This window comes from Ictalurus furcatus, chromosome 10, assembly GCF_023375685.1.
Source record: "Ictalurus furcatus strain D&B chromosome 10, Billie_1.0, whole genome shotgun sequence".
NCBI lineage: Eukaryota > Metazoa > Chordata > Actinopteri > Siluriformes > Ictaluridae > Ictalurus > Ictalurus furcatus.
In genome coordinates this window covers 22,239,340-22,744,074 of record NC_071264.1, presented here as the reverse complement: position 1 = coordinate 22,744,074, position 504,735 = coordinate 22,239,340, and the positions used below count along the sequence as shown (strand labels likewise).

The following is a 504,735-nucleotide window of genomic DNA, read 5'->3' as shown; positions in this document are numbered from 1 at the left end:
TTCCATTGGACTGGCCAGTCAGTCTCATTGTTGTTCCTTTATGATGAAAACCAATAGTATTTTATCTATTAATTTAATGTATCCTGTAAATAGTTAAGTGAGGTTTTATATATATATATATATATATATATATATATATATATATATATATATATATATATATATATATATATATATGTATATATATATATATATATATATATATATATATATATATATATATACATACACATACACACATATGTATATATATATATATATATATATATATATATATACATACACACGTATGTATGTATGTGTGTGTGTGTGTGTGCGCGCGCGCTTGAGATGGGAGATTAAATTTAGCTTTACGTTTATTTATTTACAAGTTTGCGACTAATTAAAATTATTATAACTAATTATTCTTAGATGTTGTGGGCTGCAGGTCTGCACTGTAGTCTATAAATGCCTATGTTGTAGTCCTGACGAACGAGTAGGCTAAAGATGGATATTATTCGTGAATCAATTCATGAATGGATGAGGGGGGAAAAAAACGAAATTCGTCGACGGTTCAAAGAGGCCCACTGCCGAAGCACTGTTAAATTTTTAAATAGGAAAATTATAATAAATAAATATATTAGTATTCAAATAAATAAATAAATAAATAGCCAGCCCAATTTAAACAAAACATTAAGAGTTCACCAGTTTGCTTTAATATAACTTATTGCAAAGCATCTCGTGACCGCAATGTGTTGTTTTGGCCATACCATATTATATAAAACATTACAGTGTTAAACATTACTTGGTAGATATTAAGGTTACACACCAAGGAATTGGGCTATCGATTTTTAAAGTTTATTGTCTATAAAATACCTCGGTGACAGCAAAGATCTCAGGGATATCCGCTACCTGACCCAGAGAGAGAGAGAGAGAGAGAGAGAGCGAGCGAGCGAGCTGCATCCTCTGTCATCTTTGATCGGCTTGTCTCTGATTGGCCCGTAGCCTGCTGCTTCTTGACGTCACTGCGGGAAAGAGGCGACCGTGCAGGCTTTTAGACCCGAAAACTAGAGACTCCTGAGCCAGAGAGAGAGCACCGCACCACACGCACGGAAGAGTCCGCTCCAGCTTGAAGCTTAGATCTGACTGTGAAAGGTCAGACAAAGCCACGTGCATCTTAAATAAATCACAAACCCCAGGCTGTTTCATGGGAGGAAATCCCCCATGTTGGAAGTAAACTGCCCATGTTCCTGCTCACTGGATCTTAAAGAAACGCCATCCCAGGCTTCGCGGACTTACAGAGGAAAACCCGCCATGGCTGGTGCCATTGACGATCACGATTTCTTTTATTTTTGGCAGTGAAGATTTCAGAAGTACAACACACAGGGCTGGTAACGCATCTTGCGCGGCAGTATCGTGCTTGACAGACACAGAGAAGACCACTTAGATGTGCACAACACTCGGGCGCTTAACACTTTGCATCCTGAGCACGACAGAAAGGAATACGCACGGCATCATAAAAAAGTAAGACTTCATATTTCATTGTCAGGAATTGCACTTGAGCTCTGGATCATATTAACTCGCTCATTATTGTATGATCATTATATAGAATGGTCACAATCCAGTATGCGATTATAGTTATTTTTAAGTTTATTAATGGAGACACGTGAATGTTTGAATAGTTATCTCCTGTACAGACTGAGAGGAGGCCAGACAAAGTGCTAACAATTCCTTTCCATGTTCCTAAGCCTATTACACTGTGAAACAGAGGCAGTGAAAAAGCAATAGGCTATTGCCAAACATGTTGTGCGTTAATCTGCAATACAGTGTTAACTATTAGAAACAAACATTACTATATACACGGCAAAATAATGTTCATTATAACGACATATAAGAGCGTGTAGAAATAACCTGTAGTAAATCCGACTCCTGTAACACTGTGGATGTCAAAACCCTTCCACAAGTTCAGTGTACGACCTGCATAAGGGTGCAATAATGGCATATAGGCCAATAAGATGTTTACATAATGAGACATAGTGTAATAAAATGTTTTCAAAATGTACTTCAGAATATTAATGTTGGCGTTCTTTGAACTCTGTTACATTGTAAGAAAATGTGTTTTAAAGGTTAAAAAACTGCAAAAAAATAAATAAAAAGTGTTCATTATTGCATGCATATCTTAAATATTATGTGATTGTAATCATATGATTTGTTAATATATTTATATAACATGAAGGTGGGCTTGTTTGTTCTTCTTATTTTGTTATATAATTGTTGTCATGCAGTATATGCCTCAGTCTAAATCTATATACCTGCCTTAAAAATCTTATTTAAGATGCAACACAACAGGTAAGCCAAGCAGTCACAAAGAAATCAAATCCTATGACGTCATATGTCGCGCGCGCTCCAGAGAATTGTAGGGTCATTATTAAGGGGTGGTGTCTACATTTAGAGTAGCTAAATTATAGCACTTTTTTTTAAAGCCTCATTAAATTCCTAATCATTTATTTAAAAAGAAGAAGAAGAAGAAGAAGAAGAAGAAGAAGAAAACTACTTAGACTTTTATTGTTAGGCCCATGTAATTTTATTTTTTGTCATCAGTGATATTAAGAACAATAACGTTTCCGTTAACAACAAATATTAACAACAATAATGTTTCCGTTTATGTCAATATTGTTTTACAAGATAATAAAATTGTTTGGATTCTAAACTGAAGTTACATTTAGCTCATTGTAATGTCATCTAATCAGTACAACTTGGCAAGTTATGGCGCCATGCTCTGAGTAAAATACACTAAATAAAAACAATTTTCCGGCTATTAAATGTTACTTACTCAGGGAGGGGGCATTACATGACGATTTTAATATAACCTTGTTAATACTTATGCGTTGTATTCTTACTTTTGGTTTAATTATGGTATAAGTCATAGGACAATATCAGTAATAATGACTATCAATATACACAATAATTTAAACTTCTTCTGCTCGCAATGAGATTTCTATTCAGACTTTAATGTTTATTCTTTCATCTAAAAATGAACACATGTCTGTCCATTTTGTGCAAACACAGAGAGGGAGCGCGTAAAGGGCCAAAGAGATCATGAGGACTGAAGGCTAACAGGACAGATAAAATGATATATTTTAGGAATATTAATCTTGTGCTGGCTTTTATTTGAGGACAGGGACTATTCGAGTCTAAAGGAGCTAAATGAATGACAACCCTACAAAACGGCAGCACAGGCAACTCTGCTGATGACGTTGAATAAATGCTCAGGCTTCGTTAATACAAATGTGCTGAGCTGTGATTCAGAGTGCAATAAAAACCAAACTGCCTCTCTTTATTCGTTTGCTAACATGTTAACCTATTCTTTGTTCATTATCAGGTCTGCTCTTACGAGATGTTCCTCGTTACTTGTGTCGTGTGTGATGGGGTCGGTTGCTATCTTTGGTTATCTAGCTGTATGAGTGTTTCTCCTCCGTCATAAAGCTAGATAACCGAAAGTAGGAGCGGTCTCCTGTACTGCGCACTGCTCCGGCACTACAGCATGAGCAGGAAAAATACTGACCACTGCGTGGAGATCTATCATAGGGAAGGTAAGCAACTGTGTGTCCACGGATTTTTTTGTTTTGTTTTTTTAATTTTTTTTGACATTCTAGAGTACTGAATCATTAGTTGTGAACATTACTGAATACTGAAACCCAACGATTGACATTCTAGAACACTAAAAGAATAGTTTTGGCGTTTTATAATGTGAATATTTTATTTCATTTATTTATTTTTTACATGATAAAATACTGAAATCTGAGTACTGACATTCTAGGACACTGAAAATTGTTATTTTGACATTCATCTATACAGAATATAGATTTTTTAATTTACATTCTAGAATACTTAAATCCTAATATTCTAGAACACTGAAGACAATGTTAACATCCTAGAATACTGAAACCTTAATGGACATTCTGCTGCATAATACTGTGACTGTATATAGTCAGTCTGATGTTGTGTGTCACTTAGGCCTATGTCATCAATGCTATCTACGCCCTTCTACGGCCTTTCTGTTTACCCAAATTGTTTAGTACAGCAGTATGCAGCCTTAATTTTTTGTTTATGCTAAGTTGTTGCATGATCCATTTCGTATTAAAAGTTACTACCTGTAAACGTTAATGTGAGGGGCGGGGTTAGCAGTATGATTTCGCGCTCTTGCTTTTTTTTCAGTTTATAAAAGTCATTTGAGTGAGAATTGGTTCCAGATATCCCCAGTGATATTTTATGAATCATGATTATGGATAATGATATATTTGTTTTGCAATTCTAATCGAGCCCTACTTTGCACATAGCAAGGTGAGATATTAAGGCACATTAGAAAACCTACCTGCAGAACAGTTTACCATATAACATATATATACACTTTTTTGTTTGTATGTTTTAGAAAATTAGTTGGTTTAATCTTTAAATTTGGTTTAAATCACTCTAAGAATATAATATTATTCTCAATCTTCATCTTATTTGCTATTGTTATTTTAAAAGTAAAACAATAAGGAAAGCAGACTGTGTATTTTTGCATTATTTGTATTGTTTCAAACAATTATGACATTATTTAGAATCTCAGTCCAGTTGACATAATACTAAATCCTCTTTTTTACACACACACACACACACACACACACACACACACACACACACTTTTCTCTGGATTATTTTTCTTAGCAATGCAGGGTGAAGCCTTAAGACATTCTTGGGGAACTCAAACCAACCTATGCACTCTGATAATATTTTAATAATAATACACAGTGAAATGGCTAATGTTGAATTTACACCTACAGGTTTGGATTAACACCCACTGTACACTGGGCAATTTTGTTCATGTAAATTCAACACGGGATTTTTGTAGGATAAGGCTAAAGCCCTATACCACATTCACAAGTCAGTTCAGTCTACCTCAAGCTCTTCATCCTGATTGCCCATGTATATAGGACTCTGTCACTGGCTCCCAAATGTGATGAACCACTTTCTTTCAGCCAACAGGGCTACATTACAGCCTATAGCACTCTCAGCTGTGAGGCCTACAGTGGTGCTCAATAGGCGTGTAGTGGTGCTCAATGGCTTGAGCACGGTCCTTACTAATTGGTTTGATTTGGAGGGACTTGTGAAAGGCCTGCGCAGGGTTTTCCCACGACGGCACAGATTTCTGCCCAAAGTGGTTCAGGGGCCAGTGTGGATTTTTTTCCCCTCCAACACAAAGACAGTAGATGATGAGGCGGCTTATGGGTTGCCTGTCCCTCATTTGAATAATTACACACAGACACACACATATATACACAGCTATATAACTTTAGCGCTCTATTAATGGCAAAACAAAAGCACACCTGTAGTTCTCATAATTTGTCACGAATGTCACAACCCATGACCAAGTACAAGCAAAAGCATGAGTCAATGTTAAAAATTTATATGTGAACATTAACTAATTTTATCATAGTTTACAATATATTTTACAAAGCTAACTAACTGTCAGCAGTCTAACTGCCAGTTGACATCTGCCATTTTACATCATTATCTGGTGAACAGAATTATAGGGCTGCCCTCTCTGAGGACACATGCAATGTGAAATAAACTGTGAAAAATAAATGTGTCCTTAAACTGCTCTCTGAATGGGACAGCTTTTGAGTGCAAACCCTACTCAAAAATGCTGCATACCTAATCCAAGCTGGAAAACAATATCATGTTTGCTATAGATCACAAAATATTGCATAAAAATAAAACTTTCGCTTATATACAAAGTAAAATGTGTGTTAGGAACACGTGCGTAGGAAGTTGTCAAGTTTAAATAACTCCTACATTTGGTGGCAAAATGTTCTAAATGTGGTACATGAGATTGCAGTACATTTGTACAGACCAGCTGTTTCATAATGTGATAAGTTCTAAGAAAGGAGCTTATAATACATAAAGCTTTGACAGTGGTCTGCTGTCAGTATGCTGTATTGATGTGGCTTCGTTAGTGGTTTAGTCACAGTTAGGTACTTAACCACAACATTAGCATCACATTACCACAAGTCCCATTATAAGGGGAACCAACATCTATTTTGAAACCACAAAATGTACAGCTGAACAGGCTTACTATTATGTCATCATAATGTGTAACTACCATTACTCATTTCGTACATCCCAAAGAGCCTGTTTTCGTTAATAGTATGATAGAATAAAGTGAATGAGTCATAAGCAGACCTGCAAAATTGCCAGTTCATAACCAATGAAAAATAAACACTAAGAAAATAAAATTTATAATTTTATGTAAACATGCTTACATTTAACTTGATCTTATATTTTCAGTGTAATGACTAGAATCCTAACAATACTGTGGAAAGTCAGACATGTTTTTCATTCAAACCTCTAGCTCCTTCCTGACCGCAGTGTTTGCTTGAGAGACCGGACCACCATGCGCTAGAACACCATGTGGTAAGAACAACCAAGATCTCCTGTGATATCCAAATTGGGGTTGTTGTGTCATTTAGCAAGTGTAAAGCACATTGAGCCACTGAAAATGATCACTACTAAATGTTGACCATGAACTGCCCCACACTATTGACATGAGTAAATTATTCGAGCATCCTGGCAGTGTAAAATATAACCAGGTTCTTCCAAGAAAGCAGCTGAAAATGCCAAAGCAGCTAATTGTTTTTGCAGCCATGTTTTTAAATGTTGTTCAGGAAGAGTCACATGTAGTATGAGATTTAGCTTTGAGTTTTAACCATCTGCTCCAGAAACAGAACATGGAGGATGGATGAAGAGGAAAGCAGAAACGTCAGCACATGTACCAGCCTCTTTACCCTCCAGCATTTGTTTTGTTTACTCTCATTATTTTATGTCATCTCTTTGTGTGTGTGTGTGTGTGTGTGTGTGTGTGTGTGTGTGTGTGAGATGCCACTCGTGTCCACACACCCATCACCTGTCCCTCGATATTCACAGATTCTCTGACGCATCCTGTCAACATAAACGGCAGCTCTGATTTCCAGCTTTCTCCTGAAATGAAAAATCAGTTTCTCGTCTTGCTCCAGTACTCTGAGATTTGACTGTATTTTCTGTATAAAACAGATTTCTGTTTTTTTGTTTTTTTAAAGACCATCCATTCTTGTTTCATACCAGTGGTTACATAATATTTTGTGCAGTAATATGCTATTTTTATTTTTATATAAAACACAGGATGTTGGTTATCATCATCTATCAAAAAGAGCACTTGGAATAACCGTCAATTATAACTAGCTGAAGCTGGAAGTGGAAATGATGCTAATGCACAGAACTCAATGATGCCATGTTAAAGTCACAAAATATATTTTGTATGAATCCTAGATAAGATCAATGAGAGTGAGACTGAATTTGAATGTCTTTTGGCGTGCTTCAGAATACGCAGTTAGAATTACTCCAGGACATTAGGCTGGGGGCTTCAGTGCAATAAATGAGCAGAGAGAGGAAATTATATGTCTGTCTCCATCTCAATAATGATAAAAATGTATGGCTAGCTATCGCATTACATATTACTGTTATGTAAAATTAATGCAAGCAAAGAAATTTTGTCATCATTCATTAACAATGATCTTTTCCAACTAAACTGGTTACCCAGCTAAATTGAATAAGGGTTATGTGATGAAATTACGGGTGGACAGCAATTGATGGTGAAGCTGATATAGTACACCTATCATGCAACCACTACTTCAACCACACAACTATAAGCTATAAGAATCCAAAGAGCCAAGGGTTACATAATCTGCAACATTACATTTAGTGTTCAGTTTAAGAGACTAGTGTGGGGGGAAAGAAATGTTAAAGCAGACAACTGTCAAGTTCTTTATTGTGGACTTGCTTTGCGGAGAACACAAAGGAATTACAGTTATTTTGTTCCTTGATATTTTTTTCCCCTATCTAAAGACAGATTATATGGTAGTTGCCATGACAGTGATTTGGCAGTGATTAAAAGGGGCTTTTTCTTTAATTGTGCTTTACTCTTGTCCCCCCATAGCGACTGCCAGGCCATTCACCCTGTCTTGATAGAGCATAATAGCAAAAAAAAAAGGCCATCTAAATGAAAGAGCAAAAAATAATGGTCAACTTTCATCCTCTTTCTACCAGCCTCCTCCCTCCATCAACGGAAGCATTCGGTGCCATGTGTGCCCCCCGGAGCAGAGGGCGGGAGAAGAGAAAAATGATGTGCAAGAGGCTACAGTTCGTGTGCCAGTGGAGACAAAGAGGCTGCCAGTCGCCACGATCCCCACAGATGCTGAAGATTGGAGCTCTGAATGAGGGGCTGTGCTTTGAGGAAGCCATCTTGATGGAAATGCTGGCTGCCTGCTTCCTAAAATGGCTGTGTTGGCATGAGGTATGTTTGCATCATTGACTCTGTTTGACCAAGCGCTTGCCATTAGTCCTAGTTCATAGCAAAGCTTTGAGCTCACTTTTATCTCTCCACTAACCATGCTAATCATCTCATCAATTACCTCAGTCATTCCAAATGCAGAAAAAGTACTAAATCTGCTTCTTGACAATATGTTAACAGTATATTACTCATTGTTTTTTTTTTGCATGTAGTGAAATTATTCTACAAAATGTGCAACAGTGACAGGCCTTCAGTCAAAATCAACAGAATATCATACCAAGGTTACATAAATAACTACAAAAATACAGTAAGAAGGTGATCACAGTTTAAAATAAGCCTCCTCAGCTTATTTTGTCATTTCTAACTAAATCACCCAGTTTCTTCTATTAAAATATGTATAATCAGCCTGCATAATGTAAAATGGTGAAGGGTGAATGAAAATTCTGAGAGAATAAAAATGATATAATAGGAACACTATCATCATCACATCAAGTGTCACTTTACCAGTATACACAGAAAGACTCTTGCTTGTCAAATTTTACTGAACCTCCTTTACAAAGATCATAAGATAACTACTTTACTTTTAACTAAAAGTGTTGCTTTACATTCACATCCTTTTGACCAGTGAACCAGAGCTGACCCATTTTGAATTGCTCTCAGGCTCTTTACTGAGTAGTTTTCATAAAATTAGTTTTTACTCGTAGCCAACTGCAATACTGAGAAGTTGAACTGCTCACTCTATTTAGCACATCATCTACCCTTTATCTCATGCTGAGGTGTCAAGGCTGCTCCTAGGACTTCCAAATGCTATTAAGTTGTAAAATAATATAGGTATATTTATAGGTATCAACAGCTAATTTTCAACATAATAATGTAGTGTACACTGAATGTAATGTGGTGTACCTCAGTTGAACATTTTTCAATTTTAAAAAGGCTAAATATTTGGTTCAATTAGCCTCTACTGGTTTACTTATCTAATCTGGAAAAACAAACCATATCATCATATACACATAAATGGATGTCTTTTAACAGACTAGACCAGAGTTTCTCGAACCTTTTCCATCCAGGCACAACATAACTGTAGAATAAATTCCACAGACCACAGTTTGTTTGTTTTTAAAACATAATCCAACTATTCAAATATTAGGGTTATTATTTAAATGTCTACAGTAATCATCTGGCTATTTATTGGTACCACAGAGATTTTTATTCCTCAACTTTCCACTAACAAGACACATTAGATTCAAGCTGACATTATTTATAGGCCTAGAGTTATTCAGGTTTGGACCTCAAGTGACCAGTAAAATAGACTAATAACTAGAAGAACTCAATAATAAATATAAAACCTTTGATAATGGCAGGTTGCAATTTCCACCAGGGTAACAAAATTAAAAGTAAAGGACCCGTGGGTGTCCCCAGACCCCACTTTGAGAACCACTGTACTACACTATCTGGTATATGAGTGTAAGATTACAGATGGAACCAGGGGTTGTATAAAGAAATAAACACACTCCTGCCAAAATACTACTCTAGAAAGATTGGTATATACAAAATGACAGAATTGAGCAAATATTAGTAAAAAGAAAAAACAACAACAACAACAACAACAAAAAAAAAAAACCACCACATCCAGACACGACTATAGCCTATATGTGGGTCTGTAAATGCTGAAAGGCATGCAGATGTTGTGGAGATGTAGTGATTTTCAACAGTCTGTGTAATTATGATACAACCTTTATATCATAAAAGCATTAGAAATGCACGTTTTCATGTATCATGTGCCAAAATGCTGTTAGTGTAAGCCTGATATATCTAGAAGGTTGTTAACATGGGAAGGACATTGATAAAGAAGACTATATATGTGTGTGACTACAAACATGACGACAAACCAGAAAGCAAGTCTGGCCTGTTAGGATCAACATTTGTCATTAATGACATTTGTTTATGTATGAAATGAATGAATGCGTGTCTGTAACGTATCCTCGACGTCCTGAGGCAGGACAAAGCTTACCTGTAGCAAGAAGGCTGTCGTTAACAAAGGTTGATTCTCTGTCCTAATTGGCTATGTGAAAAATGCCGTTCACAGAGAGAATGTTGACTCATCTTGTGGAAAACAAATAAAGTGGAATTAAAATTGAAGCCATAAGAAGCGCTTTTGCTGGCTTCGTGTGCGTTAAAAAAAAAACGGAAGCAACAACGCAGACGCAGTGTGTTAATGAAAAAGAGGACACGCGCTCGTATTAGCATAATTGCATAGGCGCGCGAGCTCGCAATTAAAGGCGCAGAGACACTTTAATGCAGCCTCAGTTTCTAAAAAGCACCGAGCTGTTTCATGTTATGTTGAGAAGTGTGTACGTGTGTGCGTATGTGTGTGCGTATGTGCGTGCGTACGTATGTGTGTGCGTGCGTGTGTGCCAACGTATGTCGAGGTCACGCGAGACAGCCTCAGATCTTGAATTCAGGTGATGAGTCCCAGTATGAAATGACATCCAACTAAGCCTTCTCAGATATTCTAAAGCATCCCTCATGATAGACAACTGGATTTATTTGTTTAATTTCCTATTTAAAACTAATATCAATCAAAGCCAAAGCGTTCGGTTAATATATATATATATATATATATATATATATATATATATATATATATATATATAAATAAAATTATCAGAAGCCCTAAAAACCAAAATGACAGCACTCACAGAGCAATGATAGTACAAACAAGATGCACTTGCAGGAGAGCACAGATTCAGTAAGTCTAAATGTCATGCACATTAATGCATAGTGTGGGAGATGCTGTCGCATCCATAATGGACATAAATGCACTGGAAACTATTAGAATGCCTAATTAAATGAATCTTCACCATGCCTATTGGCAGACATGTGTGATGATGGTTATTCAGGTTAAGGTTATGCAAATGGACCAAATCCCGTTCAGTACAAAATCCCAATTCAGTACAAAATCCCACATTCAAAAGTGCATTGTTCTGTGCTACATATTTTAATATAATGTCATGTATTTGCAAACAGAACAACAGAATGTATTATCTTTTTATATATGTAATATTTGGCACATCTCTCTACATTCAGGGTCAGAATTGTCTGTGAAATGAGAGCGCTTCGCCTTTAATAGCTGTTTTCTAATTAGGCGGTGTATTACTCGAGGAAGGGGAGGGGTGGCTCCCCTTCCTGCTTTGCATCTCTCAGACCTTTATATCCAAGATCTACACTGCCTATGTGTGTAAGATAAATTCACAGAACAATACAAGTGACCACATAAAGATAAGATATGGCTGCAAACGCAAATATGTAGTTGCACTAAAAATTTCACTTATCGTTTTATTAATTTATTCGACAAATGTTGTTATGTTTATTCGATGAGAAGCTGTGTGTGTGTGAGAGAGAGAGAGTGAGAGGGAGAGTGTGTGTGCGCGCGCGTGTGTGTGTGTGAGAGAGAGAGAGAGAGAGAGAGAGAGAGAGAGAGAGAGAGAGAGAGAGAGAGAGAGAGAGAGAGAGAGAGAGAGAGAGAGAGCGAGAGCGCACGCGTGCGTGAGTGTGTGTGTGTGAGAACATAGTATGACTGCTGCAGAGCACTGACGTTAAGTGTTAATTATGCCACTTGGCACGGTGCCAATCCTATACCAGATTTTTCCAGTTTTCAACATGCAAATTGAAATGAGCTTTGTTATTGAGGTTCAGCACTAACAGCCGCTGTGTGTTTCTAGCAGTGTAGGATAAATGTATACCTTGTGGTTAATGATGTAGTTCTGAGAAATAATACCTGTTTACGACAAGGAATCAGGATAATGACTGTATTGTTGTACAACACAAACTGCATGCTTGCCTTTTTCTGTTAATTTTTAATTGTATGCACTGAAGGTTTAATCTACATCTGACATGTAGTTTATGCTGTGCAATTAAACTGTGGATTAAATCATGATAATTTTTAGGATACTGAAGTTGACTGCTGAATATATAACCACATTGAGCTGTGTTGGACTGACCTGCATTGCTTCTCAGCATGTAATCTTCATGTTTAGTGTAGTATGTTGGTTGTCTTTGTCTTTAATAATTTTATATCTTGGTGGGGATGAAATGTAGCCACAGGGATAAGAATATCTGGTGTTAGTGTAGGCATAGTATTAATTAGCTGCATTAATAATTAGCATCTGTAGAAGGACCTCAAAAGGATAGCAATACAAATGTGTGTGTGCTAATGTGTGTGTGTGTGTGTGTGTGTGTGTGTGTGTGTGTGTATTCAGAAGACCTGGCAATGCCAGACCTTCCCACTCTGTATAATAAACAGCAAATTGTTCAGTGTCAAAACAAAAAAAATGCATTTATGGCTTTCTAAACATTATCCAACAAATGATATGCTGGAAAATCAGTCCGTAAATTACATATCATGACACAAAAAAACCTGCCTGGGTGTTAAATTCTAGTTTATTTCACTGTAGATGGTTGGCTTGGAGAGGGGTGAAGTCTGCAGCTGTAGGGTACATGTTGGTAAACAGTTAGACGTTACTGCATTATTATTCTGATCCTCGTCTGCCCTCTACAATAGCAGCATTGTGAGTGTAGCTCTTGACGTGATTCTATGGTGCCCCTTTTTCCCACCATTGTCAGCATAGATGGGGAGTGAGAGACACAGGAGGCACTAGACTGGGAAAGATGCTCAGTCCCAGACGGAGCCAGATGCCTAAATTAGCAGCCAAACCCTGAGAGACAATCTGCTGAGGAGGAAAAAACAACAGAGAGAGTCCTTATTTTACTGTGCATATGGATAAACGGGTGGTTCACGTGTGTGAACATGTAATAGCAACCATCTGCAAATGATATTTGTGTGTTCAGTGCAGGATATTGCATTTTATTTACATTTCTGTTCACTATTCTGCAGCACATAAAACATGGTATGAAGTAGCATATTAGTAATTAGATAAATAGCAACATTTTTTGTCTTATCACAGAAATAAAACAATGGGTCTGAACGTGATGTCCAGGAAAATTAACAGTGCAGACCTGACAGACAGCCTGTCTCTCTTTTCCCTTCTGCCATGGCAGAGCAGTTGGGAGAGCAATTAATTAAAGCGCCATTATAATATATTACCCAGAAGAATTGAGCCAGCGTTACAGAAAACCACAGAGAAAGAGAAGTGAAAGTAAGTAGTGGAGACATAACAGGGAATAATTTATTCCCAAAGAGTTGTGAATAAGAGACAAAATAAATCTCTCTGTGTTAAACTCACCTGGACCCTTGGGTTGTCTCCCTTTGACCAGATTAAATAAGGACATTATTAAGAACAAATCTCAGATAATAACATGATGGGGCTGGTGTTTGTATGCTGGGAACCTTTGGGTCCACTGTGTATGTGGTGAGGAGTGGAGGGTGATATCTGCTGTATGGGGAGGGGCAGGAGGGCCTTACTCTCTGGCTCTGCCTGTGGCCCCATGTGGCAGATGCTGCAGCTGGCATGCTAATAGCAAAGGCCTATGGGAGCCGACTATCTGGGAATATTTGTCTGGCATACTAACATCATTTCCAGCAGACCCCCCTCCTGCCTGCAGTCAAGCCCCCCAAACTTAATATGTCATCTTTCATGTCCAGTATCATAAAGATTTTTTGTTCAATTTTAATATCATAACCACTTTTAATTTAACACAGGAAAATCTGCTTTCAGTATTATGATATGTGTTACATGGTGGAAATGACACAATTGCAATAATGCATTACCTTACACATACCTGTTATTGCATCACTGAAGGTCTCAAAACTACTCTATTTATGTTCATGTTCATCTAGGTTTGTGATACATGTCATCATGTGTTTAGTACATGCCCTAGATGCAGACCACAGAATTTTGTCAAGATATAAAGATACTTGCAACCACCATACTGATCAGTCAACACAGTAAGAATCTCACCAAACCACCTCTGGGATTTCTCTGTAAGGATGTTTTATGGTGAAATCCCTTTTCATCCATTGTGCCTACCTCAGCTGCCGATCCTCTTTTAATCCCAGCATAAAAGTGGTTATCCTGAGTTGTCATGCTTGTTCTCAGCTATATATCGGCTACAGGGGTGCTTTCAAACAGCCAGTTCCCATTTCTGTGCCTCGTCACTGGCCAACTGGCCGTGAAAGTTTTGCCATGGAATTCCTGCACTGCAAGAAAAAAATGACAGCAACTGAAAATATCTTGAATATATAGTCAAATTTATCTAGTATTTCCTATTTTAAGATTACAATAGACAAAATACAAAATTAGTAAACCTATTTATAGGCATTTGTACTAATTTCAAGCCTGAATAGACTTGTTCTATTGGCAGATAATTTTTGCTAATTCTAAGAAATCATTTCAAGAAAGAAATCAATTATCTTCTAAGAGATATGGAAATGTGAAATTAGTAAAAATGTCCAGAAATAGGTTTAATAATCTTATATTTCATTTAAAGTAATCATGTAATATGAAATACTAGATCAATTTAACTATATTTAAGATATTTTCACTTTGCTAAGATGTAATTTTTTGTAGTGTGAGCATAACCATGTATGAAGAAGGTTCTTCTGCTGGTGATCCCAGATCATTACTTGCATTCTGAGATGGGTTTTGTTGGCCAAGTGTGCTAGAACAGGGAACTCACCGAATGTGCTGGTCTTCGAACATACAGGAACATGAGTAGGCAGACTTAGTTTGGAGGCTAATGATTTTGCGTTCACCATGACAGTGATGCTAACTGTGATAATGTTTCCATTGTAGCTTATTATATTTATTATAATGTTTATAGAAATTGCACAGATGTTACTCCTATGACCAGGCTCCAATCCTACCTAAAATTAGTTATAATGGCACCACTACCATACCTATGGTACTACTTTGCAAGAAAAATATATACTGAAATAAAATCACCTAAATGCCTTTTTCTTAGCTAACCGGTATTTTCTAAGCTTTTTGCACCCATTACGATAAACATGTTTTCTGTACGTGTCCATAATAATAGACATTTATACGGTTTGTCTAGTAACTGATTTAGAGTTCTGCTGTGCTACACAATGATAGAGCTGCAGAAATTAGAGTCAATCTCTGACTTCAGCTCAAATCCTAAAAGAAAGAGATACACTGAGCACCGATTACTGCATTATGAGATAATATGAGTTACAGAATGCTTAAAATTAGGGTATATGTTCATGAATTTGCTAGTGGATCCAACAATATAAGAAAAGCTAAATTATTTTTTCTAGATGGCAAATGAGAATACACGTTTTTTTCTGTAAACTCAAACTGGTTACAGTTAAATAATCTACGAGTTGTATAATTGGTTCCCATCACACTTATAATTAAGCCTGATACCTCTTTAAATTAAATAAACACAATAAATTTACACAAGTAATTCAATACTGTCTCTTTGAGCTTCTGCACCAGAGTCAAGTTCAAGTTCACTCGGAGGGATGTCTAGCCAAGCCCAGACAGACCGGGTACTTCTTCATCTTGTTCTGTCAACTTTGTGTTCCCATCCACCCCCAACTATAGGGAGGGGGCTCTCAGCACAGGGCAGTCGCCAAGGGAGAGGGGGCAGACAGGCCCAGAAATTTGTTGCTGAAAAGGCTGGCCTGTCAAAGTGTCTGAGGGAAGTCAGGCTAGTTGCCCCCCGCACCCACATACACACTCCACACGCCATCCCTAGCAGCTGGGCACAACTACAGTGTGAGTGTGGGTGCATTTCCAGGGCCTGGGAAAGTCAGCTTTGCAATGAGCACTTTATATTCATCAGGCCCTCCCTCTCCCTCTCACAGTGACTTTGGTAAACAGCCCCCCCTCATCTTTAAGTGTCTAGTCTATCTCCATCTACTGAGTCTCACTCCCTAATGTCTGATCAGCTTTTGGTAAAAAAAATAAAAAAAATTAAAAAAACAACGACAGTGCAGCTGAAAGACTAGACTCCACTTTTATACAAATTGTGGGTTAGTTAACAAGGGCACATTGTTGTCTGTACATGTTTATATGAATGTTAGGTAGTCTTTGATGCTGGCCAAGCTTTCCTAATACACTGATACAGCTATAGAAACTGAACTGGACATCAATTACTGCATTACATTCAAATATAAGAGAAGCACTTTTCAAAAGCAAACCAGGAAATGTTCAAAGTTAAATAATATGGGCTATATCGTGAGGATATTTAGATACTTTTCTTCAGTGTGATGTTGCTTTCCATAGAGCATTGTGATGGGGGCTTATGGATAATTATAGTAAATGTTTTCATTTATTGGTAGTGTAACACAATAATGCTGAGCTCTGTGTGTGTGTGTGTGTGTACAGTGTACAGTAGCTTGGGAGAATTTTGGTGAGAAAGAAAATCTTAACAGTGTGTGTGTGTGTGTGTGTGTCTGTGTGTGAGCACACATGTGAGGCTGTGTTTTCTTGAGGTCTCATTGAAGTCGGAGGACGAGTATCAAGAATAAAAGGCCAATGATTTGCATAAGCTGCATGCTGTCTGAGGGCTTGGGGTGGAAGCTGGGGAGGGAAAAACGATATAAGGGAACATAAAAAAAGAAAGAAAGAAACCCCACATTGTGGAGGCAGAGAAAGAGAGAGCTTGCTTGAATGAGGGAGAGGGTGAAAATTAACAGAGAAAGAGGTCTCACCAAGTTTCCTGGAGGGATTAAATTGTCCAGAAGCCTCTCTACATATAATTTGGTCAAATTGGTAATGGCACCACTACATAGTACTCGTGCATGATGAGGTACAGCAGTGTTTTTTTATGACTTTGTGAAGCGAACAGGAAAAACAGAAGAAGAGTTTAAAAAAAAGGGGGAAATGACATTGCCAGTTGATCATATAGAGGAGCTTGAATTATTAATCATTTTGACGGACTGAAAATGTATTGATCAGTGTTAAACAACATTACAACAAAATAAAGTAAAATTTCAAGTTTAGAACACTCCAAAATATAAAAACGTATTGTACAGTTCCAGTAAAACATGATCATTGATGCATGCGACCACATTTATGAAATTGAGCAAACATGCACATTTCCTAAAAATTCATATTTGCCAACTTATCAGATGGCATAAATTACAACCACAATATAGTTTTAGTGCTTGGCATAAAAGCGTCAATCAGAATATCAATTTCCACTTATTTACTGTGCATAGAGACCAAACTTTATAATGCTACTGGATTTTTAGTCACGAGACATCTCTTGATTTTGAGAGAATTTATTACACATAACATGCTTCCTGGGATTCTGTCAATGTCAGAGCAGGCATGTTCTCTCTCCTGCTGAGTCAATCTGGAATGGCAAAGAACTGATTAAGGGGTTGGTTCTCCCTTCCATAAGCATAGAGTTAATACTCTGGGACTTTTTTGGGGTAATAAAGGTTATATGAAATTGGTAGATTACAAGCTCTACTGTTTTAATCAAATGTCTGTATACATTGTGTAGACAATGATGTTGATAAACCAACTGTGTGTTGTGTCAGAGTTGAAAATGTTCATAGTAAGCCATTTAATTTTTCTTCTTTTTTCTAGGGACTATGCTGAGGACAAGATTGAGCCGAATGGAGAGTATATCCTATTCCAAAGTCCCTGGCCATTCTCATATAGATCAGCTACTCTGGTCCCTGATATATAATGACTGCTTCTGGCTATCTCATAGCGGACAATCAAAACAAGTAAAGCATATCATATTAGAAAACTCATATAAAACCTGTTTTGCTTCTTGAATAAACATGTCAATCTGTATAAAACTGAACAATGTGTATTTTCTAAGCTGCAAAGGGCATATGCTAAGTATTTATTGATCGTTTTAGACTGTGCAGAATGCTGGATAATGAAAATGTGCCTTACTGTGTGAACTGTTTACAGTAAAACCGTAGTTTGCTATTAATGACGTTCAATAGACAAGTGTATAGTTAATGAACATGGGAGTCATTTCTGTTGCCCCTGTTTTAATTGTGCCTTCAGTGTTTCATTGTCTCTGTGAATAAATTAAATGTATTCCGTTCCATGATGAATGAACGAAATCTATTAAAACCTGTCTTTCAGTTTTACTTGAAATTTCAGTTGAACAAGAAGGCATTCTTTGATTTTTTTTTATTTCTTTAATTTTTTTGCATAATGCTCAGCATTTCAATCTCTAATTTTACTGTGCTAAATATAGCAGAAATTAGAGCTATAACAGTTTCAGTGGCTCTATTGTTTAACAGTATATGTTTTCTTTACTCAATGTTAGATAAATAAGATTCAATAAACATGTGAACTATAAAACTGATATTTATGAGTTGGATTGTTATTCCCAAAGCTAGTAGGTTAAATATTTTTGGTAAATAATATGCCATAGTTGTAGATCGGCACCCTGGACATCCACAATGCATAGCACACAAGGTACTTTACACCAAATTTCTAATTCAAACAGTAGTCTTCTGCTTAAAACACCTGCATCATTAAAATCATGATTCAATCAACAATTAAATAATTAATGGCAGTACCATGGCAATGATGATCTTTAAATGTGTACTAGGTAATGAGTCCTTCATGTGGGACCACAGCAGGTCTTGCTTTTAAATCCACATATTATGTATATGAATTAACTACCACTGAAGTACATCAGTAAAAATAAATACAAAAAATACAAATATATCAGCTGTAAAGTAATACATTTAATGATTTGTTTTATTGTGCTCAAACGAAACCGAATAACAATTTCAATTAAAAAAAATCACGAAAACAGGTAGTATATTTAAGCAGCCACATTATCTCAGTAGTTTTAATGCACTTCTCAGCATATTATGAATACATTTTGCAGCCTTTTGAGAAAAATATAATGATATGTCATCATCGTAAAACAAGAAAATATCACACTGACGCAAATCTAAGCAAATAGTATACTCTCTTACAGTTATGGTTTTATAAAACATTGAAATTATATGCCTATTCATACAATTAGTAAAATTACTTAGGTGCATTACAAATCTATGTATATATTATAAATTGGAGTAATTAGCCTAAAATAGATTTAATAAATGAAGCAGCTCTTGTTGTCACGGGATATCTTCTGGTTGATTAAAGAAAGTTACAGCACACTGCAATCAGGCTTGCTTTATAGATCCTGCAAGTAAAATAGATACAAATAATGGAAAAAAATAATAATTTCAAATGTGAATGCAAATTTGAAATCTCCCAGTGGCTATTGGAGCTAAAATATAAGACATTATCTGAAACACTAGTGGCAAATTGCCATAGAAACAGTATAAAACCAAACAAAATGTTGCATTATTTACAGATATACATATTTTTCTTCTGAATTATTATAAATAATAACATGGACCTACATTTGCAAGTTAATAGCCTATAAAAACTCATAAAGATAAAGCATTAACAGTGGTGCATTTCCAAGGAAATGAGTGTCTGAGATGTGATTTTTGTCCTATTAACAATATGTTTTTAACAAAAAATTGTGGTTTATACATGTATTTATAGAGAAGTCAGTATGAAATGTTAATCTTTTATAATGAATATTTGAAAAAAATATTATTCTATTTTTATAAACATTTCTAAAATGCATACAGGTTGTCAATGCAGCTGTTTATTTATTTGTTTATTTATTTATTTATTTATTTATTACAGGAGTTTAACTTACATTAATGTATAACTACTTATTGTTTTATGTTAGCTCTATGTTATCTGGTTACTTTTGTGTAACCTTTTGACCATAAAATTGCAGAATCTGCTCACTTGTTAAGCCTTGCTCTTTTATAATTGCAAAAAAATAAATAATAAATAAATGGACAGAAAAAAACCCACAAATAATTTAAGTTCAATGTCAATGTAATTTTTTGTTCAATCGGAGCTCTGTTTGATCTAATGATGATGGTTGCTATGGTCACCTGGGCACCAGACCACGCCCCCTGACAACGACGACATACTCCATATTAATAAAATGAATACTTATATTGACCTAAATTGGTTCTCCACATAGATAGCAGATAGATTTTTTTTTAAATATTCATAATAAAATGAATACGCATCAGCATAATAATAAGCAAAAATTTACTTGATTCTGACCACCAGGACACAAGAATCAAAGTGCTTAAAATATCCATTTTTTCCCCAGAAGGACCTATAGATCCCAATTTAGGTTTGTAACATCTACCATTTTTAAGGTCATACGTTAACCGAATCTCAAGTGGATTTGATTAAATAAAGAGGCTACACCCAATAGGCCTAAATACAATGCTCAGATGCAGATAATTATTCTAATTGTGCTGTTAAATATCTGAAATCTGCATTGCTTTTGTGAGCAAAACTAATACGATATGGATTTATATTAATTGGAATAAGATGCTGTCAGATGAAACTGTCGGTGTGTGAGTTTGGTTTTGATCGCCAGTCTCTGGAGGGTCGGCCAGGGTCAGAGGTGATGATCAGGGTTCAAGTGGGTTGTCCAGCTATTCCCTAATGGCTAATCTGACAAGCTACGTTAACAGGAAATGATACTATTTTCCTCAAATTGTCATATCAGTTCATGTTAAAAATCGACACGTGCAATAATCAAGGTTCACGTCTGTTTCCGAGTTTAAGACATAATCTTCATATAGGCTATAATGGGCCTTTAGAGATAAATCCATCCATCCATCCATTCAAGGGCGACCCGTATAGCTTTATTTAATTTCAACCTGTCACGTTTTGCACAGTAGCCTACATTTCATATTGTCCTAACTCTATTTATTTCGAAACAAATTCTGTATTTATTTATTAGAGCCTATAGCTAAAGATCTGAGATGAAAAGCATACGCCTGTGTGTGAGTGCTATTTTGTGCAGTGGATTATATATGAGAACTGCTCTGCGTGTGGCTCTCGACCATCATTTGTATTCATTTTTATATTCTGGTCAGATTTTCTGCTTGTCAGAAGAGAGATAAATAGGCATAGCTTCTATTGTACTAAAAAGGCATTCAGGGTCCATTTATTAAAAACAGCACACAGAAGTTAATCGTCTAGGAAGAAGAACTAAACATTAGTCTATTATGTTTCGTGTTATGATGAGGTTCTGATTGTCAAAGATGACTAAATGAACAAAAGACAAAACAGCTAGTTCATGTACCAGATTAAAACACTAGAATGCCGCACCTCATCTCTGATTCACCAAGACACGCCTTCATATGTTTTTTTTTTTTTATATTATTATTATTTTTTTTAAAGTTTGGTTAAAATTTCCCAGTGTTGGGTTTCAGAAATAAACTAAAATAATAATCTTGTAATAGGCTATTGCCTATAGTGAAGCTTAAATGTATGACATTCATGGAGGTAGGCCTACACCAGAGGTTGTGTGTAGCAACCTTTATTTGTGACTATAGTGACTGCAACCTGTCAGAAAATTAAGAAATAAAAGAATTGGCACCGCTAGCCTGTTGGTAATAAATAGCCGTTAAATCTCAGAGTGAATGCGATTCAGGGCGTAAATTAGCAACAGAGCTGCTCGTCTAGTCTTGGAGAACCAAGGCATCATTGTACCATCATTTATATCTTCCAAATCAGTAAGCATTAGAGGTTGTGCTATATGTTAGCATAAGAATAGAAACGGGTCCTGTGAACTTCCGCGACCTCCTGACTCTCTTTTTCCCTACGATGAATAGCACCACTTTGAGACTCCCCAGCCTCTCTCCAGCAAGCTTGAACCATGCCTAAATTCTTAATTATGGTAATTTAATATATCTTAAGCCCCCGACCGCCTTTATTCTCGTCCATCCACAGTTTGTTTTAGGCATTCATGCCACTTTAGAACATCATTAAAGCCTCTTATTTGGCACAACCTAATAAACCGTGCTTCCATATTGCTATAAAAAATGGAAAAATTTAAATATTAAATATGATTATAGGCCTTAAATATAATAAATTAGTTTTTAAAATTTAAAACAAACAACACAAAACATTTTTGCGAATCCATTATAAAACCTGTAGAGATCATCGTCGTTCATTTATTGGCATGGTGGCTGTTGTTTCATCAATTTCAAAATGGTTTATATTAATCAGGATTTGGTGTTTCCAAGTATTGCATCGAGTAAGTACACGGATATGATACATTTCATTTCGAGGGCAAGTAGCCCAAATAAGATAAGAAGAAGAATAAAAAGAAAATATCATAATGTGCCTGTGCAATATTGCCAGACAGGTTGAACAGAAATTTCTATCCCAGCAAATTTTCAAAAACACTAAAAATTCTATATAACATTTGGGTTGCAACCAAAATAGCAAAATGTATAACAGTGCACTTGTGAATTAGATCAGGCAACAATGAGCAAAATGCATTATCCTAATGCAAACATAAAAATGTGTCGCCATCACGCCTAATACCTAAACTAATCTTTAGGCCTATAGCTAGGCATGCACTTGATATTGTGCAACAACGACGTGGCAATCAATGTTTTTTTTTTAATGAGTTTATATATATATATATATATATATATATATATATATATATATATATATATATATATAACTCATAAAAAAACATTGATTGCCATTATACACACACACACACACACACACACACACACACATATATATATATATATATATATATATATATATATATATATATATATATATATATATATATATATATAATTTAAATATCTAAACAAGCACATGCATCTGCACGCTTCACAATACAATCACAAGCAGCCCCTCCTCTTCTGTCTGTAGCGCTCATGCAAACCAGACTTGAGGTAAAAAGGCGACATCTCTGGGCAGAAACACGAAGCAAATTCACATACAGCTTTAGTAACACCCGAAGTTCCGTGATAGAAATTAAAACGATTAATAATATACGTTAACAGGTTTAACAAAAGGGAAAAGGCCGCCATATTTAAACTGCGCTCTACCGTACTAAATAGTGTATGCCTATTTCCAAATATCACATCTCTGCGGAAGGAAATAATAGTACAGTATATGGAAAAGTCCAAATATAACCCGGATTTAAGTCATTTTCCTACCCCAGAATTGATGTACGCCTCCATCTAGGGTGGGCAGACTGAAACTGAGCACATCAAAGCATTAAACAACATTAATTATGGCGGCGAAATAATTTATGCATAAGCTAATTGAGGGTGATGTAACATTGCGCGCGCTGTATCGCGAGAGCAAAGAGATGAACGCCGCTGTTCCGTTTCAGTTAAATTGCCCTTAAAGACACACATACATGCAATCACACATACATGTGAACACATTTATATGATACGGTTGCGACGTCATGGCCATTATTTCTTGAATTTCAATTAATCTTGGATTTAAATATTTAACTAGAATAAGCCTGCCTCATCTAATCGTCTTTTAGTGGAACCCGTAGCCTATAGGCCAATTTGTGCATGGATAGCCTTTGTTGTTTATACTAAAGGTTTCTATTGAATTTAAAGGAATGCTTAATTTTTAACCTTTCATACTGTACAAATAAGCCTAAACATTTAACCCAGAGTTCAAGTGGCTTTGTAATTTCATCTTAACCCATGGCACATTTTTCCTCTTTAATGAACGTAATTACCCCATCAGCCCTGCTGTAGATAATGCAACACATGGCAAATGAAAGTCTAAGGTAGGCCTGCTCACAATAGGACACACCGAGAAAAATTGCTTATAGTGCTCTTGATCTTTTTGGCCAACATAGTCTTGGATATTTTTGACAAGTTCATTTTTAAATGCTTAGTATAAAAAATATGAAAATTATAAAAATGTCTCTTTGGTTATTTCAACTCATCAGTAAACGTAGTAATCTCAGTGTACTATTTGTTATCCAGTGACCAGGTGATTTTTCCTTTTTATTTTAAACAAAAAATATATATTGTTAGTCTAGCTTAAAAATAAGAAAATAGCTCTGTGCATATCTGTGTAAAAAAGCTTTTTCTAAAGTATCATCACATTGAAATGACACATTAATGGCAAGCAAATCTTATTAATTTACAGTTAGATATAGGCTAAATAACCAGTCGAAAAAACTGAAATTGACTTAGTAACCTGTATTTGACTTTAGGAGAACATTTACAGATTATAGGTTATATAGACTATATATGTTAGTCCATTAAGCATTAGAATTTTTTAACATGTAAGATTATATATAAAGCACCAACCTACCCTGCGGATTCTAACAAACGAGAGCGATTCAAGTTATATGATCATTCACTTATCCTGAGGCATTCAGGCGTTTATAGGAGCTGGTTCGTGGGTTTTTTTTATTCATTGAATTCAGTTCTAAATCGTGGGAACATGCTGACAGACATGATTCACCCCGCTCTATAAACCACATACTTTTTTTCTGAAATAATTTGCAAGATATTTAAGCGGATCACTTATATGTACAGAAGGCGAGTAATCAAAATCAAAATCAAAATGATTTTTTTCTTTTAGTTTTACTTTTTCAGTTATGCATTCACAGGAGTAGCATATTGGCAGAATGTATGAAAAAGTTATGAATTGTTATGGTCAGCACTCTCAGCTTCAGTTACGCTTTCCTTTTTACGAGATAAGGATTTCTCTACGAATTTGAGGTTTAATTTCAAAGGGATTTTTTGCTGTAACATAGCTACATACATACATAGGCTACATACATACATACATACATGCATACATACATACATACATACATAAATACATACTGTACAGACAGACAGACAGACAGGGGCTACATATATACATATATATGCATAAATACATCTCGACAAAAAAAAAAGCAAAAAAGAAAGATGCATAAACCGTTTCATAACATGGCCACTGCTTTAGACTTAAACAGAGGTCGTTTATTAGCACAGATAGTAAAATTATGGGATAAGAGACATTATCAAATAGATTTGAAATGTGAACTGGGCTTATATAACCAAATAAGCCAAATTAGCACCTTCCCTTTGCCCTTAATTTCATGCGTGCGTTATCTAGCTGAGGTCTTTGTTTCACGAGAGCGCTCTCTCTCTCTCTCTCTCTCGCTCTCTCTCTCTCTCTCTTTCACACACACACGCGCGCGCGCGCGCGCGCAAGGCTATCTCAGAATCTCAGGAAACGTGCGACCGTTTTATTTTATTTTATTTTATTTAAGTACATAAAGCGTTTTATGCTGATCTGATTTTATCTAGCAGATTAAATAAACATATATAATGTATTTAATAACATTCTGAAACTAATGCATGGTTAATGACAGAACAAGTCACCTAAGGTAATAATAATAATAATAATAATAATAATAATAATAATAACAATAATAATAATAATAGTAATTAATAGTCCTAAGTTTTTTTTATGAATTGCATAATTGATCGAATACGCAAACTGTTTATAGTTATACACTTGAATCTTACTCTCTACATTTCTGAGAATATTTTTAGTGCATCAGAAGTGCAGATTATATTGAAAGGAAAGGAATAAAAAATTACGCACTTCATTTACAGAATACAAGTTTAACTGAAATTGTACCTCTCTCTCTCTCGCGCGCGCGCGCGCTCTCACTGTGTGTGTGTGTGTGTGTGTGTGTGTGTGTGTGTGTGTGTGTGTGTGTTTGTGTGTGTGCCAAACCTTTAACTAGGGTTAACCTTTAACTACTACATGGAAAACTATTATATATGCTAAATTATTATATTAAGCTCATATAACATTATGAGAGTGAGGACTGGAGTTTTAGAGGTGGAAACACTATAATATCTACTCATTTATACCACAGGCCTGTCGAATTCTTATGAATCTGACAGTAGTTCAGACTGTAATTCAAATCACACGTTTATATTAAGGCGATCATTTTAATACTTTATCGCTCCAGTAGTAACAGTTCATTCACGGGGACTTGTATGGATGATTCTGGACATACTGATTAATAATAAACATAGTTTAAAGCTGTGTTGATATTTAACAAAGAAAAACATATAACTATTAATACAGTGAAGCTTTCTGTTCCTAGACGTTTATTTAACCATTATGGAAGAAGTCTGTAGCATGTCAGTTCTTTGTAATGGTCACTGAGTTTTCCATCATGGAAGAGTCTTCATGCCATAGGAGTTTGCACTTTGCTGTTTCTAGGTAACATGGAAAGATTATATTTTTAAAAATCTTATAAACTTAAGAGAGAGAAAGTAGAGTCTGCTGAGGGAATAGCTCATATAATGTAAGTTATAACAGGAACTAACTTGTTTCACAGACATTCCACAGCATTCAATGGAACTATAAACAGCATGTTTCATTAATAAATAAAAATGTGTAAGTTGGCAAATTGCTGTGGTATAAAAGGAATAAACCAGTTTACGTTGGGCTACATCACACCACACCGTCATTGATTACTTTCCTGCCCTACATATCCTGTCATGTTTTATTCTTTACATCTTGTCTGACATAGCTATACTCTCATGTAGTAATGGCACCATAATGCTTTATACGTTTTCTTATTCACATGTAAATCGAACTGGCTAATAAGAATAGCAATGAGACATGACTTCATATGGTAGATGTAGTTAACAAAATAGCCTTTTTAGGATGTCACTATGAAGGTGACTGGTAAACTGCACCACTCTGCTTACACATGTGGTTGTGCATTACTTCAACATAATGTCACAGTGTAAACGCATTAAACCTACACATCACACACTTAAATACTTGATAGTCTACAGTGTTACACATGCAGGCTGAATTGCACATGTGCATGAACAAAAATGTTCACGTACATGTGCAATGATGACAACATCATCATTGATGAATAAAATGCCTGACCTTCTTGGAAATCTGCAATGAACAAATTAGCAGAAATGTAAAGCACACGTCTACTGCATTAAACTAGATCACAGGTTTCCAACCATGGTCCTGGAGTACTCCCTGTCCTGCAAATTTTAGTACTGCCCTTGCTCTAACTGACCTGCTTAGTTATCAGTTAATTAACAAATTTTCAATTATGTATGTTTGGAGAAGGGAAAAACTAAAATGTGCAGGACAGGGGTTACTCCAGGACCAGAGTTGGGAAACTAGTGTACTAGATTATCACATATGGTGTAGTCAGCAATGTTGAATCACATATGGAAGCTGGAGGCTTTCATTTAATACTATGGCATTTTGAGGATTGCAAGAACACCTCGAAAACTTTTCCGTGAATTTTAATAGACATTCAGAATTGTCTAGTCCGTTACTAAACCTAGATCATGTTTGCAAAACCTGCTCTTAGCCCTTCAGTGGTTCATTTTTGGGCATGGGGCAAAGGATGGTGTGTCTAGGAGAACGATGGAACGTTAAAAGAAGAGGAAGTCGCATAGTGGATTCATTGTCCTGTAGTCTGTCACAGTCACAGAGAGGTTCAGCATCACTGTTCAGGGTTCGGTGGCTTGCTCAGAATGTTAAATTTGCCTGCCGTCAGGTTTCTTTCACCACAGAGGGAATGTGGTGATTTGTGAACTGGGCTTTTTCTTGCCCCTTTAATGCTTCTTCCTGTGCTGTACTGAGAAAGAAGGGAATGAAAAACAGGGAAACGTTGGTTGAAAGGTTTGGGCTTTGGCATGGGGGGGCATTTGAGGATTGGGGAGAAAGCCATAACTCTTGTCTCAGTGGGGTGAAACGTTGCCTTGTGCCACCCAGGTGCCTGGCATGCTGGGGCTTTGTCAAATCGGTAAAGGAGAAAAAAGGTTGGAGAAAGGGGAGATATTAAAATACCAACAGATTTACATTGTGCTTTAAACATGTAACACCTCTGTGGCCTGAGGTGGCCTGAATATTAAGATTAAATACATAATAAGGAAGCTTTAACAAGGATGCTTATTCAGTCTTAAGCTATAAGACTCTCCTCTATGGCCCTTTATAACTATTTAAGAGATGTTAAACAAACCACAACACACTACTGCCTCTCCTACACCTGTTCTCAGATTTTTCTTATTATAACACTTCTCAGCTCTCTATCTTTCACACATCTACTTAACTGCTGTGATGTTACTTCAATTCACAGATCTCTATAACAGTTCAGTTAAATAAGTGAAAGAAGTCAGAGTGTGTAACTGAATATAAACTTTTGTTAGCCAAAGCATATATTATAATGTGAATAATATATTTGAATACAAAATACAGACTTTTATTAGCCAAAGCATATATTATAATGTGAATGATATATCTTTGAATACAGAATACAGACTTTTATTAGCCAAAGCATATATTATAATGTGAATTTTTATGTTTCATGCATATATATATATATATATATATATATATATATATATATATATAATCAGCATTCCATTAATATGTGAAACAATTTTATGAAAATTGTTGAATCTGGTTTGTTGTCAATTATTATAATGAAAATATTAATAAATGCTACAAAACTTTCTAATAGTAGACATTTTAGTTTACTGCAGGCATTTCAAAAAAGTTTTAGCATCAGTAAGATTCAAAATTGGAATGCATTACCTTCATTACATTTTCAAGCCTATATTTAAAAATTATAGGCTCTAAAAAAAAGGAAAACAAAACAAAACAAAACATCCCACATTCCATGCTGTTTGCCTTTCAGAAAAAAAGCAAATGAAGGTTTTCCTTCTTTGACAGTAGCAGAGGGCAGAAACCCACTGCAGGAAACTGACAGGCAGTTTTATTGAAGCCATATTCCAGTGTCTGTCTAAGCTATTCATTTAAACAAAAATGAAATTCAGTCATCAGAACTCACCATGGGAAGCACATATAATTGCATGTAATTACATGCAATGCACAAGCATGTATTAGTTTTGATTGACCAAGATTTCAAGATTGGTTAGTTTACACTGCTTGTTTGTTAGCACTAAAATTATAGAATAAATGGTCACCATCATTCAAAATCAAATTTATTTTGCTGAACTGGTGAAGCCATTTTTCTCAATGCTGACATATGCTTGCTTGAACCATCTGGACCTTTTCTGATCTTTATAATAATTATACTACTGCTTAAATTAATGTTCAAAAGAGGAAAATTATATGCTTAGACTATTTGCTGAATTCAAATGCTGGGGGAAATAGTCCTCTTTTTGCCTCATTACATCATTACACAAACACCCCATATACAGTATACAATTCATTGCAGTACACTAGAGAAAGAGCGCTATGGTGAGGTGCTAATTTGCATTGAGGATGTCACACATGTCAGAATGGCATGCAGTGCCAATCTCTAGCCTTGTCATGCCACAGTGGCACCCTCTGGTGGCAGCAAAGACCATATAGCCAGAATTAGGGTATCTCTTGTTCTGTTTTCTGTCTAATGCATCCTTACAGATTGACACACAAAATCATTATTCTCATAAATAACTTTTCTTGCAAGTATTCTCAGTTTATTACGTTTGACTTAACATTAACAAACCAAAGAAGGAACGCTCTGTTCAGATACCCAGCAGTCTTAAAATTACTGATGAGAAGGGGAAAATGCTTTCTTTTGTTCTGATAACCATTCTCAGCAAAGTCCATTGTTTTAGATTATTGAGAGTTCCGAGTAAGGGAAGGTCTGTGTTGCACAGGAGAACAAAGCTCCAGTCAGGAGGCAGGAGCAGAAGGCCAGAGTGCACCTTGGCACCTTAGCAAAGCTTCCTCCAAGCTTTGTACAGTGAAACAAAGCACAAACATTTCCCTTTGCTTTGCCTGCTTTGGCCATTCAGAACTTCCAATTAACACTGGATGTCCTTAGTGAGATCAAACGTGTGCAATTATCTGCTGGGACTTTGATGGTGCAGGCTCCCATCATTTCAACTGGCTGCACCCTAAAAACATTTATTGACAATCCGTGCACGGCACAACGAAACAGGACAGTGTTTCATGCCGTCCCTTTCGCAGTGCAACACAGCCATAATGAGAGCTTGCTCTAAGGCTTGGGTCATTTCACACACATTCCAATACACAATGCTACCAGGGCACTGCTAATGCTCATTGTAGGTTTGCCACTTTTCATAGGGTGGGCAGTGCCAGGCAAACCTCCACATAAATGTGTCAAGTTAGGTATTGGGCTTGTGTTGAAATGCACATGCACAAATTCATGCATCCCCTCATTCACATGCATGCAGCGACAAGTAAGATCCTCTTCTCTTTTCTATCTAACTAATATAGCTACAAACCAGCGTTACAGGATCAGGGGTAGGCTAAATCACAAGGGTACAGTGTCTTTCAGAAGGCAAAGCAGGCCAGGTTCAGACATCAGCGTTTGTGGGCTCTTGACATGATTTGACAGCTCGACTATAACTCACCAAATCCTGCATTTTGGGCCACTTTCCTGCCTTGCCCATTTACAATGGTTCAGTGGAGATTTCTTTATTTCATCACAGACAATGGACCTTTTCTTTATAGCTCCCACAGTCTCTTTTCCCCCTCACGCAGACACACACACACACATGCACGCCTGCATGGACACACGCACGCACACTCGCTCACTGCCATGTGCATTTTGATGGTAATTAATGACATCAGTGAGAAGCGAGATGAAGAAAAGCGAGGTGCGTTTGTTTGCTGCGCAGACCGTGGGAACCTCGAGGCTCTTGAGGGTGGCGAGTCAGGGGCTGGAACAATACTCACGCTGTCGCCTTTCACCCAAACACCCCCCTCCACACATACACACACGCACACACACACACACACTCACACACATACACAGCACACACGGCACACAAACTCCCTGAGATTCTCCCATCCTCTCCTCCCTGTCCTAGATTCTCCATCTCTATACTGTACACTTTCTTGTCCTGTGTATTGACTACCCTCTTTCTGTCTGGTCCTGCAGGACAAAACCAACATAGTGATTCTACCTGATTCATGAATTTAAGGAAAATCCTATAATGTCACTTCAATTCACTTCAAAAAAGCAAATAAAAATGAAAGTTTGATTGTCCTATTGCTAGAGAGCATCACCTTAGCAAATGAAGCAGGCATCATCCCTTTCCCTCTTTCATCTCGGCTCCATCATGGCACCACTGTCTTTCTTGGCCACAGTGTGGTTTTATGAGCAGTGGTAGGAGGAGGAATTGAGTATGTCAATCAACAGCTGTTCAGTGGGTCAGGTATACTAATAACCTCTCAGTCCACTGGAAGGTCCACAGGAGGGGAGCATTACTTCTCCACTCCCATCTCCTGGGCTCTTTAATAACAGGGTCTGCACTAGTGCAACATGGCACCTATGTAATCACCTCTCACACTTCCTCCTACGGCACCACGCCGATAGCTGTAATTACACCCTTTCAGGGGCTTTGCCACTGAGCTGAACATGAATGTGTATGATAGTTACTACAGATGACATATTCAAGGCCATAGGTGTCTTTGAAGAACCTTCTCAAAGAGCAGCAGAAATGGTGAAATTGTATATGATGAGACATATGTCACATACATGGCTTGTCTAGCTCAGTGAATCTACTATTTGTCTTATTGTTACTTTTAGAGGATTATATATTGCATGTCAGCTATTTTGTACCTATGGTGAAAATACATAATATATTCAACCTTCAACATTTTTAATTTCTCTGTAAATATGCAGGATATGCACACAGACCATAGGCATAGGAATGGCCTTTTACATGACCTGTTTTTTTAACCTTCAAATACATTATTGTCTAGCCTCACTTGCTACAGAGCCTCTGTCTTTATTGTGTTAACCTAGTGACAAATGATGCATTTATAGATCAGTGGCATTGTATAGTACAAACACCAGAATACACAGGGTTTTTTTTTTTAATTAGAGCAAATGTTCATATAATCAAGGGCCTGACATGCTGTATAAATCTATTTTGTGTCTAGTCTAAACAACACAATCAGAACTCCCATACTTGACTTTGACCTTTATTGTCTGGAATATTTCCCAACACACCACAGGCAAACATTTAGATCTCAGACTGAGAAAAAAACTGACCAGACAGTGCCTACCAGACAGTCAAGATGTGGAACAATGTGGCCACTCCACCCATCCCCTTCTGACACAACTTATACTGGAATGTGGCGGCAGTGTGTTCCCAGACGTGATGTGCATTAATTAGTTATCCTGACAGAGTTACCCCCTCCATGGTGGAGTTATAGTGCAGTAAGACTGTGGTACCCCTAAGCATCACTCCCTGCGGCCCCAAGGGGCCCTATGAGTTCACAGTGCTACATGTGGCGGTATGAATATGCATGCAGTGATAAATGGAGGCAGGCCAGCTCTTGATTGTGATCCATGGCTAGAGCACAATGGTTCCCAGTCCTCCTGCTTTATAGCTTCGCTCTGTGAGTATGCAATGGCTTCAATGCGTACTCTGATTTAGATGCATGGGAATGGTACAGCCGCTCCCTACCACAGACATTTTCTGTCTACCTGGGTGGGTTTATGTCTCTTTAACAGTCTAAAGATACTTACTGTTTAAGCACATTTGTATAAAAGTAAAGGGAAATGTGTTCACACTGCATTGTGGTATGCTTTCTGATTTGGATCAGCTACCATGGTGAATTGAAAGGGCAACAGACAACTACAGCAGACTGCAGAAACCAAGATCCTCTTATCAGTTAAACTTTTTATCAGTTAAAAACACTAACAGAATTTTGGAATTATTTTCAATTTAAGAGAAAGTTTTACAACAACTTAGTACAAGCAGGGAATGGAAATACTTCTGTAATTGCAATTTGTTACTTTATTTAAGTATTATTTTTGGTGTATTTATACTTTACTTGACTATTGTTGAAATTGAATACGTGTACTCTTACAAGTCAGGTTTTTTCTTGTACTGTTTCAAGAAAAAAATCATTTGCTTTTTACACGTTATATTTTTATGTATGTAAATCTAAAAGTTATTTTTTTCTCTTATCTAGCCAATGACTGTATGTTTATCAATGTACACTATATGGTCAAAAATTTGTGGACACCTGGACATCACACGCATATAGTATATGCTTTTCGAACATCCCATTCCAGACTCTCTCTCCCTTTTGATGTTATAATAACCTCCATTCTTCTGGGAAGGCTTTCCACTAAATTTTGGAGGATGGCTTTGGGGATTTGCCCATTCAGCCACATGAGCATTAATGAGGTCAGGCACTGATGTTGGCCAAGTCAGCCAGGGATGTAGTCGACATTCCAGTTCATTCCAAACATGCCCAGTGGGGCTAAAGTCAGGGCTTTTTGAAGGCCACTTGAGTTGTTCCACTCCAACCTTGGCAAACCATGTCTTCATGGACCTCGCTTGCTGCTGGAACATGTTTGGGCCCCTTAGTTCTAGTGAAGGGAATTTGTAATGCTACAGCATACAAAGACATCCTATACAATGGTGTGCTTCCAAATTTGTGGCAAAAGTTTGGGGCAGGCCCACAAACATTTGGCCATATAGTGTAGAATAAAATATTAAGAAAAAAATGGTTACTGACTAAGAGGAGTAGTAACATTTATTGCACAGAAGACTGTAATAATTGAGCTGATATCAGATCATTTATTTACATTTATGGCATTTGGCAGATGCCCTTATCCAGAGCTTAAGTCTCCTTTAATAATACATCCTAATACTGGTTCACTAGGTCACAGACTAAGAATATCGTCAGTCTAAAAACACTGTTGGGGAGGTAGTATAGTAAGAAAAGCACAAAGACAACTCAATTTTGTTAGTGCTAATTTAAGTAATTTAGGAAGAGGTAGGTCTTTAGATATCATTTGAAGACCGCCAGTGATTCAGCTGTTCGGACATCTTGGGGAAGTTTGTTCCGCCACCAAGGTGCCAGAACAGAGAAGAGTCTTGATGCATGCCTTCCTTGTACCGTGTAGATGGTGGGACCAGTCGAGCAGTGCTTGAGGATCGGAGGGAGCATGATGCTGCACGGAGTGTGATAAGTGCTTTGAGTTGGTGGGTGCTGGTCCATTTCATTTTAATCTGAGGTGGGCAGCTACAGGAAGACAGTGGAGGGAGAATAGCAATGGTGTGGTGTGGGAGAACTTAGGAAGGTTGAAAACAAGTTGCACAGCTAGATTCTGGATCAGTTGCAGAGGTCAAATGGTGCTCAGCGATTTGCAGTAGTCCAGTCTCAAAATGACAAGGGACTGAAAAAGCACCTGAGTGGCCTGTGTGGATAGAAATGGACGAACCCTTCTCGTTGTAAAGGAGAAATCGACCCGAGCATGGCAGATTAGCAATGTGAGAGGACAAGGACAGTTGATTGTCCATGGTTACCCCCAAGGTTGCGTTCAGTGACCAAAGGTGAGATCAGAGAGTTGTCCAGGGAGATTGCAATATCCTGGTGAGAGGATGAATCACCTGGGATGAACAGCAGTTCAGTTTTGCTGGGATTAAATTTCAGTTGATGAGCTGCCATCCATGATGAGATGAGATGCTGAGATCTGAGCGGAAACATGAGTATATATATATATATATATATATATATATATATATATATATATATATATATTATAAGTTCTCATAAAAATGGATTTGTCTTAATTTTAAGTGATGTGTTCTTGAGTAAAGAATAACACATGACAGGGCATGCAGTTATCAGAAAATATTCCATGCCAAGATGTGATAAGGAGAGTATTTTCCTATAGCAGCACAACTAGAAGTGTGCTATTCTTCTTATAACAAAGCAATTAATCAAATATTAAAATTTTTACTTATTTATGTACGTCATCCTATTTAACCATTTATAGTTTAATTTTATGGAACTAAAGAAACGACTATACACAGTCATTCCTTCACTAGTCTCGCTCTTGACGTTAATAAGACAAATAGCTTGATATGTTACATAAAAACAGTAAAGAACAAAGTTCTCTGTCCTGAAGACTCTTCCATGCTGGACAGAGGTACTGATAACAATGAGTCCTTCAATAAAAAATTACTTAAATGTCTTCTATCAGAAAGCTTCACCATATCAACAATTATGCTTTTCTTGCTTAAACATTAAATATATTTTTTTTTATTATTAGCCTTAGATTTACACTTACATTTATTCATTTAGCAGACACTTTTATCCAAAGCAACTTAGGAATGAGAGAATACAAGCAAAGCGATCTATCAAACAGAGACAATACAAGTAGTGCTACCGTACAAGATCCATTAATTGAGTTCTAGAAGAAGCAAACTGTGCAGAGTAGAGGTGTAAGTGCTAGAGTAAGTTTTTTTTTTTTTTTAAAGGGGTTGGTTACGTGTTCACGGAAAAGGTGGGTCTTTAGCTGTTTCTTGAAGATTATGTGGGGTATCTGCCATACAAGTCCCTTTGTATGAGCTGTTACTACAGGAGCAATAATGTAATACTGTAGAACAAGCACATTAAAATAACATTTATGTTTCAGCCAGAACTACTGTCAGAGCCATGCTGTTAAAGAAAATGAATTCACACCTTCTGACTTGAGAATTCTGCAGTGTTGTGGTATAATATATATTAACTAAATAACATTTTGTAGTGGTTCAATACTTAAGTAGTGGACACAAACCTTTGGACCATACTTTATTAGTGTCCATCACCGATAGAAGTGGTCAATATGGATACAAATTAAGACTTTCTTCTGCCTGCACAGGAACATGGCATATTTTTCAGGCCAATAATGGAAGTGATGAAGTCAGACACACCCACATTCAGCCTGCCATGTTTGAAGGCATCTTCACTGCAATGCCCACACAGTGCCTACAGAGATCCTGGTCCCCCACAAAGTACATCACCAAGCTGTCTATGAGCTGCTGTCAGGAAAAAGAGACGTCTGGACCAGCACGACAAAGCAGCCATAAGGCATAGCATGCACTCCTCCGTTCGCTGTCCTGCCTAGCAACCGCCATCAAGTGACACAGAGGCTTCATCCTTAGCAACGAGAGCCGAGAGATGGCGAGGCCTCACACCTTAGCAACAAGAGCCCTGCAGCTGAGAAAGGCACTTCTCTGGGTATCTGAAAAGACACCATCCTCCTCCACCACACATCCCCAAAACAGCCTTTTTTCCCCTTGGTGTGAAGTTCATCTGATGGCTCTGAAAAGACAGCCCTCCCCCAACTCAGACACTTGTCAAATGAGGAAAAGAAAGGGGCAGATACTTGGTGGATAAGATCATGACTAATCTGTTGTTCTTTACTGCTGAGATCCAACAGAGTCTCTAAAACAAGCTGCTGGCTGAGGTGCATACAGATGACTGCCTGCAACCAATACCTTCATGGAGTATGAAGAATGAATAGGGGGAGCAAGCGTGAGGATGGAAGTAAATCCTTTATTCAGAACAGGAAAAATGTGGGAGCTTTTGAGAAGGAAGAACTTTGTCATATGACAGAATATAGTATGCAATTTAAAATAGTTGAAGGAACTTCTCTTTCTCTTCTACGTTTTATTTATTAAGATAAGATAAGATGTACCTTTATTGATCTAGCTTTATTGATCATTGTCATGATCACATTTTCAGAAGTAGCTAAAAATCTTTTGACTCAGTAGTGTTTATGCATCCAGTGTGAAGCTTACAAGAAAACCCAACCAATTTTTTAAAGTTATATTTATATTTTTAAGGCAAAACTCATATACAAACATTTCTGATGCTTCTGATGTTTCAAAATACAAACCAAGCAACCAGGTGGTGGAACAGAGGAAGGGGTGCAGTCCGCTTCTGCTCACTTTTGTTTCATGACCTACACTTTTCGGCCATACCCATATCAAGCCTCTCCTCCCTACTTTTCCCCATTCTGTCAGGTAATCACCCCTTTTTTCTGACCATTGAAAAAAGCTAATCTTTTCCTGCCTCTGTCAGATAACTGAAGGGATTGATTAAAAGGGTCTGCCAATCAATTTATTCCAATCAATTAGGCCCCATTTGGCCAGAGCCCTGGCTTAGCAAAACTGGCCATAATCAGTGTTTTCACCTCATCATTAGCTGTAATTCTAGCCCTGATGTGGCTTCAACTCCTTATTCTGAGGTTCTGTCTTGACTGGGGGTGGTAATGTAGTGCCTTGGGCAGGAAAGACTGCATGCTCTTTATGTAGAGCAGATGCTTTTCTCTATTGATTCTATCCATCGTCACCTCAACATCTCTTGGGTTGAGAGAAGACCTAAGGAACAGAGGAACAATCCTGTGAAAGGAGGTGTGAGACCAGCAGTGCATGTGTTAATGAGGAAAAAGGAAGTTAAATTAGCACAGTCTAAAACCAGCACAGAGCAAGATTACATGTTGTATAACGCAAGCGTTTTCGTGATGACTTCATATAAGGGATCAGTCCTCTCCATTCTATAGACTTCAAATGTAGATCCTCTTTTGAGTGCTTACAATATTCACTCTGCTCCATCACATGGTTGAACACCTCTCCCTTTCTTTGTGCTTTAACTTGTCAATCAAGTTCTACAACTAACTGAAAAGGCAAATAATCAGCTTTTTGAAATTAGCCACCATTATATAGAGTCCTGTTACGTCCCTCCCACTCTTTTTTTATGCAAGATGCAATGCAGGTGGATCCTCTAATTAGATGGATCTTTTAATCCGAACACCACACGTTCCTTCCCAATTGTTCGGCCACCATCCCTTTCATTAAAGGCTCGATGCCTCTACTTTTGTGTCCAAATCAACAAGACCTATCCTTCTAATGATTCAACTATTTCTACCGACACGTTACACATGGACTTACCCTCATCATTGTCCGTAGGGTCATGCTCCAGTGTGCCAGAGCTGTTGACCCTTACAAATGGATTCATGTCACATCAAGACAGGCTTGATTGAGTTTTAACAAGGACCAAAGTTCCTGGCCTGAAAGGAAGATGAATGAACATAAAGAGAAAGTAGATGTGAGGAGAAATTTTTAGAAAAACAACACATGAAAGACTGGAAGGAAAAGGTCCTTAATGAGGGAACGTACCCAACAGTTTTGTATGACAAGGTATTGTAGGCTTTGAACGGCATACTTCTCATTGTCTGGTGTACCATACATAAAGAAGTAAATTCCAAGAAGAATTTTTGAGAGAATAAGGAGTTATAATATGTAATCCATAATAATCTGAATATGAAATCTGGATCTGAATCTTAGTCTGATTAACTGGTTAACCTCTTAAATTCCATTGGCTCCATTGGCATGCCCAAATTTATAGGCCTCAATCTTGTAAATGCACTCTTAGAAAAAATATTCTTTAAGGGTTCTTTAGGGGATCATTTGATAATTTCCTATAATGTCAGGGACATTTACCAACAGAGAACACTGCCAACAAATGTCAATAACAACTTAGCAACTTTTTAGTACAAAATAAGCAAGGATGTCATTTCTGTGTAAAAAGATCTGTCTGGCCAGATGTACCAATCATCCTACACCAATCAACCCCTCAAATCAGATGTACCAATCATCCTACACCAATCAACCCCCCCGATATAATTATCAGGTCAGAAGGGGAACGGCTGGTGCATAAAAGACACCACCTTTCTCCCACCCCCTACTCATAGCTCACCATTATACCCCACCAACAACAGGCCAATTTGTCCGCGAGGCCCCTTGTGCCCACACTCCCTGCCGAGTTATTTAGCTCCTCTCCTGCACTTCAATGGCAGGTACTGATTAGAGGGGCTGCAATCTCCCTCCCCTTATCCAAAAAGAGAGGGAGAGAGGGAAGAAAAACTAGCCCCCTTCTTCCAGGCAATCTTTAATCTGATTACAGGCTTTCTACAGCTTTTCAGACAAGACCAGTCTTGCGGGACAATGGAAGACCAAGTGGTTTCACACACAGCCTCTGAGCTATGTGATCCAAGTGTGGAAACTCAGAGTGCTCTCCCTCTGCTAGTAGTCTCTTTCAGGTTACACTATAGCTGGGTCAGCCCACCTGTCGCACGGGGTCGGGAGGGGGGATTAACGAAGACATCTCTGTTACAGGGTCAGCCCCCACCTTTCCATGCAAAACATGCCCTCCCTCCCTCTCTGCATCCCCTGCAGACATGTTTGATTAAGAAGAGGAGATTTGACCTAGACGCCTTCGCTTTTCGCCCACTTGGTTTGGTGCTTCATGTTCGTCCTCCAAACCATGGGAAAGGAGCCGAAAAACAGTCCAAATGCTGGCCGGCCCAATGCAAACCCCCGCTGTCCATCTCATTTGTACCTTGTAATCCTTCCCAAAAACCTGCATATCCTCCCTGTCATGTTTTTTTTTTTTTTTACTCTTGCTTGACTTTGTTCATGAGAGGCTTACAATCGAGGAATTCCTTGGGGAGCCACTGCAGAATGGTTAAGCTACACGCTTAAAGAAAAAAAAAGGTTCTTTAAGGGATCCGTGTTAAAGGGAATGGTTATATATAGAACCATGGTAATTTAAAGAAGCATTTGAGTGCTTAAATGATACTTTGCAGTTCAGCAATGGATCCTTATGTGTGCTATTCAAATAATGTGACAGTTGTCTCTACAAGGTTGATTTCTATTGCTTCTACATTTTTCTGTATAAAAAGTCATCTTAGTTAAACTGTCTTTTTTTAAAGCAAGTTCGTTAAAGTTTGCTTAATTTGTGTGGTTATGTCAAATAATTTGTGACAAAAGCAATTACATTGATAACTTTTGCTTAAAATCACAAGTAATGCAGAACCACAGGTAAAACACAGAGTGAGCACATGTGCAGTTGTGTACACTCGGATTGAGGGAAGAGGGGTAGACCAGACTGCATTATGAAAAGCTACAACGAAAGCACATCAGCTATGTTACTGCTTAATAGTTTAATTAAGCTACTTATTTATAGTGTTAGCCTAAAATGAAGGTGGCATTTCTTGTGTGATAGGGGTAGCCCAGTACAAGTTATCCAATGGTTAAATAGCTTGCTAGCTAAACCATGTAGCTGTTCTAGCGTTCTAGTAAAATTTTCTCACATTTTCAAGTTAGAGTTTAATATGTTTTTAATATAGGAGAACTCTTCAAATTACATTTTGATTAACCTTTTAGTGTCGCTGTTTTTTGCTGAGTTACATCTACATTACTAGCTTACTAGCTAAAGTGCTCTCACCATGCTTGCCACAGAATGTTCTTGACACGATCACTTTCAGGTAATTGATTGCAATATTTGATATACTACTGTCCACTGACATTATTGACAATAATAATGTTTTACAATTGCTTGTGTTGATTTATTTGTAAGATTTGATTTTTGGTGACACAATAACTTACCAATATGCCTGAAAACAAAAACAAAAATTCCAGGACATACAGTCACCTCTAAAAGCATTGGAACGACAAAGCCAATTTTTTTGTTTTTGCTATACACTGAAGACATTTAGGTTTCAGATCAAAAGATGTATATGAGATGATAGATCAGAATTTCAGCATTTCTGATATTTACATCTAGATATGTTAAATAACTTAGAACATGGTACCTTTGGTGGTAGACCACCCAGTGTTAGGTGAGCAAAAGTATTGGAACACTGCTTGGAAAGTAAATTAAAGTAAATACTCAATATTTGGTTACATATCCCTCATTTGCAATAACTAGGCTACATTAAGCCGGCAACCCATAGATATCACCCAACTGTTGCATTCTTCTTTTGTGATGCTTTTCCAGAATTGTACTGCAGCTTCTTTCAGTTCCTTGTTTTTTGGGGTTTCTCCCTTCAGTCTCCTCTTCAGGAGGTGAAATGCATGCTTTATTGGGTTAAGGTCTGGTGATTGACTTGGCCAATCTAAAAGCTCCCACCTTTTTCTCCTGATGAAGTCTTTTGTTGTGTTGGTAGTTGTTTTGGGTCATTGTCTTGCTGCATGATGAAGTTACTCCCAATTAGATTGGATGCGTTTCTTTGTAAATTGGCAGGCAGAATTTTTCTGTAGACTTCTGAATTTATTCTGCTGCTAGCATCATGAGTTACATCATCAATAAAGATTAGTGAGCCCATTCTAGAAACAGCCATGCAAGCCCAAACCATGACACTACCTCCAGCTTGCTTGATGAGCTTGTTTTGAATCATGAGCAGATTCTTTCTTTCTCCACACCTTGGCCTTTCTGTCACTTTGGTAGAAGTTAATCTTGGCTCCTGAACTTTTGTTCCTCATCTCTGTATTTCTTTGCAAACTCCAATATGGCCTCCAATTATTACTGATGATGAGTGGTTTGCATCTTTTGATATGGCCTAAATATTTCTGCTCTTGAAATCTTCTTCAAACGGTGGATTGTGAAACCTTTACTCCTTCCCTGTTGGGGTTGTTGGTGATGTCACTCTGTTGACTGTTTTTTTTTTCATCAACTGCTGTTGTTTTCCTTGGCTGACCTGTTTGATTTTTGGTTGTTAGTACACCAGTGGTTTCTTTCTCTTTCAGGAAATTCCAAATTGTTGTTTTGGCTTTATCTAACCTTCCTTTTTCAGTTTCAAAATGGCTAGTTTTGCTCCCATAGACAGCTCCCATAGACAGGTTTTCATGTTGGTTTATTATTTTGAACAACAAATGCGTCTTCACAGAAACCCAGGGCACATTCAGAGCTATTAATTGTTTAATCAATCAATCTAACAGGACATACTTGGGCACCGAGAAACATCTGACAATGTTCCAGTATTTTTGATCACTTAAAAAAAGGGTGGATTAAAAATAACGATAATGAGTCTTTATTGGTCACATATACAGTAGAGCACAGTGACATTCTTTTCTTCACATACCCCAGCATGTCAGGAAGTTGGGGTCAGAGCACAGGGTCAGCCATGATACAGCACCCCTGGAGCAGAGAGGGTTAAGGGCCTTAACCCCCTTGGGCCTTAACCCCCTTGGGCCTTAACCCCCTTGGGCCTTAACCCCCTTGCCCAACAGTAGCAGCTTGGCAGTGCTGGGGCTTGAACCCCCAACCGTCTGATCCGTAACCCAGAACCTTAGCAGCTAAGCCACCACTGCCCCTAAAAGGTTCTGTGTACTACGTTGTTTAACACATCTAGATGTAAATATCAGAAAATGAAAGCTGGAATTCTGATCTGTGGTCTCAAATTCATCTTTTGATCACAAACACAAATGTCTTCAGTGTATAGCAAAAACAAAGGAATTGACCTTGCTATTCCAATGCTTTTTGAGAGGACTGTATAATGCTGATGGTGAAACTTCCCAGCAGATTTGTTATGCTGCATGTAGCCTTCAAATTGTTATTAAATTCCTTTGTATATAATGAATAAACAACCTCATAATGTTTCAGTTCAGAATGTATTGCTGTCCTAATTTTTGCAGCTTGCTCCTTTTTTGTGTTTTTTTTTCCATAGTTCCACACAAAGCCAGCTGTAAAGAACCTTTAAAAATGTTTCATATGGCACCAAAATGGTTCCACTATTGTTACAAGCCAAATAACCATTTTTTTGGTACTATATAGAAACCTTTTTTGTAGGCTAATGAATGTGTAGCTAAACTAAGGGATCTATTTCAGAGAGAGACTGGAGAATGATAGCAGACTCGTGTAAATAACAGACTCATGTAAAGACATTTTGTTGGATATATACACGCTCACACAGTTGAGAACTAAAGTGTTTCTGAGCAAAAATCCAGTCTCCATAGTCTGAACTCTTTAGATGAAATATAATTAAATATGTTTTTGCTTTGTGGCTGTTTAGACCGAAGACAAAGTCCAGAGTAATCAATTTTATTTCTCTATTTTTATTTCAATATTTTTTTAATCTATTGAAAGTAGAAATAAAATATTTTTTTTATCACATTACATCACATCTCATCACATTACATTTTTACCATAAAAGGTACAAATTCAAGTATTACTCATAAATGCATGCAATATCTACTTACAGTCTGGCTGTCACATATTCACAAAACCCTTATGTTTATTTTAAGTCCATTAAAATGTCATGGGGATTGGTCAGGAAATAACCCTATTGACCCTGTTTGACCTCTCTACAAGGAGTTGATTTCCATAAGAATAGTGAAATTGAGTTGGACCTGAGGGTGACCAACAGGCTTACGACCAACAGCTTTACTTGAGAATTTAATTTCATATGAACATTGACAATTTATCAATTAACAATCTTTTAATTGTTATTAACTGTAATTATTTTATTTCACAACAACACACAAGGCTGATATTAGAATAAGTAAAATCTTTATCCTAGAACTTTTGGTTATTTATCTATTTATTCCTTAATTTATTTGTTGGACTGTACCCAACTTGTAGTATCCCATAGATATTTATTACTGGAGTAAAAAAGGGGGATTGGGGGGGATTGGGGTGGGTTGGTGGGTTGGTGTACACCACCTGCAGATCACACATGCATGAGGGCTGCAGGCTAAAGAGTGTGGTGTTGAGCCATTTGCCCTTCGACCTCCATCATGTCCCATGCACTTAGCTAAACAAACAGCAGTTTAGGAGTCACACAGGGGCTGAACAGCTGGTATAAGGGCAAAACAATAAGGTGACCACTTTAAAACACATGTCATTGTGCAAACCCTTGTAGCGACAGAGGGCCAAAAAAGAAAATAGCAGGGTCCAGCAAGCAGCTATTCCACCCAAATTGTAGGCTTTGTCTCATTACTATAGCCCGATGCATTCAAACCATATTGGTCTCAAGAACTGAAAAAAACTCCTTAATTTCCTATGAGTTTCATTTCCTATTTGTTAATTTAGCCTATGTAACTACTGTACTTAGCCAGTCAGCCTTCAAAAACATCAATGAATGTAAAATACAGTGTAGTCTATACAGGCTAGAAGCAACTCATTCACTGATTCATTGATTCATCTTCAATATCTGCGTTATTCTGCTCAGAAATCACAAAAGCAAGCTTTTACTTGCTTATATTTAATAAGACCCCTATTGCGTGCAGACAACCCTGGTGAGTAAAACAGATAAAATGTCAACTGATGTCAATTTAAAAAAATGAAAAAGACAGACTCTACTTTACAAGGCTAAGACATCATTGCAAAACAAGCATATTTATGCAAGTTACTGAGGCTTTGAGCATTCAGGTGTAGGCTAAGCAATATTAATTTACTTCATTTGCTAATAGGCTAAAATTACACAATGCACATTTTTATTAGAAAATGAATCAGAACGATCTACTATGACAATAACAAACTGTACAGAAAAGAATATTAGATACAGAAAAAAAAATAGATTGTGTGCATTCATGTCATCACATCAAGTTAATATTTAAAACATATTAGTCATTTAGTATTGTAAAATAACCAGATTTCAGCAGCACTAACCCTGCCCTTGTCCTCAGAGTTAAGCATACCAGCCAAATATTAGCCTACTTCATAGTTTCTCAAAATATAGGCCAATGGCTATTTAATTTAAATTATAGAATAGTAGCATAAACGCATTGGTCAATAGAAGAGACTTAGCCAACATATAGTTGGCAGTATAAGTTATAGTACTTAATTACATGTGCAGTTCATCTTCAGCTTCCTTAGCATATGAAGACACAGAGACTGCCCTGCATCCTTCACATGCCGAAAGAGAATGAGAATGAGAAATGATGACTATGCTATAATGGACATTATGTGGTCATTCTTCTATTTAGATGTTAGGTTCAATCCTGTTGATAAATAAGTGAAAAAAGCTTATAGCCTCTAAAAGTATACACTTTCTAAAAGCAGAGGCAGCAGCATCGTGTAAATGCTTTATACAGGAACTTTCTATAGTGTAAATACAGAAATATAGGTACCAAACTACTTTTCCTTGTTGCTGGAGTAGTACCATCATCTTTTGTATCTTTAGTATGTATATTTTAAATGGGGAGGTGCATGTTGTTTAATTAAAAACCTTTAATTAGCTTTTAGACTACTAGTCTAAGAGGTCTAGTGGTCTGCATGGATTATTTACCTATTTTTTAAGGTATACTAAATGTATGCTTTCAGATGCTTTACAGTACATAAGATGTATTTCTAGAATAAATATGTCCTTATTATTACATACAGTGCAGTGCAAAAGTCCAAAGACCGCACTTTTTTCAAAATGTACAGTACATTAATTTCATTTTCAAGTAAAAAGTCAATATCTATCACCATGCATTACATGTTTTTGCAGGTCAATATTAAAGTTCAGTATGAGAAATAAAATATTTACAGATTTCGTAATGTTGTTTTTGAAACACCTTTGTTCAATGAACAACAATAATGGGGAAAAAAAAAATCACACCATGGCCTTCAGAAGTAAAAACAGTATGAAATCTATAAATATTTTATTTGTAATAATGAACTTTATTATTGACTTGTGTGAATAGGTACTGCATGACTGTTTGCCTGAAAATGGAATTAATGTACTGTACCTTTTACTATTACTGTTTGCCACCAAATAGCTAACTAAGTGTTGAATGGCCTTTTGAATGAAAGTAAGAAAGGGTGTGTTAGGATTTTGCACAATACTGTATATAACTATTCTATTTAATTCTATCAAACAATGTCCTATTAAATAAATAGGGACATTCACAATGTTTTACCATGAAAATAAAAAAGTGCTATATAAATAAATTATTGTTTAGTATTTTTGTACTACAAGGTCAAATATTGTCAGTGAGAAAAAGCCCAGTGTTCAATTTAGATGAAGTGAGATGATAATTAGTAGTCGGTGGTTATATACTGCCACCGTGTGGTGGTTTAAGGGAAGGTGACTTACCAGCTGTAGGCACGTGAGTCAGTGATGTAAATGGATTTTGTTGTTTGTCCACTTTTTATACAAAGGACTTAGTTGTATACATTGTTGTACTGCACTATTGGGGGGATGCTTTCTTCATCTTCAGGCAGCTGCACACAAACACAAAGCTGAACCCAACATAATGCAGCCTAACACTTAATTTCACCTATGAAATTTCATCTTTTATATTGACTGTGTGAGGAGATTTGGGTGACATCATAATACACATTAAGTAATATGAGGTTATTTGACACACTACAGCAGACACAATGAAAAGTGTTTTTTTTTTTTTTTTTTTTTAATCACGTAGGGTTCATAGATAGATAGATAGATAGATAGATAGATAGATAGATAGATAGATAGATGGTCTTGGGAGAGCTCTTTGCTTTTACCGATCATGAGATGCTTCTTGTGTGACACCTTGGTAAAGAAAAGCCTTTTTTATAGACCATCAATTTACTAACCCAGCTGGTATTAATCTGCACTGATAGGAGGTATAATTACTTTCTAACTACTTACGGATTTCAGCTGGTTCCTTGCCTTACCTTGCCTTGGAGAACTGCTTTTTCTTAACGTGTTCAATACTTTTTTCCTGTGTCATTCCTCTTTATTACACATAACTTAATTTATGGACTTTAATGTTTGGATTTCTTTATATCTGCGGTTTTCTTGAGTTAATACAAAAGTCCAGTGAAAATTTCTTGTGAATAACCTCATTGGAAATATATTTACTGAAAAAAATGTTGACACGTTCAATACTTATTTCCCCCTCAGTAGATAGATTTACCTTTACAGAAAATGGGGTTTTTAGACATTCACATGTTACGTTTCACACATTTGTTACATTTAATGCATGTTTTTTTCCTATTGCCAGTTATGATTTTAACATATGATTTATTTTCACATGTAGGTCACACACTTTCATTTTACAGTTGAGATTTTAACCAATGAGTAATTCCTTTTCACAAGTGATCACATATTGTTCACATAATGTCTCATGTGTTCACTTGAATTCACTGTGCAGTATCAGGGCATAACGTTGATATACACATTCACACATTTTTCATATGTGATCACATTATTCATATAATCATATGTTGAAAGACTTAGAACCATGTGCAAAATGGATGTTTAAAGGTAGATACATAGAATAGTCACATGGTTAACGTGTGAAGTTGTGGTTTTTAGACATTTCATATCTTCACATATATTTATGTTCACATATTTCACATGAAGTGAATGTGTTATACTGTCATGTGTAATTTTTACACATGATTCATAATTTTTCACATGGAATCTTTTCCGACTTGGAATCATTTTTCAGTTGTGAGTTTCTCACAAGTAATTCCTTTTCACATGTTATCGTATATTGTTCATATATGATGTCTCATGCTTTTGCTTGTATGTACTGTGCAATTTCAGTGCATAACGTGTTAAAATACATGTGGCATGCACATAATCATATGTAGAAAACATTCTGATGACTTGAAATGCATATGATTTGCATATGACCTGGCAAAATCTGAGCTTCTCGTCATCCCAGCCTGTCCCTCAATCAACCACAACCTCATTGTACAGCTCAGCTCAACTACACTCAAGCCAACCAGGATGGCCAGGAACCTTGGGGTGATTCTTGATGACAGCTTGACCTTTACAGACCACATCTCAACAACTGCACGGTCCTGTAGGTTCATCCTGTACAACATCAAGAAAATCAGACCCTACCTCACCGAACAGGCTACACAGATACTAGTCCAGGCTCTCGTTATCTCTAAACTGGACTACTGCAACGCACTACTCTCGGGCCTCCCAGCCAGCTCCATCAATCCCCTTCAGATGATTCAGAATGCTGCAGCAGGCCTCGTCTTCAACCAGCCCAAGAGAACCCATGTCACACCCCTCTTCATCTCCCTCCATTGGCTTCCTCTAGCCGCCCGCATAAAATTCAAGGCCTTGATGCTCACCTACAAGACCTTGTCTGGAACAGCACCGCCCTACCTCAACACTCTCCTGAAGGCATACGTTCCCTCACGCAATCTGCGATCGATTAGCGACCGATGCTTAGTAGTTCCTACTCAGCGTGGCTCAAGGTCCCTTTCCAGAACCTTCAAACTAACTGTTCCTCAGTGGTGGAATGAACTTCCAACCTCAATTCGGACCGCAGAATCTCTCACCATCTTCAAAAAACAGCTAAAGACCCACCTCTTCCGTGAACACCTAACCAACTCATAAAAATAAATAAATAAATTTTTAAAAAATTGCACTTCCACCTCTACTCTGCGCAGTTTGCTTCTTCTGGAACTCAATTAATGGATCTTGAATGGTAGCACTACTTGTATTGTTCTCTGCTTGATATATCACTTTGCTTGTATTTTCTCATTTGTAAGTCGCTTTGGATAAAAGCGTCTGCTAAATGAATAAATGTAAATGTAAATGATTTTTCTGTAAAGATTACTGACAGATCTGTATATCAGCTGTGTCCAACAGCGCCACCCGGTGGTGCAATAATTGTTTTGGGGTTTTTTGGTGGGGTTTTTTTTTAGTATTGATGTCTCACTCACCTTCCAGTATGCTTCATCAAAGCAGTTGTCTACTTAGAGAAGCAGGTTTTGAAATAGAATCTTATTGCCTATGCAAGTTACAGTGAGTTGCACACAGTGCTCCTCTTCCAAGTCCCATGATAACAGCCACACACAGACCGGGTGCCTGATGGGCTCCCTGGGTTCCCACTATTCTTTTTGCAAATTCTCTCATAAAACCAATGGTTTGAATTAATCTGGTAAAAGAAAAGAACTGTGTTTAGACAGCTGACAAGTATTCATCTTTTATGTTTAAAGTTATAGAAGCATTAATAATTAAGTGATGCAAAGCACTTTTGAAAATAACAAATCTCACTGGCAGTAATAGCTGTAATGGTGCCTATAACTCCTCCAAGGATGCCTAGCATGGTGTGTCAACTGTGAACTCCACAAGTGTCCTGGATCTTTAAGTGCTTCTCAAGGAAAGGCTGTGTGAACAGATATGCAATGTTCATTATGCAAGGGGCTCAAATGCACTTTTCTTTGTACCACTCACAGTAACACAACATAGCCAAAGGTAGAGAGGACTCCTTAGCAGAAACCAGCAATGAGTGAACCATAGGGCGTGCTCATAAAATCAGCTGATGGGCCCATGGCCACACTTCCAACCAGAGTGACAAAAAAAGATGTATTACATACAGTTGACATTCAACTTGATAATAGCAAACACCATATACACTATATGGCCAAAGTATGTGGACACAAAAAGACCACAACTAGATGTGCTTGTTGAACATCTCTTTCCACACCAACATCAGCAAACCATGTTTTTGTGGACAGGGGATTGTTATGATGGAATATTTTTGAGCTAGGCTTATTAGTTTCAGTGAAGGGAAATCGTAATGCTACAGCATGCAAAGACATTCTATACATCTGTATGCTTCCAACTTTGTGGCAACAGTTTGGGTAAGAAGCACTCATTGACACTATTCATTCACTATTCATTGACACTACTTTACCCAAAGACAATTTTTCCAAAATATTTAAATGGTTTATATATTATATTTTGTTGTTATTGTTGTTGTTGTTGATAACAGCTCTTAACATATAGATAGATATATTAGAAACATAGAAAGCGGAGCGTGTTAGGTCACTTGGCTACAATACTGGTCCTCCCTTCCTACACTGTATAATGATTGGTTGTCTATGAATGTAAGGTTAAAAAAAAAAAAAGTTTTATGTATTAGTGTGTCACGTATCAAGAAACTCTGGACTCCACTTCCCATCAGCCACTGCACTGCTCTAGTTGTCACATGACCACCTGCACCTGATTCACATTTTGGTTAATGAGCACTCATGTGTATATATAGTCCTGGTCTGCACTGTGTGCTTGTCTTTCGTTGTCTTAGACTGCTGTGTTCCATGTTTCTTGATCTTGTTAGTTTATGTTTCAGTGTTTTGTTTCATGCCACAGTGTTTTGTCAAGTTGTCTTAGTGTCTTTGTTTCTTAGTACGTTGTTTCAATAAATGTTATTATCTGCACCTGCTTCTGGCTCAACCTCGAATTGTGACAGAACGAAAGACCTATAATCAGAAGCAGCAGATCGCCAGGATGGATAACTGGGGCGTCAGGATGCCACCAATGTTAGTGGAGTACTTTGCCACGTTACGCCAACAGTCGGAAGATTACCAAGCTGCGCTACGAAAGCAGCAGGTCGCCAGGAATTACCTGGGCTTCAACTTACCGCCTATGTTCATGAAGGACTATGCCATGCCACGCCAACAGGAGGAGGAGTCCAGGTACAAGGGGGAGTTTGTGGTCGGGGCTAATACTATCTCCCACCCTCCCTCCCCTATTATGGCTCTCGTTCAGCCTACCCACTCTGCTGAGTACGTCGCTCAGTCCGCCTGTTCAGCTGAGGACGTCGCTCTGCCTTCACGTTCCGCCGTGGACGTCGCTCTGCCTTCCTGCTCCGCCGAGGACGTCGCTCCGCTTTCATGCCCCGCCGAGGACGTCGCTCGGCCTCCCTGCTCGGCTGAGGACGTCGCTCGGCCTCCCTGCTCGGCTGAGGTCGTCGCTCGGCCTCCCTGCTCGGCTGAGGTCGTCGCTCGGCCTCCCTGCTCGGCTGAGGTCGTCGCTCGGCCTCCCTGCTCGGCTGAGGTCGTCGCTCGGCCCCCCTGCTCGGCTGAGGTCGTCGCTCCTTTTCTTTGCTTCTCTCAGTATGTCGCTCCCCCTTCCTGTTCCACAGAGGATATCGTTCCCCCCTGGGGCTCCGCGGAGAGCATCGTTCCCCCCTCGGGCCTCGCGGAGAACCTCGCTCCCCCCTTGAGTCTCGTGGAGAACGTCGCCCCCCTCTCCTGTCCCGTGGAGGACGTTGCCCCGTGTTCATGCTCTGCCGAGGACGTCGCCCCGTTTTCATGCTCTGCCGAGGAAGTATCTCAGCCTCCCTGTGCCGTTGTGGAAGCCGCCCGGCCTCCTGGTTTTGCTGGGGACATGTTTTGCAGGGGGCCAGGACCACCCGATGGAGGACGTATAATTTTGGGCACTCCGGGAGTAGCGCCCTTGGGGGAGGGTTCTGTCACGTATCAAGAAACTCTGGACTCCACTTCCCATCAGCCACTGCACTGCTCTAGTTGTCACATGACCACCTGCACCTGATTCACGTTTTGGTTAATGAGCACTCGTGTATATGTAGTCCTGGTCTGCACTGTGTGCTTGTCTTTCATTGTCTTAGACAGCTGTGTTCCATGTTTCTTGATCTTGTTAGTTTATGTTTCAGTGTTTTGTTTCATGCCACAGTGTTTTGTCAAGTTGTCTTAGTGTCTTTTGTTTCTTAGTACGTTGTTTCAATAAATGTTATTGTCTGCACCTGCTTCTGGCTCAACCTCGAATTGTGACAGTGTCCATGTAAATATTTTATTTCTTTGCTTTAAAAGCTGAGTATCTATCAAACTATCACCAGCTGGTACACATACTGTATAATGTTAATCAAATAGGCATTAGCAAATTAAGCTATGTAGCTATGTTAACTTTCTAGACGAGTTCTAGCCAGTAAGCTGACCCAGACGTAGTGAGAAGCTGTCCAGTACAAATTTATGAATTACATATAGGTACACAGTCACAGTGCATTATGGACTCAGAAAATTCTTAAATCATCACTAGAACAAAAAATGCGTTATTAATATGTATTAAGAATATAATACACATATCTATGGTTTAAGCATTCACAAACTCCTAATTTAACTTGCCTAATTCAGTTAATCAATCCTTCAGGAAAAACATTCAATCCATTTGAAAAAACAAATTGGTAATCAGTTGGTTGTATATTTCTTTTTGTATGTTGCATGTTCTGCAACATAAATTTTGGGCTTTAGCATAGAAGGCTTGGCATTGGAATGCTAATTATTTGTCTGCCACATTTGTCTGTCATAATCCTATTTAAGGCTAGGAAAATTACCATGTCTAACTTGTTCAACTTGGCAGAAAGGTTGAAAATAGGTGGTTTGGATGTTGGCTGCTAGGGCCAAATAGGTAGAGCAATAGCAGAGCTGAAATTTGGCCAGAGGAAGAATGTACTTGGGACAAAGAATTTAAATTATTTAATGATGTTTAATTCTTTTATTGTTTAATTGCTGTTTAAATACATATTTCATTATCATTTTCAGTGTTTAAAGTTAGATTTCGTATCTCTTTTCTGATTGTCTTTGTACTATGTTATTTGGAGAGAAAAAAATCACCCCAGATCTCAACCTGAACTAAAGTTTAGATAGTTGGTTGGTCTACCTTAACTCACCAATCATAGCAAAGACATCAGTGTGGTATGTGGAGGCTTGAAGGCATTTGCTCTGATGCAAATTCGGTTGATAGAGCACCCACAATATTGCCAGGCCATAATATACTTCAAATGTGTTGATCATAGAGCCACCTGCATCTCTGGCCTGTAACAATCAGATAATCATGATTACTAGCATTACTAGAATAGATATGATCAAATGTGACAAATATGATCAAACAGACCATGATTTCAACTCTTGTACAGTACATATATTATGCTCAGTCCAGTTCTATAATTGGCAACCAGTGACACCTATAGGTAGAAGATTGAGGATAATTTACACTTCCACTGCATATAAGGTGTTTCCAAACAGAGTTAACACCATCAGCTGTACAGGACTGATTTTGCCCAATAAACTCCATACACGATCTGGCACCCCACCACACAGTAGTCAGCACTGATGAAACTGAAAATAAAAAAACAACACTGACTACAGACCAGAGTGCTACTGTGCTTTAACTTGCCAGTTTGTTCAGTAGAACCAGTTTATCTAGAGCACTTTGGCCAGCTTCTCTGGCACTGATCTGGCAATGAAAATGAAACTTGGAGAATATATGGAATTTGCCTCACCTAAGCAGGGCACACACACCAAAGACAGCAATAAGGAAATTGAAGCCTGCTCTGCCAAAGCTGTAGTGCTTCAAAAAGGCCATGAGGTAGCCAGAACAAACAAAGATCATAACATACACATCTTGGAAAGCTGTCCGACAAAAAGGTGGTGCATGAGAGGAATTGTTGTGTAATTGGTGTCTGGGGGGGAAAAAAAAAGTTCAAAATTGATAACCAAAGCGAGGGCACCTTTCTGTTAGGAGGTTGTGTTTCCAGCTGCTGATTGAAGAGGTATTTATAGTGGACGGGTCAGAAGTGTGTCACAGCTGGCTAATAAGAACATGCCAAAACTCATCTAAAAGCAGCTACAGTCCCTAATGACAAGTCATATTACAAAGAAATATATAGGCTGCATATGATGCTTCTAAATTGTAAACTAGTTCTTTCTGTTATTTTGGGTGACAAACTAGTATCGTTCATAATATAATTTCGGACTGGTCATGGAACCCAAGGTGTATAAATTAGTATATACAATTAATATCAAGTGCAAAGAGTCACATACTAAACTTAAACACCATATTTATTGTTTTAATTTACTTGCAGCTAACTGCTTTTCCAAAGTGAAACAAAACCTTACTCAAGCCAAGCTAACTAATGTAGCTAGCAAGCGCACATTATTTCAATTAAACTTGCCCATGTTATAAAGAACAAATACAGTAGCCTAAGCACACATATGTGTATGCTTATCACAGCCACTTTATAAACTGGGTAAACAAATAGAAGCTAAATAAAATGTTCCATGATCTCCCTGATTAACACTAAAGGCAGATTCAGACTCGGACATGTTGCGTAAAGATCTTATACAATTCCATTTTATTTTATTTTATTTTATTTTTCACTCATGCATGTGAGTGAAGTGTAAACTCAAATAGAAATGCATTGAAATCACAAAAACACAATTTTTATACACTGTGCACTTTATTTAAAATCATAATCTACAAAGATGTCATCTTAAGGCATCTTTGATCTCAGGTATGAGAAAGAAAGGCAGAGTATATCGTGGAGAGAACCAGTAGTGCAAGAAGTGAAGAAGAGTCAGTTTTAGCAGACTCACAGGAACAGGAGACAAGTATGTACTTCGAGGAATGTACTTCATGTAATGTGTAAACTCCTACATGTAAATCATGTATATCTTATTTCAGTGGGAGGGATGGCTTCATTTTGAAGTAAGCTTAGACCATTTTTAAATGAAAAACTCCCATATGACTGTCAGGGTAATGAGTCAGAGATGGATAAAATGCCATATCACAGCAAACCAGTGATTACATTTCCCATCCTGCACTGCAGCCTACAAACATGGCCGCCATGGACTACAACTCCCAGAACACTCACATTCATTCTAATCACACACACCTGTTACCAATTCACAGCACTCACAACCACAGTACAAAGAGACTGGGTCTACAGAATGACTTCGCAAAGCATTACGCTCAGTTGCTTAGTCTCTGTCGTATTTCCAAGCCTGATCTCGTGTTTGCATTTCTGGTTATAGACTTTGTTTACCCTGTTGACCTTGATTCTCTGCTCTGTCTAGTTTAGCCTGTTTGCCTGATTGTTTGACCCTCGTCTGCCTTGGACTTTGTTTCCTGCCTGATCCTCTGTACTTCTAATTATGTGAATAAACTGCCATACCTGCACTTGCTTCTGTTCTGCGCCTACATAACGTGATGTGCAAGTACAGATAAACATTTAATTAGTGCAATACACAAATACAAACTCTACAAACATGAACAAGAACTTGGCAAACGAAAAACCACACATGAACGTGAAATGAACACGACAGTCGTGAGACCAAGAGTGTTTCAAATGACAGAACTTAAATACTAGTGCTCATTAGACATTACTGTGACTCAGGTCTTTGTGAGGTCTTGTGGTGTGCAGGGGCTGATGGGGAATGTAGTCTGGCAGTACTTCCGGCACTGACATGACCGAACAAAAGAAAAGTGAAAAGATAAACGCACTAATGTGTACCTCTTCTTCAGCAGTGGCAAAAATGTACTAAATGTTCAGTACACCTACTTGCATTGTTGTATGGTGTTGCCATATGGCAGCATACCCCAAAATACACCCTGAAATAAAAATAAATAAAATAAAACGCGATGTAACGTTTCTTAAATGAGTCTCACCATATGTGCAGTAGAAGGTAAAAATTAAACAGTTCCCAGTTTCTTGTGCTTGCGTGTGAAGTTCTAGAAACAGAAAAAAGATTCAAGTAAACCACAACAGGGAAAATGAGCTGTAGTGGTTCAATGCCTTAGGCTCAGTTTGTGACGCAGGTTTACAGAAACTGCCAACGTTCAAAAGAAACAAAAGTACTGGCTCTCGTCCCAACACCAACGATTTATGGCTTAGTTATTTGACTGACAGTCTCATTTCAAATCTCATTTCTCCACTAACTGCTTTGCAAACAACTCAGACATAATTAACTGAAGTTATCTTGCACAATGAGTTGGGCAGAGGAATCTGGAGGCACATACTAATTTATTAAGTAACCTAGGCATGTTTACCTGTATATAGGTGGTATCACTTTCAGGAATGGAATTTAACAAATTAATCCCATAAATGACACAGCTGGTATGATTCTTCTTTTGAGTCTGTGAGGTTTGTTTGAGGTATTACAGCAATCTCCTTAGACAGTGATGCTCTGTTGGCTGTTCTTTTTTTTTTTGACCAGAACACTGTGTGTTTGTGTGCGCGCGTGTGTGTGTATATTATTTATATATATATATATATATATATATATATATATATATATATATATATATATATATATATATATATATATATATATATATATATGTGTGTGTGTGTGTGTGTGTGTGTGTGTGTGTGTGTGTGTGTGTGTGTGTGTGTGTCCTGGCAACTGAGGAAAGGGAAACAGTTGCCTGGTTGGACAAAGTTACCTTTGGCATCATGCTGATGCAAGTATCAGTAATGGAAGTGAGCAAAGAAGTCCATAAAATGAATGGTTCCAAGAACATAACAGTGAGTTTTCATTGCTTCAGTGGCTTTTACAATCAATGGATCTGACCCCTTTCAAACACTTTTAGGATGGGGTAGAAAGGGCATTTCACAACTAGATGGATAGCTGTCCATTTAACAGCTACTGCACACCAGTTCTGCACAACACATCCTGCACAGCATCTCCAGCATTTTACAAAATCCATGCCCAAATGAATTCATGCTGTTCTGAAGGCAGAAAACAGGTTTGGCAAAGACAACAACACTCCCACTACACCTACCCAAATGTTACCATTCATGATCACACAGTCTGTTGTTGAATGGCTTGAAAAAAGTGTTCCTTTTTTGACACTTTTAAAAAATTTAATTTCACATTTATTTTTTTAAAATAAAATTTTGACACAACATTTTCACTTAAGTAAAGTTTATTTTTAGTGTATTTACCAGTTTTACCTTCTTTGGTCATTATAAACGCTGACAAGAGCCTAGATCAGCAGCCCTAATATGGATTGCGGTATAAGCCCCCAAATTGGTTTCTGTATTATTTTCTCATAATGAATACAATTTATATTTCAGAAATGCAGGACAACTAAAGCTGTAGTTTGTCACATGTTTTTCAATAGTACACTAAGAGTAAAAGAAACTGCACCAGAAGAATTGTCCAAGAATAATGTAGGTCTTGGAACACAAGCTGACAAAACCCATCAGCTATATTCCCAGGCAGAACTGAATTAATTGTGTCTTGCTGACAGAGAAAATAGGACAACCAAACATTGCTTTTGACTACTCTCCAGGTGCATGTTGTTGTTCTGTAAACCAGGTAGATACCATATAAAATTATTACTGTTATACATATTAACAGGAGGGCCCAACATAACAAGAAAATATTGAGAGGTTCCTGCTCTGTTGTATCTTTGTCTAGACAATGTGAATATGTTGTGTTAGAAGACAACATTGATCACAATGTGCAACAATTCTATAGAAATTCATTTGAGAAAAAGTCTGGACATTGTCCAACATTTGCATGAAGGATGACTTGGAGTCTTGAAACTGTCAAGCCATGTGACAAAAACATTTCAGAGTTTAGGTTTGAATTCAAGCTTAGAGTCATCACAAAACAAAGTGAATAACTAATAGGGAGGTGTTTTACACAACCTGCACAGTCAGAGATGAACATTGAACATGAACGAATCAACCACAATGGATAGAAAAGGTATAATCTATAATATTTATAAGATGTGCCTAACAGTGTGAGAGCGCATTGATCCTAGAAGAATTGTTTGGTTGCTTAAAAACAGTCCAGGTTAAATGAGGCATGCTAATGAGTGCATTTACAGGGAACTGTACTACTTCAGAAGAGTAATAATGTAACTCTTGAAACCCAAGGTGAAAAAATGCCAGTTACATAAATAACTGTGCTCCTATGAACTCTGGATAATCAGCAGGGGTAGTGAGAATCACCTGGATAATTTGTTGTGAGCTTTTGCTTACATGCTGAGACCTTCAACAAAAAGTTCTAAAGTTGAATATATAAAGGTATTTGTAATAAATACCACTGTCATACAGCCATCTTTCTCTGCAACCTTCTCACTGAGTTCTTGTTCGGTTGACATTGGTTTCAATGACAATGAGCCTTGGTGGTGATCTGGGTTTCATAACCCTGTACTAAATTCTAATATCCCACTAACAGGCTTTTCACTGAATGATATTCTTGGACCATGACCCATTGAACTTGCATGAGGATATGGTATTGATAGAATGTAAGTCATTCTGAATAAGGATGTCTGCTAAGTGTAAATGCACTGTAAGGCCTGTATTGGGCATAACCTGGAATGTTCTATAGATTCACCTACATTGAAGGCAACCAGGTTCATAAAATTTTGCATTATGGCCATGCGTAGAAACCCCAGGTTTAATCACAGTCACCTCAGACTCATGACCAAATCATGGAGATCTTCCACTACTGGGAAAACAGACCTGCTCAGGGAGGAAGCAATCACTAGTGAAAGTAGCAGTGGAAACCAAAGGTCTCAATATGTTTGTGTGTTCACACACACAAGTTGGTATTCTCACTGTCCCTGACAGTTAGGAGGGATGAAATAAAACCCATTAGCTATATTCCCAGGGTGAGGCAGGTTCAGTTGGGCCTCACTGAAGCAGCTCTTGGAAAACAGTGCAGCTGAACTACATTCAAAACCACCAAGAAGGCAAAAAAAAAAAAAGTGGATTATATATAAAGTATAATTGTTATAGACCTTAACCAGGGCACTTTTTAACAAAAGGGTCCTGCTCTGTCCAAGTTTTGTCTATACTATGGGAATACACTGTGTTAGAAGACAACATTACCATAGAACTATATTTGAGGAAAAAGTCAGGATGTTGTTTGACATTTATATGAAGGGTGACTTGGAGTTTGAAAACTATCAAGCCATGTGACAGAAACATCTCTTAGTTTAGGTTGGAGATCAAGCTGCAAAACAGAGCTTAGGTTGGAGCTCACATTATCAAAACAACATTTTACATAAATGAGAGGGAGGTGCTTTACACACCCTACACAGTCAGAAATGAACAATGACCACAAATGAATCATGCACACTGGAAATAAAAACTATAATCTATAACTTATGTATGATTTGTAGAATGGTGTGGGAGTAGGGACATTGATTCTAGAAGATTTGTTTGCTTACTTCAGAACTTTCCAAGTTAACTGAGGCATGTTAGAAAATGCATTTAAGTGTGATCGATTTTTAATAAAGGTCTGCCAAATCTCTGAAAATCACAAAACACCTACTGTAATCTTTTCTTGACATGGACAGCTAACTATATTCTACAATAATATACTATAATGTTTCTTGCTGAATACAATTGTTATAAAAGCACGAAATTACTTTTTCTTTCTGATATCGATACCGATCCTGAAACCTTGAATATTAGCTGATATCAATATCCATTTTATATCGTATCTTTAAATATTACTAAGCGTTAATTTTTTTTTATGTGAAGCACTTCACAATTAAACTCTTTCACACAAAAATCACCTATATTGTCAATATAATACACAAAATATACAGTTGTGCCCAAAAGTTTGCATACCCTTTGCTGAATCTTCTAAATCTTAACGCTATTAACAAAATAAGAGGGATCATAAAAATCCCATGTTGTTGTTTATTTAGTACTGTCCTGAATAAACTATTTCACATAACAGATGTTAACATATAGTCCACAAGACAAGATCATAGCCGAATTTATAAAAATTACCCCGTTCAAGAGTTTACATACCCTTGATTCTTAATACTGTGTGTGGATGAGCCTGGATGAGCCATGACTGTTTTTTTTTGTTTTGTGATAGTTGTTCATGAGTCCCTTGTTTGTCCTGAGCAGTTAAAATGTCCACTGTTCTTCAGGAAAATCCTCCAGGTCATGCACATTCTTTGCTTTTCCAGCATCTTCTGCATATTTTACCACTTTCCAACAATATGATTTTCAGATAATAATATTAATGAGTCTTTATTAGTCACATATACATTACAGCATGGTGAAATTCTTTGTCACTTACCCCAGCATGTCAGGAAGTTGGGGTCAGTGCACAGGGTCAGCCTCATGGTGTCCCTACAGTGCCCCTGGAGCAGAGAGGGTTAAGGGCCTTGCTCAAGAGCCCAATAGTGGCAGCTTGGCAGTACTGAGGCTTGAACCTCTGACACTCTGATCAGTAACCCAGAGCCTTAACCACTAAGCCACCACACCAGATCCATCTTTTCACATTGAGGACAACTGAGGGACTCGTACACAACTATTACATAAGGTGTAAACATTCACTGATGCTCAAAAAGGCAACACGATACATTAAGCTCCAGGGGGGTGTAAACCTTTGAACAGGATAATCTGTGTAAATTGTTAGTATTTTGTCTTCTGGGAGACATGTAACTATCATATTTAGCCTCTGAAGGGCAGTATTAAATAAATAAAAAAGTTCTTTACACAAAATAATAATAACTTACACCGATCGTCCTGTGATCATCTTGTCTTGTGGACTATATATAAACATATGTTACGTGAACTAGTTTATTCAGGACAGTACTAAATTAAAAAAAAAACAACATGGGATTTTTATGACCCATCCATTTTCTGTAGCACGTATCCTACACAGGGTCAAAGGGTGCCTGAAGCCTATCCCGGGGACCCGGGGCACAAGGCGGGAGACACCCTGGACAGGGTGCAAACCCATCACAGAAAAGAAAAAAACAGTTGTCTCTTTAAATGTAAAAATTTCCAGCTCCAATTCTTATTCCAGTGCTATTTTTTATTTCTTTTTGCTGGTGTCGACCACGATACCAACACTGGGTATTGGATTAGTGCCTTCTTTAATTATAAGTATCATTAATCAAAGCAAATCACATACTGTTTCACATAATGCAACAGTTGGGTAGACAGAAACTCCATGAACTCACTGTTACCCCGTTAGTGCAGCCCATAAGTGAAAAGCCTAAATATTTCACTCTTCACAAAATACAAGTGAGCACTCATTGTATTTTATATTTACACATTCAATAATTCAAAATAATACTTCATAATTCAAAGTATCTGAATTAAGCCATATATTTACAAAAAAACTGGCTAAGGAATTACTTAGGAATTACTTATACAAATGTATAATTTCTTTTCAGCCATGTGTATTTGGGCTGAATATTGTGCATGATGGGCAACAATAGGAAAATACACAATTAATTTAAATGTTTACTTTAATGCCAGCAGATAATAATAATAATAATGCATGCATAAGGCATTAAATAAAATCAGTCACATTCACAAACCTAAAAATACAATACGATGCACAATCTGAATAAATATCACACAGTAATAAAGGGCAGTAATAAAGCCTCAACCATTCAATTCTGGAGAGAAGAAAAAGATAACTCAAGCCTTTGTACATATGTTCATTAAACAAAATGTGCTAATTCTTTCTTGAAAAAAATGCATTTGTCAATGATCAACCATGAAAACAAAATTAGTTTACCACACACACATACACACACACACACATACACACACACACATACATACATACATACATACATACATACATACATACAGCAAAATGTTAATAAAGCAATTAGTATTACAGAAATGGCACCTAGTAATTTTCAGTTTTAATTTGGCTGTTAAATCAAGCAAAATGCTATTATATCATAGATTTCCTGGTTGCCAAGGCCTCGTCCAGCAGGTTTCATTCAGCACTGATCTGCATCATCTCTGTATAATTTTCCAAATCTGATTAGCTCTGCTCTACGGAGAAGCTGGACTCTGACCTAAAAAATGATAAAGGACATGACATATAAGAAAACTGACAATGAAACATAAAGAATGTTCATTTTGTATCACTAATTCTATTAATTTAGTATCACTATTTTTTAGTGATAAAGTTTTTTTTTTTTTTTTTTTTTTTTTTAAATCTGTTAAATCTTGTTTAGGGCATTAAGTAGGTAACATTACAAATAAACCTGACACTGCCATTAATAAACAAAAGGCAGGGGATTTTTATTCCATTAAAATGGAAGAAGCACATCTGTTTATCTTTTTGTTTATAGACATTAGGTTTTCAGGAACTAGTAGCACACATTTCTATATTGTTGATTACAGTACGCTGACTATGCCTATTGAACAGGATTGAAAAAAAAAACCTTTTTAAAATATAGTTATATTAGCTCAGAAATTAGTTGCATTTAGTTATTTTTAGAAAGTAATTCAAGCAGAGGAAAACATAGTAATTTGGTTAGGAACCTCCTAAAAAAAACCCTACAAAAAAAAAACTTAAAGAAACTGAATTAGAAAACTAGATCAACAGTCAAATCTTAAAGATTTGACTGTAAGATTTACAGTCAAAATTCTGAAAGAAAGCAAGAAATCCAAGCCCAGACAAAACTTGTACATGCACAAGAATGACACAGCATCTTTTCGTTCTATTAATGCTGGCTTTAAAGTGCTGCACAGCAGTGAAAGAAGATACTGGGGCAAACCGAGCTGACTTATAAAGCGACTTTCATCCTCTTAAAAACATCATCCCAGTCTCTGACTATCCATTGCCTCCTGAGTGCAGCATGTGTTAACTCTTCCAGTAATATAAATTCTTCCTTTTGCATAGCCTTGACTTATGGCTTCCATATGCGCAGATGAGACCGGCCTCGTTTCATACAGAAGAATTTCTTTGTTGTATGTCTAGTCCTATTTATTTTAAAATTTATTTGGGTTGGCTTGCTTGATGTAAAAAAAAAAAAAATAATAGTACATTTGTGTGTGTGTAACTGGAATAAATATGCTATTTAAAATTTGACAGCATAATCTGTATATTAAATGCAAGTTAAACCATTATATGGTTTGAAGTTGATCAGTCAAAGCTTACATTAGCTAGTCTTCACATATGTCAATTTACGCACATGAGTTTTTCCCAATTTACAGGATTTTCATCAGTATTAACTTGTAGGTGATCCATTGTTGTTACTAGCCTTACTGAAATACTATTAGTATTAATTTTACTATATATTACTCACATACATGTGTCAGATTGTTTGTTAGCAAAGTGGTTGTTGTATTCCAGGATTGGCGAGATATTTTCTTCATCTTCAGGTAGCTGCACAAAAACAAATTCCCATAACAATTTAATTTCTGACATATTTTTAAGTTCCGTCCATTTAGATACCTAAACATTTAAATGTAGTAAAGACAGACAGAATTGCTATTGAATTTTGTCATATCACTTACCTCCCAGTACACTTCATCATCAAAGCAGTTATCGTCAGCTGGGTCTCCCCATATAGGCAGTTTCAAGATAAAACCTGCAAATATTGAAGAAAACAACAACTTCAGAACTCCACAATTTACAGATCCAAATTATGAATAGTTTAGGATACTAAAAACAGATATGCTGTTCTTATAAAAAATTCCAAATGGCAGGTGGTAAGGAGCTCAATTTTCTGGAGGAACTCAACAGTTGGTTAAGGACCAAGCCAGAAAAAACATTTTCTCCAGTGATATTTTCTGTGTAATTACTTTTTATGATGATAGCTGGTTAGTGGTAATTAAATATGTGTTTAAAGGTGCTTCAGACATTTTTGACCAGTGCTCCCTAAATTGCATCACTTTTCAATCGATTATATGCACTGAAACATACTTACCCACTATTGCTCCGCCGACTAGTGCAAAGGCAAGAGCCACAAAAAGAGCAGCAGCCTGATAGCCTCCCTGTGTTTGTGGCGACCTTGTTGCAAATTTACCCGTGAATCCAAATGTGCTGATCAATCTGAAATTGAATATATTAATGATATTTCATTATTTGTTTTATTATCAAAAACTTTCCATTGCTGGGAAAAGGCAATGAAATTTAATTTGTCAGTTCACTTAATAAATTTGGAAACCTACTTATGTGTCAAGTACACCTACCCTTCATGTGAATAGACAGACTCGCTGGCAGTGGCAGCTGTAATGGCACCTACAATTGCTCCAAGGACTCCTGGCATGGCATGTAAATTATGAATCCCACAAGTGTCCTGGATCTTCAAGGTTTTCTCGAGGAAAGGCTGTGTGTAGAACCAAGCATTTTAGTGGTACAATAAAAATGTTTACATTTAGCAGAACAGTCAGATGTATCCTCTTGCAACACTTACAGTTAACACTACGTAGCCAAAAGTAGAGATGAGCCCACAGAGGAAGCCAACAATAAGTGAGCCATAGGGTGTGATCATAAATTCAGCTGCAGTTCCCATTGCAACACCTCCAGCCAGGGTGGCATTCTGGATATGAACCTAATCAAGAGATTATGCATGTTACATCTTTTACCTGACATGATTTCAAGTGTCCTTCATACATATACATGACCTAAAATACACTTTTTGAGAGGCATGTTGAATTACCATGTCTAATTTGCCCTTCTTGGCAGAAAGACTAGATATGGCGAAGGTAGAGAGGACGCTGGATGCCAAGGCCAGGTACGTGTTGATGGCAGCTCGGTGTTGCCCATCTCCATGATGTGCAATGGCAGAGTTGAAACTGGGCCAGTACATCCAGAGGAAGAGAGTGCCTGGAGCAAAAGAAGATTATAGTCATTGTTATCAGATTTTATGCTTATTAAATATTCTGTGTTTGGAAATGAATATTTTCTCACCAATCATAGCAAAGACATCAGAGTGGTAAGTGGATCCTTGCAGACGTTTGTTCTGGTTTAAAGTTGGTCGATAGAGCACCCACGATATTGTCAGACCATAATATGCTCCAAATGTGTGGATGACCATGGAGCCACCAGCATCTTTGGCCTGTAGGAATGTTACAATCAGATAACCATAATCAATAGGATTTCTAGACATGAGTGGATATATAGAATGTGGTTTCACAAAATATACATGAAATTATGCTCAGTCCAGTTTTATAATTGTATACCAGTGGCACATACATTCAAAAGATAGAGGATGATGTACTCTTCTACTGCAAATAAGGTGATTCCAAACAGAGTTAACACCATCAGCTGTACAGGACTGACTTTTCCCAGACAAGCTCCATACGCGATTAGGCACCCCGCCACACAGAAGTCAGCATTGATGATACTGGAGATAGAAAGATAACATATACATTAAATTAAAAATAGTTCATTGCATTATTATTATTGAAAGTTTTGATGCCAAACATTGAACACGGAGCAGACATTTCAGGTTCAAGTTGCATTCAAATGAACTAGTCAAGCCAGTTCTTACTTTTCTACTCCAATCTTAATCTTGCCATCTGCTGGGTCCAGTGAGTGGAACCAGCCTTGCATCAGCAGGGCCCACTGAAGCCCAAAAGCAGCAATAAGGAAGTTGAAGCCCACTCCACCAAAGCTGTAGCGCTTCAAAAAAGTCATGAGGAAGCCAAAACCCACAAAGATCATGACATGAACATCTTGGAAACCTGTCCAACAAACAAAAGAGGAGGGAAAAAAGGTGGCGGTATTAGAGAAGAATCAAGGCTCTGAGGTAGAAGTCTTTTGTCACATTAAGCTTACTTGGTTCACAGCCAACAGCCTCACTTAAATAATGACAACATATTTATTGTTGCAGTTTCCTTTACAGTTCATTTGCTGGGTTAGGAGAAAAAGTACTGCAGTTCGGCCTTTAGATTTGATTACGGAATCAATGAGACAACATAAGTTGTCAATTGAGAAATCAGTTGATCTACATTAATACAGTTTTAAGTGTAATATTACCACAGAGCTGAGAATAAAACAGTTTTTCAGTCTCTGGGCAGATTAACTCCTGGTCGTAAGTATTTCTTTTTCTTTTATATACAATATTAGATGTAGAAAGAATGAAGAATGCTGTTAACATCATTACAATATAATAGATACTATTTAGAATCTAAAACAAGATTTCATAAATTGTTCAAGTACATAAATAAATCAGAGTAGAATAAATCCATACTCACTTGGATATCTGTAGTAGAAATCATTTTCAATATTACTTGAAATATTCTTCTCTTTCATAAATTCAGACCAGTGAGCATCAGACTCTTCATTATAACGCACAAAGACCCCAAATAGGATGATCATGGCAGTTTGCCAAACAAAGCAAACAGCTGGCAGGCTGATCCGGATATCAGTGTTTTTAGGAGAGTTCCACAAACTTTGGCAACAGTTTCCCATTGCGACTATAATTGAAGTCCAAAGACAGGATACAGGATACCTTTCATGCAGGAGTTTGTGTAAAGAGACGCTATGTGCAGAGATATATATAGGTGACTCTTTAGAGGTGTGTCTCAGCCGGACACCTGTTTGACTGTTTCAAATGCATCTTTTGCACATGACTCAGGAAAAAGAAAGAAGTCAGCAGACATGGTTTCTGATGAATATCTGAAAGGCACGAGTGATGACATTGCTACCTGTGAACTGTAAGAAGAAACGACTTTAATTGTGAAAATATTTATATTGAATAAAGTGAATAATTAACCAGAATAAAATTTATTGTGAAAAAAATTGGAAATCCAGGGGAAAAGAAATTGATTATTTTGTAAAATTATGACAGATATGTTCAGCTTTGAATGTGAAAGCAATGTAACATTTTAAAGTAAAAATTAAAGTGAATTTTTAAAAAATTGCATCTGATTTCATTAGTCGCTAATAGCATATTAAGATTAAAATCACTCAACACTGCTCTATATGTTCTAGCCAATTCTCATTAAGGAACAAACACAAAATAGAAATAAATGAATGACTAGCAGATTATTATTTTTTCCACATTATATTTCATAAAGGGAAATATATTTTAAGGTTTACAGATGTAAGAAAAAGTGGACAGGTGACATTAGTTTGACCTTTTTTATATTTATTTATTTATTGGTTCCTATATGCCAAATGCGCCAACTAACCCTAATCCCATCAGCATTAAGTACAGGTTGCCCAGTTTGTCTGTATAACACTTTTTCTTAAACCTTAAATATACTTGAATTCACTGAAGTATTTGCATTGAACTATTCAACAGCTGCTTAGTTTGATTAGCATTCAGAAGAAGTCAATAAATATATTCTTTACTCAAATGGCAAAAATTGAGCATCAACACATTAAATATCAAGCATACAGTATATCTGGCACATGCTAGTGGGTAAATTTGACTCATCAGCTGACTCTACTACTTTACTACTGATCTTAATCTTAATCAAGTGAACAGGTTTTAAAAACCTGCAGGTGGAAGACAACTTTTTATCATACATTATTGTACCTTATTGAAGTGTCACCTAAGTTTACTTTCAAGATATTTGCACAGTGTTGTATAAATGCTAACTGTTTCAATAGAATTATAAATTCAAACATGAATATTTTTTTCAACTACATGGAAGATTTTGTAGTATTTTACCTATTATTATTATTATTTATTTCCTAACAGATACAATTAGCTTGCATCAAATAGCCTTAAAACAAGTACAGGCATTTGCAAACATTCAGACAAAGACATAAACCTTTCCTGCAGAGAAATGTCCTTATGCATGGAGACCTTTCACATATCTTTTCTTTTTTATTTTGAGATATACACACACATACATAAAAAAAAAAAAAAGTTTTAAATTGCACTGGATTAATGATGTAGGCCTGATAAAAAATTTCCACTATTAAAATCTAAAGTGCATTTTAATTTGTGGCTCATAGTTAAAAAAATGTTGGCTCTGGATGGTTCTGGAGAATGATGTAATAGCTTTGAGTGACAAAATAACCCTAAAAACCCTAACCAGGTACAGCTTTGCCGCAATAAAGAAAGAACAGAGACAACTGTAGCGTTTAAAATGACTAATTATGTTTTCAACCTTTTCACGCAGAACATTCAGCATGTTGAACTTGTTCAACCACTTAATCACAGCCTTTAATCAGTCTGCACCTGCAAGTTATTTTATTTCTTCTTCCAAGTAGACCAACCCAAATCTTTTTAATTAACACTGCCCAGTGGTTGTGTTTGCATTATGTGCATAGGTTTCTGCTTGTGCTTTGAGTCACATGACAATCCACCCTGAAAACTGACTGACATGCTGTTATCTGAAGATTTCTGAGGTGGAAAGAGGAATCTGTGTAGTTTGAAGTCACAGATGGATTAGTAGATAAATGAGATGTCATTGTGACAGTCTAAGCAGGGTCCAATCCTTAGAGCAAAACTGAACAGTGAATGACGTCTGACTAAACAAAAAAAAATTGTTATCGGGGCAACATTCCAACGATTGCTGGTCACATGTGCTCATGTGGTTACATGCCAGCAGAACATGTGACTCCCAGCACTGTCAGTGTGAAAGAACTGATTACAGAGCTAGAGACTGCCTTAGAAAACCTTTTGATTGATTTATTTTTTAACCTTTTTAATTACTTTAAATGTTATTGTTTTCTCCCTCTTCAGTTATAATTCTTACATGGAACATTCTTTCCACATTCCACAATAGTACAACCAATCACAGTACGCGAAAGCCAACACACCCCCTCAGACTAACTCATCATACAGCACTAGTGAACATGTTCTAACATTATTCTCTTCTATAGAATTCATGCAGATCCCCCTTCCAGAGATGATTTTCAAGTTACAAGGGTTAATCATATTTATTTTCATTTATACTACAGCACTGTTGACTTCTTGATTCTGATTGGTCAGGTGTTGATGAATTTTCTATAACAGCAGCTCTGACAATAGTGCTTGTTGCAAGGCAAATCACAGGTTTATATTCATCTGCTGTTACCCCAAATGCACTGTTATATTACATATAAATTAAAAATCATTTACAAACTCTAGCTAGGGTATAATATAAATCATTGCTGTGCTCAACACCTACTGTGCATTTGATATTCAGCCAAGGAATAAATGTGTCTCAAAACAGAGCCAACTATAATGCATATTACATTTTTACATATTTACATATTTCCTTTAATTTACAATTAAACAACTTTTACATGTACAGTTTAATTATTTATTTATTTTAAATGTCACTGCTGGCAAAACATGGGACTGTGCAGAAGTAGTGATGCCTCCTGTTTCAGTATGATTTTGTTGTGATGGCTTTCCACCGCAGCTATTTAATGCTAAACTTTTTGGCTCTTAAAATTTTTTTTTCCTCATGGGGTCCAGTCAAATGTGTCCACAAGGTCTAATCTGTCAGATATTTCTATAATTAGAATATCAGTGTCACCTATACTATAGATTGAAGATTCAGTAGCTCTTAATGATACCCTTTGTTACCTTTACCAGTTGTTTAAAAGGATGGATGAATAATGTTTGGAGGATGGCCCTGATTTAACAGTATGAAGAGAAGAGGAGTGAACACAAGCAATTCAGAATCAATGAAAAAAGATCTGCACTGAACTAATGCAATTTCCATCCATCCATCCATCCATTTTCTGTACCACTGATCCTACACAGGGTTGCAGGGAGCCTGGAGCCAATCCCAGGGCACAAGGTGGGGGACATCCTGGACAGGGTGCCAACCGGGATGCAGGGCACAATCGCAAACACATTCAAACACCCATTCACACACTACAGACAATTTGGAAATGCCAATCAGCCTAGAAGGCCTGTCTTTGGACTGGGGGAGGAAACTTGAGCACCCAGAGGAAAACCCCAAAGCAGGGGGAGAATATTCAAACTCCATGTGTGCAGGATAGGGGTGGGAAGCGAACCCCTAACCCTGGAGGTGCGGGGCAAACATGAAAGTAAATATGCCATATGATATCCAAAAAAGTTTGATGATGGACATGAGCATTCAAGTGCATTATGGCAACATATGTACACATAAAATCCTTATGTCATTCATGACCACAGGGAATACCTAGCATAGAGTAGCACATAAAGTGGATATTGATTACCAAACCGAAATGATCAAACCTGTCACTTCAAAGCAAATATGACACATGGAAAACCTTGCCAGAAAGTAAGCTTAGCAGAAAACCACACGTCTATGTAAACTCCACACAATTCAAATAAAATAAAATCATTTGTCAAATGCACTCAATCATATTCAATTATCATATATTTCTAGCCAGCCAGATACCCGTGCAGGAGATGTGTATTAAAACATATTTCTTGTGATCAGTTGTTAAAATAGTTTAAATGGCATATAATTGTTTTTTTGCCTAGTGGCACTGTTTTCATAATAGACAGTTGCAATGAAAATTATTCAACTCCCATTGCAAATCAGGTTTACTGTCAAAATGTACAGACTTTCAGCTGTTTGCAATGAAAAAATCAAACAAAAACAGGAGCATGTGCTGTCTGTGCACTGGGCTGGACAGTGTCGTCACTTCCTCATTCAGAACTCAGAGGTACGTGTCTTAGAATGTGTTATATCCTGTGTTATGGTTAATGATGCATCCTGTGTAGTACATGTGTAAATCATCACACTCACACAGTGGCAACATTAGTATAGAAACAGTTTCATAACATAGTAGAATAGTATTATCATCTAAATCACTTCAAACATAAAAATATGCCATAAACCTGTGAACCACATTTCCTACACGAGTAAGGACAAATATGTTCAAAAATAAAAGAAGTGTGAGACATGCTGCAGTACAACCCTGCGACATTTACTAAGACATTTTCCACCTGTCTCCTCACTGTCCATTCTTATGTTAGAATATAAATAAAACATGATGGTACCTAACACCAGCCAACCTAATTAAACTAAAACTAAAACCAAACAATTGCTGCTTCTAGGAATTAGTGGCACCAGAACCTGTCGATTTGCATAAAGATGTCTAAAACCATGGGAGCTAAGTGGGATTTTCTCACACAGTGAATGTCACGCTTTGATCACGTTGCTTGACAGCTATGTGCCTAATTAATTAAGTTTGCATTCAGTTGGTTTCCCCAAATTCAACTGAAAATGCAACTTATAATGACTTTTCCATTTTCAAAATTATTCAACCCCTTCATGGCAAGCATCTTTTGTAGAGCACCCTTTTGCTGTTATGACCTGCTGCAAATGAGATGCATAGCCAGACACCAGCTTCTGGCAGCGTTCCTGAGGGATCTTAGCCAATTCATCATGAGCAATGGCCTCGAGTTCAGTAATATTCTTGGGTTTGCGTGCTGTAACCACCTTCTTCAAATCCCACCAGAGATTTTTTTGGGGTTCCAGGCAGGTGACTGTGGATGGCCCTATAGAATCTTCCAGGACTTCTTCTGCAACCAAGCCTTGGTGGAATTGGAGGTATGCATGGGATCATTGCCCTGTTGGAAGCTTCAGCTTCCTCACAGACAGCATGACTTTTTCTTCTAGGATTTCCTGATAGTTCATTGAATCCATCTTGCCTTCTACACGCTGCAGGTTTCCAGTGCCAGAGGATGCAAAGCAGACCCAGAGCATCACCGAGCCACCACCATGCCTGACTGTGGACAGAGAGTTCTTGCTTCATTCTTCTTCGTTTTGTTTCATTGCTCCCCAGAACAGAATCCCAAAACTTCTGTGGCTTATTTTTATGATTTTGAGCGACTTTTCTTGTGCTTTTGGGTCAGCAGTAGTGTACGTCTTGGAGTTCTAGCATGGAAACCTTCGGCGTTTAGTATGAGCCTTACTGTGCTCACTGAAACCGCAGTACCTGTTGCCACCAAGTCTTGCTGCAGGTCTTTTGCTGTCACTGGAGTGTTTTTCACTACCTGCCTTCTCAGAAATCTGGTTGCAGCCATTGATAGCTTCCTTTTTCTTCCCTATCCAGGTATTTCATACATTTTCTACCCCTAGCCAGTTTCAGGTATTTCATGTGTTCTAGCTCAAGCACACCTGGTGCAACTAATGAAGCCCTTGATTAGTTGCATCAGGTGTGCTTGAGACAACACCTGTTTTCATATTTGTGCTGTTGTGAGGGATTCTATTCAGGGAGTTGAATACATTTATAACTGGAGAAATCATTATAAGTTGCATTTTCAGTTGAATTTGGGGAAACCACTTGATTGCAACTATACATCGCTGTACTGGATCTCTGCTGCAGAAAGTGCAGCACACCCACAGCAGCCTAGCCTAGATCAAACCAACACAACCTGAACTTGACACAAAACATACAATAGATTCTTTACACTAAGTTGCCAGGTTATTAAACAAACCTACATTTTAGGTGTTGGCATAGTTTTTCAGATACATATACTATATCTATGCTTGGTGCATAACATTTTACATAGACACCCATGCAACCTGAGTATAAAATCCATTCTGAATCTGTCCAGAACTCTTTGCAAAATTTGCTTGACAATAACCGATTTTTAGACATAATTTCTTGGAGAAATAAATAATAGATTGCATCACAGATTGCTGAAGTAGATATAGATTCTTCCAAATCAGAGGTGCATTACACTGACAGAACACATTAGGTCCAAACTGACTTTATTTATAGATCCATTTTGAGCTACTGGGGATTGGGATAAATTTATTTAAGTGACCAGTAAAAGAGTCATTAAGAACTCAATAATAAATTTAATACCTCTGATTAAGGTGTTTTGTTATTTCCACCACTGTAACAAAATTTAAAGAAACAAACAAACAAGAAATCATGGCCATCCCCTGACTCTGAGAACCACTGCTGTAAATGATAAAAGATTAAAGTGAACAAACAAGAATGCATTTCTGCATTTCTTCTCATTTCTATTATATTACAGTAGTGGATCATATCCCACAACACCCCGCAATGACACATCTAAGTGAATCGATTTTACACATAGCACCATCTAATCATGTGTTTGGATACAAGCTCATTAACAAGGCGTTCCTAGTGTCTATGATCCTATTAAGTCAACTTTCACATTCTTTAAAACATGTTTTTATCATTTCCTCTCCAGAGCACACATGATAAGTGTCACTTACGTAACATAATAATCCACTCACTCAGTATAGTCATTGGTCTAAATGGTTGCCTTGTAACTCAATGTATGTAAGTAGCTGGGCCTGGAATGTACTCTTTTGGGGTATCCTGTCACAAATGATTAGGTGAGGCTGAGCTGGCAGAATGGAATGTAAGCTTATCGGCTGATTATGACAGGTGGCAGACAGCAACAGCATAGGAGGTGATGGTGACATGGGAGGTAATCACATGATGCTGACAGACAGCATTTTAATGTGCCCGCATCACACAACTTAGTTTTGCATGTTAATGTCTCAATAAAGATTTGTTATCACTTACAGGCATGTACAAAATGCTACTTTTAAGTTGCAATTTATGAAAATGGCATCCACTTCAGCAGGTTTATGACAGAGTGAACAGTTTGCACTGTTTTAATAGCTTGTTGCACTGTTTTAACAGCTTGAATTAATGTTGAATTAATGTTGCTTACATAAACAGAGCTTGTGACTGAGGTCACGCAACATGTCAAGCTGACAAGGAGGTGTTTCCCTGTAACCAAAGTTGTGAAACAATTGAGAAAGACATTTTCTGTCTGAAGTAAGTTTTGGATTTTAGGTGAAAAATGGACTTGTTGGTTCCTTATAAACCTCAAGTAGAACAACAGTAGCTGGGACAGTCATTTAAGACACTTATGGGAGGCTCATAAGGCACTTGTGGCACTCAGGCTTTCGTCCACACCTAAAACCCTGAATGAGGCAACATGCTTGACTTGGAGAAGCCATTTTTTTTGGTGTACATACAAGTCTCACCTTTTCTCAAAAATATTCCAGATTTCCACTTGAAAATGAATGAATACAACCATAAACACCAGCTCAGCTATGCAAAGCAGCGATCAGAAAATTAGACAGTGTTCAGGTCAACAAAGCAAAAAAGTTTAACACAACAGAATTTCTCTTTTGTAGCATTTACACCGCATTCAGTCACAGTCTGTGACTAAATCACTTCCTACAAAAGTCATTTAAAAAAAGAGACAAATGAGCTGGATGCATTATATAGACCAGTAGTGTAGCATGGCAGCAGCAAAAAGCCATACAAAGTGCGTCTAATCCATGAATCATTACTATTTAACGTGTTGAATGAGTGCCAGTATCATAAGAGTTGCACAACAACAGAGTGCTGAGTGACATGAAGGTGTGTTGCGCATTTCTTGGAATTTTGACTCCTGGTATATCTGCATGTCCTGGAATTACAGGTATGGCAGTGTTCTGTACAAGCAGTCATATTTCTAAATGAAAGCAAAAAAACTGAATTGTACAGACAATTGCATTTACAGCTCCTTTCTGTATATTGTGTATGTAGTGATACAATCATTCATTTGATTCCTTCATCTTCTGTAATTGCTTTATCCTACTCAGGGTCATGGTGGACCCTGGAGTTGTGACACAGCAATCGTGCCACCCAGTAATTCATTTTAAAGCATATTATTTAGTAACTTGGGTTAATTACTGAGTTAATTACTCGGTAACTACAATTAAACTAATAGCTAAGGTGTATAGTTACAATAGTGAGGTATATAAATCTGGACCAGTTGATATAGTTCTTGCATTATAAAGTCCAGTTTATACTTGACACATGAGTTTATGTGCACATGCAAAAGCAGCAGCAGCATTGTTCACATACAGTACATCTAGTGTATGTACATCTAGAGAATTCGAATGAACATCCACTAGATGGTTCATCAGAGCCAAAACATCTCTGTTCACCTGGTTTCCAAGATGAAATGTATGTTTATCAACTTCATGCATAGAGATGCCAAACTGACTGAGGAGCTCTGTCTTTCTTTCAACATGAAGATCAGAGAGCTATCTATGGGAGAAAAGCAAGCCATTTTGAAGCTGAGAAAAGAGGGAAAATCCATAAGAAGCATTACACAAGCATTGGGCATAGCCAATACAACAATTTAGAATGTCCTGAAAAAGCAAGAAACCACTGGTGTACTGAGCAACAGACACTGAATGGGTCAGCCAAGGAAAACAACAACAACTGATGAAAGAAACATTGTGAAAACTGTGAAGAAAAAAAGCCAAAAGCAACAGTCAGTGACATCACCAACAACCTCCACAGGCCACAAAAGTGGAAGGTTTTAAACTGGCCAAGTCATTCATCAGAACTTAACTCAATTGAGCATGCACGTCACCTCCTGAAGAGGTGACTGAAGGGATAATCCCCCCGAAACAAACAACAACTGAAAGAAGCTGCCGTAAAAAGCCTGGAAAAGCATCACAAAAGAAAAAACCAACAATCTGGTGATGTCAGTGAGTCAGGCTTGATGCAGTTATTGCAAGCAAGAGATATGCAACCAAATATCCATCCATCCATCCATCTTCTATACTGCTTATCCTTCTCAGGGTCACGGGGAACCTGGAGCCTATCCCAGGGAGCATTGGGCAAAAGGCGGGGTACACCTTGGACAAGGTGCCAATCCATCGCAGGGCACACAATCACACACACATTCACACACCCATTTATACTCTACAGACAATTTAGACATGCCAATCAACCTACCATGCATGTCTTTGGACTGGGGGAGGAAACCGGAGTACCCAGAGGAAACCCCCGCAGCACAGGGAGAACATGCAAACTCCGCACACACAGAGCCACGGGAATTGAATAGCATTAATTTCCGAGGTTGCATACAAGCAACGCTCAAAACAACTGCAGGAAACATAGGGCAGCCATCTTGCATATGTGTACACTTAGTTAAAAATTTGATCAGGACAAAAAGAAAATGCATATTTAATATTTACATGTGTTTTCTGATCTCTGCAAGGGTTTTTAATTAGCATGTAATTAGATTGCAAATATGTCTGGTGCTAGCAACTACCAACTTAATATGAGTAATCCACTTGTAGGGGTTACAACAAAAAGCTTGATTTGGGGGGCAAGAAAATATATAACAAGCTGAAATCTAAGCCATTAGTTGGGTTTTTTTTTCTTCTTCAAAATTTTCCCCTAATTTTGGTCACCTGCCAATTCCCCCAGACAGCTCTCCCCTGTCATATGGCAGCTACCAACCAGGAACGGTGAAGTCTAACATGCTTCCTCTGAGAAACGTTGAGCCAGCCATCCACATGAGCTCAAAGATGCTCATGGTTGACGAGTGCTGCCGTGACTGACAGGGGTGCTACAGGAGAGGGCATGGCCAGTTTTACTCCCTTAGCTTATGCCATATGAACCATTTAGCACTAACTGAGATTTCCTTCTTTTTTTTCCAGGAGCAATTTTCTTACAAATGGCAGCAATATGTGATACATTCATTTACCTTTCTTTGGAGGATCACATCTGCAAATTTGTTTTAAACAGTAAAAATGTATTCAACAACCAAAGTAGTACCTGCTATTTCCTTTGTGCTCGATAGATCATGAGTTTATTGTAGGTCAAACAGTAGCAAAGTCAAGATGTACCTGCATGAGCCGTGCCACATACCACACATTCACAAACCCACTCAACAAGAATGGTGAGGTAAATAAATACATAAGGAACCTGGATTATATTGCATTTCAAATACATACAATTCTTATGCATTATCCCAAGTAACTGCTTCATTCCACTTTGCTTTGCAGCTTCAGAAGCTAGAGAAACTTTAATATAACAGGATAATCAGGTGCAAAGAATCTTCCATTAAAAAAGTCAGTAGCAGTTTTGGCCATGCACAAATGGCATGTTTGGTGAAAAATGAGACTGTTTACAAGGAAAAGCACATGATAGACACTTTATGGATCATCAGTGTCTGGGGTGTTTTGTGGTTAGTGTTTCAGGGGCTTTTGAAGACGGAATTCTGCTAAATATCTGGATATTTTAGCTAAAGAGCTGATCACCTCTGCCAGGTGGTCAAAACTTTCCATGTTTAAAAGTATGCATTTCCTCTTTCCTCTTTATTTCCATTATTGATTGCAATTCAGTTGTAAATAAATTATTTCATTACAGTTATTGCATTTGTTATTAAGTCTTTACTTGTGTTAAAGATAATTTATGGTTATTAATGTCAGTGTTCTATCTTCATTAGATTTCTTAAACATTGAATCTATTATGAACCATATAATTCCCGGACTGATTCCGATTATTTCAAAGATTTTCTCAAATAAACATTCCTACTAACTTTTTTTTTTTTTTTTTAAATCAAAGTTGAAACTGCCTTTTTAATGTTGCAAGCTGAAACCATCCAGACCCAACAACCATGATATACTCTAGATACAATTCTATGTTTCTCCATTAAGAAAGCATGCCTTGCTTTTATCAAGGCATGAATACAGCACTATGTATGCAATAACACATAACATACCACGGTGGTATGATCCTGCCCAACGTGAAACGTGGAATTTGTTTGTGTAACAGCACAGAGTGTGATTTCGCAACTTCACCACATCAACAATTATACGTTTTTCTTGGTTAAACACCACATTTTTAAAAATCTGTTTATTTTTAGTTTTGGATTATGTTCATCATTTGCCATACATATGTCTGTGAATTAACTGTTACTATAGAAACAACATGTATTAGAATGAGGGCATCAATATAAAGCTACTGTTCATTAAACTATTGTCCAACCCCTGCGATTATACAAAAACAATGTACACTTTATGACTAATCAGATTTGAGAATTCAGCTTTGCTGTGGTATATGGCATAATATACTAACATGATGTGGTGCCAAAAGTATGTGAACACCTGACCCTCACACCCATATATAAGCCTTCCCCAAACTGTTGCCACAAATTTCACAAGTTCCCAATTGTCTTTGTACCCTAACCCCAACCTTTAGCTCAGATGGAACAGACATAAGAGCAGCAACCTATTAATTAACCCCAAAACCTATTTTAATCCAAATAAATAAAGATCTTATAAAAAATAAAGGTTATGTTTTTTTGCTTGATTACTTGATGTAGTAAATGAAGTGATGAAGTAAACAAACAGTGAAAGATTTCTATATTCAGTCACTGAATGCATAGCATATCACTAGGTACATAAATGCAGATTTGGCACTTTCACAAAGCAATCGTCATTTTTATTTTTGAAAAGCTTATAACAAAAGTGCATAAAGAACATATTTTCTGCAAAAATATGACTGATTTTAACACATTAATGAGGTATTTTTGTTGAATAGTACCCTTCATGCTTTATCTCGAAGTATCAAAATATCAGACCAAAGTTGAAAGCCATTTGTGAGGTGTTTCTTATTGATAAATCATGATACACACATTTGTCAATCATTATGACACTAATTTCATGATGTCATGAGAATCATACACAGTGTTTAAATAGTGTGGATCATTTAGGCAGACTGACGATGCCTTTCTGAGAAGTGGCAAAACAACGTGTGTAAAGTCAAGCTTCAGAATGCAGTCTGCTGGCTCTATTGTTCTATTTACTTCATGTCAGTTATGATGCATCTGCAAAAGACCTTTTCACAGCATTGAGGAGTTAAGTTTGCAATCCATTTCCCTTACTGTTTTGGAGGAGAATTGAAATTCAGTTCTTGTGAAAGAGAGCTGTGGTCATTTGTCAGCCTGATTATGTACAGATCACCTGCTAAATTACCCCAGCTATAGTAAGGAATAGCTGATGATGAAGGCAGTTTACATCACAAGGGCTATTAGATAAGATGCATGTGAAGTCTGATTTTATCTTTACAGATTTCATCTTTGTTTCACAACACTGACTTTATTTAGAGGAAAACCAATGTCATGTGAGTACATCGTGATCATAAGTTATGGCAAGGTTTCAATTTAAATACATTACAAAAATTATAAAAAATGTTCCAGAAGCAAAATATACATTACAAAGACAGTCATATCAAAAGTTCTGTTCATTTAGACATTAGACATAATTTTGCATGTTTATAAAAAAAAAACAAAAAACAACACAGCTTAAGAGATATGTGTGTGTGTGTGTGTGTGTGTGTGTGTGTGTGTGTTAAATGCAAAGAGCGTGTAGCTCTGCCCTGATTTTTAGGAAGGAAGGACGCATTCTTGGGTCATGCTGCCAGCAGTGACGCATTAGGGCATAGATCTCATCTGGACAGCCATTGGGAGCTGGCATACGATACCCTGTGATTAACAAACATCATATGAAATATCAACCATCACATTTACAATAAATATTTCATAAAACATTACCAAAACAGTCCTGGTCTCAATATACACAATGTTTGTAGTCAAAACGACATATAAAATGATAAAAAGCCTCTGAATTTTGCCTGCTTAAACCTGTGAGATGTTGTTGTGTCTGAATTCTGGAAAACTGCCCAAAAAACGAAGATGAATAATCAGGTTCTGGCCATAATATTAAAAAAAAATTGTTTTTGCCTACAACATAGTTTGTAGCAAATGTATTATATGTTAACATAATATACCCAGTATAAGTATGGTGTTCCTAATAACGTGGCCAGCAAGTGTATGCTTCAAGTCATAATACTGTACCAGGCAACTTTATACAATAAAAGTGAAATGAATTGTAATTACAGAGCAGTGTTCATGGACCAGTTTTAAAGTTCAACAGTTCAGTGTGCTCAGTAAAATAAATTTAAAATAAAGTTAAGCTTAACCTTGGCTTTACTAACAGCTAGAGCACAGCCTCCTGGTAGCTGCTGCGTGCACAATATTTCATTTCCATAGCTGCATGTCTCTTTACATTTGATTGCTGCTTGTCAACACAAGTGTGTTTTTGTTAACAAGAGTAATAACTACTAATATATTTCCTATGATGTGTTGGAGTTAAAGATCATGATGCATTCATTTCACCAAAATGAATTGCTTTGGGTGAGCCAATGCTACTGAGACTTATTCATAACCTGAGCACTTTGAATGCAAAATAAAAACTTGTGCTCTGTTAGGGCGCTTTCACACTTTCTTCATAAAGATTAAACAATTGGTGTAACTCTGGTGGTGAGGAGGTTATTTTGCCTTCTCTTTAGCATGAGAGGCAGAAAATCAAGAGAAGATCAGCTGCTTGTGCAAATTGACTCTATGCTGGCACAGTTCAAGTAAGGAAAATAATGCCAAATGTGAAAGCACCCTTAGAGTGTTCATATTCATATTGCAAACTTCTGTTTTATCAGTATTGTGATGTCAAAACCAATTACAATAATGCCTAACAAACAACATATTGTGCAGCCCTAATATATGCATTGCGTAGACATCTGCTAGACATCTGATGAACAGAGTATGTAAAAGTTTTTGGTTAAACTTTAAATAGATGATCACTCTTTAGGATAAATCTGCATTTGTATACGCAGCTGTTATCAGTCAGATGCACTGTGGTTAATGTCAGAAACCACAGTTTCTGACATTAACCACAGTGAAACTAGAACATTTAATTAGAAATAGAAATATATTTTAAAAATCAACCAAAAAATAATCTTTTGCACAATTGAAGATTATAAATACTGGTGTGCAAGTCATTCGGAGTGGATTTGTCCTTTAAGCCCTTACTCATTTCGGCAAGTCAAGGAGAATGCAAAAGTTTTAATTTCATTTGTTTACTTGTAATATCTTAACAATTAAGAAAATATATATCTTAATCTTTTGACCTAATTTGTTAACTTGCTGTACCTTTGTTGGTTGACATATGTCTCTTTATTTTTTTTTCCTAAGGGTGTGAAAACTTTTGCTTTTGCTAATTCTATTACAGAATATCTTTTGTTTAACAAATATCATGGTTACATGTATATTTTTACATGTAGGGAAAGGGAACTGTGAACGAACCTTGGTTCAGGAAAACACTAAATGGATTTCACTGGGTGCGGTGAGTGAAATTGAAGGTCATAATCCAGCCTAACAAATTAATTTTGAATCAATGTTCTAATTGAAAAGTTTAAAATTAATAATAATAATAATAATAATAATAATAATAAAAAGGGACTCAGTCTCCCTTATTCTACTAGGGGGCAAAATAGAGCAATCAACGCAGGGCCCATAAACTCAACTACTCTCAAAATGTTTCTTTCCAAGAAAATTTGAGGTTTCTGAAGCAATCACTTCTGCAATCATAACATTTATGGATTATTTGCAAATAATTCGGACACTATATTCATTTTCTCCCCACTTCAATATCGGCTATTTGGTGTAGATACCTGATATATAATTCAGTTCCTGTTTGTTCCACCACAACCAAATGTGGCAACGTTCCAGGGGGTTAACACTTATTCACTATAAAAAAAATCTGGTACTTCATAAGTTTTGTTTGTGGTTTTTTTTTTGGTAATTAATTGCAATCTGTTTATTTGTTTTGTAGGTGATGTTCCATACGTTGAACAAATACTGACAAATGAACATATTTAAGAGTAGCTGGCGATCTGTTATTGGTCTTGACATTAACATTGTACTATGTGTAATGTAGCCCGTTACCTAAAATTAGTTTAACACCCCTGATTTAGAGCAAGTTAAATACAAGGTTTGGATTGTATACCGGTACTCGGTTCAGATAGACAGATTCATTTACACTGTGTGGATGGATTGACTGCAAAATGTCTGTACTGTCTGTAAAATGTGTCTCAGAACATCAAAACTTGTTGGAAAGATCAGATTTAAATTTATTTGGAATCTTCATAAGGATTCCTGATACAGAAGATGCCAGAAAGGTTTAGGTGACACTTTACAGTAATCTCACCTCTTTCTACTTCGTCCCTGGTCTGCTGATTGCTCATGCTGGTGTATGGAGTTACTCCTCTAGAGAACGTCTCCCAAAGCAGCACTCCAAAACTCCACACGTCACTCTCATGGGTGTAGCGCCCTACAACACAGCCAGAGGGCAGCAACGAGTCACTCACAAGCATCTGCAGCTCTGATAAACCAAATTTGAAAAACTCCATATGAGAACAAACATGGTGAGTGACATTACAGATAATCCCTGGGTGGAAAACAGACACTCAACAGATTTCTCTGATGAGGCATTAAAACTCGCCAAAGATCCAACCATCTGCTGGAGATTATTGAGTCTGTCTATAATCTCCTGCTCAGTGTGACATACATGGCACAATGCCATACTATATAACAAGAATTTATGTCAATAAACACAGTCCTAAGGGATTGAAATGATGACTCATGGTGCCTCTTTCCAATTTTGTGGTGTTTAACATGTATGAAAGACCCAGCTATATGTGGCTCTACCATAGTTGAGGGCCTCTGGTGCAGTCCATTTTACTGGGATCTGTTTCATGCCGCCAGTTGCTGAATACACGCCTTCCTGTTCCACGCGCGACATGCCAAAATCACTGATTTTCACTACACTCTTCTCTCCTACAAGACAGTTCCTCGCTGCCAGGTCCCTGCACGAGAGACAGAGAGAATGTGATTGATAGACCATAAAAGAAAGGGAAAGACAGAGCAAGACAAAGACAAGCAGAAATATACAGAGAGGCAGACAGGCAGATAGAAATATAGACAGAACATTATAAGATGAGATGAAATAAAGGGAAAAGAGAGAAAGGCAGAAACAGAAACATTGACAGATAGAGAGGTGCAAAAAGTAAAGTCTGCTCCTCTCCTGCAGAAGAGTTTCACCTCTGTGGTTATTATTTTTGCTTGCAATATATTTTCAAATTATTTTAATTAGTTCCATTTCCAAATTCTAAACAAATTAGTATTTGAAACCATCCTGTCCAGGGTGAAACAACTGAATGAACAAGGTATACAGCGCGAGCAAACAATATGCTCCTATGTTAATGAACATGGCCTTTATTGGTCCTGTGAGCTTCATATCGGACCATTCGCTCTTGTGACTTTTTCTTGGCTTCTGCGGGATCCCAGAGCTGATACACAGCTTTAAACCAAAGTCTTATGATATACAGCTATATAGAAAGCATTATTCTCATTTACTCTCATTCACTGCATGACTTCATAATAGATTTTGAAAATAAAAAGCTGGTCGTCTAGGTAATCATACCCTTTCCTTTGTAAAGTTTATGAGCAGTTATAAATCATGTTCCTGTTTAGCCCAGTTTGGTCCCTGCCAATTCCCACTCATTAGCTAATTCTCCCCTACAGCAACAGGTTGTTGACTACCCCATGCTTCTGCGGAGACATGTGCACATAGATGTAGATAATGAATGTAGATGCTGAATTAGTCTCTGTTGCTCACTGCTTTCATACATCAATGCCACAGACACAGAAATAGCGGTGGGAATTGCCTGTAAGCCAATGCAAGCCTATTGAGAAATATATTGAGAAACACCCTGATAAAATCGGTTCTCACTGCTGCTTAATGTTCAACCTACTTTTACACAATTAGATGTGTTACAGAGATCATATATTTCTGCACATCACAGATTATATAAATGAAAATACAAAATACAAATACACAATGCAAATGTTAGAAAGGAGTGAGATATAGATTAATGTAAATGTATGGTAGGACAGAAATGACATAAAACCTATCAGTCCTGAACAAGTATTTCTGATGCTTTTCAATCTACTAGCATGTATTAAAATGACAATAATAATAGTCTAAATATAGTTGAAAGCAGTGATTAAGGGGCCAAGCACTTTCTGGGTCTACACCTTAGTGTAGGAGAAAGACCAGAAGCCACTGGGACCTTCAGCACTTGTTCCCAAGGGGATATACAAAATTTCAAGCCATTGCCTCACTTCCTGTTTTCAGTAGCCACCCTAATTTGCAAATAAACTAGATGCTTTTTTGTTAACAATAAATAGGTGGTAGAGCGGGTTGTCCATGAATCGTAGGGTTGGTGGTTCGATTACCAGCCCACATGACTCCACATGCTGAAGTGTCCTTGGGCAAGACACTGAACCCCAAGTTGCTCCCGATGGCAAGCTAGCACCTTGCATGGCAGCTCTGCTACCATTGGTGTGTGAGTGTGTGTGTGAATGGGTGAATGAGACACTATGTAAAGTGCTTTGGAACCGCTAAGGTTAAAAAAGCGCTATATAAGTGCAGACCATTTACCATTAGTTTGGGGTCACTACGTAAAAGCATTGCTGAGAAATGCCCTCAGTTCCCGTTTGGGGACTTTGCTATCAGATTTGTTTATGTGTTATTAACAGACCATCCTGCATATCAAAAATCAGGGAAAAAAAATGTTCCCTTTGGAATGGTCTTATGATGCGATTATGTTGTTGTGATGATTAGACAAAATTTGTAGAAGTAGTTAAAAAAAATCATAATGGTGGAAAATCCAATATGGTGGGGAAAATATGGTATACACTGCACTTGGCATGACCCAAAGGAATCGCATTTCTATGCAGTTGCATTGCAGAGTTATTATTGCAAACATGTGTCCAACTTTGTCCTGTTCATGCTGCAACACCGTGTAATTGCTGTGTTGGTGGCTGAGACTGTCTTCTATCACTGTGCCACATTTCATAAAAATCATACAAAGAGTCTATGAGCTGTCATAGATTACCATGTAGATGAACAAGAATAAGAATCAAACATACTATTTGGTGCTTGGCCAATAATAATAAATTCTGATTCTGACAATCTGTCAGAAAGTGAAAAATTGGGAGAAAATCAAGATATAAAATGTGTAGTGTACATCTCATATTAAATGTTTCTCTCTTTTCTCTCTCACTGAGGTCTTCTTCATAAATAACTACTGACCGATGGATGCACTTCTTGCTCTCCAGGTACTCCATGCCAGACGCCACATTCTCTGCCATCTTAATCAGCATCTTTGGCTTCAGGCTTTGTCCCTCTGAACGGAGGAAGGACAGGAAGTCTCCCCCTGACAGTACAATTTTAAACACACACAATGAAGTGACTGCTACTTTAACACCATGAATACAGGGATATCTAAGACACACCTCATTACCTTGCACCAGCTCCATGATTATATAGACGGGCTGTTTCTGCGTGCAGACACCAATGAGCTTCACTATGTTTGGATGGTCATACTGTTTTAGAATCCTTTAGAAACACAGTGGAAGATTCAGTCACAGGTTGAGTGTGTGTGTGTATGTGTGAATGAGTGAGTGAGTGAGTGTGTGTGTGTGTGTGTGAATGAGTGAGTGTGTGTGAATGAGTGAGTGAGTGTGTGTGTGTGAATGAGTGAGTGAGTGAGTGAGTGTGTGTGTGTGTATGTGAGTGTGTGTGAATGAGTGAGTGAGTGAGTGAGTGAGTGTAAGTGAGACAGTAACAGAGTGAGTGTTTATACCGAGCTTCCATGAGAAATTTATTTTTGAGTTCTATGGCGAGGTTTTCACGGCAGGCTTTCACCGCCACTGGTGTGTTGTCTGAGCGCAGGCGGCCACTGAACACTTCACCAAAGTTCCCCTTTAAGCAGGCGCACACACACACACACACACACACACACACACACACACACACACACACACACACACACACACACACAAATCTCAATCAGTTTAACTGGCTAAATAAATGCCACTTGTTGGATTTGCTTGTACTAAAACTACATTCATAATGAGCAAAAATGAAGAAATACTGAAACACACACTGCTGACATTAATGATCACCATATAATTGGCATGGCCCTTTGTAATATTATAAAATGTAGCACTTATAATCATATTAATGCTTGTCATTAACACAAAACACACAATTGCTCTCATCTAACCCTAACCTTAACCCTAGTGTAAGAACTGTATTCACATACATGTCTGCTCTATTTTGTATTTTTATAAATGGCCAATGCATAAAACAAGAATGCAAAAAAGAATATATTTTTCCCTTTTTTTTTCTTATACTTGAGACTGAGGTCAGCTCTAAAGGCTTATGGTGTTCCCTGGTCTACTAATGTGTCGTCTCATCCACTTTGGAAGTGGCTAGATTCCAGTACCTTTTCAAGAGGCATGGTCTCCAGGGTCTATAATTCCATCCTGTTACAACAGTATTCTAGTGTTCCAGTTACCTGCTTTTAGGGAATTAGGGGTTAAACCTGACTGGGACGTGGTATGGGCCAGGTGTTTTACTACCTCCAAGAACCTTGCACACCAACTGATCGACAATAAAATAATAATATAATAAAATAAAACCAGGTCCATTCTGGGAAACCCCTCTCATCCATTGTATGTTGAGCTGTGGCAGATGGAGGTGGAGAGCACCTTCAGCCACAGGCTCATCCCCTCCAGGTGCAAGACAGAATGCATCAGATGTTCTTTTGTGCTAACACCTAACCACCCCCCCTATCTAGACCTTACTTTACTACAGTACATATATGCTGCTACACTGCTGTAATATGGGTACCCTGTTTTGTACTATTTGCACTGCTTACACATCACTGCCTCATAGTTATTGTTATGTCTACTCTGATTATACCATACAGCTGCAATATGTATATAGAATTGTGTACACTGTACATATCCAATATGTACATGGGCTATTTGTATAGTGGGACTGTACATTGTTGTTTGTTGTATCTAATGCTCATATGTATATATAGTTTGTCCTTATGTCTATACATATTTATACATCTTGTATATACTGTTTATATATCCTTGTATTCCCTGTATCTCTTTTTTCTTCATCTGTCTTGCTGCTGCTCTGACACCCTAAATGCTCCATCTGGGGATTAATAAAGTATTATCTTATCTTATGAACTTATTAACAGGGCAAACATTACCCCAAGTTTATTGCATAAAATGTAGGTTAGATCTGATCCTTATAGGCATGTTTGCAATAAATCTACAGTTGGCTCTTATATACACATGTTTTGGGAATGCCCTATAGTGGACATATGTATGCACTGTCCTTTCGGACATTTTATACTTGGAGATATCCAAGGATCCCCTGCTCTTCCTGCTATTGGATGACTCCACACTCCAGCTAAACATACATCAAAAAAGGATTTTACTAGCAGCAGGCACCGCCACCACAAAGCTTTGGGTGGAACCATCTACTCCTACACATTCGATTTGGTTAACATACTTCAGAGACATTGCTTTGTTGGAGGGTACCACCGCTAAGCTCGACTGAGCAAAGGATAAGACTATTCAAAGCAGGCTAGAAATCGCCATGGTGTTGTTGGACAAATTAAAGTCTTGACCTCTCTCATTTCTTTTACCTACACAATCACTTTTATTTCAATATGGGCAGTATTCTTGCCATCTGTCTGTACATAGGCACAAGATTTGCATTCTTTGTTCATTAACATTGGAAAATAATAAAAATATTGAAGAAAAAAAAAAGAATATTCTTTTTTCCGGCTGTTGCTGACGAGGCTGCTCTGCTGATATGAGGCACCATGTGGTAGGCTGTCAGTGCAAAACACTGCACTGTGTTCAGTGCGTTCAATTGAGATGGTACTAGATAACCAAGTTCAAAGTGTATAGTCTTACTCATTTCACATACCACTTGCACACTGTTTTCGTGTGTCCATAATAATCAATAAATATATCTTGCCCACAACACCATGCACAGCAGCCTCCTGTACGTGAAGCATCTGCTTTGTCTCATGTCTTTTTTTTTTTTACCCCTTTCAAAATATTTAAGCATAATCTTTGTTTAATTATAGAAATTCTGTAAGAGAATAGTCCAATAACATTTCAGAATTTGTTCTGATCTTTCATCAACAATCTGAATAATCATTCAATTAAAATTAGTGCAAAAGTTTGTACACTCCTAAGACACAAAACAATACAGATGTAGCAAAAGTAACAAAATAGGTCAAAGATTATGTTAAGATATTTATGATATTTAAAGTTAGATGAATATTAACAAACAACTTGTATGCCCTGCCTTTGCCTTTAGTCATAGTATATCATGGTATGATCATGGCAAAAGGTTGACTTCTTGCATTTGGTTCTTTTCTATTATTATTATTCACTCTAGAAATTGGTTTCTGTGTTAACATTACTAATCTTCAGTTAAGTGAGGTCCACAAAGCAGAAATGTGTCAGTTATTATACTAATCACAAAGTTTAATGTGTACTACATCAATCACCAATTTTAATTCCATTAGGCTATCCTTCCATTCCATTCTAAAGCAAACGAGTGGCAGCTTTTTCCCCCCAAGTGCCTGGCAGTTACCATAAAACCTTTTATATACACTATAAAGCCAAAGTTTTGTGACCTGACCATACTTTTTGAACATCCCATTCCAGATTTAGTTTCCCCTTTGCTGTTACAATAATCTTAACTCTTCTGGGAAGGCTTTCCACTAGATTTTGGAGTGTGGCTGTGTGGATTTGTGCTCCTTCAGCCACAAAAGCATTACAGAGGTCAGGCACTGATGTTAGGTGAGGAGGCCTGGGGTGCAGTCAGTGTTCCAGTTCATCTCAAAGGTGTTCAGTATGGTTGAGGTTAGGGGTCTGTGCAGGCCACTTGAGATTTTTCAAACCAACCATGGCAAATCATGTCTTCATAGACTTCGCTTTGTACACAGGGGCATTGTCATGCTAGAACTTGTTTGGGCTCCTTAGTTCCAGTGAAGGGAATTTATAATGCTGCAATTTCTGTACAAAGATATTCTAGACAATTGTGTGCTTCCAACTTTGTGGTAAAAGTTTGGGGAAGGACCACATATTGCCAGAGCTATATTTCCCTGCAGTTCTTGCCTGTTTTCCCACTGAATCTAAGCAGGGTTGAGCTTGGCTAGTACCTGGATGGGTGAGCTCCTGGGGAAAACTAAGGTTGTTGCTGGAAGTGGTATTAATGAAGCCAGCAGGGGGTGCTCACCCTGTGGTCTGTGTGGGGCCTAATGAAAACAGCACTTTCGGATGAGCCGTTAAACCAAGGACTTGTCTCTCTGTAATCATTAAAAATCCCAGGACACGTATTGTAAAAGAGCAAGAGTATAACTCCAGTGTCTTTCTGGCCCTTCTCTATCATGGCCCCTAATAATCCCCCTCTCTGAATTGACTATATCACTCCCTCCTTACACTAATAGCTATTGTATGGTGGGCGTTCTGGTGCACTATGGGTGCTGTCGCATCATCCAGGTGGATGCAATATGCTAGTGATTGTTGAGGAGATCCCCCCTACTATGTAAAATGCTTTCAGTGTCTAGAAAAGCACTATATAAATGTAACTAACACATATGGGTGTGATGGTCAGGTGTCCACAAACTTTTAGCCATATAGTGCACATGCAAAACAATCCCTTCCAAAGCTACCGAGGTCTGGAGCTTTGTGGACTCTTAGCTAGTTAAGGCCATTATTGGAATATGTACACCACAAATTCATGAGGTTTGATCTTGAATATGTATTTGCCCATGTTAAATATGTGCCTGTATGTTGACCCCTTCCATGGCCATAATTATGAAAACAATAAACAAACAAGCAAACAAAAAAACAATCAGCCTCTGACTGATACAGTGACACCACAGTAAGAAGGTTTATGTCATTCACATTAATCTAATTAATGACTATAATTGCTGGTGGTAAAATTGCCTTGGCCCAATGCTGGGATACTTAACATGGTAACGAATGGCTTTTGAAAGGCATTACATGGATGGCTCACTTACTCAAGACATCCACTAGCATCTTTAAATGGCATTGCTGATAAAGAGCCCTTATTGATCTGTGTACTTACCCGCCCAATGCTTTGGCCAAGGATAACGTCATCATGCTCTAGGCACCATTTGTCCTTGAAGATAAGACATGAGAGAACCCATAGAACAACAGAATCAGAGGGGATGATGTAGTAAGACACTAAATTAACCAGAGTTTTTCATCCTCAGCCAGTAACAGGATGCAGTGCAATATGACAAAGCTGGCTCCGTACTAAACATGATCCTTGCAGAAACAGAGTTTTACTGAAAGACATATTGTTTCTTAAAGCTGAGGTGTCAAAGTATGTTACAGACAGAAAAACCATTTTGGCCAAAAGTTGAATGTCAGAATTCAACCACAGCAGGATTTCCCAGACCAACACACATAAGTAAATCCACTAACCAATCAATCAACCAATCAATCAAGGCAAAAGGAAAATCATTGTTGTTGAGAGTTGAGTGTTACCCTTGGGATGGGTCTTTTCAACACTATATCTGTCCTCCTAGTGACATTTTTGTTGGAGTTGAGAAGGTAGTTCATGAGCAGTGGTATAGAGTGGAAACCTTCACCATCCAGACGATACATACCCTATATGCACACACAAGCACATACACATGACGTATATTAATGGTTTTCATACAGCAAACTCCAAAATTAAATTCATACACCCTTTTCTCTAATGTGGCTGATTAACCAGGACATGTTTGTTCTAGCACACACTTGTCTCGAAAGTTATGTATTCTCAAACAGCCTCGCTTTTGTGGTTTCTGGGACTGTACTGTTATATATCTAAAAAGGTTAAAAACAAAATGTGTCATATAGCAAAAAAAAGTGAGAGGCAATAAAGGCAACTGCACAGGACTGATGTTATTGTCACAGGACACTAACCAGTTGTTGTAATTGTGTGGCAAGTCCACAAAGGTTTATTGTTTTGCACTGGATGTCTTCTGACTGAGGACTGTGCAGTAGCAATTACTGAACGTGCCATTTGTTTTTATGGATGAATAAGGAAATGCTCTACATAGGATAAAGTCTGGGCTGACCACTTCAGCCTGTTGACACACGAGACCCCCACCAGAAAAAGCTGAAGGAAATGAATGAATGTAAAGTACTTCACAATTACTGTACATACTCTACAAGCAAAAGCACGGTGAACGAGCTGTAGGCTTTCAAATCTGGATTTTACAGTTTACACTCAAAAATTAAGATGATAATGATTTCAGCAGCATTGAATTGTCCATAACAATCTGGACAAACTTATGTATAAGCTCTATTATGGTTGGCTCAATTAGGAAAGTTAGGATAATGACTATCTTAGTAGTAGTAGTAGAAATTTCTATAATTTTACTTGGAAGCCAGATCAATTTAAAATATTTTTCTCTTACTCATACAATTGCAATCAAATTATTCAACACCCTTTGTAAATCAGGTTTATAGTCAAAATTTAGAGACTTTTGGCTATTTACAATGAACAAATCAAACAAAAGCAACTGAAATAGTTCAACACAATGAATGCAATGAGTGGTTTCCCCAAATTCAACTGAAAATGCAAATTTTCGAATCAAATCAAAATTATTCAACCCCCTGAATAGAATCCCTCACAACAGCACAAATATGCAAAACAGGTGTTGTCTCAAGCACATCTCATGCATCTAATCAAGGGCTTCATTAGTTGCACCAAGTGTGCTTGACCTGGAACACATGAAATTCCTGAACTTACTAGGGGCAGAAAATAAATAAAATACCTACATGGGGCAGAAAAAGGAATCTATCACTAGCTGCAACCAGATTTCTGAGAAGGCAGGTTGTGAAAAAACCTCGAGAGACTGCAAAAGACCTGCAGCAAGACTTGGTGGCAACAGGCACTGAGGTTTCAGTGAGCACAGTAAGGCGTGTATTAAACACAGAAGGTTTCCATGACAGAACTCCAAGACGTACACCAGTACTGACCCAAAAGCACAAGAAAAGTCACTCAAAAGCATATAAATATGCCACAGAAGTTTGTTCTGTTCTGTGGAGTGATGAAACAAAACTGGAACTACAAGGAGAAAATGTCATGCCATCTGTGAGGAAGCTGAAACTTGGGCTTCATTAGACCTTCCACAGTCACCTGACTTGAACCCCATAGAAAATCTCTGGTGGGATTTGAAGAAGGTGGTTACAGCACGCAAACCCAAGAATATTACTGGACTGGAGGCCATTGCTCATGAGGATCGGGCCAAGATTCCTCAGGAACGCTGCTAGAAAATGGTGTTTGGCTATGCATCTCATTTGCAGCAGGTCATAACAGCGAAAGGGTGCTCCACTAAGTACTAAAGATGCTTGCCATGAAGGGGTTGAATAATTTTGAAAATGGAAAAGTCATTATAAGATGTATTTTCAGTTGAATTTGAAGAAACCACTTGAATGCAAACTTAATTAATTAGGCACATAGCTGTCAAGCAACGTGATCAAAGTGTGACATTCACTGTGTGAGAAAATCCCACTTAGCTCCCATGGTTTTAGACATCTTTATGCAAATCGACAGGTTCTGGTGCCACTAACTCCTAGAAGCAGCAATTGTTTAGTTTTAGTTTATTTAGGTTGGCTGGTGTTAGCTACCATCATGTTTTATTTATATTCTATTGAACATAAGAATAGACAGTGAGGAGACAGGTGGAAAATGTCTTAGTAAATGTCGCAGGGTTGTACTGCATCATGTCTCACACTTCTTTTATTATTGAACATATTTGTCCTTACTCGTATAGGAAATGTGGTTCACAGGTTTATGGCATATTTTTATGTTTGAAGTGATTTAGATGATAATACTATTCTACTATGTTATGAAACTGTTTCTATACTGATGTTGCCACTGTGTGAGTGTGAGGATTTACACATGTACTACACAGGATGCATCATTAACCATGACACAGGATGCAACGCATTCTAAGACACGTACCTCTGAGTTCTGAATGAGGAAGTGGCGACACTGTCCAGCCCAGTGCACAGACAGCACATACTCCTGTTTGCCCTGGCTCTGCCTGACCAGAAAGTCCCCATCATTCTTCAGCAGCTCCTGGACTTCAACACGTGGGATGGCACCATGGTACCAACATTGCTGAGTCAGAGGCTTCTCAATCTCAGGCACAGGAGACAGAGCCGGTGGCACCTGGGAGGCATCGTAAAACACACTACTCTACACAACAGGACATGAACGGGCTACATTAGCAGACTATATTAGCATGCATTACAATTATTTGCGAGTTTTGCTAGTTCTGCTTTTAGGATTACAGATAAACAAGATTAAACATTGATTTTGATGACATTTCCTCATAATCCTCTTACAATTTCTTTCTAATACTACTGTAAAGCACTTTTACCTGCTCTATTTTGTTCAGGCTCTGAGTTACTGATCAGAAGGTCATGGGATCAAGCCCCAGTACCACCAAGCTACCACTGTTGGGCTCTTGAACAAGGCCCTGAACCCTCTCTGCTCCAGGGGCACCATATCATGGCTGACTATGTGCTCTGACCGCAGCTTCCTAACAAGCTAGGATATGCGAAAAATGTATTTCACTGTGCTTTAATGTGTACGTGACAAATAAGGGCTCCAACTTCTTCTATTTAAAAGACACCAGAAAAACCTCCCTTTGTATTGGGTACAAAATGCTGCAGACAGAGTGACATAGTCAGAATAATAAAGGTACTGTGCCTGTTTTGGTGTCTTTTACTTGACTATCAAATTTCAGTGTCTGAACAATTTCCATATTGTTGATTAGGATCAACTGATGCAGGAGTTTCTGGCAGACAAAATATAAAACAAGTGGTAAGACTGCTTTCTGTTTTTATGTCCCATAGTTATAGACTTTTTCTAAACAAGACATTCATCACAAAAGACTCAATTTGTATTTATGCCTTTCAACTACCATTTTTATTGTTATTTGTATGAATGCGTTTATGTCATTTTATTAGCTTTTCAACTCATGTTTAATTTGAAAAAATTTTTTATACATGGCCATAGTTTTTCTCTTTTTTGTACTATTATTTAAAAGTAGCTTGTGCCCCAGTCTTATTAGTTAGTTAGTTACATTTATATAGTGCTTTTCAAGAGACACTCAAAGTACTTTACATAGTATGGATAGTGTGTAGCATCCACCTGGATGATCTGATGGCAGCCATAGTGCGCCAGAACGCCCACCACACACCAGCTATTAGTGGAGAGGAAAGAGTGATGTAGCCAATTCAGGGATGGAGATTATTAGGGGTCCATGACAGATAAGGGCCAATGGGGGAATGTCACCAGGACACCAGGGTTATACCCCTACTCCTTTACAAGAAGTGTCCTGGGATTTTTAATGACCACAGAGGGTCAGCAACTCGGTTTAACGTCTCATTCGAAAGACAGTGCTGATTTTACAGTATAGTGTCCCCATCACTATACTGGGGCATTAGGATCCACACAGGGTGAGCGCCCCCTGCTGGCCTCATTAATACTACCTCCAGCAGCAACCTTAGCTTTCCCCAGGAGGTCTCCCATCCAAGTACTGGCCACGCTCAACCCTGCTTAGCTTCAGTGGGACACCAGGTGAGATATGGCTCTGGCAATAGTATTATTACGGCAAGAGAAGAAAATTATAAAAACGGCTTACTCACAGTGTACTTGGGTTTGAACAGGCTGCTCAGGTGGTTGATGATGCTGTCCATGCTGGGAACCTTGAAGTCTTTGTCACGTTCCTTAGAAGAAGAAAAAAAGAAAGACATGATATGCTGCATGACATGTTTTTGTACTTGAGATAAAGAGAAAACTAAAGGTTTTGCAGATACAATATGGTCAGCCAAAAAAACCCTGCAGAGTGCTATATAAGAGCCGACAATTTTTTATCTCACTGTATAATCAATCATGCTTGTTCATGTACACCGAGAAAACCTCATACCATCCCTTGAGAGAGAAGAGAGCACTGTCTAAATATTCCATACATAATTAGGTATCCACAGCCTTTTTAGGAACTTAACAGTAAGACTTCAGCCCTCATTCTCTGCCTCAGTAGCTTCTCTTTGGGGAAGATACACAACTCTGTCCTAAACTAATAATGGAGGGAACGGTAGACAGTAAAGGTTGTGTAAGTCACAGTCTTGAGGAAATACAGCAAACAGAAACAATATCCTAAGTAACAAATTTATCTGTAGAGGATTCAGCAGTTCTGTGCTGCAGAAACAATAAATCCAGGGTGCAGTCCAGTGCCAAACCCTTCCAGCTAATACAAATCTATGGAATGGGTCCTTTTTTAAGCTGTTGATGTCACTTTGCTGAAACACAGTGCAGCTATAAAGGTTACGTTTAATGCATCAGGGTCTCGTAAATGCACACTGCACACGTAAATGCCATATTTTCGTCTTTATCCAAGCAGTGCACTACTACATCCTGTTACTATGATTCATAACGATCAGCTAAGGGCAATAAATCTTCAGTCTTGACAGAAAAGTCAGAAAAACTTTCAAGCAAGCCCAGGAGCTATATGGCCTGGCAAGGTTACATAATTTAATCCGAGCTGTAGGGCAATGCATTAAAAGATTTAATATTTCAGTAGTTAAGGTTCTCCACTAGTGACTGGAAGAACTGCAGGAAGATCCATTGTCAGCTGCTTGCGCAAGACCCTTAAAACTTATTTTCTCAGCTCTATGCCTGGATTAGGCTCGGTATTTAGGAACTTTGGAATCAACGCGACTGCCAAATGGATTAAAAAAAAAATCCTACTCAACTGTGAGAAAGGTCTTCATATTAACCAGGTATGGTTTAATGCAGGGGGGTCAAAACTTTCCATAGTGATGACTAGATGAAAAAAATAGGAGTCACTGACCACAGGCTATCTTGAATAATAAATCTGTTGAAAATATAATAGGCCTGACTTTTGTGCTTTATGAAAATAATAATGAATAATGAATGAATAAATGAACAATACGAAACTGAAATCATTTACCAATCATCCTCTGACATACATACACACACCCATTACTATCCTGAGCTTGGGATATTGTCTGTGTGGAGTTTTGTGTGCTCTCCCCGTGTACACAGGGTTTATCCCCAGGCTCCCATCTCCTAAAGGCCATGCTGGTAGGTGGATTAGCTACACTGCACTGCCTCTGTGTGTGGAACAGTGTGCAAACGTGTGTGTGTGTGTGTGTGTGTGTGTGGTGTGTGTGTGTGTGTGTGTGTGTGTGCATGGCATCCCATACAGGGTGCATCTCGGACAAATATGAAGACAAATGAATGAACGAATGAATGAATATTGTGATATGTAATTACCGATTATACATATTAGATTGTTTACTGATCATTATTTTTTTTCTATTTTGAGCTTCCGTTCCTGTCTCTAATTAGATGTGAGTTTTGTGACGAAGTTAAGGGTTTCTGTTTTCAGTTCAGTCAGGGAGTCACATTATCCTTATGCTACAAACATTGACATAGCTTACTAAAACAAAAATGCAGCCCACAGAAAGTGCAGTATTTTTCAAAATATTCACTCCTGCTATGCGGTGCGATGTACAGCACTAAAACCACTCCGGTTTACAAATGAGTAAAAGCTATGGTATTACTTATGTTTATTCTGAAGGTTCAGTAAAGTTGCTCGTTTCAGATATACTAGCAATGCGACACATAAATAATTGCTGTCGTGTGTACATCTAATGCACAGTGTTGTGTCTCTGGCTTACACCTTAAATTTTAAAAATAATGGACAAAAATCTAGTCATGTTTATAGAATTAAAATAAATGTATTATTCACTGTGGTATAAAGCCTAGATCTAATGCATGTTTATTATATGTGTATATACTCAATTTACTGTATCTATCCATACAAATCAATCATAATATTTTTATAAAACATATTTGTAATATGTTGTCTATATATTCTACAATCCAGTATACTTGATGGTTAATATACTGTCAGTTATTTTCTGTAAGTGACACCCAGACAATACCAAGACTAAAGTGTATGAGAGTGAACAGACATACAGCCTTATATTATTTCTTGGTTCCATAGAAAAATTTGTCATTATTTGCTAAACTATATAATAGATAAGGCTGTGGACATTGCTGCACTGAGCAGACTGCAGTGAAAAGGCATTACATGTATTGAAAGGAATAAAAATGCTAAAAATAATTATTTTTATTTTAGGCATCATTGTTTTTTTCTTGATCATAGTTGAGACTTATGGTCAAGACCATTACATAACAAAATGGGCTCAAGACCAAGAGGAGACCAAGATCAGGAAAAAGTAGTCTTAAGGAATACAGTCTTTAAGTGATACAGTGGTCTTAATAAATACAGTCCTGATTAATGTATAGGTCTATATATAATATGTTTGAAACAGGGGAAGATGAAGAGAGTGGGAATTTTTGTTTTCATTTTTAAAATAATCACATGCCTATTCAAATATGACACAAGGCTGTAGTTTGGACACCCCTAGCAAAAAAAAAAAAACCCAAACAAACAAAGAAAAACAACCCTAAACTGTATATGAATCTGTTTATCAATGCTAAATGCTACAAGGAGTATCAAGACTGGCCTTCACACTCAGTGGGTGGTCAAAAATTTTACATAAAGCTGGACATTAAAAAACAGAGAAAGAACAGTGCAGTCATTATATCATGGATTTGTTTACTGCTACAAAATCCCTATATGACTGTGTCTTTGTTGGAATAGCAGATTTGGTCAGAAATTTGAAGAATGGTATTTGAATAATGGGCCTTGTCATAATGCTTGAAAAATGTCTGGATTAAAGAAAACAATTCCAATTCATGTGAATGTACACCCACTATTTCAATCCTATTCACACATAAAAATCCTGGTTATCAAAAACACAACACACAGACTGTCAAAGGCTTCTCACAGAATCCTAGTGTTTCTGTGCTGTCTAAAGTCAACTGACTTACAGAGGTGCTGGAGTTGAGAGAAATCCGATCATCATCCAGGCCCAATGTTGGTGCGTCATTACTGCCGAGGCTCTGCAGCTTATCAGCCAGCAACCTGCGCTGGGCCTCGAGCCGGGCACGTGCCACCATCGATATCACCACCTGCTGCCTGCTGTCCTCCAGAGCGTTGCGCTTGCTGAACTGGTACACCCTGGTTAAAGGGATGGTAGTACATTAGCATTTTATATTCTGCAATAGTGACTAGAATGATTTGAGTTCAAATCCCAGGACTGTCAGAGAGCCACTCTTGCGCCTTTACACAGAACCCTTAACATTCAGCTGCTATGTGTGGACTGGGTTCTCAAAGTAAGCTCTGGATTCCAAAACAACCCTGACCAGATTAAAGTGGCTAATGAAGATGAATGAAGGGCATAGATGCTAATCAATGGTTATTAAACAGGCTGCTCTTAGATTCTAATAAGAATAAGTACTTTATTAAATGGAGGGGCACTTGGAGTGTAGTTCAGCCCATAGAAAAGACTCATAGACAGTGCTAATGTAAATTGTAAGATAGTATACCTTTTCCAATTAAATATAAATTGTTTCCAACAAAACACAATCATTTCTCAAGTCACCAAACCATTTTTATTTTGTAATAAATATTTTGTGGAATAATACAGGGTGTTGAAAAATATCTGACTGATGGTTTTGGTGGCAGCACAGATGGACTGTGGAATAATTCAGGGCAATTACCTAGTCACAGACTTGTTTACTGTTATCTGATCTTAATGAATAATAACTTTGTAGTGATTAACCTGGAGAAGCAGGACCAGTACAACAGCCAAGTTACTTCACAGCATAATACATAGTCTCACCTCATCATCTGGCTCTCTAATATATATATATATGCCTGAATACACACTGAGCCTGTGACAGATGTTTGATGGCAGTAAGAGTTACAGAGTTAATTACACACAACATTAACTAATTAAACTAAGCAGTAGCCTAAGCAGTAACAGTGCTGGACAGGCATATAAACCAAGACATATCAATATATTAGCCCAGCACTTCACTCCATACAACTAATATTCATGAAAATACTCTTCGCTGTGGGGGAGAGGAACCTCAAATCTCTTTTAAGACACAACGAATTCCTCTGACTAATGTATTATTTTCGCGTAAATGAGTAAATCTTTCCTTAAATTCACACAGCTTAGCAGTGAAAGCTCACCTCTGGCCAGAGTTGTCCAAACTCTCTTCAGCCTCCAGGTCCATCTCCAGCTGGTTAACAGTGGCCTGCTGTGTTCCCAGACTCGCTGCTATGCTGAGAAGTTCCTCCTCGATAGCTGTGAGCCTGAAGCAGCAGGAGAGAAGAGCATGAGAAAGGGTCACTGCACAGAGGGGATACAACTGCATTGTTTTAATACTCGATTATAGGCACTACATTATTAATATAGTTTCTTTAGGCAATGGAGCCACTAACAGATGATAAAACAATAAAACTACAGTAATATAAAACAAGAAATGCACTAAAATGCTGACTGAAGCACACTAAGGATATACCCGAATACAAATACATTAATTGGAATGAACAGATAATGTGTTCTAAACAGACACAATTAAAAACATGAATAGGAAATGCACTATTCGTTTTTTTTTTGTTTTTTTTTTATAGAGAGCATCGGGACTTGGATCCCATGGGACGTAAAAAAAAAGTCACACAAGTGTGAGGTTTGTTTGCACGACAAACAAACAACAGATTCATTAACATGAATGTACAGGATTCATTCATTCATCCTTAGTAACTGCCTAGTTAGGGTCATGATGGGTTAAATTAGGGTACTAGTTTGTCATATTGTGGGATACTGTACCAACTAAATTTGTTAGACTATATCATGGCCAAACGAAAATAATAAGTGCATAAAAAGCAGTCTAATGCACATCTCTAGTTGAGTCAAATAATGAACACAAGTTATGCAGCTGAGGTTGAGGAACTTTCAGAGGCAGAATTCACAGACCATGCTGACAGTGCTGATAGTGGTAGGGTTCATTTGTATATTTTCTTTACAGTTTAGGCCACACCAACTTTGACTTTAAATCCGAATACAGGCACGGATACAGATATTTGAAATTCTAAACTCGGGTAGATATACAAATAGTGTCCCCTGTGTAACACACTAATCTGTCTAGTGAACACTGATGTGGCGGCTGTGGCTCAGGTGGTAGAGCAGGTTGTCCACTAATCGTAGGGTTGGAGGTCCGATTCCTGGCCCACATGACTCCACATACCGAAGTGTCCTTGGGCAAGACACTGAACCAGATGCCATCCAGATGGCAAGTTAGTGCCTTGCATGGCAGCTCTGTTACCATTGGTGTGAATGGGTGAATGAGACACAGTGTAAAGCGCATTGGATAAAAGCGCTATATAAGTGCAGACCATTTACCAAGTGCAAACCATGTGCACTTAAGTATGTAGTGCGTACTTAGTACTTGAATGTGCTTGATACTGATGATAACTAATGTCTGCAGTGAAGGCTGATGAACTAATGTGAAGTACACAATGATCTTCAATGTGTTGTGCACAGTAAGTAAACTAATATATATGGTACCCACTGATGCACACTAATGACTGATGTACACTAAAGTGTATTATTGATGCAACACACACTGAATAGTGCACAGTAAGTACACAAATGGTAAATGGTCTGCACTTATATACTGCCTTTTAACCTTAGCGGTTCTACAAAGCATTTTACACTATTTCTCATTCACACTCACACACCGATGGCAGCAGAACTGCCATGCAAGGCGCTAGCCTGCCATCGGGAGCAACTTGGGGTTCAGTGTCTTGCCCAAGGACACTTTGGCATGTGGAGGGGTTGGGGATAGTACCGCCAACCCTGCAATTAGTGGACAATCCGCTCTACCACCTGAGCCACAGCCACAACATGCTAAGTACACTAATTACTATAATACAAGAATATTCATAATACTGTCTGTAGTGCATGCTAATGCATACTCAAGTCTATACTGTGTGCTGATGTACATTATGTTCATAGCATAGTGGGTAGTGCATACTAATAAACGCCAAGGTGTAGTGCTATTATTTATATTAAATATATATAGTGCACACGTATTCATACTTATACTGTATACACTTTATGCCAATGCACAGTAATGTGTGATGGACTACGATTACTAAGCTGGCTTTCACGGACTCCACAATCCTGCAGTAAGTAAGTGAGACAGTACACACCGGTGTTGTATTCCTTCCAAAGTGAGTTCATTCAATTCCAGCTCCTCAGGCTTCAAACGCTCAGTATCTTCCAACAGACTGCTGTCAAACTCCACACACGCTGGTACTTCCACTCTTGACCTGCGGAAACACACGCACATGCACACACACGCAAACATCAGTGTAACCTGCAGTTTATTAATCCTACTCATAGTGCTCAATCATAATAAATAGTTCATATGATGTTTACCACACTGTTATATATACATGGCCAGTGAAATGCTTTATTTTATACCACAGCAATGCTGAATTCTCAAATCTGCAGTGCAAATGACATGTTTATACTGTATTACATAAGCTCGTTCTAATATGTTCTCAATTCTAGTAACAACATACACAGGGACTTGTATAGCTAATGCTCTTTAAAGTGGATTCCTTGTTAGGTATTCTGTAAGGAGACATTTATTTAGCAGTTTAGGTGTCAGCGCTTTCTAACAGTCAGTGATCGCTATAGTAAAGTCGTCAGGATGGAGATCTTTGTAGTTTCTCTGTAACATCACAATCTGCTTTTTTGCCTTATTATCTTGAAGAGAGAACAAAAATAGACTCTGGTAAGAGTAGGACTCTTTATATCTGACATACCACAAGGAATAAAAGAAACTAAGATTTGTTTCATGGACATTCCACAACATTAAACGCAAAAATAAACGACAAAGCGGACAATGTGTCGTTATTTAACAAAACTTTGCTAGCATTGGCAAATTGCTGTGGTATAAGAAGAATAAAACACTTGATTTGACTTCACATCAGCAACAAACCACCCGGTCATTAATTATTCTTCTATAACAGCAGGTCACGTTTTATTCTTGACGTAATACCCATTAGTGTCATGGATCACAAAATGATAGGAAATAAATGACATTTTTGTGGAACTTCTTAACTGATCATTCTCAGATCCAAATGTGAGTCTAAATGAGTGCTTTATTAAAGGCTGGCAGACTTGGAGGGTAAATATGCCAAGGCTATAGATAAAAGACTAATAGACACTGCTAATATTAACTAAAAAAAAAAATATGTGGTGTGCTACAAGTGTGCAATTACAGTGATAAAGATTTGGGCCATTTTTGATTAGATTTTCGTTTCAGTAAAATAATAAATTAATTTCCGACATTTCTCAATTCACTTATACCAATTCATTTGAAACTATTTAGGATTAGGTCATTTAAATAAAAATAATAACATATAACGTGTTCATTAATGTTTGACTGGCAGTGTACAGTCAATGGCTGTTAACTATCTACAATATGTTGAAACACAAAATTCAGTGCTCCTTCCAACAGTAAGCCCTAAAACACATGTGGAGGCCTTGCCTAGGCCAGAACACATCACTGCTGATTCAAGACACTGAGCCTTCTAAATTAGCAAGGCAGTAAATAACTTTTATATGTATTTTTAATATTCACTTTCTTCCAACTAGAGTAACTCTCTCCTCCTGCACTAGGTGGAGAGCAGGTTCCACAAATATTTTAAGAAAACTGTTTTCTCAATACACCTACAGACAAACAAGCTCAGGAAGGCTGCCTCAGTGCCAGAGCTCTGGAGACGAGTGATGGACAGAAGAACACTGGCTAAGTGCTTAGCTCTAATGAGCAATCCATCCAATCTGCTCCAGGGGACCATGAATGCACAGCAGATTATGCTCGGCAGCAGACCATGCATGCCTCAGCGGTCTCTCTCATGTCTTTCGTCCCTGCGGCTATCAGACTGTTTACCTCCCTGAGCTGAGCCATCTATCAGTCTGTATATGTGAGAACAGCATTTTAAATGATAGTATGTTTTTTGTGACTGTACTGCATTAATGATTTTATAATTCTCTTTATATACACAGTGTTCATACCATCAAGCATTTTCTAGTAATGTAGATGATCACATTTTTTCCAGTATAATTCAGACCAAAATTTAGGCTATATATATTTCACAGCTTTGGTGTCTTTCTAGTGTGTGTGTGTGTGTGTGTGTGTGTGTGTGTGTGTGTGTGTGTGTGTGAGTGTGTGTGTGTGTGTGTTTGCGTGCACTTCAGCGACAGTGTGAGCTTGTGAAAACTCCGTCTGTATGTTTATATCTCTATGCACAAATGCAACAAACTGTCACTGAGCATATGATAGACATCCAGGAAGCTGTCTGGGGGGGTGAAAACCCCCATTAGATGTCACTGCACAGTAGCTTAATTCTGTCAAGCAGCCAAAAAAAAGATGGAAAATCTGGTTTTGCCCAAAATTGTTTTTTTCTGGCTATAATATACTTTCACATCTTAAAGAAAGGAAACCACCAGTTTAACAAATGCGGTAGTAAAAACAGCCCGTCCGCATGAATATGTCTGAAACCTTGCATGTGTGCTTTTCTCATGCAGTAAATATCACGCCTTGATAAGGGTGTTAGAGAGCTATGGGCCATGTGATAATGGCTTTCAGTTAGTTTTCAGATAGCAGCTGTCAAAAAAAGTTCACAATGCTCCTGCACTACGCTCTTTAAATGTGAATTTCTCTTTTTTCACTTCTGGAGGTAATCTTTTGTTTGAAATACATGCAAATAAGGAAATATATTTTGCTTCAGAAAAGTAGGTTTATTTGTTTTGTTAAGAGTTATCTGAAGCTGCCCCACAGATCCGTCCAGCCATCAATTTTCTATGCCACTTATCCTACACAGGGTCACAGGAAGCCTGGAGCCTATCCCAGGGAACTCGGGGCACAAGGCAGGGGACACCCTGGACGGGGTGCAAACCTATGGCAGAGCTCAGAAATCGCTCACATAGATTCAGTACAAGACTATAAGCTTTCCACCAAAAGAATTTATGCCCGTCTCCTCCAAATATCAAGAACTGCAATTATAAGTGACATAGAAATTGGTGTATATGTACTGGACTGAGACGTGGAATGAGTTGGATGGATCATTTAAAGCACACCTATTATAGTTTTGAAACGTGTCTAATTTTGTTTTAAAGCTCTCATACAATAGATTTACATGCATCCAAGGTCAAAAACACTTTAAATGTGCTCATAATTTAAATTGCAGCATTACCTTTTTCCCCCCACAGTGTCACAAACGACTCGTTAAATGATCCGTTCTGAAGGATTCCTTCTAAACTCCTCCTTTCAGAGAGCATACTCTGCTCTGTTTGGTCAGATGTAGCAGTCTGTTGTGATTGGTCTACCGTTGTCAGCGAGCAGCCAATGAAGACCAGAGGTGGGGCATTTTGTTACAAACCTAAGTAGGTTTGTGTAGGAAGTAAGTCTGTAATTACTAATGACTCATTTCAGCTGTTCAGAATCGGTTCCTTCTTTTGGGAGTCAATAGCACCGTCTGTCATGCATGATGATTTTTGAAATGTTGCAGACGTTTTTACATTCCCATACAGCACTATAACACACTACATGACAGGTAATATTTAAAAAACCATAATAGGTGCACTTTAATGACGATAGTGTGGAATGAAACTCACTGTCTATAGTAGCACATTATATCAAGAAGAATGTCCAGTGAAAACATCGAGTTAATGTCAGTAACCATTAACATGAGAGTGTCGTGGCTTTAATGTTTTTGTTTTCATTTTGGTTCTGTTTCAATTCTAGTCTCTGCACGTGTTCTGGTTTTATGTCCCTGTTGGTTTCAACCATGTCTCATTTGTCTGTTGTAGTCTGATGGTTTTATTTTGGGACAGTATTGTCATTGTGACCAATACCAACCTTGGAAACCAATACAAACTACTTGGCACACCACCATATATACGCCACCAACTGTCTTTTCTTTGACGTTTGGCCATTTTCACACAATGTCTTTGTGGCACCATCAAGACTTGCATTGAAGGCTTGTGCCTTCAATTTATACACAAGTAAAGCTTTACTACTTGCAGTACTATGAAAAGTATGAAAATGCTTTTAGTCCATTTAAAAAGGATTATTTAAAATTTGCCACGTTTCAAACTTTTTTTTATTTATTTGAGCACAAAAACCCTAACCCGTATGAAAACCCTAATGCTGTACAAATACTAGTATATCATGTACACACTCAAACATTATTTTATAAGCCTATTTGTTATCAGTCCTTAACAATGAAGTGAAAAACCCCCTGACTAGAAAATAGCATTGAAAACAGTACAAATTGAACATTGAACCAAGTTCCTAATTGGTGAAGGTTGACTAGTCCTGCTGAATAAATTTACAGTAAACAGAGGAACTCAGAGGGCAGAACAAAGCTCTACCTGTTCTGCTGAATGAAGCTTTCATACTCTCGGTGTGGTTCGATGGCTTTGAGGGCACTGGCCATCTCATTATGAACACACACCACTTCATCCTGGAGCAGACTGGACAGGTCAAAATACTCCTGCAGAATCTCCTTCCTGTGGGGGGGAAAAAAATCACAACTTTGCTCATTAAGGAGTCTCAGACACATGCAGAGAGACCACTTCTCATTTTTCCTGGTCTTATGGGAGACAGTGAGCTAACGACACACTGTCAGAAAGAAAAATAGCAGAAGTTTGAAGGGGTTCTCATGAGAATTTTGCAACCTTAATCATTTTAAGAGCTTTGTGTACTTCTTTGAATTTCAACAGCTTGGCCAAAGCAAAAGTGAAAAATGTCAGTACGAACATGAGTTGTGAAATATGGAATATCTGTTGTGAAACATGGCTGTCATTCACAGCCACAGTAAATTCCCCCTAAGCATTATTCTCAAGCATAATGCATGTTTATCCTCACAAAGACTGAAGGTCTTACACATAAGGTGCATGTTTCTTTATGAACAGGCCTGTATGATGTGTACGGCAGCTAAAAAGAACATTATCACACTCAAAAAGGGTTTTTAAACTGATACTGTAATTGATTGTTTACTGTATGGTATTAATCTATAGTAAATATTTTATATGGAAGAAATACACTGAAAAGATATGTGATGTTTTAGCAAAGAAATTCCAAATATATTTGCTGTATGTCAAAATGCATCCATCCATCCATTTTCTGTACCGCTTAGCCTACACAGGGTCGCCTGGAGTCTATCCCAGGGGGCATGGGGCACAAGGCAGGGTACACCCTGGATGGACTGCCAATCCATCGCAGGGCACATTCACACATACATTCACACACCCATTCATACACTACAGACAATGTGGACATGCCAATCAGCCTACAATGAATGTCTTTGGACTGGGGAGGAAACACACACAGGGCCGGAAGGAATCGAACCCTCAACCCTGGAGGTGTGAGGCAAAAGTACTAACCACTAAGCCACCGTGCGTATATATATTATATGGAATAGTAGATAATATAGTAAATATAAAAGTAATATGTCGTGAAAAAATAGGAAAAATATTTTTTTTTAATGTAGGTATGGAGTAACAGTTACTTTGTTACTGTATTTTAATCTGGTTTTTATGTGTCATTACCTTACTTTCACTTTACATCTAATATAAATATATAATATAAATAGGTATTTAGTATCACATGGCTTCAATAAGTTTATCTAAAATCTAAACTTTAACCGATGTGACATCAAGAATAAGACCTAATACCCATTATCCAAAATCCCTCTGTGACTATTCATGTCTCTACTCACACAGCATTCATGTAGCTTCTATGGAGAAAGTGGTAGAACTAATAAATAAAATTAGCACACCTAGACAGACAGCAAGATGCATGACTGCACAGTCCCTCTAGGATTCTGTGATCACAGAAATGAATACAAAATCAAGCAAACTGCAATATTCTGAGGATCTTGCCGTTTTTATAAATTACCGCAGATTTGGGCCAAGACGCAGCATGTGACATCATCAAAATGCGCATTCAGCCAAAGCCCTCTTTGGTGCACGTGCATCGATCATCATTACAGCTATAAGGTCTCATTTACCAACAAAAATCACTGTGAAAGACTGTGCAAAACAATTCAGTGTAATTGCAATTCCACAAATCCAAGTAGTTTTCCACAGATCAGCACAAAAAACTTTGCAAGCTGCATCACAAAGTTTGAAAAAAACCTGCAGTAAAATTGAGCATTTTTGTCTGCAACAACCACACAAAAAAAAATCTGCAAAATCCTGTACGGACTGCATCGCAAGATCTGACCTTTCCTCTATAAACATGATTTAAATTAGAACTAGGACGATGATAGCGCTAGCACAGCTGCAAATGTAAACATTGTATTTTGACTCACAGAATGAGCACCATCTCCTCCTGCAGAGTCTGCAGAGCTGTAAGCAATGCCGGCTGGCTCCGGCCAAAGTGCTGCTGATGATGCACCTGAGCCGCTTTCACTGCCAGCACATACTCGTTGTGGTGTTCATGAAGTTTCAATGTGGCTTTGATGTAGCGCTCCTTGGCTTTCTCACGATCTTTGTCTAGATGTGACACAGAGAAATGCAGACATGCTTAGAGAAAGAACCTGAAAGTTCTGGGCTATTTTCACAATTCAAAACATTAACATGAAAACATACAAATGAGATATGATGTGCGGAGTATGGGACACCCTTTATGACAGCTACAAGCTTGTTAAAATGGAGGGTCGTGTTTGGTTTAATTACACTCTCATCATTTCCAGATTTTGTGCTCTGAACAAAAGCAGTTTCTCTAATTGTAAGTGAGAGCCCTGGGCATTTGTTTGCTATTTGCATAGCATTTGGCATTCAGAGTGGAAGTGAAGGAAGCCAAGGCTGCAAAGGGAAATGAGAAGCAACGATGTGCCCTACCTTTACTCGCCTCCTGATATTTCTTCTTGGCCTGGGTTACGTCCCGCACCAGCTGCTTGTAACTAGTCTTCAGGCGGTCCAACTCAGTTTGGGTGACCTAACCTTCCACAACAGGGCAAGAGGAGAGAATCAATTAGACAGGCACGCATTGATTTAGAATGGTCATACAAAGAAGTGAGCAGGAAGTGTGAATCCTTGTGGTTTTTACAGATTTCGAGATGAAAGGCATCCAAGGTAGTGCCCTGCAAAGCCGGTTTACCGTAAAAGAAAAACAACACCTAAAAGACCATATTCTGCATCACATTTGAGTTTGCAAGACAGCTGTTTCCAAGTTAAACTCGGAAAACAGAATTACCTTGGATCTCACAGCCTGCAATAAATATACATGTTTATTAAATAAAAACATAATAGGTTGTGCTGTAATAGGAAAATAATAAACTTCAGAGTGGTAACAGTAACTGTGCTTGTGTCTGGCCACCAACACACCACCCTGTCTTATACTACAATAACATTTATTATTAATTAAAGAACAACACATCATACTTTTCATTCATTCATTCATTGGTATGTTCCTGTTATCACTAACATTAGAGCAGCTATAAACGTTCATTCCCTCACCGGCCTCTTTTTTTCTCTCTCTTGAAGCTTATAAGACAACCAACACAGCGTGTCTTGTTACAGAGAAGTGTAACCAAGTTCTCTACCATGCATACTCCCGTATTAGAAAACCTAAAGTTACAGCTTTACCTCTCACAGGTTCAAAGTGCGGACACTGGAGACTCCTTCCAAAAATGCTTAATAAGGATGAATTATTTGGATTGAACATATACTGTGTTCTAAACTTATACAAATACAGATACAAATAGGAGGTGCATTATTTTTTATTTTATTTTCAAGAAACCATGCTTGAAAGGGCATCTCTTTGAGTCTAGATCCAGAGAAAAAAACACATAAGAAAAGTCACAAAAGTGGAGCGATGCGGGCTTGGACAAGTGCAAGTATGACACACACAGGTCAAAGGACTGTCGTGTTCATTTAAGCTGAATTCACACTAACCTACATTCAAAATCTCAGAATTGCTGACCCGCTTAAACTACGCAAATTTAATCAGTTGCAAGCTACACCTTCTACCTTTTACACATGCCTCCATTGAGTTTTCGTAGACTGTTTAAAACAGAAGTACCCCTTGACTTTCAGTTACCATGTAAACTATATCATGACTAAGATCCTGTGCTGCAGGAACTTTTCTATTCTATATGAAAGTGATACATTTGCATAACCTGCATCTTTGGAAGCTTAAATGCATTTGGTTGTTTGACCAAGCAGTTTAAATTGAGCCGTGACACCAAGGGCTGTGTGTTTATCTGGTCATTTCCTGTGTCTTGATTATAAGGATTATATCTTGACAGAGATTGTCCAGTCCCTTGAGAATTTCACGATCGCAGAAATTAACGCAAAATCAAGCAAACTCCACTATATTCTGAGGAGTTTACAATTTTTAAGTATTACCGCAGATTTTCTACAGATTTGGGCCAAGATACATCATATGACGTCATCACAACGCGAATTCAGCCAAAGCCCTCTTCGTATTCGACGCACGTGAATCAAGTACAGCTAAAAGATCTCATTTACCAACAAACATCACTGTGAAAGAGGGTGCAAAACAATTTTGTGCAGTTGCAATTTCACCAATTCAAGTAGTTTTCCATAAAAAAGAAAAAAAATTTAAAAAATAAAAATTTTGAGATAACCCGCAGCAAAATCCAGCATTTTTGGCCTCAACAACCGTAATCGAAATCCTGTACAAACTTGTTATCAACATCAAATGAAAGTGTAAATGCTTATCATTAAAATCACTTCAAGAATTTTGAGTTGTAATTTAGCAATGTGTCCATCTTTCCAAACTACATTTGTATATAAGTACTACATCTCAAACTGTAACACGCATAGTCTGTTGCTCCCAAGTTTACAAAAACATACACACACACACACACACAATTCTGGATGCATAACACAACTTAAAACAGGGAGCAATTCAGGAAGTTTGTGGATTACTGATCGTTCCCAGTTTGCTGTCCTGGGAAACAACGAATCTGATATTGGACAGGTCTGTCATGGTGTTCCTCAGGGGTCTGTCCTGGGTCCTATACTTGTTAGTATTTATATGCTTCCCCTAGGACAAATTATTATGAAATATGGTCTAGCTGATGATAAGCAAATTTACATCAACTCGTAGTCTGATATAACGGTCACTTCAACAACTCTCTCTGAGTGTTTGCAGGAAATCAAATTATGGATGCACCACGATATTTCTTAATGGAATTGTTCCAAGACAGAGGTACTTCTTGTTGGCACACCAGCATCTACTCATAAAGGTCGAAATTAGAATTTGACCTTGGATAACAGTTTGGCATTGCCATCTTCTCAAGCTTGTAACCTTGGTGCTGTTTTTGACGCTCACTTAACACTGGATGCACATATTAAGAGTATCTCTGTTCAGCCTAGTCTGCTTCTCCTTCTGTATCGAAGTATTTTGGAGCCAGTTCTTATGTATGGTGCCATTTGTTTTTTCCATATGCTAACCGTTACCAATAAGAACAAATTCTTGAAGATAACTAATTTAACGTGAAAAATTATTGGTATTCCCACCCCCAATTTATTGGACTGTGTCATTTCATATACGCTCTGGAAGGCACATAAAATTTTAAATGAGCCAGACCACCCACTTTATCAATATTTCAACCCCCTACCTTCTGGCCGCAGGTATAGACTGCCCATGTGCAGAAAGGCCAGCTATGGTAGGAGTTTTGTTCCTATGGCTATACGAGAATTAAACACATAGGTAATTAGCCATTGTGATGCCAACTTATGCTCTGACATTTGTTGTATGATCCTGATGTTTTCTTTTTGTCCCTTTCTCCCCTCTATGTCTGTGATTGTTTTTGATGGTTAATATGTATGGTGTTGTTGTGTTTATGTTTTTCTGCACACCCATGGTGGAAAGAAATTTCCTCTTAGAGGACAAATAAAATTAATTAATTAATTATCTATCTATCTATCTCAAAATCTGCATTCTACCACCTCAGAAATATTTCTAGGATTAGGCTTTTCCTCTCATTACATGATGCTGAAAAGCTTATTTCATACATTTATTACTTCAAGGATTGATTACTGTAATGTGCTTTTTATTGGCCTACCTGCAAAATATATAAAACGACTACAGTACATCAAGAATTCAGCAGCACATATTCTCACTTATACTCCTTCAAGTCAGCACATTACTGGCGTGCTTTGTAATTTGCATTGGCTTCCGGTTCAATCACGTATTGATTTTAAAACTCTCACTCCGACATATATAGCTGTACACGGAATGGCCCCTTCTTACATTTGTGACTTGGTTACCCTGTACACGCCTTCTCGTTCTCTCCGTTCTGCTGAGTCTCTCACTCTTCAGCAGCCTCTTTGTAGACTAAAATCTGTGGGTGAGAGCTTTTTCTTTTGCAGCCCCTAAGCTATGGAATGCACTTCATTTTACAGTCAGAAGTGCTCTCACATTAAACAGTTTTAAGAAAATGTTTGGTTTTTTGTTTTTTTTAAACCCATCTTTTTAAAATAGCTTATACTGATTAATTTGATCTAGATTTTTTTTTTCCAATAGTGTGCTGAGTTAATTATTGTTTGTTTTACATTTGTCTTCTTGTATTGTATTATGTCTCTATTTTTGTATTTTATCTTTATTTCCTGTTTTTGTAGCGATTTGGGTATGAGAAAAGTGCATAGTAAATGAAATTATTATTATTAATAAGTATTATTATTATTATAAATAATACTTATAAATAATAATACTAATAATGATTATTATGAATAAAAGCTGATTTGCATATTAATATAAGAGATCTGGTTTGACTACAAATGTAAATGTGTGTGAGGAAAATCTTATCAGGATACATGATTTTGGTGTAAACAGGGTCAAAAATAGAGCAAATTCATACTACACTATGCTGTTAGTTAAGGATCCTCATACAGCTGAAATAGCTTATTAATAAATTGACCCTTCTGTATATGGAAGCTACTGACAGTTGCTAGCTCCATTATGAGTTTTAACATTTGGTAAATTAAACAAGAAATGAGCCCTACTACCAATAATCCAGCTGTGCTAACTAGCTGCCTAGTTAAATTTGCCAAATGCACCAAAGATTCATGATTCCTTTAATCACTTCCCAGAAGGAAGTCCAAAGCATCAAATGCAGAAGTCTAAAAGACAAACAAATGACTAATCATAGGCAGGAATAGTAACGGAAACTTTATATCCAGGATCTGTTCGACCTAAAAAATAAATACAGAAAAAACAAGCAGGTGTCCTATGACAAAGTAGGTAGTAAATAAATATGGCTTAAGATACAACAGACAAAAAAAAAAAAAAAGATCGCTCACAAAAGATCTGAGTCTTGCATGTCAGTTTAGTACAAATGTACACTGTTTGGTATTTTCACATTTTTCTAGAAATCCACCGATACTGATCTCTAAAGAGCCAACTGTTCAGACCGGAAAAGACTGCCAGGTGTCACTGTGATGATGAAGGATCTATGGACTTTTCACATATCTGTGAAGAAGGAACTCACGCCTGCCTTGTGGCTCCACTTGCTCATTTTAGTTCATCGCCTGTCAGAGAAATGGAAGACATTCTTCTGCACAATTTAAACAGGTTACTTAATGGCATCCCAAAAACTTTGAGAGAACTTTAGCAGCAGTACAACAAGTAGAAACTTGACGTGCAGGCTTATACCTCAACCTGCAGTAATTATCGGTGAACTTCTCCCTTTCATTATGAACAAAGCGCAAACTACTTTATGTGGTCACACTAGCATGCAAAGACAATGTCAGCAAGGGCCACTCAGGAACCCCAACCATGTTTTTTGTTAATCCACTAGACAGCTTAAAAAGGAACCATTTCTTGAAAAAGTACCTGTCCAATTGTGCTTTATATTCATCTTGAAGCTTGAACTTCAATAATCGTAAATATTGTAAGCGTAGCTTTAATCCAGTGACAGCTGGTCATGATATATTAAATAGGAGGCGGAAGTCTAATGCTCTACTGGATTCATTTAGTTTTTCCTCTTTTAGTTTTTCCTCTATGGGCATTTATTACACACCCATGACTGTATTTCACATTTGCATTCTCAACTACCTTTGATGACATGCTGCGAATGTGTCAGCGACATGGGCTAAAAAATATAAGCCCAAATGGAAATCAGATCTAGGCAGTGTTTCATTTTGTGTAATCACCCAACAGTCACTGATACTGACTGTTACTGATACTGAATGTCACTGATACGCTGCATGAACAGTCTCGGCTAGAAAGAAATCAGCTGCAGACTTGATTCTTCATACCATTCTGTGTATTTTTCCTACAACCATTGCGGGTGCTGTTGGGCTTGGTTCCACACACACACACACACACACACACACACACACACACACACACACACACACACACACACACACCAACAACTGTAAGACCTTAAGGTATATTTAACAGCAAATAATCTGATGTAGATATCCAAATATTTTTATACGCACATGTACTAGATACTAGATGTTTTAATCGAATTTAATTGCCTACAGATAATGGTTTAGTGCAGTCTGCCTTTTAAGACACAATTCTGCTTTTACAAAGTGCAAAGTGCAAAATCTCCAACTCTGACTTTCTGTCCACCTGTATACTCTGGCCAGATCCCCTTTCTGTTTCACATAACAAATTCCACCACGGTTTTTTCACTTCCATGTGCATTTTTTGTACTTTCATTATGGAAACACAGCCTAGTTCCCTTCCTGTCCTATTAAAGTGACCTGGAGATAGAAAATAGACAATTGCTGCTGCACTTTTCATTTCATTTTCACTGCATTCAAGTTGCCTGTCTATTGGCTGCATTATTGAGGGGACAAAGGTGGTATATTTGGCACTGATGCAAATCAGATCTGGATGCATTACCTATGAATAAGTCTTTTATGACTTTTAACAATCAAAATCCAGATCGTTAGTGCACTGTTACTAGTATTCTTGTCGACACATTGTGATTCATCCATGGTCATATGCTTTTTTCTTCTGCTTTACTGTGTAGCACTGATCCATTATTTTATACTATAGCACAGCACTGTTTCCATTCTGATTGGTTAGAAAGTGTTAAATAATTTTCTTTAACAGCCGCTGTGACAGCAGTGCCAGCCATAAGGAGGTTTACTGTATATTAACGCTCTTGTTCTAATACATTATCATTTCTATAGTAACAACTCATTTGCAGAGACTTGTATGGTGGATGCTCCACATAAATGGATTTTTTTTTAAAGACACAAGTAATCACTGCAGGGTTTGTTTTTTTTTTTTTTTTTAGAATTTTTTGGAAGGTGTCTTCAGTATCAGTGATTTGTAATGGTCAAAGATGTAACTTTAGGTTTTCCACTATAGGATAAAGGAATTTGCAGTTTCTTGCTAACATGACAAGCTACATTATGTTGTCTTACTGACTTCATGAGAGAGGGGAAGAGAAGAAAAGAGAAGCTAGTGAAGGAAGGATTGTTTATAGATGTTATAATATTAGTGATAACTGGAATTAACTAGTTTTGTGGCCATTCTAAAACTGGTATATGAGGAATAAAACAAGACAGGATGCGCTGTTCTTGAAAAACTTCATGGTGGCAATGGCCCTCCAGTAATACAATGATGTGACACACTGCAATGACAATAATTATTGCTTTCAGTTAAAATTAATCTCATGCAGAGATTTTAGAGGCTTTAAGATTTTGGATGACTAAATCAGAAGTTCGTGAGATCAAATCCCAGCACTGCTAAACTGCCACTACTGGGCCCTTGAGCAAGGCCCTTATCCCTCAACTGCTCAGTGATATAAATGAAAAAAATGCAAGTATCTCAGGAAAAGGGTGTCTACCAAATGCCATAAATGTAGAGAAAATCACACTGAAGGACAACCCTGATGTGTCAGAGACACAGCAATGCTTTATCATCACTTAAACACTCTAATATCCTCCCTTATGCTATTTATTTCTGTTCCCTTGTCCTTTCTATTTTTCACTGTCAATATGTTATCATCCATTTTGTTTAATGATCCATGAATTAACAAACACTTTGCTTTCCACTTCATTTGGATAAGCTCATATAGTTCTCCATTCCAATCTTGTGACCCCGTGTGCTGCACATGTGTTTTCCCTGCACCAAAACATTACGTCAGCCATCATCAAGCCGTTCATGAGTGAAGTCAGATGTGTTTAGTAGGAAAAACATAGGACTGGGATTGAAAACTCCTGCACTGTGGCATGATGATATAGTCTCTGCACACATCTTTATATATTCCTACTCATGTCTCAAGAGTACCAACAACCAAAGGTGCATAAAAAGTGCAGCTCATACACTGATGCAAAGAGAAAAATATGTCCCGCCTTCTCACATATTGTTATACACTGTTAGATTTTATATACACCAGATGAAAATTCATGTGTTTGTGGTGCTGACCCTGCATAGCTCCTGGTTGAGGTGGCTCCACTGCTCGCTGTACGTCTTCTTTAGTTGCTGTTTGTCTCTGATTAGAAGCGTGAGTTTGCTAAGTGGACCCACCATCAGGTCTTCAGAGTGCTTACGGAGGATCCGACTCAGGTTCTCCGTCTCGCTCACCATCACGTTACACGACTGTTGGAGAGATTTAACGATCAGCAGGCATACCTACATCATATAGTACACATGAAAGTCTACATGTGATCCATTAAAATCATAAAATACGTTTTATGGCACTACTCAAATCACGTGAAAGCATCCCTACACCTTTACCTTTAAAAGGAATACACAAATCTATGAATATGCATGAGCATAATGGGAAATGCCCTCAGGTTCTTATGTAATCCAAACCCCTTCCGCTCACTTAACCTTTTGACAGTGTGTGATTATCCTATTATGATAAAGTGAGAGGACACATGACTGTAACTGAACCTCAGACCAACTCCAAACAGAAGTCATTTGTTCATCAAAAATGGGGAAGTGATGACATTTCAACATGATAAGTTCAGAGAAAGAGAGCGCTTACTGACACTGCTTACTGAAACTGTACAACTGTACCAAAAAAGTGAAAATATCTGGAATATTCTTGAATGTATTAATTATTTTTCCATTATGAAATTCCATTCATCCATCCATTTTCTATACCGTTTACCCTACACCGAGAGCCTGGAGCCTATCCCAGGAGACTCGGGGCACAAGGCGGGGGACACCCTGGACGGGGTGCCAACCCATTGCAGGGCATAATCGCACACACATTCACACACCCATTCACACACTACGGATAATTTCATAATGCGAATGAGCCTAGAACACGTCCTTGGACAAGGGGAAGGAAACCGGAGTACCAGATGGAAACCCCCGAAGCACACAGAGAACATGCAAACTCCACGCACACGTGCCTCATTATGAGATTATGATAAGCAAATATTATAGGCTATAACATATTATGTGCTTGAACTGGTCTTTTTTGGCAAATAACTTTACTTCTTTATAAAATCAAATGCTTGTAATAAGCAAGAACAAAGAACCGCCATCCTATTCAGGGTGTATTCCCGCCTCATGCCCAATGTTCCAGTGATATGCTCCGGATTCAACACCGTCCTGACAGGGATATTGTGAGGACTGAAGATGACTGAATCAGAAATATTAGAGATATTTGCTTATATTTAAGATACCATCACTTGCTAAGATATAATTTTTTGCAGACTTTAACATTTAACTAGCTATCCAGCTAATTAGTAAAAAAATTATAATTTTTTAAAATTCCATTAGATACTGAATTCAGTATCTCAATTTGAGTCATTTAACAACATGTTAGCAAACTTACATAAGACCTTATCTTATCTGTACAATCTAAATAGAGGAAAACATTTGCGAATCACACCTGAACACAAGGACACTTTAAATATCGATTATCTACTACGGCGTATGAAAATGTAGAATATAAGCCAAATAAATTCTGTTGATGGAAAATTAAGATTGTAAATGTCTGTTACCTTTTTTATGACAGAAATTCTGCCATGCACTGAAAGTGTGCCAGTATATGTTGTCATGATATGTATACATCTCAACATCGGTCATGACTTTCCCCCAATCACCCAATCACCCAAGTGTGCACTGGATGAAAGGTCTTTTGCGTGATGCATACACTGGAAGCTGTAGGTAAGTTTCACTATGTCTATGTGTCCAAGGACACAGTGAGTGCTTCTGACAAGGGCTCTGAAGAAAACAGCACATTACTGCTGCATAATCATGGCTGGGAAAAGCTGTCAGAACATCAGCTAAACACCTGGGAAAGATTTGTTTTACCTGCCTGCTCTTCTCAATATGATGAAATAGACTGCAACAACAACAACAACAACAACAACAAAAAAACCCCACAAGAATCTCAGCAGTCACTAAAACATCATGATGTGAATAATCAGCGTTGCTTTTGCATCCTTGGCTCAGAAGACAGCTCGGGGCATTGGAGACGTACTGAAGCACAGCGCTTCTTAATTGAGCAACCTTTCAATAACTTCCCAGAGACAGCAAAATTCAATCAGCTCACACTTGTTCAGCAGAATATGGAATCTGAAATAGCAATTAGTGTAAACTGAGCCTGTGAATGGCAGCCCTGGTGTAGGTTTACCCTCAGCTCATTAGCCCATAATACACAGATAATATGCTAGATTGAATGAAGTCCAGCAGGGACACATCCATACAGGTACCTTATGGAGGTGGCTGATGTAATCCAAGCCTCCTCCAGGCTGAGGGCCTTCCACTTTCTCCACCATGGCCGCCATCTGATGCAGCTGAGCAGAGAACTCGCGGTCGCTCTTGGCTCTTTGGGTCATCCACTTTTTCATCATCTCCATGAGCCGCAGCTCAGAGTCCTGCAGCCGCAGTAGAGCAGCATGACCCTGATGGCACCACAGTTCCTCTCCAAAACCCATCGTCCCACTGCACGACAACAGCCTAGAGGAAAACAGAGGCCTTTAAAGGGCAGCCCTGAAAATGTGTACACCGTGTCAGTGAAGGCAAGTTAATATTTCTACTCCACAGCACTGCTGAATTCTTGATTCTGATTGGTCAGAAGATGTAGTGTAAATCTCTATAGCAGCAGCTCTGACAGTAAAATCACAGGTTTATATTAATGTCCTCATTCTAATACATTACTGTTTTTGTCATAACAAATGGAATTTGTATAGCAGACCATCCAGTTCCTTTACGTTTTCTGACAGAGGGGTTTGTGCTTTACAGGATTTTGATAACATGACAAGCTGCTTCTTTTGTCTTACTGACTTCAAGAGAGGGGAAACAGAGAGGCTGGTGAAAGAACAACTGGTTATAGCTGTTAACATATGTGATAAGAGGAGCTTGTCTGGCAGATGTTACACAATGCTAAATGTAATTATAAATGGTTAAAAAGTACTGCATTTCATTTTTTACTAAATAAAAATTCTTAGCATTGGCAAATTGCTGTGGTATAAGAGGAATAAAACACTTTCATATATGCTGTAAAGGGAAAATGATCGACTTCATGGTGGTAGCAGTAACTCAGCTTCACCACCGCATCGTTGATTATTTTTCTATAACAGCACACCATGTCGTATTTTATTCCTTACATTAATGATTGAGCTAATAGGAACCCATTAGTTTTCATTCATCATTAGATAAGTAAATATTTTGAGGTACAATATTCCTTTAAAGTACACCAGACTCATTATTATTATTCTAAAACAGCAGAAAGCATAAGTAGGTGTGTCCAAATTTTGACTGGCAGTCTACCCAAATGGTTTTCATTGGCTAACTCCTGATTCAGGAAGCTGTACGTGGGAGCTCAGTTTGTCACGAAATTGACCAAACGGTTTTATGCAAACTTTTGAAGAACACGCATGTGGTTGCTTGAACTTTTGTTACCCACAGAACCTGCATACTAGGAGCTAGTGATGAAAAAATAACACTTAGGGAATATACCATATATGTATTTGGTCAGGGTTCGCTACTGTTACAGAAATCAGATATCATTATGAAAAGACAATCTTATTTATGTCTAACTATGACAAATGTAAGCTACACTATATGGCCAAAAATTTGTGGACACCTGACCACCACATGCATATGTGGTTCTTCCGCAAATTGTTGCCACAAAGATGCAAGTACAGAATTGTCTGGAATGTTTTGGTCTATTGTAGCATTACAACTTCTCTGCACTGGAGCTAAGGAGCCCAAACATGTTCCAGCATGACAATGTCCCTGCACACAAAGCGAGCTCCATGAAGACATGGCTTGTCACGGTTGATGTAGAAGAACTCGAGTGGCCTGCACAGCGTCCTGACGTCAACCCCTCTGAACACCTTTAGGATGAACTGGAATGCCGACCGCACCCCCAGGCCTACTCTCCCAACATCAGTGCCTGACTTCACTAATGCTCTGTGGCTGAATGAACATAAGTCCACACAGCCAATATCTAGTGGAAAGCCTTCTCAGAAGAGTGGCGGTTCTTATAACAGCAAAGGATGGACTAAATATGGAATGTGATGTACAACAAGAACATATGGGTGTGATGGTCAGGTGTCCACATATTTTTGGCTATATAGTGTAGGTTAGTTCTAGTTAATCGAGTGGCAGAAGGGGGGTGTTTCCAAGTTGCATATTAATGCAGATTTATAAATCCTTGGCATTTATTGTAGTTTCATGGGGAACAAAAACATTATTAAAATTAATTAAAGTAATTATTTAATATTTTGGCTGGGCCAAATGCAAGTACATGCTTCTGTTTTTGTGCTGCTGCAGCAATATCTATTGTACCTTACTTCTTGTACCTTACTTTATAAGTTTCTTTTTTCCATTTCTAAAGTACAGCTATAAAATAAAAGACAAAGTTTAATCCTGAGCTCGGGTTACTGTCTCTGTGGAGTTTCTGTGCACGTGCTCCTTGTGTCTGGAGTTTTCTGTGGGTTCACCAGTTTCCACTCACCTCCCAAAAACATGTTAGTAGGTGGATTGGCTATTCTAAAATTGTCCCTATATGTAAATGAGTGTGTGTGCGTGGGTCCCTGAAATGAACTGGCATGCCTTTCAGAGTGCATTCCCACCTTACACCCAATGTTCATGGAATAGACTTAGGATCCACCATGACTGTGACCAAGATAAAGCAGTTACTGAAGATGAATGAATAATTAAACAACAGTAAAAGGTTCTATCCTCTATAAAAACCATAATTCCCCGCCCAATAAAAAGAATAATAGTAGACAGTTTAAGTGGAAAAAGTTACGGTTATATAACTAGTCAGAACAAAGATCAAGTTTCAAGATTCTACTGTAGCTTTTATTGGGCTGATGCAGTGTTTTGTTCTGTCCTGGTCACAGACTTTTACTTTGCATATTTTAGTACTTTAAAAAGACATTCTGTTGGCGGTGTTAAAGAGGGTGGTTGACAAGCTGGTGGTTGTTTAGAATTTCACTTCCTTCAGGGCCATTCTGGACACAAAAAAAGGATGTTGCACATAAACTGAACTTTCTTTATTACTGCATCAACTTGCTAATATCTATCAGTGTTAACCGGACTTCATACCCAAGCACCAATTCTCACACACCAATCGGTCGATTATAAAAGGCTTGCAGCAACTATTATTCAAATTCCTGTCTCTCAAACATTAGCCTACTCTCAGCAAACACTCGAAGGTGAAACGTTGTGTACGGCGTCAAACAGTTGCTTGACAATAGCAGAAAATGAAGCTGTCCTGAGTCGAATCAACATCCACGATGATGGCAGAAGGTTCACTCGGCGCATCCAATATTTTTATTCATGGACATTCAAAAGAATGAAGGAAAAAATGTAAAACGTGGGCAGAGTGAAACCAATTTTGCTCATCCTATACATACATGTGGTCACGCTAGCTTTTGTGACGTAATGTCACCTGCATCAGGGACAGTGATCTACTTTTTTATTTATTTTATTTTATTAAAGCAAATCCAAACATTGAACATGTTTTTAAGCTCTAAAATAAGCTCTAAATAAAAGTATTTTAGATCATATTGCATTCCTCTTGACTTTATTTACATGTGTCCTTGAAGTAATCCAAAAATAATCAGATTACATTACTTTCGTATTGTGATACATGGATTACGTTACTGACTGCATTTTTTATGAAGTACTTTGTAACTAACAGAATACATTTTTAAAGTAACCTTCCCAACCCTGTTCACACCTCACACATGCTCCTAAAGACAGAAACCTGATGTCCTTCATTCATTCACTAGATAATACCACATACAAAAGTCCCATATTTCACCCTCACATACACCTAGACAGTCCACAATGTTTCTCAAAGAGCACAACACACCTGAACCAGGTGTTTTTGTTCAGGTGTGCTCGGAACTTGGGAAAGAGCTAAAACTTGAACCATCTGTGGCTTTGGATTGTGAAATAATCTGTTGCAAGTGCATAACATTCATTCGCAATACATTTACATTTATTCATTTAGCAGACACTTTTATCCAAAGCGACTTACAAATGAGGAAATACAAGCAAAATAGTAATAGTAAAGCAAAATAAATTCTAAAATGAATGGTACTCAGCAGTACATGATCATTTAAGAAGGCGTCAGAGGATACTGTTGTTCATCTCCAAGTCCCTTTTTGACCATCAAGTAAATGTTTGATGAAATGTGCAAAAACTCAGAAAGCTAAGTTTGTGCCATACTTGAACTACTATATCCTTTGCATTACATAAAGCCCTCAATCAAGTTGGCTCCTCTCTGATCTTCTTTCTCCACCAGCCCTCCTTTATCTTTAGGTCTTCAACAACTGCTTTTCTCACTATTTCTCCACTGGAATACTACAGCTTCTCTAGAGTTACTCCACAAATCTGATTAATCTCATGACATAACAGTTCCAACACTTGATATCTTTATCTCATACCTTAAAACACATCTGCTTTTCAGTCCTTCCTACTGCCCTAACGGTCATTTAATTATTGGCTGTCAACCCTAGAATGGATAAAGCGGGTCAAATTGACCACGAAGGATGTGGTTTTTGAAATATTTGATCAATATAAGCACATAGTTTTTTGATATTCCATGTAAGCCTTAAGAAACTTGTTTCTGACAATCATCAATGAAATTTTCTTTTTTCATATTTCATAGGTTGGGAAAATGTTACATTTTCATATCACTACTCCAAGTCTTCATAAAGGAGGTCAAAATAACCCTTATACATTTCCTATGGAATTTTGACTTAATGTAGTATTTTTTTTTTTTAAATAAGTTTTGCCAATAATAATATTTCATTCCTTTCCTCAATGGATTACTCAAAAAATCTGTTGTGACTTTTGTCTCTGAGCCAAGAATGACCACAGCAGTCACATGACATCAGTTGTCATAGCAACAATCATAACAGATTTTTTTTTTTTTTTTTTTTTAAATTATAGGAAGTATAGAGCTACACTGCACTGATACTGTCAGGTTAATTGTGTCAACAAATTCTGTATTTTAACACTGAAATTATATAACAGGTCAGTTTTGAAACGGATATTCATATATTATGGGTAAACTAGTTGATGGCATCTTTCCAATTTTATCAAGTTATTTTAATAAGTATTGCTTGCAACCATAACATATATTTTAGTATAACTGATTTGTAGCATAACATATGAGACTGACTGAATGAAATATATATATATATATATATATATATATATAGAGAGAGAGAGAGAGAGAGAGAGAGAGAGAGAGAGAGAGAGAGAGAGAGATCTGGGGAATTTGTCAACATCAAAAGATCTCCTGAACAGTTTTTGCAGTGTGGCAGGGCGCATTATCCTGCTAAATGAGGCCACTGCCATTAGAGAATACCGTTGCCATGAAGGGGTGTATTTGGTCTCCAACAATGTTTAGGTAGGTGGTACATGTCAAAGTAACACCTACATGAATGCCAGGACCAAAGGTTTCCCAGCAGAACATTGCCCAGAGCATCACACTGCCTCCGCTGCCTTGCCTTCTTCCCATAATGCATCCTGGTGCCATCTCTTCCCCAGGTAAGCAACGCAGACACACCCGGCCATCCACATAGTGTAAAAGAAAACATCTTTTACATCACTCCCCACATGCATCAATGAGCCTTGGGCACTCATGTCTCTGTCGCCAGTTCACTGGTTGTCCTTCCTTGAACCACTTTTGGTAGGTACTAAGCACTGCATACCGGGAACACCCCACAAGACCTGCCGTTTTGGAGATGCTCTGACCCAGTCGTCTAGCCATCACAATTTGGACCACGTCATAGTCACTCAGGTACTTACACTTGCCTATTTTTCCTGCTTCCAACACATCAACTTTAAGAACTGACTGTTTACTTGCTTTCTAATATATCCCACCCCTTGACAGGTGCCATTATAATAGATATTCAACGTTATTCACTGTCAGGAGTTTTAAAGTTATGGTTGACTGAGATATAGAGATATATATATATATATATATACATATATACACACACACACACACACACACGACATGTGATCTCTGGTGGATACCATTTAGGACCAATAATGGTAATGGTTTTAATGGTTAGCTGATGGTTTGTAATGGTATTTGTAGTACAAACCATTAGAATTCGTTAGTTCATTGTATGTCCATGTGACGTCACGCTGTGAAAACTACTTAATTTTTCTCCGTACCACGGAAGTCTAATCTACTCCAAGAACTTCATTTATTAGTATTAATAGAACAAATCCCTTACAAAAACGGTATGAATGTCCGACAACAGGATGTTCACTGAAGTTCACAAACTGAGTTTCGAGTGAACGCAGCTTTAGTCACCTGCAGTGGTTTGTTTATACAGGGTGTTGTTACAGGCTTCCTGGACCACTCCTTCAAATCTACAGTGGAACTGAACTGAGATCAAACTGTAGCATTTTCTATAAGACAGTGTCAATTATTTGAACTACGCCATTAGATTTAGACAGTGTTAATGATGATCCGAGTCTCACCTCCTCTTGTCTCAGGATGTGTGAAGGGCGTGAAGGTCCATTTAATCACGAAACAAAAGCCCGAGAACAAGAACAAAAACAAAAACAAAAACAAAACAACAGCAGGACTCGTATTCTTCAGTGCAGAAAGAGGCTCTAGTTGAGAACAGAAAGCCGTTCACATGAGCTGCGACGCGTTCAATGTCACTAACTGTATTGAAGAAGAGAAGCACTGTGTTCGCGCACAACGGTGGCCGAATCCTAAAACAGCCCCCTATTGGTCAAAAAGCGCTACGTAGGGCGGAGCCGCCTATTGTTTCACCTCCTAGGCAGAACATGTAGATAGGGATTGGGAGCTGTTTGGGATTCGACCGATTCATAGATTTTACTTGTTTATTCAAAAAAGCGACACTCTCACTTATATGTAAAGATTTTTTTTTTTTTACATGAATTATTAATCTTGAAAGTTAACCTTAGAAGTAGGCAGATTACAGGTATATTTTGTAAAATACTACTACTACTAATAACAAAAACAACAACAACAACAATAATAACAACAACAACAACAATAAAATAAATGAATAAATAAAAAAGGGAATACTATCAGGATTTAAAAAATCATTAAAACCTCTCTCTCTTGGGCTCAGGTGAGCAACCTCCTGGTGCATGCGCAAAAACAATGCGCAAGTTAATTTGGTAGAAATGAACACAAATCGTTCTCTGAAATGCTTTTGTTAGGGTGTCCATGCATCCTCTTTGTCGCGCCTTAAAAAAGCATCCGGCCGGGATTTCTGCATTTGAGAAAATGTCAGGGATTCAACTTTAATTTCATTATGATGTGCTTATGGTCTAATGCTGCAAGATGTGTAATTCCCGCCTTCTCGGACACCAATTGGTCGATTATAAAAGGCTTGCAGCAACTATTGGCCAAATTCCTGCCTCTCAGTCAAACACGCGAAGGCGGGACAGTTGCTTGACAATAGCAGCAAAAGAAGCTGTCCTGAATCGAAACAATGCTCGTGGCCATACAGTATAAGGTCATTTTAAATTTCATGTTATCACATTGCTCTGTATTACATGGCCATTCAAATGTATAAATGATGGCAGAAGGTTCACTCGTGGCATCTAATATTTTATTTCATGGACATTCAAAAGAATGTAGGAAAAAATGTAAAACGTGGGCAGAGTGAAACCAATTTTCTTTATATATATTTATGTGATGCTAATAGTGTGACTTTTTCAGTGTATTAAAGTCTGCATTCATAGCAACACTGTTTTGAACGCTGTTAAGGACATACATTTTTAAAGTAACCCTCCCGACCCTGATGTTAACCAATGATAACGGATAGGTTGTAGTCCGAGCGCTTTGTGTTGAAGTCACTCAGATCCTTACACTTGCCCATTTTTCCTGCTTCCAACACATCAACATTGAGAACTGACTGTTGCTGCCTAATATATTCCACTCCTTGATAGGTTCCATTGTAACAAGATATATATATACAGTATGTCACAAAAGTGAGTACACCCCTCACATTTTTGTAAATATTTGATTATATCTTTTCATGTGACAACACTGAAGAAATGACAATTTGCTACAATGTAAAGTAGTGAGTGTACAGCTTGTGTAACAGTGTAAATTTGCTGTCCCCTCATTTTCACTAAGTGACATTTTCACTAAGTGACATTTTCACTTAGGGGTGTACTCACTTTTGTTGCCAGCGGTTTAGACATTAATGGCTGTGTGTTGAGTTATTTTGAGGGGACAGAAAATGTACACTGTTACACAAGCTGTACACTCACTACTTTACATTGTAGGAAAGTGTCATTTCTTCAGTGTTGTCACATGAAAAGTTATAATCAAATATTTGCAAAAATGTGAGGGGTGTACTCACTTTTGTGACATACTGTATGTATGTATATATATATATATATATATATATATATATATATATATATATATATATATATATATATATATATAGTAATGTCCTTAAAAATGTATATCGATACTTGACATTTCTACAATATGCATCATGATGTACAAGACTGCTAACTTGTTCCGATTCAGCTGGATTTATAATAAACATAACATTTGTGGTAACAGACTGTGACTTACTGTACAAGAGGGGCAGAATCCAGAAGAATAGAGAATCAAAAATAAACACAAGAGTTGGACTAAATGCTGGGAAGCTACTCTGGGCTGGGCAATATGGCAATTTAATATTAAGATTGTCATAATTATGTCACAACACACTTTACTGAAATAATGCAGCAATTTTTAATGTTTAAATAAAATAAATAAATAAATAGCAATTACGTTTCTGATTGGAAATAGGGGTATAAACCTATGGTATACAAGACTGAGTTTTGGAACCTAATTTCCAATAAAACGATACCATTTCCATTGATAAGGAAATTATGTAATATTTGATACCACCACTGAATCTGTTACAATACAATCAGATTCATTAAGCAACGATTCTATATTTGAAGATACCACTGAATCTACTTAAATCTATGCACTGATATAAATGATCTTATTACACTCCTAAATGGAAGCAGCTTCTTTGATGTAAAAAACAATTGTACCGAATTTTTAAAACTGTGAAATGTTTTTTTTTTTTAAACAGAATTTATTTATTTAAATTATTTTTAAATATGTAAAATGAGGGGGAAAATAAATCGAGTGTAATAATTTTTTGTTTCTAACCAATTTTTTTTTTTTTTTTTTTAACTGACAGTGAGAACAGGAACATTAGGCTTATAGCAAACCAATAGTTTTTTTTTTTTTTTTTTAAACTGCTTGTCCAGTGTTCAATGGATCAATGTGTAACACCTTTGCCTCACCTCCCTGTGGCTGGGTGTTTGACTCCCACCTCTGTCATGTGTGTGTGTGGAGTTTGCATATTCTCCCCGTGCTTCAGGGGTTTCTTCCCCCAGTCCAAAAACATGTGTTGTTGGCGGATTGTCATTTCCAAATTGTCTGTAGTGTATGAATGGGTGTACAGGTGTGTGTGAGATTGTGCCCTGAGATAGGTTGTGCCCTGCCTCATGCCCAGGAGTTCCCTGGGATAGGCACCAGGCAGAAAATGGATGGATGGATGGATAGTGCAATGTTCTTGAGTGAAAATGACAGACTGATATATAGTATCTCATGTATATGCATATCTCAATCCAGAACTCCACTGGAATAGGCAATTAAAAATAAATAAATAAATACCAAACAAACAAACAAACAAAACAGAGCAAAACTCTAGTGGACCATCTCTTTGGAAGGTTTTAAACTTTTAAAGGTTCTGCCTCTTCTGCTATATAAAGCATGCTGCACTAGTATAATAAAAAAGTGCTTGGGGTTTCATACTTAATTTTTGGCACTTCTATCATTATCTCCCAGGAATTAACATAATGTTTATTATTAACATAATAATTGCATCTCTAGAGTAAACACACTAATTAGATGAAAAGTACACAATGAGAAAGGGGTCAAGTGATTATGCACTGCAGCTATGCACCCAATATAGTCTCTTACAATGTTGTACATGAGAGACTTGATGACTACACACTGGCAAATCAGGCCTCTTGACATGCAGTCAAATGAAAGCATGTGTGGAGGTGTTTGAGGAAGAATACAAAACTCAACAGTCTTTGCAATTGTGAAACCTTGCAGATTGTATCGGTACATGTACATTAAACAAATACAGAAACTAAATTATTGTTGAGGGTCCTTCATCCAGGATGATTATCTTATGATCTTATTACAGTAAAAAAAATAAATAAATAAAAACATTGAGGTTATAGATACAACAGTGGCAACAGCTTTTTTATTTTATTAAAAAAATTTTTTTTTAAAAACCCCAACACCTACTGGTCGTTGTTTCCTGTGCAGAAATAACCACACCTCTAACCACATATCTGTCACAGCTCACCATTCAAAACTCTACAGGATGCAACAGTCATTACATAGAAATACAGATGTAACGGATAATTTCATCTCACTCAACTGTCTCTCTCGCAGCAAAGTTTAACTAACTTTAAATAAATAAATAAATAAATAAATAAATAAATATTTGAGTCATTAGAAATCTAGACCACAGCAAAGCAGAGTCTGGCTTTTGGAACATGCACATGTGAAAAGTCTGACCAAACGTGGTAAAAGTAACACGTAAAGAGTAAAGAGGCAAGTTCATAACTTTGCATAGATCTTTATTTTTCATAAATCTATAATTCATATATTGACATCAATTAAATAAAAAGGAGAAAACTTTTTAAAAAGGCAAAATCTTTAAATTACATGAATGACAATGCACAAAAATAGGTCTTATTTTATATTAATTTAGTTGTTCTGTCTCAGATATATACTAAAATCATTCAACAACAGGACGTACTGACAATTCAAGCTGGGCACAGAAGAAGTGCATGGTGGTAAACAGGTTCGGCATGTGTGCGCGCATATATTTTTATATATATATGTGTGTGTGTGAGAGAGAGAGGGATATTATGGGAGCTGTCATACCATGTAAACCAAGATATGGCAAGATAACACCCACCTTAAAATATAGAATGAAAATAATCCCTATCTATCAAGCGAGTCTCTCCTGCAGTTTAACTCGTCGGTGTAGCGTACACGTTTCACGTTCCTGTCTTTGGTCATGGCCTCCACAAAGCCCAGTAATCCTGCAGGACACTGAGTGCTTAATGCTTGTGTTTAATTAGAAGACCTTCATAAGAATACGTCATGCTGTTAGGTTAACGTCGGACCTTGCCATTATTTGAGTAACACAGCCCAAGACGATACGTCCAGCTGAGTTCACTACTGCAACACTTACTAGGGTAATATTGTAAAAATGAACATGGAGGCACAACCCAAAGTACATCACACTAACAAGCGACAAGCTGCTGATGTCAAGTTGCCAGATTGGTCTTTTGTAGAGTGGCGCGACTGCTACCATTACCGCTTGTAGATCTGATAAATGTTTTTAGCCAAAATACATACAGACCACTGTGAAATTCATATACCTCTTATACGTATACTACGTGACCTTTATCTGAAAAGTATTTTTAGTGTTTGCTGGTTTCACTGATGTTTTTTCCTTCAGTTTTTGTGCAACAAAATGGGAACCAAACGCAGATACAAAATTAAGATGAGACGAGGAAAATCCGAGGAATTTATTAGCCAATCGTTTTTTGCCACGTCAACATTTTATAACCAATTTACATAAACTAATGCATGTCACCCCGCTGCACTTGCGAAATGTCTATTTCAAGGAAATGAAGTTTAATGTTGTGTAGTCATTTGCTAGTGTGAATGCAAGATGAGGTCAATCAAATCTTTAATCTCAAAGGGCTCGTGTTGTAACATTAAGAATGGCAAAAGTACCCACCTCCATATTTGATTCAGTACTTCACTAAATTCCATCAAGTAATTATAATCAAATACTCAGTCACTTCATCCGGTCATGAAGTCATTTTAGTGAAATGCAGCTACTGTGTGTATGTGTGTAAATTTCCATAACATCTCATTTTTTAAAATTGAAATTAGTGTTCATCAGATGCACATTCTGTTACCTATAAATCAATGCACAGTGTACATTTGTTAATTTAAGCTGGACAGAACAGACTAATGCAAAGCAAAGGAAAAAGGGGGAATTGAATATAAAAGAAAACAAAATAAAATGTGAATATATACAAGTGTCATTTACATTAAAATTAGAGAAGGGAAATAAGGTGTATTCCTAACAGAGAAGTGGGAAACGTGAAAAGAAAGAAGAGATGACCATTTTGGAGGTAATGAAAAGAAAGAACAAGTAAACAATTTTAAAGTTTCAGTTAATTATAAATCTCCAAGGCAGGATTTAGTTAATGAAGATTTAAAAAGTATGGAAGGTCATATTCCCTAAAAGAATATTTACTAAAAAAAAAACAAAAAAAAACCACAAGATATTTAACTGGGTAGATAAGGACTTCGAGAAACATCCTATTGCGCTATAATTAAAGTCAAGCACACGTACAGTACGAAGGGGGGGGGGGACATTTTATATATATATATATATATATATAAAAATGACAGAAATGAATTATTGAGGCATGAGGTAATGCTTTTGACGTGATGAACATTTAATATGCTAGAGTCTGAGCCTGATGTGAAGGCTATTTAAAAAAAAAAAAAAACAACAAAAAAAAAAAAACAAATGTAGCCCTATGAAATTGATATGGTATAATCATCCACAGGAGACTTGTGGAAGAAGCAGGATTTTAAACTTTCCAAACTGCAGTCTTAATCACCACATTCTTAAAAACCAATCGTGGAGGGTTTGTGTGTTGTTGCTAGAAGACACTTGAAAAGACAGATGTTAAAAATGGTAAAAATGTCATCTGCTATTAATGCTACAATTACTGAAGTATTTAAAAACAGGTGTGGAATCTCAAAAGATCCATCCATGACCCGACGGTCTTCCGCGCACACACACAGGTAATATCTACTTGTATTATTAAAACAAAAACAACAACAAAGAAATACTATTTAAAACCCAGCTCACAACATCTGTATAAAAATTATAAGGATTTGAGCATAAAGAGAATATAGCTGAATTAGGCCAAACCATTACTGGGTTTGAGTAAGCACATGATTCAAGACAAACCGAAATAACCTGATGCTTGATTTAATTACTTCTCCAACCAGATTAATCATGAATAATCAACTCTGATTCCCTGCCTCACACAATAGCTGCATTGAAGTGTTCATTGAGCCCTTGTAGTTTCATTCGCAAAAAGTCACTTTCTTACTGCCAAAACAGAACCTCACCATGTCCACATATGATATAAAGGCAAATGAAACTAACATCAGAAGGAAGTTAAAACTGCCTTATCTCTTCTCAGGGTTTGTCAGTACAATCCTGAGAAGCCCTGCTAACGTTTCTCCCAAGGCCTCAAATGGAGTTCATTTCAGAGCAGTGCTGCAAAGCTACCTCCAGGGAGTCAGAAAGAGCGCACAAGGTTACAGCAGTGTAAACCGCCTTCAAGAAGAAGAAGAAGAAAAAAAAAACCAATGAACTCAGCATTTGAAATTCTCTGCAGGCGAATTATGCTTGGGGGTCTGCATTGTGAATCTGTGTGCATTAGAAATGAAGCCATGCTAGCCCCCCAAGAAATTTTTTAATTTTTTTTCCCCAAAAGTCTTTCAAAAAGGACCTCAGCATAAGAATAAGATTCACAATGATTCATTTAACACTAAACGAATTCTCTATGATTAAGCAGCAGATTATTTAGTCAGATTGGACACTTCTGATACACACAGTAATAGGATTTCTTCCTTAGATCTTATTGGACAACATGTAGTGGGACTGAAAAGAAGAGGAAGAGACTAAATGACAATCATTGTGTTTATTGTGTTTTTGGAGAGTCCTGCTGGCAAGCCTGGGACAATCAACTTTTTGTTTTTTTGTCTCATCCTCCAGCCAATCAGCCATGGAGGCGTTCTTTTAGAGGCACCGAGGCCAGGTGTGTGCAGAGTGGCCCTGATATTATGGTTCACCACTATGGGGGAAAATAGGAATAATAAATAAACTGCAGGATCAAACCCAAAAAAAGAAAAGGGGAGACAAGCCCGTGAAAGACCATATCTTCAAAAAGATAAAGAAAGAAAATAGTTGAGGAGAAGATAGATAGCAAAAGTGTGTGGGGAAAGGGTTAAAGAGCACTTTGTGTTTTGATGAAGGCAGTTCTCTCATTTTGGATGTCGAACTCATCGCTGTCGGACTCAGAGTTGCCCCCGTCTTCGTTACACACGCTTGGTATACCCTTGTAGGAAATGATGTCGCTGCGCGCCATGCTCAGGCCGAAGTTTGCGCGCATTACAGAGCCCACGCCGACTTCAGAACTGTACATTTTAGTGAGGCTATAGGAGTGGAACTGAAGCAGGCCAAACACCACTACAAAGGTGGCTGCGATAAAGGCACAGCAGAGCACTGCCACAGTGGCAGGCAGACTGGACGAGAGCTGTAGATTCATGATGCCAGAAGGGGCGCTGCCGCGCAATTGGAACAACTCGGCATCGGGTGATTCGCGCTGAATCTGGTTCTGGTGCTGGCAGGTACCAGTGAGTAGGTCCAGGTGGCTGTGGGGTGGGCATGAGAGACAGTCTCTTGGCCCTGTGCCGCTGCAGGTAAGGCAGAGCTCATGGCAGGGCATGCAGGCTGGATGCAGGACAGCAGCCACATCGTTATAAGAGGAAAGCTCAGACTGGGAGACAGACGTGAAGCCTGCAGGGCACTCATGTACACAACCCTGCTGGTACATGTAGAACCCGGGGTTGCACTCTGCATACACAGAGAAAAGAAAACAATTATAACTGCACAGAGAAGGAAAGCTTGATATGGTGAAAAATACCAGGTATGGAAAAAAAAATACCTTCAAAATATGCTGAACAATAATAGTAGAGAATAAATAATTCGGTATATAGAATTTGGTACTCTGACACTGTATACAGACGAGAATCACTTATTAGTTCCCATATTGAATTTCCTTGTCTACTAAATAGCAGGCCAGATGAGTGCTAAAGGAGCAGTCATTGTGCACTACAACTAAACACAGTCCATCAGGTTAATTAGAAAAATGACCTAGAAACCAAGGTTCCTTTAGGATCTTCATCCTTGCAAAGAGCAGATTTTTCTGATACCCAAGATGAGTAATTTGTGTTTAACCTTGGTTGTATGCCATAAACCGACCTTAAGAGACAAGTATTTTAGTTAATAGGAAAACAACAAGCTAATCAGGGAGCAGATGCACATTTTTCCCCAGTCCCCAATTCAGCAAACAATAAATAATGAAACAAAGGTACTGTGAAAATGTTATGCTTAGTACCTGGCTGTAATTCTTAGTGGCGCTAACAGCTCTAGACATTTGGAGAGGATCTTAGAAGAGCAACATGGACACATCCGCCAACAGGCAGGCAAATTAGCTCAGTTACAACTACTATATCAGTGTTTTGTCTGTTGAAAACAACACAAATGTGGACTCTGTGTCCCTGAGGACTGGCTTAAAAACCACTGAGCTACCAAATCAAGAGGCAGATATCAGGGGTTATAAATATTCTGCCTACTCTGTAAAAGACCCACACTTAAGAAGAATAGGAAGTGGATAGCACTAGAGACTCTCACAATGGTTTAGCCACAGAGCACCTGCAACCAGTGCAGCATTAGAAAAATAAATAAATAAATATAATGCACTTCTAAATTTTATTTCTCACTATTTAAAAAAATAATTGAGAATATACAGAATTTGATAACGTTATAATGTATTTATTTATTGGTTAAAAAAGTCTGTTTGGAAAAATGGGTTCGGGGTAAAGTGCTAGGTTGGATAAATCTTTTTTACAGACCCCTCAAGGCTGCTTCAGGCTACGTGCACATTAATCTGGATAGATCTGAAAAACTGCATTTTCATTTTAAAACGCTCTCAGTTTAGCTGGCATTTTCAAACGTTTTGCAAAAATGGCTCATCCACACAAGTTTCTGAAAACGCTTACATCCCTATACTGTGTATGCATAAAAACATATTGCGCTTTGGCCCGCGTCATTTCCGTCAGGAGTTTATTTAAAAAATGCAATCTGAAGATTGAACAAAGTGACATTGATCTTTAACAAAGCTATCAAACTGGATAGTAGGCAAAACACCTGCAGTACATTATTGTCCTCCTTTTTGCTTGCTGCGAGTAGAATGGGTCTCACATGACCACATCACATGTCTAAAAATAAATAGGTCATTGTTTTTGAATATCTCCGTTTTCTCAATCCACACTACAACGCCAAAACGTCGTTTTCAAATTTATCCGGATTAACGTGGATGTAGCCTGACCCCCCCCCATCTCAGTCTGTTCAGAATACAAAATGTGCCAGAATCCACGTTGTGCTTCCAAAAAACAAACGACAAGAGATGTAGTAAAACGAGAACAAACACTGGTATAATTTGTGAAGGTAACGGTTTGGATGACCCACCTTCATATAAACAAATGCAATGCTAAATTAAGCTAACAACGGTAGTGACTGTCAGCTGAAAAGTTCATTGGAGTTCATTACTGAGAAAAACAGGACAGCGAAAGCAATCCTGACTTGCTAATTAGTAAGAGCCAAATTTCATATGTTTATAGTGTTACAACTTGGCTATCAAACAGCTAGTGATCTAAGTGACAAAACCACAGGCCAGGCTAAAATAATAACACCGTCACTCACCCAGCACACTGTTTTCGCCCACACGGCAAATGCGGTGAACAAGAAAGACAGACATATACACACACTTGCCCCAAAAAGCACTTACGTCTTATATGTCACAACTTGCTGATGTTTAGTAAAAGTGAAAGAAAAAAAAAAAGAAAAATAGCCTGCAAAATTTTAAACAGGGAAATGTAGCAAAAAGTTTAATTTTCATTTATAAATGTAGACCATCCTAGCTATTTGGCAAAATCCTTCATTTCAAAATATCATTATATAGGTTAACTTCAAACAAGTACATGAATATTTATTTAATTACTTATTCAGTTATTTTAGCCTCAAAACCACAGTATAAACCTAGTGAAGCAGATACCAAATGTGGTGGCTCGTTTACTATAATGTATAACTTAAACTTTTCCCCCAAACCATACCTTTAAATTTAACATCAATTCCAAGTGTATATTGGGACACAAATGAATGCACGCAACATTGCACATACAGGTGCTGGGCTGCAGGGGGCACTCTTACTTCAGCAGTGGAGCTCTTACCTGTGCAAATCTGACTGAGGTCATAGGTTTTGCAGCCGGCTTCAGGGAGTTGGACGGAGTCTGGTGTGGACAAGCCAGCTGATGCAGAGGCAGTGCCGTAGAGAACCAGCGTGAACTGTGTTAGAGTGCCTGAGAGACAAGACATGAAATAATGATCCATTCATGCAGAAGAAAAGTGTAGCATCTGCTACTACACAATATGTTTTTGCCCACGGTACCAAGTCTTACTACTGAATTTTTCAGCAATTAAGCTGTACATGTTGCAAAACAGCTAGAGATTAACATGATGTGCTTTAGTAGATTGTACTACTTAACAGAATAGAGAGTCTTTTTTAAATGTTTATTTAAGAAAACCGACTGTTAATGTCAAGTTGATTTATTCCACCCACTTTAACTTGGCACCACTAAAATCGGTCACTGTAGACTGTTAAAAGTCAACAGCTTGCTAAATCAGGCTAATACAATCAATGCAACTCAATTATTCACACTATAGATGGGCTAGTAAAGTAAAACACACACACCAGTTGAATAATGTAAGCCAGGGCTCAGTGAATATTTACAGTCTGCAGAATGATAGGCTGGACAGCCTGATAGCAGGGGACAGGGGAAGAGGGAGTCTCAAACCTGTGATTTACTTTGCCATATTTAATTAATAAGATTTACAGCAGGATACGGAGAAGGAAAACAAGTAAAGCCAACCAACTCGTAAAAACAACAGACAGAACAAGATGACAGGAATAAAGGGAGGATGCAGCAGAAGACACTCCTAATTTCCTGTCAAGTCTACAGCATTGGGAAGCTAATTTCTCAGAGCAAGATTAACTGCTGGCCTTAATTGCCCTAGCCTAGACAGCACTTTCAGTGTAGAAACTTCCTTCAGACAGCTATCAAGTTAATGGAAAAAGCTTTAATCAAATTAGCTCAATCGGCATTAAAACTGTTACAAGCCTAGTGAAAGATTTTCAAAGAACATGAGGGAATGCAAAAAAGGTACAACAAATCACATCCTCCAACAGAAAGCCCTGTTTGGAAGTGTCAATAAGCTGCTATAACAATATGTGCTCAGCATTACGTTTGACCAACATCAAACAAAGAAGCAATCAATTATTTTGACCTTGAGAAAAATAAATAAATGAATAAAAATTGTCAAACCTTGCCACAGTCCAACCCCTCTGTTATTTATGCTAAAAACGTAGTGCATTCTGCAAGATTCTTCTAGTTACACTTGCAAAGTTATGCAGAGAAGCAGCCCACTGGAACTCCAGGAGTGAGACTCCTCGCTTCAGCTAAAATGTCTGCCCTGCTTTCCGCATGCATTAATGACTGTATAAAATAAAGAACCTTGAGGGAGAGGATATTAATAGTTACCGTAGTCACTGGTTCCAGCCACATTCTCAATTTCCAGAGTCCACTCGCCGCGAGGGTCTTCATCCCATGAGTGGGTGGTCATAAAGGCCCAGTCGTTGAAGCCTTCAGAGGAGTAATCATGAGGTCTGAAGGACAAAGACAGAAAACGGTAGTCTTTAATTGGAGCGAGGGACACAACCAATGTACAATCCATACAACAGTGGGTCTGCCAAGAGGAAGGGAAGAAAAACATCATGCCCAAAAACCTTACACATTTGACACAAGACAAGCAAATAAATAGGTTTACAGCCCCTGACCTGGGGGTGAGCAGAGTTGACCGGGTGCCCTGTGGGCTGATCAGGTAGATGGCCAGGTTTCCACGACGGTTGTAGGACAGTGTGAGCTGGGCTTGGACATGTTCCAGAGAGCTCACAAAGTTGGGCTTGCCTGAACACGCGTCTACGCTCCTGTTGATCACCAGGTGGCTCCCAATGTTCCTGAAATAAAAGCACAATTTATTTATTTATTTTTTTATAAGACTGCATTCTGTAACAGTTCCTTTCAAAACATGGTGAACTGCAAGATGCTGAAAGTCACAGTGACTTGTCCTTTCCCTTATTACACTTAGTCCTGCTAATAAAACGAACACAATTACACAAAGCTGTGCCATAATCCACATTCAATTAGACTATAATCAGTGATGTGATTCGAATAGGGATTAAGGACCCCCCCCCCAAGTCAGGGCTCCAAAGTCATAACTCTTTAGTAGCTTTTTTTTTTGCAGCACTTCAATTGACTGATTCTGTGCTTTTAGCAGTTGCACATTTGATCCTTTCCTTGGCCTCCCTAAAGGGAGAGAGGTTAAAAATGCATCATTTTTAAAAATTAATTCATATAATCTTAGAAACAATAAATCACCACATCATTACTGCTTCCATGGAAGAGCTTAGCTGAATGCTTAGATTTTTTTTTGGTAGTGTTTTTGTAACAAGTGCACTGGAGACAAGGTCTGTGGCAACATCACACTTGCATCATGCAGCCTACAATAATCTAGATTCTCAGCAAAGCACAAAAACATTTTCTCCATTCCCTTTTCACTTTTGGAATACCAAATGACAAGGCTGATAAGCAATCCAAGTTCAACTGTAAGTCATTCCAGTTATCAGCAGAAAATCGAAACGGTGTCTCATCGGACCACCAACTGATATCTTCCAGACCAAGTGTTTTCCCATATCCACCACACCCGTTACTGCAGAACACAAAAAAAGCCCCACAAGGATCAGAACCAGGTCACTGTGGCCTGGACGATAACTTGATCACACAAGGACGTCACAAGTACATAAAAGCCTAGAGCAAGGGACACCACATTAAACTTTAAGAACATGGTAAGCTCTCCCAGCTAGAGAGCTTGTTTGTGTCACTGAAAGCCAGGTACCAGGATCTCTATACCCCACAGCAAGTCCTGTAAGGATCCTATTCATGTTAAGCAGGACCAGGGCTTAATAATATAAAGTTAATGATCCCTCATATCATCCGTGAGATCGTAAACAAAATAAAAATTCTTGCACACAGATGCATGTCAAAAACAGCACAGTACTTGCAGTCTGGGTTTGACGTTGGGAGGAGGGGATCAACGCAGAGATGTAATCACTAAGCTCAGCTGGACCAGCTCCAGAAGCGTGACCATACTAACCAGCATGCTCAACTGGGCTTCGTTCCAAAGCCCTCTGATCTTTTCTATAACATGAAGGAACCGAGGGGGAGACGCAAATGAAAAAAGCATGAGCTCTCGAGAGGGCTTGTGTATGTGCTTGTGTACATAAAGGAGGGGGGCATTTAGAGGAGTGTGTGATTGTCAGCAGAGACACGAGTGTGGTATAGATCATCTGCAAGTAATTATTTCTTTTAGACATGCACCGCGGGAAAGCCTCCCCCTCATGACGGAACATCAAACCCAGCAGAGCGGTTCAATCTACGCTCACGTGGACTGTAAATGAGACGTGCACCCTAGCACTGCTTGTCAGTACAATGCTAACTTCCTATTAAAATCTGTCTTTTCTTGAGAAATCAAGGCCAGAGATACAAATAATCTCAAACAGTCTTGTAAGGCACCCCAAGTGAAGCCTGTGAGCCATATGTTAGCACATACAACACGCTAAAGCCAGAATGTCAAACTCATTTTTGGTAACGGGCCACATTACACTTCTTAGTTCAATGTCAAGTGGACTGGACCAAAAATAAATAAATAAATCACTGCAATTGCAATTACAATTCATTAACCCACACCCCTTTTAATTTGTTTTGGAAAGAGACCTGGTTACGGCTTAAAGTTTTTTGCTTGCGAATGGAGAATTACATTAGCATCTTTAGCGCATATGATCAAGTTTACAGCCCTGTGTTTATTTCTCTATTCTGCCACCTAGTGGAATAACAGGCTAGTTCTTTTTCAAACCTTTCCATTCAATTACGGTTCACAACATGATTTTAATTTAGAACAAATTCATGAATTCATTTAGCAGGCCAGAGTACAAACTTTATTGGACCAGCCCCAGGATGTGGGCTGTAGGCTTCATACAATTGCCCATTACCTTTCACCTATTATAAATATGCTAGCTGTATTGGGTTATTTATTAGAATCTTGCTTTGAGTGACAGACTAACCTGGACTCAGACAACATGGAGATGACACACTTCTGCTGAGGGCCCACACTGGTCCAGTTCTTGGCCTGGGCCACGATGGCAGCAGCATCCAGCAGGCCATATCCATACGAGTGGCTTACTGAAGAACAGACAGAGGGAGACAGACAGATATAAAGTGATGGACATGTACAGCAAGATGGGAAAAGATAAGAATAAGACAAGAGATGGGCGATATAAATATGTGACAGTTGAGGAGAAACAGATAGAAAGAAAAGGAGATGGAGAGAGTGATTCGGAGGGAGAGAGAGAGAGAAAAATAAATCAATACTGCTGACAGCAACCTGGCAATTCCATGCAGTCCAGTTTAATAGGGGCCTGAGCATTCAATGACATTATGAGACAGGCGAGGAACTGAAATGCATTCTTGATTGGTATAATGAACATCGCTTCATTGACTGGCAACACATCACACTTGGTTGTGGAGCTCAAGCACAGAATAAACAGAGCAGACAGCAGACAAGAAAAGCACAAGCTGCATGTCAGTACCTTGGCGTCCAACCCCATTGGTCTTCCAATCGTTAGTGATCAGGTGAGCTGGGTTAGATGTCCTCACAACCAGATGCTGCATGTCCCTCCATGACAAGTTTTTACTGTCAAGACAAACAACAACAAAAAAATCTATTAGAGCTAACTCATCTCTTCCAACACTTGGTCTTTAAATGAACTGTGTTAAGTAGCAAGTGGCATTCAGGGTGAAATTTCACCTGTAATTCTAAAGCTCTCACAGATAGAGAGCTTTTTCACAGGCAGGAGAGCGAAAAGGTCAAGTCTGAAATGCAACACTAGGATGAAGCAGTTACACCTACTGCTTACACAGCTTCAGGTAATGCTAGAAATGACTAAGAGTCATAACTGCGTCATAGTCCCAATGAAACATCCTACTAATTTAAGGTGTTCAGACAGCATTGGACCAGAAGCTGAAACTATCTACAAAGCCTTGTTGCAACTTACGCCATACAAACCACAAACCCAACACTTAAGAGTTAGCAACACTTTATGTTTAAATGCTACCGCTATGACGTCTTCTGCTTTCTGCTGAATCCTGAACTTCGAGTGCAGGAACTCTGATTTTCTTAAAGACAGTATTTTATCATCAGCATAAAATATTACTGTATGGACAGTTGTATGGGATGTGGAAACATTTTTATATAAAATGTGTGATCTAAAAAAGACTTAAGCACATTATTCTTCTTTAATAAAGTTAATGTTTGCCCACAAGAAGAATTTGGCAACAAAACAAACTGGATAACAAAAGCATACTCAAATGACCATATAAGGCACTGCAAGGAAATAATTTCCTAGAAATGAATTATTTCCTATATTTGAAACACCCATATTCACGCTGTAGCTTCACATGGATTCATGGTTCAAATTGCATAAGCAGGCTTGTTGTAACTCACTTGATAGTTGTCAGTAAGTGTAATGTGTGCATGAATATTCTTTGCGTCTACTTTTTGATGTAAAAAGACACGTCCTAAAAGCAGTTTCTGGATACTGTACACTTGTACCCAATAAGTGGCGCTGTAATTAAAAAGACTGCTCTGTGATTATTTCAGGACTCTTATTCCCAATAGGCTCATACTAAGCATACATTAAACAGACTTAGTACTGTTGCAGAAGAGTAATGACTTATAATCCCACAATCCAGTATCACCCAGAAGAGGACGGGTTCCTTTGGGGTCTGATTCCACTCAAGGTTTCTTCCTTACGTTGTCCGTTTCCTCTGGATTGCTCTTTAGAATTCTAAGTTTACATCCAGGTTTCGTGACAATGTCTGTTGTTAAAAGTGCTATACAAACAAATATTACACTGGACTGAAAAAGCATAAACCAGCATTAAAGCTGGTTGATCTCCACAAAAGCCGTTGCTGTATGTGCAGCAGTTTTGAACAACCACAATATAAACACTATCTGAAAATCTCTCATGGAAATACCGGTCACTACTACAGTGCAACATGGGGGAAGTATACCACAACTATAATAACTGCCTGGAAAAGTATCATTCCTGGCCCTGTCTGTTTAGAAGGCACTAAAACAACAATCACGACAAAGCCACAACATCATAGTTCAAAGCTTTTGGTGGTGTTTAATGATATAGTCGTGATTCCAGCTGTAATTAGCTGGGGTTGGTCTCCACTTACTTGGCTTCCAGGGCGAGGGCTATGATTCCTGCAGCCAGAGGAGCTGAAGCCGAGGTGCCTGTGTGTGAGTCTGTACACTTCTGTCTCAGGTCTGTAGTGATCTGTGGGTAAGAGGAAACATTCAAGCCATCTTTTCATAAAGAAGAGCTCAATGTGTAAGAGACTCTAGGCACACTAGAAACTTAAGCAGAGAGGGTTTGTAGGATCAAATAAAGACTGAAGCATTAGGAGAGTGGCTGTGCTGCATATCTGCTTTGGCTGCATCCAGATCCAAGTCGAGCTGCACAAGCTCGGGAACCTGATGCGTGTTTAAACATTCATGCAAGGTTAGAGGCATCATAATTAGCCCTTAGGACTGAGGTGACTGGTGTAAGGAGCAGAGAGGGATGAGAAACTAGTGACAGACAGAGAGAAAATTAGACTGCAAGAAAGACTGTGGAATGGTTCATGACGGAGAGAGGTGGGAGGTGCACCGACTGAGACGGAGCGGCTCGGATTGAGGCTAAGTGCTAAAAATTGCTGAGCAGCTGAATGACAGCTCAGAGGCGGAGGACGCGGCAATTTGCTCTTCTTCATTCAAAATGGGGGCATCAGAGAGCAGGAGAGAGAGGAAGATTGCCCGTCACTGTATGAAAACACAGGCACATGTTAAGATAAAGCTTACGGAAAAATGATTTTTGAAATCTGAGCATCTGTGCAGCAACATATTTTCTTATTTTTTTGGGCGGGGGGGGGGGTGTAATGCTGAGTCATTTAGCATTATGGGAAAATGTGGGCGCTCTCAGTGTAAAACTCTAACAAAGGAAACTGAAAACAAGCTCAAAAGAATGACATGGCAAAACCGGTACGATTACAGTATGAGGTTACTGCTTTGTCTCAAAATGAAAACTTACAGTACAAAGCTTCAGTCTACACACTAAAGACAAGGTCTGAAGGGCTGGAAAAGTGCTTTTGCAGTGAATACGGCATTATGAAAACACAATACAGACCCTCAGGGCAAACGCATCCACTCTCCTTTCAACTCGCACCATGCCATACTTCACCATTAACAACTGGCATGTTAAATACCATCCACATTTTCCTACAAAATGCAAGGGCCTCTTTAAATTTGCCCCATGGTGCACATTTTATCATCTTGACCACACAATTTAATGGAGTTTCTACAACCACAGGCATTAAAGACATCAGGACAGGGCCACTCAATTTCTTTTAAAAAAAACCATTTATATTATAAATATGGTGTTTAAGTAATTTTGACCTGATAGTAACAAGGTGATATATTAGGGTTAAAAAAATATCATTTATAAAGACTAGGCAGTGAAGTTGGAATCACATTCTTTGTAGATTAACGTATACTTCCTACTTTGAAAGAAATATAACTGGATTGCTGTAAAATCAAAAGGGAGGCACTGGGTCAGAGAAGCATGCATTGCTATGTAGTGCACCCAGGGGCTTGGTGCAGCATGATGGACTCACAATCTGTTTCTCGTTGAGTCCTCCGCTGCTGTAGGTGGTGGCGAGGGTGGAGGAGCAGGCCTCGCTGTACCACGGCACGTTGCCGTACTGCGTGCTGCTGCTGATTGAGAGTGTGTAGATGCTGTTGGTGTAGCCGTCACAGTTGCAGCTGTCTTTCTCCCGGCCCCCATTACCGGATGCCCACACAAAGATGGAGCCCAGCCCATGGCGACCCTGCACAACGAATGGATAAAGACACCAGTCAATTCCACCATGTTTAACATTTCTACTGCATATTCGATACACGTCTATCTGATATTGAAGACTGACTGAGAACATTAACAACAGTTGGGGCTACCGCTTTGAAGAAGGAAAGGAAAACGCCTTCTAGCTCCCAGCTGTCATAAACTCAGCAGACGGTGTCATAAGAACAATGCAGGTGTCCTCAGGATAATTACGTCTGTTTATATACTTTACTATTGAAACTCTACTAGCAAATATCAAATGATCTGCAAATCACTGAAATGATGAGGAGAAAGGTATGAGGCATGTTTTCAGGGTATATTTTAATATCCCACATGGCTTTCATTTCAGCATGCCGTCCCAGGCAAAGACAAGAAGTATCTAATTCAATTCAGATGTTGTTTGCTGGTTACCTTTGATCAGGCTTTGTTTGTGTTGCCCTGTCTCATACGTCAGGTTCTTAACAATAAAGCAATAAAATGCCTCCAATAAAACAGCTCAAGTCCAATTCAGAGAAAGTTCATTGAGCTCTTTGTGTTTCTGCCCATGTACACACCTGCTGGGGACTGCAGACCTCCTTTTGCATGTGTTTGGCCAGGCTTCAGCCCTGTTTGCTTTAGGATTTATTCGGCAACGCAAATCTCATTTCCTGAAAAAGATCCGAGTGCTGGCACAAGGCAGCGCTCACGATCTAGTCAGGCGGAGAAAACTTTCAATACGGATTAACGAGGTAATAGCTGTGGTGCTTCATGCCAAAATGATTGGAGGAACAGCACACAGCTCAGAACAGAGCACGAAAAGTTTATCTTGTGAACAGACCACTAATAAAGGGCGAAATTTTGGATTGCTGCAAGAGCCACCTATTTACACTCCTGGGCAAAAATAAGTGAGAAAATAAAAAGGGGCCAAGCCCAAAATGGCAGAAATATTAAGATTTAAATGGTCTTAACAACAAACCACTGGTCAGGAAATTAGCAATAATTAAACAAATAGATAAAGTAACTTGGCATGAGATAGCTTTTACCTTTAATTTCTTTAAATGTGTACGCCTTGTGGGTAAACTTACAGACAGCTTTTTATTTTATTTTTTTAACTTTAATTTTGTACACCCGGACATGTGTTAGTTTGAATTTCACATCAAACATTTTAATCATCATCATGATTTTACCATTGAGTACAAGACGACTATATAAGTGAATTCATTTGCTTCTTGCTTTTCCACCAAACAGTTCACTGCAGCAAAAGGAAACAAGCAAATGGTGGTACTTATATCAAAACAACAGCCAAGTGTTCTATTCAATTATTTGTCTTTTTATGTGTCTTTAGGAGAGACTGGGATCAGATCTCAGGAGTGCATTTGTTTAATTCTTCTTAATTCTCTGACCAATGATTAGTTGTTAAGACCATTAAAAGCTTCACATTTTGCCATTTTGGGCTTGACCCTTTTTTTTTCGCCCAAGAGTGTACACTTCAGTCACTAGGAATATTTGTCAAAATAAAACACTGTGTATTGAAGTCCTTGAAATCATATGGATGGCCAGTTTGTGTAGACTTCTGATTTTCCCAAAAAATAAGACCTAAAATACTTACAGGGCAAAACTCTCACAAAAACATCAAATCAAGATCATGGTGCAGAACAGTGATAAATGTGAATAGCATATTTAATTTGCATCTTAAAACAGACATCAATTCCATCACCACGGAAAATAAAAACTCACTGCTAATAAAAAAAGTATGTCATGTTAATGTGACATGATTATTTTTATGACCGTACTTTTATGATCCACAGATCAGGAGGGCTCACTGAATGGTCTGATGAAGATGAAAATGATTAAAAACATATGCTGTGGGCTTCAGTCACCCAAACTCAACCCAATAGAACACTTTTGGGAAATTTTGGAGCGAGGTTTTAGACAGCGCTCTCAATTACCATCATCAAAACACCACCTGAGGAGATATCTTTGGAAGAACAGTGTTCCAACAGTGTTGTGTGACGAGGCATACTAAAAGCAGAATCTGAAGGTAAACTAAGGCTACTGACTATTACAATCAGGGTCACAGGTTCTGAGGGTTTACTGTCAGAAACTCTTAGGCAGTCAGTCTCCACACAGAATGGATGACTGTACTGGACCTGTATTTTTTCCACATTCAAAACTGTACTATTACTGTTGCTCAGAGCAACAAAATGCAGTCTGCACTGACAACACTGCCCGACGCTCTCCTATTGTCTGTCTGTCGGCTTGAGGCCAGTTATACCACCTCCATGAACATGGCAGTGTGCGAGTGTGCCAGAAATTAAAGTGATCGCTCAGACCAAAATGTACACAAGCAGGTATGTATTTATTCAGCCAGGCAATTTGGTGTGTGAGGTTTGCTTCTTTTGTTTTTGCAAAGGCTGACTGACTACATTTGGCCTAAACAAACAAACAGACAAAAAAACCTCTCTCTTTTGGCTGAACAGTTTCTTTAACCCTCGTATTATGTTACGCTCATGTGTGTGTGGGGGGGGGGGGGGGGGAGTTACATCCATTATGTTATGGGTCAAAATGACTTCCACAGTTTAAATACACACAAAAACAGCAAAGAACAGCGTAACACAGGAAACCTTTATCATGGCTTGTCAGAGACTACAAAATGAAGAAATATGAGAACATACCGTATGATATAGAAACTGTATTTTGTTCTTTTCAAATGTATTTAACTCTTTTCAACCACTATTTTTTAAAACATTTTCTTTCTCGAACTGTGAAACTTTACAGTAAATATGGTACAGTAAATATTTACCACAATGTAAAGATTTTTAATTTACCTAAATAGGCTATATCAGAATAAGATAATAGATTTTAAATAAATAGGATGTAATAAAACTTTGTAACCTTAGTTTTGTAAGCTCTGGGCTTTGTAAGCTTAGTTTCAGATCCTGTAGAAATGATTTCACCCCGCCCCAAATTACTCTGTACATAATGAGCACAAAGTAACTATGTGCTTTCTGCAGATGTATTTACTGCACTGTACACACGTGGTGCTAGTTTAATTCTGTTTCTGAGGGGGGGCAGACTTGGCATCTTTTCTGTTTCTTACAAACACCTGTATCCACTGAATCCATTTCTTGGAAATATGGAAATACGAGTAAGCTCCATTTCACCCTCACAGGGCAGTGAGTCCAAGATATAGCAACAATATCCATCAAGGAATGTTTTTATTTTGGGTCTGTGCAACTACCCAGTGAACATGAAAGCGTAAGAGTCAAACTGACCCTTAACATCATATTTGTATACAAAATATGTTCAGTCTTTCCACCACACATCAGTGTGTCCACAATTTGCATACAAGTTCATGACTCTAAATGAGGAAAACTCAAAGAATTTCAAAGCGAAAAAGAACAATTAAACAGTATTTCAGATATCTCAAATGTGGAAATTAGTCAAATTGACACATAACATAATAGCTAATTAACCAATAACCAATTTACCATGTACCTACAGAGCAATTAGGTGTTAAGGTTTTCCAAAGCACTAATGCACCAGCCATATCTGCATAAAGATTTCTCAGTTAAAAAAATAAAAAATAAAAATAAATAAACAAATAAATAAATAAACCTTTAAAAGGTGACATTTAAATTAAACAAGAATTACTCTGCCTGTTACTCCCTAATAAGACTTAAGGCAATCTTGTTAAGAAAAAAAACAACATCTTGACATTTTGGACTACACATTTCTGCCTTTGAAAGATGTTTTCCATGGTAACAGTTGAAAGCTATGAAGGTCAGTGTTACTTTAGGAGTAAATTGCACTTTCGTAATGCTTACAGCTCACAGCAAAGCAGTGAAATAAAAAAAATACCAACAGTGTAGATCATTTCCAAAAGACAGTTTTTTTTCCTTGGTAACAGAACAGAGATTAAAATATTAAACCACTAACAGAAGATGCAAAGTAAAGTAGGGGAGAAACAGTAGACAGAAAGAAGAGGCGAGAACAAGTCAATATCACTGACCTCAGTTACTCCTCGTAAAAAAGCCTCCTTTGCCAGCTTGGCAGGGCCATCCACCGTTTTTCCATCATCCTCGGGCCCCCAGCTAGCGCTGTAGATGTCTATATGCTGAGGGTTGAGGCTGAGAGATTGAGCCTCCACCACATCGGTCACCTCTCCATCCAACATCCGAACACCTGAGAAGAAACAAGACCAATTAGATTTGAGACACATGCACAATACCTTAAACATTTAATTCGTAAGTAATGGGTCAGGTTACAGAGTTGTGACAACTGAACACTTGTCGTGCATCCAAGCTGGCAGAGAAAGAGTGAGAGATTTTTTTTTTTGGTTGCTTTTCATACCTTTAATCATGATTTCATGACAGGAGAGAAGAGCCTTGATGTTACCAGAGAGGGTTATAGTGTTCTTTCCAGAGAAAGAGGCACCAGACAATCACAAAGACAAAGCCTCACTTCTGCTTAGATAGCTTAGAAATACAGGACGTGGTCATAAACTTTTATGGATTTAAAGTTGCCACTCCAATACGAAGAAAAAAAAATCCCTGAGTGGGGGAAGCGACGCATAAAATCAGTTCAACATGAAAGTACCCCAGGGTTCAGCACTTGATGAAAAGAGGTTCCAGACAGAGGTTTAAAGCAGCTTCAGTATAATGCAAAAAGACATCTGCAGAGATTGTACAGATTATAAAGCAAAATATCTTTAAAAGAGAAAAGGACGGGGCCCAGAATCCTACTCAATCCTCGAGTTCATTCAGAGGTGATAGCCATCTTCTTTCCTCACTGCTGTCAGGTATCCCTTTATAGAAGTCAAACAATGAAGAACTATCTCATCAGTTTCCACTTTTCTGTACAAAGAGAGCCTTAATTCTTATGGGATGCTTGCAAAGATGTCAAGGCCTCTCAGTCTAAAAATGTCAGCTGCGCTTCAGTTAATCTGATTCTGGATCAAATATGTAGAGGTTTACCTTGAACCGCAGAACGCAGTCAATGCCAAAAAGTTAAAGCATAAGGAAAAAGGGAAATCAATGACAGTCATCTCAACAACAATGTGGATTGGTTCTTTGAAAGTCATGGCAGCAAGGTCACTCGTACTTCCCTCATACTGTACAGGCTCCCACACAAACAGAAATCGAGTACTTTCAAGTTCTGAGAAATCTTAAAACCCAAAGCTGTCACCGCTATAGAGAAACCAGCAGCTAAAGTGAGTGCCCCAGCCAGATATCAGGAACAGACAGCCTAAGCCGTGTGTCTAAAACCCAAAAGTCTTCAAATCCCTCAAGCGCTTTGAGAAATGGAGCCATGACTCCTTAAAGAAATGAAAAAGAGATACACCCTGGAAAATAAAATGCATGACACTGGAACAGGGTAGAGCTGTCTAAATCTCTCCTCATATAAACCTTCCAGAGAATGGCTTTTCTGTTACCAAGCCACATGGAACATCAAAAAGCCCTCCAAGCAAATATGTTTGCTTAATGAGTGCTGGCAGTGAAGTGTCTAAATCGGAGCGTGGCCTACTCGTGCTGGGGCTTCCCTTAACAGAAGGCAGACTGAGCCATCGCTTTGGGTCACTTCTCCAAAGCAGTCCTTCTGTTCGCACTCTGATCTTCACATTACATTTCCTTTCCTTTCCCAGTCCATTTAGAAGAGAAGCCAATTAGGTGAACGTTTCCCCTTACAGATGAGATGAAGGAACACAAAGTATGGCTGCATAACAGCTGCTGATTCTCATTTGGAAGCTAATAGAAGAAAGAGGTCCGTTACGCAGAAGCAAGGGACAGAGTGGATAATGGAGTAAGAGCTTTTCTAATGGTTTTCCCATGGTGGCAGAAGACCATGTCGCTTTTTTTTTTTTTTGGCTGTACAAGTTACCGCTAAGCAGGAGCGTGAAAATATGCACAAGCTACAAAAGTGGGGAAGGAACTGTTCCGTGACCTAAAAGCAGATTGGAAAAGGATGGCCTGAGATATTCCCCTGCAGGAAGAAAAAGACTGGCAAAAAGATTGCAAAAAGTCTCAAGTGGGGCATTAAATGAGGACGTTACGGTGTAGTGAGGGGGGAAAAAGAAGACCGTTTTAAAGCCACTATACCAAGCTGCTGCACAAGTTCTTTAGCCTTGATTATTGTGAGTTTTGTGGGGCTTCTTTTTTTATAGCAGCTTTAAGCTCTGCCTTCTGTTATACCTTGCTTGTCGAGACATTCACCACTGGCTTGCAAAGTCACTAGCAAAATGTATGGCTCAGCTAAAATATGTCTGTATTCTGCAAGATGATGTGTTCAGGACTTTCAGAGCTGTAATTTACATGTAATCTGTGAATGAAATAAATCCGCACATATTTGAGTTTGTTTTGTAAGAACAGCTTATTCATAATTTCATAAAGAATTTCCCAGAGCTGCAGTGTGTGTGTAATTTATATATATATGTGTGTGTGTGTGTATATTTTTTTCATACATATATTCTTTTAACCAACCAGGGTGGGACCTGAATGACCTCCCCTAGACACCTTTTGTTAAAGTAACTGAAACCTGTGGAACCAAACAGCTAACAAATGGCTATTGCTCTTCTGTCCTATTCATTGTGGTGCGCCACACCTGAAATGGAAAAAATAGGCTGAAACCTACTTAGGGATTACATTGCTAAGCTCTACCAGCTTTGAGCCAAGACCCAGTGTGTAAGATTTAAACAGTTTCGCTCTCATCCCCTGTGAACACGGACGACTGGATGATATCTATCCAGTGTTGAACAACTGAAAGATTTTGCCAGGTCCCAAAGCCCAAACAAAGGAGGGAGCACAGGAGTGAGGAGATAAAATATGCACAGAATAGGATGAAACGTTTAAAAAGATTATGGATTCTTACACGCAAATCTTTTGGCTCAGATGGGCCGACGCTGGGGCTCTGCAACGGTAACTTGCAAGATTCCAAAAGTGTAGCAAGGCTAAAAACACTGCTAATGCCCAAAATAACTTTTGCTCTAGATTCAGAAGTGCCATTGATTTAGAATAAAGATTCAGGTGTTTTTAAAATAAATAGCTAAATAAATAAATTTTAAATGCCATAATCAGCATCAATGGCTGCTTTCCTGGCAAGATAAAGATAGGTAAAACAGGGCATTCTGTAAATTTGTACAATATTACAACAATAAAATCTTACAACTTTTCAACAGCGTCAACAGCAGCAGCTATATAAGGTCCTTTGCTTTACTATTTAAAAAGGATACTAGAATTTTTCTAGTGAGACAGTTTGGACGCCTTCTAAATACATATGTTCTTCGTAAATGTGTTGTCTAGTATGGTTAAGAGCAGGACAGTCTGTTAATATCAGCTTCAAACAAAAACATGATTGTTATATTAAACTGAACATTAGGGATGCATCATTACCGATACTGATTGCATTCCTGATTAATACAATGTAGTTTGGTCATTTCATTATCAGTATTGACTCAGACAAATAAAAACATTTTTTAAACCCACCACCCACCCTCCAGAAAAAACTAAACAAAAAAAAAAACAACCCACCACTACTCAGACAGTCTTTAAAATAAAATATGCTAATTAAATATGGCGACTCACCTCCAATCTTGGCATTGTAGGCTACACCGACACCACAGATGTCATTGTTGGCAACAGCAGCTACCTCTCCAGCACATCGTGTGCCATGTCTGTCAAAGGAGAGATGATACAGGGTAAGAGAAAAATGAGTTGTATTCAATCCATACATTTTTTTAAGGCTATATACAAAGGGACTAAAAGACACTGCACACAACAGCTATTCAAACTTTGACTTAAGTAGTACATTAGATTCAAATGTTATGAACTCTGCAGAATACCATTAAAACCATCAGCCTAGATATTTACCAAATTTACTGTAACGGTAGGGGTTGGCCTAATGGAGAAGAAACAATAAACCCACCCCGACAGGTAATTGGCTCATTTTTTTGCTCAAGTCCAGCAATGAAAAAGCAGAGCAAGCGATTTCTGCCTGCAAGCATTTTTCCACAGCAAGGACGTCCTTCAGTTTCTGATCAGGGAAAACAAGGGACAGTCCCCAAATTAGATTTATGTAGTCATCAGAAAGCTTTATTTGCACAGCCAGAATGAGTTTTTTCTCAATCAAGAGAAACACATAATAGGTTGTTGTTGTGTTAGGGTTTTATTTGCCTATAATATGCATTAGACAAGCTCACGTTAAAGCATAGATTGAGGAATTTTACAGTGATCCTTCTGCCAACTGTTTCTGCACCAAACTCTTTGTCAAGGTCCTTCTAATGAGGAGATTAGCACATGCCACATTTGCTCACCAGAATTCATTGTACGGGTCAACGGATTTGCCATTACATGATGTCCCACTGCTGTGACAAGATGCCCTGACTGACTAATGCAAACATCAAACACGTGGGGGTGAGGAGGTACAAGAGCCAAAGGGGGAGAGGTATTGCAATTCAACCAGCAGCAAAGGCTTTTAGAACAGGAGAACAAATGAGACAACGTGGCGGTGGTACGTTATCACCCAGCACCACCAAGCTCCCACTGTTGGACCCTTGAGCAAGGCCCTTAAGCCTCAACTGCTCAGCTTTATAAATGAGAGAAATGTAACATTCTCTGGATAAGGGCATCTACCAAATGCTGTAAATGTAGACCAGTGAGTCTGGAATTATAGAGCCAAGCAATAACACCTTTTTTTTTTCCCCCCACATGATGAACTGCCAGGACACTCAAGTTCTCAGCAAGAGCAAAATGTCAGGTTAATTCCACAGGAGTATTCAGTTCACTATGAACTCACTTATGCACTGTCATGGGACACAGCAGCTTAGGTCCAAATGACTAAGGCACAGATTTAACACTTTTGGATAAGGCCAGATGATTTGTTTAAAAAGAATGTATAAAACATGATACTAGCTAGAGCAAGAAAGTGCAGTCAATAAATCAATCTTCAAAATGAAGTCTTGTTTGAGTTCAGTCTGACAAATGAGCAAATAAAAATGTGCCTTAAGGTGTCTGTTCTTTCTACTGTGACAACGGAGTGCTTTAGGCAAGGGTTTTCGGTTTCATAGATTAAATGGAATTCTCCAGAGTGAGTCAGACTGCATAATCGTCTGCACATCTGTACAGTTTGTGAGACTCTGGATTTGTGAGAATGCAGGTGCTTGATATTGATAAGAATGTACCAGAGGTTACATAAATGACTGCTATCTAGCCAGTCACCTAATTATCTAGCTCTCTGCCTAGAGCACGGCTACCTCTAATCCAGCAAGGTGAGAGGTAGTATACATTTCCTATGAGGCACATTAAGCCACTTCAGTGCAACATCAGAGCTGCTGCTGAACAGAATTGGAGGAGGAGAGCACCAACTGCCCTATTCTGTTTATGTGACTGGATAGAGTCACACTAATTGACAGAGAAAGATGAAAACAAGGCCATCATTTCCATCCGGAGAACAGGACCAATTATACTCTCAAGGACGCCCAGCCATGGATGGCTACACAACTGTAAAGAGTCGACATTGCAATCTGCCGACAACAAGGCGAAAGCTTAGTCCCCTCCACTCATTTCATATTATTCTTAATTTTATCCACATTGTATGTGGGGAGTTTGTGCCTTTCCTGGCAACCACACAATCAAGTTGACTGAAACAATACCCCCCTGTTTGTAACATTTGTGGCAGCTTGTATATGGTATACGTTTAGATTTACAAATAGCTACCAATACATGATATGGACCTAAAGTGACAAATTTGAGGGGTATAGTGATGCACAAAAATCGAATTTCTATATGGTACAATGGTGTCTCGACATAACGCATTTTCAATACAGCAAAAATAAGTACTGTCTGAATGTGCGCTTTAGGTTTCAATCACCAATTCATTAAAACACTAACGCTTGTTTCACACATGATCCGTTTGCAGTGCGTATGCAGTATGCATTTTTTTTTTTTTTTTTTTTTTTTTTTTTACTGTGCCGGTGTGGGTGCAGGGTTTCATTCCAACCAAGCAGGAGCCACACCTGATTCCACCTGTTTAATCAGTTGACCTTGGCTTTCAATAGACTCATGTGTGGCTTCAGCTTGGTTAGAATGAAAACCTGCACCCACAATGGTCCTTTCCGAATAAGATTGGACACCTCTGGCTTAGAGCATTCACACTGCACACGGATGCAGCGTGGCCAATGCGTTGCAGTAGCAGTGCAGTGATCTTTTCCGCAACGAGTCTATTTTCTGACGTGCGGAATTAAAGAGATTCGTGGTCAAAATCAACACGGATTGACACGAAAATGCAGTAATTTCATCATAAATGCATGTAATTCAAGTATACTACAGTTTTTCACAATCATCTTATTACTTTAAGAATGGAAAACCAAAACACTTACCAGGAGAGTTGCAAATATCACTAACGAGGTCAAAATGATATCTAAAGTATACATTTTTAATATGAAATACACAACACAGCTTGTGTGTGTGGGCGGGGCACTCGTATCTCAGCAGAAAGCGGCAATCAAAGGATTTCCTGTATAAAAATTTAAATGCAAAAGAAAAGACATGGGAGACAGTTTCCTCGGCTGTTTGTGTGGATGGTAAGTTTGTGTTAAAACATTTGCTGTTTAAACATGAATACGTCCATGAAAGATTGTATTACTGTACTGTGTTGCTCTAAACGTCATTCAAAGTCTTGTCACCCTCCACCATCATGTCCTTTTCTGAATGTGTTCCCCGGATCAGCTGCGCACTGCAAATGCATCTTATTTGAAAGCATACTGAGCACGTACTGCTTCAGCACCGCATACGTACTGCAATACGCACTGCAAACGGAGTGTGTGTGAACCAGGCCTAAAAGTGCCATAACTGAAACGTAATATTGACACAGGGTTTGCGTGATCCATTTGATTCTTAGCAGCTATGCATTAGAACGGAACAGGGGGGGCGCGCTGAAGCACAGGGCTTGTCCCATTCTGTTGTTAGCTAGTTATGCTCAGTCACATAGCTTTCTGTAGCCCTAGATATGTTTTTGAATCTCCACCATGATATATATGATCTTTCTAATCACCGTTGTGATTTCTTTAGCCTGGACTGAATCAGTGACAAAAGGTCTGAACAAAGTTTGCTGTGCATACATGTGTGTTTGTGCATGAGTTTTATATGGATGATGTCAGACATGTTTGATGTCAGTATTAGCCAAAGAGCTCACATACACCAGAGCTGAAAGATTTTCCAGTTCCTGCTTGTTACAAACCATAGTCATTGCTGAATTTCTCATGCTAGTATACCAGCATATTGGCTTGTGAAAAACAGCACGCTTAATAAAAGCTTGTTTTTTTAAAACCCACATAGCCTCTCGATTAGAGATAAAGAAGCAGTTACTTTTTCAGGGGAAGCTGTGTGGGCTTGATTAAGTTTAAATGTTTATTCCACCTCACGTTGAACTTATTTTTCGATATTCAGACTTAACAAAGCAAGAGCCTTGCATCGGACAATATGATACGCTGTATTATTACACCCCTAGCAATTTTGTGTCTTTGCGTACTAAGTGAACACTTTGATAGATCAGAGTATCTTATTTTTTACAAGAGAGCATTGAATTTAAAAGGAGAGTCAAAGGGGCTTAACATTTTCCCAAACTATATTCTGTAACAAGTCGTACAGAGTTATAGTGGCACAAATACCCAGACCAGCAATTTTGTGTCAGCAAACACAGAGACTTGCACAGACTTTCTCTTTAGCTCCATCACTAACAAAAGAATAGCAAAGCAAGTTCCAATGGGGTTGAAGGCTTTGTCCGATAGAAAAGATTGACCTAATAAGCCAATCACGTAGTATTTAATGGCAAGAAACTATTACAGCCTTTGTGCTTTGTCTTCTGAAAACCTACAGACATCAGATCCCTAATGGTGTACTTTAAAAAGACAACAAATTTGCTCCTTGGGCTTTGTCGTTCAATCTTAAAAGTACGGAAACCAGCAACGTCGGGCCAAAGTCTTGTAACAACTGGGTTGCCATGTCATACAGGTCCACAATACAATAAATCCCAACTCATCCCTGAAACACTGCGCACTCAGCAAAGCAGAAAGCTATGTTCCAATAAGCTGACCAATGTGCATGGAAACAACTAGAACAGCAGCACATTAGCAAAACAAAACTCTATCTGGAATAGCAATCAGAAGACAGGCCCAAAGTTTTATGGGTAAAATGCATGAAAGGGTGGAATAAATGATTCGTAGAATGCGCTGCATTACCAGACTTGTACTCAAAGCAAAACTATAAAGTTCTCTCATTATTCTGAAAAGCCGCAGAACAGGTTCGGTCATATCACTTGTGCAAGCAAACGGAGCCGATATGGACCCCGGCATTAACTGCTCTTTATTTAATAAAGCAAACAAATAAAGAAAACCTCAATGGGCTTCAAGCCATCTGCTAGTGCCAGCTGCGGTACGTCCATCTGCATTTTTCACTCTTGAAATTGCAGTCAGAGCACAGAGGAACAAAAGGCCTGCAGCCTGAAAAATTACCACATGCTGGCATTCGAGATTCAGGCCCATTGCCACAGCAGAGAGCCGACAAGCGACCTAGCATTCCTCGTCACGGGCCACTTGGTTGACTACATGAAGCAAAAAAATAAATAATAAATGCCATAAGAGGTCTTTGGTAATTTCAAAAAGACTCCGAGGTCATGATGGTATTGCTGAGTGTTTAAGGAATGCATTGCAATGAAAATTTGATGATAAAATTGCCCTTGTTCACGAAGACTGGACAAATTTAATCCTGTTCAGAATGAGTTATGCGGCCTTCAGTTGAAACGGGTATTGTATTTAGGCTCCTTTCTTCGGTACGGCTGGATTCATGGCCATGTTAAATTGAATTAGTTTTTTCCCCCCGGCTTATCTGAACCCTGGAGACAAGGAATACAAAGCAGGAGCATCACAAATAGCTATTTTAAGCAATAAAGGCAGAAGAAACAGCTACAGCTACATTAACATAGATTTATTTCCAGTAGCAGTATCCTTATAACTGAGAGCAAAGTCATTAAGCAACAACTCATAAAATGATGGGGACTTGCCAATTTTTGCTGCCAAAAAAAAAAAAAAGATAATAAGAGTAATACATTAACCACAGGGTAGTTGTTTTTACTCTTGTAACATTAATACGGTAACCAACAGGGTACAATAACAAAACAGCACAAGTTTTGTTTTTTTTTTTTTTCTGGTCATGTAGTACATCCCTGAGACCTCAAAGCTTAAAGTACTTAGTGTAAACACAGCAGGACAGACTAGTGTTGAGGACAACAAAGCCCCATGTAAGTACCATGGATATTAAAAGACCTGATATTCTAACGAAATATCATAAATCCACTGCACAAAAGAGATCAAAATGAGATCCATAATCGTTGTGATATTATAGTGTAGTCTTATAAGATGACCCATAATGAACTATTCAGTTCCTTTATTTGACCTAAGCAGGGAGTTAAAATCTATATAAAACACACAATCTCACGTTTCAACTGAAAGTGTCATCAAATTTTGGCTCATTTGGTAGCAGCAACACCTAAAATGGAAGCTTGTTCTGATTTTCATCAGGAAGGGGCTCCGGATAGACAAGTTAACTAGCTAGGTAAGTAATGCTTAAGGTAAGGTGCTTGGTAACAGAAGCTTCTAGGACTTGCCAAATATGCATTTTTGGTATTGAGAAACAGCCATGACTCTTCCAACAGTACATAAACATGACAGTCTGTCAGAGTCAATAAGAAGAGCTAGGTAATGAATGAATGATTTGTCCATCCATCCATCATGTATGTATGTAATTATAATTTTACTGCCATTAGTTATATATGATCCTACCATGTGTGAAGACTGAATTATTTTCTGCTTATGCAAAGTCAGGTGGGTCTGTTAGGATCAATATTTGCATCTCGCGTGCATCATCAACTGAAAGAGAATAAGGGCAAACAACCTTCTCTGTCTCTCTCTCTGTCTTTTACACACCCTTTCTGTAAACAGTTTGGTTGGTGGGGGTGGGGGGTGCGGTCAGTTGGGACACAGTATCAGGTCAATTAAGGGTATGGTGCAATACTCAGCTCCGATATTCATACTGTACATAAAATAAAAAAAACTAATAAAATCAGCCCTGCTTTTCATTAGTGACACATGAATAATGGAATATAAACATTTCAACCCAAATCTGTCCCAGAAAAGCTAAAAACATAATGGTGAAAAACATCCATCAAAAGCCCATTTGGCAGAAGTAACCTCTACAGCAGGCAGCAATACAAATTAATGCATAGACAGACTCTGGCAGACTGCCTTCTGTACCGTGATCTAAAGCTGCCAAAAGCACCAGAAAACACATTCATACTCACACTGAAACTCAGCGATGACTAAATGGGCTTTTCTTTTGATAGTGTGCTCTCGTAATGTTGAAAAAAGAAGAAACGCAGGAAAAGATTGCAAACTTTTAAACATATATGGGACCGAACAACACAGTGCTTTCATGACATATAGAAAAGCTCTTAGACTCAGTGTGTATTGGCAAAGGAAATTTTTTTTTTCTTCCCCAAAAAAAGAGGGACTTTTTTTTTTCTTTGAAAAGTAGCATTCTCTCAAGATGATGGATATCACGCCGTTACAGAACTGCTTAAAGCCACTAACTCAGATGATCTATCCACTTAGCTCAGATGATCTATTTCTTCAGAAGAACTACACTGACCATCTGCACCATCTCAAAGGAAATTAAAATTCAAAAGTTTAATGTGCTAGTTACTAATTGTGCAGGAGCCATGTTGTAAGCGTTGCAGAAAATCCAGTCTGAAGAACAGCAAAAAGGCTTGCAAGTAAATAAGATACTGTACTAGCTTCAGTAAACATGCGGGTTGGGCCAAACTCCTAGCCAAGGTGAATGGGGGCATCTGGAGGAACTGCACTTTTGCTGCTGATTCAGGACCAGACTTGTGGTTTCACATACAGTATTTAAAGTTTAGGGCTTGCGAAGAAGAAAATAATCCTGCATCAGGCCAAAATGCCAAACATGTCTATGGACTGGATCATGATGAATGAAAGAGGGCTTTATAAAAGTGAACAGAGATGGGCTTTATAAAAGAAACAAGCAGAGACTTAAAAGCCCCATTGAGAACTTCGTCACTAAGGCCAGAGGGAGCATGGCAAGCTAGCTAACCACAGCCTTCTGGACATGCTAGCTTTATTATTCAAAAGGTTCAAGGTTCTCAACCGTGGTGTTGTGGGGTCTCCTGAGATGCGCATGAGGTCGATGTAGTTCTATGCACATAAACTGGTTTTACTTAATGATAAAAACAGTTAGATTATTAGTAATAAAATTTGAGACTTTAGACTTTGTTTTATTTAAACCCATTTTTACAGCAGACTACAGCACAGCCACGTTCAACACGCTCATGTTAATCAAAGTAGCACCGGACACCGTCAGTGCAGAGCAGCTATAAGCCTATTTATGCATGGCACAGTAGCTAGAAATGCTATAAAATACAATATTCATGCTACATTATGCAGTGTATGCTCATAATCTAAGCAGCATGTGGGAAGTATTTCCGTTTGTAGCCTACTACATCAGCGTGTGCTCTGGCATTGGGCAGTGGTGATGCGTGTTGAATATTTACACAGATTTGCATGTTATATCTAATAAACAAGTGCACAGCATGCTAATGATTGCTCCATGCCATGATGTGTGGGGGTCACAATGCTTTTGGTGTAAAATAGGCTTTACCCTTGTGAAAATATTTGAAATGCAAATGTGAACCTATCTAAACTGTCAAAACTACCCATTTGCCAGCACTTAGCTAGCATGAGACCTAGGGTTCATTGCCCTTCGTGCAACAAATTAATGTAATGATCTAGGCTGGATGTAACACTTTAGACTACATCTTCTCTTTTGTGCAACACACAGTGAGTGATATGGGGGTTCAAAGTACAAAAAAAAGTTAGCGCTCCTGTTTTAAGGAAAGTCTTATGCAAGTGCTTCGTGAACTCTTAGGAAGATGGATCTCAAGCATATAAAGTTAAACTATGGCCTATACGAGAGGTTTTTACATGCCCGGCATGCCAAAGTCTTTGCACAGTGAGCACAAGCTCAGAGATAGTTCCAGTCCAAATTCAGCCTAGGAGGTCAAACTGCTTGTAGCTCTGAGCTTTTCAACCAGTCATTATTAATTATAGTTTGCTGCTAGATGACAAAGCTCTAAGACCCAAAACACAGAAAGTCTGAAGAAAACCGCTTCAAATTTTAACCAATTCGTTATGTAATGAATTTGCCACCAGAAGTAATGACAAATATGGTCCTTAAGGGTTTTGTTGTGTTGTATTATTTATTAAGCTTTTAGACTTAATTTAATCACTTGGCTCTAACAAGTGGCACAAATGACAAATGGGAGTAAAAGCTTCTCTGGTTTATAGCTCTTAATGCAATCGGCTCCTGTCACTAAAGCTACTTTCTTCCCAAATTTACTTTAACTGCAGTTGATTTATCTGACAGAAGGCAAGCCACGAAATGCCTATGAATGTGGGAAGATTTGTTTTGGTTGCTAGGGTGGACTGTTTTAATCCCCATCAACCCCTGGTAAAATAAAACCTCAAATCCACAAGAACGGCATCGAAAACAATACGAGAAGGCAGGATAAAGCCACATTTCAGTGTTTTCCTAATGCATAAAGGGTAGACCAAAATGTGTTTAAGGTTTAAAACTGCTCCCATAACCCAAACACACAAATTCGCTGACATGAAATAAGGTGAACATAAAAGGCACTTCAGCTTGGAGCCCATAAAGAGGCAGCTCAATGCCCAGTGCCTATTGTGGAGCTATAACTACATTTATGACTGTATGCATTTCACGGAGAATATCTCTTGTGTATGGTACAGCTTGTTAATGGTGTAGCACACACACGATAATAAGAGGATACACGTCTCCCTAGAGCCTTGCGTTTAAACTCCCAATTCTGTCCTATACAGCACCGATACTGATTTACAATGTCTCCAAGAAGCTTCTGGGGCTCACAAAACCCTGCCATCAAGAGCCAAGAGGTGATCTATAAACTAGATCTATACAGAGCTGTTTACACATAGTGGATGATCTGGTGCTGAGGTTTGTGGTTCAAGGATCAGTGCACTCTTACTTAACAGTAAAATGCTTTTGTGACTGAAAGTTGACAGCATCTGTTGCAGACTCACCTGTTATCGTTGAGCTGGGTATATCGAGGCTGAGGGTCTGGATCTCCATCGTTCACGTCATAGCTGGCATCAGGATCCTAAAATGAGGCATTTTTTAATTAAAAGTTTGGTTCTGAAATAAGAATTGTGCGAGATGTGTGGCTTTTCTTTTCAGACTCACATAATTACGCTCGAGGTCTGGATGGTTCTTCTCGATTCCGTCATCCAATATGGACACCACCACACCCTGTCCCGTAACACCCTGCTTCCAGGCTTCCTTCACATTGAGGTCACGGTCGTTGCTATTGTACTGAAAAGACGACAAGACTCTATTATATAATGTATTACATGCCCCAAGCAGGAAATGAAGGGAGGAGAACAATGCCACAGAATATATTTAGCCACTTAGGATGGAGCACTTATTGCACTTGCTATTGAGATCACAATCTTCCCTCAAGCACAATATGCTCTTACAGTGCTAATGATAATTCATGTGCTAAGATTCACCAATTTCCTTTTTGTTAACAAAAGCACTTTGAGCACACGAAGATTTCAATTTAAGATAAAGGCCTGGAAACCGAGCCTGTCTTCATTCTATATCGACTTTCTAGAGCTCTGGCAAAAGAAATTAATCAAGATTTCAGGCAGTTAGCAATGAAGCTATATACCTCAGATCATCAGTCATGGGACATTGACCTTGATTTGACCTCTACTATAACACAAACCACCTTCAATCCACCTACACACCTGTCACAGGACTGCGGGGACTGGCATAATGGCATACCTTTCCTCAGCCTCAGAACCAGATCCAAATGTTCACACAGCCCAGCAGAAGAAAACAGGTATTTCACTACACTGCCTAATAAATTCGGTCTTCTACCTCCACTGTGTCAGTTCACCCTTGCCAAGGGCAAAAGACAAAAGTAACGGAGGTATAAAAGAGATAATAGTCGGCAACTATGTGATGATCCATTGACGACCTGCTCTATAGTCATGGATTCCAATTGAAAGTGTGACACTTCAGTGAACCGAGAGGAAGTGCAGGAATCTCATCATAATAACGATTTCCATGATATATTGCTGCTGCTGACCTTTAGTCAATTGCTGTTGAAATTTCATGTCATCCAGTCATCTGGTACAAGAGCATTTTTAAACTGTGAAAAAGATGGGAAAAAAAGTAGTTGTTTTCTGACTTTGCACCGCAGTACAGAAAAGCAGTCTCGGAGTCTTAGGCTTCTGTTTACAACTCCATCTCACTTTACTAAATGAAAGAAACATCTATCCTTTCACTGGTTCATTAGCTGGAGCGTTCCGTTTCGATAGATGCTCTTCCTCCAATTCCAGAATGACAATGCGGTTCCCTGACAGTTAATGATTTATATTACACTATAGAAATGGAAATTAGAGGCTAAACAACTTTGCATTTTTCACCATTAAAGATTCATATTATAAGAAAAATGTTACACATTTTAATGAACACTGTGCTGTGACTTTCAGCCTCTTTTCACAAGGAGAAAAACACTTCTAAACGGCCAAAATCAAAAACCGGCTGACTCTCAGACTTGGAAAATATCCACAATGTCAACACTGTATAAGTGCTGGTAGTAAATCTCTGCAAACTGGTTTAATACTTATGATAGTTCTAGCTTAAGGGTGCGTACAGATGATCAGTGTTTGGCGCATTGCTCACAGCGATGGTAGGCAGTAGGTGGATAAGTTATAAGGGTTTTTACCGCAAGGTTGAAGTAGTGCTACATCCTCAAGAGTTAGCCAATTGGGTAAGTTTCTAAATGTTAGCATGTACCTAAATCAAAGAGAGAGAGAGGAAAAAAAAAAAAAAAAAAGTTTCTAGTCACCCTCTGGAGAAGACGGGAGGAAAAAAAAACACCACGCAACAGAAGTGGCGCAACCGAAAAAGCATTCTCCCTATTGTTCCGAGATCACAAATTCGATTCCCAACAATGCCACAGCTGTCTGTGACTGAGAATCAAGAGAGCCAAGTTGGCAGTGATCTCTAGGTGGGAGGAATGTCTCTCCCCTGTCAATCATGGTGACACTAGCTAATCGCAGGTATCAGTGATCTCATGCATGCGGAGGAGGGAAGACAGATTTCCTCAGAGTGTGTTATGCCGTCCTGTGATGCAGCAAATTGAAAAGATGCAGAAACACATATTTGCCTTCATCCTCCCCAGCTGAGAGTTTTGTGATAGGGTAGAATTAGCTAATGGGTGGGAGTTGGCAAATAAAAATGGATCCACACAAAGCAGAATTGTCTGTAGGCACTGCTCTCTCCACAAAGAGAGCAAACAAGAGAGTTTGGGGCTTTTCATCTGTTTCACATCTATGACATCTTCTACAGTGGATCTTTCATGAACATTACTATGGAAACATTTTATACAGTTAACATATCTGGGTGTAAGCAAGTCGAGTCTCAAAGCTGGATGTCTCTCAGCTATGCAGGGAATGACCGTTTCCATCCAGCTACAAGTAGTGACTGTGGTTAAGGCTCTAGGCTACTGATCAGAAGGTTGTGAGATCAAATCCCGGCACGGCCAAGCTACCAGTACAGAGCCCTCGAGCAGGGCCCATAACCCTCATCTGCTTCACCTTGCTCAGATAAGTAAATGTGATTTCTGCCTGACATGACAAATGTGAAAATTATGACTGCAATACCTTATTTTCATTCATGTATCCGAGGCAAACTATCAGAACTCTGGCATATTGTGATATCACTAACAGATAGCAAAACCAAAAAGAAGACCAACAGTTAGTGGTCAAAAAATGCCATCAAATGTAGTAATTAAATTCACATCATGTCAAGATGTACTAATGTGATACACTAATCTGATACACTATATGGGCAAAAGTTTGTGGACACTTTATCATCACACTTGTACGTGCTTTTTGAATTTTCCATTAGAGATCTAGTCCCCCCTTTTACTTTAGAATATCCTCCACTCTTCTGGGAAGGCTTTCCACTAGATTTTGAAGTGTGGCTGTGGGAATTTGCTCATTCAGCCACAAGAGCATTAGTGAGTTCAGGCACTGATGTTGGGTGAGGAGTCCTGGAGCACAGTCAGCATTCTGGTTCATTCCAAACGTGTTCCGTGGGGTTTAGGTCAGGGCTTTGTGCAGGCAACTCGAGTTCTTCCACTTTAACTTTGGCAGGCAAACCATGTCTTCATGGAGATCGCTTTGTGCGCAGGGGCATTGTCATGCTGGAACATGTTTGGGTCGGTTAGTTCCACTGAAAGAAATTGTAAAGCTACAGAACATAGATATTCTATGCGTCCAAGGCCCACATATGGGTGTGATGGTCAGGTGTCAACTAACGTTTAGCCCTATAGTTCATTTGTGTGTCTTGAAACAAAACTGCATATTGTTGCAAGACCAAGTCACATCATTTGTGGCCAAAGTTTTGAGAAGGCTAAGCATTCAGCACTGGTGCAAAATGATGCAATCACATGCACCATGATATAGAACATCACCTCCTACTCAGATCTGAAGGATAGGCCACCTTTATGTGCCAGTCATTGAACTGAAGTAACAATCAAACGTGGTGACATTTCACTCATTGACCACATCCGCCCGAGCATGTATGGGTGCATGACTCACCAGGTACCACTGCTGTGCAAACTTGGGGTCAACAGGCTCGGAGTAAATGTCCCTCTTCTTCCTCGGTTTCACCACTTGCTGCTCTGCCCATTTGACCTAAGAAACACACACCGTGATAATACAAGCATGTTTGAGTCAATGACACTCGAAGTACAAAAAGGCAGTATTAATAACCCAGGCAGTTGTAATAATATTACAAATCAGGATTTTAATGTTAACTGAAAATGAAGTGGCAGATTTGACTGTAGCAAATAATGTGCATACACAACTAACCTTTACTCCAGTTATAATGCATATTGCTGTAAATCAACTTCATTCATGTTCATGTGTCTAGCGTATTGGGAAATGATCCTACGACAAGCATTTGTGTTCATTGGGGCCTTACATTTAATCTGCCACTCTTTCCCAGGCCTCAGCAGTACTGAAATTAGATGTTATTTCAGATGTGGAGGCAAGCAGTCACTGTACGAGCGCTTCAAAAAAGGAAATATGCCCATCAGCTATAAACAGCTTTTCTATTTTCAGAATGACTTAAACTTTTATGTAGTAATCACATGGCTGGTCAGAAGGAACAGTCGACAGTTTAATAACTGCTTAGCATGTGTCTGAACACCCATCACTAAAATGATTCCTATATATTAAGAGAGTCATAGTAATATAGAAATTATCCTCATCATCATGGTAACAAACTATTTATAATGACTTGGAAACCTGTAAAGCAGTCAAGCTAATAAAGGCCAGTAAACTAAGAGAGAACACAGGTAGACAAACTCCTGACTGAAGCAGAGCATCCAGCCTCCTCTGTTCAGCAGCAAAGTGACAGCTCGGCTGAAGTGATCAGAGCACACAGCCAGAGTAAGTCATCCCTGACAAAGCTGCAAGGTCAGGCTGAAAGTAGCACATCTTCATCTTGGTGGAATTACCCAGGTAGCCAGCACTCAGGTTACGAATGCAAAGCCCAATCCACAGGCAAGTACCACAAAATGAGCAGTTTATTAGAAATGGTTTCATTCTGAAAGTAACACCCACAAAGGAAAGGGAGCGAGGACGAGAAGAAAAAAAAACCAAAACAGTTTAACGTCAGACATCAGAGAACATCAAAGAGTTGTCAACAACAAGAACAATCACGGAAAAATCCCAATACGCATATGTATTACGCATATGTATGGTCTACTGGACCTACTTCTATGCAACTTTTTTTTTTTTAACAGGATAATTAAATAAAATATAACATTATAAATAGCTGGAATGTATTATATATAAACTTATTGTCCTTAGGTTTTCTCTCTTCATTATGGTTTCAGGCCTATTAGGATAAACTAAATCACAAATAGAATAGTTAATCTAGGAGAAACACCACAAGTGATGTACATGAGGCCCACCATAGCTTAACGGTATTAAACCAGTTGTTGAATAGTTAGCAGGTTGAATACAGTGATTATTTAGCTTCTATATGAATGGCCTCTTAATGGTAAAGTGTCTCCTACGTGAAACCTCGTGTTTTTTAAAAAAAATTGATTTGGTGTAAACATGTGCCATCTTTTTTTATTACAAGGCATATTGATAAAATAGGAAACCGTTTGTGTTATACCATAAGATCCTCTAATATCAAATCAACTGATCTGATGAAACATGATAAAGTCGACCATTATTTCTGATACCTGGTCAAGTCTACTTTTAGTGTCTCAGGATTTTCACTTTTGAAGTGCATGCCTTTTTGAACTATAAATGTGGATTGCATAGCCTTTTCCATAGGAGAGGACTTTGATGTTGAAAATCGTTTAATTATTTAAATTTATATTATATATATATATATAAAAATGCTAAGGTCATGAAATATTAAAACGCTGTCTGAGCTTAGTATACATCTATAGAGAATTCGTTTATAAAGGGAACTCAAAGTGCAACAAGGCAAGAATTCATCCGAGACCAACTAAAACCCGGCTTATTATTTTTAACATTGATGTCAAAAGCTTTCTCTGAAAGAAGAGTAGGCTGAAGATTGTGGTAGAATTTAAATTTCTCTCTAATCCTGTACAAACTTCACAGGCCAGAGATAATGTCGAGCTCATCTCCTCGACTCAAATGGGAATCCACTGCATTCGCCATCAGTGAGCAATGACGGACAGAGTTAATAATGTAAACCTGAGAGCATTCCTGTGATAGACGTGTTTTAAGACTATATGTCTAGGTTCACTTCACAGACTGCCAAAACAAATGGGACCAACTCCATTCCAACCCCGAGTACAGCGTTAATGAGGCTGCATGCTGAACTTATGATCGAGAATCTCTTGATACTTGAGACTAGAAACTAGCGCCGTAATTAGTGTGTACACAGTCCTGAATATCGACAGGATTCTGTTCCCTATTAAGGCATTTCAATCAATGCATAAGGGCAATTAGAAAATAATTAGAAGCAAGTTTGTAGTTGTTGAAAGTGCGCCACCATTGCAATACTTGTATGCAGAACCATCTGATTTGCTAATAAGCAAAGTGTCTGATCTGCTGAAGCATCTACTAAAGGCCAAATCAGTGTATTCAAAAATAAAACTGATGCAGGATAAACAAACTAAGCTTAATATGCCAGCATTTTAGCTGTTCAGACTTTAAGGTGGAGAAAAACAGTAACCAATGCCTCAAGCAGTGATTTTTCCAAGTTATGGGGAAAGACTGAAAAATGCGGACCAGACGCTCCAGCAGTGGAGATAAAAATATCCATTATAAATGAGTCTGGAAGCATGTAATCTGGAAAAGCTTAACTAACCGGCCACTCTCCAGACATTTCAAATACAGCAGGCGGTGGTGGGTAACGCATATCAGAAGGAGATACTTGTCTGTCTGGACCAAAATTATTGTCATTTCCTCAGGGTATGATATGAAATGTGACGCTATGATGGCGGCATAACAAGTCTGAAAGCCCCCAATAAAAGGTTTCAAGGATAAAGCTTTGATAATCTTTCTAGCCGCTCCCATTTTCATAAGGGTAGTTCAGTTTAACTTCAAATTAGGAAAAGCAATGTAGATTGGAAAAAATGTTTGATCCCAAAGTCTTCTGTCTACAAGTGTTATTTCGTGATAAGAGCTGTCTAAAAGCCAGGAAGGCTCCCATTTCAATTTGGCGCTAAGGGAGCAAAAGAATTCAACAACAGGAAGTGGCGCAGGGCAGCTAGCGGAAATCTCATCAAGCTTTGTTGAGAGGGTGAGCAAAGGCATCTGGCATGACTCAAAGTCTTTCAGTAGCATCGCTGCTTACAGATATAAAATCACCTGTCTAAAATGACGTGGCTCCACTGCGGTCGCGTAAACATTAGAAACGTCCTGATCTCAGTCTGTGATTAGTAATGATGAAGCAAAAACATCTCTAACCAGTCATCTACAGAAACTGCTTCAGGCCCTGTTTGGTCATAGTTTCTGAATCGGTCCCATCTTGCCACAAGAGCAGGCCCATTATTGTTTTACTTGCTCCAAAAGCACATGAACCTCTATTAATCCTTACAGGAGACTTGATAATGAGTTTAATCAGTCGAGATGGACAGTAAAAACCAAGTAATGGGGAGAGAAAGCCTTTTATTTTTTTAAAAGGGGAGAATTAATTTTTTTTTGGCTCTCAAATCTGAATTAATGGCTGTTGAACCTCTGGGGTGCCTCTGGTCTGGGCGTCTGGGACATTCACACACACATTATAGAGACGCATGCACATCCCACCCAGTGTGCAGTCATTGTGGCGAGATCCCAGGTGGCCTCATTATTCACACACCTCATCACTTCTGCACACCAGACCAGAGTGTTTTTGCACATCTAGCTAAGTCAGCCTCTCACTCCTGAAGGCTATCCAGCACGAGTCTGCATGCAGACTTTAGCCCCCTGTAGAAGCTGAGTAATGGCACATACTGATCCACTCAGTGATTTCCATTAAGGAGATTTCTAGCCTCTGGATCTGAAGGTGTGCAGAGATCAGGTTTCATGTCGCCTCTGATCTTGCCATCTGGATCGAAGCGGCTGGCGAGTGACAAACGCTCTTATGGCTCTGAATAGCTGCAGATGTTAGGCTGAGCCATTGGAGACACCTCAACTTCAAACGCTCATGTTTCAAAAGTTGTCGAAGAAGCAGGAAGGCGGTCCTTTATGTGGTCTTAATGGAACACCACACAAATATGGGGAGTTGGTGTGGGAGTAGCCGGAGGAGATGGCAACACCAGAGGAGCTTCTGAGGGCTCTTTTTCAATTAAAGTCCGGCATAAAAAAAAAAAGCACCAAGTGGAAGACGGTACAAGCCAAGGATGATGTGGGCCAACAGATTTCTAATCATGCTCAAAAGAGACACAGGGCTTATCACCACACTGATCCCACAGAAGAAATCAATTCCCAGGAAGGCATACAAGACCTTACAAAAGGTTATGTTTACACGCAAAGGTTTTTGCCAGTAATTGTAGATCCCCAACGAACTGTTTATATGTACAATAAACTGAGCCAAGTGTGGACAATCTTCATTTATATGCGCATTAAACGTAACCCACAACATAGTTATGCATATTCAGAGCATGAGGCTTATAGCCGCCATTACCAGAAGTCTAGTCAGTGCGTTCAGATTTTTTAATCGTACTGCTTGTGTTAACAAGTTTTTAATTACTTCTATCTCAGCAAAAAAAAAAAAAATCATCCAAGTGTGATTATTAAACACACAGCAAGAAGAAGAGATTGTAGCCAGAGTAAAGCTGCTCATTAAACACATCTGTCTGACATTCAGGACCAAGGACACGAGACACAATGCACAAAATATCAATCAGTATAATGCTTTTATTCATCTTCTACTACCAACATTAAATGTCATTGTTTGATAAAATATAGATTTCTTGTGTTATACTCAAGTTTTCACCTCTTTTTTTTTTTTTTTTTTTTTTAAACAGAAATGTTCTGCATCTTGGCTGAATGTCTAGAAATATTAAATCACTGAACCAAATCTACGGAGGTCAGTCCACGTCCTGTGTCTGCTTCAAAATGTTAGTTCATTATCATTATCATCATCATCATCAGCATTATTATTAATAAAATAAAGTTTATTATTAGTTCAACGCCCATCGCACAGCCCAGCCAACCTAGATTCAAATCTGTTACATGAACTGTACTTTCTACCAGGATGGTTTTAACAAGGAGCATATTGTCTCAACACATGGGCAGATTCTGATGGTGACAGTAATTAGACAGAAAGATTTACTTGATTACTAGTCTTCTATTTAAGAGATTATTCAAAGGGTTACCTAGACCATTTGATCAGATCAAAATTTCAACTCCACAAAAAAAGTGGATGGTGAGTGTACATGTGTATATATACCGACCTTCCACTTTAATAGGAAGGCCTGTACATTTATGCAATTATCTTATCAGCCAATGATGTGGCAATAGCACAATGCACAAATTCATGCAGGTCAAGAGCCTCAGTTAATGTTCACATCAAACAGAATCGGGAAAAGTGTGACCTATGACTTTAACCGTGGCATGGTTGTTGGTGCCAGATGTGCTGGTTTGAGTATTTCAGAAAATGCTGGTGCAATGATGCTTTTCTACTCACCACGGGTGTAAAGAGTGATTATTTAAGTAGCAAGTATGCTTCAAGTTTTACGCATACTCTAGGAACAGCACACAGTACGCATGACGCAAATTTCATCATAGAGTACACGTGTACGGTATGGGCGCCGCCTGATTTTTCTAACCGTGCATACTTTGTACACGCAGGACGCACATGCACAATTAATTCTTTTGCACTATTTAGTTGTTCCACAAGGTGGCAACAGTGACCCAGGGCCGTTGATTCTCAAGGTAGTCGAAGGATAAATGGAAGAGACGGAAACGAGTGCACATTAGAAAGTACACCTGGGGCTCAGGTTGTAGAGCGGGTTGTCCACTAATTGTAGGGTTGGCGGTTTGATTCCCAGCCCACATGACGAAGTGTCCTTGGGCAAGACACTGAACCCCAAGTTGATGGCAAGTTAGCGCCTTGCATGGCAGCTCTGCTACCATTGTTGTGAGTGTGTGAATGAAAACCAGTGTAAAGCGTTTTGGAACCGCTAAGGTTACAAAAGTGCTATATAAGTGCAGACCATTTACCCGCGTTTGTATAACTCTAGCCTTAACGTGTATAAGCATTTGTATACGGATGCTAATCGTGGCGAGAGATTACCCAAGCATTGTTCTTCGTGTTGTTGTGATCCTTCTTCGTTGTCGTCCTTCAGTCCTTTGCTACTCTGTACTGACTCTAGGCCAGGAGAAGTAGTGCAAGTTGTCATATTATGTATGCGTCCACTGCCTGTGTACACGTGCATGTCAAATGGAGTATACTTTGAAAGGCTATGCGTACGACTGTGCGCATACGCTAGCTTACGTGTATAAAAACGAAGTATACCAGAGCCTTTAGAGGTAATATATCCTTCCTGGCAGCTCAAAACAATCTAGCCATTTTCTTGTGATCTCTATCAACAAGGGGTTTCCTCCCACAGAACTGTTGCTCACTCAATGTTTTTTGTTTTTCAGACCATTCTGTGTAAACTCTAGAGACTGTTGTGTGTGAAAATTCTAGTTCTATTCCTGAAGAGAAATATGTTGGGCTACAAACCCAAGTAAACTTGTTTGATATTCCCCGAACACTCTCCTACCCCTTCTAGTCTGACTTGAACTATGGCATTGTTAAATTTTAACTCAACTATCCATGGGGGGGGGGGGGGGGGGGGACCAAAAAAAACAAAACCTCATATCACACAGAATAAATGCTACTTTTGAGTGCACTGGCTCAAAAATCATACACTGCAATACTGAGTCGTCTTAAATGTTAAATGGAAGCGGTGTGGAGCACTTCACACATACCTGGGGCTCTCTGTGCAGGCGAATGTGTGTTCCTCTGTGTTGAGATAAAGACCTTTTCACCACCCTGCGGTGCCGAAAATGGTAGTATTCTCCAAATATCTGCCAAAACACACACAGAGAGGAAAAACATTTAGACTTGCATCTTAAAAGATATGCTTGGTAAAGCACAGAGTTGTTTTGAAATGTCGTAAATGAGGAGGCATTCAAAACGCATTTTCTAAGAAAACATGGTGGCAATACACTGCATAACAAAACCACATTCCTCTCTTACTTGACTCTTACTAAAGAAAAGGAGATTACTTTATGTATCCATCAAATATGGGTTTAAAAAAAAAAAAAAAAATCAGGATGAGAGAATAGTGAAATACATAGCAAGACAGATATAGTAACAATAAAAAGAAAAAAGATCAAAGAAGCAAAGCTGAAAGACAGGAGCACTCTACTCTCAGACATAAAGAGAAAAATCTGAGAGAATTAGACACACAGTAAGACAGCTACACTTAATGAAGCTGCCAAGTTAAGGCTGCCTTAATGAAAACGGGCAGCGCAGATTAAGCTGCTCCAGTATTACAGGTCATCTTAAAGCGGTCCAAGTGCCCCAACCACGACCTCATTTTTAGATCAAAAGGCGCAGACTACATGGTGAAGGCGTACGCCTGATGTACTGAACTGAAGTCAGCCGGCCTCCCATCCACACAACTGCCAAGCTTTAGTTTTCAAGCAGATCGATTCTCTGTCTGATGAATGGGAGAACACAGAAGTTCATGAGCTGCTAAACTCCTGATGTGTGTGTGAGACACATCGACATGTCTAACTGTGGGGGTGAGGGAAAAAGGAAAAAAAAAAAAAAAAAGGCATGGCATGACTGAAAACATCATTCAACCCCAGAATCCTTGCAACAAAAACATCGAATGACCCCTGAATGACAAACTGAAAGTTTCATTAGATGCTGAGAAGCTGTATAGATCATCATCAGCTCTAGCAAAAATGAGCTCATAAATATAAAATGAAAATGAGCGACCCTAAAATCCTGACAGAAAACGTAGCAATCTAAGAGACGGTGTTATGTTGAATGATATTAAAAATGACGTGCTGAATTTTTCACATTAGTAGGAAGGAATTCATATTCTAAGTGATCATCTCAAGTAAGGACCAAAAACCCCACATGAACAAGTACATACCTTAGATTTTGTAACTTGGGTACTCATCCACTTGTGTAATATGCTTAGATGTATTACGGAATGTGTAATACAAGCCTTTGGGTTTGACACCGAATTGAACAGATATGGGGTGGGGTGGATTGTCGGTGGAAGGGATAAAAAGCATTCAGATAAGAGGGTTTTTAGTCCTGATCTCCTCCCATTCATTTCTACTTAATCTCAAGTAAACAGCTTGTATTACAACACAAATTCCATAAGCCATATAAAACCAGTGTGGCAAAGAAAAGCAGAAAGCGTTCCGAAAACAGATTTGCTTCGAGGCACTGAAGCAAGTGGAGAAGCCAACCATAAAGACAATCACAGATTAGAGAACAGGGACGAAAAATGAATAAAAGGATTATGGCATAATGAAATAAGCACGGTACAAAAGAAGAAGAAACGTTGGGTATGACGGGTAAAATTATAAGTGGCTACTCTGCAATCAGAGTTCTGTAGAAAGCAGTGGACAAGGCAAAGTAGAGCCAAGGGCAGGTGCGTTCTGATCAAGCCGAGATAAGGGACTTAAAAGGCTGGATGTTAAGTCACAGCTGGATTTAGCGCTTCTAACTCTAGGCTTAGACTAGCACAGAGATGAAAATAATGCCATATCATCCCAACATCATGCTCAACTCCCCTCACACACACAAGGAAACAGCATGTCCTTCCCAAAACATGGCAACAAAACATTAGATAAGATCTGGAGTTGTGTCATTGGCCTCTGATCCGAAATCTTGAAATCTAAACCGAATACCAGATAATGCAGATGTATCTCAAGTTTCTAACGCCAAGTCTGAGAAGGCCTGCGCTGCACTTGCACTGCATCTCGAAGGAATGCATGGAACGTCATGGAGAAAGATATTTATGGACAAGGATGAAAGCAGACCTTAAAAAACAGGCAAGACACAGCAATAATGCTAGCCTGTCAGCGCTACACTGCTCCAACATCTAAAAGCAGAGCTGTGTCGTGAGAAATGTGCAGGTGGCCCAATTACCTCCCAGTGTACGTTAGACTCATCGTGTAGCTTCAGAAAGGAGAACAGAGCAGCACTAGAGAGAGATCGCAATGAGAGCCCCACATTCCCACAGAAATTAGTGCCATCATCTACAATTAGCCTCCACCTAACCTGACGTGTACCATTAGAGCTCCTAACTATCTATATAACAATCTGTACAAGCGCACAATCTCCTGCTACATTTTAACTAAGGCAGAGATCTAACGGAAAACAAAACGAAATGTTCCAGTGATGGAAAAAAAACTAAACAAAGGGAATGTCGACAGGCAGCACTGTGCGTGTTAAATTCGCAGCAGCCTCTAGGGATAATTACTGAAATGGAAGGAAGGGCCATCCAACAACCTCATTGAAATGCAGTGCCATACAGGTTTTAAAAATAATCCAGCGGTTGTTTATTTTCCAATTAAATAAATGTCAAGATCAGCTTGGTATACCAGAGAAAGCAGACCACCTGAAAATGAGAATTAATTCTGCAGAAAAGCAGAACCCACATGCTACTCTCGGGATACCAGAGCAAGCTTGGCCCATGGTAATGCTCACACAGACACAATATCTCTGGAGGAGTGCTTTATAGTCCATGTAAGGCCTTGAAAATATTATATATATAATTCCCCCCCCCCAAGGCCTTACATGGACAGTATATAGGTCTGCAATTGCCCTTACTTTTTGGGCAGTGCTATTTCTAACTTATCTTTTTTAAACTTGGCTGCGACAGCTTATTCAGGCACTTAAAAGGAACATCTTTGTCAGCCTAATCATACACATCATACACAAAATACGGGTCTGAAATGTCTATAGTGGTAGTTAAATATACAGGTCCAAGTTTACATAGAGTCTTAAAGCAAATGCACCCTATCTCAGTGAGTCAGACATGTGAACCCACATGTGCAAGCAACAGATAATGAAAAGTTTCCCCTCCCAAATTTGCAGCCTGAAGCAGAGCAGTGGAAGATGGCCATCTGGGATTTTTCACCCAGCATGAACTTGCCCTCTGTCTCACGCTGACCCTCTCATCTCAGAGACTTCTTGTGCTTCATCAACCTTATACTGTCCTCTTAAACATCAAGACCCTACACTTTTATAGACTGTTTTCCTTTTTGAGAAGTATACCACACCGTCACTTTGTGTTATTCATGCCTTTAATCACTCTCACTAAATTTCAAAGCCTTGAGCTAATGGTGTGTATTGGGACTGGGATCCTTTGGGCCTTTGGAATACCCAAAAAAAAAAAAAAGTTGTGGGAGTTTTTAGTTCATGCGAGTTTGTGCAGGAGGAACTCAGAATGTCTCTGGAAAAACAAATGCAATGTTTATTAACATTGGAGCGTATTGAAGGTGATGGCCTGCTCCAGCTAAGTTCATTAGAAAATATTGCAGGTGCCACAGGAGCAAAAATAATGAGCTGGTGGGATTGGTCAAAGTTCCTGCAGCGGAGAGTGGGATTTAAAATCAGTCCCCCCCACACACACACACACACACACACACACACACACACACACACCCACCCCTCCACCTTGAGTACAGACATTCATTGTTCCATGCTCCTAATAGAAGCTCTGGGTGTTTTCACACTTTGTCTGAAAGCTTAATTCCACAGCCGAGCTCCTTCGGTGGAGGAGCTCCTAATCACAGGTTTGCTGTCACATAAAAGAATTCCTCCCAAACCATGGATCAATTCAATCCACCAGGTTTGCAAAATGGGAAGCACTCGGTTCATCTGTTTTCTGTTCGATTTGTTTTTTGCTACCAAGACTCAAGCAGTGCAGAACAGCACTTTTCGGTATGGAATTTCATCATGCAGGAACACCCGCAAATAAGGAGTCCCTCTCGTAGATGATGAGTTTTAGACGTGCAGGCAGACACGAGATGGCACGCGCGTTTTTACAGTGTTCCAACCCTATGAAAGTGTGGTTTTATACTACAATACCCATGATAACTCTTTCCTCAGCATCATGGAAGTAGAAAGTAACAAGACAAGTGAACCATGTTACTCAGTACATGGCGCCAGTAATGAACAGCTCCCACACCTCATGTGAACCGCACCAGGGTTCAGTGGAGGCAAACCCCCAAACCACCATTTTCTAAAGGATCAGAGATCAGTTCTCGGCACCTCTCCCGGGCTCGAAAACAGCGTTCATGCTTCACCAACTGTACCAAAATCTGGGCTCAAACAACCCTTGGTCTGGAACAACTGCAAGTGAGGAAACAAGTCAGTACTATGTGAAGCATAAGCAACCCCCTCAAAATAGGAAGTCAGACACTACTTTGAAGTTGCCACATTTCCAAGTCAACAGTGTTACCGTACTCTAGGAGTACGTGATGAATTTACACATATTCCACACCATAGGTGATTCCTGGAAACCCTCTAACTACTCTCAACATAGATTAGACTGCGCTACAAAGTCCTGGTGTGCACGGACAATGGCTAATTAGACCGATTTCTCAAATGAGCAGCTGTGCCAGAAATGTGCCGGTGCCATGCTCACCCTGGGAACACTTAATGGCTGTCCAACAGCACATTTTTCCTCATTTTTTTAATAAATATGAGGTTATTAGCATTTTATCTACTGCAAATTAATCCCCAAAAGAGTTTGTGCAAATTTATGATGAGGCCCAGAGGAAAACATGCCAGCTGCATGCTAGCTTTCCTGGGGGCTGAGTAAATGGGGGGGGGGACCTTCACAGTCTGCTATGCTTTCTATCAGAGACCTTTCATCTAAAGCAGAGCTGCTTGTGTACTGTTCATGGAGTACACTGGCATGTCAGAAGCTATGGCTCTTACAGCAAGTCCGCACTGATTTAAGGTATCATCACACAAGGAATGGCTCAAGTATTCCCCCCCCCGAAGATGTCAGCACCATATAAGTAGAACTGTATAAAGAACCCAATAGCACGCACATTGAATTACTCGAGTCTGAACACTGCAAAACTACAAGACTGATCTGCAAGTTCTTCACAATCTATTAAAGGCAGATCGATCCAATGCCAAGCGCAGTCCTCCACATGTCAGCGCTCGTAAACTGCCCATTCTTTCAGCAAGCGCTTGCTTCTCAATGATTCTCTCAAACTAAATGAAGTGGAATCTTCTTAACATAGCAAATCACACTCTCCGTATCACGCTATAATATAATGGGTCGTTTGCAGTGGGCCACAAGAAGAAGTCAGAGGCAGATTAATCGAGACTGGTGGTGTGAGAAAGGATAAAAAGGCCAAGGAAAAATCGCAAAAGGGCCCCAAACTCTTGACGGTGCATGGTTACTATAGAAACTCCAGAGAGCCTGTACTGAATGACAGTTATAGCTGAGCTGAGTATGAGCAGCGTGGCAGTGAGGATAGGAGAACAGGAACCTTTTCTTACACACCAGCCTCTGTTACTGCATATCTGACTGTGCTGTGTGAAGAAAGGAACCAATCTGACTTGCACAATGGCATTTCAAAACGAATAGACTTTTTATAAATGAACAAGCCACATTAGGCAAAGCGTTAGGATTATCGCCCATGATGCATGGTAGGCCAGCTACCAAGAATACAATAGTATGACTGATGATATTAGGGCTGCAACCAACAATTATATTCATAATCGATTAATCGGTATTTTATTTATCACATATATATATATATATAAAAAAGTTTATATTATACATAGGTATTTATGCACTGCTAATTAAACTACAGTCCTGAATTAATAATAAAATCTCGTTTTCACTGCACCTTATGGATTCTTTTTATGATCATAAAAGTATGTTTATTTTGATCATAGCGTTTGACATTACAGCTCTTACTTACGTTCCAAGTACACAAATACAGCATACAACAACTATAAACTTGAATTAAACTAAACCTTTTAAGCAACTCGCACCAGTTTCCCCAACCCCTTGCACACACTAATGCATTTTGGATATAAACATACGTTTGTGCTCATGCATCACTGTCGTGCTTCAGTGCTACACAAGCTTCACTTTGTAAAGTTTGCAGGTTACAGTCCACTTAATTTAATATAAAATGCTCCCATGCCTTAGAGGACTTGGAGGTCATACACTTATTTCCACTGTCACTTGACGATTATGCCTCCATCTGATGTAATGACTGAGGTAATGTTGGGGATAAAAGGTAACATTGACACTGGGTATTCTGCTAAAGCTAGCAGCTGCGCATTACATGCGTTTGACGTCATGTGCCATCCCCTAGGAAGCGGCTTATACTTCCGGGTAGTAAAAAAAAAAAAAAAGGCTAGTGTTCCATTTGAGATGATCCTACCGTTGTAAAATTCATACACCACACGGTAGAGTACATAGCGAATAGTGTAAGTGTATAGTATGTAATTTGGGAAACAACTTTAGTCTGTACTCTCTGATGTGTGTTTTCAGAACAGAAGTACCGCAATGAGTAAGTGTACCCCGTTCTATGACAGGCCGACTAATCGATAATGAGATTCGTTGTTGCAAATCTAGAAGATAGAACATAATAGCTAATAAACATTCTTAAAATCCCATGTAATCGTCCCAAGGACTAACGGCAACAAGACAAGCTGCATTTCTTGTCTTATTAACTTTGAGTGAGGGCAATAAAGAGGGGCTGGTAAGGGAACGACTGTACCTGTAAACTTTGGCTTAGTGGTTAGCATGTTTACATCGCACCTCCGGAATTGGGGGTTCAATTCCCGCCTCCTGTGCACGGAGATTGCACGTTCTCCCCGTGCTTCGGGGGTTTCCTCCGGGTACTCCGGTTTTCTCCCCCAGTCCACAGACAAGCACTGTAGGTTGACTGTTATAACTGTGTGTGATTGTGCCCTGCGATGGGTTTGCACCCCATCCGGGGTGTCCCCCGCCTTGTGCCCCAAGCTCCCTGAGATAGGGTCCAGGCTTCCCCACGACCCTGTGTAGGATAAATGGTACAGAAAATGGATGGATAGACAGGGCAATCAATTTAGAGCCCTGTGGTGTAAAAGGAATAAAACACTTCGGGTTGGTAACGCATAACACCACCGTTTAATAATCTCAATGATGTCAGGACACTGTTTATGTTCTGTTGAGATAAGAAATTTACTTCATGCAGCTTAAGATCTGTCTGAATGCACAATTTATATACTTTAAGATCAACTGATCCTGTGTTTATCCCAGATCATCATAGGAAACAGAGTGATATACATTGTGTATGAACATTCAACATAGCAACATTTGAATATTTAGGTCAAACTGAGACTTTACAGCTGAATGGGTCTGCCTGTTTCTTTGATCGCTGTCTGAGTTAAATGTGAATGCGGTGTCCTAGGTGTGGATACAGATATGTTAATTGGATTAGGCCTGTTGAAACTCTGCAGGCTCCTGTCGCTTCTCACTTCCTTTGTAAAACCTCTAAGGACGGCCCACTGAAAGCCTATAAAAGTACAATGCATGTCTCCCTTAGTTACGCTTGATGACTACAGCACGAAACAGCATATTCTGATATTGTAGACTGATGCTCTCGACTGCGATAAAGAATCCTGCTGAAGATACTTCCATGTCTCCTGGTCTCCTCTGCAAAGAAACACATGGAGTCTTCATTTTTCACACCACATCAAGAAATGTGACCTGAATCTTTGTCCACAGAGTCAATATTAACTGATTCAAATGCTGAAGAGCTAACTGAGAAAAGCAACAACATAGCAAGCATGGGGAGTTTTTCAATCAATGTATGAAGACAAGAAATCAACAAAAATATGGCCATATAAACAAAAGTGTTCACAAACTATTACGTGTCATTAATTCATTAATGCTGTTCTTCAGGGCGAGGAAGGTGACCTTTGCAGGAAGTTCATTTGTGTTCTACAAAGCGACAGGGGAATTGTAATCTATTTATTTATTTTTAAGAGAATGGTTTGAAAAAAAAAATATTTGCTGAAATGGGAAAGTGCGCACTCTTAATAGAACACAAACCTAAATGACCATCAGAAAAATATAAAAAAAATAAAAAATAAAAAAAAAGTATTGTGCAGTTTTTGGGTAATTTGGCACAATCCATCAGACAGTAGCAAGAGCCACTAATCAGTGTGGAGACACTGAAGGAGACCTACAGAACACTTACTTTTAACTGTAGATAAAGGGGAAAAGAAAGAAAGAAAAAAAACCTCCTGACAAATGTCGCCCTTTAAAGAGCAAGTGCACAAAAGATGAAACGGGAAAGTGCGCCCACTGGAAAGTTAATCTTTACTTACTTTGAGGGTTTGTAAAGCATTCAGAGCCACTTCTGCCGAGCTGCACCATTAACTGGCAGGAAGTTAACAAGCTGCACAAGGTTAATAAGGAACAATGCTGACCTCCATGCTGAAGAGGGGGAAAGCTTCTCACAGGTCAGCTTCAGCACAAAGGCCTGCACCAGCTGCACGACCCAGTCCTAAATGCTTTTTGAGTGGAAACATATTTACACCCTTTTTTGTTAATGTAAACTATGAAGCCTGTGTATTGATTGTGCACTTTTTGTGCTCTGACCGAGGCATGGTATTTAACGCGTTTATCCATGCTGGAAGGGCACTTGGAATGAAATGGTGTGGCCTTAAGCGTTTTGCCAGAAGGCCAAAAGAGTAGAGCCAGGGAAGGCATTTGAACCTCCACAAAACCCCTTATTTAATGCACAAAGTCTACAAGGCAAGCTGTCTACAGTAAATCCTCAGACATGTGACCTCCATAACTCCAGTCACATAGTCTAAAGTAGGTGTGTGATGATAAATGGTTCTACAATATACTGTGATATATGGTGAGACGCATGATGTTTGAAAAGGATGTGTAGGCCTGAGAGATAAAGCCTGCTGTCTATACAAGTGGAGAAGAAAAACTATTTGACATTTGAACTTGCAGTGACCTTGACCCTGTTTGGTTCAATTCAAAAATCTGATCGGTTCATCTGCTGGTTACAATGATCGTTCCACATAAAACCTACAAATGATAATCACGATTATTTTGATGAATAGTGAGATCACGATTATTCACTGATTTATATTCAATTAATTGTGCAGCCCTAATTACTAGTGTACTTTACAAAAGTTGTCAAAGGTCGGGCTTAGATACAAGTCAAAGTCTGTAACCTCAGCTTACGCAGGGAGAAGGGCTTATTCTACATATCTATCAAACACAAACACACCGATCTACTCTACTTACTCTCTCAGTAAGGAAATGTGTCATAAAATTGCCTGGATTGGACCCTCAGATTATTAGAAGCATGCATTACTACCGTATGTAATCAAATCAACTTTATTAGCTCGATGAAATTTGCTTTGTGCACACGAAAGCTGCCTTTCCAAGTGGTGGGTTTAAAATGAGTGTTTATTAAAGTGCCACCAGTTATGTTGATTCAGTGAGCTTTTAACTTTTACATTTTCTGCGCTCCATCACCTCGCATGCAGAGTGAAATCTCTGCCATTAGGTTTTCTGAATTGCATAAACACAGCGAGCTGTGAGCAGCTCCCACTTTACCGAGTACGTGAGCTGTGAAAAGGACCAAATCATACACCTATACTATTAGCAAATACTTAACAGACTGCCTTTCTTTGTTCAACAGAGATTACGTCAGGGGCCTGTGACGCAGATTGTGTTTGAAAACAGGCATGTGACAACAGCAAAAATGGCTGCTGGAGTGGGTCTTCAAAAAAAAAAAAACACTTCACGTATTATGCAAGCGCTAGACTTAATAGCCTTAAGCTTGGTTGCAAAATGGCTAATTACATGAGCTACAAAAACACTGTAGCAGGGCCTAAACTTTTTAGACGGGAGAGAACCAAAATAAATGCCCGCAGTACCATCCATGACTTCAAGTGAGAAATGTCCAAGTCAGAGATGGCTCGAAGGAGTAAGAGCCATATTAAAGAGTGCTGAAGAAGCGGCTAAGGTAAGCGGTCCCACTTTAAAAGATCATTCAAACCAGCACCAGTTTCTACAACATAGTTTGTTTTTGTTTGTTTGTTCCAGGGGGAAAAAAAAGACAGTGACTAATGGTATGAGCAATCTATCTTCTATAGATTGCTCTTATAAATCCAACCCCAGTGCTCAGGAGAGCTCATGGCTGAAGGATGGTTAAGTTGAAGGAGAACCAACTTGCATTAAAAAAAAATAAAAAAAATTGTTCCAACTTTCCCTCCTGAGATTTGGCCTTATAAATTAAAGTGTAGATATGACTGCTCGTGTTTTCAAGGGGAAAGCTAAAAGTATTCTCGATTTTAGCCATGTAAAAGCATAGCGAGGTGACATCAAAAGACTGCTCCATTACAGAGCGAGAAAGAGGGAGCTTGCTTGTGCTTTGGTGTTATTTTTTCACTCCATGAATTTACATGGGCTGTGAAGCTTACTGGAGATAGACACAATCCAATATCACGGTCGAGTCAAAGCCAAAAGTCAAAAGAAGCCTGAGGGGGAAAAAAATCTGCTCCACACTTCAAGCAGTCCTTTTATATATAATATTATACATATAAAAACACCTTAAAGGGTCAAGCAAGGTGAAATGATGTTTACAGCCCATGTACTGCATAAAGGTAAGTGAAGTTATGTATAAGTGAAGGACGATTAAAATCATACATTAAGCAAATAGATGAAATACCTGAAATCAGATCTGAAGTGGTCCAATTACTCTAACTATTTGGTCAATCATCCGCATTCTTTACGCAGAATAACACTTCTTTTGAACTTCCTGAGTTTATTTCATCCTTGGATTGGGAGTTTTGCATGTTAGCATCCATATAAATATTTAACCATGGACCAACACCACGAGAGATCGCTTCCGCTCATGTGTGCCTCTTGTCCCCATTTTCAAAATTAGCTCAGATTACTGCATGAATAGGTTACATTGTGCATCAGGAGCCTGAAACATTCATTCGCACTGATTATTTATGACATTACATGTCATAATGAGAGCATTTTAGCTCACTGCTGAGGGAACTACTAGGGCTGCGAGATACGGAGATACATACTGTAGAACGGTAGATATTTTCCTATACTGCATCACTGGCAAAAGCCACTTTTCAGCAGCAGATTTACATCACTAAGGCCGGAGCTAGGAGCTACTAGCGGTGTGCTGTAACAAACACAAAAACAAGCATGGAAAAGAATGACAAAGTGAAACTCCCCACAACACTCACACAGAATAGGCATCAGCCTGATTAATAGATTAACTTGTACCTAAAAAGGGATGTACTTCTGTCATTTGTATAGATAATATTTATCAATTTTAGAGAAAAAATGCTATATAAATAACATTGTGCTATAAATATATTTTAAAAAGATATGAAATTATCCATATTGCTATATTAGATTTTGTTCATCTCACCCTAGGAACTACTGCTTTATTTAAAAAAAAAAAAAAAAAAAAGGAATGAAAATGAGTGATTAGGATTTGTATAGGTGGCATATATGAAGTTCTGCTGTGTATAATCCAGGCCCCATCCACATGTAGTTTTTACCTCTCCATTACAAAATGCTCACAAACCTGTCAACCCAGTATAAATGATGCCAACTGCCTTAACGACATCATTATGAACGTGCGTATTGTGCAAATGCACTATTTAGAGCTAGAGCTACAACGAGGCCGTGGAAATCTGGGAATTTTTAAAACCTCACTTTGACCTCCGCTACAGAGCTCATCGTGATTCGATCGATCATTTTCCCCGGGTCAGAAACTTTGTTTATTTAATCAAATTTTGGGGAGAATTTATAAAATGTATTCCTTTAAGATATGGTGAATCTGTAGTACATTTTGTTTACAATATTAAACCTCTCTTCATATCAATCTTCCAATTTATTTAGATTTATACAGACAAAAATGACATTGTTTTGCATTACTTATCGTTGTATAGAGTACAGTGTGCATCATTCTCCAGTGCTTACGCACAAGAGCAAATAATGTGAATTTAAATGGTAAACACATTATCAAATAAGAAATTGCAGCAGAAAGAGCAGCAGCCTTTATAAACAGCCTGAATACATTCGTAATGCACTTCAAACCACAATGGGCATGAGCAATGTGATGTGACATCAGTCTTAGCAAACAATGAAAATGGAGTTTTAAAATTTCTCCACTTTGGGCGTTTTCGATAAGCAAAAGGAAAAACTAAATTAAATAAACAAACGACACATTTGATGCAAGAAAAAAACCAAGTCTGAACAGCTATCCATCTCATGTGTCCATTTGCAATTGAATCATGACCCAAGAGGCCTGTTAGGTTTGCATTCTTTAACATATTAGAAATACATTTTTGTCCTAGGCCATTTAGTGATTTATACACAACAGTCGCACCATAAAATCAATACTGGAACTAACTGGAACCAAGTAGAAGCATCTGAGAATGAGAATGCGGTGATAAGTTTTTAAGGTTCTGGATAAAATTCAAGCCAGAGCATTCCCAAGGAGCTGTAACTGGGTATAGTGACTAATGCTAGCAGAGCACAATGACAAGGATGGCAAATCATGTTCCCATCCATCTTATTGGAGCAGCTCAACAAGGTGAAAATGAAAAAATGAAAAATAGAGCAGGTCTCCGATGTTGGCTGGGTGTTTCAGGAAGTGAGAATAGTTTGACACCTTTCCCAAAATTTGTGACAACAACCCAAAATAGTCTGTTTGAGCATAAATAAGAGATCTGCTAGGGTACAGCAAGCAAGTGGAAAGCTTCAAACCTGTCAATGTTGTGTATAAAGTCTTGCTTAACTCAAAAATATCTACTTTCAGAATTGTGGGGGGGGGGGGGGTATATAATATTATTATATACAAATGGGTGAGAAATTGAAAGACAAACTAACATAAGGTATCTTATATTGGCAGTGGGCCAGCTTAATCACATCTAATCACATCTGACTAATCACATTTAATCACACGGTGCATGGACATTCTCAGGTTTTAACCAGCATGCTGCACAAATGCGCAAGCATCAGGAACATTAAATGTGCGAGTTCAACCATCTTTTACAACCCTATTTACTGATGTCTTTCCCATGCAAAAGTAGAAGCCACTTAAATTGTCACTGTTCTTACTGAAACACAGCCAGCTGAGCAATCTTTGAAAGACTTCACCATTTGGGCATGGATGGCATGAGCTTCAGTTACAAAATCACTTGTGTAATCCTGATCCAAAATTGATGTGAACTGGGCCTAACTCAGCATTTTATGCATTCCACAGAGCATGCCAGGTTGCCACTTACTAAATTGTTCCAAATACTACTTCTACTAAGAATAATAATCATTTTAATTGCACGGTCACAAATCAGCACTAGACACATAGCGACACCTCCATGCAAGCACCTCAGAAGTCTTTCAATCCCTGTGCAAACTTTCAATTAAAGTTCTACTTTACCAAAAGTGTGAAAAGAACTGCTGATTATAAATCTCGCATTATAACGCTCGTCTCCAAAAAATAAAAAATAAAAATCTTTCACACAAACCAAAAACACACATCTTGAATACCTCAATAACAAAAGAAGCCCAGATGGCGAGTTAATTAAATAAAAAATAAAAAAAATGAGGTGGTGTTACCTTAGTCATTAACTATCATCAGAAAGAGCTGGTGGCAAGGTTACTGAACGCTGAAGCTGATGCTTTAACTACCACTGATATCCATGAAAATTCCTTTATAGATACTACTGCATGCTTACCCATAGTTTATTACTACTAGTATATACACACACTAAGGGGGCTTTCACACTAGCAGTTTAGTCCGAATCAGAGCAGGGTTTGCATGAAAAATTGGTAATGTGAAAACTGCCATGTGGATAAGGAAACGCACCACAGTACCAAACCTAAGACTTCCTGTAGGAGGTGCTCTGAGTTCTGTTGCCCTGGAACTGAGCCACGATTCCCGTGAATGTGAATGAAACTCGTACTCGGGTCCGCACTCGATCAGGAAGTAAAAGTAACCTCTGCATGTGCTTTAGCCGATGACGACATCATTCGTTTCCACAACACACCGGTACCATGAGTGACAGGAGAATGCTGTGGGACACAGAAAAGATCCACTACCAGATCAACGCTACGGGGGGCAGAGGGAACAATCAAATCAAACAAGTGCTCAACATGGCCAGCATGAATATCACCTCAAATAAATAGAAAAGTTTGAAGCAGAGCATTTTGTATTTCCTTATTTTGCATTTCTTCCAACAGCATCACCCTGAAATTTTCCCTGGCAAATCAGGCTAATGTCAGTCACATGGGTGGTACAGGAACAGCAGGTCCATTTTTCAATGTTCATTTTATAATTATAGTCTCATTTTTAGCCTACAGTATAAAACTCCATAGGCCGCCCAGAGGGATTACACACAATCCACAGAGACAATGATGGCCACAAACAGAGATACCGGAACAACCTGAATCATAAAAAATGCACAGAGACCGGTAGAACTACTCTAGTTTTCCCTTTGAAAGTGATCCAAGGATGAAAGCAATTCAAAGTGCTGCATGGATTCAAAGCTGGTAGCTTTAAAAGACTGCAGTCTTTTAAAAAGTCTACAATAAAGTACAGTACAGTTCAAGAGGCTAGGTTATATCGATGCATACAACTGATCAGAAATAGGTGCACAGGATGGAGGTGTCCTTCACATATTTCTTTTGCATGCTGAGAATGACTCAAGATTCAAACGAAAGTGTGTGAAAGCACGAGAAACCAAGTCATACACACCTACCCCAGATGTTGTACAAGTGCGTGGGAGCTTCTGCTAACGGTTTGTTCCTGTGGTTCACATTAAGTGCAATATTGTAGGATTGAATTCTGTAGAATTGCATGGTTTCGACACTGTCTAAGAAAACACTGATTCTGCAGCTTCATATTCAGCTCAAGCCATTAGGGAATGTTAAGTATTAAGGGGTTGGCATTTGCAGGGCTTTTTTTTTTCCTCCATTGTTTTTTTGGTGTTAAACTTCTACACCACCTACATTCCTAAGAAGGTACTGGGACAGAAGGATGTTAAGCAGCACAAAGAACAAGCAGTGACTCAGACAGTCAGATCAGGAAGTGCCGAGCAAAAAAGATCATTTAGACAATGTTCACTACGGGAAACCCATGTTTCCTGTAAATGGAAAAAAGAAATTCCTATGAAGACAGGATCGCTTGGTATCTCAACTGGTACTCAAGTCATATCCCTCTATAAATGAAGGTATACTCGCATATTACATCTACAAGGTAGCTAGAGATTCAGAAGATTTAAGACTTATAGATGTGCAGTTAGCCTGATGAAGCTACTTTGGTGGATCCAGCAGTCAGCATTCAAATTAATACACGTTTTATCCTTTATTAGACACTAAACACAAAGCACTTAATCAAAGTGAAGACTTGGATCTTAGATCAGTCTTTTCCCTTCTGACAGCAGTTAAAACTGAATTTGCCATAATTGTTCAAATTCGTCTTAGTATTTTATCTAGGGTTTAAGGTGATCTTTAAATACATGTTTTAGGGTGTAACCATAATATTGTGTAGATATATATTACAATTTAGCCACACGCAAGCATGTTTGTGCCCCAGTATATACACATCTGTATGTGAGAAATAGAACGGTGCCAATTATTATATGTTGTCTAATTGTTTTTAATGTTCTTATTTGCTCAGAGAAACTGAAAAACGGGTTACGGCGGAGTACTCGTCCAATGACTACTCCAAATCTGATGCTTGGTTGTTCTGTAAAGCTGCCAACACACCACCGAGTGGAACAGCAATCTCAGGCACGGGGAAAGATCAATACGGCTCATCAGTACACAGAGTACACAGTGTGGTCGACCTCGTGATCTGAAGTGTGCAAGTTCAAATCTCAGTAATGACAAAGAGTCACTGTTCGGCCCCTTATACCTCAACTGCTTGTGTGTATTCTCGAATTGTATCCGGTCTCAAGTGTAGGCTGCTTTGGATAAGTGTGTGCCAAATAATAAATGTAAAAAAGAAATAACAGAAAAATGACTACTTATATAGAGACCCCAGTATTGCATGGTACAAGAATTGAAATCTCATCAAATAAATTTAAAAAATAGCTGAACAATTGACAATACACTCATTTCAACTGTATGACCAGAAGTGAGCAGGTGCAAATTTTTCCAAAGGACCAAATATCAATAATAATAATTTTAAAAAAACAAAAACCAGCAGCAACTCATTAAGACCCATGTTACCCACAGTCGAATCTGGTTTGAGCTGATTAGACAAATGAATAAATAAAAACAAGGCTCTGAAGAATAAGGAAAAGACATATTACTCCTATCAGCAGTTCTGCACACACTCACAATCATAACAGTCAACTGGGGGAGCACTAATGACCACATTTTGCAAAGATAACACGAGGCCAGTTTTGACACAGGTCTCAATAGAAACGTCTGGTGAAACATGCAGAAACAGGCCAGAGGAAACAGCTACCCTTTTCCAGGTGCATTAAACCGTAGCTCTGGGTTATCAAGTGGACGGACCTGAGAAAATTGAACACTATAGTAAATCGAGTGCAAACAATTTCAGTTGCATCCGTTAAAATAGAATAGCTAAGTGAACCATTATATAACAAACCATATCTGGCAACCTACTTACACAGCACTTTAAGAAAAAAACGCAGGAAAAAAAACAAACAAAAACAAAACAACTTGGTACATTTACATGGACAACAATATTTCAATATTAACCCGATTAATATGATACCCTGATTAAGAATATACCATGTAAACAGCAGGTTTTGATTACCTTAATCTGGTAATCAGATTAAGAAAATGTAGTGAGTAGCTGTGTTTACATGGACAACAATAATCCACTCTTAACCCGATTAAGACCATACTTTGATTAAGAAACTACCATGTAAACAGCAATTTTTACTTACCTTAATCTAACGAAGGTCATACTCGAATTTAGTCGCATTATGGACGTGTATTACAGACATGTAAACACCTTAATCACATTATGAACGTCGTGTGAGTTTTCACCGCATTTTGCGACAGGACACGATCACACACAGCAGTTTTACGTTTTACGGCAAAGAGAGTTCGGCTGCATCCCAAACCGCATACTTGCCTACTACAGGCCTGTAGTGGGGAAAAATACATGCATCTCGGCTACTATATAGAGGCTAAGTACGCGGTTTGAGACGCAGCCCACGACTTCAAGCAGTTGTCTATTAGCACATATAGCATGACAAATAATTAACCGCACTTAAAGCGTTCGTAAAAAAATTAAATAAACACACCCAAAACTGTATACGGTACCATAACGAAGACGAACTGTATGTTGATACGTGAAATACTGGAGGGTCGTCGGGGTGCGGTGACGTAATGATGCGGGCTGTTAATCTAATTATGTTCTATAACATGTAAAACGGGAACATGACAGGAGTATTCTAAAAGCGACTCATGTAAACACCTTAATCACATTATTATCTTAATCGGAGTAAGATCAATAATTAGATTACCGCTGTCCATGTAAACGTGGTCAGTGTTTCATTTAGAATATTTCATCTGCTCATCATGTCTTTAGTCAGCATATAAATCTATATAAAACTGCAAGTCATTGCATATAAATAACAATGCAAAGGGACAGCTAAGTCAGATAAAGCAATAAGCTTGTGCAAGTATGGCGTAATGAAGCGTAAGCCTATTTCTATTACACAAGCTACTGCAGCTGGGTTTCTGGCTTCTGCTTTTCAGCAAGTGGGACATTTTTACAAGATCAGACTGAACCTGTTAAAATGAGTTCTGTCTAGGCGTGTATGATATACACCTATCAGCTGTAACATTAAAACCACTGACAGGTGAACAGCATTGATTATATCGTTACACTGGCACCTGTCAAGGGGTGGGATATATTACGCAGCAGGTGAACAGTCAGTCCTCAAAGTAGGAAAGCAGGAAAGTAGAAGCAGGAAAATGGGCAAGTGTAAGGATCTGAGTGACTTTGACAAGGGACAAATTGTCACGGCTAGATGACTGGGTCAGAACATCTCCAAAACGGCAGGGCCTTGTGGGGTGTTCCCGGCATGCAGTGGTTAGTACCTGCCAAAAGTGGTTCAAGGAAGGACAACCGGTGAACTGGCAAAAGGACCATGGGCGCCCTAGGCTCACTGACGCGCGTGGGGAGTGATGATTTGCCCGTCTGCTCTGATCTCTCAGAAGAGCTACTGTAGCACAAATTGCTGAAAAAAGTTGATACACACACACATGCACAAAAAAAAGAAAAAAAAGAAATGTCCCTTTTCTCAGGAGACTGTATTTTAAAGATAATTTTGTAAAATCCAAATAAGCTTTACAGATCTTTATTGGAAAGGGTTTAAACAAATGTTTTTCATGCTTGTTCAGTGAACCATAAACAATTATCACACATGCACCGGTGGAACAGTCCTTAAGACACTAACAGTGTACAGGCGGTAGGCGATTAAGGTCACAGTTACAATAACTTAGGACACTAAAGAGACCTTTCTACTGACTCTGAAAAACACCAGAAGAAAGATGTGTAGGGTTCCTGCTCACCTGTGTGAACATGCCATAGGCCTGCTACAGGGAGGCATGAGGACTGCAGATGTGTTCAGAGCAATAAACTGCAATGTCTGTAATGTAAGACGCCTAAAACAGTGCTACAGGGAGACAGGAAGGACAGCTGATCACCCTTGCAGTGGAAAATTACATGTAACCATGTGTTCCCCCCAGACGTGATGGAGAACTTGCGAATGCCTTGGTGGAAGAGTGGAGAAACATCTCACAGCAAGAACTGACAAATCTGGTGCAGTCCATGAGGATGAGATGCACTGTAGTATTAAAGCAGCTGGAGGACACCACATACTGACTGTTACTTTTAATATTGACCCCCCCCCCCCCCTCCCCTTTGTTCAGGGAATCATTATTCCATTTCTGTTCGTTAAAGGTCTGTGAAACTTGTTCACTTTATGTCTCAGTTGTTGAAGGTTTTTATGATAATGCAAATATTTACACGTTAAGAAATTTGCTGGAAATAATAGCAGTTGAATCAGAGAGGATCATACATACATAATTCATATTACTGCAGAATTAGAGTTTTCGCAATCGTCACTGCAAGCACAGCTTCTAATATTATCATTCTATATTATTATTATTATTATTATTATTATTATTATTATTCTATATTATTTACCCTCCTGTATTTCCCTTAAACATGAAATGGTGGAAATGATTATTTTCCTGACTTTATAGCCTATAAATTCTGGGTGATTAAATAGTTAACTATGATTTTTTTTTTTTTTAAATGGTAAACGATGAAAGAATAATCCAGGGAAAGAATATCACCATGTAAGCTTATTTCTGTACACCGAAATGCTCCAAGCACTCCTACTGAACTCTGAGCTACCCTTGCATACAGTGCTCTTGTAATCAAAAGCCACCTAATTTACAACTGGCATCATTTTGTTTTTTAAAGTGCTTCAGGTGTATTGCCAGGGCTGTGCTGTGCCAGTAGAGTGCTCAAACAACCCAATGTCTGGAACACTGCATTTCCCTCTGTAACTGATGAAGCATCCCACCACCAAGCATAAAGTGACTAAGCATCTGACAGGAAATTTGGTATATTGTATTAGAAAGGCACAAAGAAGCAGGGCCAACACATGTTTAAAACTATTTTTAAAAAATTATTTCCTATAGGAAACCTGAAAAAATCCAGATGATGGATGGCTCATCTCTCTCCGGCTCATAGTTTTAGTGAAAGAAAGTCAGTCAAGGGCAGTTTTAGCAGGACAGCAGAGGTCCAGCTTGCCAGCACCATGTTATAGAATAGAGAGACTATGTTTTTGTGGCCTAGAAACCCCACTGATTGTCAAACCCACACTGTCATTGCATAGCTCAGCTATTTCCAAGACACTGTAATTGCTAACCATGTGGTTTTGCGTCGTGTACGAGCAAAGCTGGACGTCTGTCAAAGCCAGAATACCAAACACCAGGACAGACTATCTGAGCAGAGATGGCTGGCCTGGGTCCCGGGACAACGAGGAGATAGGTACTTGGCTGGATGAGGAACTCCGATTTTAACTCTGCACCACTTCCTGACTGAGACTGCGGTCAGACTCAATGCTGCCAAGTCACCCTTGAGCTGAATGTTCTTCACAGACATTAGAGAAAGACAGCTCGCCCTCTCCTTTGCCAACCTCCATTAGTGTCAAAGAGTTTAGGTGTCAACTTTCTAACTGACAATATAACACTTTGTAAGAAAAAGTAAATCAACTGAAGGCCTGAAGAAAAAAAACCCACATTTTTTGTGAGAACACATCAAGAAAGGATTCCTTCCATAGCATGACAAGTCCAGACTAGACAGCGGAGACTTAAACAGTGCAAAATGCCTCTTTGCTTTAAGACTCACATCATATACGGCGAGTGCTGCAAATGTACTCATGTCTCCATGGAAGTAAAACAAACATGATTTTTATTTATTTATTCATTTTTTATTTAAGTGGCCAGTCTGTCATAGCAAACATGAAAACACATGACATTTTTCTTTCTAATCTCAACCAGCTTAATTGCTTTTAGAAATGCCCCCAGGCCTCAAACCGTACAGTACAGCAGGGATTCAAACTCCACACTGTTAATGACTTCTTTAGCTGCATTTTGACAAGCTAACCTGCATATCTGCACAGTTAGCACCACTTCTAAACTCACTTCTAGTTGGCACCAACTCAAGCTGAAGCATTCCTGCGAATGTGAAGGACACTGACGGGAACACGGTAAGACATCAGCTGTGGTGGCTGGATTCCTGCAACTCAGTGAAATGGAGATAGCAAAGAAGAAGGTAATACCAAGGTAACACGGCTTTATGTGCTGACTAGGTGGAGAAGTAGATCTGTAGGTCACAGGGGCAGCAAGACCCACACTGGACATCTTCATACGGCAAAAAAAAAATAGACTAACATCACTGAGACTTGTAGATGTGGGCCTGGAAAATAAACAGCAGCAACAATGTGAGCCAAGTACAATATCTTTATGAAGGTATTAAAAAAAAAAAAACAAGTGGATGATGTGATTCAGACATTTTCCCATACTGAACAGGAAGCACTGATATGATTCCCTGACATCTGGCTCACACTAATACGAAAAAAGACTAAAAGTATAAATAATCTCTCTACATCAGTGTTGCCATTTAAAATGCAAATAGTAAAGCCTTATTAGGCCTTCACCGTCATAGAAAACGAGCAAGTATGCATTCTTTAACTCCTAAAGGGAATTGGATTTGCGTGGCAGTAAGACCAGCAATAATTATTATAAAAATACCGATTTAACCACACAGACCTTTAATTTATTTTTTTTTTTTAAACTGGGACATATGCCCAAGGACTTTTACTTGTACTTACTTTTACACATATTACTAAAAAACTAACAGTAATATTATTGCAGTAATGCTAAAGATAACTGGTTTGTAAAGGAGCACCACCATGCATTACCCTGGCAACGGACACACTGCTATTATAAACCCAAACCAATTAAGCCTCCCTTAATTGTTTTTATAGCAACAAAAAATAAAATTGAGTTGTAACATGAAGTCACATCCCAGCTATACACAGACCATAAAAACACACCTAACAATTATAGCTCCATGCCTTAATTCTCATTAAGTGGCTTGATATTTGCTCTGACCCTATCAAGCAGTTCAGGTTTCATTCTCCAATAGGGTGTGACATGTGGATGCCACCCACCTGTACTTACTTAAATCATCTTTAAAGCAGTTTCCAACTGTTAAGGTAAAAGCCTGAGCGTTTCGTTGTATCCTGGCCTCATTGAAGATCGTCACTGTTTTGAGTAGTTAATCCATTTATTTTAACCTTTATCCAATGATTTAGTATACACAAAAGACCTGCCAGGGATAAATTACACCAAGGCTTCTGGAAACATGATTACAAATGAAATTTTACTCACTCACTCAGCTCGTTCTAGATATTACTGAATAGCTAAAATAATTTTTTGGGTGGAGGCTGGCGAAGCTTGGTGAAAGGGATGTAAGGATTGTACCTTAAACACATCTGGGTTTGGTTATTGGCCTTTTTGACCTTTCTGGAGTTCAACTCCATTAACTGGACCAATCATTCACACACACTCTTTGAGGAAGTTGGCTATAATTGCACTGGAGGATTGAGAGGTAACCTTAACGGTTAAATGTTCAAGGTTTTCACCCCTTCACCCCTGTAGGTTCAGAAATGGCCACTTGCAGCATTAGCTATGCTACTCTCTGAAAATTGGAGAAAGAATGGTTTTGTTCAGGTGTTAAGGCGGTCATGCTGCAGGCATTTACATCAACGCTGGCATGCCTGCCAACTGTCAGCTAGTCTTTCAGTGGAATTGTGCAGAAACTGTTCATAGCAGTCACTGCGCACGCTGACATACTGGACGGCTCTTAACATGCTCAACTCCAGTTATTATTTTTTCTATTTTTATAGACGTTTTATGGCTCTCTGCTGGGTGAAAACAAAGACTAAATCGGAATCTTCGAAATAATAGCTTGCACAGCTTTCTGGAACAAATCCATCCCCATTTCGGTCGCTGTACCCCCCCACCAGATTAAAAAAATCAAATTTAAATGTCTTGCTGGAATCTGTTGGAGTCAGACGTGTTGTGCAAAAGTGACTGACTTTAAGCTACAACATTCTAATAGAATATTTTATATATACTCGCCAGCACCATCTGAATCAAGGTCCGTCGTGTTGTGTATTCGGAGATGCGTTTCTGTTAACCACTCTTTACAACCATGGTGATTTGAGTTATTTGAGGCTAAAACAAGTCATACACGAACAAAGCATTTTCACCTGCCGAACTGCTTCACACTGGATTTTAATTTTTTTTGTTTGTTTGTTTTCTGAACCATTCGGTGTGAATGTGTTTTGCATGAAAATCCCAGGAGATCAGCAGCTCTGAAACAATCAAACCAGCTGAAGCTCTCTTGACCTGTATCTGCATAAGTTTATGCCCTGAACTGATGTCACATGGTTTACTGGATAAATGATTGAAGGAGCAGGGGTGCATGTGTTCTTATTAAAGTGGCTGACGAGTGTATATTTTAGAGAAGAATGAGTCATACCTATAATGAACAACCTGACATGTTGCTCAGTCTCTTAAAGTAAGTATGAATTGGGCATGCACAGTAATATAAGTCATATTCATTACTCAGCCTTGTATTGCAAGACTAAACTAATAAAGCCAGTCATAGAAGGCAAACATGTCTTATCCAACTGAAACCGTGTAAGTTATTGAACAATTATTCTTTAAGTGAACTAGGTGTCCATTATGGTAAAAATCACAAATGTGTCATTCTAATCACCTTTCATTACCTCTTATCATGTCAAAGGACATTAAGTGTTTCGTTTGAGAGTAATGGTGCCATTTAAAGTATTCCCATCACTTTAGGTTTAATTCTGCCTTTTAAAGTGCACCTATTATGGTTTTTCAGACGTCTTTCATGTAGTGTGTTAAACAGCTGTTTGTGAATGTAAAAATGTCTGCGAAGTTTCAAATTCAAAGCGCATGACAAACGGAGTTATTCACTCCCAAAAGAAGGAATCGATTCTGAACAGCTGAAACGAGTCATTAGTAATTACAAGCTTACTTCCTGTGCAAACCTACGTAGGTTTGTAACAAAAAGGCCCGCCTCTGGTCTTCATTGGGTGCTCGCTGACAGCGGTAGACCAATCACAACAGACTGGAACATCTGACCAATCAGAGCAGAGAATGTTCTCTGAAAGGAGGAGTTTAGAATGAATCCTTTAGAATGGATCATTGAACGAGTCGTTTGTGACACTGGGGGGGGAAAGGTAATGTTGCAGTTTAAATTACGAGCACGTTAAAGTGTTTTTTGACCTTGGATGCATGTAAATCTATTGTACGAGACCTTTAAAACAAATTAGGCACGTTTCAAAACCATTATAGGCGTTCTTGAAAATGTACGCCATATTAAAAGGTCAGCAAATGAGGTATTTGTAAACAGCTGCAGACTTTTACACTAGTGGGATGGACACGTTGGGTTTTCTGTTCCAGGTCCAACATTAACCTTGAAGCATGCACTTCAGCAAAGAGAAAAAAATATTTCAACTACATTTACAATATCAACCATGGTCAGTCTGGTTGCGACATCCAGCCTTGAAGAAACTCCTATCGATGCAATAAATCTAGTGACTCACATTTGAAGAATTTTGACTTGATTCTCATTTTTTTCAAGCTTGATATCAAACACTCGGTTCTGGAATGTAAGCAGTTTGCAAGGTCGGCTTTGCAATCATCATGATAAAATGCCATGTTCCCTTTACTGCTTGAGATGAATTTTAAGCTCAGGTTTATAGCATGTATGGATAAATGTGTGCATTAATACGAATTACACACCTGGTCTCTGGGAACACACACCACTACCACAACAGCCAAACACAGAATTTTGCCTTGCAAATATGCGACATCCGAGTTGAGCCTAAATTCAAACTGCACTGATACCACTTTTTCCCCACTGCTGATACAATACAGATTTCAGATCAGATATTTGGGCATTGACTGATACAGATACTAATTAGACACAGACTTTCTCCTAGTACCTGAGCTGAGACTCTCAAGCTTCTGTTGACAAAGCATGTGAAAGTTCAGAGGCACAACGGAAGCAGGTTTTAAAACGAGTCGTGTCCTAGTGTTCGCATGCAGATTTGTTTGACACCAAATGTGCAACAGCATTAAATATAGCATATTCAGAGGATCGGACCGAAAATTTCTCAAACCTACATTTACGCCAGCATTGCCTTGGAAACTCATCTAATATCAGATGGGTCTACATGTAACCAGGGCTGCAATTAACGATTATTTTCATAATTGATTAATCGCCCAATTATTATTATTATTATTATTATTATCATCATTATTATCATAGATTAATCAAACGCTAGTGTTCCATTTGAGATGATACTACCTTTCTAAAATTCATACACTACACGGTAGAGTACATGGCGAATAGTGTAAGTGTATACTACGTCATTTGGGACACAACTTTGGTCTGTACCCTTTGATGTGTTTTTTTCGGAACAGAACTAACACTATGAGTAAATGTATGCCGTGCCTTGTGCAGACCAACTAATTGATGAGATTCGTTGACAACGATTTTCATAATCGATTATCATTAATTTTTTTGCTTAGGTGTTGCAGCTCTACATGTAACTCAAAGTGAAAGTTTTGGTTTGGTTTTTGGAAAGTCAGCTGACTGAACCAAGTACGTGAAAAGATACGGTAGCAGAGTATTTGAAATGAAAAAATAAATAAATACCGGCTGTAGTTCAGGGACTCTAATTTTCCAAACATGAATCACTGTAGCAGATCCTCTGTTATGGTTAATCCAATCCCATGCATTTATGTAAATGATTTCACTGAAGGCAATCTCATTAGACCAGAGAGAAATTACAGGAAACATTAGTTTGGAAAAGGGAGACTCATTTATTTATTTTTAACTATTTCTGATTAGTGAACCGATGACTTGGCTTGTTGAAAGAAATCTTGCTTACAAAAACAATGTTTCAAACATGATTAAACCAAGTAGTACGCGTACATACTTCAGCTCCACTAAAAACAAAACCTAAACACACAATTATTTATAGCCATAAACTATTCTCTAACGGATAGTAGCATTTAAAGGAAATTGTTAGGAAGGAATTTTATGTATTTACGTAAACTGCAAATTTACAGGCCAAAGGGGGTGATAATCGGCAGCTTGTGAAGAGAAGGAGTGGAAATTAAAGAGTGTATTGGATATTGCATCCTTTCTACAAATTCTAATGCTGAAGTTTAGAAAAAAATAAAACATGGATTTCTGGAACAGGGAGTTCAATAAATAATTTGTTTTCTGTTCTGTACAAGATAAAGATAGTTATTGATCGCTACTAACAAAAGGTCCCTTGCATTCAGAGCTCCAGACTGAGCAGAACAATACTGCTGCAGCTCTGAGAGGGGCATCCTCGATGCTTTACAAAGACAAACATGGTCCTCATGCTCTCTCTTTCCGTACAAAGCAACAGTCAGGTCTGCAACAGCACCTCACCAGTTTTCACTATAAATATGCACAAGCCCTGTCATTGGTCAACAGACAGCAGTGAAGCGGGGCACCCAGGGAAGGAAGGTTAGGTGAGGGGTAAAAAAAGACCAGAAACTGAGATTTTAAATCAGAAAATTGACGGCAGGTAGCGGTTATTCACAGATTTTTTTTAAAGACATTCTTGGTCCTGGACTTCTTAAAAAAAAAGCCATTGAAACAAACTGAGAGCAGTGGTTACATTTCTCTTGCAGAGGAATGCACAGTTGCAAAACCCTCAAACGCTGATGTTTATCTTGTGGGGAACGGCAAAACAGGAAAGGAGGAAGTGCTATTGCAAAAAAATGTACATGAACATAAAATGTCTAACAAACAAGATGACAAACATTAAAGTAAAAAATTCTGTCAACATATATGCATGTAATCATTTTTAGATTTTATGCACAGTATATACATATAGAGATTTCAGACAAATTTGGGGGGGGGGGGGGTTGAGGCTGTTATGCTGTTGCGTTTTGCTGGTATGGTTCGAGTCCACAGGAGCCAATGCAAATCTCTCTTCCAAGATGACCCCACCCCCCAAGCACAGGGCATGAAAGCTCACTGAACTGTCTGATGAATATGAAAATGATGTAAATCATATGCTATGGTCTTCACACTCACCAGATCTCAAGCCACATGAACACAGATGGGAGACTTATTTTAGCAGCATGTTAGTGCTCTCCACCACTTTTATCAAAACTGAGGAAACATCATTTGAAAGAATGGCGTTTATCCCTCCAGTACAGTTTGAGAACAGACAATGTTTCTTCACATCTTCAACCGGTCAGTTTCAGCGAGCCTGTGCTCAGGGCAGTGGTAGATCAGTACCTAAGATGTTGGACTTCTGATTGGAAGGTCATGAGTTCAAACCCCAGCACTGCCAAGCTGCCACCACAGGGCCCTTGAACAAGTCCCTTAACCCTCAACTGCTCAGTTATATAAACGAGATAAACGTAAATCTCTCTGGATAACGGCATCTGCCAAATGCCATAAATGTAAATGCAATGTAGTCTCGGATTCCTGTTATTGGTTGACAGGAAAAAAAGGACCCTGATGTGGTCTTCTGTAACTGCCTCAAGATTCAGCGTACATTCGGAGATGCTTTTCTACTCACAACGGTTGTAAAGTGTGGTACCGTATACGTCCTCAGTTCAAACTATTCTTGTCATTCTCCTTCGTCCTCGCTCATTAACAACGTGTTTGACAGCAAAACTGCTGTTCACTGGGTTGTCTTTAGTTTTTCATACCACTCCATGCAGGCAAATCTGAGGAAATCAGTATCTGAAATGCTCAAACCAGCCCATCTGGCATCAACATCCATACCACAGTCAAAGCCATTGTGATCATTTTGAACATTAGAATGAGGAAACCATGTGAAGCTCTTGACCTACATCTGCATGATTTTATGCACTACTGTGCTACGACATGATTGGCTGATTGGATAATTGCATAAATGAGCAATAAATGAAACCGTAACTAGTCACCGTAGAGGACTTAAGCTTTTGCGATGCTTAAAATACACACACAAGCACACACACAAGCACACAATGGCCTACAAGGTTATACTTTTTAATTTTTTTATTTTGACCTATTGAAGTGTCACTGGTTATCTTGAGGCACTTCTTTTACCTCCATTTCAGGCAGAACACTTATTGTAAGCTTAAGGAGCTGAAACCTCACTTGTATATCAACAATGTGACCGCTGCTGTTGGAGGAGCAAAACACAGTGGGGAAATGTGGTTACACTTTCTTTGCAAGTTTGCCTCATTTGTAAATTATTCAGCATGCACACAATTCCTGGAAAACAAAAATAAGCAGAAGTTCAGGCTAAACATCCTTCTGTTGTGGTACGAGGATGGCGCTCGAGGACACGAGAGAAGCTCAGCTTCTCTGAAAGCTCTGAAAGCAGCCATGCTGTGGTACAGCCATTTTCTATCCAAATGGAAAATGTTTCCCGATAAGCATCTAACTATGACTTGCAGAGGAACCGCACCCAAATATGCATTTTTTTGGCATGGTAATTATAATACAAGATTAAACTACTTATATGGTGAGAGACAACAGATAAAGAGAAACCCATAGATATAGCAAACTTCTGACCGCAGATGAAAACTTACCTACCTACAAACACAATCAGGTAAACACTACTGTTTAGTAAAACAAGACCAAAGGTCTGTATGTTCTGTGATTAAGTGAAGTCTGGCCCACAGTGAATTACTAATACTAAGAAGAGATAAGTAGTAGCTCAGCAGACAAAGTGAACAGAACTTTGTGAAGCCACTAGAAGTGGTTTAAACAAGGACCCCAAAGTGGAACCACAGCACCCCTTCAGAGGTCTTGTGGAGTGTATGCCTTGACGGGACAGAGCTGTTTTGGTGGCACAAAGGGGACCTACATATTATTAGGCATGTGGTTTTAAATGTTATGGCTGATCGATATATAAGACACATCACACAGGTCGATCAAATCAGACAGACATGTAACGTCAGGATACATTTAACAGCCGGGCAGAAAGCAAGAAAGCCGACCATCCCAAATAACTTGTATCTTAACCAAAAAAAAAAAAGCTGGAGACTATTGGTTAAACAAAGCAGTTCAAAAAGTAAAAAAAAAAAAATGTAGAACAGGAAAGAAAAACAGCATGGTTCCAACATTTCACAGACACTACTTTGAAGTCATCCTGTTCAAGGTGGAGCTTGATGATTAATCCAACATCTGGCAACATAAAACTCTATTCAGACACGACATTGCTGTAATAAGTATTTATTAAAAATACCCATGTTTCCAATTAAACAAGCAAAGTACAGCAGGAGATGAAAAACTACACGAAAGTGGTGTTTTGATAATCACAGTGAACATATGTGGGTGAGGATTGAGCAACAGTACAGGAACTGTATCTACTGGAACAAAAAGCAAACAGCCATGAAGTCAGATATTCTCGAAAGAACCCTGACAAAGATCACTTTCTCGTAAACTCCTCAAATATTTGCAAAAGCAGATTGCTGTGCTTGGGGAGGGCGGGGGGGGGTTGGGGGGAAATGCTAAATCTTTGACTTCATTTCGGTATTTGATGCAGTATGGCATACCAATCTGTAGCGTATGAATATCTGGTACCTTTATAATAGAGGAAGGAAATGGACCAGGGTCAGTAACATGCCCTAAAAACAGTCAGCTGCAGCTGTGATCTTGCTTTCTCTGCATGAGCACGTCACCTGCGATGACCTGGTTTCCCAGCTGTACAAATTTAATGGATGACTTCCTGGGAGTTTAAGCCCTTGTTTTTAATACTACATGTAAAACAACCTTAAAAACAAAAGAAGAAAACAGAGCGCAAGTGTCTTCTGTTTTTGGCACTGATATGAACCTGACTAAATTACTAAATGCTGTACCTGGATGCGTTCCACTCCGCTCCTGCACAAAAGGATTCATGCACTCGAGTGTAGTGCATTTAAAATGTACCATCATATTGGATGTTATATAGATAGATAGATAGATAGATAGATAGATAGATATTGTATATCTAATTACAACGGCTTCATCATTGTATTTATTACATCTCGTCATTCTGCGAGAGCTTATGGATGCCTCGTTTCCACGGTCTGCGTGCCTAGTGGAACTAAATGTTCCTAATGAGAGAATTTATTAGAGAAGAGCTGGTTGGAGAAATAGAGGTTTGGAGAGAGGGCTGCTTGTGTGTCAACGTTTTATTAAGACATCAGCCTTGCCTGATGGATTCTGCGGCCTTCGTGTGGCCCACGCTGAATGACTACATGGTTCAACAGATGCTGGGACATCGAGGGACGTCGAGTTTCCGCTTCAGAACATTCTGACTCACGAGGCTAATCGAGTAATAAAACATACAGTAGTGCATAAACGTTAACTTTCTCTAGGCAATACTGGGGAAGCTGGAAAAACTTTACAAATCTCTCATCATGGACAAGATCTCTCCAGATACTGCTCATTTAGTCTACGTGCAAGCACATTCAGGCTTGGTATGAAGTTTAGCTTGTGTATGCTTCTATATCATAGATCAAAGATCAGGTAAAGCATGAAAAGCTATGCAACTTCATAATCAGTGAAAATTTGTAAAAGCAATTTTACAAACCCACATACAATCAAGACTGTGTTACAGATTAAGCCATTAAACCTGAACAGGAGGAATTAACTAACAATCACTGAGTGCGTTTATGCTCACATACAAGCCTTGGTTTGAAAAATGCAAGTATATTCCAACTCCAAATAATAATAATAATAATAATAATAATAATAAATCATCATCATCATCATCATCGTATTGTTCATTTGAACTTGTTTTAATTTTCATTTAAACACAAACCATCATAACACTTCATATAATTTTTTTTTTTTTTTTTTTTTTTTTTTAAACTTCAGTCCATGACTCCTTTACTTTAAGGAAGTGTCCCTCCGGTCTCGCCAGACTGAAGTGCTCTCAGGCATGACCGTTTCTCTACAGTCCCTTCACGCTGCATAATTCACACGTGCATACGCGATCCGTGCTGCCTTGCACTCATTTCTAACGGCAATGCTCGTTGTTACTGCTCTGCGTGCACAGGTTGGCTGTCCTCACGCTCTCGATTAAAGCTACTGATCAAACACCAAGAATCTGAACATTTAGAACTGACAAAAGGTGTGCACTGTTCACCCTAAAGATGGCTGTGAATGTCCCTCCTTGGATTGCTTAAAGACTGCAATTGCTAAGAACGGTTCACACTCAAGTCTACACTTCAAGTCAACAGCTGATAACTTGCAGTCAACACTCCAGAACGATGCTCAAACTCAAGTTCCTGTTAACACAATTAGCACTTTTTGACTCTATCAAAGAGAGTTATAGAAGAGAAATGACTCTCTTAAGTCCTGTGAGAGAGATAATTGCACAACTCATTGTCACCCAGATGAGGATGGGTTCCCTTTTGAGTCTGGTTCCTCTAAAGTTTTCTTCCTCTTGTTTTCTTGCTGATTAGGGATCAATTTAAATTTTAGATCCAGATTTCTGTAGAGCTGCTTTTTAACAATCTCCACTATTAAAAGTGCTTCACGAATAAAACTGAACTGAATCCTTAAAAAATATTTTAATATTTAATGATCACAAATCCTAGGCTTCTTAAACCATAAGACACAGGATAGGCAAGGGATGATATTCGCCTATCGCAATGTCCCCCAGTGGCACGAGGCATGTCCACTGGAGTATAGGCTTGGAAACGCTGAGTCAATTACTCACTGCTTCACATGCTACACTGTCCAAAAGCTTGCTAAGTGAACGAAGCCATTCATCATTGTCCTTGGGCTTTACTGGTCCATCTGGTTACCAGGAATCTTTATTGCACATGTAATCTATAAGGAGGAATGCCGGTGCAACATTTACTCAAATGAATAATTCAAAACACAATCCTTCTACGTGGCATATTTTCCAAAGTGCTCATTGCTAATTAATTCAGTAGCACACAAAGAAAAGCAGAAATTGGTCCAGTTGGTCGTCTTGTTATTTTTTATATTATTTTGATGTTGTTGTCTTTTGTTAATCAGAAAATAGCACGCACCAGGAAGAATGACATAAATCATTTAATACTTCTAAGATCAAGGGCTTTGGTGTCTAACAATACTTTAAAAGAAAGGAAGGTAAGAATGTTTTTAAAAAAAAAAAAAAAAAAAAAAAAAAAAAAAAAAAAAAAAGGCTTCATTGTAAGCACACTCATCCCACACATGCCTGTAAAGGCGGCTGCACTTTCAAAAATAGCAGACGCGCGCACACACAAACCAAACAGTCAAGAAAATGCTTCATGCATTTCATCAGCCACCCAGAGTGATCAAAACATACATTTAGGAGAATTATTCATTTATGAGCTCCCCATAAACAGGTGGAAGGAAGGAAGAGAATGAATGTGTGCGCATTGGGGCTCTTCCTGACTGCTGTAGCTTCTGCTGTTCAAAGTCCTTTTTGAGTCACTCTCATTTTGTGCCTGGTAAGAGATTGGATCATCTGTGTCTACAATGAACACACTATTCAAATAACAGCAACAGAAAAGAACATCCAGGAAGCAGTGGTGCATGTGTGTGTGGTTTTTTTCCTATTAAAAATAAATAAATAACCTAACCAGGCATCGTTTATACAGCAATGCTGGACACTATGTGGAAGAAAAACTCAAATACACAACCCCCAGATACTGTATGACTAACCAAAGCCATATTCCGCAGCTAAAAATAACGGGAATACAGTTGTGCCAGGAGTTCTGCAGTAAAGATTGTGTTTTGTGTTTGTAACTTCTTGAACTACATAGTGTCAAAATACTTCAGTCCCTTGTCATTACTTAACCCAGGAGACTTTACATCATTCCACCCAGCATCTGCGCATCAATATATAAACATACACCAAGACAGTATGTCTGTAAAGTACAGCATTCACAAAAAGAGCCATAGACGTAAACCTACACTATTTGGCCATACATTTGTAGACACCTTACAATCACACCCATATGTGGTTATTCCCCAAACTGTTGCCACAAAGTTGGAAGCACAGAATTGTCTGGAATTGCCTTTATATGCCATAGCATACTGCTTTAGCAATGTTTTTCAAGAAACAGGTTTAAATAGATAACTAGTTACCTAGACAGATAATACCAATTCAAGTTTGATTTTTGCATAAAACAGTAAATTTTGGATTAATTACTTTTTTTTTTTTACTAAAACGTGTTATTCTTCTCACTTAACAAATAATCATAGGTCAATAACGATTCTATAATAATTGACTGTGTTCTTCTCACAAGAGAAAGGCATAGGCTTTGGTTGCTAGTTGCATTTCACCTTTTGTTGTGAATGGCAGGCATTTTGCTGATTTTATGACCGTATATTTTACAGACATTACATGCTAAGTTAACACGTGCAACTTCATCATGTAAGGAAGAACACAGGAAAGACCATGCAGTGATATGAAAATAATACATGCCCGGTGATGCAATGGCACAACGCACAGAGAAATCTTTGTCGCAGATGTTATTCTGCTTATAATCAGTGTTTTGCCAATGATTACAATGTTTAACTTATTAATAAACAATAAATTAAATTTAATGTCATAAAATGTTTTATACCACAGTGCGGTTGAATGCTTGAATCTGATTGGTAAGAAGGTGCGTGTTATTATTGTATAACAGCACAGCTCGGACAGTGGTTCCGGCTGTAACGTGAACTACACGTTTATATTAATGTGCTCGTTCTAATACCTTATTTTTTCTACAGTAACAGCTTATTCACATGCAACTTGTATGGTAAACTCCCCAGATAAATTAATAAATTTATATAAAAATGTGTTGTTTAACAGAGTAAAACATAATCTTCAAAGTGGTGAAGTTTTTTTTGTTTGTTTTTTGTTAGGAGACATTTATTTAACATTTATGTAAGGAGTCTTGGTTGTAAGCGCTTTGAAACAGTCACGGTGCTTTCAAGTTTTCAAAACAAAGAAGCTTATGCTTCACGGTTACTCTGTAAAATGAAAAAAGAGTGATGAATGAGAGAGAGAGATGAGGGGGGGTAATGACTATTTAGCACATCTATATCATAAGTGGGAATAGGAACCAACTTGTCTCTCTGAAGTCTGACAACATTAAATCTAACTACAAACCAGTAAGATGGACGACGAGTCATTTATGAATAAATTAAACGTTGTAATTGTTGTAAATCATTAACTCACTGACGATAGTTTCCAGTCTCTGGATCTGCCTTTCCCACACAAAACCAGCAATACTCAAGATCTCCAGTACAATCAAAGAACTGAATGAGCACATTGGGAATTATCATGATTAGGAAATCTGGGCTAGTGCACGAGTAATTTAGGAAGGGTATGGTCCAGGTTTCAATATCCAGGATTCTATCCTTGTTCTACACATCTCAGAAACCCTTACAATGTTGAAAACATAAATACTAGCAATATCTGAAAAGAGCCATTGTTTTGAAGTAAAAAATTGTAAACATTTAACTAAACTCTACAAAATGCAGAAAGTAAAAAGAACTGTAACTGCATTTCATCAGCCAAGATATTTTCTCCCGCTATGACAATGTTTTAAGGCCGTCTGCTTTTTTCCCCTTTACAGAATATCAATACCATATAAAATAAGGTGAGCGGGAAACAATTTTCATAGATTCTCTACTGATTTTAAACATAGTTTGAAGCTGAATAAAAAGCAGTACAAAAGCCTAATAAAAAAAAGCAATATAAAAGTAAAACTGTGACACCATGAAGACTGATGTTATATAAGAATGAATGATCGTTATACTTGAACAGGATCGTAAAGGTATAATCAAGGCTTAATTACTGCATGCCAGCCGACAGCAGAGATTTGCATCAGGACAAAATTATCACTTCAGAAATTACAGCCACGCCAAAAGGTCAGAGAATACATAGCTGGAAAAATACTCACATTGCCGTGGTTAATGAAACCATGCTTTTGGGCAATGCGGTTGGCTTCCTCCTCTCCTCCGCTTATATGGACGGCCCATGTGTTTGTGTAAACCTTTTGGCCAAGGGACGGCGTGACCTCAGAGGTCAGGAGGGTCAGCAACGTGACAAGCGGCAAGCAGGCCAGGCACAGCTCCATCAGACAGGCTGGAGGTCACGGAAACCTCAGGTCTTCAAGTCCCTCAAATCGTGCACATGAAGCGGATGCAGCTTTTAAATCACCTGGAAAGGAGAGAGGTAGAGAGAGAGAGAGAGAGAGAGAGAGAGCGCACAGTCCACAAATGAGTCATCTATTACACCAATCCAGTCAAATTGAAGTGAGATTTACTCTTTTTTTTATGAAGCTTAAGACAGAACCAATACCGAAGCTTATTAAAAACAAATAACACGTACACAGGCGGTTTGGAAAAAAATAATAATAATCAAAAAAAAAAAAGTGCATCAAAATTACCTGGCGGACCTGTCAGTGTTTCAGAGCTACCATTCTGCCTAAAACTAAAAGTGGTAGGAACTGCAGTTCCATATTACCCAGTATATACAAAACGAGTGTACAACACAATCACTGCAGGTTCTTAGATGAATTTGTTTCCATAGCTGTTCAGGTCAATCATTACAGAGATGTTAGTCCACAGTGTGAATGAGCAGGTAAAGAAGCAGGAAATGGCAAAATAAATAAAGCCATATTATTAAATGTGATGGAACAGTTCATTTAGTTTAAGGAAAGACTTGGTATTGCACACCTTAATTGCTTGAGGATGGGTGTGTGTAATAGCAGCACACCCAAGACAATCATCAACAGTTCCTATTTTGAAATTGTGTTGGTTCTATTGAGCATTTCTACATAATTGTTGTTTACTGTATCAGCAATGCTACACCCACTTATATTACCGTAACTGTGACGAACGAAACTGACTTGGGAGGCTTAACTTTAAAAGTCCACACCGTAATTACTTGAGTCAGGCACAATTTTCAGATCTTACGCATTCAAAACTGATTAACACATGCTAAAAACAAGTCAATCATTTAAAAAAGCCATGATTTTTTTGTCTCCCACGCACACTCTTTTTCCTCGGATTTAAAGGATGAAACTAGACACCAATGATTCAAAACTGACCTTAAAAGAAAACTAACAGGATGCTGAACAATTAGTCTTGTTTTCAGGAACACAATTTTCAGCTTCCTCAATTATTTTAATTAATTTTATTTTATTTAATTAATTTATCTCTGTCAAATTGTTTTCTTATAACAGCACAGCCTGAAGTCTTTTATGCCACAGCAATATGCCAACAATAATTATTTATTGAAGAACGACATGACATACTTTTTATCCACCTAAAGTTACATTAATGTTGTGGAACATCCAAAAAACAATCAATCAGTTCCCATTATCATTTATGTTCCAGCAGCTATAAACAATCGGTCCCTCACCAGAAACCCTTTTCTCTCTCTCAAGGTCAAACAGAGTCCCAAAAAATAAATAAATAGAAAGAAAACTTGATCTGTTACAGAGAAACCAGATTTGCTTGGTTTGTGTTCAGCTGTTCTGCAGCACTAGCTTCACTAGTCTCGAAGGAAACATATACTGGTCTTCAGCCTCCTCATGTGATGGAGGCAGGTGAAAAATTTACAAATGACCAAGCTGGAAGAATGCAACAAAAAGCACACTACATTCAAGTATTGGTAATTAAAAATCCTGTTGTGCTAGCTGCTTTCCTTATGTTCACTCAATACAATAAAGGCAGTGTGTCTTCCCTTCCCTACAATCAGGTGACTTAGGTCTTCAGTTGCATGAGTCAAACAGCAGTATCAGGGAGGGGGAAAATACAGCACTGTTCATGGACTCTTCTTCCTCCACGTTCAGATACTCCACAACTCTATAGCACAAGATGCAACACGCAGTCAGACTCAATGAATAAATACTAAATTGTATTTTCAGGCACAGGTGCTCATCTCGAGGGTGGTTTGGGGGGGGAGGAAAAAAAACCCCACTTATTTATGGGACATAACCTTAAAACCACACTTATTTCATATCTTTTGGAACAAAAGTGTACCTGCACTGCAGCTTTTGTAACCTCTTGTTACAGCATGTGAAACAGACCTGCAGGCTCTACATGGTGGTCTTCCAATTTGCATTTTTCTATAAACTTGAGCTACACTTGAGTTCATAGCCAACATGAGCATCTTATTTTGACAGTGTTTTGCAACACAGACTACTTACTTGAGGCCTTGTTTACTTTCTAAGTTCATGTGTGAGTTCGCTTTGAAAAAAATAATTCTGTTCCGAAAAACGTCCACTACATCCAATAAATCCCTCACTCTCCATTTATGGTGTACTTCTCTATAAAGTACTATATAGGGCAGCAGTGAAAGGGACACAATATAAAAAATGAAAAAGTGATTTTTTAAAAGAACATTTTTAAACTTAGTCAAATGTCTATGTATTGTGGAAATAATGTACACCAGTTATAATGGATAATATAGTGAACCAGCCAGGGGATATAATCCTCTCACTAGGAATTAAGACAATACAAAATGGCTGCAGCCCAAATAGTGCACTATATGGTGAATAGGGGGTCTCCAACAACCTGCTAGCTCAAAAAAACTCGGCAGATCTATTACTGCAACACAATTTAATAAACAATATCCCCACAATACACATTAATTTCTATACCCACCTCCGCAATTTTAATTAATCTCCATCTGCACAATGTCAATTACTCTCCATCCCCACCTCTACAATTTAAACTACTCTCCACCTGCACAATATAAAATTATTCTCCATCCCAACCTCCACATTATAAATTATTCTCCATCCCCACCTCCACAATATAAATTATTCTCCATCCCCACCTCTACAATATAAATTACTCTCCATCTGCACAATGTAAATTACACTCCAGCCCCACCTCTACAATGTAAATTACTCTCCATCCCCACCTCTACAATTTAAACTACTCTCCATCTGCACAATGTAAATTCATCTCCACCTCCATCTCCACATTATAAATTCATCTCCACCTCTACAATTTAATCTCTATCTCCACTATATTAATCTACACCTCTACCATTTAAATTAATCTGCATCGGTACAATATAAATTCATCTCCACCTACACAATACAAATTCATCTCCACCTGTACCATTTAAATTACTATCCATCTTCACAATACAAATTCATCTCTACCTCCATCATTTAAATTAATCTCCATCTCCACAATATAAATTCATCTCTACCTCTATCATTTAAATTAATCTCCATCTTCACAATATAAAAATGGTGTCAAACGTAAAGCTCTAGCTCTAACTGTTATTAATATTGTGCACTGGTCATGTAGCATGATGGAGAAAACAAAGAACTTTTCATATCGCATTAACTTATTCATCAGAATGAGGAAACGGCTTTCTTTAACGGCTCAAATAATACCTCCCTCCTGAGAACACAACAACAGTAACACAAACACTGCTATTGCATCACAGAGTGGTGTCAGATCTGACACTGGTAAGTTAGTTTTAAAAACACATCAGCTGATTTTCCTTGAAACATACAAGTTTATGGTTTAGATTAGGGCTGCAACCAACTAATCGATATTTCATTGTGGATTAGCAGAGTCTGTGACGTCACTGTGGATAACCTCCGTCAGTGACGTCTCTTCACGATGGTGAAAAACTCATTTCTATGAATAAAACACATCTGAGAAACAGTGGAGATCACAGAGTGAGCTGCTGTGGGAAAAGTGCACGATCCAGGCTGTCCAAAACATGAGTATTTTAAATTAAGCGCTTCAAACTAACTCGTAAGTGTATTAACATGGCTTGTCGTGTCAGATGCTGTGACAGATGCGTGTGCTGTTTAACAGCGAGTGAGTCTCCATTAAACTTCACTGAATGAGCGTGGGCCCACGCATACACGTCAAACAGCGCGCCATAAAAAGGAATCGCAATAACTCTGACTTAAACATTCATTTTGATCAAATATGTTTGATGTTATATTTAGCTATATATTTAGAAACAAAGGTAACTTTATGAGAGCAGTAACTAATGGTGTTAACATGTAGTTGTATATAAAATGTACAGTTGTAATCAAAATTATTCAACCCCTGTTGCAAATCAGGTTTATTGTCAAAATGTACAGACTTTCAGCTGTTTGCAATGAACAAATCAAACAAAAGCAATTGAAATAGTTCAACATAACGAACACTTCAAGTGGTTTCCCCAAATTCAACTGAAAATGCATCTTATAATGATTTCTCCAGTTTCTAAATTATTCAACCCCATCAAGGCAAGCATCTTTAGTACTTAGTAGAGCACCCTTTTGCTGTTATGACCTGCTGCAAACGAGATGCATAGCTAGACACCAGCTTCTGGCAGCGTTCCTGAGGAATCTTAGCCCATTCCTCATGAGCAATGGCCTCCAATTCAGTAATATTCTTGGGTTTGTGTGCTGCAACAGCCTTCTTCAAATCCAGGTCACTTCTGCAACCAAGCCTGGGTGGAATTGGAGGTAAGCTTGGGATCACTGTCCTGTTGGAAGGTCCAAGGAAGCCCAAGCTTCTGCTTCCTCACGGCAGCATGACATTTTCGCAGAGGATTTCCTGATACATCAATGAATCCATTTTGCCATCTACATGCTGCAGGTTTCTATTTATAAAGGATGCAAAGCAGCCCCAGAGCATCACCGAGCCACCACCTTGTTTGACTGACATATATATGATTTTGAACAGACTTTTCTTGTGCGTTTGGGTCAGCAGTAGTGTACGTCTTGGAGTTTTGGCATGGAAACCTTCTGCGATTAGTGTGTGTCTTACTGTGCTCACTGAAACCTAGGTGCCTGTTGCCACAAAGTCTTGCTGCAGGTCTTTTGCAGTCACTCGAGGGTTTTTAACAACCTGCCTTCTCAGAAATCTGGTTGCAGCCGGTGATTGCTTCCTTTTTCTGCCCCGTCCAGGTATTTCAAGTATTTCCTCCCCCTAGCCAGTTTCAGGTATTTCATGTGTTCCAGCTCAAGCACACCTGATGCAACTAATGAAGCCCTTGATTAGTTGCATCAGGTGTGCTTGAAGCAACACCTGTTTTGCATATGTGCGTTGTTGTGAGGGATTCTATTCAGGGGGTTGAATAATTTAGAAACTGGAGAAGTCATTATAAGTTGCATATTCAGTTGAATTTGGGGAAACCACTTGAAGCATTTGTTGTGTTGAACTATTTCAATTGCTTTTGTTTGATTTGTTCATTGCAAACAGCTGAAAGTCTGTACATTTTGACAATAAACCTGATTTGCAATGGGGGTTGAATCATTTTGATTGCAACTGTAAGAAGTGTCATACATTTACAGAATAAAGTAACATGTTACTGTGTTCAAATGAGGGAATGTGTGTTACACTGCAGAACATTCAACCTCTTACCAGTTAACACTTAGTTTGTGCTTTTGTTCTTTTTTACCATTTTTTAAAATAGTGATTTAATTTCTGCTTTGAAGCTTGATTAAAAGTTTTAAAGATCAGCTGTTTTTTTGCTTTCAAAATATAATGTTTTGTTTTTGTTTTTTTTTAATCCTTTGCACAATGTATAGCATATCCTACATAGACACGTTTAATACCTTTTTCACAGCCTTCAATTTGCACAATGTTTGAAGGACAGCACTAAAAATTGGCCTTTTAAATCCAACTAATCGATAAACGACAGATTAACAGATTATCAAAATAATGGTTAGTTTCAGCCCTAGATTAGATAAATTTCACACAGAGTTCATGAGAACAGTACCAACAGAAAAGGCAAGCCATGCTCACGCCCTCTCTCTCTCTCCCTCACACACACACACACACACATTTGAGTGATAGCAGCAACAAGAGCAGAGTCCAAAAACAGCAACCTAAAATCACAGATAGTTTCACTCAAGCGAAGTAACAGTTTAAGCATTAAAAACAAAAGCACTGGAAGGCTCCTGCTTCCACATTGTAGCCTCATGCACTTGTACACTTTACATAAAGAGTTAGACAGAACAATGCAATTAAATCCACAAATTTCAAGTATCTTATGATTTTGTTTCAAACTAATTCCTTACCAAATTGCCTACTTGTAATTTAACTTGATTATGATTCTAACAGGGAATAATCCTTGGATCAGCCCTAGAGGAAAAACTAAACGGATGCTAAAAGTCAGGTTTGTGATTATTTGATGATTAATTCACATGAATAAATGAGTATTCAATATATTTTTTTGGCTTTACTGTCACACTGTTGAAACATTTATACTTTCAGACTTTGTGATTTTGTAGACAGATGAATAACTATATAAAAACAATCTACAGGATGTCCCAAAAGTCTCCGTACATAGGGGACTGTGTTTGCCAGCACCACTTCAGTTGTGCCCGTCAGTGGATGTTTGTGGACATCCACTTCTCGGTTGGTCTGCGACACTTCCAATCTTTTTGAATTTGTTAATAAGTTTGGCAGCAGTGTTGCGCGTGATGTGCTTGCCACATTTCCAGTTAAAGCCCATCGCAACATTGCTTCCAGATCCAGCCATGAGAATGATTTCAATACATTCATCTTTTGTCAAAGGCTTTCTTAAAGGCTATCTGAAAAAAATATATTAATTATATACAATATAAAAGTCTCCATATATAGGACACTTTTTAGCAAAACGTCTTCCAAAAGTATTCATACATATATTATTATATGAACACTTAGGACGCTTTTCAACAAAATGTCTTCCGTGTATGGAGACTTTTGCGACAGCCGGTATAATCTGAGCAAGGATCACACACACACCACAAACATGGTTGAAGTTTTTACTTCCTGAAGTATTTGACTTTGAATGTAAACTTTATACTAGATAGCTCAGAACCAATTTATGAAAAAGTTAGAATTCCCCTAGACATCATCAGAAAGCTTGAAACATAAGACATCAGTAAACAGACTAGGGATACACCGAATGTTCGGCAACCGAAATTATTCGGCCACAAATAGCAAAAAAAAAAAGCACTTTCGGTGTTCGGCCGAATAAGTGAAAAGGCCGAATAAATTTGACCAGACAATGACGTGTTTGATGACACGACCAAATAGACTAGCAACCAGAGTGAGATGCGCAAATGTCACGACCTCCACTTCCGGCAGCGCGCTCGGAGAGATGAGGGGGCGCACGCATGCCAGATCTACGTGCACAAGTGCTCAGCGAGCGCATGCTCTTCGATGTTGACAACTGTGACACTGTTTACTGTGGACACGTGCGTTTGTTTTGTTTCTGTTCCAGAGTATTCCGTCACTTCGTGAGACGTAAGGGAGTAGAGTACGGAAGCAGGTGCAGGTAAAGACGTATTTATTTAAGGGCAGGCAGACAAATCCAAATTGTAATCCAAAAAACTTTGTCAAGACAGGCAAAGGGTCGGGCGATCGGCAAACAGGCATAAACGGGGCAAAGCAGGAATCAAATTCGCGGTCACAGAAAACAGGGTCAAAACAAGAAACATGAACTAGTACTATGGACTGGGAGCTGAAAAAAGGCGGGGACTAAATGAACTAATCTTTAGTTTAAACCAACTAAATCTATCAAGGGACATAACATTAACAACTTATCTAACTATACCATATCTACAATAATACTCCGTGAGGTGTACAGGGACGCAAGCGGTATATATTCCGAATATAATCAGCTGTATAGAACCAAATAGAACCATTTTTTGCACTCTTGTCAATGCACTTTTTAATGCACATTTTTGTTGTAGGCTTCAGAGTGTTCCATTCTTTCAGCAGTCAGTTATAGGCCTAACATAGGCTATTCAAGGGGGGCTCAAAGATGACCACATCAAAATATTTTTATTTTACTCATTTATTTATTTAAAGTTATATTGTGTCTTGTTGGTAGCCGATGCCTGCTGGAATGAAAAAAAAAATGTTCAGTGTTAAATATTTTGAAATTGTAGTTTTTGTAATTGATTTTTTTTCTTTGTAAAGCAAGACAAAATAATAAAAAGCACATTTTGACTATTTAATTTATGCAATGGTGAAAAAAATGGCAAAATAAATGGAAAAAACGCAAAAGAACGTGTTCGGTATTCGGCCAAGTTTTTCATTATATTCGCCTTCGGCCAAGAATTTTCATTTCGGTGCATCCCTAAAACAGACTGTTACAGGTTAGCATCAACTTTATTAAATAAAGAAGCATTCATATTGGCAGTGGTGCTTCAGAACCCAGGGCCAGACATCATAGCATTTCTCTGGGAATTGGCAGCAAGGGGCAAGTTGCAAGGATACACCTGGCATGCACGAAGCAAGCATCCTGCTGTGATTGTTGGCTTCCAGGTGACGACTCGGCTAGCCAGCTGGACCAGTAGGATGAGTTTCATTTGCTCAACAGAGATGTGTACAACTGATCTTACCATATGGAAGCCAATCTTTCGTTTGTTATACAGAGGAGAACTTGGACAGAATTTTATCAGCTCCTGCCTTTCTGTCAAAAATTATCATCAAAAAAAAGATGTAATTGAGCAAAGCAGCTTGTCCAGGCATCACACACTCTCCGCTACCACAGAAATCATTTGTTGCAGAATGGAGAAAGGTACCACAAACAATGACTAATAGACTACCGGTTCTATAAGGTCACATACAGTATCTCACAAAAGCGAGTACATCCCTCACATTTTTGTGTGACAACATTGAAGAAATGACACTTTGTAAAGTAGTGAGTGTACAGCTTGTGTAACAGTGTAAATTTGCTGTCCCCTCAAAATAACTCAACACACAGCTATTAATGTCTAAACCGCTAGCAACAAAAGAGAGTACACCCCTAAGTGAAAATGTCCAAATTGGGCCCAAAGTGTCAATATTTTGTGCGGCCACCATTATTTTCCAGCACTGCCTTAACCCTCTTGGGCATGGAGCTCACCAGAGCTTCACAGGTTGCCACTGGAGTCCTCTTCCACTCCTCCATGACGACATCATGGAGCTGGTGGATGTTAGAGACCTTGTGCTCCTCCACCTTCCGTTTGAGGATGCCCCACAGATGCTCAATAGGGTTTATGTCTGGAGACATGCTTGGGCAGTCCATCACCTTCACCCTCAGCTTCTTTAGCAAGGCAGTGGTCGTTATCATGCTGCAATACTGCCCTGCGGCCCAGTCTCCGAAGGGAGGGGGATCATACTCTGCTACAGTATGTCACAGTAGATGTTGGCATTCATGGTTCCCTCAATGAACTGTAGTTCCCCAGTGCCGGCAGCACTCATGCAGCCCCAGACCATGACACTCCCACCACCATGCTTGACTGCAGGCAAGACACACTTGTCTTGTCTTTGTACAAACACGCTTGACACCATCTGAACCAAAGAAGTTTATCTTGGTCTCATCAGACCACAGGACATGGTTGGTGTCCAAATTGATCCAGAGGTTGTGTTTGGGAAATAGACGTATGAGTGCTGCCAGCATTGCTGCAGAGGTTGAAGGGGTGGGCGGTCAGCCCGTCAATGCTCAGACTATATGCCGCACACTGCATCAAATTGGTCTGCATGGTCGTCATTCCAGAAAGACCACTTCTAAAGATGATGCACAAGAAAGCCCGCAAATAGTTTGCTGAAGACAAGCAGACTAAGGACATGGATTACTGGAACCATGTCCTGTGGTACTTTACATTGTAGCAAAGTGTCATTTCTTCAGTCTTGTCACATAAAAAGATATAATCAAATATTTACAAAAATGTGAGGGGTGTACTCACTTTTGTGAGATACTGTAACTGAAGGCTGCTTCTCTGCATTTTCTTTACACATTGTGTGTGCCATTAAAACAATGTATCATTCGAAAACAAACAGAAACAAGTTGTATAATGCAAAAAAAAAATGTAAAGATCATTGTTTGCTAGCTAAGGCATATCAATGTTAGCAAACTGAATGTGTGTCTTGCTGTGTCAGAGGATGATGCAAATCTAAAAGACCACTATGACAGAAGTACGTTATCCCTGAACCTCCCAGATTGACAGCTGTTGTGCGTCAGGGACTAGGATTGGAAATGACTAAAATAATGGAAGCAATGCATTTCTTCCAGAAACAATTGAGGAGAACGAACCACTATTCATATTCTCCACAATAACAATACTGTGCATGATAAAACGTGGACTGTATAGTTCCGCTTAAACGTCGCGAAACATAACTTCCTGCTACTGAAACATGAAACTTGGTTACGGCAGCTATGAGAAGTCGTTCCATGCAGGGTGCGTTCCTAAAGCGTGTCTAATGTTTCCAGGACAGACTCAGGTTCCACCACAACCCTGACCAAGACAGTGCTGCTACTTAAGACGAATGAATGATTAAGCAAATACAAAAACAATAATGCATAACATTCATTTGCATGTTGATATAACCCTAAATTTGTCTTACAGCAGACACCACTCTTGGAGCTACTGTTACATAAGGGCAGGTTTTCACAGCGTGAGGTCATGAGCCCCAGCATACGATATGAGTCAGTTTATTTGAAAATCGAACAGCTGCAATGGTACACGACAAGATTTTACAACCTTGCGAATTCCGACGCAATCAACTGAGTTTTCACGCCATTTTTCAATAACGTGCTGCAAAGATGAAGGATTTTTGTTGTCTATCCTGGAAGTTAGTGTCACCCGGGTTCCCTTGACAAAAATCAAACAGGATTTTTCCATTGGCTTTTAGATTATTGCAGAAAATAAGCTCCGTGACCAACAAAAGTTTGATTCTTACATGTTTTACATGAAGATAATCTTCACAAATGAACACAACTTTTTAGAATTTTGAAGCCTAAATACAAATCGCCAGAAATAAAAAGCTAAAGTTAGTCTACAAACGAACTACATCACGGTCGCGTGACTTCAACATCACCACCACTAATCTTCCGACTGTTTCAATCTTTATTTAAAAACAATACAATTGGGAAACATTATAAATTGATAAATCTACAAGATGGAAAGTTCGAGTTGGAATCGTTTGCAAGAGCGTGAGTATAAACACAATGAGGCTGTAGTAGATAAGTTTTCCTGTTCGGCATAATGGCGTTTAATGTCCCATCTTCGTCTTTCTTCTTCTTCGGTTTTCCTCACCTCCTGATTGGTCAACTTCAGGTAGATCGACAAATTAGCTCATTCAACCACACAAACACAAGCCAACAGCGTCCAAATTTGAGACATGTTTTAAAAAATAAATATATAAATTAAATAAGATCTTCGGAAGGTCGTAAACTGTTTCTGAGCAGCTCAGCTCTGCTCACAATACTTCTCACATGGCGCGAGCCATGACCACACAAGCATCAACGATTTCCACGCGATTTCTACCAACGGAAAAGAACGCAGTCAGGAGCTCGCACAACAGGAAAAACTTGAACAGGGTACGTTCGCCCTAGGGAATAGCACAACAGAATGCGCTTTTCTACGAAAATAACGAACGCTATATAACAGCCACATAACAGCAAGGTCTGGATCGTGTTACTACACACACCATAATGATTTGCCAACGATTACAACGTTTAATTTACTGATGAACGAAACGGCATGCATCTTAACCTATACTTAGATATTAGGGATGGGCGATACAGATTTAAAACTAGATCACAACATTACATGATATTTTTTGCGGTAATGATATAAATACTAAAACATTCAATACCATCTTTTTGGACACAAGTCACATCAGCATACAGTCTTAAGAGCCGTGCAAACAAATATTGATCCAAAAAAGTAAAACCTTATCCTGACCATCATCAAATACTAAACTAAACCTATTAATTAGGCTGAAAATTTTAAATTCTGGTGAAAATGCAAACACCAATAGTTGCAGGATTCTTAAAGTAACCTCCACCTTACACCATGTTTGTTCTCATTGTACGTGGGAGATGCCCACGTTGTGGCACATAAACACATCAACTATACTGTCAATATCGCGGGATGACAATTTCTTATCACGGGGAGGAACTGTACATCATAGACAATATAATATGGCACAGCCCAATCAGAAATAATGTTGTAGAACATCCAAGAGACGAGTTAGTTACTGTCCTCACCCAAGTTTTAGCTCTGATAAACAAACATTTCCTCATTCCCTCACCAACCTTGCTGTTTTTTTCCCCCTCTCAAAAAACACAACTCCTACCATAAATGTTAAATAAATGTCTCCTAACAGAAATGCCACGGCATCAAAGATTATACGTTATACTTTGTTAAACACCACGTTTTTAAAATCCGTTCATAATTAGTCTTAGATTATGCAGAGCGTCCACCATACAAACCCCTACTTACGAGCTGTTACTACAGAAACGACAACCTATTAGAACATGTGTGTTAATATGAACCGGTGGTTTGTTTTACAGTCGAAACTATTTTCCAAGCCGTGCTGTTCGACATAAATAATGCACACCTCCTGACCAATCAGATTCAAGAAATCGTGTTGTAGTATAATAAAAATTAAAACACCACATTCTGAGCAAATCAGTACTGAGAATTCATACAGCCAAATATTAAACAACATAATCAAGCTATAAACTTTACTGACAACACTCGCAATCTTGTTATCGCAGACACGTCAAAATATCTCTGAGTCCCTGTTCCACTTGAGGAGGCGGCTCTCTACACTTCCTGAGCTGAAAGTCGGATAAAGTTCTTCAGAGAAGGCAATCCCAGACCGGACGACAATACCCTAAGTGAAAGAATATTGTGCTGCCTCTTTTTTTTTGTTGATAAAATGCTTCCCAAAACAAAGCAGCAGCAGTAATAATTATGCAATACTATAATAGTGCAAGCCATACTAACAAGATCGGCAATAACTGCAACCAGCAAGATTATTATATTACTAAACTGCTTTGTGCAAAAGTAAGCAAGCAGGTAACATCTTGAAAAAAAATTAAAATGACTCACTTCTACACGAACCCGACACAGCGTCAGACAGACAGGCCACCCTTCAGAGACGGACTTTTAAAGTGAACGCTGACACCGATTTCAAAGTACACCCCGTCCGTGTGACATCACCCGAGATCGTCTAGAGCAAAAACACGCCTATGTACACTTTCAAAGAGGCTTGACGTAGTTACAAAATGAGTACCAAAGAGCACATTTCCACAAGCCTGGGCTCCGGGACTACTGAAAAACAAGCAGCAACTGAATCCTTTTTCCAACTAAAACTCCTACTCCCAGTGAGTCACGAATTAGTAAGAAGCAGTGACATGCACGTCCAAATCCTTACTATCGGGGAAGCTTGAGGCGAGACAGAAGGCAAGAGCTTATATCAGAGTCACTTAAGCTGATCTGGAGGTGAAAAATACAATCCAGTCTTATTTAGGACATGTCATGGGGAGGACGAAGAAGAAGAAAAAAGAAAAAAAAAAAAAAGATATTTATACTTATTAAATTATATATATACATATATATAATCTGAAGATAAAAGGAGCTGCCAAATCTACAGGAAGTATGAATATTATAATCACTTGTTCTGGTTTATTTTATTCCAGGATCAGAAGTAAAACTGGGTGCAACAGTTTAAAATAATTATTAGCAAACCACTCAAACTGAATGAGCACATATTTCATTTGTATGTGATAATTCTTTTAAAATCAACATACAGGATAAAAACTACTTTCAGGTCACGACTGATTTTGCATGGTTTGTTTGTTTGATAAAATCCTTCATTTTTCATGAGGTTCCCAAACCTCTGAACTATACAGGCTTTATATAGGACAACTTTCCTCACATCACGGCTTTTAATCTACCATCTTACCAAAGCAGTGTTTCTTTTTCCTTCTGTTTTTGTTTGTTCGTTTTTAACACAGTTTCTACAGTTATTAATCTATTAGACTCCCTTGCAGGTAATACATTGACTTTACAGCCCTAAATAAAATACCCCAGACAAAAATATTAACAGCACTAGACTTTTTTAAAGTAATACTCATGAAATAAATTCGTCCTGAGTATGGCGAGTGTGATTTATTTGACTAGCTTTGACAACCAGTGTTTTAATTCAAATGTACTAGCTTATACCACACTGTGTGAATTGTCAACAACAACAAAAGTGAAGTCACTACTTTTCAGAAAATCAGAGGATAAAATCTTACCTTACACAACATTTGGTCATTCGGATCCTGATGTGCTGAATACACAAAGCGTGTTATTATTATTTCCCACTATTTGGATCTACTGATTTTAAAAAAAATAAAATAATATAAAAAAAAGGTAGCGTTCCTGCAAGTTACGCAAGTCCAGATGAAGCAACTCGCTGCCTTTAAATCTAAATTAGACTGCTAAATTAGACTGCTTTCAGGATTTCCGGGATCAAAACAGTCGGAACAGCTTGCAAAACCAAAACGAGTGAGCCACGCAAAAGCGAGAGCTTAACACAAGCTGCCCAAGCGAGACTGTCTCTCTCTGGTCACGGCGTCCTGTTTCAGATGTGAAGCTCCGTCAGTCAGAAGCGCTAAACGCGCCCGTTAAAAACGTTACAGCTGTGTGTGTGTGTGTGTTTCTTTTTAAACGCCTCGTCTCGGACTAAATGTAAACAGACCACAAAGCACTTGTCCTGGCTGTCCAAATCTTCTGACAGGTTTGTCCGCACGCACGTTACTTCCCAGCTCTCCCCACACACCTATCTACTGTACCACACACAAACTTTACCATAGCTACTAAGCTAGCTTTCTTTGGCTCCATTTTCCGTTACGCGACGCAGCTGAGGAGCAACGGCTCGCTTTCACGCGCTCGCCTCTTGAACTAAACAATAACATTGCCGTCCGTACATGTTCAACGAGCCGCCAAGGAGGAAATAAACGGCCAAAATAAACAAACAAGCAAACAAAACAAAAAAAAAAACACAAAATATGAGAATCCTCCACTAGAGCTGGATGAAGAGGCGGTCCACTCGCCGCTCCTCAGGAAATACGTCACACGAGCAGGAAAAAAAAAAACCTGAAGCATGCAGCCTAATGGTATTGAAGAAGAAAAGCTGCTACTGTGTTTTAGCGCCATCTACTGGATGTATGTTAATGTTTTGTTTCTGACTATAAACTACAAATCATTAAAGATCAAATGAAGCAAAACAAAATGTTTAGGTGGTAAGCAATCGTCATTTAAAAATTGCATTCATATCATCAGGTGATTAGACAGGGGGAAAAAAGAGATGTTTTTCTTTCCTTCAATTTTTTTAGAAGGAGAAACTGAAACAGTAACATCCTCTGATGCTGAGCAGGAAAATAGGGTGTGTAAATGTCTATATGAGTTCCAGTTTACGTGAACATGATATGAACAGAGCATAAGGAAAGATAATGTACTTTGCATGGCTCTGTAGCGCCTAAACCCGTACAGTGATAGTTCAGTTGTCCCTCCTCTTGGCTAGAGACACCAAACTAGCCTAGTTAGAAAAGTTTGATATTTTATCTGTCTGGTAGTCCTACAAACAGTGACAACACCCGAGGCAATTTTTATGATCAATCCAACTTTTTTGTAGTGTATTTTTGTAGAGTTGATAGGTTTTGAAAGTAAAGTAATTAATAATCTGATTACTTTTCACATGCAGTAATCAGTAATGTAATCAAATTGCAATTTTAATGTAGTAATCTGTAATGGATTCCTTTTTTTGTGAGTAACTTACCCAGCACTGCTCAGGAGGTGAAGGTGACCTACATCCACAAAGCCAGAACAAACTCCTTTGCTTGCACTAGAGGCAGACAAACTAAATTCACCTGAATCAATCAGCTAAGGAGAAAAGGATAATTGCTTTGAGCGCTGTTGTTTGGTTGAATGCTAAGGGATTTACACATATAGTGCACTACATATGATATAGAAAACATACACTGTTTAGGGAGTAATGAGTCGTTTGGGAGTTATCCTCAACTGGAGTTTTGTTAGAAACTGGAACAAAGTTGGTTTGACGTTGGACGTTCGATATTCGCGGATATGCGGAAATTAAAGGGACCGTCTCTAAAGTTACATACGACATTGTTAAACACGTCTCTAACTTCAATAGCATTTGAAGGGATTGACTTACAGTCATATAACCAACTGTAAAGTGTTCATCTAGGTGTCAGCTATAATGCACACCTCTTAGATTTTTAGCATATATATATATATATATATATATATATATATATATATATATATATATATATATATATTAGATGAACAATTTTAAAGTTGGTTGTGTGACTGTACATCATTCCCTTCAAATGCTATTGAGCTTTAAATTATGGTATATTTTGTGTGCGGGCCCATTCGGTAGTGAAATTCATATCTAATTTACATGTGATTTAATAGCTTATTTTAATAAATATCAAAAATCTAATAGGTGTGCATCATACCTGATACCTAGATGAACACTTTCCAGTTGGTTGTGTGACTGTACATCATTCCCTTCAAATGCTATTGGTTAGAATCGTGTTTAACAATGTCGTATGTAACTTTAGAGATGGTCCCTTAATTTCTGCATTTCTGCGAAATATCGTATGTCCAACGTCAAACCAACTTTATTCCAGTTTGTTAGAAGTAAATGGCCTGTCTCATCGAGACCAAGTTTCACAGTCTTTACTTCTGCTTAGAGGAGATGCCGTTTTGATAAACAGATTGCTTCTCTACAATGAGTTGGTCATTTTTGTCATTTGTGGTTAGCAAGCTTGCCTTGAAGCTCCAGGTTCAAATCCTGCCCTGCGGGTGTGGCGTTTGCATGTTCTCCCTGTGCTTTTCCTCCAGGTACTCCTCCCCCAGTCCAAAGACATGTGTTGTAGGCTGATTGACATTTCCACATTGTCTGTGGTGTGTGAATGTATGTGCGATTGTGCCCTGCAATGAGTTGGCACCCTGTCCTGAGTGTCCTCTGACTTGTTCCCCGAGTTCCCTGGGATAGGTTCCAGGCTCCCCCGTGACCCTGTGTAGGATAGGCGTGACGGATGTGTACATGTCAGCATACTATTATTGCCTGTGCATTGCAATAGACTGCAAGTCATCAGCACCTTTCTCCCTAAGCCATAACTATAATGAAACCATCAGAGGACCAATGCTGACCAGACATTATCTGTGTAGTGGACAATTCTCAGGAAAGCAGTAACACAGATGGGGCATTCACATTTTAGTGGACTCTGTTTGAGTATCTGTCACAATAGTGTTGCTGATTTTTAAACTAGTCATACTGCTTTGTAAATTACAGTACAGTTGACACTGGTGAAGGACTAGAGGACAATGAACACACATTATGCATGGAAAAGGCAAACCATAGTCAATTACAAGGTGGACCAACAAGGTAGGTGTGTATAATAAAATGTCCAGTAAGTACTGTCTCTCACAGGTTCAGATGAGCCCGATAATAATAATAATAATAATAATAATAATAATAATAGCACATTATTTCTAAAAATTTCCACTCACATCTTTTTCAGGGATGTGGCATGATGGTGCATATTGTGATATTTTTGCCGTCTCAGCTGCAAGGTCCCCGGTTCTATCCAGAGCTCGCGTTACTGACTGTGAAGAGTTTCTCATGTTCTTCTGCCATGTTCTCTGCTTACCTGCCACAGGATTGGTGTTCCTGAGGTAAGTATTATTGTTGAAAACATCTGTTTACTCAAGCTTTCCACGAATAGACTTTTTCTTATGCAGAGTACACCATTTTATCCATTACGGGGCAGTAAGCATACCTCACAATCTTCCCCTCTCTTTCCCTCCCTCTCCCTCTCTCTCGAGCTACACACGATACTTCCGAGATGCCAGTAATCCTGACCCTTTCTGCTCTCCGGACCTGCCTGATCCATCCTGATGCCCTAATTCTGGTTGGAGTTCTCATCAACTGGAAGCTACATTCTGCTACTGAGGACGGCCCCAAATGGTGCAGCTTGGAGATTGCTGAGATTGCTGCAGATGGTGCCACATGATGTACCATGGGAATGGTTTTGGACCTTAATTTCACATGGGCAATTTCGCTGTGGTCACTGGGATTACAGTTTCAGCTATGGTTTTATGACTGCAATTACCACATAGTTTTGCACTCAAGTCTCCTTTAGTGAACAGTGGATCAGTTCAACAAAACAGACTTCATATTAAAACTATAATGATCTTCCCCTTATTTTCACACTATCCATTGTTGCCCAGATGAGGATGGGTTTCCCTTTTGAGTCTGGTTCCTCTCAAGGTTTCTTCCTTATATCGTGTTAGGGAGTGTTTCCTTGCCACCGCAACCACCGGCTTGCTCAATAGGGATAAATTCACACTTTTAAAACCTGTATCCTGTGTTTATATGTTTCTATAAAGCTGCTTCGAGACAATGTCCATTGTAAAAAGCGCTATACAAATAAAATTGAATTGAATTGGATTATAATCTCAAACTGACATATTTCCTCTGAAAGTTAAATTAAACAGTGGTATAGTTGGTGTGTGTGTGTGTGTGTGTCCTTACAGGTTCAACTAGTGTTGGGAATGTGGAAAGAAAAAAAAAGAAGAAATGAAAGATCAGAACAATATCAAAGTCCTTTTCTTTAAGAATTTAATAAAGTACAGCAAATAAATATGAAAGAGTAACACTCCCATAGGTGTTTATAATAAATACAACAGAGTACAGAGTAACAAGAATGTGCATGCTGTGAGGTTGCCATCAAACCACACCGAGGGAGCCTGGTTCCTGCCTGCGGAGACAAGCACACTGTGTTACGATGACAAGCAATACCACAGACAGCTGTGTGACTGCAGTTAAAGCATAATTTGGCAGGAGGAATGATACATTCATCAGCTAAACAATCAACAGAACACATCACCCAAAACATGCTAACTCTGCATTATATGTTGTTATACCACAGCACTGTGTAATACTTTGTAATACAGCTGCAAGTCAAACGCACTTGTTTTAATATTGTTTCAGTAGTTACAGCATAATCTTAGGGACTTGTACAGTGGACATCCCACAAAAACAGATTTTAAAATATGCGTCATTGCTGATATGGTGAGGTTTTCTGTAAGGAGAGGTTTATTTAGTGTTTTTGGAAGGAGTCTCCAGTGCCAGTGCTGTGTAACATTCAGGAATAAAGCTCTAACGTGAAGTTTTCTGACACAGGAAAGTCTTTCTGAGGGGTTTGAGGTTTCTCTGCAATATGACGAGCTGTATTTTTGTCTTATTCACTTTAAGAGAGAGAAAAAAGAGAGAGGCTGGCAAAGGAACAACTGTTCATTATTGCTATAACATAAGTGATAACAAGAACTTGTTTCACAGATATTCTACAAAATTAAAGGTAACTATAAACAGATAAATCATATGATGCGTTGTTCTGTAATAAATAACATTATTTGTAAATGTTATTGTTGGCAAATGGCTGTGGTATAAGAGGAATAAAACACTTCAGCATGTGGGGTTATTGGTAAATAATCAACTTCCGGATGGTTGATTATTTTCCCGTAAGGCCATGCGACATCGTGTCTCATTCCTTTTGTATTAATGCCTTTTATTCTTTGTCTTGACTGACCTCTGTGTACAAGCATCACATCCCCTTCATACAATGCCATGCTTAATGCTTCTTTCTGCTCACTGTCCAGCTTTTGCCACTGCTCGTCTGTCACGGCCCATGCCTGTTCAGAGGTCAGCCATGACAGCTGACTTGCGCTGAACACAACCTGTAACGATCACAGCAACTGTATGAAACTTAGTTCCAATGCAAATGTCACACAGTGTAATACTGGCTCAGTGAACATAACACTGATAGTGTGTGTGAAATTCTTACAGCCATCTTTTTTGGAGGTATCAGGGATATTGCTAATGGAGTTAGCCCTTCTATTTGTTCCTTCACAAGGGAGGACAACACCATGTCATCCAGTACAGCTGAAGAAAAAGAAAGGTCATCATTATAAAGTTTGCTTCAAGCAAAAACAAGCACCTTCAGTCATTTCCAGACTATGATGTGAGTTTTAACTAAGCTACCTGTTTTGATACCTAATAGCATGCTAATGTTTGGTGTAAGTGTAATTGAGAAGGAACTACTTTCATATTGATAAAATTTTCTACTTGGTGTCTTGTCCTGGTGTCTTTGGCTAAAATGGAGGCTATTTTGTTTTATCTAGCCATAATTCTAAAGATAGCATTGACCACAAGTTTAGCTGGATGTGATGGCGCCAGAGGAGTGAGTCCACAACCATATTTTCATTTGAAGTGACTCTTTAAAGTTAATTTACAGTTCAACATACAGGCATTTAAGGAAAAATAAATATAACTGCTAATGTTACAGAGTGATGCTATGGTAAGTAAGGTTACAGAGTGAAGCTGGCTAACCTTATCTGGCTATGAGCTAGTACTACTTTGTTTCATAGATCCTAGTGTGATATTTTGGCTAATGTAACATTAATGCTTAGCCTAGCTGGATTGCAGAATACAAAAATAAACTTAATCTGTGAGTGATTAATTGTTGGAAGTAAAAATAGGCTGGATTTTTGAAAAATATTAACTGAACAAAGGCTTTTTTTCTCCCACTAATCAGATAGAATTTAATGGCGTTGCATCATACTTTTGACCCAGAATCCTTTACCTGCCAGAGCCCCAATCTCAGTGAAAATGTCAGCGCTCCAGCCGCTGACAGGACCGAAGGCCAGAGGGCTGGAGAGTCGAGCGGTCAGAGCCTCAGTCTGCTGCTCAAAGCAGGGCAGGAATGTCTCCCTCAGGAACATAGCAGCCATGCTGACAAACATCGTATAAATTTGTGATCAATTTGCAGATGCACAGCATGATTGTTGTCAAGAATTTGGAAACCGATTCTTCCTCTAACCTCAGGCTAAATGGGTCTAGACGGGAAATTTCTGCAGGAGTGAAGCCACATAGTAGATTGCCAAGAGAAACCAACTCGACCGCTCCAAGGTCTTCAGGCTTCTCTTTGCGGCGGCGCAGGAATCCCTGCAGAGCTGCTCTCCTCTGGATAAAATACGAGTGGCTGATTTAATGGGGTTTTGTCAAATGAAGGATGAATGGTGCCCTGCAATGGACTGGTGTCCCATTCAAGGTATATTAATGCTTCAGGCCCTTAGATAGGCTCAGGTTATGGCTTGGCAAAATATACTATTTATAAATGCTCTATATTGCCAAAAGTATGTGGACATCTGACCATCACACCCATATGTGGTTCTTCCCCAAACTGTAGCCACAAAATTGAAAGTACACAATTGTCTAGAATGTCTTTGTATATTGTAGCATTGAGTTTCCTTCACTGGAACTAAGAGACCCAAACCTGTTCCAGCATGACAATGTCCCTGTACACAAAGTGAGCTCCATGAAGACATGGTTTGCCAAGGTTGGAGTGGAAGAACTCGATTGGCCCACACAGAGCCCTGACCTTAACCCCACTGGACACCTTTGGGATGAACTGGAACTCTGACTGCACCCCAGACCTCCTCACCCGACAACAGTGCCTGACCTCACTAATGCTCTTGTGGCTGAATGAGCACAAATCCCCACTACACTACTAAATCTAGTGAAAAGATTGAAGGCTTTTATAACAGCAAACAGGGGGCTAAATCTGTAATGGTATGTTCAACAAACAAATATGGGTTTGATTTGTCAGGTGTCCGCATACTTTTGGCCATGTATTGTATACTGATTGCCAGTTATGCATAGCAACAGTAACTGTATACAAAGTAGACATGCTTAATGTACTTGATAATTGAAGAAACCATAGTTCCACAGTTTTGATCTTAAAATATCTGCATTCCAGACTTCTCCTCACAGGTTCTGATAACTCATTCCTTTACTAAATAAAAAACATAACTGTGTAAAAAAAAAAAAAAAAATCCTCACTTTTCTTGGGTTCCATGCTTTAAAGCTTCCAAGATGAGCCACCACACCTAAGTCAGACAAGTTCACAGCCTGCAGCTCTCTCTCGCTCATCTCAGTGATGATGCAGCCCAGCTCCAGTACCTGTGCTGGTCTGAGTGCCCTTACTGGCTTATAAATCTGCAAAAAATAAAAAATAAATCTGACCTTTTAGCCTTGTCCCTGTTGATCACAAATGAAAAATAGTGTACTTATTGGGGTTAATGGGTTAATACGGTATCTATAAGCTTCCCTTAATTGTTAGCAACATTAGCCTTGTTAGAAAATGAAAGAAGGAAATTATAGCCAGCAGACATGTCCTGGCTAATCGAGGACGTTTCAGGTAAAGGGAAAATCGGTTTGATCTTTTAATTTTGGTCAAACCATTCTTTAATTTTGGATTTCGCCAATTACTGGCGCACTAACCGGTCGGAGTTCTGTCCACAGTGCCCAGCGTTGCTCAGCATCAAGAGAACCATCCTGACCCAGGAACTCAACACACTCCTTCAATTCTCTTCTCTTCATTCGATTAAGTTGATACCAGCGCCATGCTGAAGGAAAAGTCCCTTTGATATCCGCACAAGTCGGGATTGGCTCTGACAAAAGTTATTGCACTTGCACATAAGATCATGTCAATCACATCTGATTAATTACTTTAACTCATGATAGATGCAGTATACTGAGGTAGTAAACATGTCTCACCTCTTCTGCCCCATCTCTGTCCTCTGTTTATTTTGTGAATTAAGCTGTAAATCTTGTCTTTTAGTCCTTTCGGGTCCGCGCACACTTTACCAAGCTCGGTGTCTTTCCAGTGCCACTGACTTTGCAGGACTTGCTCAACCGTGTCTTTACCTAAGTCATCCTAATAGAAACACGGCCTTCAACACAATGTCATATCCCAACACAAATATAGATGGATGGATTAATAAAGGCCTTTGTCTTGTTTTTTTCATTTTCCTTCTTACCAGTTGCAGAGAGCGTATCAGTTGAGGTGACAGGGCAAACACTAGTCGGTCTACATGCTCAACATCTCCTACTGTCCATGACTTTGGCTCTCTATAAATCAGATCCAAATCAACTCATCTATTCATTTATTCAGCAGTCTCTACTTATATAGAAACATTCTGCATTAGCGTTCAAATCCTATCAATGCCAAGGGAGTTAAAGGGAAAGTCGGTCCCCTTCTTAAGAAGAATGATTATTTACAGTAAAGTTAAAACATATTTGAATAGAGATCATGTATACAGTATATTGGTCAATAGAGGCCCAATATTTTTTCCCAAGCTGTCAACCGATTGTATACATTATTTATGCTTTTTTTTTTTTTTTTTTTTTTTTTAAAGTTGAGTTGGTTACACAAGAAATTACACAAATACACCTTTATTAAAAGTTATTGATGGGTTCAAGTGAATTACAGAAGCCTTTCCTTGTTCTATTTTTTTTATTATTATTTACTTATCTAAAGGTATTTAGGTAATTAGAGCTAGCTTGCAATAGTAACATTTGCTAGATAATAACATTAAAGCAAGTTAGCCAGTCAAATTACTATGAACATTTTTGTTTTTGATATTGTTTGGGTGAAATTTGGTGAGATTATGTCTGGAGCTGTCATTTAGACAGGAAAAGAAATAAAGTTGGGAAGATGTCTTACCCTGGGGGTGTCTTCCTCTAGTCTACCTCATGGTGTTCCATATTTAACATAAGGGCATAAGGACCTACCCTAGAATACTTCTCTCTGTAAGCAGAGAAGCCATTTCTCTGAAGGTGTCAGAGGGCATGCAGTACTGTTTCAGGTCCTCGAGGCGCAGCTTCAGAGCCTCTCTGTCCACCTGAGACAACAAGTCCCTGTCCAGGAAGAAGAGAAGAGGACCCAGCAGGTCCATGGAGACCCCGGAGATTCTGTCCTCAGCAATTATCTGACAGAAATGTTGGAAAAGATATTTCAGGAAAGATGAAAAAGATAAACAAGAGTGGACAAATATCTAGCCTGGGTGCCATATCCTGACTTTCAGATTGGCTGACAAGTAGGTTCAGTAGACTGTAGATATACCAATCACCAATGTTTTTTTTCACTTGTGCTTAATTTGTCCAAGAACCAGCAATATGTGTGTGTGTGTGTGTGTGTGTGTGTGTGTGTGTGTGTGTGTGTATATATATATATATATATATATATATATATATATATATATATATATATATATATACCATATACATGTGTGTGTGTATATATATATATATATATATATATATATATATATATATATATATATACACACACACATGTATATATGTACTTTATACTTTTAACTTTTATTTGATGTTTGTTTAAATGTAATTAAAATATTTGGTGCATATATTTTTCAGTGATGCAAAGCACCTCAACGCTGTGGCCTGCACAATACTTTTCCAAATCCCATAATCATATTTATGCTATATATGCTATAATGTTATATGCTATTTGACAGATATAAGGCGATGTTCCACTGATTTGCTCACCTTTGTAGATGTTGCATAATTGTGGGGAAGTATGCTCAATGCACAATTGAGTTAGTGGTCAAAGTGAACAGTGAATTGGGTTGCCAGATTGGGATATTTTACAAATACTCTGCAGCCACCATGACTTGTTTTATAGTAAATAATATGAATTAAATAAGTGCAGACAGTGTGTCTATGATATACAGAACCATTTCTGGATTATAATAACCTCACTGTTTTGCACAGCAGTACAATGACTATAAAGTATTCTTATTCTTATTATGGAGTGGATCATATTTGTACATCATTTTGCTGAAACCTGACAAACCTGGTTAATGATATTAGCTTTTGTCTAGCACACAGGAAAAGAAATCTGCTGTATCTAACAAAGTTAAGTCTAAACTGCTCAAAACAAGCTGCTAGACTGTATCTTGTTGACTCTCAACTGCTTATTACAGGGTTACTCTAAAAATTCACAAGATAGTAGCCCGTAAATCAAGTGTGATAGCCTCTCAACTTAATTTTATTTGAGGCCATGTCGTTATTAATGTCATCCTTCCCCCTAAAATCAATGGTCATGAACTACTGCTTATAAGACGTGAGATAACTTACAAAGAAGAGCAAAACTGCTTGTGGCAATATCTATTTCAAATGGAACTGACATTTGAATTAAACTGCCACCAAATATAATGATTCAGTTTTATATTTACAGAAATAATACGGTCTAGATGAAGGATAGAGCTACCTACCTTAGGTGTCTTAATGGATAAAAATATATTTACATTTGCCTGCTATACACTTTTAAGGTTCTTTGGTTGTCCATTTGAGGGAACCCTTCTACATAGAACCCATCATTTTTTGGAACTAAAAATCCTTAATTATGTTAAGAACCCATAATACCCCACTTAAGAACCTTTCCCCCAGAAAATGTTGATGTTTTATAGACCAAACCCGTGAAAGAATATTGTATAACCTAAATGACTGCAGGAACGAGTTTCAAAACAATGTCTAAATTACTCCACCCATGCAGAAGTTTCCAAAAGCTATTTCTCTCACAAGCACATCAATAGCTTTCTCAGCCAAGGTCATCTGCTTGTGGCGTGGAAGCTCCAGGAAATCAATAAAGTGTCTTCGAACGTGGTTCAGGACAGCCCAGAGTGATGCGTTGGACAGGCGCTCAATCATCCTCACGCTGCGAGACAACATCTGACAGTGAGGCAGAGGACATCAGAGGCTTGATGGAAAATGAAGAAAAAGTGAAAAAGATCTTACGGTAATCCTGCAGTGAAAGATGGGTCGAAGTCCTCTAGATCCATGTCTGGCCTTTTTCCAAGTTCCTCTACCACACACTTCCTCTGTTAAAATATAATTCATTTGATTTTGTTGACATCTTTTCTAAAGCAGATACTGTACTATATGATTCACCCAGGTCTTGATTTGTATAATAATGTTTGATTTACTCATTAATAAAACTAATTATGCTTAGCCTATTTGGCAAATTTGGCAGCTTAAAGAATTGTTTCATTATACAAAAATGGGCATTGTCATATTTACATCATTTGTTATTTACTGGCTATCTAAAATGCAAGCCTTCATTAGTGTCAGTTTGAATCAAATGCTATTTGCTTTGGCAGCGAAGTACACTTTGTCTTGGAATAGAAATTGGAAAAACAGCAGATGCCAATTAATGTGAATTGCTGGAGCGGGATTGAAGCTTGTCTCACACATTCTCACCAGAGCTGGCCTCAATCCGCCGGGCAACTCTGTAATAAACCGTACCAGTTCAGAGAAGTCTGATTCATTGGCCCAAAGCTGTAGGCTCTTACAGCTCATGCCACTTGCAATGCGGCCTAAATGTCTGTAACAAGAAGAAACAAACCACAAACTACAACCCCAATTCCCAAAAGTTGGGACAGTATGGAAAATGCCAATAAAAACAAAGAGGAGTGATTTGTAAATGTACTTTGACTTGTATTTAAACAAAAAACATATACAAACAATGTATTTGAGGTTTTATCTAATCAACTTCATAGTTTTTTAAAGATAAACATTTATTTTGAAATTGATGCATGCAACATGTTCCAAAAAAAGTTGGGACAGGGGCACTTTAGGACTAATGGCGATGTGACCAGTTGAAATAAGAAGGTGATGTGAAACAGGTGAGGCAATCGTCTAATCATAGTATATAAGGAGCCTCCAAAAAGGCCTAGTCCTTCAAGAGCAAGGATGGGTCGAGGCTCGCCAATCTGCCAACAGATGCTTCGATGAATAATCCAACACTTTGAGAACAACATTCCCCAAAGAGAAATCGGTAGGATTTTGGGCATTTCAACTTCTATAGTGCACAATATAATTAAAAGATTCAAAGAATCCAGTCAAATCTCGGTACGTAAAGGGCAAGGCCTAAAACCACTTCTGAATGCGTGTGATCTCCGATCCCTCTGACGTTACTGTCTTAAAAACCGTCATGAGTCTGTAATAGATATCCTGACGTGGGCTCAGGAATACTTTGGTAAACCTTTATCAGTCAACACCATTCACCGCTGCATCCACAGATGCAAGTTAAGGCTTTACTATGCAAAACAGAAGCCATACATCAACACTGTCCAGAGGCGCAGCCAACTTCTGGGCTCGGTCTCATCTGAGATGGACAGTAGCACAGTGGAATCGTGTTTTGTGGTCCAATGAGTCGACATTTCAAATAGTTTTTGAACAAAATCGCTGTCGTGTTCTCCGGGCCAAAGAGGAAAAGGACCATCCAAGCTGTTATCAGCGTCAGGTAAAAAGCCAGCATCTGTCATGGTATGGGGTGTGTCAGTGCCCATGGCATGGGTAACTTGCACATCTGTGAGGGCATCATTAATGCAGAAAGATATGTACACATTTTGGAGCAGCATACACTTCCATCCAGAGCAGGACAACGCCAAACCACATGCTGCCCGGATTACAAGCGCATGGTTGAGAGTGTGGGTTCTAGCATGGCCTGCATGCAGTCCTGACCTGTCTCCGATTGAGAATGTGTGGTGCATTATGAAGCGCAAAATAAGGCAATGAAGCCCCGTACAGTTGCGCAGCTGAAGAAATGCATAATGGATGAATGGGGGAAAATTCCACTTGCTAAACTTAACCAACTGGTGTCTTCACTCAGCGACCAAACGTTTTATTAAAAGGTAATGTTACACAGTGGTAAAGAATCGACTGTCCCAACTTTTTTGGAGTGTGTTGCAGTCATCAGATTTGAAATGAGTGTATATTTTCAAAAATAAATTAAATTCACAAAGTAAAACATCAAATAATGTGTTAATAATGTGTTTTCAATATAGTACAGGGTGAACTGAATTTTTTAAATGAAAATTCTTTTTGTTTGTTTTTGTGCATTTTTCCATGCTGTCTCAACTTTTTCGGAATTTGGGTTGCCATATAGTAAACCAAAAAATATCCAAAAGCGACAAATGAATAAGTCTTGGCAGATTAGCTGAAATGTACTTCATATGAGCCAAGTCCAAAGACCTACTAATGCAATTGAATCAAAATACTAAAAGGCATGTGGCTGACTGATGTCACTTACAGTACTGTCTCTCGGGTGATGTTTTCAGTCTGCTGAATCATTCTGAAAAGCGACTGAGCCTGTTGAATGAAAAACTTGAGAAGTTGGAAGACAACCAAAATTGAATGTGATACTCCTTTTGGCTGAGACAAAATCACTTTAATGCATTACTAATTCATGTTCTTTTATGCAAGCCATTCAAACGCAGTGAGTGCAATTTGCTTGATGGCAGGTGAGAGGCACTTTGTATTAATTTACTGAAAGGCTCATCTGTAGCATACCCAATGAGTTGCGGCAAATGAGTGTGTCATTAGCTGTGGACAGATCCACCCAGCAAAAACTGACACGGGTTGTGGCATTATTAGCATAATTATCTGCTATTATAGTTTACTATTGAGGCACATTGAATAAATAGGATATTACCTGTTGAGGTGACCAGGACATGTTTCTGTACAGATGAATGTGATGAAGGATCGTTTGTCCATCAAGCTCAGTGGCCAGTTTTTTCAAGGAAATGAAGGGTAAAAGGCAGTGCAGGTAGAGTGTGTTATTGGTTGACAAATGCTCCAGAACCTTTAGATCAATAGTACATATTAGTTAGCTCATGGGGTGACCTGATGTTTACAGTAATTACAGAAAAGTAAAACATGAATTGGCCATGACCATTGGATAAAATGTGCCTAGTAAGTACTATTAATATTAATCAGGCTGTGTTGCCAGTTCCATGTTTTTATGCAGAAGTAGGCAACATCAGAACTGCACTGGTTTACTTATTGTCACAGCTATACTCTATTTATTTATGACAATATTGAATATGTAATGTAAATAATTTTAGGACCTTGGTGAAAGAATTACTTAGAGAAAAAGCATCCGAATACTGCTTTGTTAATTCAGAAATAAAGCAGGGATGTTACAGGAAAATAATTAACAATGAAGCTGCCAATTGGAGTTGTTATTAATTAAAGAACTACATGTTGAGCTTTTTATTCATTTTTAGTTAAATATATTGTTGTGGAATATGTCCAGAAAACAGTCGCTCTCTTTCTCTCTTTTTTCTCTATCTTGTAGTTAATAAGACAAAAAGACAAAACAAAACCCCAGCTTGTCATATTACTGAAAATCTGTATAAATAAATAAATAAATAAATAATAAAAATTTTAAGCAGACTTAGCAGTAACATGAACAATTCCAATTAGAATTAAATTCCTTTCATTTTTTAAGGTTTTAACTGTATTAAATTTACACCATGACTACATTGTAAATTAAATTGAACGTTCGGCGGCATTTAAAAGCTGCCTAAGCATCTTATCATTTATAATTACATAATACATCTACAGTATGTATTTTTTTAAAGTATTATAATGGTTGGAATATAGTGGAATGTAGTGGATGTTTCTAATCTAAATGCTTTTTTTAAATTGAGAATTGAGCTACCACGTGTTTGTATAAGTGTTTAATTCATAAGGTCTTGGTTTCTCAGTGTAAGTATATATCGGTGCTGATGTTACCTGCTGTAGTGCGCTATGCACCATTGCAAGATGAGCAGGCTGCAGGTCGCTCAGCAGAGAGCTCCAACACTGACAATCTGCCGTTCCCATCGAGTCAGGTACAATCAAGTTTCTCAAGAAAGCAGGAGCTAAACCATGAAATAACGGCTTTAGCCTGCATAATGTGTTGGCACTGACCTAAACAGGAAAGGGAAATGAATACAAGGCTTTATGGTGCCTGACACACTTTAGACAAATAGATCATATGACACTTACATTTGTTTCTTGGAATATTTTGTTTAAAATTTGGAATGCCTGCAATGGAAAGATGAGAACAGGATTAAAAGTGGTTCAAAATAAAATCAATTAGCACCAAGTCTAATGGAAACTGTGTGTGTTTACCTGTGCAGGTGGGAAAGTAGGTATATCAGGCTGAGAGAAGAGTTCCAATAAATCATTTGAGGATAATGACTGCAGGAATGATGCACCAAGTTGGGGTAAAACTCCATGGAGAGAGGCCAGCATCGGAGAAGACAACAAGCTGGCATTAAGGGGTTTGAGAGCAAGTGCCAGCCAATGGGAAAGCTGCAAATGAGAGAAACTGCATGTCACATATGACAAGACACAATAAATAATAGTCGTTGCTGTTTAACTCGCATATTAACAAAGATTACCCATTGAACAAGGACATCTCTCTTGCTTTAAGTTCAATATAAGTGTAAAATTTGTAAGAAAATGAAAATAACTTTTCTTTATCTTAGATATTAGCAATGTAAATAATAATTTGTGTGTGCAGACCACACCCCCAAATAAATGACAAGTTAACTCAACATTTTACAGCTTCACAATTGCTCTAGGAAAAAATTTGGACTGGAGGACTGGGCAGCTTGTGCTTTGCACTAGACAGCAACAGACTGCCCCACTACAGACCCATAGATAGGAGCTGATGAATAGAAGGGAGGAGAAGAAGAGCTGGTGGGTGTTCATCACTACTTGAGAAAAAGAGATCATGTGACAGGGATGAAAATCACCATTTTGTTTCATATTTAACAAAGGGCAGTCTTTCTTTTCATTAGAGAAAGTTAACTAAATGCATAAAATTCTGTTTTATTTTTAAGTATCTCCTTCGCACTGGATCTGGAGTCTATTCCAGGAAGAATGGGTGGGAAACAGCAATTCATTCTGGATGGGACACCAATCCATTGCAGGGAATATGCGCAAACACACAAATTCACACACCCATTCATACCCACTTATAGTAGCCAATCCACAGGCATGTTTTTGGGAGGTGGGAGGAAAACTGTGAACCCAGAGGAAACCCACAGAGAGCATGTAGAACAGTTTAAGAAGATCATACTTACTCTGCCATTTCCACTGACATGGCCATCTGAAATACACTGTGCAAGCTGTTGCCACAGAGCAGGTGATACAGGGGGTATAGACAGGAAACGATGCAGTTCATCTGAATTCATGTAACATATTAGGATGCCTAACCTGTCACAGAAACAAAACGGCTCATCCATCTGTTGTATGGCTCAACCTTGGGATTTTGCTATTTAGAGAAGTGAATTACCTCATTATTGTCTCACTAGTGAGATTCTTCCTCTTGCTGAACAGGGTGCGAAGCACGTGTCTCCCCCTTATGGCATCCAGACTGCTATTAGCCAGCTGTTCGACCAGCGGGCTGAGCTGTGAGATACACCTGCAAACTTTACTTTTGTTCTCTTAAAGCCTTTAGGATTCATATATATACAAAATATTCAGATGTTTGCTTACCTACCTGCTGGGATGTCAGATGTTGGAAGTGGCTGACAGGAAGATGTGGGAGGAGGGGAAGAACTGAGGTGAGAAAGTATGGTGGCCAGGAGGAAACATCTCCTACCGCATTTGACTGTAGGAGACGTTTTGCGAAAGCTTGTTTCTGAGGAGTCTTCATCTCCGAGCTGTGATCTCGAATAGCCATCAACCTAAAAGCATGTCAGATGCATGAACATAGATATTCTGCAAATTATCAGCATATCTGCAGAGTATTATGGTTCACTCACACACTATCGTTGGCAATCAGCGATGCAGGAAAATTCATTATGTCAGATACAGACATGTAGGGGATGAACTGTGAGAGGTCGACAAATAGCTCTGGCGTAACACGTGGGAATTTGTGGATGAAGGCTGCGGTCATAGTCTCCATGGCCTCCTTTTCCTTTGGGGAAGCCTTTCAATGATGCCAAGAAAAGCAAAAAAATATATAACGGTTTACAAATAGAATTTACAGCAGACTAGAACCCTGTCATTGGAACAAATGGAGATGGAAAATGCATTAGTTCTTTGGTTGGTTGGCTACCTGTGCTGCCTCAACTTGGAGCTGGTCCCAGCTCTGATGTACATGAGACAGAAATCTTTTCACTGCATCTTTTTCTGCAGACAACACTAGAGTGCGTATTCTTTCTCTTGGCATCTGGAGGTATTCCTAGACCAGCAGCAAGAAGAATACCATAGACTATGAGCAAGTATGAGAGTATGCATTAGCGCAAAATGACGACAAGTCAGAAACACGTTTGAAACTCATTACAGTTTCAGTCATTTTAAGATTAATCTTATGGTTGCCGTCATTTCATTCATTCTAGCTGTGAGGTTGTGTGAAGTTAGTTTATATTCAGTCTATTAAAAATATAAAGTAAAGTTACTGTATTAAACTCTTCTTAGCCTCATTTCATTTCTGACAAGTTTTTGTATCAACATTTTGAGCTCTACCTGTAGTAAAAATCTCAATGCAGAGGAGTTGTCCTCTTTTTGAATGAGATCCCAGAGGACAGGCTGAAAGATTAACACAACAATAAACTAATACTTTAAATAAGGTCAGCACAACAATTTAGCACAATGAAATGTCGAATTAACAACAATAATAATAGTATAAATTGCATAGCACTTACACTAAAACAGCTAAGAAGATCTTCCTTAAGAGAGAGATTCTGTTCCCGTCTGAGAAAGACACCAACAGTGTGGAGCACACTAACAGATGCATCAGGCCTGAGGGTTGTCCAGAAAGAGGAATTGTCCAGAAGTCTGGACAGAAGAATAGCTTGGCCGAGACCCTGGCGGACCTCGCGTTCCCCTTCTTCAAGGCCTGCTGAGAGCCCCACAACAAAATCTAACACTTGGAGCACATAGCTTACAGTGGCTAGCCAGCCCACACGTTCATCCACAACTCCCTCACAATGGTTTAATTTGTATACAGCTTCCTGTAGGATAGGAATAGGATTTATACAGAGCTGATGAGCGTCAAAATCATACGGGGCAGGCAGCATGTTAAACAGCTGCTGGAGGACACATTGGGTCTCCTGCTTTGGTTCTGATTTGGAGTTGCAGTAGTCTAAGAGTATGGGTTGCTTAGGAACCAGAATGACATACAAACTCATGTTCTTGCAAATGTAGTCCCTCAGACCTGCTGTGTCTCCACAGAGTTCAAGCAGATCGGAGTTGGTGAAATGCTCTGCAGTCCAATTTAAAAAGTCACAGAGAACATTTTTGGAGTCATGGTGGGAATCTTTATTCAGGATTTTGGAGCAATATTCTGCAGCCCAGCCAGTGTGAACTAATGGATATGATGCATTGCCACACAAGGCTAATATCAGAGCGGAGTTGTTAGGCAGAAAACACCTCCTGAACTCTTGTGCACTTAGAGATCTAGCACTGAGCAGTTCTAAGCAGTCCTCAGTTGCAATACTTGTGGAACTTCCAGCAACTTCACTGGAGAGTTGTACGCAGAGGTCATCAATACTTGATTGGTTGAGGAAATGGTAGTCCTTGGTAACAGCAGCCTAATAAAATCACACAGTTATGACATATTTGTCAATCAACCAAAAGGTCATTTCTTTTTTTTTTTTTTTTTTTTAACAGATTTCACTTAAACATGCATCACTAATACCTGATGGGCTCGTTGCAGCCAGAAGGAAGAGTTGGCACATACTGTATTATTGAAATCCTGTGCGAAGAATTCACTGCACACATGTACCCACAGGAAATCTTCCTCTGCAGCAGAGAGGTACCATGCCGCATTAGAACAGCTGACATGCAGGTCAGGAACTACATGGCTAGCCTCCGGGTCCAACGTTGCATCACCTCCATCAAATAGATTACAGTAGAGAAACACAGTAAAGTTTGAAACACCAGTGAGACCTGGAATGGAGGCATTGCAGGCTGCTTCCAGGATCTCTGCGGAGGCTAACAGCTCTGAATCTGTTTGATCATGGAACAATGGCTGAGGCTGGAGGAGTCTGGATCTTTTCGACGATTGCTGTTGTTTCGAGTTGTGTTTTTCCGTCTCTGAAGATGAACAGGACATCAAAGATGGCCGACTCGGTAAACCATGTGAGGTGAAACCCATGGCTTGAGCATTCCATGTCAGGTTATGTCTAATACCCCTATGTGATGAAGTGTATTACAGTAATGTTAGAAATGTGTTAAATGCATGCTCAAAAAAATATTTATTTTTTTAAAAGATAAACTTACCACAATATCAGTTGTCTCAGGTCACCTTTGCAACAAAAAAAAGGAAAGTGGAAACCAAGATGAGTTGGATTGTTGTCTGTTAATACAAATCAGTGATAATTGCTTTGGGTTGTTCATGAATTGAGGAAATAAAGAAGGAGCGCCATACAATTAGGCTCAATGGAATAGTATAGCTGTGCACATAATGCCAGGGGTATATGGTTACAAATCAACAAAAGGGTGGACAGATTATCCAGCCCATAGGATTTAGAGTATCATGATCTCCTCGATGATTAACATGGCCAATGTGATTTCAGCAATCCAGCCATATGTTTCAACTATGAAAGTTTTATTGATTTTTAGAGTCATTTTTAGGATTGGCCAGGACATTATGCTATAAAAGTTATGGAGGAAAAGCTATTAAAAGGAAAATCATTTAAATTATTTTAAAAGGAAAATATAAGGATAAACTTGCCTACAGAACATCTTCCCAGCTGAGTGGACTGTGGCTCACCAGCCATGCTACCTAGATCATCCAGCAGTGCCATGGTCACACGTGACACCTTCCTCCTCAGATTACTGTACACTGTGCTACCCACTCTGTGCAGGAATCCACGCCGGAGGCCATCAAGACCCTGGACAAGGGCAGGATTACGCTCAGCAAACTGTACTGCTCTTTCCCCAGTGTTTGAATTCGACAGGGCCTGCAGAAATAGAGCTTGCATATAGCTAAGGCTCTCCATGTCTTGAGATTTATTGTTTTCCTCACGTAAAGCCTCAGCTGGAATGCTAAATGGCTTAAAACGTCCTGCCAAGAAGGTACCATCCCTTTGGTCACTGGATACTCCTGCAGGGTGCAGATTCACCACAGGTTTCCAGTTCCTTGTCTCTAGGAATGTCAGGAGTTGCTGCAGCCAGCTCAGGTTGAAAGCACAATCACTTTGCCCTTTCAGGATGCAGATAAATCCCTGCAGACCTGCAATGGCCTGGCTATAGGTCCCACTGACAAGAGCTTGTAGAGCAGTGTCAAGCAAGGCACTGATGGTCTTCCAGTTCTGTGACACAAATGTGAGAAGAGGTCTTTGTGGCTGCTGTTCTAAGAGGGTAAGGATGCTCTGCACCAGTCCAAGTAGTCCATCCCAATGTGGGCTGCCTCTTAGAGAGAGGAAGAGGTCTTGAAGCCTGAAGCTTGGTCGAGGAGGAACCCTCCCAGCCCAATCTCCTAGTGGCATTTTTCCATCAGACTGGATGAAAGAATGCAACAAGTTTTCCCAAAAATGATCATCACTGAAAGGCAGATCATCATCTATTTCAGCACTCATTTCTTGAAGATACATTGAGATGTTATAAAGAAATCCTGACAGCCTGTTCCGGTCAAGTGGCTTGTTAAGAGATGGTAAACCAGTAGATTTCTTGGGCAGGAGTCCTAGAGACTTAAGACCTCCAACAATGTTCCTTAGGACTGTATGGATTTGTTCATCCTTTCTATTCTCTGGAGATGGTTGTTCTCTACGGGGGTACCAGCCTCCACCCTTCCGCCATATCTCAACCAACTCTTTCAGAATTACTTCTCTCTGGTCCTCCTTTTTATTTCCTGCAATATGATATTTGGATGTAAAGCCTACTACACATTGATTAAAGAGCACAAACGATGGTAGAATAAACACAACATGCATTTTCTCACCTTCAGAAATGGAGGATACTTGACCCAATAAGACAATCAACCCCATTATAATCCCAAACTTCCCCATTCTGAGTGCCATTCATGAGTTTCAAGACCGTATGGATGAAATCATACCGATGCTCCTTTGAGAAAGCACCTGTTACAGAGTTCCTTTTAGCCTGAGACTCTCAGGGAGTACAGTGTCACACTGCAGAATGGATATAAAATGTTAATGACTGCTCAGAGTCACTTGATTACACTTTCACTAAAGAAAAACAGACTGCCATTACTTTGTATACATTAATCACTATTTTGTACATTTAAATATTCCCTGATACAACAGATGCTCATCAAGTTCATCGAGTGCTAGTCCATTTATACAGCATCAAATATGTGTTTACCTGATGGATTAAAACAAAATGTAAAATTAAAAATGTACAATAATTGTTGATGTATTTATAATCTTAACTCTTTATTTTTTTTAATTTAATTCATAAACATATGCAATTTAAATTAACAGAGTTTTGGCCATACTTACATACGGTCATAATCTGTTCCCTCCATTAGTCTTCAGGGGGGGGTAAAATGCAGATTAGATTCATAAGAAAATGCAAAAATGATTCATATATTTGAAAACAATCCTTAAATACAAGAGAAAATCTCCTTTCTGTCAGTCTTCCTCTGTCTCCTGCTTTCCCTCTCTTCTGTTCTGCCAGAAAGTGTCACTTTTTCGATCTGTTCTTCCTTCAGCTCAATTGGCGCTTCAGCCAGAGCTTCAGGTTTCAGCACCATCATTTGAGCATGTGCCAGCTGGCAGGCATACCAAGTGAATGGCTTGAGGGCATTATTGTGCTTGTCATAAGTGACATTCCATGTGACTTGCAGACTTGTGAGCGCAGCAGTTATAAGTATGAATACTATGAAACTCAGAGTCATCTCAGTGTCATGTTAAAACACTGTAACATGTCTCACCAATAGCAGTTTGCTTCTTTTTAGTTCACAAGGAAAGGATTCAATCAAAAACATGCTATACACATTTACTGTTTAATGACAATAAAATAAAGCCATTTTTTTAAATGTTCAAATAAAGCTTAGATTACTTAATTATGATAATCTTACTCCCTGAAAATCTTTTCTGTTTTTTTTGCCTGTCCAAAAATGTAATTTATTAGCAAATACTTTACTTAGGCAAGAGCAAAACTAAAGCACAGTATCTGAATCTGAATTGTCATGAATACCTGAGAATGTTTTTTGTTATTTGTCAGACATATCCTAATATCCCATTACAGGATATTACTTTGTACAATGTCCTTGAGCATACTCCTTTCCGTACACGAGTGCCAGAAGGTCTCCTGCAGCTGTCATAAAACAAAAACTCTCCAGCAGTACACAATCAGGCCCTTCACTAACACACATAATCATCTCTCTCCTGTCTGAGCTCTGTCTGCAACAGTGGAAACCTGAGTGGAAGCAGTGAAAGGACTAGTGCAGGCTCCCCACAAAGCCTTTTAATTCTGTCAGTGTCACCCCCAGTGGAACAATAACTTCCTCTTATATTATTGATACCTTGGGGAGCGGCGCTCACTCAGCGGCGTGGGGCTCAGTTGGCAGCAAGAATATTAAATGAGAAACTTTACTCTCCCTGTATTTTCCCTAACTTCCAGAAGCTTGGACTTATAATATGGACAAACCTGACTTGGAGTGTGAAAAAAGGTGTATTGTTGTAGTATTTAGTAATCTGTAACCTACAATCCAACTCAGGGACCAAAAAGATGTTTTTAAAAAAGAAAAGCTCCTAGATGTTTACTGGACATCTACACTTTTAGAAAAAGGGTTTCTCAAGTATCCTTTGGATAGTTAATGGTTCTAGCTTCTGCCTACCTGAAAGGAAAACCCTCTATTTTATGCTTCTACATAGAAACTTTAAAAGTTCACTTTTATCAGGTACACCATAGGTCACTTTGTAGATTATGGATTGCAGCCAATCTGTTGGGCTCAGACACCTCTATTCCTTCCATTGCTGGAAAGGGACTACCATAGAACAACCACTGATCAAATAATATTTTGGTGGTGGACCATTAACAGCAGAACCAACCAGGATAAGAAACACAAATTGAACATGGAAAAAATCGGCTCTAGTAAATAGTCTCTAACTCTACTTCAAGGTGAACCAACAAGGTAGGTGTGTTTAATAAAGTGGCATGTAAGATATTTGTACCAAAAATTAGTACACGCTAAAATGCAATGTCAGTGGCACTGCTGTGGTCTACCATAGTGGTGGTCTTACGGTGATAAAATGCGCCTATATGGATAAAGGGGCCACTAAACAAGGGTCAGGCAGACCAGAACTTTATCTTGTTCCAATAACAATGTCTTTTAGGTGGCATGGTGGTGCACCAGGTCCTACTGTCATCATAGTTCAATCCTGAGTTTGGAATACTGTCTGTAAGGAGTCTTGCATGTTCGTGCCATGGTGGTTTGGGTTTCCTTCAGGTTCTCAGTTGTTTTCATCTCCTAAAAACATGCTGGTTACACTAAACCACCTCTAGGTGTGAAGTTAGTACATGAGCAATGTTTTGTTCACTTCAGGAAATTACTGGTGACATTAATTTATTTACCAATTAATTCTTTAGATTGATTAAAAGCGCTATTCATCTGAAATTTATTGTTATATTCATCAGGTTTAAGTATGTTAATGAAGCTTTGTCATTTATAAGTGGGTGGCACTTTAATTACTAATATACAGTAATGTGCAAAAGTCTTAGGAACCCTATTTATTTTTTTAGTACAAACTTTGTTACAGATTTTTATTTTATGACTTCTACATTATCAAGTCAGCACAAAAAACATTTTAGATTCCCAAACATTAGTTTTCTAGCACAAAATTTAAATGTTACAGAAAAATGTTTGTATGTCATTAAAGAAAGCAGCATATTACATGTAAGACACCACTTTTCAGACAATAAACACAATGAAGGCTGCTGGGTTTTGCTGCAAAAATATGAAGCAAGTGCAACAGTCAAATTCTCCAGAAGAACCGTGTCTGGTTCTGCAAGATGCTCAATAAAACTTACAGCTCATTTCCTTATATAACTGCGCAAACTGTAGCATAGACTGCCTTTTTTTTTTTTTTTGTCACACCAAATATTGACTTTGTTTCATTTACTACTGTTTACTGCTCTTTATGGTATTATTTTTTAAAAGTACAAACATTTCATTTAATTTTTTGGAAGGCATCTTTGCTCTACAGCATTTCTGATTAAGACTTTAGAAAAGAAATTCACTGTGCTGTAATGTGTATGTGACTAATAAAGCCGCCTCCTTCTTCTTCTCCTCATCCTCCCCCTTCTTCTTCTTCTCCTCATCCTCCCCCTTCTTCTTCTTCTCCCCATCCTCCTTCTTCTTCTTCTCCCCATCCTCCTTCTTCTTCTTCTTCTTCTTCTTCTCCCCATCCTCCTTCTTCTTCTTCGTCTTCTCCCCATCCTCCTCCTTCTTCTTCTTTTTCTTCTCTTCATCCTCCTCCTCCTTCTTCTAAAACACATGATCGTGATCACAAGACTTGTCATGTGCCTCGGTGGCGGAATCCCCCCCCCCCCTTTCTGGACAAGTCCGGAACTGCGTGTGTAGAAACTATTACTGTGAAGTGCGTATGTAACGAGTATGAGTATGGATCCACATTCTGGGGTGTAATTCACTCAAGTGCTGAATCCAAATCACTCTCTAAAACTTTGAATGATGCTCGACACAAACGAATATGTAAAACGCGCAAATAATTTGAAGGTAGACAAAAAAAAAATTGGCTTACTTATTGTACTAGTCCTACTATTTAGTACGTGAGTTACCATAGCGCCACAGAAAGCGGAAGAAGGAAGTGTAATATGCAAATATGTTACGTCACGGGGCGGAGCCAAAGAGAATCCTGCCGACAACATGGACTTGGTGTCAGTTTAGAGAAACTGAATAATATGAGCTGTTAGCCTGCTTTTAAATTATTTTATATATTTTTTACGACACATATAGACTGTTGATATTTATAAAGATGTCCCGATGCCAGACGACTGGCTAACGTTTGAGAAATCGTTTTTTAAATAGTTATTTTGTTTTAAACAGTGTAGTTCTACTGTGTTTGTTTACATCTAGGTGGCACTGAGATACATTTCCAGATGGAGTATTTATTAGTGGTTAAAATTTCCGCCCTGGTTGGCTTGTTGGTTCTTACTCTGTTTTTTGGGTTCATTCCTGTTCGGATGAAATTTTTCCGAGTAACGAGTGGAACAGGTAAGTTTATGATTTCATTCCTTGTGTTGAAATGAGCTCGTCTACAGCATGTGTTGAGCTGAGTATGGAAAGTATGTCCTGAACTGTGAATCAAATCTACACCAGTTGATCATCACTGTAATACACGATTATGTCTGCAGGATCTTTGATCATTATGAGTGCTTTACACATTGTTTATCAGTGGATAGATTAATGAAGGTTAGCAGAAAAACCCTTGCCTCTGTCTCTGGTCCACTGACTGCAATGAATCGATAATAGGGAAATTCCTTTCTAAGCTTAAGTCAGTGCTGTTTGTTCTTGAATGGTCTCTTTATCTTGCAGACCTGCTTTCAGTCTTGTATTGACCTTATAGACATAATCCACTCAACACTCACCAGTCACATGATCATACTATGCTGATGAGTGCATTTCTTTCTCGGTTCACAAGAAACTTGTTTTTGTAGATGTGAAAGGTCATGATCTGAAACAAATGTATGCTGAGTGACCTTTAAACCCTTTATGGGGGGGGGGGGGGGACCAATCAGAGCAGAGTATGCTCTCTGACAGGAGGAGTTTCGAATGAATCCTTAAGAACAAATTATTGTATGAGTCGTTTGTGACACTGGGGGGTAATGCTGCACTTTAAATTATGAGCACATTAAAGTGTTTTCAACCATGCATGCACTTAAATGTATTGTATGAGACCTTTAATACAACATTAGGTATGTTTCAAAACCATAATAGGTGAACTTTAAATACAGTCACAGGTGTAATGAGTGTGAATGAGGTAGGTTATTTAATCAGTTGTAATTTTTTTTTCCACAAAATGCATTTGGAGGAGAAAGTAAAAGTAGATGCACTAAGCACACTCTTTCCAATCAAATTACACATCGTTCATAATATGCCATTAATGAGACGTTGTGGTATAATGCATTGCTTATAGTTTCATAGTTTCTTCATCACACAGATTTTAGCCTCCCATATAATATCATGACCTAGCATTAGTGCTTGCGTCTTTAGTTCACAGAATGCTTGCTTTAAACTTTCATTTTTCCTCTTGTGTTTTCCAGATATCATTACGTCCTCGTAGAAGTTTGATTATAAGTAACTAATGCAGGAGCAAAGACACACAGCTCCTTTATCACTCACTGAGTATCAGCAACTTTCCTAATCAATACCTGTGACTCTTGTTGTTTTGCATCTCTTTTCCAGAAACCCACAGGATAATAGTGAGTTTAATCAGCTGCTTTGCCGGAGGAGTGTTCCTTGCTGCCTGTCTCTTGGACATTATCCCAGATTATCTGTCTGATATAAGTGCACAACTACAAGACACAGATGTGAGTTTGCTCAGGGTCAGCATGATCGTTGTTCCTATCAGGGACTGAAAAACACCCTATCCTGATTGAATGGAGAGTTCTGCTTTTTGGTCCTGTGTAACAGTTTTACAGAATAAATACACGTATAATTTGTCCATATCATTTTAATCAGGAAATCCAGTCATTTTGAATGATCTACCCAGCTGACAAAAAAAGGTCCCCAGGACGTCCCCTAAATGGCCTCTACGAACGTCCCCCGAACATCCATGTGTAGGGTCCCCTTGACGTCCTACGGATGTTGAAGGGGACGTTCCCAGGACGTCCAGCTGCCATTCGGGAAGCTTAGGGGACTTTCACTGAAATGAACACATTCAGTAATGTTATGCTTTACGTTATGATTCTGACGTCCTCGGAACATCTGCCAGTGAACGTTATGAACCGGACCAAATGCGGACCTAAGTGGATGTTCGCAACATCCGGGGGACGTACCCTGTTTGCTGGGTATAACATCTGAATGGTGTTTGAAGCCGATATTAAGTGATTACAAAATTGACCAAATGTTGTTTTCCTCATAGAAAGTGTCAACTCTTTTATATCTTTCTATGCAAGTTACAGGGAAAAAAACCATAGTGTGTATTTAAAAAGTTAAATTAAATTAAAAGTAAATTCCTCACTTATAGTATGACAAACAGAATGAGTAGCCTATATTGATTAAGGCAAAAGTCAGTTTCTGTCCATTTTATCAAAACGGAGTATTGGTTTTTGTAATGTCATTTTTTAAACAAATATAAAAAACTAACTTCTGAGTTAGCCATCAAAAATTCTGTATTTGTTTATTTACCAACTACTTGCTTGACAGGACACAAAGTTCATACTTACAGCAGTAACTGTCTTCAGTCTTTTACATAATTTATTTATATATTCATAATGTGTATAGTAAATAAAATACAATAAACACACTACATAAAATATATGTATTCGAGCAACGTACAGTAAAATAATTTCATACTAAAGAACATAAGAAGAAGGTTAAACCCCAAACGAATTCTTCTAATCTCACTAGATCGACTATCCTCTGGCCGAGTTCATCATAGCATGTGGCTTCTTCATCGTTCTCATCCTCGAGAGGCTGGTCATCAGCTGTAATGGACAAGGGAATGAGGAATTGGCTCCTCTGCTCCCTTCTGCAGGTCACAGCCACTCTCACACACACCGCCCCGTAAATGACGTGGAGAGTAGCGGCCACCATGTCCACGTGGACCTGCAGGCGCATTCATCCTTCCGCTCATTCATGCTCTTCCTGTCTCTTTCGCTGCACTCTGTGTTCGAGGGTTTGGCCATCGGCTTGCAAACGACTGACACTAAGGTAAAGATTTTGTACTGAATGCTGATTTTTATTATTTTTTTTACAGCAGGTGTCAAACATGTATGAGTCCTGCATGGCCAGGGAGGTGCACAAAAAGAGTTCAACACTCATGTATTTCAAAAACATTCCTGTATGTCATGTCATGATAGTTTATATTCAGGACAAGTTATTCCAAAATATAAGACCCACTGAAAATTTGCCCCAAAATCCTGTGTTTTAATGTACCATTCTTTAATTTTAGAAAATAGAGTATTTTGGTTGAGCAAGAAATCCGTTAGATGAGATGTTTAATAATGAAATTTCTGAGGCTGTGTGTGTGGCTTTTATTTTATATATTCTAGTTTTTTTCCCTCTAGCATTTTGAATATTATTAGTTTGATAGTATTCTAAGATCCTGACATTTTTGTACTAGCATGAGAATATATTTTCGATGCAGACACCACATTCTGTCACTATGGTGAACACTGGACTGCTTGCCTTATCTTTGGCTTTGGAATCAGAAATTCAAGAGACCGAGTCGCTTGTGTAAGACCGATATGTCCACTGACACTCAGCTTTCCACTTGTGTTCACTTGCCCTCTGAGCTGCAATCTGATTAGTTGGGTGATAAACAAGAGCTTGAGCTGAATTTCTTTCAACGTTATGAAGCGTTTAGATCTGAACAAAAAAAATAATAATTGCAGTCCACCTTGTAGCTGATTTTTAAGAATAACGTAAAATATGTACTGATGAGGGCAGCATGGTTGTTTAGCGGTTAGGACATTTGCCTCAGACCTCCAGGGTTGGGGGTTAGAATTTTGCCTCCGCCTTGTTTGTGTGGAGCTTGCATGTTCTCCTTGTGCTTCAGGGGTTTCCTCTGGGGACTCCAGTTTCCTTCAACAGTCCAAAGACATGCATTGTAGGCTGATTGGCATTTCTAAATTGTCCGTAGTGTGTGATTATGACCTTTGATAGATTGGCACACCATCTAGGGTGACCCCTGCCTAGTGCCTGAGTTCTCTGGGATAGATCCTGTGTAGGATAAGCAGTATGGAAGATGGATATGTGCTGATGATTAGGGTAAAAACACTAAACACACTAATTCACTTTATTCGTAGGCTTTATGTACTGCTATGATGATGATCATTTCTCTCTTGCTGTAGGATTTTCAGTGTCATCGTGTGGCAAGCTTCCGGAGCCTAGATTATCAAACTGACATGTTATATACTGACATATTGCAATGTGGCAATTGCACAAAGTAAAAGGATGGTATTTGACTAGGTTAATAGATTTACAGCAGTTTTATTAACAATTTTATTATTCATCACCATAAAAAAAATTGCTTTTAAGTTTTCAACCCTAAAATTGGCAAATTGGCATAGCTAACAAATTAGGAACTTGTATAAGCATTGAATGGTGCTGGCTTGATTTTTTTTCTGTTCGAACAGCATGTAACCATAGTTACTGCTCCACACTCTTTAAAAAAAAAAAAAAAAAAGATCTTGTATTGACCTGTGGAAATTCAGGAACTTGTTGGGTGAAGTAAAAGCGTTTCACTCTTGCAGCTTGATCCTGTGTCCGATGTGTATTTTTACCCTGCTTGTCTTTTTGTCAGGTATTTTGTAGCAGTACCACTCATGTCACGTTACATCGGTTGCTGAAAAGGCAAACATGCTTATCTTAATTTTTTTTTCTCCTCTAAGGTATTGGAGATCTGCATCGCCATTTGGATCCACAAGAGCATCATCGTCTTCAGCCTCTCGATAAAGCTGATCCAGAGCGCCGTCCGGCCCATGTGGCTCATCATCTACATCCTTGTTTTTTCCGTAATGTCGCCACTGGGCATCGCTATCGGCATCGGGGTGAGTGAAGCTCAGCTACAGATGGGGGCGTTAGTCCAGGCTGTGCTGGAAGGCCTGGCAGCAGGAACATTCGTTTACATCACATTTCTGGAGATCCTCCCTCACGAGCTCAACTCTCCGGGACGACAGCTCCTCAAAGTGCTCTTCATCTTAATCGGCTTCTCTCTCATGGCCTTTCTGTGCTTCATGGACTAAGAAACGTACGAGGGATTTCACAGGGATTTATATGGGACATTTAGGACTTCATTTTTAACTGACTAACAAATTAAGATTTATATTTTATTATTTTCATTATTTCCAATGCACTGATATTTGGAAATAGACCTGCTTTAACTTGAGCTGTGTATGTTACAGTAACACGGTAAGCAAGAGCTATACAAATGTGCACACTCAGCAGTTATATTGAAAAAGGAAGGATTTAATTATTCGTTTTTAGCAAACGTCATTTAAATGTCAACCGACTTTTCAGGATTTGAGTCCGATGTTTCTAAGTTTCATACACCGAACCGTTTTTACTTCCACTTCAGGATTTTATTTTATCATCTATTTGAAAAGTAGGTCTTAAAAACCTAAAGAGATTCAAGATGATTTTAATTACTTTCAAGTATTATTTCTTTTAATTGTCAATCAGACATTTTTGGGCCGATTACTGGTTATTGCACTATTCATGCAAAATATTTCGATTGTGAAATATTACAGGAATATGACATCCCTGCATTCCAAACCTGAAAAGGCCTCCTTGGTAGGCAGCTTTTTTTCAACAGTGTTTGCAGTCATGACATAAAATGTGTCCCATTTGGACAGCAGCATAAGAATAACTGACTTAATCTATAAGGTTTTGGACATTTTGGACAAAAATGTGCTCTACGAAAGTTGGAAAAAGATGGTGGACAGTCCAATTTAGCATCATGATAATATAATACACAGTTCTATGTGATCATGTAAGGAATAAGACACAATGGGGTATTTTCTTTCTAGGAAAATAATTGACGTTAAGGAGGTGTGATGTGGCCCAATGCGTAGCATTAACGTTCCGACCCCGAAGACGATTATTTTTTCAGTAACATCAAATGTTTTTTTTCTTCTTCCACCTCAGCAATTTGACATCGCTAACAATTTCCTATATGTTAAAGGATGACGTGTTGTACTTTTTATTCGTTTAAACTTTACTGACATTTAATGTTGTGGTACGTCCCTGAAACATGTTAGTTCCTGTTCCCCTTCCCGTACCCTTTTTAAATCTTTTCTTTTCCTTTTGATGTTAATAAGACAGAAAAACAGCTTGTCATGATGCTGAGAAAATTCTCAATCCTAAACACTGTCCCGTGTTGGAAAACTTAAAGTAACAGCTTTATATCTGAAAGCACTGACACTGGGTACTCCTTACTAAAAGCTAAATAAACATCTCCATTGAGAAAACGTCACTATATCAACAATTATACATGTTTTTGTAATCTGGTTATGTGCAGCATCCATGATACAAGTCCTTGTGTTAGTTGTTACTATCGAAATAATAACAAATTATAACATTATTAGAATGACATTTATATTAATGAATATAACCCCCTGATTTGCCTCTGATGATTGTCAGAGCTGCTGTTATAGAATTTTAATCAACACCGTCTGACAAATCTGAATCGAGATTTCATCAGCGCTGTGCTGATGAGAATAAGAATATATGCAAGAATATATGCAGAATGATATATATATATATATATATATATATATATATATATATATATATATATATATATATATATATATATATATATAATACTGACACATATCTACTGACAATGTTTGTGCAAATACCCGAGGGTTAGAATAACTGACGTGTTTTTATAAATTTGATCAAGAACTTGAATTCTTAAAGACTGCTTCATAAGAACACTGTTAAGACTGAATAGTTTGACGCTCTTTAAGTTGTAGCTTCAAGCTGTTTATATTGTGCTGTTGTATTAAGTCCATTGAGTTCAGAATCTCAAGGTGAGAAACAGACAAGACTGTTAAGGTGTAAAAGGTTGCTGTAAACCTGTTGCTATATCACTGAGGTGATAGATGGGAAAAGTTTTTGTGCCAAACATGATCAATAAATCCACTGTGGTGAGAGATGTGGCGAGTGAATGGTATTTATTCTCATTATGTATTTCTTGCTTTTGAACACACTGTGTATAAAATAAATAAATAAATATTTTAAAAAAAGGTGCCCAGAAATATCACAGAATAGACACAGAAAGGCTTTTCACACTGCACCTAAGCCCGGGTTTATTAAAAAGAATAAGAAAGGGGGGCAGTGGTGGCTTGGCAGTTAAGGCTCTGGGTTACTGATCAGAAGGTCGGGGTGCAGGCCCCGGCACTGCCAGGCTGCCACTGTTGGGCCCTTGAGCAAGACCCTTAACTCTCTCTGCTCCAGGGGTGCTGTATCATGGCTGACCCTGTGCTCTGACCCCAGCTTCCTGGCTTACTGGGGTATACAAAGAAAAGAATTTCACTGTGCTGTAATGTATATGTGACAAATAAAGACTCATTATTATTATTATTATTATTATTATCGTCGTTCGTCGCTCTAACCCCCAGGTAGAGGAACGTTTCATACTTGTAGTTTAGAAGTGGAGTTAGCACTGATTTTTACCCAGGCTTATGAAGCCAATGTGCCGAGGCAGCGTTATCCCTGCATTGTGGTGCCAAACATGTACAGTGTGAAACGATGTGGTGTTCGAATGTTATGGCTAGATGCTTAGCAACGGACACCCAATCAGAAATTGAACAGTGTGTGCCTCGTGGTCATTGACATCACAAATATGCAAATAAGAACGTTAACCCAGGGTTTAGGAATGTACAATGTGAAACATCAGATTATTTATATCCAGAGTTAATTGTTAACCCCGGGTAAAGTATGAGCAGTATGAAACGTGAAAAGACATAACCCAGGATTTCGTTTACTCTGGGTTTAGAATGACCCCAAGTTAACTATTTCAAGTGTAAAAAGCCTTAGAGTGACACACCAAATCTATCAGCAGTGAGACATCACCACTCCGATGACTAGGTGGCAGTGTTGGGTTTAAAGTGCTGAGTCACTGTTCCTGATTGGGACTGAGGTCTCATTACTGACTCCAGTCTAAAATAATTAAATGAGCATCTCTTCTTTTCAGTAGTTTAGCATTAAGAATATGCAACCTACTGTATTCACTATTGTTGCCTAGTCTTTTCTGAATTTGTGAGGTGGTCTAACAGATGGGAGCCAAAATCTGTAAGATGCATTCACTGAGTGTATTTATGAGTTACAATAATATTTATGGTAGTCTTGATCCATATTTGGAATCTGAAAGTCATACAAGATTTCACAAGGAACACAAACAAGCCAGTATACCTGGAGTTGCTGGTATATTAGGTCTGGCCATGTTGTGTGTAGGTGCTCTTTGTAGGCATATCATTACTGATTATAGCTCATCCGTCGCTATACACAATTCGTAGGCCACCCTCTACCCAATATAACAATGTAAAGAGACCACCACTGTCCATTTATTATATACATGGACACTGATATGATAAGGAGTGTTATATGAGTGTATCAGGCACAGCAGTGTTGATGGAGGTTTTAAACCATTGTGTATAGTATACAGTGGTTGACAAGATGAATCACGAAGAACAGGGGCTATACATGGAAGACAAAAAAAAAAAACTTTAGAAGATGGCTTTGGACCACAATTCATACGAGCAGCTATGTTGGCTTAGGACTACAATTTCTATGATGTCTTTAGTTTTGAGTTTTGCACTCAAGTCTCCATAAGTGAACAGTGGAGACGTTCAAAACAGACTTCATGTGAAAACTCTAATGAATTTCCTGCTTACACAATTGCACTATTTGACCATGTGGTACACAGTTATAGAAGGGAATTATTTAAAATCGTACTATCCAGTGTCATACAGATGAGGATGTTCTGAAAAAAAAAAGTTCCCTTTTGAGTCTGGTTCCTCTGAAGGTTTCTTCCTCATATCGTCTCAGGGAGTTTTTCCTTGCCACCGTCACCTCTAGCTTGATTATTAAGGATGTATTCATATATTTAAGATTTATACCCTGAATGTATTTATTTCTGTAAAGCTGCTTTGTTAAAAGTGCTATACAAATAAAATGGAAGTGAATTGAATCGAATATCCGGCAGCAGGAAGTAAATAGAAGTGTTATTTGAGATCTGAGGTATTTCTGTTGAAATGACCTATGACTCACTGTTCTGTCTCAGCCTGAAAAATGAAACAATGAACAATGAGGATGACGCATAAAATCATGCATATACAGGTCAAGGGCTTCAGCTCAGTCCAATCATATTAACTCAGAATGGTAAATGGCTGACAGGCGTGGAACCTGATGTGGTCTTCTATTGTTGTAGCCCATCCGCTTCAAGGTTCAGCAAGGTGTGTGTTCGGAGCTGCTTTTCTGCTCACGACATTTGTAAAGAGTGGTTATTTGAGTTACCATAGCCTTCTTGTCTTGTCACACACACACACACACACACACACACACACACACACACACCATTCTGTGTAAAGTCTAAAGACTGTTGTGCACGAAAATCCCAGGATATCAGCAGCACATCTGGCATCAGCAACCATGCCATGGTCAAAGTCACTAAGATCCCATTTTCCCCCATTCTGATGTTTGATATGAAGATTAACTGAAACTCTGGACCTGTATCTGCTTGATATTATTCATTGCACAGCTGCCACATGATTGGACAATTGCATGAACGTACAGGTATACAGGCGTTCTTATTAACATGACCTGAGTGTATATTATTGGCTTCAAAGAGATTAATTTTCAGCTACTGTAAGCATGCACACATGGTTTAGTATGTAAATTAAATAAAGCATATCATGCATCTCTTTTCAGCCCAGCCCCTCCGTAGCCCCCTTCACTGAGTGCCCCAACATCCCCCAGCCCATCTCTGCCTCATTTCTCACTCTGGATAGAAAGGGCTTTGTGCTTCCTTCTGGCTAAGGTAAGGCATGATGTCTTTTACCTGTGACTCTCAGATCCAAGATTTGTACTGCTAATATTGACATTGTTCATAAAATGGCAGAGTGTATGCTGAAGAGAACTGGTTTGCCTGGTGCCACGTCTTTCTGGTGTTTATATGGCAATATCTAATGATATACTGAACTAGCTATGTTAGTTTATTATGAAAAGCTGAGAGATACCCACATTGTGTTTACTAGTATATTAATTCGTATAGTGGACAGTATCTCTGCCTGTCACACAGAAAACCACAGGGACAGACTTAGTGATGTAGGGATCACTAATGTACATCCCTTTATCTATCAATCATATTTATGCCACCATGACACTTAATAAAAGTGTCTATTTAATGGGATTTTTTTAGTGGTATGATGTCTGTGTCTGAATTACTGTGCTACACTAAGCACTATACTACTCTACTGTTGTAGGAGCATCAAAGAAACTTAAATTGAGGAAATGGAGTGTGTGTATATATATATATATATTACTTTTGCTTGCTTTGTCAGTTACACAGTAAATGCAATATTTTAAAACAGATTTAGATATTATAATCCCTCTTACATTAAGTTTTTAACATAATTCACCTCGTGGGTGTTTTGAAGAAAAATACCTGAGGTTATAGGAAGGTAGGAGAAAACTGGAGAACCCGGATGAAACCCACGCACCATGGCGAGAACAGGAGACCAGGTTGTTGCCAGGGGTTGCTTGTACAATGTAAAGATAGGTTTTTTTGGTTTGTTAGCAAAACTACTAGTAGAACTACATATCTTCTGAGTTTCTTTGTTGATTTTCTCTCGACCTTCGCTCTGGGATTTGTTGCACGATCCCTGGGATTTGAACTTGCAGCACTCTGCCACTGGTACCTCTTCCCCAGTAAATGGAACTGAATAGAAAAATCTTTCAATCTTAAATCTTTTCTGTCTTCAGTGTTTAAGTAACTGCTGAAAGATCTGGAGATTATGGCTTCCGTAAGTTCACATGTACCACATATCTATTCCTATTTGCATCATTTCATATTTATTTTATTATTATTACTTTTTATACTCATTGCTATTGTTTTTGTGTGAGCTCTGCATAATCTTGTGATATCACAAAGACCCTCAAATCATGGGCTAGCAGACATGGGATCTTGTTTTTTTTACACAATAAAGTAGCACTTTGTCTCTCTGTTTTGGTGAAATAGACTGGAACATTCCGCATGGTCTCAGAGGATGAGCAGACAATGCGCTCCAAGCTTGAGCATCTGACTGTGAAGGATCATGGGCCAGTGTTTGGGCCATGTCAGAAGCTACCTGATCACACAGTACAGAAGGTATTCACAGTATTAAAGTGACACGGAATCCAATCCAAGACCTGTTCAATCATTTGTTGTGCTCGCTACTCAGAATCTCAGTCTAAGATTGACTATCCCTGATAGTACCATGTTGCTTTGCGCTGGATATGTCCAAATAGATGTCCAGATAGACAAATGTCCAAATGGATATGTCCAGTGAGGCATACATTATGCAAAAGAATACCAACATCTAAAATAACAAAAATTTGGGAAAATACAAAAAACTATGTTAGACTCCCAGAACACATTACTGTCTTTAATTTATTTTTAGTCAGTCACAGCAGGATGCTCCTGTGATTCTCAATATGTGGCGCCAGAACAGCGTGATTTTAAAGTGGGTAACCTCTCTAAATTGGCTGATGCCTCATTATATAAAATAGTTCTTGGCTCAAATGTCTTAACACTGTGTTAAATTCACATCACTTTCTCAGCATTTCTATTATTATTAGAAAATGATGTAGTACCTGGAAACTAAGAAATGCATGTGCTAAATGGTATATTTTGAAAGGGAACCTTTCATATCTCCCTGCAGCGCTCGCCTGGTTTCCCACTGAAGCGGGGGGACAAACCCCACAAAACAGGGTTGAGCCTGGCCAGTACCTGGATGGGAGACCTCCTGGGGAAAATTAAGGTTGCTGCTGGAGGTGGTATTAGGGAGGCCAGCCTAATGTCCCAGTATAGTGACGGGGACACTATACTGTAAAAACAGCACCGTCTTTCGGATGAGACGTTAAACCGAGGTCCTGACTCTCTGTGGTCATTAAAAATCCCAGGACACTTCTCTGTAAAAGAGTAGGGGTATAACCCCGGTGTCCTGGCAAAATTCCCCCACTGGCCCTTCTATATCACCCCCTAATAATCCCCATCTCTGAATTGGCTACATCACTCTCTCCTCTCCACTAATAGCTGGTGTGTGGTGGGTGTTCTGGTGCACCATGGCTGTCATCACATCATACTTGTGGATGCTACACACAAGTGGTTGAGGAGATTTTCCCCCATACAATGTAAAGTGCTTTGAGTGCCAAGAAAAGCAGTATATAAATCTAAGGAATTAATTATTAGTAGTATTATTACTGTAAAATAAACTGAGAATATGAAACTATAAATATTGTAACTCCAGTACTGAAATCTCATTCATGTCTTCCTGTGACAAGTGCGAGTTAGTTTACTAGTTAGTTAGTAGTGGTTAACTGTTACTAATTTGGGATGGCAGTTGGATACAGGGGCATTTTTAATGTGAAGAAAGGTGCTGAAAGGTACTTATGCAACTTTAGTAGTTTATTTTGCATAAAAACATTATTATTAATAGTAATAATGATAATAATATTAATAACAACAACAACAATAGTAGTAATAATAATAAAAATTACATAGCACCTTTCATACATTGAACACTTTGTTTACACTGTGAAGTAAAAAAACTGGGGGAAAAAAAGAAACAAATAGTACTCAAAAATAAAATAGTAAAGTAGGTAACTAAAAATGATTAAATAAATAACAGCAATGACAGAAGCAATTAAATAACAGCAATATAAAAATATATAATCAAAATTGTGCCAAATTAGAATAAAAGTACAATAATCATAATATTATCCAAGTAATGTAAATACTAGCATGCCAGTAAAAGTAAGGCATAAAAACCCAGTCATTATTCTACATATATTATTTTAATTTACATGATAATGGGTACTCTGAGACAAAGTTTTTCTTACTTGTTCACGGTTTCAACTGTAGTCTCTCTGTTTCTTCAGAATTTTCACACATATCCTGAAAATAGACAAGAAATTCAAGCGAAAAATATTATGATAAACATGGAAGAATAATGTGACAGCTATTAATAAAAAATGATAATCGTTCATGATTTAAAACAACAATGACAACAGGAAATGAAAGATTTCTGAAGAAGATGAATCGCTCATTCTTTTATTAGTAATGGCAAGAACATGGTAAAGTGCACTGTCTGACTTCTTTGCTAACAGGCAAAGGACGAGCTGAACGAGACAGTGGAGAAGAGAGTGTCTGCAGTAAAGGAGCTGAGAGCCCTGATCTGCGAGAAGGCCGAGGATAGGGACGACGTGTCCATGGGTGTGAAGGAGAAATTTGGGGACAAACCAGATTCTCTGCTCCTGAGGTTCATCCGTGCGCGCAAGTTTGACGTGGCCAGGGCATATGAGCTCATGAAGGGTGGTTGAACAATTTCCTGGGTCTCTTATATCTGACCTCATTGTCATTGTGATTTACTTACAGCACACCACTGCTTTTGTGTAACAGACTGTGCTGTTCTACTCTGTATCTCTGAGCCTTGTTTACCAAAAAAAAAAGGATTTGTCTTAATTGGGCTTTTGCAGAAACATTCACAGAGGCTCTTTGTGTGCAAATAGGTCACATTTATTTTCCCACAAATCTGGAACAGTAACCAAGCAGACAAGATAGGCTTTGATACCCCACACTTTTATACACATCAGATGCTCTGCATAAGCATGAGAGAAATGTGAATGTGAATGTACACTTGCTAGTGAGGTTAATTGGTCCATTCCAGAGGATGTGCAAAGAACAAAACAAAGCAAGACAATGGATTTATTGTTTCTTTTCACCAGGTTATGTGCGTTTTCGACGTGATTACCCCGAGCTGTTTGAGAATTTGACCCCTGAAGCAGTGCACAGTACCATCGAGGCTGGCTATCCACAAATACTCAGCACCCGTGACAAGGACGGCCGTGTGGTTCTCCTTTTCAACATAGAGAACTGGGATTTGGAAGAGGTCACCTTTGATGAAGTATGTGTCCAAAACTCTAATTACACTCAAAACACAGATCCAGTCAAGGGACGGCTAAGCCCGTCCTGTCTTTCAGAGATAAAAAAAAATCAATATAAGGATTCGTTCTTGGCAGTTACTTTCCTGTTAAAACTATTTTAAAGATTATTTTGGAGTGCAACAGCACCATCAATGGTTGAAGGAAAAAAACAGAATGGCATGATAAAGTGAGGCTGATTTCTTTCTAGCCCAGACTTTAGATTCATGCAGCCTGTCAGTGACAGTCATGTCGGGTTTACACAGAGTAAAACGTACCATGGATCTAAATTTGATCTCTAGTTGGGCAGATATTTTTCAGCCATTGTTGCCACATCTGTCACATGTCATGGGCAGTAATCAGTCCATACAGGAATTGGTTGAGGGTTTTTTTTGGTGATTGTTGTTCAAAAATTTGCGATTTGAGAGTTTTTTTGTGCTTTTTTTTGCGGAAAACTACTGAATTTGGCGAAATTGCATTTGCATGAAATCATTCTGCGCGGTCTTTCACAGTGACGTTTGTTGATAAATGAGACCTTTTAGCTGTACTCATGTTCAACGCATGTGAATCAACAAGGGCTTTGGATGAATGTGCGTTGTGATGACATCATACGATCTGTCTTGGCCCAAATCTGCGGTAAATTTGAAACATTGCAGCTCCTCCGAATATTTCAGTGCTTGCTTGATTTTGCATTCATTTATCCGATTGCAAAATTCTGGAGGGACTGAGTAATTAAGAAGGCGCAAATGCGGGTGAAATGAACATTGTATTATTTAAAATTTATTATTTACTCTCTCATCCTATTTTTCTCAAAATTACTTTGGAGGAGAAAAGGAAGGAAGGGTGGAAGAAAGGAAGGTAGGTAGGTAGGTCGGTCGGTCGGTCAGTCCCATTATTATGCCATCTATAAGGACTTGTGATATAAAGCATTGCTCAACTCTAATAGTTTCATTGTCCATAATCCCATGACTTCCTGGCATTTTGTGGGCTAAAAAAAATATAATTTCTCCTTCTGAGTGCTAAAATTGAACACAATGCCAAAATAGTCCCTACTTAACACAAAGGCTACTTTGGCTTGCTAACACAGAACAGCTGTAAATGTCATTAAAGGTCTATGTATACCCTGTGGTGCTATGTGGCAACTCTAATGTTCTAATATGACCTGGTCTATGGCTTTTCTATCATTCATGACAGACTCTGCGGGCATACTGTGTCATCCTGGAGAAACTTCTGGAAAATGAGGAGACTCAGATCAACGGCTTTGTACTCATTGAAAACTTTAAGGGCTTTACTATGCAGCATGCAGCTGGCATCAAACACACTGAGCTGAAAAAGATGGTGGACATGCTGCAGGTAATAAACACATGTACAGGATGTTCAGCATGTCAACGTGAACATGAAACTTCTTAAGAATATATGTATATATGTATAGTACGTCCTGTCTAGAACTTTGCAGCCTCTTTTTTATATATATAGGACTCATTTCCTGCACGCTTCAAGGCTGTGCATGTGATCCACCAGCCTTGGTACTTCACAACCACTTACAATGTGGCCAAATCCTTCATGAAGAGCAAACTGCTAGAGAGGGTGAGTGAACCAGAGTGAAGTGAAGTCATGTGATTTCAAAAGTGGGAAAAGAGAAACTTTGTAATGATCTGTACTTGCACTTATACTTACTCCAACCCTTGTGTTGAGGTGTGTCCAGGTCTTGATTTAAGAGGAGACACACTGTGGGTGTCCACTTAAAAAAACAGATTCTCCTTTTTCATCCACTTGAAATTCATATTATGTGATCACTGAAAATGTCTATTATTAGTAAACAAACATCCCAGCGAACCCTTTATATTAGTATAAAATCCTACAGTTTGGGGACATTTTAGCCCAAACCTCTACGGAACCCTTTTCCAAAATGTTCAAATAGGATCATGTTCACCATGCTGAAGGAAATGTTGGCATCAGGATGGATCGGGTAGGTCTGGAGAGCAGAAGGGGTCCGAAGGGAAGGGAAGGAGACAGGGAAAGGAGGTAGGAATAAAGGGAGGAAGGAGTGAGTGAGTGAGTGAGAGAGAGAGAGAGAGAAAGAGAGAGAGGGGGAGTGAGTGAGAGTGAGAGTGAGTGAGTGAGAGAGTGAGTGACTGAGTGAGAGTGAGTGATCAGATAGACAGAGAGAGAGAGACAACAAGGTCTTTTACTGCTGCACATGATGAAACAGAAAGGCCATCCAGAGTAACTATGTAATCAGAAAGCTTGCTTTTAGCTGCATGTGGTCCTAGTACAAGTACTACTGTCTTGTCAGAATTAAGTAAAAGGAAGTTAATAAGCATCCAGTGCTTTACACATTCCTCAACTTTATTAAGCTGCTGTCTGTCATCTGGCTTTGCTGAAACATACAGCTGTGTATCATCAGCATAACAGTAGAGGCTAATACCATGTTTACGAACAATTTGACCCAGAGGTAGCATAAAGAAAAGAGAAGTGGGCCTAAAACAGAACCTTGTGGAACACCAAACTTTACCTCAGTATGCATGGAGAAGTCACCATTTACATCTACGAACTGACAACAATCAGTCAAATAAGATCTGAGCCAGGAAAGGGCCGTTCCCTTAACACCAACATTTTCTAGTCTATCAAGGAGAATAGTATGATTAATGGTATTAAAATGGTATTAAAATGGTATTAGGTATGAGCATAGCTGCTGTGCTACAACCTCTTCTAAGATCTTGGAGATAAAGGGGAGATTTATAGTTGGACAATTGACAAGGATCAAGCTCAGGACTTTTAATCAGGGGTTTTATAACTGCTAGTTTAAATGATTTAGGAACATAGCCAGTGATAAGGAAAGAATAAATTTTTTTTTAGAAGGGGTTTGATTACTTCTGGAATAATCTGTTTGAAGAAACATGTAGGTAAGGGATCTAGTATACAAGTTGATGATTTTGATAAAGAAATTAATGAAATTAGTTTGGTCTCTCGAAGGGGAGTAAACATTCTAATCGTTGGTCTGATATTACTGTATTATCATCTACAGGGTTAGTTATAAGACCGCCTGCTTTTCAATTAATAGTCTGAATTTTTTGTCTAATACTTTTCATTTTGCCAGTGAAAAAATATTCATGAAATCATCGCTGCTATATAATGATTGCATGCATGTTTCTGTTGTGTTCTTATTCCTAGTTAATTTTGCTACAGTATTAAATAAGTATCTAGGATTATTTTTGTTATCTTCAATTAAGGTGGAGAGATAGACTGATCTAGCAGCACGAAGAGATTTTCTATAGTTCATGAGGCTCTCCCGCCATGCTGTTTGAAATACTACCACTTTGGTTTGATGCCAAATTACGTTCTAATTGTCGAGTGGTCTGTTTTCAGGTGTGTCTGATCGTTATACCAGGGTGCTAGCTTTTTCTCTCTAATTATTTTTCTTTTAAGTGGAACTACCTTATGTAGCAGAACGTTGACTCTAAGCATTTGGTCACCCGCTCAAGTTCGTTGGGGTCAGATGGTGATCCAGTCAGAGTTGATAAGGTTATTGATAAAACTCTAATCTAAGATCTAATATTTAACAGTCTTAGCTTCAGATCAAAGGGACTGGCTGTGCATTCACTATAATCTAATTTGATGTAAATTAGGTTCCTAAAACAAACTTTCTGAAAATTTCTACATTTTTGTTTAGCTCAGGGAACAGACGCAGTCTCGATATTTGGAGCCTAGGTGACGACTCAGTGCAGCTAGCAGGTGGTCGGTTTAGCCTGCTTGTCTGCTCCCTGGCCTTGACTCTGTATTGTCACCGATTAATTAGGCCTGTTCTGACTATGTGTTATGCTGCAAGAAATGAGACTATCACCTTCCCGAGTGGGATGGATACCATCCATCGATAGGTCTCCGTGTAAGTTGTTACTATAGAAGGTATTAGAACGAGTGAATTAATATAAACCTGTGACAACTTTCATTACTCTCACAGCAGCTGTGATTAATTGAAAATGATCACACCTTTTTGACCAATCAGAATCGAGATGTGAGATGCAGGAACTTCCACGTTTCATCCTTAGAAGCTGTCAAATATATTACTGAGCATTCTGATAATGCTTTCTATTAGCTGCATTCTATTAACTGGGAAGATCTTCTGACTGGTAAATTCAGGTAAATTAAGATGAATTTGACCTTGCTTCCTGTTGTGAAATTAAAAGGTGCAAGGTTATTTCCAGAGCAATTTAATGACATTTGAGTAAATCTTGCTTGGTGAGAAAAACCAGGACTCAGGGTTTGTCACAGTTAATGAACCAGTTCATAGAAATAGTCATTTTAATCTCATCTTTACCTCATGCTCAGGTTTTTGTTCACGGTGACGATTTGGATGCTTTCTTCAGAGACTTCAGCGCTGAAATCCTCCCTCCAGACTTCAATGGGAAAGGGCCGAACTGTGATGGCAAAGAGACAGCAGTCAAGCTGTTTGGCTCTGAAGACACAGCTCTTTAAATGACTCAAGGATCAGATGCCCTTTAGGCAACATGAAAGTCCCAGCCCTAATAGAATAAAATAAAACTAGTCTCTGCTGTACCATCATGTATGGGAAGTGCTTGAGAACTTTTGGTCCTGAATTACAGTTGAATAAATGTCAATTTCCTCCAATTATAGCAAAATGTTATCCTTCCACAATGTCTAATCACTAAAAACAACAAAAAAAAAACACAAACACACCAGAAATATTTATACAAGAAAATAATTTATTTTAAACACATGAACTATATTTAATCCAATTATTCAATCACACACTGTTGTCCCCCCGCAAAAAAAAAATGTTAAAAAAGAAAAAAATAGTAATAATAAAAAAAAACACCCACACACAACTAGGTTGAAGTGTTATGGTCAATGAAGGTGGAATATGGTATAGTCATGGGTACAAACAACCCATCAAACACACGGCACTGTGAATACATTGTGATCAGCTGTATAAATCTAGAAATCAAATTTTACTGCATAAAATCAGGAAATGATCTTGCACTGATAGTGTAGCGAATAGTCCGTGGGTCAGTGGGAATTCTAATGGATTTATAAATATGATCAAATATGAAAACAACAAACACTCTTCCGATGCTATTAATGATTGCTGAAAACAGCAGGAATGTTATTTTACACTCCGAATTTGACACGCTTCTTAGTTTTCTGGACTAGGCCCCTCAGTTTGGCATGACAGAAAAAACAAACCTCAGACATTATTGCTGATGAAAATAAAACACTGTGTTACATAAACTACAGAATCTATGCTCGCCGTGTTTCTTTACACACCCCCCGGTTTTGGTTTTCAGCATCAAACGTGCTGATGATCAACACACACCAACGATCATTCATGTACATCAAATTCCAAAACAAACGAACAAATAACCAACAGCAAAAGAGACAAATATAATACACTGAAAATCAAAAGTGTCTAAATCTAAAGCCTGCATTTCTTGTGCAAAAAAAGAGCTCAGAAACATTCAGAAAGGCAGAAGGCTGTACATCATTTGATGGTGACTAGAGTGATGCTGGTGTTCTCTGATAGCTCAGATCTCTTGGTGTACTTCAATACTGAATGAACAAACTGATTAACCCTGACCAAGATCCTCCTAATATAAGATCTGAGAGAAGAGTGATCAGAAGCATTTTTTTTTTCTTCAGATGAATAAACAGTGTATACTGCATGAGATTTGAGCAAAACGTCCAAACCACATATTAATACTAGAAAACACAGGACTTTTGGTGTATATGGAGATTCACCAAGGCAAAAAAAACAAACAACCACACACCAGAAGACCAGCAGGTGGTGTCTGTGCTCTACTGACTGGAGAACTAACCCTCTATCAGAACAATGGACCAGTCCTCTCATCCTAACTACAAGTCTGACACAGAGAGGGAGAAATACAAGCCCGAGAGTAATCACAAAATGACACTGTTTTCTCAAACATCAATCTCCAGTAATATCCAACATCCAATTGCACTCAATAAATATAAATCACTGACAACTAATGGAAACTTACAGCTAGCAGTTTCTCATTGTGCAAACAGGATTGAAACCATGTCGAGTTGTTTTGGTATCACAGACGTGGTTATGCGCTTTCTACCGCAGAGCTAAAAGCAGCAGATATAATTCTCTTCACTTTTCTTCCTCAGCACAAAGGTAGGATTCTTTCTATGCAAGCATGAGATGATAACACAGTTCAAATTAAATTGGAAACTTAAAGTACAATAAAGTAACCTTAAACAGGTACTTTAGCCAAATGATCTTTTAAGGTAAGTGTCTGAGGATTTGGATATTTTTATTCTGGTCAGGGTCATGGTGGATCCGGTGGGGACATGGACGTGGACACGGACGCACACGGACACGAGCTCTCGCATTCACAGACTCATTCACACCTAGGGGCAATTTAGAGTAACCAAACTGTTTATGGGAGGAAACTGGAGAAGAAGAAAAAACAACAACATGGACCCTGGGAATCGCCGAAGACCCTGGAGCTGTGAAACACTCGACATGGATTAGACATGCACAATGTTATACTGCTAGCCAGAAGCCCCCATCGCTTACTTGTTAGCAACAGTAGTATCATAGCTCCATCACAAAACTAATGAAGTGAGCTTTAGACACTAAACACACCATGGTCTACATTTGGGATTTAAGGAAAATTGTGCAAATCTTAATTTCAGTTAAACTAATTCTTTAAAAAATGATGAGATTGGAAACGCTCTCCCACTCCACCTTTGCTTTAAACTAGATGCGATTTTTTTCCTGCTTCCAATCTATTCCAACCATTCAATAACATAGTTACTCTAGAGAACTGGAACAAGAAGTCACCCTTTCAGTAATTTGCTTGAGGTTCAGATTGTTCCCTTTACAAATCACAAAAAAACACAATGGTAAAAACCTGGTCATGAAGCACAAATGAAAAATTAAATGCATGTCTGCAATGAGCCAGCTTTCATGGACATGAGCGGTCTCCTGCTGGATCTCCTACTCTGATCTTAACTCCAACCAACCCCCCTGCATTCCTAACATCATCACAGCAAAGCTTCAAGATCTGACAGAACGCTTCTGATGATTGTCAGGCTTTGGTGAATAGGAGGGATCATAGAGTCATTGAGCTAAAGAGTTTGGACATCTCTCCCTCTTGTTTGTTTGTTTGCATTGTATGATCTAGTCTCTGCTTACAACCTCAACATTCCTCTACCCATTGAATATTATGGCAAAAATAATATAAAGTGCTTTTTAAAAAAAAAAACAAAAAAAAAACAAACAAACAAACAAACAAACAAAAAAAGCGCCTTTAAACTGTGCGGACTCATGTTAAGAGTCCTTTTTTCTCCCGCCAGAATGAATAATACAGTTTAATAATGAATAACACAAGTGCTGACTGGGTCTATTCGAAACATCGACAGACCATGGAGCAGGTTTAACAGCACAGAAGAGGCATCAGCAGCACGCCTGCCCTCGCTATAAGCACACAGTGCCTGCATAACGGCCCGTTCCCTCGGTGTTATGTACAGTGTGGTAGTGCGGTGTCGGTCTACAGTAGCTGTTTGTGCTGAAGTCTTTCCACTCTAGCAGCTTCAAGCTAACTTCTTTTACACACGCCAGGGAGAGTGCATTAATCGACGTATTTAAACTATACGATGACGTGTACCATATTTTCCAGACAAGAAGTTGCTTCAGAGCGTAAGACGCGAGTCTGTGTTTTTACTGCCTCCAAAATGGCACTTTAGAGACGCCATTAGTGTAACCTAGCTAAATCGGTCCTGTCTGGAAGATCATCCTTATCAAGAAGTCATAAAATGTGTGGTGGTCTGGCAAAGCCCTTCAGATGTCGCTGTGTGTTTAACAAATGCTGTGGTAAAAACAGCCAAGTCTTTCGAAAGACGTCTTAAATCTTGCTAGGTAAGGGAGAGTTAGCAAAATGGACTTGAGCCTATTCAATTCAATTTGTATTCAGATAGTGGTTGTCAAAATGTCTGATGTAACTACACCATAGACTGTATTGGATCACTAAATGCAATTTTTCTATTTTGGGGGTAACCTGATTTTAAAATGAAATGCATGTGTAGTTCAGGGAAGTCTGTAGTTTTCAGAACTATATATAGTACGGAAGGTCAAAATTTCACTATGTGAAGGGTTTTCCCCAAAACGCCACACACTGAAGAAGCTGAACGCTTTTAAATGCTCATTTCCGTTATGTTGGTGCTAAACTAAGGTTTGCGTTTCTTCCCATAAAAACACAAACAAACGTATGTATATTTAGCCTGAAACAAAATATATATGTGCGTCACTGTATTAAGTCAGAGCAACTTTAAGTCCAGAAAATATGGTATACGCATATATGTGCCCATATACATGTGAGCGATCCCCGAAATATGAAACATTTTCTCTACCACCAGTTATAAAGATGCTTTTTTATGTCTAAAATGGGATCAGACAGAAAAGTCTGAGTGGTTTGGTGGTGAATGGGCATGAATCAACAGAGGGCAGAGGTCAAAGATTAGGAAGTAGTGTTCAAGCATGTGCCCCCTGAGGCTTGGGCATCCTGGCTTTGGCATGCTGGCTTCTGCTTCTGCCATTGGCAGATGGCATTGGCGTACCCCACGATGACCTTATCCATCCAGGTGAGAGGCTGTGGAAAGAGAACGGCCCCCTCGAAGAAGCCCAGGTGGCCGCCATGCAGCGTCAGGGCGAAGATCACATTCTCCTTCTTTTCTGGAGAGCAACAGGGAGGAAAGAAAGGGGGGGAAAGGGGGAAGGTTACGTCATCTCATCAGACTACATGAGTCTACAATGTGAAGTGACCGGTTTGGTCTGGCACAGACAGAGGGGCTGAAATGGCTGAGAAGGTTCCAGAGTGTCTCTTTATCTCATTTACTACATTTAATTACACATATTCTAAATTAAATAGTAGATTAGATAGATTATGTAGATTAATTAGATAGATAGATTAATAGGAGCATCTTGGCTCGGGTACAGAGAATACAGCAGGTATTTTTGTTATTCATGTTCTTGCATGAATGTGGGAAAGAAAAAAAAAAAGTGTCTGTTTTGCACTCATTATTTTCAGCTTTTATACATTCATTCTATAACTGGCACAACAGAAAAGCTGAGTGATTTGAGAACACAGATCACTTGATGATACTTTCATACTGTGTATCCTCAAGTTACGGTCAGAAAGATAAAGCTGTGTCCAGAGATCTACTTTATGCTTAAGGAGGGGTCACACTAGACTTTCAGCATGCGAAATTTCCACTGACTCCCAATCATACACATGCGAATGTTAGAGAACAGAAATGCAAGCTTCATGTGAAGAAGTTTTGCATTTTTCTGCAGTCCAAATGTCAAGTTTGGTGAACTCGGACCTGCGAATTTGTATCACGTGAAGACGTGTGACCAATAGAAGATCGACACGTCACGGCGTGACCTCTTTAGAAAATCCAAAGAGGGCGCACCAGTTATAGAGATCGAAGGAAAATCGGTTTTACCGATATTTAAGCATTTTTCCATAATCGGATACCGGTTTTTTAATATCGGAGCCATCGATAAATGGCGCCATCATGTGGGCATTTTGAGAATTGCGCACAGGACCACCATTGAGGTACTCCATGGTTTTTTGCTTATTTGTTAGAATTATTTTTATGTTCTTTATTTGTTTTACCTGTTTGTTTACCTCATTGAAGCTTTTATTTAAATAATTATTTTTTTTATTTTTTTTTTTTTAAAAGATACTTTAGTAAAAGTGCACTTTATTTTTTGCACTCTTTCAGTCCCTTCTATTTATTGGTGTATAAATAAGAGTTGTTTCGCTTTGTATGCGAGGAGGAAGTGAAATTGACAAAATTGCTGCAATCAATCTATCTCAATTATTGTCAACCATTACCAAATGCTGAACTAACAGAACCAAGGACACACTGTACCTCAAACTAAAATATAAACTGTATAAATGTATACTAACACCATATCATTTCAGCACAGTAATATGTACTATATATCTCCATGACTAAGCATTTCCTCTTACTTACTGGCACTCAGTTGTGTGCGAGTATGTAGGACTAACATGGGCATCTCAGTCACACAGCGTTCTAAAAACAGCTTGGCCTTGGTGAGCCAGAACACTTTAAGGAAGACATTACACCTCACCCAATGCTAATACAGCTAATAGTGGGTGATGGCTACATTTGCAGCGTAGCAATTTGGGCTCCAAGGCCCCACTTCACAGAGACTGAAGAAAGAATTGTAGCAAATATAAAAAGTATTGAAAGATTTTCGTATGTATTTACAGAAAATATTTTAGGCTCCACCTTATCTATGTTAGCATAGCAGGTCCAGAAGTAAACATGGACACCATACATGTGTTAGTTGGCTGACAGCATTTAGCAAAAAATGATGTAACGTTAAGAAACATAACTTTGCAAAACTTATTCGTTTTCCCTACCCGATTAAGCAAAAAGGACTTGTAGGTCACTAGTGTAACAAGACAGATAAAACTCTCTTTTTCAGCACTTTAGCGACAGTAGTGTGCATTTAGTGAAGCGACTGAAATGAGGTGTGTTGAGAAGTGCAGCAGTACCTGCGAGTGTGCGCGGGATGGTGAGAAGAGACTGGTGTACAAGAGGGTCATCAGCGGAGTTTACCAGCAAGAGGGGAACGTTCACCTACGTCACAAGGACACAAAGCAGTCGGTTTAAAAAACAATAAAGAAATAAAATAAAACCAGCAACAAGAAGTCAGAAATGTTTGCATTTATATAATAACTAATATATAAAAATTGAGTTGTGAGTTGTACTCACATTGTGAATGTAGTGCACACAGCTCTCCTTCTCATAGTACTCTTTTAAGGAATCGTGTCCATGGAATTTTCTGGAAATTAAAAATGAATACTGATTAACAAAGTGTAAAGCAGATTATCATTTAAAAAATATATATTATTATTCTACTGTGTTTTCTAAAATCATTCCATACAAAGCCATTCAACTATTTATATCTGCCTTACTCTGCAAACACTTTTACACAGTGACTAAAAAAGCCTCCTTATAGATTTCATACAATTTTAAGTCAACACAAGTGCATACAGTTAGTGCAAAAGTCTGCACACCCCTAACTTCAAAATCAAGACTTATACGACATTTAATACGAGCTGGGCTTTACTAATATTCCTTCATTTTCACAACTAACACATAGCAGGAGACAAGAGATTCCCAGTAAGATATAAGATGAGGGAGAAGGGGGCGGGACTTCCAGGGTGTCCGTTACCATTGGAGATTATGAACACCTGCGTGACTGTCAATCATTCTAGATTCGTGTCACTTGACTCATCTGCCATTGGTAGTAAGGGGGGGGGGGGGAACACAACAAAACAACAACAAAAAAAAACTTACTGTTTAAAGCCATTAAGCATCTCCATGAGAATGCTTCTCATGGAGATTATTGTCAAATTAAGACTCAATCGCTGTAATATTTACGCTTTACTAATATTTTGGAGGAATATTCAAATAAATGAATATGGACTTTTTTTTATTAAATAGATAAACTGCAGGATAGAGGTTGAACTCAATTTATATACAAGCGAATAACATTGTGTTGTGTAGTGCACATATATCTCATTTATAATTTATTTCATTGTTTTTAAACAAAGGGTGTCTGAACGGTATAAGGCCTTCTTGACCGCACACACCTCATGACATTGTCATCGATCTGCATAAGAGAGGTGGCAGTGTAAAGGCGTCTCAGATCTGCGTCCACCATCTTAGGAGAGCCTCCTCCAAACAGACTGTCCCTGTGGGAGAAAAAGATCAAAAACAACTCAGCTACAGCAAATACCATCGAGCATTATGGCCTCTTAATGACCAGAGACAAGACAACTGCTTGTTATGTTCTGCTGCATATTATTTCATACATGCAGGTTCATCCTTTTATGGTGATAAGCTCTACCTGTGGGACAGAATGATCTTCTTCATGTTGTCAGCCATGAGGAAGTTATAGAAGCGCCGGCACTGGTCCCACTGCAGAAAGGTCTCCTGGGCCCTACATACACACAGAAACACGCTATATCAGTCATGTGCATGAGGATGACATGTTCATTTCAAAACAATATGATTCAGTCTTTCAGACAGCCTGAGAACAGAAGAATGTAGATACTGTAATACAATTTCCAAAGAGTTACACACAAACACACACAAACACACACAAACACACACAAACACACACAAACACACACAAACACACACAAACAATCTTTTGATATTCTAGAAAAGTCCAGCTGAGATTCTGGTAAGTAAAGCAGCTCACCACACCCTTAGTACAAGCCAAGGTGTGGCTTTTACAAATCCACAAAAGTAACACAGCTGATACTTTCCCCAGCTTCCACATGGACAGTGGCTTCACTCCACTGCTCTCTGAGTAATGGACCACTAATATCTGACAGCAAGTTTGTTCTGTTTATAGATGCACAGCACTCTTGCGAAAATATGCTTTCCATGTGCAGTAAAGTATGTCGCAGAGTCACGCAGATGATACACACAGTGTTTGGATTTTGATTAACACAGCAATGGCCAAAGATGTGCTACACGTGTGAGAATGAGAAAACACGATTATTATAACACCCACACGTCGAACGGCAACTAAACAACAGCTGCTTAGCCGAAAACATTTCTTGTAAAAATGTACCGAATTGATTACAGCTACTTCACTAACAAACTGATTAACAAACCAAAACAATGTGCAACAGTGTATCCATACACAACGAACAATCTATATATTTAAAGCAGTCTGTTTACATAAGATGATTCAGAGCTGCATCAATGCCATCTTATGACTGCGAGGCCTCGCCTCCTCCATTGGGACTGAGACACAGGCTCCTTCACCTTGTGCAACCACAAAAGCCATTTTGCTGGGCCTGACAGGCACTGAGGCCACGCCTCCTCCTTTGGGAATGACAAGGACATAGGCCATGCTTCTTTTACTTGGTTTAACGAGCACCATGGCCAAACCACCTTCACTAGGATGGAGACACAGTGGGCACGCCTCCTTCAACTTGTACTCACTGCCACAAAAGACATTTTGTTGGGTTTACAAGCATCAAGGCCATGCCTTGTTCATAGAGAATGACAGGCACAGAGTACAAACTTCATTTACTAGGTCTGACAAGCACCAAGGACACACCTTGTTCATGTTGTGTGACAGGCAAGGCTCCTTGTACAATGGTTCCTTCACTGGGACTGACAGATACATACAGTGCTGTGAAAAAAATATTCCTTCTGTTTTTGTGCATCTCTCATACTAAATTGTTTGGGAAATTAACACACAATCTAATATATTGCAAAAGCAACCTGAGTAAACACAAAATACAGTTTTTAAATGATAATATTATTTACTGCAGCAAAAAAGTTATCCAATACCCAACTGGGCCTGTGTGAAAATGTATTTGCACCCATAGTTACTAATTCCCCAAATCTATGAAACTGCATTCATAATGGGGTTCAGCTGGAATAGACACAACCAGGGCTGATTCCTGCAAACCCTGTTCAGTCAAATCTACACTTAAATAGAACTTTTTCAACAGCATGAAGTTGGTTAAAAGGTCTTACCCAGTAACACACTATGCGAAAGTTGAAAGAAATTCCAGAAATGATGAGGAAGAAGCACTGGTGCAAATGAATTAATCTTAAAATCTTCATAATGCAGAACCATGCTGGCTATTGAATGATTTCATACAGAGAAACTCCAGCTTGCCTGAGTGCACTGTAGCCCTGGCACATGCTCACGCAGCACAGCACACGCTCCTGATTGGCATGGTTCTCCCCCAGGAACTTGCAGACGATGTTGCCACCGAGACTGAAGCCCACCACGATGAGCTGGCTCTGGGGGTAGGTCTTCTTTATGTAACCCACCATGGCTGCAAACTCCCATGTACAGCCTACAGAGGGTGGAGAAGAACGTGTAAATAAATAAATAAATACATACATACATACATACATACATACATACGTACATGAATACTAGCTAGCAAAATGACTGTAGTCATTTCTAAATATTTGTCTATTATTATGCACAAGTAATTAGTGTGTATGTGCCATATTAATCCTTTACACGTATAGCATCCTTGGGTGTGAGAAAGGTGCTTTGCAAATTTCACTTAGCCCCAAGGCATACAGAAATGCTACAATGAGTGGCAAAACAGAAAAAGGTGAATAACGTCGCCATTTTCTCAGGAAATGTACTGCACTGTTGCAAGAATTACTCCACCAGTTGATTTATGTGTTTACAGAAAAAAACCAGAAGAGGAAGAATCCAAATGGGTAAAGTCATGTTACAGGGCTAGGGGACTGCCAGAAAGAGAGACGTTATGTCCCTTAAACTTCAACAGCTCTGCTCTAAATGAGTACAGTTCTGAATGTTTTACGGAACGTACCGTAGGTGAACATCCGGGGGGAGGTCAGCTCGATGTTGGGCAAGGCCCCGAGGTGGTTGAGCACGGCACAGCGGTAGCCTTGCTTCTGCGAGTAATCCACAAAGGTGCGGATGTAGTGCTTCTCGCTGTGGTTCCCGATACCCGGGCAGATAACCATGGTGACGTCCGCTGTAGCAAGAGAGAGACAGAGAGAGAGAGAGAGAGAGAGAGAGACGACATGAAAATTTGACCGCAAGCAATTTGCATGTTGGTCAGGACATGTTTGATTTGGCTAACGAGACTTAGAGAGAATGCAAATGTGACACCTTTTTTTTTTTTTTTTTTACACTTCACCAGCAGTAATGCTTCGACATTATCTACTTCAATGATCTCTAGCTAAACAATGGCTCTGCAGTATGCTGCTAGGTTTTCTGTGCAGTACGTATCAGCTGGATGGCTGATATTCGGGAAGTTTAACAGAGGGAGTGAAATTTGACCCATTTATTAAAATCTATTACCAGTAAAATCATATAAATACATGATCGGTGAAGAGAGCTTCTAAGGGCCTTCTAAGGGTCTCCAATGTCTTCATTTTTATTTATGTGTTTGCCCATTTTAGAAAAACAATGAATACATTAACAAAATTAAATAAGACATACAGGCTTATGCCATACCCAAGAATAGTGATAAATAAATATAAAAATACCATGGCATTGTACACTCTTGGCATCTTCACAAGAATCTTCATGAGGGAGCTTCACCAAGGAGGCTTTTCTTTTCTTTCAATCTCATGTGTCCAAATTTTGAATAGTAATGCATACTACGTGGACAGCTAGCAAGTCTGGCTAATGAGCCCTTTTAATTCCTTATCCTTTTAGCATTATTACATTACTGAGAGATCAGAATGATATAGCTGTAGCCTTCTAATGCATATCGGAGACGATTTGTCCATTTACCTCCAATATTTTTTGCAGTTATACACTTGTTTTTTGAAAAATTCACGGTTTATAAACTGGTCCGACTTGTCCAAGTAGGTGGGGCATAGCAAGGTGTCAAATTGTAAAACCATATGAACTGTGAAGACTGATGTGAAGAAGAGTTTCTGATCCTACGCAAATATCAGTCGGTGACTTGCCAGAAAAAATGATCATGGAGTTTTTGGATGAAGTACGTCATAACTCTGAGCTTGGGGGGCATGGTGGCTTAGTGGTTAGCATGTATACCTCACACCTTCAGGGCTGGGGGTTTGAATCCCGCCTCCGCCCTGTGTGCGCAGAGTGTACAGAGTCGGTCTAGTCCAGGTACTCAGGTTTCCTCCCCCAGTCCAAAGATTTGCGTTGTAGGCTGATTGGCATTTCAATATTGTGCGTAGTGTGTTAATGGGTGTGAACGATTGTCCAAGGTGTCCCCTGCCTTGTGCCCTGAGTTTCCTGGGATAGGCTCCAGGCTCTTCTGAACCCTGTATATGATAAGCTATATGGAAAAATAGATGGATGGAATGCTTTTAACTTAATAGAACGCTAAAATCTGGGGCAGGAATCCAACTGGTTGTCAAATATCTGCTCAATTGGTACTTATGTCCAAGCTTTGGTTAGCTTAAGCATCTAGCTAGTAATAATAGCCCACATGGTAATTTTGGTTAGGTTCATGAACTCTTACAGCATTCTTCTACATTCTCGTGAAAGTTTGTTATTCCAGGGGAATTCTTTTCAGGCTGAATTCTTTGAACTGAGAAACATGCTTTCATGTTTTCAGTGGAAGCGACTTACGGATTCTATGAAAGGTTTAGTATTTCCCTGAAGCCCAATCACAAAGCAACCATACACCCGTGAGGCACTGACCTCCGCTCTGATGATCCGCCAGTGGTTCGAAGAGATCAAAGGTTGCCGTGGCGCCATCCTGCATGGGCAGATACTTGCGCAGGCCAGTTGGGTGTGGTGAACTCACGCGGCCCAGCTTTCCATACAGAGCAGTCTGTAAATGGCCACTTTTTCCCCACAAAAGTGGAGGAATGTATCTGCAGGATAGAGTCGAATCACACAAATAAACAACAGCATCGCTCCACTAAACCTAAAACAAAAGCACACTCTCATTGTGTGTTGATATGGTGTGCTATTACAGTGAGCCATTTATGACTTAATCATTGGTACGCCTGCATACTATGATTCACAGATGACCTTAGACATGATCAATAACTACTAATTACCCTGTAAATTACGCTGTAATTGCCTACCATTTTATACCTGAGTTATATATTAACCGATCGATGGTTAACCTGCTCCCGAGATAACATTTTAAATAAATAAATAAATAAATAAATAAATAAATAAATAAATAAATAAAGGTATATCTTCAAACAGCCGCATCACCGTGATCTTTAAAGGAAAGTGGACTGAGGTTCACTAGTCACTTCATTCACTCATTTAGAGTGGGAGTAATGCAGTTACTCTTCCTTTTGTAATTCAAGGAATGACGAATATGGTACCCAAAAGACTGGATAAATCTACAGGCTCCAGTATGGAGAAGCAAGGAGGGAAATTTAGCTTGAATCTATTGTTTTCCTTCTCGTCGGTTGAATTAAAATGTAGAATAGTCCGAAATCAAACCGGTTGGTCATTTTAGGTTGTTTTTAACCGATTTGTTTTGGTTTTGATATTTGACTATGTTCTGTTGAGCGCTTTATTACTTTCTTGCTTGGGAGTAGTATGTTTATATTAATACACTAGTTCTAATACATACTGTTTCTAATCTAACAACTAATCTAACACGGAGTTGTACAGCAGACACTCCCCTTAATCGAATACTAATAACGAACAATGTAAATATCAGCATGTGATAACAGGAATTAACTTTGCTCCCAGACACTGGACAACACCAAATAACTTTCAAGTCATTCTAAACAGATAAAAATACATACAGTGGGTCATCCTTTAAATAATAAAAAACTTAGTTGACAAATTGCTGTGGTACAAAGAGGAATAAACTCCTTCGGGATGTGCTGTTAAAGAAAACAAACAACTGGGCCACATCATCTCTCCAGTCGTTGATTATTCTGCAGTAAGAGCATGTTGTGTTTTATTACTTACTTACTTACTGGACTGTATTAATCACTATCATTTCCTTGTTTAAAGGTCTGCGCTCAGCTTTACATACAGTTTACTGTATGCCAGTATACTAGGAAAATGTGACACTAGTCACAGCAAGGCGTTCCTGCATAAAAATAAATTAAATCACATACCAACAGAATGAAAAAGAAACCATAAATAATAGTAAAATAGTAGATATAGAGGGGTGTATACATTTATTTCATGTATGCACTTTTCTAGAGCACACTAAGGTCACATTAAGGTCATGACCAAAAGATGCGAGGTGTTTTACTTTGGAATGACTCCAGACGTTGCTATGGGGATAAAAAAAAATAAAAAGTACACAATTGTGCAATGGTTCTGTCCACATGCAATCGCTGTGAAACAAGCTGTCTGCAATCTTCGGGGCAGAAATGTAAACACACGGGTTCTTCTTGTTTACTTTGCATGCTAGTGTTGAGCTAAGAAAAAGGCTAACTTAATCAGTCCATCATGTGTCTCTTAACTTCCACAAACAGCTCTGATGTAGCAGCACCTCATATTACAGGGTGTCCCAAAAGTCTCCATACATGGGGGAAATTAACACTTTTTAGCAAACTCCCTTCCAAAGTTTTTCATATTATACACACACACACACACACACACACACACACACATATATATATATATATATAATTTTTTTTTAATAAGAGGGCTCATTAAAAATGTATTTTGTTTTTTATTTAGTACTGCCCTGAATAAGCTATTTCTTTTGAACAGCATGATCAGTGTGCATTGTTATTATTTGTCATCTGGGAAACATGGAAATATCTTATGTAGCTTGTGAATGGCAGTACTAAATGGGGGGGGGGGAAGAGATTTGTTTAACAAAATAATAAATGTTTACACCCCTCTATATCGATGTTTTACTAATATTTATGGTTTGTTTCTTTTCCATTCTGTTGATATGTGATTCATTTATTTTTATGCAGGAAAGCCTTGCCTTGAGTAGTATCACATTTTCATAGTAGAATGAGCACAGGTGTGTGTGTATATTATATACACACACATACACACTCTTTCTTCCCCCCCCCCCTTTTAGATAGCCTTTAAGAATGCCTTTGACAAAAGAAAACGTACTGAAATCATACAACCGACATGGTGCTGGCAAACACAGTCCCCTGTGTATGGAGACTTTTGGCACATCTTGTAGTACATTTATTATTACAACATCAGTCGCTCCAGGATTTCGCGATCGCAGAAATTAACGCAAAATCAAGCAAACTCCACAATATCCGGAGGAGCTTGCAATGTTTCAAAAATACCACAAATTTTCCACAGATTTGGGCCAAGACGCGTCATGTGACATCACAATGTGCATTCAGACAAAGCCCTCTTTGATTACAGTTAAAACGTACAACTAAAAGGCCTCATTTAGCAACAAACATCACTGTGAAAGACTGTGCAGAATGATATCGTGCAATTGCAAATTCACCAATTCAAGTAGCTTTTCGCAAAGAAAAAAAAACCCCACGAAACTCTGCAAGTTGCATCACAAATATTTTAAAAAGCCGCAGCAAAATCAAGTGTTTTTGGCTGACAATTATATAAGCTTCACAGTCATGTCCCATTCAGTATTCCTCAATTACAATCAGGTGCCCCTCCAATCGTTGTGATTGGAGAATGGAACAAAAGCGATGGAAAAACCAAGGGCACTTAAAGAGAGGAAAAGGTCAGCTGTTCAGGACATACTATTACAGTTAAATATCTGCAAAGTCATTGCTTTCACATGCATACAAACCCTCTTCTTCTAAATCTCTCCAAATGATAAGATCGCACCTCTTCAAGTACATGATCACCAGTTTCATAACAGCACTTTATTTGTTGCATATTATAAAACTGGTGAAATGGTAGAAACGCTCTTTTCAGGCACAGTGCTGTATGCCAAACTGGTAGCTATAGTAAGAGATGCAGTAAAAGAGCCACATTTAAAGAAGCAGACTTCCATGTCATTTGGTGCACAATGAATATTGTCTACTTTGTTTGTTTGTTTTTTTGCTTGAACTGTTCATTTAAAGCACTTCCTCATGCCACATATCAAGTTCATCAGCAGTAAACAGCGAAGAACTGTAAGGACACGGCTTGATAAGTGGAAACTGTAACAAGGACTAATTAGAAAGATAAAAAAAGATGATGACACTCAAGAAAAGGACTGACTACAGGAGTAAATTTAGCTGCAGTTTATCCCGACAACCACAAACAGGATAAAGCAGCCCGTGAATAGCCTAGAACACAGAGACGATTACGGCTATATAAAACACTAGGCTGCTTTCCCCGAGCACGCCTTTTTTCTTTCCTCTGCTATTATCACTAAGCACCAGTAATAAGTAAACGATAAGCATACAGAAAATGAGTAACAGCAGGGCCGCGCTGGCCTGACCCGCCTATTAATGTTCAAAGGTCCAGACACACATCAGTGAGCACTGCTTGCTCTCTTATCCACTGCTTCTACATCATATGGGGTTTGGAGACGGCTCTGTAAACAGCTCAATCACGTGAGTCTCATGGAATATGGCAGAAGAGACGAGGCGATCTGCTGCTCAATCCGATTGATCCTTTGACCCGGGGAGTCGTAATTGTGCTGGGAAACAAACAATTACGTAACAAGCGCTAATTTAAGGTGATGAAAGGGACGACCACCTGCTTTTCATGCTAATGAACTAAGGTAGAAAACACACAGCCAATAGCAACGCAGACCTGAACGCGTTTAAGTAGACACACTCCTAATGGAATGGAAATGAAAACCCAAGCCAGTAATGAGGAAAAAGTGAATCAATCACCACAGCAGGATTGGAGTATTTTCATAGATAGGCTTTTACTCTTGAGTAAGACAGTTGTGATGTATTATGTAGGATGTGTTTCAAGATGAAAGTGCCCACCCACAACACTCACTCTTTGGTCAGAAGGGGGCAGGATTTAAGCAGGAAGCGGCTGAGCGGCGTGTCCTGGTACGTGATGTCCGGGGGCGCTGTGGGACTTTTCAGATTCAGGCACCGGACAATGATATAAAGCACGGTGGCGACGGCCGCCAGCTTCATCCCGTCGAACATGGCCGGCATCTCCGGCGCCACCGTGTACACCTCAGATTCATGAGTGCCCATGACTGGCCTGACAAGAGGAAGGAGAGATGACATTAGCTCAAATGCAAAACAAAACAAAAAAGACAAACAAACCCTTCAATAAGAAGAGGAACTTGGTTCAGAAATAGCATGTAAATAGGAACTACTGCATTATCTATGCAAATGTGTAACTTACTCTGTTGCTTGTGCGGCTTTCTAGACTGTAATCTCTTATGCTTGGATAAAGAAGACTGGCTGGTCACAGTGATGAGGTCTCAACCTGTTAAGAAAAACAGAAACAAAAGTAAACTACAGTATTTAAGACCAGAACTGAAAAATACTGAGATTTTTGTTTATAGGCTCTTTTGAGGCAGTAATACACGGTGTCCCAAAAGTCTTCATACATAGGGGACATATTTGGAGAAGCAAACATATGATCATCTTTGAAACAGTGCCTATTAATGACGTTGATACACTTGAACAAAACCACAAGGAGAATGAGCTTTTTCAATGATTTATTCAACAGAAATATCAATAGATGTAATAATCTTCTGTGGAAAAAGTAAGTACACCCTTGGTCTCAGAAGCTAGTACTGCCCCCTTTAGCAGAAATAACTTCTTGTAGGCGTTTTGCATAATTGTCCACCAGGCTTGCTAGAATTTTTGACCACACTTCCATGCAATTTTCTTTCAGTTGCAAGATGTTTGAGGGTTTTCTCGCATGTACTGCCTGTTTCAAATCCCCCCTACGACATTTCAACGGGATTCAAATCGGAGCTTTGACTAGGACATTAAATAACCCTCCATTTCTTCTTTTTGAACCATTCCTTGGTGGATTTGTTAGTGTGCTTGGGATCATTATCCTGTTGAAAGGTCCACTTTCAATTCAACTTCAACCTTTAGATAGATGGCGTCACATTATCTTCAAGCACTCTTTGATATGATGTAGAATTCATAGTTGAATCAACAAATGCGAGCTGTCCAGTCCTTGAGACTGCGAACAACACCAAACCATAACATTTGCACTGTGCTTCACAGATGATATAAGGTGCTTCTCCTGAAAAGCTGTCTTTGGACAGCACCAAACATGTCTGCTGTTACTGTGGCCAAACAACTCTATCTTTGATGCGTCTGTCCAGTGCACATTATTCCAAAAGGCCTGGTCTTTGTCTGTATGCTCACCAGACAAGGGAACACCAGACAATAGATGTGAGAGGGGCATAAATAAGACAGGTTCCACCCACACTCCCTAAGCAGGGTCTAATCACTGGCAGCCAATCTGGAACACCTGATTCTAATTTTATGGATTTGAAGGTGTGTACTTACTTTTTCCATGTAACTGGTCTGATTTTGTTCATTTAAAGTGTGAAAATTTCTATAAAATATCAATTGTATTTGTCATTTGATAGAGTTTATCCATTTAATAGGCACTGTATGAAAGAGGATCAAATGTCTGATGTCCACATATGTCAAAAAAGCCAACAATTTCCATGGGGTGTACTTATTTTTTCACACGACTGTATATATTTTTCAGATAGCCTTTAAGAATCTCTGACAAAATAAGAATGTATTGAAGTCATTCTCATGGCTGGATCAGGAAGCTGTGGTAAGGTTGCAATGTACATGCAATAATATAAGAAACACCAGATGTATTAACACCAGTTCAACATGAGTGGGAGAGACAACTCTGTGTGTGTATTTAAAAAGAAATGGTAATCACGTAGAGAATATTTTGTAATAAAGTTATATTTTGCTAAAAAGTGTTAATTCCCCCTGTGTATGGAGACTTTTGGGACACCGTGTACAATGCTCTATCTTTGATTTTTGGCCACGAGACATGATCACATGTTAGGGTTACATACAGCTTCCAAGCTGAACTGGCCTGAACATAATCCAACCACAGCCCATTTTATGTTTTCTGGCAGAGGCAGTCAGGTTTTCATTTAATATCTGTTGATATTTTATAGAGTCCATGATGTCATGTAGCTTAACAAAATGTCCACGTCATCTGTCAGAACAGCAGCCCCAAAATATTAAAGAACCACCACCATATTTAACTGTGGGCGTGAGGTACTTTTCCATATGGCTACCTCTCTGTGTGCACCAAAACCACCTCTGGTATTTATTGCCAAAAAGCTCTATTTTGGTTTCATCTGACCAGAGAACTCAATCTCATTTGAAGTTCCAGGAGTGTCTGGCAAACTGAAGACGCTCGAGTTTGTTTGTGGATGAGAGTAGAGGCTTTTTTCTTGAAACCTTTCCAAACAACTTGTGGTGACGTAGGTGACTTCAGATTGTAGTTTTGGAGACTTTCTGACTCCAAGACACAACTAACTTCTGCAATTCTCCAGCTGTGATCCTTGGGGATTTTTTGGCCTCTCGAACCATCCTCTACACAGTGCACTGAGACAATACAGACAATACACACGTCCAATTCCAGGTTGATTCATAACATTTCCATTTGACTGGAACTTCTTAATTATTGCCCTGATGGTGGAAATGGACATTTTCAACACTTGTGCTATTTTCTTACAGCCACTTCCCATTCTGTGAAGCTCAACAACCTTTTGCCGCACATCACAGCTATATTCCTTGGTTTTACCCATTGTTATGAATGACTAAGGGAATTTGGCCTGTGTTACCTCATATCTATACCCCTGTGAAACAGGAAGTCATGGTCAGACAATTTCCTGTTCCTAGTCATCCAGGTGTACTAAAATATTTTGAAATATTAATGGGAATATACTTCAAATATATTTCTCTCATATTAATTCATAGGGATGTCAATAATTGTTGCACACCTATATTTAACGAAGATATATATATTTTTAATAAACCTGTGTTGTGTTTGCAATTGTTTGATATCCATGAGAGCAGAATATTTCTGTGATTTTTTTAACAAAAAAATAGAAATAAAAAATAAAAAGGTTAAACAATAAAGACCATTTTTCACAGCCTTCTTAGCTCATATTTACCAAGGGTGCCAATATTAGTGGAGGCCACTGTAATTAGACAAATATAAAGACAGAAAAAGCGATGGATAAATATATACATTTTTTTTTTTTTTTTCCATTTCTGTTCAGGAAGTCGTGACTGCGGATAAATCCTTCATTACGGCATTATTATGTACAATATAAAGTCAACTTATTAATACACACCGCAGAAATATAACAAAGCGTTTCCTGTTTATTTTGAAATGAAAAGACCGAAACGCATTACTATCTAGCAGCACCATCATACGGCACGCAGCTCTGACTGCACCTTTTTCAACCTTTTTATATGTAAACAAATTATGACATTAAAACTGAAGCTATTTTCTACTCCATGTAGCAGTGAATAAAGGAGTGCTGCACCGGATGGGAGAGGCCAGGCAGGCAGTTGCTAGCCTGCTTTAGCTACTGTAGCTAAGAGCGATTAACAACGCATCACACCGAGCGGAGGTTATATATTCACTGAAGCCTGACTTACCTTTACCGCTCACCAACAGATCTCTCTCCCAGGTTAGCTGTCTCTAAACCCGTCCATACGGACAACCTGGATTTATATTTGCGTCCGCATTTATCCGCTATCCCTTTCTAGTATCTTCCGTCTCTCTCTCTCTCCCTCTCCCTCTCTTACACACACACGTCCAGATTACAGTTAAAAACAGCAATAAACTCGTTCTTTTCCCTACCCGTATTCCGACTTATCCCGCCTACTGCTTTTATGATTGGCTATCACTCGCAAAAATAAGAATGGTTGGCCAATCCTAGAGCAAAAGGCGGAGTCTGTGTGAAGAAATAAAAAACGACGCCGCAGAGCGATACTACATTTCCTACTTCAACAGCGCTGATTTGCATACACGATTCCTATTGGTCTATTACACGAGGACGTCAGTGCAGCGACTCTTTTATCTGTTTTCTACAGGCGATGGTGAAATGTTTATTTTACAGGTGCATTTTTAGTTAAAAAGAAAAAAAAGAAGGATATTTGTACAGATAGATTTATTTGTTTATCTGTAATCTTATTGTCTGTTTGTTGTTTAAACCTTAGGCAATTTGTAAGCCATCAAAAAACCATTTAGTTTCTTGGCAATAGCTGCTTTTTTCCTCTTAAATGAGTAATAGGGTTAAAAGTTGTTTTTTTTGTTGTTGTTTTTTTTATTTTATTTTTTTTAGCAAATGCACAAAATGTGGTTATGCAGCATCCACGTTAATGGCATGAGGAATAAAAGACATCTTGATGATTTGTTTGAAATAGTGACATTTCAAAGTGATTGAAAATAAATAAGAGAACTTACTTTTCTTCTTCCCATAATCTTCAGAAAATTTGGATGATCCAACCTCCATTTGAACACGTGATTTGTGGAAAGCTCCCAATCAGGTAACAGTGTTGAGTGGATGTTGTGGGACACTAAAATGTACATTTTTCATAACCTATAATGGATGAGTGGAAAAACAATATTCCAAGCAAGAGCCATTAAATGGATTTGCACATTAAGATTTTTGAGGTATTTCAACCTTAGCTTTTTATTCATATTTTAAGTTATTTCTCTGAAAATGCACGTATGTTGTTGTCAAGGACATTTTACCAGTGTTTAAAATGTCGTTTACCTTAACTTACTGCATATTTGTAAATTTATCAGGGTAAGTCTGATCACTACTGAAAACACAGCTGAAGTCTTTAAGAGTACTACAGAGTTATTTATAGAAGTTCATCCATTTACACAGAATCACATATTAGGGACTCTAGTATATGAGTGAACGGCGCCTGGTCATACCAGGAATCCATCTAAAACCAGACTCTGGCACTGGGGGAATGAACTACACAGCTTTCTTAGTCTCACAGCCTTCAATCGCCTAAAGGCTCAGCTCCTCTCAGAGCAGTATGTTCAGAATGCAGAAAAACCCTCAGCTGCCTCCCTTTAATTAATATCTGTTGCCTTTGTTAGTTAATTGTGTTTCTGTGTTCCTCGCAGTTACATATGCTGTATCACCAGAGCTGGACTTATGCACAGGCTAACCTGGTTAGTAGCCCAGGGCCCCAGGTGAAAGGGGGACCATAATTATTCAGAATCTATAAATAAATATTTAGGTTTTCTCTCAAGCGATTGGAATATTTTAAAAGAAATATTTTTGCATGTAAGCTAAAAAAAAATAAATAAATACAAGCCACTCTAACCAACTACACACACACAGACAAATGGATTAGCTGAGTTTTTCCTCTGTAGCATGTTAACGTGTGTGAAATTGTGCCAGAGTTTCCTGGGATAGACTCCAGGCTCTCCCAAGACCCCGTGTAGTTATGGAAAATGGATGAATGCTTGGAGTGTAAATGAGAAGTGCTTCAGTTTAAAAAAAAAAAAAAGGCTTAGTAGCTTTTAAAGCAAACAATATAGGGTGGGTAGTGGTTTCAGTAACCGTATCGTTATCAGAAAAGAAAAAGAGGTATTGTGCCATCTCTAGATTAGGACATGTCATTAGAACAGTAGCTCCAAAACTAACTGTACAACAGCAAGTAACAAACATCACCCACTAGTTGGGCATATTCAGCCTCGTATCTGTAATGAACATGTAATGGTTTTTTAAATAACCATAATCATTTATAAATTAACACTGATCAAGAAATAGAAAAATGGTAGGCTAATCACATACCATTAATGTATGAGAGTGGTTGAGTAGTTGCTATTATATCATATAATGTCTGCTAATACAATGTCATAATGATATCATAGTAGCTACTGTGACTGGAATAAAGTTGGTTTGACGTTCGATATTCTAGACCGTCTCTAAAGATACATACGATATTGTTAAACATGTTTCTAACTTCAATAGCATTTGAAGGGAATGATGTACAGTCACACAACCAAATGGAAAATGTTCATCTAGGTGTCAGGTATGATGCACACCTTTTAGATTTTTGATATTTATCAAAATAAGCTATTAAATCATATTTAAATTAGACATGAATTTCCCTTAATGTCCGCATATCCGCGAATATCGAACGTCCAACGTCAAACCAACTTTATTCCAGTGCTACAGTTTTGTGTTACAGCAACCCTGCATTTTCAGGCTGGAGAAATAGCTTCATATCATGGTGTATAGGGTCCCAACACTGGTTTCAGTCCAGGGGCCCCCAAGTCCAGCCCTGTATATCATGTATACTCTATGTTACTGTATTATTGTGTATTATTATCAAAAGTTAAAACCCTTTAACATTCGCATCTCTTTCTGTCTTTGTTTATCCTGCACCTGCACTTCATTCATTCAGTTACCTAGATTTATCATGACCTTTACCAGGCTAACACTCTATTTATTTTTTACTGTTATTTGGTGTGCTGTACATGTATCACCATTGGCTCTTTTAACAGCTCTGTGCTTATCCATATAAATGGATAAACATTACAAATCAAGCCAAATAGGGGTGCCATCTGCGTACATAACACGTAATGTTATAGTGGTCATTTAATAGTTTAACTAGGAGTCTGGGATAAATCTGTTTATACTTTTTGACATATAAATGCATAAAAAAAGCAAATATTTAATATTGAAATTATTTATTTGAAGTTGTTTAATCACATTAATTGTATTTTTACCATGTTTACGTAGTTACAGAATAACACAATAGTTCTAGTACACTAGTAACTAGTGCCATCTAGTGTAGAGTACGTAGAATAGCTATATTGGTGGTTTATCTTGATATGATTTGGCTATGTACAGAAAATCAATAATATGACATATCATAATTAATACACACCTTAAATCTTGTCATAGACTATTCAAAATACCTCTACTTCCCCTGCATCCAATTCAGGAGCAGGCAGTGTAAGCTAATACAGTGTTATTATGTGCAACATATTTGCTGTGTGTAACTCTGTAACGCTAAATCTGTAGAATAATTAGCTGTAGCTAAATCTGTAGAATAACAGACATAAGCTTAATCATTCCAAAGCTGTCAAAATGTCTGTGATGCTCCCACACCACAGTCAGAATTGAGTCTTTAAATTTAACTTTTAACTTTCAAATGACAACTATTCTGTACACAGTCTTGTGTATTGTATATGTCAATGTCAGTTGAATTCTGGAAAACAGGCAAAATGACTATAAATTGTTTTTTTTTTTTCTTCCTATAAAAGACTTTGGCACTGTTTCCCCTAACCAATGTAGAAATGGTTTCATGAACTTACTAATTACTCTGCTTTCTATAAAGATCACATTAGTTAAATAAAGGACAAGAATAACGAACTGCAAAAATAGCTGTAGGCTATGAAATGAAGGTATAAAAATAGACATTTCTATTGCCACTTTTATTATTTTTGTATTTTATTTATTACATGTTAAATGAAATGCAAATTAAATCAATAAATAGCCATTGCATTTAGACAACACGGTGGATCTCACTGCAACTGGAATGGAATCTTTAATACAATTTTCTCCATTTTTAGTTTAACCAGATTTTAAAATGTTAAAACTTTATATAGTAGAAAATGTCAAAATTTCACTTTGTGAAGGTTTTCCCAGGCTTATTCTGTAGAATTATTCTTGTCTAACTGTGCAAATCTGTAGCAGCAGTCATTTCCGCCGGCGTCAGTTACTTGGCAATAAAGATTCTATACTACCTTAAATGACATGAACAACCATGAAAGTTTCCGAATGAAAGCTGCAGTTCACAAAAACCTCATTATAGAGCGAATGACATTGAGGTCATTGGCTTGGTGTGACTCAAAGCTCCTGCCATAAAAAAAAAAAAAAACGTTGAACACAGTGTGTGGAGGGTTTTTGACCGCTAAGTCAGAAACAGTGTGTGCTCACAAGGCAAACCACAAGGCTGACCAAACACCTACACACACCAATCATCCAACAATGGCCTTGTGGAGTAGGGACGGTTACAGGCTAACTGGAATAAACAAATATATCATTATATAAAAGAAGAGCCAGTGGAGTAACTGTTTTACTCAACACAGCAGATTTAATGTTCATATTACATATACGATATGAAAATATTTCTACAGTGACATTTATACAACAAATATTACTATTGTGATTTCTACCTTATAAATGTATCTGTAGTGGCAGTTCTGCCCATGTTTTTTTTTTTTTTTTTTTTAACATGCATGAAATTCTCATCTGGTGAACAGAATAATGTGACAGCCATCTCCAAGAAGGATCTCCTTGAAATGTATCTAGAATAAGGAAGCTTAGAAGGCAGCTACATTCTGAATGGCACATGCAGTAAATATTGCCCAACAATGCTATATACATATACAAAAACAAAAAATAGCATTTTCATTCATGTTGAACATCACAGTTTGTCAGCACATACCTACAACATGTATATAGTAATTGATGTAAAAATATAATTACAAATTAGTATAATTATAATTATTAAACAATTCTTATTGTATGCAGTTTGCTAAAAAGTCAGCCAAGCCAACTATCCAAAAAGAAATCCAATGAAATCCCATTCTGTCATTATTTTCTAAAACTGTCCTCTTGAGAGCCTGTAAAAGACATAAAGTGCACTGTCAAATGTGAAGAATAAATTGGATAAATCTCCTCCCATGTGACCTTTGGATCTGCCTGCCTTGAGTACATCCAGCGTGTGCAGGCATATACTCTGTTCCTGTTCGGACTGATGCCTGAGCTGTGTATTCCAGGTGTGTGTGTGATTTCTTCATCCTATATCATGATTTTGATAAGCCTGATTTATCAATTAAGGGTTGATTGGTTGTATTTTCAGGGCCTGGATTTTTCACAGTAGTCTCCAATCATATCTGTCTGGTGGAGAATTACAGATAAGACTACAGAATGATATTATGATCAGTGTCATTGTAATTAAACTGCATGTTGGCTGTCTTTGCCAACAAGTGGCCAGGGATATGTGCATCTTTTATGAACATACCAATTCCTACTATATGTATTCTGTAACTTACAAAGCTAACCATTTAAATTTTAAGCATGTAAATGTTGCTAGTTTAGTAGATCTGTTAGGTGCTGCTTTAGCTTCCGGATGAAGAGTAGAGTGAAAACCAGGAGTTACTGATGTAAAAACAGGCATGCTCTGACAAATTGAACACGAACATGCTCAAATCTGCCTTCCCGTCCTCTAATCATAGAAGGATCACAGCAAGCACACACTCTGTAGGACTGTTCATTATGAAGATGATGCCTCTTGATAATATAAATTAGTGGGAAAAACAACAGGGCAAGTTGACCTCATTGTACATACAATATCTATTATAGACTGTGATTTCTTATGCAGTGCTTGAAGACTGCAGTGGATCATCTTGCAGAAATGCTGTGGGTGTGGATAACACTGTGCCTCATGTGGCAAGGTAAAGTAGTCTCTATATGACCTATTTAGACAAGCTAATACTTTTTGGCAACTAAATTATTTTCTCGCAGAGCTTACACAAGAAAACATGCACCTTTTTGATTTGATTACATGAAAATATGAGATGTGTATATGTTGGAATATGTAGTATTACTGTTCATACAAACTTGTCTATGTCTATTATGAATCCACGAAAAACACTTTTTTCTAAGACTGTACGTACAGTATATATACACTCTAAATTCTGTCTCTGACAGTTCCCCAACCTCAGCTACAATCACACACACACAGTTATTATTTTTTGCTTGTACCTTACTATGATATTTTCTAACAAATGTAGTTGGTCGAGTATGTACGGATGAACGCTGTACAAGTGTCACACAGTGCCACGCATTCATGTTACTGAGCGTTGGCTTTATTTGTTTTGCGAAAGCTTCATATCATCACTTTTTTTTTTGCATCCTTAACTAGATGCCCTTAATCCTTATTAAAAGAAAATGAAAAAGAAACGAATACTTTTCAGCACTGTGCAAAAGTCTTATGCATTATTTCTTTATGCAAATTTTGTGTTAGATGTTTATTTGGTAAGACTTTAGGATATGCATCTGTCATTAATGATTAACTACACAGGAAGAAATTAATAACTCAATATTAATTAGTAACTAGTAACTACTATTAATGAAACAGAAACTATAATTAATGAATTACAAGTTACTTATTGTTTATTTTATGTCCTCTGCATTGCTGTGACCAAGTTTTTGATTTCCAAAGGTTCCATATGTTTATTTTCCAACAAATTTAACATTACAGGAAAATGTGGTTTAAGTAAAATAACAAGTAAAAGTAAAAATAACAGACAGACCATAACAGATGCTGTGTAGAATTACCTGCTGAAATGGAAGCACATGTAAAAGACAAAGTCCACAAATGGATTATAGCAGATTTTTCAAGATGCTTGGAAAAAAACCCTTCAGGAATTCATAAAATGTACTTTCCTCATCTAAAATGTTAACAGATTCATATTTGTCATATACCTGACTTATGCAGGAACAAGCAGCTTCATGATCCACAACACTGTGGAAAGCCAGTGCCTTGAGGACTCCCTCGGAGATGCTGGAGTTCAGTTAAAGAGATGCAGTGTGGACTCAGAGCTCCAGCAATGGATCTGGACAGAGCGGAGGTTCCTCATGAATGTATACACAAAAAGGTGCCTGTCTGCCTTACACAGTGACCCAATCCAGACTCTCGAGTGTGATGGTGAAGATGATCTGCAGTGGCAGTGTATGAACCACAGGCTCATCAGCCTGAGTCATTCCATGGAGCTAGGTGTGCACAGAGGAAGCCTGGCTCTGACCAACATGGGGAAAAGCACCAGGTGGAAGTCTCTGGATCAAGGAGACATCTGTCAGGAGAAGCTGAGTGAGTCCCAGATATGAAACTGTGACATGTTGGTAGGCCATTGTAACAAGATAATATTGTGTTTAAATATAGTAGTAGTGCACTGTTAATGAGAGACTGAATAAAATCAAAATTAGTATACCAATATATGAAATATCAGTCAAGTAAGCAATTAAACATGATTGGGCATTCTGTTGTAAGAAAATAATGAAAGACAGGGGGTGTGTAACCAATAACAGCACATCCCAAAGCACAATGTGCCAATACTAACAATCATTTTGTTAATGTGGCGCAGTCACCATACAAGTTCATAAAACCCCATACAATAACACATTAGAACAAGTGCATTCATGTAAACGTTGCAGCTGGCACTACTGTCAGAGCCATATGATTATATAAATGATTAACCAACACTTTCTGACCAATCAGAATCAAGCATGAAACAGCACAGTAGTATACATGTACAGTATACTGTATGTAATATTCTCCACATGTCCAATAGAAAGGAATGAGAAATTATACTTAGATGAATGCATGGAGATTATGTGTCAAAATCTTACTCTGTTAAAAGTGAAAGTATTCAGCCAACAATGTACACAAGTGAAAAATTTGCTTGCCTTGACTACTGTTTAATCTACTCAAATATCAAAAGGTAAAAATTAAATGTTTTAACTGATTAAAATTAAGCTAATGTCATGTTTTCATGTGAATAGTAACTTTTAATACTGTTAAAAGATGATTTTCATTTTAAAGCAACTACGTCATTTTGCCTGAAAACATCATTCAATCTTTGTAAGTTTGCTGGTCATATGCATGCCTAACGCTACATATAGTAGTTTGCTAATGAATTAATCAGAAGTAAAATATCATGTGAATAACCAATATTTACCATTAGCTAGAAGTTGACTTAACTAATTTATGTTTGGTACTGGAAGTAATGCTAGTTATTGCCATTAGCAAAGAAAGCAGGCTAACTTTGTTAAATATAGTCAGGTAATGTTAGCAAATTAGCAAAACCTACCTCAACATGCTTTTTCAAATGACATGGAGTTCATGTCTTCTAGGGAGGCAAAGGAGAAGCCTGATTTCATTACAAGTCTTTGCGTATTTTAGCATATACATATATTTTATTGAGGTAGGGCCAGGGGTACTCACTGAACTCAAGTTGAACACTGAAGTCCAGTGTTAACTACAGTGTTAGCTACAGTGTGTAGCATGAGAAGGTCACCACAGATGACAAATTGGTGCTAAACTGAACCTATTATACTGATGTAAAGAACACAGTCATTTGACGGATGAGAGAAGACAAGACCTTTGTGATTTGTCAAAATAGGGTCCAGAAGGCAGAGTGAGAAAGATGAGTTTCCAGCTATGGAGGACACAATGACAGAGGAAGAGAGAGAGTATCTCAGGTGGTATTACCGCACTGAAGACGGTGAGTATGCGTCTGCTACTTCTATCATTTCTTATGGATATATATCCGGTCACATACATATACATGAATATAATTAATCATGATTTAGAGAAGGAAGGTTAGACTCCAGTTCTGAGCTGTAGCACTGCACGGTTGAATGATTTTGCTGATTTAAAATAACAGATTCAAGTTGTACTAATTAGCAAGCCCTTGAGAGGCCACTGAAGGTGTGTTAAACTATTAAAATACTAAACCTTGCAGAGTTGCTTTCCAAGACCTGGGACTGACACTGCTGGTTTAATGTATAATAGGTATGGTACTAGGCATACTCACTAGGCATGATTGTCTTGCTTGTTTACTGTCATGACACTCATTACAACGTGACCTTGGGACTGCCACTTTTGTCCCTTGGATATGGTATATAAAAAATATATATAATAATTAGATATAATAATAAGAGATAAAGATCATGCAATACTATTCATAAAAATAAAACTGGCATCATAAAGTAGCTATAAATTGGGGCATATGAACTTTAGTTCACTCATAAAACCTCACCACCTATAACCTATAAAATGCTTTTACACATAATTGAGCAGTGGAGTAAAAATCCAATTTACCCAATACTCCTTACCTACGATGGTGCAGCACAAGCTAGTGCGCTCTCAGTGCTGGCCCCAAGCCTGGATAAAATGGGAGGGTTGCATCAGAAAGAGTATCTGGGGTAAACCTTTGCCAACTCGAACATGCGGATTATAAACCGGACTTCCATAATGGAGACGGGTGATCCGCTGTGGCGATCCCTAATGTAAGCAGCTGAAAGACAAAGAAGTTGATGTCCCCAGTGTCCTTACAGTCCTAACCTTATGTTTTTATAGATGAGTCATTCAGTCCTAAATTACAAATCTTTATGGCATTACGTTTGAAATGGATGCAGTGTGAGGCAGATATCAATAGAAAATATTTTGTAGTCGCACTGTCATTACTTGCTATATTAATGACATTACTTGCTATATTACTTGTTATATTAGTCTCATAGCTCATTTAAAACTTTATTTAAAAAAAAATTAAAAAGCAAATATCTACCTGTCATCTTGTTGCTAGTGATCAACTGCATGTGGAAAACAGTTTAAAGTTCATTTATTGCCAAACCATTTGTCCTACAAAGCTTCTTTGCTTAATAGTACTACTCAAATAATGCGGCATGTCTAGCAATGAATTAAACCTGGTGAGGATGGTAGTTAATGTTTAGCAAATTAACAAGTGGCTCACTTTTATTTACAGCAACACCCTGGAAATTTGCAATGCTGGGCTTGTCTCTCGTGGCTCTGCTTTTGGGATGTGTGCTCTGCCTCATGGGAACGATGGGTAACAAGTCAGTATTCACACACATGAAATCACAATGAATATACTGCACTGAGAAATGAATGCCTTGATTACAAATGGTTAAGCTTTAGAGAAAAGTCATTAAGTGAAAATGAATCTATTGAGTATGTCTGAACAGAATGGGTAAATAATAAGGTTATTTTGCAGACATCGGAGAGAAATAGCCAAGTACAAGTCCGCCACCACTGCATCTCCTGCCACAGTGGACGTGGAAGTGGAGGAGCTTCAAGTCATCACTGAGATCAAGGAGGACAACGACTCCTGCACTGGCCAAGATGGACAACTAGACAGCAAAGCACCAGCGGAGGGAGCCAGTGAGACTGAGGCGCTGAACCCTGGTGACATTGTGGTCACGTGGAAGGATGGAAATGTCTCCAAACTCTACTCTGATTCGCAAAAGGAGGGTGAGGAGGACAAGTGATGTGGGACTGAGAGACAAAACAAATCTCCAAACAAATTCCCATTTCTTACCTTGAATTCTAATAAAAATAAAAATTCAAATGTACATAGATTAAAAGGCTGGTTAAGAAAACTGCACAGTTTGTTTCTTTCTTTCATACTTTCTTTGCTCTAACTTTGCTCTGAATTTCAACACATAAAGGCCTTTACTCGCACTTGGTTACTGTTGTTTTGTAGATCAAGCCTTTAAAAAAACATGGATGGAGTTGTTGAGTTAGTCAATGAGACAGTCAATGAGTCCAAGACAGAGCATGTTTATTCTATCTACTCGAATCTGATTGGGCGAAAGGTGCTGTTTAAATATCTATAAAAGCGGTTCTGACCGGTTCATATTAATGCACTCGTTTTAATACTTTATCGTTTCTATAGTAACAGATTATTCATAGGGACTTGTATGGTGGACGCTCAACATAATCAAGACTCAAAATAAACAAATTAATACACATTTTCTTATTTAACAAAAAAAGCATACAATAGTTGATATGGTGATGTTCTCTGTAATGATACATTCATGGACGGAGTCTCCAGTGTCAGCACTTTGTAGCAGTCAGTAATTATTCAGCATGGCAAAGTCTTTGGGACCGACGGTTTTTTGCATGTTCCTCTGTAAAATGACAATGTGCGTTTTTTGTTTGTTGTTGTTGTGTTTTTTTTGTTGTTTTTTTGTTTTACTAACTTGTGTCATGAACATTATGTGTAGCTAAAAATGGATTTAAAAAAAAGTATGTGTTGTTCATTTATAAATTGTAATTGTATAAATTTTTATAAAAATTTTAATAATTGGCAATTGTCTGTGGTATAAGAGAAATAAAGCAATTTGGCATGTGCTGTGGTTAGAACAGACATATGTTAGATGTCTTTAATTATAGTGTCTGTGTCCAATTGATCTACATATAGACATACCTCTAAAGGTCATTTTTAAGAACTTGGTTTTGAGAATGTTGAGGTCATGTTGAAGGTATTTAGGGTCATTTTTACAAGTCCCCTGACCAGCTCCAAACTCAAAGTATGTCAAGGCAAAATGCTGACTTGGCTGATAAATTGCTAAATGTTGATTGAGTCCATGATGGATAAAGACACAAAAAAACAGGGCTTAGGTTGAGTCAGTTAAACAAGTTAAATCTGGCGAAATGCACCAGAAAAAACTCTAAACTATGCCGCAGGAATATTCCAGCACTGAGACTGACATATGTCCAAAAATGATACTAACCATAATGACAGATAGTGTGAATTATTTGCTATGATGTGAAAAACAGATGAAATTAGGTTTACATTTAGGACACATCTTCCTGTCATCTTATAAATACATGTATGAGTACTAAAATACCAATCTGAAAATGCTGTTTATCACTTTTAGCTACTGGAATCCACAGTAACTGTAAAATTAACTGATGTTTTACATTACTGCACAGATTTGGCTATATATTTAGATTTATCCTGTTTTTGCCTTCAAGTGTATTTACACAATATGCTCGGTATTTATTGTTATGTTTTTTAAATAACATATTTCATTGCTCTATGTTCTAGGTATGATTTATGATCGAGTGGTGGCAGTACCAACAGCCAGTATTATACTGAATATAATATATAATTAATATTATAATGAATTGTTATATCTGACTGTTGCTTAAATCATCAACACCATTTAGATACAAGATAAGACAAGTGGCCTTTGGGTTCATGGTGGCATTGTGAGCTGTGACATGTGCAGACAAACTCAAAAATAAAATCTTGACCATCTATAATATAAATTTAGACAGTGCAATGTCAGCTTTCAAAGTACAGAATGACATCCATCCATCCATCCATCCATTTTCCATACCGCTTATCCTACACAGGGTCATGGGGAGCCTGGAGCCTATACCAGGGAACTTGCAGCACAAAACAGGGGACAACCCATCGCAGATTCACACACCCATTCACACACTATGGACAATTTGAAAATGCCAATCAGCCTACAACACATGTCTTTGGACAGGGAGAGGAAATTGGAGTACCCGGAGAATACCCCAAAAGCACAGGGTGAACATGCAAACTCTGCGCACACAGACTGGAGGCATGATTTGAACCCCCAACCCTAGAGGTGTGAGGCAAATGTGCTAATCACTAACCCCCTGTACCCTACAGAATAACAAAAGTACGGAAAAAAATGAATAAAAACAAGTTTGAGTCATATTTAATTAACTCACATATACAGCGATTTCTTGCATCTGATCCATCTGCCATAAGGAGATTGTTGATCTTCAAGTTGTAACAAGGAAAATATATTCATAAACCTTGTGTGCAGATAAAATGCAGCTTCTCTAGACGTTAGATGGTTACATAAAGTTGCATTAAAAACTTGATGTAGGTAATGTGGCCAAGTCCAAGAGGCATTCAGAGCCAAATATAATTATTTTCCATAAATATATACTCACACATTGTGAATATCTGTCTTACCACACATCCAGTTCTTCAGTAAGGTCTTACAACAATCTATAAAAATGAAGAAAATTATACCATATGGCTTAACACTGTAATATTATGCAACAGCCATCATTTCATTCATCTTCAGTAACTGTCAGGGTAAGGTCAGGGTCATGATGGATCCAAAGTCTGTGCTGGGAACACTGGACATGAGGTGTGAAAACACCCTGCATGGCATGTAAGTCCATTAAAGTCAGCAATTCACCTACTTCCTCATATCAGAAGTGGGAGGAAACAAGAGAATGCAGAGGAAACCCACACAGACATGGGGAAGACATATGAAACTCCACACAGACAGTAACCCAAGCTCAGGATCTAATTGGGATCAATCCTTCTCAGTTTTACTAAGGTAACACACTGGCGGCTTGGTTGTCTTGTATCACGTCATGCTTCCTTGACTCCTCTTGAACTGAGAACGCAAAATTGTACCAGAAAGCTGGACATTATTCTGATGATAATATAGTTCCACTGTGGACACAAAAAAAGTGTAAATATAGATTATCGCTGCTATTTTACACAAAAAAAAAAGTGTGTGTGTGGGGGGGGGACATCTGTAGCTCAACAACATAATTTAAAAGTAAGTGCAAGAACTTTTGGGTATGTATTATGGAAAACATTTTGGGTGAGCTAGACTATCATTATTTGCAGGCTACATGACCCTTGCAGGTCCAGTATAAACTAAAGAAGCAAACCTTAGACACCAAATATGTCTTGGCTAACTGACTATATTTGGGTTAACTGGAACATAACAATCTAATTATTAAATCTGACCTGACATGTACAATATCCTGCTTTTGGTATCCATCATTTCTGGCACATGAATTTTATCATTTCATACATTGGTGGTATAACACAGGAAAGTTCCTCATTCCAAAGTACTATTAGTGATTTCACATCAAATATCTCTAATGTGCTGAATAAAGCACTTTTACTAAGCTAATGCAATCAGAATCCTATGCAGAAACAGTAAACAAAGCAATTTTTTGTTTTTAGAAATGACATAAATGTAGTTCAATATCATAGTTTTTATAGTCAAAAAGTTATGTGCTCCTAAGTTATCATTAAGGCACGTGATCAGCAGGTTGATGTCTAACAAGAGTCCTCAAGTCTGACTGCGCCTCTCAGCACCATAAGAGGGCAGTGTTGAGTCAAAAGATCTTGAAGCCTTTGAGGAGGGTGAGTGTGGGTGCTCTGCGCTTGCTCTGGGCCCTCGAGGACTTCACAGTCACCAGCTTGGCTGTGGCCGGAGTGGGCAGCTCCTTATAGCAGGGTGACAGAAGCGAGGCAGAGGAGAGGCTGATTGGTGCTTTGTCTTCACTGATGTAAAGGGGCCGGAGTGAAAGGCTCCTCTCTGCCTCACGTCTCACCTCCCGGACGGCTTCGTAAAAGAGGTTTTGCACAGACACAAAGTCCAGGCAGGCGGAGACCTCAAAAAACAGGCAGCCAAAACGGGCAGCCAGGGTCGCACCATCCGTCTTGTTCACTTGTCTGAGATACAGAGACAGGCGGAGACCAAAATCAGTTCCACAGCTAATGAGAGTAAAACATTTAAAATCATTCATCCAAAAATTATGCCAGGAAAAAGAACTTATAGGAATGTGGACCTTATTTACATCACAATCTGTTCCTTCATACTTTCATAAACCATTTTTTTACAGCACCTGTCCAGCAGATTCAGTGATTTCCCACCTTCTCACACCCACTTCAACTCAGGAGGGGCTGGTAAATAGCTGATTAATTGGATCACATGTGTTGGGAGCAAAGAAATAGTAATATGGGCACTCCAGGACCCGCAATCCGATTGCCCAATTCAGATTAAGACACAATTCTGATACCCCGAATTCTGATTCCCACCGCTGGAATATACCTGTCTTAATCAGAAATTATGCATGTAAACACCTTATTCAGAAAATCCACTGAAAGTAGATGTATGCGCATGCTCAGTCTGCAAAGAATTGTGGGTGCTAAAAGATGCTTAGCTGTACAATAGGCTAGGTATGGCAACTCGGGATAAATGTTGTATTTACGTATACAGAAATATCCCGATGCCCGTACATGTATAAACATCGTATTCGGAATATGGCTGCAAGCCGAATATAGACCCGTAAACAGAATTTGATGTGCATGTAATCGTAGTCATTTTCTTTAGATCTGCACTGAAGCTATTAGGCTAGCTAACAAACAATGGAAGTCTATTTCACTCAAAATCTTTTCCTTAATTACATAGCTAGATTTTCATATATTTGCTGTAATTGACAGAATAGTATGATAGTATTTGTTTTATCAGCAAATATAAATTCTTTAAATAATATTACAATTCTCCTTCAGACTCTGAGACGCCGGACCAAGGGGGTGGAATGATACCAAACTGCATTGTGGAAAAAAGCAATTCCGTTTTCCAAGCTTTTTTTCCATACAGTGTCCTTATGGAAGCCCTGAACCACAGGCTGTAAAAAAAAAGTCCTCTGTTGTTATTTCATTATTTCGACTTAATAATATGCTATCATGACTTAATAAGTCCCTATTTCGAGATAATCACTTGAAATAAGGAACTATTATATTGAAATGCTGCGATATTAACTCAAAATTACAACATATTTTGCAGCAACAGTTGAAATGAAATATTACTCAAAAAGAATGAGATATTACGTTGAAAAAACAACAGAATAGCAAGAGTTATTAAGTTGAAATAATGAGATGAGGTTCAGGGATTCTACAGTGTTCACGTTGGCACGTTACGACTTAAGACCTGTATGTGTTTTGAAGCAAGTCTGGTATCTATGGGAAATATTTTTGGGTGAAACAGTTTTCCATTAATTATCACCACCATCTCTTTAATCATGTAGCTTCAGTGCAAGACTAAGGAAGCACGCAACAGACCAAACATGTCTGTATTTGTTATAAGGGGAACATTTTTGCCTAACTATTCTTTTAAGATTAATCAATTCCTTAACCCACATAAACACACACACACACACACACACACACACACACACACACACGGAAACGGACACGGACACGGACACGTCTTTAAGCTTGGTGTCTATCGAAGGACTTTGATGGAATATCAACCACACACAAAATGAAAGATTAAACATTTGCGATCACACTACACTCCATAAAATGAAACGTTCCTTAAAAGCCTTGCGTAAATCACCTCTTGTATAAATAATTAGCAGTGCACATTTCCTGCAATAAAACCCAGCTGTTAGATGCCAATATTTGATTCGAATACCACACAATCCATGAGCTTTTGAGGAAAGAAAGCAAAGACTGCCAAAAAGTGTTATTCATTTGGCAGACACTTTTATTCAATCCAGCTTTCTGACAGTCACGTGTACAAGACTTAAAAATGCTCAGCTATCACTGACTGCTTCCTGATTGGTCAAACCTATCTCTCAATATTGTCTCCTCATGCTATATTATGTCTTAATCCTCCTTTGCAGCCAAAAAATAAAAATAAATGTAAACATTTTCCCTTACCCCAAATGTAATCATTCAACCAAGACATGGTTAAAGTCTTGTTTCTTTGAGTTCCTGGTAATGGAAGCTTTTAGCTGCCAGCTTAGCATCACATAAACTTTATATCTAAGTCATCACACACTTACATCACACACCTTACATCTAGTGGAGTTGTTCAGTATCCAGACTGTTATTGTGCTTTCATCTATTTTATAAGTAGCTTTCCTTTTTTTACATTATACATTTTTTTTTCATCTCTCTTCATTATTCATCCATCCATTTTCTATACCGCTTATCCTACACAGGGTCACGGGGAGCCTGGAGCCTATCCCAGGGAACTTGGGGCACAAGACAGGGAACACCCTAATGGGGTGCCAACCCCATCGCAGGTCACAGTCTCACACACACACTACAGACAATTTGGAAATGCTAATCAGCCTACAGTACATGTCTTTGGACTGCGGGAATAAACCGGAAACCCCTGAAGCACAGGGAGAACATGCATACTCCAGGCACACGAGATGGAGGTGGGAATTGAACCCCAAACCCTGGAGGTGCGAGGCAAAAATGCTAACCACTAAGCCACCGGGCCCACTCTGTTTACATTATACTTTTACTTATAACTTTTGAAATTTAGTTTTGAAATGAAACAACAAAATGAAATCTACTTTCTGCATCACTTGTACACATCACTTTACATATTTGTAAAGTCATAAGGTGATATTTTAAAATCAGACATCATCACTGAGTTGATCTCTGGTTAGATTTCCTAACAAAGCGAAACGTCCTTTATGAGATGAGATGAGACCTATTACATATCACAGTAATCTATTTGTTACTACAAATATTTTGTGTTTATTAAGGCAGTTTGGACTGTGACAGCTAGCTATTAGCATTAGCAGCTATTATCCTGTTAACTGACCTTTGAGAGCTCAAGAACGAAGCTGTTGTTAGTTAGCTTTATTTTTCCACTGCTCCTTGGTGTAACTAAAAGCAGTGTGTGATTTGAATCAGACGTCTTTCTTTTGTGTTCTTTTGGGAATCTTTCTCATACTTTTAGTTCATTTAAGAATTTCAAGCTATACTTTTTACATCTTTTACCAGAATATTTATTTAGACAATTTATTTAGATTACGTAGAATTCGAATTGTATATTAGAAGTGATTCAAATGTTTTGTCCAAACTGAAGCGTCAACCTTTTTAATAACGAACATCCAAACAAAAAAAGTTTTAAGCTTCTTGAATATTTTTCATGCTTTCTACAGAAAGCAAGATAAATATATAGCAAGTGTGACAGTTTTACTGCTAAACTGCTAAAAGAGAGTTTTTGAAGAGTGAGTTGAGATAAACCTGTATCTCTCCATGTCCACTTTGTTGCCAACTAAAATGATGGGAGCCTCAGGGTGCAGGCCTTTGGTGTACAGTGTCACGGCCTCCACATACTGTTGACACACTTCAAAACTGAGTCTGTTATCAATGCTGTAGACAATGAGAAATGCACTGGCCCAAGCTAAGTAGCGTTCACAGTTCACCGGTCCATCCTGAGAAAAAAAGTAGGAGGCTACAGATCAGGTTGCTTGAAGCTTCTGTTATACTACAAACATAAAGTACAAACAAAAATGGCTGGAAAGAACACTTTAGTATTCAGTACCACATTATTATAATATCATGATGATTATATTGGTACATCTAAAAACCTATATTATGCATCATTTTTATTCAGTGCTTATTAGATTTAAAACTCTCTCTGATTCCTCTATGGCTAAGAACATATTATGTGTATCCTTAAGCAACACTTTTAATACATTTGAATAAATAACATACTATCAATCATTACCTGGTCCGCCGTGTCCATTACTTTGACCAGAACTGGTTGCTGGTCCACCATTTCCTCTGAGGAATAGGTGTCCTCTACAAACATAATGTAAAAAGCTCTTTTTTCCCCCAGTCAAGACATTTTTTACAAGACATCTCTCATTATACTTATACTTATTAAACCAAGTGCACTCGCTTTGTGTGACATTTTCCCTACATAAGTTATGTAATAGCTCAGAGATTCCCTTTTAGTATCAAAGAGAGGATTTAGTCTCAGCTGTCCATCTGGTTACCATATGACTGACGATTTAACAGCCTGTGGTTTAGGCAAGATGACAGAATGATATATTGGAACTTGGGCTTATTACCTCGTTTTGAAAGGTTTACACAGCTTTGAAGTATTGGATATTTTGCTTCTTCCCAAATTCTCTGAATTACACTGGGCCAAATGTTCTCGATTCAACAGCCCGATTTACCTCTGGACATGAAGTCATAAATGATCAAAGAGCAAAAAGAGAAAAGTCTGGAGACGTTTAGTCTACTTTATAGGTTTAAGGTAAAAGTTAAACCAGTGCAGCTCACCAAGGTTTGGGTCGTATTCACTAATAAAACGCTTCGTGAGGAACTTCACAGTGAGAGCTGCAAAGAGGAAGAACACAAACATCCTGTGACTGCAAGTAGTAAATTGCTACCACTTATATAAGGTTCCTCTAGGGCCATGGGAAAGCCAGTGTCCCGAGAAACATAAGCTGGGAGTTCTGATAGTTCCACTAGAACAACAAAAAAAAACTTCTCATTACTCATTTCATTTACTCAGTCACAATTAGTCAGCGTTCTAATAGCCTATTTGCAGTAGCTGGACTCTATAAGTCTATAAAATGAAGAGTAAAAATGGAAAAGATTCACAATTCAACCATTGCATTCAGATTATGATTATAAAACTCATAAAATAACATTACAAGCTCATGGCTCCTAAAAGTTTATATATCAGAAAAGTAAACTTATTTTCTGAAAAAATAGCTTATATTATGACAAATATTGTTTCAGAAATAAATTCAGACTATAGTTATGAATATCCTACCTGATTTGCCTGAGCCCACTGCTCCCAGAACTACGATATTGCACTCTGCAGGTTCGTGTTCAGGAACAATGTTGCACGTCCTTGCTTTCCCAAACATGATAGACATCCTGAGCAGGACAGCAATGATGCATTGGAAAAAGCCTTAATTCTTTCTAAAAAAACAAAAACAAAATGACAGCCTACATGCTCTCTCAGCTCCGTGTCAGCTTCTCCTGGATGCTCTCCTTAAGAGCTTCTGAGACACTCCTCTGGAAAAACAGCTGCATCCTCGTATGTTTTTCCAGTGGGTGACATTTCTTAATAACAAGCAAATCCAACACTCTGCGCTCCTTCAAGGTGTGTAGATTTAGTTGGAAAAGGCTTGTTGTTGAAATGAATCGTATTTGGCAAGGCTGAGAGCCGGAGAGTCTGAGACAGACAGCACTTTAAAGTTCAGCTGCGTTGGTGTGTGTATAGGCTGGAGTCTGCCTGCTCTTGACCATCTGGAAACCGCACCTCCAAAAGGAAGAAAGCAATCTGGGGTCACTGCTTGCCTTACCCAAAATAATCATGTGAAAGTTTTGTTCCTTGTGAAAAAAACTGAATGTTTTAACCCTGTTGGAGAGGGAAAAACGAGTCTTTATAGGGTACCACTATGACTCAGAAAGTAAAATGGAAATGATGTGAAAATTATAATAATCATAATCATCATCATGTCCTTAAAAGAAAGTAAAAATAACTATTAGAAGCTTATGTCATTTCCATTGTGTTTGAATGGAATTTCATGTTTCCTATTTGCTTGTGTTTGATGGTTTCTACTGAGATCCTACAGTGTATATATACTCCACAAAAAAAAAACATCCTCTCACATTCAACTGCTTTTATTTCCAGCAAATTTCTTAACATGTGTAAATAACAGAAACATTCAACAACTGAGACATAAAGTGAACAAGTTTCACAGACATTTGACAAACAGAAATGGAATAATGATTCCCTGAACAAAGGGGGGTCAGTATGTGGTGTGTCCTCCAGCTGCTTTAAGTACTACAGTGCATTTCATCCTCATGGACTGCACAAGATTTGTCAGTTCTTGCTGTGAGATGTTACTCCACTCCTCTACCAAGGCATTTGCAAGTTCTCCATCACGTCTGGGGGGAACACATGGTTACATGTAATTTTCCACTGCAAGGATGATCAGCTGTCCTTCCTGTCTCCCTGTAGCACTGTCTTAGGCGTCTTACATTACAGACATTGCGGTTTATTGCTCTGGACACATCTGCAGTCCTCATGCCTCCCTGCAGCAGGTCTATGGTATGTTCACGCAGGTGAGCAGGAACCCTAGACATCTTTCTTCTGGTGTTTTTCAGAGTCAGTAGAAAGGTCTGTTTAGGGTCCTAAGTTATTGTAACTGTGACCATAATCGCCTACCTCCTGTAAACTGTTCGTGTCTTAAGGACTGTTCCACAGGTGCATGTGCAATAATTGTTTATGGTTCACTGAACAAACATGAAAAACATCATTTAAACCCTTTCCAATAAAGATCTGTAAAGTTTATTTTGATTTTGCAAAATTATCTTTAAAATACAGTCTCCTGAGAAAAGGGACATTTCTTTTTTTGCTGAGTATATATATAGTTTTTTCTTTAAATACCTGGTTGATGAAAGGATAGGAGGAGTATGTTTTGCATTTTTTGCTGCTACTGTATTTATTTTTAAAAAAAAAACTATTTAATATCTTGTCACTATTATACACTTTGCCTGGCTGCTACTGTAATAACTGCTATATCCATATTTGGTATAAGCTAATCTGCTGAATACTAAGTCATAGCATGTTGTGCTTACAGTCACATAATTTTTAATTGCGTTGTTACTTTTTTGCACTTATCTTTTGCATTACCTGTTATAATGAACAGTTGAAGATTGGGAAAAAGACCAGGTGACATATTTTAAACTTGTGTGTTATTGGAGGTCAATCACTAAACTAAAACTTAGTTCAGGTTTTATCTGGAGTGAATATGAATGAGAGAGTTGGTATGTCCGAAATCTAACAAAGCACGACCTTGGCTATCGCACTTCTACTGTGGCCCCAAGTAATGCACCCAAAAGTATCAGATTTACATGCTCTGCATTCCTGTGAAGAACAAAGGGGATTAATCATGTGTCAAATAGCTGCCTCCTGCAGCCCCAATAATCCATCTCTGCTTTCTGTACAGCTGACTGTGTTACAGCTGACTCTGTTACTCATGCAATGCATTTTGCTTCTATGTTTAGCCAACTCTATTCTTGTAGCTGTTAAGGGAAACACAAACAGTGTTTACTCAGTCGGCTGTGGAGCAAGCTAGTTAGTTCTGTCACTGCAATGGAGTACAATATGATCTGAACCTCAGTGCCATCGGAAGTTTAGATGAAAATCACTGGTTGTGATGATGGAGCCCAGCAGTTGTGCTGGCTCAGAGTTAGAACCTGCTCAGACAGTTTGTCGAGCTCAAGTCTCTGAAAACGCAGCAGTGAGAGTGAGGCTAGCTGGCAATGTGTTCACAGTAGACAAAACCCTCCTGGAAGACAACTGCGAATACTTCCGGGCGCTTTACCAATCAGGAATGAAGGAATGCCAGCAGGAGGAAATTTGCCTTCAGGTAGTGCGTGCCCGTGGCTTTCTTCTGGCTCTTCGGGTGATTCATGGCGAGAGGCCTATCCTTGATAGTGATGAAATTGTTGAAGCTGTAGAGTGTGCTGCTTTCCTTCAGGTGAAGCTTCTTGTTAAACATCTTGTAAACATAATTAATTCTGATAACTGCCTCCTCATTTATCATTCAGCTGCCACTTATGGTTTATGGGAACTGTTCAAAAGTGCAGCTTTGTTCATTTGTGATATGTACCAAGACCTCAAGGAGGATATACAGTGTTTGCCAAAGGAACTTACTGATTACATTGAGTCTCTTATTCCTAGTACATATGCTACCATCGGGGCCCACTCACCCACCATTAAGCTACTGCAGGACTTTATGAGGACAGTGTGTTACCTTGATGAGGATAAGAATGACTGGAAAGTTCTCACTCACCTACCACTCAACACTAGCACCACCATGGCTGGGGTTACAGTCCTTGATAACAAGATCTTCATTGTCGGTGGTGTGTATGACATAAGCAATAAAGTTGTAGACTCTGGCTTCTGCTACGATGTGGCCTCAGATAAATGGACGACATTTTCAAGCCCACAACAGCTCCGGTATAATTGTACCTTGGTGGGACATGAAGGCTCTCTTTATGTGCTTGGTGGAGAGTTTGAAAGATCCACCATGTCATCTGTAGAAAATTATAATGTGTCCACAGACACATGGAGATTTGCCGCTCATCTTCCAAGACCTGCATCTGCTGTAGCTTGTACTAAGACTATGGGTAGGATATTCATTTGTCTGTGGAAACCAAAAGACACCACTGAGATCTACGAATATGTAGTGGACAGGGATGAGTGGAGTCTAGTGACCACACTGATAAGACATCAAAGTTATGGGCATTGTATGGTGGCACACAGGGACAATTTGTATGTGATGAGGAACGGGCCATGCGATGACTTCTTGAGATGTATGATGGACTGTTATAACCTAACCTCAGGTCAGTGGACAGCCATGCCAGGACAATATGAGAACAGCAAAGGAGCTTTATTCACAGCAGTTGTGAGAGGTGATTCTGTTTTTACGGTGAACCGCAGGGCGACAGTGGAGTATGCCATAGAGGACAACAAATGGAGGATAAAAAAAGAGATGACAGGATTTCCAAGAATTGGCTCCATGTGGACTTTTCTCCTGAGACTGCCAAAGAAAACCAAAGAGCCACTGGGAATGGACGATTTGACAAATGGCCAAGTTTTTACTGCGTCCTCTCACGTACTTCCAAGCTCTTCTGTAGAATGCTATTATTGACCACACTGTAACCATTTCATCAGACTGTACACTTTAGATAAGTAATCTATTTTTTTTTCAAATAATAGACTTTCTTTTTTTTCATATGCCCTGGTTTAACCAAGGCCTGGTGCTTCCACAATATGACTAAAATTAATTATGTCTCCATGTACTTGATATTTGTGTAACTGTCTGTGTGGAGTTTTGCATGTTCTCCCCATGCCCTTGTGGTTTTCCTCCGGGTTCTCTGGTTCCTTCCCATCTCCCAAAACATGCCGGTAGGTGGTTTGGCTACACTAGATTGTCCCTGGATGTGAATGAGTGTGCGAATATGTGTTGTATTGTGCCCTGTGGTGGACAGGCACCCCATCCAGGATATATTCCTGCATTGTGCCTGGTGTTCCCAGGATAGGCTCCAGATCCAGGATAAAGTGATTACTGAAGATGAAAGAATGACAATGAATGAATAAAGCATTTACAGATTTAAATTCATATCAAATGTGTTGTAATCTCTAAATGGACAAATGACAGTATGACTGAGACTAAATGGAGACTTTTTTGATTTGACTACCAAAAGTTAAGTAGTTTACATAATGCTGCTCTCCACACAAGTTTTGTTTCTAGGGCTACAAACGAGCATCAACAAAACATCATTACCCAAATATAATTCTGCAAGATTCTGGCCGCTAGTTTGTCTGTGCCAGAGGAATAGTGAGATGAACACTGAACTTCCCCATGTGAAAGGAGTTCTTTTTGACTTATGTCTAAATTATACAGTAGTAAAAGAGAAAAACCCCACAGTTCTTTTTTATTTGTGCTACATGCGAAAGAGTCAACTATGGCTAAAGAATCATGTAGAAAATAATTAATACATTTCATTGACTATTAGTCCATCAACATAGCAAATATCTTTTCCATTCCCAGAGACTGTTATTAATCTAAACAAGTCCATAAGGACAAAACATTCCTTCTTTCCTTCTCTGAAGAAATATTGCAAACAACTTGACAAATGAGGGAGCTGGTTAAACATTCTGATAGCTCACATTTTCTTCAAGATTCCGTTGGACGCAGGAAATTAGAAGCAGAAACATTGATCATTGTTTCATTTTTTTATTCATACAATGTCAGCCAAGTCTTCTTCAGTCGAGTTCTTCAGTCCATCTTCCATCCTAAGAGTGACTGAAACGCATATCTGTGTACATTTCATCAAGTATATATATATTTATCCTCTATGTCCTGATTTTAAAAATGATGTTTATAACACAATTAACACATTAAATCAATAAATATGATTAAAAAAGTAATGAAAACAGATTCCTAATGCTATATGTCAGGAATAGAGAATTTTCTTCCACATGTGTTCAGTGTGCGGTGATTCCCTCAAGGCCACAGTTCTCAGCTTTAACTGTATGCCAAAATCAATATACAAAAATGTACTGTGTATGGCTGAGTTGATCAGGTGACATGCATCATGAGCTCCTCCAGGGCACGATCACGATGGTTCCCATGCATCAGCAGGACTTCCTTGATAGCATTCTGCTGAAAGCCCATCTCATGAAACTGAGTGAGGAGGTGAAGAAACTCCTCGGCCTACAAATATTTTTTTTAAGGGAAAAAAATATCTTCTTTTTTTTTTTTTTTTTTTTACAATATTCCTACAACAGGTACAGCTAATGGTGAACAGCTGATTAAAAGTCATTTTATGACACACACACACACACACACACACACACAAATATACTGTATATACTGTGTAGATTCCACCAAATTTAGGGAAATCAAATGTAAAGCACATTGGAAATTGTAATAATAAAAAAAATCTACTTTGGATTTAGAATATCAAACAAAGAATTACCTTCGTCTCACAGTTCTGAAACATCTCCAGAGCTTCCTCTACTTGAGCTTCATCATAGCCAAGTTCACAAAGATGGTCACATGCCACAAGGTAACTCAGGATCTGTAGGAGAACATCCATTCGTCTGGTTACATTTCACCATTGTTACCCAGCATTACAACAGTAACAGTAATAAGGAGTAAAGGGCATGCTGTTATAGGAATATAAACAACAGTGGTGAGGTGTGATGCCGATTGTCAATGTCGATGATGTTTCATTCCTGTTCCATTTCTCTAATACCACAGCATTTTCCCAATGATTACAATTTTCTATTTATTAAAGAACACATCATCTGTTTGCAAGTTATGTTTAATGTAGAGATGCACCGATACTAAATTTCTTAGCCGATACCGATAACCGATTATTCAGAGTGATATCGGCTGATACCGATAGTTCTGCCTTTTATGCCTTCTTTTAAATTAATAATAATTAATTCCACAATTCTGAAAGAAATAGAAATAAAAACTACATTTCAACAAGTTGTTTCACAGTAACTGGTCTCATAAACAGAGAACACATTACTCTAATTAACATTAACACATGAACTAAATCCTGAAGATTAAAGTGAGATTTCTTAACTTATTGAATGTTATTAATGCATAATAACAGAATTAATTGACTGAATTCTAAAAAACCTCCTGTTAGTCTTCACATTCACTCACCACAAACAAAAGCATTTCTACTTCATCAATGAACATCAAACTGGTAATATATAATATAAACTTTTTTATATATTAACATTAACTGGATATGAAATATACTACTCTACAAATATATTTTTCTGTGCAATATATACTTTGTCAACTCATCTTCATTTAAATCTTTCAACTGTTTACAGGCGCTTTAATTCAGTGCGAGCAGCGCGGCAAAAAAAAAATTAGACTCGATGAGACTCCCGCTTCACTGCTGCAGCGTCCAGTGTAAAATTTTTGTGGTGCAGAGCTTACAGAGCTTACAAACTGCAGTTTTGTCATCATTCTACACAACAGACATCATCTTTACACACAGCACGAATTCAAATTATTTTCCCGCCCTCTTTTGATTGACAGGATATAATTGGCCCTGTTCAGTGGATGTTTTTATACTGTATGGCCGATACCGATTATTGGCCTTTACATCAGTGCATCTCTAGTTTAATGGTGTGGACGTGCTGACATCTACAAAATGTGTTTTTATGTTATAACAACTCTAAACTGCCTCTTTTTTTTCTCTTGATGTTTAGAAGACAAAAAAATGCAGCTCGTCGTGTTACTGAGAATCTACAAACTCGTCTGTCCTGAAGACTTTCTCATGTCTGAAAACTTACAGCTTTATCGCTGACTGTTATAAAGTGCTGACAGTCCTTCCAAAAATGCTAAATATATGTTTCCTTCACCACATTAACAATTAAACACATTTTTTAATCTGTGTTACATCTGCCATGCAAGTTCCTGAGTAAGTCTTTACTTTATAAACATTAAAATATACAGTGGGCACATTAATATAAACTTGTGAAACTGAAGTAGTCGAGTTGAATGTGAAATGGATGATGGTATGACACGATTACTCACCTGAACAACAGGAGCTGTTGATTCAGCTCTGATCATTTTACCCACCCTACTGCCTTCAGCTAACTACTGCTTCTGACTGGATCACTGCACAACTAATCCCAATCCCAATGACCGTTACCATCAATTCATTTGGCACTAAATCCATCATGTCACTCATTATAAAACATCAGCATTCTCTTTTAAATTTCAGGATATTTCAACCTGTTCCTGCAAAGTGATTCTGAATCTGCAGAGCTGCCTTGAAGTGGTGTGAGCCTTTTGTCATACCTAGGATGAACTACAATAACCTCTTATTTTTTTAAAAAAGTCCAATATATAATATCCAAAAGTGATCCCAGACATATAACCATCATATAATTTCAGAGTTACCGTAGAAAAACCACAATACTACCTCTTGAAATGTAGACAACTAACCATCATACCCATATGTGCATGTTGAAAATCCCATTCCAAAACCATGAGCATTAACATGGAGTTGGTCCTCCCTTTGCTGTTATAATACCCTCCACTCTTCTGGGATGTCTTTCCACTTGATTCTGGAGCCGCAAGAGCATTAGTGAGGTCAGGCACTGATGTAGGGTGAGGAGGCCTGTGGTGCAGTATGCTTTTCAGTTCATCCCAAAGGTGTTCAGTGGGGTTGAGATCAGGGCTCTATGCAGGCCACTTGACTTCTTCCACATTAACCTTGGCAAACCATGTCTTCCTGAGCCTTGGTTTGTGCACAGGGGCATTGTCATGCTGGAACAGGTTTGGACCTCTTAATTCCAGTGAAGGGAAATCATACAGATATTCTAGACAATTGCATACCTCCAACTTTGTGCAACAGATACAGGTTTGATGGTCAGGTGTCCACATACTTTGACCATATAGTATATATCTGATTGCTTCCTTATATATATGGAAATCACCAATTGATTGGACTCATATCTGTTTCACAACCGATGAGGCAGCTTCAGTAGAGGAAGTGGGTTTGGTTGGTGGAAGGGATGGGAATGATCAACATTTTAATTGAATTACAATTCACCTCACAGGCAGCAGAAGGTTCAAATTAAATTAAAAGCAGCTCCTTTAAAACCTTCCCTAACCAGAGTAATGCTGCTACCACAAAGCCACATATTCTAAATAACATTCTCCACAATTTTAGCAACACAGCTAGAGCTGGTTTTGCTTTTTTCAAATCGGTTTTGCTTATTACACATTCCCATCCTCTTTGACTCTGAGAACAGTTAATGCAGCTGGTGGAGGAAACTTTAGGGAGGTATGGTATTTATTTTACTGTGGTATGCTATTTGTACAGTCATCATGACCAGAATTAGATTAAAGTACCTGAAACCAGATGTTGTTTCCTGAAAGAGGAGCTACATTGAAGTGCACAGTGAAGGAACAGGTAGGTAAATAACACATCTGGCAGAGGTGGAAAATATAATATAATGTCTTCATTGCAAACGTATTCAATTCCCAAGTGTTACTGTGAGGATTTACTTACAGTAATGGACTTTGGTACTGTCTGTACCATATGATATAAAGACTGGAAACATGCATCTAGTGAGGTCAAAATGAGGACAGTATAATAAATATCTCTCTTTAAAAGCAGTATATATGACTTGGGCCAAATGTCTTAATAATATCCTTGTGCACGTTTGCCCATAATTCTGAAAATGCTACTTGGTTATAAATAAACTGATTCCATAATTACTGGTGCAAGGGTTAATGTAATGGCTGAGGGAAAGTTAGAATTTTCAAGATCAAAAAGGATGCTCAATGGGAACATTGGGAAATTATAATGCAAAGAGTTCCCATAGACATTTTGTGTAATTTGATCCAACCACTCTATCAGAGCATGGATGCATACTTCCCCCTGCAAATCTAATTACTGGTTTTAGTGGTATTTATATTCCAAAGATACCCAAGACAGATTCTGCACTGGAGCCAAGCTTCAATTCATACCTGGCTTCAGTTTTCATGGTATCTCATCCAAATTGTTATACAGTGGTGCTTGAACGTTTGTGAACTTTTCTATATTTCTGCATAAATATGACCTAAAAGATCATCAGATGTTCACACCAGTCCTAAAAGTAGATAAAGAGACCCCAATTAAACAAATGAGACAAAAAATATTATACTTGGTCATTTATTTATTGAGGAAAAAGATCCAATATTACATAACTGTGAGTGGCAAAAATATGTGAAAAGTAAGTATGGTATACTTCAGAATTCATTGTTCCATCAATCATAGCAAGCCATCCTGGCCCAGATGCAGCAAATCAGGCACAAACTGTGATACTACCACCACCATGTTTCACACATAAGATAAGGTTCTTCTGGAATGCTGGAATGCAGTGTGTTCCTTTCTCCAAACATAAGTCTTTTCATTTAAACCAAAAAGTTCTATTTTGGTCTCATCTGTCCACAAAACATTTATCCAATAGTCTTCTGGTTTATCCATGTGATCTTTAGCAAACTGCAGATGGGCAGCCATGTTCTTTTTGGAGAGCAGTGGTTTTCTCCTTGCAACCCTGCCACCTACACCGTTGTTGTTCAGTGTTCTCCTGATGGTGGTCTCATGAACATTAACATTAACCAATGTGAGAGAGGCCTTTAGTTGCTTAGAAATTACCGTTAGTTCCTTTGTGACTTCGCAGATTATTATACACCTTGCCCTTTGTTGGTCAGCCACTCCTGGGGAGGGTAATAATGGTCTTGAATTTTGGTTTCGTTTTGAGTCCAAACTCTTTACAGATGGTGTTGTAACCTTTTCCAGCCTGATGAGCATCAACAACTCTTTTTATGACGTCCTCAGAAATCTCCTTTGTTTGTGCCATGATACACTTCCACAAACATGTGTTGTGAAGACTTTGATCCTACATGTTCACATACTTTTGCTGCTCACAGGTATGTAATAATGGATCATTTTCCTCAATAAATAAATGACCAAGTATAATATTTTTGTCTCATTTGTTTAATTGGGTCCTCCTTATCTACGCTTAGAAATCTGATGATGTTTTAGGTCATATTTATGCAGATATATAGAAAATTCAAAATGGTTCACAAACTAGTGACCAGAAGATTAGGAAGTCAAATCTCAGTACTCCCAGATTATCCCTTTTGGTGACCATATTTTTTTTTAAACCATTCTCAAACATCCAGGGAGTGGTGGTAGCTCAGTGGTTAAGATCTTGGACTTCTGATTGGAAGACCATTAGTTTGTTCAAATCCCAACACTCCTAAGCTGCCACTGCTGGGGCCCCTGAGCAAGGCCCTTAACCCTCAACTGCTCAGTTGTATAAATGAGATAAGTGTAAGTCGCTCTGGATAAGGGCATCTGCCAAATGCCGTAAATGAAAATCCAAATACAACTCTACAAAATAATACTACCATATTAAATATAACTACACTATTGGTGTCATTACTATTTAGGCATACCACTTAGTGTGCATGATTAATCAGCACTGCAGAGTATAATGCAGCACAATCCACACTGCCAAACATTCTTCCACACGTAGCTTACAATTGCACTGTCCTACCAAAGAGAGTAAAATTCTTACATCCTCTATCATACAAATATGTATTTCGTGTACAATATGTAATTCAGCTCTAGGTTTGAAATGAACTCTTGTACGTTAATCCTGCAACATAACCATTAATAAACCATTACTCCTCAGGTCCTACCAACCTGCTCTGGGCTCCGATGGCCAGTTTTCTGCAGGGCGATGATGGCCGTCCGTAATGAGTATCCATGCTCAGTCACGGCCTCCAAGAGCTGCTGTTCTTCAGGGCTGAGAGCTGAGAGCAGTTCCACAGAGGAGTCATGGACTGTTGCATGGGAACCGAGGGGCCGTGTGGGGGCCAGGGGCATGCTAGAGTTCAGGCCTGGAGACTGGAGGGATAACAACAACATTGGTTTTGAAAGTCAGTATCCACGAGAGACGAGAAGAAGGGAAACACTGCACTGTTGCCAAGCAATTCACTATAGAATAATTTATAGTGACACACTGTTGCTTTATATTTTATTTCAATTTTTCTACTTTAACTAGTTGTGTTTCCAATTAAATGTGCCTATCTTTATGCCTATTACTGCTATGTATGTTTCACCTGAACATCATTGCTTGCAATTAAACAAAACCTGTACAGTCATGTTAGTCATGGACTGTTAGTAGGGGATATTTAAGTGGTATTGTGCTTTTATGATTCTGTTGCTTTCTTTAACTTTTCTTTCCGCTTTAATAGAAAGAATCTGTTCTTTTCCTCATCAACTCAATCTGCATGGAAATTATACAGTACTCTGTGTATGGGACATAGCATGTCGGTGATATCATAGACCTTGGTAGTTGATAGTTAACCTCAATGTTGGCCTTGAAACTTAGCCTTGGTGAGAAAGACATCTAATGGGCCTTTCCATGTGCTAATCCAAACCAACTTGTGGCAACTTGGGAAGATTCCAGGAAAAGTCTTTACACTGGTTATTATTAGCCACTTCGATCTTCAGGGACCGCTAAGAAATGTGGATTGATTAAGTAGCGAAAATAACTGGGAGATACCACTCATAGAATGAGAGAATGTCGTCACCTGAAAGTCAGCACTATTAATAGCTAACACTACTAGCCGCAAATAGTCTAAAGGTTAACCCTAACAGTAAATACATTTAGCACAGGGCTACTTGAATAGCTCGATCTGGTGACTAAAATATCCTAATCATTTGAGTACTGCTGGTTTAAGCAACTTATGATGCAACCAGTGTTTGCATTATGAGGGCAACTATTACAGACTCAAACCTTTAGAGTGATTGGGTAAGAAGAAAGTGATATAGAAATCTATGCAAAAATCAACAATATACTCTTTAGAAGGACGTGATGGTCAAGTATGGGTGACCATAAAATAATAATTCTATCAAAAATAATCACTAAAATTTGAGTAAAGCCATTTGAAGGCACGTTTTTTAACTTGTATGATAGTTCTCATGTGACCAAGAGTCAAAAGTTGTTGGCTTACTGAAAGCTCATGAAATGAGTCATCATGGTTGTGGATTTTCCACAAGTTCCTTCCTTGTGTTTCCGAATTTGGGAGAGAGCATTGTAGGATGCTGGAGCGCTGCTGTGAGGAGAGGCCACAAGCTGAAGGTAGGTTGAGGAGATCTGAAGAGCAATGAGAATGCAGGAATTTCACATCTAGCACTTGTCTTCTTAAGCCTGAATCCTTACATTTTGGTCTTGACAAAGAAGCCTCCTCGTTATCAGAAGAGTCGTCATCATCATCCGAATTGGAAATGTTGAACTTGACTCTGTCATTCATAGCATGGATGTGAGCCGCATTAAGACTGTGGCTGCGTCGCCGAGGATTGGGCTCCCAGAAGTCACTGCTCCAGCGGCTAGCCAGCCTGCTCTGCTGAGGACTGCTGAACAACATCCAGTATGGAGGGCAAGTCGCTGCCACCTTAGATGGGTGGAGGTCATTCGGCACGCTGTAGCCACCCTGCACACCCGTCAGAACCCAGTTCTCCAGACTGAAGACATACTGTCAAAACAAGAAACAAACAGGGAACCTTTGCATATAACTGACATTACCTCATACTTTTAATCAGTGATAACTATGGTTTATTTTCATCAAACTCTACTTACAGCAGAAGTGAAACCCACAGCATGTTGTTAACAATTTCACCACCCACCATTGAAATAATATTTGAAGTAGCCCAGATGCTTGATGAACCAAGTGTTTGAAATGGTGAATGAAGTAATTCATGTGATTTCCTGTTTGAATTCTGTCAAAAATGTGAATATAAAACACAACATGCTAAGACATGCTGTAATGCAGTGTGAATCCCACTGGACACAAACTATATTTGTGCATTGCCTTCATCACCATGATAACTGCGAGAACCTCAATAAAGTCATTCAAGGGGCAAATCAAAACCCCAGCCAATCTCAACAGTCTTGTCCATTCATTCCAAAATGTTGGTTCTGGATGGACAAAGGAAACTATGAGAGGGAACTTGAATAAAATGCAGCACTGCCTTTTCCATAAAAGGCTCTCACTAGCTCATTTCAGATCAGATAATAGATGCAGTTGGCTCTCCACTGACATTAATGGCAAAGCATCTAAGCTGAACTGTTGGCATTTAGTCAAAAAAGCACAACGCTATCTGATATGAAGAATAGTCGTCTGCCAGCAGTCTTTTTTAAATGGAAGGTTTTGTGTTGCGATGCTGACTTAAACATCATGGCCTGAGCAGTACTTCCAAATGAACACACTTGCCAACAGCAAGTTGGCAGCCATGTTGATGGTAGGCCTCTAAGGTAAAAAAAAAAATATTAAAAAAAAAGCACTGCATTGCCAGCACATCAGCATGCAATGAGTGATCTGTCTGCTTTCCAATCATGCTGCTGGTGCTTAGTGATAATTAAATTAAAGGAACAAACCGTCATAGCCAGCAGATGTTCTAATTCAATTACACTGATCCAACAGTGAAACCAGAGCTATCAGAGTCCAGAAAAGCATTTCCAAGAACAACATCCTTTGAGAAATTAATCTTGAAGTCCACAAGGATGACATCATTTAGTTAAAAGAGATTGATAGAACTGTCTTTTGGCTGTAATTTGAAATCAGACTGTTTACAGATATGCAGAGCTGGACTGACTATGTGGTTCTGTGGGGCCCTAGGTGAGATCCTGAGAATGTGTCCCATGAACAAACCCAGCACATAAAATTTGCACATAAAACACACTGAGAATCATGACAAGTAATGTAATATAACGAGTTATCATCTATGATAGCACAGTCATGCAGCGGGTAGTCTTGCCGCCTCACATCCCCGGTTCTGTCTGTCCATGTAGGATTCTTCTGGGCTCTCTGGTTTCCTCCCACATCCCAAAGCATGTCGGTACATGGACTGGCTATGGTAAATTGTCTCTAGTTGTGAACGAGTGTATAAATTTCTGTGTGTGTATGTGTGTGTGTGTGTGTGTGTGATGCCCTGCAATGACCTGGCATCTCATCTAGGGTGGGACAGGCTCCATATATCATACTAACAAATTTGAAACCAAGCATCGCTTGCCAATGTTATAGTTAAATTACATGTAACTAACTTGAGTAGCATCACTCTGTAAAGATTAGCGAGCTACATAAAAACAGTACAAAACTTAGCAAAAGATTTCAGGCCACCAAGCAATAAGAAGGTAGAAAATCCTACTGTGGCATTTAGAAGGCCCTTTTATAAAAGAAATGGCCTGTCAGTGCCTGACAGGTGTTCCTGTAAATGTAAATAGTAACAGCTTACATTTATTACCAAGCCATAAAGAACTAATACAAGTGGCTTGGATATCAGGTCGAAATGTAACAAACATTATCCAACCTCTGTTTCCTGGAGGATCTTTAGATAGTCTGGCACAATGATTTCTGGATCTGTGACAAGTTCCGCCTCCTTTTTGACCTCTCCAAGGGAGCCCAGAGGGATTTTGAAGGGCACTTCATCCAGCCAAGACATTCTCCCTTTCACTGAAAACACATTCAACAGAATAGTATTAAAGAGATGTTTAGATTGCTCTGATTTGGTCTAAAGCTACAGCAGCCGGCACTGATTTTCCTAAAAGCACTGCAGAAGCACTTGAACCAGATCTTCTGAAATGCTTCTTAGAAAAAAAACCCTAGGCTTCTATGTTTCATTCCTTCCACCCATCCATTGTCTGTACCAATTATCCTTCAGGGTCACGGGAAACCTGGAGCCTATCCCAGGGAGCATTGGGCACAAGGCGGGGTACACCCTGGACAGGGTGCCAATCCATCACGGGGCACACCCACATACACATTCACCCATTCATACACTACGGACACTTTGGACATGCCAATCAGCCTACTACATGTGTCTTTGGACTGGGGGAGGAAACCGGAGTACTGCGGGAAACCCCTGCAGCACGGGGAGAACATGCAAACTCCGCACACACAGGGAAGCGGCAGGAGTCGAACCCTCAACCCTGGAGGTGTGAGGGGAACGTGCTAACCACTAAGCCACCGTGCGAATGAGTTTCATGCTTTAACCACAAAATTGTAGACAGGCAGAGGATTAAGGGATTAGAGATTACAGAGTCTTCACCATCTGACTCACAGGTACCAACTGATGTGACACACTTCCTCTTGGAAATGCTGATCTGGGATCTGTTTTGTGGACAGTTCCTTCATGAAAGATCTGAACCGGGGAACTGTTTTTAATAAACAGTTGCCTTTGACTGCCTCATCCTAGTGATCTAGTATAACTACAGACAACATGATCATGGCCAGCAAAGCCTCGTTACAAAGCCCATTGCAGAATACTGAGAAATCTGTTCATCTCAAGATGCTTAACTGATCCTGCTGCTTTGAGACCTTTAAACCAGGCCAGATGCTCAGTAAAAGCTCTGAAATTGTTTTCCTTCTTATGAAGCAGGGCCAGAAGGTTCAAGAAGTCAGATGACTTGCAAATTCAACAGAACTGGGACTGCTATTATCTATCTAAAAGAAAGAATTTCACGTCCAGATCAAAGTGATGCAATGGGGTCTAATTCCTTGGACTGTGAAGAACAGGAGCAGGAGGCTCACAATCTGGTCATTAAAACTCATCACAGGCAATCTATAGAAGATTGAACTGCATATGGAACTGGATCTACACCCCACTAAGATGTTTTGATCCAGAACATCAGGAAGGTCTGAAAAAATGTGATTCATTACTTAAGACAGTACACAGTTTCTACTTCATTCACATAAACACTATGAAGTGAATTGATAAAAATAACCTAATAAAAAACATGCAAGGACACAATCAAGTTTTAATGTGCATCTAGACAGGATTACAAATAAAGAACAGCTGGTGTACTTATCTAGAACATTTACAAACAAAAGCGTATGACCTGTTGAAGATCATTTCTCAACCAAGTTCTCCGATGCTTACACATAACCATGAATAACGGTCTTACAGCCAATCAACGCCCTACCTCAAAACACAGTACACTGGAAAGCATCTGATAGCAAAATAACAAAACCGTTTACTTGGAAAAAAGTTACACCAAACAGCAAAGAGCGTGTGTATCACCCACCTGTGTTTTCTGGAGTGTGTTTGTTTGTGATGTTACAGTCAGCCTGCTTAGAGGGATAACACTCTGCTCCACTAATCCACTGACATAATACCTCGCCATCAGTTGTTTACCTGAGCCAATTTCTGATCATTTATATAAAATACAGCAGATTTAAAAACATCTAATAAAATTACAGTATAGCAGACACATTTTGGCATTTAAAAACAAGAAACAACAATTTTTCTGTAAATTATCGCATTGTAATGTTTAGATGTAAACACTGCACAGCAGCCATGACCACTACTGTATAAACATTCCTGAGAAAAAGGTCTCCGTTTCTAGTCAACATGGTTTGTGGCTAAATATGGAGAACTTCCTGGGCTGATCACTCCTCAGCTTAGCTTTTCAAAAGAAACCACACTCACAAGCACTCGCTTATACAAACAAGTCGTTTATTCTTATTAGTATTTAAGTAGAACACATAAATACAATAAATAACAGCCGTCTTTAATCGGAGATTGGTGCAGCAATCTCCAAAATAGCGCCAAGTCATAGTCCAATGTGCAATCTTTGAAATATCGGTAATGGATTGGATGTGGTTTCATTAGACGTTCATTTCTCGAGAGCGCTGGCCCAGACGTCATCAGATGGTGGATCTGGTAGAACCCAGCCCTGAGGAATGCTGGAACCATCAGGGTGATCCACAGGAACCAAAAACTGATCCCAGTCTCTCCTAAACACACATAAAAAGAGAAATAATTGAATAGAACACTTGGCTGTTGTTTTGATACAAGTTCTGTCAACTTATATATCAGTAGTGCTTTCCAGATCTATTATTATTTTACTCAAAATGCTCATTAGTATGATGACCTAACCCTAAAATCTCTGCAAAGACATCGAAGAAGAAATTGATGAATAGCGAATGAAATCTGTGTAGGCTCATGTTGCAAAGAGATTAGATCATACACACGTGAAGAATGAGGACAAAAATGCTGATGAAGTCAGTTATAAAGTAATGCCGGAAAGTTCTTCACCTTATTTGGACGAGGGCAGGTAGTGATCTTTCTGCCTGGGTGTAGTACTCTTGGTACGGCTGAAGTGGATGATCGACAGGCAGTTCAGCTGGTAGAAAAAGGACATGTATGAACCAACACGAACATCTTAGGAAACTGAACCAAATGTTTTGCTGATAAAAACTATTTTAAAAACAACTCACTAGAGAAAGTCATGAAAACATTAACTTAAACTCATAATTAACTGGATAACACTGCCAACTTGTGGTGGTTGGAAGAAATATTTACCCACACACTGGTTCCAATCTGGAACCGGAATCCAGAACCAAAACTTTTGCTGATAATTACCTCCAAACAGCATCATGTCGATGTCCCGTTTCCTCTGCAGCAGCTTCTCTCGCTCTTTTCTCTGCCGCTTCTCATGATCACGTTTGCGTTCCTCCTCTTGCTCTCCCTCCAGCATGACCCTCAGTGCATTCTCCTCGGCCCCGTAGACAGCTGTGCGTTTCCTGATCAGAGACCTGAGCCGCGTCAGGTGGCCCTCAAACACCTCGTCACTCTCCTTTCCTGGAAACATGCCTGGGAAGGAGGGGGAGGCAATAAGGGGGTGAGCTGTTCGAACTCTTAAATAAAACTGCACTCAGGAATTGTTTCGCCAAGGTTAAGTGAGGCAAATAATGCAGGAAATCTACCTAGGCCAAATAAAAGTAAAAAACACCAAATATTCACCTTTTCTGGACGCAGCTTCTCTGCGAAGTTTCCGCAGCTTCTCTAGAGCTTTCAGGATGTCCAGCATTCTCTTGGCATCAGCTTGCTTCCTCCTGACTTCAGAGAGTACCGCATCGGCCGCCAGCTTCAGTTCTCGCTCCTGCATTCGGGAACAGAAAATAGAACCGCTCACTACGGAGATTGTGCATGCTTTCAAATTCAAAATACTGGACTATATGATGGATTTATCAGTCCCTCCAGGATGGACTACGATCTCAAAAATCATGCGAGCCGCAACAGTTTTTCCAAAGATTTGGGTATCATGACGCATTCAGTGAAAGCTCTCTTCGATTCACGCATGTTGGACATGAGTACAGCTAAAAGGTCTCATTTACCAAACATCACTGCGAAAGACCGTGCAAAACTATTTTGTGCAATTGCAAATTCTCCGATCTAAGTAGTTTTCCACAAAACACTGCAAATCACAATTTTTTTTAAAAAGCCGCAGTACAAAACATTTTCGACCACAACATTCACCAACAAAAAAACCCAACAACAACAAACCCAAAAACAATAAAACTCTGAACTCCTGATTTTGGAGGCCTCGTTATAGAGGGCCTCTATGATTTAACATACGCCATTGTAGCTTTCAACATCGGAAGAAACTGATTCAATGTCAAAACATTCGCTGCAACTGTTTGTGATGTTCTTTGGCCCATTTTTTATAAACAACAGCGTATTGTACAATGTCAGAAACCACATAAACAAGTCTTACACACCGAACTCGACAGTTTAAGTGAACTGTGAGACGATGCTAAACTAGCGGCTGTAAGATATCCTTATTTATTACCTACGTTATTGCCATAGCTTAAGCAGAAAACTAAAGAAGTACAATTGAACACCAATCATGTCTTAGCTGACAACATTTGGAACAACGGGGCAAACTGTGCACATTTCCTTCATTCATCTTAAGATGGTCAGTGTTGCAGTCTAAGCTGGGAGCACTGGTCATGAAGGCAGAATACATATTCTGACTGGGACACTCCTTCACACCTATGGGCAATTTATTGTAGCCCAGAGGTCCACAGGAACCAACCCTGTTCCTGGAGATCTACCTTTCTGAAGGATTTCTTAATCATTGCCTTAAGAAGTTCTTCATTAACTCAAACAGTCATGTTAGAATCTGGTTGGAGATTAAACCTGCAGGAAGGCAGCTCTCAAGGAAGAGGGTTGGTGACCACTGATGTAGCCATTTGAACTACTGGCATGTTTTTGGAAGGTGGGAGGAAACCAGAGACTCCAGAAGAAACCCACGTGGACATGTGAGAATGTGTGTGCGTTTCATTTTAGCCCAGATGGCCAGGTACAACTTGCTGCAGAACAAAAAGTCCACGAGGAGGAGCTGGACCTGATATAGCTCCTCCTACCTGGGTGGAGTCAAAGTCCAGTAAGTGGAGACAACTCCGTTTCTGACTGGATAACTGTAATAAGTGTGTTGTTTTGTATCGTACAACATTGAGTGAGTTACACCTATAGGATGAGCTGGATCAGGTCCAGCTTCAACCCCTGGACCTGAGCAACCCCTGCTGTGTGTACACTCCTCTCACCCTGTTTTTCTCTTCGATTTCTTGTATCTTCTTCATCTGGTGCTTATCAATGGCCGCCTCTTTCTCTGCGGCCCGTGCTTCTTGCTCTTGTTTCTCCTCCTCGTGCTCAGCCTTCTTCCTGCGCACGCGTGCTCGCTTCTTCTTGATCAGAGCCAATTTCTTCTTCACCATGTCCACTCTGTCCGGATCACTCAGAGTCCTCAGGCTTTCTTTCAGGCTGCTCTTCAGCTCCGCTGCTCTCGAGTACGAGTCTGTCCATGCGTTTTCATTCTCGAGGTTGTTTTTTAAGGTTTGGCACACCTCTGAGAGCTCGGAGAGCATTTTAACCGCTGTGTACAACTTCTCCCTGAAATCAGACACCGTGTGCTTTGGAGGAGAGGGCTTTGCAGAAGGTGGTGCCGTTTTTCTTCTTCTGTGTAAAAAAGCACTAACCCACTGCTCGTCTTGTTTTCTCTGCCAAGCATCCTCATCAGACTTGTTGCTGTTTTTGTCAGGATGATCAGGAGGAGCTCTGGATGGATAACTTTGGTTATGATGGTCCACAGAGTAATTATGAGGCAGGATGTTATTGTTGTTAGACTGAAAACTAGACTGATATGACGGTGGAGCAGAGTTTGAAAAACTGCCAGTCTGATCAAAATGTCCTCTGTCCGTGTTAGACTGGTAATCTCTGTGGGGTAGATGAAAGCCAGGTGGGTCCTCACTGTGTCCAGGCTTTAGGTTTGAAGAAGGAGACGTTGAAGGGCTCGGTCCTGGAGATGTCGCGAAATAACCAGGAGGAGGTCTGCTTGGGTCGAAAGGCAGATGTGGTGGATAAACATGAGGAGACCCGTGCGAGGGCGGTGGTGGTCGTGCCGGAGGAAACGGGCCCCAGTGACGGGACGGAACCTGTTGAGCCTGGTGCTGCCGGTAAACATCCCATGACTCGGCAGAAGGTGCTGCAGGGAAGTCTCCTCTCGGCGCCATATTCGGTGCAGGTGGATGCGGTGACCCTCCGGAATAATGATACTCCTGCGATTTGTCCATATTCACGTTCGTCGACCAACAGCGGCGTTTCTTTAAAGTTCAACCACTTCCGGTGTCATGTCATATTGCTCATTTCCTACACATCCTGCACCCCGTTTCCTGTTTAAATCTGATTGGATGACACGGACCGAGGACACACCAATTGTCTTAAAGTTTTGCGCCTGCCGACAACTACAGTTCTGTGTTTAATTAAGTTCGTTCGTTAATTCATTTATAGTCAGTTCCTGCGTCCTGCTTATAAAATTCGGTAACTTTGTAGCTATATAAGAGCAATAGAACGACAATAACTAGCAAAGAGCAACGCTTAAAGTTATGTATAACACCTTCATTTTGTCCAACAAAATGTGGAATTGATCAAACTTTTTAATACTTTACCAATGCTAATTATGGAGACTCTGTTAACTTGTTTTAATATGTTGGGTTTTTTTTTTTTAAGTATACATTTAAATCAGGCGGACAAGACGACTACCAAAGGGGCCTTGGGCTGCAGAATTGCCCAGGGAGGCACAACCAGGCACAACACTGGAACGTCAGCAATTATTTCCTGTACAGCTTGAAATTGGTTCCCCTCTGAAACGGCGGTAACGCGAGTTCCACAACATACAATGGCGCAGAGCGCGACCATAATAACTCACCTTTTGAGCTTCTCCTGTTGTACAGTGTCTATTGCTGATATTTCTGTTCTTCCACACGTATAACGCTGTAATCAAATATTTATATTTTTACACAAGTACAATTGTCTGATATATTACACCGGCACTTGTGTAATCTACCCCTTTACTGCGCCCACTTCATTTTGTATTCTTATCACATGGACACTGCTAATATCATATTTATCTACCTTCTCATACATTATATTCTTACTGTTATGCTGCTGTAATACTCCCATGAGAGATTAATACACTTCTTAGCTCTTATCTTGGTCAGGGCCAGAACAGTTTTCATTCCCTAAGGCCCTTTATAATAATTCCTACTATCAACCTCTACACACTTCTGGTATTAATATTCTCATAATTTTCCTGACTAACTGTGTAAGAGAGCAGGCTGCAGATAGTTGTTGGCTTTTATTAAACAGACTACTAATCATAAACATAAACCGTTAATGTTCTTAATTTGCGAATCATATTTATACTGATTTTGCCCCAGATAAAACATGAGAAAAATCCTGGATGTCAAACAAGCAAATGTTTCCAAATTTAATTAAAAGAGGTGATCCTCCATCATAAACAAAGCTCTTGATGTCTTTTACATTGTTTCAGTGACTGTTAAACGATCTTGTTACCGTCTTGTTTAGTTATAATATTGGTTACCCAGAAGTTCAAAATGTATTCACTGATACAATATATAAATATGAGAGAAATTCATCCGGAGCCCATTAGAAAGTCAAGGACAGCTTTATTAATCCATACATTTTACAAGACATTCTACAAAAGACTGAGGAAGGCTGAGCTCAAGTTCATCACGCAGCTAAGAGTAAGAGTTTTGATTGAGAATCTGCCATCTAAAATAATTTGTGGCAAAAACATGAAGGCTACATTCTGCAGCACTAAATTAGACCAGTAGCTGATACAGCTGCCCCCCCCCCAATGGTTTCCCGTTCCACACATAAAATGGTTGAATAAGCTACCCTTGTTACTCCCTCCTGCTTGCATGGAAATATTCACAAGCATTAGGTTTGTAAATATAGGAAGTAATAAATGATGTCCTGCAATGTTAAGGCTAAGCAGAAATTTTCACAATTTAAGCAACCAAGATACTGCGAACTAAAATCTATCATAATCTTTCCTTTAAATTTAAAAAAACAAAAAAAAAAACATTTGGCTCAGTGATACCACTTGTATTAATAAAACTGCAGAATGAGTGGTGCTACACCAAACTGTTCTGAGGAAGAAAGTGATTTAAGGCTACAATCGAGTTGTAGACTATACACACACAAGCAGGCAGGAGAGAGAAGTGGGTTACTCTTGGAGCAGAACCGAACGCATTTAAATGGAGGAACCATGTAATGTGTTACAGCAAGAAGACATTACTTACATTCCAGCTAACAAAGGACCACTGAGTCAGCAGTGTTCAGTATCAGCCTTTAGTTGATCAGTGAAATCAGTCCATAAAATAAACCCATGCACAAAAATACTGAGTAACAGTGAAAGCAGCAGATACTCTGATAAAGAACTGTAAAAACTTATTCCAAAGTAGTTTTGGTAGGAAGCTCATGTGGGTCGCCACAATACAGAGTCATTTCCCTATAAAAGAGCCATGTAGCACTGTCAACTAACATGTATAATGAATTAAAGTACCTCGGTTGATAACTGTCATAATTACACTGCTGCATGGGACATTATGACCAACGTGTTTAATTAGTAAAGGAAAATGACTGGATGTGGATTTTGCTTTCTGAGTGAATCTCCATAACTATCTGGTTCAAAAAGAGCGCATAAAAATCAAAACAAGTCATATTCATTTAGTAAAGAATAAAATATTTTTTTTTACATTTAATATTAACAGTCGCTCACTCTGAGGCGTAGTTAATTTAGTACGTTTCTCTTAAACACTATTTTCTTCACGAAATTCAGGATATATGCAATATACCACACTGTAACTTACAGCTTACAAATTAGGACAGATCATTTAGGGCTGTATTTCTGTGTGTAAGTGAGCCCTCAGAAGTACTCGCGTCTCGAATAATCACTTAATGGACTTAAACAGGTCATCATTAAAGCTTAAACAAGAAGCATGAACAAGATTACTTTGATTGCATCAATTCTTGGCTGCATCAACCTGCAACCTGGTCCAGTTCTCTTCTTCCATCCCAGAGTCATACTCGTCCTCTGCTGCCTCTTTTGCCGGGGTTCTGTGGGGGGTGGGGGTGGTGGATGGTGACATTAAGTTGAGGAATATTATTCTAAAATTTTTCCATAAATCGTAGACGCAGTTTACACTGCCCATCTTTACTTCTGAAAAACTCTGCCTCTCTAAGATACTCTTTTTATACCCAATCATGTTACTGACCTGTTACCAATTGACCTCCAGCTGTTTCTTTTTAGTAACACTTACTTTTCCAGCCTTTTGTTGCCCCCGTCCCAACTTTTTTGAGACGTGTTGCAGCCATCAAATTCAAAATGACCTTATTTTTTCCTTAAAATTTCCTCAGTTTAAACATTTAATATGTTTTCTATGTTCTATTGTGAATAACATATGGGTTTATGAGACTTGCAAATCATTGCATTCTGTTTTTATTTATATTTAACACAGCGTCCCAACTTTTTTGGAATTGGGATTGTAATACGTTAAAATTTCTAACTTATATATATATATATATATATATATATATATATATATGGCTCAGTGTTTAAAGACTCTGGGTTACTGATCAGAAGATCAGGAGTTCAAGCTCCAGCACTGCCAAGCTACCACTGTTGGGGCCCTTGGGCAAGGCCCTTAACCCTCAAATGCTCAGTTGTGTAAATGAGACAAATGTAAGTCACTCTGGATAAGGACGTCTGCCAAAAGCCATAAATATAATGTAAATGAAGGAATGACTGTTTATGACTGTTGTAACATAAGTGATAACAGGTACTAACTTGTCTTGTTCCACAATAGTAAGCAGAACAATAAACAGTTAATTGCCTCCTGATGCCATCTCCCTCTACACACTAGCAGTGACATATCTGTGTATAAGTTACAGTCTGTACCAGGCACAGCACAGCAGTGTTGCTGTTTGTTTATGCGCCTCAATGTCAGTCCACGGTTGAGAACAGTCTGCCAAAGCCGACTAAAAATATCCAGCTCATGAACTCAGAAACTCGCACTAATAAAAGGCTGGAGAGTTATTACTAAAGAATTGCGCATACGTCATAGTCTCCGAGTGTATACTTACAGGTGTGTGTGTGTGTGTGTTTATAATAGAGTGTCTACAAAGTGGCATTTACTCAGTAAATCCAATATTCAGTCCAGAGCAGTGTGTATTGGTCACATGATCACTAAGTTAACTTTCAACAGCCATGTGCTCTTGGCTACTTCCTTGAACAGTATGATGAAGCGAAAAAAGTATTCTAACAGTACAGAAGAGGAAATGGCTCTCTGTCAAAAGGACATTGCGTTCAAAGCAGTGTCTTGGAACACGCGTCATACTTAATGACTGTGATTCAGCAGAATTTTATCCTCCTCGTGAGCTCTCACCTTACATACTGAGGTGATGTTTTCCCCAGTACCACTTCCTCGTTTACTTCCACGGCTACGATGTCTGAGTGAGGGACTTCAAACATGGGGTCCAGTAGCAGCTTCTCCTGTAGAAGTTTGACACCACCACGAACATTAATAACACGAGAGCACTACGAAGGACACCTCAACATGGCAGACAAACACAAGTGCTCACCATTATGGATCGAAGTCCTCGGGCTCCTGTCTTCCGTTCAAGTGCCATTCTAGCAATAGCCCGCAGAGCATTAGGGGTCACAGAGAGGTCACACTGGAATGAAAGAAGAGTGAAAACATTAGGGGAGTTGTATTAAGGTGTGTAACCTTCTTACATTCAATTCTGAGACAAGAAAGATTGAAATTATTCTGATTATCTCGTGTTCTGATCAGGTCCGATTTTATCCATTTAAAATGTATAATAACTAAATAATTCATAAGCATTTGAGTAAATTGAGACAGAGAGAGAGAGAGAGAGAGAGAGAGAGAGTTAGCCCAGTACCTTGTCCATGCTGAAGAGGGCTTGGTACTGGGGCACCACGGCGTTGCGGGGTTCAGTCAGGATGCGGACGAGCGTGTCCTCATCCAAACTGTGAAGCGGCACCACCACAGGCAGGCGGCCCACAAACTCGGGTATCATGCCGAACTCGATGAGGTCACGTGCCTCCACATGCTTCAGGAGCCGGTCCTTCTCCTCAATCTCGGCCAGGGCGTCCACCTCTCCACCAGTCATGTGGGCCACATCGGCTGCAGCTGCTGCCCTTCTGCCTTTACCCAGGCTAGATGGTGCTCCAAAGCCTAGATACTGAACGACATGAATATAGACGATAATGTCACGTTAACGTATACCTCGCAATGAGAGCTGAAATATTACTTTCCAATAAACAGGATGATAAATAACTTCAGCTATGTTCATGTTACAAGGCTGACTTATGCAAAAAAAGGGATTTGGTACAAATGTGGCACAGATCAGATTTTACTTTTTTTAAAAGACTAGTTTAATGAGGTTCTGGAATAAATACACATTAACTTAGAAACAATTACTTTGAAACACAAACCTTCTCATTCTTTCTTCTGCTGATTATACGATCCAGCCCGTTGAAAGCACCAGAAGCTACAAATAAGATGTTCGTGGTATCAACTTGCACAGTCTCTCCTCTCAGCTTTCTGGTGTTTTTTTCAGGAACGTTTACAATAGTGCCTTCCAGGAGTTTGAGTAATCCCTATCAAAACAAAGCATAATAAGCAACTGCAGTATTAGATATTCTTTATCTATTCCATTGAATATGCACTATTAGTCAAAAGTTTAGACACACTCATTCCCCCCCCCCAATTTTTAGAATAATAATAAAGTCATCAAAATTCTGGAATAACACAAATGTAAACATGGGAATTATGTTGTGATAAAAATCCCAAATAAATCAAAATAATTTATTATTTTAGCATCTTCAAAGTAGACCCCCTTTCGGCCTAGAATTTCCAGAAATGTTTTCCTGGCATTTTCTCAAAAGCATCTCCATGAGATGCTTTTTAAACAGTATTAAAGAAGTTCCCACCTATGCTGGACACTTATTGGCTGCTTTTCCGAATATTTCGCTCTGAGTCATCCGTTTAAAAAAAAAAATTTTTTTTGCAAATAAAATGTTAGTTTTCTAATGAAAGAAATGAATATGTTGGCACAATTATATTTTGTCTACAACACCGATTTCAAACATTTAAATCACACACCTTCAGATCAAAAAGAAAATATTTCAGTCAAGTGTCTCCAAACTTTTGACTGGTAGTGTATAAACACATAATTGACATTTTAGGGAAAAACTATTAAACACTAAAATATGCAGTTACTAACAGCAATATGATGCTGTAGGTTGCTATGGTGACAAATATACTAAACACTACTCAGACTGAACTATAGTCACATGTTTAAAGCACAGCGTTTCATGACTGACCTGCTGCACACCTTCTCCACCCACATCTCTCAACTGATGGATCCCGGGTACACTGCCAATTTTGTCGACTTCATCCAAGAAAACAATGCCTATGGAATAAGAATGAATGAATAAATAAATAAATAAATAAATAAATAAATAAATAGTAATAATAAAAAATCAAAAGTCAGCTCACTACAACACCCACACATTGTTTCATATCACCATCAGACTACAAAGATGAGCAGAATATCTCAGTATCATGAATTTTTCTTTCTTACCCTGCTGAGCCTTCTCAATAACATAGTTGGCATCCTGCAGCAGCTTGGCAATGACCGACTCAATGTCCTCACCTACGTAGCCGGCCTGCGTAAGGGTTGTGCAGTCACAGATTGCAAAAGGGACATCCAGGCACTTAGCCAGAGTTTGGGCCAAAAGAGTTTTACCTGCATTATGGACACAAAAGATTACACAAATTTGCCTCTTGTTTTTAAAATGTGTGGTAGGTGTGTCCTGTGTGCCTGTCAGTCTCAGTGCTGGAGGTGTGTCCTGTGTGCCCATCAGTCTCAGTGCTGGAGGTGTGTCCTGTGTGCCCATCAGTCTCAGTGCTGGAGGTGTGTCCTGTGTGCCCATCAGTCTCAGTGTGGGAGGTGTGGCCTGTGTGCCTGTCAGTCTCAATGTGGGAGCTCGGGCCTGTGTGCCCATCAGTCTCAGTGTGGGAGGTGTGGCCTGTGTGCCTGTCAGTCTCAGTGTAGGAGGCACGGCCCCTCTTTCCTCAGCTAGGACCCATGAAACATATGAGCGGTCATACCAGAGCCTGTGGGGCCCAGCAATACGATGTTGCTCTTCTCCAGCTTGATGTCAGTGTGGGTGGAGTCAAGCACATCTCCTCCTCTTCTTTCCTGTGGGGCCTGCTGGTTCACCTGCTGCTGCATGGAGGCTCCTAAAGCATTACCATGGGGGCTGATCCCTGCAATCTGCAGCAGCTCTGCAACAGTGATCACACAAAAAACAGAACAAATGTAGTTATACATACACTGCTGACAAATCAGTGCTACTTACGCTACAGTAAAGCTTTAATAATAATTAAGTGTTTTCTTAAAGTCCCCATGAAATCAAAATGGAAGTTTTATGGATTTTAGTATGAATATGTTCACATTAAGGTTCTCTATAAGCTAGTGTGCTCCAAAACAATGACAAAATTCGACCTTTAGAAGATACAGTATGCGTCACAGTTTCTCTCTACCACCTATACGGATCAATAATTTTATTTGAATGATATCATTCTGCACTTCAGCTTTGCATCAGATTTTCTGTCCAATCAAACGCTCTCTATAATCTGAACTGACCCCCCCAACAGTTGTAGGTTTCCTGGCTGTGAAGTACGCTAAACACTACTGGCTATAACTTTACACCTTTTTTTGACAATGATGCAACCAGTACGCGAATAATAAGTTCTCTGAAAATGAGACATTTTCTCATTAATCCCTTAAAGAAAAGCGCCACTCAGAAATACATTGCTTTCTTTAAGTAGAGATGATACAAGAGCTACCTTCGACTGGCACCACTATCAGCAGGTAGTCTAATTGCATCATGGGTAATACAAGAAACCATTAACCAAATTGAAAATAGGACAGTTTTGAATGACTTTCATTACAAAATTAATTTTTTGCTAATTTTTTTTGTTAACACTACTGAAGGTCACATTTTAATAAAAAAAAATGACTATGCAAATTGTTGACAGTGGATATTTTTCTTAAAGTAAGAGAACATTTGGGCCCACTAGTAAAATCTTTCAAGCATTACAGGACAATGTACTGCAGCCCGTAAACTGCTGTCACTGCTGTCTTTCAAAGAAGTCAATGCTGCATGACTTAAACAGCTGAGCCAAAGAGGGGATCTAAATGGATTTCCTGTGGAAACAAGCTCAATGAACATGGACAATGCGAGTTAAATGTGAATGACCAGTGTGATGATGAACGTAAACAAGATGATGAAGCAAGATGTTGAAAGTAAAATCCAAAAGATAAAGAAATTGGTGGCATTGGCAACACATGAAAGCAAACACGGTAATTACTCAAGAGATCATCATGAATTTCCAGAAATTTCACAACTAAGTCACACACGACTGAAATTTTCCCTGAAAGTTAAATTAAAAAATAAAAATTAATCGTCACCATACATTCAATATACACTGCTTCTATAACCCAGTTACACAATCAGAAGAAAACAATCCCATAAGTCTTCTACTTTAATTTGTTTTGTTTTTTTTACTGATTATGCCTGAGAACGCCACCCCACTGTCCTCACTAATGCCCTTACACAGATCAGCAAACAAAACAAAAACCAGACAAAGTTTGGCATTTGTACAATAAAGCAGTTCATGAACTGAATCAAATTAAAAGAACAGAAAGTGTAGGGATTCTGTCTGCCTGCAGGTTTACAGAAATCATAAACCTGAATTAATTATAGAAAGCAAAAGGAGAAATCATAAAGGCATTAACAAGACACTTACTTGTGAATCTGTACTCATCCTCCCGACGTCTTAGCTCTAGCTCTACAGAAAAAGTAGCAGATTTACAAACATATCACTACTATTATGCACATGTTACTCTGAGCAGCGTCAAGGATTACTTTTGCATCTTTTTAATTGTACAAATGCCAAATCACAAACATGCAGTCATGGTTCTTATTAGGGCCTGACTGATATACAAGTTGGCTGATAAAAATCTGCCGGAAATTATTTTCCCCAAACATAATAATAATCTTCATTCACAGCAGCATCCAGCAAGTGATATTTTTTGTGTGAATATAATTAATTTCTAAAGGGAAGTTATGCTCTCTGGGATGCTCTCCTATTGATGGATTATAGCATAATTGGATTCAAATGTTGCATTCTTTTGCACAAATTAGAGATGCCAGATAACTTTCTTTAAATGTCGTTTAAATTCAACTTTGCAAAACTTTGTTATTTATGTGTTTTAAAGGTACGAGTTAAAATGTCATAGCGGCTTGTTTTTGTATTCCACTGTTTATAATTGTATACTCTTCAATTGGACTGCCATTTAATTTTTTATCATATACACTTTATGGGCTGATATCAGTTATTGTAATCTTAAAAGCTGATTTAAATTGGTATGTGCAAATTTTCATATCAGTCAGGACCTAATTCCTACAAAGAAAAAAGGTGGCATAAAATATCATCAGTAGAATTCTAATGTAATGCAGAGGTTCCCAAACTGTTTGGCCAAATAATCCCAAATGAACTTTATGAATTTGGGAAAATTTATCCCAAAGTCCTACGATAATGCGATAATAGCAAGCCCAGTCTTCATTTAAATGCGCCTTGTTAAAACGTGATGCAAGTTTCATTTCAAAATATTAGCACACAAAATCCCCCCCCCCCCAATATAAACAGTTCAAATATTAATCTGTAAAATAAATGCATGAAATAAATGAATAAAACAAAAGCAGACTGTGAATTTCTCTCACACCCCCATTTGTATATCAAGCGACCCCATGTGGAGTCATGACCCTTCATTTGGGAACCTCTGATTTAATGAGTAAGCAAAGACATGTTGCATGTTATGTTAATTAAACATGTTTTGTTTAATTGATATCAACATGGAAACAAGTTATTATGCTGGTTATTCAACTTCCCTAAAAAAAATAATAAATCAGGGAAGTAGCTTCTGGTTGGGCTGAACCAGCATAGTTGCACAACCAGGCAGTAAAAACCAAGGACACTTACATGCAACAAGACTTTAGGCCATTTGGATAAAGCTTCACTTTACAGAGCTCCATTAATGCTGTCTGTCAGGTCACACTAATGAAAACATCCATCTTAATATGAACAAACCTAACAGCTGACTCCTTCTAAAAAGAAACCTTTAAAGTAATGCTCAGACATTGGAAAGAAGATTGGAAAGAAAAAGGGATTAAACTGACTCAAACGATCAAATTTTCATAAGGACACGTGTGTTCTCTTCGCAGCGTTTCTTAGCAATATAAAATAGATAAGTGGTACAAACCTCGGGGTGTGAGAGAGGCCTGCTTCTCCACCTCTGCCTGGTGCTGTCTGGAGCTGGCTGGCATGTTGTTATAAATGCGTTTGTAGTGGTTGTACACAGCCACTGACAGCACCTTCTTTGCATGGTCCTGACCCACAACATACTTGTCGAGATAGGCATAGATCTAATTTAAAGGAGGGAAAAAATAGGCACGTTATAACATGCCTTTGGTTAATCATCTGAAAAATGAAATCACACCATTCAGTGATCTGGAAAGGAATGCATCATTCAGACATGCTAATGACATAGCAAGGCCCTGCTGCTTTCAACTGTTAAATGTTACATAAGATTTTTGTACTCTTGAAATTTTCAGGTTCTAAATCAAGGATATTTAATTAATTTTTTTTTATTATTATTTTTTTAAAAAGACATCAGCACGATACCTTTTTGGGGGGTGGTGGGGGTTTCTGCTGGAAGGCCAGCTTCACAGCTTCGGCAGCTGATTCAGGGTCTTTATTCAGACTCTTCTTAGTGTCCATTTCCGAGAGCACCACAAAAAAGTGATGACATTTTTCACATTTGACAAATCTAGTTGAGGCTGACAAAGAGAAACATCATTAACTGCTTAGAGTAGAGTACAAAATGCTTTTAGAAGACATACACAACCATACAAATCTCAATGGAAGCCAATGAAATGTGGACCTAGCAGGGATGCAAACATCTAACACTGATCAGATTGGCTTTAATAACCAAAACCACTAAACGACCCAGACATTACACTAACTAAAGAGACAACAACAATGTAAATCATGAGGGGGAAAAAAGTCCTGATTTCACAAAGTGTAATAATAATAATAATAATAATAATAATAATAATATTGATTATGATGATGATGCATGGCCTCACAGATTATAGCCAAACGTCTGACGGCGGAACATTTTTATTTGTTTTTATATTAAAGAATCACTACGACGTGTGATTTCATTATATTTCAGGTCTCATCACAAGCCACTGACTTGACGGCCACACTGAATGTCGCTTATTGGCTGCCTAGTACAGTCAAGTCCATAAATATTTAGACATTGAAATTTTTTTGTTATTTTAACTATCTACCACAGCATATTGGAATCAAAATTAAATAATTATCACAAGCTCACTTTCAGCTTTAATATAAGGGTATTACCATTCTGGTACAAGTTAATCTTTATCTCATCTGCCCATAAGATATTGTTCCAGAAATGTATAGGAGTTTTTATTTTTTTAGCTTTATTTTTTTGGGGGGAAACTCTAATCTAGTCTGCCTATTTTGGAGGCTTACCAGTGGTTTACATGTGGTAAACCCTCTGTATTTACTCTGGTGAAGCCTTCTCTTGATTGTTGACTTTGACACAGATACACCTACCTCCTGAAGGGTGTTCTTGAACTGAATTGAACCACATATATATAGTCATGTAACTCTAACACTGTTCGACGATTTGGATGTTAACACCCTCAAATTAAAGCCAAGACATTATATTAATTTAAACTTCAATATATACTATGGTAGGCAGCTAAAATAACAGTAACTTTATAGATCTTCAGATATTTCAAATATGTATGGACCTGAGTGAATAATGTTTTCCAAAAACCACAGAAGCACTAGAACTTAACACACAAAAACCTGTCTGGCAGGATAGGAATGAAACTAATTAAGTTATGGTAAGTTATGCAAGCAGCTGATTTTAGTAACAGTTTGGCTAGTGTACAGCCAAATCCAAATAAGACGTTGCATAAATACAGAGAAGATGTCGCATAACTACAATGTATTACTCACAAACAAATGTTTCCACGTGTGTGCAGGGATCTCCGCATTTGGGGCAACGAAGCTGACTGCCACCTTTCCCCGAGTTGCCCGAGCTGGATCTTTTGCCACTTCCTTCACTCACAGATTTCTTCAAAAGAAATGGAACAAAACAACATATGCAAGTTCATTTGAATTCAACATCCTGATTTAAAGATAAAGCATACTGTAACATGCAAGGTCAACAGAAAAATAAGTCTACCTTTCCACCATCTCCATCTTTGATTCCGTCCTTAGACGCATAATACACGGATGACTCGGAGAAGGGTCTGACAGGGACGCTTCGCGTCAGGCGGATTTCATGAGTCGCTGGCCGGCTCAGAGAGAGCAGCTGAACTCTGGAGCCTGAGAACCCTGCATTCAAACAAATGAATTCATTCAATTCAAAACATTATTAACTTAGCGTTATAATATATTGTTATACACACACACCAAGCCTGAACTAACTGATTTGCAACTACAAAAAAAATTATCATTTATCAAGGCAGGCACTGCGGCTGAATAACCCAAATTCCGAATGGCGTAATTCTGGATGAGCTGAAGGGCGAAGTATGTTTACTTCCTCAAAACAGCCAACTGTATACTCAGTGTAATAGATTTAACCAGTGAACATGTCTGTAAGTTGATTATTAAAAAGCAAACACTAACATATACAGTATAACACAGTTGATGGTTTGAGCAGCACTGTTGATTTGATGTCACTTGCTAAACTCGGGGCTGAGTGGACTCTTTCTTTGACTTTTCCTAGTCTGAGGGCAGAAATTCTGACTCAAGTTTAGGTTCACCACTGCATTCGATTTACCTCGTAAGTGGTAATTCGCAGGTCAAAAAAATTATTAAAAATGCGATGTAGTGTTAGTCAGTGTTACCAAATTAACAAGCAAATATATCTGTATGTCGATCGATCTAGAGCAAACACTTGTACATACATTATAACTAAATTTAAAGGTAAGAAGTGCTACTTTGTGTACTGCTGATGCTGTGCACAGCCATGTCAATTTGACGTCACTCCGTAAATGGGGAAGGAACTCGTAGTTTAGAAGACTACCCCAAGTCGATGAATAGGAATTTTAAGTTGAGGTGAATTTTCTTTGGCTTTTACTAGTTGATGGTTGGGAACTACGTTGCGACCTCGAGTCAAACACAGCTGATGTACAACTGCGTTGTTATCAGGACTGCATTTGAACGAATCTTTAATACGACTCGGGAACAACCAGCAGTCACAGAGAGTGATTCTTTCATTTTGTGTTGAACGCGCATCGCTGCAACATCCCCATAGACTCTGTACAGGAAACAGAAATTATTAGATCACCTCTTGCGTCTTCAGGTTCGAGTCGTTCGTTCATCACGTCACAGCCCCACTGCATTCAGCCTATGGGGCGATCACAGGATGAACGAAAGACTCGAACCCGAAGACTCGAGAGCTGAACTAATCATTTCTGTTTCCGTGGAACAGAACGTGACGTGACAAAAGAAAGAACGACTTGGATCGGTTGGTGAGGTGAACTAACAGACTGCATAGCCTAAAGACCCAGCTAAGCAATTAATGAATCATTTCTGTTTCTCATAATTTGGCCTCAGTTGCATTAGCCTGTAGTTTATTTTTTTTATTTGAAATGTGATCAATGATTGCTTAAGTACTAGACGTGTTGGGAAATTTAACATGTAACATTTTAATTATATTCTGCTGAAATTAACGAAATGACGGAAAAAAGATTCGTTCATTTTGCTAAACGAGATTCAAAGATCCGAATCAGTAAAATGATCCGAACTTCCCATCACTAGTCCCTCCTATTACACATCGCTGTAAGGACACTAGAAATGTCCCCATATGACGTCAGCGCGGGACACAAGCGCCGACTTCTCACGGGAATAACGAACACACACCACCGATCAATAAATTAGCACCAACATCACTAAACACGTCCCAAATATTCCGGTAGAAATATAGTTCATGTGTTTCAAGCTGAAGGTTTCCTTTAAGGTTTGTGACATATTGAAATTAGCTGACTTGTCAGCTAGCCGGCCAGAACATTAACACAGAAAATAAATAGTGTCTTTACCTTTGTGAGCTGAATTTATGAGCAATCGTGCCGCTGAAGTGCATGCACAGGACATGTTTTCCGGCTTCGTTTTATTTTTGTTATGCTGAATCAGCTAGCTAAGGACTAGCTAATACTGAAATGCTACGCTAACCAGCTAACCACCATACCATTCAATTAGCGGTGTTAGCTTACTAAGCTTGTTAACGTAAATAAGTTGGTGAAATAATAATAGATCTAGTGCTAACCTGCACTGTTTAGGGGAAATATAATATATCAGTTATTTCAGGAAATGTCCATAGGATAATTAAAGTGCACAAGCAGCTAAAAGCAATCTGTTCTCAGTGACAAAGCAAAGCTAACTAGGTGTCGTGCTAACCTAGCTGAAGAACTTGTGTTAGCCTGGTTGAATGGTTGAATCTTAAATGATGTCCTGCTCCCTATCTTAGTGCACTATATAGGGTTTGAAATGATAGGTTTCCAAGGTCTTATATCGTGCACTATGTGCCTGAGGGAAATTCTTTTGAGAGTAAACCGGCGTGAGATAAACATGACGAGGGCAGACTCAGACTGTCGCAATGTTAACACGTTCAACCAAATGTCCTTAAAGGGACACTTAAGAAGTTTGTTTGTTTTTGTACATGAACATTAAACACTTTCGTTCATTTGCAAATGTTAAACATTATATAGTTAAATATGTATAAACCACTTATAAAACAGTAAAGAAATAAAAGGTAATATTATAAAGAACAAAATAAGAATACAACTGGGTATATAGCTATCAAATAAATACTTTGTGAAGCTCACAAACTTTTACATTCTTTATAGCTTTCTTATTCAAAGAGTCTCTAATTCTGTCCATGTACGGCATTACTTCAGTCAAAAAAAAAAAGTTGGAATGTGGAATTTGGTTTAAAGGGGGCTTAGTGGCTTGGTGGCTAGCACGTTCACTTCACACCTCCAGGGTTGAGGGTTCGATACCCACCACGGTTCAATGTGTGTGGAGGGTTAAGGTTAATTTGTGGAGTTTGCATGTTCTCCCCATGGTTCCTCTGGGTACTCTGGTTTCCTCCCCAGTCCAAAGACATGCAATGTAGGCTTATTAGCATGCCCAAAAATTGTCTGTAATGTGTGTGATTGTGCCCTGCAATGGATTAGCACCCTGTCCAGGGTGTCCCTGTGCACCATGCCCCCGCGACCCAGCAAGGATAAGTGGAAAATAGATGGATGAAAATTTGGTCAAGAATATGAGTAATTAAATAAATTACTTAATTAAATAAAAGCACTTTTCATCTTCTTTAGAAGACACCTAGTAAGTTGTGCACCTGATTAAGACCCACAATTACATACTTAAAAAAGAAAACAATTAAAATAATTAATTTATTTAAACAGCTTTTGCATATTTTTAACACTTCAAGCTGCAAAATGTATATGAATTGTATTGAATAAATATGTGCATAATAATAATATTAATGATGATGACTATTATTATTGTTGTTGTTGTTGTTGTTGTTAATGAACAGAAGGCTTAACCGAGGAACACCCATTAGAGCCATTTGGTTGTATTGAGAAAGAATGAGAAAAAAGATACATGTATTTTTTTATTTAATTGATTTTAATATATTTATATATTTATATAACATATAAATATAACACACACACACGCATATATATATATATATATATATATATATATCATAATGTCCACATTCTTTACTGTACATATTTTATAATTGCATTATATTTATAATAATACTTTATAATGCCTATTACACGGAGCACGCGCATTGTAGAAAAGACATCTGCGCATGCGCAGAGCAGTCCACTCCCATGTTCGATGCGGAAGTTAACTGTCATATGACTGCAAAAGAAAAGCTAAAATGTTGCTAATCCGTGGATGACAATTTTCATCAAAAGGTAGCTAAATTCTCAAAATACAGTATTATGAAGTACATGGAGTTGTTTACTTGACTGTCTGTAAATAAGTCGTTAACCTGCTAAACGTTATTAAAGCAGAAGAAAGCTTGGGGATTAAGAGTGCAGTTATTGTTTTGTGTTGGAGTATCTGATTAGCTTTGCTTTTATTTACTCTGAAGTGGTGTTATCCATTCTCTGTGATTAAATGTTTGCTGTTTGTGCAATTCTCTGCTCAGAGGTTGTAAAATTTTAAATAGATAAAAGCAGAAGTGTGTGTGTGTGTGTCTGTGTGTCTATGGCTGTATCCTAAATGACTCTCATTTGAGCATAGAGTGCACTGTCTAGGTTGTAGAAGCCAGGTTCTTTATATTTTCTAAAGTGCACGCATATAGGGAGCATTGAACCGTTAAGGATCGAGTCTACTTTATTGCGTGGCCATTAACGTCAGTGAAAATGTTAGTCTCTCATTTGCTGCTGGACCACTCTTCAGCAGCAATAGTGCACTAAATCTGTAGTTATACAAAGTGTGTGTGTGTGTGTGTGTGGAGAGGAACTGATGGAAGATTGTGGCGCTTTGTTTTTTTGTGTGAAGTTCATATAAATAGCCTAATGTCTCCCTAACCTTTGGATTTATTCTTTTCTGCTAGAAATGGAGGAGATAAGAATGTCTCCTGACTACAACTGGTTTCGAAGCTCAGTGCCCCTCAAAAGAGTAAGAGTACCCTTATTTATTATCACACTCAAGCTGTATAATGTTGTTACTATTGATAATATTCTGTGTTCTTTTCTTCACAGCTTCTTAAGTCGCTTTATTTGGTCATAAATTCTACCATGTGATAGGCTCGTGATTCATCCCCTTTAGCAGTGTGACTTTGTCATGTTGGTTGCATTTAGATTATCGTGGATGATGACGACAGCAAAGTTTGGTCGCTGTATGACGCCGGGCCGAAAAGCATCAGGTGCCCGATCATCTTCCTTCCTCCAGTGAGTGGCACGGCTGAAGTTTTCTTCCAGCAAGTGCTGGCTCTTAGTGGATGGGGATATCGTGTCATTTCGGTAAGGTCCACAACAGCTGGTATTATATCTGCTACACCAGTGTGGATGTGCGACATGATTAAGCAGGCCACACGTTATTTTAGAGAGTTTCGTGAAATGTAGTTTTATTCTGGAAGTCTTCAAACACGGTTTAGTGATGATATATGTGTAGAAAGGACATGTAAATAATGAGTTGTCATAGTGCTGTCAGTGTTTGGAGTTTATTTGTCAAGTGACTAAAGAGGAAAGAAGAAGTAATACAGGAAACACCTGGGCATAAAGGAATTCTTCTTCACAACTCACAAACACCGAAGAGATTAAATAACTTTTCTCAATAATGTGATACTAGTAATAAAGAGAAGCGCATGTAGTATTAGACTTTATCGTTTCAGAGATGCCCAGATCCGCTCAATCACAATTACCTCCTAATTTCTAAATGATACACACTGGTTTAATGTACCGCCGTATCATAAATATTGAACACACATACTTTTGGTTCCTCTTGGACTTTTTATCTGGTGCATCACTTCATGGCAGCAACTCGGTTGAGTCATGTAACTTGTTATGTTTCTGCTGCAGCTCCAGTATCCAGTCTATTGGGATCTTCTGGAATTTTGTGATGGATTTAAGAAACTTCTCGACCACTTGCAACTAGACAAGGTTTGTCCAGTATTCCTTTATTTAACTAGTTACTTCATAAGAAAAAAAAATCATCTTACAATCACAAAGTATACCGATCCTGTTTCTTTTCAACTAGGTGCATTTATTTGGTGCATCCCTGGGAGGATTTCTGGCTCAGAAATTCGCAGAGGTCACACACAAATCACCTCGAGTGCATTCTCTGATCCTGTGCAATTCATTCAGCGATACATCCATTTTTAATCAAACGTGGACCGCTAACAGGTAGAGTCCTGCACTTGATATTGTATTGTTCTTTAAAAATGTTGTTGTTGTTGTTGTCGTTGTTTTTTTTTTTTTTTTAAATCTCCACATTTCCTCACTTTTGACTATTTTTTTTAATCAGTTTCTGGTTGATGCCAGCCTTTATGCTTAAGAAGATTGTTCTTGGGAACTTTGCCAAAGGACCTGTTGATCCCAAAATGGCAGATGCCATTGACTTTATGGTGGACAGAGTGAGTAATTAATATTCATGAATTCCTTTTGTTTTATTAGTTCCAGTTCTGTGGAGCTGTGGAGTGAATTCAGGGAAACATACAGTCCCCTCTGAAAGTATTGGAACAGCAAGGCTAATTCTTGTGTTGTTCACTATACAGTGAAGACATTTGGGCTTGAGATCAAAAGATAAACAAATCAGAATTTCAGCTTTCATTTCCTGATATTTACATATATATGTATTAAACAGCTTAGAACATGGCACTTTTTGCAGAACACCCAATCTTTAGCTGAGCGAAAAGTATTGAAACAGATAGTTTTAAAGTAAATAACACTTAATATTTGGTTGCATATCACTTGCTTGCAATAACAGCATCAAGCCTGTGACTCACTGACATCACCAGACTGTTGCATTCTTCTTTTGTGTTGCTTTTCCAGGCTTATACAATAGCTTATTTCAGTTATTGTTTGTTTTGGTGGGTTTCTCCCTTCAGTCTCCTCTTCAGGAGGTGAAATACTGCTCAACCAGGTTAAGGTCTGGTTATTGACTTGGTCCACGTTTTCCAAGTCCTTTGTTGAGTTGGCAATGTGTTTTAGGTCATTGTCTTGCTGCATGACTAAGTTTCTCCCAATTATATTGGATGCATTTCTCTGAAAATGGGTAGACAGAATGTTTCTGTAGACTTCAGAATTCATTCTGCAGCTACCATCATGAGTTGCGTCATCAATAAAGATTAGTATTATAAGCCATGACATTGTTGACCGGTGAGCTCGTATGTTTTGGATCATAAGCAGATCCTTTCTTTCTCCACACTTTGGCCTTCCCATCACTTTGGTAGAGGTGCATCTTGGTTCTAAAATATTTGTGGCTCATCTCTGTATTTCTTTGTGAATTCCAGTCTGGCTTTCTGATTCTTACTGCTGATGAAAGGGTAGACCTCTGCCAAACAACACTCTAACCCTCCGTGTAATTATCACATGAATCACTGCAAATTTGATTCAGTTTAACACTATGGCTTCCACTGTTATAATTCACCAACTTAAGAAATAGCACTTCATCTAGGACATCCTAATATTTTGTGTTTAATCTTTTGATACTGTGTTTGCACACAACTTAATGAAGCCATTCTTAGTCATTTTTAGTAATAATTTCAGTAATTTGTGCACACGATGTGGACGGGTTTATCACCCATTTAGTTTGCTATTTTTAGTTGGCGAATTAATAAAATAATGTTAATTCAGTCCACATTCTTTTAAAGAAATTGTGCCCATGGTCTGAAGCTGATCAAGCATTCATCTGCAACATTTACAGCCATCTGGGTGAAAATCAATTAATCAGTTTCATTTCTGCATCAAAGATTTCTGCATAAAAGATGTTGGAAGATGGACTGTAGGCATACTGTGAAATTGTAAATTACATTAGTATGAAAATGGTGTGCTTGTTCATGGAGGCCAGAGCATTGTGTACCTTGGTCTTAAAGGTGAATACACAGATATTTGTTAAAGAAAGCTTTGTTCCAATGCTTGGTGCAAATTTGCCCCATTCCTTGCTGATAGAGTAACATAGTGCTGTCTTTGTGTTTATATTTTCAGCTGGAGAGCCTGAACCAGAGTGAACTGGCATCCCGGCTCACGCTGAACTGCCAAAACTCCTACATCGAGCCTCACAAAATAAAGGATGTTTCAGTCACAATTATGGATGTAGGCTTTTACTGCTTCTAATATTTACATAATTAACCACTGCACTTCAGTTGCTTTTGCATTCTACTGCATGTTTGGCCATGTCGCTTCACACTATTGTGTTTTAGGTATTTGATCAGAGCGCTCTTTCAAATGAGGCAAAGGAGGAAATGTATAAACTGTACCCTAACGCTAGGAGGGCTCACCTCAAAACCGGCGGCAACTTCCCCTACCTTTGTCGAAGCGCCGAAGTTAACCTTTACATCCAAGTGAGTGATTAATGTTGGAAACTAAAGGGAGCATATTTGAATTTCCATATTCTTATTATTTTACTGCATTGTTTGGCTCTGTAGATACATCTGCGACAGTTCCATGGGACGAGATACGCAGCCATCAACCCTGCTATGGTTAGTGCAGAGGAGCTCGAGGTCCAAAAGAGCAATCTGAATAACATTAGAGAGTGCGATGATGAATCATAAGAAGACCCCCACCCCCTACCACCCTTGACCCACAGCCTACACTGAGCCAATCACAGAAGCAATGACTCTTTAAGTCAGTGCTAAGCATCACATGCCGGGAAAAACCTTCTTTTGGCCTCATGTTTTTCTACAATGGATTCAATCGAAATGACGAACTCAAAGAGCCTATTTTTACTTTCCAGAAACAATATTTTGATATGTATTATGGCTGTAAATAATTTAAGACTGGGTATTAGGTCTTATTTCACAGGATGCCATTTTGAACTGGTTGCCTTATACCTTGTATTTGATTAGTCTTGTGTTTCATATTGTCCTTTTTTCGCGCTTTAGTTTGGTTACTGTAACACATGCACTGATTGAAGATAGAAAGGTACAAATGTCACAGCTATGTAAGGATGGAAAAGCTGCATATTGACAAAGGAATAATTTGCAGAAAAAATACACAATGTTCAGCTGATTAGCCAGGACATGCTTGGTGGTGTTGAGTTTTTTTTTTTTTTTTTTTTTTTTCCAGATTTGTACTGGATCTAGAAATTTCGTCACCAAAAAAAATGTAGAAGCCTGTCTCACCCTAGTTTGTTTCCTGCAAATATCTCAATCAAACCAAAACTAGTTGTTCATGACTGCCAGTGTCATCTTCCTATAATCTATAAACATGAACCAATCTTCAGTGTGTAGCTGAACACTGTAAAATGATGAGGACAACCATAATTTTGTTTTCTTTCTTTTTTTTTCCATAATGCAATTTGTTATCATTGTGCATTTGGTCACTATGTTTACACTACTAACTTGCGCAATATGCCACAGCCTCTTGAAAGCTGAACTGTAGAGAAGTATGCTTGATAATACAAAATTCTTTACTTTATTTAAAAATTACATAGCATAAGAATGTTTTTTTGAAGCAGGTGGTTGATGATTTAGGCAATATTCATGGAAAAGACTGGGTGAGAGAGACTTCAATTATTGATTGATTAGCTATATATATATATGATCCAGCACATTTGTGGTAAGTGAAAAATGTCTAAATGAGGGTTTTGTTGAACAATTCCTTTTAAATTATTTGCACAGGTTTAAAACTATATATTAGACTTCATCTCTGCAGGCCAATTATGATTAGCATGGCTTTAATTCACTGTGAACATAGTTTTAATTTGCATTTATATAAGATTTAGTGTTTGAGAGAAAGTAAAGCGAGTCACACATTGCTTAAGATGTCAGATGGGGTTTGTATTAAATGTTAAGATACTTAGGAAGCAGGCAATGCTTAACTGCAATGTAACAATGCTTTGTCTTCCAACATGTAGTTGTTTCTTTTTTTCTGTTCTTTTTTTTTTTCTTTTAAATCCTCCTGTGAGGACCATGTGTCATTTGAACATTTGATGAAGGACAGGTGGCTTGTCTCAACTTCAGTTTCAGTATTTTATTATAAATCGCATTTTGGAATTATGGTATGTTTAAGATATGATACAAATTTAAGGAAAGCATTTCAATCAGAATAAATATGTTCCTGGTTCATTATAAGAATAAGATGTGTCCGATTCTGTTTACTGAAAAGGTCAACGCATTTGTCTGATTGCTAAAATATAAATAACGAAAAAAAAAATATTAAAATCGCCCTATGACCACGTTCATGCTTGTAGCCTCTAAAACTAATCTTCTCCCAGACTGATGACCTTAGCTGTCATATAAGTGGTGGCACAGCATTAAGGTTCTCTATACTAATAATCAGAAGATGAGTTCAAATCCCAGGATTGTAACCAGATTGCTCTTGTGCCGCTTCACTGTTTTCAGCTCTTGAGTTTTAACTGTGGCTCTTCCCTAAGAACACTTAACCTTTGCCATGTGAAGCATAGAGTATTTTTTTTCTAGGATCCCTGATAGTCATGAGAGGAGCACAAGATCATTCAGGTTCATCTGAGAGTTCATCTGAGCCTCCAACTTGGTTCCCTTCTGTTTTACTCAGTCAGAAGGCAAATTTAGTTAAAAATGTACTAACACATTACCACCTGCATTGTTGCACCATCTACTATCTGCATGAATTGTATGTAAATAAATAATTCATCAGACATTCATCAGGTCTTTTGACAATTATTTACCTTTATTATCCAATACTAATAATTATTATAATAACCATTAGCAAAATGTAATCAGGACATTTTTAGGAGATAAACTGTTACCTGAGTATTTCACATTAAAAAACAAATATTTGAAAGATATTTAAAGAAATATAAATGCTAAAATTCAATCTGCCTTGGATTAAACATAACCAAATCTCACATCTATGTACAGCATGTTTGTATATATAAACATTCTGTAGAGTTTTTTTGTGAATTATTTTGAATAAAAGATCAAAAGGTTAAACAATAAAGACAATTTTCCACAGCCTTCTTTGCTCATATTTACCAAGGGTGCCAATATTAGTGGAGGGCATGGTATGTGATGGATTAAGGATGAGTCTCTTCTCAAAATGTCCTGATTGTAGGCTTAAAGTGCTAATTAAACATTTAAGCAATTAAACCTTTTCATTCTATGTATGCATATGTATGTCAACAGCTCTTTTTTTTTTTTTTTTAAATAAAAGCATATTTAAGTCACAGTTAAAGGCAAGTCTTGACATCATTAAAAGCCATGATGCGTTTCATGCTACAACATGTGAAACAGTGAATCTATTTACAAACAAACAAACAAAAAACAGTAGCACTCTTTAAAAAAACCCAACAATTTATATGTACGTAATATAAACTTAAATCTTTATATTATATAAGCAGGACATAGTAAACACTGTATAAGAGCTGAATAAGACCTAGAGAAGAAAGTGGTTGTTATAAGTGAAAAGTGGTTGAAAGTGGTTGTTATAAGACTGCAATCACTGACAAGTCTCCTTTGGTGGATATTTATCTCCATTTCTTTCAATCTGGCACCTCAATTGTCGAGTCATTAGACTCCATAATGAGTGAAAACCACTAGCCACACCTAACAGGAGACAGGCACAGTCAAAGAGTGCTGTGCAAGTTAATGATAACATTTGAATGACATTATACCAGCAATGCAGTGCATGAAAAACGGATTTAATTCTAATAATGTTTCTTTCTTGGAACATAAGTAACACAGTGCTTGTAGCCTCTTAACCCTGGATTCACGACAAATTGAAGGCGACAAGTTGCTGATGTTGGTCCAGTTTGTCTCTAATACTTTACTATGTAGCTGCTGTTTTCATTTGTCACATTACATAATAGCAGCTACTGTTGTGCTGCTATTAATTTATCACCATGTTACCTTTGTTGGTTTGCAATTTTTGTTTTGAAAAAATTTCTGCTAGAAATACTGTGTTCTTGATTTTCCTGTTTTCTTTAACCTGAGCCAAGTTTCTTTGAAAGCTAATGTAAAATAAATAAATAAATAAATAAATGGGTAGCACTTTACAACAATCATGCACTAATACTTCAATTAATACTTAATTAAATGTGAACTAATGATGAGTGAAGGCATGTACTAATCACAAACTAATTGTTAGTTTTGTTAGTTAATGTATGAATCAATACATAGGGGTAAACTCAATCAAATATGCTCTATAAGGAAGAATATGAATTAAACATGCATCATTTCTAATTGTTTATATAATTTACCATTGCAGCTGCATACACAAGCATCATTAGATGGTGCAGGATTACTTTCATTACTTACACTGGTCCTCCTTATCGAACGTAGGAAGACGCACTAATAATAAACACTAATAATTTAATCTCAGCGCCGTCCAGTGATGTTTGTGTACGCAGCTGCATCTGGGGAATTATATAAACATTTTGAAATTATGCACATTTAATTCATATCCTTTCTTATAGAGCATGTTTGATTTAGTTTACCTCTACATGTTAATAAATACATTAACTAACAAACATGCATTGACATGTACTTTATAAGATGGTCGTTATTCATGCATGAATTCTTAAGACTCATGTCGTAGTTAAGGTTAGCTCTTCATTAGTTTGTGAATACTACATGCCTTAACTCATGATTGGTGCATGATTGTTCAAGCACTGTTATAGTAAAGTGTTACCAATAAATGTAAGTAGGACCTAAAAGTTGGGAGTATAAAACTGGGGAACATCAGACAACCCGCATCTGAGGAATTTACCCAATCATATGGATTTGGATTTGTCATTTCACAGTATTCTACCTATTTGCATAAAACTGAAATTTGTCACAAGAATCAACAGATGGTATTGTAGTAGCCCTTCAAAACTGTGTTGTTGAGGAAAACTGTGTTTATATTCTATTGCATACTAAGCTCTGGACTGTATTTCATCTTGTATTGGTTGCTGTAAACTTAAGTTCTTCAGTATGTTTCGTGACAACACTGCTTCACATTGTTGTACACTTCTTAGAAGTGCTGGGGTCTGCATTAGCTTGCTGTCGCATACTCTCTGTGGGGAGAAAGCAAAAAAGGTTCGAATCAAAAACGGCAATTCAAAATATGTCACAAATCCTTATATTTAACTTGATAGCAGGCGTTATCCTGTGTTCAAATGGGGTTGTGTTCGCCATGTTTATAACTTTAGAACTTTTCGGATAACTCGAGAGTTCTTGAGTAATGCAATGTTGATGGTTCTCAATATGGTGATACCTTTACAAAGACTTAACAGCTACGTATTAAGCAGCTAAATTATTAGCCTTAAATATTAGCTAGTTCATTCTCAGTGTTTGTTTTCCAGTTTCCTAGCAACTGTCAGGAACGCAGAGATGAGACAGATGCAACTGCGGGTATTGTTCCTTTAATGAAAGCAGTTCAAACAAATCCAAAACTCTAGGCAGAATCGAGATCACAAAGTCAGGTGATCGGCAAGCAGGATTAACAAGGCAAAGACAGCACACGTGAATCAAGGAACTAGGCAGCGCCAAACCAGGACACTAAACTCAGAACAATAGGCCTGGTATCATCAGGTGCACGTAGACAAACTGAGCGTATACTCTGCGAAGAACAAAGACACACGAGGGTTTTAATATATACACAAATCAAGGGGCAAACCAATGACAATAAGGGGAGGAGACAGGACATAAATAAATAAACAAACACGTGGCATCCTAAAGAAATACATAACACAGAAGAGTGTCCCATAGCGCTGCGGGCTGTTATGCGCCCTTAGCGCTTCTGCGCGTAAACACACCAGTAAATCCAGTCAAAAATTTTTGTCACAGTTCTAAATCAGTGCTCCTGATGCTATGTAATGATGAGGTATGAGGTAACCATGACATTACCATTACCACTGAAGCTCTATCACCTCTATCATCGCAATTTAACTACTTCTTTTCACCGTGCTGAAATAGGCTATAAAATAGGCTATAAAATTAGCTGGAGGGCATAAAATATTTGAATTAACATAATGTCATCTGCGACATAATCATAACTGGTTGGCAGAGGACTCCCATTAACGCATTACTTTCTGATATCCTTTCTGGTATTTTTCTGACACATAGTTTTAGGTTTGTCCCTTACTTATACAGTGCTATGAAAATGTATTTGCCCTCTTCTAGATCTATTATTGCTTATTTGTCACACTATATGACATTATAATATAATATCACATAAAGACAACCTGAGTAAACACAAAATAACATTATTATACTAAGGCATAAGTTATCCATAACCATGAATGAAATCCTGCAGTGGGACAAATAAGCATCAGTAGGGGGAACCAAGAAAGGGGCAAATACTTTTTTTTTTTTTTTAAAAGCACTGTAGTATGCTTCAGGTTTCCCATTTACTTTCTTACCTGCCAGATCCATCCTCGAGATTCCCATCAGCCCTTCGTACAAGCATTTAATGGGGTTTTCTCCAGCAATCAACACACCATGCAGCCAGATCAGCAGCATGCGATGCCCATGGTCCTTATAGCTTTTAGTACCTTAAAATGACAGACACTATCACACAGCTACACTTACAGCATCCACATACAATAGCTTTCAGGTGCACTCATACAGTTTATGTTATTTTATTAACTCAAAGCGATGATTTATAAGCGCCTTTCATGACCTTGATTTAGTATGTCACAGCTACACTAAATTGTGCACACAACTGAAATAAATAAATAAATAAATAAATAAATGTTTTCATGGCCTGTCCAGTCACCCCTGCCTAAGCGTCACGCTTTCTGCTACTGAAGTTCTAACTCATTAAGCAAAAAACAGGATGTGCTAGATCAAGTGTTATTCTGCAGACTGCCAAATAATGAAGGTGGAATCCATATTGTTAACAAATTTGCAGTGATAAATGCGATAATTACAACTAGGATCATTTATATAGCAATATACTGCCAAACGATTGCAATCTTCTCATATACTGTATCATGTTAGTCTTTCTTTTTATTGATTTATTTTGCTTGCTTGTATCTTACATAGTACTGCAGTACAATGGCATAAAAATAATTTTCTGCTTCTTCTGTTCTATCCCCTGATTTATTTATTTTTTCAGGATTAAAGGTAAGCACTTGTTTTTGAAGGCCGTGGTCTAGACACTATTAAAGAACCCTTTCTTGGACCCCAAGAAAAATCTGGAAACCTCAGATGCATGAACTACATGCAGGTAATTTGCATGAACTGAAAAGGGAGCCCAGTACCTTCCTATGCCCACTCTGAACACTTTCTCTGCATTAATATTGTTGTATATTTCTAACTTAAGTCGCAGACTCTGAATACGATCCTAAATTATTTCAAGGTGCTAAAAGGTAACATGATACAATTCAAGGTACTAAAGGCTAGTAAGACAGCACTTCCGGGTATTAAAGTGTAATACCAGACCACTTGAGTATAATAATGGGTATCACGCCATATCATTTTACAATTACTGTACCTGTCCACTCATGTTCTATGGCTCGGATGTGTGTGTCTGTGAAGTGCCAGTGCTGCGCCAGTGTCTTCCACTCCCCAGCTTTCAAGTGCTTGGTGGCCAACTTCCATAAGATGGAGCGAATGTGCTGTGTCTCCTGCTGATGGTCTTGTCTGAAGGTCACATTCCTTCCCACTAATGATTCAGAGCAGTTCACGCTGTCCTGCAAAACTGAGACTCAATTAAAGTGAAAACTGCTTCTTGTATATCCATTATATATGGATTTCTATGTCTGTGAAATATGAATCATGTTAAGAACTCGCATTTTCATAAGCATGATTCAGTATGCACATGGCCCTACCTGTTCCCATTTGTAAAATCTGTCTGCTTTGATAATCATGTCGACCACGTTTACATGATTGCTTCTGGCCGCAATGTCCAGTGATGTCTTTCCCTGCTGCAAATGATGAATTATAGAAGTGCTAATTAAATTCATCAAAATGCATAGTGTAGTACATTTAGGTACAAGTATATACGTAACACTGGACCAGAGAGCTGTACCTTATCGAGAAGTTTGAGGTTAACCCCAGCAATGAGGATCAGTTCAGCTATGATTTGGCGTCCGTGTTCGGCTGCTATATGCAGGGCTGTTTGCAGCCGCTGTGTGGAAACATAACAACTACTGTCAGTATACTGGAGACAGACCTACAGTATAAAATTTGTGAAACACTAACTGACTTCCATTTAGTCTCAAACAAACTGTGACTCTGTCTTAGATATATATTTTTTTCTGCTAGATTAAAATGTGTACTCACCTCGTCAAAAACATCTAGGTCACATTCTGCATCAATGAGTATTTTAACAATCTCTGGGTAGTTGTTAAACACTGCCAAGTGTAGTGCGGTGGTATGATTCTAATAAGGAATGATATAGTAGAGTCAGTTTATAAAGGGTTGCATTTTAAGCGATCTACTATATAATAAAACCATAGGAGGCTTACATAAGGAACAGCTTAAATAACATTGCCTTTCTTGTGGCACGTTTATGACTTTCCAGATACATCTGTAACTGGTACCAACACAGACCTATGTGGAACTTTATGGACTGGTGGAATTAATCAGCAAAGTCCAGGATACCGCTGTAATTTAGCGTTGTGTGTGCGGAGGTTTACTGGTGTAGATATGGATCATTTAATGATTTGTTCGCCCAATCCTTTTAACATTTATATCCCTTCATATCTTTTTACCTCTTAATAAACTAAAATCATATATTGCTAATTGAATACTGCAAATTTGTATGTACAATATATTACCATTTCCATAATCTAAATTGGGTTAACACTTACATTTAAAATACTACAAAGAGATGGCAGTACCTTTCCATTTCCATAAAATGGTATAGTACTTATCATCAACATTAGTTTTTGTTTACCCAAAAATGGTTTAATAACACATAGTTGTATGTTACCCTTTAATACGGTAAAAGTTAGAGAGAATCATAACATACTATAGACCCAAGGACTGGGCTGGGAAACTGAGTTAGTTAGTGCTGGTACTTACAGTGTCCACTGAGTCCACACTTACTCTGGCCTCCACAAGCAGCCTGACCTCTCTTTCAAAGCCATGCTGAACTGCAAAGTGAAGAGCCGTCATATTCCTCTGTTGGGGGCGGGTGCGACAAACATAAATACATGGCTAATAAAGCTCGTAAATCAAGTGATGTAACAGTTTTTTTTAGAATTCCTCATGATATAAACCCATAAAATGTTTGAAAATATTTAATTTTAACAATCAATAAAATGACTTTAATTTGGAGATCACATCTGAAAAAGTGTTGCAAAATAATAGAAAGAGAGATAGATAGATAGATAGGTTGCACTGTGTTGCACCGAAGTGAAATGAAACACTTACTAATGTTTTTATAAAATAAATATTATAGTACAACGCATAGTGTTCATTTTTATAGTTAGTCCTTGGTATCTATGCTTGTTTTTAATATTTAAATAACCATGAGAAATAGTGGAAGAAACATAAAAGCTTGTTCTTGAGCTTAATGACCCAACTAATTGACTCAGACAAAAGGAAAAAAATGATCCAAGGACTGAAAAGCACTCAATATCCAGTCTACAATGAAATCAGAGGAGTGTGGCTTGACCCATAAACCCATATGTTATTCCCAATAGAGCATAGAAAACATATCAAATGTATAAACTGAGGAAATGTACCATTTTAAGGAAAAAATAAGGTAATTTTGAATTTGATGGCTGCAACATGTCTCAAAAAAGTTGGGACAAAGGCAACAAAAGGCTGGAAAAGTAAGTGTCACTAAAAAGAAACAGCTGGAGGAATATTTTGGAACTAATTAGGTTAATTGGCAACAGGTCAATAACATGATTGGGTATAAAAAGAGTATCTTAGAGAGGCAGAGTCTTTCAGAAGTAAAGATGGGATGGAATCTGGATGGAAGCATATGTTGCTCTAAAACCTGTATATACCTTTCAGCATTGATGGTGCCTTTATAGATGTGCAAGCTGTCCATTCCATAGGTACTAATGCACCCCCATACCATCAGAGTTGGTTTTTGAACTGAGCGCTGATAAAAAGCCGGATGGTCCCTCTCCTCTTTAGTCCTCTTTAGTTTAGAGGATGCGACATCCATGGTTTCCAAAAAGAATTTCCAATTTCAATTAATCTGACCACAGAACAGTTTTCCACTTTGTCTAAGTCCATTTTAAATGAGCTTTGGCCCAGAGAACATGGCGGTGTTTCTGGATCACGTTCACATATGGCTTCTTCTTTGCATGATGGAGCTTTAACCAGCATTTGCGGATGGCATTGAGTAACATTATTCTGAAATTGTTCCACAAATTGTAGACGCAGTTTTTATAGATTGGTGAACCTCTGCTCATCTTTACTTCTGAAAGACTCTGTCTCTCTAAGATACTCTTTTTATACCCAATCATGTTACTGACCTGTTACCAATTAACCTCCAGCTGTTTCTTTTTTAATAACACTTACTTTTCCAGCCTTTTGTTGCCCCGTCCCAACTTTTTTAAAACGTGTTGCGGACATCAAATTCAAAGTTGCCTTATTTTTTTCCTTAAAATGGTACATTTACTCAGTTTAAACATTTTATATGTATTCTATGTTCTATTGTGAATATGTGGATTATGAGATTTGCTAATCATTGCATTCCGTTTTTATTTACATTTTACACAGCGTCCCAACTTCTTTTGCAATTGGGGTTGTATGTATTTTACGTACATTTGTGAGTTCATTGACGTTGCAGTGAGCCTCAAGCAGCAGTCGGACACAGTCATAATGCCCTCCATCCACAGACAAGTGTAAAGCAGTCAGACCATCCTGACAGAAAGCAACATTTCAAATATTTATACCATACTAAATAAAATCATGAAGCAGCCTTTCATAAAACGTGAGCTGTCGAAGAAAATTCTTGCTTACAATATTCTTCTCATTGATGTTCTCCCCTGTTTCCAGAATCTTCTTCAGCACCTCAACGTGGCCGTGTTTTGCTGCCAGATGAAGTGCAGTGTTCTCCTCCTGCACACACAGCAGAACTGTATCATTGGTACTCTCATGTTAGCACTGCAACTAATAATGAACCAGCTGCTTTATGGGGATTTGGGATGCCACCATGTTGTTAACACGTGAAAATTAGCACTCACATTAGAATAAATGTGACATTATGACATGCTTTTATCTATAAAAAGGGACAAAAATCCATTTACGTTTACGGCATTTTGGCAGATGCCCTTATCCAGAGTGACTTACATTTATCTCATTTATACAACTGAGCATTGAGGGCCTTGCCCAAGAGCGGTAGTGGCAGTGCTAGGGCTTTAACTCCTGACCTTCTGATCAGTAACCCAGAGCCTTTAACCACTGAGCCACTACTGCCCCAAAATCCATCATTGATCTAAACCAGTAGAAACAGCCATACTGAAACCAGAATTATATTATTCCACAGTGCATAGTTAGATTTCAATACACACAAATATCAGGCTCAGGTAGGAGGTGTGTCCCAAAGTTTGAAGTCTAAAAGATGTGTCAGAAGTGATTATATACAGTGAATATAAGAAGTCTTCACACCCCTGTTAAAACTGCAGGTTTTTGTGATGTAGAAAAAAACAAAACAAGATAAATCATGTCACATCATTTCCATCTTTAATGTGATATAACAACTAAGAAAATTCAAGTGAAAAACAAATAGAAATGTTTTAGGAACAAAAAGTAAAAACTTAATATAACATAGTTGCATAAGTGTGCACACCCTTTTATAATGGAGCATGTGACTGGGCTCAGAATGAACCAATCACATTCAAACTCATGTTATTTAATTACAAAATGAACTAAAAAAGTAATCATCATACACCCGTCATTAATGAAGTTATTCTATTCAACCCCAAATAAAGATCAGCTGTTTCTGATGGATTTCCAACCAACTGCTGTAGCCATGATCGGCAAAGAGCTTACAAAGCCATGTGTAGGATCTCACTGTCGGAAGATATGGATCAGGAAAGGGTGTACATGTAAGTGACGAGTTTTCTTCTTGTCCTTTCGTCTAATTTGGAGGAACGTCCTGTTCTTGGTGACGTCACTGTGGCGCTCCATTTTCTCTACTTGTAGATGATGGTCTTCACGGTGTTCCACGGTTTTGGAAATTTTTTATACCCCTCTCCTGATTGATATCTTTCCACAAGAGATTTCATACATGCTTTGTGAGCTCTGGGCAGAGCATGGCTTCAGCAGTCGGATGAAACCAAGACAATGTCAAAAAAGTCCTACAGAAACTGATCTTTATTTGGGGTTGACCAGAATGACTTCATTGATGACAGCTGTATGATAATTACTTTGGAATATGAGTTTGAAAGTGATTGGTTCATTCTGAGCACAGTTACATGATCTATTATGAAAGGGTATGTAACCATGTTATTGTAAGTTTTTTATTTTTCTTAAAATCTGTTAGTTGCTATATCACATTAAAGGTGTGATGTGAAAAGATCTGATCTGATTTATCTTGGTCTAATTTTTTTTACATCATAAACTTACATCGGGCAGCTGTGGATCAGGTGGTAGAGTGGATTGTTGGTGGTTCGATTCCCGGCCCACATGACCCGACCCAGGCAAGACACTGTACCCCAAGTTGCTCCCGATGACAAGTTAGCACCTTGCATGGCAGCTCTGCTACCATTGGTGTTTGAGTGTGTGTGTGAATGGGTTAATGAGACACAGTGTAAAGCACTTTGGATAAAAGCGCTATATAAGTGCAGACCATTTACCATTACAAAAACCTGTAATATGAACAGGGGTGTGCAGACTTTTTATATCCACTGTAGTTCTAATTTGACTTGTATATTTACACATCTATTGATATTAGTACAGACAGATACTATTTTCTTAAACTGTCTATATAGCTCCAGTATAAAACTAGGAAACAAACTTTAGACACCAGACATGTCTTGGTTGACTGACTACATTTGGGGTAAACATGAACTGTTCAGAACTTGACTCATCAGATGTGACTGTTGGAAGCATGCTGTTAATGCTTACTTTCTCATTTGCTCTGTCTTCCAGTACCCAGGAGGGGTTTAATTAGCAGAGCAATGCGGCTGAAATATTCCACGCCTCCCGCCGTGTTTTACCTTGTCCTTGAGGTCGTGAGCACAGCCCATGCCGATAAGATACTCCGTCACCTCCACCTGTCCATGCTCTGCTGCCAGATGAAATGCTGTCTTACCTGACTGACACACAGGAAAAGTGGGAGACAGGGTAGATAGGACAGCATGCACCAATTCCTAATCAACTTCAGAATTACATCACTGCCAACTGTTTAACTCAGAAAGCCATGATATTGTGTTAATAGGCTATATTATCCAATCTACCATATAATTACAACATTAAATATCAGTTTAAAAGTTCATAGTAGTATGCTTGTGAATAGTAGCTTATATTAATTTGAACCTATTTTTGTAATCAGCTATGAAAAGTCATATTCCAAACCTGGAGTATGACTACGTCTTACCATCACATCACTACTGTGCTATACATAAGACATTTTAGTGGGTACAAAGGTCTCTCAAATGCCACATTTAGCCGATATTTTTAAGAGGTGACAAATACTTTAGTCAATTGAGTCAACAAAACCTTGTGTCTAATATTTAACTAGATTTCTACAATAAGGTTTATGCAATCATTACTCTGTTTATCTTTCTAGAAGAAGAGAACCTATTTGTCTACGCTTATGAAGTATAAGCTTATAGTTCAAAACCATACAAGCTCTTCCACCCATATGGTGCATATGTAATATAGAATTTTTGCCCATGCTGTTGAATTCTTGATTTTGATTGATCAGAAGGTGTTGATTATATTTCAATAGCAGCAGCTCGGCCAGTAGTTTTACTGCAAGGAAACTCACAGGTCTATATCAATGCACTCGCTCTAATTCGTTATCGTTTTTATAGTAACAACTTGTATAGTAGGTGCTTTACATGAACAGGTTTTAAAATAGGTGTGTAATTGATGATAGGGTGAAGTTTTCTGTAAGGAGATGAAGCTGTAAAGTTTTCCACCATAGGAGAATCTTTAGGATGGAGGGTTTGAGGTTTCTTGGTAACATGACAAAATGCATGACAAAACTACCTTTGTTTTATTAACTTCAAGAGAGAGAAAAAAAACAGTCTGAAGAGTCTAGTGAGGGAATGACTGATTATAGCTGCTATAAAGTGAAAACAGAAACTAACTCAGATGTTACATAACATTAAGCATTACTATAAATATAGGGCACTGCCATTCTTTAATCGTTATACAGTAAATTTATTATGATTTGCAAATGGATGTATATAAAAAGGACTTCATGAATAAAGGACTTCAGGACATAGTTTTATTAGAAAATTCATGGCGATAATGGCACCACACAACCTCTTCACTGATTATTTTCATATAACAGCATGCCAATTGTTGTGTTTAATTCCTTACATTTAACAGGTTCATTGCACATTAAGTGATTGGTATTAAAAGACAGTGGGAACTACTTTTGGGTGCATGCTGTTCCATTCTGAAATTTTTATGTTGTACCTGCATGTGCATAAATGCATATGCTTTGATGCAACATTGCAATGGCTGCAGGAGGGTTCCCATGCATTTTTAGTGCAATATAAAAAATATCCAGAGCATATGATAACTGCACAGTCACATGGGAAGACAATGTAGTACAGTTGCAATCAAAATGATTCAACCCCCACTGCAAATCAGGTTTATTGTCAAAATGTACAGACTTTCAGCTGTTTGCAATGAACAAATCAAACGAAAGCAATTGAAATAGTTCAACACAACGAATGCTTCAAGTGGTTTCCCCAAATTCGACTGAAAATGCATCTTATAATGACTAGTGCAATCGTACAATGTGCATCATCACCTTGTCAACTTTGTCAAGTCCTACATCCTCCAGATCCTCCATGATGTACTCCAGAATACGAATATGACCTCGCTGGGCAGCACAGTGCAGAAGATTCAGCCCTTTCTGAGGAGCAGGATTACATCAGTCAGTGAATGGAAGTTTAATTTCAGATTCTTCTAAAAAATATCCACATTAGTTCACTGACTTCCAACTCCAGTCCTTTTATACCTGAAGCTGAGTATTTACTTCTTTCCTTGTACTAATATACCTGGTCCAACTTATAAGCTAAGTAACAGTCCCATTCTGAGTAATCCTGGGTGTGTTCATGCATGTGCTAAAAGCATGAGCTCTTCTCATGAGGTTTAGCTGACCCACTACAAGTGTAATGTACTTTCTCCTATAAATTACATACACATTATACCACCTTAAAGAAAAAATCCACCCTGATCGTCAATTTTTTGTTTACTCTTTTCACCTTCTGTTTTCTGTTTTCACTTTGGCTCACTGTTTCTTTCATTACCCACAATGCAGTTTGACTACTCACTGATAGTGTCACTAGTAGGTATTTACCTCTACCTAACGTGAGACGCAGCAGTGCCTTAATCCTCCTCTGTACAGTCTGTGCAAGATCAGGTTCCAAAGCTTCAACTTTCATGTCAATACCATTGCCAACACCATCGCGCTTGTCATCTCATACATCACTAAATAGCCAAGCTGAGTCTCTGCTGTAAATCAACACAACTGAATCGTATAGCTGCATTGCATACTGGAAATTTGGACTTCGATGTTTGCTGTCTCCACTATTCCTATATTGGATTTCTCATTAACATGATATCAAATGTCACTGAAAATGGTGAGTGAGAAAAGAAGCATTTGGTTTTTTAGGTGCTCAGAGCAAAATCTGACAATTATCAGTTATGTTAAATTTTCTCCTACAAAATTCCATTGTATCCATCCTGAATACAACTGCATGCAACAGACAAATGGGAATAACAGATACTCAGTACCAACCGACAAAGCACCAGAATCACTAAGCACATCACAAATATTTCAATATAAACATACTGGGTGAAACTTTCCTTTAAGTGGGTAAAATGGTCTATTTTGCACAAGTTCAGCCTACCCACCACCCACCCACCCCACCATCAGATCACAATGTGTGCCTTACTTTGTTTTCACAGCTGAGTTTTGCACCAGACGAGACAAGAATCTGCAATATTTTAAGGTGACCGAACCACGCTGCCAACAGAAGTGCAGTCATGCCAAACTGGAAAACAAACACACACAGTTTGTAGAGGCATGCAACAGAAAGATGCAAATGAGCAAGTTAAGGTAACAGAAGTCTATAGTGTATGTCTGATACATGTGTCTATTATACTCGTACCAGTACCACACATGCTGCACACAGGTTACTACCATGTCAGTGTTACTGCTGTGCTGAGAATGGTCCAGCTCCCAAATAGCATCTAACCAGTAATGATCCGATGGCGATGATGAATGGGCTGAGTATAAGTGTATCAGGTAGATATCACAGAGAATAATGTTATGACAGTTGGTTATGCATCTTGTTGGATTATATATAATAGGAAATAATAATAATAATAATAATAATAATAACAATACTTTAATAATAATTGTTGTTTTCTGTTATATGTTTTAGCAGGTGCCCAAGCACATGGCTGATGGAATATTCATCAGAAGGACAACTATGCTGAGCTTTGTGTTCTCAGTTCAAACATAGTAAAAGGGACGAGTCCTTGATATTTGAGAAAACACCCTGATTAATATTGAAGTCTGTAAAATGTTCTGTTTCTTTTCTCCCAGTCAAACTGAGAACACTTGAATTATCTCCTACATGTTGGTCACCAAACTATTAGATAATGAATTAAAGAATGGTGCCCTGATATCAAAAGATCCTGAATTCATTGTGAGTCCAAGTGAGCATTAATCGATTACTCTCTCTGAGAAGGAATGACAGCCTTCCTTTGCTCCCCCGGGCATGTTCAGCCATTCTATGATATTTCCTGAGCAGCTCTTTATACAGAGGAGTGACAGATTAAAGGGAAAAAAAACAACAACAACATAAGGTGTGAGTGAGGTGCTGGGTTACTACAAATACTGTATATTAGTATAGATTCTACAAGTCTCTGGAACTGTACTGGAGGGATGAACACCATTCTTCCTAAAAGAAAATTCCATTATGTGGTGTTTAATACATCGCTCCAGATCTCTAATAGGTGTTCAGTTGGGTTGAGATCTGGTGACTTTCCTGTATGTAACTCGCCAGAATTGTTCCTGTGCAAAGCAGAAGGTTGAGAGCTTACGCAAATCTTGCGTAATATTTAACCTCACTATTCACATGACTGGTGTTGCTTGTTCCTTTCACGCAGAGATCAAAATTTTGCTTTCCTGTGTGACGTCATTAATGAAGAGAGTAAATACTCTCTTCATTAATGAAGAGAGTATTTATTGTCTTCTTGTCATTCAAGTCATTGACTTCATTGACTTCTTGTCATTCTTTTTATTGTCTTCTTGTCATTCAAAATCTACTTAAATAACTTTTTTTCCACACAAGTTATCATACATACACTGTCCGCATCATCCAGCGCAGTGTCGTGCTCCAGCAGCAGACGCAAAGCATCTTCACCACCAGCACCTGCAGCCCAGTGCAGTGCCTTCCTGTCTACCTGCACATAAGGAAACGACACTGGTAAAACTGAAAAGATGTTCTATTAACACGTTTCAGTGATACTCAAACATTGACCTAGGGATGAACTGTTAAGAAAACATTCAAGATGGTGACATTCATGAAGCCAAACTGTAATATGTCAGACTGACAAGAAAATTCCAGTGATATTCACAGAGGTGTGGTTTTACTTTACTCTCTGACGTGAAGTCATATCCTGTGATAAGAGCAGAAAAGAGTGGGTTTCCGTTGCCCTGGTGCATAAGTGATCAAAACAAAGCATTCCAAAGAGAATATCTGGAGTGCAAGTCAACTTCCGGTGAACAGACTTCCTCTTGTTTCTGCGTACTGCTGAAAGTCCAGTGACTTCAAACGGTGTAATGCTGACTTGGCCTTTCTTTTTATTAGAGTAGTTATTCTGTGTAAAACTATACTGTGTGCATGGTTTAAGTATGACAGTAAAACTTCTAAAGAAATTTGAAAAGAAAAAAAAAAATCAATCCAGAAATCAAATGAACACATGTTCAGTACAGCTCTTTTGGTTGCAAGAGACTTACTTTATTTTTAGCTTTGATGTCTACCCCTTTCCTAATAAGCTCCAGCATCTTTCCTGTGTCATTCCTTTTTGCAGCGTTGTGAAAGACCTTCTCTGATTGCACCACTGCAAAAACAATTCACAATGTTTAATCCCTGCAAGTCTAGCATTCCTTCAGCATTCTTGGATTTTTTTTGCACTTCAAGTATATCTCAGAATTCACTAAGGTCCTCTACTATACATACAAAATACAAATACAGTGCCCTTGACTAATACTGGCACCCTTGGTAAATATGAGCAAAGAAGGCTGTGAAGAATTGTCTTTATTATTTAGTCTTTTGATCTTTTGCTCAAAAAATACACAAAAATACTCTGCTCTCATGGATATCAAACAATTGCAAACACAACACAGGTTTAAACAAAAATATATATATTTGAAGTATATTCCCATTGATATTTTACATTTCTTTAGTTACACATGGGTGACTAGGAACAGAAAATTGTTCAACCATGACTTCCTGTTTCACAGGGGTATAGATATGAGGTAACACATAGGCCAAATTCCCTCAGTCATTCATAACAATGGGTAAGACCAAGGAATATAGCTGTGATGTGTGGGAAAAGGTTGTTGAGCTTCACAGAATGGGAAGCGGCTACAAGAAAATAGCACAAGCATTGAAAATGTCCATTTCCACTATCAGGGCAATAATTAACAAGTTCCAGTCAACTAGAAATGTTATGAATAAACCTGGAATTGGACATGTGTCTGTATTGTCTCAACGCACCGTGAAGAGGATGGTTCGAGTGGCCAAAAAATCTCCAGGGATCACAGCTGGAGAATTGCAGAAGTTAGTTGTGTCTTGGGGTCAGAAAGTCTCCAAAACGACAATCCGAAGTCACCTACATCACCACAAGTTGTTTGGAAAGTTTTAAGAAAAAAGCCTCTACTCTCATCCAAAAACAAACTCGAGCGTCTTCAGTTTGCCAGACACTACTGGAACTTCAAATGAGATCGAGTTCTCTGGTCAGATGAAACCAAAATAGAGCTTTTTGGCAGTAAACACCAGAGGTGGTTTTGGTGCACACAGAGAGGTAGCCATATGGAAAAGTACCTCACGCCCACAGTTAAATATGGTGATGGCTCTTTAATGTTTTGGGGCTGTTTTTCTACCAGAGGACCTGGACATTTTGTTAGGATACATGGCATCATGGACTTTATCAAATATCAACAGATATTAAATGAAAACCTGACTGCCTCTGCCAGAAAGCTTAAAATGGGCCGTGGTTGGAGCAGAACAATGATCCAAAACATACATAAAAATCATCACAAAAATGGTTTACTGACCACAAAATCAAGGTCTTGCCATGGCCATCCCAGTCTCCTGACTTGAAACCCATAGAAAACCTGTGGAGTGAACTGAAGAGGAGAGCCCACCAGCGTGGACCTCGAAATCTGAAGGATCTGGAGAGATTCTGTATGGAGGAATGGTCTCAGATCCCTTGACATGTATTCTCCAACCTCATTGGCCATTATAAGAGAAGACTCAGAGCTTTTCTTTATTTTTTATTTTTTATAAACCTGTGTTGTGTATGCAATTGTCTGATATCTATGAGAGCAGAATATTTTTGTGATTTTTTTTAAACAAAAGATCAAAAGGTTAAACAATAAAGACAATTTTTCACAGCCTTCTTTGCCCATATTTACCAAGGGTGCCAATATTAGTGGAGGGCACTGCATGCCACTTTTTCTATAGCAACAGGGTAAATGCACTGAGCAATGTAGGACAATTGCTGACTATAAAAGTAAGTCCATCAGTCCCACTCTTAGAATTCACCATTATGCAACAATATTGCGGCAAAACACACATGACATCCTGTATTCACTGGTTCCCACAGGTCTGAAATATAACTGGATAGGTTTCCTCCTTATTTCCATTATTGACTGGAATTAAGTTGCATTATAATTATTACTAATGTGCTATAGCTACAAAGAGTTATAGCCACAGAGCTGAGTATGACAGCTGGTGCTGCCCCATGAATGTGCACCAACAAACTGCTAATGCAGCACTATTTATTAAAATCTTTACAATTGCAAGTTACTAGCTAGTAATAAAGCTCAACAGGTATTATCTCTCTCTCTCTCTCTCTCTCTCTCTCTCTCTCTCTCTCTCAAGTCACTGCAAGTAAGAGTGGACTGTTGTTTTCTCAGAATAAATAAATAAAATTAAATATATTTGGCCAGTCATCAATATACATGGGTATCGCCTAAGTGTAGTAAACAGTGATATACACAATTAGGCAACATATTAAGATTTCACAATGTGAACACAATACAATATTGCAATTATACTGCTACTTTATGTGAGTGTGATATCCTTGTACTCTATTGCCACCTGGTTAAAGATACAGTATATTTCTTTATAGTAATGCATTAATATGGTAATATATCAACAGCTGGCTGAAGACATGTTAAGATTATTTATGTTTGTAAATCTCAGGAAATCTCCAAACATTAATCTGGATTGCAACTGTAATTACTTTACAATAACAATGAAAATATATTTAGTTAGAGGTTTTGTTTGCATATTGCAGTCTTCTGTGATATATATCAATGCTAGGGATGTAACAGTACATCGTGACGCAATGCATCGCAAAGCAAAAAACAAAAGTATGTGCATCTTGGAAATGTGTAATATCAGCATTCTATTAATAATTCATGTAATGTAATTGCACTGTTTGAACAACAGAGGTCCCAATCTGCCCATCCCATTAGGTTAAAATATACAGAGAACACACTGTTCACATGATTGCGTTCTTTCATGGAAATCCTGTGAGAGTTGCATTTGTGAAGCCTGATAGCCTAATAGCTCTGGACTGCAAAGCCCAACATGGAATATATGTTATATGTTTACACAACCATGTTATAATGGATAACAAGAGCTCTTCAGTAGCTTTTAAACAACACCATCCACACGCCTCTGTGATCTAAGCCGCCCAAGAAAGAGGCCGCAGAATTCTGGCATTTTAGCCAACTTTGTAGCTCTATTTCTGCTACGGTCAGACCCAGGTTCCCAGGTCAGACACTTTGTTTATCCAATCAAAAATTTTGTGGAGAATTTAGGAATTTATTTATTTCTTTATAAGAAATGGTGAACCTGCACTACATTTTATTTACATGTTTATTATATAGAAATAAAAAAGTCACAATGTTTCTTCATTTCAACTTTTTTCAAATTTTCTGAGAAATCGAATTGAATCGAATGTTGAATGCAGAATTGTGAATCGAATAAAATCAACTTGTGAATGTTCTGTTACACTCCTAATCAATATCACAAATACAAACCAACGTAGTGTTTGCGCCTAACAAACTATGTACTGTGTAGACCTCTAACAATAAGGACAATTAACTATTGCAAATGACCCTATTAATGACATAACAGTGCTATAGTATGAATGCAGGCTGTCTCATTTTATTGAACCATTATTATATGAATACAATCAGATATGTAATCCTATTTTCCAGTCATGGGATAAGTAGTTTGTTAGACATTGATGATGCAGTCTACACTCATTAAACGTTCTTCAGTTTGTCCCTCAACCCTACACAGTTGAGGGTTCTAGGAAGAACACTTTCAGAAAAGGTTACCAATAAAACCCTTTCAGAACACGTTGTATCTTTTATTAATGCAACAAATTTTGTATCAAGAATCTACCCTGCTGAAAAAACCCCCAATACAAACCATCACAGAAACTCTAATGGCTTCCACTACAAATAACATTACAAACCATCAGCTAATCATTAAAATCATTACCATTACCATCATTGTATCCACTAGATATAACATGCCACCAATAGCAGGCAACAAATTACCAGTAGTGACCATGAGGGACCAGTACAGTTTGTATTAAAACCAGTACCATATCCATTATAACCATTAAAACCATTATAAATTCTCTGAGGGTTTCCATTGGGTTTTTTCAGCACAGTAGTAGTGAAAGGTTACAGGACAGCTATGTTTCAAAGATAGCTACTGAACAATTGGAGTCTAGCCTTGTGTATTATAAGATTGTGTATTCCTGAAGGAGGTTTTAACACTGTCTAATAGGAAAACCCTACACTCTTTGGTTCTATATATATATATATATATATATATATATATATATATATATATATATATATATATATATATATATAGCACCTTGAAGGGTTCCCTTAAAGCAGCAGACTAAAGAACCATTTTTAGTTCTAAATGCTAAACTTTACATATATATATATATATATATATATATATATATATATATATATATATATATATATAATATAAAAATATAATAAAGATTTTTTTAAAAAAAGTTTGTGGTGCAAGAATCCTTAAAAACAATTTAAACATTTTTTTTATATCTTTCATAGGGTTCTTAAAGTATAAATGGTTCTCATTAATACATTAACTATTCAAAGCAAGTTTTTAATGGTACCATTTGATTTCCAAACAGCAGAATATGTGCTAGCTATAAGACTAATATATTGAACATTGTAGTTCAGTTATAATTTACATTGAGCAGGAAACTGTGTATTGTGAAGTCCAGCAGTAGCCTACTGGAGCTTTAACGGGGGAAACAATAACATTTAACAGAATTACATACGGACACATTTCAGCAATTCTCTATTAAGCAGTTGTTGCAATATTTCAAAAATTATAAGCTTACTTACAGATATCGTCTTCCGACGCCAAGCCGTCCTCCATTCCTGTGCCAAATATATTTGTATAAACATAAATAAATGACCGTTTTTTCCCCCTAAGCGGCTAGCGGCGCTTAGCTCTGTTTTCTCCGAGGTTGTATTCTATTAAAAGCCTCTAAGGTACATTCATGAGTAGCCTTTTTATAATGTTATCGAAATATTCGTATTTCACGGTTTTACAGGAACATTTCACTCAGGAATATGATCCAAAATAAACGTCGAAAACAAACGTCCTGAATAGGCGGGGTTCGTGGTCAGTCAGGTTCATGTTTTCATTGTTAACGTTACACATCTCACACTTAAAGTCACGGGAGCCAAATATCTATTGTTCAGTCTCTAAACAAAATAGGTGCTATACAGATAAACATAAAGGTTTCCTCGCTACAGTTCCACCCTGAAAGCAGGAAAATAGTCCTGAAGTGCTCAGCCTGCTGCTTTCCTACAGCCAGCCCCTGCACCTGCCCAGCTTAATGCTTAAGCAAACAATTATCTTTCCATTGAACTGGAATGGAAAGCCAAACCGACAGGAACACGTATTCTTCATTTTTCTACTTTCTTTATAATAATATTATTGTTGTTAAAGAGTCTTTTCCTTTATTTAGAATTGATTACTATCATTTTTATTTGCCCTGATGCCAGTGCCTGATCCTGACACCAGTACTGCTGTGGATCTCCTGGCCCTCTGGATCCTGATGCTCTAGTTCAGCTTGGAGCTTCTACACTTGTGAATTGCTTTGTATTGCATGTGAATGGTCCTACATCCATCCATCCATCCATCCATCCATTCTCTATACTGCTTATCCTACTGGGTTGCGGGGAACCAGGTTTATTCGTTCCATTCCACCACACGAGATCCACACAGTTTGAGGCGCCCCAAAATGCGATCTAAAAAACCAGAGCTGAAGCTCTTCTATTTATACAGTTTTCTTAGGGTCAGGATGACCCAGACACCAATGTGTTTTAGAAAGAGCTTATCAAAATTACCATTCTGTTTTAGAAAGGGCTTATCAAAATTACCAGTATGTTTTGAAAAGAGCCTTTTCCGAACACCAATAGGTTTGAAAGAGGTACGAGACACAACATTTCGGAGAGACCTTGGTCTCACAGTTATCTCGCGGGTGCAACGTGACTCAACTACCCTTATAAATGGTCCCTCTTGGTTCTCTCTTAAAAATGAAGGCCTCCGTCTGTATTACTCCTGACTTTTTCTCGTGAGACGACACTCTTCCCCACCTCCAAGTATATTATGAGTAAGTTTCTTTCACATTTTTCTGTATTTCTGGTTTACAATTTCCTTTTATATTTGCTCTACATTTCTGTTATATATATATGGTTATACTGCTTGCAAGTGTTTTACTGTACTCCCTACTTCATAATATCATTATATTATCCTTATAATATCTTAATACTCCTTTTATTATTCTTATAATGTTCTGTTTTCCTTCTGTATGTGTGTGCGTGGTGGCATAGGCCTGTGTGTGTGTGTGTGTGTGTGTCTCTTAGTTGACCGTCCACCTATGCTCTGAGGCCTGCCGCACTAATCAAATACATGTATGGTTTGCGCCTTGCTTATCCGTGTGTTGTGTCTTAGGTAAACATCCGTTCATACAGTCCACCAGCCCAGTGAATTCTCAATAAGATTACATATTACTCATACTAGGTCTCCCTCGTGTTTATTTCATGTATATTTTATATACAACAGAGAACATGCAAACTGCGCACGCACACAGGGCCGCAGCGGGAATCGAACATGCTAACTACTAAGCCACCGTCCGCCCATGATCTCACATGGATACCCTAAATATATGCCCAAGTCTCATGCTCACTTTGTAGATTTGTACCTAAGAACTGCTGCTGTTATCATACAGACTGTCCTATGCTCATCTCAGGACTCTTATTCACTATATGCTCATACTGAACATGCTTTCAACAAACTTAATTACCGGTTGGTTTATAATCCAACTGTCTGGTGTCACCCAGACAAGGATGGTTTCCTTTTTGACTCCCTTTTGGTTCCTATCAACATTGATTCATTATTTTCCCTCAGTGTTTCCTTGGTGTGCTCATTAGGGGTCTAAATTGAGGTTGAATTGAATTGTATTGTTTATTTCTTCAGTAGACTATATGCACTCACTGTCCACTTTATTAGGAACAACTGTACACCTCCTGGAATCTCAACACCACCTGCCTTGCCAAGAAGGTCCAGCAGAGCCTCCACATCCTACATAGAGCTAAACTCCTACCTCCCATCCTCACAACCTTCTATAGAGGGACAATATGAAAGAATCCTGACTAGCTGTCTCACCGTGTGTTAAGGGGAGTGCACAGTATCCAAACACAACACCCTACAGCGGATTGTGAGAACAGCTGAAAAGATCATCGGGGTCTCTCTACCCACCATCGACACCTTATACAACCGCTGCTGCATCCGCAGAGCCATCAGCATTCCAGGTGTCCCCTCTCACAGTCCTCATGGACTCTTCATACTCCTGCCATCTGGGAGAAGGTACAGGAGCATCAGTGCCACCACCAGCAGACTCCTCAAGAGTTTTCTCCCTGAGGCAGTCAGATTACTCAACACCCTGCTGCCTCCCAACGCTCACATGGGCTAGTCAAACACCTAACCCAGCATGACTCAGTAACACCACATTTTACAAAGCTGCATCAGACACTTTAGGGAGCACTAAACATATTGCTGCTATCCTACCAATAGTTTACAGATTACAGCCCATGAGCTGTGTATTTATTGTTCTGTTCTGTGTATTTATTGTCCTGCACTCATCTCACACTGTTGTGTATTTGCACTTTATGTAGTCTGTACTGTTATGTGTTTTACTGTGGTCCTGGAGAAAGAATTTTATTTTACATTTCGTTCCTATGTATACAGGCTATATAGAGGAATGACAATAAAAACCCACTTCACTTGACACCTGTGCAAGTGTACAGGTGTTCCTAATAAAGTGGACAGTGAATGTAAATTATCATAATGAATAGCAATGCAAAAATTCTTAAGCCATAAATAGGACAGTTGATAAGTTGTAATGGATGCTTTTCAATTAAAGCTGTGCATCACAGACTTGTGACTCTAATGAACGTACATAATTCAGCATGTCAGTTTATGAAGCAAATATCCTCAAATAATGTCCAAGTGAGAAATTTTTTTAGAAGAATTATTTGATACATTATTTGAAACCATTTTTATGTATTAGCTAACAAGCTAGGGCAGCATGGTGGTGCAGCAGTCCCAGGTATTTCAACCTAATAAAATGTATTGATTTACCAATGTCGTTTCATGAAATGTCACAAGAGGGCACTGTATGTTAACAAACTGCATTCTCTAACAAACTTGTCATTCACAAGACAAGTGGATTCTTATTGTCATTCCTCTGTATCACCCCTATAGTACAGCAAACCCAAATGTTTTTTCATTGCAACACATAATATCTACAGCAACATGGTATACAGGACTACATAAAGTGCGACTACATGACATGTGTTCGGTGACTACAACAAGGTACACAACACAACAGTGTTGCATAAGAAAAATCAGTGAAAATAACTGTCTGCATACTGTACAGGAGATTAAAGACAAGTGTAGCAGCAAGATCAAGTGAAAAAGGAAAAGTATCCGCAGATAAAATGTTTCTCACAGATTGATCATTATCAGATCATAAAGATCCTCCTGAAGTCAACATTGACATTGAGAGCCCTAAGCTGCTCCACCTCCTCTCTGTGTCATCAGTGTACTTGATGTGATTTGAGTTGTACAGAACAGTCATGAGTCAGCAGTGTAAACAAGCCAAAAAAATAATTAAACATCCTTGTCTTGTGTTTTCCTTTTGTACTGTACTAATCTTGCCAACAGGGTTTTTGGATTGATGGTACTCTTAGTGCCTGACCTTGTGAACTAGCATGAGTTCCATGAACCAGTTGTAGAGGGAGGGGTTCAAGCCCAGCAGGCACAGATTTCCTATAAATTACTGTGGACTGATTGTGCTGGACACTGAACTGACGTCTATGAACAGCATCCTCAAGCAATTGTCGTTTTTTTCTCCAGATGGTGGATGGCTGTGGCTATAGCAGCCTCTGTTGACAGGTTAAGATAGTACGCATACTGAAAATGGTCCAGCAAGGCGGGGAGACTGCTCAAAGCACTTCATGGTGAGTGGTGTGAGTACTGCAGGACACAGACAGTTTGATGATAGTCGTCTTGAAGCACACCAGGATAACTGCCTGGCTCAGGGACAAATTGAAACGTCTGTTAGGATATCTGCAAGCTGGCCAGCACATTTCCTAAGCATAAACGTTCTGCAACCACTGGCAAAAATGATGGAATCACCAAACTTAGAGGATGCTCACCCGGGTTTTTAACGTTGTAGCGAATAAACAAATCACAGATATGACATAAAGCAATTTTTGTTTAATAGCTGAACATTCTGGCTTCATGAAACATAACTCAAACAAATTAAATTCAAATTATTTTAATTAATGGCATATTGTTTCCAGATCAAGTAGAGGGAAAAAATATGGAATCACTCAATGTTGAGGAAAAAATTATGGAATTATGGAAAAAAAATCACAATTTGTTGCTCCTCCTCAGGCTTTTATGACGGCCTAAATTCTTTGAGGCGTGGACTTCACTAATGAAAAACAATGTTCTCTATCAAGCTGGTTCCAACTTTCTCGAAGCGCGTTTGACAGATCAGCTTTGCAGGATGGAGCCTTGTCATGGACCAAATTTTTTCATTTCCACCATAAATTTTCAATCGGATTGAGATACGGACTGATAGCTGGCCATGTCATTGAGTTGATCTGCATTTCCTGAAGAAAAGCTTTAACACTCTTTGCTCTGTGGCAAGATGTGACATTATCATCCTGAAAAATGACTTCATCATCACCAAACCTATTTTCTATGGATGGAGTAAGAAAAGTGTCCAAAATTTCAGTGTACACCTGTGCATTAACTGCTGAGGTCTCCCCTGGTCCTTTACCTGACATGCAACCCCATATCACAAATTACAGGGTGATTTTCCTCAAAATTGAGTGATTTTATAATTTTTTCCTCTACTTGATCTGGAAATAAATATATGCCATTAATTAAAAATAACTTCATTTAACTTGTTGGAGGTATGTTTCATGAAACCAGAATCTTCAGTTATTAAACAAAAATTGTTTTGTCATATCTGTGATTTGTTTATTTGCTACGAAGTAAAAAAAAAAAAAGCAGAGTGAACATCCTCTAAGTGTGGCGATTCCATCATTTTTGACAGGGATTGTAGTCATAATCAGTGATGCTGGGTATGCGTGTCAGTTCAGAAGCCTGACTTGTTCAGACTCTTATCCGCAAAATTTGATGTGGCACGATGCACAGCAGAGTGTCACTAACCCCCACAGTGCACGGCCTGTCATATGTCATTCCTTACATAAAATGTGATCAAATAAACCGAGCAAGGCGATGCCCTCCTAATGAAGACTTGGCTTACTTTTTATGAGCATCATTAAAGTGCAATTACTGCACAGAACAATGTTATTTGACATGTATATAATCAACGGCACTGTGTGTTACATTAACCACCAGTGAATAACCATATAAAACTGTGATTTAAAAACAATACATATATAGTGTTGCTATATGTCGCTTTAGGAACCACATTACCCTCCACCTAACCTGTAAAAAATACATTATTTGTGCACTTTCTGTGTTTCTATATTAATGGCTCAACAAACACACTGAATTTATAATTTGGTTTCTTGTGTATATACATATAGATATATATTTAAATGCCACTGCATGGATGAATGTGGTCAGAAGGTGTGCATTATTTTCTTATAACAGCACAAATTGTTCCAGCTGTAACATGTATGTTAATATGAATGCATTCCTTCTAATAGAAGTCAGAATATTACAGACATCTGCAGGATTTTTAATAGTGAAACTGCAAAACGGATGTCGGCCAACCCTGTTGCTATAGAGACACAACATGCTAGTGAAACACAGCTCGAACCCCCAGCAGCAGAGGGGGACAGCGCATAACATCAGAGGGCCTATAGGTTATTGCAGTGAATATATGATTTTCATTTTTTTTCTCAATGCTACACACTCCTGTGATCCAATCAACTACTTTTGTACATTTTTAAACCTGCAGCACAAAAGTAAGTGGTGAAAACAAGCTATATAGCCAATCATTGGTCTTTTAACATAGTAGTTTGGCAAGAAATCAAATTAAACCATTTATTTCATTGTAAGGGTCATGCCATGTCCACCCTCTGATTTCACTTATTTCATTTAGTAGTGGCGCAATAAGTCTAATGTTGATATCTAATAAAGGAAGTCTATCCAAACTAAAACATATTCTGTAAATATTTGCCTCAGAGTCTCAGACCACATTCAGTTCTTCCAGTAATTTCACCCACACACACTTGCTGATGTGTTTTAGAACACAGTATGACTTAATCTAGAAAAATGAACAACAGGTTAGAGTGCAGCTGAATGTTGTAACATGCGGGCGGTCATCCTGGAAACCAGACTGACTTTTTCCTTAACACAGTTTGGCGTCATTCCCTGCCTAAGTTTAAAGTTGAGAATTATGGAAGTTATGCAGATATTGGTATAGATGTTTATTTACAAACTTAACTGTGTAAATACAGATTCTCCCTGATATTTTACGAAATGGTTTATTTGTCAGATTCAAACAACAGAACAATGTTGCTTATAGTGAGTACATGAAGATTTATGCATGTTTTTGAGGAAAAGATTTTAAGTGAGACTGACGTCTATTACTTGTTAGGAAAAAAGAAAAGAAAAGGCTGACCTTTGGGGTAATTGGACATTAGGGTCAATTCTAGTTTTTGAGGAATAATTTTAGAATAAAGTTAATATCCACTCCAAGGCAAAGGTTATTTCTACATGTGCAGTTTGTTTAAAATAGAAGCACCAAATTTCTATTGTTTATGTTAACCATTAGTAACCAGGATTAAGTTGTCATGCATCGAATGCATCCATCCATTTTCTGTACCGCTTATCCTACGCAGGGTCACGGGGAGCCTGGAGCATATACCAGGGGACTCGAGGCACAAGGTGGGGGACACTCTGGACAGGGTGCCGACCCATTACAGGGCACAATCGTTCACACATTCACACACTATGGACAATTTGGAAATGCCAATCAGCCTACAAAGCATGTCTTTGGACTGGGGAGGAAACTCCACGCACACAGGGCGGAGGCGGGAATCAAACCGCCAACCCTGGAGGTGCAAGGCAAACATGATAACCCAGAGGTGTCTAATCTTATCCGGAAAGGGCCGGTGTGGATGCAGGTTTTCATTCCAACCAAGCAGAAGCCATCTTCAGTACCTGCTTTATGATGGTCAGGGCTCTGGTGGATCTGAAGGCTATCCCAGTAACACTGGACATGAGGCGGTAAAACACACTGGATGGTATGCCAGTCCAATGCAGGGCACCAAGCACACACTCATTCACACCTTGGGGCAATTTAGTGTAGTCAGTTGACTTACTGGCTTGTTTCTGGGAGGTGGGAGGAAACCTGAGAATCTAGAGGAAACACATACGAACATGGGAAGAACGTGAGAAACTCCACATATTCAGTAGTGTTGCTACTATTTGAGCAAAGAAGGCTGTGAAAAAACCTGTGTTTTGTTTGCAATTGTTTGATATCCATGAGAGCAGAGTATTTTCGTGATTTTTTTTAAACAAAAGATCAAAAGGTTAAACAATAAAGACAATTTTACACAGCCTTCTTTCCTCATATTTACCAAGGGTGCCAATATTAGTGGAGGGCAGTGTACATTATTACTACTTTTGTACTGTTTTCCTTTCCTAATCCACTTCTATTTCTATAAATATACTGCATAATTTACCATTTATTGTTATGTTTACATAAATTAATTATACATAACTTGGTAATGCACTTTGAATGGCCTTGTATACAATTTGCTTTGCCTTACAATTACTATAGAAGCATAGGTATAGACTTCCTCTATCTATGTACAAAAGAAGGGAACAGTGCTTTATAATGAAAGGAAGTCACTACTAATATAAGCCTGGAGAGAGCAAAGCAGCCAAACCACATGACCAGTTCCTCACCATGTCTCTCACTTCTCTGTAATGTTGCCATTTTCAGAGCTTACGGCAGAACCAGGAACAGTGAACCTGCCCACATCCACACACATCTACTACTATACTACATATACACATAAACACACTGACCTGATAAATTTAGTTTTCAACAGCTTTCTCCATTCATTTTTCTAAACAAGTGTGTCATTGAGAAGAAAAAAGGACGTGTTCTGATGAGTCGTGTTCAGACATTCTGCGAATTAACTCACATGCAACATGTTTAAATACCAATACCTGGATTCACTGGACTGTAATAATAATAATAATAAGAGGAAGTAGACGAAGAAGAAGAGGAAGAATTGTATAATACTTCCAGTTGTATGTGATTTATATTAATGTGCTGCTTTTGATATTTTACCAGTTATATGACATTTACAGCATTTGGCAGACACCCTTATCCAGAGTGATTTACATTTATACAACTGAGCAGTTGAGGGTTAAGCGTCTTGCTCAAGGCCCCAGCTGTGGAATGGAATTCGAACTTACAACCTTATGGAAATCCAAGGTCTTAATAACTGAGCTATCACTGCCCAAATAATATTAATAATACTCATAATCATAATAACAACAATAATAATAATAAACAAAATTAAATAATGTGCTGGAATTTACCAAAGAAAATGCATATATAATAAGTGATATCGTGAAGCTTTTTTAACATTTAGCATGTATTTAACAGTTATGTAAGAAGTCTCCAGTGTCAGTGTTTGGTACCGAAAATAAAACTTTCTCCATTTCTCGACAACAAGCTGCATCTAATTAACTTCAAGAGAAAGTGAAAGAATGACTGTTTATAGCTGCTTTTACATAACAGGATCAGACGTGTTTTGCAGAAATTCCACATTAAAAGAAACTGTAAATGCATATAATGGATTCTTTAATCAATAAAATGATAATCCTTGCCATATTGCTGTGGTACTATATAAAGAGCAATAAAACACGCCAACATGTGAGTAGTACCAATAACTCCGCTTTGCAGTGGGTCGCATCACACCACCTGATCATTGATTATTTTCCTTTAACAGCACACCCCATCATGTTTTATTACTTGCATAACATAATTGTCATGTCATGGCAAACTCATGATTCCATTTTCCAGAATGCACTGTAAACTACAAACATGGCCAACGACATCTCCCCGAGGACTAATAAGAGACACCTGTTCCCAATTACACTCACAATCACACCACACATAAAAGAGACTCACATACACAAAGTCTTTGCGAAGTAATACGCTCAGCTGAGCTTTTCCTCTGTTATGTACCAAGCCTTAATCTAGTGTTTGTTAGCCTGGTTTCTGACTTTGTTTACTCCTTTGACCTTGATTTCTGCCTTACCTGCTCTAGCCTGTTTGTCTGATTGCCTGACCACTGCCTGTCTTTGTTTATGTCTTTTGCCTTGCCCTCTGGATATTATAATCTTCATTAAAGTGCTTAACAGCAATTGCATCCGTCTCAAACTCCATTTCATGACAATAATAACAATAATAATAATAGTTTTAAAATGTCACCTAAAATATTATCAGAACATGCAGAAAGCTTAGCAAATTTACCATCCAATATGTTTAGCTAACCTGATACTATTATCAGAGATGTTAATCCTTCATAATGAAATGAAAATGATTTGAATTCAAAGCATTGACCTCAAAATGATACTCAAACCAAGATGTTTATAAGATATCCAAAATCCAAACTGCTCTGGGCATTGTTGTGCAGTAATATACTACATGTAAATTGAATGAAATGATAACATCATTTGAATAATACCATAACTACCACTCAGATAAAGTTCACTTTGAATGGTTTCCTTTTAGTAGAGCCCCTCATCACAGCTGCCTGTTAGAAGTACACAGTGATGGGTCTGTGACTTAAACAAATAGCTAGCTGAAGATAGGACAGCCAGGGGAAACCTCGGATTACTATTTGGGGAAAAAAAATTACCTTACATGTTGTCTAAGTTCTGATGATTATTCTGTTCATTAGCATTGTTCCTTTGGCCTTCTTGAAATTATTCTACTTAGATATCTGATTAAATCAAATGATCCAAAGAGGAAATAGTCTAAAAGTAATCAGATTTAAAAAAATATTACAAAACTGAATGCATCTCTAGTTATGTAAATTGTAATCGGTACTAGATTACATTTCTTCAGGAACTAGCTAACATTGGTCTGTTTCATTGACCAAAATAATGATCTAAACATTATACATGCAAACATGAAAATATCCCAACTGGAAAACGCTAGATGGTTCGGAAAGCTTCGGAAATATTCTGCTTTCTGACCGAGCTCATTAAGGGCTTGATAATTACATTATGAGCTGAATCAGATGGACCACAGCAGACTTTAGTGCAAGAGACAGAGGAATGAGATCAAATGAGAGAAGCGATAATTCTCGTCATTACATTTTAAATCCCGTATCAAGGCTACTAACAAGAAATCACAAAAGGTTTCACATCCTCACTAATGCAGAGGAAGGTACACCACTGTCAGTGATGATAGATGCTCTTTTCTCATATATATAGTAATGTAAGAGTCATATTGTGAAACTGTTACTTCATAAGCAAGTATTTTGGGGATGTGAAACATTCAAGTATCGTTTTCTCTTGAGTTGTTTATAATACACATGTAAATGTATTTAAAAAAAAACATTAAAAAATCTTTATAACCAGAGTAGGGAAGACGTTTTTATTAAGACATGCTTAGCAAGCAGTGTTAAAATCCCCCCCCCCCCCCCCCCCCACCGGCACATTAAACATAAGACATCAAGAAAACTTATTAGACCAGTTAGTAAATGCAGTCACTGACAAATAATATATTACAATATATAATCATAGATCTTCTTATAGTTTTAATGGTAAACATAATTTATCAGTTCAGTACATTGGGATCTCTGAGTAAATTTGATATTAGGTTTTTTTTTTTTACTTCAAAGGACAAGAACGAGGATGCCATAATATTAATAACTTAAATATTAAGCAATTCATTGGTAGACATGTTATTTACAAAAGGAAATCCTTTATAATTTTTTTTTTTTTTTTTAAATGAGCTAATATATTGCTATACAAAGTAACTATAAATGTTATCTGGATGCTCACAGAGAAATACTTTGAATCATGTTTCAGGAATGTTCTGGTAAGTGGGCTACACCTATACGTGCAGGGCTACGACCTGTACCACATAATCTATTCGGAAGTCTAATACTTTTTTTTTTTTGGAAATAAAATATTAAACTAGAACCAGAATTTCATACAAAAAAGGGGGTTAACTGTATTATTACTGAGTATCTGGATCATATACTGCGTTTTCTACATATAAAAACACTGATAATAACAAACAAAAAAGGTACATGCCCTGACGCTTAAAAAAAAAAAAAAAAACATTTAAAAAAAAAGGCAATGGACAGTAAGCATAATAGCTGTTAGCATAACACTGTTGATATTCTAACCGATTAGAAATAAGCAGAGGAATTAAAACTGGATTCTCACTGTCAGTATGAAAATAGATGTTTTCATAATGCTCTCTGTATAAACTGTGAAATGGATGAAACTGATGTCTATCAGAGCAGAAGTTGCTAGTTCCGATGTACATTAACATAAAACCTGAACAAGGCCACTGCATTATTTTTAGCATCAGTAAAATAATGTAACCTGACACTAGTTTCATTATCATGTGGCCCTGCTTTTGTGCTAGTGTGTGGAACACTAAAGTAAGATACTCTAAGGTGGAGAAGAGGTGTGCTATACAGTAGAGTGAAATTTGAGTGCAACACCATTCTATCACAATCTTAAGTGCTAGTTGAATACCAGTGCTGGAAGCCTTTAACTGAAAACTGTCAAACTGACATCAGGATAAGCGTCATGTTAACCCAGTGCAGAAAACATCAAAGATTACAATTCTGAAAGCAAGAATACATGTTGACATCCACTGAGAAGCATTCATGCTTATGTTTCCGTAATCTCACTCATCAAGTACATCAATTGGGCTCATTAATCAAGTTTAATTCAGGGATTCATTGCTCCAGCATTTCTGGGCAATGTTGGTTTGATATCAATACTCAGTATTGGATCCCTAGTTTAATCCATGGTACCTGGTTATGAAACAGTTTTAGACGGACTCACTAACTACGCATCGGTCCAGTTTAAAAAGCAATGGGGGTATAATTGCACTTAATCATTTGTAAGTTTTGTGATTCCATTAACACAATATAGCCCCAATATCTTTATCTTCTACAATTACAAGCTTATTCTATTGCTTTTGTTCTCCTGCTCTTTAAAACTCTTGGCTTCTTTCAAGAACTGGTCAGCTTTCCTAAGTTTCTCCATTGCTTTAGCAAGCAGGATCTCTGGATCTGTTACCCCCTCACTGTCTTGTCCGGCTTCAGGGGACCCTCTGGGTGCGATTTTACCCAGCAGCTCTTCTGTCTCCTCAAGCTCCATGGACACTTTACTTTGCAAGCCCTTCATGTCCTCGAGAAGGTCTCCCGTGGATGCAGACCGTTTCTTCAAGGAGGAGTTCAGCGATGAAGCAGGGCTGGAGATCTGAGGTGTGCACCTACTTTCTGCAGTAACTGGGCTGGAGTCATCCATATTGGGTTCAAGCTTAACAGTTAGGATGGCTGAAAGTGGATCCTCCATTTTCTGGACCTTGCTGTCCGGTGTCTCCAGTTCCTCTTCACTGGTCACACCATTTAAGACTTCCAGACTACTCTGCAGCTTATCTGTGGATGGTGTAACTTGCTCACTACTTTCAGAGTCTTCAGCAGAGAGCTGACCGCTGTCAATAGACTTTACTTCTGCTTCCACTCCAGATAGATCATCCAGGTCCTCGCTTGCTCCCGAGTTACTTAGACTCAGGATAACAATCTTTCGCTCTTCTTTTGGTTCTTGATCGACAGGTTTTGTTTCATCTAATGGCACGTTTTCAGAGACTTTTTCAACTGAGGATGACACGGTAACAGGAACTGAAGCAATAGCTGCGACCACAGGGTGGTCCTGGACAGCCTGGTCCTCCATTTTGACAGGTGGTTTAAGAGGTTTCTTTTTTGGTGGAGCAGGGGGGGCAGCACTCTTTTTAACAGCTTCTGGAGTTGAATGTGGAGTTAATTTGAGTTCAGTGGCAGGTTTTACAGGTTCAAACTTTATTGTCGTTACTACGCTTTGAGCGGATTTATCAGCATTTTGGCCAACAGAACTTTTCTCCTCTGTTGAAGAAGGTGAATCCCACATCACTCCTTGGGGCTTTGGGACATTATTTGAAAGTTTGACCAGTTTGTCTTCTGTCTTACTTAATTCCGCCTCATCTTCCTTACTGGGAAAACCTTCATCATCTTCTGAAAGAATTTCTTCATCACTTAAGCTAGGTGCCTGCTTGGGTTTCATGTCTTCACATGGTGGACTGGGAGGATGGACGGTTTCAGGAACATCTGTCTCACCTTGAACTGGACTGGACTTGTCAGGTGTGGTTTCTGCTTTGGACTCACCATTCTCTGAGGCAGTGGCTTCACTGTCATCCCCAGTGGCACTTACTTTGGGTTTATTCTCCTTGGAGGGAGGCATGGGTGGCTTCACAGCTGTCTTCTCTTCACTTCCCTTCTCCTCTTCTGCACTTTGAGATGGTTTCTGCTCCTTTGATGGTGGCATCGGTGGCATGAGAATCTTCTTCTGTGGGGCAGGTTCGTCTTCTTTGCTCTCGCTGTCCTGACTTTCACTGGGTTTGTTCTCCTTTGATGGAGGCATTGGAGGCTTCAATACTTTCTTCTGAGGTTCCGTATCTTCACGTTCAGCTTCCTCTGGAATATCATCAAAAGATTTAGATGGAGCCACTTTGGCTTCTCCATCAGCACCATCCATTAAGATGTGGGCACCATTAGGCATACTGTCAACAGTGTCAAGGTCCAGTCTCAAGATTCCATCTGATGACAGGCTTGCAGCCTTTAAAAAAAAATCAGAACTTTAATCAATAACGTCTGGTCACTTAACTTTCAGCACTAGTAACAAACATAGCTGTGACATACAATCCCTTGATGCTGCTACTGCATGTGTGTCTAAAACATCTCAGCCTACCTCCTTCATGTGTATCCTGGTTGGTGGTCTTCTACCACGGTTTCCTTTCGGCCGAGAACGTGTTACATGATCTAAAGATAAACTTTCATCTACTTTCACCTGCAGTTAAAAAAGTGTTGAAGTTTTTTAGTCGATCAACCAAATAGAAATAAAATATATTATTACATAAAGTGCAGTATATGCTATTTATAGGACATTGTGTATGGGAATTTATAAATATTAAACTGTAGCAAAGAAGTATATTAGGCATTTGTCACACTAGAGGCTTAAATCAGCATGGTAACTGAACTAAATAAGCTATTCATAAAATTCAAGTCTTAAGTATGTTAAGTAATGCAAAGTTCACATTTTTAAGGACTTATACTGCACAATGATTATGCTTGCACAAAAGAAATTGCACATTTTAGTTTCTTTGTTTTTCAAAGTCAAAACTGAAAAGAATGCATTTTTGATACCTCGTCAAAGATTTTATTCTTTGCCCTGTTAATGGCATCACTGAGTGCCTTGATCCAAGCTTCTTTCTCTTCCTGATTTGGAGCCTGCAGTTTGACATCACAGACCTATGAGCAAATGAAAAGTTTCCAAAAATAATCAGCTTCCTATGTTAGTTCTGTAAAATGCCTCACCTGAGGCATGCATTATTCTGAACAGGTATATGTCAGAAAGTGAAGCCTTAAAGGGATAGTTCACCCAAAAATTTTTATTCTGTCATCAACTACTCACCCTAAAGGGACATGATGGTGGAAAAAAATTGGGATGGGAGAATTTTTTTTTTTTAAAGCTTTTGCGTTCTCTCGTAAAACTTTTGCGTTACCCCGAGAAACTTTTGCGTTCCATCGCAAAACCTGTTATGAGTTCGGTCAAACACTTCCTGTTTATTTTCCCACTTGTAGTGGTTCAGACAGCTCCATAGGTTCACAATGGAGCAGTTCATAGAGTTTTATTTTGAACTTGGACTCAAATATAAAGAAATGTTTTGACATAAGTGAAAGACACCTGAAAAGGATATTACGCGAAAGAGCATAGTCTCGACGAAAAAAAGTGATGCTGTGAAAAAGATACAAGCGCGAACCACCACGCAGAAGTCTACACAACAGGTAGGCTATCTTTGTGAGGGAAAGCAAAACTTTCTCGGGGAACGCAAAACTTTCTCGGGGGAATGCAAAACATTGTCGGGGGAACGCAAAAGTTTTGCGAGAGAACCCAAAATTTAGAATTTTTTTTTTCTTCCATCCCAAATTTTATCCAGCACCATGTCCCTTTAGGGGCTCCGTACAACCCATAAGACTTTCGTTCATCAAGACATTTATAATGAAACCTGGGAGATTCCTGTCCCGACACTGACAGTCCATGTACCCAAAATTTTCAAGCTCCAAAAGGTTCATAAAGGCATTGTAAAAGTAATCCATGTGACTCCAGTGGATTAATCCCAATTTTATGAAGCGATCCGAATGCTTTGTGTGTGCAGAAATACTAAAATGAAGTCTTTATTCATAAAATACCTTCACTTCCGCATAGCTCTCTAACGTGCATTCTTGAAAGAACCACGGCACATGCATGTTGGGTTGATGAGAGAGTGGTCGTTCTCCCGATACAACCAGATCCAGAATCACTGCACTGTTTACAGCAGAGGAAGAGGGACGCTGTATGCAAGCTTCGTTCGTTACACTGTAGGTTGATTTTGCTTTAGGTCTTGGTATATTTTTCAAAATGTAACGAACGAAGCTTACAGCGTCCCTCTTGAAAGTTTTGGCTACATGGACTGTCAATGAAGGGACAGAAATCTCCCAGGTTTCATTAAAATGACTTCATTTGTGTTCCAAAGATGAGCAAGTGTATTTTGGGTTTGGAACGACATGAGGGTGAGTAATTGATGACGGAATTAAAATTTTTGGGTAAACTATTTCTTTAAATGTCATGTCCCACTTCTTACAACCCAGGTCTATGTATGTTCGCTGTCAATTTTATCAAAATTAATATAAGCAAGCTACTTCACCAAAGTACTAATTCATTATGAACTAATAATAGACAACTACCCAAACTGTCTCTCTAAACTCTCTCGCATTTCTGATGACATAGTCTAAAAATATCAGTTTCACGCTTTTATTGTATCAGTTAACCATTTAAAAAAGTATACACCAAGTGAAAATGAAAGGAAATGTTGATTGTCAAATCTTTGTACATATCTTTGCATATCCTTCTATATATAAGAAAAAACAAATGAAACAAATATAATCAAATGGCCTAATTTTATATTTATATTACACTGTCAGTATCTATCATGTAATTGTTAGAAGCTAGAAAAAAAAACGTCTGTGAGGAAAAGCGCCATTACTTCGGTTTAGTTCTGCTCAGCAATGCCATATTCTTGTGTGCTATGTTAATAGCCATCATGTATGATAAAGTTACAAACATGCTACGAGTGGAAGCAAAGGTCACAACACAACATGTTTACAGCAGTAGAGGATTACAGAGCTAAAGGGTTTCATTGTAGCCTCCTGCATAGAGAAGCTGCTGTAGAATGATTTAGGTGAGGGTTGGGGTTGCAGTGCAGAACCACTGGAGTAAGAAATTGATCGGGTAAAAAAAAAAACAAAAACAAAACAAAACAAAACAAATGGTAGACGGTAACAGATGGAAATGCATTTCAATCAGTATTTAAAAAAAAAGAAAAGAAAAGTAAATAGTGAGGGCACCGTCTGATAAAACACTGTCATAAACCATGACACTGTAACAACAACAGTGCTCACTCATGTGAATGTACCCAATAAAAGCACACCACAGGCACACAGAAAATACATCTGACATTGTTTCTGATAGCCATACAGTACAATTATTTCTATCCTACAATATTACAGTGAAATATGAAATCATTATGAATATGGCACTGTGCTGAGCTGCTGGCACACAATCAGATTCTCAAGAGAACGACACGAGTTCATTTGGATGGATATCAATGAATCATTACTCTAGACATTCAAACTCTGCCCTACTTTTTATTTTATTTACATTTTTTTTTTTACAATTACGCTGATATGCAAGTTTTATGTCATTTTTATAAATAAAATTCAACCTTGTTTTTTTTTTTGTTTTTAATATTTAAGGTACAATGGCATGGAAAAAATAAAATTGTACATTCTGTATCTTGCTGTTCATTTAACAGAAGTAATCACTTACTAGCCAACAAGACTAATAAGTGCCAACAAATTATTTAGTCTGAGCAAAATGAACCCCCTTTCTTATATAACCCCCAAAATCCCTAGAGTGTTCTTTTCAGTCTTCGCTTATTTCTACGTTTATTTATACAGTCCATTGTTCTGGTGAGTGGCGTTTAAATGAAGTGCGATACACATCCTGGTTGCTGGTGAACTCAGCGTGTGTCTCTGAAGTAGTCTGTATTCCAGACTCTTTGCTTCTCCAAAATAAACCATAGTCAGAATCTACACCAAACTGTTAAAAGTGCAACTGCTATGAAGTCTGGGTTGAGTCTTTACGCTCTAAAGCTCTTTTTTTCCTCATAGAACTGCAGCTCTTGAGGTTGAGGGTTAAAATGAAGCAATAAGCTGAGCTGTCTGACTCACACAGCTGGCTGGTCACTGTGCTCAAGTGAAGGGAAAAAGTGACAGGCAGAAACACACACACACACACACACACACACACACAGACGTGCGCTCACACACACACACGCTCACACATTCTTTTTACAGCTGCTGAGTTCTGAAAAGCTCGCCAAAGCTTCGTTTTCATCATCTGTTAGTAATGCTGCCTGTTTCACTACTTAGGTATCTCTTTTGCATTTCTAAAGGCTCTTCCTGTCTTATGTGAAGCTGGGAATTTTCTACTAGAGTTCAAAACTCTAAAAACTCTTTTTTTTTTTTTTAAAAAAAAAACCAGCGTGACTATCCTGTAACTTAAATGGAATTGAGCTAATGGAAACTGATGCAATCGTGTCAAGCTGTAATGACTGCAGATGTTAAGCAAAAACTGAGTAGACAATATTTCCTGACTGAGTAAGAGGCAGGATAGTCAGGACCAGAAGAGACAGTGTGATGCAAAAAAAAAAAAAAAAAGACATTTGACTTTTGTCAAATGACAATGACAAAAACATTTTTGGGTTAAATGGGATCAGATTCTTTAGGGAGCTTTCACAACTATTGATCTGATTAAACAAACCAAGAAGCTAAAAAACATTCAGTAAGTTTACATGGACAACAATAATCCGATATTAACCCGATTAAGACAATACTAATACTCTGATTAAGAAACTAGCATGTAAACAGCGATTATCGATGACCTTAATCCGGCTAAAGTTATACTCGAAGTAAACACAAATCAAATTAAGACATGTGGAGTATTCCTGTTTTGGTCGCATTATCGACGTATATTACAGACATAATCACACTATTAACGTCTCGTGGGAGTTTTTACCGCATTTTGCGAGTGGACACGTACACACACGGCAGTGCTCAACCGATTGACGGCAAACAAGAGAGCACAGCTGCGTCCAAAACCGCGTACTTACCTAATATATAGTAGGCAAAATACATGTAGGTAAATACACGGTTTGGGACGCAGCCCATGGCTTCAAGCAGTCGTCTATTTGCACGTACAGCATGACAAATAATTAATGGCACTTGAAGCTTTCGTAAAATTAAAAATGAAACACCACAAACTGTATACGGTACCATAACGAAGACCAACTGTATGCTGACACGTGAAATTCTGGAGGGAACGTCAGACGGCATGGTGCGGGGACGTAATGATGTGTGCTGTTAATCGATCTATGTTCTATAACATGTAAAATGGGAACATGAAAGGAATATTCTAAAAGCAACTCATGTAAACACCTTAATCACAATATTGTCTTATTCAGAACAAGGTCAATAATTAGATTATTGCGGTCCATATAAACGTAGCTATTGACACATGGGCATGTAGGCCTGAAAATGTACTCGTAAATCTTTGGTCATAAATACTGTGATTGAAAAACCTTTGTAAAACCACAAAAAAAAAACCTTCACATCACAAAAATCACAGAAAACAGAGGACACTGAGCCAGTGTTTAAAACATTTTGTGCTTTGTATCCCCCATCTATATTTGGTTCAATATTCAGAACACTTCTCATTTCTGCATGCTACAGCTCTGCCCTTTTGCTCAGTTTGTGCTTCGCAGCTCAGTTAAGCAGCACATCTACAAAAAAAGACTGCAACCCAAAATACAACATGTTTACTTCATTTCCTGGAGTCTGGTCGATCCTCCATCCCCGCACTCAAACTGCGCTAGAATTCACTCTGAACCGGAGTGAGACCATCTCCCCCAGACGCTTTTAGAGCAGTTGTTTTGGTCTGCACCCCAGTGTGATCGCTGTGTTCTCACCCGCCCAAACAAACCACACCGAGGTAGAAAATGCACCCTTAGTGTGATACAATGTTGTATCCTTCGGTCTGGATATACATGATTAATTCCAGGGTTATACAATAACATATAACAACCTTCCACATTAGCATCAAGGTATATAACATCAATACAGAAACATGCAGTAAGCCACTATAATTACATTATTCTTATGAATAATTTATGTATATGAATTTGCATATTAAGTGATCGTTTGTTGTTTGTGATTAAACTATATATTTTATAAGATTATAAATAAGATTGTTTGTGAAATTAAACGCGATTAAAAGATATTAAGTGATTCAATTGTTGTTTGATGTTCCTAATGAACTACTTTCGATCCCAATCAGGTTCAAAGTTGAAACCTTGATGAACTATTATTAATTAGGCACTATGCCTTTAACAATCTACAGATTCCTATAGCTACTATAGCTAACAATCTACAGATTCCTATAGCTACTATAGCTAACAATCTACAGATTCCTGTAATGGGTTCGTGTTGACCTGAACGATAAGGGAAAGAGGAAGGTTGTCCTAACTAGCCAGACACCAGGGCCGATTACGCTCTTTTGGACAAGAGCATCAGTAGGATTCAAAATCTCGATTTCCAACAATAAGGCAAAATGTGAGTCGCTTTTTCATTTGGAATAATAATAATAGTTGACTTTAACATAATAGAGGCAGGAGGTGTACTGCCGATGTAAACGTCTGAACCTGAATGGGAACCTGTCACATCAATATGTATCGAGCAGAATGGATCACTTTACTCTCAATATCATTTAAAAAGTTTCAGTAGCCACATTTCAACATCTGCATATAACTACACTAAGTGCAGATGGTATTATTTTTATTATGGTAATGTTTATAATTCAATATTTCTATTTGATTTTTTTTGTTGTTGTTTAAAATTGGATTTGGATTTCAGACAGTTTTCTGATACGAGATCTACTCGGCACACCTTTAACCTATAGAACATCTGGTACACATGTGAAAGCAACAGAAATGCTTTGTTGCTAGTTTTACGCACCACATATGAAGATATTCATATTTAAAACAGTTACTGACCATCATTTGGGTAAATATAGCATTTTTCGGCTTCTAAAATGAAACAGCTAAGCATTTTTGCACAATGATAGGTGGGAGTTTCAGCATTATCTCAGTGTGTGAGGAACAGGATGTTCCTCTTTATTTAGTGTTTTTGCGGTATGTTAAAACTGTAATCCAATAACATTCTCTTTAGCTTTAGAGACAAATTGTCATTACATAATATTTTATCTCTCATACAGATAGTCTTTTATATAGTATCGTTTTCTTTAAATATCTTTTCATATTTAAATATCTGTTCAATTTCGACAAACGCAATTCCCTTACAATGTAACAAATCATGCCATTTGACTAACCACTTCCGGTCAGCTCTACTGCACACTGTCATGTACTCAATTCCTGATTAATGTTACTAGCGCAAAATGTCAGAAGGACATAAAGCATGAAGAATGAGTGATATAGGGACTGGATGAGTCTGGAGAGTTATGGGTCTGACTCACAGCAGCCCACACAAAGACCTAGTGTGCTTTTCCTGCATGCCATATTGAACCACTGACGTCAGAGACTGCTGATCTGCCCTTGCTTTGCATTGCATTGTTAATCGATGACAGTCTTTCTTTATGTTACAAACACGAGAAGATTGCTGCAGTGTGCCATGGCTGACATTGCAATGTTACTCATGATTAAGTGGTAGCGTCGAGACTTACCTTACTCGCACTCTTGGGCGCTCGTATCAGTATCAGCCTGTATTTCTTCTTGAAAGTACTGCGTAACTCGTGGCATTTGTCATAGTTTTCCAAATCCAGACGCTCCACACACTTCTGTAAGTCCTGGGTGAATGTGGAGAAAGGGCTTGTTTACATTCAGATTTAAACAAGACCATAAAAGGAAGGATTTGAGCATAACTTTCAAGCAGTTTTTATGTTTAAATGTTAAAAATGCAGAGAGAGGGAAAAAAATAGGCTCTTTAAGAACCATAGAGATATTTTATGTCAATGTATTTTGGATTCTAGGTGTTTATTGTTGGCATAGTTTTGCATGTCTGTGCACAGATTTCACTTTTAAATGGTATGAATGGTATTATATAATGAGTATGAGTCTTTACAGGTCACATATACATTATAGCACAATGAAGTTCTTTTCTTCACATACCCCAGCATGTCAGGAAGCTGGGGTCAGTGTGCAGGGTCAGCCATGATACAGTACCCCGGAACAGAGAGGGTTAAGGGCCTTGCTCAAGGGCCCAACAGTGGCAGCTTGGCAGTGCTGGGGCTTGAACCCCTGACCTTCCGATCAGTAACCCAGAGCCTTAACTGCTGAACCACCACTGCCCCATATATATCAAAAAAAAAAAAGGTAAGTGTGTGGTGACTTAGATATGCAATTTGCATCATGTTAAACAAGCTTCTCATACTTGTTAATAAATAATTAGTTTATTCTAATTGTGAAATTATTGTTTTTCACATATCCCAGTTTGTAAGGAAGCTGGACTTAGCAAACAGGGTCAGCTTTTGTACGGTGCGCTGGAGCAGTTAAGGACCTTTATGAAGGGCCCTTTGGTGCTCTAGACGTTCAGAATCTTACCCGTTGAGCTACTGAGATTGTAAATGATAAATAGTCCTATTTTAGGATCTCAGTCCATGGTGAATCAGCACTCATTGTCTCGTTACCTCGTTTTCATACACTGCAATCTCAGTTTTGTCCAGCTGGATGTAGCGGTCCTTGTAGCTGCCCAGGAACTTCCCTGAAGACTTCTTCAACCAGCCTGCTTTGCCGTTGAACGTTGTTTCTTTGGGCTTGACCGACTCATCTTTAACATCCTAGCATATGAGGGAAGAAAAAAAAAAGGAGGGAAGGAAGTCAAGGTTGCACAGTGGGACGACTCATCTGCTTCGTTTGGCATTTATTTTACAATTCCTGAGCGGGCATTATGGTGGGAGAGCAGAGTGGGTAGATTGTGGTTAGTGTTTTCTGCTGATGTAGGAGTTATACATGACTCATGTAACAGTGGTTAAATCTTAGGAACAGGCAAATTTATTATTTAGATTTTGCAGCAATTTCTTATCATGATGTTATCAAAGACGGCACCCGAATGAAGTAGTCCTTCACTTGATTTAGCTCTGATAAAGTAAGAGTGCTAGCTTATTCAGAATATAAAATATCATAGAATTGCTCCATAATGCTGTAAGAACCCTACCTATAAAGGTATAGCACTTAAATCTGAATACATACGTGGCAGAGGCAGATAAATGTTATTGTGCATATATATATATATATATATATATATATATATATATATATATATATATATATATATATATATATTCAATAATGAAACAGGTTTAAATTCACTAGCTTTCACTAGAAGAGGAGGAAATGTCTCTCAGGATGTCTCTTTTAAAGGGTCATCGGGGCCATTTTTCCCATTTCTCTTGGCCTTTGGAAAATGCAAGGATGGGTTAGCGTTAACAGGGAAAGCGCAGCTGTCCGACAGAGGAAAAAAGGACAGAATAATAGGAGTAGCACCGTGCCACACAATGTCTTTGTCCAGGAAACGTCCTCGCTCAACCAAGCCAAACGCAGGCTCTGCCTGTCTCTACCGAGGAAGGAGAGGTGGGGGTGGACATCGGAGAGGCTCTTTTGTTTCACACATACTGACGGGAAAACTGGAGCACGGTGCATGCTGCATCCCAACGCCCCCGCTCCTGAAGTCTCCGAGTGGAAAAATCTATACTACATAAAGGAGTTTGGATACACAGAGCTCCATTTGGCTCTGAGCATTAAACAAACTAACATGAAAGGTGACAGAAATGCCTGTCAACGAATGTCCACGGCCTAGTGCAGATGAGGAGGCTCTGGGTTTTAAGTTTAGGCAGGAAATGATCAGAGTCACGATCGTAAGGGTTAGCCAAACAGGAAGCTCTGCACTAAGAAAAAATTCACCAATGAAGATATGGAAGTGGCTGACTGCGCTTGACTGCAGATATTAATGTAAAAGGTTAACATCAATGTGGAGCTGAATTATCATGAAAAATAAAGGCAGATGTGTTAAAAGAAACCCCCGAAAACTCCATACATCCTATCCATTTGGTAAATGGTCTGCACTTATATAACGCTTTTTTAACCTTAGCGGTTCCAATGCGCTTTACACTGTGTCTCATTCACCCATGCACACACCAATGGTAGCAAAGCTGCCATGCAAGGTGCTAACTTGCCATCGGGAGCAACTTGGGGTTCAGTGTCTTGCCCAAGGACACTTCATCATGTGGAGTCATGTGGGCTAGGAACCGCCAACCCTACGATTAGTGGACAACCCGCTCTACCACCTGCGCCACAGCCGCCCACATTTATAGTTACGTTTAATGTTGTTGAGCATCCGCAAAACAAGTTTGTTCTGGTTATCACTTATGTTATAGCAGCTATAAACAGTTGTTCCTTCACCAGCCTTTTTTCTCTCTGGAAGTTAATAAAAAATTTTAAAAGCCACACGTCCTAAAGCCCTGCCAGTGTCAGAAAACTTTACCTCTTACCTACGTTATATAGTGCAAACAGAGGAGACTCCTTACACAAATACTAAATAAATGTCTCCTCACATAAAGCATGATCATACATACCATCAATTACACACTTAAAAAAATTTGTGTTTTTTTTAAGTCTGCCATACAAGCACCTTTGTAAGCTTTTACTAAAGAAAAGATAACGTATTAGTCTGATTGCCGGAACTACTGTCAGAGCTGCTGGTATAGAAAATTAATCAACCCCTTGAGCCTTTAGTGATGTTGTATAAAAAAATTCTAATTCCACTCAGTACTTAATCTGAATCAGCTAAAAACTCATACTGTAACTCTGCTTCTAAGGGGTTTCTGAGCAGGTCACACCTTAACCAACATGTGTTCCGCATAAAAGCTGCACGCAGAGAAGTGAATGGCTGCATCTGGGATGAATTTAATACTGTCCTCTGTAGAGAGGGTTGACCTGCTGGGTTTCAACCAACACACCACTAAAGTGGAATCATCGGCATGCACGGGTGGGTTCCTCCAGTGGCTTTCTTAACACTTACTGTATGTAATGTTCGGATTAAAAGGACCCATTTTAAGGTTTGTTTTTTTTTGTGTCTCAGTCTCTCTAACAAACAATGAGTAAAATTATTACCGAGAAGATGATCAGATCATTGTGACCTGAGAGAAACAAGGTGAAATAAAGATTAGGAAATAACTGATAAATCCTGTACATTCGAAACTCTGATTTTAGCTGCAGCTCTTTTACATTCCCACCTTTACATTTAGTAGGATCCCTAAGCATGGGGGGAGACCTTGGGCCTCAAGTTTCATTGATAGATAAGGCATATTGGGTATTTTAGGATAAATGATAATTGTGTTGCTTTAAAATACTGTATAGTGAGATAAGGCAATGTGTCATCTTCCATTGTTAAGGAGTAAACAGATCATGAACAGAACAGCTGAGCCCTAAATGCCTTCTGTTATCAGCTGAAATCAAACTGACCAAACAACCAGCCACATCAGGAATCCAGAATCCACTACTGGGTAGAACAGGACTCGTACACAAGGCTTACAGAGTCCCGCAACCTATGTTTGGGGACTATGTTTCCAGCCAATTGGCCAAAAACATCTAAATCCGAGCACTGCAGTGTTAACAGGAATTGAGACACACTTGCCCAATGTGTACTGCAGCCGTAAACAATGGCTAGGCGAAGGCCAAAGCGTGAATGGCTGCCCTCTTATGAAATGCATTATTGAGGTGGCGTGTGCCAGTGCTTTGAGACTGGTGAAACAGAGTAGGAAATAACACAATAGCTTTTTTTTTTTTTTTTTTTTTATAAAGGAGCTAGTAATACAGGAATTGGGGTGGTCTATACAGCGTCTATATACAGTATGTAGTTTCTGTTTTTTTCCTACCTCCGTCTGATCTTGTCATTGGTTGGTTTCTCTGATTATGTTCACCCGTATTAGTTTTCAAGTTACACCCTCTTTGATACCTTTTGTATTTGTAAAGTCTTGTTTGTTTATTTCAGTTCTGAGCCTTTGTATTTCCTCATTCTCTTTTCTGTGTCTCTTGTTCTAGTTCCTGTATTTCCTGGTTTAGTCATGTGCCTGTTTGTCCCATTTACATTATAGATTACCTGTGTGCTCTTATTCTGACCTCTGTTATGGACTCTGACAATGATTTCTCTGTTTAAGCACTTGCATCCTGCTATCACCACTAGGCATGGTCCAGTCGATAATCCCGTTCTACTGTATGTGAAGACGTAAAACACAAAAAATTCCCCATTTGCCGTGTATGTTTAAACAAAAAGGTTAACAGTGACACTCAACAGAAAGCTTACATATCACTTATATAAAGCTTGAACGATCGGGATCGGTATCATGATGACAAGAAATCGGTAATCGGTATCGGCTGCAAAAATCCTGATCATCCCTAATCACCACATTATTTTTAATTCAGTGCTTAAATAAAAACTTTTACAAGGAAAAGGGCAAAGATTAAAAACTGATTAAAAAATATTTTGTTGTCCAAAAAGACCCCGATATTTTTTATTCCTCTGTACAGCTTGTCATGTTACAGAGAAACTAGGAAGTACAAAGTCCACTATCCACGAGACAGAAGACTTACTGGCTGCTTATATGCTGAATTACTCGACATCTTCTAACCAATCAGAATCGAGAATTTAAGAGTGCTGTGGTATAATTAATCATATCACATCATACTAACCATATCTATATGTGAGGGAGCCAGACAGAGAGAGAGAGAATCAAAAAATGGACTGGACCCAGTGTCCTCACGTGAGAAAAGACTCCCAGTTTTGTACGTTTTCTCATATAATCCTCACATAAATGCCCCACCTCTACAGCTTGATATGGCTGCAGGCAGCTAGTCTTTCTTTCCTTGCCATATTAAATGGAGCTTGATTTTCCACTCGCTCATTATCATTCAATAAACACAGCCTGAAACAGACGCCACCTCAGAGCGTCATAGGCTCATCACAGGGCACAGAGGCAGAGAGCAACCCTATCGTGAGCTCAGGCTCCAGATCCGAGCACTGGTTAATATTACAGAATTAAATCATGAAATTAAGGAATGCGCTGGTCTATGTCGAAAGGAGAAAACAGCTGCATTTTCAGCACACCTTGCCAAAGCAGATGATTCAAACTGATCAAACATCTGCGAAAGCTACACAGCCAGCGTTAATTTCAATGCCCATTTCAGTGCTGCAAAATGCACAACTTCCTCTTTGACTTTACATTTCCTGAAACTGAAACTTTCTGGGTGCAGTAACCGCCTTTTTTATAACGCAGGCCTGAATATAAGCCACGACAAAAATACACATTGAATCAACCATTTTTTTCCCCCTACCGTAACATTGATACAGGTACAGTAATCTAAATAATTAAGACTGTTTGTGCTGTAATTTACCATCCTCTTTCAATATGCTGCGTGTTATTTAAATTCAGGTGGCAAAAGGCTGGAACTGTGTTACAGGATAACGGTGCAATAGCAGAAAGGGCTGTTGATTGCTGTAATACAAGTTTCCCAATGTTGCTCCTGTAATTCCCCCTTATACTGCATGCTTTGGTTATGCTCTGAACCAACATTTCAGATTACTAAAAAAGGAAAGACACTAAGAGTGCAGCACAGAGTAGGATTTTATCTATCTGAATACACTTTTCGGAGAGTATAACAGGTACTTCTGACGTCTTTCTGTAGACGATAATGTGACAATATATAAATGTGCCAATGAAAATGTCATCAAATGTCATTATGACATACTTGGTTAACCGGGTACAGAGGGGGAAATGCTGGTGTTGTGTGAGAACAGGTGTTTAGGTGTTGTTCAGTTGAACTCAGACCATTCTTCAGACCCAATCACTACATTCATATTCACCTTTATTTACCTTTAGGCAAAGTGAGACAGAATATAGGCTAACGAAAGCATCGAGCTGTTTGACGATTTGAAAGTTTCCACCAAAGTCCTAACAGCTTGTGCACAAGATAGGTATAAAAACAACCAAGAGGGCAGCAACGAGACACAATATCTGGGTGAAATGACAGTGTTTTCTAAGTTAATGGTTTATAGTATGGTGTAATGTGAGATAAGGTGTGCTGCGATACACTTTTCACCAGTGATCAAACAAATTTATAGAATAATTCAACACTGATGTCCCAATTTCTAAGTAAAACTAAATACATGTAGCTGACTGGATGTGTAAATATTTTTTACAATGTTTAATTGGTTAACATTTTTCTTGGTGTTGTGTATGCTTTCTAACCTAACACTATATAATATACTGATTTAGACGAAGTTGAAATATATACACACGATAACAATATTCATTATATTACACAGGCTGTTTCTCAATATGTGTTCGTATGCGTTCTTGTGAACTCGTTCTACATCATTAACCATCGCCGAAGCTCAATTCCGATACTCAAGAACGCAAGTACCGGGGATGCATGAAATTACCTGGATGTGTTCTTGATAGCGAGGATGCATCGGATGCAGACCCGAGCGCACCGAACCCACCTGAAGTCCCAGAATTCATTGCGGCAAAACAATAGCAGATGACGGAAGCCTGACCCATATATATTTTATGACAATAACCTAAATAAATCAAAATATGCATCTAAAAAAACTGACTTTTATATATGGTTTAGATTGAGATATATATGAGGTTGTTGAAAAGTCGAATTTATCCCTCAGAGGTATTTTACTTAAACTACGCTAGCTTCCATCCTGAGGTAACGGTAAGCTCGTTAGCTTGGTTTTTAGTTAACGTGAAGTCAGAGTTGCAAACAGAGAGCTTACTACATTAAAATGTGCGTTTTTAACTTTTGGTTAATCAGCCAGTTAAGAGTAAATCTAATAACCAGCTGCAACATATTACTTAGGGAGCAGTGAAGACATGAGGACCCTGTCCCACTACTAGAAATGTGCTGGGACGGACCATTGTGCAACAGGAAGCTCACAGCAAATCTCAATTCTCGCAAAGATACGTTCAACTGTACGTCCTGCTGTCCTTCCGAGTTCGTGCTTTCAAGGTAGCCTAGCAAGACTTCTTCACAAGAACGCAAGTCCATTCATTGCATTCGTAGAATTGAGAAACATTTTTACTTCCTCGTTGTCTCCGTCTCATCTTGTCACTGATTGGTTTCCCTGATTTTGTTCACCTTCACGTTCCTTACTTCACCCTAATTAGTCTGTCTAGTTAAACCCTCTGTGTTACACTTTGCAGTCGCAAAAGTGTTGTTGTTTACAAGTATGTCAGTGTTGTGGGTGTTCAGGATTCCTAAAATAATCATATTAATAAATAGATAGGATAGTACATATTACATGTATGCTGCTTAAACTTCCAGCAGTTTATATAAATATGAAACATCTTCCCACATCCCTGGCTGTTTATTAAGCTCAATTCTGAAATTCTGAGGCTCATATCTCCTTTTTTGTGCGTTGTGTTTCTTTTCATAGTTACATGCTTACTGCTGTAGACCTGTGTCTGTCTACACTGTTTATGATTATATCTGTGTAACTACTGCACAATAATTACATACACACACACACACACACACACACACACACACACACATATATATATATATATATATATATATATATATATTAATCAAAACTACATATGTTTCTATGTATCATGAAATCTGCTTCTGGTACAGTGATAGGAGATTCTTGCCTAATCACCCACCCTCAGTTACAAGAATTCAAAAAGTCATCATGTATGGGTGTGGGTGTGTGTGGGGGTGTGTGTGTATGTATGTATGTATGTACGTGTGTGTGTGTGTATATCTATCTATCTATCTATCCTCTATCTATCTATCTATATATCTATCTATATATATATATATATATATATATATATATATATATATATATATATATATATATATACACACACACACACACACACACATACACACACAAGTAAACAGAATAAGATGCATTAGTGCTCCAAGTGAAGCCTGATTGTGATTCTTTGGAGGCCAGGTTGTTGACTTGAGTTCACAGATTTAAAAACTGACATTCAAGATTAAAATAAAGTGATGGCTAAACGTCTAACACCTTGAAGTAACACTTAAAGTGTTACCTGAACACAAATAAACACAATAAGATAAACTACTAAATAAACTTTAATAACACTTTAGGTTTTAATACAGACCTGAGGTTTGCATTAAAACCTGTGTGTGTGTGTGTGTGTGTGTGTGTGTGTGTTATATGTTATAAGAAAGTCAACAGAAGAACCAGGAAGCTGAAACGGAGAAAATAACACATACTCACATCTCCCATGATAAATCACTAAGAGTCCGTTATGTGAAGGAGACAGAAAACACTCGACGGCCACTTTATCTCAAGCCAAATGTGGATATTTCACTTCTTTTTGCTGGCAACTTTCTCACAGCCGACATGATGCGAAGCTGAAAAAGACGGAACTGTGCATCGTAACGGTGCAGTGCTGCTTCTGCTCATCGCCGTTTTTTTCCTCTTTTCGACTCAGCTACGAAACAAGTTTGAGGTGAAAAAAAAAGTTTGGTTTCCGGTTTAAGTCCCACGAAAGCTTTTAGTCCGCACCACAGATGAGACTACCTCTGAAACCGCATACTGCTCCACTATTTAGTACGTCTAATTCTACAACCCTGGACTGCGCACTGTTTTGACATACTATATAGTATGGTATGTATGGTATTATGAAGTAGCTAGCGTGCATAAACCAAATAGAACAGTGATGAGCAATTCACGGATGAACCGTTTCCGTACGTGACTCTTTTACGCGAGTCGATTCTGTGAATTGAATTCGAATTTAAAACGCTCGCGTTATATTTTTGTGCTCGCGAATTCCGTTTACAGAATCAACTCGTTTGATGAAAAAAATAGCTATATTTTACATTTTATTTTTATTTTAAATGTAGTTAGAGCCCTGGAAGTCAAAAGCTGTGTCATTGTACTGAATAGTTTAAACAAACTTGCTTGGGTTATTGCGCTAGCACATGACTGTAAACTTCTGAATGGTTACAAAATACATTGGCAAACTAGGTTGTTATAGTTACAAAGTAACAAAGTCGTTAATGTTTAGCAGCCTACACGCAATGGAGTGGTGAATCAAATTAATCAAAACACCCCAAATGATTCATCAAAGGAATCGACTCCATCAAAGCGAGTCCATCACAACGCTACGTGAAGTGAATCGAGCAGAAGTGAGGAGGGGAATGGAATGGGCTAGAGACACTACATGCAAACAGATATCTGAGGTGGCCTCAGAAAACCCTTCACATGGCCAAATGTTGACATTTTCTACTTCAGATACTTCTTAAAACGACATATTTTTGTGAATCTTTTGTATGTATATCACACAGAAGTAAAGTTACAGAATTTTAAACATTGTTTACGCCCAAAAGTAAAAAAGGGAGAATTTTTAAGTTGGCTTCGGCTGTTTTCTAGGAAGTCAGCCATGGTAACATCCCACATGAGTTTGCCCCAGTCAAGACTAATAATGAATAATGGCTTGTATGTACTTCAGTATTGTAAACAACATCTTTTAATCTGATGAGATACTAAAATATATAAATATAATATAATATCCATCCATTTTCTAAACTGCTTACCCTACACAGGGTCGCGGGGAGCCTGGAACCTATCCCAGGAAACTTGGGGCAGAGGACACCCTGGCTGGGGTTCCATCTCATTACAGGGCACAATCACACACTACAGACAATTTGGAAATGCCAATCAGCCTACAATGCATGTCTTTGGACTTGGGGAGGAAACTGGAGTACCCAGAGAAAACCCAGAGAAAACCCCCAATGCACCAGGAGAATATGCAAACTCCACGCTCACAGGGCTGAGATGGGAATTGAACTCCCAACCCTGGAGGTGCGAAGTGAACATGCTAAGCACTAAGTCACCATGAACCCCACTTTGAAAACAACATATTTTTGTGAATCTTGTGTGTATACCAAGAGTAAGCAAAGTTATAGAATTGTAAGTGAAAAGGGAGGAAAACCTGATTTTTAATTCTCTTTGGTATTTTCTAGGAAGTCAGCCATGGCAACATCCCACAGGACTTTCCCCAGTCAAGACTAATAATGAATAATGACCTGTATGTACTTCACTATTGTAAATTACATCTTTTTATATGATGAGATAATAAAATATATAAATATAATATATCAACTATACAGTGCGTCCGGAAAGTATTCACAGCGGTTCACTTTTTCCACATTTTGTTATGTTACAGCCTTATTCCAAAATGGATTAAATTCATTATTTTCCTAAAAATTCTACAAACAATACCCCATAATGACAACATGAAAGAAGTTTGTTTGAAATCTTTGCAAATTTATTAAAAATAAAAAACTAAAAAGCACATGTACATAAGTATTCACAGCCTTTGCCATGACACTCAAAATTGAGTTCAGGTGCATCCTGTTTCCACTGATCATCCTTGAGATACTTCTACAACTTGATAGACACACCTGTCTATATAAGGTCCCACAGTTAACAATGCAAGTCAGAGCACAAACCAAGCCATGAAGTCCAAGGAACTGTCTGTAGACCTCCGAGACAGGATTGTATCACGGCACAGATCTGGGGAAGGGTACAGAAACATTTCTGCAGCATTGAAGGTCCCAACGAGCACAGTGGCCTCCATCATCCGTAAATGGAAGAAGTCTGGAATCAGCAGGACTCTTCCTAGAGCTGGCCGCCCGGCCAAACTGAGCCATCGGGGGAGAAGGGCCTTAGACGGGGAGGTGACCAAAAACCTGATGGTCACTCTGACAGAGCTCCAGCATGTCTCTGTGGAGAGAGGAGAACCTTCCAGAAGAACAACCATCTCTGCAGAACTCCATTAATCAGGCCTGAATGGTAGAGTGGCCAGACGGAAGCCACTACTCAGTAAAAGGCACATGACAGCCCACCTGGAGTTTGCCAAAAGGCACCTGAAGGACTCTCAGACCAAAGATTGAACTCTTTGGCCTGAATGGCAAGCGTCATGTCTGGAGGAAACCAGGCACCACTCATCACCTTGCCAATACCATCCCTACAGTGAAGCATGGGGGTGGCAGCATCATGCTGTGGGGATGTTTTTCAGCGGCAGGAACTGGAAGACTAGTCAGGATCGAGGGAAAGATGAATGCAGCAATGTACAGAGACATCCTTGATGAAAACCTGCTCCAGAGCGCTCTGGACCTCAGACTGGGGTGAAGGTTCATCTTCCAACAGGACAACGACCCTAAGCACACAGCCAAGATAACAAAGGCGTTGTACAGGACAACTCTGTGTATGTCCTTGAGTGGCCCAGCCAGAGCCCAGACTTGAACCTGATTGAACATCTCTGGAGAGATCTGTGCACCGACCCTCCCCATCCAACCTAATGGAACTTGAGAGGTCCTGCAAAGAAGAATGGGAGAAACTGTCCAAAATAGATGTGCCAAGCTTGTAGCATCATACTCAAAAAGACTTGAGGCTGTAATTGGTGCCAAAGGTGCTTCAACAAAGTATTGAGCAAAGGCTGGGAATACTTATGTACATATGCTTTTTTTGTTTTTTATTTTTAATAAATTTGCAAAGATTTCAAACAAACTTCTTTCATGTTGTCATTATGGGGTATTGTTTGTAGAATTTTGAGGAAAATAATGAATTTAATCCATTTTGGAATAAGGCTATAACATAACAAAATGTGGGAAAAGTGAAGCGCGTGAATACTTTCCGGATGCACTGTAAGTAGTATTTGTAGACTAATTACTTATTGTTTTGTTTTTTTTAACTTGTGCTTTCTATGCCCCCTACTCTACACTTTATACTACGTGCACTTTTGGTCAAGTGCAATTAAAAGCACCAATTCTTCAGTTTTACTTTTGATATTTAATCAGTACTCTACTATTAGTAGGGGAGAGCTGGCACAATTGCAACACACTTGTTTCTCTTAATGCATGCATGCAACTAGGGCTGTGAGATATGGAGATACATATCATAGGACAATAGAAAAATGTCTATTGATGTCTTTTTTCTCATTTGTAAGTCACTTTGGATAAAAGTGTCTGCTAAATGACTAAATGTAAATGTAATGATAGATATTTTCCTAGATTGTCTCTATAACCAATGTCTCAATAGTCACTCTTTCGGGAGCCGTTTTACATCACTAAAGTCAGAGCTAGGAGCTACTAGCAGTGTGCTGTAATTTAAACAAAAACAAGCATTGAGGAACATGACACAGACCAAAACTGCCCGCAACACTCCGACACAGAACAAGCATCAGCCCAAAAGCATCAGCACTAAAAGAGGAGAAACTTGTCCTAAAAAAGTAAGTACTATTGTCTTTTGAGCATAACAAAACAAAAGAAAGTACACCCTCCTACAAGTCTATGTTTTATTCATCAGGGCCTAAAGAACAATTATGAGGTCCTCACCAACTTTTATAAGCAAACAAATAACCTCAGATGACAAAAAAAAAACACACACACACACTCAACAGATTTCAAAATATAGTAATTTTTCCCCAAAAAGTAAACCAAAATTCAGAAACCAGGTGGGAAAAAAAAACGTACACCCTATAATTCAGCAACATATAGAACCACATTTATAAAATAATTAAAATAAAATAATTGAAGGAGCGTGTACTTTCTTTTTCCCATGACTGTATCTTTTCAAGATATGAAATTATCCATATCATGATATAAGATTTTGTCCATGCAACTGTGACTTATAGGTATATTAATGACACTAGAAATATTTTTGTAATAGTATTTTTTCAATAGTATTTTTTCAAAAACTGAAATCTGTGGAGTTGTGTACATGAACGGTTATCGTAGTTTTCAGAGTTTGTGTATGAGACTTCAGTTTCAGTTTGCAGGAAGGTGAGAAATCAGGGGTGCAGTTGTAACTCTTCTTATAATTACAATCATAATCATTATTACTTCAGAGGGTCTCAGACTGTTTAAAGCTGGCAGCACTGAGACAGAATAAATGCACCCACTAAGATCCCCTACCACATAATAATGAATAGCTGTCGCTGCAGAATGCATAAAGGTGTTATACTTTTTTTTTTTTTTTAAATCATAGAATTATTGTTAAACCATAGTATCCCTATACCCTATATATCATCTTTTAAATTGAGTATCATGTATTTATGATGTCCATAATGAATTTTGACTGGACATCTCCATTTAATTTCAAAATGATCTCTTGGCCAAAGATTCCTCCTATATTTTTGAGGCTATTCCAATTGCATGAATCTTTTCATTTTTGCCGAACCCCCCCAAAAAACAATATTACAAGTACATGTACAAAAGTACAAAGAATGTAAATGACCCTTAAAGGCACAATAGTGCTCCAATCATGCACTATAATTTAGTATTAAAGGTACACTACATACATTTTTCATGGTTACTAAGAGTTTTCGAGACATACCCTAGAGTGTACAAACTTAGTCAAAAGATTTCTACCCTGAATGATTATGATTAGTGTTGTTGCTGCATCATACTGTACGTTTTGGTTAGTGTTGTGAGAAGGCCAAACCCTGAGAAAGCCAAAGAGAAGTGTTACAGAGACCACAACTTCCTCTCAGCAAGTTCTCCTACTTTAATTAATAAGCATATGCATGTCAAAAAGTAAGTCACACCTGAGTCTGGCCTGGTTTTAAAATTCTCGTTTTGTTACTTTCCATTAGATGTTATGTAGCCATAACAATTATACAATAATACAATGTTTGTATTGGCCACACTAACATATAGATGATCCATACGTTTTGGAATATTTGGGGTTCCCCTTAAAAAGGCGTTACTTCTCGTATTTTCAGGTCATCAGTACAAAAGAGGATTTGGGTTTGATTTTACGGGAATTTAGCAAGACCTTGCAGCATTAAAAGGGCAAAATAGCTGGCGTTAGCATGTGCAGTTTTAAGGTGCATGAGAAAACAGTAATGAAGTTCGAACAACGCTGCATGAAGCCTCTGTGTGTGAAATGTGCAGTATATATAAATAACATTGTGGGTGGTGTAGTTCAATAGAATCGTGTGAAACCACACTTGCTCAGGGAAAAGTTCAGTAATAAAGGCCAGATAAAACCCACCTGAAAGTACTGCAACAGTTTATATTTCATACAGTTTCTGTGTTTATTAACAAAAGCACTGATGGAGGAACTTGTGTGTTTTTGATGGAGGAACACTGATGGTTTTACTTGTGTGAACAGAATACATTTTTTCATTTTCATGCGCCTCAGTGCCACAACATTGCTGAAATGTGGTTACCAAGGCAGACACCCAGCAACCAACATGTATGTGTGTGTGTGTGTGTGTGTGTGTGTGTGTGTGTGTGTGCGTGTGTGTGTGTGTGTGTGTCTGTCTGTCTGTCTGTCTGTGGGAGAGAGAGAGAGAGAGAGAGACTCTTTCTGAGGTTCAGGAGAATGATAGTGTCTGACAGCAGCACCACCCAATGGTAATTTAATGTAATAAATGACTTATTCATATAGCACTTATGCACAGAAAACTCTAAAATTCACATTTATACAAATGTATAAATAAAAATAAGTATTGTATATACAAATGCAAACTAATATACACAGATCTGTCTGACAATATTCATTATACTGTATGTAACAGAATAAATGTCAGGGTAGGGGTGCAGAACTACACTACCCATCAGCCCCAGCAAGTCCCATGCCTCATTAATCACTCTCACCTGTGTCTCATTATGCCTTGTTTAACATCACTATTTAAGTTCCAGTCTTTCAGCGTCTCACCGTCAAGCTTTTGTTGTAGTGTGTGCCACATTATTGCTTATAGTCTATATGGCTCTCCTATCCGCACTTGCATCTCCATGACAATAAAACATGACATGCTTTTAACAGGAAAATAATCAATGACTGGCGGAGTTACTCTTTGCCAGAGTATTCTACTCCTCTTATACCATAACAATTTACCAACACTTTTTAAATTCATTGTAGAACAACATGGTGTACTATTGATCCATTTATAGTCAAGTCTAATGTTGTGGAAAGTCCACAAAACAAGTTAGTTCATGTTATCCATTTAGAGCAGCTATAAACAATTGCTCCCTCACCAGCCTCTCTTTTTTCTCTCTCTCTCTTGAAGCTTGTCATAGGAATGTTCACTCTTACAGCAGTCTTAATTGCAGTCTCATAAGAACTAAGACTTGATTTCAACTGCAATAGTACAGTCTTTAATGTTTTCTGGACTTATATTAGTAAATAATTATGCAATTTGAGAGAATTATGTTTGACCCTACTGTACCAGACGTACCTATTCAAGCTCATCACGATCGTTTGACTGTATTTGTGTAGCAGCTATTTGAGGTAAAAATTTGCATCTGTTTGCATTGCTTTGTTGGGTACACAAAAACTATTATGCCAAGCTGTACAGTGAGGTTGTGGTTGATTGAGGGACAGGCTGGGATGACGAGAAGCTCAGATTTTGCCAGGTTGAGCTTAAGGTGGTGTTCCCACATCCAGACCTAGATGTCCGACAGGCAAGCAGAGATACGTGCAGAGACGGATGGATCGTCAGGCTGGAAGGACAAATAGAGCTGGGTGTCATCAGCATAGCAATGATACGAGAAGCCATGAGACTCAATCACCTGCCCCAGAGATGTAATGTAGATAGAAAAGAGCAGTGGACCCAGAACTGACCCCTGTGGAACGCCAGATGTGAGTTGCTGAGTTTCAGAAATACCTCCCCTCCAGGATACCTTGAAGGATCTGTCTGAGAGATAGGATTCCACCCAGCGCAGAACCGTTCCGGTGATGCCCAGGCTGGAGAGAGCTGACAGGAGGATCTGATGGTTCACAGTGTCAAAAGCACAGAGAGATCGAGTAGGATGAGGACAGATTATCTAACCTAGAGGTTGCTCTTGCTAGTCGTAAGGCTTCAGTGACGGAAAGCAGAGCAGTCTCCGTGGAGTGATTGCTCTTGAAGCCAGACTACTTGGTGTCCAGGAGATTGTTCTGTGTGAGAAAATTGGAGTTGATTAAAAACAGATCTTTCAAGAGTTTTGGAAAGAAAAGGGAGGAGGGAAACAGGTCTGTAGTTGTCAACCACAGCATGGTTAAGTGATGGTTTTTTGAGCAGTGGGGTAACCTGGGCCTGCTTAAATGAGGTAGGGTACGTGCCAGTAGAGAGGGATGTGTTAAAGATGTGTGTGAGTGCAGGTAATAGTGTGGGAGAGATGGACTGAAGAAGGTGAGAAGGGATAGGGTCAAGAGGACAGGTTGTGGTATGGCTAGAGAGGAAGAGTTTTGAGACATCAGTCTCTGAGAGGGGAGAGGAAGTCAGTTGGGAGTTACATGGAGGAGGAGCCAGTCTATGCATGTCTGGGGTTGAGGACTGGTTCCTGATTGATGTAACCTTGTTTGAAAAGAAAGTGGCAAAGTCACCTGCAGTGAGCGAGGTAGGGGAAGGGGGAGGAGGGGGACAGAGATGAGAAGAAAAGGTTTTGAAGAGAGTGTGGGTGTTGTGAGAACTGCCAATCTTCTCTTGGTAGTATGTGGCTTTAGCAATAGAGATGCTATTGGAAAAAGAGGAGAGAAGTGTTTGGAAATTGGTTAGGTCAGTTGGATTGTTAGATTTACGCCATTTCCTTTCAGATGCTCTTAGTTTGCCCCGGTTGTTACACAGAGATTCTGAGAGCCAAGGGCCAGAGGGTGTTGTGCGAGCAGGTCTAGAGGTTAGGGGGCAGATGCTGTCAAGAGATTAACTGCATAAAGCTGTTTCATAATTATATTACATTCTAATAACAAGGTGCTTAAAAGTATGGAATTGTGCAATGGTTATAGAGTTATAGAGGTCTATCACACCCTTAACCTATAAATATATGCCAAAAGGTCATTTTTTTAAATAAATTATCTTAGAAAATAGCATGGTTGGTCTGTATTTACAAATGTAGGTATTAGGTATTTGGGTAAAATTGTTTATTACAATTCTACCTTTAATAATGCTGAATTGCACAAAAAATGTGATTCTGGTTGTCTAATATGGCTGCATATTTATCTACACTCGGAATTCAGATTTTTCATGAGATAATGTGACCAAAAAAAGCCTTTGCTTATTGATCTTATTTTGGGTTTATTTATCACCAAGCCTTTTCCTTTAATAGCACATAAATCTGAATTATTTCATTAATCCAGTAGTTTGTTATCAGACTTCTGGCAAGCAAAAAAATCCCAAACAAACAAGAAATAAATAAAAAAACAGCAATAAGATCTTCCCCACTTTGTGTGATATATTGTCTATCAGTAGTAGTCTGGTTATCTTGAAACTGCAGGCTCACCATTATCTGGCGTCTGAACACTCTGCACATAAATTGTTGTTGTATCTACAGTTCTACTGATTCCTGGAGAGAAGATTTTGTTTTTAATCACTATTTCAGCCCAGACTGCTGTTTACTTAGAGCGAGTGACAATAATAATTAGTGAGAGAACACACTTGGTAAGCAAACATTCAAGATATACAGTACAGTAAGGTGTCGTTGTGTTCTCAGCATCACAACACTAATATATGGTGCTCACCTTTTAGTCTGAGTATGGAAACTTAAATAGAACATACCCTGTCGCTAAAGTGGGTCTATATACGTCATACAGTGCTGTGAAAAAGTAAAAGTATCCTGATTTCTTCTGTTCTTGTGTATATATCTCATACTAAATTGTTTCAGAAATTAAAACAAAATCTAAGGTAAAACAAAGGCAACCTGAGTAAACACAAAATACAATTTTTAAATGATAATGTTATTTATTGAAACAAAAAAGTTATCCAGTACTAACTGGGCTTGTGTGAAAATGTATTTGATTACAAAGCTATTTCAAAGGCTCTGGGACTCCAAACAATTACAGTGAGAGCCATTATCTCCAAATGGAAAAATTCTACACAGTAGTGAACTTTCCCAGAAGTGTCTGACCTTCAAAAATTCCTCCAAGATCACAGCAACTACTCATCCAAGAAGCCACAATAGAGTTAAAGACAACATCAAAGGAACTACAGGTCTCTCTTGCATCAATAAAGGTCACTGTTCATGACTCCACTATCAGAAAGACACTGGGCAAAAATGACATCCATGGAGGTGAAAACCACTGCTAACCCAGAGGAACATTAAGGCTCAGCTGAATTTAGCCAAAGCACACCTTGATGATCCTCAAACCTTTTGGGAGAATGTTCTGTGGATTGAGGAGTCGAAAGTGGAACTGTTTGGAAGACAGGGGTCCTGTTACATCTGGCATAAACCAAACACAGAATTCCACAAAAAGAACATCATACCTACCATCAAGCATGGTGGTGGAAGTGTGATGGTGTGGGGATGCTTTGCTGCTTCAGGGTCTGGGCAACTTGAGGGAATAATTGAGGGAAACATAAATTCTGCTCTCCTTAAGGAGAACGTCCAGTCTTCAGTCTGTAAGTTGAAACTTAAGCGCAACTGGATTATGCAGCAAGACAATGATCCAACGTATCAGAGTAATTCCACCTCTGAATGGCTCAAAAAAAGCAAAATTAAAGTTTTGGAGTGGCCTAGTCAAAGTTTTGACTTGAATCAATTGGCAGGACCTTAAACAGGCAGTTTAAGTTGCTTGAAAAGTCTCCAATGTGGCTGAACTAAAGCAGTTCTACACAGAGGAGTGGGCCAGAATTCCACCACAGTGCTGTGAAAGACTGATCTCCAGTTATCGGAAGCGTTTGGTTGCAGTTATTGCTGTTAAAGGAGGCACAACCAGATTTTAAGTTTAAGGGGGAAGTTTCACATCAGTAATTGGTAATAGTTTTTCACATTGGTAATAGGTGTTGGATCACTTTTTTTTTCTTCAATAAAAAATTATAATAAAAAAACTATTGTATTTCTTAACATGGTATGATTATAAATCAATTATAGGATTATTATCCATGTTTTTAGATGCTTTTACTTTTACTCAAACATTAAACTATCTTGTAAAGATATTTTTGCTTCTTTAGAAATTAATTCTTAAAATTTTATGTAAGCTTGAAACAAGGAATAGGATTAATTGTCTTATATTTGGTTCATTGTAATCTTTAACTAGAAAATACCACATAAATTTGACTATATTCAAGATATTTCACTTATTAAGATGCAGTGATGGATACAGAAAAGAGAAAGTGAGAGATGAGTAGAGAAGGTGACAGAGGAATAGAGAAAGAGTATGTGATGATAGAGAGAAAGAGAGCAAGGAAGGCATATAGAAAGAGAACGATTGGGATAGAGAAAGTGAGAGAGGGATAGGACAAGAGTATAAGATGACGGAGAGAAAGCAAGAAAGGATAGAGAGAGAGAGAAAGAGAGAAAGAGATAGCTTTAATTGGACTAGTCCCTGTGTGTGCATTTATTTTGCCCCTGTTTCTATGGTGACTGTTTTGGACTGATTAACACTCCTCCACACTAACACTCAAACACGCCTCTGTTTCATAAACCTTGTTTTAATCAGAGCTTACCAAAGCTATAAACAAGTTTAGAGGATTCAAGTGCTTGACACCCCCTGGTACAGGTTTTGTCTCAAATTGTATTTTAGTGGTGTGAACTAATAATCTCAATTTTAAATCCAAACAGAATACAGTTTTGTTATTATTATAAAAAGTATTAGTAATAATAATGTAATTACATAACACAATCATAAGGAAGCGCACTAGGACAGGCGGTGAGTTTAAAAGAGCTTCCACCCTTGGACTCATTATTATCTGACCTCGCCTGGTGTTCACGACTGATTTCGTTCTCATTCACCAGAGTTAATGAATTTTTGGACTAAGTCCTGCAGCTTCATTAAAGCCTAATCTTAATGTAATGGTAGCTTTGGAGCAGGGAAGGAATGCTGAATTGGGAATTTGGGATTAGCTTGGCTAAAGTGACTGTTGGACGCTGTCCATTGCAAACTAGGTTTGATCTGAAATACAAATACAGCAAGATGCATCACTGAAGCTCTTTTTCCATAGGTTTCCATATAGTTACATCTGAGTTTTAAGTACACATGGCAAACTGCATTTTTTTTTGTAATAGTGAGTAAACAACTCTTTATAGTTTCTATGACATAAGTGATAACAGGAACTACATTTGTGGATGCTCCACAATATCAAATGCTTAAACGTTAAAGTGTACAATATGTAACTCATCAATAAATAAAGAAATAATTATAATCATTGGCAAATTGCTGTGGTTTAAAGGAATACAACACTGCTGGGTGTGCTGTTATAGGAAAATAATCAATTTCAGGATGGGAACAGTGACTCTAGTTCATGTCAGGCTGCATCACACCATCCTATTGATTATTTTCCTAAAACAGAATGCCCCTAGGTCAAATTAGTTACAACCTAGGTCATGTCTAATGCCTAGTAGTGTGCGACCTTCAGTAGTTAGTGTGTGATCTAAAGTCATTTACAAATAAAGATCTGCAAAAATCAATCAAATAGTCAATCAGATTCTTTTAATAATCTGTTAGGATTTTACAAGTTGTCCAGTATAACGTTTCCAATACATAATTTGATATTTAATATTGTAGGAAGCGTTCCAGCTTTTGTTACATTGTTAATATGCAACAAAAGGAGTTATGCACTGCAGTTTTATCTTACTGTTACCTAAAAGTGTTTGTTTATTTATTTTTTTATTTTATTTTTAAATTTACTTTACAATTTTCCTTAGGGGAATTTTGTCTTTGTCTATCGGTAGTCAGATTAAAAATGTGATTGTGGATTATAGTCATATGAATAAAAGTGAGAGGATTTCCAGAGGTTACTGTCACACTGTATTATTTTATTTTACACGCTCACATTGATTAATACTTTTTTTTTCCAATCACTTAAATATTAATTCACACATTAAATGCTTAAATATAACATTTTGGACATGAATGTAGCAGGTCCAAATTGTCAATGAAAAGTGTGTCATTCAAGTCTACACACTAGATGGCAGCACTTGCCTACTAGTATACAATCTTCCGTTCTAAAACTCATTGGAGAGGATTTCATTTACATTTAATCTAAGCAGTTTACAAAGAGGCAGAGTACATTCCAGTCCAGGGTTACGGGCCTTGCTTAAGGGCAGTCTTGGGATTTGAATTCACAACCTTCCAGCCATTATCACAGAACCTTATCCACTTCCCCTGTAGGCTAAATAAATTCATTTAACAAGATACTATAGTCAGAAGACTATTGCAGGAAGTCATTTATTTCCACTGCAAGCATCATGATGGAACTATCAAACATGCTTTCAGTTTAACTGCATCGATTGAAGCACTGCCACCTCGCAGTTCCAGGGTTCCCAGTTTGATTCTGAGCTCTGGCTACTTTCCGTGCGAGTTTCTGTGCATGTTCTTCCTTTGTCCACCTGGGTTTCCTCCATGTTCCCCGGTTTCTTCTCGCCTGAAAACATGTCAATAGGTGAATTGCCATTAAGTGAGTGGGTGAATGTGTGTGCATGGTGCCCTGACGACTCTGATGTTCCAATTCTAAGGTGTATTCTCACCTTACTTCCAGAGTTCTGGACCCACTATGATAATGACCAGGATAAAGCAGTTACAGAAGATGAATGAATGAATGAATGAATAAATGAATGAATGACCTAGCAATGCAAAAATTAGATCTAAGTGCCATTTAAAGAATATCACAGACACTAAAAATGCCATATTACACAGAAAATCATACATATGCCAAGCCATGCTGGTCACATCAACCTTCCATCTGCTTGTTTGTACAAATGACTCACAGGGTAGTGTCACAGTGCCATAACCAGCTATGAACCACACACACTGACCTGCCAATACTGAGAAGAGCTGTGGCATTAGCTCACAACAACATACACACATGCACACCTGTCAGTATGTCCTAGACGTGGGCAGCAGAGTTATATAAATACCTCCCACAGGACTTTGAAAGGCATACATTGCTAGAGGCAGGTAAAGAGTGAAGTAAAGCTGCTTGTGTTTGAGCTGTATCATGATTTCCCATAGCAGAAGTTATTCAGCAATGCAAAAACATACTGTAACTGCTGTAATTGACATACAATGCTGGCTTCAAACTTTGGGTCATACCTCCTACTTGAGTATGATGATGCTTACATAGCATGATGCTAAACTATGTGATTGATGATGAAGCTTTCCTTATTTATTAGTAACATTACCCTCATGTAAGACACGAAACTTGTCTCCATCAACTACATTTGAGCCATTTGACAATGATTAAGACAATCGTGTTAATCTGAGCTTCATCTCTGCTCATTATAGCTCTATAACAAGCTGCACAGTTCGGCTTCTTACTCATCTATCATTGTGGGTGTTTTAACAGCAGGAATTAGTCCCTCATTAGAGTTTATTGTGGTCTATTCATTTTATAAATTCATTTTCCTGACAACCAACAAGAAACTTTGCAAATCAAATGCAAAGAATACTTCAAATGCCTTTAGCACCCTTATACTCGCTCCCATCATTCAAGATAAGTGATGTGCACTAAAAGTCATCATTAAAAACTGAGGCAATATTTAACTACTAATCAAACCAAGTGACCTTGCAATTGAGCAAGCTTAAGTCTGTCGTGCCTGAGCAGCACACCAAGAAATGTGGTGTCTGCAATTTGAACCGTGACTCACAAATCTGTTTGCTTTTTTTTACGGGCAGAGGTAAAAATCCAGATTACACAGACATTAAACATTAACTTTATGTCTTTATTCAGGGCTGCTAATCAAGATTGCGGGTGTTGGGGTGTGGATAATTCCTGTTTAATAAAGTCTGGCCATAAAATGCCTTTCTTCAGTGTTCAAATGTCCATGCTGATAAGATTATTTCCCTCCTCAGTGAGGTAAGTGTGTCTGAATTAAGGAAGTTAAGCAAAAAAGTAGGTGATACCAGCACAGATGCCTGTATGGTCTCCAAAACATTTATTTCCCAGTCATGTCAGTACTCTCCATTACAACACAACGCATGAACCACTTATGGCTAGGCACTTTCTAGGCACCTGTGTTTATAATGATTAGGTTATAATCCACATGCTATTTTTGAAATGTGTGAACAGAACTTTTCCTGCCCAACATATACTGAGGAAAATATGAAGAAAATAATATTTTTCAATCAAACCTGTCCTTAAACTCGAGTCAGTGGAGGCACAGTAAACTCTACTGCATTTAAATAAATGTCTTCCATAATTAGCATTATTTATCTATCTATCTATCTATATATATATATATATATATATATATATATATATATATATATATATATATATATATAATTATATTATATTATAATAATAAAAAGTATATTATATTACTATACTTAGCTGAGTGCACTTTTTAAACCATTTTCTCCTAATTTAGTCCTTACTAATTCCTATTCATTAACAAGTTCTCTCTTATCGCATGATAAAGCACAGGCCATGTGCTTCTTGCATCCTTTTGAATTGCTGCCCATTTAATGTCTTTTTTGTATAAATAAACACACAGATGCCCATGAATGGCTGATCAACAGAGAAGAGAGGAATGTTAACCTTCCCACTGAGACAGCAGAGGTCAATTATGCTTTCTTGGTCTTTTTGTGCCTCTTGATGATAGGATGAATGCTTCAGCATTCAGCATTCACCACTTAGGACGCCTTATGAGTACACTTGAAATGGTTTGCATTGTACCTGCTATAATGCACTGAGCACTGATGGTGTATAAAATTAGTCCTGTACATACTGATCATATCATGTCAGTCATCATCACCATATCTGAAAAAAATATAGGGCTGTAGGTCCTCCTGAAAATAAGCTTAGACAAAACTCTTAGACAGCTCCACTGGGGAGTTAAGATTTATCCTGTCCCAGGAAAATGTATTACACTTTTGCCATAATTGACTTCCTGTTCTCCCCATTTTAATCAGTGTTTTCCATCCATCCATCTATTGTCTATACCGCTTATCCTTCAGGGTCACGGGGGAACCTGGAGCCTATTCCAGGGAGCATGGGGCACAAGGTGGGGTACACCCTGGATGGGATTCCAGTCCATGGCAGGACACAACCACACACACATTCACACACCCATTCATACACCCATTCATACACTACAGCCTACCATGCATGTCTTTGGACTGGGGGAGGAAACCGGAGTACCCAGAGGAAACCCCCGTAGCACGGGGAGAACATGCAAACTCCGCACACACAGAACCATGGTGGAAATTAAATCCCCAACGCTGGAGGTGTGAGACGAACGTGCTAAACACTAAGCCACCATGCGCCCATCAGTGTTTTCATTTTAAGGAATGATTTCAATATTTGTGATGCAATACAGGAGGTTATGGTGATATGTGCATCTCTGTATTGGTAAAGTGCAATACCACATAGCATCTGTTTATATTACTAGTATAGTATTAAGTATACTATTATTTAGAAGTAATATCAAATACATTTTCTTTGGCATCAGGGAAGGGGGCATGACCTTTAGCCCTCTCTTTCCCAGTAAAGGTAGTGTGAGATGTGTGCCTGTCAGTTCCAGTTAAAATCAAACTGTTTACATAATACAAATGACATTGTATCTCACCGTATTGCACCACACCATATTGCATCAGAGCAGCGCTTTTTCTTATTGTATTGCATTGTTGACTGCTTTAACGGTACTTCTCATGCATTGGTTAGTTGACCATGTATCAAGATCCGGAAGGAGAGATACTTACTTCTGCTGAGAGACGTAACAATAGGAAATATCACTAGTAGCAATGAATAAGTGTTGCATTAATGCAATAATTTCTGTAAGAGCTTGATTTGGAAGACCACATCAGAATATTTTAGTTTCCTTGGTCAAATACCTTACTTAACTTTGGAAAAGTGCTTGTGCATCACAGAAGACACTCTCAGTGTGATTGCAGTAATTGAAGGCAGTTATCCTCCCACTCAATCTGAATAATTCACTCTGTGAAAATGTGGAAAAAGTAGACATTGACCTTTGAACAATTGAAATGATTTACGGTAATGGATAGATCACAGAACAGAGATGGTTTAAAATACTCTATAAGAAAGTGCTGCAAGAATTACATAATTTATATAATGTTAATGATACCTTATAGTTACCAGTAAAACTATGTTATTTTGAATTTGATGCACATACTGATAACAATTAGGTGACTGCAATTTTAGTTTCTGAGGAAGATATAGTTGCCTCTAGGTAAATATGAGTATAAAAGCATACAGGTGCATATTTGGCTCCTGGACAAGCTCACGTTAAGTTAGCAGGGCAGGCACAGATTGAGGATGCGGTCCGACATACAGTTTACAGAGTACAGTAACAGATGGCCGGCCATATCTGAAAGACCTGGGTTTAGAAGAATGGGTTATGGCTGTGTCCCACTTCTCAGTTTTTTCTATGAGCATAACTTGGCTAGTTGGGTCAACTCTTTTCATTTCCATTTATGGGATATGGCACACGCCTTTATCCAGAACGACCTACATTATCTCATTTATACAACTGAGCAGTTGAGGGTTAAGGGCCTTGCTCAAGGGCCCAGCAGTGGCAGGTTCACAGTGCTGGGATTTGAACTCACGACCTTCAGATCAGTCTCGTCTTAACCACTGAGTGACCACTGCCCTTTTCTGTGATTGTTACTTATGAACTGAAATAATCAAAAATGTTACTGATGAACTAAAATAACTAAAATGACTGAAATAGCTAAGATATTGATCATGGCATTCATGACTAGTTCTTTTATATAGCAGTGTTTTCATTCTTCTGTATTACAGTGTAAGAGTGGGATCTGCCTGCAACTCCCATGTATGGAAGTCATCTTCAAGCAGTATTGCTTTGACATACTCTCCACTATGATTTCTGGCATGGCAACAAAATGGCAAAACTCCCAGACTAGTGTACTACAGTAAATAAGGTGCAATATTGAGCATACTGCTAAAGAGTGAACCTTGTGTGAAAACTCAATACTTATATATATAAAATAATAATAATATATAAAAATATATTACTGTTTTATTCCAAGATTGGGGTGCCATTTGTGCCTCACTGCTTTCCATTTAAAGGTAAAAGACATTTAAACACAGGTATAGTGTCCTTCACAACAACCCTTTCAGTTTCAGTTAACTAATTTAAAACATTACTAAAACCAACAGCACTGAGAAAACATCAAGAAGTTACATCTTCCAAATTTCATGAAGATCGTGGGAAGAAGAAAATTAAGTTCTCTCATTCTTTTTTCTTTTTTTGTGATATTGATTGACATAGTCAGTTTGAAAGTACAAACTTGGTAACCGAAATATAGTTTGAAAGTAAATGATCAATTAAAGCAATACATTTGAAATAAATTATTAGAAAATCCTTACTGCCCTCATCATTAGACATTGTTGCCTGAGACAGGTCAACACATTTTGAATGGTTAAATGCACATTTTCTTAAAATCAATCAATGTTGAATAGTTATTATTATTATTATTATTATTATTATTATTATTATTATTATTATTATCATTATTATTATTTTACGCACTACAAAGGCTTAATGGAACCCTAATAGTAGAATTATCCACCATATGATTTCAATTGTCAGCAATCTTTAGTAAACAGAACCTGCTATCCATTGTCCCGCAAAAGAGGATGGGTTCCCCTTTGCATCTGGTTCCTTTCAAGGGTTCTTCCTCATGATGTCTCATGTCCACCTCTGGCTTGCTCATTAGAATAAAAATATATATCCAGATTTCTGTAAAGCTGATTTGTGACAGTGTCCATTGTTCAAAAGGCTACATAAATAAAACTAAATTGAATTGAATCTGAATTGAATATCCAGTTAAACCATCCATCCATCCGTTTTCTGTATCGCCTATCCCAGGGAACTCAGGGCACAAGGTGGGGGACATCCTGGATGGGGTGCCAACCCATCACAGGACACAATCCAGCACACATTCACACACCCATTCCCACACCAACCTATATCTTTGGACTGGGGGAGGAAACCAGAGTACCCACAGGAAACCCCTGAAGCATGGGAGAACATTCAAACTCCCCAGTTAAACCAGTTTAGTGTATAAAATTTGGACTAACAAATAAAGGTTTCCTTAATGCAGTTTAGTTCATCAGAACATAGAATGAAATGTGCAGTGAGATGAGTGGATAGACTGTGGAGTCATTTGTTTTGGTATCATCTAGTGATACTTACCGCAGTTACAACAGGATTAATCTAACCATCTCGGGTAGATGACTCAGCATTATTTTTGTGCGTATGTGAACCCAACAAATGACCTCAAACCCCAAAAGGCTACAGGAAAAGCGGTTGCGGCACGCGCTTGCACGCGCTGTCAAGTGTGCGCGCTTTGAAATTCTCGAACTCGTTACACGCTGTCTGATTGGCTATTGTGTGCGCGCGCGCTCGACGCTCACTTCAGTGTAAAAAACAACAACATTGCATCCTATTGTTATAATCCCAATGACTTTCTTGCTGAATGGGAAGTAATCGAGAATAGTAAAGGGGCATTCACCCAGTGTGGTATGTATTTTTCGAGCAGTTTCGCCTTGAGGAGAAGTGACGCGCGGGTTTGTGGTCGCCGCGCGCTCCCTCGTGCGCTCTGGTGAGCTTTTTGGATTTCAGCCGTTGGCCGGGTTTCACTCGCCGCTGCACAAAGTTAACAGCGCTGGAGTGTACACCAGAAAGGAAGAAAAATGCGTTTGTTTGTTGTTTTTCTGTTGTCCACTTTGATGTTCGTGTGTGAAACGTCTCCGTCTCGGAGCGTTTTTACTAATCACTGGGCTGTGCGGCTCAGAGGAGGCTCAGAAGAGGCTGATAAACTTGCTTCGAAATATGGCTTTACAAATTTGGGCCAGGTAAGGTTTTTTATTTATTACATGTACTTTCGGTCATATTTCGCAGAAAGAATATGATAGAAAACACTTCTCACGCTCTCTGCTGTAACACTGCTGTAGTGCTCCATCTGAGACTCAGTCCCATGTGGCTCCAGTGTCTTTGTGGAAGTGAACACGCTTCAGAAAACATTAAACAGGTATTAAACTGCCTTTATGGGTACAAAAGCTTCTCACTGGGATGGACATCATGTCCGAGGGTATATAATGTGTATTTTTGGTTAGAGCAGTGCTTCTCAAAGTGGAGTGTAGAGACACACAGGGGTCTGTGAAGCATAACCGAGAGGTCTGTGATATTTTGTTTTGTTACAGTGGTGGAAATTCCAACCCAGCATTATCAAAGCTGCTGCAGTTATTATTGAGTTCCTTACTCTGAAATGTCAGATGCCAGTGAATACATTCATTTTACAATAAATAACTGTAATATTTACTGTTTAATGCGATGTAATACCCCTGCTGAAATGAAGGCAATAGAAACCCCAATAAAGGGAATTGTAATGGGGATTGTATTGGTTTTAATGGAAACTGTAATGGTCAGTGTGAGTCTCTACTGGTAATGTGTTGCCTTCTATTGGTGGCATGTTATGTCTAGTGGATACCTGTAAGGACCAATAATGGTAATGGTTTTAATGGTTACCTGATGGTTTGTAATGGTATATGCAGTGGAAACCAATAAAGTTTCGGTGATGGTTTTTAATTAAAAAAAAAATTTCTCAGTAGGGACAGCACACATTCTTTTTATTTTTTATTATTTTATTTATTTATTTATTTTTACAGTATATCCTTATGTATTTCCGGTAGTATACTGAAATAAAAACGTGCTCAATCAACTGAATTTACATGTGCACATTTGGCTCACACGTTTGTCTAAAGAGACCAACAGTTAAGGCATGAGCAGTGCTGAGCTGAAGGTTAAAGGTCTTGCTTAAAGACTTAACCATGGCAGCTTGGCAGTGCTTCTGAACTGTAGCTGAAAGCCATAATCACTAAGCCACCACTTCCCTCAAATAGGGTGCAATAATGCGACCACCTCTAACTTTGAATTAGGTCACACTTAAAATGCCCAACTTTGGTAAAAACCAAAGTTTTTACTAGCACATAAACTTACATAAAAATGCTTTGTGTTCACCTAAAATAGTCGCTGAAATAAAGGGCACAAAAATAACAGAGTGATTTTCAGAATCTTTGCGTCAGATGAAACGTTAGATATGCCACTATGTGTTGTTTATTCTGATATTTTGCTCTTAACCAGTGTGTACTGTGCATTACAATACTGTAAAATAATATAAGAATATTTTGCTGTAAAGTAAATCTTGTAAATGTACACTGAAGTGAATGTGGTTAATCCAAGCCTCAATAACTCAATAACAAAATCAATTCAGCTTAAAAATAATGTGAACTTGGACCTAATATATAAATTCTCAAACCCTACATGGGGTCTCTTGAGACGTTGGGCATTTCTACCAGCTTTTTAACGTACTTCTATGCACATAAACTTCATTTAAATGTTTAAATGCTAATGAAATACTGTCGGCATATTATTATTATTATTAAAATTCCATTAGCCTACATTCAATTTGGAGATCCTCTCCATGAAAACTGAAGCCAAACTGTGACAAGAGGGTAAAATTCCAGAAAAGGGAATTTTGAAGAACACTCCCACCCTGATGCTGACATGGGTCAAAAGATAACATCTCCACTCAAACATGAGTTATGAGGCATCACGTTTACTGCGCATGTAAGAAGGACACGAAAACAACAAAGAATTTATCAAAAAAATGTATTTAAAAAAATAGGAATACATTTAACAAGTCAATAAATAATGTTAACAGACGTTTGTCAGGTCTCAAGATCTGTTAACTTGAATATATCAAGATAACGCTTTAGTCTATTTTCAGTCTAAAGTAAGACCAGATCAGTTATATTAGTTTTTATAATAGTGTAGTTGCAATATACTGTATATTAATTGAGTGACTTCACTATACCCTGCATGAAACGTCGCAAGTGTAACATGGTGTAATTTACCTGGACACGAACATCACAGATGATCAAAACGCTTGCGATCCGCCATGTTGAATGATTGTCATAGGAGATGGGTAGGTACTCCTGGGTGATACACATCATGCCTGAATGTGGGGTCTGGTGGGGAATAAGGTTGCAGCTGTTTTGAGCGCAACATACCCAAACAGGACAAGCTTTAAAATGTTGATTTTATCTGTAATCTTAAGTTCTGGTCATTTTCCTCTGTTTCCTAGATACCATAAATTGTGCTTGACTGACTGACAGAGAAATATTGTTGTTACTAATGGAAACCATGTTTTTATTCAAACGGTTTAAACGTAACATTGGCATTGACCTTTAAAAGACCTTGCACCCAAAACGGGCTATTAAGTAGCTTCTGTACTAAAGACCTTTATTACAGGAAAGTGTAGGAATTAAAGCAAAAAATAATTACTTTATTAGGTAAGGTAAGGAATGTCACAATTTCTGACACTAATTAATGGGGAGAATTTAGAAAGACGTTATGTTTTTACAGTGGTTAGGAACAGGATGACATTGAAATTATTTCCTGTATATCTCAATGTGTAACACCGTACAATAATCATGATTATTGAGCAATATTCATGGCAATGTTCATGTTTATTACCACTGATTTATATACATTTGAATGGCTGCAGTTTTCATGGAGTAACCCAATGCATTTTACACCCGACTGAAGAGGTGCTGTGTCCGTCATGCCACCATGTCATTCAAATTGCCTTTACACTGGACATCTACAGCACACAGTGTGGGTATTTCAAATACATGCACAATAAGCATGTTTTTGAGCTGCATAGTCATGGTTTCCAGCTACAGGGAATGTTTAGCCCTTAAAATGGGGACACTGGTTAAAAAAGGTTGAGAACCCTGGCTTAATGTGTTCAATGAGAGAAATGTTCAGGTAAAAAAAAAATCTATGGCTCTACTAAAAAGCCTGAATATTACTGTACACATTTAAATATTGAGCCTAATAGTCTGTGGAATTTACTATGCAATTAAAGGGGTCACTGTCTGCAAAAAATTTGAGGACCCCTGAGTTAGTGAACATAGAGGCAGTAAAACTAGATGTAAGATACTTAACTGGTTCTTAAGCACCCCTGTGACAGTGTACATGGCTATAAAACAGCAGAGATAACACCAAGGAGGGATGAGAGATTCGGGATGGAAGATTTCCTCTTTCAGTTACCCTTCATAAAGACCATATGACACACTCGATAACTCAGTTTGCGGCTTAAAATTTTTAATGGGTGGAATGGTGGTGTAGTAGGTAGTGTTGATGCCTCAGAGCTTCAGGGTGCCCAGTTTGATCTCTCAAAAACATGCTGGTGACTATAAATCGCAACTATAAGTGTGAAATTGTGTTTTGCATGGTACCCTGCACTGGACTCATGTCCTATCAAGGGAATATTCCAACTTTTCCCCCAATGTATCACTTCACAATAATTAGACAAAATTGGCAAACATGCAAAAACATACCCCCAAAACAAAATGCAACTACACACTTATTCCTAGCAAGTTATTCATGTATTCATCTTAAACACATGTAATTCAGTTGCTCCAGTGGAACTAATAGGAAATGTATGTAGATACAACACTGGCAAATGTACTGTAAGTATGGAACCTTTGGGGTTTCTTGAGAGGTTAAGCTTTAAAATGCAGTTAACACCATTTGGATGATCATCAGAGTCAAGAAAGATGCAGCTGGTTATGTAAATCATCGCTGACTCCATGTGTGGCTAATTCCTGAATCCTAGCCCAGCTTTTCGAAGTTGCGAATTTGAAATTCCATATTTATGTGATGGACAGCTTTGGTATGCCACAACGTGCAGGAAAGAATATCTGTCTACTAGTCTGTTTATCTTCTTTGTAGGAGGCATGGTAAGATGTCTAGACATGTGTGCTCTTCTGTGAAATGTGATTTCTTTATATTCAAAATCAGCTTCAAATTCACGTGTTTTAAACCGTGAGTCTTCCTGCTTTATAGATGTGTATTCTATATGACAGGACATTTAAGATGCCTCGAGAGCTCACAGCAACGCTTCCTCCCCCATCTCAAGTCACAGTGTGGAGGTTTTTAACATTCTGTTATAGCATAAAAGGATTTCTGTTTCGCGAGTTGTTGCTTATAGCATGTAGATCTCCGCAGAGTAGAATGTACATGAGCGGAACATCACGCTGAAGACTAGCGAGCAAATTCAGAAAGAAATTCAGCAAAAAAGAGAATATGATCTCAGTCTGTACACACTGATGGAAAGGCGCTTTGCCAGTCGCACATGTGCACACATTCCTGCCTACACTTTTAGCCATTTTGTCTGGAGTGCATTATTTAACATCACAAGCTTTCTGATGGAGGAGAACTTGTATTTTTGGACCAGATACATTATATTACTTTAGCTAACTAACACCAGAATGTCAGCCCAAGATGTTATAAAGTGCATTAAACTATCAGAAAAAGCTCATACTTGCTGGACTTCACACCACCCACTGATTGCAATATGCAAACTTATATATTTTTTGTATTACTGTACTTTTAGAATGTACTTTTTGAGTCAGCGTCTTGAGATATCTGTTAATTAGTTATAACACCATTTTTTTTGGAAAGCAGGTTTTTTTTTTGTCAGGACTAATTTCCTTTACCTCACTGCTACTTTTTGTGTAACTGTTTTTTTTTTTTTTTGCTCTCAGATTGGCGGTCTGGAGGACCACTACCATTTCCATCACAGTCATGTGGTGCGTAGATCTACCTTTGCTTCCAGGGGCACACACAGTTTCATTCACATGGACCCCAAGGTGAGTCATCTCTTTCCCAGACCCCATGCAATCTCTCATCTTTCACTTTGCACCCCTTTTCTTATTCCGCACCTATAAATGCAGCTCCAGGCTCCTTAAAATGACAGGGAAATGGGCATCCACTTATCCATAGCTTTATTTGACAGTGCAGCCAGGCATTCAGAGCTAAGCTGTTTCCCAGGGGCCAGAAGTTGCCTCTCTCCTGCCAAGATTATCTCCTCCTGACAGCCAGACTCTCAGGAGCAATAAAACTTGAGGTGCTGCTCAGTTGGTGAGCAGCTTTGCAAAACCTCTCTGATCATATCATGCACATAGCTTGGAGTCGTGTGGAAAATACTCAGTAAACAATTTCATTGATGTCAAGTTTCAGGCTAGAGGCTTGGGCTGCTTCATTGCTGAATGTAGCCGTTAACCACACTCAACATCCATATTTACATCCTGTTGTTGTCGCCAGTGGTTTTATCTAACACGGCTGGGATAACGGGATATAGAACGTGCCTACTGTATAAATAGAGTTAGTACCTGTTTGCAGTTCCATGGTTTCATACATTCTGCAGCTTGATGACTGTGAGAAACTGTGTTTCCTCGCTTTGTTTGAAATGAACGATAGCATCGGTTGCACACCGGAAACTGATACTAGCTTCCCTCTCTTTTCCTCTCAACGAGTCGGGGCGGAGCTAAACTTGTTAAATTGAGCTAATCTTCTGTAGTTTTTCCCGTGTGCTTGTAGGCGTTCCTCTTCTTCTTCACCACTTGTGGACCGACTAAAACACTTGTGCGTATTTGTTGCCCCCATCAGGTCCGGAAGAATTGCAACCTCGTTACTTTCGTTACAGTCGATAGCAACGGAAATGCAGAAAAACAAGTACCGTCACGTTTTAAGAATGCTGGTACCGACTTGGTACCGAAGTATCGGTTCTCGTGACATCCATAGATTGATGGCTTGCCTGTTAGGACAGATTTGGTAGCTATCACAAACCAGGTTTCCATACAAGGGAGATTATGTTCAAATGTTTTGACAACAGAAATTACATTTATAGGTAATATTTAACAAATATTTTAACTTTAGAGGATACTTTGCAAAAACAGGGTGAAAATCTATAGTGGAAACTTAGGTTAAATGTATATGGGTAGAAAGAGTAAAGAATGATATATTATTCTTAAAATGTAGGCTTCCTGTTTAAATCATTATGGGCCAATGCGAGAGGAGTCATACACAGAGTATTATTTATAATCCTCGATTCGTGGCTTTATTTGAAATATAATTAGAAACAGTTATCTTTTGGAGGGCAAAAAGATTTGGAGTGGGTATTCCCTCTGCACACACACACACACACACACACACACACACACAACATTATTTATTTATTTGTTTATTTATTTTACTTGAGGTTGAATCAGTTTATGTACTGAGTGGGTAGTTTACTGCTTTGGCATTGACCCTATCAAGGAAGCTGAATCTGACTCGTTTCAGTGAGTTGACTGTGCATCGATGGTAATGTCGAAACACATTGCGCTTGGCTGGGGGATATGGATCTTGGCTCAGAAATTAATCTGGCCCAAGCTCATAGGTCTAGACAGCTAGCTGGTCATAAACACCCAGTACTTTGGATGACTACTAAGCACAGCAAAAATCCCAGAAAGCAGTCGGAGTTACTATAATTTCTGTAACAAATTAACGATCTAGGAGGGTCTATCAGGTAATGATGACCTCCACGAGTTCCATCAGCATCTGGAGATCTGGTTCTGCCCCTGCCAGCTTGCATGCACCTATGACAGACTCAAAGCAAGATGTGATAGTCACACCAAAGATGGCTGTGGATGAGTAGGATTACAGCATGCAAGTCATCACATAACAGCTGTGATGGCAGGTTTTCCTTATCAGACTACAAGGACTTCATTGACATCTTAGTTCTGGTATGCATCTGAGTGCCTCTCATCTACTCTGTGGGAAAGGACCAAGACAAGGCCCAAGAAAGTCTGAAGAATCTTGCAGAGCACACACCTGGAGGGCAAGGGATGGCAATGGGCAATTTTCAGCCAAGAACTTTGCTTATTTGAAGAAGACTACATCAGTTCAGTAGGTCCTGATGACAATTTCACAGGGAGAAAATACACAATAGTTCCATCGCCAACTGTCAGCTTTTTCAGGGTCCAAGGCCTTGTCAATCTCAGACTCCAACAGTTCAATTCAACTGTGGCAGTTTTTGTCCAATTTTATATCTGAGAAGGTTCTGCAGTTCCTTTCATTTCATATGCTGTGGGTGGCAGATGTATATCAAATCTGTGAATTTATAGGAGAGCTTCATAACACCAATGCAGGTCACACACTTCATTGGCATGAAGATGGATTCACTGAGAATGATAACTATCCCATCACCATGGCATGTAGTGGATATAATTTATCCAGTACGAAACCACCAGGTTCAGCCAAGGTGCCACGTGTTATATTTGTGTCTGCTGGGGTTGCTCATACTGATCCTTATGAGTCTTTTGCGTGTCTTTGAAAATACTTAAACTTGAGGAGTTGCATGCTCTGGCCTTAAGCTTGCTTTGTATGTGTTGGTCACCGGATGACTCCTTGTTGTACCTGGTATGAGGCTTGTGGTTTTTTTTTATTTATTTTTTTTATTAGACTGCAGCCATTCAATCCTCAGACCAGCTGTTTATTTGCTATGGGGTAAAACATATGGTTGCTCCATTGTCTAAGCAGATGTGAGCCATCTATGGTCATCACCATAGCCTGTAGATGAGCTGACTGGTTCTTACTCCTAATTATTTAAAAAGTTTACAACTCCAGGAATTCTGTGCTGCCACTACCTGGGCGTCATCATGCACCTGCCCCAGATTTTACAAAGTTATCATTGCCCCTCCCAGTGGTGTGAGTCATCTCTGAGCACCTAAGTTAGTAAGTACTGTTCCACATGGCATTGTTGGCAGATGTTATCTGATGCCCGTCCTGGTTAGGAGGAGTGAAATAGAATGCTAGTTATACATGTTTGGATCCTGCACTAATATTGGCTTGAAGGTTCTAGGGAATGTACTCGGATGTTAGTGGTATTTATGACAAATACTGTGTCATACGTTCACTATGTGACTTTGTTGTACTATCTCTGAATGCATGCACACATGCACAAGGGTTCATTCAGGTGTTGTACAATACCCCTGGGGGTTATGCAGGGTTTCAACATTTCATAAAGGTCTATTCTTTGCAATATGATTCTAAATTGTTTTATCTGTTACACATGACGTTTGGGTTTGTTTTCTCAGGTGGACTGGATCCAGCAGCAGATAGTAAAGTCTCGAGTCAAACGCTATGCCCGGAGCGACTCCAACTTCATCTATTTCAATGATCCCAAGTGGTCAAACATGTGGTATATTGTAAGTAGTTTATTTATAACAAATATATTGCAGACTATATCCAATGCACAGTTGTGTATTTCTCCTTTTTTTTTTTTTAAACTACTTTAAGTTGTTAGCTGAGTATGTGGTTCCTAGGACTAATATTGATTTACATGATTCTTTTTTTCTTCTTCTTTTTTTAATATTAAAGGGGTAGTTTATACATTTTAGAGCCTTCTGCTACCCATGACACAATATATAATTAAAATATTGAGAAGCCTTTCCTCTGTTTACCAACTCTTAAAATTTCAACAGCACTTATAATGTATGTGCAGCATATGCTAATGTTTGTACCCTTATGTTTCAGTAGGTGTGGGAGTGCTCATTTTGGCCTCCATCTGTTTGCATCTCTTTCCTACCTAACGTATTTCTTAAACAAATTCAAACTTACCTATTGCTCACAAGCACATACACTTTGCTTCACAGAAAAGTTTCTGATATACTAATATTACCCAGTTTAATATCCAGTGTCTCTAAATAAATAACTGAATGAATGGTAAGAAAGGCCCATTGTAGTATATTAAGTAAGCACTGTAACCAGACTCCATATTAAAAAATTCAGCTGACAGAACTATTTCCCCTGATTTTGCCTTACAGGGATGTACAGCATATCCCAGAAAGCAATAAGGCAATTACAGAAACAAACAGCAGTCACCACAGTGTCATAATGCATATTATATTTTATGCTAGGTCTGGGGGATATGATATCTGAATCACAATATACAGTAGTACTATTACTTTTCACTGGTATCGTCAGGTGTGAGTGTTTTTATAGGTCCACTGATAATTAGTGTAGCAAGTGAGTAAATATTTTCCATGATTATTCATGTCTCTACTGGTTTGTTTGCACTTATTTTGTCATATGAACAGTGTGACAGAAAAAGTGAGACAAACACATATTTTTAGTAGCGAAGAACCTCTGTTTGTTTTGCTAATAATTTTTTCTGCCTAAATGTAAATTTCTGGATTGCCCCTGTTCTTTCTAGGACACTCTTAGTATTAGAGCTGAGCACAGCAACTTTATATAGGATTGCTATACAAAGCTCGACAGCCATTATCTGTTTAGAATGTCAACAGCCGGAGTGCACAAGTCAATTTTAAAAAGGTTGATGAACAAATCTAACCTTTTGTATCTCTGCATTCCTGTAAGCTTTTGTGTTTATGTGTATAGCTCAGCTAAAATGTCCCTTTACTATTGTGATAAAAAAAAAAAACCCAGGACAATATGTAATATTGTCTTCCAGCAACCTTCACACTGTAATTTTGGGCCAAACAAAAAATGATAAATGAGATTCTTATGTACAAGTATTTTTTTCTCTTTTTTTTCTATTCATTTATTTTTTAATTAAATGTTTGTGGAAACGTGTGCCCAAAAATACAGTCTTATCTCAAGACAAGCCACATACATATATTCTCCTTTACAAACACAGAATGATTAAAGATGTATAAATGGATATTGTTTATATAGTGAGTGCATCATGTCAGAAATCAATTCAATATAGCAGTTATACATTGGAATTTATCCCTTGTAACTGGTTTCACACAATACAAGTGAAGATTGATGAACGTGAATGTTTACAGAGATTAGTTATCATGGTTAATATGTTTCTTTCAAGTGTTATTATTGTGGTATGTGCCATTGCTTTTATTAAAATCATCCAAAGTAGACAAACCAAAGAGATTAGGCAATTATCAAAATGAGGGAGCGGCAGAAAGGCGGGTGATGGGCAAACAGGCATAAAATAGAACAAACAGTGAGGGCAATCAGGAAAGAAACAGAGGTAAAATTTAAGTAGACTAAACAGGGAATGCAGAAGGCTCAGAAATGTCAAAGGCAAATGCTGGAGCGAGACTTTACAAAGACTGAATGAAATTCCAGGTTATTTAAAGAGTAGTTCAGTAGCTACAGTAAGTACTCTTAGCTTAGTTACACACAGCAGCTTGGGGATAACATTGCATACTATTCCATCCCATCTTCCCATGACTCATATCCATATCTCATTAGTCTAGCTTCAGAGTTCTACTATTAAAATTACGCAGTCCCTTATCATACCAGTATGAACTAAACACATGGTCAGCATTCACAAATGGTCCTTGACCATGCTCTGGATATTTAAATGTTCTTCCGTATATTTACAAATTAATCCAGATATTCATAATGTACTGAATGTCATGCCAGTGTTTCCCATAGCTGAAGACTACAACTCCCATGATCCTCATCCCGTGACCTTATCTCAGGGCCTTTCCCTCTTGCATTTACTTGATTACTAATGCTTGTTTGCAATCGCACTACTCCCTTTAAATAACCTGAATTCTCAGTGTTACTTTGCTAAGTCTTTGCCAAAGGTGAGTTCAAGCCTTTGTTAGCTGCCTGTTTTGATCAGTGTTTTGACCATCGTCTGCTCACATGGAACTGATTTAGGTTTGTCTAGCTTATTCCTGTTTATCAATGGCTTGTCGATTCGTCTGCCTTCCATTTCTGAGTATTGCCGAGCCTGGTTTTTTTTTTTTTTTTTGCTACACTGATTTATTAAAATGAGAAAACCTGCACTTGTGTTTGTCTGCAAGCTTTATGACACTGAATTGAATCCACATGTATGTATCATAGTTATAAAGACTTCTCTGTATCGTTGAAATCCGGAGTCACTTCAAATAGACCCTCTGCTATTTTTTCCAGCACTGCAGTGATAAAAACAGCCGGTGTCGCTCCGAAATGAACATCCTTGCAGCCTGGCAGCGTGGATATACAGGCCGAAATGTTGTCATCACCATCTTAGATGATGGGATAGAGAGGAACCATCCTGATCTGGCCCAAAACTATGTGAGCAGCTTCCTGCTACTTTTATAGTGCACTTTAATGGCACAAGTTTTTACAACCTATGAAATGTTTCTAATAAGGTGCCATTTTCTCTTGCTTCCCTTTTAACACATTGAAATAAAATGATTGTTCTGCAATTAAACAATATCACACGGAACAAGAGTGCTGTTGTACTGAATATCAGTACTGCTGTGATTTAGCCATAGGTAATCACAGCCATGCTGATATTGAGTACAACAGCACTCTCGCGATTGTGTTATTGCCTTTATACAACAGTTCTAGAAACAAGAAATTAATATCAAGTAACTGATATTTCAGACATAATATGGGCAAATATTTTGTTTATTTTTGCTCCATCAATGAAAATAGCTCCCAAAGAAGCCACAGCTGGATAGAGCCTTGTGTGTTGCCATGCCAACACACAGGCTGGCTGACAGCCCATAGTACAAACTATGGGCTGTCAGTCAGCCTGTGTTTCGGTGTAACAAACTATTGCTAGAATTGCAATTTTATGTAGTGAACACAGACAAGTAGAGTGATACACTAAATATAAGCACTCTTGGAATGCCGCTTGAACAACCTAATTAGTGGACCTGAACCGACTGTTGTATAAGAGAAAAAAAATGATAATTTCTTTTACTATACACTAACTGAAATTTTGCTGTAGATCAAGTAAATTTCTACCCATATGCACTTATATATTTCTTTGGGATGTGCAAACAGTGCTAGACACACCTTAATGTTGATTTTAGAAAGCACAATCAGCGCAAGCGGGTTTATTGCTGTGCTTCCTTCTGGCTTCGCAGGATGTAACCTTGCCATAAATACATTTCATTTTTTCACGTGGCACTTTGGATTACTGTGATAAGTTATGGCCTGTGTAGGGCCCAATTTATTACCTTCTCTGTAATAGTGCGAAAAATGAGAGATGACCCAAATGGGACGAAAGCCTGAGTGGTATAAAATGATATATATTTATTTATTTCCCTGTTTATGGCTGATGCCGGAGGTGATTTGTTTGGTTCTTTTCCTTCTCGCTTGCACCCAGGACCAGCTGGCCAGCTATGATGTCAATGGTAACGACCATGACCCGATGCCACGTTATGACTCCAGCAATGAGAACAAGTGAGTGGCATGCTATGTTGAATTCAACAGAAATTTCGCTGCATTTCAAATATTAACACACTGTCAGCAAAAGGAATTGGGGTCTCAATTGGGTTCTGGTGTCAAGAGAATTTTTGCACTTTTTAGACCCTTACATTTATTGTCTGATGCTGGTTTCTTTAGATTTGTAGTGAAGCTACTATTTTGCTAACAGTGGTGGAGGTTTGTCCCACCAAAATCTTTTTCATAAATATATCCTCAAATTTTCATTTAGCTGCTATTTAGACTACATAAAGAGAAGAGACAATCCTTGTGCTGGCTGGTATGGAAGCCATTATGTTTTGTCCTGTGTAGTGCACATATTTAGGGAATAGCAAGCGTATCCTTGGATGTGATCACTAGGACCATAGAAATATCTACAAAAAAGCTTTCAGTTTTGCGAAACATGCCTGTGCAGTAGACAGAGCAACCTACTGTAAACAAATGTTTTTCACAATTTTCACATCATTCTTTGCAGATTTTACCAGTGGTTTGAAAACTGTTTAAAAATATCAGATGGCAATCCATCTTATATTCATATTTCTGTTTATTTACAGTTACATTTATTCATTTAACAGACCCCTTTTATACAAAGCGACTTACAAATTAGGAAATACAAGCAAAGCGATATATCAAGCAGAGAACTATATAAGTAGGGCCACTATACAGGATTTTTAATTGAGTTCTAGAGAAGCAAAGTGCGCAGAGTAAGTTTAGATTTAGATTTCCCTTATTGAAGTACATTGGAGCCTGGTCTGGAATGACTAGAAATAACTGCCTGGAAGTCATGGTAAAATATCAGTTAAGTTGACTGATTTTTATAAAATAGTAGGGATGTTGTAAAATGTTGTAAAATGTCACTAATCTAAACATAAGCACACTCCTGTTTTCAAAGCCATAATGTGTCCTAAATCACATCGGTAAGTCTGTGTGCCATTTGTTTCAAACTGGATAATCTTAAGTAAATTGTAGCAGTGTACTGTACTTTTGAGGAAACAAATTTGATGGAAAAGAACTAAACAATTGTGTAGCCATAAATTTATTTCTGAATTTTTGATTATATAGACATCCACTACTTGTTAGAAATAGTACATTAGCCTCATACCTTTAGTGTAAAACTAAAGAAGCAAACATCAGACACCAAACAGGTCTACACCTAACAACTACAACTGAGGTAAGGGGAAAATTAGCTAAAGTATTATTCAGATGGGTTCAGATTTCCAGACATATGTTAAGTAAAGTTACTGGAGGACATCTTTAGTAATTATAGTTGATTTGCCTAGGATAAGCAATGACTGTATAAATCACATATATGGGAATGTCTTAATGATGTACATATATTTATTACACTGGAAGTGATATATGTACTACATACACCTCATATTAATGCAAACTGATTGTTTTTACCTTTATTATAAGCACTTGTTATAGGGCTGTAAGGGCTGCCTGCAAGTCGTGCTTATCATTAATAGGTTGCATGGACATAACGTATACATTGGGGTAAATAAGTACTGAACGCGTGAACATTACTTTCAGTAAATATATTTCCAATGAGGTTATTCCCATAAAATTTTCAGCAGACTTTGGTATTAACTCAAGAAATCCACCGATATAAAGAAATCCAAACATTAAAATCCATAAATGAAGTTATGTGTAATAAAGAGGAATGACACAGGAAAAAAGTATTGAACACACTAACTGAAATTTATTTAGTACTTAGTGGAGAAGCCTTTGTTTGTAATGACAGCTTCAAGACACTTCCTGTATGAAGAAATTAATCGGCCGCAGTATTCAGGTGTGATTTTGGCCCATTCTTCTAAATATATTGTCTTTAAATCTTGTTCAATTGGATTCACTCAGGTGATTGACTGGGCCATTCTAACGCCTTGATTTTTCTTCTCTGAAACCAATTGAGAGTTTCCTTTGCTATATGCTTTGGATCATTGTCCTGCTTGAAGGTCCACACACGTCTCATCTTCATCCTGGTGGATGGCAGCAGATTCTTCTCAAGAATCTTCCGGTAAAGGTCTCCATTCATCGTTCCTTCAATTATATGAAGTCTGCCAGTACCATGCGCTGAAAAACAGCCCCACACCATGATGCTTTCACCTCCAAACTTCACTGTTGGTATAGTGTTTTAAGGGTGATGTGCAGTGCCATTTCTTCTCCAAACATGGTGTGTAGTATGATAGCCAAAAAGTTCAATTTTGCTCTCGTCTGATCAGATTACACTCTCTGGGTATTTCATAGGCTTGTCCAAATGAGTTATAGCAAACTTTAAATGAGCTTCGACATGCCTTTTCTTTAGTAATGGAGTCTTGCGGGGTGAGCGTGAGCAGTGGAGTGCATTGCCTATTGTTTTCTCTGTGATGATTGTACCTACTGCCTCCAGGTGTTTCTGGAGCTCTTTCCGAGTGGTCCTTGGCTCTTGGGCTACTCTTCTGACTATTCTTCTGACTCCCTGGTCAGAACGCGAGGAACTCCTGTGCGTGGCCGGTTGATGACAGAGTGATGTTGCTTCCACTTGTGGATAATGGCCCCAATGGTGCTTACTGGAGGATTCAGAAGTTTTGGAATATGTCTGTATCTGATTCCATCAATATGTTTAGCAGCAATAAGGTTGCGAAGGTCTTGTGAGAGCGCTTTGCTTTTACCCATCATTAAATGTTTCAAATGTGACACCTTAGTAATGAAAAGCCTTTTTATAGACCATCAGTTTACTAACCCAGCTGATATTAATTTGCACTGATAGGAGGTATGATTGCTTCTTAACTACTTTTGGATTTCAGCTGGTTCCTTGCCTTACCTTGCCTTGGAGAACTGCTTTTTTTTAGTGTGTTCAATACTTTTTCCTGTGTCATTCAACTATATTACACATAACTTTATTTATGAACTTTAATGTTGTGAATTCTTTATATTTCCAAATTTCTTGAGTTAATACCGAAGTCTGGTGAATAACCTAATTGAAAATTATATTTACTGAAGAAAATGTTGATGCGTTTAATACTTATTTCCCCATCTGTATGTAGGCTGTGCCTATGCTAGAAACCTGTTAACTTATATAAAACTCCTGGAAGCATTGATTCTCAGACAACTGTTTTTCAACACTGTTTATATTTTATTGTTCTGCATTTTTAACTCAGCTAATACTTGGTTTCAGTTTGGTTACAGTGGGAGATGATAGGAAAGACAATAGCAGACGTGTCTGGAAATCTTATCCTGTCTGAATAGTACTTGCACTGAATAAAAAGCTTCTTTTCATTTCAATCCAGTTTTATTTGTATAGCGCTTTTAACAATGAACATTGTCACAAAGCAACTTTACAGAAATCTGGATATTACATTTTAATTTAAATGTATCCCTAGGGAGCAACGGTTTTCCAATAGGACATAACAGTGTCTTTACTCACATGTCAATACAGATGGGATATATGTACAGTATATTATGTAGCGTTACTTCTATATGTCCCTTTAAATTACTCACATGACAGATTCTGACTGGACTAAAATCCCAGGCATACACCAGTAATAATTGCATTACCCCACCCAGCATGTAAAACTAATCCAGCCCGAATAGGTTTTAAAATACAAGGCTTAAAATGTTTTCTGCCAAACCATTTCTTTAAATGATTAGTGCTTGGTGGAAGTCCTATTTCACTTTGCTTCCTGTAAATGCTTGTTTTGTCAGCAGCAGTATGTGTGAAGCTGTCATATTCATTTAGGTCGGCAGATCCGACATTAACAAGCTCTGTGCCTTCAGTGATGACACTCCAATCTATATGTGTGAAGAGATGTCAAATCCCAAATGTCTCAACTCAAAACTATTCCACTTTCATAGTGTAGTTTTTAAATTTTTTTTTTCATCTATAACTAGTGAGGCATGTTTTGTTGTCAAGGTAAGGCACGGAAGTCATCCAAATCATGAGGGATTGAGAAAGGCTGGGGTTTTAATTGAAAACGGCTTCGCTCATCAATAAACACCTGAATTAACGTCTGTTCTTGTTTGTCCCGCCTCATGTTTACAAATCATCTCTGCGCTACACCTGCAGAGAGAGCTGAGGCGAAACTTCAATTGAAACTTCTTCTCTGTCTTGATTTTTGAATGTGCAACAGTTTGAGATTCTCAATTAATTTTCCTGTTCACGCTTAGAGCTCTAATCTGTGCAGAATTGAATGAGCCTGTTGGAGCAGAAGAAGTATGGGGAAAATCAATTAAAAGAGTGCTTAAGTGTGCAAGTTTAGGTGCTGCAGAGACTGCGACTGAAAATACTAGCACCAGAGAGAGAAGGATAACAAGAGAGATGTAGAGAATGACAGATGTAGATGTGTTAGTACTGTTTTAGGCCTAGGGAAGTAATAGTTCCTTTATTATTTACTTCCTAGGTATGCATACACACACACACACACACACACACACACACACACACACACACCCTATTAACCTATTCCTAATGGTCTGATGAATTCCAAGGCATTGTGAAGTTATGCTGTGGTTAACTCAGAAGTGGGAAGTTGGAACTTGGAATAACGTCATTTTCGAGCCTTCGTGCCATTGAGCTACAGAGGGGAAAAAACTTTAGGCTGCTTATATAGTCTCAGTTCTCTGATAACAGGAGTGAGATATCTCACTTTGGCAAATGCCTCGGGCATGACCGATCCTGGAAGCACCAAAAACACCACGTCTGTCAGTTGACAGACCAATCACAGCCATGATGAAGGAGTCCTGCCTCCCTAACATATAAAACGCTGCTGAAGGTCCCTGCCCCATTCTCAGCATACAGTATCTCTTCTCCGTGCAACTGCAAGGAGGGAAGTGTGGTGAGATACCTCACTTCTGTTATCAGAGAACCGGCGTTACGTAGGTAACCTAAAGATCTCTTTCAAACATTCATTCGGTATCTCACTATGGAATATAAATTGTGTTCCAAATGACTATCCACTTGTACTATGCACTATACACTCTGATGTCTAGTGTATAAAATTTAGATGGGTAGTCTCGTCTCAAATGGCACACTTTCGGTATTGTATTAACCGGAAGTATATGCTGTTTCCCAGTCGAGGGTAAATTACGTCAAACACACATAATGCGTTGGTGCTAGCAGTAGCGAAATAGGCAAACAGATAACAAAAATGAATTGCTACATTTTACTGTTTGTTAATGTTTCGTTTTATGTCCAACAAGACCTCGGTCACCATCAACGTATGAGGGGGAAAACATTGTGTTTTTTATTTAACTCACGCTTAGGACCTAATGAGTGAGTGACGGTTCTGTAACATCCAGCCTATAAAATCAGACCAAAGTGTGAGGCGATGCCCAATTTTCCACTGCACAAATATCCTGGACTGAAATACCCTTGAACGGTGCCCAACAAGTGGCCATGCCTCTGGTAAAATGGGCCCTCAGACCCTCTGGAGATTCAAGCCCCATGCTATTAGGCGCTGGCGTGAATAAGTTTACCCCTATGAGAATCAGCCTACGAGATGAAAAGTTGTTTACTTTTCCTCAGTGCTTTGGTTTTGTCCATATAATGATGTAGAGCACAAAATGGGCACAAGCAATGAAGCCACTCCTCCTCCGATGAGGAAAAAGGTGGCAAATGAAAAGCCAGTAAATCCACCGGTTTGCAGATGAGAGCTGACTCGCTTAACTTTGGCACAAATGCTGGATTGCTCTTGAGAGTCACTCTTGAGAAATCCAAAGCAAAACACATACACAAAATATGTACTGACAAAGCATTGTATTAGTATCAACCCCTACATGACATGCAGATATCGCAGCAAGATAAACTTTAATGGTAGAGAAGGCTCTGCCTTTATCCAAAAGTTCCTGCAGAAAACACAACACATCCACCACAGAACAAAGGAAATGAACAATGCATATTTTCGCACACCATTGCTCAAATCTACTCCATTTCCGACCATATGCACAGCACGTTGAAGCCGCTCTTGTGCTCTGGGTTATTTCAATCCCTGTTGGCGGCAAGCCCAAAACGCATAAGTTTAGCCTCTCATGGGCCAGGCCCAGAGAGCCATTTTGTCTGGGGTAGGGTGAAAAATCTCCCCTCGCACCTGCAAGAGAAGATCCCTGTGTAACCGGAGAGGCTAGGGCTGGTTGTACAAGAGCTGAATTATCTCCATTAGCCATAACTTTCCCAGCCAATTCGGGGTGATCAGTATTACTGACTGACCACTTTCCCTTACTCTTCTTAGAGTTGGTACGATCAGATTCAGTGGAGGAAATATGTAAAGCCATGCAGAGGTGCTCCAGAGCATCCACACCCATAGGCACACCATCTCTCACCAGAGAGAAGAATAGAGGGCAATGAGTGTTTTTGTAAGATTCGAAGAGATCTAGGGCAGCTCGGCCGAACCTCTCCCACAACTGGCTCACCACCTGAGGAGAGAGAGTCCATTCTCTCAGAGGGTTCCCTCTGGACAGAAGGTCCTCTCCAACATTCATCATGCCCGGGACATGCATCGCCCGCAATGAATGAAAATGCCTCATTCTCCACACAATCAGTTTCCAGGTTGCGGAGCTGAGGAGAGCATGTGCCCCTCTAATGATTTATATAAGCACCACCACTGTGTTATCTGATCTGATCAAAACGTGGTGGTTCCACAGAAACTTCACAAAATGTTTCAATGCCAGAAACACTGACAGTTTTAGGAAGTTTATATATGCATTCTGAAGCAAGGTGGGCCATATTCTGCCCTCGCACACAGTGCCCCATCCTGTGAGCAATGCATCCATTATCGCTACCTTTCTCGGAGAAACTGCCCTAGCAGAGTCGCAGATTCAAGAAACGAGCGACCTCTCCAGTAACGGAGAGCGTGAATGCAGAGTGATGATACTATCACTTTTCTGTTGAGGTGGCATTTTGGACACAAACACTGCGCCGCTGTCTAGCGCTGAAACTTTCTCGTTCACAACAGTCCCAATGGAATGACCAAGACTGTCGAGGCCAACAGCCCCAGAAGACGTAAGCATAGTCTGAATGGGACCTTCCTCCCTTCCTGAAAAAGGGTTAAACTGCCAAGAATTGTCCTGATGCGCTCCTCTGATAGAAATGCTTGATTACAGATCTGAGTTCAGTCTGCGGTGTTAGAGCCTCTTTGACACATTTGCTGAACACTCTCGGGGCTAATGAGAGCCTGAAAGGAACCGTCAAAAAAATTTATAGGCTGTATCTCGATAGGAAAACCTGAGGAATTTTCTATGTGCTGAGTAAATGCCTATGTGGAAATATGCGTCCTTCAGAATGACTGACATAAACCAATCTTTGGGACGAATAAAATGAAAGCACTTTGAGCGTGAGCAATTTTGAACTTGTACTTTCTGAGGTGTACGTTGAGGTTCCATAACTCTATAATGGGATGGAGACCTCCCACTCTCTTGAGAATGACAAAGTAACAGGTGTAGAATCTCTGACCACTGTCCTCTGGCGGCACTATCCGAATTGCTCTTTTGCTCAATAAAGAGGTTATTTCTTCCTCTAAAATTTGAGATGAATCCCCTTCTGCTGTTGACCTTAACATACTGTTAAAAAGTGGTGGTTTTACAGCAAATTACAGTTTATTGTGGATAATAATAAACACACCAGGGGGAACTGGTGCCAACACTGCAACTGAACTGGTCAAAAAAGAATATTGGACAGTTTCCCTTGTCCAACACCTTCTCTTGGCAGGAGGGGGATAACAACAGATATTCCGCAAGTGCTATTGCTCGTCCTTTCATCTTGGGCAGAAGAACAAATTAGGTAGCCCGCCATTTTGCCACTCCACGAGTGTTGGCCTGGTCGGTGTGTAGCTGCTGCTGGCGCAATGGAAGGTTTTCCCCTCTGCTGAAATGGCTTAGTCTCTGACTGCTGAGTCAGTGCCGGAGGTCTGGGGCTCCTAAAACTGCCCACTCCTAAGTGTGGGTTTGAAACTGCAATAACGCAGCTCTCTTCCCAGGGAGCCAGGTTTGGTGTCCCCGCATCCATTTGCCTCATCATCTCCTCCATGAGTTCCACTTGATAAGCAGTGAGGAGAGAGGTGGCATTAAGCCCTCACTGCCAAGGCTGAAGATCGGTAGATTTTCTGGTAAACCGTGGCTGTTAAGCAATCAGAACGCCCTTGCAGCAAAGCTGAGGCAGAAGAAAATGCTGTCCTAGGGAGGAGATGATAAGCCACTGACAGTTAAATTGGAGGGTGATTTGACATCCCTATGTGCTCCGTATTGTGCACGTCCAGTCTGGAAAATCCTTTAACAGGAACCCTGTGTGAAAAGCCTTTATCCCAGAAAGGTTTCATCTCTGAAACACATTGTTGTTGGCCAGGGCACGTGACAGAAGTCTCTTACTATCCTAAAGATCTCTCTCCGCTCCCTGGCCCGCTGTTACGACGGCCATTCAATACAGAGTCTTTCCGCTGCCCTCCGGCACATTTCATTAAAGTCGAGCTCTGCCTGAACCGAGCGAGCGATGAGGGAGACCCATCGCTCAATGCACTGCCTGGCCGAGAGATATTTGGTGGGAGGATCACATCGTCTTCATCCTCCTCTCCCTCCTTCTCTAATAGATGTGTGATAGCCTCGTCATCGACATCCTCCTCCTCGCCTTCACCAGCTAAGGTGTTTAATCCAAAGAGGGGAGGCAGCTCAGGGGAGACCTCGTCCATTAATTCACCCCAACTGCATGACACGGGTCAGTAGTGTAATTGCAGAGGGTCCGTGGGAAAGTTTTATAAATGTTTAAATAACATTATATATGAAGGCACCAATGATAAAACGATCAGTCTCACATTGTGCTTGAATCCCAGAATTTGAATTTAATAGTTCAGAACCTTCTTATGTCATAATAGTTGAGAACAGAGAAAATTTTGATGGTATGATCACTAGACCCATTCATAGTCTTTATGAAGACACCAAAAGTTATCAGCCATTATTGTTTACATTGTGTTAATTGAAGCATGAAAAAATGCTGATCTTTCTTTCCTGGGTATTCACAGTAATAACAGTGATGAACTTATAATAATTTATTCGACTGAGCATCATCAACATCACTTAAATACTGAAAACTCACAGAATATGCATTATACATCAATCTCAACTTGAATATTATCCACAATTCTGTCATTTACAGGGAGTTCATCAAAAAAAGCTTGACTGAGTGGTCCAGAAAACTTTTTTAGACACTGAATGTTGTATTTCGCACGTGACACTGGAAGACGCTCCGTATTCTTTGGTTTATCAGTCTGTTGAGGATATTCATCCATGTTGTTTGATCTAGTACTGAAGTTTGCCGAGAGCAATTACTAACGAGATATGTTGAAGAAATTTGACAGTAAGTTAACAATGAAATTCACTCAGCTGGGCGTCCGCCATTACTCAAAGCCTATTAGCTGATTTCGATCCTGTGACTGGACTGTGATCATTTTCTCACAGTAGGCTATGGACTCTGATCATTTTTCCATAGCATGGCTTTATTTTAAATGGAAAATTTTGTGACCCTGATCTTTCTATCATCCAAGTACATTTATGAGATCATTCTTCAATGCTCAATCAACAGCCGTGGATGCACAACTCCAAAAATACAGTTTTGTGTCTCTGATCGTTTCTTCATTGTGGACTTCATATATATTTTTTGTTAAATGGATCAAAACATATTCAAATGAGATGTTTTAAAATGAAACAATTTGGTTATTCGCGTGCATTCACAAATATCACGATCGTTCATTGATGGATTTTATTTAAAATTTATTTACAAATGAAATGATAATTTGCAAAAACCTATGAGTTGTAGAGAAGTTTGTCACGAATCGTGACGGAGCAGAGATAGGACGGATGCAAGTGCCGGATGAACAGTTGTTTATTAGAAAGAGAGACAGGCAGACAAACCCAAAACGTGATCCAAAACGTAATCCACAAACATGCAAGAGGTCAGGCGATTGGCAAACAGGCATACACGGTGCAAGGCAGGAATCTAGGTCGATAAACAACACAAGAAACGAACTATGACGAGGGACTGGAAGCGGATAATCCAGCGCGAACTAACTCTAAACATGGACCGTGACTATGAATACGCTACGAACTTAACTAACTCTAAAGTATTAATCTTCCGCGTTGTGTGCTGGGAGGCGCGCGGTATATATGCGGACATAATCAGCGTCTAAACTGCTAGCAGCTGAGAGCAATACAGACCCACGTGAAATCCCAGCCAATGACAGAACAGGGAGGAGACATGACAGAAACATAAACAAAACACACGTGCCCAGATGTCATTACGGTCAACAACGGAAAAGCAGGTGCTCGCGCATTCGCGCTTAGAGCACGCTGCTTAAAGGGGGTATCGTGACAAAGTTCAAGTGTCACATTGATGGATAAAATAAACAAAAGATAATTCAGTGATTCATATTAAATGTTGCACCAACAATAAAATGTAAAAAAAAAAATTAATCTTGAAATGTTTTCATAAAATTTTAAATGTCCACTGTTAAATATTAATAAAATAAAGCAACATATATAAATATATAGCCTATAATTGTTGTGGAGTGAGGGGGTCCTTGTGGACTGTTTGAAATATGCTAGGGGTCCAGAGCTCACAAAAGCCTGAGAACCACTGGTCTAGTGTATGAATTTTAGAAAAGTAACATCGTCTCAATTGGAACACGTTAGTTTTTTTACTAACCAGAATTATAAGCTGTTTCCTAGTCAGTGGCACATGAGGTTATACGCACGTAATGTGATGCTTTAGCAGATACCCGGAGTCAACGACACTAACTTTCTTCAGTTTACTGTTTGTGTCAGCGTTACCTTTTACTCCCAACATGACCTCAGTCACCATCAGACGGAGGCGAAATCATCAAGTGACTGAGGAAGAAAGTGTGCAACTTCCCAGCTCTCTAAGGCAGAGGGCATTTTATACTAAACACCATGGAGAAGATAAAACTTTATAAAGGGGAGTTTGTGTAGCAGGGAAGCACGACAGTGATGCACGAGCACAAACTTATGTTTGTATCCGAAATGCTCCACTGTGTGCAAGGGGTTGGGGAAACTGGTGCAAGTTGCTTAAAAGGTTTAGTGTAATTTAAGTTTATTGTCATTATATACTGTATTTGCGCGCTTGCAGTGTAACGTCTGTCATTTATTATAACGGAAGTGATCTATTAGTAACGAGACCTGTTGCTCCTCACTCGCAGTGGGAATGCAAGTAAGATCTGTAATGTCTAATTAAAACACTATGATCAAAAGTAAAACAATATTCCTAAAAGCAGTGAGTAACAGAAACCATAAGGTGCAGTGAAAGAGAGTTTTTATTATTAATTTAGGACTGTAGTTTAATTCAGTGCTTTTTGTGCATCCATAAAAAAGCAATGCATAAATACTATTATATAATATTATATATAAAAGTTTATATTATATATAAGTATTTATGCATTACTTTTTATGGATGCAAACAAAGCACAGAATTAAACTACTAAACTACCTAAATGAATAATATATATTCTGGTGTGTGTCTGTGTGTATTGGGTTATTTTCTGTCTTATATAATTGAACAAACAGTTGTGTAAAGTTTTAGTCTGATGTTTATATTTGTAACACTCAGTTTGTGGATTTTATTTTAAATAAACAAAAAAAGGGTACTGAAAGTGTGACGCCCACCCCACACCCACCCCAACACCCCCCCACACCCACCCCAACACCCCCCCCCCGCCACCCCGCCCCATCCGATTTTATTCTTCTGCACTATTTAATTGTTCCACGAGGTGGCAACAGTGACCCAGGGCCGTTGATTCTGAAGATAGTTGAAGAAAAAAACGAACTAAACGGAAGAGACGGAAATGAGTGCAGGTTAGAAAGTACCCGCATTTGTATAACTCTAGCCTTAAAGTGTATAAGGATTTATATATGGGTGCTAATCGTGGCAAGAGATTGCCCAAGCATTGTTCTTTGTGTTGTTGTGATTCTTCTTCGTTGTCGTCCTTCACACCAAAAGACCTGCTTTACTGCTCTGTACTGACTCTTTTAGGCCAGGAGGGGTAGTGCAAGTTGTCGTAATGTGCATGCGTCGACCGCCTGTGTACGTGTACATGTCAAATGGAGTATGCTTTGAAAGGCTATGCGTACATCTGTGCGCCTGTGTAGAACAACGAACTATACCAGAGGCTTTAGGGTCTAGCTGTGATGTGCCTGCTCCCCTGTGTGGTTCTGTGTTTGATCAGTGTTCTTCTGTCTGCAGGGTGTTGCATATGTTTGCTAGAAGCTATTTCTCAAAAAACTGACAGGACAAAAATCTGTGAGCTCCACCAGTAATAATTGTATTACACCTCCTCCCCATATTAAACAACTCTAGTCTGAATAGAGCTTCATTTATTTTTATCTTGCCCAACCATTCCTTTAAAGGATTAGTAGATGTGCTCGGTAGAAGTCCCAGGTCACTTTGATTTAAATGCTTGTTTTATCAGCAGAACTGCAATATGTTCAAGGCTGTCATATTCATTTAAGTTGTTTCTCAAAACACTATGCTTTTCTTTTATCATTCTGCTGCTAGCAATCGTAATGAGACTGCATACAGGCCAATCGGGTGCTTTTGCATGTCATGATAAACTCATTAGGGAATGACGATCAGGGGATGCATACTTATTAGTACTGACTTCATTATGAATCTGTCTGTCTGAATCACAGGCATGGGACCCGATGTGCTGGGGAGGTGGCTGCTGTGGCTAACAACTCACACTGCGTTGTGGGTATTGCCCACAACGCCCGAATTGGAGGTATGTTGATTTCCCAAAAAATTAATTGCCTTGCTTGCACTGTTTTATTTCTAAATGTTAGTGCACATATCAACTAATTCTGGATTTGTTTTACTCTGAGATGTTTTAGATGTGTGCAGGCTATTGTCTTTAAGCAACTTTGGTAACACTTTATTTCAGCAGTCTGCTTTTAGATAATCTACAGTCATGAAAGCAGTCAATATCCTCTCAGTTGACTGTCCTGAACAAGCCGTAAGCCATATAGTCATAATTTATATCAATAAAATACACATTTCCTATTAGCCAAATAAGCAAAAATAAATAAACATATAAAATAAATCAACAAAGCATCTGTGGAGTATTTAGACTTTAGTGTATGTTTCAACAATTGTTCTGTTTATTCATGTATGCATGGCTATATCTGTAGACATTTAACAAACTATCAACTGACTAATAGGTCAGATAGGAATAGTGTCATTAAAAACTACTGGATAGTCATGTGATTATTAGGAATAGACCATCCAGAGTGTTATAAAAACATTACTCACTACAAAAAATAAAGAGGTGTGATTCAGCGGCCCTGTAGGATTTGAGTTTGTTACATTCAAGAAAGATTAGAAAAGTTTGATGGACACATTATCAGTATCTACTACAAATCTGGGAAACAGTGCTGCTGCGAGTCAAAATGGGGTCCTTTTAAGATGCATTTCATTAAAATGCCTGTATGATTTTCTGTCAAGATTTTCTTCTAATAATGATAGAGAGCGATCATTTAGGAATGATGAGAAACACACACCATGGATCTCATTTATCAGTCTTTTAGTGAAGTTATGTGTAAATGTAAGCCAAACAAAACAAAAAGTTTCTGCTGGATTTTTGGGGAAATGCTGATTTTTCGTTGTACTCGTGTGGGTATGTTTAGAATCTGCAAAGTGCAATGCGTGGTCCTGACTCAGCTCATTTGCATTTAGTGACGCCCACAAAACTCCATAAAAGTTCAAGTGTGCAGACAGCTGGGAGCTGGGATTTTCTCGAATACCAAGTTTCTTGTGTAAATGCTTGTATGAACGATTTATGAATAAATCCGTTCGTATCCAGCTTCATAAATGAGGCCCAATGAATATACAAGATAAAAGTTTTTTTTACTGAATTCATTAAATTTAATTTAATTTTTGGAAACTCCAGCAGAGATATGTTGCCCTGGTGTTCCCACCAAAGAATGAGAAAGAAAAGCATCTTCCAATGCCTGAACTGTGTGGGCTAGTTTCAAATCTTTGACCTGGCTACTCTGTCTATGAGCTTTATACAAGAGCCACATGAAAGTAACAGCATTGCGCTCATGTGATATTTTTTGTTTCTTCCTGCGGGATCCCAATCCCAATGCACACAGGCTGCGTTCGAAATCGTGTACCGTGACAGTACCTACTGCATTCTATTCATTGCATGCTGCTGGGCCGTTGATACAGTACATACTGACCAGTATACGTGTGTAGCATGAATACAGTCTGGACATACTACATCCGCCATGTTGGCATCGTCATGTGACCTACAACTTAAAAAGAGCCACCATTTTTTATTCTGATAGCTCTTCCGTGCCAGTCCCATTGGCTTATGGGATAGCGCATTATCCATTGGTTCCCTACTGCAGAATCTAAGAGGAAGCAGTAGATCATCCAGTATTTCTCGCCTACTGCTTTATGAATACTGAGAATTTGGACATACTACTCCTTTGGCATACCACTTTTTGCCTGTTGTATAGTAGGGTAGTAGGGATATTCGGATGCAGCCCTGGTCTCAACGTGATGTTTTCTGGCAAGCTTCCTGTTGAAGCTGAAGAAGGCATGACTTTTATATTATTGCCTGCTTTACCTTCAATGATCAGGAACTGCCTATGATGTCAGCTTTTTCTTGTTTGCTGAAAGCTTTCACACTTCTGGTGTGAAAGCACTGGTGCAGATTTCTTACCTGCTCAGTTGTTTTAAGCACATATAAATGTGTGCTATGGTCTTCAGGTACAATTAATAGCCTCACAAAAACACCGCAGAGGTTTTAATGAATATTATATCTTTAGCTCGTCCATGAACTCTTACCCACTCTGCCATCTGCTCACATTTCTCATGATGTGTCTTAAGAAATGTCTCATATATTTCTTTCACAGACATGTCAGTACTCATGAGGTGTTTAATTTACTGAGGTTTGGCCAATTGGCGTCAACCGGTTATGTGCATGTTTTTCCCCTCTGAAGACCAAGTGTAAATTAATATGACGTGTTACTTGGAGCACTATAGGTGATGTTGTCAGGTGCCTGGTTTTCCCACACAATTGGACTCCTTTTGAACTTTGTATTGCTGCAAACCCAATTTGCCTGCTATCCATCCTAAATAGTATCCGAGATTAGAATTAATGTGTCCCAAATCGTAGTACGTTGAAATTAGTATCCTCTTCTGTTAAGTATGATGTATTAGTATGTCCCAGTGTTTGCATACCCTTTTGCTACACACTCAAGTGTATGTAGTTTTGTAGCTGATAAATGTTTATTTTGAAATTGATGCATGCAACACGTTCCAAAAAAGTTGGGACGGGGCAATTTAGAACTAATAGCGATTTGACCAATGTTCCCACTAAGCTAATGTTCTCACCGTATACAGACTAATTGAAGGTCCCGCGGAGCACAATTTTAGGCTGTGTGCAAAAAATTTACTGGTAGGCGAGCATCCAGTGAGCAGAAATGACAAAACGTAAAAGAAGCAACGTTACTTCTACAGCCTCTTAAGAAAAATGTTAGCTTGACTTTCAAACAAGAATGGCTAAATGAAATGGTTCAAATGGATACAAGTGATGGTCCTGGTAAGACAGTTAAAATGTCTGACATATTTAGTTACGGAGCTAGTGGGGTCGTGTGCAAAGTTTGCTCTGAGGCTAAAATCAAAGGAGAGTTTTCCACCAGAAAAACGTGGACCGAGTGGAAACTTGACTACCTAAAATGCCACTTAACACCAAAAGGTCACATCAGGGAACTTCGATGAACCAGCTTTTTGGTGAGAATCGAGAGAAAAGCATATTCACCTTGCCAATAAGAACAAGTCCAACCCTGAACAAATCAAAATATTGATCGATAACGTGCTACTTGCCATCAAAATGAACGTAAAAACAAAAACATAACGGAGTCACTGCAATACTGAGACGACAGATACCGCACCTTACGGAGCAACGTTGTGTTGCTCATGGAGAGGATTTGGGAATTGATGATGCTTGGACAGGTCTTTGACGAAGGAAGTGGAAACACTGCTTAGAACAGTTTATTCAATATTTAGTAGGTCTTCTGTGAAGAAAAGCAAATTCAAAGAACTGGCAAATGTTTTAGAGGTGGATTCACTGTCAGACCTTTGACTGAGGTAGGTTGGCTGTCATGTTGCCAAGCTGTAAATGTGTTTTTGCACAAGTACTGAACGAAAGAGGCTGACAACGGCGACCCGATTGCAACAACATTCTCCAAAGACAAATTGGTAGGATTTTGGGCATTTCAACTTCTATTGTGCACGATATAATTAAAAGATTCAAGGAATCTGGTCAAATCTCGGTGTGTAAAGGGGAAGGCCGAAAACCACTTCTGAATGCACGTGATCTCTGATCCCTCTGTTGTCACTGTCTTCAAAACCGTCATGAGTCTGTAATAGATATCCTGACATGGGCTCGGGAATACTTTGGTAAACCTTTGTCAGGCAACACCATTCGCCGCTGCATCCACAGATGCAAGTTAAAGCTTTACTATGTAAAGCAGAAGCCATACATCAACACTGTCCAGAAGGGCAGCTGACTTCTGGGCTCAGTCTCATCTGAGATGGACAGTAGCACAGTAGAATCGTGTTTTGTGGTCCGACGAGTCAACATATCAAATTGTTTTTGGACAAAACAGCCGTCGTGTTCTCCGGGCTAAAGAGGGAAAAGCTGTTCTCAGCATCAGGTAAAAAGCCAGCATCTGTCATGATATGGGGGTGTATCAGTGCCCATGGCATGGGTAACTTGCACATCTCTGAGGGCAACATTAATGCAGAAAGATATGTACACATTTCAGAGCAACATATGCTGCCATCCAGAGCAGGACAACGCCAAACCACATTCTGCCTGGATTACAAGTGCATGGTTGAGAGTGCTAGCATGGCCTGCCTGCAGTCCTGACCTGTCTTGGATTGAGAATGTGTGGTGCATTATGAAGCGCAAAATAAGGCAACAAAGGCCCTGTACAGTTGCGCAGCTGAAAAAATGCATAATGGATGAATGGGGGAAAATTCCACTTGTTAAACTTAACCAACTGGTGTCTTCACTCAGCGACCAAACACTTAATACGTGTTATTAAAAGAAAAGGTGATGCTACACAGTGGTAAACAGTCAACTGTCCCAACTTTTGTGGAGTGTGCTGCAGACATCAGATTTGAAATGAGTGTATATTTTCAAAAATAAATTAAATTCACAAAGTAAAACATCAAATAATTTGTTAATAATGTGTTTTCAATATAGTACAGGGTGAACTGAATTTTCAAATGACTCTTTTTTTTCAAATAAGGATTTTTTTTTTGCATTTTCCATACTGTCCCAACTTTTTCGGAACTGGGGCTGTAAAATAACATATTCTGAAGAGGAAGAAAGTAGTATGATAATTACTGAGTCATCTTTTACTCATATCTGATCAGGTTTTTCTCATGAGAAAGTCCTCATTCGCATGACACCCTTTAAACTGTTATCATTTTTGTGTGGCTCATTTTTAACTAAAAATAATACCAGGGATAACACAGCAGCATGATATTGCATAATTACTGATATACATCTATCCAGACAAATTACATATACAGTTTTCACCATGAATGTTCAGCACAAATGCAGATATCTAAATCAGATTGAATGAATGATGAATGATTACTAAAGCAAGCAATGTTCCCCAAAACCTTGTGGTTAATGGAGACATGGCAGAGGCATGACAGTAGGCTTTCCCTGAGCCATAATAAATATTTTTGAAACTCAATTCCTGTGCAGACGCCAATCTAACTAAAACCTAAAAGTGCACATTTACAGGAGACTATCTGCCATAATTAGCGGCTTACAAATGAATCAGTCTTTCCCTTGAGGGAAAGAAGTGTTGAGATCCTGTTTACCCGGTGCTATTTTGGAAACAGCAAATCAGTTTGCAGTGAAACGCAGCTTGTTAAGGGCGAGGATACATGAGAGAGACGCATTGATCCTCATGCACAATTTCACACACACACACACACACACACACACACACACACACACATGTCTTTATGGGGTATTTCCTGCAGCTACCCCTACCCCTCAGTAACCAGTTAACTCGTTTAGGTCTTTAAATAAAAGTTATAGCTGGAGTAAAAAAGCAATTTTCCTTCTGGGGACAAGACAAATGTCCCCACAAGATCAAAAATGTCATATATAACAATCATTATGGGTACATTGTGGGGCACACCCACTGTTTCTCACTATAACTCTCCTACATATGTATACGTCCTAAGTTAACCTAATGATTTTTTCTCAAGGATATAGGAGTAGAGTCATAGCTTGCAGGTGTGGATTTGATTTTGTGCTCTATGCATACAATCGCTTATTAGTACTCTCACTTTTCTAGCTCCAAGAGCTCCTAACATATGTTGTCAAATCCTGCAGAGGTTGGGTGGAGGCACCTGCAGGGGCCGGATGAGCTCGGCTCACATGCGCGAGCACACATGCTCTGCAAGTCTGTATTTAACTCTAAACACCACCGCAACATACACTAGTGAGCTGGTAATTAATCTGATTAATCTGTTTATAACAAGGCTGTGCAGCTTTGGCAGGTGGGCCATTTTAGAACACACACTGGTGCTTAATCACTGAAGTTGTGTAGAAATAAGCACCGATTTCAGGCACGGAGCAATGTACAAACATAAGCGTGTCTGATTCATGAAACTGTCCAACAGCATGAAAACAAGCAGTGATTTGAGCACAGTTGCTGAATCAGCCTCAGCTGTGTGGAAACAACTCCTGCACACAAGTCAGTTATGTACATGTCATATGCATATGATATGTCTCTAATTTATATATTTTTCCTGCTCACAATTTTTAAAAAAAACTGAAACAATTACATAGTGTACCAGAGGGCATAATAATATTATAAGCTGTTCAGTGGGGAACTGCTTGCCAGCAGTAGCAATCTGGAAACTCAGCTGGATGGTGGATCATTAAGTGATTCTGCAGTAACGCGCAGTAAACAAAAAAACATAACGGTACATCTTCAGTATAATCCTTTCACAAATTGGTGGTCATATGTCCATATGGCCAGCATTTTCTCTGTTCATATGTTCTGATTCGTATGTCTTTTGGCTCATTTCCCATTTTATTGGGGAGAAAAAGAGTTATAACTTGTATGAGTTATACAAGCATAATAACGTACAAGCATAATCTGATGTTAAATTCTGGAGCTCCTATGCAAAGTGCCTAAAGGTTGGCAAGTTTAGTAATATAACATAATCAGAGTAAATGTAACTGGATATCATGGCAGTGTAACAGACGTAACAGTGTAAAATATTTTGGGATAATGAGCCAATAAAAGGAAAGCGTTCAGCAGGCTTTTCATCCAAGACCCATGGAAATAAATAAATAAATGCAGAATAAAATCCAAATCAAATTGCAATAGAGTTTGAATTAGATATTTTCAGATGATAATGTAGTTGTGCTTTGATATTAAATCTGGAAATGCAGATTATTCCTGTTATTTGACACAATTATTTATTTTAAAATTAAATTTCTCATTTTAACATTTGTATACAAAAGAGTTGGGCATGTGATAGATGTGATTTACAGTGATAGAGAGACATTCATTACTTGCACAAAACTGAAGAAGCAAACTTCTGACACTGAACATGTTTTGGTTTATAGTCTGCATTTTAGTTTAGTGAAATTGTGTAAAAAAAATTTTTGTTGAACTTTTCCTTTAGAATAATATTCTAGGGGACATTAAAGCATTCAAATGTACAAAATCTATCCATTAAAGCTTGTGGTTCAAATATAATCCATGTACCTCAGTAAAGATGGTGAGAATGTTCTGTTTTCGATGCATGCAGAGAATTTTCACACTGATAAAGCTGAGAAAGGCTTTAGTTGCAATTACAACACAGCAAAATCCCTAGTGTTGCATGAACTCTTTCAGTGTTCAGCTGTGTCCAATTGGACATGAATAAACACTGTAGGTGTTAATTCAACACTGTGGATTTTACTGTGAATATATTTTTGAATTAGTTTTTTCCCTAATATGTGCCTATTTGTGAACATGTGTTTGCATCTTTCTGTATATGTATGTGGGTGTTCTCATAGGCATTCGGATGCTGGATGGGGATGTCACTGATGTGGTGGAGGCCAAGTCGCTTGGGATTCGGCCCGACTACATTGACATTTACAGTGCCAGCTGGGGCCCTGATGATGATGGGAAGACCGTGGATGGTCCAGGCCCACTGGCCAAACAGGCCTTTGAAGTGGGCATTAAAAAGGTCATTTATACACAAGGATACACACACATATACACAGCCCTGTCATTAGTTTACATGAATCATACTCATGTTTAGTTAACTAGTGATCAGGATACATGGACGACAATATGGAGGAAAAATAGTTAAATAGTTAAAAGTTTAGTTAAAGGATTCAAAATTAATGAGAATTTGCCTGTTTATACTATGCTGTGTTCTGCAGCTTTTTTATACTTGAGTATTTGCATTATCCTAATTGTGATGCTATATTAATGCTTTTAGTTGTGCATTATGGGAAGGTTACTAGAAGGTAGACTACTATTAGTGCCAACATAACATTAAGAATCCCCTAGTCCCAGTGATCAGCAATTAACTACTGACTCATAGAAGGTTTCTATTTTTCTCCATGTTTTTTAAATTATAGTGAAGACATCAAAACTATGAAATCACACATATGGGATTATGTAGTAACCAAAACAGATGAAAAGTAGGCTTGATGAGAGCTTTGCACACTCTTAGAGTTATCTCAGCAGATTGATGACTGAGTCACCTGGGATCATTTTCCAGCAGGAAGTTGGCAATTGGCTTTTTTGAAACTACTACTTCTTCTTATAAACTAATTTGAAGCATAAGTCTCCAGTTCATCAAACTGCACTTTAAGAGTCCAGCATGGTTTGGTGCTTTCCCTGCTTCAACATACGTACTAAACTTGGGTTAAATGAGATGTCTTGCTTACCTACCTGAGTTAATTTAGGTGTCTTTCAGTATGAAAAACACCTAACTGTGTTGGTGTGAGTATTGCAGACAGGACATGAGTGTGTAAAATCATTGTGTATTTTATTGGGGGTAATTCCATTAATCATCTTCATTCTTCCAGACAGGGGAGAATAGTCAGACAACATAATCTGAAGGTAATCCATAATCATTAACAAGAAAACAAGCACAGGTCAAAACCAGGAAGTCTTAATAAGAAATACAAAACAAGGAAACAAAGGTATAGACAGCTCAGAAACACACAATAACATTGACAAGAGTTTGCAATGAAGCAAAGACACAAGAGGGTACAAACTAATCAAGGGATGAAGGCACACTCCTGTTATTGGAAAACACCAATAACAGGACATGGGCTGACATAAGACTCAAATCATTACAAAGGCATATGAAAATGTAAAAGAAACACATGGAAGGAAAATCAGAACAAAACAAGAACAGCTCTGAGAGGTGGTATTCAGGGTAGTTGAGTTAAACACTAGTTCATTAGAATGTCAACTCAAACTGTACATTTTTCAGGCTTAAGAGAAGTTCTAAAATCTTGACTGCAGTAGATTGTAGCATGTGTTTAAATGAGGCATGATCCAAGTTGAAAACTCAACATGTGCTTTAATAGTGCAAATCCAAAAATCATTATCAACATCTATAGCATGGGTTAGAGAACAAGCAGGCAACATCAAACTCGGTTAATGTATACAATAAAAACATGAGTGAAATTCAAAACCAGGAAACACCAGAATACAGAAAATAAGGCACTAGGGAAGCAAGGCTTGCAATTAATGACATGAATGCACAAAAAATGCTGCGTCCCAATTCGCCTGCTTATACTATGCACTAAAATTATGCGCTCTTTTTGTTAAGAAAAAGTACATACTTTTGAGTGTGTAGCAAGAGTGTACACTAACACATCATGTAACTGAAGAGAACGTTGTTGCCTAGTTACACAAAGTGTCACTGTAAACAAACTCCACATTGCATTTCAGCTTTTCTTCATTTATTATTCCTTATATAATTTATATCATTTCATTTACCATTCCCTTGATTTATTTGTCCACATTTCATTTACACCTCTCTTAAATACGCATGACCGACGTTACACTCGTCCGCCATGTTTGCAGGTTGAATGCGGCGAAGCAAACCGTCACAAAACTCCTCCTCCTCTGAAAAAGTGTCCACGGATCCACACTTATATAATACTAGGAAATAGTAGACCATAAGGGTACCTTTGGGATACTAATTTCAACATACTATGATTTGGGATACACTAATTCTAATCTCAGATACTATTTAGGATGGATAGTAGGCAAATTGGGATGCAGCAACAGACTTTGAAACAAAGCAGGGTTTAAATAGTGCTAACAGCAAACAGATGAACACATTGGATAAGAGCGCAATGAAGGGACAGGGGCAGAGACAGGACCAAAACCAGAAAAAGCACATTAAAGCAAACAAAAGCACGTGGAGAATGAATGACAAGTGCAAACAGTGCTTGCCATGCTCAGAACTGTGTGCTGAGAGCGGGAATTCATGACACAAAAGCTTCAGATCAGGAAACAGTACTGCACTGAATTCTGACAACATTAACAGCACAAAAACTAAACTACATCAGTAAGGCTCTTGGAAGTGTTTTGTGAAGACAATACTCTTAGTGTGGGTGTAGTTATCTGAAGCAACTGATTATTTTAGTGTTTGGGGGGAAATGGAGAGTTAAAACATTTGTACTGAACTGAAACTTAAGGTTCCTGTTTCTCTTGTAAGTGACATATACATTGAGACATAAAATATAAAATCACCATAATGAGAGTATATTTTTTGTATTTTAAAGTTGCAATTTTGTCCTGTTGTGCGTATCTGTGCATTTGTGTGCGTGTGTACAGGGTCGCAAAGGTCTGGGCTCCATCTTTGTGTGGGCGTCTGGTAACGGAGGTCGGCAGGGAGATCACTGCTCATGTGATGGCTACACCAACAGCATCTATACCATCTCTGTTAGCAGCAGCACGGAAAACGGCAACAAGCCCTGGTATCTGGAAGTCTGCTCGTCCACCATGGCCACCACCTACAGCAGCGGAGAGTTCTATGATCGCAAAATAGTTAAGTTCCTCTTATGGTGCTCCGGCTGATTACTGTATGCTGTTCTCGGAAACAAAGAATGTGTGTAGAGGGTAGCTTAGATAATATTGCATGCACATACAGTGCCCTCCACTAATATTGGCACCCTCTGTAAATATGAGCAAAGAAAGCTGTGAAAAAGTGTCTTTATTTTTTAACCTTTTGATATTTTGTTAAAAGAAATTAAAAACATACTCTGCTTTTATGGATATCAAACAACACAGGTTTATCAAAAAAAAAAATTTTTGTTAAATATAGATGTGCATCAATTATTGGCACCCCTATGCATTCATATGAGAAAAATATCTTTTAAGTATATTCCCATTGATATTTAAAAAAAAATTAGTACACCTGGGTGACTAGGAACAGGAAATTGTTCAACCATGACTTCCTGTTTCACAGGGGTATAACTATGAGGTAACACATAGGCCAAATTCCCTTAGTCATTCATAACTATGGGTAAGACCAAGGAATATAGCTGTGATGTGCGGCAAAAGGTTGTTAAGCTTCACAGATTGTGAAGTGGCTATAAGAAAATAGCACAAACATTGAAAATGCCCATTTCCACCATCAGGGCAATAATTAAGAAGTTCCAGTCAACTGGAAATGATATGAATCAACCTGGAACTGGACGTTTGTCCTGTACGAAGAGGATGGATTCAGAAAGTCTCCAAAACTACAATCCGAAGTCACCTACATCACCACAAGTTGTTTGGAAGGGTTTCAAGAAAAAAGCCTCTACTCTCATCCACAAACAAACTCAAGCGTCTTCAGTTTGCTTGACACTACTGGAACTTCAAATGAGATCGAGTTCTCTGGTCAGATGAAACCAAAATAGAGTTTTTTGGCAATAAACACCAGAGGTGGTTTTGGCGCACACAGAGAGGGAGCCATATGGAAAAGTACCTCATGCCCACGGTTACATATGCTGGTGGCTCTTTAATGTTTTGGGGCTGTTTTTCTGCCAGAGGACCTGGACATTTTGTTAGGATACATGGCATCATGGACTCTATCAAATATCAACAGATATTAAATGAAAACCTGATTGCCTCTGCCAGAAAACTTAAAATGTGCTGTGGTTGGAGCAGGACAATGATCCAAAATATACATAAAAATCAACACAAAAATGGTTTACTGACCACAAAATCAAGGTCCTCCCATGGCCATCCCAGTCCCCTGACTTGAAACCCATAGAAAATTTGTGGGGTGAAGCACCATTTTGTGTGTGTGAAGAGTTTGTGTGAGGGGTCTGTGCAGTCATCCACAATGCTGGTGGCTTTGCAAATGCAGCATGTGGTGTACATGTCTATGATTAAGGGAAGATAGACCCCAATGATCTTTTCAGCTGTCCTCACTATCCGCTGCAGGGTCTTGTGATCCGATACGGTGCAATTTCTGAACCAGGCAGTGATGCAGTTGCTCAGGATGCTCTCAGTGGTTCCTCTGTAGAACGTGGTGGGGATGAGGGGTGGGAGATGGACTTTTTTCAACCTTCCCAGAAAGTAGAGACGCTGCTGGGCTTTCTTGGTTGAGGAGTTGGTGTTGAGGGACCAGGTGAGGTTCTCCACCAGGTGAACACCAAGGAATTTAATGCTCTTCATGATTTCCACGAAGGAACTGTCATTGTTCAGTGGAGAGTGGTCCCTCCATGCTGTCCTGAAGTCAACAACCATCTCTTTTGTTTTGTCCACATTCAGAGAAGTTTGTTGGCTCTGCACCAGTCCGTTAGCCGCTGCACCTCCTCTCTGTAAGCTGACTCGTCATTCTTGCCGATGAGACCCACCACAGTCGTATCATTGGCGAACGTGATGATATGATTGGAGCCCAGTGCTCAATGTGGTAGAGCTGCAGGTGCTGTTCCCGATCTGGACTGACTGAGGTCTCCCAGTCAGGAAGTCTAGATCTAGTTGCAGAGAGAGGTGTTCAAGCCCAGAAGGTTCAGATTTCCAATCAGGTGCTGAGGAATGATTGTGCTGAATGCTGAACTGAAGTCTCTGAAGAGCATTCGAATGTAGGTGGGTCCAGGTGGGTGAGGGGCCAGATGTACGGTGGTGGCGATGGCATCTGTTGAGCGGTTGGGACGATATGCGAATTGCAGGGGGTCCAGTGATGGGGGCAGCAGGGTCTTCATGTACCTCATGACGAGCCTCTTAAAGCACTTCATGATGATGGGCATGAGTGAAACGGCATAGTAGTCATTGAGGCAGGACACTGAAGACATCTTCGACACGGGACAATGGTGGTGCCCTTGAAGCACGTTGGAATGATGGTGCTGCTCAGGGAGATGTTGAAGATGTCAGTGAGAACATCTGCCAGCTGGTCTTCACATCCTCTGAGCACTCTGCCAAGAATGTTGTCTGGTCTTGCAGCTTTCCATGGGTTGACTCTGTGTAGAGAGTTAGACACAGCACCTAGTCGTTGGTAGGACAAGTGGTCTTTCTCGCCGTCACATCATTTTGTGCCTCAAACCAAGCATAGAAGTTGTTCAGCACATCTGGAAGGGAGGCATCACTGTCACAGGTGGATGATGTCCTGTGGTTGCTGATGGCTTGAATGCCCTCCCACATGCGCTGCATGTCACCGCTGTCCATGAAGTGACTGTGGATTTTCTGGGCATGTGCGCGCTTTGCCTCTCTGATGGCTTGGGACAGTTTGGCTCTTGCTGTTCTTAGGGCTGCCTTGTCACCTGCTCAGAAGGTGGACTTTCGGGTCCTCAGCAGTGCACGCACCTCCACAGTCATCCACGGCTTCTGGTTGGAGCGTGTGGTGATGGTCTTGGAGACAGTGACGTGATCAATGCACTTGCTGATGTAGCTGGTCACTGATGTCGTGTATTCCTCCAAGATGGCGGAGTTGCTGTCGGTTGCAGCCTCCCTGAACAGGTGCCAGTCACTGTGCTCAAAACAGTACTGAAGAACAGAGATGACTCCTGCTGGCCAGATTTTTCAGTTTTTTCATGGTCTTTATGGACCTTGCTGTATACACAGGGGAACTGTCATGCTGGAACATTTGGATCCCTTAGTTCCACTGAAAGAACATCTTAATGCTGCAGCATACAAAGATTTTCTAGACAATCTGTGCCTCCAACTTTATAAAGCACATATGGGTGTGATGTTAGGTGTCCACATATTTTGAGCTATACAGTGTATATTTTAAGGGTATTTGAGGCATACAAATTAGAAACAAGAAAGACTAGACTTGTTGGCAGTGCTGGCATCAAAGTTGACGTCGTTGGTATCGAGTTCTACTTAACCAAGTCTATAGAACCAAGTAATTCATTCGATAATGTTAGGGTTAGGTACAAACAGAAATAACGGTGCAAGTGGGATTATAAAAACAGTCCCACAAACTCTATAAAGGAAAAAAAAAATTCTGGTTTAGGCCACTCCCACTTTTGGTTTAAATCTGATACAGATATAGATACAAATATTTGGAGCAATTAACAGATACAGATCTTAGAATTGCGTTACACTCCAATATATTAGATATTTTAAAGATTCTACCTGAGCAGTTACTTTTAATTGAGCCATTTTCCCCAGAAAGATATCTTTTACTCATGTATGACTAATTGATACTGTATAAAACACTGATTTCTATTATTAGTACGCTCTGTACTTACATAACTTCCTCTGGTCTCCTTTTTTTCACAACATGTACAGTGAGGGAAAAAAGTATTTGATCCCCTGCTGATTTTGTACGTTTGCCCACTGACAAAGAAATGATCAGTCTATAATTTTAATGGTAGATTTATTTGAACAGTGAGAGACAGAATAACAACAAGAAAATTCAGAAAAACGCATGTCAAAAATGTTATAAATTGATTTGCATTTTAATGAGGGAAATAAGTATTTGACCCCCTCTCAATCAGAAAGATTTCTGGCTCCCAAGTGTCTTTTATACAGGAAACAAGCTGAGATTAGGAGCTCACTCTTAAAGGGAGTGCTCCTAATCTCAGCTTGTTACCTGTATAAAAGACACCTGTCCACAGAAGCAATCAATCAATCAGATTCCAAACTCTCCACCATGGCCAAGACCAAAGAGCTCTCCAAGGATGTCAGGGACAAGATTGTAGACCTACACAAGTCTGGAATGGGCTACAAGACCATTGCCAAGCAGCTTGGTGAGAAGGTGACAACAGTTGGTGCGATTATTCGCAAATGGAAGAAACACAAAAGAACTGTCAATCTCCCTCGGCCTGGGGCTCCATGCAAGATCTCACCTCGTGGAGTTGCAGTGATCATGAGAACAGTGAGGAATCAGCCCAGAACTACATGGGAGGATCTTGTCAATGATCTCAAGGCAGCTGGGACCATAGTCACCAAGAAAACAATTGGTAACACACAATTGGTACGCCGTGAAGGACTGAAATCCTGCAGTGCCTGCAAGGTCCCCCTGCTCAAGAAAGCACATATACATGCCCGTCTGAAGTTTGCCAATGAACATCTGAATGATTCAGAGGACAACTGGGTGAAAGTGTTGTGGTCAGATGAGACCAAAATGGAGCTCTTTGGCATCAACTCAACTCGCCGTGTTTGGAGGAGGAGGAATGCTGCCTATGACCCCAAGAACACCATCCCCACCGTCAAACATGGAGGTGGAAACATTATGCTTTGGTGGTGTTTTTCTGCTAATGGGACAGGACAACTTCACCGCATCAAAGGGACGATGGACGGGGCCATGTACCGTCAAATCCAGGGTGAGAACCTCCTTCCCTCAGCCAGGGCATTGAAAATGGGTCGTGGATGGTATTCCAGCATGACAATGACCCAAAACACACGGCCAAGGCAACAAAGGAGTGGCTCAAGAAGAAGCACATTAAGGTCCTGGAGTGGCCTAGCCAGTCTCCAGACCTTTATCCCATAGAAAATCTGTGGAGGGAGCTGAAGGTTTGAGTTGCCAAACGCCAGCCTCGAAACCTTAATGACTTGGAGAATATCTGCAAAGAGGAGTGGGACAAAATCCCTCCTGAGATGTGTGCAAACCTGGTGGCCAACTACAAGAAACGTCTGACCTCTGTGATTGCCAACAAGGCTTTTGCCACCAAGTACTAAGTCATGTTTTGCAGAGGGGTCAAATACATATTTCCCTCTTTAAAATGCAAATCAATTTATAACATTTTTGACATGCGTTTATCTGGATTGCTTTTGTTGTTATTCTGTCTCTCACTGTTCAAATAAAACTACCATTAAAATTATAGAATGATCATTTCTTTGTCAGTGGGCAAACGTACAAAATCAGCAGGGGATCAAATACTTTTTTCCCTCACTGTATATCTGTAGCATTCATTTTAACTGACTTTACTTTTGTCCTGACTCCCCCCAGCATGTGCATGTTTTTCTCTCTCTCCATATTGTCTGTTTCCTATTGTTTTTAATGATTGCTGGAATCAGGAATTATGCTTGCCTGCCAAATAGCAGTCATCTTCTATCTGTCAGACACCTCCCACCCCCCAGATACAGCCTTTCCTTACCAGGCGCATTGCAACACAGACATATCTAAGATGTCTCACATGCTTTGTTAGATTTGTGCCCTTTCCCCTCTGTCTGTTTGCTTGTGCAACGAGAAGATAAGACCCAAAGATGAAGGCTAAATATTTGATCTGGCTGACATTCAAAACCAAAGATCTACAGAACTATCCAGGAAGATGAGCTAAATCATGTTTACTTTCGTTAAGGTTGACTGTACCCAAGGGCTTTCAAAACTTCAGTCATGATAAGCTTCATAGCTTTCTTATTTGAATGCTGGTGTAATCTTAGATAACTGTACATGTGTGTATAACCTTGTATTATTGAATGCAGACAGTCCAACAGCTTAAGGATATTCTTCTTTCTGTGCCTCTGAATGTACAGTCATGACAGCTCACCTATCCATGCTTACGTTGTTAAATAAACCTGGTGAAATCAGCATGAGGTTTAAACACTTAAATACACATCACAAATAAACATGCCAAGAATTTGCCCAAGGCATACCAACAAGACAACAAAGGTATCCCACTGCTGTCTTAGACGAAGGGAAAATGAAAATGCAGTCATGTATTTTCAGTCAAGAAAAGAAAAAAGTTATAAAATAACTATTTTTTATTTAGCTTCATTAGCGTAATCTCGCACTCAAACTATGGGAGAAATAGACAAAACTACATTATTGGCACTCATTGAGCAATGCCCTTAACCTTCTCTTCTCCAGGGGTGCCATATCATGGCAAGAGTTTGACTGTGCTGTAATGTATATGTAAGGGATAATGCAGGGTTAGGTGTGCATTACATGATTTTCATTCTTTTCCTCCACATCAGGCATTAAAATCATGTAATGCACACCTAGCTGTGGATTATCCCACATACACCATGGTCACTTCCCAGCACTGACAAGTTAAAGCTGTCATTGATGCTTGCAGTGCAAAATTTGACTGAAAGGATAAAAATAGCGGTTAATTTTCTTATGGGTTGTTAGGTCTAGAATTCTGCCCACTCTAAATCATACACAGAGATAAAGTACTGCGATAAAATTACATTTATTTGAATGAATTATAATAAATAGTTTTTAGAGAGAGAGAGAGAGAGAGAGTGAGTGAATTACCTGCGTTTGTGCCATGTCTCTGTAAGTCTCCGCGTCACTGTGAGTTTAACTACTGTATTCAACTGTAACTGTATATTACTATGATTACAACTTTTAATAGGCAGCACATTCATTTATAATGGTGATTAAACTGACTGGAATTACCTGTGCATTATATGGTTTGAACTCATACCTTCCAGCCAGTCAGAATCGAGTATTCAAACACACCATGGTATACGTGCCAAATAAAGGCTCTTCTTTTCTTATAATGTACCAAGGGTGCCAATAATTCGGAGCTGGATGTGTTTACAGATTATGACTTATTACTTCAGAGCAGTAAACAAACATTCCAGTCCTACAAAGCCAGCCATTTGCCCAAACCTCTCTTTAGTAACAAAAAGATTACCATCCAAACAAATATCTTGGGTCTAAATTAAATCCACTTGTACACAAGACCAAAATGGTTGTGCCAGTTATCATAAACACTGTGTCGGTTTGCTTGGTTAAGATAATTTGTCAGGTGTTGAATAAGTGATAGATTTGCACAAATGATATGTAAACATCTGGATTACATCTCACAAAATGGATTTATTCAAAAGAAACTTGAACTGTTGAAACACATCTTGATCTCATGTGCATAATGGCTCTTACTAGGGTTCGTTTAAACATCTGTGAGTCATGTTAGTGCCAGCTGTGCCATAATAACACTGTTTTTCTTGCTTTTGCTTTCGTCAGATCACTACAGACCTGCGGCAGCGCTGTACAGATGGACACACTGGCACATCAGTGTCTGCACCAATGGTGGCCGGCATCATTGCTCTTGCGCTGGAAGCCAAGTGAGGTTACTTTTTATTGCCTTTGTCTGCTTTACTCTGTATCTCTCTGTCACTCCACATCTGTCATCTACACTGTGCATGATATTCTATCCACGACTGGTCAGTGGAGGGTCTGGCTGCCTAGCAGTTTGGCGCAAGGCAGAAGCCGCCTCAGAGATCTTCTCCATTTTGGTTCCTTCTACCACAGCACTGTTGAATTGTCAAAACAGGTTGGTCAGAAGGTGTTAATTAATTCCCTATAACAGCATCTCTGACTGTAACGCTGACTGTTATTCATATCACAGGTTTATATCACACTCTACATAAGGTGTGTATTTCTGATCCAGATTTGCTGATACTTACTGTTTCTGATTAGGGCTTATCCTGTTCTGATGTTGCCCTCCTATTTACTGACCCATGCTATGGACATTGACTGTGGTTTTTGGACTGCCTCTAACAAAACGCGCATATGCAAAGTCTGTTGCGCATATTGCGAGTATTTTATGCTTACTGGTTTCTTGGAAAAGCTGTGTCTTTTTCTGTTATGAGCTTTTTCATTTCACTACAAGTTATATCCTGTACATGACTGTGTATGTGACAAATAAAAATTTATAGCACCTTTAACAATGGACATTGTCACAAAGCAGCTTTACAGAAATATATAAATTCAGGATATAAATTTTCATTTCTAAGTTTATCCCCAATGAGCAAGACAGGGGCGATGGTGGCAAGGAAAAACTCCCTGAGACGATATGAGGAAGAAACCGTGAGAGGAACCAGACTCAAAAGGGAACCCATCTTCATCTCGGTGACTCTGGATAGTTCGATTATAAATAAATTCCTTTTAATAATAATTCACTGTTTGTAGCTGTATATAACTTCTCTTGTGGACATTCCACAAATGAATAATGTATCTATAAATGATTGGTGGTGTGGTGCGGTGGTGCAGTGTGTTGCCGCCTCATACAGTAGCTCCAGAGTCCCAGGTTTGATCAGGAGCTCAGGTGTGTCTGTGTGGAGTTTCTTTGCATGTTCTCGTCTTGTCCACTTTTGTTTCCTCCAAGTTCTTTGGTTTCTTCCTACCTCCCAAAAACATGCTAGTAGGTAGATTGTCTAAAGTAAATTGCCCCTAGCTGTGAATGTGTGTGTGCATTGTGCCCTGCGATGCACTGGCATCCCATCCAGGGTGTATTTCTAGCTCACGCTCACTGTTCATGAAATGGACTCCAGCTCCACCATGGCCTTAACCAGGATAAAGCACTTATTGAAACTGAGTGAGTGAACAGATTGCTGTAGTATAAGAGGAATAAACCACTTCATGCCCTGTTGTTACTGGAAAATAATCAACTTTGGGGTTGTAATGGGGTTTGCACTAACAAACTGCTTAATATTTAGCAAGATTTAATGCCTCTTTTTATTCTGGGTGACACTTGACTTGACTTGATCCCTATTTTTTCATGTTTTTTTTTTTTTTTTTTTTTTACAATTTTGTTTCAAGTGTTGATGGAATTCATGAAAGAAACTTATTGTTGGATATCCTCCAACTCACATAATGAGATACGCACTTCTCATAGCTTAACAAGTTGCTTGGCTATTGCTGATAGACAATTGATAGACATATCAATTAAAATTTGTGTTTTGCTGTAGATCAGTGATCATTGCTTTATTGTCATAAATGAAGCAGCTTATCTAAGTCACTCTGGTATTTTACTAGGCCAGTTTCTAACAAGAAAATAAGAGTTTTATTTCAATTATTTGCTTTGCAAATATTTAAGCACTGTTTTTAAAGCTCTCATCAGACAGGAATATGGAAGACCAACATTTTTTTTTCTTGTGTCAGATTTTGTATTCAGTCATTGAAATTCTGCAGCACGACGCAGTTCTTTTTCTTCATTGCCATGTTTTATTAATCCTTGACATCAGACATCAGATTTTGATAATGTTTTTTTATGCGTTCAGCTATCGATTCCACTGTGGCGTAGCACGACAGCAAAGTCAAAAGAGTACACTCCCAGGGAGCCGTGCATCTTCTATAGTTTTCTTTTCACATTTCTCTGCATGGCTCTTGAGATTCAGCATGTAAGATGTCAGTGTTTCTGTAGTCAGTTTTAATGCCCTCTGCTGTGTTTATACATACATGGAAGTGTTACGTTTTCAGCTACTGGTGAACATTGCCTTTTATGGGTGTGAATGCGCTTGGTAATTTGTGGCTGATTGGCATTAATCGAAATGAATATGAAGAAAATCTGTGATACCAAAGATTTTGCAAATGTGGTGGGTATTTTTTGTTTGCTTTGGCCAATGAAAACATTTACGCACAAAAGCTTTACAAGTGAGGCCCATGGCAACTGTACACACTGTTACTATGTTAACATGTGGCTCTAAAAACTGTCTCACAGCAAGTTTTATCTGTTATTGTAATTGGTGGATAATATTGCTTTCATATGTCAGTGTTTTATTCCTTGGATAGAGTTAGGGAGAGTAATGAATGGACTTTGGTACAGTATTACACAAAAATGTTCAGAGGATATTATAAAGAAAATATTGTGATGTAGACCCAATTAAAAATCCAAATGTTTGGATGTATGCTTGTAATTGTACTAGTTGTGACAGAATAGACATATCAGTTCATAATATCAGCACAGATAAATATCTCAATTCCTTTGAACAATGATGCAATATTTTAAAATGGTGGTGGTGGTGGTGGTGGTGGTGGGGGGGGGGGGGGCCGTGAGGTGTGTGCCTGTGTGAGACCGTGAGCAGAGCAAAGCAAACTGGTGTCTGCAACGTGATTTTAAGAAACTTTTTATGATACTTTAATGTCTTTCTACCATACCAAGGGCATGAGCACAAATAAAAAATAAAAAAGAGCTCCCATGTACTCTTATCCTGTGTCTGTTGTGTCCCCTAAGCAAAGTACTGCTGAAATTGATACACTTAAAAATGAAGAACATTCTGTGGTACCGAAAGGTTTGTTCATTTTTAAATTTTCATTAGAAAGTGCTTCTTTCACATTCTTTTATAGCTTAATAAAAATAAACAGCAGTAACTTGAGTGAGTAGTATAATCTTAGAAATATCTTAGAACCTTTTTTACTGAGGAGTTAACATGGTGAATCTCATAAATTTGCTTAAATTCACTGTAAACTGTGACCTAGAAATTGTGCAGTACCTTGCATATTAAATATTCAAGTTATCGAACATTTCCTTCCTTTGTTTTAAATGTTTCAAAAAATTATCAACCTTTTTGTTTCTTTCCAGTTTTAAATGAAGAAATAAAATTCCCAGATTTTCAATATGGACTCAGACTTTTGGACCCCACTGTAGTTCTCTGGTGTCTACCCAGATACCACACAGATGCTAATTTAGTTGATCATCAATTTATTTAGTAATTGTATGCAGGCTTTTTAATTTTAGGTACTCTCCCTAAGACAGGGGTGTCCAATCTTATCCACAAAGGGCCAGTGTTGGTCCAGGATTTCATTCCAATAAAGCAGGAGCCACACCTAATTCCAACTGTACAGTCAGTTTAGCTTGACTTTCAATAGACTCAGGTGTGGCTTCTGCTTGTTGGAATGAAAACCTGCACCCTCACCGAGCCTTTCTGGCTTTTTGGCCACACCCACTGGTTCCACCACTATGGTCTTATTTTTGTGCTTGTGTTGTAATCATGAAAATGTTGTATTTATTAGTATGAATATAATTTGTCTTTCAGCCCATTAATAACATGGAGGGATGTGCAGCACCTCTTGGTAAAGACATCAAGACCTGTTCATCTGAAAGCTAGTGACTGGAAAACCAATGCAGCAGGACACAAGGGTAACACTTTCCTTATATGTAGAATGTTAGACGGAGTGGGTCATTTCTGCTAGGATTAATTTATAAGTGCATTTATATTCATATACTCTCTCTCTCTCTCCCTCTCTCTCTCTCTCTCTCTATATATATATATATATCTATGTGTGTGTGTATATATATATATATATATATATATATATATATTTTATATATTGTACTCTAGTGTAGTACAGATTGTTATAATATGTAAGATATGTAGAAATGTATAGATATCTTTAGCAAAACGTAACTTTACTTTGCCTTTGTGTAGTTAGTCACCTGTATGGATTTGGGTTGGTGGATGCTGAGGCCATGGTGGTAGAGGCCAAGAAATGGCGAAGTGTTCCACCTCAGCACACATGCACCAAGATGTCAGATCGCAGAACCAGGTGAGGAGAATTCTTTCCTTTTGTAAATCACTTGAAGTCAGTTTTTATGTATATGTGTGTGTGTGTGTGTGTGTGTGTGTGTGTGTGTGTGTGTGTGTGTGTGTGTGTGTGTGTGTACATAAGATTTATTGTCACGGTGGCTTAGTGGTTAGCATCTTTGCCTCACACCTCCAGGGTTGGGGGTTAGAGTCTCGCCGCTGCGCGACTCTGCCTATGTGGAGTTTGCATGTTATCCCCGTATTGCGGGGGTTTCCTCCGGGTACTCTGGTTTCCTCCCCCAGTCCAAACACATGCATGGTAGGCTGATTGACATGTCCAAAGTGTCCATAATAGTGTATGAATGGGTGTGTGAATGTGTATGTGAGTGTGCCCTGTGATGGATTGGCACCCTGTCCAGGGTGTACCCCAACTTATGCCCCATGCTCCCTGGGATAGGCGCCAGGTTCTCTGTGACCCAGTAGGATAGGCAGTATAGAAAATGGATGGCTGGATGGATTTTTATGCAGTATAACTGCAGTTAATTTATATTTTATGAACTTGTGGCATGTGCAAAAGGTTATTATAGTTTAAATAATTTAAAATAGTTTGCTGCAGAGGTTGTGTATACTCCATTTCATATTAAAAAATCAGGGGTGCCCAAACTTATGCATACAACTGTGTGTTTCATTATACGTGTGAATTACATGTGTAAATTATCAGCATTCCTCACTGCTACATGTGAGCTGTTGTCTTTTTTGCCCAGTAATATATTTTGACATACCTACTTTAAGAAAACAGAAATATATTTTGCCACAACAATGTGGAGATAAAGGTAAAGAGCCTAGGAGAGCAGCAAAAAAAAAGACATGATCTCTGAAACCTTGCTAAATATGCTTTTTGCCACAGCATAATTCATTTTATACATGCGCAGTATAGGGATGTAAGTGTTTTCAGAAGTTCAGATGCAATTTTTGGAAAACATTTGAAAACAGCAGTGTAGACAGACAGTGTTCGGATACCGTTTTCGGATCTATCTGGATTAATGTGGACAGAGCCTGAGTTTCTTGCATCAGAGGTTGCTCCAAAAAGGATATGGTGTTATGGAAGTGGAGTTATGCTTCTGACTTGAGGAGATGTTGGACAGAATGTGTTGAAAGGATAAAACGGAGCATGACTAAAATAAACAAGTCATTAATTCAATACACAGAATGGTGAAGGAAATGACCTAAACATGGAAAAACAGTCTACCGAAATGAATCAAATCACATCTGGTGCTTGTTTTGATATAAGATGATGTAAAATACGTGATGATATCCAAGTATCAGGCATGTGTTTCATCTGTCTATGGCTCCACAATCCAGGTGCTTAGCCAAAATGATGACGTAATTCGAACTTCTTTTTAGTACAAAGTTTCTGTGTTCACAATTTTTATTAGAGATGCACCAATGTATCGGCCGATAATTGGTAGGCTATATTTCCCGCTATGGGCTATCTGCTGATAGTTTAAAAACATCCGATGATCAGGGCCGATCATATCCTGTCAATCAAACGAGGGTGGGAAAACACATTGATTTTGTGCTGTGTGTAAAGAAGATCTCTTTTGTGTGGAATGATGACAAAACTGCATTTTGTAATCTCTGTAATCTCTGCACTGCTAAAATTTTACACCGGAAGTGACCAGCAGCGGAATCGAATCCACCCCCCCTCCCACTCCCGCGCTGTTCACGCTGAATTAAAGCCTCGCGCCTCCAGGGTTGGGGGTTCAATTCCTGCATCCTGTGTGGAGTTTGCACGTTCTCCCTGTGCTTCGTGGGTTTCCTCCGGGTAATCCATTTTCCTCCCCCAGTTCAAAGACATATGTTGTAGGCTGATTGGCATTTCCAAATTGTCCGTAGTGTGTGAATGGGTGTGTGAACTTATGATGGGTTGGCACACCATCCAGGGTGTCCCCTGCCTTGTGCCCAGAGTTTCCTGGGATAGTCTCCAGGTTCCCCTGTGACCCTGTGTAGGATAAGTGGGATGGATGTATCCCGAAGCAGCTATACTCACTTTGTAGCCCGTCGGCTAGCTGGCTAGCCAGCTTGCATTGACTTGTACATTCCTGTTATGGTGCTTCCTGTGAAATTGGTTTAACCCTTTTCTTTTCATCTTCATCTGATGAGCTTTTGTATTTTAAGTCAAAAGTTATATTCCTAGAACTCTTCTGTTTATTTATTTATTTATTTATTTTCAGCTAGAAATGCAGTGCTCTCAGACCAAGGTGTCATCATGTCATCCTTTTAGTTTGATATCTACCCTATTTTTCCATCGTCATTGTACAAATCATCTGGCAATCATCAAACTCATTTATGATTGTGCTGTGATTCTGTTGTGAAGACAAATGTGAGCATATGGTGTTTTATGGTGGGTGTTTCCATTAGTTTGTCAACCTTCTGTAGGCCCACTGCAGCCCACTGACATCAACCCGAATGCATCATGCTACAGACTAATGTGAGACAATCCCTAAAACATTCAACTGAAGCACACTCTGTGTAAGAACACAGTATGAAGTCAAGAAAAACAACTCGTCAGGGAACAATGGATTTTCCTTACAGTCATGAAAGGCCTGAACACTTCAAGTTTTCACCCTGATTTCACATTTCCCTGCACTTACACATGATTTGTCTGCTTGTTATTTTTTCAAGGGCTGTTGCCTTTTATCAAGTTAAGAAGTGAAACACTTTTGAAACACAGATTTTGTGTTATATCTCTAGTGGACAGATTGAGGGTATAATATTTGTGTTACAAGAGTTTTTTTTTAGCCCTTATTCACAGTAACAAATGGGTTTAGAATTTTCTATATATCTGCCTCAATATGACCTAAAACATCATCAGATTTTCACACAAGTCCTAAAAGTAGATAAAGTGAACCCAATTAAACAAATGAGACAAAAATATTCTACTTGGTCATTTATTTATTGAGGAAAATGATCCTATATTACACATCTGTGAGCAAAAGTATGTGAACCTCTAGGATTAGCAGTTTAATTTGAAGGTGAAATTAGAGTCGGTTGTTTTCAATCAATGGGATGACATCAGGTGTGAGTGAGCACCCTGTTTTATTTAAAGAGCAGTGATTTATCAAAGTCTGATCTTCACAACACATGTTTGTGGAAGTGAATCATGGCACGAACAAAGAAGATTTCTGAGGACCCCAGAAAAAGAGTTCTTGATGCTCATCGGGCTGGAAAAGGTTACAAAACCATCTCTAAAGAATTTGGACTTCACCAATCCACATTCAGACAGACTGTGTACAAATGGAGGAAATTCAAGACCATTGTTAATCTCCCCAGGAGTGGTCGACCAACAAAGATCACTCCAAGAGCAATACGTTTTAATAGTCCACAAGGTCACAAAGGAACCCAGGGTAACTTCTAAGCAACTAAAGACCTCTTTCACATTGGCTAATGTTAATGTTTATGAGTCCACCATCAGGAGAACACTGAACAGTGGTTTGCATGGCAGGGTTGCAAGGAGAAAGCCACCTCTCTCCAAAAAGAACATTGCTGCCTGTCTGCAGTTCAAATATTACGTGGATAAGCCAGAAGGCTATTGAAAAAAAAGGTTTTGTGGATGGATGAGACCAAAATAGAACTTTTTGGTTTAAATGAGAAGTGTTATGTGGGTGGCTGTGGCTCAGGTGGTAGAGCAGGTTGTCCACTAATCGTAGGGTTGGCGGTTCAATTCCCGGCCCACGTGGCTCCACATGCCGAAGTGTCCATGGGCAAGGCACTGAACCCCAAGTTGCTCCATGGCAAGTTAGCTGCATGGCAGCTCTGCTACCATTGGTGTGTGAGTGTGTGTGTGGATGGGTGAATGACACAGTGTAAAGCACTTTGGAAAAAAGTGCTACATAAGTGCAGACCGTTTATGTTTAGAGAAAGGAAAGCACTCCATTTCAGCATATAGTTACAATCAAAATTATTCAACCCCGTTGCAAATCAGGCTTACTGTACAAATGGACAGTCTTTCAGCTGTTTGCAATGAACAAATCAAACAAAAGCAATTGAAATAGTTCAACACAAAGAATGCTTCAAGTGGTTTCCCCAAATTCAACTGAAAATGCAACATATAATGACTTCTCCAGTTTCTAAATTATTCAACCCCTTCATGGCAAGCATCTTTAGTACTTAGTAGAGCACCCTTTTGCTGTTATGACCTGCTGCAAACGAGATGCACAGCTTCTGGCAGCGTTCCTGAGGAATCTTAGCTCATTCCTCATGAGCAGGAGCCTCCAGTTCAGTAATATTCTTGGGTTTGTGTGCTGCAACTGCCTTCTTCAAATCCCACCAGAGATTTTCTATGGGGTTCATGTCAGGTGACTGTGATGGCCCTGTAGAATCTTCCAGGACTTCTTCTGCAACCAAGCCTTGGTGGAATTTGAGGTATACTTGGGATCATTGTCCTGTTGGAAGGTGCAGTGGTGTCCAAGCTTCAGCTTCCTCATAGACGACATGACTTTTTCTCCTAGGATTTCCTGATACTTCAATGAATCCATCATGCCTTCTACACTCTGCAGGTTTACAGTGCCAGAGGATGCAAAGCAGACCCAGAGCATCACTGAGTCACCACCATGCTTGACTGTGGACAGAGTGTTCTTTCTTCATTCTTCTTCCTCCAGATATACTGCTGATCCAACGTGTCAAAAAGTTCCGGTTTTGTTTCATCGCTCCTCAGAACAGAATCCCAAAACTTCTGTGGCTTATTTTTATGATTTTGAGCGACTTTTTTTGTGCTTTTGGGTCAGTAGTGGTGTACATCTTGGAGTTCTGGCATGGAAACTGTCTGTGTTTAGTATGTGCCTTACTGTGCTCACTGAAACCTCAGTGCCTGTTGCCACCAAGTCTTGCTGCAGGTCTTTTGCGGTCACTCAAAAGGCCTGTTTTGCTGCATCTGGGCCGGGTTGGTTTTTCATCATTGATGGATTAATGAATTCTAGTTCTGAATCAGCAAATTCTGAAGGAAAATGTCAGGACATCTGTCTGTGAACTGGATCTCAAGAGAAAGTGGGTCATGCAGCAAGACAATGACCCTAAGCACACAAGTCATTCTAACAAAAATGGTTAAAGAAGAATAAATTTAATGTCTTGGGATGGCCTAGTCAAAGTCCTGACCTTAATCTAATAGAAATGTTGTGGAAGGACCTGAAACAAGCAGTTCATGTGCATAAACCCACCAACATCCCAGAATTGAAGCTGTTCTATACCGAGGAATGGGCTAAAACTGCTCAAGCCGATGTGCAGGACTGATCAACAGTTACCGGAAACGTTTAGTTGCTGTTATTGCTACACAAGGGGGTCACTCCAGATACTGAAAGCAAAGGTTCACATACTTTTGCCACTCACAGATATGTAATATTGGATCATTTTCCTCTATAAATAAATGACCAAGTATGATATTTTTATCTCATTTGTTTAATTGGGTTCTCTTTATCCACATTTTTAGGTTTATGCAGAAATGTAGAAAATTCTAAAGGGTTCACAAACTTTCAAGCACCACTGTAGGTATATTTTTTTATCCTATCTTATTTTCCTTGCTAGTGTGCAAGATGTACTTGCTATTAACACATGACTGTATGTAATATTATTGACATTTTAAATCAGCTAAATATATTGGCATGTCTTATCATTTGAGGATGGTATTAACTATAATGTTTCTGTGCAACTATGTAACTGGGCAAAATTATTGGAGCATTCACTTCCTTGAATGAGAATCAAGCCACAACTCAAGCAGTTAGCCTGTGGTATTGCATGCAATATGAAGTGTATTTGCTGTTTTTTAGTTGACCCTGTTTGATACATTTGTTTAATTGTTTGAGTTAGTGTGTTGGTATGTTAGTCTCCTTGTGGTTTAGGTTCTTTCTTAGTGCATCTGTCATGTTGATATGCTTGTGGACTATTGGAAAAAAAATTGTGGGCACTAATTCCTGTGTTTTGACTCCGTGTCTGGGTCAATTGCTAGCAGTATCCACACTGCCTGTCAGTGGAACATTTGATGAACAAATCCTTCTTTTGTTTTGTTGTGCTGTATTTGATCTTGACAAAGGGCTTGATTTGTGAGTCTAGTCTTCTCATGCTGTTTGACTGTGTCTTCAGGCTGGAAAATTAAATCTGCCTCTTACCACTTAAGATCTTTAAAAGTAGATACACTCAACAGCTATTTTAATAGGAATACCTGGTCAGAGGTCAGAGGAGAATGGCCAGACAAGGTTCAAGCTGACAGGAAGAATACGGTAACTTGGATAACTACTCTTTACGAACATGGTGAGCAAAAAAGCATTTCAGAATGCACGACATGTTGAATTTTGGTGTACATGTGAATGAAAATAAATTCCACTTTTGTCTCTGAGAAATTCCTCTTCTTTCAGCATTATTTCCTCGTTCCATGCTTTCAGCTTTCTATGAGCATTACCATTTATGCTGTTTTATGGATGTCTTTAAAAAGCATGTGAGCTGTGGCTTGCAATGCTTTGCACTTTACGGGTGATTTGCATTTATCAACATGTGCACGTGAGTATGAAGAAAATCAGCACAAGTCTTCCGGAAAAATCTGTATTTGTATCTGTTTAGAACGCATTACCTGTTCATTCTGAATAATTTATTCATATTCATGTACGTCCCTAGTTGCTGTACATGAGAATAATCTCATTCATTCTGATTCATTCATATTATGCTTGAGGACAATGTATGAAATTGTGTAAAACAGTGGATCACTTTGATACTTTCACCAACTGCCAGCACTATATTTTCCACATTAATGATTAGGGATGGAAGCATGTAATTTGGTGCCTTAGTGATGTCTGGAAGATTATTGCTATCATTTTCAATGAGTGCTTTTGGAATTAAGATGAGTTACTTTTGGATTGTATTAAACTTTGCTTAACCTTTGTGTATTAGGCTTTTGATTAAACGTTGGTGTTGAGACACTAATGAAAGGTTCTGCCTGACTCTGAACCTTTTCTGTTTCCTAGTTCTGTTTTTCTGTTTCTTTACATTTAAACTCTATTGCCTTCAGCAAAGGAGTCACTTTTAAAATCATTTTATTTGTAATAATGTTTAACTGCATTTTGTCATAGTAAAACCTGTAGAAAAATGTAAACCACCTTTATTTTTCTACTTCTTTTTGCTGAGGTTTCTGCTGCCACCAGTATTGATCGACGATTAAGCTTTTATTTATGGTGGTGGAATGACTATTGAGGGGCAGTTGGGCACAGACGGGAGCTCATCTCAGGTCATGCTTTGAATCTCATTAGACCGGCGCAGCCACCTATTGATTTTCCATTGGCTGCTTTCAGCCCTGTGAAAAATCTAATATCTCCATGCCATAAGCAAAAGACTGTTTATTAGATGAAGTTCATGATTTGTTCATTTTCCTTCTACCATGGAATGTGTGTCATGCCTAATATGTTTACATGTAATGCCAGTTTAGTATATATTATGTATTTTCAGAATTTGATTTAGTTCTTTATACCCATATTAATGTACTTTGGATTGAATAACTGCTTCAAACTGTGTCATATACACAGAATAATGTTTTACTCATTTGAAGGGACAGTAAATTGAAATGGATTTTTTTTATTGTCACCCTTCTGAGGTTACAGATGTCACAACATTCATACGCAATCACATTCATTCACAATAACAGTTTGATTTTTTAGATAGTTTACAGGTTTTACAGGTTAGAGATGAGATTATAATGCTGTTACAGATAGTTTACAGGTTTTCAAAAAGGTATGGGGCCATAGAGAAAGACAAAGACTAGTAAACAGCACATAATGAACACGAGATCCAAATATGAAATTAAAATATAAAAATATAACATAGATCGCTTCACAATTAGTACAAGTAACACAGTAAATCATTTGATTAGTGGATGAACAGTTGAAAATATTTTTTATGTAATCCTTATTAATCGAATTCCATATTTACCAAAAAAAGAGTCCTTTTTTGTGAAGTATTGCCACACAGGCGACGTGAGAGCAACTCCCTCACGTTTGCTTTGCGGAAAAGCTCACTGGTTATTGTTAACATTAAGCAACTTGGCTACTCTTGATAACACATGAACTACTTGAACCTGCTTTATGTTGTTGCACTACACGCAGTTCTCTGATATTGTAGCATGTATTTGTTACAGAATGCATTTTTCTGTGATATGCAGTGCTGTGAAAAAGTATTTGTCCCCATCCTGATTTCTTCTGTTTTTGTGTATATCTTCGGCTAAATTGTTTTAGATGTTCAAGCGACATACAACATAAAACAAAGGCAACCTGAGTAAACACACAATACAGGTTTTTTTTTGTTTGTTTGTTTGTTTTTTAATTGAAGCCAAAACAAAACAAAACTATCCAACACCTATCACCAATGTGAAAAACTAATTGTAGTTGTACCTCCTTTAGCAGCAATAACTGCAATCAAACACTTCCGATAACTGGAGATCAGTCTTTCACTTACTTCTAGGACTAGGATTTACTCCTATACTTTTGGATCATTGTTTTGCTGCATAATCCATTTGCGCATGAGTTTCAACTTATGGACTGAAGACCAGACATTCTCCTTTAAGATTTTCTGGTAGGGAGCAGAATTTATATTTCCCTCAATTCCTGCAAGCTGCCCAAGCCCTGAGCTAGCAAAGCAGCCCCACACCATCACACTTCCACCACCATGCTTCACCATAATTTTGGCATAGTGTGTTGCTGGGTAAGACCATTTAACTTCATGCTGTTGAAAAAGTTCTATTTAAGTGTTGATTTGACTGAACAGGGTTTGCAGTAATCAGGCCTGGTCCAGCTGAACCCCATTATGAATGCAGTTTCATAGATTTGGAGAATTAGTAACTATGGGAGCAAACACATTTTCACACAGGTGCAGTTGGTATTGGAGAACTTTTTTGCTTCAATAAATAACATTATCATTTAAAAACTGTATTTTATGTTTACTCAGGTTGTCTTTGTTTTATCTTAGATTTTGTTTTCATTTCTGAAACAATTTAGTATGTGATATACAGAAGAACAGAAAAAATCAGGAAAAATAAATCACTTTTTCACAGCACTGTAAGATATGACACTGTTCCTGGGTATCAAATCAGAGACATCTCTAATTCTATCTGAAATGAACTGGTGTTAGGTAGATCCTATTAATAAGCTTAAAGTAAAGTAAATAAATTATGCTCCTGTATGTTAATGGAAATACATTTAGGAAACGTTTTCCTCCAAATGGAACTGCAAACAAAGTGGATTTGAAAGTACCTATTAAAGTATAAACCTGTGATGTGATCCGACTGAGGAAGTCAAAATAGTTTATCTTCTATGATATGACCCTTTGCTGCTTTGTTACAGTACTTGCTAGGTTTGCTAATTTGGCTTGGAACCAGCATTTCTGATGGAGTCAAGTGACCAGCCTCTGTTTCAAAAGGCTTTAGTACTGTTACTTCATAGAGGAGTTTGTGTATTCAGAAAGCCCACTCACTGAGATGTGGGAGAGCTGGACGATGCCTGCATCTGAATTGTGTGTTGAATAAGGATCCAAGATTTGATTGACTCACTTTGCTTCCATCTGTCCTCTGCTGTGTCTCAACCCAGTCATAAAAGTGTTTATTCTAGTGTGTGATGTAAAGCCATTGAAATGATGATGCTCACAAAAAACAACAGTTTGGACTCAAATAAGTCCCAAACTGTCTGAAAAAGATGAGCACAACTGGAACTTAATGAGCTGTGCAACACAACCAAGCATAGATGGAAATAATGATTTATGTTTCTAGTTGTTTCCTACATTTCTGCTGTACTAAGCCCAGGGTTATGTGTTACTTGTTCTCTTTGATATTTCTTTACTAAATTTTGCCTTGATTTAGTACAGGAAACTTTTCTCCTTTTAATGTTCTGGTGATTTTGATCTAAATGTTCACTTTAATGGTAGAATCCCTGCTTCCAGTCTATAGTACTTCAGTCATTAGAAAGGAAAAGATATGGACATTGTATATTTTAATCAGCTATGACTTGTCCAGAAAATAAGAAGCTGATATGTTTTTCAGCAAGTGCAATTATGTATTATGCCTATTAATCTGTTTTGGTGCTGGTGATAATAGTAACAATGTAGACAGCAGTGGCTAATCACCATAGATTTTGGTGGGGCGGAACAACAGTAGACAAGGGCTATCACACTTGGCTTATCTTACTATGTAATGAATTTTTAGAGTAACCCTGTAGTAAGCAATTGAGAGCCGACAACAGTCACGAATGGTCTAGCTGTCTTTGTTTAATTATGTTTTATACAGCGGGTGTGATTCCCGTGTGTGATGAACACAGTAGAGCTAAGACAGTTAACCAAGGTTGCAAGGTTTCAAAATTTCTAGCCCAACTACATCTAAAAATCTACACAGAAGACTTGAAACTAGACCAAGAAAATGGGGAACATTTTTACAGTCTTTGTCTGGGAAACAAGGTCACTGTGATACACATTTTTCAAGTATTTTTAAGCTAGTACAAACTGGCAACCCCATTAACTCTTTTGTCCGCTTCTCCTCCTCTGAGCATGGGGCAGCATGATACCTGCACCAATGGGCCTCTAGGAGTGCTTGTTGCAGTTCCCATGTTTGACCACTAGGTGTAATAAAAACAGTATAGAAGCTAAGTGGAGCAGTGAATGCTCCGCCCCATGATTGTGCAGCATGTACAGGGGGATTGTACAGGATCTAGAAAGGCAAGCAAATCAATGGGAAATTGGATTATAACTGTCAAATAGCAACATATATTTTTTTAATAGTTGTTCATGCAAAAGGCATAATTTTGATTGTATGAAGTTGGGAATAAAGACTAATGTGTGTTGAATATGTGATATAAATGATGGGGCTCTGGACGAGCCTCCTCTGAGTGTAGAGCTAGGAAGGTGCATAGAACATGAATATAACGCATTTTAAAATACTATGCGAGTTAGGAAATGTACGTTCCAGATAAATACAGCAGTATGTTTTGACAAGTTTATGTACAGTAAGATTAAAGCTCTTTAGTTAAAGATAATTGCATACAGAACAGGAAAATGCAAGTGTATACAAAAAAGCAAGAGTTACTGCACATTTCAGGAACCTCTCTTCCTCACTGCAGGTACATCCGGCCAGAGCAGAAGCTAAATGTCACTATGAGTAGCACGGGCTGCAGCGGGCAACCAGAACAACATATAGCTTTCCTGGAGCATGTAGTTGTACGGGTGCTGATCATTCACCCACGCAGGGGAGACCTGGAGATCAGTCTTGTCTCTCCATCAGGAACACGCTCCCAGCTCCTGGCCAAAAGGTGAGTACATTAGTCATACATGCACTTTAACTAGCCAAATATGGTTTAATTATAACAAAATGTGTGTGGTGGTCTGTGAAAACCTGTCCGATTTCGCTGTGGCTGAATTCTGGAAAACAACCAAAAATTATGAAAAATCATGTTTTGCCAATAATATACCATGACATCTTGACTACTCACTATATCAGACCAAAATATTATTTATTTATTATTTATATTTATTATGTCTGCTTTCTAGCATTGCCTTTAGCGTCTGCCTGAAGAAATCATGCTGAGAAAGCAACTAGTTTAACAGACGCAGGGCTAAAACATTCAGTCGTCCTAGTGTGCTTTTCTCACGCTTCGAATCCTAATCAATTCCGGCTTTGATCAGTTTCCAGCTGTCAAAATGTCCATGATGCTCCTGCACAATCACATCATCATCAAAACAGAGAAATGCACTTACACACTCTGTGTGGACGAAGTTTTCAAATGTCAACATGACCTAATAAAAAGACATAAATCTTCACTTTTTGGGGATGACCAGATATTTAAATGCTAGAATTAAGTTGTGGTTGAGATACATGCAAAAGGGAAGCATTGTTGCTTCAGGAAAGTCTAAAGAAGTATATATAGCAGAAAATGTCCACATTTGACCATATGAAGAGTTTTCCCAGGCCACCAGGCATATACAGTCTTGGATGCATTCAATCATGTGCAAATCTGGAGGCTGTTCCCAGTGAGTTATATACTTTTTCCCTAACAAATCCAGAGTTGTGAAATATTGTGCTTAGTATCTACTAAATCATTATATAGCATCTTTAATTCTTCTAGGCTCACATAAGCTATAAGCTACACGTTTTGCTCTGTATTTTTGTCCTGGCTTCGCTCACACTCTCTCTTACAGTGTCAGACGTTGAAACCTTTTCCTCTTACTTCCATTATATTCAGAGTGTCTATTCAGGCTTAGATATTATGATGTAGATCCTGTCAGATGTAACTCATTCACATGGTTTTCAACTTCCCTTCACTTCTTGTGGTGCTGTCTGACATCATCTCTTGGCTTGGTGTTCTCTTAACTGTCACTGGATACAGTTATGAACTATGCGGGACACTGATATTCTGGTAGCCCATTAGGGCTAAAACACACACTCCTTTTTATTTGTCACTCACATAACAGACTATTTTGATTGTGTTGTTAGATCTTTTATCATTTTTTGTATATCAGGATAAATATGCTGGCTCCTACATTGCAATACAAGTGGCTGAAGGAATGAAAAGCGCTGTGTGACTTTGTCCTTCTACTGATGATAATGACACAAGTCAACTTCGAATGGCTGCCTCAATATCCTGCTGTCCTTATAGCTCCTAGCTGAGCTTTTTTGTTGCGACACTTCCACTCATTATTTACTGCACAGGACCACAGAGACATGTCAAATTCCTCCTTTGTGCAGTTATCTCCCCCAAAGAGATCACTTTAAAAATAACAAATGTAGCAAGGGATGACAAGCTAATGGTGCTCCTGGTGATTCGTGTCTATTTATTAGTGATCGTTCGTTTGGCCGCTTTCTCGCCACAGGGTATGGCGTGATGTTCTTATTTACAGCCCAGAGCATTTTTTCATGTGACACTAAATTTGCATTCGATTCTCTGCCCTCCAGAATTCTTTGCACCTTTTATGAAAGTAAACAGAAAATGATTGTATAAAATTCATATTAACGCTCCAAAAATAAGAGAAACTATTTATCTTTTAACCAATTAATAATCATTCTCATTAGGACTACTTGTTTAAATAATAGTATTTTCTCTCAAAATATATACAGTGGGGGTGCAAAAGTCTGAGACCACTATCGAAAATGCTTATATTTTACATTGTTTTCTAATTTAACACAACAATTTTCATTACAAATTATATTATTGACAATAACGAGTGAAAAGTAGAATCTTTGAAAAATTTACATGAATTTCAGAGTTTCTTAGTATTTGGTACATCCCCTTTTTGCTTTAATGACAGTGTGCACTCAAGCTGGCATGGACTCCACAAGTTTGTGCAAAACCTTTTGATCCATTTAGATCAAATCCAAAGTCCAGTGTTGTCTGAACACATGCTTCAATAGATGACATTAGGCATGAGGAAGATCTGTCCTTTTGTACAAAACAGTCAACATGTTCAATATCATATTTGCTTACATTTAAATAGGGGCCAAGAAATAGTGCAGAATGTTGATTTTCAATGTGGTCTCACACTTTTGGACCCAAATGTATGCCAAAATTACTCATACCACTAAAGAAAATACATGCTTAAAATACCATTTTAAATAAATTCTGTTATCTTTATTCATGTCCCGTTACCCTGGGTAAAAGTATGTGGTTACATGCATGTTAAATCCTTTTGTCAATCATCATTATTGGGGAAAAAAGTAGGTTAAACACAAAAGAGGCAAATCATTGTTGACCCAACAAAGATCAAGTAATGGATATGAAAAAAATACACAAGCAGATAATATACTGTTAATCACAATTAACATGACTGAAAGAGTTGGACATTTGGAAGGAATTGGAACCATAAGCACTGTGTCCCCCCCACACAGTTAGGATGATGAAAGTAAAGGAGGGGAAAAAAAGATCTCAAGGAGGTTATTATAATTTTTTTTTTAATTGCAGTTTCACTGATTCCCGTGGGTGTCAAGTTTCTAAATCAGCTGTTAAACGGCACTTCACAAACAAGCTGTTGATGGGTTGCGGGAAGCCTTTCCCGAAAGCATCTCATAAAATGCAGTGCCTGAATGTCGCCAAGTGTCATTAGAACTACAATTAGCGGTCGTTGTTAGATGAGGCCAAATCAGCATGTTTGGAGGCAAAAGAGGACTGCACACGAGCATAACCAGCTGATACACCACTGTAAAATATGGAGGAGGATCTGTGATGCTTTGAGGCTGTTTTGTTGCTGATGGTTCAGGGGCTCTTGTGAAGACTGATAGCATTATTATTTCACTAAGGATATTTCAGGCCAAAATCTGGTTGCCTCTGCCAGGAGGTTCAGGTTTGGCCACAAGTAGAGCTTTATACAAGATGATGAGCCAAACATGCTCTCAAAACAACACAGAAATGGTCAAAGAAACACAAAATCTATGTTTCTAGATTTGAACCCTACACAAAGCATGTGGTGTAAAGAGGGAAGTCCACATATACAAACCTAAAAATATATACAAGCTTTCAATGTTCTGCATAGAGGAGCAGACCAAGATCACCTACAAACAGTGTTGGGTAAGTTACTCCAAAAAAGTAATCCAATACAGATGACTAATTCCTACTTTAAAATTGTAATCTGGTTACATTATTGATTACTGCATGTAAAAAGCAATCAGATTATTAATTATTTTACTTTCACGTTACTTTCAAAACCTACTACAAATTAAAGCTCGTAGTTCTTTCAGTGATTTTAGGGCATGCCAATGTATGACATGATCAGAAAAAGTTGGATTTGTCATAAAACCTGCCTCAGGTGTTGTCACTGTTTGTAGGACTACCAGACAGATAAAATATAAAACATTTTCTAACTAGGCTAGTTTGGTGTTGCTAGCCAAGAGGAGGGACAACTAAACTATCACTGTATGCGTTTAGCTGCTACAGAGCCATGCAGAGTACATTATCTTTCCTTATGCTCTGCTCATATCATGTTCACGTAAACTGGAACTCATATAGACATTTACACACCTTGTTTTCCTGCTCAGCATCAGAGGATGTTACTGTTTCAGGTTCAACCCATTTACTGGTTTAAAAAAAAAATTGGCATATATCCATTGTCCTCAAACTGACCGTGTGAGCTAGCATTTGGCAGAATTGGGAGACTGTCAGCCAATTAGACACGAGTGTTTCTACGTAATTTCCTGTAAACCTTGTCTGATTGGTCTCGCCTCCACTCACTGAAGATATAAAATTACAGGCCGTCTTCTTTTACTGACGCTCAGTTATGCAGTGACAAACCGCTCCAAGTGGAGAATTATTCGAGGCTAAAGAACAAATCTTCGGTGCAAAACGTGATTTATTTTAAAATGCATTTTACTTAGTATTGTTTTTTTAACAATAAATTTGTCACGCAAATGATTTTTTATTTTTTATTTTATTGACATCAGTAACTGTAATCAGATTACATAAATTTAAAATGTAATACATTACATTACTGCTATCAGAAAAAGGCGTTACATCCAGCACTGCCTACAAGCATCTTCAACCTTGTTGAAAGCAATGTTTTGTAGAAAAAATGCAGCACATAATTTAAAAAAAAAAAAAACAGAACCAAAAAGTATGCAATGTGTTCCTGTATGTTCGAGCTCATATCACTTATTGCATGTGTTATTCCTTTGTAGATGTTAATTTCTGCTTATTTAAAATGATTGCTACGAAAAATGTAAACTCACAGTGTCCTAGTGACCTGTAGAGAAAGAGTATCCCTTAATAGCACGTGTAGTTTGTGTGTGTGTGTGTGTGTGTGTGTGTGAGAGAGAGAGAGAGAGCTGAGAATACAAAGTCAAAATAAGAGAGATTTGTGTACAGCTCATTTGTGAGCAGCCTGGAGCGCCAGCTTTAGAAACTGTAGACCTTTTTCAAACTACTAATTAGGCCCTGTGTAAAAACAGACATAGTTTTCTTTGATCTAAGTTCATTACAACCCCAGAAACACCACGAGTCTTTGAATTTCATCTGCTGTATATTTTGTTTGAGGAGATAACACCTGAAGTTTGTTTAAGATCCAGCATGCTGAACAGATGCAGAGGGTGAAAACTAATGATTTGTGTACATTAGTAAAGTGCATTAGTGTTAGTTTTGCACAGCAGTATGACAGTCTGAGTACAAAACAGAGTTATTTTTGGCTATTGGCAGCTCACTGAATGGAGCTTGCTGGAAACAAGTTACTTTTGTTCTGAGTGCTTTCACCTCTTTTTTCAGGGACAGATTCTGTGAGTGCTTCAATCAGAAATGCTGATGTGCTAACAATGCATGAAACTGGGCAAAGCAGTTAGCGCAAGCTCATTTGTATGTTTAGATGCACTATCTACCATTCTAAATTTGGAGGTGAAGCACAAAAAACTATTTTGAAAAGTGCTGGTTAAAAGTACAGGAATGATGACTAAGTAAACAAACAAACAAACAAACAAAAAAACCCAACCTGATCAGTTAGAAACCAGACCAATTGCACTGAAGCTTCTCACAGATGAACTTTCATTTTAACGAGCCTTTGAATAAATACACGGCAGTTTTTTTAAAAATGCTTAATCAAGAAGGATAGACGTTTTGGAAGAATTGAATTGTAATGGTTTTCATCGCAAGGAAAAGTGAAAGTAAACCAAGAGCATAATCTCATTATAGCCAAAAAATGGAGTGCCCGTGTTCAGCATTGAATTTATTGTTGATGTCACACTCCACAGTCATGGTTAATGGCTCATATGAAAGTAGACACTCAGGGCTTTAATCTTTTATAATTGGTGGGGATATAACAATAATAATAATGTTATAATTGTGGCAGTCTTTTACAGTATACAGTTTAGGGTATAGTGTTTTACTATCAAAAAATATTTCGTTGTGCTTTCTGTTTTATCTCTGTACCAAGGTTATTGTGGAGAGGTGTGAATTGTTTGTCCAGCAGGGGGTTCACACCCCTCCCATTTCCCATCGCCTAACTCACCAGCAGCTAAACACAGTCACACAATACTCTACACACAGAAACCCAACACTATCCTGATACTATAACAGGCCTGCGGCAATAAAATAATTCATTTTTTCATACTGATTGAAAATTTCTGATATGGTGATGTACATGCCAGTGTACTGCTAGAAAGGGTTCAATTCGATTACAGTATAATGATGACTAAAACCAGCAGAGTGTTTCACTGATTGTTGTTTTTCATAAATAAATAAATGATTCAGTAGTGTGATCATATCACCATGTGTGATGCAAACTTCTGGGTTTGCGCCAAAGGAAACCTGCTAGAAACGCATTTGTGGCCTGGACATTTATAGACGTCTAGACGTGAGGAATATTATTTTATTACATGCAGCATGCTGAGAAACAGTATGCATTTTGGAAATATTTTGTAGAAACATTTGGATCTGTTTCTGTCACAAGCTATTATGTAAACTATTTTTAACAGGCTACACTTTCAAACCGCATCCCTAGTGTCCCCAGTAAAAGTTACGCCTATGAGGTGAAGCAGTATGTCACACAGACATGTTCATCTAACACACAATTTTTATCCAGTCCTAACATCATTCTTAAACCTGGTATACACTGTACAGTTTTTAAAATCTTGTTCACAATTGCTTATTGAATGCGACCAAAGCCTATGATTAGGGTCGGGAAATATCATAATATAAAATCAATAATGTGATAAATTATGTCACAGTATGTTCTTCTAAGACATTGAGGATATTTTTTTATAACAGTTACAAACTCTGATTGAAAGCAATTAAGTTTTCTAAAATGTAATTGAACTTTTTAAACTGTAAAAGTTGTTTTTTTTAAAAAACAATTTTATAAATTCAGATTCTATACAATTAGACATGTAGACATGAAATAAAAATAGGAACATATGATATTGGTTAGAGCCTAACCATTCTAGCCTACCTGCCTTCTGTCTGCTCTTTCTTTGAGTCATTCTGTTGGTGATATTGTTGTTGCCATGTACGGAAACACGTGCAGTGCATTTTGGAAAATGGTTCATGACAATAAAAGAATTCAGCTACACAGCTGACATCAGCTACAGTATGAGCAGTTCATCTGGCACTTAATGCACAGTGACAGCTTCATAGTCAGCTGAAATGACTAATTAAACAGAGTGAACAGAGCAGAAGCACCTCATCAGGTCTTTCTGAGTGAAATCTTTTAGAGGTTGTAATATCAACAGGTACAAAAATGTTGTGATTTGCTTTTTCTTTGTTCTCTGGTTTTGTTAGAATACATTATTGGTCTCAGTGCTGATATCTATGATTATTAGTCAAGGGAACAGCTTCCAGCAAAGAAAAACATAAATCCACATTGTTTTTTCTTCAATAACCTGTTTCCTTCTATTTTCGGATCCCTCTCCGGCTGTGTTGCAGGTTGTTTGATAACTCTAATGAGGGCTTCAGGAACTGGGAGTTCATGACGGTGCACTGCTGGGGAGAGCGGGCGGAAGGCACATGGACCCTGGAGATATCTGACTCACCCTCACAGCTCCGCAGCAACCTCGAGGTTCTAGGTAAGGACTATAAAGATTACAGCTCTATCCTAGGTTTTGAGAAACTGTTGAGATATGTGTTTCTGTGTGTTTTTCTGGAAATGAGAGACCAAATCTCTTCATTTAACCAGCGTTATGATAGAAAATGTTTTCCTGAGTGACTCTTAAGCAACTGTGTCTGAGTACTTTTCCTGCCACAGTCTTTCAGTGTCTGTGATACACTGCTTTTAAAACATTCAGATCAAGCAATGAAGACAAGAATCGCTGAAGGGTCTGGGCAGATCTGCAAACTTTTAAACTATTGTTTTAAACTCTTTGATATTAACTGACACCATAGAAGCCCCTTTCATTTCATCTCACATTATGTGTAATCTCTCATCTGGTCTCAATTTTCCTGTTTGAAAGATGCACTGATGCACTGACCCTTGCTTTCTTCAAGGTAAATGTGAAATAGAATGTATAAATATATGTTCAACCTACATAACATTAAACAAGTAGATATACTCAGCAAAAAAAGAAATGTCCCTTTTTTCAGGAGACTGTATTTTAAAGATAATTTTGTAAAATCAAAATAAGCTTTACGGATCTTAGTTGGAAAGGGTTTAAACAATGTTTTTCATGCTTGTTCAGTGAACCATAAACAATTATTACACATGCACCTGTGGAACAGTCCTTAAGACATGAACAGTTTACAGGCGGTAGGCGATTAAGGTCACAGTTACAGTAACTTGGACACTAAACAGACCTTTCTACTGACTCTGAAAAACACCAGAAGAAAGATGTCTAGGGTTCCTGCTCACCTGTGTGAACATGCCATAGACCTGCTGCAGGAAGGCATGAGGACTGAAGATGTGGCCAGAGCAATAAACTGCAATGTCTGTAATGTAAGATGCCTAAAACAGTGCTACAGGGAGACAGGAAGGACAGCTGATCGTCCTTCCAGTGGAAAATTACATGTAACCCCATCCCCCCCCAGACGTGATGGAGAACTTGTAAATGCCTTGGTGGAAGAGTGGAGTAACATCTCACCTCAAGAACTGACAAATCTGGAGCAGTCCATAAGGATGAGATGCACTGTAGTACTTAAAGCAGCTGGAGGACACCACATACTGACTGTTACTTTTAATATTGACCCCCCCCCCCCTTTGGGACTCATTATTCCATTTCTGTTCATCAAATATCTGTGAAACTTCTTCAGCTTATGTCTCAGTTGTTGAATGTTACAAATATTTACACATGTTCACACATGTAAAAACTTTCTGAAAATAAAAGCAGTTGAATGTGAGAGGACTTTTTTTTTTGCTGAGTGTAGTTAACATCACTTACCTATATTTATTAGTGATTCTATCAAAACATTTGCCTGAAAATAATCAAAAATGGCACTTTTTTGGCCAAAAGAGAAATAAAAATAGACATAAAAAGAAGAGTAAGATCTAACATTTCGCAAATAATTTTAATGGTAATGATAATTAGAAGGTAATAGAAGCAGTAGAAACTGGAGTGTGAGTATATACAGGATTTACAGCTACCACCAGAGCCCCACCCACCAAAAGTGCTCTGTGATTACTGTAAATCCCTGTGTATATGTGCAGTCAAGCTTCAACCTTATGCAAGTGATGACTATACTGAAAAATTCTTTTCATACACCCAACCCCTTGCCCCCACTAGAAACTATGTATTACTCCTCTTCAGGGTTGGAAGGTCCATCAATACATCCATCTTGGCTTGGAAAACACATAAGATTTTCATTTATATTTATTCCTTGTCTGCTCACAGATCCATCCTTTTATCAGTCTGTTAAGTTGCATGTCACTGTCATCTTTCTGTGTCTGATGATCTATCAAATTTCATGTGCTGAAGCTGAAGGCATTTGGTGTGTTTTTGATTTTCCCTTATCAGGGGTGTCCATACTTTTCACACCGGGGACTTTTGCAGTGACATTAACTAAACAGGGATGCAAACTTGTCACCTTTCGGCAAAATTCGCCATTTTGGATCCAAAATAGGTCATTATTCTGATGCGTCTAGATCTGATTTGTCTAGATGAGTTTTTGAAAGGGGGGGTTGGGGGGGTGTGGGGGGTGTCTACGAGGACAGTCTTTGGACAGGGTCACATGGTCAATGAAATCATGAGAATGACAGTTTTTCTTTAAAGTACCCTGAACTGATGTCCCACTACATTACTTTCTTACATTATTTCCTCTATATTATTACCTTACATTGTCTACCGATTGAGCTAGCATTCCTGTAGCGCACTCAGTAGAGCAGTGTGTGGGGTGTCTCGGTTCTTTGTCACCTTTTTCACCCCTGATGAGTTTGCATCCCTATCTAAAGCACATATAGTAGATTAATAAAAGAGGAGATTTAAGCACCGGCTGAAGACTTGAATAGAAAATAAATAAAGGTTCTTTTGTTATAGCGGACTAACGCTTATTTTATTCTGTAGCGGCTTACAGGCTGTTGCCCAAACAGAAATTGCCCACAGGGTGTAGTTTGGACACTAGCCTATATCATGACTATCTTTTTCCTTTATCTTTTCTCCTGAACCCCATCCTCCTTGCTATGTCTCTATCTCTGTCTCTCTTGGTGGCTTTCTCAGGTAAGCTAAAGGAGTGGACACTGATTCTCTATGGCACATCCGAGCACCCCTACCAGTCTCACGGTTCTCAACACTCTCGTGCTCGAATGCTGGAGATTCCCAGTGTTAAAAGTCCAGAGCCTTCACTCAGCACAGCCCTCCAACATGAAGACGAGGAAGAGGAGGAGTACACTGGTACAAGTAATGTTCCTTGTGATTAATAATTCTCCCATATTCTCTCCAATGATGGCAGAAACTCTCTGAAAGTAGTTATTATGAATCATATTAAGTCTGATCTGGTCTGTTTTGGATATTTTGCTTTAAGCGTAATACAGTATTTGATTGATCATTTTTCATCCAGTTAATTATAAATCAAAACCCCTGCTTAGATTATTATATGAGAACATTATTTTCCACTGATCCTACAACAGTTAACATTTGTGTTTGAGAAAGGAGATGCTACTTACATCAGTGAGTATATTTACAGGTAATCTGATAATTGCAAAAGTGTTAGATTTTGGTGAATACAGAATACATCATTTGCATTTACAAAGCTACAGGTGATGTCAGTTTGCAATGTCAAGTCTATATAGATGCTACCACAAGCAGTACATCTAAATTGGTTTAATAGCCATACATTTTTTGCTGCTAATGGACAAGAGTGAAGCTCTTTTCTGTGTTGATGCCTTCAGGGCCTTGCCATCATGAGTGTGGTGATCAGGGCTGTGATAGCCCTGATGCTGACCACTGCTTAAACTGCATCCACTTCAGCCTGGGCAGCCTGAAGACTGGGAGGTAAAACACATATAATTACTTCATTTGAGCGATGTACTATTGACTCACTATAGATTCACTGAGAAAACTTGCTGTAAGTCAAGTGTAAAAAGAACTTTTCATTCTAATAGAAAATTTTAGAAAGCCACAGTAATGTCATCTACTAAGTAAAATTTCAGCTCTTCTATTCCTTATAGAATATCAAAAACTTTGGGCAAAATATTCATAAACCAAAATAATTGATAGATACAGCTCTGATGATTAATCATTTCCCTCTCAGGCACATGGTGAGAGTTAGACTTATGCTAACCTTCACAATCGTCAGAGTTCGATTCACGCCTTTGTGGGTTTTTTTTTCTCACAGGGAGGATTTTAGATCTACATTATTTGATAGAAAAAGTATTGACTTCTTGTTTAAATAAATCTGTTGGTTTTTAAACCGCTTAATGGAGTTTCTTGGCAGTCATGATTTAAGACCACAGAGAGAGCATTTATTGAATGCTTTATTCCCATTATTCCCACAGTCAAACTTAAAATCCGTAGAGAAGCCGCTTTTTGTTTTTCATCAGACGACCTTGTGTTTCCAGCTTTAATAAGCATTCTAGTATTTCACTGCTCTTCCAGTACTTTCTGTTTCTTTTATATGGCTAGGTTTATTATATATACAGTATCTCACAAAAGTGAGTACACCCCTCACATTTTTGTAAGTATTTGATTATATCTTTTCATGTGACAAGACTGAATAAATGACACTTTGCTACAATGTAAAGTAGTGAGTGTACAGCTTGTATAACAGTGTAAATTTGCTGTCCCCTCAAAATAACTCAACACACAGCCATTAATGTCTAAACCGCTGGCAACAAAAGTGAGTACACTCCTAAGTGAAATGTCCAAATTGGGCCCAAAGTGTCAATATTTTGTGTGGCCACCATTATTTTCCAGCACTGCCTTAACCCTCTTGGGCATGGATTTCACCAGAGCTTCACAGGTTGCCACTGGAGTCCTCTTCCACTCCTCCATGACGACATCACGGAGCTGGTGGATGTTAGAGACCTTGTGCTCCTCCACCTTCCATTTGAGGATGCCCCACAGATGCTCAATAGGGTTTAGGTCTGGAGACATGCTTGGCCAGTCCATCACCTTCACCCTCAGCTTCTTTAGCAAGGCAGTGGTCGTCTTGGAGGTGTGTTTGGGGTCATTATCATGCTGGAATACTGCTCTGCGGCCCAGTCTCCGAAGGGAGGGGCATTCATGGTTCCCTCAATGAACTGTAGTTCCCCAGTGCTGGCAGCACTCATGCAGCCCCAGACCATGACACTCCCACCACCATGCTTGACTGTAGGCAAGACACACTTGTCTTTGTACTGCTCACCTGGTTGCTGCCACACATGCTTGACACCATCTGAATGTATCCAAATCCAAATATCCAAACTATCTTGGTCTCATCAGACCACAGGACATGGTTCCGGTAATCCATGTCCTTAGTCTGCTTGTCTTCAGCAAACTATTTGCGGGCTTTCTTCTGCATCATCTTTAGAAGAGGCTTCCTTCCGGGACGAACGCCATGCAGACCAATTTGATGCAGTGTGCAGCGTATGGTCTGAGCACTGACAGGCTGACCCCCCACCCCTTCAACCTCTGCAGCAATGCTGGCAGCACACATACGTCTATTTCCCAAACACAACCTCTGGATATGATGCTGAGCACATGCACTCAACTTCTTTGGTCGACCATGGCGAGGCCTGTTCTGAGTGGAACCTGTCCTGTTAAACCGCTGTATGGTCTTGGCCACCGTGCTGCAGCTCAGTGTCAGGGTCTTGGCAATCTTCTTATAACTGAGGCCATCTTTATGTAGAGCAGCAGTTCTTTTTTTCAGATCCTCAGAGAGTTCTTTGCCATGAGGTGCCATGTTGAACTTCCAGTGACCAATATGAGGGAGTGTGAGAACGATGACACCAAATTTAACACACCTGCTCCCCATTCACACCTGAGACCTCATAACACTAACAAGTCACATGACACCAGGGAGGGAAAATGGCTAATTGGGCCCAATTTGGACATTTTCACTTAGGGGTGTACTCACTTTTGTTGCTAGCGGTTTAGACATTAATGGCTGTGTGTTGAGTTATTTTGAGGGGTCAGCAAATTTACACTGTTACACAAGCTGTACACTCACTACTTTACATTGTAGCAAAGTGTCATTTCTTCAGTGTTGTCACATAAAAAGATATAATCAAATATTTACAAAAATGTGAGGGGTGTACTCACTTTTGTGAGATACTGTATATATTGCTAGGTTAGCTTCAGAAACATTAGAATGGAGAGATCAGCAGTTGTTGAAATATTTAAACCAACCTGTCTGGCACCGTGTGTTATCTGCATGATTTTATGCATTCCGCTGCTGCCACATGCTTTATTAGACAATTGCATGAATGTGCAGGTGTTCCTAAAAAAGTGGATGGTGAGTGTATATTATAGGATTATTTTGCTACATATTGGTGTTCACAAAATACTTCTCTCCTCTCTAAAGGAGGTGTGTTAGCCACTGCCCGCTGGGTTACTTTGAGGACGCTCAGGTGCGAAGGTGCAGGCGTTGTCACCGAGGTTGTGAGAAGTGTGTTGGCCGAGGATCAAATGAGTGCCTCTCCTGCAGGAGAGGATTGTTCTTCTACACAGAGGAGAGCTCGTGTGTAGAGAACTGCCCCACTGGATACTTCAATGATGAGGGTGAGGGTGGGAAACTGGGAATGTGTGACACTTTCTCTATGCATGTGTTCGTTCTCCTTTTCTTTCTTGTTTCTCCTCAGTGATTACTGAAAAAGCATATAGTGAAAAGGCCATGTACCACACAGCTGATATGGGGTATATCAGCCAACGTTACTGGAGACATGACAGAAGAAAAAAAAACCATCAGAAACTACTGAGGTCCAGACCACGGTGTCTTCATAGCTAGTAAATGTACAATGCATCTCCACTGCTGTATAAGTATTTCATCGTCTCCCTAATTAGAAACAAACTGAGCTCTGGCATTGCCTTTGTGATATCTGTCTTTGTTCTGAAGAGACAAATGATAAAAGAAACAGGATACCTGGAAAGCACAACATGTCTCTCAATATGTCAGTATGGTGAGGTGCAAGTTTTTCTTTTCCAGGATTTCTCTTCAACAAATGCATCTCCAAGGAGAGCTTGTAACACTGGTGCACAGATTTAAGCCCCAAGACTGATATTTATTATCTGATTCTTAATCCATCAAATGCTGCCGCATCAAATGCACACCATCTGTGTCAAATTGAGCTGAACTGAACTGGCTCTGGATATTGAGTGAATAAGCACTTTGCACACTTGCACAAATAGCAAACACTCTTTCTCACACACACACACGCACACATACACACTGAAATAGACATCTGGAGCCTTTTGGATTGTTCCGCGCCATTTTGATTAAACACTTGTGATGGAGGTGGCCTTCATGTCACTACAAATCAGCATGTTGACAGGACATCTTGGCAATCGTGAGCTCTGACGCAAAGAGGCAGAGAATAGCCTGACTTGCATTATCAGTATTTGGACAGGTTAGTCTCAGCACACACACACACATAGACACATAGAACAGGCAGATGCTGCTGAAGTGAGTTTTCAGAGATTGCTTGAACGGTTTTAATTTGCACTTCCGGTAAACTATATTGTATCCAGATTCCCATGTGTTTAATCTACAGTGTGAAATGCAAGATGATGTGAAAAGGCTGAATTTCCACCCCTTTTCTCTCCCCTTCTGTCTCTCACTTTCTATTTGTCTCACTTTAGCTGTTTTTTTTCCTCTTTTTTATGTCTTTCTGACTGTCCCGTTGCAACCCTCCAGTTCAGAGACATTGTCTGAGCTGTCACGAGAACTGTATGAAGTGCCTTCAGGATTCTGACAGATGTACGGCATGCAAAACAGGCTTTAGGTAAGACAAATTAAGGTAAAAATACGCTGTTGAAAATGTCGTTTGAAAATCATTATTCAGCTATTGGTGATGTCTTGAGCTTAAGTTCTTTTAAATGTATATATAGTTTTTTTTTTACCAGACAGCCTGGTTGTGATCATATGGCAATGAGACTAAGTTAGGGGGATCTGTGCCCAGGACAGTCTCTGGACTACCCATTATAATTCTGAATTGGATTAGTGGTTATGAAACCATTTTCTTTGAACTAGCTCTCTGTTTATGGGTCATTTTACATCCTTTTCCTCCTCTGTGGGTAGTGACTGAAAGAATAAGGTGGAAAGTACAAGTGGCGGTTCCTCCGCAGGGTTACTGGGCCTACTCTTTGTTATAAGATAATGAGCTTTGCAACCTGAGAGAGCCTCAGAGTAAAGCCATTGCTCCTCTGAATCGAGTTAAGGTGTTTTAGGCACCTTACAAGGATGTCCCCCGGAGGCTCCAGGTAGAGCTGTATCAGGCAAGGACACCCTGGTGCATTCCCAGGACCCACTGCAGAGATTTTGTCTCACAGCTAGCTTATGAACATCTGGTGATCTGTGGCTGGGGATAAAGTCTGGATGAACCCTCCTGGTACCACCGCAACCCTGACCAGTAAAAGGAAACATAGAACATTCGATACTGCTTTATATGGCTTGATGTTTTATACGTTTAACTTGAATCAACTTTGATTTCATTCCTTAAAAGCACACATATTTACACAAATTACCTTTATATTACTGCAGCCAGATTCTACATGTCCTTCTTTTTCTGCAAGAGCTTTTTTCTACTTTTTTTAATTTTATTGTATTTTTTTAGTCTTTGGTCCAAAATATATATGTGAATTAAATTTATAAAATTGATAAAATAGGCTTTTTGGAGCAAAGATTGTAGCCACATGGTTTGACTGATTTTGATTTTGATCAGATTTGTGCTCATTGGAACTCTGAGAACAGCTGCAGTAAAGGAAATTTAAAAGTTCCAGTCTAAGCATGAATAGGTTACATTGAGGTAAAGAGCAGTCTGTGTTAGTTTACTGTCTAGGGTACATCTGGCCATCTTTATACAGTATGTGCTGTCTGTTCTGTGGTTTACACTTCCTGCAGCTTTATACTTTAAAAAAAAAATCCTTTCTTTATTTCTCTTATTCAGAGCAAACCTTCACATGCTTCGAGTCATGAGCTGGTGGGGACCCTATAGCACTTTATCTGCCTCATTCAAAAGTTCTAGTTTGCACCGTTGAAGTAGTTTCTGGAGGCTTTTGGAAATCTTTGAGTTTTAGATCCCAGGCTCTTCATGCTGAGCTTCAGAGAATGAGAAGAACATGAAAGCATGTTTACCTTCTCATTTTCAACCACTAACCCCCATAACCTTGGCTCCCCATCAGAATGCTGCAATCTTGTTGCTAAAGTTTAAACCACTCAAAGAGCAGCAGGCAATGGACACTTAAATTACCTAAAACAGTGACAACCCAACTTGAAAGCCCTCTTCTGTCTTCATCTCTCTGTCTCCTATGTAGATGTTATAAAAATGACTTCTCCTTTGTTTTTCCTGTAGTTTAGCAGGAATGACCTGTGTCCCTGAGTGCACACATGGAACCTTCTTTAACTTGGAGGAGATGAAGTGCAGCCCCTGCCATGTCTCCTGCTCCACCTGCACAGGTTTTGTTTTATTCTATTCATGGCTAGGTGTGCATTACATGATTTTAATGCATGACATGTAGGCAAAGAACCTCTGCAGAGTTTGCCCAGGGGATACCAAGAGGACACCACAGGTCTCCCACTGCTCTCTAACAGGAAGGGAGTAAAAATGAAAATACAGTCAGCTCCAGAATTATTGGTAAAGATGGGTAAAAAAAAAAGTTCTGAAAAATATAATTGTATTTATTTATATTATATAGCTTTATTGGTGAAATCTCACTGAAAATATGAGAGAAAGCTCAACTTTATTTGAAGTTATTAAGTTTTTTAGACAAAACTACAATTTTGGCACCCCTCCTTGATTAAGACCCTTAACCTCCATCACAGCCCTGTGTGTGCGGAGTTTGCATGTTCTCCCCGTGCTGCGGGGGTTTCCTCCAGGTACTCCGATTTCCTCCCCCAGTCCAAAGACATGCATGGTAGGCTCATTGGCATGTCCAAAAGTGTCCATAGTGTATGAATGGGTATGTGTGTGTGATTGTTCCCTGTAATGTATTGGCACCCCATCCAGGGTGTCCCCCGCCTTGTGCCCTATGCTCCCTGGGATAGGCTCCAGGTTCCCTGCGACCCGGTAAGGATAAGCGGTATAGAAAATGGATGGATGGATAATATTATTATTTTATATATTATTATTATTACCACATGGTCTGGAGTGTTCTATTCCACTTATATCACAGTGATTTGCCATTATAATGATTATAATGTTTCATTTGTTAATATATGACATTTCACACGATTTATTGATTACTTAACATTTAACGTTGTGGAACATCTGTAAGACAAATTATCACTTAAGTTACAGCCGTGTTAAACAATTTTTCCATCAGCATCTCCTTATCTTTCTCTCTCTCTCTCTCTCTCTCTCTCTCTCTCTCAGAAACCACAGCTAGTTCTGTTACAGTGAAACTGGAAAGCATAAACTATTATACAGCACCATGATTGTTCCATAAATATTAAATGAAGGTCTCCTAACAAAAACGTCACCATATCAATGATTATATATTTTTCTTTGTTAAATAACAGACTTTTTAAAAATTCATTTATTATTAGTCTTACATTATGTACCGTATCCACATACGAACTGTTACTACGTATTTGAATTAGTGCATTCATATTATCGTATTGTTCATGTCACAGCTGGAACTGGCTTGTTCCTCCGAGGCTTGCTGGACAGTTTATTAATCCACACCTTCTGACAAATCAGATTCGAGAATTCAGCCATGCTGTGGTATAAAGCACTATAAATCAATAAATATTATGACAAATGATGTCACAGTACACATTTCTGAGAGATTGTGGTTATTGTCAGTATTTATTATAGTAATTACTAACTGTTACTGGAAGCAACTGATTAGATGTTGAAATTTTGCGTAGAATCTTTAAAATTGTCTCAGCTGTCAATTGACTAAAATGTTGTACAGAATTTTAAAAGCATTTTAGACATTGTAGTGTTTTAAACCCGTTTTCAAGACTCTTCCCACACACCACATTTATGGTTATTTCATGCATCTTTGTATCTGGATTGTATCCTGATAAGATTTTAACCATATGCAGTGTTTCTCACATATACTGTAATTGATGTTTTGGCGCTGCGCCAAAGCCAGATATTGATGATTGCCTATGTATATTTTGTCCCATGGTTTATACTTATACTTATGTTCCATAAGAATATTTTGTCCCATGGTGGTGACATGAAAGCCCTCGGGGTCAGGGGGAGAGAAATTAATGCATGGACGTTAAGTACCATGTGAGTTTGATTGCTGGCCAGTAACTTCCAGTTGTAAAGAAGCCAACAGTATAGTATACTCATATTGTGTACCAGAGAATTGCACAAAAAGTATGTAGACTTGTCTTGCACCTGCTTGGTGATGCTGATGGAGTTTCCAAATGTTTGTTCATCTGTAATGAACAGCCATCTGAAGTAATATGTGTTATATTAGGCCTGGTAATTGGCCAGAATTGGCTGCACAGCACAAGCCTAATGATATACAAAGTGTCATCGTAATGTCTAGGGTGAGAAACAGTTTCACAAATTGTGCGATCAACATCTGCCAAACACTGCTCTGCATGTAGAGAAGGGGCAGTCTTACTTTGCAGACATGCAGATTAACTAAGTTGTTAGTGAGCTTGTTAGCAAAGGGTATCCTGCCTTGCCTTTGTTGCATGGCAACTGAGCTTTCTGTATTTGGCTGGTACATGTGGCGGAGAGTCGATTTAGAATAAATCACATTTATTTATGTAAAGAAATGATTTGATGAAAATATGCCACATAATGAATAGATATGGATGCCGTGACTTGAGGTGCTACAGAATAGATTGGATTTTTTTTTAGATTAGAAAGAGTTGTTAGTATTATAAATATGTAGCACAGGCCCAAATTCCCAACCCAAGGACATCTACTGAAATGCTCCTCACCACTGCAGTAAAAAGGAGTTTCTATGATAATGATGAAGTCATTACGAAAGGCTGATCTCAAACAAAGAGCATTATTATATTTGGCTGTGACACATAGACGCCAATTTAAATCATTACACTCTCATGGGCTCGTGAGACAGACAGATATGAGGCATTTTTCCTTATGAGTGCATGTATTACACATGGCTGATGTGATAGACCTGGAGCAGTGAGGGGAATATATAGCAATAGATTAAACCAACTGAGTGGTGTGTGTGTGTGTGTGTGTGTGTGTGTGTGTTCCCTTGAGATGATGTTCTGACTGTACAGCTTAATTAGTTCAGTTGAAGCTCTTTCTCACATCACTGGCTAGAAGTGCACAGTGTGTGAGGCTGTATATTGGATGTGTGTGTGTGTTGGAGACTATGTGTAATTTGGAAAGAGGTTTTACTCTTGTGATTAAAGGGCTTTAAGGAATTTTTCTTCCTGAGAAATAAAGCCACTGTCTAATTTAGCCCTAAGCTTGACGACCTCTGAATGATGTTCTCCATCATATTTTCACTGAAGACATAATAAAGACGCAAAGAATCATGAGATCAGTGTTGTTATCATAAGATCACTGATCCCTCCTGTGTATTCTTCTACATAGGGCCGGGCATGGAGGAGTGTCTAAACTGCTCCCGCGACTTCCTGCAGGAGGAATGGCGGTGTGTGCGGAAATGCAGCCCTGGGCACTACGAGGGTGACAGCATAGGATTCTCACAGAAGATGTGCCGCAAGTCAGTCTTGTTTATTTTTAAAAAAATTTTTAAGATATGGCAGTTTATAATTTGTTTTCTAATTGGGTATTATTTTACCTCGAACGGTCATCAGGAGTGAGACTATTGGTTAGGATTCTGTTGAGATAATGGAAACACACCATTATTGCTAGATTGAGTATTTGATTCCCAGTCAAGCTGCCTTTTTTTGCTTTGCAGCATAATTATGTCAGTGTGTTTCATCTTCCATTTTTAAGGACTACTCAATTATTGAGCACCATGTTTTAAACTGCTGGAGCGATGTTTAATTTTTATTATTAATTCAGGGCTTTTGAAAGAATGGTTTGAGAAATGATTTGTACACGTTTTATTTGCAGTGTAGTCAGTAAGCCGAGACAAGTCCGGTTTTGCTTCCTTTGCTTTGCACTGGAGCTATGAAGTAATGGAAGTCTATTTCATCCAACATTTTAACATAAATATCTGCCAGTTTCCTAGTAGTGTTAAACCACAATGGAGAGTTTGTGTAAGACAGTATGATCAATTGTAATATATTTTTTATGACCTCGATTTAGTATCCCATTGCTCCATTATGTTGTGAGCACAATTAACTGTTGGCATACAATATAAAACAATAAAATGATTATAGGATGTGCTGATAATTGTGCAAATACAACTATTTATGTATCAAAATACTGTATTATCAATATACTACTATACTCCTATTAGAGGTTTATTTCAATGATTGCCATCTTCTCATTCATCATAATCATATTAGTCTTTTTAAATTTTTCATTTTTAAATTCTCTCTTGCATTTATGTTACATTGTATTACGTTTGATAGCAATCTGTGCCTGATTTTCTGGGGGTTTAAAGGCAAGTGCTTGTGTTTAAAGGTGGGGGTCTAGATGCTATTGAAAAACGTTCTACTCTGGCAACCTCTGAGGCATTCAGGTAATTTGCATAATCTGAATGGCACACCCAGAGTGCTGACTTAAACAGGTGCTAAACCTGTCTCTGAATATGCATAACTTTGCCTGCATAAATATTGATTTAACTGTTGGACTTAAGTTGATGACTCTGAATACAGCCCTGTATTATCAAAGGACTGGTGCAGGACTAATTTCATTAGCTAGTCATTTCTCACCGGCCCTTTATGTAGATTAGAATATTTTCTGAGAAATACAGACCAGTTGTAAACAAAGGCTTTATTTAGCATCTTTAATTAGGCTATGCCATAGAGTACCTGCTCAGCGCTGCTCGTCCCACCATAACAATCACCAGTAGTTGATTTGGAACTGATAAGTCTGCAAGCAAAGCTTTACTTTTCTTTTTATGATTTTTCCACACCTGTAATTACTCAAAACAAGGAAGTACCTGGATAAAAATACGCAAAGACATAGATAATATGCATAATTTAATGAAGAACTGGAATACAGGCAAAATACACACAAAGGTAACTAAGAAGGCGAGAAATAGAAAACAAGATCATACAATAACCAAGAACATGAAAACGAAATATAAATAAAATATATATATAAAACTAACAACAAGAAATAGGCAAAAATGAAAACCACTGAAATAGGAGGGGAAGTAAAAATGAAAACAAAACAATAACAAAAGCACATGACGAACGATGAACAAAACATGACACACAAGCAGCAGTTGCCACACTGGGAACTATGACACAGGCTGAGAGGGATAGTAACACCACTACCTTCCCATTTTTTAGCTATTGTTTTATCCTGGTTGTTTATATGTGTCCACAGACATGGGAAATTAATAATAGAACATAAAGGACCAAACCAAACACAAGTAGGGTCTCTGAGCAGTAGTGTCCTAGTGGTAGCCTGATACAGGGTATAGGTGTGTGTCACCTGTAAGAGAACATGCATGACAAAAGGGAATATAAAAAAAACTAAATTCAGGAAAATTCCTCAATTTTCTGATGAACAGTTCGGCCACAGAGCAGCCTTCTTTGTTAACCAATAAGAGGTGGTCCTGTTCACAACACAGACACACTATAGGAGAAACTGAACTTAAATTTGTAAATATTGGCTGAGACAGTTTTCTCTAAAAACAAGGTTATATAGATTAATGGTGTTGTTTGTAGCAAGTTTATGAAGATTTGTGTATGTATTTATGGAAAAGGCTTCAGGTGAAATGGACTTAAATGACTTGTTAGCTACATTAGTCTTGTGGCTCCAGGCAGTATTAAAGGGGTGGATATTGGACATCACCCATGACTGATCATCTACATTTGCAGTAAGGAGAAACTTGTGTACAATCATTTTCTTCTCTGATCATTTCCTTTAAACCAACTGAAAGCCAATAACATTTTTTATAGCATTTTATTAATATGCTATACTGATGTCACCTTCTGCAAACTCCTATGGTAATTTCCTATGAATGAGTCAACAGTCATTGCACACGATGTCTCTTAGCCTGTTTACTATCATGTCAGCATATGAAAAGGATTTTAACAAAAATATATGTTTGTAGGTTTTACATTTACTTTATTAGCCTTTGTTCACACATAATGCATAGTGGAATCATTGTTTCTGTTTGTTTGTTTTTATTTTATTTTGTTCAGTCTTTGATTCATCCTCAGTAACTGCTTTACTCTGGTAAGGGTCATGGTGGATCCATGGCTTATCCCAGGAACACTGCACATGAGGCGGGAGTATACTGTACATTGAATGGGACGTCAATCCATCACAGGGAACTAGACATACACACATTCACACACTCACACACTCATTCACATTTAAGGACAATTTAGAGTCCTCAATCCACCTGATTGCCAGTTTTTGGGAGGTGGGAGGAAACCAGAGAACCTAAAGGAAACCCACATGGAGAACATGCACAGGATCCCCATATAGACAGTAACCCAGGCGCAGTGAGGGTGCAAGGCTAACTACTGCACCACTGTACCACCTCTTTTTCTTTTTTTTTTCCTCTCCAAAAATAGTGAATTCGAGATTTGTGAGCAGCTTTAGCAAACCACTTGCTCACCTTCTGCAGAAAGTTTGAATTTATAACACTATCACCACGTTTTAGATGTCTGTAATGGGTCACTAGAGGGTCAGACAGAACTGCAGCTACTTTGTCCCTCTGGCTTATAAATCAGGAGGTTCTTACTTTGGGAAAGATGTTCAAAGCAAATAGAGGCTTTCAAAGGTGGTCACGGCTGGTGAATGAATTCTCTTCTGGAGGAATGAAAAGGTTGTGTAGGAAGGTGTGTGTATGTGAGAGAGAGAGAAAGAAGAAGAAGAAGACCAGACAGCCGTAAAAATAAAAGCAAAGTTTGACCCTGAGAAAGAATGTACAGTCTAAAAGGCATTAGTTAAATCCATGTACCACTGCAGGAGTGACAAACACATCGTAAAAGGTGTGACTGTTCCTCAAGGTCATGAGGAAAAAGCATTTGTTAATGTATATGCCAGAGTCTTTTGTGGGAGGTTTTATTTCCTGCTGCTATTTCACTGATCAATATGAAGTACAATGCTCTCTGGAGTTCAGAGCCCACAAATGAAGTTGGAACACTGGAACATGGAACAATGATATGGCCTGTCCTAGTGTATCTGCCACATATATACATACATTTATATATATATATATATATATATATATATATATATATATATATATATATATATATATATATATATAATGTATGTATATATATGTGTGTGTGTGTGTGTGTATGTATATATATATATATATATATATATATATATATATATATATATATATATATTAGTAATGATTTTATTGCTAAAATGTGATTAGTTAAAAATAACTTACACTATTAGTCAGGTGTATCCTAGTAATTGCTTCTTTTTGAATCATGTGCCCTCACAGTGTCTGTTTGTGTTTGTTTTATGTAAATGAGCTCTATTAGAAGAACAGAGCTTTGTTATAAATGTTTACAAAATTGACAGTGGGGGAAATAAGTATTGAACACGTGAACATTTTTTTAAGTAAATATATTTCCAATGAGGCTATTCACATGAAATTTTCACCAGACTTTCGTATTAACTCAAGAAATCCACACATTAAAATCCATAAATGAAGTTATGTATAATAAAGTGGAATAACACAGGAAAAAAGTATTGAACACGCTAACTGAAATATATTTAATATTTTCTCAGAAGCCTTTGTTTGTAATGACAGCTTCAGGACGCTTCCTCTATGAAGAAATTAATCAGCCGCAGTATTCAGATGTGATTTTGACCCATTCTTCTAAACATATTGTCTTTAAACCTTGTTCAGTTGGATTCAAGTCAGGTGACTGACTGGGCCATTCTAAGGCCTTTTTTTTTTCCTCTGAAACCAATTGAGAGTTTCCTTTGCTGTATGCTTTAGATCGTTGTCCTGCTGGAAGGTCCACCCACGTCTCATCTTCATCCTGGTGGATGGCAGCAGATTCTTCTCAAGAATCTTTCGCTAAAGGGCTCCATTCATCGTTCCTTCAATTATATGAAGTCTGCCAGTACCATGTGAGGAAAAACAGTCCTACACCATGATGCTTTCACCTCCACACTTCACTGTTGGTATGGTATTTTAAGGTGATGTGGAGTGCCATTTCTTCTCCAAACATGGCGTGTAGTATGACAGCCAAAAAGTTCAATTTTGCTCTCGTCTGACCAGACTACAGTATCCGGGTATTTCATAGGCTTGTCCAAATGGGTTATAGCAAACTTTAAATGAGCTTCGACATGCCTTTTCTTTAGCAATGGAGTCTTGCGGGGAGAGCGTGAGCAGTGGAGTGAATAGCCTATTGTTTTCTCTGTGATGATTGTACCTACTGCCTCCAAGTGTTTCTGGAGCTCTTTCCGGGTGGTCCTTGGCTCTTGGGCTACTCTTCTGACTATTCTTCTGACTCCCTGGTCAGAACGTGAGGAACTCCTGTGCGTGGCCGGTTGATGACAGGGTGATGTTGCTTCCACTTGTGGATAATGGCCCCAATGGTGCTTACTGGAGGATTCAGAAGTTTTGGAATATGTCTGTATCTGATTCCATCACTATGTTTAGCAACAATAAGGTTGGGAAGGTTTTGTGAGAGCTCTTTGCTTTTACCCATCATGAGATGTTTCTTGTGTGCCACCTTGGTAATGAAAAGCCTTTTTGTAGACCATCAATTTACTAACCCAGCTGATATTAATTTGCACTGATATGGGGTATAATTACTTTCTGACTACTTACAGATTTCAGCTGGTTCCTTGCCTTACCTTGCCTTGGAGAACTGATTTTTCTTAGTGTGTTCAATACTTTTATTCTTGTGTCATTCCACTTTATTACACATAATTTTATTTATGGACTTTAATGTTGTGAATTCTTTATATTTGCGGAATTCTTGAGTTAATATTGATGTCTGGTGAAAATTTCATGTGAATAACCTCATTGGAAATATATTTACTGAAAAAAATTGACGCGTTCAATACTTCTTTCCTCCACTGTACATAGGAAATGGTATTTATTTTTAAGTTAGAGGCATGCCCCTGAAATATTTTATGACCATTCCAAATGCCTATCCATGGGTAGTTAACATACACATCAGTGCTGCTATTTATACAGTATACATTATATATATATAAAAATAGCATAGTTTTGTGCAGTAATTGTACTATAATGATATTCATAATAGGATGATGCCAGATGAATACTTCCTTTACTTTGTTTAATTACATTTTATTGGTTACCAATACCAACTGATATGGTGAGAAATAGGACTAACCAACCAGAATCATGAGTTTTTCGCAGTAGATCTGGATTTATGTTAAGGTAAGATGTCATTTCCCCTGCACATGTTATTTATTTACTTATTTGCACCCAATCCCAACCCCCGTCCCCCATCCCCAATTTAGTCTTGATCAATTCCATCCACCAGCCAGGGTGAAGGCTTTCACATCCTTCCTCAGAAACTTGTGAAGCAACCAACTGCATCATGCAGCATCACAGGGCAGCATAACACTCAAAGGAAAGTGTTATTTGTGCGTTTCCACATACTTGAGCCCACAAATGCCCACAAATGGCTAGTTTCACTGTGATTGACAGGGAGAGAGCACAACCAATTTTGCACCCTTAGACTCTCACCTTAGACTCACAGATGGCTGTGGCATTGTTAGGATTCAAACTTGTAATCTCCAGACAATAGTGTGAACACTTTCCTTTTATGCCACTTAGGAGCCCCTCACACATTATTTTAATTTAATCTAGCTGACACTGAATAAACCCCTTTACTTTATGTTAGTGGTATTATATCTGGTATTATTTTAATCCAATTAATCCAAACCACCATATCTACTACTGTCTGACATCCACCCAAAATGCATGAGCGTGTCATACTTATCAGTTTAATTGTACAGATCACGCTGTGATTTTATTTAGCATATTTCCCTATCTCTGCACTGAAATAACTTCCTAGCTATGCCACTGTTTTATGGCTTTTCTCTGTTCTAGTTATTAATCAAACATCTCAATTTCCCATTAACTTTGTGTCACTGTTGTTACACAAGCATGCTGATTAATATGTCAAGTAATCTCAGCCGAAGGCCAACTTGAGATCTCCTACAGAATGTTTAATGGGAATCCTTAATGCAATGATGTTTGCATAGAGTTATCTGGCTGATACTAGTGTACATACTAGAAATATTTGAGGTTTGGGTGAAATATGCTATTGAATAATGATTCTGCACACCAACTTTCTGTCCCGCGCTGCCAAATTCAACTCGACATTTTCAATCCCATAAGCTCATTCTCATCATATGATATCCGTATTTTCTGGCTTTATATCTGAGCGTGTGAGAATGTGTGCGTCATACCGATTGCTGAGAATCAGTGGAGCAGCCAGAAGGGTTCAGTGTGCCAGCCTCGGCCAGCCGATGCCCTCATACATATTAATATCATGGTGCCCCAAGTTTATTGCCTTGCTTCATTCATCCATAAAAAAACAGGAAGTTAAAGTTTCTCACTTTGATTTGTGATGAAGTGGGAGCTGTTTACAAATTTTTGTTTTTTAACACTCACCGTGTGGTTTGCTTGTTGCATTTTGCAGATGTGAGGAGAACTGTCTAAGCTGCCGTGGGCCTGGAACAAGCTGTACTCAGTGCAGAGGTGGATACAACCTGGTCGGCGGTACCTGCATAATCAACGCCACCTGTAACAATAGTAAGCACAGCGGATTCAGCAGGGCCGGAACGTTTTGCAAAACCACATTGCTTTGTTGCTAATTTTCACTTGCACTGTAGGACATAGTGCCTCTTGCTTCACTAAAAAAAACTCCTCACTCTCTAGATTTTGCTTTTATAGAGGGAAAGGAGACAGTGGGAAGGCTGCTAGTGACACTGCCATGTCCTCAGGCAGTTTATTTGGTTTTATTGGTCACTTGCTGTTGATGTGGGCTCAGTGTGCTGTATATGAATCCCATTATAGAATAGATACATTTATTTTTCACATATACATTACAATACAGTGATTATTTTTCCCCCACATATCCGAGATTTTTAGGAAGCTGTGGTCAGAGCATAGGGTCAGCCTTGATACAGTGCACCTGGAGCAGGAAAGCTCAGGTGTGCCAACGATTACAATGTCTGATTTATTAATGACGACACATCTCACATTTTAATGGTTTAAAGTGAGATTTAAGGTTGCAAAAGGTCCGTGATATGTTAATTTACCAACATCTCCTGTTCTGTCTTTCTCTAAAAACAAATGCAGCTGATCGTTTTACTGAGAAACTAGAAAATGTAAACTTCTCCGTCCTAAAGACTTTCCCATGCTGGGAAACTTTGCCAAGCACCATGTTACAAAGCAGTGACACTTGAGACCCCTCCAAAGAAAAAACTTCTCCACATCAATGCTGTGTTTTTATTTGTTAAACATTTTTGTAAAAATCTTATTATTAATTTTAGATTATGTGGAGCATTTGCCATACAAGTCCCTGTGTATGAGCTGTTACTACAAATAATAATGTATTAGAATGAGCACATTAATATAATCCTATCGTTTGTTACAGCCAGAACTACTGTTCGCGCTGTGCTGCTGCATGAAAGTAATGCACACCTTCTTCGAGCATTCAACCATGCTGTGATTTAATATAAAGCTGTCATTTGTATTACAACCAGAACTGCTGTCAGAGATGCAGCTATAGAAATTTCTTCAGATTTAAAACGTCTGACCAGTCACAACTGAGAATTCACCAGCACTGTGGTAGAAAATGACAAAGATTTCTGGATATAAACAAAAATGTGTTCAGTTATACATGTTAGTCATGATGTACTGCATATTGGCGCTCACTAGTATTTTACATTAGTTGCAGCATCGAAGTTGGATTTTGCCCTTGCTGCAATAGGGAGAAGGTGTTTACCAATTGTGTAAGGAAGAATTTTACTGGCACAGAGCTGAGCTAGGCATGGCTTCAGCGCAGGAGTGCCGCAATGTCATCCCATGCTTTGACACTCCATTTTCACAACTTTGTTTTTGTGGCTGCTTCACCAGAGAGCTTTTAGAGGCCACTCGAGTTTTAAATCGTCTCTAACAAAGCTGGTTGTAGACAGCTCAACTATGGCTTGCAGGAGCTTTGTCTTGTAAGACTTGATTCATTAGAAAGAGAGAGAAGGAGAAATAAAGAACAGTAAAATAGATAGAGATACAGGCAGGCAGAAGAGTGAACTAGAGGACAAGGGAAAGAGAATTTATTGGAAAGAGAAAGGAATGTAAATGTATGAATGAGTGAGAGAGAGAGAGAGCGAGAGAGAGAGAGACTAGAAAGCAACAAGTAAGAGGCTGGGAAGAACCAAGGGACTTGGATAAGAGGGAGTATGGGGTATGGGGTATAAGAGGTTGTGAATAGGCCTGCAGCAGAATGCCAACAATGCTGCTTTGAGAAAATTCTATCCCACATTAACCCAAAAATCTCTTTTATCAAAGCTTACATAACAGAACAACTGGGCTGACCAGGCCAGGTGAGAAAGTGGGGAGATAGAAAAGGCATGGGTATGAGAAGAGGCAAAAGAGTAGAGGATTGTAAATAGCAAAACATTATTGTAAATAGCAGTCAGGCAGCAGGGCATAGAGAACATATAACAATGGGTGAATGAGAAACAGTATAAAGAGCTTTGTAGAACCACTAAGGTAAAAAAAAAAAAGCACTATATAAATGCAGACTATTTACCATAATATAATAACAAAGATGCATAGATAGTATGTCTGACTCTAAGAGACATACATTTTACGCAGCTGTACACCACATTTTAGCAATAATAAAATCAACTGTTACACATGTTGCCACAAAGTTTGACGCATGGAATGTCTTTGTATGCTGTAGTTATACTGTCACGTAATAAACGTAATGGACATTAGGATGGACGCAAGTGCAGATAACCTCACTGAGGCCCTGAGGCCCTGACCTCAACCACTAATTCTCTTGTGGCTGCAAAATCTAATGGAAAGCCTTCCCAGAAGAGTGGAAGTTATTATTACCGCAAAGGCGAACTAAATCTGGAATGGGATGTTCAAAAAGAACATATGAACGTGAGGGTCGGGTGTCCACACACTTTTGGCCATATAGTCTACCTTGTTTTGACCATCATATGTTATATATGTAAAGCATTATTACTATAAATGAATTATTTTTTAAACTTTTATATATATATATATATATATATATATATATATATATATATATATATATATATATATATCATATGCAAGTTTGAGTTGTTTGTCATATAAAAACCGTAATTATAGGGGTTCTTAACTCCAGTTCTAATGACATCCTGCCATGAACTATTTGAAGATTTCCATACCCTCAGCACAACTGTCCCAATTCATTAAGTGTTTTACGTGTTGAATAATAAGGGCTTTTTGTGTTGAATACCACATGGTAGTAGTTGTGAGATATGCTCAAGTGGGATTGATTAAACCAGAGTTTTCAGACATAATACCACTAACAGAAAGTAAATGGGGTTATACAGTGCCAGCTAGATGTTAATGACGCTTGGTTTTTGTAACAAAGTGACAGGACTCAGGACATGCGTGAGAATCCAGTTCCAGAGAATCACAGAAATTCACGAATAGCCCAGACAAAGGGCAAATTCAAAGAATAAAAATGCAAATGAAAAGAATGACAAGGCAAGAGTCAAAACACAGAAATAGCAATCACAGAATTTAAGGTTCAGGACTTACATGAATTTAAAAGTTGGCAAGACTTCACACTAACTGAATGGTTGAACTGGCTTTATGCTGCTTTCAATTTACTTCAGAAGTGTGAAGTGGAAGCTCTGAATTAAGTAAATTTCAACCACCATGCATACGAGCTACAAAGTGAGAAAAAGCAACAAGCTAGCCAACTAACTGTGATGAATGATGTTTATTTTTCTCAAAATAGTGAATTGTATAGTCAGTGTTCTAGATTTAACAAGCTCATATGTCTGTACTGTATGTTGATTGATCTAAAGCAAATACTTTTATATACATCATAACTCATTTAAAGGTAAGAAGTGTTGTTTTGTTTACTGCTGATGCTGTGTGCAGCCATGTTGATTTGACGTTACTTGCTTAACTCAAAGTTGAGGAGGCCATTGAGAGTTCCCAAATAGGAATTCCGAGTTGAAGGTGCATTTTCTTCAGTTTTTCAGAGTCGGAAGTCAGAAATTATGACTTATGACCTTTAATCGAATGTGGCATTATATAGTATGTAAACAGGAAGTGTTTGATGGGTGATATCGGAGTTAGGATTCTACAGAGGGGGACGTCTGCTGGCGTGGAGCTGTAATGTCTTGGGTGGATGTGACATTTACAGGTGCATCTAAAAAAAATTTAATATTGTGGAAAAGTTCATTTTTTTCCGTAATTTAAATTAAAAAGTGGAACTTTCATATATTTTAGATTCAATACACATAAAGTGAAATATTTCAAGCCGTTTTTGTTTTAATCTTGATAATTACAGCTTATAGCTCACGGAAATCAAAAATCCAGTATCACAAAATATTAGAATAAATAATTTATAATCGAGAAATGTCGACCTTCTGAAAAATATGTTAATTTATGCACTCAGTACTTGGTCGGGGCTTTAATCCTTTTGTATGAATTACTGCATCAATGTGCATGGCCTGGAGGAAATCAGCCTGTGGCACTGATGAGCCCAGGTTGCTTTGATAGCGGCCTTCAGGTCGTCTGTATTGTTGGGTCTGGTGTCTCTCATAGATTCTATATGGGGTTCAGGTCAGGTGAGTTTGCTGGCCAATCGAGCATAGTAATACCATGGTCAGCAAACTAGTTACTAGTAGTTTTGACACTGTGGGCAGGTGCCGAGTCCTGTTGGAAGAGGAAATCAGCATCTCCATAAAGCTTGTCAGCAGATGGAAGCATGAAGTGCTCTAAAATCTCCTGGTAGACGCTGCATTGACTCTCGACTTGAGAAAACACAGTGGACCAACACCAGCAGATGACACGGCACCTCAAATCATCACTGACTGTGGAAACTTCACACTGTATTTAAGACATCTTGGATTCTGTGCCTCTCCATTCTTCTTCCAGACTCTGGGACCTTGATTTCCAACTGAAATGCAAAATTGACTTTCATCTTCCCCATGATTGTGGTTGTGTGTACTGAATCAGACTGAGATTAAAGGATCAGGAAACCTTTACAGATGTTTTGAGTTAATTAGCTGATTAGCAATCTTCTCAGGTCGACATTACTGTATTATAAATTCTTTATTCTAATATTTTGTGATACTGGATTTTTTATTTCCATGAGCTGTAAGACATACTCATCAAGATTAAAACAAAAAACGGCTTGAAATATTTCACTTTATGTGTAATGAATGTAGAATATATGAAAGTTCCACTTTTTTAATTAAATTACGAAAAAAAAAAACTTTTCCACGATATTCAAATTTTTTGAGATGCACTTGTATTTGCTTGCATATTTTTTTTTGATCATAGAATTTTTATTGAAAATTTACATATTACACTTGCATATTTTTACTAAATCACCGCGTAAACTGACCATGGCCACCAACACAAATGTTCACTAAAATGACTAATGAATGAATTAATTAATGACTAATAATTAACACTTCTGATAGTAGATTTAGATTGAAAATTTGGAAATGCAGTTAGTATAAGGAGGTTATATCATGCCTTGTCTGAACTGAACGAGTGGTCTCTCTCTCTCTCTCTCTCTCTCTCTCTCTCTCTCTCTCTCTCTCTCTCTCTCTCTCTCCTTCCTTTCTACTCCATAAGCGGACGAGGTGTTCTGTGACATGGTGAAGTCCAACCGGCTGTGTGAGAAGAAACTCTTCCGGCAGTTCTGCTGCAGAACCTGTTTGATGACAGGATGAATGAATAAAGAGAGAGTGAAAGAGAGAAGGACAGGTCACTTCTTTTAATATGGCTGTATTATCTGATGTATATTTTTAATCCATTTATATCTGTGGATTCAAACCCAACAAACTCCTCATTTCAATAAAACCCTGAAAGGGTGCTATACGATTGCCATAATTTTTTTTTTTTTTTTTTTTTTTTTTTTTTTTTTTTACAGCTGTCTGTTTTATAAGCTTCATATAGTACATGTATAAACGGTTTATTTTTTACTCTAATATGATATTATAGAATATACTCCGAGCTGGGAGCTGTGTGTGATTAGAAAGAATAAGCTGAGGGGGCCGCATCCTCAGTAAATCGATTTCCAGCACTGAGCTGAATTGATGAATATGATGCCAGATTAATTGTTTTAAACTTCAGTAAGTGAAGAACCTCTTAAACAAATACATTCAGCAGCATCATTTATCAAGAAAGATGAATTAATACCCCAATGAAAGTATTGTACATACCAGAGTGTGAATGTAATGTTTAAACTATTTGCTTCTGTTAGAGTGGAGGAATAAACTAAATGATTTGGTGCCACCAGCAAGAGATTCTGTTGAACGTATCTTTTCTTCTCTATAAACCCTGTGCCCCATCTTGAGAAATGCATCACTCTCTCAGTGACCTTTTTGGAGCAGGAATTTGGATCTGGATTTTCATTGGTAAATTGCTGGCTCTCGGAAGTTTGTTGTTGCCAAACATCGAGATCATGAACTTTTTAAGCATGCTGTTTGAGCACTGTGCCCTGAATGAATAACTCTTTTGTCACAGATGAGGTTGCATCCATGACTTGACAGACTGGATGTTGAACCCTAAGGATGACTTCTTTATTTATCTTGTCCCTTATTTCCCACACTTGGATACCCCAAGTGGTAAATGTTTTGGAGCTACTGTGGTTTTTATGGATGGGGATCCTCGGTCATCTATTACTAGATGCAACCGGAATAACAGCAGGACACAGGAGATGCTTTGATGCAAGCTGAAGTGGGTTTGATGAAAGTGTGGAATAAACACACACAGATGAAGTTTGGCAGCTGTTCTTGTCTTAATCACAGCCTACTCCAGACAACAGGACCCTCCATACAGGCACCAAATTTATCATGTGGCACTGTGTTGGTGTTATTCTACAGCCTGCCAGGCCAATGATTCACTGTGTAAAAAATGATTCAGATGTTATCACATGTTTCTCTGTAAGGCCAGTGACAACAACTTTCACTTCCACATTGACTTTAATGGATAGTATTATAATAGCCACAAAGTGTGTTCTTAAATTGACCTCTGAATGACTGACTGGTAAATTATTTTTAACAGAAACGTACACTCATTACGCACTTTATTAGGAACACCTGTACACCTGTTCATTCATGCAGTTAACCAATCATTAAATCATGTGGCAGCAGCACAGTGTATAAAATCATGCAGATACAGGACAAGAATTTCAGTTAATGTTCACATCAAACATCAGAATGGGGAAAAAATGTGATCTCAGTAACTTTGACCGTGGCATGGTTGTTGGTGCCTGATAGGCTGGTTGAAGTATTTCAGAAAGTGCTGATCCCCTGGAATTTTCACACAAAACAGTCTCTAGAGTTTGCACAGAAAAACAAAAAAACAATCGGTTCTGTGAGCACAAATGACTTGTTGATGAGAGAGGTCAGAGGAGAATGGCCGGACTGGTTCGAGCTGACGGGAAGGCAGTGGTAAACTAAAGTAAGCACTCTTTCCAACTGTGGCAAGCAGAACAGTATCTCAGAACGCAAATGTCAAACCTTGACGTGGATGGGCTACAACAGCAGATGAGCATGCACATTGGGTTCCACCTCTGTCAGCCAAGAGCTGGAATCTGAGGCTGTTGTGGGCCCTGGACACTGTGGAAACTGGACAGCTGAAGCTCGGAGAATGTCACCTGATGAACCAGCACGAATCCTTGGACCCAACCTCCTGTGTGTCAACCGCTTAGGCTGCTGGTGGTAGTGTAATGGTATGGGGAATGTTTTCCTGGCACACATTGGGCCCCTTAATACCAATCAAGTATCATCTGAAATCTGCAGCCTATCTGAATATTGCTGCTGACTACATGCATCTCTTTATGGCAACAATTTATCCACCTTGTATTGGCTACTTCCTGCATGATATGTCATGTAACAAAGCACA

The 504,735-nt window shown here is 38.5% G+C and overlaps 17 protein-coding genes, 1 long non-coding RNA gene and 2 pseudogenes across 38 annotated transcripts; 7 read left to right on the top strand and 13 right to left on the bottom strand.

Annotated features, from left to right (window-relative positions):
* The first annotated feature begins 3,042 nt into the window (after positions 1-3,042).
* LOC128614136 (uncharacterized) lies at positions 3,043-19,274 on the top strand. Its single transcript, XR_008386999.1, has 4 exons — positions 3,043-3,572; positions 6,374-6,435; positions 8,104-8,350; positions 17,869-19,274. It is a non-coding gene; the product is annotated as an uncharacterized LOC128614136 (long non-coding RNA).
* Positions 19,275-45,861: 26,587 nt separating this feature from the next.
* LOC128613316 (ammonium transporter Rh type C 2-like) lies at positions 45,862-50,093 on the bottom strand (annotated as a pseudogene).
* A 1,271-nt stretch (positions 50,094-51,364) lies between these two features.
* LOC128613315 (ammonium transporter Rh type C-like) lies at positions 51,365-52,921 on the bottom strand (annotated as a pseudogene).
* A 7,536-nt stretch (positions 52,922-60,457) lies between these two features.
* rhcga (Rh family, C glycoprotein a) lies at positions 60,458-65,466 on the bottom strand. 2 transcript variants are annotated; one of them, XM_053635239.1, is made up of 11 exons: positions 65,181-65,466; positions 64,475-64,667; positions 64,177-64,327; positions 63,892-64,039; positions 63,641-63,807; positions 63,395-63,532; positions 63,171-63,307; positions 62,906-63,030; positions 62,493-62,566; positions 62,286-62,361; positions 60,458-61,042 (listed from the first exon to the last, which is right to left on the bottom strand). In XM_053635239.1, the coding sequence occupies exons 1-11, from the start codon at positions 65,395-65,397 to the stop codon at positions 61,020-61,022; spliced, it is 1,449 nt and encodes a 482-aa protein (XP_053491214.1). In that variant the 5' UTR covers positions 65,398-65,466; the 3' UTR covers positions 60,458-61,019. The 2 variants fall into 2 exon arrangements, with proteins under 2 accessions (XP_053491214.1, XP_053491213.1); XM_053635238.1 differs by having other exon boundaries at positions 60,756-61,042; positions 62,282-62,361.
* A 10,573-nt stretch (positions 65,467-76,039) lies between these two features.
* fes (FES proto-oncogene, tyrosine kinase) lies at positions 76,040-122,808 on the bottom strand. 4 transcript variants are annotated; one of them, XM_053634502.1, is made up of 19 exons: positions 122,406-122,807; positions 116,150-116,396; positions 113,901-114,074; positions 106,373-106,469; positions 105,841-106,024; positions 103,898-104,035; positions 99,661-99,780; positions 97,636-97,758; positions 96,426-96,615; positions 93,146-93,226; positions 91,452-91,688; positions 88,979-89,101; positions 88,554-88,607; positions 84,217-84,335; positions 83,875-83,969; positions 83,664-83,787; positions 81,215-81,372; positions 80,715-80,837; positions 76,040-78,154 (listed from the first exon to the last, which is right to left on the bottom strand). In XM_053634502.1, exons 2-19 carry the CDS (start codon positions 116,372-116,374, stop codon positions 78,021-78,023), a joined length of 2,499 nt encoding a protein of 832 aa, XP_053490477.1. In that variant the 5' UTR covers positions 116,375-116,396; positions 122,406-122,807; the 3' UTR covers positions 76,040-78,020. The 4 variants fall into 4 exon arrangements, 3 of the variants coding, with proteins under 3 accessions (XP_053490477.1, XP_053490478.1, XP_053490479.1); XM_053634503.1 differs by having other exon boundaries at positions 91,452-91,661; positions 122,406-122,806; XM_053634504.1 differs by lacking the exon at positions 88,554-88,607.
* A 3,762-nt stretch (positions 122,809-126,570) lies between these two features.
* furina (furin (paired basic amino acid cleaving enzyme) a) lies at positions 126,571-219,617 on the bottom strand. 4 transcript variants are annotated; one of them, XM_053635396.1, is made up of 17 exons: positions 219,602-219,617; positions 218,896-218,999; positions 203,280-203,539; positions 168,637-168,735; positions 161,779-161,874; positions 158,345-158,473; positions 158,185-158,261; positions 148,583-148,671; positions 145,015-145,187; positions 140,800-141,012; positions 139,324-139,424; positions 137,670-137,773; positions 137,145-137,262; positions 134,802-134,981; positions 134,506-134,630; positions 133,138-133,266; positions 126,571-130,699 (listed from the first exon to the last, which is right to left on the bottom strand). In XM_053635396.1, exons 3-17 carry the CDS (start codon positions 203,454-203,456, stop codon positions 130,071-130,073), a joined length of 2,439 nt encoding a protein of 812 aa, XP_053491371.1. In that variant the 5' UTR covers positions 203,457-203,539; positions 218,896-218,999; positions 219,602-219,617; the 3' UTR covers positions 126,571-130,070. The 4 variants fall into 4 exon arrangements, with proteins under 4 accessions (XP_053491371.1, XP_053491370.1, XP_053491368.1 ...); XM_053635395.1 differs by lacking the exon at positions 219,602-219,617 and adding an exon at positions 219,097-219,134; XM_053635393.1 differs by lacking the exons at positions 218,896-218,999; positions 219,602-219,617 and adding an exon at positions 217,370-218,199.
* Positions 219,618-222,237: 2,620 nt separating this feature from the next.
* LOC128613314 (stereocilin) lies at positions 222,238-239,023 on the bottom strand. Its single transcript, XM_053633980.1, has 27 exons — positions 237,542-239,023; positions 237,088-237,112; positions 236,504-236,999; positions 235,509-236,396; positions 235,330-235,392; positions 234,935-235,045; positions 234,624-234,790; positions 234,359-234,545; positions 234,152-234,267; positions 233,940-234,072; positions 232,981-233,163; positions 232,855-232,893; positions 232,600-232,776; positions 231,515-231,664; positions 231,113-231,171; positions 229,279-229,402; positions 228,817-228,899; positions 228,562-228,736; positions 226,789-227,051; positions 226,035-226,125; positions 225,772-225,931; positions 225,496-225,665; positions 225,055-225,210; positions 224,033-224,175; positions 223,796-223,944; positions 222,998-223,095; positions 222,238-222,890 (listed from the first exon to the last, which is right to left on the bottom strand). The coding sequence occupies exons 1-27, from the start codon at positions 238,827-238,829 to the stop codon at positions 222,576-222,578; spliced, it is 6,009 nt and encodes a 2,002-aa protein (XP_053489955.1). The 5' UTR covers positions 238,830-239,023; the 3' UTR covers positions 222,238-222,575.
* Positions 239,024-242,223: 3,200 nt separating this feature from the next.
* On the top strand, positions 242,224-249,713 carry slc39a1 (solute carrier family 39 member 1). 2 transcript variants are annotated; one of them, XM_053635434.1, is made up of 5 exons: positions 242,224-242,509; positions 242,870-243,007; positions 244,199-244,323; positions 245,366-245,668; positions 247,351-249,713. In XM_053635434.1, exons 2-5 carry the CDS (start codon positions 242,893-242,895, stop codon positions 247,702-247,704), a joined length of 897 nt encoding a protein of 298 aa, XP_053491409.1. In that variant the 5' UTR covers positions 242,224-242,509; positions 242,870-242,892; the 3' UTR covers positions 247,705-249,713. The 2 variants fall into 2 exon arrangements, with proteins under 2 accessions (XP_053491409.1, XP_053491408.1); XM_053635433.1 differs by lacking the exon at positions 242,224-242,509 and having other exon boundaries at positions 242,528-243,007.
* Positions 249,714-253,064: 3,351 nt separating this feature from the next.
* On the top strand, positions 253,065-261,792 carry rlbp1a (retinaldehyde binding protein 1a). Its single transcript, XM_053634461.1, has 7 exons — positions 253,065-253,491; positions 253,707-253,835; positions 255,836-256,040; positions 256,454-256,632; positions 257,843-258,001; positions 258,125-258,235; positions 260,978-261,792. Exons 1-7 carry the CDS (start codon positions 253,483-253,485, stop codon positions 261,122-261,124), a joined length of 939 nt encoding a protein of 312 aa, XP_053490436.1. The 5' UTR covers positions 253,065-253,482; the 3' UTR covers positions 261,125-261,792.
* Positions 261,353-280,907, bottom strand: abhd2a (abhydrolase domain containing 2, acylglycerol lipase a). Its single transcript, XM_053634458.1, has 11 exons — positions 280,697-280,907; positions 277,425-277,508; positions 277,062-277,277; positions 272,886-273,061; positions 271,066-271,233; positions 270,387-270,570; positions 268,587-268,679; positions 268,330-268,431; positions 267,446-267,515; positions 267,226-267,310; positions 261,353-265,367 (listed from the first exon to the last, which is right to left on the bottom strand). The coding sequence occupies exons 3-11, from the start codon at positions 277,268-277,270 to the stop codon at positions 265,153-265,155; spliced, it is 1,302 nt and encodes a 433-aa protein (XP_053490433.1). The 5' UTR covers positions 277,271-277,277; positions 277,425-277,508; positions 280,697-280,907; the 3' UTR covers positions 261,353-265,152.
* Positions 280,908-285,803: 4,896 nt separating this feature from the next.
* On the top strand, positions 285,804-292,040 carry si:cabz01068815.1 (solute carrier family 51 subunit beta). Of its 2 annotated transcripts, none has more exons than XM_053634460.1 (6): positions 285,804-285,863; positions 286,469-286,541; positions 287,588-287,959; positions 289,272-289,373; positions 290,637-290,727; positions 290,886-292,040. In XM_053634460.1, the coding sequence occupies exons 2-6, from the start codon at positions 286,502-286,504 to the stop codon at positions 291,157-291,159; spliced, it is 879 nt and encodes a 292-aa protein (XP_053490435.1). In that variant the 5' UTR covers positions 285,804-285,863; positions 286,469-286,501; the 3' UTR covers positions 291,160-292,040. The 2 variants fall into 2 exon arrangements, with proteins under 2 accessions (XP_053490435.1, XP_053490434.1); XM_053634459.1 differs by having other exon boundaries at positions 285,846-285,863; positions 286,450-286,541.
* Positions 292,041-292,736: 696 nt separating this feature from the next.
* On the bottom strand, positions 292,737-300,588 carry rasl12 (RAS-like, family 12). Of its 2 annotated transcripts, none has more exons than XM_053635546.1 (5): positions 300,022-300,588; positions 299,523-299,579; positions 298,963-299,036; positions 298,476-298,666; positions 292,737-295,151 (listed from the first exon to the last, which is right to left on the bottom strand). In XM_053635546.1, exons 1-5 carry the CDS (start codon positions 300,125-300,127, stop codon positions 294,812-294,814), a joined length of 768 nt encoding a protein of 255 aa, XP_053491521.1. In that variant the 5' UTR covers positions 300,128-300,588; the 3' UTR covers positions 292,737-294,811. The 2 variants fall into 2 exon arrangements, with proteins under 2 accessions (XP_053491521.1, XP_053491522.1); XM_053635547.1 differs by having other exon boundaries at positions 299,523-299,710; positions 300,022-300,098.
* Positions 300,589-302,346: 1,758 nt separating this feature from the next.
* Positions 302,347-304,477, top strand: kbtbd13a (kelch repeat and BTB domain containing 13a). The gene has a single exon (XM_053635215.1). It carries the CDS (start codon positions 302,423-302,425, stop codon positions 303,920-303,922), a length of 1,500 nt encoding a protein of 499 aa, XP_053491190.1. The 5' UTR covers positions 302,347-302,422; the 3' UTR covers positions 303,923-304,477.
* A 763-nt stretch (positions 304,478-305,240) lies between these two features.
* On the bottom strand, positions 305,241-315,006 carry ubap1lb (ubiquitin associated protein 1-like b). Its single transcript, XM_053634782.1, has 5 exons — positions 314,691-315,006; positions 312,335-312,856; positions 311,019-311,222; positions 305,757-305,858; positions 305,241-305,491 (listed from the first exon to the last, which is right to left on the bottom strand). Exons 1-5 carry the CDS (start codon positions 314,820-314,822, stop codon positions 305,357-305,359), a joined length of 1,095 nt encoding a protein of 364 aa, XP_053490757.1. The 5' UTR covers positions 314,823-315,006; the 3' UTR covers positions 305,241-305,356.
* A 1,815-nt stretch (positions 315,007-316,821) lies between these two features.
* pdcd7 (programmed cell death 7) lies at positions 316,822-320,834 on the bottom strand. The gene is made up of 5 exons (XM_053634883.1): positions 319,712-320,834; positions 318,126-318,264; positions 317,745-317,975; positions 317,418-317,505; positions 316,822-317,116 (listed from the first exon to the last, which is right to left on the bottom strand). Exons 1-5 carry the CDS (start codon positions 320,735-320,737, stop codon positions 316,996-316,998), a joined length of 1,605 nt encoding a protein of 534 aa, XP_053490858.1. The 5' UTR covers positions 320,738-320,834; the 3' UTR covers positions 316,822-316,995.
* Positions 320,835-322,112: 1,278 nt separating this feature from the next.
* Positions 322,113-335,155, bottom strand: clpxa (caseinolytic mitochondrial matrix peptidase chaperone subunit Xa). Of its 2 annotated transcripts, XM_053634881.1 has the most exons (14): positions 334,774-335,154; positions 332,913-333,064; positions 332,684-332,801; positions 331,313-331,467; positions 330,891-331,053; positions 329,375-329,416; positions 327,671-327,847; positions 327,141-327,305; positions 326,881-326,969; positions 325,990-326,154; positions 325,434-325,736; positions 325,113-325,205; positions 324,917-325,023; positions 322,113-323,588 (listed from the first exon to the last, which is right to left on the bottom strand). In XM_053634881.1, the coding sequence occupies exons 1-14, from the start codon at positions 334,826-334,828 to the stop codon at positions 323,495-323,497; spliced, it is 1,878 nt and encodes a 625-aa protein (XP_053490856.1). In that variant the 5' UTR covers positions 334,829-335,154; the 3' UTR covers positions 322,113-323,494. The 2 variants fall into 2 exon arrangements, with proteins under 2 accessions (XP_053490856.1, XP_053490857.1); XM_053634882.1 differs by lacking the exon at positions 329,375-329,416 and having other exon boundaries at positions 334,774-335,155.
* A 1,428-nt stretch (positions 335,156-336,583) lies between these two features.
* On the top strand, positions 336,584-343,048 carry spg21 (SPG21 abhydrolase domain containing, maspardin). Of its 2 annotated transcripts, XM_053634705.1 has the most exons (9): positions 336,584-336,669; positions 337,317-337,381; positions 337,564-337,725; positions 338,284-338,364; positions 338,462-338,607; positions 338,729-338,837; positions 340,411-340,518; positions 340,626-340,766; positions 340,851-343,048. In XM_053634705.1, exons 2-9 carry the CDS (start codon positions 337,319-337,321, stop codon positions 340,974-340,976), a joined length of 936 nt encoding a protein of 311 aa, XP_053490680.1. In that variant the 5' UTR covers positions 336,584-336,669; positions 337,317-337,318; the 3' UTR covers positions 340,977-343,048. The 2 variants fall into 2 exon arrangements, with proteins under 2 accessions (XP_053490680.1, XP_053490681.1); XM_053634706.1 differs by lacking the exon at positions 336,584-336,669 and having other exon boundaries at positions 336,931-337,381.
* Positions 343,049-344,312: 1,264 nt separating this feature from the next.
* ankdd1a (ankyrin repeat and death domain containing 1A) lies at positions 344,313-364,776 on the bottom strand. 6 transcript variants are annotated; one of them, XM_053634698.1, is made up of 15 exons: positions 363,148-364,776; positions 358,459-358,562; positions 357,804-357,902; positions 356,384-356,482; positions 355,234-355,338; positions 353,462-353,560; positions 351,261-351,359; positions 351,063-351,161; positions 349,359-349,457; positions 348,615-348,713; positions 348,361-348,459; positions 348,161-348,256; positions 347,824-348,022; positions 346,748-346,879; positions 344,313-345,400 (listed from the first exon to the last, which is right to left on the bottom strand). In XM_053634698.1, exons 1-15 carry the CDS (start codon positions 363,179-363,181, stop codon positions 345,339-345,341), a joined length of 1,524 nt encoding a protein of 507 aa, XP_053490673.1. In that variant the 5' UTR covers positions 363,182-364,776; the 3' UTR covers positions 344,313-345,338. The 6 variants fall into 6 exon arrangements, with proteins under 6 accessions (XP_053490673.1, XP_053490675.1, XP_053490676.1 ...); XM_053634700.1 differs by having other exon boundaries at positions 349,383-349,457; XM_053634701.1 differs by lacking the exon at positions 358,459-358,562.
* A 9,435-nt stretch (positions 364,777-374,211) lies between these two features.
* plekho2 (pleckstrin homology domain containing, family O member 2) lies at positions 374,212-393,588 on the bottom strand. Its single transcript, XM_053634827.1, has 6 exons — positions 393,118-393,588; positions 385,484-385,633; positions 384,521-384,643; positions 377,830-377,934; positions 377,375-377,473; positions 374,212-377,242 (listed from the first exon to the last, which is right to left on the bottom strand). The coding sequence occupies exons 1-6, from the start codon at positions 393,124-393,126 to the stop codon at positions 375,545-375,547; spliced, it is 2,184 nt and encodes a 727-aa protein (XP_053490802.1). The 5' UTR covers positions 393,127-393,588; the 3' UTR covers positions 374,212-375,544.
* Positions 393,589-411,633: 18,045 nt separating this feature from the next.
* Positions 411,634-503,132, top strand: pcsk6 (proprotein convertase subtilisin/kexin type 6). Of its 4 annotated transcripts, XM_053635607.1 has the most exons (22): positions 412,534-412,612; positions 412,712-412,788; positions 417,374-417,478; positions 420,749-420,859; positions 423,558-423,701; positions 424,747-424,823; positions 437,505-437,593; positions 444,929-445,101; positions 447,726-447,938; positions 455,245-455,345; positions 459,039-459,142; positions 459,432-459,549; positions 470,663-470,851; positions 477,929-478,068; positions 480,646-480,825; positions 481,317-481,419; positions 483,929-484,125; positions 485,258-485,345; positions 486,915-487,018; positions 490,101-490,230; positions 497,267-497,379; positions 502,459-503,132. In XM_053635607.1, the coding sequence occupies exons 2-22, from the start codon at positions 412,735-412,737 to the stop codon at positions 502,554-502,556; spliced, it is 2,631 nt and encodes an 876-aa protein (XP_053491582.1). In that variant the 5' UTR covers positions 412,534-412,612; positions 412,712-412,734; the 3' UTR covers positions 502,557-503,132. The 4 variants fall into 4 exon arrangements, with proteins under 4 accessions (XP_053491581.1, XP_053491580.1, XP_053491583.1 ...); XM_053635606.1 differs by lacking the exon at positions 412,712-412,788 and having other exon boundaries at positions 411,634-412,612; positions 480,646-480,819; XM_053635605.1 differs by lacking the exon at positions 412,712-412,788 and having other exon boundaries at positions 411,634-412,612.
* Positions 503,133-504,735: the final 1,603 nt, after the last annotated feature.

Bases quoted from the DNA above. Each gene is read 5' to 3' on its own strand.
- rhcga (XM_053635238.1), bottom strand. From the start codon at position 65,397: ATGGGAAACTGTTGCCAAAGTTTGTGGAACTCTCCTAAAAACACTGAT. The intron at 63,308-63,394 runs GTAAGTGTTGCA...TTCTACACACAG, and splicing joins TTGGCTACGTAGTGTTAACT to CCTTTCCTCGAGAAAACCTT. The intron at 61,043-62,281 runs GTGAGTAATATA...ATCATTTTTTAG, and splicing joins AAACAATCTGACACATGTAT to GTCAGAGTCCAGCTTCTCCG.
- fes (XM_053634502.1), bottom strand. From the start codon at position 116,374: ATGGGTTTTGGAGAGGAACTGTGGTGCCATCAGGGTCATGCTGCTCTA. The intron at 93,227-96,425 runs GTAAGTCAGTTG...TCTTCTTCTAAG, and splicing joins CTCTCAACTCCAGCACCTCT to GAACGTGACAAAGACTTCAA. The intron at 84,336-88,553 runs GTAAGTACACAG...GCCTGCTTAAAG, and splicing joins TTGGCCAAAGCATTGGGCGG to GGGAACTTTGGTGAAGTGTT.
- furina (XM_053635396.1), bottom strand. From the start codon at position 203,456: ATGGAGCTGTGCCTGGCCTGCTTGCCGCTTGTCACGTTGCTGACCCTC. The intron at 139,425-140,799 runs GTGAGTCCATCA...TCTTACCCACAG, and splicing joins GACTCAACGAGAAACAGATT to ATCACTACAGACCTGAGACA. The intron at 137,774-139,323 runs GTAAGTGGAGAC...TTGTCTTGACAG, and splicing joins GCCCTCGCCCTGGAAGCCAA to TAAAAACTTGTCATGGAGGG.
- LOC128613314 (XM_053633980.1), bottom strand. From the start codon at position 238,829: ATGGCACTCAGAATGGGGAAGTTTGGGATTATAATGGGGTTGATTGTC. The intron at 229,403-231,112 runs GTAAGTGACATC...TTCTTGTTACAG, and splicing joins ATCACCCGAGAGACAGTACT to ACATTTAGGCCGCATTGCAA. The intron at 225,932-226,034 runs GTAAGAAGGAAA...TGTTTCTATTAG, and splicing joins TGATACGCTCTCTGCAACTG to GATGACTTAGGTAAAGACAC.
- slc39a1 (XM_053635434.1), top strand. From the start codon at position 242,893: ATGGAGTATTTATTAGTGGTTAAAATTTCCGCCCTGGTTGGCTTGTTG. The intron at 244,324-245,365 runs GTGAGTTTGCTC...TAATCTCACTAG, and splicing joins CACAACTACAAGACACAGAT to ATCGACTATCCTCTGGCCGA. The intron at 245,669-247,350 runs GTAAAGATTTTG...TTCTCCTCTAAG, and splicing joins TGCAAACGACTGACACTAAG to GTATTGGAGATCTGCATCGC.
- rlbp1a (XM_053634461.1), top strand. The intron at 256,041-256,453 runs GTGGTTGAACAA...TCTTTTCACCAG, and splicing joins GGCATATGAGCTCATGAAGG to GTTATGTGCGTTTTCGACGT. The intron at 258,236-260,977 runs GTGAGTGAACCA...CCTCATGCTCAG, and splicing joins AGAGCAAACTGCTAGAGAGG to GTTTTTGTTCACGGTGACGA.
- abhd2a (XM_053634458.1), bottom strand. From the start codon at position 277,270: ATGGGCACTCATGAATCTGAGGTGTACACGGTGGCGCCGGAGATGCCG. The intron at 271,234-272,885 runs GTCAGTGCCTCA...CTCTTGCTACAG, and splicing joins GGCGGATCATCAGAGCGGAG to CGGACGTCACCATGGTTATC. The intron at 265,368-267,225 runs GTACTGCTGCAC...GTTGCTCTCCAG, and splicing joins CATCCCGCGCACACTCGCAG to AAAAGAAGGAGAATGTGATC.
- si:cabz01068815.1 (XM_053634459.1), top strand. From the start codon at position 286,463: ATGCAGTGCTTGAAGACTGCAGTGGATCATCTTGCAGAAATGCTGTGG. The intron at 287,960-289,271 runs GTGAGTCCCAGA...TTGTCAAAATAG, and splicing joins CATCTGTCAGGAGAAGCTGA to GGTCCAGAAGGCAGAGTGAG. The intron at 290,728-290,885 runs GTCAGTATTCAC...GTTATTTTGCAG, and splicing joins ATGGGAACGATGGGTAACAA to ACATCGGAGAGAAATAGCCA.
- rasl12 (XM_053635546.1), bottom strand. From the start codon at position 300,127: ATGTCTATCATGTTTGGGAAAGCAAGGACGTGCAACATTGTTCCTGAA. The intron at 299,037-299,522 runs GTGAGCTGCACT...TTATGTTTGTAG, and splicing joins TGAATACGACCCAAACCTTG to AGGACACCTATTCCTCAGAG. The intron at 295,152-298,475 runs GTTTATCTCAAC...TCTGTATCTCAG, and splicing joins GTGGACATGGAGAGATACAG to ACAAGTGAACAAGACGGATG.
- kbtbd13a (XM_053635215.1), top strand. From the start codon at position 302,423: ATGATGGAGCCCAGCAGTTGTGCTGGCTCAGAGTTAGAACCTGCTCAG.
- ubap1lb (XM_053634782.1), bottom strand. From the start codon at position 314,822: ATGTCTTGGCTGGATGAAGTGCCCTTCAAAATCCCTCTGGGCTCCCTT. The intron at 312,857-314,690 runs GTTGGATAATGT...TTGTTTTGACAG, and splicing joins AGATCCTCCAGGAAACAGAG to TATGTCTTCAGTCTGGAGAA. The intron at 311,223-312,334 runs GTAAGCCAACAA...TTATCCCTCCAG, and splicing joins ACTCATTTCATGAGCTTTCA to TCTCCAGGCCTGAACTCTAG.
- pdcd7 (XM_053634883.1), bottom strand. From the start codon at position 320,737: ATGGACAAATCGCAGGAGTATCATTATTCCGGAGGGTCACCGCATCCA. The intron at 317,976-318,125 runs GTGAATATTTGG...CCTCCTTCCCAG, and splicing joins AGAAGCTGCGTCCAGAAAAG to GCATGTTTCCAGGAAAGGAG. The intron at 317,117-317,417 runs GTGAAGAACTTT...ATGTGTGTTTAG, and splicing joins CCTGCCCTCGTCCAAATAAG to GAGAGACTGGGATCAGTTTT.
- clpxa (XM_053634881.1), bottom strand. From the start codon at position 334,828: ATGTCCTGTGCATGCACTTCAGCGGCACGATTGCTCATAAATTCAGCT. The intron at 331,468-332,683 runs GTGAGTAATACA...TCTCTTTGTCAG, and splicing joins ACACGTGGAAACATTTGTTT to CCTCAACTAGATTTGTCAAA. The intron at 327,306-327,670 runs GTATGACCGCTC...TCCATAATGCAG, and splicing joins GCTGGGCCCCACAGGCTCTG to GTAAAACTCTTTTGGCCCAA.
- spg21 (XM_053634705.1), top strand. From the start codon at position 337,319: ATGGAGGAGATAAGAATGTCTCCTGACTACAACTGGTTTCGAAGCTCA. The intron at 338,608-338,728 runs GTAGAGTCCTGC...TTTTTTAATCAG, and splicing joins CAAACGTGGACCGCTAACAG to TTTCTGGTTGATGCCAGCCT. The intron at 340,767-340,850 runs GTGAGTGATTAA...TTGGCTCTGTAG, and splicing joins AAGTTAACCTTTACATCCAA to ATACATCTGCGACAGTTCCA.
- ankdd1a (XM_053634698.1), bottom strand. From the start codon at position 363,181: ATGGAGGACGGCTTGGCGTCGGAAGACGATATCT. The intron at 348,460-348,614 runs GTGAGTACACAT...GTTTCCACACAG, and splicing joins ACCTAGATGTTTTTGACGAG to CGGCTGCAAACAGCCCTGCA. The intron at 346,880-347,823 runs GTACAGTAATTG...TGTCATTTTAAG, and splicing joins CATAGAACATGAGTGGACAG to GTACTAAAAGCTATAAGGAC.
- plekho2 (XM_053634827.1), bottom strand. The intron at 384,644-385,483 runs GTAACGAGACAA...ACATTCACCCAG, and splicing joins TTGCAGTGTATGAAAACGAG to GACTTACAGAAGTGTGTGGA. The intron at 377,935-384,520 runs GTAAGTCTCGAC...ATTTGCTCATAG, and splicing joins CGCCCAAGAGTGCGAGTAAG to GTCTGTGATGTCAAACTGCA.
- pcsk6 (XM_053635605.1), top strand. From the start codon at position 412,451: ATGCGTTTGTTTGTTGTTTTTCTGTTGTCCACTTTGATGTTCGTGTGT. The intron at 420,860-423,557 runs GTAAGTAGTTTA...TATTTTTTCCAG, and splicing joins GGTCAAACATGTGGTATATT to CACTGCAGTGATAAAAACAG. The intron at 459,143-459,431 runs GTAACACTTTCC...GCCTTTGTGTAG, and splicing joins CAATGCAGCAGGACACAAGG to TTAGTCACCTGTATGGATTT.